The sequence below is a fragment of the Somniosus microcephalus genome, unplaced genomic scaffold (assembly GCF_052327205.1).
Source record: "Somniosus microcephalus isolate GS21.2 unplaced genomic scaffold, FLI_Smic_1.0 scaffold13, whole genome shotgun sequence".
NCBI classification, from domain to species: Eukaryota; Metazoa; Chordata; class Chondrichthyes; order Squaliformes; family Somniosidae; genus Somniosus; species Somniosus microcephalus.
In genome coordinates, this window is record NW_028225200.1 from 395,097 (window position 1) to 868,582 (window position 473,486).

General features: G+C 48.8%; 3 protein-coding genes and 1 pseudogene across 3 annotated transcripts; 2 read left to right on the forward strand and 2 right to left on the reverse strand.

Annotated features, from left to right (window-relative positions):
- Window positions 1-9,268: 9,268 nt before the first annotated feature.
- On the reverse strand, window positions 9,269-464,732 carry LOC147083937 (uncharacterized; annotated as a pseudogene).
- LOC147083938 (uncharacterized) lies at window positions 104,917-127,804 on the forward strand. Its single transcript, XM_085980008.1, has 2 exons — window positions 104,917-106,484; window positions 124,861-127,804. Exons 1-2 carry the CDS (start codon window positions 105,498-105,500, stop codon window positions 126,166-126,168), a joined length of 2,295 nt encoding a protein of 764 aa, XP_085836134.1. The 5' UTR covers window positions 104,917-105,497; the 3' UTR covers window positions 126,169-127,804.
- On the reverse strand, window positions 267,174-268,348 carry LOC147083939 (uncharacterized). The gene has a single exon (XM_085980014.1). The coding sequence runs from the start codon at window positions 268,128-268,130 to the stop codon at window positions 267,174-267,176; it is 957 nt and encodes a 318-aa protein (XP_085836140.1). The 5' UTR covers window positions 268,131-268,348.
- LOC147083940 (uncharacterized) lies at window positions 355,868-393,003 on the forward strand. Its single transcript, XM_085980015.1, has 3 exons — window positions 355,868-356,571; window positions 370,065-370,629; window positions 392,919-393,003. The coding sequence occupies exons 1-3, from the start codon at window positions 355,956-355,958 to the stop codon at window positions 393,001-393,003; spliced, it is 1,266 nt and encodes a 421-aa protein (XP_085836141.1). The 5' UTR covers window positions 355,868-355,955.
- Window positions 464,733-473,486: the final 8,754 nt, after the last annotated feature.

Genomic DNA, 473,486 nt, shown 5'->3' on the forward strand with positions numbered 1-473,486 from the left:
TCGCTCCACGCAGTGCACCTGGGCGTCGACTACACCAGCATGGCGAGAGACCAGGCCGCCGACGCGGAGATCCAGGCCCTCAGGACGTCAACCACCAGCCTCACTCTGGCCGACATCCACTTCCACGCAGCCGGCACAACCCTCCTGTGCGACGTCTCAGTCCCCTCGCCTAGGCCGGTCATCGCATCCGCCTGGCGCAAGCGAGTTTTCGACATCATCCACGGCCTCTCACATCCAGGGATGCGTGCGTCTCAGAAACTCATGTCCGCCAAGTTCGTCTGGCCTGGGCTGCACAACGATGTGAGAGACTGGACCAACACATGCGTGGCGTGTCAGCGCGCTAAGGTCCAGCAGCACACCAAGGCGCCATTGGAGTGTTTCCTGGTGCCCGAGAGGCGTTTCGACCACGTCCACGTCGATCTGGTAGGCCCCTTGCCGCCATCACACTGTTTCACACACCTGCTCACGATCGTCGACCGCACCACCAGATGGCCCGAGGCGGTTCCCCTCACCTCCACCACCACGACCGACATCGCGCGAGCATTCGTCTCGACATGGGTGGTCCGGTTCGGCGTGCCGACCGACATATCCTCGGACAGAGGCCCCCAGTTCACCTCCCACTTGTGGAATGCCATCACCGCCGGCCTCGGCACCAAGTTGCACAGGACAACAGCCTACCACCCGCAGGCCAACGGGCTCTGCGAGCGCTTTCATCGTTCCTTGAAAGCCTCCCTCCGCGCCAGCCTGGCCGACACCAGCTGGATCGACAAACTACCCTGGGTCCTCCTGGGATTGCGCACTGCGCCCAAAGAGGACCTCCGCGCCTCTGCAGCCGAGATGGTCTACGGCCAACCGCTCAGAGTACCAGGCGACTTCCTCCCCCTGACAACGGAGCCGTGGTCGGCCGCCAGACAGCTTTCCCTGCACCAGGACGCGGCCCAGCAATTCCGTCCAGTGCCCACTTCGCAACACGGCCCGCAGCCGTCCTACGTGCCTCGAGACTCACGACATGCGGAGTTCGTCTTCGTGCGCCGGGACGCACACAGAGGCCCACTGCAGGCACCATACACCGGCCCCTTCCCAGTATTGGAGACGGGGGACAAAGCTTTTCTTATCGACGTCGGCGGGAAGCCGGACCTTATTTCAGTAGACCGCCTCAAACCGGCGCACCTGGACCTCAGCTTCCCGTTTTGGCCGGCTCTTCCCCCACGGCGGGGCAGACCTCCCGTGTTGGCGGCGGCCCCACAAGAGGACCAAGACATGCCAGAACCTTACTTCCCGGCGGCCGCCGCCCCTCCTTCGCCGGCAGCCCGTCCCGCCAGCCCACCGGCAGACCAGCCACCAGACCAGCCGACAAACCAACCGGCTGACCTCCCGGACAGCCCTCCTCACACGCCAGATGGCTACTACAGCCGCTACGGCCGCTTGGTCAAACCTCCGCAGAGACTGACTTTTACAGTTCACGAGGATTCTCGGGGGGCGTATGTGGCGTTGCCACATTGGGGAAACACTGTGTGTATGTAGATAAACCTGTATAATCCCCTTTTAACTGCTGTACTCCCCTCCCCCCGCAAGATAGTTGCAAGCTGAGAGGAATAAGGCATGTTCAGACTTGCCTGCTGCTGAGAGAAGGAAAACCAATCAGGTTCCAGCAGGTGACCAATCCGTGAGTCACCACAGGTTCGCGGGCTTTACGAATTCAGTACTGTATTGTGAGAGTTGGAGTAAAGACCTATTTCTTGTAGCTCGCTGTGTTGCCTATTTCTTTACGCGGGAGACCGTAGTCCCCCACAACACGTTCTTTTTCTGCTTCATCTTACTCTCTATCTCTTTCATCATCCAGGGAGCTCTGACTTTAGTTGCCCTACATTTCCCCTTAGTCGGAATGTACCTCGACTGTACCCGAATTATTTCCTCTTTAAAGGCAGCCCATTGTTCCTCTACAGTTTTTCCTGCCAATCTTTGATTCCAATTTACCCGGGCCAGATCCATTCTCATCCCACTGAAATTGGCCTTGCCCCACAGTGCAGTGGATGCGCTCTAGACTGCACTCTCCCCCCGAGGTGTCGTCACCCTCACCGGGATTCAGCACTGAAAACCAGTTTGAGAGCGCCGCACTCCCGGGGGATTCCTGCACTGCCTCGCCTCCTTAAACCCTGCTGGGCGGCCACCCAGTTACAATTCCCACAAACTCTCTGTGACTGTAGGGTGATCACCTCCTGGAACGTGTGCTCCAGGAACCTCTCAGCCTCCCGTCTGCCCGGCAGTGACTCCAGCCGCTCCCCAAGCTCAGAGACCCTGAGCTCGAGTTCCAGCCACTGGAGGCGCTTCCTGCACACGCGGTTCACCAGGACATGTGAAGCGTCCCGGAGTTCCTGCATGGCACAGGAATTGCAGCCTTCGGTCCCATCGTTTGGCTTAAAATCTGTCTACTTAAGCTATAGATATATATGATGTGAGGTTAGTGTGCCCTTACCCCTGTTTATTATTCAATCAGTGATGGTCCCTTTGCCAGGCCCACTGCCTGCAGCCCCTCTCCCAGATTCCAGCCCCAGCTCTGTGCTGACTGAGCTGCTCTCACCTGGGGACAGCGCATCAAGAAGGAGTTAGATATATTTCTTAAGGCTAAAGGGATCAAGGGATATGGGGAGAAAGCAGGGACAGGGTACTGAGTTTGGATGATCAGCCATGATCTCATTGCATGGTGGAGCAGGCTCGAGGGGCCGAATGACCTACTCCTGCTCCTATCTTCTATGTTACTGCTAATGAGAGGGAGGAACTGAAAGAAATCAGTATTTGTAGGGAAATGGTGTTTGGGAAATTGACGGGATTGAAGGCCGATAAATCCCCAGGGCCTGATAATCTACATCCGAGGGTACTTAAGGAAGTGGCCCTAGAAATAGTAGATGCATTGCTGGTCATCTTCCAAAATTCAATAGACTCTGGAACAGTTCCCATGGATTGGAGGGTAGCTAATGTTACCCCACTTATTCAAAAAAGGTGGTAGGGAGAAAATGGGGAATTATAGACCAGTAAGCCTGACATCGGTAATGGGGAAAATGCTAGAGTCCATTAGAAAAGATGTAATAGCAGTGCACTTGGAAAACAGTGACAGGATCGGACAAAATCAACTTGGATTTACAAAAGGTAAACCGTGCTTGACTAATCTACTGGAATTTTTTGAGGATATAACTGGTAGAATAGCTAAGGGAGAACCAGTGGATGTGGTGTATTTGGACTTTCAGAAGGCTTTCGATAAGGTCCCGCATAAGAGATTAGCGTGTAAAGTTAAGGCACATGGGATTAGGGGCAAGGTATTGACTTGGATACAGAACAGGTTGGCAGACAGGCAGCAAAGAGTTGGAATAAATGGCTCTTTTTCCGAGCGGCAGGCAGTGACTACTGGGGTACCGCAGGGATTGGTCCTAGGACCCCAGCTATTCACAATATATATAAATGATCTAGACGAGAGAACTGGATGTAATATCTCCAAGTTTGCAGACGACACAAAGCTGCGTGGGCGTGTGTGCTGTGAGGAAGATGCCGAGAAACTCCAGTATGATTCGGACAGGTTGGGTGATTGGGCAGAAGCATAGCAGATGCAGTATAATGTGGATAAATGCGAGGTTATCCACTTTGGTGGTAAAAACAGGAAGGCAGATTATTTTCTGAACTGCAATAGATTGGGAGATGGGGAAGTGCAACGAGACCTGGGTGTTCTTGTGCGCCAGTCGCTGAAGGTAAGCATGCAGGTGCAGCAGGCGGTTAAGAAGGCAAATGGTATGTTGGCCTTCGTAGCGAGAGGGTTTGAGTACAGGAACAAGGATGTCTTGCTGCAGTTGTACAGGGCCTTGGTGAGACCACATCTTGAGTATTGTGTGCAGTTTTGGTCACCTTATCTGAAGAAGGATGTTCTTGCCATGGAAGGAGTTCAGCGAAGATTCACCAGGCTGATACCTGGGATGGCAGGAATGACGTATGAGGAGAGATTGTGTCGATTGGGCTGATACTCGCTGGAGTTTAGAAGAATGAGAGGGGAGCTCATTGAAACTTATAAAATTCTAACAGGACTGGACAGACTAGATGCAGGAAGGATGTTCCCGATGGTCGGGGAGTCCAGAACCAGGGGTCACAGACTAAGGATGAGGGGTAGGCCTTTTAGGACTGAGATGAGGAGGAATTTCTTCACCCAGAGAGTGGTGAACCTGTGGAATTCTCTACCACACAAAGCAGTGGAGGCCAATTCATTAAATATATTCCAGAAGGAGTTGGATATATTTCTTAAGGCTAAAGGGATCAAGTGATATGGGGAGAAGGCAGGGACAGGGTACTGAATTTGGATGATCAGCCATGATCTCATTGAATGGCGGAGCAGGCTCGAGGGGCCGAATGGCCTACTCCTGCTCCTATCTTCTATGTTTCTATGTTTCCCTCACTGATTGCGGCTCTTAACCAACACCGACTTTACAAAGAAAGCCCCGCGCGGCAGCCTGGAGCTCGGGCCCAGCGCGCAGGCACGGGGGAGGATGATTGACAGGGGCCCAGGGTGTGTGCTGAGCATGCGCGGTGCGGGCCGGGCGCCTGTGGAGCAGGAGAGGGCGGGGCCATGGGCGCATGCGCGGGGTCAGTCACAACTCAGCACGGCGGCCGGAGCACTTTCTGGAGCGCGGGGGCTGGTGGGGATTGCAGCCGCCATTACTGTTGATTCTTTCAACCAACCTGTGCAGCAGCTGGGACCTGAAAATCAGCTTCACTGCCCCTGGGCTGGGAAAGAGCGACATGAGACAACATTCTCCCTCTTACCCCTTTCTACACTCCTTTTACAGGGTTTTAGAAGTGGAGCATTTACAGACCGGAAGCTCAGACCAAACATCACGTCAGGATCTGACAGAGTCGCTCGATTCATCAGGACCTGAATATCATTGGCCTTTGCACATGGAAGGAAAGAGCAGCGATCGCAGCGCAGACAAACCGCACACGTGTTCCATGTGTGGACTCGCCTTCAGCCGATCGCTTGACCTTGCGAGACACATGCTCCGTCACACCGGGGAGAAACTGGGTAAAGGTGGGGACAGCGGGAAGGGATTCAGTTCGCCATCTGCGTCAGATGTCCATCGGCGCAGTCACCCTGGGGACAGTCCGTTCACCTGCTCCGTGTGTGGGAAGGGATTTGTGTATTCATGCAACCTGCTGAGACACCAGCAAGCTCACTCTGATGAGAAACCATTTAAATGTTCTGACTGCGGGAAGAGCTTCAAATGCTCCAAGGATCTGAAGCAACACCAGCTTGTTCACACTGATGAGAGAGCGTTTAAATGTTCTGACTGTGGGAAGAGTTTTAAAAGTACCGGGGCTCTGACCAAACACCAGCGAGTTCACACTGGTGAGAGGCCATTTCCCTGCTCTGTGTGTGGGAAGGGATTCACTGATTCATCAAACTTGCTGATACACCAGCTTGTTCACACTGATGAGAGACCCTTTACATGTTCTGACTGTGGGAAGAGCTTTAAAAGCTCCGGGGCTCTGACCAGACACCAGCAAGTTCACACTGGGGAGAGGCCATTTCACGGCTCTGTGTGTGGGAAGGGATTCTTGCTGTCCACCAACCTGCTGGTACACCAGCGAGTTCACACTGATGAGAGAGCGTTTACATGTTCTGACTGTGGGAAGAGCTCTAAAAGCTCCAATGACCTGCTGAGTCACCAGCGAGTTCACACTGTTCTGCAGCGCAGGGCCCTGCAGACAGCTGGGGTGACATGAACGTGGAATGGATGAATGTTTTATAAACTCTTGTACTGCTGTTTAATCTTTCAATCTGTTGTGCTGATGATTCCCTTGATTTAACTGTTAATGTTATTTTTGTTTTTCTCCTTATCACAAGCAATTGCCTATTAAAAGTCAACCATCACAACCAATAAAACCTGTAACATAACAAAAAAAGTTTAAAGGAAACTTAAATGAAATAAAAATTCTATTTTCGGTGGTGATGATACACGCCAGTCCCTCCGGTACCCACCGGTCACGGAAGGCCTCGAGCGCGCCGGTGGACTGTTCATGTTATTACATCGAATGTACAGCACAGAAACAGGCCATTCGGCCCAACTGGTCCATGCCGGGGTTTATGCTCCACACGAGCCTCCTCCGACATATTCTCCTATGTTTATCTGGCTTCGTCTTAAATACATCTATACCATTGGCCTCAACTATTCCTTGTGGGAGTGAGTTCCACATTCTCATCACTCTCTGGGTAAAGAAGTTTCTCCTGAATTCCCTCCTGGATTTATTAATGACTTTTATATTTATGGCCCCATAACTATGATGAGATTCTGTTAAGCTGCCCAGTATGTTGTTGTACTTTGTCTTTTTCTGATGAATGAAACATTACTGAGCCCCGTACCCGTGTTATGGGATGAAGTGCCAGACAAGTGAAGGCACAACGTCTGGGTGTGAATCTGATAATAACCTCACGGACCGTATAGGTGTGATAACCAGACGGGCTTGTGGTTATCGTCTGGTCACAGATGGACTAAATTCCCTGAATTAGCAGGAGTTCAGGAGGCAGTCAACAGACGGGTCCAAACAATCCCATTTCCTGAGCGGTAACCAAGCTTGTGTATAAGAACAGGCCACTTAAGCCATTGTCAGTTGGAACAGACTTGAGAAGGTCGCGCGTGAATCCACTGTACTTCTATTCTCCAGATTGAGGGAATTATCACCCGATCTGTGTTATGCAGCGCTCTTAATAAAGCCTGGAAATAGTTGATGTATTGCTGGTCATCTTCCAGAACTCGATAGACTCTGGAACAGTACCCATGGATTGGAGGGTAGCTAATGTTACCCCACTATTCAAAAAAGGTGGCAGAAAAAGTGGGGAATTACAGACCAGTAAGCCTGACATCGGTAGTGGGGAAAATGCTAGAGTCCATTATAAAAGATGTAATACCAGAGCACTTGGAAAGCAGGAGGCAGAGGGTGATGGTCGAAGGTTGTTTTTGTTACTGGAAGCCTGTGTCCAGTGGTGTACCACAGGGATCGGTGCTGGGTCCTTTGCTGTTTGTGGTCTACATTAATGATTTAGATATGAATGTAGGAGGTATGATCAGTAAGTTCGCAGATGACACAAAAATTGGTGGAGTGGTAAATAGCGAGGAGGGAAGCTTCAGGCTACAGGACGATATAGCGGGTTGGTCAGATGGGCAGAACAGTGGCAAATGGAATTTAACCCTGAAAAGTGTGAGGTGATCCACTTTCAGAGGACTAACAAGGCAAGGGAATACACAATGAATGGTAGGACCATAGGAAGGACAGAGGACCAGAGGGATCTTGGTGTGCATGTACATAGATCCCTGAAGGCAGCAGGACAGGTGGATGAGGTGGTTAAAAAGGCATATGGGACACTTGGTTTCAATAGCCGAGGCATAGAATATAAGAGCAGGGAGGTTATGATGGAGCTGTACAAAATGCTAGTTAGGCCACAGCTGGAATACTGTATGCAGTTCTGGTCGCCACACTATATGAAGGATGTGATTGCATGGGAGAGGGTGCAGAGGAGATGCACCAGGAAGGTTTTTTAAAGTTCCATTGTGTATGCGTGTGTGCATGCGTATTATTTGTGTCCGCATGCGTGCGTTAACTTGAGCGTTCGATCGTTCGTACATTAAGGAAGGCTTTAACACTAAATAACACCACAATATACAAAGTCCCATAACCATATCAGAAATCAATTAAAACTTCAAGTAAACTACTTTTAACCAGAACCCGAAACTTCTTCAACAAAACAAGTAAATACCAGTTCTATGCCAGTCCTATTGGCACTCTAATAACTCCTCGTTTTCACTTGATGTTATCTAACCATATAATGTCATGATCCCAGGAAGTTACCTGGACTGGAGCGCTTCAGCTATGAAGAGAGACTGGGCAGGCTGGGGTTATTTTCCTTAGAGCAGAGAAGGCTGAGGAGGGACCTGATTGAGGTGTACAAAATTATGAGGGGCATAGATAGGGTAGATAGAAAGGAGCTTTTCCCCTTAGCAGAGGGGTCAATAACCAGGGGGCATAGTTTCAAGGTAAGGGGCAGGAGGTTTAGAGGGGATTTGAGGAAAAACTTTTTCACCCAGAGGGTGGTTGGAATCTGGAACTCACTGCCTGAAAGGGTGGTAGAGGCAGGAACCCTCACAACATTCAAGAAGCATTTAGATGAGCACTTGAAACGCCATAGCATACAAGGCTACGGACCAAGTGCTGGAAAATGGGATTGGAATACTCAGGGCTTGATGGCCGGCGCGGACACGATGGGCCAAAGGGCCTCTTTCTGTGCTGTATAAATATATGCTCAGCACACACCCCGCCTGAGAGTCCGGATCACCGGCGGAAAGTGAGTTTTATTTGGTTTTTTTATATATAGCGGAGAGAAGCACGGGCGGGGAGATAAATAAAAAGAAAATACAAACCGCACCATCCCAGCACCCTCCCGGCACCGAGCGGAGTGGATTGAGCCCAATCCACCTCACTGACTTGGCCCTGAAGTCAAATCAAGTCTCATCAAAGTCTCATCAAATGACATCCTTTGTGACTGTGACAAAGGTAAACTATCTCTCCTCAACCAATCAGGGTGCCCGAGGGGCGGGACTTCCACCGCCTGCTTCTCCCACTGCTGAGACAAGTGGAATGCAGCAGAGGGCGCTCTTCTGAGTTTGGGGCTCAGGCCTGTTAGTGGAACAGTGCAGAGGGAACTTTACTCTGCACTGGGCTTCACTCCCTCAGCACTGCACTGCAGGGGCAGCACAGAGTTTTAGACTCGAGTCTCTGGAGTGGGACTTCAACCCACAACCTTCTGACTCAGAGGAGAGAGTGCTGCCGCCTGAGCCACGGCTGACACTCTGTATCTAACCCATGCTGTACCTGCCCTGGGAGTGTTTGATGGGACAGTGTAGAGGGAGCTTTACTCTGTATCTAACCCGTGCTGTACCTGCCCTGGGAGTGTTTGATGGGACAGTGTAGGGGGAGCTTTACTCTGTATCTAACCCGTGCTGTACCTGCCCTGGGAGTGTTTGATGGAACAGTGTAGAGGGAGCTTTACTCTGTATCTAACCCGTGCTGTACCTGCCCTGGGAGTGTTTGATGGGACAGTACAGAGGGAGATTTACTCTGTATCTAACCCCTGCTGTACCTGCCCTGGAAGTGTTTGATGGGGACTGTGTAGAGGGAGCTTTACTCTGTGTCTAATCCCTGCTTGTACCTGCCATGGAAGAATCACGCGAGACTCTAGAACTGTTATAAGTGATCTTTATTGACATTCAGACATGATTATTTCACCCAATAACAAAGTCATACAACCTTATTCTGGGAAGCAGCACTCAGAACCGAGAGTGATCAGGACCATGTTCTGGGAGAGTCTAACCACCTCCCCTCGACATTCAACAGCATTAACATCACCGAATCCCCCACCATCCTGGGGGTCACCATTGACCAGAAAATTAACTGGACCACCCACATATATACTGTGGCAACAAGAGCGCATCAGAGGCTGGGTAATCTGCGGTGAGTGTCTCGCCTCCTGACTCCCCAAAGCCTTTCCACCATCTACAAGACACAAGGCAGGAGTATGATGGAATTCTCTCCGCTTGCCTGGATGAGTGCAGCTCCAACAACACTCCAGAAGCTCAACACCATTGTGGCAATATGGTGGTGTGGCAATAACGGAAACGAGCTTAAAAACGGTGAGGACTGGGCACTTAATATTCAAGGGTACAAGGTGTTCAGAAAAGATAGGGAAGGAAAAAAGGGAGGTGGGGTGGCAGTGCTGATTAAGGATGACATTGTCGTGTTGGAAAGGGAGCATGTTCTTGAGGGGACAAGGGCAGAATCCATTTGGTCAGAGTTGAGAAGCAAAAAGGGTATGATCACGCTATTGGGGGTATTCTACAGGCCTCCATATAGTGAGAGGGAGGTAGAGGAGCAAATCTGCAGGAAAATCGCAGAGACATGCAAGAGCTATAGAGTGGTGATATTGGTGGACTTTAATTACCCAAATATCGATTGGGATAATGCTAGGGTAAGGGGAAAGGAGGGGGAGGAATTTCTGAAATGTGTTCAGGAGAATTTCCTTGACCAGTATGTTCTTGGCCCAACGAGGAAGGAGGCATTGCTGGATCTGGTGCTGGGGAATGAGGTGGGCCAGGTCGACCAAGTATCTGTGGGAGAACACTTGGGTACGAGTGATCATCGTATCATAAGATTTAGATTAGCAATGGAGAGGAGCAAGGAACAATCTAGAGTGGAACTTCTAAACTGGAATAGGGCTAACTTCAGTGGGATGTGAAAGGATCTAGCCAGGGTAAAATGGAACCAAAGACTGACAGGAAAATCTGTAACGGAACAATGGGTGATCTTTAAGGAGGAGATGTTCCAAGTACAGGCTAGGTACATTCCAACAAGAGGGAAGGGTAAGGGAACCAAAGCAAGGGCTCCTTGGATGACGAGGATGATTGAGAAGATGAAACAAAAAATGATGAATGTCAGGTGAATTCTTCAAGGGAGAACCAGACCAAATACAATAAGTTGAGAGAGGAAGTGAAGATGAAAATAAGATTGGCAAAGAGCGAATGAGAGTAGAATGGCGGTTAACATAAAAGGGAACCCAAAAACCTTCTACCGGCATGTCAACAGTAAGCGGGTAGTGAGAGGTGGGGTGAGGCCTATTAGGGACAAAGAAGGTGATATATGCTTAGAGGCGCAAGGCAAGGTCAGAATACTCAATGAGTACTTTGTATCGGTGTTTACTAAGGAGGTGGATGCTGACAAAATATCGGTAGAAGTGGAAAAGGTAGAAGCAATGGAAGGGGTGAACATTGATAGACGGTGTCCTAGAAAGACTGGGTATGCTCAGAGTGGGTAAGTCACCTGGTCCAGATGGCTTGCATCCCAGGTTGCTAAGGGAATTGGGGGAGGAGATAGCGGAAGGGCTTGCCATAATTTTTCAGTCTTCCCTAGATGCGGGGGAGGTGCCTGTGGATTGGAAAGTGGCAAATGTGACACCATTGTACAAGAAAGGGTATAAGGACAATCCTAGAAACTACAGGCCGGACAGTTTAACATCAGTGGTGGGTAAACTTTTAGAAACAATAATCAAGCAAAAAATTAACAGGCACTTGGAGAGGTTTAAGCTAATTAAGGAGAGCCAACACGGATTTGTAAAAGGCAGATCGTGTTTGACTAATCTAATTGAATTTTTTGATGAAGTAACAGAGAGGATTGATGAAGGGATGTTGTCTACATGGATTTTAGGAAGGCGTTTGACAAAGTACCACATAGAAGGCTGGTTAACAAAATTGAGGCTCATGGAATAGGTGGGTCAGTGGCAGCTTGGATAAGATATTGGTTTAAGGGCAGAAAACAGCGAGTTGTGGTAAATGGCTGTTTTTCAGACTGGAGGATGGTAGACAGTGGTGTTCCCCAAGGGTCAGTGCTGGGGCCACTGCTTTTTTTGATATATATAAATGACCTGGATATTGGAATACAGAGTAGAACTTCTAAATTTGCCGATGACACCAAACTTGGGGGTGTGGCAAACAGTGAGGATGATACCAATCGGCTGCAACAGGACATAGAAAGGCTAGCAGAATGGGCAGACAAGTGGCAGATGGAATTTAATATAGAGAAGTGTGAGGTGATGCATTTTGGCAGAAGGAACAGGGAGAGGCAATATACACTTAATGGCACAGTTTTAAAGAGTGTGCAGGGACAGAGGGACCTGGGAGTTAAGATCCCTGAAGGTGGAGGGACATATTGAGTGATTAGCAAAGCATATGGGATCTTGGGCTTCATAAATAAAGGTATTGAGTACAAAAGTAGAGAAGCTATGCTGAACCTTTATAAAGCACTGGTTAGGCCACAACTGGAGTATTGCATCCAGTTCTGGTCCACCACACTTTAGGAAGGATGTGAAGGCTCTTGAGAGGGTGCAGAGGAGATTTACCAGAATGGTTCCGGGGATGGGGGATCTTAGCTACAAGGACAGGTTGGAGAAGCTGGATTTGTTTTCATTAGAGCAAAGGAGGTTGCGGGGTGATTTGATAGAGGTGTACAAGATTATGACGGGTTTGGAAAGGCTAGATGGGGAAAGGCTGTTCCCACTAGTTGATGGCACAAGGACTAGGAGACACAGATTTAAGGTTTTGGGCAACAGATACAAGGGGGATGTGAAGAAAAACTTTTTTACGCAGTGAGTGATGAGGACCTGGAACTCACTGCCGACGGAAGTGGTGGAAGCGGACATACTCAATGTTTTCAAGGGGAGACTGGATAGGCACTTGAGGGAAATAGATTTGCAGGGCTACGGGGATAGAGCGGGGGAGTGGGACTGACTGGATTGCTCTACAGAGAGCTGGCACAGACTCGATGGGCCGAATGGCCTCCTTCTCTGCCATTATGACTCTATGACTATGACTAGAACAGTGTGAACTCGCTGGTGTCTCAGCAGGTTGGAGAACTGAGTGAATCCCTTCCCACACACGGAGCAGGTGAACGGTCTCTCCCCAGTGTGAACTCGCTGGTGTATCAGCAGATTCCCAGAGCTTTTAAAGCTCTTCCCACAGTCAGAACATTTAAATGGTCTCTCATCAGTGTGAACTCGCTGTTGTTCGAGCAGAGTCGAGGACTGTGTGAATCCCTTCCCACACACGGAACAGGTGAACGGCCTCTCCCCAGTGTGAACTCGCTGGTGTTCGAGCAGATGCGAGGACTGAGTGAATCCCTTCCCACACACGGAGCAGGTGAATGCCCTCTCCCCAGTGTGAACTCGCTGGTGTATCTTCAGCACCCCGGAACTTTTAAAGCTCTTCCCACAGACAGAACATGTAAATAGTCTCTCATCAGTGTGAACTCGCTGGTGTACCTTCAGTTCCGCGGAGCTTGTAAAGCTCTTCCCACAGTCAGAACATTTAAATGGTCTCTCATCAGTGTGAACTCGCTGGTGTACCTTCAGTTCCGTGGAGCTTTTAAAGCTCTTCCCACAGACAGAACATGTAAATGGTCTCTCATCAGTATGAACTCGCTGGTGTACCTTCAGATCCCCAGAGGTTTTAAAGCTCTTCCCACAGTCAGAACATTTAAATGGTCTCTCATCAGTGTGAACTCGCTGGTGTCTCAGTAGGTGGGATAAATGAGTGAATCCCTTCCCACACACGGAACAGGTGAACGGCCTCTCCCCAGTGTGAACTCGCTGGTGTTCGAGCAGATGCGAGGACTGAGTGAATCCCTTCCCACACACGGAGCAGGTGAATGCCCTCTCCCCAGTGTGAACTCGCTGGTGTATCTTCAGCACCCCGGACCTTTTAAAGCTCTTCCCACAGACAGAACATGTAAATAGTCTCTCATCAGTGTGAACTTGCTGGTGTACCTTCAGTTCCGTGGAGCTTTTAAAGCTCTTCCCACAGACAGAACATGTAAATGGTCTCTCATCAGTATGAACTCGCTGGTGTACCTTCAGATCCCCAGAGGTTTTAAAGCTCTTCCCACAGTCAGAACATTTAAATGGTCTCTCATCAGTGTGAACTCGCTGGTGTCTCAGTAGGTGGGATAAATGAGAGAATCGCTTCCCACACACGGAACAGGTGAATGGCCTCTTTCCTGCTCTCTCCAGCTGGTGTCCCTTCAGCTCCTGGGACCTTTTAAAGCTTTTCCCACAGTCGGAATGTTTCACCGGCCTCTCCCCAGTGTGAACTCACTGGTGTGCCAGAAGATTCGAGGACCGAGTGAATCTCTTCCCACACATGGAGCAGGTGAACAGAATCTCTCCTGCTCTCTCCAGGTGGTGTCTCTTCAGATCCTGGGACCTTTTAAATCTCTTCCCACAGTCAGAACATTTAATGTGAACAAGCTGGTGTCTCAGGAGGGTGGCAGAATGAGAGAATCGCTTCAAAAACACGGAGCAGGTCAACGGTCTCTCATCGGTGTGGACAAGCTGGTGTCTCAGCAGCACGGAGGGTGCAATTAATCCCTGCCCACACACGGAGCGGATTAAAGGTCCCTCCCTAGTGTGAACTTGCTGGTGTATCATTGGAGCGGATGGCTGAGTGAATCCCTTCCCACACACGGGGCCGGGGTTTCTCCCCGCTTCAGGTATTTGTAGATTTTGAAGCTCTTTCAGAACATTTAAAAGGTCTCTCATCAGTGTGAACTCACGGGTGTGCCAGCAGATTGGAGGAGCGACTGAATCAGGTCCTGATGAATCGAGCGACACTGTCAGATCTAGTGGGAGGATAGAGGATTGGGAAAACTTTAAAAGACAGCAAAAAGTAACAAAAAGATTGATTAAGAAAGGGAAGATAGATTATGAAAGTAAATTAGCAAAAATTATAAAAACAGATAGTAAGAGTTTTTATAGTTATATAAAAAGAAAAAGGGTGGCTAAAGTAAATGTTGGTCCCTTAGAGGATGAGACCAGGAAATTAATGGTGGGAAATATGGAGATGGCAAAAACACTGAATGAATATTTTACATCAGTCTTTACAGTAGAAGACACTAAGAATATCCCAACACTGGACAAACAGGGGGCTAAAGGGGGGGAGGAGCTAAACACGATCAAAATCACTAAGGAAGTGGTACTCGGTAAAATAATGGGACTCAAGGCGGATAAATCACCTGGACCTGATGGCTTACATCCTAGGGTCTTGAGGGAAGTGGCGGTAGGGATTGTGGATGCATTAGTAATAATTTTCCAAAACTCCCTGGACTCGGCAAAGGTCCCGGCAGACTGGAAAACTGCTAATGTAACACCCTTATTTAAAAAGGGCAGTAGACAGAAGGCTGGAAACTATAGACCGGTTAGCCTAACATCTGTGGTAGGTAAAATTTTGGAGTCCATTATTAAGGAGACAGTAACAGGACATTTGGATAATCATAATTTAATAGGACAAAGTCAGCATGGTTTTATGAAGGGGAAGTCATGTTTGACAAATTTGCTGGAGTTCTTTGAGGAAGTAACGTATAGGGTGGATAAAGGGGAACCAGTGGACGTAGTGTATTTAGACTTCCAAAAGGCATTTGACAAGGCGCCACACAAAAGATTATTGCTTAAGATAAAAAATCACGGGATTGGGGGTAATATTCTGGCATGGATAGAGGATTGGCTATCTAACAGAAGACAGAGAGTTGGGATAAATGGTTCATTCTCAGACTGGCAATCAGTAACTAGTGGTGTTCCGCAGGGGTCAGTGCTGGGTCCCCAACTCTTTACAATCTATATTAACGATTTGGAGGAGGGGACCGAATGTAACATATCAAAGTTTGCAGATTATACTAAGATGGGAGGGAAAGTAGTGAGTGAGGAGGACATAAAAAACCTGCAAGGGGACATCGACAGGCTAAGTAAGTGGGCAGAGATTTGGCAGATGGAATACAATACTGGAAAGTGTGAGGTTATGCACTTTGGCAGGAAAAATCGTAGAGCAAGTTATTATCTTAATGGCAAGAAGCTGGAAAGTACTGAAGTACAAAGGGATCTGGGGGTCCTGGTGCACGAAACTCAAAAGGTTAGTATGCAGGTGCAGCAAGTGATTAAGAAGGCCAATGGAATGTTGGCTTTCATTGCTAGGGGGATAGAATATAAAAATAGGGAGGTATTGCTTCAGTTGTACAAGGTATTGGTGAGACCGCACCTGGAATACTGCGTACAGTTTTGGTGTCCATACTTAAGAAAGGACATACTTGCTCTCGAGTCAGTACAAAGAAGGTTCACTCGGTTAATCCCGGGGATGAGGGGATGGACATATGAGGAGAGGTTGAGTAGATTGGGACTCTACTCATTGGAGTTCAGAAGAATGAGAGGCGATCTTATTGAAACATATAAGATTGTGAAGGGGTTGGATCGGGTGGATGCGGGGAAGATGTTCCCGATGATGGGTGAAACTAGAACTAGGGGGCATAGTCTTCGAATAAGGGGCTGCTCTTTCAAAACTGAGATGAGGAGGAACTACTTCACTCAGAGGGTGGTAGGTCCATGGAATATGCTGCCCCAAAAAGCTGTCGAAGCTACATCATTACATAAATTTAAAACAGAAATAGACAGTTTCCTAGAAGTAAAGGGAATTAAGGGTTATGGGGAGCGGACAGGAATTTGGACATGAATCTAGGTTCGGATCGGTCATGCCCTGTGGGTAGCGGAGCGGGCCCAGGGGCCGTGTAGCCTGATCCTGCTCCTATTTTGTGTGTCTAATTCTGTTAGATTCAGGAGATGGTTCTGTGATAGTGGATTGGCGGTTAGGATCAGATCAGCCATGATCTTATTGAATGGCGGAGCAGGCTCGAGGGGCCGATTGGCCTACTCCTGCTCCTATTTCTTATGTTCTTATGTTGACGTGATGTTTGGTTTGAGCTTCCTGTCTGTAAATGCTCCACTTCTAAAACCCTGTAAAAGGAGTGTAGAAAGGATAAGGGGGGGAAGCAGGATTTTTTTTTGGCTTATTTTGCCTCAAAGAACAAACAGGGCAGAGCCGGTCCCACTGGTGTCCGGCCGTGCCCACAATAACCAGCAGGCCAGAAACAGCCCAATCCACCTCACTGATTTGGCCCTGAAGTCAAATCAAGTCTCATCAAATGACATCCTTTGTGACTGTGACAAAGGTAAACTATCCCCCCTCATCCTTCCGGACTTGTCTGCAGCCTTTGACACGGTTGACCACTCCATCCTTCTCCCAACGCCTCTCCACCGTCGTCCAGCTGGGTGGGACTGCACTCACCTGGTTCCATTCCTATCTATCTAATCGAAGCCACAGAATCACCTGCAATGGCTTCTCTTCCCACTCCCGCATCGTTACCTCTGGTGTCCCCCAAGGATCGATCCTTGGGCCCCTCCTATTTCTCATCTAAATGCTGCCCCTTGGTGACATCATCTGAAAACACAGCCTCAGTTTCCACATTTACGCTGACGACACCCAGCTCTACCTCACCACCACTTCTCTCGACCCCTCCACGATCTCTAATCCAGTTCTGGGTGAGCAGAAATTTTCTCCAATTAAATATTGGGAAGACTAAAGCAATTGTTTTCGGTTCCTAGCCACTGACTCTGTTCCCTAGCCACTGACTCCATCCCTCTCCCTAACATCTGTCTGAGGCTGAACCACACTGTTCACAAACTCGGTGTCATATTTGACCCCGAAATGAGCTTCCGAACACATATCCGCAGCATAACAAAGACCGCCTACTTCCACCTCGGTAACATCGCCCGTCTCCGCTCTTGCCTCAGCTCATCCGCTGCTGAAACCCTCATCCGGGCCTTTATTACCTCTAGACTCGACTATTCCAACGCACTCCTGGCTGGCCTCCCACATTCTACCCGATGTAAACTTGAGGTGATCCAAAACTACCCGTGTCGTAACTCAACACCAAGTCCCGTTCACCCATCACCCCTGTGCTCGCTGACCTACATTGGCACCCGGTTAAGCAATGCTTCGATTTCAAAATTCTCATCCTTGTTTTCAAATCCCTCCATGGCCTCGCCCCTCCCTATCTTAGTTATTCCCTTCAGACTCACAACCACCCGCCCCCCGCGATAGAATCACAGAAAAATTATGGCACAGAAGGAGGCCATTCACCCCATCTTGTCCGTGCCGGCCGATTAAGTGCTATCGACACGAATCCCACTTTCCAGCACTTGGTCCGTAGCCTTGTAGTTTACGGCACTTCAAGTGCATATCCAAGTACTTTTTAAAATGTGATGAGAGTTTCTGCCTCTACCACCCTGTCAGGCAGTGAGTTCCAGACCCCCACCACCCACTGGGTGAAAACATTTCTCCTCAACTCCCCTCTAAACCTCCGACCAATTTCTTTAAATCTACGCCCCCTGGTTGTGGACCCCTCTGCCAAGGGAAATAGGTCCTTCCTATCTCGGCCCCTCAGAATTTTATACACCTCAATCAGGTCTCCCCTCAGCCTCCTCGGTTCCAAAGAAAACAACCTCCTCCCCCCACCCCGAGACACCTGCGTTCCTCCAATTCTGCCCTCTTGAGCATCCCTGATTATAATCGCTGCACCATCAGTGGCCGTGTCTTCTGTTGCCTCGGCCCTAAGCTCTGGAATTCCCTCTCTGAACCTCTCTGCCTCTCTTGCACAGAAAATAGGAGCAGGAGTCGGCCATTCGGCCCCTCGAGCCTGCTCCGCCATTCAATGAGATCATGGCTGATCAAAACCCACCTCTGTGACCAAGCTTTTGACCATCTGCCCGAATTTCTCCTTCTGTGGCTCGGGGTCACATTTTTCAATGTCTTACAATACTCCTGTGCAGCGCCTTGGGATGTTTTCCTACATTAAGATAATAATCTGCCTTTGTGGCGGATCGCCACCTAAACGGGCGCAATCCACTTTTCCGTCCGTGGACAATAAATCGGGCACCTTGCCTTCAAGAAGCATGCTGCCTTTAAGGCATGACAAAGGAGCGGGCGTCACCCTCAGTCTGTTTTCGGGTTTAGCAGAGAGAGGAGCTGGGGCAGCCATCTCTCAAGAGAATGTAATAAAAGCCATGTGTTCCTCAGATCGGTTCGGCCTCCATTCGTGTTCCGCGGCAGCCGCAACATTGGTGACCCCGTCGCTCAGAACGTATTCTGAGCACTGCAATGGCGGACACGAACGCAGTTTCCGTGAAACTGCCGGAGTTTTGGGAAAACCAGCCCGAAGCCTGGTTCCTCCAAGCTGAGTCCCGATTCCGGCTGCGACACATCACCACAGATGGGACGAAGTATGACTACCTCGTCGCATCACTCGGTAGCTCCACAGTCACGAAGGTCTGGATAGCGCTGCAGAACCCACCAGAGGAGGGCAAGTATGCACATCTTAAGGCCGCCCTCCTTAAAAAATTTACGACCTTGACATACCAGCGAAACTGCCGCCTCCTCGACCTTCCAGGCCTCGGTGACGCCTCACCATCAGACCTCCTCTCCCACATGCTCTCACTCACCGACGAGAGCCCACCCGGGTCCCTCTTCCGCAAGCTGTTCATCCGCCAGCTACCTCCCAGCATCCGCCCAGCGATTGTGGCGTCCGGCCTCACGGACCTAGAAGCCCTGGCCGACGAGGCCGACAAGCTGCTGTCCGCTCACTCCAGCCGTGACGTCGCTCCGGACCTGGCAGCCACAGCCTGGGCGCGCCCCTCACCGGCCACCAGGCCCAGCCACGGGGCCCACGGGGCCTTCGCGCCCCACAAACCCGGGCTACTGTTACTACCACGCACGGTTCGGCGCCAGGGCACAACGGTGCACACCTCCCTGCTCCTTCAAGTCCGCCCCCGTACCAGCCCCCGCAATGGCCGTGGGCCACGCGGGCTCCCTGCTGTATGTCACGGATGACAAAACCGGCCGTCGGTTCCTGTGCGACACTGGAGCTCAGCACAGCATCATCCCGGCCTCTGCCCTCGACATCCAAAAGGGCGAACGAGGACAGGCGCTGGCTGCCGCTAACGGCTCGGACATCCGGACGTACGGCACCCGCACAGTCACCCTCGACCTCGCTGGTCGCCGCTACCGATGGGAGTTCATCACTGCCAAGGTACTCTCCCCTCTCATCGGCGCAGACTTCCTGTGCGCCCACGGCCTACTGGTAGACATCCCTCGACACTGCCTCGTGGACATGAACACCATGTCCCCCATCCTGGGCGCCATGGCCCCCCGTCAACCCGCCGACATGGCGTCACAGTGCCACGCCCGGGCCACGGATGACTACTCGGCACTCCTGGCCGAATTCCCGGCCCTCACCAACCCGACCTTCTCCGCGGAGGTCGCCAAACACGGGGTGGAACACTTCATCCCCACCGCAGGCCCCCCAGTGTACGCCCACGCCCGCAGGCCGGACCCGGCCAAACTGGAGATCGCGCGGACCGAGTTTGCCACTATGGAACAGCTCGGCATCATCCGCCGCTCCAACAGTCCCTGGGCCTCCCCACTCCACATCGCCCCCAAACCAGGCGGGGGTTGGCGCCCCTGCGGGGATTACCGCCGCCTCAACGATGCCACCACCCCTGATCGGTGCCCCGTGCCGCACATTCAGGACTTCTCGGCTAGACTGGCCGGCCGCTCAGTCTTTTCCAAAGTCGACCTGGTGCGCGGCTACCACCAAGTCCCCGTCCACCCCGCGGACGTCCCCAAGACAGCCATAATCACCCCCTTCGGGCTTTTCGAGTTCCTGCGGATGCCCTTCGGCCTCAAAAATGCGGCCCAGGCATTCCAACGGCTCATGGACTCGGTCCTTCGGGACCTGAAGTTCCTGTTCGTCTACCTGGACGACATCCTGGTAGCCAGTTCCTCCAAGCAGGAACACCTCGAACACCTTCGCATCCTGTTCGGGCGCCTCAGCGACCACGGGCTCATCCTCAGCCCAGCCAAGTGCCAGTTCGGCCTGGACAAGATCGACTTCCTCGGCCACCACATCACCCATGCTGGGGCCATTCCCCTGCCCACCAAGGTGCAGGCCGTCCAGCAATTTCCCCGCCCCACCACCATCAAAGGACTCTAGGAGTTCCTCGGGATGGTGAATTTCTACAACCGCTTCATCCCCAAAGCGGCGTCCCTCATGAGGCCCCTGTATGAAGCCCTCCGGGGCAGGAGCGGCAAGATGGCGGTCGAATGGACGGCAGACGTATCAGCCGCCTTCAACTCCACCAAGACCGCGCTCGCCGACGCCACCCTGCTCGCGCACCCACGGCCCAATGCCAGAGTAGCGCTCACCACGGATGCCTCCGACCACGCGGTCGGCGCCGTGTACGAGCAGTGGGTCGACGGCGCCTGGCAACCACTTGCCTTCTTCAGCCGCCAACTACGCCCCCCGGAGGTCAAGTACAGCACCTTCGACCGCGAGCTCCTCGCGCTGTACCTGGCGGTCCGCCATTTTCGGTTTTTGCTGGAGGGCCACCCCTTCACTGTGTTTGTCGACCACAAACCCCTGACATTCGCAATGGCAAAGACAACCGACCCCTGGTCCGCCAGGCAGCAGCGCCAGCTCGCGGCAGTGTCCAAGTTCACCACGGACATCCAACACGTCTCCGGCCGCGACAACGTGGTGGCCGACTGCCTCTCCCGCCCCGCCATCCACGCCGCACACCTGGCAGTCGACTACGCTCAACTCGCAGCAGACCAGCTCACGGACCCTGATCTGCTCTCCGCACCTACCAACCTACCAGGGCTACGCCTGGCCGACGTCGCCTGCGGCCCGACCGCAGTCACGGTCAAGTGCGACATATCCCTATCTCAACCTCGGCCCGTCGTCCCAGCGTCCTGGCGCCGCCGGGTATTCGAGATTCTCCACAACCTCTCCCACCCCGGCGCCCGCGCATCCATCAAATTGGTAGCCAACCGCTTTGTCTGGCGCGGCCTTCGCAAGGATGTGCGTACTTGGGCCAACTCCTGCCTAGCCTGCCAACGGGCCAAGGTGCAGCAACACACGAAAGCACCCCTCGAGGAGTTCACCGTCCCTTCACGTAGATTCGACCACATCCACGTGGACATCGTCGGGCCCCTGCCGCCGTCGCAAGGCCACACGCACTTGCTGGCGATCGTCGACCGCACCACGCGCTGGCCCGAGGCAATTCCACTGACCTCTACCACCACCGCCGACATCGCCAGAGCCTTCGTCAGCACCTGGGTCGCACGGTTCGGCGTCCCCTCCGACATGACGTCGGACAGAGGTCCGCAATTTACCTCTGAACTCTGGACCGCCATCGCACGCAATCTCGGGGTGACCATTCACCGCACCACAGCGTACCACCCCCAAGCCAACGGACTGTGTGAGCGGTTCCACAGATCCTTGAAGGCATCTCTTTGAGCCAGCCTCCAGGACGGCGCCTGGACCGACCGACTCCCGTGGGTCCTCCTCGGCCTGCGCTCCGTGGTTAAAGAAGACCTCCACGCATCGGCAGCAGAGCTCGTGTACGGCCAGCCGCTGCGCGTACCCGGCGAGTTCCTGCCCACCGCCATGACACCCTGGTCAGCCGACCAGCAACGCCACGACTTCGCCTCACCGGCGCTACAGTTCGCCCCGGTGCCCATTGCCCGGCACGGCGAATCCACCTCACACGTCCCGCTAAGCCTGCACCAGGCACGGTTCATTTTCGTCCGGCACGATGCCCACCGCGGACCCCTTCAACCCCCGTACGACGGGCCCTACAAAGTGCTACAGGCTGGGAACAAATTTTTCGACCGACAAGTGGGCGACAGGACTGAAAAAGTGTCGGTTGACCGACTCAAGCCAGCACACTCGGAGCCCAGTGAGCAGGTCCCAGTAGCTCGTCCACCGCCACGCGGCCGACTTGCCCTCAAGCCAGTACACCCGGCTGCTCCACGCCCGGCCGTTCCACGTCCACCGGCGTCCTACAAGAGCCGCTCCGGCCGGCCCATCAGACCGCCGCACAGTCTCGTCCACACCTCCTAAGCGGATTCTGGGGGAAGCTGTGTGGCGGATCGCCACCTAAATGGGCGCAATCCACTTTTCCGTCCATGGACAATAAATCGGGCACCTTGCCTTTAAGAAGCATGCTGCCTTTAAGGCATGACAAAGGAGCGGGCGTCGCCCTCAGTCTGTTTTCGGGTTTAGCAGAGAGAGGAGCTGGGGCAGCCATCTCTCAAGAGAATGTAATAAAAGCCATGTGTTCCTCAGATCGGTTCGGCCTCCATTCGTGTTCCGCGGCAGCCGCAACACCTTCCTGTTTTTGACACCAAAGTGGATAACCTCGCATTTATCCACGTTATATTGCACCTGCCATGCTTCTGCCCAATCACCCAACCTGTCCAAATCATACTGGAGTTTCTCAGCATCCTCCTCACAGCACACACGCCCACCCAGCTTTGTGTCGTCTGCAAATTTGGAGATATTACATCTAGTTCCCTCGTCTAGATCATTAATATATATTGTGAATAGCTGGGGTCCAAGGACCGATCCCTGTGGTACCCCACTAGTCACTGCCTGCCACTCGGAAAAAGAGCCGTTTAGTCCAACTCTTTGCTTTGTCTGCCAACCAGTTCTCTATCCAAGTCAATACCTTGCCCCCAATCCCATGTGCCTTAACTTTACATGCTAATCTCTTATGCGGGACCTTATCGAAAGCCTTTTGAACGTCCAAATACACCACATCCACTGGTTCTCCCTTATCTATTTTACCAGTTACATCCTCAAAAAATTCCAGTAGATTAGTCAAGCACAATTTACCTTTTGTAAATCCATGTTGACTTTGTCCAATCTGTTTTCCAAGTGCTCTGCTATTACTCTAGCATTTTCCCCACTACCGATGTCAGGCTTACCGGTCTATAATTCCCCGTTTTCTCTCTACCACCTTTTTTGAACAGTGGGGTAACATTAGCTACCCGCCAATCCATGGGTACTGTTCCAGAGTCTATCGAATTTTGGAAGATGACCAAAATGCATCTACTATTTCTAGGGCCACTTCCTTAAGTACCCTAGGATGTAGATTATCTTCTATGTTTCTATGTATTCAATCTTTCCTTGTAGCTGAAATTCTCTAGTCCTGGCAACATCCTCGTAAATCTCCCGTCTCGAGCAGTCACATCTTTCCTGCAATGGGGCAAGCAGAACTGCACGCAGCATTCTAGCCGGTGGCCTAACTGGTGTTTTGTACAGTTCAAGCAGAACCTCCCTGCTCTTACATAATACAGAAAGAGAGAGGCACTGCCCCTTTAAATAACTGGGGGGCACCCATTCCCCTTCAAATGGCCAAGCAATTGTTTTTGTTGAAAAGGGGCCGCAGTCCCCTTTGACTCACCACCCCTCCCCCTCATCCACCACAAATACTCACAAGAGAGAGAGAGAGAGAGGAGGAAGAATGCTGGTCTTTGTCCCTTTAAAAGTGGCTGCCCACCAAAATGTTCACAGCACCAAGGGTCTTTGTTCTGGATACATAGATACATAGAAGATAGGAGCAGGAGTAGGCCATTCGGCCCTTCGTGCCTGCTCCGCCATTCGATGAGATCATGGCTGATCCTTTAATTCAGTATCCCGTCCCCGCCTTCTCTCCGTAACCCTTAACCCCTTTTGCCCGTAGAAATATATCTAATTCCCTCTTAAATATATTTAATGAGCTGGCGTACACTGCCCTCTGTGGCAATGAGTTCCACAGGTTCACCACTCTCTGAGTGAAGAAATTCCCCCTCATCTCTGTCCTAAATGGTTTAGCCCTTATCCTTAAATTATGTCCTCTAGTTCTGTTCTCACCCGCCAAGGGAAACATTCCTTCTGCATCCAGTCTGTCTAGACCTGTCAGAATTTTATACACTTCTATGAGGTCCCCTCTCAATCTTCTAAACTCCAGTGTGTACATCCCTAAACTACATAGTCTCTCCTCATAGGTCATTCCCGCCATTCCTGGTATCAGCCTGGTGAATCGCCGCTGCACCCCCTCCATGGCAAGAACATCCTTCCTCAGATGAGGCGACCAAAACTGTACACAGTACTCGAGGTGTGGTCTCACCAGTGCCCTGTACAGCTGCAGCAAGGTATCCCTGTTCCTGTATTCTAACCCTTTTGCTATGAAGGCCAGCATACCGTTTGCCTTCTTGACCGCCTGTTGCACCTGCATGCTCGCCTTCAGTGACTGGTGTACAAGAACACCCAGGTCTCTCTGTACTTCCCCCTCTCCCAATCTATTGCCATTTAAATAATAATTTGCCCTCCCGTTCCTGCACCCAAGGTGGATAACTTCGCACTTGTCCACATTATAGTGCATCTGCCATTTATCCGCCCAATCGCCCAGTCTGTCCAAATCGCTCTGGAGCTTCCTGGTCTCTTCCTCTGAGCCCACCCCCCCTCCTAGTTTAGTGTCGTCTGCAAATTTGGAAATGCTGCATCCGACTCCCTGATCCAGGTCATTAATGTAAATTGTGAACAGCTGGGGGCCCAGGACAGATCCCTGTGGTACCCCACTTGTTACTGCCTGCCATTCAGAAAATGAGCCGTTTATTCCAACTCTCTGTTTTCTATCTGACAGCCAGTTCCCTATCCACGCCAAAACTTTTCCCTTTATCCCATGAGCCTCAATTTTCCATGCTAATCTTTTATGTGGGACCTTATCGAAGGCCTTTTGGAAGTCCAGGTACACCACATCTACTGGCTCTCCCCCATCTATTCTACCAGTTACTCCCTCAAAAAATTCCAATAGATTAGTCAAGCACGATTTACCCTTTGTAAATCCATGTTGACTCTGTCCTATCCTGTCCCCATTTGCTAAGTGCTCCGCTATTTCATCCTTAATGATGGACTCCAGCATTTTGCCCACAACTGATGTAAGGCTTACAGGTCTGTAATTACCTGCTTTTTCCCTACCCCCCTTTTTGAATAGTGGGGTAACGTTAGCTACCCTCCAATCCATCGGCACTGTTCCCGAGTCTAATGAATTCTGAAAAATCATCCTTAGTGCATCCGCTATCTCTAGGGCCACCTCCTTCAGTACCCTAGGATGCATGTTATCAGGCCCTGGGGATTTGTCCACCTTCAATCCCTTTAGCTTCCTTAACACCATATCCTTAGAGATATTGATTTGCGTCAGTTCCTCCTTTGCCAATGTCCCTATTTTTCCCGATATCCCAGGGAGGTTTTTTGTGTCTTCCTTCGTAAAGACTGACCCAAAGTATGCATTTAGTTGATCTGCCATTTCCTTATTTCCCATTATATATTCCCCCGTATCTGACTGCAATGGACCAACTTTGGTTTTCACCAGTCTTTTCCTTTTGATATATTTATAAAAGCTTTTGGAGTTAGTTTTTATATTTTCCGCCAGCTTGTTTTCGTAAGCTATTTTGCCCCTCTTGATCATGCCCTTTGCCCTCCTTTGCTCTATCTTAAACTGTTCCCAATCTTCCGCTCTGGCGCTTTTTTTGGCTATTTTATACGCCCTATCTTTGGATTTTATGCTGTCTCTAATTTCCCCTGTTATCCACGGTTGAGTCACCTTTTTAGATTTCCTTTTATGCCAGATTGGTATAAACAATTTTTGCAATTTTGTCATTCTATCTTTAAATGTTTGCCATTGTTTATCTACCTCCAGTCCTCCCAGGAACGTTGTCCAATCAGACCTACTCAGTTCCCGTCTCATGGCATCATAATTCCCCTTGTTTAAATTCAGGACCTTAGTCTCTGAGTCAATTTCTTCGCTCTCCATTTCGAGTGAGAAATCGATCATGTTATGATCGCTCTGACCCAAGGGTCCCCGTACAACAAGATTACTGATTAGTCCCTTCTCATTGCACAGTACCCAGTCCAATATAGCCTGTTCCCGAGTTGGTTCCTCGACATATTGATCCAGATAACCATCCCTTAAACACTCAAGGAATTCCTCCTCCTCATTATTTTTACTGATTAGGCTAGTCCAATCTATATGTAAGTTAAAGTCACCTATGATGACAGCTGTGCTCTTATTGCACGCTTCTCTAATTTCCCTCGTGATGCCCTCCCTAACCTCTATTTTACTATTTGGAGGCCTATATACCACTCCTATTAATGTTTTTCGCCCCTCGCTATTTCTTAGCTCCACCCATATAGATTCTGTATTAACTGAGTTAATATCCTTCTTTTCAATTGCATTTATCCCCTCTTTTACTAGCAATGCTACCCCTCCTCCCTTTCTTTTTTGTCGATCCTTCCTAAATACTGAATACCCCTGTATGTTAAGCTCCCAGCCCTGCTCACCCTGCAACCATGTTTCCGTAATCCCAATTAGATCATAATTATTAACCTCTATTTCCACAGCTAATTCATCTACCTTGTTCCTGATGCTTCTCGCATTAAGGTATAAAACCCTCAGGCTTTTTTTATGCTCACATTTTTTATGAATTAGTTTGGCCCTTTGTTTTTTGTTCCTCACCCTTTTACCATTTATTTCTGTCTGCCTTTCACTTTCCTCTATTTCACTACATAGGTTTCTAGCCCCCTGCCATACTAGTTTAAATGCTCCCGAACTGCTTTATCAAAAATTACCCCGAGAACATCAGTTCCATCTCTGCACAGGTGTAGACCGTCCCTTTTGTATAGGTCACACCTACCACAAAACTGGTTCCAATGCCTCAAAAATTTAAAACCCTCCCTCTTACACCACTGCTCAAGCCACGTATTTAGCCTAACTATCCTGTTCTCTGTACTCTTACTAGCACGTGGCACTGGTAGTAATCCAGAGATTACTACCTTCGAGGTCCTACTTTTTAGCTTGGCTCCTAACTCCCTAAATTCTACTTGTAGGACCTCTTCCCTTTTTTTAGCTACGTCGTTGGTACCAACATGTATCACGACAACTGGCTGTTCCCCCTCCCCCTCCAGAATGTTCTGCACCCGCGCCGAGACATCCTTGACCCTTGCACCAGGGAGGCAACATACCATCCTGGAGTCTCGGTCGCGACCACAGAAACCCCTATCTATTCCCCTTACAATCGAATCCCCTATTACTATAGCCCTGCCACTCTTTTTCCCTCCCTAAAAGTCGAAAAGAGAAAAGGTTCACTTATTTTTAAATCAATGCAGTTGATGAATAGCCTTGCAATAAAGGTAATGCAAAGGAATAAACACTCACAAGCTGGGTTTTTTCCACCCCCCTCCTCCCCTTCCCTTTAACAGCTCTGCAGACAATGAAAGCAGGAAAGCGGCCTGCAGCCCACCGAGGTCCCGCCCCCCTCCCTCCCGCGCCGCCATTGGTTGGAGGACCGTCAGCCCGCCCGGTCCTCCCAGCGTTTTCCGCGCTCCTGATTGGGGGGCGCCTCGCGTCAATCAAACCCCCCCTCCGATTACGCGCTGACGCCAGCACGCAACGCCAAGGGGTCGGTTGGATCGGCGCACGCCACCGCAAGGTAAAAAATAGACACCCCACACAAATGAGGAAAAACAAGAATAATAATAATCGCACTTTACAGGGGAGGAGGTTGGGGGAATTAATGAGTGTTTTCAATTTGTTCCGCAAAAAAAAATATTTGAAAAGCTTCCCAACGGTGCGAGGCGGGCTGCGCATGCGCTCCAGCCATCCGTTGTCTCCCCCACGTGGGCCCGGGGGCCGGACACGCCCACTTGCCTTCCCCTGCACCAATCACAGCGCGGGCAGGCGCTTCTATCAATCGTCACCTGTCAATCACCCTCCCTTCCCCCCCGTGGTGTCGATTGACAGCGGTGTCAGCCAATGAGGTGCAGGAAGGGGCGGGACCAGGGCCAGGACTGACAGCAAGCCTGAACTAACTCAATTAAATACCTGCATGCAGCCAAAAAAACACTTTTATTTACTCAGCCAAAAAACAGCAAAGCAAATGAGATTTGCTGAGTCAGCAAAGCCTATTTTAGAAACATAGAAACATAGAAGACAGGAGCAGGAGTAGGCCATTCGGCCCCTCGAGCCTGCTCCGCCATTCAATGAGATCATGGCTGATCATCCAAATTCAGTACCCTGTTCCTCCTTTCTCCCCATATCCCTTGATCCCTTTAGCCTTAAGAAATATACCCAACTCCTTGAATATATTTAACTAGCTGGGGAGCCCCGCGTTGCGAGGGCAATTTTGGGGCGCGAGGGCAATTTTGGGGCGTTTGGTCTCCCTGGCCCTGTGTGTCCCCCCTCTCCCTGTCATGTCCTCTCCCTGTCCTATCCCTCCCTCCCCTCTCTCCCTCCCCTCCCCTCTCTCCCTCCCCCCCTCCCCTCTCTCCCTCCCTCCCCTCTCTCCCTCCCCCCCTCTCTCCCTCCCCCCCTCTCCCTCCCCCTCCCCTCTCTCCCTCCCCCCCTCCCCTCCCCCCTCCCCTCTCTCCCTCCCCCCTCCCCTCTCTCCCTCCCCCCCTCCCCTCTCTCCCTCCCCTCCCCCCCTCCCCTCCCCTCTGTCCCTCTCTCCGGCCCCTCCCCCTGCCTAGCGCCTGAGGTCCGGTGCCGTTGCTGAGGTCCCCCGCGTATCGCGCGCTGCGGGCGGGCGAGCAGCGCATGCGCAGTGAGTGTGGGCGGCGCATGCGCGGTGAGTGCGGGCGGCGCATGCGCGGTCAGTGCGAGCGGCCCGCGGGAGCCGGCAAGGCCGTTAGCGAGCGGGAAACTTCGGGCGGCGCACCCGTGCTCCGTCCGCGACACCTGAGAGGGGGAAGTAGAGAGAGACAGAGAGGGAAGAGGAGAAGGAGAGAGAGGGAAGAGGAGAGAGGGAAGAGGAGAAGGAGAGAGAGGGAAGAGGAGAAGGAGAGATGGAGAGAGAGGGAAGAAAGAGAGAGAGAGAGAGAGAGAAATTTTTTCAGCTTCAGGCCCCGAGTCCCCCCTGCGCGAGGGTGAGGAGGAGGGGGGGGGGGTTGCTAAACACAATATAAAACTCAAATAAATTGTTAATTAATTGCCTAACACATAATTGAAATATTTACCTTAGTTCCCTAACACACAGAAAGTGTGGGGGAAAAAATCGTGGAAAATCAAGATGGCGGCCACTCACCTCGGTTCAGAAGGATAAGGCCCGCCCACACACGCACCGATTGGTCGACCGGTCAGGTCACCGAAGCGTAGGATTGGTCAATCGTCGAGTCACTCGACACACAACTGTAGGAAGACCTCGACGTCACACGGTCGCTAATGAGATGCTAATGAGCGGAACGCTGAACGTTTTTGGGATACCGCGGGCGGGATTTTTGTCTGTTAGAAACATAAATACGCCTATGACCGGTCCGGAATCGCAAGCTTTCTTTTGAGGCGACGCACGCGTCGGTACGCTCTGTAACTTCCAAACGTATAGAGACCAGGCGGACAGACAGACAGACAGACAGAAGAGCCGCTTTATATATATAGATGAATTGGCCTCCACTGCCTTCTGTGGTAGAGAATTCCACAGGTTCACCACTCTCTGGGTGAAGAAATTCCTCCTCATTTCTGTCCTAAATGGCTTACCCCTTATCCTTAGACTGTGACCCCTGGTTCTGGACTCCCCGGCCATCAGAAACATCCTTCCTGCATCTAGTCTGTCCAGTCCTGTTAGAATTTTTAAAGTTTCAATGAGATCCCCTCTCATTCTTCTAAACTCCAGCGAGTATAAGCCCAATCGACCCAATCTCTCCTTATACATCATTCCTGCCATCCCAGGTATCAGCCTGGTGAATCTTCGCTGCACTCCTTCCATGGCAAGAACATGCTTCCTCAGATAAGGCAACCAAAACTGCACACAATACTCAAGGTGTGGTCTCACCAAGGCCCTGTACAACTGCAGCAAGACATCCTTGTTCCTGTACTCAAACCCTCTCGCTACGAAGGCCAACATACCATTTGCCTTCTTAACCTTCTGCTGCACCTGCATGCTTACCTTCAGCGACTGGTGCACAAGGACACCCAGGTCTCGTTGCACTTCCCCTTCTCCCAATCTATTGCCATTCAGATAATAATCTGCCTTCCTGTTTTTGACACCAAAGTGGATAACCTCGCAGTTATCCACATTGTACTGCATCTGCCATGCTTCTGCCCAATCACCCAACCTGTCCAAATCATACTGGAGTTTCTCGGCATCCTCCTCACAGCGCATCACTCTCTGGGTGAAGAAATTCCTTCTCATCTCTGTCCTAAATGGCTTACCCATTATCCTTAGACTGTGAGCCCTGGTTCTGGACTCCCCGACCATCGCGATCCCCTCGTGGTGTCGATTGACAGCGGTGTGTCAGCCAATGAGGTGCAGGAATGGGCGGGACCACGGGCCAGGACTGACAGCAAGCAGGAACTAACTCAATTAAATACCTGCAGCCCAAAAAATAACTTTTATTTCGTCAGCCAAAAAACAGCAAAGCAAATAAGGTTTGCTGAGTCTGCAAAGCCTATTTTAAAGAATTATAGAGCGATATCGCAGGGATCGGTGCTCGGACCCCCAGCTATTCACAATATATATTAATGATCTAGACGAGGGAACTAGATGTAATATCTCCAAGTTTGTAGACGACACAAAGCTGGGTGGGCGTGTGTGCTTTGAGGAGGATGCCGAGATACTCCAGTATGATTTGGACAGGTTGGGTGATTGTGCAGAAACATGGCAGATGCAGTATAATGTGGATAAATGCGAGGTTATCCACTTTGGTGGCAAAAAACAGGAAGGCAGATTATTATCTGAATGGCAATAGATTGGGAGAAGGGGAAGTGCAATGAGACCTGGGTGTCCTTGTGCACCAGTCGCTGAAGGTAAGCATGCAGGTGCAGCAGGCGGTTAAGAAGGCAAATGGTATGTTGGCCTTCGTAGCGAGAGGGTTCGAGTACAGGAACAAGGATGTCTTGCTGCAGTTGTACAGGGCCTTGGTGAGACCACACCTTGAGTATTGTGTGCAGTTTTGGTCGCCTTATCTGAGGAAGGATGTTCTTGCCATGGAGGGAGTGCAGCGAAGATTCACCAGACTGATACCTGGGATGGCAGGAATGACGTATGAGGAGAGATTGTGTCGATTGGGCTTATACTCACTGGAGTTTAGAAGAATGAGAGGGGATCTCATTGAAACTTACAAAATTCTAACAGTACTAGACAGACTAGATGCAGGAAGGATGTTCCCGATGGTTGGGATGTCCAGAGCCAGGGGTCACAGTCTAAGGATAAGGGGTAAGCCATTTAGGACAGAGATGAGGAGGAATTTCTTCACCCAGAGAGTGGTGAACCTGTGGAATTCTCTACCACAGAAGGCAGTTGTGGCCAATTCATTAAATATATTCAAGGAGTTAGATATATTTCTTCAGGCTAAAGGGATCAAGGGATATGGGGAGAAGGCAGGGACAGGGTATTGAGTTTGGATGATCAGCCATGATCTCATTGAAAGACGGAGCAGGCTCGAGGGGCCGAATGGCCTACTCCTGCTCCTATCTTCTATGTTTCTATAAAGTGAAGGAGGAGGCCATTCGGCCCCTCGAGCCTGTTCCGCCATTCAGTGAGATCATGGCTGGTCTGCAGTCTCACTCCATACACCCGCCTTTGGCCCATATCCCTTAATACCTTTGGTTAACAAAAATCTATCAGTCTCCGATTTAAAATGAACGATTGATCTAGCATCAATTGCCGTTTGCGGAAGAGAGTTCGAAACCTCTACCACACTTTGTGTGTCGAAGTGTTTCCTAATTTCACTCCTGAAAGGTCTGGCTCTAATTGTTAGACTATGTCCCCTAGTCCTAGAATCCCCAACCAGCAGAAATAGTTTCTCTCTATCGCCCCTCTCTATTTCCCCTCAATATCTTGAAAACTTCCATCAGATCGCCCCTTAACTTCTAAATTCTAGGGAATACAACCCTAGTTTGTGTAATCTCTCCTCGTAACTTAACCCTTGAAGTCTTTGAAAGAGCTCTCCAATTAATCCCACTCCCCTCATATCCCTGCAAATTTTTCCCCTTAAAGTATCGATCCAATTCTCTTTTGAAAGTTACTATTGAATCTGCTTCCACCGCCCTTTCAGGCAGCGCATTCCAGATCACAACAACTCGCTGTGTAAAAAAATGTTTCCTCATCTCCCCTCTGGTTCTTTTACCGATTATCTTCAATCTGTGTCCTCTGGTTACCGACCCTCCTGCCGCTGGAAACAGTTTCTCTTTATGTACTCTATCCAAACCCTTCATGATTTTGAACGCCTCTATTAAATCTCTCCCTAACCTTCTTCTCTCAGGATAACAATCCCAGCTTCTCCAGTTTTTCCACATAACTGAAGTCCCTCATCCCTGGAACCATCCTGGTAAATCTCCTCTGCACCTTCTCCAAGGCCTTGACATCCTTCCTAAAGTGTGGTTCCCAGAATTGGACACAATACTCCAGCTGGTGCCTAACCAGTGATTTATAAAGGTTTAAGAACATAAGAAATAGGAGCAGGAGTCGGCCATTCGGCCCTTTGAGCCTGCTCCGCCATTCAATGAGATCATGGCTGATCTTCTGCCTCAACTCCATTCACCAGCCCTATCGCCATATCCCTTGATGCCCTTACTAGTCAGAAATCTATCAACTTCTGTTTGGGATATACCCAATGACTGAGCCTCCACAGCCCTCTGGGGTAGAGAATTCCAAAGATTCACCACCCTCTGTGTGAAGAAATTTCTTCTCATCTCAGTCCTGAATGGCCTTCCCTTTATCCTGAGGCTGTGGCCCCTGGGTCTACACTCCCCAGCCAAGGGAAACATTCTCCCAGCATCCACCCTATCAAGCCCTGTAATAATTTTGTATGCTTCAATGAGATCCCCTCTCATTCTTCTGAATTCAAGAGAATACAGGCCTAGTTTACTCAATCTCTTCTCATACGACAGTCCCGCCATCCCAGGAATCAATCTTGTGAACTTTCGTTGCACTCCCTCTATGGCAAGTATATCCTTCCTTAGGTAAGGAGACCAAAATTGTACACAGTACTCCAGGTGTGGTCTCACCAAGGCCCTATATAATTGGAGTAAGACTTCTTTACTCCTGTACTCAAATCCTCTTGTAATGAAGGCCAGCATACCATTTGCCTTCCTAATGGCTTGCTGCACCTGCACATTCACTTTCAGTGACTCATGTACAAGGACACCCAGGTCCCTTTGAGCATCTGCATTCCCCAATCTTTCACCATTTAGTAAATATTCTGCCTTTCTGTTTTTTCTACCAAAGTGGATAACGTCACATTTATCCACATTATATTCCATCTGCCATGTTCTCGCCCACTCACTGAGCCTGTCGAGATCCCCTTGAAGCCTCTTCACATCCTCTTCACAACTGACACTGCCACCTAGCTTTGTATCATCAGCAAATTTGGAAATGTTACATTTAGTCCCCTCATCCAAATCATTGATCTAGATTGTGAATAGCTGGGGCCCAAGCACTGATCCTTGCGGTACCCCACTAGTCACAGCCTGCCATCCTGTAAAAGATCTGTTTATCCCTACTCTTTGTTTTCTGTCTGTTAACCAATTCTCAATCCATGCAAGTATATTACCCCCAATTCCATGTGCCCTAATTTTGTTCACCAACCTCTTGTGTGGGACCTTATCGAAGGCCTTCTGAAAATCCAGATACACCACATCTACCGGTTCCCCTTTGTCTACTCCACTAGTTACATCCTCAAAGAACTCCAACAGATTTGTCAAACAGGATTTCCCTTTCATAAATCCATGTTGACTCTGCCCAATCTTACTATTAGTTTCTAAGTGCCCAGTTATTGCATCCTTTATAATAGATTCCAGCATTTTCCCAACTACTGATGTGAGGCTAACAGGTCTGTAGTTCCCCGCTTTCTCTCTCCCTCCTTTCTTAAATAGCGGGGTTACATTTGCTATCCTCCAATCTGCAGGAACCGTTGCAGAATCTATAGAATTTTGGAAGATGACAACCAATGCGTCCACTATTCCAAACGCCACCTCTTTCAAAACCCTAGGATGTAGGTCATCCGGTCCTTGAGATTTATCGACTTTTAGTCCCATTAATTTTGCTAGTACTGTTTTTCCACTAATAATAATTTCTTTAAATTCCTCATTCTCGCCACACCCTTGGTTTTCTCGTATTTCTGGGAGGTTTTTTTTGTCTTCCTCCGTGAAGACAGAAACAAAGTATTTATTTAATTCCTCATTCTCCATTATAAACTCTCCCGTCTCTGACTGTAAAGGACCTACATTTACCTTCGCCAGTCTTTTCCTTTTCACATACCTATAGAAGCTTTTACAATCCGTTTTTATATTTTTCGCTAGTTTGTGCTCATATTCCATTTTCCCTTTATCAATTTCTTGGTCACCCTTTGCTGATTTCTAAAAAGATCCCAATCCTCAGGCTGACTGCTTTTTCTGGCTTAATACTAGCTTTCATTTCTTTTGTTAGCCATGGTTGGATCACTTTTCCTTTTGGGTTTTTATGCCCTAGAGGAATATATGTTTGTTGCAATTTATGCATTATTTCCTTGAATGTTAGCCATTGTATGTCCACCTTCATACCTTTCAGTGTAGTCTCCCAATCTACCATGGCCAACTTGTCCCTCATACCCTTGTAGTTTCCTCTGTTTAGATTGAAGACCTTAGTTTCAGATTGGACTACATCACTCTCAAACTTAATGTAAAATTCAATCATATTATGGTCACTTGTCCCTAAAGGTCCCTTTACCACAAGATTATTCATTAGCCCTTTCTCATTACACAGTACCAGATCCAGAATAGCCTGTTCCCTGGTTGGTTCCTCCACATACTGATCCAGGAAACCACCTCACGTGCATTCCAAGAATTTGTCCTCCACACCATTAGTGGTAATTTGATTTGCCCAGTCAATATGTCGTATATAATTCCCTCAATCTGGAGAATAGAAGTACAGTGGATTCGCGCGCGATCTTCTCGAGTCTGTTCCAACTGACCGGTTTAAGTGGCCTGTTCTTATACACAAGCTTGGTTACTGCGAGAAGGATATGCTGCTCGGGTTAGATGAAGTAGGGCGGGAGGAGGCTCGTGTGGAGCATAAACGCCAGCATGGACCTGTTGGGCCGAATGGCCTCTTTCTGTGCTGTACACTCGATGTCACACTCAGGAAATGGGATTGTTTGGACCTGTCTGATGACCTCCTCCTGAACCCCTGTTGAATGGCCTCGCCTCAGTGTGACAGCACTTTTAAATCTCTTCCCATGGTCAGAACATTTTACAGGGTCTCAGTGGGAACTCGCAGCTCTCTAAATAGGTTGGACGCTCAGCGAACGGCGACTGTCCGGTGTGAACTCGCTGGTGTCCGAGCAGGCTGGACGACTGAGTTTATCCCTTCCTGCACTGGGAGCAGGTGAACAGCCTCTCTCCACTTCAAAGTGGCTGCTGTTTCAGTTGGCTGGAGGACTGAATCAATCCTGTGCCACCTGTGAACGGTCTCTCCTTGGTGTGAACTTGCTGGTGTCTCAGCAGGTGAAAGGACCGAGTGAATCCCTTCCCACACGCGGAGCAGATGAACGGCCTCTTCCCAGTGTGAACTCGCTGGTGTATCAGCAGGAGGGTAGACTGAGCGAATCCCTTCCCACACACAGAGCAGGTGAATGGCCTCTTTCCATTGTGAATTCTCTGGTGTACCAGCAGATTCGAGGACTCAGCTAATCCCTTCCCACACATGGAGCAGGTGAATGGACTCTTCCCGGTGTGTACTCTCCGGTGGGTCTGCAGGCTGAACGAATGAGCGAATCCCTACTCGCACACGGAGCAGGTGAACGGCCTCTCCCCGGTGTGAACTCGCTGATGCGTCAGCAGGTCCGCGGAGTTCACAAACCTCTTGTGGCAGTGAGAGCAGCTGTACGGTCTCTCTCCAGTGTGCAGCCGCTGGTGCTTCATCAGATACTGGGAGCGTTTAAAGCTCTTCCCACAGTCTGAACATTTAAATGGCCTCTCGTCAGAGTGAACTCGCTGATGTCCCAGCAGGTTGGACAAACACGTGAAATCCTTCCCACACACGGAGCAGGTGAACGGACTCTTCCCGGTGTGTACTCTCCGGTGGCTCCGTAGGCTGAACGAATGAGCGAATCCCTTCCTGCACACGGAGCAGCTGAACGGCCTCGCCCCAGTGTGAACTCGCTGATGCGTCAGCAGGTCCACGGAGTTCACAAACCTCTTGTGGCAGTGAGAGCAGCCGTACGGTCTCTCTCCAGTGTGCAGCCGCTGGTGCTTCATCAGATACTGGGAGCGTTTAAAGCTCTTTCCACAGTCTGAACATTTAAATGGCCTCTCATCAGAGTGAACTCGCTGGTTTGTCCGCAGGTTGGCCAAATACGTAAAGTCCTTCCCACACACGGGGCAGGTGAACGGCCTCTCCCCGGTGTGAATTCACTGGTGTGTCCGCAGGTTGGAGGACTGAGCGAATCCTTTCCCACACACAGGGCAGATGAATGGCCTCTCCCCGGTGTGAACTCGCTGGTGTGTCCGCAGGTTGGAGGACTGAGCGAATCCCTTCCCACACACGGGGCAGGGGAACGGTCTCGCCCCGGTGTGAACTCGCTGGTGTGTCCGCAGGTTGGAGGACTGAGCGAATCCCTTCCCACACACGGGGCAGGGGAACGGTCTCTCCCCGGTGTGAACTCGCTGGTGTGTCCGCAGGTTGGAGGACTGAGCGGATCCCTTCCCACACACGGGGCAGGGGAACGGCCTCTCCCCAGTGTGAACTCGCTGGTGTGTCCGCAGGTTGGAGGACTGAGCGAATCCCTTCCCACACACAGGGCAGATGAATGGCCTCTCCCTGGTGTGAACTCGCTGGTGTGTCCGCAGGTTGGAGGACTGAGCGGATCCCTTCCCACACACGGGGCAGGGGAACGGTCTCTCCCCGGTGTGAACTCGCTGGTGTGTCCGCAGGTTGGAGGACTGAGCGAATCCCTTCCCACACACGGAGCAGGTGAACGGCCTCTCCCCGCTGTGAACTCGCTGGTGTGTCCGCAGGTTGGAGGACTGAGCGAATCCCTTCCCACACACGGGGCAGGGGAACGGTCTCTCCCCGGTGTGAACTCGCTGGTGTGTCCGCAGGTTGGAGGACTGAGCGAATCCCTTCCCACACACGGGGCAGGGGAACGGTCTCTCCCCGGTGTGAACTCGCTGGTGTGTCCGCAGGTTGGAGGACTGAGCGAATCCCTTCCCACACACGGAGCAGATGAATGGCCTCTCCCCGGTGTGAACTCGCTGGTGTGTCCGCAGGTTGGAGGACTGAGCGAATCCCTTCCCACACACAGGGCAGATGAATGGCCTCTCCCCGGTGCGAACTCGCTGGTGTGTCCGCAGGTTGGAGGACTGAGCGAATCCCTTCCCACACACGGGGCAGGGGAACGGTCTCTCCCCGGTGTGAACTCGCTGGTGTGTCCGCAGGTTGGAGGACTGAGCGAATCCCTTCCCACACACGGAGCAGGTGAACGGCCTCTCCCCGGTGTGAGCCCGCCGCTCAGCTTCCAGCGCATATGGGTGAAGGTATCCCGTCCCGCAGTCCTCGCATTTATGCAGTCGGTTCCTGATATGAGTGCACTCGTGGCTAGTCAGCTGGGTGAACCTCTTCCCACAGTCCTCACATTCATACCGTCTCCAGTGTGCCTGCCCTTGGGGCCCTCCAGGTCGGGCAATCGGCTGAATCCACGTCCACACATGCAACATGTGTGCAATTTGTGCACGCTGCGATCGCTGCGCTCCTCTTCCATGTGCAAAGGTTGATGAAATTCAGGTCCTGATGAATCAAACTGTTTGGTCTGAGCTTCCTGTCTGTAAATGCTCCACTTTTAAACCCAGTAAAAGGAGTGTAGAAAGGGGTAAGAGGGAGAATGTTGTCTCATGTCGCCCTTTCCCAGCCCAGGGGCAGGGAAGCTGATTTTCAGGCCCCAGCTGCTGCACAGTTTGGTTGAAAGGATCAACAGTAATGGCGGCTGCAATCCCCACAAACCCCCGCGCTCCAGAAAGCGCTCCGACCGTCGTGCTGAGTTGTGGCTGACCCCGCGCATGCGCCCCATGGCCCCACCCTCTCCTGCTCCACAGGCGCCTGGCCCGCAGCGCGCATGCTCAGCACACACCCCGCCTGAGAGTCCGGATCACCGGCAGAAAGTGAGTTTTATGAGTTTTCTTTTATATATAGCGGAGAGAAGCGCGGGCGGGGAGATAAATAAAAAGAAAATACAAACCGTACCGTCCCAGCGCCCTCCCGGCACCGAGCGGAGCGGATTGAGCGGCCGCAGCCCCTTGTCTTCTGCAGGGAGCCGGACTGGGGCACATGATCAACTCCACGGCGGTGACTGACGGGAGCTCCGACCAATAGGGAGACAGCAGGCAGAGCTTGGAGGACTGAGGTGGCGGCGGGTCCTCCAACCAATCGGGGTGTCCGAGGGGCGGGACCTCCGCCGCCTGCTTCTCCCGCTGCTGAGACAAGTGGAATGTGACAACGTGGACCACTTTCCATACCTCGGGAGCCTACTGTCAACAAGGGCAGAGGTCGACGACGAAGTCCAACACCGCCTTCAGTGTGCCAGTGCAGCCTTCGATCGCCTGAGGAAGAGTGTGTTTCAAGACCAGGACCTCAAACCCGGCTCTAAGCTCATGGTCTACAGAGCAGCAGTGATACCCGCCCTGCTGTATGCCTCAGAGACATGGACCATGCACAGCAGGCACCTCAAAGCACTGGAGAGGTACCACCAACGCTACCTCCGCAAGGTCCTGCAAATCCATTGGCAGGATAGGCGCACCAACGTCAGTGTTGTTGCTCAGGCCAACATTCCCCAACATCGAAGCTCTGACCACGCTCAATCAGCTCCGATGGATGGGTCACATTGTCCACATGCCCGATACGAGACACCCAAAACAAGCGCTCTACTCGGAGCTCCGGCACGGCAAGAGAGCCCCAGGTGGGCAGAGGAAACGCTTCAAGGACACCCTCAAAGCCTCCTTGAAAAAGTGCAACATCCCCATCGACACCTGGGAATCCCTGGCCCAAGACCGCACGAAGTGGAGGAGAAGCATCCAGGAAGGCGCCGAACACCTCGAGTCTCTTCGCCGGGAGCAAGCGGAAGCCAAGCGCAGGCATCGGAAGGAGCGCACGTCAACCCAAGTACCCCACCCACCCGCCCCTTCAACCACCGTCTGCCCCACCTGTGACAGAGACTGTAGGTCCTGCACTGGACTCATCAGTCACCTGGGAACTCATTTTTAATGTGGAAGCAAGTCATCTGCGGTTCTGAGGGACTGCCTAAGAATGCAGCAGAGGGCGCTCTTCTGAGTTTGGGGCTCAGGCATGTTAGTGGAGCAGTGCAGAGGGAACTTTACTCTGCACTGGGCTTTACTCCCTCAGCACTGCACTGGAGGGGCAGCACAGAGTTTTAGACTCGAGTCTCTGGAGTGGGACTTCAACACACAACCTTCTGACTCAGAGGAGAGAGTGCTGCAGCCTGAGCCACGGCTGACACTCTGTATCTAACCCATGCTGTACCTACCCTGGGAGTGTTTGATGGGACAGTGCAGAGGGAGCTTTACTCTGTATCTAACCCGTGCTGTACCTGCCCTGGGAGTGTTTGATGAGACAGTGTAGAGGGAGCTTTACTCTGTATCTAACCCGCGCTGTACCTGCCCTGGGAGTGTTTGATGGGACAGTGTAGAGGGAGCTTTACTCTGTATCTAACCCGTGCTGTACCTGCCCTGGGGTTTTTGATGGGACAGTGTAGAGGGAGCTTTACTCTGTATCTAACCCGTGCTGTACCTGCCCTGGGAGTGTTTGACAGGACAGTGTAGAGGGAGATTTACTCTGTATCTAACCCGTGCTGTACCTGCCCTGGGAATGTTTGATGGGACAGTGTAGAGGGAGCTTTACTCTGTATCTAACCCGTGCTGTACCTGCCCTGGGAGTGTTTGATGTTGACACCAGGTGCTGAGAATGTTAAAGTGTTCCATTCCCCCACAATGACATCCAGAACCTCGATGGTAATAAAACGCACAAAGTAACAGAAGCTTCTCTCCTGGACACAGATATTGAGAGGACCGGGAATGTCTGTAACAAGCCATCAATTAACTCTCGTCTTATCTTAGAAACAAGGACTCAATCGACTGTGTGTTTCAAACAAAGCTGATTTATTGATACAGAATATTAAAACCCCAATAACTGGGCTGGATTTTAACATCCACAAAATATAAGATGGCCACTAATAAATCCAGCAGGGAATTCAGGGGAAACTTGTTTACCCAGAGAGTGGTGAGAATGTGGAACTCGCCACTACAAAGAGTAGTTGAGGCTAAAAGTACAGATGCATTTAAGGGGAAGCCACATGAGTGTGTAAGGAATAGGAGGATATGTTGATGGGGTTAATTGAAGTAGGGTGGGTGTGGGGCATAAACACTGGCATGGACCAGTTGGGCCGAATGGCCTGTTTCTGTGCTGTACATTCTATGGAACACCATGAACAGTCAATCGAAGGGAATCATCAGCACAACAGTCCTAAAGATTAAACAGCAGTCCAAGAATTTATAAAACATTCAAACATTCCACGTTCATGTCACCCCAGATGTCTACAGGGCCCTGTGCTACAGAACAGTGTGAACTCGCTGGTGTTTCAGCAGATTAGAGGACCGAGTGAATCCCTTCCCACACACGGAGCAGGTGAACGGCCTCTCCCCAGTGTGAACTCGCTTGTGTGTCAGCAGATTGGTTGACTGAGTGAATCCCTTCCCACACACGGAGCAGGTGAATGGCCTCTCCCCAGTGTGAACTCGCTGGTGTTCGAGCAGAGTCGAGGACTGAATAAATCCCTTCCCACACACGGAACAGGTGAACGGCCTCTCCCCAGTGTGAACTCGCTGGTGTTCGAGCAGAGTCGAGGACTGAATGAATCCCTTCCCACACACGGAACAGGTGAATGGCCTCTCCCCAGTGTGAACTCGCTGGTGTGTCAGTAGGTGGGATGACTGAGTGAATCCCTTACCACACACGGAGCAGGTGAATGGCCTCTCCCCAGTGTGAATTCGCTTGTGTCTCAGTAGATTGGATGAATGAGTGAATCCCTTCCCACACACGGAACAGGTGAACGGTCTCTCCCCAGTGTGAACTCGCTGGTGTTGGAGCAGAGTCGAGGACTGAATGAATCCCTTCCCACACACAGAATAGGTGAATGGCCTCTTTCCTGCTACCTCCAGCTGGTGTCCCTTCAGCTCCTGGGACCTTATAATGTTTTTCCCACAGTCGGAATGTTTCACCGGCCTCTCCCCAGTGTGAACTCGCTGGTGTGCCAGCAGATTCGAGGACCGAGTGAATCTCTTCCCACACACGGAGCAGGTGAACAGAATCTCTCCTGCTCTCTCCAGCTGGTGTCTCTTCAGATCCTGGGACCTTTTAAATCTCTTCCCACAGTCAGAACATTTAATGTGAACAAGCTGGTGTCTCAGGAGGGTGGCAGAATGAGAGAATCGCTTCAAAAACACGGAGCAGGTCAACGGTCTCTCATCAGTGTGGACAAGCTGGTGTCTCAGCAGCACAGAGGGTGCAATTAATCCCTGCCCACACACGGAGCGGGTTAAAGGTCTCTCCCTAGTGTGAATTTGCTGGTGTATCATCGTAGCGGATGGCTGAATGAATCCCTTCCGGAACAGCTAAACGTTCTCTCCCCAGTGTGTAGCCACTGGTGTCTCTTTAGCTACTCGTATATTTTGGAGCTCTTTCCACACTCAGAACATTTAAAAGGTCTCTCATCAGTGTGAACTCGCTGGTGTATCAGCAGATTGGAGGAGCGACTGAATCAGGTCCTGATGAATTGAGCGACTCTGTCAGATCTTGAGGTGATGTCTGGTCTGAGCTTCCTGTCTGTAAATGCTCCACTTCTAAAACCCTGTAAAAGGAGTGTAGAAAGGGGTAAGAGGGAGAATGTTGTCTCATGTCCCCCTTTCCCAGCCCAGGGGCAGTGAAGCTGATCTTCAGGCCCCAGCTGCTGCACAGGTTGGTTGCAAGGATCAACAGTAATGGCGGCTGCAACCCCCACAAACCCCCGCGCTCCAGAAAGCACTCCGGCCGCCGCGCTGAGTTGTGGCTGACACCGCGCATGCGCCCCATGGCCCGCCCTCTCCTGCTCCACAGGTGCCCGGCCCGCACCGCGCATGCTCAGCACACACCCTGGGCCCCTGTCAATCATCCTCCCCCGCGCCTGCACGCTGGGCCCCTGAGCTCCAGGCTGCCGCGCGGGGCTTTCTTTGTAAAGTCGGTGTTGGTGAAGAGCCACAATCAGTGAGGGAAACATAGAAGATAGGAGCAGGAGTAGGCCATTCGGCCCCTCGAGCCTGCTCCGCCATTCAATGAGATCATGGCTGATCATCCAAATTCAGTACCCCATTCCTGCCTTCTCCCCATATCCCTTGATCCCTTTAGCCTTAAGAAATATATCCAATTCCTTCTTGAATATATTTAATGAATTGGCCTCCACTGCCTTCTGTGGTAGAGAATTCCACAGGTTCACCACTCTCTGGGTGAAGAAATTCCTCCTCATCTCTGTCATAAATGGCTTACCCCTTATCCTTAGACGGTGACCCCTGGTTCTGGACTCCCCGACCATCGGGAACATCCTTCCTGCATCTAGTTTGTCTAGTCTTGTTAGAATTTTATAAGTTTCAATGAGATCCCCTCTCATTCTTCTAAACTCCAGCGAGTATAAGCCTAATCGACCCAATCTCTCCTCATACATCATTCCTGCCATCCCAGGTATCAGCCTGGTGAATCTTCGCTGAACTCCTTCCAAGGCAAGAACATCCTTCCTCAGATAAGGCGACCAAAACTGCACACAATACTCAAGGTGCGGTCTCACCAAGGCCCTGTACAACTGCAGCAAGACATCCTTGTTCCTGTACACAAACCCTCTCACTACGAAGGCCAACATACCATTTGCCTACTTAACCACCTGCTGCACCTGTATGCTCACCTTCAGCGACTGGTGCACAAGGACACCCAGGTCTCGTTGCACTTCCCCTTCTCCCAATCTATTGCCATTCTGATAATCTGCCTTCCTGTTTTTGACACCAAAGTGGATAACCTTGCATTTATCCACGTTATATTGCATCTGCCATGCTTCTGCCCAATTACCCAACCTGTCCAAATCATACTGGAGTTTCTCGGCATCCTCCTCACAGCAGACACGCCCACCCAGCTTTGTGTCGTCTGCAAACTTGGAGTTCCGTCGTCTAGATCATTAATTTATATTGTGAATAGCTGGGGTCCAAGGACCGATCCTTGCGGTACCCCAGTAGTCACTGCCTGCCACTCGGAAAAAGACCCATTTATTCCAACTCTTTGCTTCTGTCTGCCAACCAGTTCTCTATCCAAGTCAATACCTTGCCCCCAATCCCATGTGCCTTAACTTTACACGCTAATCTCTTATGCGGGACCTTATCGAAAGCCTTCTGAAAGTCCAAATACACCACATCCACTGGTGCTCCCTTATCTATTCTACCAGTTATATCCTAAAAAAATTCCAGTAGATTAGTCAAGCATGATTTACCTTTTGTAAATCCATGTTGACTTTGTCCAATCCTGTCACTGTTTTCCAAGTTCTCTGCTATTACATCCTTTATAATGGACTCTAGCATTTTCCCCACTACCGATGTCAGGCTTACCAGTCTGTAATTCCCCGTTTTCTCTCTTCCACCTTTTTTGAATAGTGGGGTAACATTAGCTACCCTCCAATCCATGGGTACTGTTCCAGAGTCTATCGAATTTTGGAAGATGACCAGCAATGCATTTACTATATCGATATCTATCTACAGGAAACTTTCATTTATCCGGTGGTTAAATGTCCGGAAGGCTCTATCTACCGGCAAAATTCAGGAGCCGTTTCCTAGAAGTTTTTTTACTTCTCGTTGCTTTTTTTTTCGCAGTCAGGCTCTGCAAGGTCATGCTGAAGCTGTTGCTTAGCTACAGAGACGCTTGCAAGCTACGGCCGACTGTTTAGAAGCTGTCGCTAAGCAACAGGGATTGTTGCTAAATACAGAGCTCAAAAGCTCTGTATGTTTTAACATTAGTGCTGGTTTGTCCGGCAGTTTTGATGGGACGGCAACAGGTCGGTCCCGTCGGTGCCGGATATCTCAAAGTTTCCTGTATCTATCTAACTAAAAAAGCAGTGGCCCCAGCACTGACCCTTGGGGAACACCACTGTCTCCCATCCTCCAGTGGCCCCAGCACTGACCCTTGGGGAACACCACTGTCTACCATCCTCCAGTGGCCCCAGCACTGACCCTTGGGGAACACCACTGTCTCCCATCCTCCAGTGGCCCCAGCACTGACCCTTGGGGAACACCACTGTCTACCATCCTCCAGTGGCCCCAGCACTGACCCTTGGGGAACACCACTGTCTACCATCCTCCAGTGGCCCCAGCACCGACCCTTGGGGAACACCACTGTCTACCATCCTCCAGTGGCCCCAGCACTGACCCTTGGGGAACACCACTGTCTACCATCCTCCAGTCTGAAAAACAGCCATTTACCACAACTCGCTGTTTTCTGCCCTTAAGCCAATTCCTTATCCAAGCTGCCACTGACCCACCTATTCCATGAGCCTCACTTTTGTTAACCAGCCTTCTATGTGGTACTTTGTCAAACGCCTTCCTAAAATCCATGTGGACAACATCCATTGCATTCACTTCATCAATCCTGCCTGTTACTTCATCAAAAAATTTCAATTAGATTAGTCTGTCACTTTAATTCTCCTCTACATTGGGGAGACCAAACGCAGATTGGGCGACCGCTTTGCAGATCACCTCCGTTCAGTCGGTAAGGGTGACCCCGAGCTTCCGGTCGCCTGTCACTAATTCTCCGCTCCACTCCCACTCTGACCTCTCTGTCCTCGCCCTCTTACACTGTTCCAATGAAGCTCAATGTAAGCTCGAGGAACAGCACCTCATCTTTCGATTAGGCACTTTACAGCTTTCTGGACTCAACATCAAGTTCAACAATTTCAGACCATAACCTCAGCCCCGATCTCTTTCTTTCATTTTTTGTCTCTCTCTCACATGGCAGCTGCCATTTCCATTTACACTTCATCTCGTGTCATCTTTTGTTTCTGAACTTGTCCCATTAAGGAAGTGATAGCAGGGCATTTAGAAAATCATAATATCGTCAAGCAGAGTCAGCCTGGTTTTATGAAAGGGAAATCATGTTTGACAAATTTGCTGGAGTTCTTTGAGGATGTAACGAGCAGGGTGGATAAAGGGGAACCAGTGGATGTGGTGTATTTGGATTTCCAGAAGGCATTCGATAAGGTGCCACATAAAAGGTTACTGCACACGATAAGAGCTCACGGGGTTGGGGGTAATATATTAGCATGGATAGAGGATTGGCTAACTTACAGAAAACAGAGAGTCGGGATAAATGGGTAATTTTTCAGGTTGGCAAACTGTAACTAGTGGGGTGCCACAGGGATCAGTGCTGGGGTCTACATAAGAACATAAGAAATAGGAGCAGGAGTAGGCCAATCGGCCCCTCGAGCCTGCTCCGCCATTCAATAAGATCATGGCTGATCTGATCCTAACCGCCAATCTACTATCACAGAACCATCTCCTGAATCTAACAGAATTAGACACACGAAATAGGAGCAGGATCAGGCTACACGGCCCCTGGGCCCGCTCCGCTACCCACAGGGCCATGACCGATCCGAACCTAGACTCATGTCCAAATTTCTGCCCGCTCCCCGTAACCCTTAATTCCCTTTACTTCTAGGAAACTGTCTATTTCTGTTTTAAATTTATGTAATGATGTAGCTTCTACAGCTTTTTGGGGCAGCATATTCCATGGACCTACCACCCTCTGAGTGAAGTAGTTCCTCCTCATCTCAGTTTTGAAAGAGCAGCCCCTTATTCTAAGACTATGCCCCCTAGTTCTCGTTTCACCCATCATCGGGAACATCCTCCCCGCATCCACCCGATCCAACCTCTTCACAATCTTACATGTTTTAATCAGATCGCCTCTCATTCTTCTGAACTCCAATGAGTAGAGTCCCAATCTACTCAACCTCTCCTCATATGTCCATCCCCTCATCCCCGGGATTAACCGAGTGAACCTTCTTTGTACTGACTCGAGAGCAAGTATGTCTTTTCTTAAGTATGGACACCAAAACTGTACGCAGTATTCCAGGTGCGGTCTCACCAATACCTTGTACAACTGAAGCAATACCTCCCTATTTTTATATTCTATCCCCCTAGCAATGAAAGCCAACATTCCATTGGCCTTCTTAATCACTTGCTGCACCTGCATACTAACCTTTTGAGTTTCGTGCACCAGGACCCCCAGATCCCTTTGTACTTCAGTACTTTCCAGTTTCTTGCCATTAAGATAATAACTTGCTCTACGATTTTTCCTGCCAAAGTGCATAACCTCACACTTTCCAGTATTGTATTCCATCTGCCAAATCTCTGCCCACTTACTTAGCCTGTCTATGTCCCCTTGCAGGTTTTTTATGTCCTCCTCACTCACTACTTTCCCTCCCATCTTATTATCATCTGCAAACTTTGATATGTTACACTATTTGTCAACTATTTACAATTTATATCAATGCCTTGGATGAAGGGACCGAGTGCACTGTAGCCAAATTTGCTAACGATGCAAAGATAGGTGGGAAAGTAAGTTGTGAGGAGGACACAGAGTCTGCAAAGGGATATAGATCGGTTAAGTGAGTGGGCAAAACATTGGCAGATGGAGTATAATGTGGGAAAATGTGAGGTTCTCCACTTTGGTAGGAAAAATAGAAAAGCAAATTGTTATTAAATGGAGAGAGACTACAGAACGCTGCGGTACAGAGGGATCTGGGTGTCCTCGTACATGAAACACAAACAGTTAACATGCAGGTACAGCAAGTAATTAGGAAGGGAAATGGAATGTTGGCCTTTATTGCAAAGGGGGATTAAAAGTAGGGAAGTCCTGCTACAACTGTACAGGGTGTTGGTGAGACCACACCTGGAGTACTGCGGACAGTTGTGGTCTCCATATTTAAGGAGGGATATACTTATATTGGAGGCAGTTCAGAGAAGGTTCACGAGGTTGATTCCTGGGATGAGGGGGTTGTCTTATGAGGAAAGGTTGAGCAGGTTGGGCCGATACTCATTGGAGTTTAGAAGAATGAGAGGTGATCTTATTGAAACATAAGATTCTGAGGGGGCTCGACAGGGTGGATGCTGGGAGGATGTTTCCCCTCGTGGGGGAATCGAGAACTCGGGGGCATAGTCTCAGAATAAGGGGTCGCCCATTTAAGACGGAGATGAGGAGGAATTTCTTCTCTGAGGGTCGTGAATCTGTGGAATTCTCTACCCCAGAGAGCTGTGGAGGCGGAGTCACTGAATATATTCAAGGCTGAGACAGACAGATGTTTGAACTACAGGGGGGTCGAGGGTCATGGGGAACAGGCAGGAAAGTGGAGGTGAGACCAAGATCAGATCAGCCATGATCTTATTGAATGGTGGAGCACGGGTTAGACACAGAGTAAAGCTCCCTCTACACTGTCCCATCAAACACTCCCAGGGCAGGTACAGCACAGGTTAGATACAGAGTAAAGCTCCCTCTATACTGTCCCATCAAACACTCCCAGGGCAGGTACAGCACGGGTTAGATACTGAGTAAAGCTCCCTCTACACTGTCCCATCAAACACTCCCAGGGCAGGTACAGCACGGGTTAGATACAGAGTAAAGCTCCCTCTACACTGTCCCATCAAACACTCCCAGGGCAGGTACAGCACGGGTTAGATACTGAGTAAAGCTCCCTCTGCACTGTCCCATCAAACACTCCCGGGGCAGGTACAGCACGGGTAAGATACAGAGTAAAGCTCCCTCCACACTGTCCCATCAAACACTCCCAGGGCAGGTACAGCATGGGTTAGATACAGAGTAAAGCTCCCTCTACACTGTCCCATCAAACACTCCCAGGGCAGGTACAGCACGGGTTAGATACAGAGTAAAGCTCCCTCTACACTACCCATCAAACACTCCCAGGGCAGGTACAGCACGGGTTAGATACAGAGTAAAGCTCCCTCTACACTGTCCCATCAGACACTCCCAGGGCAGGTACAGCATGGGTTAGATACAGAGTGTCAGACGTGGCTCAGGCGGCAGCACTCTCTCCTCTTGAGTCAGAAGGTTGTGGGTTGAAGTCCCACTCCAGAGACTCGAGTCTAAAACTCTGTGCTGCTCCTCCAGTGCAGTGCTGAGGGAGTAAAGCCCAGTGCAGAGTAAAGTTCCCTCTGCACAGCTCCACTAACAGGCCTGAGCCCCAAACTCAGAAGAGCGCCCTCTGCTGCATTCCACTTGTCTCAGCAGCGGGAGAAGCGGGCGGCGGAAGTCCCGCCCCTCGGACACTCCGATTGGTTGGAGGACCCGCTGCCATCTCAGTGCTCCGAGCTCCGCCTGCTCTCTCCCTATTGGTCGGAGCTCCCGTCGGTTCACCGCCATGGAGTTGATGACGTGCCCCAGTCTGGCTCCCTGCAGAAGACATGGGGCTGCGGCCGCTCAATCCGCTCCGCTCGGTGCCGGGAGGGTGCTGGCACGGTCCGGTTTGTATTTCCTTTTTATTTATCTCCCCGCCCGCACTTCTCTCCGCTATATAAAAAAAACCCTGATAAAACTCACTTTCCGCCGGTGACCCGGACTCTCGTGGTTGCCCCGGGCCTTCCCCAGAATGCGAGGCCCTGCGCAGGCGCGGTCGCGACTCATCCTCGGAAGCGGGGCCCAGCGGCGCATGCGGAGTAGGGGGAGGGGCCTGTTCAGAGCCCGCGCTCACCTTGGAGCGGCGCATGCGGAGTAGGGGGAGGGGGCGGGGCCTGTTCAGAGCCCGCGCTCACCTTGGAGCGGCGCATGCGGAGTAGGGGGAGGGGCCTGTTCAGAGCCCACGCTCACCTTGGAGCGGCGCATGCGGAGTAGGGGAGGGGGCGGGGCCTGTTCAGAGCTCACATCCAACAATGAGAACAACAACAACTTGTATTTCTATAGCGCCTTTAATGTAGGAAAACATCCCAAGGCGCTGCACAGGAGTATTGTAAGACATTGAAAAATGTGACCCCGAGCCACAAGGAGAAATTAGGGCAGATGGCCAAAAGCTTGGTCACAGAGGTGGGTTTTAAGGAGCGTCTCGGCAGGAATGATGTATGAGGAGAGATTGGGTCGACTGGGCTTATACTCGCTGGAGTTTAGAAGAATGAGGGAATTTTATTGAAACTTATAAAATTCTAACAGGACTAGATGCAGGAAGGATGTTCCCGATGGTTGGGGAGTCCAGAACCAGGGGACACAGTCTAAGGATAAGGGGTAAGCCATTTAGGACAGAGATGAGGAGGAATTTCTTCACCCAGTGAGTGGTGAACCTGTGGAATTCTCTACCACACAAGGCAGTTGAGGTCAGTTCATTAAATATATTCAAGAAGGAGTTAGATATATTTCTTAAGGCTAAAGGGATATGGGGAGAAGACAGGGACAGGGTACTGAATTTGGATGATCAGCCATGATCTCATTGAATGGCGGAGCAGGCTCGAGGGGCCGAATGGCCTACTCCTGCTCCTATCTTCTATGTTTCTAGAACCAGGGGTCAGTTTTACATCTCCACCTTTCCCAGCCCAGGGGCAGTGAAGCTGATTTTCAGGCCCCAGCTGCTGCACAGGTTGGTTGAAAGGATCCGCTGTAATGGCGGCTATAATCCCCACAAGCCCCCGCGCTCCAGAAAGCGGTCTGGTCGCCGCACTGAGTTGTGGCTGAGACCGCGCATGCGCCCCATGGCCGCGCCCTCTCCTGCTCCACAGGCGCCCGGCCCGCACCGCGCATGCTCAGCACACACCCTGGGCCCCTGTCAATCATCCTCCCCCGCGCCTGCGCACTGAGCCCGAGCTCCAGGCTGCCACGCGGGGCTTTCTTTGTAAAGTCGGTGTTGGTGAAGAGCCGCAATCAGTGAGGGAAAGTGAGTTTTCCCCCAGATCCGATTGAGATCAGAGGAGGGGTGAGAATAAAGGTTGAATCCAAACCTGAGAGTCCGCGGATCAGGGCACCGAGCGGAGCTTTTTCAGTTTGGCGGTGCGTTTTCCAGGGAGACGTGATCCGGGCCCAGGGCCTGATTGACGTGAACTTCTGACCAATAGGGAGCGAGCCGGCGCCCCGCGCCTCTTCGCCCAACCAGTCACGTCAAGACGTCGCCGTCGTACAATGATAGACGTGAGCTCTCCACCAATGAGCGAGGGGAGGCTTAACCTGGAGGACTGACCGAGGGGCTTTGGTCCTCCAACCAATCGCGGCGAAGGAGGAGGAGGCGGGACCTGGTAACGGCTGATTGGACGGATCGGCCCGCCGCCATTTTGTAAAGTGGCTCAGGATCTGTGAGCCCGGAAAAGTTTATTTTTAATGTTCCTTTCACATTTCACAGCTCAAACTAATTTTGTTTTGCAGAAGATACTTTTTATTAAATAAAAGAAGTTCGCTTTTAAACTGATGAAATAACAAACCCTGTGGAACAAATACTTGTGAGTAAAAATATTTCTTCTCCCTGAATTCATTTTCTTAATATTAATTTTCAGCGTTTTTAATTATTAATTTCAAGCACTTTAAGAGAAATATGGGAGTGGTGGGGGTTCTCTTAAAGGGACAGGCGCTCTCTTTTTCTATATGATTTTCATTAAAGGGACCGCGTCCCTGTGGATGACCAATTTTAAAGGGACAGCGTTTCCCTTTTTATAATGTATATGTAAGAGACTGACATTTAAAGTAGGGCTAATCCCCTGCTCCCCTGAGTGTTTGGTGAGAAATCAGGTGCTGTTTGCTCTCGCCCCCTCCCAATTTTCTGCCAAGGGACAGAAAGCAGAGAGTCGTGGTGAACGGTTGCTTTTCAGACTGGAGGGAGGTAAACCGTGATGTTCCCCAGGGGTCGGTATTAGGATCAATGTTCCCTCTTTTTCTTTTGAGGTGCGTGGCCCCTTTAACGTGCTGCACGGCCCATTCAAATTTCCGCGCATGCGCGTTTATTCCATTTATAGGGCGGTGAGCCGGCTGCGCGGGACCTCCAGACCGCTGCGTGGCCGCGCAACTTAACGTGAACATTGATTCGGACCACTGCTTTTTTTGATATATATCAATGACCTGGACTTGGGGATCCAGGGCAAAATTTCAAAATTTACAGATGACATGAAACTCGGAAATGTAGCAAACAATGAGGATAGTAACAGACTTCAGGAGGATGCAGCCAGACTGGTGAAATGGGCAGAAACGTGGCAGATTAAATTTAATGTAGAGAAGTGTGAAGTGATTCATTTTGGTAGGAAGAATGAGGAGAGGCAATATAAACTAAATGGTCCAGTTTTAAAGAGGGTGCAGGAACAGAGAGGCCTCGGGGGGTATGTACACAAATCTTAGAAGGTGGCAGGACAAGTTGAGAAGGCTGTTAAAAAAGCATACAGGATCCTTGACTTTATTAATAGAGGAATAGAGTACAAAAGCAAGCAGGTTATGCTAAGCCTTTATAAAACACTGGCTAGGCTTCCGCTGGGCACCACACTTTAGGAAGGATGTCAAGGCCTCAGAGAGGGTGCAGAAGAAATTTACGAGAATGGGACCAGGGATGAGGGACTTGAGTTACGTGGAGAGACGGGAGAAGCTGGGCTTGTTCTCCTTAAGCAAAGAAGATTAAGAGGAGATTTGATAGAGTTGTTCAAAATCAGGATGGATTTTGAGAGAGTAAATAAGGAGAAACCGTTTCCAATGGCTGAAGGGACAGAAACCAGATTTAAGGCGATTGGCAAAAGAACCAGAGGTGACATGAGGAAACAGATTTTTACACCAAGTTGTTGTGATCTGGAATGCGCTGCCTGAAAGGGCGGTGGAAGCAGATTCGATATTATAATTCAAAAGAGATTTAGATAAATACTTGAAGGGAAAACATTGACAGGGCTTTGGGGAAAGAGCAGGGGGAGTGGGATTAATTGGATCGCTCTTTCAAAGAGCCGGCACAGGCACGATGGGCCGAATGGCCTCCTTCTGTGCTGTATCATTCTATGATGCTATTCTACACAGACACACACACATACAGTCAGACAGACACACAGACACAGATACTCACTAAAATACAGTCAGACACACACTCACATTTTTTCTGCATGAACTTTTATTATTAATTTCAAAGACTTTAAGAAAAGGGTGGGAATGGTGGGTGGAGGGCTCTTAAAGGGACAGGGACACTTCTTTTCAATGTGATTTTTATTAAAGGGACCGAGTCCCTCCTTGCCTGTGGAGGACCAATTTTAAAAGGACAACGTCTCGAAATCAGGTGCTGTCTGCGTGTGAACCACCTCCTCCCAATTTCCTGCCAAGCGATCCCTGCGGGCACCACTCCACTCTAGGAGTGGCTCCTAGAATCATACAGCACAGAAGGAGGCCATTCAGCCCATCGTGCCTGTGCCGGCTCTTTGAAAGAGCTCTCCATTTAGTCCCACTCCCCTGCTCTTTCCCCATAGCCCTGAAAATCTTTCCCCTTCAAGTATTTATCCAATTCCCCAGTGAACGTTATTATTGACTCTGCTTCCACCGCCCTTTCAGGCAGCGCATTCCAGATCACAACAACTCGCTGCGTCAATAAAATTCTCCTCACCTCGCCTCTGGTTCTTTTGTCAATGACCTTATATCTGTGTCCTCTGGTTACCGACCCTCCTACCACTGGAAACAGTTTCTCCTTATAAGCTACAGCTATACAAAGCCCTGGTTAGACCCCAGAGAGTCATAACGGCACAACAGGAGGCCATTCGGCCCATCCAGTCCGTGCCGGCTCTCTGTAGAGCGATCCAGTCAGTCCCATTCCCCCGCTCTATCCCCGTAGCCCTGCAAGTTTATTTCCCTCGAGTGCCTATCCAGTCTCCCCTTGAAAACATTGAGTGTCTCCGCTTCCACCACTTCCGTCGGCAGCGAGTTCCAGGTCCTCACCACTCGCTGCATAAAGAAGTTTTCCTCACCGCCCCCCCCCCCCCCCGGTATCTCTTGCCCAAAACCTTAAATCTGTGTCCCCTAGTCCTTGTACCATCAACTCGTGGGAACAGCCTTTCCCCGTCTAGCCTATCCAAACCCGTCATAATCTTGTACACCTCTATCAAATCACCCCTCAACCTCCTTTGCTCTAATGAAAACAAATCCAGCTTCTCCAACCTGTCCTTGTAGCTAAGATCCCCCATCCCCAGAACCATTCTGGTAAATCTCCTCTGCACCCTCTCAAGGGCCTTCACATCCTTCCTAAAGTGTGGTGACCAGAACTGGACGCAATACTCCACTTGTGGCCTAACCAGCACTTTATAAAGGTTCACCATAACTTCTCTACTTTTGTACTCAATACCTCTATTTATGAAGCCCAAGATCCCATATGCTTTGTTAACCACTCTCTCAATATGTCCCGCCACCTTCAGGGACCTACGCACATTAACTCCCAGGAACTCCCTGGAGCACTGTGTACAGTTCTGGGCACCACACCTCAGAAAGGATATACTGACCTTGGAAGGAGTGCAGCACAGATTCACCAGAATGTTACCCGGGCTCCAAGGGTTAGATTATGAGGAGAGATTGCATAAACTAGGCTTGTATTCCCTGGAATCTAGAAGGTTAAGCAGAGATTAAGGATTTTAGGATTTTGAAAGGTATTGGTAGAGTAGATAGAGAGAAACTTTTTCCACCGGTGGGGCAGTCGAGGACAAGGGGACATCACCTTAAAATCAGAGCCAGGCCATTCAGGAGAGAAGTTGGGAAACACTTCTTCACACAAAGGGTGGGAGAAGTGTGGAACCCTCTCCCACAGAAAGCATAAGAACATAAGAAATAGGAGCAGGAGCAGGCCAATCGGCCCCTCGAGCCTGCTCTGCCATTCAATAAGATCATGGCTGATCTGATCCTAACCGCCAATCTACTATCACAGAACCATCTCCTGAATCTAACAGAATTAGACACACGAAATAGGAGCAGGATCAGGCTACACGGCCCCTGGGCCCGCTCCGCTACCCACAGGGCCATGTCCAATCCGAACCTAGACTCATGTCCAAATTCCTGCCCGCTCCCCGTAACCCTTAATACCCTTTACTTCTCGGAAACTGTCTATTTCTGTTTTAAATTTATGTAGTGATGTAGCTTCTACAGCTTTTTGGGGCAGCATATTCCATGGACCTACCACCCTCTGAGTGAAGTAGTTCCTCCTCATCTCAGTTTTGAAAGAGCAGCCCCTTATTCTAAGACTATGCCCCCTAGTTCTAGTTTCACCCATCATCGGGAACATCCTCCCCGCATCCACCCGATCCAACCCCTTCACAATCTTATATGTTTCAATAAGATCGCCTCTCATTCTTCTGAACTCCAATGAGTAGAGTCCCAATCTACTCAACCTCTCCTCATATTTCCATCCCCTCATCCCCGGGATTAATCGAGTGAACCTTCTTTGTATTGACTCGAGAGCAAGTATGTCTTTTCTTAAGTATGGACACCAAAACTGTATGCAGTATTCCAGGTGCGGTCTCACCAATACCTTGTACAACTGAAGCAATACCTCCCTATTTTTATATTCTATCCCCCTAGCAATGAAAGCCAACATTCCATTGGCCTTCTTAATCACTTGCTGCACCTGCATACTAACCTTTTGAGTTTTGTGCACCAGGACCCCCAGATCCCTTTGTACTTCAGTACTTTCCAGTTTCTTGCCATTAAGATAATAACTTGCTCTACGATTTTTCCTGCCAAAGTGCATAACCTCACACTTTCCAGTATTGTATTCCATCTGCCAAATCTCTGCCCACTTACTTAGCCTGTCTATGTCCCCTTGCAGGTTTTTTATGTCCTCCTCACTCACTACTTTCCCTCCCATCTTAGTATCATCTGCAAACTTTGATATGTTACACTCGGTCCCCTCCTCCAAATCGTTAATATAGATTGTAAAGAGCTGGGGACCCAGCACTGACCCCTGCGGAACACCACTAGTTACTGATTGCCAGTCTGAGAATGAACCATTTATCCCAACTCTCTGCCTTCTGTTAGATAGCCAATCCTCTATCCATGCCAGAATATTACCCCCAATCCCGTGATTTTTTATCTTAAGCAATAACCTTCTCAAATGCCTTTGGAAGTCTAAATACACTACGTCCACTGGTTCCCCTTTATCCACCCTATATGTTACTTCTTCAAAGAACTCCAGCAAATTTGTCAAACATGACTTCCCCTTCATAAAACCATGCTGACTTTGTCCTATTAAATTATGATTATCCAAATGTCCTGTTACTGTTTCCTTAATAATGGACTCCAAAATTTTACCTACCACAGATGTTAGGCTAACCGGTCTATAGTTTCCAGCCTTCTGTCTACTGCCCTTTTTAAATAAGGGTGTTACATTTTAGCAGTTTTCCAGTCTGCCGGGACCTTTGCTGAGTCCAGGGAGTTTTGGAAAATTATTACTAATGCATCCACAATCCCTACCGCCACGTCCCTCAAGACCCTAGGATGTAAGCCATCAGGTCCAGGTGATTTATCCGCCTTGAGTCCCATTATTTTACCGAGTACCACTTCCTTAGTGATTTTGATCGTGTTTAGCTCCTCCCCCCACTATAGCCCCCTGTTTGTCCAGTGTTGGGATATTCTTAGTGTCCTCTAATGTAAAGACTGATACAAAATATTCATTCAGTGTTTTTGCCATCTCCATATTTCCCACCATTAATTTCCCGGTCTCATCCTCTAAGGGACCAACATTTACTTTAGCCACCCTTTTTCTTTTTATATAACTATAAAAACTCTTACTATCTGTTTTTATATTTTTTGCAAATTTACTTTCATAATCTATCTTCCCTTTCTTAATCAATCTTTTTGTTATTTTTTGCTGTCTTAGTTTTCCCAATCCTCTATCCTCCCACTAGATTTGGCTACCTTATATGCCCTTGTTTTTAGTCGAATACTATCCTTAATTTCTTTACTTAGCCACGGATGGCTGTCTTTTCTTTTACACCCTTTTCTTCTCAGTGGAATATATTTTTTTTGGATGTTGTAAAATAACTCCTTAAATGTACACCACTGATCATGTATCGTCTTACCCTTTAATCTATTTTCCCAATCCACTCTACTCAATTCCGCTCTCATACCTTCATAGTCTCCTTTATTCAAGCTTAGCACGCTTGTTTGAGATCCAACCTTCTCACCCTCTAATTGAATATGGAATTCAACCATGTTATGGTCACTCATTCCAAGGGGATCCTTTACTCGGACATTTTTAATTAATCCTGTCTCGTTACACAGGACCAGATCTAAGGTTACTTGCCCCCTGGTCGGTTCAGTTACATACTGCTCAAGAAACCCATCCCTAATACACTCAATGAACTCATCCTCAAGGCAGTCCTGCCCAATTTGATTTGTCCAATTAATATGATAGTTAAAATCCCCCATAATTATAGATGTTCCCTTATTACAAGCCTCAACTATTTCCTGATTGATACTCCGTCCAACAGAGTTGCAACTGTTCGGAGGCCTATAGACTACGCCCACTAGTGTTTTTTTACCCTTATTATTCCTTATCTCCACCCAAACTGTTTCATTATCCTGATCTTTTGACCCAATATAATTTCTCTGTATTACAGTGATTCCTTCCTTTATTAACATAGCCACCCCACCTCCCCTTCCTTCCTGCCTGTCCTTCCTGATCGTTAAATAACCTGGTATGTTTAATTCCCAGGCATTGTCACCCTGCAGCCATGTTTCTGCAATGGCCACAAGATCATACCCATATGTAGTTATTTGTGCCATTAACTCATCTATTTTGTTATGAATGCTACGTGCATTCAGATAGAGAACTTTCAAAGATGTTTTGTGACACTTAGTTCCTGCTTTTGCCCTTTTTATTACTTTACCTTTTACTCCATACCTTCTGCCCCTTCCTGACATGCTCTGGTTTTTAATTTCCCCTCTGCTACCTAAGTCTATGACCTTCTCTGTTGTCATTTTTATTATTTGCTCTCTAGGAACCTCCCCCCACTAGTTAGTTTAAAGCCCTCTCTACAGCCCTAGTTATATGATCCGCCAGGACTCTGGTCCCAGCACTGGCCAAGTGAAGCCCGCCCCAATGGAACAGCTCCCTCCTGCCCCAGTACTGGTGCCAGTGTCCCAGGAAGCAAAGCCCATTTCTCCCACACCAGTCTTTGAGCCACGCATTTAACTCTCTAATTTTATTTGTCCTAGCCAAATTCGCTCGTGGCTCAGGTAATAATCCAGAGATTATTACCCTTGAGGTTCTGTTTTTTAATTTGACCCCTAGCTGCTCATACTCCTTTAACAGAACCGGCTTCCTAGTCCTATCTACGTCGTTTGTACCAACATGGACCACGACAACTGGATCCACCCCCTCCCACTGCAAGTTTCTTTCCAGCCCAGAGGAGATGTCCTTAACCCTGGCACCGGGTAGGCAACACAGCCTTCTGGACTCTCGCTCTCGGCTGCAGAGAACTCTATCTATCCCCCTAATAGTACTAAAGCAGTCGATGCCAGCTCAATTAATCATTTTAAATCCCAGAGCGATAGATTTTTGCTAGACAAGGGAGCAAAGGGATATGGAGCCAAGGCAGGTGGGTGGAGTTAAGACACAGATCGGCCATGATCTCATTGAATGGCGGAACAGGCCGGAGGGGCTGAATGGCCTCCTCCTGTTCCCATGCTCCTATTTACTCTATCAAAACCCTTCCTGTTTTGAACACCTCTATTAAATCTCCGCTGCACCTTCTCTGCTCCAAGGAGAACAATCCCAGCTTCTCCAGTCTCTCCACATAACTGAAATCCTCTGTGTATTTGTCGTGGGGCAGCAGGCTATAGCAAACAGCTTTCTTAAGAAATAGGAGCAGGAGCAGGCCATTCGGCCCTTTGACCCTGTTCCACCATTCAGTAACATCATGGCTGATCTTCTACCTCATCTCCACCTTCCCGCCCGATCCCCATATCCCTTGATTCCCCATGAGTCCAAAAATCTATCGATCTCAGCCTTGATTATACTCAATGACTGAGCCTCCACAGCCCTCTGGGGCAGAGAATTCCAAAGATTCACCACCCTCTGAGTGAAGAGGACATAAGGAGGCTACAAAGGGATACAGATAAGTTAAGTGAGTGGGCAAAGATCTGTCAAATGGAGCATAATGTGGGAAAATGTGAAGTTGTCCATTTTGGCAGGAAGAATAAAAAAGCATATTATCTAAATGGTGAGAGATTGCAGAGCTCTGAGATGCAGAGGGATCTGGGTGTCCTAATGCATGAATCATAAAAGGTTAGTATTCAGGTACAACAAGTAATCAGGAAAGCTAATAGAATGTTATTGTTTATTGCGAGGGAAACTGAATACAAAAGTAGGGAGGTTATGCTTCAGTTATACAGGGCATTGGTGAGACCACATCTGGAGCACTGTGTACAGTATTGGTCTCCTTATTTAAGGAAGGATGTAAATGCGTTGGAAGCAGTTCAGAGAAGGTTTACTAGACTAATACCTGGAATGGGCGGGTTGTCTTATGAGGAAAGGTTGGACAGGCTAGGCTTGTATCCGCTGGAGTTTAGAAGAGTAAGAGGTGACCTGATTGAAACATATAAGATCCTGAGGGGTCTGGACAGGGTGGATGTGGAGAGGATGTTTCCTCTTGTGGGAGAATCTAGAACTAGGGGTCACTGTTTAAAAATAAGGGGTCGCCCATTTAAGACAGAGATGAGGAGAAATTTTTTCTTACAGACGGTCGTGAGTCTTTGAAACTCTCTTCCTCAGAGGGCGGTGGAAGCAGAGTCTTTGAATATTTTTAAGGCAGAGGTAGATAGATTCTTGGTAAGCAAGGGGGTGAAAGGTTATCGGGGGTAGGTGGGAATGTGGAGTAATCAGATCAGCCATGATCTTATTGAATGGTGGAGCAGGCTCGAGGGGCCGAGTGGCCTACTCCTGCTCCTAATTCGTATGTTCGTATGTAACCTGTGCAGCAGCTGGGGCCTGAAAATCAGCTTCACTGCCCCTGGGCTGGGAAAGGGTGACATGAGGCAACATTCTCCCTCTTACCCCTTTCTACACTCCTTTTACAGGGTTTTAGAAGTGGAGCATTTACAGACAGGAAGCTCAGACCGAACATCACGTCAAGAACAGACAGAGTCGCTCGATTCATCAGGACCTGATTCAGTCGCTCCTCCAATCCGCTGGCACACCAGCGAGTTCACACTGATGAGAGACCTTTTAAATGTTCTGAGTGTGGGAAGAGCTTCAAAATCTACAAGTACCTGAAGCAACACCAGTGACTACACACTGAGGAGAGCCCGTTCACCGGCCCCGTGTTCCAGAAGGGATTCACTCAGTCATCCACTCCGATGATACACCAGCAAGATCACACGAGGGAGAGACCTTTAACCCGCTCCGTGTGTGGGCAGGGATTAATTGCACCCTCCGTGCTGCTGAGACACCAGCTTGTCCACACCGATGAGAGACCGTTGACCTGCTCCGTGTTTTTGAAGCGATTCTCTCATTCTGCCACCCTCCTGAGACACCAGCTTGTTCACATTAAGTGTTCTGACTGTGGGAAGAGATTTAAAATGTCCCAGGATCTGAAGAGACACCAGCTGGAGAGAGCAGGAGAGAGTCTGTTCACCTGCTCGGTGTGTGGGAAGAGATTCACTCGGTCCTCAAAACTGCTGGCACACCAGCGGGTTCACACTGGGGAGAGGCTGGTGAAACATTCCGACTGTGGGAAAAGCTTTCAAATGTCCCAGGAGCTGAAGGGACACCAGCTGGAGACAGCAGGAAAGAGGCCATTCACCTGCTCCATGTGTGGGAAGGGATTCACTCGGTCATCCAGCCTACTGACACACCAGCAAATTCACACTGGGGAGAGACCATTCACCTGCTCCGTGTGTGGGAAGGGATTCACTCGGTCATCCAGCCTACTGACACACCAGCAAATTCACACTGGGGAGAGACCATTCACCTGCTCCATGTGTGGGAAGGGATTCACCCAGTCATCCAACCGACTGACACACCAACGAGTTCACACTGATGAGAGACCATTTACATGTCCTGTCTGTGGGAAGAGCTTTAAAACCGCTGGGAATCTGAAGCAACACAAGCAAGTTCACTCTGATCAGAGACCATTTACATGTTCTGACTGTGGGATGAGCTTTAAAAGCTCCGAGAATCTGAAGGGACACCAGCGAGGTCACACTGGGGAGAGGCCGTTCACCTGCTCCATGTGTGGGAAGGGATTCACCCAGTCATCCAACCTACTGACACACCAACGAGTTCACACTGATGAGAGACCATTTACATGTCCTGTCTGTGGGAAGAGCTGTAAAACCGCTGGGAATCTGAAGCAACACAAGCAAGTTCACTCCGATCAGAGACCATTTACATGTTCTGACTGTGGGGTGAGCTTTAAAAGCTCCAAGAATCTGAAGGGACACCAGCGAGTTCACACTGGGGAGAGGCCGTTCACCTGTTCTGTGTGTGGGAAGGGATTCACTCAGTCCTCAACTCTGCTGCAACACCAGCGAGTTCACACTGTTCTGTAGTGCAGGGCCCTGGAGAAAGCTGGGGTGACATGAACATGGAATGGATGATTGTTTTATAAATCTTGTACTGCTGTTTAATCTTTAAGACTGTTGTGCTGATGATTCCCTTTGATTGACTGTTCATGGTGTTACATAGAATGTACAGCACAGAAACAGGCCATTCGGCCCAACTGGTCCATACCGGTGTTTATGGCCCACACCCACCCTACTTCAATTAACCCGATCAACATCTCCCATTCCTTTCTCCCTCATGTGGCTTCCCCTTAAATGTATCTGTGCTGTTCACCTCAACTACTCCCTGTGGTAGCGAGTTCCCCATTCTACCACTCTCTGGGTAAAGATATTTCTCCTGAATTCACTACTGGACTTATTAGTGACTTTTATATTTATAGCCCCATAAATATGATGAGATTTTGTTAAGCTGCCCAGTATGTTGTTGTACTTTGTCTTTTTCTGATGAATGAAACATTACTGAGCCCCTGTACCCGTGTTATGGGATGAAGTGCCAGACAAGTGAAGGCACAACGTCTGGGTGTGAATCTGATAACCTCATGAACCGTATAGGTGTGATAACCAGACGGGCTTGTGGTTATAGTCTGGTCACAGATGGACTAAATTCCCTGAATTAGCAGGAGTTCAGGAGGCAGTCAACAGACGGGTCCAAACAATCCCATTTCCTGAGCGGTAACCAAGCTTGTGTATAAGAACAGGCCACTTAAGCCGTTGTCAGTTGGAACAGACTCGAGAAGGTCACACGTGAATCCACTGTACTTCTATTCTCCAGATTGAGGGAATTATCACCCGATCTGTGTTATGCAGCGCTCTTAATAAAGTCTGGAGAGACAATTTGTGTTCTTGTGAGCTTGATTATCTGGTATCCGAAACCCTGGGACTCCCGATCATTAGAGTCAACCTCAGTGTGTGGAAAGGGATTCCCTGGTGTATCCCACCCGCTGACACACCAGAGTGTCCACAGTGTGACTGCGGTGGGTCGATTCCACTGTTTCCGATGCCTTTAATCACAGGCATGTGCGGCCCAGTTAAAGGGACATCGACCGTCACATCCTCTTCTCTCGGAGTATTGGTGTCAGTTAAAGAGTCTGCGACCTTTTTGTCTTCTCCTTTGTAACTAAAGGGACAATGTGTCTCCTTCCCTCAGCGTAACACCTCGATATTTAAAGGGACATTGTCTCTCTGTATTCATAGAATCACAGAATAGCACAGAAGGAGGCCATTCGGCCCATCGAGTCTGTGCCGGCTCTTTCGAAGAGCAATCCAGTTAGTTCCACTCCTCCGCTCTTTCCCTATATCCCTGCAATTTATTTCAGTTCAAGTATTTATCCCGTCCCCTTTTGAAGGCTCCTGTTGAATCTGCTTCCACCGCCCTATCAGGCAGCGCGTTCCCCATCACAACAACTCGCTGTGGAAAAAAAGTTTCCTCATGTCACCTCTGGTTCTTTTGCCAATCACCTTAAATCTGTGTCCTCTGGTTACCGACCCTTCCTCCGCTGGAAACAGTTTCTCCTTATTTACTCTATCCAAATTATTCATGATTTTTAACACCTCTATAAAATCTCCCCTTAACCTTCTCTGCTCCAAGGAGAACAACCCCAGCTTCTCCCGTCTCTCCACATAACTGAAGTCCCTCATCCCCGGTACCATTCTAGTAAATCTCCCCTTAACCTTCTCTGCTCCAAGGAGAACAACCCCAGCTTCTCCAGTCTCTCCACATAACTGAAGTCCCTCATCCCCGGTACCATTCTAGTAAATCTCCCCTTAACCTTCTCTGCTCCAAGGGGAACAACCCCAGCTTCTCCCGTCTCTCCACATAACTGAAGTCCCTCATCCCCGGTACCATTCTGGTCAATCTCCCCTTAACCTTCTCTGCTCCAAGGAGAACAACCCCAGCTTCTCCAGTCTCTCCACATAACTGAAGTCCCTCATCCCTGGTACCATTCTAGTAAATCTCCCCTTAACCTTCTCTGCTCCAAGGAGAACAATCCCAGCTTCTCCAGTCTCTACACATAACTGAAGCCCCTCATCCCCGGTACCATTCTAGTAAATCTCCCCTTAACCTTCTCTGCTCCAAGGAGAACAATCCCAACTTCTCCAGTCTCTACACATAACTGAAGTCCCTCATCCCTGGTACCATTCTAGTAAATCTCCTCTGCACCCTCTCCAAGGCCTTGACATCCTTCCTAAAGTGTGGTGCCCTGAATTGAACACAATACTCCAGCTGAGGCCTAACCAGTGTTTTATAAAGGCTTACCATAACTTGCTTGCTTTTGTACTCTATTCCTCTATTAATAAAGTCAAGGATCCTGTATGCTTTTTAACAGCCTTCTCAACTTGTCCTGCCACCTTCTAAGATTTGTGTACATACACCCCGAGGCCTCTCTGTTCCTGCACACCCTTTAAAATTGGACCATTTAGTTTTATTGCCTCTCCTCATTCTTCCCACCAAAATGTATCACTTCACACTCCTGTGTTAAATTTCATCTCACGTTTCGGCCCATTTCACCAGTCTGTCTGTGTCCTCCTGAAGTCTGTTACTATCCTCACTGTTTACGACATTTCCAAGTTTCATGTCCTCTGCAAACTTTGAAATTGAGCCCTGTACACCCAAGTCCCGGTCATTAATATGGATCAAAAAGAGCAGTGGTCCTAATTGTGAGCCCTGGGGATCCCCACTGAATCCCTCCCTCCAGTCTGAAACACAGCCGTTCCCCACTACTCTCTGCCTTCTGTCCCTGAGCCCATTCTAGATCCATGCTGTCACTGTCCCTTTAATCCCATGGACTAATGTCAACAAGTCTATTATGTGGGACTTTGTCAAACGCCTTTTGAGAGTCCATATACACAACATCCACTGCTCTACCCTCAACCCTCTCCATTACTTCATCAAAGAACTCCATCAAGTTAGTCAGACACGATTTGCCTTTAACAAACTGACTTTCAGTTACTAGCCCAGACTTTTCCAAGGGCCAATGAATTTTGTCCCGGATTATTGTCTCTAAAAGTTTCCCCACCACCAACGTTAGGCTGACTGGCCTGTAGTTGCCGGGTTTATCCCTCTCCCCTATTTTAAACAGGGCTGTAACATTTGCAATCCTCCTGTCCTCTGGCACCACCCCCATGTCCAAGGAGGATTGGAAGATTGTGGCCGGAGCCTCCGCAATTTTCACCCCTACTTCCCCCAGTAACCGAGGACAAATCCCATCCGGACCGGTGACTTTTCTACTTTGAGGACTGCCAACCTTTGAAGTCCCTCCTCTTTATCTATTTGTATCCTATCCAGTATCGCTCCGGCCTCCTCCTTTACTGCTACATTGGCAGCATCCTCTTCTCCAGTGAAGACAGATGCAAAGTTCTCATTTAGTCCCTCAGCCCAGCCCTCTGCCTCCACAAGACAATCTCCCTTTAGGTCCCCAATCAGCCCCTCCCTTCCTTTGACTGCCCTTTTACTAGTTAAGTGTTTATAAAAGACTTTTGGGTTCCCTTTTATGTTCGCTGCTAATCTGTTCTCAGACTCTCTCTTTGCCCCTCTTATTCCATTGTTTAGATCTCTTTACTTTCTATATTCAGCATGATTCCCCACTGTATTATCAACCTTACATTTGTCATAAACCTCCTCTTTCTCTCTCACTTTAACCTCTATCTTTAGTCATCCAGGGAGCTCCAGCTTTGGATGCCCTTCCTTTCCCCCTCATAGGAATGTGTCTGCTCTGTACCCGAACCAGCTCCTCTTTGAAGGCCTCCCATTGGTCATTTTCTGTTTTGCCTCCCAATTTTTGACTCCAATCCACCTGGGCCAGATCCCTTTTCCTCTCACTGCAGTTAGCCCTCCTCCAGTTAAGTATTTTTACGCTTGATTGTTCTTTGTCCTTTTCTATAACTATTCTAAACCTGATGATATTATGATCACTGTTCCCCTAAATACTCTCCCACTGAAACACGCTCCACTCGCCCCACTTCATTCCCCAGAACTAGATCCAACTCTGCTTCCTTCCTCCTTGGGCTGGAAACGCACTGATCCAGAAAGTTCTCTTGTACACATTTCAGGGATTCCTCCCCAATTTGCCCTTTACACTGTTACTATCTATATTCGCATAATTGAAGTCCCCCATTATCACTACTCTTGAAGACCGATAAATCCCCAGGGCCTGATAATCTACATCCTAGAGTACTTAAGGAAGTGGCCCTAGAAATAGTAGATGTTTTGCTGATCATCTTCCAAAATTCAATGGAATCTGGAACAGTTCCCATGGATTGGAGGGTAGCTAATGCTACCCCACTATTCAAAAAAGGTGGTAGAGAGAAAATGGGGAATTACAGACCGGTAAGCCTGACATCGGTAGTGGGGAAAATGCTAGTGTCCATTATAAAAGATGTAATAGCAGAGCACTTGGAAAACAGTGACAGGATCAGACAAAGTCAACATGGATTTACAAAAGGTAAATTGTGCTTGACTAATCTACTGGAATTTTTTGAGGATGTAACTGGTAAAATAGATTAGGGATTGGTCCTTGGACCCCAGCTATTCACAATATATATTAATGATCCAGACAAGGGAACTAGATGTAATATCTCCAAATTTGCAGACGACACAAAGCTGGGTGGGCGTGTGTGCTGTGAGGAGGATGCTGAGAAACTCCAGTATGATTTGGACAGGTTGGGTGATTGGGCAAAAGCATGGCAGATGCAATATAACGTGGATAAATGCGAGGTTATCCACTTTGGTGGCAAAAACAGGAAGACAGATTATTATCTGAATGGCAATAGATTGGGAGAAGGGGAAGTGCAACGAGACCTGGGTGTACTTGTGCACCAGTCGCTGAAGGTAAGCATGCAGGTGCAGCAGGTGGTTAAGAAGGCAAATGGTATGTTGGCCTTCGTAGCGAGAGGGTTTGAGTACAGGAACAAGGATGTCTTGCTGCAGTTGTACAGGGCCTTGGTGAGACCACATCTTGAGTATTGTGTGCAGTTTTGGTCACCTTATTTGAGAAAGGATGTTCTTGCCGTGGAATGAATTCAGCAAAGATTCACCAGGCTGACACCTGGGATGGCAGGAATGACGTATGAGGAGAGATTGGGACGATTGGGCTTGTACTCGCTGGAGTTTGGAAGAATGAGAGGGGATCTTATTGAAACTTGTAAAATTCTGACAGGACTGGACAGACAAGATGCAGGAAGGATGTTCCCGATGGTCGGGGAGTCCAGAAACAGGGGTCACAGTCTAAGGATAAGGGGTAGGCCTTTTAGGACAGAAATGAGGAGGAATTTCTTCACCCAGAGAGTGGTGAACCTGTGGAATTCTCTACCACAGAAGACAGTGTAGGCCAATTCATTAAATATAGTCAAGAAGGAGTTGGATATATTTCTTAAGGCTAAAGAGATCAAGGGGTATGGGGAGAAAGCAGGGACCGGGTACTGAACTTGGATGATCAGCCATGATCGCATTGAATGGCGGAGCAGGCTCGAGGCGCCAAATGACCTACACCTGCTCCTATCGTCTATGTTTCTATCTCTTATGCGGGACCTTATCGAAAGCCTTTTGAAAGTCCAAATACACCACATCCACTGGTTCTCCCTTATCTATTTTACCAGTTACATCCTCAAAAAATTCCAGTAGATTAGTCAAGCATGATTTACCTTTTGTAAATCCATGTTGACTTTGTCCGATCCGATCACTGTTTTCCAAGTGCTCTGCTATTACGTCTTTTATAATGGCCTCTAGCATTTCCCCACTACCGATGTCAGGCTTACCGGTCTGTAATTCCCCGTTTTCTCTCTACCACCTTTTTTGAACAGTGGGGTAACATTAGCTACCCTCCAATCCATGGGTACTGTTCCAGAGTCTATCGAATTTTGGAAGATGACCAGCAATGCATCTACTATTTCTAGGGCCACTTCCTCGAGTACCCTCGGATGCAGATTATCTTCTATGTTTCTATGTATTCAATCTTTCCTTGTAGCTGAAATTCTCTAGTCCTGGCAACAACCTCGTAAGTCTCCTGTCTCGAGCAGTCACATCTTTCCTGCAATGGGGCGAGCAGAACTGCACGCAGCACTCTAGCCGGTGGCCTAACTGGTGTTTTGTACAGTTCAAGCAGAACCTCCCTGCTCTTACATGATACAGAAAGAAAGAGGCACTGCCCCTTTAAATACCTGGGGGGCACCCACAGAATCACAGAAACTCCACAGTGCAGATAGAGGCCATTTCGGCCCATCGAGCCTGCACCGATACATATCCCACCCGATCCCCGTAACCCCTACACCAACACATATCCCACCCTATCCCTGTAACCCCACGTATTTAATCCCCCTAACACTAAGGCTCAATTTATCATAGCCAATCAACCTAACCCGCACATCTTTGGACTGTGGGAGGAAACCGGAGCACCCGGAGAAAACCCACGCAAACACGGGGAGAATGTGCAAACTCCACACAGACAGTCGCCTGAGGCCGGATTCGAACCCGGGTCTCTGGCGCTGTGAGGCAACAGTGCTAACCACTATGCCACCATTCCCCTTTAAATGGCCAAGCAATTGTTTTTGTTGAAAAGGGGCCGCAGTCCCCTTTGACTCACCGCCCCCCTCCTCTCACCCACCACAAATACTCACAAGAGAGAGAGGAGGAAGAATGCTGGTCTTTGTTCCTTTAAAAGTGGCTGCCCACCAAAATGTTCACAGCACCAGGGCTCTTTAGAGTCATAGAGTTTTAGAGTCATAGAGTTTTACAGCACAGAAAGAGGCCCTTCGGCCCATCGTGTCTGCGCCGCCCATCCATCCCTGTCCAGTCTAATCCCATTTTCCAGCATTTGGTCCATAGCCTTGTATGCAATGGCATTTCAAGTGCTCATCCAAATGCTTCTTGAATGTTGTGAGGGTTCCTGCCTCCACCACCCTTTCAGGCATTGAGTTCCACATTCCAACCACCCTCTGGGTGAAAAAGTTCCTCCTCAAATCCCCTCTAAATCTCCTGTCCCTTACCCTGAATCTATGCCCCCTTGTTATTGACCCCCCCACTAAGGGGAAAAGTTCCTCTTTATCTACCCTATCTATGCCCCTCATTATTTTGTACACCTCAATCAGGTCCCCCCTCAGCCTTCTCTGCTCCAAGGAAAACAACTCCAGCCTGTCCAGCCTCTCTTCATAACTGAGGCGCTCCATCCCAGGTAACATCCTGGTGAATCTTCTCTGCACCCTCTCCAAAGCAATCGCATCCTTCCTATAGTGAGGCGACCAGAACTGCACACAGTACTCCAGCTGTGGCCTCACCAGCGTTTTTTACAGCTCCATCATAACCTCCCTGCTCTTATATTCTATGCCTCGGCTAATGAAGGCAAGTATCCCATATGCCTTTTTAACCACCTTATCTACCTGCTCCGCTGCCTTCAGGGATCTATGTACATGTACACCAAGGTCCCTCTGACCCTCTGTACTTCCTAGGGTCCTACCACTCATTGTGTATTCCCTTGCCTTATTTGTCCGTCCAAAATGCATCACCTCGCACTTTTCAGGGTTAAATTCCATTTGCCACTTTTCCGCCCATCTGACCAACCCGTTTATATCGTCCTGTAGCCGGAGGCTTTCCTCCTCGCAATTTACCACCCCACCAATTTTCGTGTCATCTGCGAACTTACTGATCATACCTTTTACATTCTCATCCAAATCATTTATGTAGATCACAAACAATAAGGGACCCAGCACCGATCCCTGAGGTACCCCACTGGACACAGGCTTCCAGTCACAAAAGCAACCTTCGACCATCACCCTCTGCCTCCTGCCACTCAGCCAGTTTAGGATCCAACGCGCCAAGGCACCCTGGATCCCATGGGCTCTTACCTTCTTGACCAGTCTCCTATGCGGGACTTTGTCAAAAGCTTTACTGAAGTCCATGTAAACCACATCCACAGCATTTCCCTCATCCACCCCACTAGTCACCCCCTCGAAAAATTCGATCAGATTTGTTAGACATGATTTACCCTTGACAAAGCCATGCTGACTATCCCCGATTAATCCTTGCCTCTCCAAGTGGAGATTAATTTTGTCCCTCGGAATTTTTTCCAATAATTTCCCCACCACAGATTTTAGACTCACTGGCCTGTAATTCCCTGGTTTATCCCTGCTACCCTTCTTGAATAATGGTACTACGTTAGCTGTTCTCCAGTCCTCTGGTACATCCCCTGTGGCCAGAGAGGTTCTGAAAATTAGTGTCAGAGCCCCTGCAATCTCCTCCCTTGCCTCCCACAGCAGCCTGGGATACATCTCGTCCGGGCCTGGGGATTTATCCACTTTTTGGCCCGCTAAAACCGCTACCACCTCCTCCCTCTCGATGCTAATATGTTCAAGTATGTCACAGTCCCCTTGCCCGATTTCTATGTCTGCATCGTCTTTCTCCATAGTGAACACAGATGCAAAAAATTCATTTAAAACCCCGCCTACATCCTCTGGCTCTACACACAGATTGCCACTTTGGTCCCTAATGGGCCCTACCCTTTCCCTGGTTATCCTCTTGCCCTTAATATACTTATAAAACATCTTAGGATTTTCCTTTATTTTGCTCGCCAGTGTTATTTCATGGCCCCTCCTCGCCCTCCTAATTTCTTTTTTAAGTATGCCCCTGCACTTTTTATACTCCTCTAGGGCTTCTTCTGTCTTTAGTCTTTTGTAACTGCCAAAAGCCCCCCTTTTATTTCTAATGCATTTTTGTATATCCCTTGTCATCCAAGGTTCCCTTTGCTTGCTGGTCCCACCCTTGACCTTTACAGGAACATGTTGGCGTTGTACTCTCTCTATTTCCCTTCTGAAAGTCTCCCACTGTTTTGATGTGGATTTTCCTATAAGCAGCTGCTCCCAGTCCACTTTGGCCAGATCCTGCCTTATCATATTAAAATCGGCCTTCCCCCAATTTAGAACCCTTATTTCCGGGCCGTCTTTGTCTTTTTCCATGACCACCTTAAATCTCACCGAATTATGGTCACTGTCGCCAAAATGCTCTCCTACTGACACTTCCACCACTTGCCCGGCTACATTCCCCAGAATTAGGTCCAGTACCGCCCCCTCTCTTGTAGGACTTTCTACATGTTGGCTCAAAAAGCTCTCCTGGATGCACTTTAAGAATTCTGCACCCTCTAAGCCTTTCACACTCTGACTGTCCCAATTTATATTGGGGAAGTTGAAATCCCCCACTATTATTACCCTATTATTTTCGCACTTCTCTGAGATTTGCCTACATATCTGTTCCTCTATCTCCCCCTGACTGTTTGGGGGCCTATAGTACACTCCCAGCAAAGTGCTTGCCCCCTTTTTGTTTTTAAGTTCTACCCATATGGCCTCATTAGAGGAACCCGCTAATATATCATCCCTCCTTACAGCAGTAATTGACTCCTTAATTAATATTGCAACACCTCTTTGTTCTGGATAAAAGTCAAAGAGAGAAAAGGTTCACTTATTTTTAAATGAATGCAGTTGATGAACAGCCTTGCAATAAAGGTAATGCAAAGGAATAAACACTCACAAGCTGGGTTTTTTCCACCCCGTCCTCCCCTTCCCTTTAACAGCTCCTGCAGACAATGAAAGCAGGAAAGCGGCCTGCAGCCCACCGAGGTCCCGCCCCCGCCCCCTCCGCCATTGGTTGGCGGACCGTCAGCCCGCCCGGTCCTCCCAGCGTTTTCCGCGCTCCTGATTGACGCGAGGCGCTCGCCAATCACACAATCACACCCCCTCCGATTACGCGCTGACGCCAGCACGCAACGCCCAGGGGTCGGTTGGATCGGCGCACGCCACCGCAAGGTAAAAAAAAGACACCCCACACAAATGAGGAAAAACAATAATAATAATAATCGCACTTTAGAGGGGAGGAGGTTGGGGAATTAATGAGTGTTTTCAATTTCTTTCGGAAAAAAACATTTTTGAAAAGCTTCTCAACGGTGCGAGGCTGCCAGTGCGCCTGCGCGGGGCCTCCGGGGAGCAGACAGAATCAGCGGCCGGGGTAAAGTCATCTGTTGGGGAATCGATTTAAATCGAGGTGAGGGGGGAGCGGAGAGCGAGATTATAAAGTAAAATACGAGAAAAACCAAACCTGAGAGTCGGGCGGGACCTCCGCGGACGCCGAACGGAGCGGATTGATCCGCGCGGGGTGGCGGAGTGAGCCGGAACAATGTGATTCTGACTGACGGGAGCTCTGACCAATAGGACGAGGGCGGAGGTGGGAGGACTGAACTGGGCGGCCTGGTCCTCCAACCAATGGCAGCGCGGCAAGGGGGCGGGGCCTCCTCTCCAGCTCAGGTGCGCTGGGGCCGATTGTGACGCGCTGTCCCCAGGTGAGAGCAGCTCAGTCAGCACAGAGCTGGGGCTGGAATCTGGGAGAGGGGCCGCAGGCAGCGGGCCTGGCAAAGGGGCACAAGCTTCACAATACAAGCTGCTTTCAAATGCACAATTGTTTCCTACACACAGCCTGGCTCACTCTGCAAAAAAAAACTGTTTAACAATTCATCATAACTCCCCTGCTTTAGGAGAGGCGTAGAGTGCAAAAGCAAGGAAGTTATGATGAAACTGTGTAAAAGACTGGAGTCAGCTGTGGCTCAGTGGATAGCAGAGTCAGAAGGTTGTGGGTTCAAATCCCGCTCCAGGGACTTGAGCATATAAAGCGAGGCTGGCACTCCAGTGCGGTGCTGAGGGAGTGCCGCACTGTCGGAGGGTCAGTACTGAGGGAGCGCCGCACTGTCGGAGGGGCAGTACTGAGGGAGTGCCGCACTGTCGGAGGGGCAGTACTGAGGGAGCGCCGCACTGTCGGAGGGGCAGTACTGAGGGAGCGCCGCACTGTCGGAGGGGCAATGCTGAGGGAGCGCCGCACTGTTGGAGGGGCAGTACTGAGGGAGTGCCGCACTGTCGGAGGGGCAGTACTGCGGGAGAGCCGCATTGTCGGAGGGGCAGTAATGAAGGAGCGCTGCAGTGTCGGAGGTGCCGTCCTATGGATGAGACGTTAAACCGAGGCCCCCGTCTGCCCCCTCAGGTGGATGTAAAAGATCCCGTGGTGCTATTTCGAAGAAGTTATCCCCGGTGTTTTGAGCCCAATATTTATCCCTCAATCAACATGATGAAAAAACATTATCGGGTCATTATCACATTGCTGTTTGTGGGAGCTTGCTGTGCGCAAATTGGCTGCCGCGTTTCCCACATTACAACAGTGAATACATTTCAAAAGTACTTCATTGGCTGTAAAGCGCTTTGGGACGTCCGGTGGTCGTGAAAGGCAGTTAAAAAGGCAAATGGTATGCTGGCCTTCATTACAAGAGGATTTGAGTACAGGAGTAAAGAAGTCTTACTCCAATTATATCTTCTTTCTGCTTAGGCAGTCCCTCGGAACCGAGGGTGACTTGTTTCCACATTAAGAATGAGTTCTCAGGTGTAAGGGTAAACCGGGAGAGCTTCTTCTCCGTGAGACGGTCCCTCTGATATAAAGGGTCTACTGGATCCATGTTTATCTGTAATTTAAACAGAGGTCTGGTCGTCTTCCGAGCTCTTTCCCCTAGAGGAGAGGGTAGAATGGGGGTCTTTAGTGTTAAATGGTTTCACCTGGGTCCAGTGCTTCCATCGCATACCCATCGGTTCCTGTAGACAATCACACGTATCACTTGTCATTAATACAGTACATGGCCCCATCCAACGGGCCCCATTCCCTTTCTTCCGATAACTTGCGTCATTACTTGTTGACCTATTCTGGACAACTCATCTGGTTAAAGTCCAGCATTCTGCCTTTCTAGATCTTTAATCTGTTGTTGGTTCCTTACTACTTTATTTAGCGCTTGTACCTCCTGATTTAGTTGTACTAAGTATCGCCTTAATCTATCTTGCACTGGTCCTGGTCCTAAATACATACTTTAGTTCTGTCTTCACAAAGGAGGACACAAATAACATCCCAGAGATGTCGGGGGAACATAGGGTCTAATGAAAGGGAGGAACTGAATGAAATCAGTATTTGTAGGGAAATGGTGTTAGGGAAATTGATGGGATTGAAGGCCGATAAATCCCCAGGGCCTGATAATCTACATCCTAGGGTACTTAAGGAAGTGGCCCTAGAAATAGTAGATGCATTGCTGGTCATCTTCCAAAATTCGATAGACTCTGGAACAGTACCCGTGGATTGGCGGGTAGCTAATGTTACCCCACTATTCAAAAAGGGTGGTAGAGAGAAAATGGGGAATTATAGACCGGTAAGCCTGGCATCGGTAGTGGGGAAAATGCTAGAGTCCATTTTAAAGGATGTAATTGCAGAGCACTTGGAAAAAAGTGACAGGATCGGACAAAGTCAACATGGAGGGTCCCTAAACTTACATAGAAACATAGAAGATAGGAGCAGGAGTAGGCCATTTGGCCCCTCGAGCCTGCTCCGCCATTCAATGTTCAAGTTTCTGGAGTGGGACTTGAACCCACAACTTTGTGCCTCAGAGGCGAGAGTGCTACCCACTGAGTCACTGGCTCACACTAAAGAACAAGTAGTTCTGACGAAAGGTCATTGACCTGAAACGCTAACTCTGTTGCTCTCTCCGCAGATGCTGCCTGACCTGCTGAGTATTTCCAGCATTTTCTGTTTTTATTAAAGAAACGAGGGAGTGATTGCTGACAGGAGGAATGTTGGGTCGTCCTGCACATGCGCACCTCCTTGGCGGCTGAGGCGAAACACCGACTCGCCCCCACCTGAGCCGCTCACGCGTACCAGATGTTGCGGCTCCGCATGCGCGCCCGATGTTCCAACCGCGGGGTTTTGTGCGCTGAGTGTGATAAAAATAATAACTTCCGGGAAGTTATGTCATCACTTCCTGTGAACTGTGAACTGTGAACTATGAACTGTGTACATACCTCACTTCCTGTCATATGTCACTTCCTGTTGGACTGGTATAAATACTGGTCTGTTCAGTATTGTAAGAGGCTTCTACCAGAGGCATGGTAAAGACCTCTCTTGTATATAGTGTGTTTATAAGTTACTTAAAGCTTACTTTAAAGTTACTTGATGGTAAGTCTCCTTTTTCTTACATCACTGAGCATGCGCGTTGTGGACCGTCAGGACGGGCGATTGTGGAGCAGGAGGGAGAGCGTGGGGGCCATGAGCACATGTGCAGGACTAGAGTCAACAGAGCGCTTTCTGGAGCATTGGGGCTTGTGGGTATTGCAGCCGCCATTACTGCTGATCCTTTCAAACAACCTGTGCAGCAGCTGGGGCCTGAAAATCAGCTTCACTGCCCCTAGGGTCAGAAAGGGGAAAATTAAACAACAGTTTGCCTCTGATCCTTTTCTGATCTCAATTTACAGGGTTATAGAAGTGGAGCAGTTACAGGCGGGAAGCTCAGACCAAACATCACGTCAAGATCTGACAGAGTCGCTCGATTCATCAGGACCTGAATATCATCGGCCTTTGCACATGGAAGGAGAAAGCAGCGATCGCAGCGATGACAAACCGCACACGTGTTCGGTGTGTGGACGAGGATTCAGCCGATCGCCTGACCTGGCGAGACACATACACCGTCACACCAGGGAGAAACCGGGTAAAGGTGGGGACGGTGGGAAGGGATTCAGTTCCCCGTCTATGTTGGAAGTTCAATGGTGCAGTCACACCAGGGACAGTCCATTCACCTGCTCCGTGTTTGGAAAGGGATTTGTTTGTTCATCCCACCTGCAAACACACCAGCGAGTTCACACTGATGAGAGACCATTTCAGTGTTCTGACTGTGGGAAGAGCTTTAAAAGCACTGGGGATCTGAAGCGACACCAGCTTGTTCACACTGATGAGAGACCATTTCAATGTTCTGACTGTGGGAAGAGCTTTAAAAGCCCCAGGGAACTGAAGGAACACCAGCTTGTTCACACTGATGAGAGACCATTTCAGTGTTCTGACTGTGGGAAGAGCTTTAAAAGCACTAGGGATCTGAAGCGACACCAGCTTGTTCACACTGATGAGAGACCATTTCAATGCTCTGACTGTGGCAAGAGCTTTAAAAGCGCCAGGGAACTGAAGCAACACCAACTTGTCCACACTGATGAGAGACCATTTCAGTGTCCTAACTGTTGGAAGAGCTTTAAAATCCCCCGGGAGCTCAAGCTACACCAGCTTGTTCACACTGATGAGAGGCCGTTTAAATGTTCTGAATGTGGGAAGAGTTATAAAAGCTCCGGGAGTCTGAAGGGACACCAGCTTGTTCACACTGACGAGAGACCATTCACCTGCTCCGAATGTGGGAAGGGATTCACTCAGTCATTCAACCTCCTGTCACACCAGCGAGTTCACACTGGGGAGTGACCGTTCACCTGCTCCATGTGTGGGAAGGGATTCACTCATTCATCCACCATGCAGAAACACCAGCTTGTTCACACTGACGAGAGACCCTTTAAATGTTCTGACTGTGGGAAGAGTTTTAAAAGCTCCGGGGAGCTCAAGCGACACCGGCTCCTCCACACTGGAGAGAGGCCATTCACCTGCTCCGTGTGTGGGAAGGGATTCACTCTGTCATCCACCCTCCTGTCACACCAGCTTGCTCACACTGACGAGAGACCCTTTAAATGTTCTGACTGTGGGAAGAGCTTTAAATGCTCCCGGGAGCTGAAGGAACACCAGCGTGTTCACACTGACGAGAGACCCTTTAAATGTTCTGACTGTGGGAAGGGCTTTAAAAGCTCCGGGGATCTGAAGGAACACCAGCGAGTTCACACTGACGAGAGACCGTTTCAGTGTTCTGACTGTGGGAAGAGCTTTAAAAGCTCCGGGGATCTGAAGGAACACCAGCGAGTTCACACTGACGAGAGACCCTTTAAATGTTCTGACTGTGGGAAGAGCTTTAAAAGCTCTACGAGCCTTAAGAGACACCAGCGTGTTCACACTGATCATCGAATCTAACAGCACAGAAGGAGGTGATTCGGCCCATCCTGTCTGTGCCGGCTCTTTGAAAGAGCTGTCCAATTTAGTCCCAAACCCCAGCTTTATCCCCAGAACTCTGCAAACTAGTCCTCTTCAAGTACGTGTACAATTACCGTTTGAAAGTTCCTGTGGAACCTGATTCCAGCATCCTTTCAGATGGTGCGTTCCAGATCTTAACAACCCTCTGTGTGAAAACAATTCTCCTCATTCCCCTCTAGTTCTTTTAGCAACTATTTTAAAGCTGTGACCTTTGGTTATCGACCCACTTGCCAGAGTGAACAGTTTCTCCCTACTTGCTCGATCAAAACCCCTCATTATTTTGAACACCTCTATTAGGTCTCCTCTTAACCTTCTCTGCTCTAAGGGGAACAATCCCAGCTTCTCCAATCTCTCCACATAACTGAAGTCCCTCATCCCTGGTACCATCCTGGTCAACCTCCTCTGTACCCTCTCCAAGGCCTTGACATCCTTCATAAAGTGTGGTGCCCAGAACTGTACACAAGACTCCAGCTGAGGCCAAAACCCTGCAGCTGTACAAAACCCTGGTTAGACCACACCTGGAGCACTGTGAGCAGTTCTGGGCACCACACCTTAGGAAGGATATATTGGCCTTGCAGGGAGTGCAGCGTAGGTTTACCAGAATGATCAAGGGTTAAGTTACGAAGAGAGATTATACAAATTAGAGTTGTAGTCCCTAGAATTTAGAAGGTTAAGGGGTGATCTGATCGAAGTTTTCAGGATATTAAGGGGAACAGATAGGGTAGATAGAGAGAAACTGTTTCTGCTGGTTGGGGATTCTAGGACTAGGGGGCATAGACTAAAATTAGAGCCAGACCTTTCAGGAGTGAAATTAGGAAACACTTCTACACACAAAGGGTGGTAGAAGTTTGGAACTCTCTTCCGCAAATGGCAATTGATGCGAGATCAATTGTTAATTTTAAATCTGAGATTGATAGGTTTTTGTTACCCAAAGGTATTAAGGGATATGGGCCAAAGGCGGGTGTATGGAGTTAGATCGCAGATCAGCCATGATCTCATTGAATGGCGGAACAGGCTCGAGGGGCTGAATGGCCTCCTCCTGTCCTATGTTCCTCACTAGTGATTCGTAAAGGTTTAGTGTAACTTCCTTGTTTTTGTTTTCAATGGCCCTATTTACAAAGCCAAGTATCCCACACACTTTCTGAACCGCCTCACCAACTTGCCGCGGCACTTTCTAAGATTTGTGATTATGGACCCCCAGGTCCCTCTGCTCTTGCACCCCCTCAAAATAGTCCCATTTAGATTATACGGCCTCTCCCTGTTGTTTCTCCCAAAGTGCATCACTTCACACTTATCCTCATTTAATTTCATCTGCCTTGTGTCTGCTCATTTCACAGTCTGTCTCTGTCCTTCTGAAGTCTGCTACTACTATGCTCACTATTTACTACGTTGCCAAGTTTTGTATCATCTGTAAACTTCAAACTTGTTCACCTATACCCAAGTCCAGGTCAGTTATATATAACAAGAAAAGCAATGGTCCTAATCCCGACCCCTGGGGGAACCCACTGCATACTTCCCTCCAGTCAGAAAAACATCCCTCAGCACTGCTCACTGTCTCCTATCCCTCGTCCAATTATATACCCAAATTACCATCAGCCCTTTAATATCATGTGCTTCTATTCTCCAAATAAGTCTTTTATGTGGTACTTTATCAAATGTCTTTTGAAAGTCCATATGTATAACATCTACTGCACTACCTTCATCACTTGGTAAAATAATGGGACTCAAGGCGGATAAATCCCCTGGACCTGATGGCTTGCATCCTAGGGTCTTGAGGGAAGTGGCGGTAGGGATTGTGGATGCATTGGTAATAATTTTCCAAAACTCACTGGACTCAGCAAAGGTCCTGGCAGATTGGAAAACTGCTAATGTAACACCCTTATTTAAAAAGGGTAGTAGGCAGAAGGCTGGAAACTATAGACCTGTTAGCCTAACATCTGTGGTTGGTAAAATGTTAGAGTCCATTATTAAGGAGACAGTAATGGGACATTTGGATAAACATAATTTAATAGGACAAACTCAGCATGGTTTCATGAAGGGGAAGTCATGTTTGACAAATTTGCTTGAGTTTTTTGAGGAAGTAACATACAGGGTGGATAAAGGGGAACCAGTGGACGTAGTGTATTTAGACTTCCAAAAGGCATTTGACAAGGTGCCACACAAAAGATTATTGCTCAAGATAAAAAATCACGGGATTGGGGGTAATATTCTGGCGTGGGTGGAGGATTGGCTCTCTAACAGAAAGCAGAGAGTTGGGATAAATGGTTCATTCTCAGATTGGCAACCAGTAACTAGTGGTGTTCCACAGGGGTCAGTGCTGGGTCCCCAACTCTTTACAATCTATATTAATGATTTGGAGGAGGGGACCGAGTGTAACATATCAAAGTTTGCAGATGATACAAAGATGGGACGGAAAGTAGTGAGTGAGGAGGACATAAAAAACCTGCAAAGGGACATAGACAGACTAAGTAAGTGGGCAGAGATTTGGCAGATGGAATACAATACTGGAAAGTGTGAGGTTATGCACTTTGGCAGGAAAAATCATAGAGCAAGTTATTATCTTAATGGCAAGAAACTGGAAAGTACTGTAGTACAAAGGGATCTGGGGGTCCTGGTGCACGAAACTCAAAAAGTTAGTATGCAGGTGCAGCAAGTGATCAAGAAGGCCAATGGAATGTTGGCTTTTATTGCTAGGGGGATGGAATATAAAAGCAAGCAGGTATTGCTGAAGTTGTACAAGGTATTGGTGAGACCGCACCTGGAATACTGCATACAGTTATGGTGTCCATACTTAAGAAAAGACATACTTGCTCTCAAGTCAGTACAAAGAACGTTCACTCGGTTAATCCCGGGGATGAGGGGATGGTCATATGAGGAGAGGTTGAGTAGATTGGGACTCTACTCATTGGAGTTCAGAAGAATGAGAGGCGATCTTACTGAAACATATAAGATTGTGAAGGGGCTTGATCGGGTGGTTGCGGTGAGGATGTTCCCAATGAAGGGTGAAACTAGAACTAGGGGGCATTATCTTAAAATAAGGGGCTGCTCTTTCAAAACTGAGATGAGGAGAAACTTCTTCACTCAGAGGGTGGTAGGTTTGTGGAATTTTCTGCCCCAGAAACCTGTGGAAGCTACATCATTAAATAAATTTAAAACAGAAATAGTTAGTTTCCTAGAAGTAAAGGGAATTAAGGGTTACGGGGAGCGGGCAGGAAATTGGACATGAGTCTAGGTTCGGAATGGTCATGGTCCTGTGGGTAGTGGAGTGGGCCCAGGGGCCGTGTAGCCTGGTTCTGCTCCTACTGTGTTCTAATTCTGTGTTAGATTTCAGGAGATGGTTTTATTCCTGCTCCTGGCTGGGGTGGAGATCGCCTTTACAGAAGGTAAGTACTGTAGAAAATATAGGGACAGTGATCTCCTGGAAGAATTTCGATCACCTAGATGGGTCGGAGAGGAATTTCCCAGATTTTTTTCTCCCTAATTGGCCATTGGGTCTTTATCTGGTTTTTCGCCTCTCCCGGGAGATCACATGGGTTCGGGTGGATGCAGAGTGATAGAAGATTTGAGGTTAGGATCAGATCAGCCATGATCTTGTTGAATGGTGGAGCAGGCTCAAGGGGCCGATTGGCCTACTCCTGCTCCTATTTCTTATGTTCTTATGTAACCCTCTGTTACTTCATCAAAGAACTCAAACAGTTTAGTCAGACATGATTTACCTTTAGCAAATCCACTGGCTGCCCCTTATTAACCTATGCTTCTCCAAGTGAGAATTAATTTTGTCCTTGACAATGGTCTCTAGTCGTTCACCCACCACTGACATTAGACTGATTGGCCTGTAGTTACCAGGTTTATCCCTCTCCCCTTTTTTAAACAAGGGTGTAACATTTGCTATGCTCCAGTCTTCTGGCACCACTCCCCTATATCTGAGGGAGATTGAAAGATTGTGGTCGGAGCTTCTGCTATCTCCACCCTAGCTTCCCTCAGCAATCTAGGATGCATCGCATCTGGACCGGGTGACGTGTTAACTTTGAGTGATGACAACCTATTTAGCACCTCCTTTCTATCTATTTTTATCCAATTTCTCTACTCCCCCCTCCTCTACTGCGACATTAACTTCATCCTCTTCTTTTGTGGAGACAGATGCAAAGTACTCATTCAGTACCTCAGCCACACCCTCTGCCTCCGTATGATCATAATACAGTCAAGCACAGTCAGCATGGTTTTATGAAAGGGAAATCATGTTGACAAATTTGCTGGAGTTCTTTGAGGATGTAACGAGCAGGGTGGATAAAGGGGGACCAGCGGATGTGGTGTATTTGGATTTCCAGAGGGCATTCGATAAGGTGCCACATAAAAGGTTACTGCACACGATAAGAGCTCACGGGGCTGGGGGTAATATATTAGCATGGATAGAGGATTGACTAACTAACAGAAAACAGAGAGTCGGGATAAATGGGTCAAATGCAGGAAGGATGTTCCCGATGGCGGGGGAGTCCCGAACCAGGGGTCACAGTCTAAGGATAAGGGGTAAGCCATTTAGGACAGAAATGAGGAGGAATTTCTTCACCCAGAGAGTGGTGAACCTGTGGAATTCTCTACCACAGAGGGCGGTGGAGGCCAATTCATTAAATATAGTCAAGAAGGAGTTGGATATATTTCTTAAGGCTAAAGGGATCAAGGGATATGGGGAGAAGGCAGGGACAGGGTACTGAATTTGGATGATCAGCCATGATCTCATTGAATGGCAGAGCAGGCTCGAGGGGCCGAATGGCCTACTCCTGCTCCTATCGTCTATGTTTCTATGTATTTTCAGGTTGGCAAACTGTAAGAAAAAAAGCAAATTATTATTTAAATGGAGAGAGATTACAAAATGCTGCAGTACAGAGTGACCTGGGGGTCCTTGTTCATGAAACACAAACAGTTAACATGCAGGTATAGCAAGTAATCAGGAAGGCAAATGAAATGTTGGCCTTTATTGCAAGGGGCTGGAGTATAAAAGCAGGGAAATCCTGCTACAACTGTACAGGGTGTTGGTGAGACCACACCTGGAGTACTGCGTACAGTTTTGTTCTCCGTATTTAAGGAGGGATATACTTGCATTGGAGGCAGTTCAGAGAAGGTTCACGAGGTTGATTCCTGGGGTGAAGGGGTTGTCTTATGAGGAAAGGTTGAGCAGGTTGGGCCTATACTCATTGGAATTTAGAAAAATGAGAGGTGATCTTATTGAAACATATAAGCTTCTGAGGGGGTTCGACAAGATAGATGCAGAGAGGATGTTTCCCCTCGTGGGGAAATCTAGAACTCAGGGGCATAGTTTCAGAATAAAGGGTCGCCCTTTTAGAACTGAGATGAGGAGGAATTTCTTCTCTCAGAGGGTCGTAAATCTGTGGGATTCTCTGCCCCAGAGAGCTGTGGAGGCTGGGTCATTAAATACATTTAAGGTGGAGATAGACAGGTTTTTGAACGATAAGGGAGTGAAGGGTTATGGGGAGTGGGCAGGGAAATGGAGCTGAGCCCAAGATCAGATCAGCCATGATCTCATTAAATGGCGGAGCAGACTCGAGGGGCCAAATGGCCGACTCCTGCTCCTATTTCTTATGTTCTTATGATGAGATCCTATTTGGTCGCTAATCGGCCCCACCATTCCTTTAACTTTCCTTTTACTTTTCATATGTTTATAGAAGATTTTTGGGTTCCCTTTTATATTACCCCCTAATCTTTTCTCATATTCTCTCTTTGCCCTTCTTATATCCTGTTTCAATTTCCCCCGCACTCTCTGTATTCTGCCTGGTTTTTGACTGTATTCTGTACCTGACATTTGTCGTAAACCTTTTTTTGTTTTATTCTAACCTCGATGTCCTTTGTCATCGGGAGCTCTAGCTTTGGATGGCCCATCGTTCCTCCTTATGGGAATATGCTTGGTTTGTACCTGAACTATCTCAGCCTTGAAGGCCTGCCATTGGTCATTCACTGTTTTCCTGGACAATCTTTGTTTCCAGTCCACCTGTGCTCGATCCCTTCTCAAATCACTGAAACTGGCTCTCTTCCAGCTGGGTATTTTCACCGTTGGTTTTATTTTGTCCCTTTCCATAACTTTTTTTTTATTCATTGATGGGATGTGGGCGTCGCTGGCTAGGCCTGCATTTAGTGCCCATCCCTAATTGCCCTAGAGAAGATGGTGGTGAGCCGCCTTCTTGAACCGCTGCAGTCCATATGATGTAGGTACACACACAATGCTGTTAGGAAGGGAGTTCCAGGATTTTGGCCCAGCGACAGTGAAGGAACGGCGATACAGGTCCAAGTCAGGATGGTGTGTGGCTTGGAGGGGAACTTGTAGGTGGTGATGTTCCCATGTGTCTGCTGCCCTTGTCCTTCTAAGTGGTAGATGTTGCGAGTTTGGAAGGTGCTGTTGAAGGAGCTTTGGCGAGTTGCTGCAGTGCATCTTGTAGATGGTACACACTGCAGCCACAGTGCGCTGGTGGTGGAGGGAGTGAATGTTGAAGGTGGATGGAGTGCCAATCAAGCGGGCTGCTTTATCCTGAATGGTGTCGAGCTTCTTGAGTGTTGTTGGAGCTGCACTCATCCAGGCAAGTGGAGAGTATTCCATCACACTCCTGACTTGTGCCTTGTAGATGGTGGAAAGGCTTTGGGGAGTCAGGAGGCGAGACACTCGCCGCAGAATTCCCAGCCTCTGGCCTGCTCTTGTAGCCACAGTATTTATATGGCTGGTCCAGTTCAGTTTCTGATCAATGGTAACCCCCAGGATGTTGATAGTGGGGGATTCAGCGATGGTAATGCCATTGAATGTCAAGGGGAGATGGTTAGAGTCTCGCTTGTTGGAGATGGTCATTGCCTGGCACTTGTGTGGTGCGAATGTTACTTGCCACTTGTCAGCCCAAGTCTGAATGTTGTCCAGGTCTTGCTACATATGGACACGGACTGCGTCAGTATCTGACGAGTCTCGAATGGTGCTGAACAGTGTGCAATCATCAGCGAACATCCCCACTTCTGACCTTATGATGGAGGGAAGGTCATTGATGAAACAGCTGAAGATGGTTGGGCCTAGGACACTGCCCTGAGGAACTCCTGCAGTGATGTCATGTGATTGAGATGAATGACCTCCAACAACCACAGCCAACTTCCTTTGTGCTAGGTATGATTCCAACCAATGCAGAGTTTTCCCCTTGATTCCCATTGACTTCAGTTTTGCTAGGGCTCCTTGATGCCACACTCGATCAAATGCTGCCTTGATGTCAAGGGCAGTCACTCTCACCTCACCTCTTGAGTTCAGCTCTTTTGTCCATGTTTGGACCAAGGCTGTAATGAGGTCAGGAGCTGAGTGGCCCTGGCGGAACCCAAACTGGGCGTCAGTTAGCAGGTTATTGCTGAGTAAGTGCCGCTTGATAGCACTGTCGACGACACCTTCCATCACTTTGCTGATGATTGAGAGTAGACTGATGGGACGGTAATTGGCCGGGTCGGATTTGTCCTGCTTTTTGTAGACAGGACATACTTGGGCAATTTTCCACATTGCCGGGTAGATGCCAGTGTTGTAGCTGTACTGGAACAGCTTGGCTAGGGGCGCAGCTAGTTCTGGAGCACAAGTCTTCAGTACTATTGCCGGAATGTTGTCAGGGCCCATAGCCTTTGCAGTATCCAGTGTCTTCAGCCGTTTCTTGACATTACGTGGAGTGAATTGAATGGGCTGAAGACTGGCATCTGTGATGCTGGGGACCTCAGGAGGAGGCCGAGATGGATCATCCACTCGGCACTTCTGGCTGAAGATAGTTGCAAATGCTTCAGCCTTGTCTTTTGCACTCACGTGCTGGGCTCCACCATCATTGAGGATGGGGATATTTTTGGAGCCTCCTCCTCCTGTTAACTGTTTAATTGTCCACCACCACTCACGACTGGATGTAGCAGGACTGCAGAGCTTTGATTTGATCCGATGGTTGTGAGATCGCTTAGCTCTGTCTATCGCATGTTGCTTCCGTTGTTTGGCATGCAAGTAGTCCTGTGTTGTAGCCTCACCAGGTTGACACCTCATTTTTCGGTATGCCTGGTGCTGTTCCCGGCATGCTCTCCTGCACTCTTCGTTAAACCAGGGTTGATCTCCCAGCTTGATGGTAATGGTAGAGTGAGGGATATGCCGGGCCATGAGGTTACAGATTGTGGTTGAATACAATTCTGCTGCTGCTGATGGCCCACAGCGCCTCATGGATGCCCAGTTTTGAGTTGCCAGATCTGTTCAAAATCTGTCCCATTTAGCACGGTGGTAGTGCCACACAACATGGTGGAGGGTATCCTCAACATGAAGACGGGACTTCGTCTCCACAAGGACTGTGCGGTGGTCACTTCCACCAATGCTGTCATGGACAGATGCATCTGCAACAGGTAGATTGGTGAGGACGAGATCAAGTAGGTTTTTCCCTTTTGTTGGTTCCCTCACCACCTGTCGCAGACCCAGTCTGGCAGCTATGTCCTTTAGGACTCGGCCAGCTCGGTCAGTTGTGGTGCTACCGAGCCACTCTTGGTGATGGACATTGAAGTCCCCCACCCAGAGGACATTTTGTGCCCTTGCTACTCTCAGTGCTTCTTCCAATTGGTGTTCAACATGAAGGAGTACTGATTCATCAGCTGAGGTAGGTGGTAATTAGTAGGAGGTTTCCTTGCCCATGTTTAATTTGATGCCATGAGACCTCATGGGGTCCTGAGTCAATGTTGAGGACTCCCAGGGCTACTCCCTCCCGACTGTATACCACGGTGCCACCACCTCTGGTGGGTCTGTCCTGCCGGTGGGACAGGACATACCCAGGGATGGTGATGGTGGTGTCTGGGACATTGGTTGTAAGGTATGATTCGGTAATTATGACTATGTCAGGCTGTTGCTTGACTAGTCTGTGGGACAGCTCTCCCAATTCTGGCACAAGCCCCCAGATGTTGGTAAGGAGGACTTTGCAGGGTCGACAGGGCTGTGTTTGTCGTTGTCGTTTCCGGTTCTGAGGTCGATGCCGGTTGGTCCGTCCGGTTTTATTCTTATTGTTTTTCGTAGCGGTTGTTCACAACTGAGTGGCTTGCTGGGCCATTTCAGAGGGCGGGTTGTCTTATGAGGAAAGGTTGGACAGGCTAGGCTTGTATCCGCTGGAGTTTAGAAGAGTAAGAGGTGACTTGATTGAAACATATAAGATCCTGAGGGGTCTGGACAGGGTGGATGTGGAGAGGATGTTTCCTCTTGTGGGAGAATCTAGAACTAGGGGTCACTGTTTAAAAATAAGGGGTCACCCATTTTAGACAGAGATGAGGAGAATTTTTTTCTCACAGAGGGTCGTGAGTATTTGGAACTCTCTTCCTCAGAGGGCGGTGGAAGCAGAGTCTTTGAATATTTTTAAGGCAGAGGTAGATCGATTCTTGATAAGCAAGGGGGTGAAAGGTTATCGGGGGTAGGTGGGAATGTGGAGTAATCAGATCAGCCATGATCTTATTGAATGGTGGAGCAGGCTCGAGGGGCCGAGTGGCCGACTCCTGCTCCTAATTCGTATGTGACCTATGCCCATTAACTCCCAGATCCCTCTGTCCCTGCACACTGTTTAAAACTGTGCCATTAAGTGTATTTTGCCTCTCCCTGTTCCTTCTGCCAAAATGCATCACCACAACACTTCGATTGGGTCAATGGGGCTTATACTCACTGGAGTTTAGAAGAATGAGAGGGGATCTCATTGAAACTTATAAAATTCTAACAGGACTAGACAGACTAGATGCAGGAAGGATGTTCCCGATGGTCGGGGAGTCCAGAACCAGGGGTCACAGTCTAAGGATAGGGGGTAAGACATTTAGGACTGAGATGAGGAGGAATTACTTCACCCAGAGAGTGGTGAACCTGTGGAATTCTCTGCCACACTGGGCAGTTGAGGCCAATTCATTAAATATATTCAGGAAAGAGTTGGATATATTTCTTAAGGCTAAAGGGATCAAGGGATATGGGGAGAAGGCAGGGACAGGGTACTGAATTTGGATGATCAGCCATGATCTCATTGAATGGCGGAGCAGGCTCGAGGGGCCGAATGGCCTACTCCTGCTCCTATTTCTTATGTTCTTATAAGTGCAAGTCTATCTTGAACCCACAACCTTCTGACTCTGCTATCCACTGAGCCACAGCTGACTCCAGTCTTTTACACAGTTTCATCATAACTTCCTTGCTTTTGCACTCTACGCCTCTCCTAAAGCAGGGGCGTTATGATGAATTGTTAAACAGTTTTATTTTGCAGTGTGACCAAGGCTGTGTGTAGGAAACAATTGTACATTTGAAAGCAGCTTGTATTGTGAAGCTTGTGCCCCTTTGCCAGGCCCGCTGCCTGCGGCCCCTCTCCCAGATTCCAGCCCCAGCTCTGTGCTGACTGAGCTGCTCTCACCTGGGGACAGCGCGTCACAATCGGCCCCAGCGCACCGGAGCTGGAGAGGAGGCCCCGCCCCCTTGCCGCGCCGCCATTGGTTGGAGGACCAGGCCGCTCAGTTCAGGCCTCCCACCTCAGCCCTCTTCCTATTGGTCAGAGCTCCTGTCAGTCAGAGGCCCGGGCCGGCCTACATCCACCTGAATTGGCCTCTTCCGTTGATGACGTCAGACTTGGGCCCCCGCCCACCATCGCCGGGGAGGGAGGGAAGGTCCCGCCCCCTAGCCACGCCGCCATTGGTTGGAGGACCAGGCCGCCCAGTTCAGCTCTCTTCCTATTGGTCAGCGCTCCCGTCAGTCAAAATCACATTGCTGCGGCTCAATCCGCTCCGTTCGGCGTCCGCGGAGGTCCCGCCCGCCCGACTCTCAGGTCTGGTTTTTCTCGTATTTTACTTTATAATCTCGCGCTCCGCTCCCTCACCTCACCTCGATTTAAAGCGTCAACTCAAATTTCTCTCCACGGATGTTGCCTGACCTGCTGAGTTTTTCCAGCATTTTCTGTTGTTATTTCGGATTTCCAACATTTGCAGTATTTTGCTATCGTTTCTTGACTTTACCCCGACCGCTGATTCCGCCTCTTCCCCGGGCCCGGCCTTCCGTCTGCTCCCCGGAGACCCCGCGCAGGCGCTCTGGCAGTCTGGTTTTGTGGTGGGCCCGAATGAGCATGCGCGGCCCCGCCTCTCCACATTTAAAGGGACACCCACCCCCTCAACATTTAAAGGGACACCCACCCTCTCCACATTTAAAGGGACACCCACCCCCTCCACATTTAAAGGGACACCCACCCCCTCCACATTTAAAGGGTCACCCACCCCCTCCACATTTACAGGGTCACCCACCCCCTCCATATTTAAAGGGACTCCCTCCCCCCTCTCGTGTGTTCTTCTGATTAAAGGGGCTGTGACAATTCCCCCCACCACCGCACTTTAGCAAGGATGTGAAAGACCTTGAGAGCCAGCTAGTGGCTCAGTTGAGAGCACCCTCATCTCTCAGTCAGAAAGTTGTGGGTTGAAGGTCCCCACTCCAGGGACTCGAGCACATAAACCTAGGCTGACGCTCCGGGGCAGTGCCGAAGGAGCGCCGCCCTGTCGGAGGGGCGGTGCCCTGTCGGAAGGGCAGTACTGAGGGAGTGCCGCACTGTCAGAGGGGCAGTACTGAGGGAGCCCCGCACTGTCGGAGGGGCAGTACTGAGGGAGCCCCGCACTGTCGGAGGGCCGTCTTTCGGAAGAGACGTTCAGGTGGACATAAAAGATCCCATTATTTCGAAGAAGGGCAGGAGAGTTATCCCCGGTGTCCTGGCCATTATTTATCATGCAAATTGGCTGCAGTGTTTCCCACATTACAACAGCGACTACTCTTCAAAAAGTAATTCATTGGCTGTAAAACCGTTGGTCGTGAAAGGCGCTGTATAAAGGCCAGTCTTTCATAAGAACATAAGAAATAGTAGCAGGAGTAGGCCATACGGCCCCTCGGGCCTGCTCCGCCATTCAATAGGATCATGGCTGATCTGAATCTGGACTCACGTCCACTTCCCTGCCCTCTCCCCGTAACCCCTAATTCCCTTATCTGCTAGGAAAATGTCTATCTCCATTTTAAATTTATTTAATGTTGCAGCTTCCACAGCTCTCTGGGGTAGCAAATTCCATAGATTTACTACCCTCTGAGTGAAGAAGTTTCTCCTCATCTCAGTTTTGAAAGCGCAGCCCCTTATTCTAAGATTATGCCCCCTAGTTCTAATCTCACCCATCAGTGGAAACATCCTCCCCGCATCCACCCGATCAAGCCCCCTCACAATCTTATATGTTTCGATAAGATCGCCTCTCATTCTTCTGAACTCCAATGAGTAGAGGCCCAACCTACTCAACCTTTCCTCATACGTCAACCCCCTCATCCCTGGAATCAACCGAGTGAACCTTCTCTGAACCGCCTCGAGAGCAAGTATATCTTTTCTTAAATATGGAAAGCAAAACTGCATGCAATATTCCAGGTGTGGCCTCACCAATACCCTGTATAACTGAAGCAAGACTTCCCTGTTTTTATACCCCATCCCCCTTGCAATAACAGCCAAGATTTCATTGGCCTTCCTGATCACCTGCTGTACCTGCATACTAACCTTCTGTGTTTCATGCACCAGGACCCCCAGATCCCTTTGTACTGTAGCACTTTGCAGTTTCTCGCCCTTTAGATAATAACTTGCTCTTTGATTTTTTCTGCCAAAGTACATAACCTCACACTTGCCAACATTATATTGCATCTGCCAAATCTCTGCCCACTCACCTAGCCTGTCTATGTCCTTTTGCAGGTTTTTTCTGTCCTCCTCACTCACTGCTTTCCCTCCCATCTTTGTATCGTCGGCAAACTTGGATATGTTGCACTCGGTCCCCTCCTCCAAATCATTAATATAGGTTGTAAAGAGTTGGGGTCCCAGCACTGACCCCTGCCGAACACCACTAGTTACTGATTGCCAACCCGAGAATGAACCGTTTATCCCAACTCTCTGTTTTCTGTTAGATAGCCAATCTTCCACCCATGCCAGTATATTACCCCCAATCCCGTGGTTTTTTATCTTGTGCAGTAATCTTTTCTGTGGCACCTTGTCAAATGCCTTTTGGAAGTCTTTATTTTCTCTGCTGTATTTACATTATTTATATAAACCTGTTTTACTGTCTCTTGCAAGGGGAGGAACTGCAGACGGGCAGCTTAACGCAAACTTCACACGACGATCTGACAGAGTCACTCGATTCATCAGGACCTGAATATCATCGCCATATGGAAGCGGAAAGCAGCAATCAGAGTGCGGGCAAACTGCACACGTGTCTTGTGTGTGGACGTGGATTCAACCAAAGGTGCAGCCTGGGGAGGCACAAGTGTAACCAAAGCGAGGAGAATCTGTGCAAATGTCGGGAATGCGGAAAGGGATTCAGTTGCCTCTCCAAGCTGGAGACTCATCAACGCAGTCACTCTGAAATGGCCGTTCACCTGCTCCGTGTGTGGGAAAGGATTCACTCATCCCTCCACTCTGCGGGAACACCAGCTGGTTCACACTGATGAGAGGCCGTTTAAATGTTCCGAATGCGACAAGAGTTTCAAATGCTCCAAGATCCTGGAGAAGCATCGACGTATCCACACCGGGGAGAGGCCGTTCAGCTGCTCTCACTGCGGGAAGAGGTTTACGCACTCATCCAGTCTTCGGAAACACCAGTTCACGCACACCGGGAAGAGTCCGTTCCCCTGCTCAGTGTGTGAAAAGGGATTCACCAGTCCATCTCACCTGCTGACACACCAGCGCACTCACACTGGGGAGAGGCCATTCAGCTGCTCTCACTGCGGGAAGAGGTTTACGCACTCATCCAATCTTTGGAGACACCAGTTCACCCACACCGGGAAGAGGCCGTTCCCCTGCTCAGTGTGTGAAAAGGGATTCACCAGTCCATCTCACCTGCTGATACACCAGCGCACTCACACTGGGGAGAGGCCGTTCAGCTGCTCTCACTGCGGGAAGAGGTTTAAGCACTCATCCAATCTTCGGATACACCAGCGCACTCACACTGGGGAGAGGCCGTTCAGCTGCTCTCACTGCGGGAAGAGGTTTACGCACTCATCCACTCTTCGGATACACCAGCGCACTCACACTGGGGAGAGGCCGTTCCCCTGCTCAGTGTGTGAAAAGGGATTCACCACTTCAACTCACCTGCTGAGACACCAGCGAGTTCACACCTGAGCGCACTGGTCCCATTCTGCTGTCAATCACATGAAGGACTGTTCTGTGTTAATAATGGCAATTACGGGGTTGTCGGGGGGGGGGGCGGTTTGAAAACGCTGATAATAACCCCAGTAACTAGGCTGGAGTTTAAGAGGGGTCAGCCTTGGCTCAGTGAGCGACACTCCCACCTCTCGAGTCAGAAGGTCGTGGGTTTGAGTCCCACTCTGGAGACTTGAGCACGTAATCTTGGCTGACACTCCAGGGCAGTACTGAGGGAGAGCTGCTCTGTCAGAGGTGCCATCTTTCGGATGCGACGTTAAACCGCTGCCCCGTCTGCCCTCTCAGGTGGGTGTAAAAGATCCCGTGGTCGCTATTTTGAAAAACGGAAGTGAGAAAGGATCTCGACTCGGAAGATCAGGAAGTAGATGTGAAACTGTAATGTCGCTTGAAATGATTGTAAGACTGAATTTAACTGTGACTAATAATTGTGTTTTGTCGGTAACAGAGCGTGGGAAAAACCAGTACGAATCCAGTATGAGGTGATTTTGGTGGTGCCTCCTGTGTCACTACCACAACTACCATGCTTTACGGGTCTAACAGGACCTGTCCCATCAACCAACACGTTTTTAAGTACGAGCTGCACAGTTATGTGGCACAATTCAGACCCGACATTCCCCTATTGTTTGAGGGTTTCAGTGAGCTCATGATACGACGGAACTCCTCCCTAAAACATTTTTTATGTTTTGGAGCAAGACAACTGGAGAATAGATATTGAAATTGAAAGCATAAGGGACAACACACACTGGTGGGATATTGGGCTTAATACATCAGCATGCCCTTAGGCTCATATTGTTTCACACGCTCTGGTTGTTCTCCAACTTGTAATGATTTTGTATTTGAGATATGTAACCCATGTAGTAAAACTTTGAACTATGTAAGATCAGAAGTTTGTTTAAGATCTACCCAGTTAAACACAAATGTCACAAGGTAGGGAGTCAAAAACTGTTAGGACTAATAAGACAACATAGGGACAAACATGGAAATTCCTCATTGGATTAGGATAATTTCCCATGTACTGGTCATATCCCAACTTGTAGTAATGATGTGCTTACTATTCTACACCTGCTACCTGAAACACCTAAAGTCCAATGCCCAATCACATTTAAATATGTTCACAGCCCAGAACATGTTAGAGTTACATAAACGGAAGAAAAATAATCCATATGTAAGATTTTAGTTTTGAGGGGTCGGCAAATGCCTCGCCCTCAAGGTAGGGATATGTAGGATAGGGTGTACCTGTAGGATTTAGTAAACATTATTAAGATTCGATAACCAATTTTATATAACTATAATAATGTGAAATTGTATGTTAAGATCCTAAAAGCCTGTATAAAATGGAGAATGGCTGAGAGCAAAGCAGGATGGGATTATGCCAACCTGAATAAAATCGTCTGTTTAAAATTACTGAAGTAATGGAATGTTGTGCTAAGTTTATGGAGACGAGGAATTCAGCAATATTATGCTTAAAGAGATAAAAACTAGAGAGATAGATAAGAGTTGGAGACGTCCTTCATTGGTCCAGCTATCGGATGGACCGACTGTTTTGTCAACATTCTAGGAAGTGTTCTGTGAAAAGTGAAGATCTGTGATAAGGGTACTTTGTTATGCATGGAGAAAAAGTCAGAAGGATCAAACAAGGTCATAAGATAGGTAACGAGGGAGCAAGACTTTTTACCAGGTGTTAGAGGGTTAATTATTGCCACGTAGGCAAAACGAGATGGGAAAAGGGTATAAAGATACAGGTTTTGAACATCGAAAGCGCGCACCGTGTAACCAGAGATTGATAGGAGCTTCGGTCAACAGAACACAGCAAGATCCCAAGGAAGCGCGCATGGGTCAACGGAACACAGCAAGATACATCAGGAGACTTGCACCGCGCTCACTCGGAAGGAACGCCGGGGTTTGAACGGACAGACTGTGATTATCTTCTTGTTAAGTACTACTTCTTTGTACCGATGTTTAATGCTTAATAAACCTGTTTTACTGATACACAATATACCTGTACCCAGAGTGGTTTGTGCAGTCACGGACTGTTTTACTGATACACAATATACCTGTACCCAGAGTGGTTTGTGTAGTCATGGACTGTTTTACTGATACACAATATACCTGGACCCAGAGTGGTTTGTGTAGTCACGGACTGTTTTACTGATACACAATATACCTGGATGCAGAGTGGTTTGTGTAGTCACGGACTGTTTTACTGATACACAATATACCTGGACCCAGAGTGGTTTGTGTAGTCACGGACTGTTTTACTGATACACAATATACCTGGACCCAGAGTGGTTTGTGTAGTCACGGACTGTTTTACTGATACACAATATACCTGTACACAGAGTGGTTTGTGTAGTCACGGACTGTTTTACTGATACACAATATACCTGGACCCAGAGTGGTTTGTGTAGTCACGGACTGTTTTACTGATACACAATATACCTGGGCCCAGAGTGGTTTGTGTAGTCACGGACTGTTTTACTGATACACAATATACCTGAACCCAGAGTGGTTTGTGTAGTCATGGACTGTTTTACTGATACACAATATACCTGGACCCAGAGTGGTTTGTGTAGTCACGGACTGTTTTACTGATACACAATATACCTGTACCCAGAGTGGTTTGTGTAGTCACGGACTGTTTTACTGATACACAATATACCTGTACCCAGAGTGGTTTGTGTAGTCACGGACTGTTTTACTGATACACAATATACCTGTACCCAGAGTGGTTTGTGTAGTCACGGACTGTTTTACTGATACACAATATACCTGGACCCAGAGCGGTTTGTGTAGCCATGGACACATTATTATAAGAGCTTTTGAAAGCTACATCAGTCATCAGGAAAATGCTGGAATCCATTGTTAAGGAAGTGGTATCAAGTCACTTAGAAAATCATAACATGATTAGGCAGAGTCAACATGGTTTTATGAAAAGGAAATCGTGTTTGACAAATTTATTAGAGTTTTTTGAGGATGTAACTAGCAGGGTAGATAGAGGGGAACCAGTGGATGTAGTATATTTGGATTTCCAAAAGGCATTCGATAAGGTGCCACATAAAAGGTTATTACATAAGATTAGGGCTCATGGGGTTGGAGGTAATATAGTAGCATGGATAGACGATTGGTTAATGGACTGAAAACAGAGAGCAGGGATAAACAGATCTTTTTCAGGTTGGCAGGCGGTATCTAGTGGGGTGTTGCGTGGATCAGTGTTGGGGCCTCAGCTATTTACAATCTATATTAATGACCTAGATGAAGGGACCGAGTAATGTATCCAAGTTTGCTGATGATACAAAGCTAGGTGGGACAGTAAGCTGTGAGGAGCCTTTGGACCTTCTGACAATCACCTTAAATCTGTGTCCTCTGGTTCTCTCTCTCTACTCTCTCCAGACCCCCTCACGATTTTGAACACCTCCATCAAATCTGCTCTCAACCTTCTCTGTTCTAAGGAGAACAATCCCAGCTTCTCCAGTCTCTCCACATAACTGAAGTCCTTCGTTCCTGGAACCATTCTGGTAAATCTTTTCTGCAGCCTCTCCAAGGCCTTCACATCCTTCCGAAAGTGCGGTTCCCAGAATTGGACACAATACTCCAGCTGGTGCCTAACCAGTGATTTATAAGGGTTTAAGAACATAAGAAATAGGAGCAGGAGTCGGCCATTCGGCCCTTCGAGCCTGCTCCGCCATTCAATGAGATCATGGCTGATCTTCTGCCTCAACTCCATTCACCGGCCCTATCGCCATATCCCTTGATGCCCTTACTGGTCAGAAATCTATTGACTTCTGTTTTGAATAGACCCAATGACTGAGCCTCCACAGCCCTCTGGGGTAGAGAATTCCAAAGATTCACCACCCTCTGTGAAGAAATTTCTTCTCATCTCAGTCCTGAACGGCCGACCCTTTATCCTGAGGCTGTGGCCCCTGTTTCTAGACTCTCCAGCCAAGGGAAACATTCTCCCAGCATCCACCCTATCAAGCCCTGTAATAATTGTGTATGCTTCAATGAGATCCCCTCTCATTCTTCTGAATTCAAGAGAATACAGGTCTAGTTTACTCAATCCCTTCTCATACGACAGTCCCGCCATCCCAGGAATCAATCTCGTGAACCTTCGTTGCACTCCCTCTATGGCAAGTATATCCTTCCTTAGGTAAGGAGACCAAAATTGTACACAGTACTCCAGGTGTGGTCTCACCAAGGCCCTATATAATTGGAGGCAGCGTTGGTGGTACCTCTCCAGTGCTTTGAGGTGCACTGGAGAGGTACCACCAACGCTGCCTCCGCAAGATCCTGCAAATTCATTGGCAGGATAGACGCACCAATGTCAGTGTTCTCGCTCAGGCCAACATCCCCAGCATTGAAGCTTTGACCACGCTCAATCAGCTCCAATGGACGGGTCACATTGTCCGCATGCCCGATACGAGACTCCCAAAACAAGCGCTCTACTCGGAGCTCCGACACGGCAAGAGAGCCCCAGGTGGGCAGAGGAAGGGCTTCAAGGACACCCTCAAAGCCTCCTTGAAAAGGTGCAACATCCCCACCGACACCTGGGAATCCCTGGCCCAAGACCGCACAAAGTGGAGAAGCATCCGGGAAGGTGCCGAACACCTCAAGTCTCTTTGCTGGGAGCAAGGGGAAGCCAAGCGCAAGGAGCGCACGTCAACCCAAGCACCCCACCCACCCGCCCCATCAACCACCGTCTGCCCCACCTGTGTGAACTCATCAGTCACCTGAGAACTCATTTTTAATGTGTAAGCAAGTTATCCTCGGTTCCGAGGGACTGCCTAAGAAGATATAATTGGAGTAAGACTTCTTTACTCCTGTACTCAAATCCTCTTGTAATGAAGGCCAGCATACCATTTGCCTTCTTAACCACCTTTCGTGACCACCGGACGTCCCAAAGTGCTTTACAGCCAATGAAGTACTTTTAAAGTGCAGTCACTGTTGTAATGTGGGAAACGCGGCAGCCAATTTGCGCACAGCAAGCTCCCACAAACAGCAATGTGAAAAGGTCCAGATAATCTGTTTTTCGTCATGTTGATTGAGGGATAAATATTGGGCTCAAAACACCGGGGATAACGCCTTCAAAATAGTACCACGGGATCTTTCACGCTCACCTGAGGGGGCAGACGGGGGCCTCGGTTTAACGGCTCATCCGTAAGACCGCACCTCCGACACTGCAGCGCTCCCTCAGTACTGCCCCTCCGACAGTGCGGAGCTCTCTCAGCACTGCCCCTCCGACAGTGCGGCGCTCCCTCAGTACTGCCCCTCTGACAGTGCGGCGCTCCCTCAGTACGCCCCCTCCGACAGTGCGCTCAGTACAGTTCAGCACTCCCTCAGTACTGACCCTCCGACAGTGCAGCGCTCCCTCAGTACTGCCCCTCCGACAGTGCGGCACTCCCTCAGTACTGCCCCTCCAACAGTGCGGCGCACCCTCAGTTCTGCCCCTCTGACAGTGCGGCGCTACCTCAGTACTGCCCCTCCGACAGTGCGGCGCTCCCTCAGTACTACCCCTCCGACAGTGCGGCGCTCCCTCAGCACTGCACTGGAGTGTCAGCCTCGCTTTATATGCTCAAGTCCCTGGAGCGGGTACATGGACTGGAGGAGTAAAAGGGACAGTGGCTGCATGGATAGAGAATTGGCTAAGTGACAGGAAACAGTGAGTAATGGTGAACGGTTGTTTTTCGGACTGGAGGAAGGTACACAGTGGTGTTCCCCAGGGGTCGGTTCTAGGACCACTGCTTTTCTTGATATATATTAAAGACTTGGATGTGGGTGTACAAGGCACAATTTCAAAATTTGCAGATGACACAGAACTTGGAAGTATAGTGAACAGTGAGGAAGATAGTGATAGACTTCAAGTGGACATAGACAGGCTGGTGGAATGGGCGGACACATGACAGATTAAATTTAATGCAGAAAAATGTGAAGTGATACATTTTGGTAGCAAGAATGAGGAGAGGAAATCTAAACTAAAGGGTACAATCCTAAAGTGGGTGCATGAACAGAGAGACCTGGGGGTATATGTGCACAAATCATTGAAGGTGGCAGGGCAGGTTGAGAAAGCAGTTAAAAAAGCTTACGGGAACCTGGGCTTCATGAATAGAGGTATAGAGTACAAAAGTGTGAAATTATGATGAACCTTTATAAAACACTAGTTCGGCCTCAACTGGAGTATTGTGTCCAATCCTGGGCACCACACTTTAGGAAGGATACATAGATACATAGAAGATAGGAGCAGGAGTAGGCCATTCGGCCCTTCGTGCCTGCTCCGCCATTTAATGAGATCATGGCTGATCCTTTAATTCAGTATCCCGTCCCCGCCTTCTCTCCGTAACCCTTAACCCCTTTTGCCCGTAGAAATATATCTAATTCCCTCTTAAATATATTTAATGAGCTGGCATACACTGCCCTCTGTGGCAATGAGTTCCACAGGTTCACCACTCTCTGAGTGAAGAAATTCCCCCTCATCTCTGTCCTAAATGGTTTAGCCCTTATCCTTAAATTATGTCCTCTAGTTCTGTTCTCACCCGCCAAGGGAAACATTCCTTCTGCATCCAGTCTGTCTAGACCTGTCAGAATTTTATACACTTCTATGAGGTCCCCTCTCAATCTTCTAAACTCCAGTGTGTACATCCCTAAACTACATAGTCTCTCCTCATAGGTCATTCCCGCCATTCCTGGTATCAGCCTGGTGAATCGCCGCTGCACCCCCTCCATGGCAAGAACATCCTTCCTCAGATGAGGCGACCAAAACTGTACACAGTACTCGAGGTGTGGTCTCACCAGTGCCCTGTACAGCTGCAGCAAGGTATCCCTGTTCCTGTATTCTAACCCTTTTGCTATGAAGGCCAGCATACCGTTTGCCTTCTTGACCGCCTGTTGCACCTGCATGCTCGCCTTCAGTGACTGGTGTACAAGAACACCCAGGTCTCTCTGTACTTCCCCCTCTCCCAATCTATTGCCATTTAAATAATAATTTGCCCTCCCGTTCCTGCACCCAAGGTGGATAACTTCGCACTTGTCCACATTATAGTGCATCTGCCATTTATCCGCCCAATCGCCCAGTCTGTCCAAATCGCTCTGGAGCTTCCTGGTCTCTTCCTCTGAGCCCACCCCCCCTCCTAGTTTAGTGTCGTCTGCAAATTTGGAAATGCTGCATCCGACTCCCTGATCCAGGTCATTAATGTAAATTGTGAACAGCTGGGGGCCCAGGACAGATCCCTGTGGTACCCCACTTGTTACTGCCTGCCATTCAGAAAATGAGCCGTTTATTCCAACTCTCTGTTTTCTATCTGACAGCCAGTTCCCTATCCACGCCAAAACTTTCCCCTTTATCCCATGAGCCTCAATTTTCCATGCTAATCTTTTATGTGGGACCTTATCAAAGGCCTTTTGGAAGTCCAGGTACACCACATCTACTGGCTCTCCCCCATCTATTCTACCAGTTACTCCCTCAAAAAATTCCAATAGATTAGTCAAGCACGATTTACCCTTTGTAAATCCATGTTGACTCTGTCCTATCCTGTCCCCATGTGAAGGCCTTAGAGAGGGTGCAGAAAAGATTTACGAGAATGATTCCAGGGATGAGGGACTTCAGTTACATTGATAGACTGGAGAAGCTGGGGTTGTTCTCCTTGGAGCAGAGAAGATTGAGAGGAGATTTGATAGAGGTGTTCAAAATCAAGAGGGGTCTGGACAGAGTAGATAGAGAGAAACTGTTCCAATTGGCAGAGGGGTCGAGAACCAGAGGACACAGATTTAAGGTGATTGACAGAAGAACCAAAGGCGACATGAGGAAAAACTTCTTTACACAGCGAGTGGTTAGGATCTGGAATGCACTGCCTGAAAGGGTGGTGGAGGCAGATTCAATCACCGCTTTCAAAAGGGAATTGGATAAGTACCTGAAAGAGAAATATTGCAGGACTTCAGATTCCTGGGGCAGGAGGGACCAGTTCTGGGGCAGGAGGGACCTGTCCAAGGTGGACAGGTTGCACCTCAACAGAGCTGGGACCAATGTCCTCATGGGGCGGTTAACTAGTGCTGTGGGGGAGGGTTTAAATTAATTTGACAGGGGGATGGGCACCAGGATGAAACATTAGAGGAGAAACAAGGTGAAGAGAGGACTGGGAGAGACAAGTAGCACTAGAGGGACAGAATTGCTGGTCATCTTCCAAAATTCGATAGTCTCTGGAACAGTTCCCATGGATTGGAGGGTAACTAATGTTACCCCACTATTCAAAAAAGGTGGTAGAGAGAAAACGGGAAATTATAGACCGGTAAGCCTGACATCGGTAGTGGGGAAAATGCTAGAGTCCATTATAAAAGATGTAATAGCAGAGCACTTGGAAAACAGTGACAGGATCGGACAAAGTCAACATGGATTTACAAAAGGTAAATCGTGCTTGACTAATCTACTGGAATTTTTTGAGGATGTAACTGGTAGAATAGATAAGGGAGAACCAGTGGATGTGGTGAATTTGGACTTTCAGAAGGCTTTCGATAAGGTCCCGCATAAGAGATTAGCGTGTAAAGTTAAGGCACATGGGATTGGGGGCAAGGTATTGACTTGGATAGAGAACTGGTTGGCAGACAGGAAGCAAAGAGTTGGAATAAACGGCTCTTTTTCTGAGTGGCAGGCAGTGACTAGTGGGGTACCGCAGGGATCGGTCCTAGGACCCCAGCTATTCACAATATATATAAAATGATGATCTATACAAGGGAACTAAATGTAATATCTCCAAGTTTGCAGACGACACAAAGCTGGGTGGGCGTGTGTGCTGTGAGGAGGATGCCGAGAAACTCCAGTATGATTTGGACAGGTTGGGTGATTGGGCAGAAGCATGGCAGGTGCAGTATAATGTGGATAAATGCGAGGTTATCCACTTTGGTGGCAAAAACAGGAAGGCAGATTATTATCTGAACGGCAATAGATTGGGAGAAGGGGAAGTGCAACGAGACCTGGGCGTCCCTGTGCACCAGTCGCTGAAGGTAAGCATGACGAGTTGCCCAGAATAGGTCAAGAAGTAATGACGCAAGTTATCGGAAGAAAGGGAATGGGGCCCGTTGGATGGGGCCATGTACTGTATTAATGACAAGTGATACGTGTGTTTGTCTACAAGAACCGACGGGTATGCGATGGAAGCAATGGACCCAGGTGAAACCATTTAACACTAAAGACCCCCATTCTACCCTCTCCTCTAGGGGAAAGAGCTCGGAAGACGACCAGACCTCTGTTTAAATTACAGATAAACATGGATCCAGTCGACCCTTTATATCAGAGGGTCCGTCTCGGGGAGAAGAAGCTCTCCCGGTTTACCCTTACACCTGAGAACTCATTTTTAATGTGGAAGCAAGTCATCCTCGGTTCCGAGGGACTGCCTAAGAAGAAAGAAGATATAATTGGAGTAAGACTTTTTTACTCCTGTACTCAAATCCTCTTGTAATGAAGGCCAGCATAACATTTGCCTTCTTAACTGCCTTTCACGACCACCGGACGTCCCAAAGCGCTTTACAGCCAATGAAGTACTTTTGAAATGTAATCACTTTTGTAATGTGGGAAACGCGACAGCCAATTTGTGCACAGCAAGCTCCCACAAACAGCAATGTGATAATGACCAGATAATGTTTTTCGTCATGTTGATTGAGGGATAAATATTGGGCTCAAAACACCGGGGATAACTTCTTCGAAATAGCACCACGGGATCTTTTACATCCACCTGAGGGGGCAGACGGGGGCCTCGGTTTAACGTCTCATCCGTAGGACGGCACCTCCGACACTGCAGCGCTCCTTCATTACTGCCCCTCCGACAGTGCGGCCCTCCCACAGCATTGCTTCCCCCGACAGTGCAGCGTTCCCTCAGTACTGCCCCTCCGACAGTGCGGCGCTCCCTCAGTGCTGCCCCTCCGACAGTGCGAATTTCCCTCAGTACTGCCCCTCCGACAGTGCGGAGCTCCCTCAGTACTGCCCCTCCGACAGTGCGGAGCTCCCTCAGTACTGCCCCTCCGACAGTGCGGCGCTCCCTCAGTACTGACCCTCCGACAGTGTGGCACTCTCTCAGCACTGCCCCTCTGACATTGCTGCGCTCCCTCAGTACTGCCCCGCCGACAGTGCGGGGCTCCCTCAGTATTCCCCCTCCGACAGTGCAACGCTCCCTCAGTACTGCCGTGCCGACAGTGCAGTGCTCCCTCAGCACCGCCCCTCCGACAGTGCGGCGTTCCCTCAGTACCGCCCCTCCGACAATGCGGCGCTTCCTCAGTACTGCCCCTCCGACAGTGCGGCGCTCCCTCAGTACTGCGCTCCCTCAGTACTGAGCCTTCGACAGTGCGGCGCTCCCTCAGTACTGCCCCTCCGACAGTGCGGTGCTCCCTCAGTACTGCCCCTCCGACAGTGCGGCGCTCCCTCAGCACCGCAGTGGAGTGTCAGCCTCACTTTATGTGCTCAAGTCCCTGGAGTGGGACTTGAACCCACAACCTTCTGACTCTGCTATCCACTGAGCCACAGCTGACTCCAGTCTTTTACACAGTTTCATCGTAACTTCCTTGCTTTTTGCACTCTACGCCTCTCCTAAAGCAGGGGAGTTATGAATTGTTACAGTTTTTTTTGCAGAGTGACAAAGGCTGTGTGTCGGAAACAATTGTGCATTTGAAAGAAGCTTGTATTGTGAAGCTTGTGCCTCTTTGCCAGGCCCGCTGCCTGCAGCCCCTCTCCCAGATTCCAGCCCCAGCTCTGTGCTGACTGAGCTGCTCTCACCTGGGGACAGCGCGTCACAATCGGCCCCAGCGCACCTGAGCTGGAGAGGAGGCCGCGCCGCCATTGGTTGGAGGACCAGGCCGCCCAGTTCAGTCCTCCCACCTCAGCCGTCTTCCTATTGGTCAGCGCTCCCGTCAGTCACAGGCCGGCCTCCATCCACCTGATTGGGCCTCTTCCTGTGATGACGTCATAACCGGGCCCCAGCCCACCGGCGCCTGGGAGTGAAGGTCCTGCCCCCTAGCCGCGCCGCCATTGGTCGGAGGACGAGGCCGCCCAGGTCAGTCCTCCCACCTGAACCCTCATCCGATTGGTCAGCGCTCCTGTCAGTCAGAATCACATTGCTTCGGCTCACTCCGCCACCGCGCGCGGTTCAATCGCTCCGTTCGGCGTCCGCGGAGGTCCCGCCCGCCCGACTCTCAGGTTTGGTTTTTCTCGTATTTTACTTTATAATCTCGCTCTCCGCTCCCCCCTCACCTCGATTTAAATCGATTCCCCAACACTTCACTTTACCGCGGCCGCTGATTCCGCCTCTTCCCCGGGCCCGGCCTCCGGTTGTTCCCCGAAGGAAGCGCAGGCGCACTGGCAGCCTGGTGTTGCGCTTGCCCGCGCTGTGATTGGTGCAGGGGAAGGCAAGTGGGCGTGTCCGGCCCCCGGGCCCACGTGGGGGAGTCAAAGGCTGGCTGGAGCGCATGCGCAGCCCGCCTCGCACCGTTGGGAAGCTTTTCAAATATTTTTTTTTGCGAAACAAATTGAAAACACTCATTAATTCCCCCAACCTCCTCCCCTCTAAAGTGCGATTATTATTATTCTTGTTTTTCCTCATTTGTGTGTGGTGTCTTTTTTTTACCTTGCGGTGGCGTGCGCCGATCCAACCGACCCCTGGGCGTTGCGTGCTGGCGTCAGCGCGTAATCGGAGGGAGGGGTGATTGACGCGAGGCGCCCGCCAATCAGAAGCGCGGAAAAAGCTGGGAGGACCGGGCGGGCTGACGGTCCTCCAACCAATGGCGACGCGGGACCTCGGTGGGCTGCAGGCCGCTTTCCTGCTTTCATTGTCTGCAGGAGCTGTTAAAGGGAAGGGGAGGAGGGGGTGGAAAAAACCCAGCTTGTGAGCGTTTATTCCTTTGCATTACCTTTATTGCAAGGCTATTCATCAACTGCATTCACTTAAAAATAAGTGAACTTTTTCTCTCTTTGACTTTTATCCAGAACAAAGAGCCCTGGTGCTGTGAACATTTTGGTGGGCAGCCACTTTTAAAGGGACAAAGACCAGCATTCTTCCTCCTCTCTCTCTCTCTCTCTCTTGTGAGTATTTGTGGTGGGTGAGAGGCGGGGGGCGGTGAGTCAAAGGGGACTGCAGCCCCTTTTCAACAAAAACAATTGCTTGGCCATTTAAAGGGGAATGGGTGCCCCACAGGGGCAGTGCCTCTCTTTCTGTATCATGTAAGAGCAGGGAGGTTCTGCTTGAACTTTACAAAAACACCAGTTATGCCACTGGCTAGAGTGCTGCGTGCAGTTCTGGTCGTCCCCATTGCAGGAAAGATGTGACTGTGCTCTAGACGGGAGATTTTCGAGGATGTTGCCAGGACTAGAGAATTTCAGCTACAAGGAAAGATTGAATACATAGAAACATGGAAGATAGGAGCAGGAGTCGGCCATTCGGCCCCTCGAGCCTGTTCCGCCATTCAATGAGATCATGGCTGATCATCCAAATTCAGTACCCTGTCCCTGCCTCCTCCCCATATCCCTTTAGCCTTAAGAAATATATAAGTACAGGAGTAAAGAAGTCTTGGTGAGACCACACCTGGAGTACTGTGTACAATTTTGGTCTCCTTACCTAAGGAAGGATATACTTGCCATAGAGGGAGTGCAATGAAGGTTCACGAGATTGATTCCTGGGATGGCGGGACCGTCGTATGAGAGGAGATTGAGTAAACTAGGCCTGTATTCTCTTGAATTCAGAAGAATGAGAGGGGATCTCATTGAAACTTATAAAATTCTAACAGGACTAGACAGACTAGATGCAGGAAGGATGTTCCCGATGGCGGGGAAGTCCAGAACCAGGGGTCACAGTCTAAGGATAAGGGGTAAGCCATTTAGGACAGAAATGAGGAGGAATTTCTTCACCCAGAGAGTGGTGAACCTGTGGAATTCTCTACCACAGAAGGCAGTGGAGGCCAATTTATTAAATATATTCAAGAAGGAGTTAGATATATTTCTTAAGGCTAAAGGGATCAAGGGATATGGGGAGAAGGCAGGGACAAGGTACTGAATTTGGATGATCAGCCATGATCTCACTGAATGGCGGAGCAGGCTCGAGGGGCCGAATGGACTACTCCTGCTCCTATCTTCTATGTTTCTATGTCTTAAAGGAGGATAGCGAGGCGGAGAGGTTCAGGGAGGGAATTCCAGAGCTTAGGGCCGAGGCAACAGAAGACACGGCCACTGATGGTGCAGCGATTATAATCAGGGATGCTCAAGAGGGCAGAATTGGAGGAGCGCAGATGTCTCGGGGCGGGGGTGGGGGTTTGTTTTCTTTGGAACCGGGGAGGCTGAGGGGAGACCTGATTGAGGTGTATAAAATTCTGAGGGGCCGAGATAGGAAGGACCTATTTCCCTTGGCAGAGGGGTCCACAACCAGGGGACATAGATTTAAAGTAATTGGTCAGAGGTTTAGAGGGGAGTTGAGGAGAAATGTTTTCACCCAGTGGGCGGTGTGGGTCTGGAACTCACTGCCTGACAGGGTGGTAGAGGCAGAAACTCTCATCACTTTTTAATAAGTACTTGGATGTGCACTTGAAGTGCCGTAACCTACAAGGCTACGGACCAAGTGCTGGAAAGTGGGATTAGTGTGGATAGCACTTAATCGGCCGGCACGGACAAGATGGGCTGAATGGCCTCCTTCTGTGCTGTAATTTTTCTGTGATTCTATCGCGGGGGGCGGGTGGTTGTGAGGCCGAAGGGAATAACTAAGATAGGGAGGGGCGAGGCCATGGAGGGATTTGAAAACAAGGATGAGAATTTTTAAATCGAAGCATTGCTTAACTGGGAGCCAATGTAGGTCAGTGAGCAATGGTGTGATGGGTGAATGGGACTTGGCGTTGAGTTACGACACGGGTAGTTTTGGATCACCTCAAGTTTACGTGGGGCGGAATGTGGGAGGCCAGCCAGGAGTGTGCTGGAATAGTCGAGTCTCGAGGTAACAAAGGCCCGGGTGAGGGTTTCAGCAGCGGATGAGTTAGGCAGGGCTGGAGACGGGCCATGTTACCGAGGTGGAAATAGGCGGTCTTAGTTATGCTGCGGATATGTGTTCGGAAGCTCATTTCAGGGTCAGATACGACACCGAGGTTGCAAATAGTCTGCTTCAGCCTCAGAGAGATGTTAGGGAGAGGGATGGAGTCAGTGGCTAGGGAACAGAGTTTGTGGCAGGGACTGAACACAATTGCTTCAGTCTTCCCAATAATTAATTGGAGAAAATTTCTGCTCACCCAGAACCGGATTAGAAGATTGTGGAGGGGTCGAGAGAAGTGGTGGTGAGGTGGAGCTGGGTGTCGTCAGCGTACATGTGGAAACTGACGCTGTGTTTTCAGATGATGTCGCCAAGGGGCAGCATTTAGATGAGAAATAGGAGGGGCCCAAGGATAGATCCTTGGGGGACACCAGAGGTAACAATGCGGGAGTGGGAAGAGAAGCCGTTGCAGGTGATTCTGTGTCTACGATTAGATAGATAAGAATGGAACCAGGCGAGTGCAGTCTCACCCAGCTGGACGACGGTGGAGAGGCGTTGGAGAAGGATGGAGTGGTCAACCGTGTCAAAGGCTGCAGACAAGTCAGGAAGGACGAGGAGGGATAGTTTATCTTTGTCACAGTCACAAAGGATGTCATTTGATGAGACTTTGATGAGACTTGATTTGACTTTAGGGCCAAGTCAGTGAGGTGGATTGGGCTGTTTCTGGCCCGCTGGTTATTGTGGGCACGGCAGGACACCAGTGGGACCGGCTCTGCCCTGTTTGTTCTTTGAGGCAAAATAAGCCAAAAAAAAATCCTGCTTCCCGCCTTACCCTTTCGACGCTCCTTTTACAGGGTTTTAGAAGTGGAGCATTTACAGACAGGAAGCTCAAACCAAACAGCACCTCAAGATCTGACAGAGTTACACGTTTCCTCAGGACCTGATTCAGTCGCTCATCCAATCTGCTGGCACAGCCGTGAGTTCACACTGATGAGAGACCTTTTAAATGTTCTGAGTGTGGGAAGAGCTTCAAAATCTACAAGTACTTGAAGCGACAACAGTGGCTACACACTGGGGAGAAACTGTTCACCGGCCCCGTGTGTGGAAGGGATTAATTGCACCATCCGTGCTGCTGAGACACCAGCTTGTCCGCACCGATGAGAGACCGTTGACCTGCTCCGTGTTTTTGATGCGATTCTCTCATTCTGCCACCCTCCTAAGACACCAGCTTGTTCACAGTGATGAGAGACCGATTAAATGTTCTGACTGTGGGAAGAGATTTAAACGGTCCTAGGAGCTGAAGAGACGCCAGCTGGAGAGAGCAGGAGAGATTCTGTTCACCTGCTCCGTGTGTGGGAAGAGATTCACTCAGTCCTCAAATCTGCTGGCACACCAGCGAGTTCACACTGGGGAGAGGCCGGTGAAACATTCCGACTGTGGGAAAAGCTTTCAAATGTCCCAGGAGCTGAAGGGACACCAGCTGGAGAGAGCAGGAAAGAGACCATTCACCTGCGCCGTGTGTGGGAAGGGATTCATTCGGCCATCCCACCTACAGGCACACCAGCGAGTTCACACTGATGAGAGACCATTTAACTGTTCTTCCTGTGGGAAGAGCTTTAAAACCTCTTGGGATCTGAAGCAACACCAGCGAGTTCACTCTGATCAGAGACCATTTATATGTTCTGTCTGTGGGATGAGCTTTAAAAGCTCCAGCAATCTGAACGGACACCAGCGAGTTCACACCGGGGAGAGGCCATTCACCTGCTCCGTGTGTGGGAAGGGATTCACTCAGTCATCCCACCTGTTGGGACACCAGCGAGTTCACACTGATGAGAGACCATTTAAATGTTCTGACTGTGGGATGAGCTTTAAAACCTCTGGGGATCTGAAGGAACACCAGCGACTTCACTCCGATCAGACACCGTTTACATGTCCTGTCTGTGGGATGAGCTTTAAAAGCGCTGGGATTTTGAATGGACACCAGCGAGTTCACACTGGGGAGAGGCCATTCACCTGCTCCATGTGTGGGAAGGAATTCACTCGATCACCCCACTTGTTGAGACACCAGCGAGTTCACACTGATGAGAGGCCATTTAAATGTCCTGACTGTGGGAAGAGCTTTAAAAGCTCTGGGGATCTGATGGGACACCAGCGACTTCACACTGGGGAGAGGCCGTTCACCTGCTCTGTGTGTGGGAAGAGATTCACTCGGCCATCCCACCTACTGACACACAAGCAAGTCCACACTGGAGAGAGGCCATTCACCTGCTCTGTATGTGGGAAGGGATTCACTAAGTCCTCCAACCTGCTGATGCACCAGCGAGTTCACACTGGGGAGAGGCCATTCACCTGCTCCATGTGCGAGAAGGGATTCGCTCAGTACTCCAGCCTACTGAGACACCAGCGCGTTCACACGGTTCCAGTCACAGTCATAGAGTCATAACGGCACAGAAGGAGGTCATTTGGCCCATCGAGTCCGTGCCGGCTCTCTGTAGAGCAATCCAGTCAGTCCCATTCCCCCGCTCTATCCCCGTAGCCCTGCAAGTTTATTTCCCTCAAGTGCCTATCTAGCCTCCCCTTGAAAACATTGAGTGTCTCCGCTTCCACCACTTCCGTCGGCAGCGAGTTCCAGCTCCTCACCACTCATTGCGTAACAAAGTTTTCCTCACATCCCCCCTGTATCTCTTGCCCATAACCTTAAATCTGTGTCCCCTAGTCCTTGTACCATCAACTAGTGGGAACAGCCTTTCCCCGTCTAGCCTATCCAAACCCGTCACAATCTTGTACACCTCTATCAAATCACCCCTCAACCGCCTTTGCTTTAATGAAAACAAATCCAGCTTCTCCAACCTGTCCTTGTAGCTAAGATCCCCCATCCCCAGAACCATTCTGGTAAATCTCCTCTGCACCCTCTCAAGGGCCTTCACATCCTTCCTAAAGTTTGGTGACAAGAACTGGATGCAATACTCAAGTTGTGGCCTAACCAGCGCTTTATAAAGTTTCAGCATAACTTCTCTACTTTTGTACTCAATACCTCTATTTATGAAGCCCAAGATCCCATATGCTTTGCTAACCACTCTCTCAATATGTCCCGCCACCTTCAGGGACCTACGCACAGTAACTCCCAGGTCCCTCTGTCCCTGCACACTCTTTAAAACTGTGCCATTAAGTGTATATTGCCTCTCCCTGTTCCTTCTGCCAAAATGCATCACCTCACACTTCTCTGTATTAAATTCCATCTGCCACTTGTCTGCCCATTCTGCTAGCCTTTCTATGTCCTGTTGCAGTTGATTGGTATCATCCTCACTGCCACACCCCCAAGTTTGGTGTCATCAGCAAATTTAGAAATTCTACTCTGCATTCCAATATCCAGGTCATTTATATATATCAAAAAAATTATATAACTGCTGTGCTGATGATTCTATAGACACTGGAACAGTTCCCATGGATTGGAGGGTAGCTAATGTTACCCCACTGTTCAAAAAAGGTGGTAGAGAGAAAATGGGGACTTATAGACTGGTAAGCCTGACATCGGTAGTGGGGAAAATGCTAGAGTCCATTGTAAAAGATGTAATAGCAGAGCACTTGGAAAACAGTGACAGGATCGGACAAAGTCAACATGGATTTACAAAAGGTAAATCGTGCTTGATTAATCTACTGGAATTTTTTGAGGATGTAACTGGTAGAATAGATAAGGGAGAACCAGTGGATGTGGTGTATTTGGACTTTCAGAAGGCTTTCGATCAGGTCCCGCATAAGAGATTAGCGTGTAAAGTTAAGGCACATGGGATTGGGGGCAAGGTACTGACTTGGATAGAGAACTGGTTGGCAGACAGGAAGCAAAGAGTTGGAATAAACGGGTCTTTTTCCGAGTGGCAGGCAGTGACTAATAGGGTACCGCAGGGATCAGTGCTACGACCCCAGCTATTCACAATATATATTAATGACCTAGACGAGGGAACTAGATGTAATATCTCCAAGTTTGCAGACGACACAAAGCTGGGTGGGCATGTGTGCTGTGAGGAGGATGCTGAGAAACTCCAGTATGATTTGGACAGGTTGGGTGATTAGGCAGATGCCTGGCAGATGCAGTATAACGTGGATAAATGCGAGGTTATCCACTTTGGTGGCAAAAACAGGAAGGCAGATTATTATCTGAACGGCAATAGATTGGGAGAAGGGGAAGTGCAACGAGACCTGGGTGTCCTTGTGCACCAGTCGCTGAAGGTAAGCATGCAGGTGCAGCAGGCGGTTAAGAAGGCAAATGGTATGTTGGCCTTCGTAGCGAGAGGGTTTGAGTACAGGAACAAGGATGTCTTGCTGCAGTTGTACAGGGCCTTGGTGAGACCACACCTTGAGTATTGTGTGCAGTTTTGGTCACCTTATCTGAGAAAGGATGTTCTTGCCATGGAGGGAGTGCAGCGAAGATTCACCAGACCTGGGATGGCAGGAATGACGTATGAGGAGAGATTGGGTCGATTGGGCTTGTACTCGCTGGAGTTTAGAAGAATGAGAGGGGATCTCGTTGAAACTTATAAAATTCTAACAGGACTGGACAGACGAGATGTAGGAAGGATGTTCCCGATGGCGGGGGAGTCCAGAACCAGGGGTCACAGTCTAAGGATAAGGGGTAAGCCATTTAGGACTGAGATGAGGAGGAATTTCTTCACCCAGAGAGTGGTGAACCTGTGGAATTCTCTGCCACAGAAGGCAGTTGAGACCAAATCATCATTAAATATATTCAAGAAGGAGTTGGATATATTTCTTAAAGCTAAATGGATCAAGGGATATGGGGAGAAGGCAGGGACAGGGTACTGAGTTTGGATGATCAGCCATGATCTCATTGAATGGCGGAGCAGGCTCGAGGGGCCGAATGGCCTACTCCTGCTCCTATCTTCTATGTTTCTATGATTCCCTTCTTTTGACTGTTCTTGGTGTTACATTGGATGTACAGCACAGAATCAGGACATTCAATCCAACTTGTCCAGTGTTTATGCTCCACACCCGCCCTACTTCAATTAACCCTATCAGCATATTCTCCTATTCCTTACACAGTCATGTGGCTTCCCCTTAAATGCATCTGTACTTTAAGCCTCAACTACTCTTTGTGGTGGCGAGTTCCACATTCTCACCACTCTCTGGGTAAACAAGTTTCTCCTGAATTCCCTCCTGGATTTATTGGTGACCATCTTATACTTCGTGGATGTTAAAACCCCAATAACTGGACTGGATTTTAATATTCTGTATCAATAAATCAGCTTCGTTAGAAACACACAGTCGATTGAGTCCTTGTTTCTAAGATAAGTCGAGAGCCAATTGATGACTTGTTACAGACATTCCCTGTCCTCAATAACTGTGTCCAGGAGAGAAGCTGAGGGGCTTCTGCTACTTTCGTGGGGTGAATTTTTGTGCTCATCGAGATTCTGGATGTCATTATGGGGATAGGAACATTTTAACATTCTCAGCGCCTGGTGTCAACATCAAACACTCCTGGGGCAGGTACAGCATGAGGTAAGATACAGAGTAAAGCTCCCTCTACACTGTCCCATCAAACACTCCCAGGGCAGGAACAGCACGGGTTAGATACAGAGTAAAGCTGCCTCTACACTGTCCCATCAAACACTCCCAGGGCAGGTACAGCACGGGTTAGATACAGAGTAAAGCTCCCTCTACACTGTCCCATCAAACACTCCCAGGGCAGGTACAGCACGGGTTAGATACAGAGTAAAGCTCCCTCTACACTGTCCCGTCAAACACTCTCACGGCAGGAACAGCACGGTTTAGATACAGAGTAAAGCTCCCTCTACACTGTCCCATCAAACACTCCCAGGGCAGGTACAGCACGGGTTAGATAAGAGTAAAGCTCCCTCTACACTGTCCCATCAAACACTCCCAGGGCAGGTACAGCACGGGTTAGATACAGAGTAAAGCTCCCTCTACACTGTCCCATCAAACACTCCCAGGGCAGGTACAGCACGGGTTAGATACAGAGTAAAGCTCCCTCTGCACTGTCCCATCAAACACTCCCAGGGCAGGTACAGCACAGGTTAGATACAGAGTAAAGCTCCCTCTACGCTGTCCCATCAAACACTCCCAGGGCAGGTACAGCACGGGTTAGATACAGAGTAAAGCTCCATCTACACTGTCCCATCAAACACTCCCAGGGCAGGTACAGCACGGGTTAGATACAGAGTAAAGCTCCCTCTACGCTGTCCCATCAAACACTCCCAGGGCAGGTACAGCACGGGTTAGATACAGAGTAAAGCTCCCTCTACAATGTCCCATCAAACACTCCCAGGGCTGGTACAGCACGGGTTAGATACAGAGTGTCAGCCGTGACTCAGGTGGCAGCACTCTCTCCTCTGAGTCAGAAGGTTGTGGGTTGAAGTCCCACTCCAGAGACTGGAGTCCAAAACTCTGTGCTGTCCCTCCAGTGCAGTGCTGAGGGTGTAAAGCCCAGTGCAGAGTAAAGTTCCCTCTGCACTGCTCCACTAACAGGCCTGAGCCCCAAACTCAGAAGAGCGCCCTCTGCTGCATTCCACTTGTCTCAGCAGCGGGAGAAGCAGGCGGCGGAAGTCCCGCCCCTCGGACACCCCGATTGGTTGGAGGACCCGCCGACACCTCAGTCCTCCAAGCTCCGCCTGCTCTCTCCCTATTGGTCCGAGCTCCCGTCAGTCACTGCCGTGGAGTTGATGACGTGGCGCAGTCCGGCTCCCTGCAGAAGACAAGGGACTGCGGCCGCTCAATCCGCTCCGCGCCGGGAGGGCGCTGGGACGGTGCGGTTTGTATTTTCTTTTTATTTATCTCCCCGCCCGCGCTTCTCTCTATATAAAAAACCCCTGATAAAATTCACTTTCCGCCGGTGATCCGGACTCTCGCGGTTGCCCGGGCCTTCCCCAGAATGCGAGGCCCTGCGCAGGCGCGGTAGCGGCTCAACTTCGGGAGCGGGGCCCGGTGGCGCATGCGGGGGAGGGGGCGTGGCCTGTTCAGAGGTTGAGGATGATTGACAGTGGCCCAGGGTGTGTGCTGAGCATGCGCGGTGCGGGCCGGGCGCCTGCGGAGCAGGAGAGAGCGGGTCATGGGGCGCATGCGCGGGGTCAGCTGCAGCTTTAGAGTCACAAAGGGACCGAGTGGCTTCAAATCTCTCCCCTCCTCTTCTAATTTCCTGTAAAACTAGTTTATAAACGTCATCACTGAAAGTACATAGAAGATAGTACCCGGGCCCAGGGCCTGATTGACGGGAGCTTCTGACCAATAGGGAGCGAGCGGGGCGGGGCTGGAGGAGCGAGCCGGCGGCGGGTCCTCCAACCAATCGGGGAGCCCGAGGGGCGGGACTTGCGCCGGCTGATTGGGACAGAGGAGGCTGACGGGAGATTTAATTTAAATGAATTTAATTTCCCGCCTGCTCCAGCGGCCCACGCTGCAACGTCACGACGTCGCCGGCGTGCACTGACTGACACTGAGCTCTCCACCAATGAGCGAGGGGAGGCGGAGCCTGGAGGACCGACCGAGGGGCTTTGGTCCTCCAACCAATCGCGGCAAAGGAGGGGGCGGGACCTGGGATCGGCCCGCCGCCATTTTATAAAGCGGCCTGGTCAGAATCTGTGATCCTGGGAAAGTTTATTTTTAATGTTCCTTTCACATTTTACAGCTCAAACTAATTTTGTTTTGCAGAAGATACTTTTTATTAAAGAAAAGAAGTTCGCTTTTAAATTGAGGAAATAACAAACCCTGTGGAACAAATACTTGTGAGTAAAAATATTTCTTCTCCCTGAATTCATTTTCTTAATATTAATTTTCATAATTTTTAATGATTAATTTCAAGCACTTTCTTAAGAGAAATATGGGAGTGGTGGGGGTTCTCTTAAAGGGACAGGCACTCTCTTTTTCTATGTGATTTTCATTAAAGGGACCGTGTCCCTGTGGATGACTGTTTTTAAAGGGACAGCGTCTCCCTTTTTGTAATGTATATTTAAGAGACTGACATTTAAAGTGGGGCTAATCCCCTGCTCCCCTGAGTGCTTGGCGAGAAATCAGGTGCTGTTTGCTCTCGCCCCCTCCCAATTTTCTGCCAAGGGACAGAAAGCAGAGAGTAGTGGTGAACGGTTGCTTTTCAGACTGGAGGGAGGTAAACAGTGATGTTCCCCAGGGGTCGGTATTAGGACCAATGTTCCCTCTAATTTTTTGAGGTTCAGCATAACTTCTCTACTTTTTTACTCTATTTATGAAGCCCAAGATCCCATATAGAAAGGAACTTTTCCCCTTCGTAGAGGGGTCACTAATAAGGGGGCATAGATTCAAGGTAAGGGGCAGGAGGTTTAGAGGGGATTTGAGGAAAACCTTTTTCACCCAGAGGGTGGTTGGAATCTGGAACTCACTGCCTGAAAGGGTGGTAGAGGCAGGAACCCTCACAACATTCAAGAAGCATTTGGATGAGCACTTGAAATGCCATAGCATACAAGGCTACGGACCAAATGCTGGAAAATGGGATTAGATTAGATAGGGCTTGATGGCTGGCGTGGACGCGATGGGCCGAAGGGCCTCTTTCTGTGCTGTATAACTCTATGACTCTATAACTCCCTGGAACACTGTGTACAATTCTGGGCACCGCACCTCAGAAAGGATAACCGGCCTTGGAAGGAGTGCAGCACAGATTCACCAGAATGTTACCCGAGCTCCAAGCGTTAGATTATGAGGAGAGATTACATAAACTAGGCTTGTGTTCCCTGGAATCTAGAAGGTTAAGGAGTGATTTGAGGATTTTAGGATTTTGAAAGGAATTGGTAGAGTAGATAGAGAGAAACTTTTTCCGCCAGTGGGGGAGTCGAGGACAAGGGGACATCACCTTAAAATCAGAGCCAGGCCATTCAGGAGAGAAGTTGGGAAACACTTCTTCACACAAAGGGTGGTAGAAGTGTGGAACCCTCTCCCACAGAAAGCAGTCGATGCCAGCTCAATTAATCATTTTAAATCCCAGAGCGATAGATTCTTGCTAGACAAGGGAGCAAAGGGATATGGAGCCAAGGCAGGTGGGTGGTGTTAAGACACAGATCAGCCATGATCTCATTGAATGGCGGAACAGGCTGGAGGGGCTGAATGGCCTCCTCCTGTTCCCATGCTCCTATTTACTCTGTCAAAACCCTTCCTGTTTTGAACACCTCTATTAAATCTCTGCTGCACCTTCTCTGCTCCAAGGAGAACAATCCCAGCTTCTCCAGTCTCTCCACGTAACTGAAATCCTCTGTGTATTTGTCGTGGCGCAGCAGGCTATAGCAAACAGCTTTCTTAAGAACATAAGAAATAGGAGCAGGAGCAGGCCATTCGGCCCTTCGAGCCTGCTCCGCCATTCAGTAACATCATGGCTGATCTTCTACCTCATCTCCACCTTCCCGCCCGATCCCCATATCCCTTGATTCCCCATGAGTCCAAAAATCTATCTGTCTCAGCCTTGATTATACTCAATGTCTGAGCCTCCACAGCCCTCTGGGGCAGAGAATTCCAAAGATTCACCACCTCTGAGTGAAGAAATTTCTTCTCATCTCAGTCCTAAATGGCCGACCCCTTATTCTGAGACTGTGACCCCTGGTTCTAGACTCCCCAGCCAGGGGAAACAGTCTCCCAGCATCTACCCTGTCAAGCCCTGTAAGAATTGTAGATGTTTCAGTGACATCACCTCTCATTCTTCAAAATTCCTGGGAATATAGGCCCAGTCTCCTCAATCTCTCCTCATAGGACAATCCCCCCATCCCAGGAATCAGTCTGGTGAACCTTTGTTGCACTCCCTCTAAGGCAAGTATATCCTTCCTTAGGTAAGGAGACCAAAACTGTACACAATACTCCAGGTGTGGTCTCACCAAGGCCCTGTATAATTGAGGTAAGACTTCTTCACTCTTATACTCCAATCCTTTTGTAATAAAGACTAACGTACCACTTGCTTTCCTAATTGCTTGCTGCACCTGCGTGTTAACTTTCAGTACCTCGTGTACAAGGACACCCAGGTCCCTCTGAACACCAACATTTCCCAATCTCTCACCATTTAAAAAATACTCTGCTTTTTCTATTTTTCCTACCAAAGAGGGTTGGAGTATAAAAGCAGGGAAGTCCTGCTACAACTGTACAGGGTATTGGTGAGACCACACCTGGAGTACTGCGTACAGTTTTGGTCTCCGTATTTAAGGAAGGATATACTTACAATGGAGGCAGTTCAGAGACGATTCACTAGGTTAATTCCAGAGATGAGGGGGTTGACGTATGAGGAAAGGTTGAGCAAGCTGGGCCGATACTCATTGGAATTTAGAAGAATGAGAGGTGATCTTATTGAAACATATAAGATACTGAGGGGGCTCGACAAGGTAGATGCAGAGAGGATGTTTCCCCTCGTGGGGAAATCTAGAACTCGGGGGCACAGTTTCAGAATAAAGGGTCGCCCTTTTAGAACTGAGATGAGGAGGAATTTCTTCTCTCCGAGGGTCGTAAATCTGTGGGATTCTCTGCCCCAGAGAGCTGTGGAGGCTGAGTCATTAAATACATTTAAGGTGGAGATAGACAGATTTTGGCAAGATAAGGGAGTGAAGGGTTATGGGGAGCGGGCGGGGAAGTGGCTTTGAGCCCAAGATCAGCCATGATCTTATTGAATGGCGGAGCAGGCTCGAGGGGCCAAGTGGCCTATTCCTGCTCCTATTTCTTCTGTTCAAAGCGGATAACTTCACACTTCTCCACATTATATTCCATCTGCCATGTCCTTGCCCATTCACTGAACCTGTCTATATTCCTTTGCAGCCTCTTTGTGTCCTCCTCACAACTTATTTTCCCACCGAGCTTTGTATCGTCAGCAAACTTGGACACATTGCACTCGGTCCCCTCATCTAAGTCATTGATGGAGATTGTGAATAGCTGAGGCCCCAGCACTGATCCTTGCGGGACCCCACTAGTTACAGCCTGCCAGCCCGAAAATGAGCTGTTTATTCCTGCTCTCTGTTTTCTGACCGTTAACCAGTCCTCAATCCATGCTAATATTACCCCCAATCCCATGAGCCCTAATTTAGTGTGACAGCACCCTGGGAGGAAAGGGCACCTGCTCCTGATCGCCACCCACTTAACTTGACAAGGTCGGACTGTCTACACCACAACTCCAGATATCCACAGCCATGCCTCAGCTGTCCAGAGCCTTGCTCAGGCCCCATCCGGAGGACTGCCTTCAGTTTCAGGCACCGCACCTCAGAAAGGGACGCACTGGCCTCGGAGGGGGTGCAGGGCCGATTCACCAGGAGGACACCGGGGCTGAGAAGGTCTCATTATGGGGACGGAACCATCGAATGAAACAGCACAGAAGGAGGCCATTCGGCCCACCGTGCCTGTGCCGGCTCTTTGGTCGAGCTCTCCGATTAGTCCCACTCCCCCCTGCTCTTTCCCCCTCGCCCTGTAAATGTCTCCCCTTCAAGTATTTACCCACTTCTTTTTTGAAAGTTACTATTGAATCTGCTTCCACCGCCCTTCCAGGCAGCGCGTTCCAGATCATAACTGGCTGTGTTTAAAATCGGTTTCCTCATGTCGCCTCTGGTTCTTGTGCCTGAAATCTGTGTCCTCTGGTTACCGACCCTCCAGCCACTGGAAACAGTTTCTCCGTATTTACTTGATCCAAACCCTTCATGGTTTTGACCCCCTCGATCAGATCTCCCCTTAACCTTAGCCGGGCAGGTGGAAGGGGTATCAGTGGGAGAGCATTGTGGGGGTAGTGATCATAAAAACATAGAAACATAGAAGATAGGAACAGGAGTCGGCCATTCAGCCCTTTAATGAGATCATGGCTGATCATCCAAATTCAGTCCCCTGTCCCTGCCTTCTCCCCATACCCCTTGATCCCTTTAGCCTTAAGAAATATATCCAACTCCTTCTTGAATAGCCATGATCGCATTGAATGGCGGAGCAGGCTCGAGGGGCCGAATGGCCGACTCCTGCTCCTATCCTCTATGTTTCTATGTTTCTAAAATAGGCTTTGCTGACTCGGCAAACCTTATTTGCTTTGCTGTTTTTTGGCTGACTAAGTAAAAGTGTTTTTTTGGCTGCATGCAGGTATTTAATTGAGTTAGTTCAGGCTTGCTGTCAGTCCTGGCCCTGGTCCCGCCCCTTCCTGCACCTCATTGGCTGACACCGCTGTCAATCGACACCACGAGGGGGAAGGGAGGGTGATTGACAGGTGACGATTGATAGAAGCGCCTGCCCGCGCTGTGATTGGTGCAGGGGAAGGCAAGTGGGCGTGTCCGACCCACGTGGGGGAGACAAAGGCTGGCTGGAACGCATGCGCAGCCCGCCTCGCACCATTGGGACGCTTTTCAAATATTTTATTTGCGAAACAAATTGAAAACACTCATTAATTCCCCCAACCTCCTCCCCTCTAAAGTGCGATTATTATTATTCTTGTTTTTCCTCATTTGTGTGGGGTGTCTTTTTTTTACCTTGCGGTGGCGTGCGCCGATCCAACCGACCCCTGGGCGTTGCGTGCTGGCGTCAGCGCGTAGTCGGAGGGTGGTGATTGACGCGAGGCGCCCGCCAATCAGGAGCGCGGAAAACGCTGGGAGGACCGGGCGGGCTGACGGTCCTCCAACCAATGGCGGCGCGGGCGGGACCTCGGTGGGCTGCAGGCCGCTTTCCTGTTTTCATTGTCTGCAGGAGCTGTTAAAGGGAAGGGGAGGAGGGGGTGGAAAAAACCTAGCTTGTGAGTGTTTATTCCTTTACATTACCTTTTATTGCAAGGCTATTCATCAACTGTATTCATTTAAAAATAAGTGAACCTTTTCTCTTTTTGACTTTTATCCAGAACAAAGGGCCCTGGTGCTGTGAACATTTTGGTGGGCAGCCACTTTTAAAGGGACAAAGACCAGCATTCTTCCTCCTCTCTCTCTCTCTTGTGAGTATTTGTGGTGGGTGAGAGGGTGGGGTGTTGAGTCAAAGGGGACTGCGGTCTCTTTTCAACAAAAACCAATTGCTTGGCCATTTAAAGGGGAATGGGTGCCCCCCAGGTATTTAAAGGGGCAGTGCCTCTCTCTGTATCATGGAAGAGCAGGGAGGTTCTGCTTGAACTGTACAAAACACCAGTTTAGGCCACCGCGTGCAGTTCTGGTCGTCCCCATTGCAGGAAAGATGTGACTGTGCTCGAGATGGGAGATTTACGAGGATGTTGCTAGGACTGTTGAATTTTAGCTATAAGGAGAGATTGGATAGGCTGGGGTTGTTTTCTTTGGAACAGAGGAGGCTGAGGGGAGACCTGATTGAGGTGTATAAAATTATGAGGGGCCGAGATAAAGTGGATAGGAAGGACCTATTTCCCTTAGCAGAGGGGTCAATAACCAGGGGGCATAGATTTAAAGTAATTGGTCGGAGGTTTAGAGGGGAGATGAGGGGAACTTTCTTCACCCAGAGTGTGGTGGGAGTCTGGAACTCACTGCCTGAAAGGGTGGTAGAGGCAGAAACTCTCTTCACATTTAAAAAGTACTTGGATATGCCCTTGTAGTGCCGTAACCTACAAGGCTACGGACCAAGTGCTGGAAAGTGGGATTAAGGAGGATAGCTTTGTCAGCCGGCACGGACAAGATGGGCCAAATGGCGGCCTCCTGTGCTGTAAATTTCTACGATTCTATGAATTGTAGTTAAAGGGACAGACACCCCACAAACTCTGTTCCCTAGCCACTGACTCCATCCCTCTCCCTAACATTTGTCTGAGGCTGAACCAGACTGTTCGCAACCTTGGTGTCATATTTGACCCTGAAATGAGCTTCCGACCACATATCCGCAGCATAACAAAGACTTGAAACATAGAAGATAGGAGCAGGAGTAGGCCATTCGGCCCCTCGAGCCTGCTCCGCCATTCAATGCGATCATGGCTGATCATCCAAATTCAGTACCCTGTCCCTGCCTTCTCCCCATATCCCTTGATCCCTTTAGCCTTAAGAAATATATCCAACTTCTTCTTGAATATATTTAATGTATTGGCCTCTACTGCCTTCTGTGTTAGAGAATTCCACAGGTTCACCACTCTCTGGGTGAAGAAATTCCTCCTCATTTCTGTCCTAAAAGGCCTACCCCTTATCCTTAGAGTGTGACCTCTGGTTCTGGACTCCCCGACCATCGGGAACATCCTCCCTGCATCTAGTCTGTCCAGTCAGTTTCAATGAGATCCCCTCTCATTCTTCTAAACTCCAGCAAGTACAAGGCCAATCGTCCCAATCTCTCCTCATACGTCATTCCTGCCATCCCAGGTATCAGCCTGGTGAATCTTCGCTGAACTCCTTCCATGGCAAGAATATCCTTCCTCAAATAAGGCGACCAAAATTGCACACAATACTCAAAATGTGGTCTCACCAAGGCCCTGTACAACTGCAGCAAGACAGCCTTGTTCCTGTACTCAAACCCTCTCTCTATGAAGGCCAACATACCATTTGCCTTCTTAACCGCCTGCTGCACCTGCATGCTTACCTTCAGCGACTGGTGCACAAGGACACCCAGGTCTCGTTGCACTTCCCCTTCTCCCAATCTATTGCCATTCAGATAATAATCTGCCTTCCTGTTTTTGCCACCAAAGTAGATAACCTCACATTTATTAACGTTATATTGCATCTGCCATGCTTCTGCCCAATCACCCAACCTGTCCAAATCATCCTGTAGTTTCTCGGCATCCTCCTCACAGCAGACATGCCCACTCAGCTTTGTGTCATCTGCAAATTTGGAGATATTACATGTAGTTCCCTTGTCTAGATCATTAATATATATTGTGAATAGCTGGGGTCCAAGGACCAATCCCTGCAGTACCCCACTGGTCACTGCCTGCCACTCGGAAAAAGACCCGTTTATTCCAACTCTTTGCTTTCTATCTGCCAACCAGTTCTCTATCCAAGTCAATACCTTGCCCCCAAACCCATGTGCCTTAACTTTACATGCTAATCTCTTATGCGGGACCTTATCGAAAGCCTTCTGTAAGTCCAAATACACCACATCCACTGGTTCTCCCTTATCTATTTTACCAGTTACGTCCTCAAAAAATTCCAGTAGATTAGTCAAGCATGATTTACCTTTTGTAAATCCATGTTAACTTTGTACAATCCTGTCACTGTTTTCCAAGTGCTCTGCTATTACATCTTTTATAATAGACTCTAGCATTTTCCCCACTACCGATGTCAGGCTTACTGGTCTGTAATTCCCCGTTTTCTCTCTACCACCTTTTTTGAATAGTGGGGTAACATTAGCTACCCTCCAATCCATGGGTACTGTTCCAGATTCCATCGAATGTTGGAAGATGACCAGCAATGCATCTACTATTTCTAGGCCACTTCCTTAAGTACCCTAGGATGTAGATTATCAGGCCCTGGGGATTTATCGGCCTTCAATCCCATCAATTTCCCTAACACCATTTCCCTACAAATACTGATTTCTTTCAGTTCCACCCTTTCATCAGACCCTATGTTCCCCGACATCTCTGGGAGGTTATTTGTGTCCTCCTTTGTGAAGACAGGACCAAAATATGTATTTAATTGGTCCTTCATTTCTTTGTTCCCCATTATAAATTCCCCTGATTCTGACTGCAAGGGACCTACGCTTGACTTCACCAATCTTTTTCTCTTCACATATCTATATAAAAGATTTTACAGTCAGTTTTTATGTTCCCAGCAAGCTTACTCTCATATTCTATTTTCCCCTTTTTAATTAATCCCTTTGTCCTCCTTTGTTGAATCCTAAACTGCTCCCAATCCTTTGGATTACTGCTTCTTCTGGCCAAATTATATGTCCTCTCCTTGGCTCTTATGCTATCCCTAATTTCCCTTGTTAGCCATGGTTAAGTCACCTTTTTTGTTTTATTTTTATGCCAAACTGGGATGAACAAATTCTGTAGTTCATCCATGCGGTCTTTGAATGTTTGCCATTGCCTATCCACCGTCAACCCTTTGAGTGACATTCTCCAATCAATCCTACTCAACTCACACCTCAGACCATCGTAGTTTCCATTATTTAAATTCAGGACCCTAGTCTCTGAGTCAACTACTTCATTCTCCATCTTAATGAAGAATTCGATCATATTATGATCGCTCCGACCCAAGGGGCCTCGTACAACAAGATTGCTAATTAATCCTTTCTCGTTACATAATACCCAGTCTAAGATGGCCTGATCTCTGGTTGGTTCCTTGACATATTGGTCCAGGAAACCATCCCGTAAACACTCCAGGAATTCCTCCTCCACAGTATTGTTACTAATTTGGTTAGCCCAATCTATATGTAGGTTAAAGTCACCCATGATGACTGCTGTGCCCTTTTTGCATGCTTCTCTAATTTCCCTTTTAATGCCATCCCCAACCTCCGCCTTACTGTTTGGAGGTCTATATACCACTCCCACTAACGTTTTCTGCCCCTTAGTATTTCTCAGTTCTACCCATACAGGTTCCACATCATCAGAGCTAATATCCTTCCTTACAATTGTGTTAATCCCTTCTTTAACCAGTAATGCTACCCCACCTCCCTTTCCTTTTTGCCTATCTTTCCTGAATATTGAATACCCCTGGATGTTGAGTTCCCAGCCTTGGCCACCCTGTAGCCATGTTTCCGTAATCCCAATCAAAACATGTTCGTTTTGAATGCTCCTCGCATTAAGACACAAAGCCTTCAGGCTTGTTTTTTTAACGCTCTTAGACCTATTAGAATTATTGTTTACTGTGGTCATGTTTGTTTTTCTCCTTCCAATCTTTTGCTTTTATCCTTGTTTCCCTTTCCTCTGTCCCCCTGCTCAGGTTCCCGTCCCCCTGATCAGGTTCCCAAACCCCTGCCATTTTAGTTTAAACCCTCCTCCAGAGCTCTAGCAAACACTCCCCCTAGGACATCGGTCCCGGCCCTGCCCAGGTGCAAACCGTCCGGTTTGAACTGGTCCCACCTCCCCCAGAACCGGTTCCAATGTCCCAGGAATTTGAATCCCTCCCCTGGCACCATTCCTCTAGCCACGTATTCATCTGAGATATTCTTCTATTTCTACTCTGACTAGCACGTGGCACTGGTAGCAATCCTGAGATTACTACCTTTGAGGTCCTATTTTTTAATTTACCTCCTAACTCCCTATGTTCAGCTTTTAGGATCTCATCCCGTTTTTTACCTATATCGTTGGTACCTATATGCACCACGACAACTGGCTGTTCACCCTCCCCTTCCAAGATGTTCTGCAGCCGCTCTGAAACATCCTTGACCCTTGCACCAGGGAGGCAACACACCATCCTGGAGTCTCGTTTGCGGCCGCAGCAACGCATATTTATTCCCCTTACAATAGAATCCCCTATTACTATAGCTCTCCCCCTCTTTTCCTCCCATCCTGTGCAGCAGAGCCACCCCTGGTGCCAGGAAGTTGGCTGCTGCTGCCTTCCTCTGGTAAGCCATCCCCCCCATCAGTATCCAAAGCGGTATATCTGTTTGAGAGGGGGATGGCCACAGGGGACCCCTGCAATACGTGCCTGCACCTAGTACTCTGCCTGTTGGTCACCCATTCCCTTTCTACCTGTGCCACCATTACCTGCGGTGTGACCAACTGATTAAATGTGCTATTCACGATGTCCTCAGCATCGCAAATGGTCCAGTATGTGTCCAATCGCTGCTCCAGCACCGCAATGCGGTCTGCCAGTAGCTGCAACTGGATACACTTCCTGCGCACATGGTTGTCAGGGACACAGGAAGTGTCCCTGAGTTCCCACATAGCGCAGGAGGAGCATACCACGGGGCCCGGCTGTCCTGCCATGACTTACCCTTTAATTAATTGCAATTAAATTAAATCAAATCAATCCCACCAATTACACTACAGATAAATGGTATATTTAAGGGCCCTGGTTTACAAACAGTCCCCGCTACACTACAGAGACTTTAGAAACTATAAACCACAGAGTTAAAGTTTAAAAAAGAGAGAAATACTCACCAACCAATCACTTACATGCTTTCTAGTGATGTCACACTTCGATTACTTTTTACTTCTCTGCTTCCCTCTGAGTTCGGAGATCGGTAAACCTCCCTGGTCTCTGGGGGCCTTTTAATGTCTCGCCGCTCGCGTTTCCCGCCGCCGCTCGTGCCGCACTGAGGCCTACCTCCCTCGGCCTTAAGCTCTGGAATTCCCTCCCTAAACCTCTCCGCCTCTCTTTGCTGCTTAAAGACACTCCTTCAAACCGGTTTCTCTGACCCAGCTTTTGGTGATTTGCCGAATATCTCCTTATGTGTCTCGGGGTCAGATTGTGTTTGCTAACACTCCTGTGAGGTGCCTTGGAACATTTGACTCAGTTACATGCGTGAGATAAATTGTGATTTTTAGTTTTATTAACTGTCATTCAAGTTTCACCCCCTCGATTGTAAAGGGCAGGTAGGCACTGGGATACAGTTCCACAGTCACTGGTTGCAGTGATTGTTGGCCACCTATTCAACCTTGGGGGGCATCACCCACGAAATCAAGCCCCCTTTGCAGACCCGGCCTTTGCTGCTGGGGGTGACTGGACAGTGATCGGTACCTGGTGCCCAGGGCACTGAAAGAAAGAATGAAAGAAAGACTTGCATTTATATAGCGCCCTTCACGACCACTGGACATCTCCAAAGCGCTTTACAGCCAATGAAGGTACTTTCGGAGTGTCGTAATATGGGAAACGCGGCAGCCAATTCCCGCAAACAGTAATGTGATCATGTTTTTGTTATGTTGGTTGAGGGATAAATATTGGCCAGGACACTGGGGAGAACTCCCCCTGCTCTTCTTCGAAATAGTGTCATGGGACCTTTTACGTCCACCTGAGAGAACGGACGGGGCCTCGGTTTAACATCTCATCCGAAAGACGGCACCTCCGACAGTACAGCACTCCCTCAGTACTGCACTGGAGTGTCAGCCTAGCTTTATGTGCTCGAGTCTCTGGAGTGGGACTTGAACCCACAACCTTCTGACTCAGAGGCGAGTGAGCTGTCCACTGAGCCACAGCGGACACTGAGACTGACTTCAGTCTCCCCAGAGCTTTATGTGCTCGAGTCTCTGGAGTGAGACTTTGAACCCATAACCTTCTGACCCAGAGGTGAGTGAGCTCCCCACTGAGTCACAGCAGACACTGAGGCTGACTGCAGTCTCCCCAACTGCATCCCAGGCCCGGATCATCTGAGCACCCCCACTGTGTGCAGCTGGAATGTGCAACCTATCCTGGTCTGCACTGGGGAGCGGGGGAAAGGGAGGTCAAGGGTCAGCACAGAATGTCAGTCAACCTTGACCCCCCCCCCCCCCCAGCCTCCCGCACTCAGAAGAACCAAGTGGCGATGACTGCAGCAACTCGCCAAGGCTTCTTCGGCAGCACCTCCCAAACCCACGACCTCTTCCACCGAGAAGGACAAGGGCAGCAGGCGCATGGGAACACCACCACCTCCAAGCTCCCCTCCAAGTCACACACCATCCTGACTTAGAAGTATATCGGCCGATCCTTCATCGTCGCTGGGTCAAAATCCTGGAACTCCCTCCCTAACAGCACTGTGGGAGTACCTTCACCACACGGACTGCAGCGGTTCAAGGAGGTGGCTCACCACCACCTTCTCAAGGGCAATTAGAGATGGGCAATAAATGCTGGCCTTGCCAGCGACACCCACATCCCAAAAACGAATTTAAAATAATCTCCTCTGCGCCCTCTCGAGTGCAATCACACCCTTCCTGTAATGTGGTGACCAGAACTGCACGCAGTATTCTAGCTGCGGCCTAACTAGTGTTTTATACAGTTCAAGCATAACCTCCCTGCTCTTATATTCTATGCCTCGGCTAATAAAGGCAAGTATCCCGTGTGCCGCCTTAACCACCTTATCTACCTGTCCTGCTACCTTCAGGGATCTGTGGACATGCACTCCAAGGTCCCTCTGATCCTCTGCACTTCTCAGTGTCCTACCATTTATAGTGTATTCCCTTGCCTTGTTAGCCCTCCCCAAATGCATCACCTCACACTTCTCCAGATTGAATTCCATTTGCCACTGTTCTGCCCACCTGACCAGCCCATTGATATCTTCCTGCAGTCTGCAGCTTTCTTCTTCATCAACCACACGGCCAACTTTTGCATCATCTGCAAACTTCTTAATCATACTTCCTACATTCCAGTCCAAATCATTGATATGGACCAATCAGCAGAACACGTTCTATTGACGTTATGACATCAAGACGTCCCAGTTCGCGTCACCCGCCCACTGCTCCCGCGATCTCTCTCCCTATTGGTCAGCGGACACGTCAATCACGCCCGCTGCCCGTGGTCACGTGCCCCTGAGGCGCTCTCCGGCTCCGCCCAAGTGAAGTCGCTCCATTCGGTGCCTGCGGAGCCCTCAGACTCTCAGGCTTGGATTCCCCTTTATTCTCTCCCCTCCTCTGATCTCAATCGGATCTGGGGGAAAACTCACTTTCCCTCACTGATTGCGGCTCTTCACCAACACCGACTTTACAAAGAAAGCCCCGCGCGGCAGCCTGGAGCTCGGGCCCAGTGCGCAGGCACGGGGGAGGATGATTGACAGGGGCCCAGGGTGTGTGCTGAGCATGTGCGGTGCGGGCCGGGCGCCTGTGGAGCAGGAGAGGGCGGGGCCATGGGGCGCTGCGTGGTGTCAGCCACAACTCAGCGCGGCGGCCGGAGCGCTTTCTGGAGCACGGGGGCTTGCGGGGATTGCAGCCGCCATTACTGTTGATCCTTTCAACCAACCTGTGCAGCAGCTGGGGCCTGAAAATCAGCTTCACTGCCCCTGGGTTGGGAAAGGGCGACATGAGACAACATTCTCCCGCTTACCTCTTTCTAAACTCCTTTTACAGGGTTTTAGAAGTGGAGCATTTACAGGCAGGAAACTCAGACCAAACATCACGTCAAGATCTGACAGAGTCGCTCAATTTATCAGGACTTGAATATCATCGGCCTTTGCACATGGAAGACGAGAGCAGGGATCACAGCGCAGACAAACCGCACACGTGTTCCGTGTGTGGACTCGCCTTCAGCCGATCGCCTGACCTGGCGAGACACGTGCACCGTCACACCGGGGAGAAACCGGGTAAAGGTGGGGATGGTGGGAATGGATTCAGTTCCCCGTCTATGTCAGAAGTTCATCCGCACAGTCAACCCGGGGACAGTCCATTCACCTGCTCCGTGTGTGGGAAGGGATTCACTCAGTCCTCCACTCTGCTCGAACACCAGCGAGTTCACACTGGGAAGAGGCCGTTCACCTGCTCTGTGTGTGGGATGCGATTCATATGCTCATCCAAACTGCTGAGACACCAACGAGTTCACGCTAATGAAAGGCCTTTCACCTGCTCCGTGTGTGGGAAGGGATTCACTCAGTCATTCAACCTGTTGGCACACGAGCGAGTTCACACTGGAGAGAGACCGTTCACCTGCTCCGTGTGTGGGAAGGGATTCACTCAGTCCTCAACTCTGCTCGAACACCAGCGAGTTCACACTGGGGAGAGGCCATTCACCTGCTCCGTGTGTGGGATGCGATTCACCTGCTCATCCAACCTGCTGAGACACCAACGAGTTCACACTAATGAAAGGCCTTTCATCTGCTCCGTGTGTGGGAAGGGATTCACTCAGTCATCCCACCTGTTGGCACACGGACAAGTTCACACTGGAGAGAGGCCGTTTAAATGTTCTGACTGTGGGAAGAGGTTTAAAAGGTCCGGAGATCTGAAGGGACACCAGCGTACTCACACTGGGGAGAAGCTGTTCACCTGCTCCGTGTGTGGGAAGGGATTCACTAAGTCATCCAACCTGTTAGCACACGGGCAAGTTCACACTGGGGAGAGGCCGTTCACCTGCTCCGTGTGTGGGAAGGGATTCACTAAGTCATCCAACCTGTTAGCACACGGGCAAGTTCACACTGGAGAGAGGCCATTTAAATGTTCTGACTGTGGGAAGAGGTTTGAAAGCTCCAGCAATTTGACGGCACACCAGCGAGTTCACACTGGGGAGAGACCATTTAAATGTTCTGACTGTGGGAAGAGGTTTAAAAGGTCCGGAGATCTGAAGGGACACCAGCGTACTCACACTGGGGAGAAGCTGTTCACCTGCTCCGTGTGTGGGAAGGGATTCACTCGTTCACCCTACCTGCTGGCACACCAGCGAGTTCATGACTGATGAGAGACCATGTAAATGTTCTGACTGTGGTAAGAGCTTTAAATGGCCGAAGGATCTGAAGAGACACCAGCGAGCTCACATTGTTCTGTAGCGCAGGGCCCTGCGGACAGCTGGGGTGACATGAACATGGAATGGATGAATGCTTTATAAATTCTTGTACTGCTGTTTAATCTTTAAGACTGTTGTGCTGATGATTCCCTTGATTTGACTGTTCATGGTGTTACATAGAATGTACAGCACAGAAACAGGCCATTCGGCCCAACTGGTCCATGCCAGTGTTTATGCCCCACACCCACCCTACTTCAATTAACCCGATTAACATCTCCCATTCCTTTCTCCCTCATGTGGCTTCCCCATAAATGCATCTGTGCTGTTCACCTCAACCACTCCCTGTGGTAGCAAGTTCCCCATTCTCACCATTCTCTGGGTAAAGACATTGCTCCTGAATTCCCTACGTAATCTATCAGAGACTATTTTATATTGATGGCCCCATAAATATGATGAGATTCTGTTAAGCTGACCCATATGCTGTTGTACTTTGTCTTTGACCCCTACGTAAACGTGAGGTCATCCAAAACTTGGCTGCCCGTGTCCTAACTCGCGTCAAGTCCCGTTCACCCATCACCCCTGTGCTCGCTGACCTACATTGGCTCCCGGTTCAGCAATGCCTCGATTTCAAAATTCTCATCCTTGTTTTCAAATCCCTCCATGGCCTCGCCCCTCCCTTTCTCTGTAATCTCCTCCAGCCCCACAACCATCCAAGATATCTGTGCTCTTCCAATTCTGGCCTCTTGTGCATCCCTGATTTTAATCGCTCCACCACTGGTGGCCGTGCCTTCTGTTGCCTAGGCCCTAAGCTCTGGAATTCCCTGCCTAAACCTGCCCAGCTCGCTACCTCTCTTTCATAAGAACATAAGAAATAGGAGCAGGAGTGGGCCATACGGCCCCTCGAGCCTGCTCCACCATTCAATAAGATCATGGCTGATCATCGACCTCAACTCCACTTTCCCGCCCGATCTCCATATCCCTTGATTCCCCCAGAGTCCAAGGATCTATCGATCTCAGCCTTGAATATACTCAACGACTCAACTTTCCCCCTTTAAGACGCTCCTTAAAACCTACCTCTTCGACCAAGCTTTTGGTCACCTGCCCTAATTTATCCTTATGTGGATCGGTGTCAAGTTTTTTGACTCAAAATACTCCTGTGCAGCGCTTTGGGACATTTTACTATATTAAAGGTGCTATATAAATACAAGTTGTTGTTGTTCTGATGAATGAAACATTACTGAGCCCCTGTACCCGTGTTATGGGATGAAGTGCCAGACAAGTAAAGGCACAACGTCTGGGTGTGAATCTAATAATAACCTCACGGACCGTATAGGTGTGATAACCAGACGGGCTTGTGGTTATAGTCTGGTCACAGATGGACTAAATTCCCTGAATTAGCAGGAGTTCAGGAGGCGGTCAACAGACGGGTCCAAACAATCCCATTTCCTGAGCTGTAACCAAGCTTGTGTATAAGAACAGGCCACTTAAGCCATTGTCAGTTGGAACAGACTCGAGAAGATCGCGCGCGAATCCACTGTACTTCTATTCTCCAGATTGAGGGAATTATCACCCGATCTGTGTTATGCAGCGCTCTTAATAAATCCTGGAGAGACAATTTGTGTTCTTGTGAGCTTGATTATCTGGTGTCCGAAACCCTGGGACTCCCGATCATTAGAGTCAACCTCAGTGTGTGGAAAGGGATTCCCTGGTGTATCCCACCTGCTGACACACCAGAGTGTCCACAGTGTGACTGCGGTGGGTCGATTCCACTGTTTCCGATGCCTTCAATCACATCCAGGACTGAACCATGTTAATTCAGGCAACTGGGGCTTGTTAATGTTAAGAGCCTCCAATAACTGGGCTGGATTTAAAGATTATTCCCTGTTCTCTCCGTACTAGTGAGCAGAGAGAAGCTGATGTTATAGAATCATAGAGCACAGTGGGATGCCTTTCGGCCCATCGTTCTGGTGCTGGCTCTCTGAAAGAGCGATGCAATTAGTCCCACTGCCCTGCTCTTTCCCCACAGCCCTGCAAATTTCTGCCTTTAGTATTTATCCAATTCCCTTTTGAAAGTTACTATTGAATCTGCTTCCACCTCCCATTCAGGCAGTGCATTCCAGATCATCACAATTCGCTGTGTAAAAAAAAAAAGTCTCATTTCCTCTCTAGATTCTTTTGCCAATTATCTGAAATCTGTGTCCTCTCGTTACCGACCCTCCTGCCAGTGACAACAGCTTCTCCTTGTTTGCTCGATCAAAGCCCCTCATAATTTTGAGCACCTCGATCACAGCTCCACTTAACCGTCTCTGCTCCAAGTTATATTGCCATTGTTTTGTGAATTGTTGCTGTGATCGAGGTGCTGGATGTCCGTGCCTGGGGAATGGGACATTCTATCCTCGTGAGCACCGAGTGTCAGCATCCAGCAATCTCTGGTCAGGGACTGTCTTTTTAAACTGCCTCACCTCAGCTTTTTGACTCCCTGATTTCATTATTAAACAATTCAGAGTTTTTGCAGACTGACCAAGGCTGAACAGATAAATGTGAGGTATTACATTTTGGTAGGAAGAATGGGGAGGTCACTTATCACTTGGAGGGTGCGAGTCGAGGTGGGGTAGAGGAACAAAGGGATCTCGGAGTACAAATACACAAATCACTAAAAGTTGTGACACAGGTTATCAAGGCCATAAAAAAGCAAACCAAGCACTATGGTTTATTTCTAGAGGGATAGAATTGAAAAGTAGTGAAGTTATGCTAAACCTGTATCGAACCTTGGTCAGACCACACTTAGAGTACTGCGTACAGTTCTGGTCGCCATATTATAAAAAGGATATAGAGGCACTGGAGAGGGTGCAGAGAAGATTTACAAGGATGATACCAGAAATGCGAGGGTAGACATATCAGGAAAGGATGAACAGGCTGGGTCTCTTTTCTCTTGAAAACAGAAGGCCGAGGGGTGACCTAATAGAGGTCTTTAAAATTATGAAAAATGTTGATAGAGTGGATACAGAGAGAATGTTTCCACTTGTGGGGAAGAGCATAACTAGAGGCCATCAATATAAGATAGTCACCAAGAAATCCAATGGGGAATTCAGAAGAAACTTCTTTACCCAGAGAGTGGTGAGAATGTGGAACTCGCTGCCACAGGGAGTGGTTGAAGCGAATAGTATCGATGCATTTAAGGGGAGGCTAGACAAGCATATGAGGGAGAAGGGAATCGAGGGTTATGCTGATAGATTTAGATGAGGAAAGATGGGAGGAGGCTCGAGTGGAGCATAAACACCGGCATGGACTGGTTGGGCCGAATGGCCTGTTTCTGTGCCGTATATCCGATGTAATCCTATGTCAAGTATCCCAGCTGGCTTAGCTCCAGGCACTTTAGCTCAGTGGGCAGCACTCTCACCTCTGAGTCAGAAGGTCGTGGGTTCAAGTCCCAGTCCAGAGACTTGAGCATAAAAATCTAGGTCGACACTCCAGTACTGAGAGAGTGCTGCGCTGTCAGAGGTGCCGTCTTTCGGATGAGATGTTAAACCGAGGCCCCCGTCTGCTCTTTCAGGTGGATGTAAAAGATCCCATGGCACTACATTGAAGAAGAGCAGGGGAGTTCTCCCCGGTGTCCTGGGGCCAATATTTATCCCTCAATCAACATCACTGAAATAGATTATCTGGTCATTGTCACATTGCTGTTTGTGGGAGCTTGCTGTGCACCAATTGGCTGCTGCGTTTCTTACATTACAACAGTGACTACACTTCAGAAGTTCTTCATTGGCTGTAAAGCGCTCTGGGACATCCTGAGGTTGTGAAAGGCGCTATATAAATGCAAGTCTTTCTTTGTCAGCAAGAGGGCGAGTGTCTGTGGTTGGAGGGAGGAGCTCAGTGTTGTCACTGGGTGGACACAGACAGATTGAAGCTAAAAGACAGAGAATGCTGAAGTTTGGAATGATAACGCCCAAAGTCAGGAGTTGGGCCCTTTGCCTAGATAAGGGAGGTGGTTGCTAAGAGACCCACAGACCTAATAACACTGCAAACTGCTCAGGCAGCAGACTTGTTGCAACATGTGAGGTCACGAGTGAGTTGATGCCCAGACAACAGAGGCTTGCGCATTCCTGAGAGAGACAAACTGGTTCTGTAACTGGGAGAATAGGTTGAGGGACCACGATAGGGTTCCCCTTGTCCTCACCTTTCACCCCACCAGCCTCCACATTCAACGGACTATCCTCCGCCATTTTCGCTGCCTCCAAAGTGATCCCACCACCAAACGCATCTTCCCCTCCCCTCCCCTTTCAGGATTCCATAGGGACCGCTCCCTCCGAGACACCCTAGTCCACTCCTCTATCACCCCCAGCACCCCTTCCCCTTCGCCTGGCACCTTCCCGTGCAAGCACAGGAGATGTAACACCTGCCATTATACCTCCCCCCTTCCCACTGTCCGGGGCTCCAAACACCCCTTCCAGGTGAAACAGCAATTTACTTGTACTTCTTACAATCTAGTATACTGTATTCGCTGCTCACGATGCGGTCTCCTCTGCATTGGGGAGACCAAATGCAGATTGGGTGACCACTTTGCGGAACACCTCCGTTCAGTCCGTAAGGGTGACCCCGAGCTTCCGGTCGCCTGTCATTTTAATTCACCGCTCCATTCCCACTCGGACCTCACCGTCCTTGGCCTCTTGTATTGTTCCACGGAAGCTCAACGTAAACTCGAGGAACAGCACCTCATCTTCCGATTAGGCACTCTGCAGCCTTCCGGACTCAATATCGAGTTCAACAATTTCAGATCATAACCTCGGCCCCTATTACATTTTTACTTATATTTTTTATCCACCCCTTTGCGGTTTCTCCCTTCCCCCCCCTTTCCTTTTTTTTCTCTCTCCCACATGGCAGCTGCCTCTCATTCTGCCAGAACATTTCACACCTAATCTGAGCCGTCTTTTGTCTCCACCATCACCATCTCGTCTCGTTCTGAATACCTCTTAATGTCTCTTCACTTCTTTTGTTCTGTCCCAGCCCTGCCTTTCGATCTATTTCATTTCCTTTCCAGTTTTAAAAAAGGGTTTGACCCGAAACATCGACTCTCATTTCTCTCCACGGATGCTGCCTGGCCTGCTGAGTTTTTCCAGCATTTTCTGTTGTTATTTCGGATTTCCAGCATCTGCAGTATTTTGCTATCGTAAGAGGGAGAATGTTGCCTGACCGCTCTGAAAATTTGCTCATTGTGGTAAACCACTGTTCGTTATTGTTGTTGTTGTTGCACACTGTTGTGCCTATGCATGCCTCAGCTGACTCCGCCCCTGGCTCCACCCACATGCCCGGGTATAAAGGTGACTGCTCTGCAGCCCCCTGCCCTTTTGGATACCAGGCAACCACGAGAGGCATGCTCTGTTCTTTGCTAATAAAAGCCTATTAATTAACTCTCTGTCTTTTATGAGGAATTGATAGCGCATCACTCATGTCCCCCTTTCCCAGCCCAGGGGCAGTAAAGCTGATTTTCAGGCCCCAGTTGCTGCGCAGGTGGGTTGAAAGGATCAACAGTAACGGTGGCTGCAACCCCCACAAGCCCCCGCGCTCCAGAAAGCGCTCTGGTCACCGCGCTAACTTGTGGCTGACCCCGCACATGCGCCCCATGTCCCTGCCCTCTCCTGCTCCACAGGCGCCCGGCCCGGACTGCGCATGCTCAGCACACACCCCACCTGAGAGTCCGGATCACCGGCGGAAAGTGAGTTTTTTCAGGGTTTTTTTATATATAGAGAGAAGCGCGGGCGGGGAGATAAATAAAAAGAAAATAGAAACCGGACCATCCCAGCGCCCTCCCGGCACCGGGCGGAGCGGATTGAGCGGCCGCAGCCCCTTGTCTTCTGCAGGGAGCCGGACTGGGGCACGTCATCAACTTCACGGCGGTGACTGACGGGACCTCCGACCAATAGGGAGAGAGCGGGCGGAGCTCGGAGGACTGAGGTGGCGGTGGGTCCTCCAACCAATCGGGGTGTCCGAGGGGCGGGACTTCCACCGCCTGCTTCTCCCGCTGCTGAGACAAGTGGAATGCAGCAGAGGGCGCTCTTCTGAGTTTGGGGCTCAGGCCTGTTAGTGGAGCAGTGCAGAGGGAACTTTACTCTGCACTGGGCTTTACTCCCTCAGCACTGCACTGGAGGGGCAGCACAGAGTTTTAGACTCGAGTCTCTGGAGTGGGACTTCAACCCACAACCTTCTGACTCAGAGGAGAGAGTGCTGCCGCCTGAGCCACGGCTGACACTCTGCAACTGACCCGTGCTGTACCTGCCTTGGGAGTGTTTGATGGGACAGTGTAGAGGGAGCTTTACTCTGTATCTAACCCGTGCTGTACCTGCCCTGGGAGTGTTTGATGGGACAGTGTAGAGGAAGCTTTACTCTGTATCTAACCTGTGCTGTACCTGCCCTGGGAGTGTTTGATGGGACAGTGTAGAGGGAGCTTTACTCTGTATCTAACCCGTGCTGTACCTGCCCTGGGAGTGTTTGATGGGACAGTGTAGAGGAAGCTTTACTCTGTATCTAACCCGTGCTGTACCTGCCCTGGGGGTGTTTGATGGGACAGTGTAGAGGGAGCATTTGTGGTAAACCACTTTTATCGTTCACTATCGTTACACTATAGTTATCACTGTTGTATCGTTACACTATGGTTATCACTGGTTACACTGTTGTATCACTACACAAGGTCGCCTCTTGTCACGCTGTTATACCTGGGCTGACCACTGCTGACTCCGCCCATGGCTCCACCTACCTGCCCAGGTATAAAGGTGGTCGACTGGCTGGTATTCCTCCTTGTTGGATCCGATCACCCACGAGGGTGGGCTCTGTTATTTAGCCAATAAAAACCTATCGTTACTTTCTTAACTCGTCGCTTTTCATTGGATGAATTGATAGGTATATCAATTTTATTGGCTAAATTTTAAAAATGTCTAATGAACCGTCAGACCAGTCAGACGCCCAGCTACAACAGCCACAGCAGCCGGCCTGGCTGCGAGCCCTCCGACCGCCGTACCTGGATCTAAACCCACAAGCAGCAAACTCAGCCCTCGACTTCAAACACTGGCTGAGCTGTTTCGAATCCTACCTGGGAGAATCCGGCGTGCCTCAGAGATCCAAACTAAGAGTTCTGACCGCCCAAGTGAGCCCAAAAGTATTCGCACTCATACAAGACCTTACTACATACGAGGCCGCCATCAACCTGCTGAAACAGCAGTACCGGAGCCCGGTAAATTCTATGTATGCCAGACATCTCCTAAGATCCCGCCCGCAGCAGCCAGGAGAGTCTGTAGATGAATTTTTACGGGCGCTACAAACACTCGGTAGGGACTGTGACTTTAAAGTGGTAACGGCTACAGAAAATACTGAAGAGAATATCCGCGATGCCTTCATGAAAGGCCTTCGGTCCGACTACTCACGGCAAAGACTGCTCGAATCAAAGGACCTCGACCTGAACACAGCTGCAGCCCTCGCTCACTCTCTGGGAGTGGCCCATCGGGACCTCGAGGCGTATTCCAGGTACTGTACTGCGCGACCCTGGGACTCCGGCCCGACCCCGGCCGCAATACCCCTCGCACCGCCGCCCCCGGGACCTACCTCAGCGTCGGCGTCCCAGAACCGATCGGGACCGCCACCCCCGGTACCGGCTGCAACATCGGAGCCCCGCGATCGGGCCGCCGGCTGCTTCTTCTGTGGCCAGGCGAAACACTCGAGGACGTGCTGCCCTGCGAGAAACGCGACTTGCTCCCATTGCCAGAAGAAAGGCCACTTCGCTAAGGCCTGCAGGGGGAGAGTCACAGAAGCCAGCAGTGCCTCATGCGAATTGTGGGGGCGGCCATCTTTCATCAAGGCCACAGATGCCAGTATCCCCTCGTGTGAGTCGCGGGGCGGCCATCTTTGATCAAGGCAACCAACACCAGCAATGCCTCGTGAGTTGTGGGGGCAGCCATCTTCTCCGCCATTTTATTCAACCTCGTGGGCGCCGCCATTTCATCCACCACACTCGACCGCCACCTTGTCTCCAGACCCGACCACCGCCTCACCCACAGACTACAACAGCTCGCTCAGCCATACACTAGCCTCCGTCACACTGGACCAAGCTCGCCCACATCACCTGTCCAAGTCCATGATGGACATCGAAGTAAACGGCCACGCCACGACCTGCCTGTTCGACAGCGGAAGCACGGAGAGTTTCATCCATCCAGACACGGTGAGCCACTACTCCCTCACTGTCCGGCCAACGCGCAACCGGATCTCGATGGCATCGAGGTCCCATTCTACAGACATCAGCGGCTACTGCATTGTGACCCTGTCGGTTAGGGGCACGGAGTATAAAAATTTTAAACTCCTCGTCCTGCCCCAGCTCTGCGCTGCCGTCCTACTAGGGCTGGACTTCCAATCCCACCTTCAAAGTGTCACTTTGGCATACAGTGGACCCCTCCCCCCACTCACAGTCGACAACCAGCAGCCTTTAAACCGCCCACCGCGTACCACCTGCGGCCTATCCACCCTCAAGGTACCGCCCCCCTCCCTGTTCGCTAACCTCACCCGCGACTGTAAACCCGTCGCCACCAAGAGCAGGCGGTACATAGCCGGGGACAGAGCTTTTATTAGCTCTGAGGTGCAGCGTCTCCGGAAGGAGGGCATCATCGAGGGGAGCAACAGCCCCTGGTGTGCCCAGGTCGTAGTCGTTAAGACCGGCAATAAAAACCGCCTGGTCATCGACTACAGCCAAACCAGAAACCGGTACACCGAGCTGGACGCATACCCACTTCCCCACATATCTGATATGGTCAATCAGATTGCACAGTACCGGGCATTCTCCACCATCGACCTTAAGTCGGCCTATCACCAACTCCCTATCCGCCCTGAGGACCGCCAGTATACCACCTTCGAGGCGAATGGCCGCCTCTACCACTTCCTTAGGGTTCCCTTCGGCGTCACCAACGGGGTTTCGGTCTTCCAAAGGGAGATGGACCGGATGGTTGACCAGAACGGGCTACAGGCCACGTTCCCTTACCTAGATAACGTCACCATCTGCGGCCGCGACCGGCAGGACCACGACGTTAATCTGGAGAAATTCCTCCGTACGGCCCAACGGCTGAACCTCACCTACAATAAGGAGAAATGTGTGTTCAACACCTCGCGTCTTGCCATCCTCGGCTGCGTAGTAGAGAACGGAGTCATCGGCCCCGACCCCGAAAGAATGCGCCCCCTCATGGAGCTCCCACTCCCCCACTGTCCAAAGGCGCTGAAGAGAACCCTGGGGCTCTTCGCCTACTATGCCCAATGGGTGCCAAATTATGCAGACAAAGCCAGACCCCTCATGAAGTCCACCTCCTTCCCCCTGACGGCAGAAGCGTGCGCAGCCTTCTCCCTCATTAAGGGAGACATTGCTAAGGCCACTATGCACGCGGTGGATGAGTCTATCCCTTTCCAAGTGGAGAGCGATGCATCCGACTTCGCCCTAGCCGCAACCCTCAACCAGGAGGGGAGACCAGTGGCCTTCTTCTCAAGGACCCTCCAGGGCCCTGAGATCCGACACTCTTCGGTCGAGAAGGAGGCCCAGGCGATCGTGGAGGCTGTACGACGCTGGAGGCATTACCTGGCAGGCAAACGATTTACCCTCCTCACCGACCAGCGTTCGGTCGCTTTTATGTTTAATAACAAACTGAGGGGCAAAATCAAGAACGACAAGCTCTTGAGGTGGAGAATCGAGCTCTCCACCTATGATTATGATATCTTGTACCGGCCTGGTAAACTGAACGAACCCCCAGATGCTCTATCACGAAGTACATGCGCCGACGTGCAAACTGATAGACTGCAGACCCTCCACAACGACCTCTGCCACCCCGGGGTCACCAGACTTTACCACTTCATTAAGGCCCGCAACCTGCCCTACTCCATCGAGGAGGTCAGGACCATGACCAGGAACTGCCAGACCTGTGCCGAGTGCAAACCGCATTTCTTTAGGCCGGACAGAGCAAGCCTGATCAAGGTCACCCACCCCTTCGAGTGCTTGAGCATCGATTTTAAGGGGCCCCTCCCATCCTCTGACCGTAATGTGTACTTCCTCAACATTATTGATGAGTACTCCCATTTCCCCTTTGCCTTCCCCTGCCCAGACATGACCACGGTCATCAAATGCCTGAACGACCTCTTCGCCTTGTTCGGGTTCCCGAACTATATACATAGCGACCGGGGCTCCTCCTTCATGAGCGAGGAACTCCGTCAGTTCCTACTAGCGAGAGGTATTGCTGCAAGCAGGACCACCAGCTACAACCCCCGAGGGAACGGCCAGGTGGAAAGAGAGAACGCGACTGTCTGGAAGGCCGTTCTCTTAGCCTTAAAGTCTAAGGGCCTCCCAACCTCTCGCTGGCAGGAAGTCCTCCCGGCAGCGCTCCATTCCATCCGGTCACTGCTTTGCACTGCCATTAACGCCACCCCCCATGAACGAATGTTTGTTTTCCCCAGGAAGTCGACTACGGGAACCACGCTACCAACTTGGCTGACTTCTCCGGGGCCCGTCTTGCTGCGAAAGCATGTGAGGGCCCATAAAACGGACCCCCTGGTCGAGAGGGTGGACCTCCTGCACGCCAACCCCCAGTACGCCTATGTGGCATACCCAGACGGGCGGGAGGACACAGTCTCCTTATGAGACCTTGCACCCTCGGGCACCCCTGAGACACCACCGTTACCCCCCACCAGCCCCCCAAACCCAGCCCAGGTAGACGGCATGCCGGAACCCCACGAGTCTTCGTCGACCACGCAGACACCAGCATTAACACCGGATACTGCAACACCGCCGCCGCTGCTGCGCCGATCAGAAAGACTTACGAGGCCTCCGGACAGACTGACATACCCGAACTGGTAGTACACTTCACCCCGCCGGACTCAAATCTAAACAAGGGGTGAATGTGGTAAACCACTTTTATCGTTCACTATCGTTACACTATGGTTATCACTGTTGTATCGTTACACTATGGTTATCACTGGTTACACTGTTGTATCACTACACGAGGTCGCCTCTTGTCACGCTGTTATACCTGGGCTGACAACTGCTGACTCTGCCCATGGCTCCACCTACCTGCCCAGGTATAAAGGTGGTCGACTGGCTGGTATTCCTCCTTGTTGGATCCGATCACCCACGAGGGTGGGCTCTGTTATTTAGCCAATAAAAACCTATAGTTACTTTCTTAACTCGTCGCTTTTCATTGGATGAATTGATAGGTATATCAGCATTACTCTGTATCTAACCCGTGCTGTACCTGCCCTGGGAGTGTTTGATGGGACAGTGTAGAGGGAGTTTTACTCTGTATCTAACCCGTGCTGTACCTGCCCTGGGAGTGTTTGATGGGACAATGTAGATGGAGCTTTACTCTGTATCTAACCCGTGCTGTACCTGCCCTGGGAGTGTTTGATGGGACAATGTAGATGGAGCTTTACTCTGTGTCTAACCCATGCTGTACCTGCCCTGGGAGTGTTTGATGGGACAATGTAGATGGAGCTTTACTCTGTATCTAACCCGTGCTGTACCTGCCCTGGGAGTGTTTGATGGGACAATGTAGATGGAGCTTTACTCTGTATCTAACCCGTGCTGTACCTGCACTGGGAGTGTTTGATGGGACAATGTAGATGGAGCTTTACTCTGTATCTAACCCGTGCTGTACCTGCCCTGGGAGTGTTTGATGGGACAATGTAGATGGAGCTTTACTCTGTATCTAACCCATGCTGTAACCTGCTTTTGGAGTGTTTGGTTTTGATACCAGGTGCTGAGAATGTTAAAATGTTCCATTCCCCCACAATGACTTCCAGAACCTCGATGGTAATAAAATGCACAAAGTAACAGAAGCTTCTCTCCTGGACACAGATATTGAGAGGACATGGAATGTCTGTAACAAGTCATCAATTAGCTCTCGTCTTATCTTAGAAACAGGGACTCAATCGACTGTATGTTTCAAACAAAGCTGATTTATTTATGCAGAATATTAAAATGCAGCTCAGTTATTGGGGTTTTAACATCCACAAAATATAAGATGGCCACTAATAAATCCAGCAGGGAATTCAGGAGAAACTTGTTTACCCAGAGAGTGGTGAGAATGTGGAACTCAGCACCACAAAGAGTAGTTGAGGCTAAACGTACAGATGCATTTAAGCGGAAGCCACATGAGTGTGTAAGGAATAGGAGGATATGTTGATTGGGTTAGATGAAGTTGGGTGAAAGGAGGATTGTGTGGAGCATAAACACTGGCATGGACCAGTTGGGCCGAATGGCCTGTTTCTGTGCTGTACATTCTAAGTGACACCATGAACAGTCAATCGAAGGGAATCATCAGCACAACAGTCTTAAAGATTAAACAGCTTTACAAGAATTCATAAAACATTCATCCATTCCATGTTCATGTCACCCCAGCTCTTTCCAGGGCCCTGCGCTACAGAACAGTGTGAACGCGCTGGTGTCTCAGTAGATTGGATGACTGAGTGAATCCCTTCCCACACACAGAGCAGGTGAATGGCCTCTCCCCAGTGTGAACTCGCTGGTGTCTCAGCAGATGTGAAGACTGAGTGAATCCCTTCCCACACACAGAGCAGGTGAATGGCCTCTCCCCAGTGTGAACTCGCTGGTGTTCGAGCAGAGTCGAGGACTGAATGAATCCCTTCCCACACACAGAGCAGGTGAATGGCCTCTCCCCAGTGTGAACTCGCTTGTGTCTCAGCAGATTGGATGACTGAGTGAATCCCTTCCCACACACAGAGCAGGTGAACGGCCTCTCCACAGTGTGAAATTCCTGGTGTTCCAGCAGATTGGATGGCTGAGTGAATCCCTTCCCACACACAGAACAGGTGAATGGCCTCTTTCCTGCTCCCTCCAGCTGGTGTTGCTTCAGCTCCTGGGACCTTTTAATGTTTTTCCCATAGTCGGAATGTTTCACCGGCCTCTCTCCAGTGTGAACTTGCTGGTGTGCCAGCAGATTTGAGGACCGAGTGAATCTCTTCCCACACACAGAGCAGGTGAACAGAATCTCTCCTGCTCTCTCCAGCTGGTGTCTCTTCAGATCCTGGGACCTTTTAAATCTCTTCCCACAGTCAGAACATTTAATGTGAACAAGCTGGTGTCTCAGGAGGGTGGCAGAATGAGAGAATCGCTTCAAAAACACGGAGCAGGTCAACAGTCTCTCATCAGTGTGGACAAGCTGGTGTCTCAGCAGCATGGAGGGTGCAATTAATCCCTTCCCACACACGGAGCGGGTTAAAAATCTCTCCCTCGTGTGAATTTGTTGGTGTATCATTGGAGCGATGACTGAATGAATCCCTTCTGGAACAGCTGAACGTTCTCTCCCCAGTGTGTAGCCACTGGTGTCTCTTTAGCTACTTGTATATTTTGAAGCTCTTCCCACATTCAGAACATTTAAATTGTTTCTCATCAGTGTGAACTCGCTGGGGTGCCAGCAGATTGGAGGAGCGACTGAATCAGGTCCTGATGAATCGAGCGACTCTGTCTGTTCTTGATGTGATGTCTGGTCTGAGCTTTCTGTCTGTAGATGCTCCACTTCTAAAACCCTGTAAAAGGAGTATAGAAAGGGGTAAGAGGGAGAATGTTGTCTCATGTCGCCCTTTCCCAGCCCAGGGGCAGTGAAGCTGATTTTCAGGCCCCAGCTGCTGCACAGGTTGGTTGAAAGGATCAACAGTAATGGCAGCTGCAATCCCCACAAGCCCCCGCGCTCCAGAAAGCGCTCCGGCCGCCGCGCTGAGTTGTGACTGGCCCCGCGCATGCGCCCCTTGGCCCCGCCCTCTCCTGCTCCACAGGCGCCCGGCCCTCACTCCGCATGCACAGCACACACCCTGGGCCCCTGTCAATCATCCTCCCCCGCGCCTGCGCGCTGGGCCCCTGAGCTCCAGGCTGCCGCGCGGGGCTTTCTTTGTAAAGTCGGTGTTGGTGAAGAGCCGCAATCAGTGAGGGCAAGTGAGTTTTCCCCCCGATCCGATTGAGATCAGAGGAGGGGAGAGAATAAAGGGGAATCCAAACCTGAGAGTCCGAGGGCTCCACAGGCACCGAATGGAGCGACTTCACTCGGGCGGAGCCGGAGAGCGCCTCAGGGGCACGTGACCGCGGGCAGCGGGCGTGATTGACGTGTCCGCCGACCAATAGGGAGACAGATCCTGGGATCAATGGGCGGGTGGTGGGTGACGCACACTGGGGCGTCTTGACATCGTAAAAGGTGCAGGCGTCATAATGTCAATACAACATGTTTCTGCTGATTGGTCCATATCAGTGATTTGGACTTGAATGTAGGAAGTATGATTAAGAAGTTTGCAGATGATGCAAACATTGTCCGTGTGGTTGATAATGAAGAAGAAAGCTGCAGACTGCAGGAAGATATCAGTGGACATAGAAACATAGAAGATAGGAGCAGGAGTAGGCCATTCGGCCCCTCAAGCCTGCTCCGCCATTCAATGAGATCATGGCTGATCATCCAAATTCAGTTCCCTGTTCCTGCCTTCTCCCCATATCCCTTGATCCCTTTAGCATTAAGAAATATATCCAACTCCTTCTTGGTGTGCTGTCCCCAGGTGAGAGCAGCTCAGTCAGCACAGAGCTGGAGCTGGAATCTGGGAGAGGGGCCGCAGGCAGTGGGCCTGGCAAAGGGACAATCACTGATTGAATAATAAACAGGGGTAAGGGCACACTAACCTCACATCATATATATCTATAGCTTAAGTAGACAGATTTTAAGCCAAACGATGGGACTGATAGCTGCAATTCCTGTGCCATGCGGGAACTCTGGGATGCTTCACGTGTCCTGGTGAACCGCATGTGCAGGAAGTGCCTCCAGTGGCTGGAACTCGAGCTCAGGGTCTCTGAGCTTGGGGAGCGGCTGGAGTCACTGCCGGGCAGACGGGAGGCTGCGAGTTTCCTGGAGCGCACGTTCCAGGAGGTGGTCAACCCTCAGCCACAGAGAGTTCGTGGGAATTGGGATGGCAGGAATGATGTATGAGGAGAGATTGGGTCGATTGGGCTTATACTCGCTGGAGTTTAGAAGAATGAGAGGGGATCTCATTGAAACTTATAAAATTCTAACAGGACTAGACAGACTAGATGGAGGAAGGATGTTCCCGATGGTCGGGGAGTCCAGAACCAGGGGTCACAGTCTAAGGATAGGGGGTAAGCCATTTAGGACAGAGATGAGGAGGAATTTCTTCACCCAGAGAGTGGTGAACCTGTGGAATTCTCTACCACAGAAGGCAGTAGAGGCCAATTCATTAAATATATTCAAGAAGGAGTTGGATATATTTCTTAAGGGTAAAGGGATCAAGGGGTATGGGGAGAAGGCAGGGACAGGGTACTGAATTTGGATGATCAGCCATGATCTCATTGAATGGCGGAGCAGGCTCGAGGGGCCGAATGGCCTATTCCTGCTCCTATCTTCTATGTTTCTATGTAATTGTAACTGGGTGGCCGCCCAGCAGGGTTTGAGGAGGCAAGGCAGTGCAGGAATCCCCCAGGAGTGCGGCGCTCTCAAACCAGTTTTCAGTGCTGAATCCCGGTGAGGGTGACGACACCTCGGGGGGAGTGCAGTCTAGAGCGCATCCACTGCACTGTGGGGCGAGGCCAATTTCAGTGGGATGAGAATGGATCTGGCCCGGGTAAATTGAAATCAAAGATTGGCAGGAAAAACTGTAGAGGAACAATGGGCTGCCTTTAAAGAGGAAATAATTCAGGTACAGTCGAGGTACATTCCCACTAGGGGGAAATGTAGGGCAACTAAAGTCAGAGCTCCCTGGATGACGAAAGAGATAGAGAGTAAGATGAAGCAGAAAAAGAGCGTGTATGACAGATGTCAGGTCGAGAATACATCTGAGAATCAGGCTAAATATAGAAAGTTCAGAGGAGAAGTGAAAAAGAAAATACGAGGGGCAAAGAGAGAGCATGAGAATAGAATGGCAGCTAACATAAAAGGTAATCCAAAAGTCTTCTATAGGCATATAAATAGTAAACAGGTAGTAAGAGGAGGGGTGGGGCCGATTAGGGACCAAAAAGGAGACCTACGCACGGAGGCAGAGGGTAAGGCTGAGGTACTAAATCATTACTTTGCATCTGTCTTCACCAAGGAAGAAGATGCTGCCATAGACATAGTGAAGGAGGAGGTCGAGGAGATACTGGATGGGATAAAATTGATAAAGACAAGGTACTAGAAAGGCTGGCTGTACTTAAAGTAGAGAAGTCACCAGGACCGGATGGGAGGCATCCTAGTACGCTGAGGGAAGTGAAGGAAGAAATTGCGGAGGTACTGGCCATAACCTTCCAAATCCTCATTAGAAACTGGGGTGGTGCCAGAGGACTGGAGAATTGCAAATGTTACACCCTTGTTCAAAAAAGGGTGTAAGGACAAACCCAGCAACCACGGGCCAGTCAGTTTGACCTCGGGAGTGGGGAAGCTTTTAGAAACAAAAATCAGGGACAAAACTAACAGTGTGGATTAATTAAGGAAAGCCAGCACGGATTTGTTAAAGGTAAATCGTGTTCAACCAACTTGATGGAGTTTTTTGATGAGGTAACAGAGAGGGTTGATGAGGGCAATGCGGTTAACGTGGTGTGCATGGATTTCCAAAAGGCGTTCGACAAAGTGACACATAATAGGCTTACCAGCAAAGTTGAAGCCCATGGAGTAAAAGGGACAGTGGCTGCATGGATAGGGAATTGGCTAAGTGACAGGAAACAGTGAGTAGTGGTGAATGGTTGTTTTTCAGACTGGAGGAAGGTACACAGTGGTGTTCCCCAGGGGTCGGTTCTAGGGCCACTGCTTTTCTTGATCTATATTAAAGACTTGGATGTGGGTGTACGAGGCACAATTTCAAAATTTGCAGATGACACAGAACTTGGAAGTATAGTGAACAGTGAGGAAGATAGTGATAGACTTCAAGAGGACATAGACAGGCTGGTGGAATGGGCGGACACGTGACAGATTAAATTTAATGCAGAAAAATGTGAAGTGATACATTTTGGTAGAAAGAATGAGGAGAGGAAATCTAAACTAAAGGGTACAATCCTAAAGTGGGTGCATGAACAGAGAGACCTGGGGGTATATGTGCACAAATCATTGAAGGTGGCAGGGCAGGTTGAGAAAGCAGTTCAAAAAGCTTACGGGAACCTGGGCTTCATGAATAGAGGTATAGAGTACAGAAGTGTTGAAATTATGATGAACCTTTATAAAACACTAGTTCAGCCTCAACTGGAGTATTGTGTCCAATTCTGGGCACCGCACTTTAGGAAGGATGTGAAGGCCTTAGAGAGGGTGCAGAAAAGATTTACGAGAATGATTCCAGGGATGAGGGGCTTCAGTTACATGGATAGACTGGAGAAGCTGGGGTTGTTCTCCTTGGAACAGAGAAGATTGAGAGGAGATTTGATAGAGGTGTTCAAAATCAAGAGGGGTCTGGACAGAGTAGATAGAGAGAAACTCTTCTAATTGGCAGAGGGGTCGAGAACCAGAGGACACAGATTTAAGCTGATTGACAAAAGAACCAAAGGCGACATGAGGAAAAACTTTTTAACGCAGCGAGTGATTAGGATCTGGAATGCACTGCCTGAAAGGGTGGTGGAGGCAGATTCAATCACCGCTTTCAAAAGGGAATTGGATAAGTACCTGAAAGAGAAATATTGCAGGACTTCAGATTCCTGGGGCAGGAGGGACCAGTTCTGGGGCAGGAGGGACCTGTCCAAGGTGGACGGGTTGCACCTCAACAGAGCTGGGACCAATGTCCTCATGGGACGGTTAACTAGTGCTGTGGGGGAGGGTTTAAATTAATTTGACAGGGGGATGGGCACCAGGATGAAACATTAGAGAGGAGAAACAAGGTGAAGAGAGGACTGGGAGAGACAAGTAGCACTAGAGGGACAGAATTGCTGGTCATCTTCCAAAATTCGATAGACTGGAACAGTTCTCATGGATTGGAGGGTAGCTAATGTTACCTCACTATTCAAAAAAGGTGGTAGAGAGAAAACGGGGAATTATAGACCGGTAAGCCTGACATCGGTAGTGGGGAAAATGCTCGAGTCCATTATAAAAGATGTAATAGCAGAGCACTTGGAAAACAGTGACAGGATCGGACAAAGTCAACATGGATTTACAAAAGGTAAATCGTGCTTGACTAATCTACTGGAATTTTTTGAGGATGTAACTGGTGGAATAGATAAGGGAGAACCAGTGGATGTGGTGTATTTGGACTTTCAGAAGGCTTTCGATAAGGTCCCGCATAAGAGATTAAAGTGTAAAGTTAAGGCACATGGGATTGGGGGCAAGGTATTGACTTGGATAGAGAACTGGTTGGCAGACAGGAAGCAAAGAGTTAGAAACATAGAAGATAGGAGCAGGAGTAGGCCATTCGGCCCCTTGAACCTGCTCCGCCATTCAATGAGATCATGGCTGATCATCCAAATTCAGTACCCTGTCCCTGCCTTCTCCCCATATCCCTTTAGCCTTAAGAAATATATCCAACTCCTTCTTGAATATATTTAATCAATTGGCCTCTACTGCCTTCTGTGGTAGAGAATTCCACAGGTTCACCACTCTCTGGGTGAATAAATTCTTCCTCATCTCTGTCCTAAATGGCTTACCCCTTATCCTTAGGCTGTGACCCCCGGTCCTGGACTCCCTGACCATCGGGAACATCCTTCCTGCGTCTAGTCTGTCTAGTCCTGTTAGAATTTTATAAGTTTCAATGAGATCCCCTCTCATTCTTCTAAACTCCAGCGACTATAAGTCCAATCGACCCAATCTCTCCTCATACATCATTCCTGCCATCCCAGGTATCAGCCTGGTGAATCTTCGCTGCACTCCCTCCATGGCAAGAATATCCTTCCTCAGATAAGGCAAACAAAACTGCACACAATACTCAAGGTGTGGTCTCACCAAGGTCCTGTACAACTGCAGCAAGACATCCTTGTTCCTTTACGCAAACCCTCTCGCTACGAAGGCCAACATACCATTTGCCTTCTTAACCGCCTGCTTCACCTGCATGCTTACCTTCAGCGACTGGTGAACCAGGACCAGTACAAGATAGATTAAGGCGATACTTAGTACAACTAAATCAGGAGGTACAAGCACTAAATAAAGAAGTAAAGAACCAACAACAGATTAAAGATCTAGAAAGGCAGAATGCTGGACTTAAACCAGACGAGTTGCCCAGAATAGGTCAACAAGTAATGACGCAAGTTATCGGAAGAAAGGGAATGGGGCCCGTTGAATGGGGCCATACACTGCATTAATGACAAGTGATACGTGTGTTTGACGACAGGAACCGATGGGTATGCGATGGAAGCAATGGACCCAGGTGAAACCATTTAACACTAAAGACCCCCATTCTACCCTCTCCTCTAGGGGAAAGAGCTCGGAAGACGACCAGACCTCTGTTTAAATTACAGATAAACATGGATCCAGTCGACCCTTTATATCAGAGGGTCCGTCTCGGGGAGAAGAAGCTCTCCCTGTTTACCCTTACACCTGAGAACTCATTCTTAATGTGGAAGCAAGTCATCCTCGGTTCCGAGGGACTGCCTAAGAAGAAAGAAGAAGATATAATTGGAGTAAGACTTCTTTACTCCTGTACTCAAATCCTCTTGTAATGAAGGCCAGCATACCATTTGCCTTCTTAACTGCCTTTCACGACCACCGGACATCCCAAAGCGCTTTACAGCCAATTAAGTACTTTTGAAGTGTAGTCACTGTTGTAATGTGGGAAACGCGGCAGCCAATTGGCACACAGCAAGCTCCCACAAACAGCAATGTGATAATGACCAGATAATCTGTTTTTTCATCATGTTGATTGAGGGATAAATATTGGGCTCAAAACACCGGGGATAACTTCTTCGAAATAGCACCACGGGATCTTTTACATCCACCTGAGGGGGCAGACGGGGGCCTCGGTTTAACGTCTCATCCGTAGGACGGCACCTCCGACACTGCAGCGCTCCTTCATTACTGCTCCTCCGACAATGCGGCTCTCCCTCAGCATTGCCCCTCCGACAGTGCGGCGCTCCCTCAGTACTGCCCCTCCGACAGTGCGGCGCTCCCTCAGTACTGCCCCTCCGACAGTGCGGCACTCCCTCAGTACTGCCCCTCCGACAGTGCGGCGCTCCCTCAGTACTGACCCTCCGACAGTGCGGCGCTCCCTCAGTACTGCCCCTCCGACAGTGCGGCGCTCCCTCAGTACTGCCCCTCCGACAGTGCGGCGCTCCCTCAGTACTGCCCCTCCGACAGTGCGGCACTCCCTCAGCACTGCCCCTCCGACAGTGCGGGGCTCCCTCAGTACTGCCCCTCCGACAGTGCGGCGCTCCCTCAGTACTGCCCCTCCAACAGTGCGGCGCTCCCTCAGCACCGCACTGGAGTGTCAGCCTCGCTTTATGTGCTCAAGTCCCTGGAGCGGGATTTGAACCCACAACCTTCTGACTCTGCTATCCACTGAGCCACAGCTGACTCCAGTCTTTTACACAGTTTCATCATAACTTCCTTGCTTTTGCACTCTACGCCTCTCCTAAAGCAGGGAGTTATGATGAATTATTAAACAGTTTTTTTTGCAGAGTGACCCAGGCTGTCTGTTGGAAACAATTGTGCATTTGAAAGCAGCTTGTATTGTGAAGCTTGTGCCCCTCTCCCAGATTCCAGCCCCAGCTCTGTGCTGACTGAGCTGCTCTCACCTGGGGACAGCGCGTCACAATCGGCCCCAGCGCACCTGAGCTGGAGAGGAGGCCCCGCCCCCTTGCCGCGCCGCCATTGGTTGGAGGACCAGGCCGCCCAGTTCAGTCCTCCCAGCTCAGCGCTCCCGTCCGAATCTCAGGTTTGGTTTTTCTCGTATTTTTTACTTTATAATCTCGCTCTCCGCTCCCCCACCACCTCGATTTAAATCGATTCCCCATCAGTTTACTTTACCCCGGCTGCTGATTCCGCCTCTTCCTGCACCTCATTGGCTGACACCGCTGTCAATCGACACCACGAGGGTGAAGGGTGGGTGATTGACAGGTGACGATTGCTAGAAGCGCCTGCCCGCGCTGTGATTGGTGCAGGGGAAGGCAAGTGGGCGTGTACGGGCCCCGGGCCCACGTGGGGGAGACAAAGGCTGGCTGGAGCGCATGCGCAGCCCGCCTCGCACCGTTGGGAAGCTTTTCAAATATTTTTTTTTGCGAAACAAATTGAAAACACTCATTAATTCCCCCAACCTCCTCCCCTCTAAAGTGCGATTATTATTATTTTTGTTCTTCCTCATTTGTGTGGGGTATCTTTTTTTTACCTTGCGGTGGCGTGCGCCGAGCCAACCTTGGCGTTGCGTGCTGGCGTCAGCGCGTAATCAGAGAGGGGGGTGGTTGACGCGAGGCGCCCGCCAATCAGGAGCGCAGAAAACGCTGGGAGGACGGTCCTCCAACCAATGGCGGCGCGGGAGGGAGGGGGGCGGGACCTCGGTGGGCTGCAGGCCGCTTTCCTGCTTTCATTGTCTGCAGGAGCTGTTAAAGGGAAGAGGAGGAGGTGGAAAAAACCTAGCTTGTGAGTGTTTAGTCCTTTGCATTACCTTTATTGCAAGGCTATTAATCAACTGCATTCATTTAAAAATAAGTGAACCTTTTCTCTTTTTGACTTTTATCCAGAACAAAGAGCCCTGGTGCTGTGAACATTTTGGTGGGCAGCCACTTTTAAAGGGACAAAGACCAGCATTCTTCCTCCTCGCTCTTGTGAGTATTTGTGGTGGGTGAGAGGGTGGGGGGTGAGTCAAAGGGGATTGCGGCCCCTTTTCGACAAAAAAATTATTGCTTGGCCATTTAAAGGGGAATGGGTGACCCCCAGGTATTTAAAGGGGCAGTGCCTCTTTCTGTATCATGTAAGAGCAGGGAGGTTCTGCTTGAACTGTACAAAACACCAGTTAGGCCACCGGCTAGAGTGCTGCGTGCAGTTCTGCTCGCCCCATTGCAGGAAAGATGTGACTGATAGAGACGGGAGATGTACAAGGATGTTGCCAGGACCAGAGAATTTCAGCTACAAGGAAAGATTGAATACATAGAAGATAATCTACATCCTAGGGTACTTAAGGAAGTGGCCCTAGAAATAGTAGATGCATTGCTGGTCATCTTCCAAAATTCGATAGACTCTGGAACAGTACCCATGGATTGGCGGGCAGCTAATGTTACCCGACTGTTCAAAAAAGGTGGTAGAGAGAAAACGGCCTACTCCTGCAAGTACAAGCCCAATCGACCCAATCTCTCCTCATACTTCATTCCTGCCATCCCAGGTATCAGCCTGGTGAATCTTGGCTGGACTCCTTCCATGGCAAGAATATCCTTCCTCAGATAAGGCGACCAAAACCGCACACAATGCTCAAGATGTGGTCTCACCAAGGCCCTGCACAACTGCAGCAAGACATCCTTGTTCCTGTACTCAAACCCTCTCGCTATGAAGGCCAACATACCATTTGCTTTCTTAACCACCTGCTGCACCTGCATGCTTACCTTCAGCGACTGGTGCACAAGGACACCCAGGTCTCGTTACACTTCCCCTTCTCCCAATCTATTGCTGTTCAGATGATCTGCCTTCCTGTTTTTGACACCAAAGTGGATAACCTTGCATTTATCCACATTATATTGCATCTGCCATGCTTCTGCCCAATCACCCAACCTGTCCAAATCATCCTGTAGTTTCTCGGCATCCTCCTCACAGCACACACGCCCACCCAGCTTTGTGTCATCTGCAAATTTGGAGATATTACATCTAGTTCCCTTGTCTGGACCATTAATATATATTGTGAATAGCTGGGGTCCAAGGACCGATCCCTGCGGTACCCCACTAGTCACTGCCTGCCACTCGGAAAAAGAGCCGTTTATTCCAACTCTTTGCTTTCTATCTGCCAACCAGTTCTCTATCCAAGTCAATACCTTGCCCCCCAATCCCATGTGCCTTAAATTTACACACTAATCTCTTATGTGGGACCTTATCGAAAGCCTTCTGAAAGTCCAAATACATCCACTGGTTCTCCCTTATCTATTTTACTAGTTACATCCTCTAAAAATTCCAGTAGATTAGTCAAGCACGATTTACCTTTTGTAAATCCATGTTGACTTTGTCCGATCCTGTCACTGTTTTCCAAGTGCTCTGCTATTACATCTTTTATAATGGACTCTAGCATTTTCCCCACTACCGATGTCAGGCTTACCGGTCTGTAATTCCCCGTTTTCTCTCTACCACCTTTTTTGAATAATGGGGTAACATTAGCTACCCTCCAATCCATGGGTACTGTTCCAGATTCCATCGAAAACCCAGCAGCTTCTCCTCCATCTCCACTCCAGCTCAAACTGCTGCAACAAAAAGACCTATACAGGAGGCCAGGGATCTACCTTCCGTCACCTGCAATAAAACTTCCCGACAGCCGCTGACGAATGGCGGCCGCAGCACCCACAATGCCCCGCGCCCCAGAAACTGCTCTATCCAACGCGCTGATTTCCCCGCTGAGAGTGCGCATGCTCCCCGGGGCCGCGGGCCATTCTGGGAGCCTTGCTCCTGTCCTTTGTCCCGAGTCGGACTCGGTGGAACAGGCTGAAGAAACCGGGAAGCGGCGGCTCGGATGGGGGAGGCGCTGCACTCTGGGTTTCCTGGTGCCGGGGCTCTGGCCGCACGTCCGCCGGGCCCGGCTGCTCTGATTCTGATTGAGGTTTTTGATGAGGTAACAGAGAGGGTTGATGAGGGCAATGCAGCTAACATGGTGTACATGGATTTCCAAAAGGCGTTCGACAGCGTGTAAAGTTAAGGCACTTGGGATTGGGGGCAAGGTATTGACTTGGATAGAGAACTGGTTGGCAGGCAGAAAGCCAAGAGTTGGAAGAAACAGGTCTTTTTCCGAGTGGCAGGCAGTGACTAGTGGGGTACCGCAGGGATCGGTCCTTGGACCCCAGTTATTCACAATATATATTAATGACCTGGACGAGGGAACTAGATGTAATATCTCCAAGTTTGCAGATGACACAAAGCTGGGTGGGCATGTGTGCTGTGAGGAGGATGTCGAGAAACTCCAGTATGATTTGGACAGGTTGGGTGATTGGGCAGAAGCATGGCGGATGCAATATAACGTGGATAAATGCGAGGTTATCCACTTTGGTGTCAAAAACAGGAAGGCAGATTATTATCTGACTGGCAATAGATTGGGAGAAGGGGAAGTGCAACGAGACCTGGGTGTCCTTGTGCACCAGTCGCTGAAGGTAAGCATGCAGGTGCAGCAGGCGCCTCAGAAGGCAAATAGTATGTTGGCCTTCGTAGCGAGAGGGTTCGAGTACAGGAACAAGGATGTCTTGCTGCAGTTGTACAGGGCCTTGGTGAGACCACATCTTGAGTATTGTGTGCAGTTTTGGTCGCCTTATCTGAGGAAGGATGTTCTTGTCATGGAGAGAGTGCAGTGAAGATTCACCAGGCTGATACCTGGGATGTCAGGAATGATGTATGAGGAGAGTGGTTCGATTGGGCTCATACTCGCTGGAGTTTAGAAGAATGAGAGGGGATCTCATTGAAACTTATAAAATTCTAACAGGACTGGTCAGACTAGATGCAGGAACGATGTTCCCGATGGCAGGGGAGTCGAGAACCATGGGTCACAGTCTAAGGATAAGGGGTAAGTCATTTAGGACAGAGATGAGGAGGAATTTCTTCACCCAGAGAGTGGTGAACCTGTGGAATTCTCTGCCACAGAAGGCAGTAGAGGCCAGTTCATTAAATATATTCAAGAAGGAGTTGGATATATTTCTTAAGGCTAAAGGGATCAAGGGATATGGAGAGAAGGCAGGGACAGGGTACTCAATTTGGATGATCAGCCATGATCTCATTGAATGGCGGAGCAGACTCGAGGGGCTGAATGCTCCTCTCTTCTATGTTTCTATGTTCAGCCTCAGACAAATGTTAGGGAGAGGGATGGAGTCAGTGGCTAGGGAACGGAGTTTGTGGGGTGTCTGTCCCTTTAACTACAATTCATAGAATTATAGAAATTTACACCACAGAAGGAGGCCATTCGGCCCATCTTGTCCGTGCCAGCCGAGAAAGAGCTATCCACCCTAATCCCACTTTCCAGCACTTGGTCCGTAGCCTTGTAGGTTACAGCACTTCAAGTGCATATCCAAGTACTTTTTAAATGTGATGAGAGTTTCTGCCTTATGCGGGACCTTATCGAAAGCCTTCTGAAAGTCCAAAGACACCACATCTGCTGGTTCTCCCCAATCAATTTACCAGTTACATCCTCAAAAAATTCCAATAGATTAGTCAAGCACGATTTACCTTTTGTAAAGCCATGTTGACTTTGTCCGATCCGGTCGCTTTTTTCCAAGTGCTCTGCTATTACATCATTTATAATGGACTCTAGCATTTTCCCCACTACCGATGTCAGGCTTACCGGTCTGTAATTCCCCGTTTTCTCTCTACCACCTTTTTTGAATAGTGGGGTAACATTAGCTACCCGCCAATCCATGGGTACTGTTTCAGAGTCTATCGAATTTTGGAAGATGACCAGCAATGCATCTACTATTTCTAGGGCCACTTCCTTAAGTACCCTAGGATGGAGATTATCAGGCCCTGGGGATTTATCGGCCCTCAATCCCATCAAGTTCCCTAACACCATTTCCCTACAAATACTGATTTCTATCAGTTCCTCCCTTTCATTACACCCTATGTTCCCCGACATCTCTGGGAGGTTATTTGTGTCCTCCTTTGTGAAGACAGAACCAAAGTATGTATTTAATTGGTCTGCCATTTCTTTGTTTCCCATTATAAATTCCCCTGATTCTGACTGCAAGGGACCTACGCTTGACTTCACCAATCTTTTTCTCTTCACATATCTATAAAAGCTTTTACAGTCAGTTTTTATGTTCCCTGCAAGCTTACTCTCATACTCTATTTTCCCCCTCTTAATTAATCCCTTTGTCCTCCTTTGTTGAATCCTAAACTGCTCCCAATCCTCAGGTTTACTGCTTTTTCATAGAATCATAGAGATAGGAACAGGAGTAGGCCATTCGGCCCTTCGAGCCTGCTCCGCCATTCAATGAGATCATGGCTGATCTTCGTCTGAGATCATAGCTGATCTTACCAGTTCAGTACCCCGTCCCCGCCTTTTCTCCGTAACCCTTAATCCCCTTAGCATTCAGAAATATATCCAATTCTCTCTTGAAAATATTTATTGATTTAGCCTTCACAGCCCTCTGTGGCAGGGAATTCCACAGGCTCACCACTCTTTGAGTGAAGAAATTCTTCCTCATCTCTGTTTTAAATGATTTGCCCGCTATTTTTAGACTGTGGCCCCTGGTTCTGTGCTCCCCTGCCATTGGAAACATTCTCTCTGAATTCAGCCTGTCCAGGCCTGCCATAATTTTATATGTTTCGATGAGATCCCCCCTCAATCTTCTAAACTCCAGTGAGTACAAGCCCAAACTATTCAATCTCTCCTCGTAGGTCATTCCCGCCATTCCAGGTATCAGCCTGGTGAATCGCCGCTGCACTCTTTCCATGGCAAGAACATCCTTCCGCAGATGGGGCGACCAAAACTGTACACAATACTCCAGATGCGGTCTCACCAGCACCTTGTACAGCTGTAGTAAGGTATCCCTATTCCTATACTCGAACCCCCTTGATATGAAGGCCAACATACCATTTGCCTTCTTAATCGCCTGTTGCACCTGCATGCTCTCCTTCAGTGACTGGTGCACAAGAACACCCAGGTCCCTCTGCACTTCCCCATCTCCCAATCTATTGCCATTTAGATAATAATCCACCCTCCTGTTTTTACCCCCAAAGTGGATAACCTCGCATTTATCCACATTATAGTGCATCTGCCACGTATCCGCCCATTCCCCCAACCTGTCCAAATCGCACTGTAGCCTCCTGACATCCTCATCAGAGCCCACCCCTCCTCCTAGTTTAGTGTCGTCAGCGAATTTGGAAATATTGCATTCAATTCCCTGATCCAGATCATTTATATATATTGTGAACAGCTGGGGTCCCAGGACAGATCCTTGCGGCACCCCGCTGGTCACTGCCTGCCACTCCGAAAACGAGCCGTTTATTCCAACTCTCTGTTTTCTATCCGCCAGCCAGTTCTCTATCCACGTTAATACTTTGCCCCCAATCCCATGAGCCTTAATTTTGCATGATAATCTTTTGTGTGGAACCTTATCGAAGGCTTTCTGGAAGTCAAGGTACACCACATCCACTGGCTCTCCCCCATCTATTTTACCAGTTACTTCCTCAAAAAATTCCAGCAGATTAGTCAAACACGATTTACCCTTTGTAAATCCATGTTGACTCTGTCCGATCCTTTCCCCATTTGTCAAGTGCTCCGCTATTTTATCCTTAATAATGGACTCTAGCATTTTGCCCACAACCGATGTAAGGCTTACTGGTCTATAATTCCCTGCTTTCTCTCTACCCCCCTTTTTAAATATTGGGGTAACATTAGCTACCCTCCAATCCACGGGTACTGTTCCCGAGTCAATGGAGTTCCGGAAGATGATCCTTAGAGCATCTGCTATCTCCAGGGCCACCTCCTTAAGTACCCTAGGATGTAGTTTATCAGGCCCCGGGGATTTGTCGGCCTTCAGTCCCCTCAACTTACCCAACACCATATCCCTAGAGATACTAATTTCTGTCAGCTCCTCCCTCTCATTAGTCCCTATGTTTGTCGATATTCCTGGGAGGTTATTTGTGTCCTCCTTTGTGAATACAGAACCAAAGTATGAGTTTAATTGGTCTGCCATTTCCTTATTCTCCATTATATATTCTCCCGAATCGGACTGCAAGGGACCGACTTGGGATTTTACCAGTCTTTTCCTCCTGATATACCGATAAAAGCTTTTGCAGTCTGTCTTTATGTTTGCTGCAAGTTTACTTTCGTATTCTATTTTCCCCTTCCTGATTAATCCCTTTGTCCTCTTTTGCTGTATCCTGTACTGCCCCCAATCTTCCGGTCTGGTGCTTTTTTTTGCCAGTTGATATGCCCTTTTTTTTGATTTTATGCTGTCCCTAATTTCCCTCGTTATCCACGGTTGAGTCACCTTTTTAGGTTTATTTTTATGCCAAACCGGTATAAACATGTTCTGGAATTCTTCCATTCTATCTTTGAATGCTTGCCATTGTCTATCCACTGTCAATCCCCCCAGAAACACCACCCAATCAATCTTACCCAATTCCCGTCTCATACCCTCGTAATTCCCTTTATTTAAGTTCTGGACCTTAGTCTCTGATTCAATTTCCTCACTCTCCATCTCGACTGAGAGCTCGATCATATTATGATCGCTCTGACCCAAGGGGCCTCGTACAAGAAGATTGCTGATAAGTCCCTTCTCATTGCACAATACCCAGTCTAAAATGGCCTGATGTCGAGTCGGCTCCTCGACATATTGGTCCAGATAACCGTCCCGAAAACATTCCAGGAATTCCTCCTCCTCAGAATTTTTACTAATTTGGGTAGTCCAATCAATATGTAAATTAAAGTCACCCATGATGACAGCTGTGCTCTTATTGCACGCTTCTCTAATTTCCCTTTTTATGCCTTCCCTCACCTCCATATTACTATTTGGAGGCCTATATATCACACCCACTAACGTTTTCCTCCCCTTGCTATTTCTCATTTCTACCCATACAGATTCCGTTTCATCCGAGTTAATATCCTTCCTTTCCATTGCATTAATCCCCTCCTTTACCAGCAATGCTACCCCACCTCCCCTACCTTTTTGCCGATCCTTCCTAAATATTGTATATCCCTGGATGTTAAGTTCCCAGCCTTGCCCACCCTGCAGCCACGTTTCTGTAATCCCAATCAAATCATACTTGTTTACCTCTATTTGCACAACTAATTCATCCACCTTGTTCCTAATGCTTCTAGCATTAAGATACAAAGCCTTCAGGCTTGCTTTTTTCACACTCTCATTATGAATTAGTTTGGCCCTTTGTGTTTCTCTCCTTTGCTTATTGCTTCTCACCTTTCTACCATCTATTTCTGACTTCATATGACTTCCCTCTTTTCCACTACCTAGGTTCCCATCCCCCTGCCAAATTAGTTTAAATCCTCCCGAACCGCCCTAGAAAATATTACCCCGAGGACATCGGCTCCCTCACAGTTCAGGTGTAGACCGTCCCCTTGGTACAGGTCACTCCTCCCCAAGAACTGGTTCCAATGCCTCAAGAATTTAAATCCCTCTCCCTTGCACCACTGCTCAAGCCACGTATTTAGCTTATCTATCTTACTCTCTCTAAACTTATTAGCTCGTGGCACTGGTAGCAATCCAGAGATTACTACCTTTGAGGTCCTACTTTTCAATTTAGCTCCTAACTCCCTAAATTCAGCTTGTAGGACCTCCTCCCTCTTTTTACCTACATCGTTGGTACCTACATGTACCACGACAACTGGCTGATCCCCCTCCCCCTTCAGAATGCTCTGCACCCGCTCCGAGACATCCTTGACCCTTGCACCAGGGAGGCAACATACCATCTTGGAGTCTCGGTCTCGGCCACAGAAACTCCTATCTATCCCCCTTACAATTGAATCCCCTATCACTATAGCCCTATCCCTCTTTTTCCCGCCCTTCTGTGCAGCAGAGCCACTCATGGTGCCCTGAACCTGGCTGCTGGTGCCTTCCCCTGATAAGTCATCTCCCCCAACAGTACCCAAAACGGTAAACCTGTTTTGGAGGGAGATGACCGCAGGTGACTCCTGCACTACCTTCCTGCCTTTACCCTGCCTTTTGGTCACCCATTTACTGTCTGAGCTAGCCTTTACCTGCGGTGTGACCAACTCACTGAATGTGCTATCCACAACATCCTCAGCATCGCGTATGCTCCAGAGTGAGTCCATTCGCAGCTCCAGCGCCGCCATGCGGTCTGCTAGGAGCTGCAGCTGGACACACTTCCTGCACACATAGTTGTCAGGGACAGTGTCCCTGATTTCCCACATGGCACAGGAGAAGCATGACACGGGTCCGAGCTGCCCTTCCATGACTTAACCCTTACAATACCCTTTTATTTGCTACGATTTAGCTTAATTATTGAATTCTACTTAGAATAAGTTTGTGAAAGTACTCACCTACCTGTTTTCTGGTGTTGTATTTTCACTGCCGCCTTCTGTCCTGGAACCTTTTCCACCTAGGTTAGGCTCCTGAAATAAAATAAATTGAACCTACCTTTTCAACTTCCCCTAACCCCTAAAAGGTTAGAGGAGGTGGAAGGGTGGGAGACACTACACTGTAGTGTTTCGGGTTTAGCAACAGCTCCACCTATATAAGAGTTACTGGCCTCCTGCTCTCCCGACTGCACCAGCTGTGAAAGAAAAAGCCCGCGAAAGGTGAGCTTTTAAACTCACCAGTTACTGGCCTCCTGCTCTCCCGACTGCCCCAGCAGTTACTGGCCTCCTGCTCTCCCGACTGCCCCAGCTGTGGTCTCGGGCCTCGCTGGTCGCCGGGTTTTCTCCCGAGCTCCTCCTCGCTGCTCCCGCTGGTCCCGACTCCGCCTCCACCCGCTGCCGATGCCGCACTGGGGCCTACCTGAGCCTCTGGGGCCTCTTGTAGTCGCTCTGCCGCTCAGCTCCGCCTCCACCCGCTGCCGATGCCGCACTGGGGCCTACCTGAGCCTCTGGGGCCTCTTGTAGTCGCTCTGCCGCTCAGCTCCGCCTCCACCCGCTGCCGATGCCACACTGGGGCCTACCTGAGCCTCTGGGGCCTCTTGTAGTCGCTCTGCCGCTCAGCTCCGCCTCCACCCGCTGCCGATGCCGCACTGGGGCCTACCTGAGCCTCTGGGGCCTCTTGTAGTCGCTCTGCCGCTCAGCTCCGCCTCCACCCGCTGCCGAAGCCGCACTGGGGCCTACCTGAGCCTCTGGGGCCTCTTGTAGTCGCTCTGCCGCTCAGCTCCGCCTCCACCCGCTGCCGAAGCCGCACTGGGGCCTACCTGAGCCTCTGGGGCCTCTTGTAGTCGCTCTGCCGCTCAGCTCCGCCTCCACCCGCTGCCGATGCCGCAGCCAATTTATATGTCCTTTCCTTGGATCTTATGCAATCCCTAATTTCCCTTGTTAGCCACGGTTGAGTCACCTTTTTTGTTTTATTTTTATGCCAAACTAGGATGAACAAATTCTGTAGTTCATCCATGCGATCTTTGAAGGTTTGCCATTGCCCATCCACCGTCAACCCTTTGAGCGACATTCCCCAATCAATCCTACCCAACTTGCACCTCATAACACCGTAGTCTCCTTTATTTAACTTCAGTACCCTAGTCTCTGAGTCAACTATTTCACTCTCCATCTTAATGAAGAATTCTATCATATTATGAACGCTCCAACCCAAAGGGCCTCACACAACAAGATTGCTAATTAATCCTTTCTCATTACATAATACCCAGTCTAAGTTGGCCTGTTCTCTAGTTGGTTCCTCGACATATTATAACGCAATATACAGAGTAAAGCTCCCTCTACACTGTCCCATCAAACACTCCCAGGGCAGGTACAGCACGGGTTAGATACAGAGTAAAGCTCCCTCTACACTGTCCCATCAAACACTCCCAGTGCACGTACAGCACGGGTTAGATACAGAGTCAAGCTTCCTCTACACTGTCCCATCAAACACTCCCAGGGCAGGTACAGCACGGGTTAGATACAGAGTAAAGCTCCCTCTACACTGCCCCATCAAACACTCCCAGGGCAGGTACAGCACGGGTTTGATACAAGGTAAAGCTCCCTCTACACTGTCCCATCAAACAATCCCAGGGCAGGTACAGCACAGATAGATACAGAGTAAAGCTCCCTCTACACTGTCCCTTCAAACACTACCAGGGCAGGTACAGCATGGGTTAGATACATAAGAACATAAGAAATAGGAGCAGGAGTAGGCCAATCGGCCCCTCAAGCCTGCTCCGCCATTCAATAAGATCATGGCTGATCTGATCCTAACTGCCAATCTACTATCACAGAACCATCTCCTGAATCTAACAGAATTAGACACACGAAATAGGAGCAGGATCAGGCTACACGGCCCCTGGGCCCGCTCTGCTACCCACAGGGCCATGTCCGATCCAAACCTAGACTCATGTCCAAATTCCTGCCCGCTCCCCTTAACCCTTAATTCCCTTTACTTCTAGGAAACTGTCTATTTCTGTTTTAAATTTATGTAATGATGTAGCTTCTACAGCTTTTTGAGGCAGCATATTCCATGGACCTACCACCCTCTGAGTGAAGTAGTTCCTCCTCATCTCACTTTTGAAAGAGCAGCCCCTTATTCTAAGACTATGCCCCCTAGTTCTAGTTTCACCCATCATCGGGAACACCCTCACCGCATCCACCCAATCCAACCCCTTCATAATCTTATATGTTTCAATAAGATCGCCTCTCATTCTTCTGAACTCCAATGAGTGGAGTCCCAATCTACTCAACCTCTCCTCATATGTACATCCCCGGGATTAACCGAGTGAACCTTCTTTGTCCTGACTCGAGAGCAAGTATGTCTTCTCTTAAGTATGGACACCAAAACTGTATGCAGTATTCCAGGTGCGGTCTCACCAATACCTTGTACAACTGAAGCAATACCTCCCTATTTTTATATTCTATCCCCCTAGCAATGAAAGCCAACATTCCATTGGCCTTCTTAATCACTTGCTGCACCTGCATACTAACCTTTTGAGTTTCGTGCACTAGGACCCCGAGATCTCTTTGTACTTCAGTACTTTCCAGTTTCTTGCCATTAAGATAATAACTTGCTCTACGATTTTTCCTGCCAAAGTGCATAACCTCACATTTTCCAGTATTGTATTCCATCTGCCAAATCTCTGCCCACTTACTTAGCCTGTCTATGTCCCCTTGCAGGTTTTTTATGTCCTTCTCACTCACTACTTTCCTCCCATCTTAGTATCATCTGCAAACTTTGATATGTTACACTCGGTCCCCTCCTCCAAATCATTAATATAGATTGTAAAGAGTTGGGGACCCAGCACTGACCCCTGCGGAACACCACTAGTTACTGATTGCCAGTCTGAGAATGAACCATTTATCCCAACTCACTGCCTTCTGTTAGATAGCCAATCCTCTATCCATGCCAGAATATTACCCCCAATCCCGTGATTTTTTATCTTAAGCAATAATCTTTTGTGTGGCACCTTGTCCAATGCCTTTTGGAAGTCTAAATACACTACGTCCACTGGTTCCCCTTTATCCACCCTGTATGTTACTTCCTCAAAGAACTCCAGCAAATTTGTCAAACATGACTTCCCCTTCATAAAACCATGCTGACTTTGTCCTATTAAATTATGATTATCCACATGTCCTGTTACTGTCTCCTTAATAATGGACTCCAAAATTTTACCTACCACAGATGTTAGGCTGACCGGTCTATAGTTTCCAGCCTTCTGTCTACTGCCCTTTTTAAATAAGGGTGTTACATTAGCAGTTTTCCAGTCTGCCGGGACCTTTGCTGAGTCCAGGGAGTTTTGGAAAATTATTACCAATGCATCCACAATCCCTACCGCCACTTCCCTCAAGACCCTAGGATGTAAGCCATCAGGTCTAGGTGATTTATCCGCCTTGAGTCCCATTATTTTACCGAGTACCACTTCCTTAGTGATTTTGATCGTGTTTAGCTCCTACCCCCCTATAGCCCCCTGTTTGTCCAGTGTTGGGATATTCTTAGTGTCCTCTACTGTAAAGACTGATACAAAATATTCATTCAGTGTTTTTGCCATCTTTCCCACCATTAATTTCCCGGTCTCATCCTCTAAGGGACCAACATTTACTTTAGCCACCCTTTTTCTTTTTATATAGCTATAAAAACTCTTACTATCTGTTTTTATATTTTTTGCTAATTTACTTTCATCATCTATCTTCCCTTTCTTAATCAATCTTTTTGTTATTTTTTGCTGTCTTTTATAGTTTTCCCAATCCTCTATCCTCCCACTAGATTTGGCTACCTTATATGCCCTTGTTTTTAGTCGAATACTATCCTTAATTTCTTTTCTTAGCCATGGATGGCTGTCTTTTCTTTTACACCCTTTTCTTCTCAGTGGAATTTATATTTTTTGGAAGTTGTAAAATAATTCCTTAAATGTACACCACTGATCATGTATCGTGTTACCCTTTAATCTATTTTCCCAATCCACTCTACTCAATTCCGCTCTCATACCTTCATAGTCTCCTTTATTCAAGCTTAGCACGCTTGTTTGAGATCCAACCTTCTCACCCTCTAATTGAATATGGAATTCAACCATGTTATGGTCACTCATTCCAAGGGGATCCTTTACTAGGAAATTTTTAATTAATCCTGTCTCGTTACAGAGGACCAGATCTAATGTTGCTTGCCCCCTGGTCGGTTCAGTTACATACTGCTCAAGAAACCCATCCCTAATACACTCAATGAACTCATCCTCAAGGCAGCCCTGCCCAATTTGATTTGTCCAATTAATATGATAGTTAAAATCCCCCATAATTATAGATGTTCCCTTATTACAAGCCTCAACGATTTCCTGATTGATACTCCGTCCAACAGAGTTGCAACTGTTCGGAGGCCTATAGACTATGCCCACTAGTGTTTTTTTCCCCTTATTATTCCTTACCTCCACCCAAACTGTTTCATTATCCTGATCTTTTGACCCAATATCATTTCTCTGTATTACAGTGATTCCATCCTTTATTAACATAGCCACCCCACCTCCCCTTCCTTCCTGCCTGTCCTTCCTGATCGTTAAATAACCTGGTATGTTTAATTCCCAGGCATTGTCACCCTGCAGCCATGTTTCTGTAATGGCCACAAGATCATACCCATATGTAGTTATTTGTGTCATTAACTCGTCTATTTTGTTACGAATGCTACGTGCATTCAGATGGAGAACTTTCAAATATGTTTTAAGAACATAAGAACATAAGAAATAGGAGCAGGAGTAGGCCAATCGGCCCCTCGAGCCTGCTCCGCCATTTAATAAGATCATGGCTGATCTGATCCTAACCGCCAATCTACTATCACAGAACCATCTCCTGAATCTAACAGAATTAGACACACGAAATAGGAGCAGGATCAGGCTACACTTAGTTCCTGCTTTTGCCCTTTTTATTACTTTGCCTTTTACTCCATACCTTCTGCCCGTTTCTGACACGCTCTGGTTTTTAATTTCCTCACTGCTACCTAAGTCTATGACCTTCTCTGTTGTCATTTTTATTATTTGCTCTCTAGGAACCTCCCCCCCACTAGTTAGTTTAAAGCCCTCTCTGCAGCCCTAGTTATATGATCCGCCAGGACTCTAGTCCCAGCACTGGCCAAGTGAAGCCCATCCCAACGGAACAGCTCGCTCCTGCCCCAGTACTGGTGCCAGTGTCCGAGGAAGCAAAACCCATTTCTCCCACACCAGTCTTTGAGCCACGCATTTAACTCTCTAATTTTATTTGTCCTAGCCAAATTCGCTCGTGGCTCAGGTAATAATCCATTTTTGCCCTTGAGGTTCTGTTTTTTAATTTGACCCCTAGCTGCTCATACTCCTTTAACAGAACCGGCTTCCTAGTCCTATCTACGTCGTTTGTACCAACATGGACCACGACAACTGGATCCACCCCCTCCCACTGCAAGTTTCTTTCCAGCCCAGAGGAGATGTCCTTAACCCTGGCACCGGGTAGGCAACACAGCCTTCGGGACTCTCGCTCTCGGCTGCAGAGAACTCTATCTATCCCCCTAATAATACAATCCCCTACCACTACAACATTTCTATTTACTCACCCCTCTTGAATGGCCCCCCGTTCCACGGTGCTGTGGCCAGGTTGCTCATCCTCCCTGCAGTCCCTGCTCCTGTCCCCACAGGGAGTAAGAACCTCAAACCTGTTGGACAAGAGCAAGGGCTGCGGCTCCTCCAGATCTACCTCCTGGATCCCCGTACCTGCCTCACTCGTAGTCACACCGCCCTGTCCCTGACCATGGGCTACATCTGAATTAATTAACTTCATAGGTGTGACCACCTCCTGATACAGAGTCCAGGTACTTCTCCCCCTCCCTGATGTGTCGCAGTGTCTGAAGCTCAGACTCCAGCTCATCAACACGGAGCTGGAGTTCCTGTAGCAGCAGACACTTGTCACAGACGTAATCACCGTGAGCCTCAATGGGGTCCACCGGCTCCCACATCTCTCAACAGTAACACATCACCTGCTCCATTCTATGTAATTAATTAAATTTTTTATTGTTAGTTATGGACACCCTCTGCCCGATTTTAGATGCTAGTATCCCCTTTAATTAATTGGATTTAAATTAAATCAATCCCTCTAGTTACACCAGTTAAATGGTTTACCAACAGTCACTCTGCACCAGAAAGGCCTTATTAACTACAACCCACAGAGTTAAAGTTTGAAAAGAGCACCTAACACCCCACTTACCCAAACTCACACTTACCCAAACTCACAGCACTCTTTGATGACTCGCACTCAGTGCTTGCTCGCACTAGGACTGGTCTTTTTATACTGTTTGTTTGTTTGTTGACAGCCAAATGAGTCACCCCTGCTGATTGGTTAGAAATCTGGTTTCCACTGCCTGCTGTGCCAATTTACTCCTACTGCAGTGTAACCTTGTTTTACTCTTCTTAAACCAACAGAATCCCAAATATTTTACTTTTCCCCTTTACTTAAACTGCTGAAGTAATCTTATCAAGAATGATTTAAAGAGAAATAACAATTAAAGAACTCTGAAGAACAGAGTAAAGCTCCCTCTACACTGTCCCATCACACACTCCCAGGGCAGGTACAACAGGGGTTAGATACAGAGTAAAGCTCCATCTACAAAGTCCCATCAAACACGCCCAGGGCAGGTACAGCACGGGTTAGATACAGAGTAAAGCTCCCTCTACACTGTCCCATCAAACACTCCCAGGGCAGGTACAGCACGGGTTAGATACAGAGTAAAGCTCCCTCTACACTGTCCCATCAAGCACTCCCAGGTCAGGTACAGCACGGGTTAGATACAGAGTAAAGCTCCCTCTACACTGTCCCATCAAACACTCCCAGGGCAGGTACAGGATGCGTTAGATACAGAGTAAAGCTCCCTCTACACTGTCCCATCAAATACTCCCAGGGCAGGTACAGCACGGGTTAGATACAGAGTAAAGATCCCTCTACATTGTCCCATCACACGCTCCCAGGGCAGGTACAGCACGGGTTAGATACAGAGCAAAGCTCCCTCTACACTGCCCAATCAAACACTCCCAGGGCAGGCACATCACGGGTTAGATACAGAGTAAAGCTCCCTCTACACTGTCCCACCAAACACTCCCAGGGCAGGCACATCACTGGTTTGATACAAAGTAAAGCTCCCTTTAGACTGTCTCATCAAACACTCCCAGGGCAGGTACAGCATGGGTTAGATACAGAGTAAAGCTCCCTCTACACTGTCCCTTCAAACACTCCCAGGGCAGGTACAGCACGGGTTAGATACAGAGTAAAGCTCCCTCTACACTGTCCCATCAAACACTCCCAGGGCATGCACGTCACGGGTTAGATACAGAGTAAAGCTCCCTCTGCACTGTCCCATCAACCACACCGAGGGCAGGTACAGCATGGGTTAGATACAGAGTAAAGCTCCCTCTACACTGTCCCATCAAACACTCCTAGGGCAGGTACAGCACAGGTAGATACAGAGTAAAGCACCCTCTACATTGTCCCATCAAAGACTCCCAGGGCAGGTACAGCACGGGACAGATACAGAGTAAAGCTCCCTCTACATTGTCCCATCACACGCTCCCAGGGTAGGTACAGCACGGGTTAGATACAGAGTAAAGCTCCCTCTACACTGCCCAATCAAACATTCCCAGTGCAGGTACAGCACAGGTTAGATACAGAGTAATGCTCCCTCTACGCTGTCCCATCAAACACTCCCAGGGTAGGTACAGCACGGGTTAGATACAGAGTAAAGATCCCTCTACACTGTCCCATCAAACACTCCCAGGGTAGGTACAGCATGGGTTAGATACAGACTGAAGCTCCCTCTACAAAGTCCTATCAAACACTCCCAGGGCAGGTACAGCACGGGTTAGATACAGAGTAAAGCTCCCTCTACACTGTCCCACCAAACACTCCCAGGCCAGGTACAGCACGGGTTAGATACAGATTAATGCTCCCTCTGCACTGTGCCATGAAACACTCCCAGGGCAGGTGCAGCACGGGTTAGATACAGAGTAAAGCTCCCTCTACACTGTCCCATCAAACATTCCCAGGGCAGGCACAGGACGGTTTAGATACAGAGTAAAGCTCCCTCTACACTGCCCCATCAAACACTCCCAGGGCAGGTACAGCACGGTGTTGATACAAAGTAAAGCTCCCTCTACACTGTCCCATCAAACAGTCCCAGGGCAGGTACAGCACGGGTTAAATACAGAGTAAAGCTCCTTCTACACTGTCCCATCAAACACTTCCAGCGCAGGTACAGCACGGGTTGAATACAGGGTAAAGCTCCCTCTACACTGTCCCATCAAACACTCCCAGCGCAGGTGCAGCACGGGTTAGATATAGACTAAAGCTCCCTCTACACTGTCCCATCAAACACTCCCAGGGCAGGTACAGCACGGGTTAGATACAGAGTAAAGCTCCCTCTACACTGTCCCGTCAAACACTCCCAGGGCAGGTACAGCACGGGTTAGATACAGAGTAAAGCTCCCTCTACACTGTCCCATCAAACACTCCCAGGGCAGGTACAGCACGGGTTAGATACAGAGTAAAGCTCCCTCTACACTGTCCCATCAAACACTCCCAGGGCAGGTACAGCACGGGTTAGATACAGAGTAAAGCTCCCTCTGCACTGTCCCATCAAACACTCCCAGGGCAGGTACAGCACGGGTTAGATACAGAGTAAAGCTCCCTCTGCACTGTCCCATCAAACACTCCCAGGGCAGGTACAGCATGGGTTAGATACAAAGTAAAGCTCCCTCTACACTGTCCCATCAAACATTCCCAGGGCAGATACAGCACGGGTTAGATACAGAGTAAAGCTCCCTCTACACTGTCCCATCAAACGCTCCCAGGGCAGGTACAGCACGGGTTAGATACAAAGTAAAGCTCCCTCTACACTGTCCCATCAAACATTCCCAGGGCAGATACAGCACGGGTTAGATACAGAGTAAAGCTCCCTCTACACTGTCCCATCAAACACTCCCAGGGCAGGTACAGCACGGGTTAGATACAGAGTGTCAGCCGTGGCTCAGGCGGCAGCACTCTCTCCTCTGAGTCAGAAGGTTGTGGGTTGAAGTCCCACTCCAGAGACTCGAGTCTAAAACTCTGTGCTGCCCCTCCAGTGCAGTGCTGAGGGAGTAAAGCCCAGTGCAGAGTAAAGTTCCCTCTGCACTGGTCCACTAACAGGCCTGAGCCCCAAACTCAGAAGAGCGCCCTCTGCTGCATTCCACTTGTCTCAGCAGCGGGAGAAGCAGGCGGTGGAAGTCCCGCCCCTCGGACACTCCGATTGGTTGGAGGACCCGCCGCCACCTTAGTCCTCCAAGCTCCGCCCGCTCTCTCCCTATTGGTCGGAGCTCCCGTCAGTCACCGCCGTGGATTTGATGACGTGCCCCAGTCCGGCTCCCTGCAGAAGACAAGGGGCTGCGGCCGCTCAATCCGCTCCGCTCGGTGCCGGGAGGGCGCTGGGACGGTCCGGTTTGTGTTTTATTTTTATTTACCTCCCCGCCCGCACTTCTCTCCGCTATATATAAAAAAAAAGAACCCTGATAAAACTCACTTTCCGCCGGTGATCCGGACTCTTGCGGTTGCCCGGGCCGACCCAGAATGCGAGGCCCTGCGCAGGCACGGTAGCGGCTCAACTTCGGGAGCGGGGCCCGGCGGCGCATGCGGAGTAGGGGGAGGGGCGGGGCCTGTTCAGAGCCCTCGCTCACCTTGGAGCGGTGCATGCGGAGTAGGGGGAGGGGGCGGGGCCTGTTCAGAGCTCAGCTCCAACAATGAGAACAACAACTTGTATTTCTATAGCACCTTTAACATAGGAAATCGTCCCAAGGCGCTGCACAGGAGTATTGTAAGACATTGAAAAATGTGACCCCGAGCCACATAAGGAGAAATTAGGGCAGATGGTCAAAAGCTTGGTCACAGAGGTGGGTTTTGATCAGCCATGATCTCATTGAATGGCGGAGCAGGCTCGAGGGGCCGAATGGCCGACTCCTGCTCCTATTTTCTATGAAAGAGAGGCGGAGAGGTTCAGGGAGGGAATTACAGAGCTTAGGGTCGAGGCAACAGAAGACACGGCCACTGATGGTTGAGCGATTATAATCAGGGATGCTCAAGAGGGCAGAATTGGAGGAACGCAGTTGTCTCGGGGGGGAGGAGGTTGATTTCTTTGGAACCGAGGAGGCTGAGGGGAGACCTGATTGAGGTGTATAAAATTCTGAGGGGCCGAGATAGGAAGGACCTATTTCCCTTGGCAGAGGGGTCCACAACCAGGGGGGCGTAGATTTAAAGTAATTGGTCGGAGGTTTAGAGGGGAGTTGAGGAGAAATGTTTTCACCCAGTGGGTGGTGGGGGTCTGGAACTCACTGCCTGACAGGGTGGTAGAGGCAGAAACTCTCATCACATTTAAAAAGTACTTGGATGTGCACTTGAAGTGCCGTAACCTACAAGGCCACGGACCAAGTGCTGGAAAGTGGGATTAGTGTGGATAGCACTTAATCGGCCGGCACGGACAAGGTGGGCTGAATGGCCTCCTTCTGTGCTGTAATTTTTCTGTGATTCTATCATGGGGGGCGGGTGGTTGTGAGGCTGAAGGGAATAACTAAGATAGGGAGGGGCGAGGCCATGGAGGGATTTGAAAACAAGGATGAGAATTTTGAAATCGAAGCATTGCTTAACCGGGAGCCAATGTAGGTCAGCGAGCACAGGGGTGATGGGTGAATGGGACTTGGCGTTGAGTTACGACACGGGTAGTTTTGGATCACCTCAAGTATACGTGGGGTAGAATGTGGGAGGCCAGCCAGGAGTGTGTTGGAATAGTCGAGTCCAGAGGTAACAAAGGCCCGGGTGAGGGTTTCAGCAGCGGATGAGTTAGGCAGGGGCGGAGACGGGCCATGTTACCGAGGTGGAAATAGGCGGTCTTTGTTATGCTGCGGATAAGTGTTCGGAAGCTCATTTCAGGGTCAGATATGACACCGAGGTTGTGAACAGTGTGGTTCAGCCTCAGACAGATGTTAGGGAGAGGGATGGAGTCAGTGGCTAGGGAACAGAGTTTGTGGCAGGGACTGAAAACAATTGCTTTAGTCTTCCCAATATTTAATTGGAGAAAATTTCTGCTCACCCAGAACCGGATTTGAGATCGTGGGGGGGTCGAGAGAAGTGGTGGTGAGGTAGAGCTGGGTGTCGTCAGCGTACATGTGGAAACTGACGCTGTGTTTTCGGATGATGTCGCCAAGGGGCAGCATTTAGATGAGCAGGTAAGAGCCCATGGGATCCAGGGCAATTTGGCACATTGGATCCAAAATTGGCTTAGTGGCAGGAGGCAGAGGGTGATGGTCGAAGGTTGTTTTTGTGACTGGAAGCCTGTGTCCAGTGGTGTACCGCAGGGATCGGTGCTGGGTCCTTTGCTGTTTGTAGTGTACATTAATGATTGAGATATGAATGTAGGAGGTATGATCAGTAAGTTCGCTGATGACACGAAAATTGGTGGAGTGGTAAATAGTGAGGAGGGAAGCCTCAGGCTACAGGACGATATAGACGGATTAGTCAGATGGGCAGAACAGTGGCAAATGGAATTTAACCCTGAAAAGTGTGAGGTGATGCATTTTGGGAGGACAAACAAGGCAAGGGAATACACAATGAATGGTCGGACCCCAGGAAGGACAGAGGATCAGAGGGACATAATAATTCTTAAATAAGAACATAAGAAGCAGGAGTAGGCCATATGGCCCCTCGAGCCTGCTCCACCATTCAATAGGATCGTGGCTGATCCGAACCTAGACTCACGTCCACTTCCCTGCCCGCTCCCCGTAACCCCTAATTCCCTTATCAGCTAGGAAACTGTCTATCTCCATTTTAAATTTATTTAATGTCGCAGCTTCCACAGCTCTCTGAGGTAGCAAATTCCATAGATTTACTACCCTCTGAGTGAAGAAGTTTCTCCTCATCTCAGTTTTGAAAGGGCAGCCCCTTATTCTAAGATTATGCCCCCTAGTTCTAGTCTCACCCATCAGTGGAAACATCCTCCCCACATCCACCCGATCAAGCCCCCTCACAATCTTATACGTTTCGATAAGATCGCCTCTCATTCTTCTGAATTCCAATGAGTAGAGGCCCAACCTACTCAACCTTTCCTCATAAGTCAACCCCCTCATCTCCAGAATCAACCGAGTGAACCTTCTCTGAACTGCCTCGAGAGCAAGTATATCATTTCTTAAATATGTAAACCAAAACTGTACGCAATATTCCAGGTGTAGCCTCACCAATACCCTGTATAACTGCAGCAAGACTTCCCTGCTATTATAGTCCACCCCCCTTGCAATAAAAGCCAAGATTCCATTGGCCTTCCTGATCACCTGCTGTACCTGCATACTAACCTTCTGTGTTTCATGCACCAGGACCCCCAGATCCCTTTGTACTGCAGCACTTGGCAGTTTCTTTCCATTTAGATAATAACTTGCTCTTTGATTTTTTCTGCCAAAGTGCATAACCTCACACTTTCCAACATTATATTCCATCTGCCAAATTTCTGCCCACTCACTTAGCCTGTCTATGTCCTTTTGCAGGTTTTTTATGTCCTCCTCACTCACTGCTTTCCCTCCCATCTTTGTATCGTCGGCAAACTTGGATATGTTGCACTTGGTCCCCTCCTCCAAATCATTCATATAGATTGTAAAAAGTTGGGGTCCCAGCACTAACCCCTGCGGAACAGCACTAGTTACTGATTGCCAACCCGAGAATGAACCATTTATCCCCACTCTCTATTTTCTGTTAGATAGCCAATCTTCCACCCATGCCACTATATTACCCCCAATCCCGTGATTTTTTATCTTGTGCAGTAATCTTTTGTGTGGCACCTTGTCAAATGCCTTTTGGAAGTCCAAATACACCACATCCACTGGGACCTTGGTGTGCATGTACATAGATCCCTGAACGCAGCAGGACAGGTCGATAAGGTGGTTAAAAATGCATATGGGATACTTGCCTTCATTAGCTGAGGCATAGAATATAAGAGCAGGGAGGTTATGATGGAGCTGTACAAAATGCTAGTTAGGCCACAGCTGGAATACAGTGTGCAGTTCTGGTCGCCACACTATAGGAAGGATGTGATTGCATTGGAGAGGGTGCAGAGGAGATTCACCAGGATGTTACCTGGGCTGGAGTGCTTCAGCTATGAAGAGAGACTGGACAGGCTGGGGTTGTTTTCCTTAGAGCAGAGAAGGATGAGGGGGGACCTGATTGAGGTGTACAAAATTATGAGGGGGATAGATAGAAAGGAACTTTTTCCCTTAGTAGAGGGGTCAATAACCAGGGGACATAGTTTCAGGGTAAGGGGCAGGAGGTTTAGAGGGGATTTGAGGAAAAACTTTTTCACCCAGAGGGTGGTTGGAATCTGGAACTCACTGCCTGAAAGGGTGGTAGAGGCAGGAACCCTCACAACATTCAAGAAGCATTTAGATGAGCACGTGAAACGCCATAGCATACAAGGCTACGGACCCAGTGCTGGAAAATGGGATTAGAATAGACAGGGCTTGATGGCCGGTGCAGACACGATGGGCCGAAGGGCCTCCTTCTGTGCTGTATAACTCTATGACTCTAAATAGGAGGGGCCCAAGGATAGATCCTTGGGGGACACCAGAGGTAACGATGCGGGAGCGGGAAGAGAAGCCGTTGCAGGTGATTCTGTGGCTACGATTAGATAGATAAGAATGGAACCAGGCGAGTGCAGTCCCACCCAGCTGGACGACGGTGGAGAGGCGTTGGGAGAAGGATGGAGTGGTCAACCGTGTCAAAGGCTGCAGACAAGTCAAGAAGGACGAGTAGAGATAGTTTACCTTTGTCACAGTCACAAAGGATGTCATTTGATGAGACGTTGATGAGACTTGATTTGACTTCAGGGCCAAGTCAGTGAGGTGGATTGGGCTGTTTCTGGCCTGCTGGTTATTGTGGGCATGGCTGGACACCAGTGGGACCGGCTCGACCCTGTTTGTTCTTTGAGGCAAAATAAGCCAAAAAAAATTCCTGCTTCCCCACTTACCCTTTCTACACTCCTTTTACAGGGTTTTAGAAGTGGAGCATTTACAGACAGGAAGCTCAAACCAAACATCACCTCAAATTCTGACAGAGTTACGCGATTCATCAGGAACTGATTCAGTCGCTCCTCCAATCTGTTGGCACCCCCGTGAGTTCACACAGGGGAGAGAACTTTTAAATGTTCTGAAAGAGCTTCAAAATCTACAAATACCTGAAGCGACACCAGTGGCCACACACTGGGGGAAACCCAGGCCCCGTGTGTGGGAAGGGATTCACTCAGCCATCCGCTCCAATGATACACCAGCAAGTGCACACTAGGGAGAGACCTTTAACCCGCTCCGTGTGTGGGCAGGGATTAATTGCACCCTCCGTGCTGCTGAGACACCAGCTTGTCCACACGGATTAGAGACCGTTGACCTGCTCCGTTATTTTGAAGCGATTCTCTCATTCTGCCACCCTCCTGAGACACCAGTTTGTTCACAGTGATGAGAGACCGGTTAAATGTTCTGACTGTGGGAAGAAAATTAAAAGGTCCCAGGATCTGAAGAGACACCAGCTGGAGAGAGCAGGAGAGATTCTGTTCACCTGCTCCGTGTGTGGGAAGAGATTAACTCGGTCCTCGAATCTGCTGGCACACCAGCGAGTTCACACTGGGGAGAGACCGGTGAAACACTCCGACTGTGGGAAAAGTTTTCAAATGTCCCAGGAGCTGAAGGGACACCAGCTGGAGAGAGCAGGAAAGAGGCCATTCACCTGCTCCGTGTGTGGGAAGAGATTCACTCAGCCCTCCCACCTGTTGAGACACCAGCGAGTTCACACTGGGGAGACAGCATTCACCTGCTCCATGTGTCAGGAGGGATTCACTCAGTCATCCAACCTGTTGAGACACCAGCGAGTTCACACTGATGAGAGACCATTTAAATGTTCTGACTGTGGGAAGAGCTTTAAAACCTCTGGGGATCTGAAGGAACACCAGCGAGTTCACTCCGATCAGAGACCATTTACATGTTCTGTCTGTGGGATGAGCTTTAAAAGCTCCAGGAATCTGAGCGTACACCAGCAAGTTCACACTGAGGAGCGACCATTTAAATGTTCTGACTGTGGGAAGACCTTTAAATGTTCGAAGGGCCTGAAGAGACACCAGCTGGAGAAAGAAGGAAAGAGACCATTCACCTGCTCCGTGTGTGGGAAGGGATTCACTCGGTCATCCAGCCTACTGACACACCAGCAAATTCACACTGGGGAGAGACCATTCACCTGCTCCATGTGTGGAAAGGGATTCACTCGGTCATCCCACCTACTGAGACACCAGCAAATTCACATTGGTCTGTAGCGCAGGGCCCTTTAGACAGCTGGGGTGACATGAACATGGAATGGATGAATGTTTTAGAAATTCTTGTACTGCTGTTTAATCTTTAAGACTGTTGTGCTGATGATTCCCTTTGATTGACTGTTCATGGTGTTACATAGAATGTACAGCACAGAAACAGGCCATTCGGCCCAACTGGTCCATGCCGGTGTTTATGCCCCACACCCACCCTACTTCAATTAACCCAATCAACATATCCTCCCATTCCTTTCTCCCTTGTGTGGCTTCCTCATAAATCCATCTGTGCTGTTCACCTCAACTACTCCCTGTGGTAGCGAGTTCCCCATTCTCACCATTCTCTGGGTAAAGAAGTTTCTCCTGAATTCCCTCCTGGATTTATTAGTGACTTTTACATTTATAGCCACATAAATATGATGAGATTCTGTTAAGCTGACCAGTATGTTGTTGTACTTTGTCTTTTTCTGATGGATGAAACATTACTGAGCCCCTGTACCCGTGTTATGGGATGAAGTGCCAGACAAGTGAAGGCACAACGTCTGGGTGTGAATCTGATAATAACCTCACGGACCGTATAGGTGTGATAACCAGACGGGCTTGTGGTTATAGTCTGGTCACAGATGGACTAAATTCCCCGAATTAGCAGGAGTTCAGGAGGCGGTCAACAGACGGGTCCAAACAATCCCATTTCCTGAGTGGTAACCAAGCTTGTGTATAAGAACAGGCCACTTAAGCCGTTGTCAGTTGGAACAGACTCGAGAAGATTGCGCGTGAATCCACTGTACTTCTATTCTCCAGATTGAGGGAATTATCACCCGATCTGTGTTATGCAGCGCTCTTAATAAAGCCTGGAGAGACAATCTGTGTTCTTGTGAGCTTGATTATCTGGTATCTGAAACCCTGGGACTCCCGATCATTAGAGTCAACCTCAGTGCGTGGAAAGGGATTCCCTGGTGTATCCCACCCGCTGACACAGCAGAGTGTCCACAGTGTGACTGCGGTGGGTCGATTCCACTGTTTCCGATGCCTTTAATCACATTCAGGACTGAACCATGTTAATTCAGACAACTGGGGCTTGTTAATGTTAAGAGCCCCCAATAACTGGGCTGGATTTAAAGATTATTCCCTGTTCTCTCAGTACTAGTGAGCAGAGAGAAGCTGATGTTATAGAATCATAGAGCACAGTGGGATGCCTTTCAGCCCATCATGCTGGTGCTGGCTCTCTGAAAGAGCGATGCAATTAGTCGCACTGCCCTGCTCTTTCTCCACAGCCCTGCAAATTTCTGCCTTTAGTATATATCCAATTCCCTTTTGAAAGTTACTATTGAATCTGCTTCCACCTCCCATTCAGGCAGTGCATTCCAGATCATCACAATTCGCTGTGTAAAAAAAGTCTCCTCATTTCCTCTCTCGATTCTTTTGCCAATGATCTGAAATCTGTGTCCTCTCGTTACCGACCCTCCTGCCAGTGACAACAGCTTCTCCTTGTTTGCTCGATCAAAACCCCTCATAATTTTGAGCACCTTGATCACAGCTCCACTTAACCATCTCTGCTCCAAGTTGTATTGCCAGTGTTTTGTGAATTTTTGCTGTGATCGAGGTGCTGGATGTCCGTGCCTGGGGAATGGGACATTCTATCCTCGTGAGCGCCGAGTGTCAGCATCCAGCAATCTCTGGTCAGGGACTGGCTTTTTAAACTGCCTCACCTGAGCTTTTTGACTCCCTGATTTCATTATTAAACATTTCAGAGTTTTTGCAGACTGACCAAGGCTGAACAGATAAATGTGAGATATTACATTTTGGTAGGAAGAATGGGGAGGTCACTTATCACTTGGAGGGTGCGAGTCTAGGTGGGGTAGAGGAACAAAGGGATCTTGGAGTACAAATACACAAATTACCAAAAGTTGCGACACAGGTTAGCAAGGCCATAAAAAAAGCAAACCAAGCACTAGGGTTTATTTCTCGAGGGATAGAATTGAAAAGTAGTGAAGTTATGCTAAACCTGTATCGAACCTTGGTTAGACCACACTTAGAGCACTGCGTACAGTTCTGGTCGCCATATTATAAAAAGGATATAGAGGCACTGGAGAGGGTGCAGAGAAGATTTACAAGGATGATACCAGAAATGCGAGGGTATACATATCAGGAAAGGATGAACAGGCTGGGTCTCTTTTCTCTTGAAAACAGAAGGCTGAGGGGTGACCTAATAGAGGTCTTTAAAATTATGAAAAATGTTGATAGAGTGGATACAGAGAGAATGTTTCCACTTGTGGGGAAGAGCATAACTAGAGGCCTCAATATAAGATAGTCACCAAGAAATCCAATAGGGAATTCAGAAGAAACTTCTTTACCCAGAGAGTGGTGAGAATGTGGAACTCGCTGCCACAGGGAGTGGTTGAAGCGAATAGTATCGATGCATTTAAGGGGAGGCTAGACAAGCATATGAGGGAGAAGGGAATCGAGGGTTATGCTGATAGATTTAGATGAGGAAAGACGGGAGGAGGCTCGAGTGGAGCATAAACACCGTCATGGACTGGTTGGGCCGAATGGCCTGTTTCTGTGCCGTATATCCGATGTAATCCTATGTCAAGTATCCCAGCTGGCTTAGCTCCAGGCACTTTAGCTCAGTGGGCAGCACTCTCACCTCTGAGTCAGAAGGTCGTGGGTTCAAGTCCCAGTCCAGAGACTTGAGCATAAAAATCTAGGCTGACACTCCAGTACTGAGAGAGTGCTGCGCTGTCAGAGGTGCCGTCTTTCGGATGAGATGTTAAACCGAGGCCCCCATCTGCTCTTTCAGGTGGATGTAAAAGATCCCATGGCACTACATTGAAGAAGAGCAGGGGAGTTCTCCCCGGTGTCCTGGGGCCAATATTTATCCCTCAATCAACATCACTGAAATAGATTATCTGGTCATTGTCACATTGCTGTTTGTGGGAGCTTGCTGTGCGCCAATTGGCTGCCGCGTTTCCTACATTACAACAGTGACTACACTTCAGAAGTACTTCATTGTCTGTAAAGCACTCTGGGATGTCCTGAGGTTGTGAAAGGCGCTATATAAATGCAAGTCTTTCTTTCTCAGCAAGAGGGCGAGTGTCAGTGGTTGGAGGGAGGAGCTCAGTGTTGTCACAGGGTGGACACAGACAGATTGAAGCTAAAAGACAGAGAATGCTGAAGTTTGGCATAATAACACCAAAAGTCAGGAGATGAGCCCTTTGCCTAGATAAGGGAGGTGGTTGCTAAGAGACCTACAGACCTAATAAAACTGCAAACTGCTCAGGCAGCAGACTTGTTGCAACATGTGAGGTCACGAGTGAGTTGGTGCCCAGACAACAGAGCCTTGGGCATTCCTGAGAGAGACAAACTGGTTCTGTAACCGGGAGAACAGGTTGAGGGAGTCACCCTACGTGGGACAGCTCGTCCGAGGTGTTAACACAGAGTCAGCTTGGGAATGGGATGATCAATGAATCATAGAATCATAGAAATTTACAGCACAGAAGGAGGCCATTCGGCCCATCTTGTCCGTGCCAGCCAACAAAGAGCTATCCTCCCTAATCCCACTTTCCAGCACTTGGTCCGTAGCCTTGTAGGTTACGGCACTTCAAGTGCATATCCAAGTACTTTTTAAATGTGATGAGGGTCTCTGCCTCTGCCACCCTTTCAGGCAGTGAGTTCCAGACCCCCACCACCCTCTGGGTGAAAACATTTCTCCTCAACTCCCCTCTAAACTTCTGACCAATTACTTTAAATCTGTGCCCCCTGGTTATTGACCTCCCTGCTAAGGGAAATAGGTCCTTCCTATCCACTCGATCTAGGCCCCTCATAATTTTATACACCTCAATTAAGTCTCCCCTCAGCCTCCTCTGTTGCAAAGAAAACAACCCCAGCCTATCCAATCTTTCCTCATAGCTAAAATTCCCCAGCCTAGGCAACATCCTGCTAAATCTCCTCTGCACCCTCTCTAGTGCAATCACATCCTTCCTGTAATGTGGTGACCAGAACTGCACGCAGTATTCTAGCTGCAGCCTAACTAGTGTTTTATACAGTTCAAGCATAACCTCCCTGCTCTTATATTCTATGCCTTGGCTAATAAAGGCAAGTATCCCGTGTGCCTTCTTAACCACCTTATCTACCTGTCCTGCTACCTTCAGGGATCTGTGGACATGCACTCCAAGGTCCCTCTGATCCTCTGCACTTCTCAGTGTCCTACCATTTATAGTCTATTCCCTTGCCTTGTTAGCCCTCCCCAAATGCATTACCTCACACTTCTCCAGATTGAATTCCATTTGCCACTGTTCTGCCCACCTGACCAGTCCATTGATTTCTTCCTGCAGTCTGCAGCTTTCTTCTTCATTATCAACCACACGGCCAACTTTTGCATCATCTGCAAACTTCTTAATCATACTTCCTACATTCAAGTCCAAATCATTGATTTATACCACAAAAAACAAAGGACCCAGTACTGAGCCCTGTGGAACCCCACTGGAAACAGCCTTCCAGTCACAAACACCCTTCGACCTTTACCCTTTGTTTCCTGCCTCTGAGCCAATTTTGGATCCAACTTGTCCCTTTGTCTTGGATCCCACGGGCTTTTACTTTCTTGACCAGTCTACCATGTGGGACCTTATCAAAAGCCTTGCTAAAATCCACATAGACTACATCAAATGCACTACCCTCATCGACCCTCCTTCTTACCTCCTCAAAAAATGCAACCAAGTTAGTCAGACACAACCTTCCCTTAACAAATCTATGCTGACTGTCCCTGATTAATCTGCATTTTTCTAAATGAAGATTTATCCTGTCCCTCAGAATCTTTTCCAATAATTTTCCCACCACCGAGGTTAGGCTGACTGGCGTGTAATTACTCAGTCGATCCCTTTCTCCCTTTTTAAACAACGGTACCACGTTAGCAGTCCTCCAGTCCTCCGGCACCACCCCTGTAGCCAGAGAGGATTGGAAAATGATGGTCAGAGCCTCTGCTATTTCCTTTCTTACTTCTCTTAACAGTCTGGGATACATTTCATCCGGGCCTGGGGATTGTGCTTGACTAATCTACTGCAATTTTTTGAGGATGTAACTGGTAAAATAGATAAGGGAGAACCAGTGGATGTGGTGTATTTGGACTTTGAGAAAGCTTTTGATAAGGTCCCGCATAAGAGATTAGGGTGTAAAGTTAAGGCATATGGGATTGGGGGCAAGGTACTGACTTGGATAGAGAACTGAGTCTATCGAATTTTGGAAGATGACCGGCAATGCATCGACTAGTTCTCGGGCCACTTCCTTAAGTACCCTAGGATGTCGATTATCAGGCCCTGGGGATTTATCGGCCTTCAATCCCATCAATTTCCCTAACACCATTTCCCTACCAATACTGATTTCATTCAGTTCCTCCCTTTCATTAGACCCTATGTTCCCCGACATCTCTGGGAGGTTATTGTGTCCTCCTTTGTGAAGACAGAACCAAAGTATGTATTTAAGACCAGGACCAGTGCAAGATAGATTAAGGCGATACTTAGTACAACTAAATCAGGAGGTTCAAGCACTAAATAAAGAAGTAAGGAACCAACAACAGATTAAAGATCTAGAAAGGCAGAATGCTGGACTTAAACCAGACGAGTTGCCCAGAATAGGTCAACAAGTAATGACGCAAGTTATCGGAAGAAAGGGAATGGGGCCCGTTGGATGGGGCCATGTACTGTATTAATGACAAGTGATACGTGTGTTTGTCTACAGGAACCGACGGGTATGCGATGGAAGCAATGGACCCAGGTGAAACCATTTAACACTAAAGACCCCCATTCTACCATCTCCTCCAGGGGAAAGAGCTCGGAACACGACCAGACCTCTGTTTAAATTACAGATAAACATGGATCCAGTTGACCCTTTATATCAGAGGGTCCGTCTCGGGGAGAAGAAGCTCTCCCGGTTTACCCTTACACCTGAGAACTCATTTTTAATGTGGAAGCAAGTCATCCTCAGTTCCGAGGGACTGCTTAAGAAGAAAGAAGATATAATTGGAGTAAGACTTCTTTACTCCTGTATTCAAATCCTCTTTAAATGAAGGCCAGCATACCATTTGCCTTCTTAACTGCCTTTCATGACCACCGGACATCCCAAAGCGCTTTACAGCCAATGAAGTACTTTTGAAATGTAGTCACTGTTGTAATGTGGGAAACGTGGCAACCAATTTGCGCACAGCAAGCTCCCACAAACAGCAATGTGATAATGACCAGATCGTGTTTTTTTGTCATGTTGATTGAGGGATAAATATTGGGCTCAAAACACCGGGGATAACTTCTTCAAAATAGCACCACAGGATCTTTTACGTCCAACTGAGGGGGCAGATGGGGCCTCGGTTTAACGTCTCATCCATAGGATGGCACCTCCGACACTGCAGCGCTCCTTCATTACTGCCCCTCCGACAATGTGGCTCTCCCGCAGCACTGCCCCTCCGACAGTGCAGCACTCCCTCAGTACTGCCCCTCCCTCAGTACTGCACCTCCGAAAATGCAGTGCTCCTTCATTACTGCGCCTCTAACAGTGCGGCGCTCCCTCAGTACTGCCCCTCTGACAATACGGCACTCCCTCAGTACTACCTCTCCGACAGTGCGGCGCTCCCTCAGTACTGCCCCCCGACAGTGCAGTGCTCCCTCAGTACTGCCCCTCCAACAGTGCAGCGCTCCCTCAGTACTGCCCCTCCGACTGTGCGGTGCTCCCTCAGTACTGCCCCTCTGACAGTACAGCACTCCCTCAGTACTGCCTCTCCAACAGTGCAGCACTCCTGCACCACTGCCCCTCCGACAGTGCGGCGCTCCCTCAGTACTGCCCCTCCGACAGTGCGGTACTCCCTCAGTACTGCCCCTCCGACAGTGCGGCGCTCCCTCAGCACCGCACTGGAGTGTCAGCCTCGCTTTATATGCTCAAGTCCCTGGAGCGGGATTTAAACCTACAACCTTCTGACTCTGCTATCCACTGAGCCACAGCTGACTCCAGTCTTTTACACAGTTTCATCATAACTTCCTTGCTTTCGCACTCTACGCCTCTCCTAAAGCAGGGGAGTTATGATGAATTGTTAAACAGTTTTTTTTTGCAGAGTGACCAAGGCTGTCCGTAGGAAACAATTTTGCATTTGAAAGCAGCTTGTATTGTGAAGCTTGTGCCCCTTTGCCAGGCCCGCTGCCTGCGGCCCCTCTCCCAGATTCCAGCCCCAACTCTGTGCTGACTGAGCTGCTCTCACCTGGGGACAGCGCGTCACAATCGGCCCCATCGCACCTGAGCTGGAGAGGAGGCCCCGCCCCCTTGCCGCGCCGCCATTGGTTGGAGGACCAGGCCGCCCAGTTCAGTCCTCCCACCGCAGCCCGCGTCCTATTGGTCAGAGCTCCCGTCAGTTACAGGCCCGAGCCGGGCCGGCCTCCATCCACCTGACTGGCCTCTTCCTCTGATGACGTCACAAACGGGCCCCAGCCTCAGCGCTGGGGAGGGAGGTCCCGCCCCCTACCCGCGCTACCATTGGTTGGAGGACCAGGCCGCCCAGCTCAGCCCTCTTCCTATTGGTCATCGCTCCCGTCAGTCAGAATCACATTGCTCCGGCTCACTCCGCCACCCCGCGCGGCTCAATCCGCTCCGTTCAGCGTCCGCGGAGGTCCCGCCCACCCGACTCTCAGGTTTGGTTTTTCTCGTATTTTACTTTATAATCTCGCTCTCCGCTCCCCCCCCTCACCTCGATTTAAATCGATTCCCCAACACTTGACTTTACCCCGGCCGCTGATTCCGCCTCTTCCCCGGGCCCGGCCTTCCGTATGCTGCCCGGAGCCCCCGCGCAGGCGCACTGGCAGCCTCGTGTTGTGGTGAGGGGGCCGAATGAGCATGCGCGGCCCCACCTCTCCACATTTAAAGGGACACACACCCCCTCCACATTTAAAGGGACTCCCTCCCCCCTCTCGTGTTCTTCAGATTAAACAAAGAAGAAACATAGAAGATAGGAACAGGAGTCGGCCATTCGGCCCCTCAAGCCTGCTCCGCCATTCAATGAGATCATGGCTGATCATCCAAATTCAGTACTCTGCCCCTGCTTTTTCCCCATAACCCTTGATCCCTTTAGCCTATCTAACTCCTTCTTGAATATATTTAATGAATTGGCCTACTGCCTACGGCCTCTGTCCTAAATGACTTACCCCTTACCCTTAGACTTAGAGATGAGGAGGAATTTCTTCACACAGAGAGTGGTGAACCTGTGGAATTCTCTGCCACACAAGGCAGTTGAGGCCAATTCATTAAATGTATTTAAGAAGGAGTTAGATATATTTGTTAAGTCCAAAGGGATCAAGGGATATGGGGAGAAGGCAGGGACAGGGTACTGAATTTGGATGATCAGCCATGATCTCATTGAATGGCGGAGCAGGCTCGAGGGGCCGAATGGCCTACTCCTGCTCCTATCTTCAATGTTTCTATGCGACCCCTGGTTCTGGACTCCATGACCATCGGGAACATGCTTCCTGCATCTAGTCTGTGTAGTCCTGTTAGAATTTTATACGTTTCAATGAGATCCCCTCTCATTCTTCTAAACTCCAGCGAGTATAAGCCCAATCGACCCAATCTCTCCTCATACGTCATACCTGCCATCCCAGGTGTCAGCCTGGTGAATCTTCGCTGCACTCCTTCCATGGCAAAAACATGCTTCCTCAGATAAGGCGACCAAAACTGCACACAATACTCAAGATGTGGTCTCACCAAGGCCCTGTACAACTGCAGCAAGACATCCTTGTTCCTGTGCTCAAACCCTCTCACTACCAAGGCCAACATACCATTTGCCTTCTTAACCGCCTGCTGCACCTGCATGCTTACCTTCAGCGACTGGTGCACAAGGACACCCAGGTCTCGTTGCACTTCCCCTTCTCCCAATCTATTGCCGTTCAGATAATAATCCGCCTTCCTGTTTTTGCCACCAAAGTGGATAACCTCGAATTTATCCACATTATATTGCATCTGCCATGCTTCTGCCCAATCACCCAACCTGTCCAAATCATCCTGGAGTTTCTCAGCATCCTCCTCACAGCACACACGCCCACCCAGCTTTGTGTCATCTGCAAATTTGGAGATATTACATCTAGTTCCCTTGTCTAGATCATTAATATATATTGTGAACAGCTGGGGCCCAAGGACCGATCCCTGCGGTACCCCACTAGTCACTGCCTGCCACTCGGAAAAAGACCCGTTTATTCCAAGTCTTTGCTTCCTGTCTGCCAACCAGTTCTCCATCCAAGTCAATAACTTGCCCCCCAGTCCCATGTGCCTTAACTTTACATGCTAATCTCTTATGTGGGACTTTATCGAAAGCCTTCTGAAAGTCCAAATACACCACATCCACTGGTTCGCCCTTATCTATTTTACTTGTTACATCCTCAAAAAATTCCAGTAGATTAGTCAAGCACGATTTACCTTTTGTAAATCCATGTTGACTTTGTCCGATCTTGTCACTTTTTTCCAAGTGCTCTGCTATTACATCTTTTATAATGGACTCTAGCATTTTCCCCACTACCGATGTCAGGCTTACCGTTCTGTAATTCCCCGTTTTCTCTCTACCACCTTTTTTGAACAATGGGGTAACATTAGCTACCCTCCAATGGGTACTGTTCCAGATTCCATCGAAAACCCAGCAGCTTCTCCTCCATCTCCACTCCAGCTCAAAGTGCTGCAACAAAAAGACCTACACAGGCGGCCAGGGACCGACTTCCGTCACCTGCAATAAAACTCTTCCCGACAGCCGCTGACTAATGGTGGCCGCAGCACCCACAATTCCCCGCGCCCCAGAAACCGCTCTATCCAACGCGCTGATTTCCCCGCTGAGAGTGCGCATGCTCCCCGGGGCCGCGGGCCATTCTGAGAGCCTGGCTCCTGTCCTTTGTCCCGAGTCAGACTTGGTGGAACCGGCTGAAGAAACCGGGAAGCAGCAGCTCGGATTGGGGAGGCGCTGCAACCTGGGTTTCCTGGTGCCGGGGCTCTGGCCGCACATCCGCCAGGCCCGGCTGCTCTGATTCTGATTGAGGTTTTTGATGAGGTAACAGAGAGGGTTGATGAGGGCAATGTGGTTAACGTGGTGTAAATGGATTTCCAAAAGGCGTTCGACAGCGTGTAAAGTTAAGGCACATGGGATTGGAGGCAAGGTATTGACTTGGATAGAGAACTGGTTGGCAGACAGAAAGCCAAGAGTTGGAATAAACGGGTCTTTTTCCGAGTGGCAGGCAGTGACGAGTGGGGTACCGCAGGGATCGGTCCTTGGACCCCAGATATTCACAATATATATTAATGATCTGGACGAGGGAACTAGATGTAATATCTCCAAGTTTGCAGATGACACAAAGCTGCGTGGGCGTGTGTGCTGTGAGGAGGATGCTGAGAAACTCCTGTATGATTTGGACAGGTTGGGTGATTGGACAGAAGCATGGCAGATGCAATATAACGTGGACAAATGCGAGTTTATCCACTTTGGTGTCAAAAACAGGAAGGCAGATTATTATCTGCATGGCAATAGATTGGGAGAAGGGGAAGTGCAACGAGACCTGGGTGTCCTTGTGCACCAGTCGCTGAAGGTAAGCATGCAGGTGCAGCAGGCAGTTAAGAAGGCAAATGGTATGTTGGCTTTCGTAGCGAGAGGGTTTGAATACAGGAACAAGGATGTCTTGCTGCAGTTGTACAGGGCCTTGGTGAGACCACATCTTGAGTACTGTGTGCAGTTTTGGTCGCCTTATCTGAGGAAGGATGTTCTTGCCATGGAAGGAGTGCAGCGAAGATTAACCAGGCTGATACCTGGGATGGCAGGAATGATGTATGAGGAGAGATTGGGTCGATTGGGCTTGTACTTGCTGGAGTTTAGAAGAATGAGAGGGGATCTAATTGAAACTTATAAAATTCTAACAGGACTACATAGACTAGATGCAGAAAGGATGTTCCCGATGGTCGGGGAGTCTAGAACCAGGGGTCACAGTCTAAGGATAAGGGGTAAGCCATTTAGGACAGAGATGAGGAATTTCTTCACCCAGAGACTGGTGAACCTGTGGAATTCTCTACCACAGAAGGCAGTAGAGGCCAATTCATTAAATATATTCAAGAAGGAGTTAGATATATTTCTTAAGGCTAAAGGGATCAAGGGATATGGAGAGAAGGCAGGGACAGGGTACTGAATTTGGATGATCAGCCACGATCTCATTAAATGGCGGAGCAGACTCGAGGGGCCGAATGGCCTACTGCACTTGCTTAAAATCTGTTACATAGAAACATAGAAGATAGGAGCAGGAGTAAGCCATTCAGCCCCTCGAGCCTGCTCTGCCATTCAATGTGATCATGGCTGATCATCCAAACCTGGTACCCTGTCCCTGCCTTCTCCCCATATCCCTTGATCCCTTTAGCCTTAAGAAATATATCTAACTCCTTCTTGAATATATTTAATGAATTGGCCTCCACTGCCTTCTGTGGTAGAGAATTCCACAGGTTCACCACTCTCTGGCTGAAGTAATTCCTCCTCATCTCTGTCCTAAATAGCTTACCCCTTATCCTTAGACTGTGACCCCTGGTTCTGGACTCCCCGGCCATCGGGAACATCCTTCCTGCATCTAGCCTGTCTATTCCTGTTAGAATTTTATAAGTTTGAATGAGACCCCCTCTCATTCTTCGAACTCCAGCGAGTATAAGCCCAATCGACCCAATCTCTCCTCATATGTCATTCCTGCCATCCCAGGTATCAGTCTGGTGAATATTCGCTGCACTCCCTCCATGGCAAGAACATCCTTCCTCACATAAGGTGACCAAAACTGCACACAATACTCAAGGTGTGGTCTCACCAAGGCCCTGTACAACTGCAGCAAGACATCCTTGTTCTTGTACTCAAACCCTCTTGCTATGAAGGCCAACATACCATTTGCCTTCTTAGCCGCCTGCTGCACCTGCATGCTTACCTTCAGCAACTGGTGCACAAGGACACCCAGGTCTCGTTGTACTTCCCCTTCTCCCAATCTATTGCCAATCAGGTAATAATCTGCCTTCCTGTTTTTGCCACCAAAGTGGATAACCTCGCATTTATCCACATTATACTGCATCTGCCATGCTTCTGCCTAATCACCCAACCTGTCCAAATCATACTGGAGTTTCTCGGCATCCTCCTCACAGCACACACGCCCACCCAGCTTTGTGTCATCTGCAAACTTGGAGATATTACATCTCGTTCCCTCGTCTAGATCATTTATATATATATTGTGAATAGCTGGGGTCCTAGGACCGATCCCTGCAGTACCCCACTAGTCACTGCCTGCCACTCGGAAAAAGACACGTTTATTCCAACTCTTTGCTTCCTGTCTGCCAACCAGTTCTTTATCCAAGTCAGTACCTTGTCCCCAATCCCATGTGCCTTAACTTTACATGCTGTTCTCTTATGCGGCACCTTATCAAAAGCCTTCTGAAAGTCCAAATACACCACATCCACTGGTTCTCCCTTATCTATTCTACCAGTTATATCCTCAAAAAATTCCAGTAGATTAGTCAAGCACGATTTACCTTTTGTAAATCCATGTTGACTTTGTCCTATCCTGTCACTGTTTTCCAAGTGCTCTGCTATTACTTCTTTTATAATGGACTCTAGCATTTTCCCCACGACCGATGTCAGGCTTACCGGTCTGTAATTCCCTGTTTTCTCCCTACCACCTTTTTTGAATAGTGGGGTAACATTAGCTACCCTCCAATCCATGGGAACTGTTCCAGAGTCTATCGAATTTTGGAAGATGACCAGCAATTCTGTCCCTCTAGTGCTACTTGTCTCTCCCAGTCCTCTCTTCACCTTGTTTCTCCTCTCTAATGTTTCATCCTGGTGCCCATCCCCCTGTCAAATTAATTTAAACCCTGCCCCACAGCACTAGTTAACCGTCCCATGAGGACATTGGTCCCAGCTCTGTTGAGGTGCAACCTGTTCACCTTGGACAGGTCCCTCCTGCCCCAGAACTGGTCCCTCCTGCCCCAGAACTGGTCCCTCCTGCCCCAGGAATCTGAAGTCCTGCAATATTTCTCTTTCAGGTACTTATCCAATTCCCTTTTGAAAGCGGTGATTGAATCTGCCTCCACCACCCTTTCAGGCAGTGCATTCCAGATCCTAACCACTAGCTGCGTAAAGAAGTTTTTCCTCATGTCGCCTTTGGTTCAGCAGCAGCTGGGGTCTGAAAATCAGCTTCACTGCCCCTGGGCTGGGAAAGGGAAACATGAGGCAACATTCTCCCTCTTACCCCTCTCTACACTCCTATTACAGGGTTTTAGAAGTGGAGCATTTAAAGACATGAAGCTCAGACCAAACATCACGTCAAGAACAGACAGACTCGCTCGATTCATCAGGACCTGATCGCTCCTCCAATCTGCTGGCACACCAGAGAGTTCACACTAATGAGAGACATTTTAAATGTTCTGAGTGTGGGAAGAACTTCAAAATCTACAAGTACCCAAAGAGACACCAGTGGCTACACACTGGGGAGAGCCCGTTCACCGGCCCCGTGTTCCAGAAGGGATTCACTCAATCATCTGCTCCGATGATACACCAGAAAATTCACACTAGGGAGAGACCTTTAACCCACTCCATGTGTGGGCAGGGATTAATTGCACCCTCCGTGCTGCTGAGACACCAGCTTGTCCACACCGATGTGAGACCGTTGACCTGCTCCGTGTTTTTGAAGCAATTCTGCCACACTCCTGAGACACCAGTTTGTTCACAGTGATGAGAGACCGATTAGATGTTCTGACTGTGGAAAGAGATTTAAAAGGTCCCAGGATCTGAAGAGACACCAGCTGGAGAGAGCAGGAGAGATTCTGTTCACCTGCTCAGTGTGTGGGAAGGGATTCACTCGGTCCTCAAATCTGCTGGCACACCAGCGCGTTCACACTGGGGAGAGGCCGGGGAAACATTCCGACTGTGGAAAAAGCTTTCAAATGTCCCAGGAGCTGGAGAGAGCAGGAAAGAGGCCATTCACTTGCTCCGTGTGTGGGAAGGGATTCACTCGATCATTCCACCTACTGAGACACCAGCGAGTTCACACTGGGGAGAGGCCATTCACCTGCTCCGTGTGTGGGAAGGGATTCACTCAGTCGTCCAACCTACTGATACACCAGCGAGTTCACACTGATGAGAGACCATTTAAATGTTCTGACTGTGGGAAAAGGTTTAAAAGGTCCGGAGATCTGAAGGTACACCAGCGAGTTCACACTGGGGAGAAGGTGTTCACCTGCTCCGTGTGCGGGAAGGGATTCACTCAGTCATCCAACCTGGTGAGACACCAGCAAGTTCACACTGATGAGAGACCATTTAAGTGTTCTGACTGTGGAAAGAGCTTTAAAAGCTCTGGGGAGCTGAAAGAACACCAGCGAGTTCACACTGATCAGAGACCATTTACATGTTCTGTCTGTGGGATGAGCTTTAAAAGCTCCGGGAATCTGAACGGACACCAGCGAGTTCACACTGGGGCGAGACCATTCACCTGCTCCGTGTGTGGGAAGGGATTCACTCAGTCGTCCAACCTGCTGACACACCAGCAAGTTCACACTGATGAGAGACCATTTAAATGTTCTGACTGTGGGAAGACATTTAAATGTTCGAAGGGCCTGAAGAGACACCAGCGGGAGAGAGAAGGAAAGAGACCGTTCACCTGCTCCGTGTGTGGCAAAGGATTCACTCGGTCATCCCACCTGCTGACACACCAGCGAATTCACACTGCTCCATAGTGCAGGGCCCTGTAGACAGCTGGGTGACATGAACATGGAATGGATGAATGTTTTATAAATTCTTGTACTGCTGTTTAATCTTTAAGATTGTTGTGCTGATGATTCCCTTTGTTTCACTGTTCATAGAAACATAGAAGATAGGAGCAGGAGTAGGCCATTCGGCCCCTCGAGCCTGCTCCGCCATTCAATGAGATCATGGCTGATCATCCAAATTCAGTACCTTGTCCCCTGCCTTCTCCCCATATCCCTTTAGCCTTAAGAAATATATCTAACTCCTTCTTGAATATATTTAATGAATTGGCCTCTACTGCCTTCTGTGGTAGAGAATTCCACAGGTTCACCACTCTCTGGGTGAAGAAATTCCTCCTCATCTCTGTCCTAAATGGCTTACCCCTTATCCTTAGATGGTGTTCCATAGAATGTACAGCACAGAAACAGGCCATTCGGCCCAACTGGTCCATGCCAGTGTTTATGCCCCACACCCACCCTATTTCAATTAACCCGAACAACATCTCCTCCCATTCCTTTCTACCTCATGTGGCTTCCCCATAAATCCATCTGTGCTGTTCACCTCAACCACTACCTGTGGTAGTGAGTTCCCCATTGTCTGGGTAAAAAAGTTTCTCCTGAATTTCCTCCTGGATTTATTAGTGACTTTTATATTTATAGCCACATAAATATGATGAGATTCTGTTAAGCTGACCAGTATGTTGTACTTTGTCTTTTTCTGATGAATGAAACATTACTGAGCCCCTGTACCCGTGTTATGGGATGAAGTGCCAGACAAGTGAAGGCACAACATATGGGTGTGAATCTAATAATAACCTCACGGACCGTATAGGTGTGATAACCAGACGGGTTTGTGGTTATAGTCTGGTCACAGATGGACTAAATTCCCTGAATTAGCAGGAGTTCAGGAGGCGGTCAACAGACGGGTCCAAACAATCCCATTTCCTGAGCGGTAACCAAGCTTGTGTATAAGAACAGGCCACTTAAGCCGTTGTCAGTTGGAACAGACTCGAGAAGGTTGCACGCGAATCCACTGTACTTCTATTCTCCAGATTGAGGGAATTATCATCCGATCTGTGTTATGCAGCGCTCTTAATAAAGTCTGGAGAGACAATTTGTGTTCTTGTGAGCTTGATTATGTGGTGTCCGAAACCCTGGGACTCCCGATCATTAGAGTCAACCTCAGTGTGTGGAAAGGGATTCCCTGGTGTATCCCACCCACTGACACACCAGAGTGTCCACAGTGTGACTGCGGTGGGTCAATTCCACTGTTTCCGATGCCTTTAATCACATCCAGGACAGAACCATGTTAATTCAGGCAACTGGGGCTTGTTAATGTTAAAAGCCCCCAATAACTGGGCTGGATTTAAAGATTATTCCCTGTTCTCTCAGTACTAGTGAGCAGAGAGAAGCTGATGTTATAGAATCATAGAGCACAGTAGGATGCCTTTCAGCCCATCGTGCTGGTGCCGACTCTCTGAAAGCGATGCAATTAGTCCCACTACCCTGCTCTTTCCCCACAGCCCTGCAAATTTCTGCCTTTAGTATATATCCAATTCCCTTTTGAAAGTTACTTTTGGATCTGCTTCCACCTCCCATTCAGGCAGTGCATTCCAGATCATCACAATTCGCTGTGTAAAAAAAAGTCTCCTCATTTCCTCTCCCGATTCTTTTGCCAATGATCTGAAATCTGTGTCCTCTCATTACCGACCCTCCTGCCAGTGACAACAGCTTCTCCTTGTTTGCTCGATCAAAACCCCTGATAATTTTGAGCACCTCGATCACATCTCCACTTAACCATCTCTGCTCCAAGTTATATTGCCAGTGTTTTGTGAATTTTTGCTGTGATCGAGGTGCTGGATGTCCGTGCCTGGGGAATGGGACATTCTGTCCTCGTGAGCACCGAGTGTCAGCATCCAGCAATCTCTGGTCAGGGACTGTCTTTTTAAACGGCCTCACCTGAGCTTTTTGACTCCCTGATTTCATTATTAAACATTTCAGAGTTTTTGCAGAGTGACCAAGGCTGAACAGATAAATCTGAGGTATTACATTTTGGTAGGAAGAATGGGGAGGTCACTTATCACTGGGAGGGTGCGAGTCTAGGTGGGGTAGAGGAACAAAGGGATCTCGGAGTACAAATACACAAATCACTAAAAGTTGCGACACAGGTTAGCAAGGCCATAAAAAAAGCAAACCAAGCACTAGGGTTTATTTTGCGAGGTATAGAATTGAAAAGTAGTGAAGTTATGCTAAACCTGTATCGAACCTTGGTTAGACCACACTTAGAGTACTGCGTACAGTTCTGGTCACCATATTATAAAAAGGATATAGAGGCACTGGAGAGGGTGCAGAGAAGATTTACAAGGATGATACCAGAAATGCGAGGGTACACATATCAGGAAAGGGTGAACAGGCTGGGTCTCTTTTCTCTTGAAAACAGAAGGCTGAGGGGTGACCTAATAGAGGTCTTTAAAATTATGTAAAATGTTGATAGAGTGGATACAGAGAGAATGTTTCCACTTGTGGGGAAGAGCATAACTAGAGGCCTCAATATAAGATAGTCACCAAGAAATCCAATAGGGAATTCAGAAGAAACTTCTTTACCCAGAGAGTGGTGAGAATGTGGAACTCGCTGCCACAGGGAGTGGTTGAAGCGAATAGTATCGATGCATTTAAGGGGAGGCTAGACAAGCATATGAGGGAGAAGGGAATCGAGGGTTATGCTGATAGATTTAGATGAGGAAAGACGGGAGGAGGCTCGAGTGGAGCATAAACACCGGCATGGACTGGTTGGGCCGAATGGCCTGTTTCTGTGCCGTATATCCGATGTAATCCTATGTCAAGTATCCCAGCTGGCTTAGCTCCAGGCACTTTGGCTCAGTGGGCAGCACTCTCACCTCTGAGTCAGAAGGTCGTGGGTTCAAGTCCCAGTCCCAGAGACTGGAGCATAAAAATCTACGCTGACACTCCAGTACTGAGGGAGTGCTGCGCTGTCAGAGGTGCCGTCTTTCGGATGAGATGTTAAACCGAGGCCCCCGTCTGCTCTTTCAGGTGGATGTAAAAGATCCCATGGCACTACATTGAAGAAGAGCAGGGGAGTTCTCCCCGGTGTCCTGGGGCCAATATTTATCCCTCAATCAACATCACTGAAAGAGATTATCTGGTCATTGTCACATTGCTGTTTGTGGGAGCTTGCTGTGCGCCAATTGGCTGCTGTGTTTCCTACATTACAACAGTGACTACACTTCAGAGGTTCTTCATTGGATGTAAAGCGCTCTGGGATGTCCTGAGGTTGTGAAAGGCACTATATAAATGCAAGTCTTTCTTTCTCAGCAAGAGGGCGAGTGTCAGTGGTTGGAGGGAGGAGCTCAGTGTTGTCACTGGGTGGACACAGACAGATTGAAGCTAAAAGACAGAGAATGCTGAAGTTTGGAATGATAACACCCAAAGTCAGGAGATGAGCCCTTTGCCTCGATAAGGGAGGTGGTTGCTAAGAGACCCACAGACCTAATAACACTGCAAACTGCTCAGGCAGCAGACTTGTTGCAACATGTGAGGTCACGAGTGAGTTGGTGCCCAGACAACAGAGTCTTGGGCATTCCTGAGAGAGACAAACTGGTTGTGTAACCGGGAGAACAGGTTGAGGGAGTCACTCTACGTGGGACGGCTCGTCTGAGGTGTTAACACAGAGTCAGCTTGGGAATGGGATGATCAATGAATCATAGAATCATAGAAATTTACAGCACAGAAGGAGGCCATTCGGCCCATCTTGTCCGTGCCGGCCAACAAAGAGCTATCCTCCCTAATCCCACTTTCCAGCACTTGGTCCGTAGCCTTGTAGGTTATGGCACTTCAAGTACATATCTGTTAGGGTGAAAATTATATTGCTTAAAGCAGCAACATAAAGAATTAAAGAATGTTTTGTAAGAAGTGAACTTGTAAATAAGAAACAAGACAAAACAAACTCAGCTTAAGAGGGGGCGGCTGAGCTCGGGACACAACTGTAATTCCCCCTTAGGCTTTACAACATTCGCTGCCCTCATTTTGTGTTAAATTCACAAAGCTTCCATCTTTGTCCCATGAGGATTCCCCATAGTATGTCTAAGTGCTGTTGTGGTGGGCAAGGGGCAGGAATTAACTGTTTGTGTCTGTTCCCATTAAAACCATTGTGCTTGACATTAATTGAATTGAGGAATAGTCGACATTTTTAAGTAGTTTCTTGCCAGATTGAGGGTAGGCAAGATAATTGATAGAAGGCCTCCAATCAAATTACATCAGTGCCCTTCAGCCAGTCAGATTAATGTGTTCAAATGAGGCAAAATAAAATGAACAGTTATTGAATGTGGGAAACACTAAATATTTCACATTTATTCAGTGGTGCAGCCTTCTGCAAACTATTTGCTGGAAGCCCTTTGGATGTATTAATGTAATTCTACTATTCTATGATGCAAAGTCGATGAATCAGAATTGTGAGTATTGATGAGTTACAGTAATTGGTAGCTGCAAAACTGCCCATTTTGTAATTAACCATTAAAAAGTGCCCAAAGTTCTGGAAGGTTCCATATCATTTTATGTTGCCAAACTAGTATCCTGTGAGGACCGGGGAGTTGTTGCTGGGGGAGCGAGATTGGTTGAAGACACCTGTGTGTAATATTTTGCTATAATGTATAAAAGAAGTTTCAATGCCTTGTTGCTAAGGGAACGTGATTGGGTGAGGACAAGAGAATTGTTGCTGGGGGAGAATGTTGTCAATTTCTGTCCTGGACTCTCAGTGATGGCTTTTGGAAACTCCTTTCACCGGCTGTGAGAAGGGCAGGATTGACAGACGGGGAAACTCAAACCAAACTTCACATCAAGATCTCAGAGAGTCACTCCATTCATCAGGACCTGAAATTCATCGGCCTTTTGAGTGTGGAAGGGGAAATGTTTGGGAGGTAAGTAGCACGGAGTCCAGTTCTACGGAGTACGGCTTCTACAGAGTACTTAACTCGGGAATTGGGTGAGTGAGCGAATTCGATGAGGTGGGGGTAAGAGGTGCTGCTTGATACGTGAAAAAATATAAACAACTAGGGTTTAATTAGGACTGTGGGCTAAGTTACAGTAAAGACCTAAAGCATATAGCTAAATGTAATAAATTAAACAAGGTTATTACCTAGATTAAAAACTATTAATAGACAATTGGTTATTTCAAAACTTGAAAACCTAATTAGTTAAATAAAATACAATAGAGATGGCCGGGCAGGTGATGTGTTGCAGCTGTAGCATGTGGGAGCTGGTGGACCCCAGTGTGATCCACAGCAACCGCAGAGAGCCATAGAGGCACAGAAGGAGGCCATTCGGCCCATCCAGTCCGTGCCGGCTCTCTGTAGAGCAATCCAGTCAGTCCCACTCCCCCGCTCTATCCCTGTAGCCCTGCACGTTTATTTCCCTCAAGTGCCTAGCCAGTCTCCCCTTGAAAACATTGAGTGTCTCCACTTCCACCACTTCCGTCGGCAGCGAGTTCCAGGTCCTCACCACTCGCTGCGTTAAAAAGTTTTTCCTCACATCCCCCCTGTATCTCCTGCCCAAAACCTTAAATCTGTGTCCCCTAGTCCTTGTACCATCAACTAGTGGGAACAGCCTTTCACCGTCCAGCCTATCCAAACCCGTCATAATCTTGTACACCTCTGTCAAATCACCCCTCAACCTCCTTTGCTCTAATGAAAACAAATCCAGCTTCTCCAACCTGTCCTTGTAGCTAAGATCCCCCATCCCCGGAACCATTCTGGTAAATCTCCTCTGCACCCTCTCAAGGGCCTTCACATCCTTCCTAAAGTGTGGTGACCAGAAGTGTCTGCAGCTCGAGGAACGTCGGCTCAGAGTTAGAGTCGTAGAGTTATACAGCACAGAAAGAGGCCCTTCGGCCCATCGTGTCCACGCCGGCCATCAAGCCCTGCCTATTCTAATCCTATTTTCCAGCACTGGGTCCGTAGCCTTGTATGCTATGGCGTTTCAAGTGCTCATCTAAATGCTTCTTGAATGTTGTGAGGGTTCTTGCCTCTACCACCCTTTCAGGCAGTGAGTTCCAGATTCCAACCACCCTCTGGGTGAAAAAGTTTTTCCTCAAATCCCCTCTAAACCTCCTGCCCCTTACTTTGAAACTATGCCCCTGGTTATTGACCCCTCTACTAAGGGGAAAAGTTCCTTTCTATCTACCCTATCTATGCCCCTCATAATTTTGTGCCCCTCATAATTTTGTACACCTCAATCAGGTCCCCCCTCAGCCTTCTCTGCTCTAAGGAAAACAACCCCAGCCTGTCCAGTCTCTCTTCATAGCTGAGGCGCTCCATCCCAGGTAACATCCTGGTGAATCTCCTCTGCACCCTCTCCAATGCAATCACATCCTTCCTATAGTGTGGCGACCAGAACTGCACACAGTACTCCAGCTGTGGCCTAACCAGCGTTTTCTACAGCTCCATCATAACCTCCCTGCTCTTATATTCTATGCCTCGGCTATTGAAACCAAGTATCCCATATGCCTTTTTAACCACCTTATCTACCTGTCCTGCTGCCTTTAGGGATCTATGTACATGCACACCAAGGTCCCTCTGATCCTCTGTCCTTCCTAGGGTCCTACCTTTCATTGTGTATTCCCTTGCCTTGTTAGTCCTCCCAAAATGCATCACCTCACACTTTTCAGGGTTAAATTCCATTTGCCACTGTTCTGCCCATCTGACCAACCCGTCTATATTGTCCTATAGCCTGAGGCTTCCCTCCTCGCTATTTACCACTCCACCAATTTTCCTGTCATCTGCGAACTTACTGATCATACCTCCTACATTAATATTTAAATCATTAATGTACACAACGAACAGCAAAGGACCCAGCACCGATCCCTGCGGTACACCACTGGACACAGGCTTCCAGTCACAAAAACAACCTTCGACCATCACCCTCTACCTCCTGCCACTAAGCCAATTTTGGATCCAATGTGCCAAATTGCCCTGGGTCCCATGGGTTCTTACCTTCTTGACCAATCTCCCATGTGGGACTTTGTCAAAAGCCTTACCGAAGTCCATGTAGATTACATCAACTACACTACCCTCATCCACACACCTAGTCACCCCCTCTCAAAATTCAATCAAATTGGTTAGACATGATCTCTCCCTGACAAAGCCATGCTGACTATCCTTGATTAATCCTTGCCTCTCCAAGTGGAGACTAATTCTGTCCCTCAGAACTTTTTCCAATAATTTCCCGACCACTGATGTTCGGCTCACTGGCCTGTAATTCCCTGGTTTATCCCTACTACTACCCTTCTTGAATAATGGTACTACGTTAGCTGTTCTCCAGTCCACTGGCACCTCCCCTGTGGCCAGAGAGGTTCTGAAAATTTGTGTCAGAGCCCCTGCAATCTCCTCCCTTGCCTCACCCAGCAGGCTGGGATACATCTCGTCTGGGCCTGGGGGTTTATCCACTTTTAAGCCTGCTAAAACCGCTAGTACCTCCTCCCTCTCGATGCTAATATGTTCAAGTATATCACAGTCCCCCTGCCTGATTTCTATGCCTACATCGTCCTTCTCTATAGTGAACACAGATGCAAAATATTCATTTAAAACCTCACCCACATCTTCCGGCTCTACGCACAGATTGCCACTTTGGTCCCTAATGGGCTCTACTCTTTCCCTGGTTATCCTCTTGCCCTTAATATACTTATAAAACACCTTGGGATTTTCCTTTATTTTGCCTGCCAGTGTTTTTTCATGCCCTCTCTTCGCTCTCCTAATTTCTTTTTTAAGTACCCCCCTGCACTTTCTATACTCCTCTAGGGCTTCCACTGTTTTTAGTCCTTTGTATCTGCCAAATGCCTCCCTTTTTTCCTAAACCATTCTTGTATATCCCTTGACATGCAGGGTTCCCTGGGTCTGTTGGTCCCACCCTTGACTTTTACGGGAACATGTTGGTGTTGTACTCTCACTATTTCCTTTCTGAAAGATTCCCACTGCTCCGATGTGGATTTTCCTACAAGTAGCTGATCCCAGTCCACTTTGGCCAGATCCTGCCTTATCATATTAAAATCAGCCTTCCCCCAATTTAGAACCTTTATTTCCAGTCCGTCTCTGTCCTTTTCCATGACTACCTTAAATCTCATTGAATTATGGTCACTGTCACCAAAATGCTCTCCTGCTGACACTTCTACCACTTGCCCGGCTAGATTCCCTAGAATTAGGTCCAGTACCGCCCCCTCTCTTGTAAGACTTTCTACATGCTGGCTCAAAGAGCTCTCCTGGATGCAGTTGATGAGCTGGAGTCCGAGCTTCGGACACTGCGATACATCAGGGAGGGAGAAAGTTTCCTGGACTCTCTGTTCCAGGAGGCAGTCACACCCCTTAGGTTAAATCCTTCAGATTTGGTCTGTGGTCAGGGACAGGAGGGTGTGACTATGAGTGAGGCAGGAATGGGGATCCAGAAGGTAGCATTGGAGGAGCCTCAGCCCTTGCACTTGTCCAACAGGTACGAGGTTCTTGCAGCCTGGGTGGGCGAGAGCAGGGACTGCAGGGAGGATGAGCAATCTGACCACAGCACCATGGGACAGGGGGCCATTCAAGTTGCGGGAGTAAAAAGGAATGTAGTAGTGGTAGGGGACAGTATAGTTAGGGGGATAGATACTGTTCTCTGTAGCCGAGAGCGTGAGTCCCGAAGTCTGTGTTGCCTGCCCGGTGCCCGGGTTAAGGACATCTCCTCTGGGCTGGAGAGGAACTTGGAGTGGGAGGGGAAGGATCCAGTTGTTGTGGTCCACACAGGTACCAAGGACATAGGTAGGACTAAGAAAGAGGTTCTACTGAGGGAGTACGAGCAGCTAGGGGCTAAATTAAAAAGCAGAACCACAAAGTAATCTCTGGATTACTACGTGAGCCACGAGCAAATTGGCATAGGGTCAATAAGATCAAAGAGTGGCTCACAGATTGGTGTGGGAGAAATGGGTTTCAATTCATGGGGCACTGGCAGCAGTCCTGGATTTGCTGATGACACAAAGATAGGTCGGAAAGTAAATTATGACGAGGACATAAGGGGGCTACAAATGGATACAGATAGTTTATGTGAATGGGTAAAGATCTGGCAAATGGAGTATAATGTGGGAAAATGTGAAATTGTCCATTTTGACAGGAAGAATAAAAAAGAAGCATATTATCTAAATGGTGAGAGATTGCAGAGCTCTGAGATGCAGAAGGATCTGGGTGTCCTAATGCGTGAATCGCTAAAGGTTAGTATTCAGGTACAACAAGTAATCAGGAAAGCTAATAGAATGTTATTGTTTATTGCGAGGGAAACTGAATACAAAAGTAGGGAGGTTATGCTTCAGTTATACAGGGCATTGGTGAGACCACATCTGGAGCACTGTGTACAGTATTGGTCTCCTTATTTAAGGATGGATGTAAATGCGTTGGAAGCAGTTCAGAGAAGGTTTACTAGACTAATACCTGGAATGGGCGGGTTGTCTTATGAGGATAGGTTGGACAGGCTAGGCTTGTATCTGCTGGAGTTTAGAAGAGTAAGAGGTGACTTGATTGAAACATATAAGATCCTGAGGGGTTTAGACAGGGTGGATGTGGAGAGGATGTTTCCTCTTGTGGGAGAATCTAGAACTAGGGGTCACTGTTTAAAAATAAGGGGTCGCCCATTTAAGACAGAGATGAGGAGAAATTTTTTCTCAGAGGGTCGTGAGTCTTTGGAACTCTCTTCCTCAGAGGGCGGTGGAAGCAAAGTCTTTGAATATTTTTAAGGCAGAGGTAGATAGATTCTTGATAAGCAAGGGGGTGAAAGGTTATCGGGGGTAGGTGGGAATGTGGAGTAATCAGATCAGCCATGATCTTATTGAATGGCGGAGCAGGCTCGAGGGGCCGAGTGGCCTACTCCTGCTCCTAATTCGTATGTTTGTATGTAACCTGTGCAGCAGCTGGGGCCTGAAAATCAGCTTCACTGCCCCTGGGCTGGGAAAGGGGGACATGAGGCAACATTCTCCCTCTTACCCCTTTCTACACTCCTTTTACAGGGTTTTAGAAGTGGAGCATTTACAGACAGGAAGCTCAGACCGAACATCACGTCAAGAACAGACAGAGTCGCTCGATTCATCAGGACCTGATTCAGTCGCTCCCCCAATCTGCTGGCACACCAGAGAGTTCACACTGATGAGAGACCTTTTAAATGTTCTGAGTGTGGGAAGAGCTTCAAAATCTACAAGTACCTGAAGCGACACCAGTGGCTACACACTGGGGAGAGCCCATTCACCGGTGTGTGGAAGGGATTCACTCAGCCATCCGCTCCGATGGCACATCAGCAAGATCAAACTAGGGAGAGACCTTTAACCCGCTCCGTGTGTGGGAAGGGATTAATTGCACCCTCCATGCTGCTGAGACACCAGCTTGGCCACACCAATGAGAGACCGTTGACCTGCTCCGTGTTTTTGAAGCGATTCTGTCATTCTGACACCCTCCTGAGACAACAGCTTGTTCATAGTGATGAGAGACCGATTAAATGTTCTGACTGTGGGAAGAGATTTAAAAGGTCCCAGGAGCTGAAGAGACACCAGCTGGAGAGAGCAGGAGAGATTCTGTTCACCTGCTCTGTGTGTGGGAAGAGATTCACTCGGTCCTCGAATCTGCTGGCACACCAGCGAGTTCACACTGGGGAGAGGTCGGTGAAACATTCCGACTGTGGGAAAAGCTTTCAAATGTCCCAGGAGCTGAAGGGACACCAGCTGGAGAGAGCAGGAAAGACACCGTTCACCTGCTCCGTGTGTGGGAAGGGATTCACTCAGTCATTCATCCTGTTGAGACACCAGCGAGTTCACACTGGGGCGAGGCCGTTCACCTGCTCTGTGTGTGGGAAGGGATTCACTCAGTCATCCAACCTGTTGAGACACCAGCGAGTTCACACTGATGAGAGACTATTTAAATGTTCTGCCTGTGGGAAGAGCTTTAAAACCTCTGGGGATCTGAAGCAACACCAGCGAGTTCACTCCGATCAGAGACCATTTACATGTTCTGTCTGTGGGAAGAGCTTTAAAAGCTCCAGGAATCTGAACGGACACCAGCGAGTTCACACTGGGAAGAGGGCATTCACCTGCTCCGTGTGTGGGAAGGGATTCACTCAGTCATCCAACTTGTTGAAACACCAGCAAGTTCACACTGATGAGAGACCATTCACCTGCTCCGTGTGTGGGAAGGGATTCACTCAGTCATCAAGCCTGGTGACACACCAGCGAGTTCACACTGATGAGAGACCATTTAAATGTTCTGTCTGTGGGATGAGCTTTAAAAGCTCTGGGAATCTGAAGGTACACCAGCGAGTTCACACTGGGGAGAGACCATTCACCTGCTCCGTGTGTGGGAAGGGATTCACTCAGTCAGCCCACCTGGTGACACACCAGCGAGTTCACACTGATGAGAGACCATTTAAATGTTCTGACTGTGGGAAGAGCTTTCAAACCTCTGCGGATCTGAAGCAACACCAGCGAGTTCACTCCGATGAGAGATTGTTTACATGTTCTGACTGTGGGATGAGCTTTAAAAGCTCCGGGAATCTGAAGGGACACCAGCGAGTTCACACTGGGGAGAGGCCGTTCATCTGCTCTGTGTGTGGGAAGGGATTCTCTCAGTCCTCGACTCTGCTGAAACACCAGCAAGTTCACACTGTTCTGTAGTGCAGGGCCCTGTAGAAAGCTGGGGTGACATGAACATGGAATGGATGAATGTTTTATAAATTCTTGGACTGCTGTTTAATCTTTAAGACTGTTGTGCTGATGATTCCCTTCTTTTGACTGTTCATGGTGTTACATAGAATGTACAGCACAGAAACAGGCCATTCGGCCCAACTGGTCCATGCCGGTGTTTATGCCCCACACCCACCCTACTTCAATTAACCCCATCAACACATCCTCCCATTCCTTTCTCCCTTGTGGGGCTTCCTCATAAATGCATCTGTGCTGTTCACCTCAACAACTCCTTGTGTTAGCGAGTTCCCCATTCTATCACTCTTTGGGTAAAGATATTTCTCCTGAATTCACTACTGGATTTATTAGTGCCTTTTTATATTTATGGCCCCATAAATATGATGAGATTCTGTTAAGCTGACCAGTATGTTGTTGTACTTTGTCTTTTTCTGATGAATGAAACATTACTGAGCCCCTGTACCCGTGTTATGGGATGAAGTGCCAGACAAGTGAAGGCACAACGTCTGGGTGTGAATCTGATAACCACACGGACCGTGTAGGTGTGATAACCAGACGGGCTTGTGGTTATAGTCTAGTCACAGATGGACTAAATTCCCTGAATTAGCTGGAGTTCAGGAGGCGGTCAACAGACGGGTCCAAACAATCCCATTTCCTGAGCGGTAACCAAGCTTGTGTATAAGAACAGGCCACTTAAGCCATTGTCAGTTGGAACAGACTCGAGAAGGTCGCGCGTGAATCCACTGTACTTCTATTCTCCAGATTGAGGGAATTATCACCCGATCTGTGTTATGCAGCGCTCTTAATAAAGCCTGGAGAGACAATTTGTGTTCTTGTGAGCTTGATTATCTGGTATCCGAAACCCTGGGACTCCCGATCATTAGAGTCAACCTCAGTGTGTGAAAAGGGATTCCCTGGTGTATCCCACCCGCTGACACACCAGAGTGTCCACAGTGTGACTGCGGTGGGTCGATTCCACTGTTTCCTGTAAACCTGTTTTTAAAATCTGAGCCCGTGTGTTCTGAGCCAAAGAGGCTTGTGTCCAGTGAGGGGAATAAAGGCCCACAGCCTCCCCTGGCCCCAGGCCCTGAACAAGGGACTGGAGAAACTCGCTGCCCTGTGGATCAGACAATCATGCAGCACAAGTCCCGCCCCTCAGGCTCCCCGATTGGTTGGAGGATCCTTTCAACCAACCTGTGCAGCAGCTGGGGCCTGAAAATCAGCTTCACTGACCCTGGGCTGGGAAAAGGGGGACATGAGTACGGGTACCGTACCATAGTGGTTATGCTACTGGACTAGTTATCCAGAGGCCTGGACTAGTGATCCGGAGAAGTGAGTTCAAGTGAGAAATATATCTAACTCCTTGAATATATTTACCAATTAATTAAATATATTCAAGAAAGAGTTGGATATATTTCTTAAGGCTAAAGGGATCAAGGGATATGGGGAGAAGGCAGGGGCAGGGTACTGAATTTGGATGATCAGCCATGGTCTCATTGAATGGTGGAGCGGGGCCGAATGGCCTACTCCTGCTCCTATCTTCTATGTTTCTATGTTGTTGATTACATTGCTGAGTTCTGTGGCATATCCTCCCACTCCTTTCTCCCTCATGTGGTTTCCCCATAAATGCATCTGTGCTATTTACTCCTTGTGGTAGCAAGATCCACATTCTCACCTTTCTCTGGGTAAAGAAATTTCTACTGAATTCCCTTGTAGATTTATTAGAGACTATTTTAAGTTTGTGGCCTCATAAACATTATGAGATTCTGTTAAGCTGACCAGTATGTTGTTGTACTTTGTCTTTTTCTGATGAATTAAACATTACTGAGCCCCTGTACTGGTGATATGGGATGATATTTGTTATTCGTTCATGGGATGTGAGCTTGGAGGTGGTGTCCCCATGTGCCTGCTGCCCTTGTGCTTCGAGGTGGTAGAGGTCACAGGTTTGGGAGGTGCTGCCAAAGAAGCCTTGGCGAGTTGCTGCAGTGCACCTTGTAGATGGTACACACTGCAGCCATGGTGCACCGGTGGTGGAGGGAGTGAATGTTTAAGGTGGTGGATGGGCTGCCAATCAAGCTGCATTGTCTTGGATGGTCATAGAGTCATAGAGTTATACAGCACAGAAAGAGGCACTTCAGCCCATCATGTCTGCACCGGCCATCAAGCCCTGTCCCGTCTAATCCCATTTTCCAGCACTTGGTCCATAGCCTTGTATGCTATGGCGTTTCAAGTGCTCATCCAAATGCTTCTTGAATGTTGTGAGGGTTCCTGCCTCTACCACCCTTTCAGGCAGTGAGTTCCGGATTCCAACCACCCTCTGGGTGAAAACATTTTTCCTCAAATCCCCTCTAAACCTCCTGCCCCTTACCTTGAAACTATGCCCCTTGGTTATTGACCCCTCTACTAAGGGGAAAAGTTCCTTACTATCTACCCTATCTATGCCCCTCATTATTTTGTACACCTCAATCAGGTCCCCCCTCAGCCTTCTCTGCTCTAAGGAAAACAACCCCAGCCTGTCCAGTCTCTCTTTATAGCTGAAGCGCTCCAGCCCAGGTAATATCCTGGTGAATCTCCTCTGCACCCTCTCCAATGCAATCACATCCCTCCTATAGTGTGGCGACCAGAACTGCACACAGTATTCCAGCTGTGGCCTAACCAGCGTTTTGTACAGCTCCATCATAACCTCCCTGCTCTTATATTCTATGCCTCAGCTAATGAAGGCAAGTATCCCATATGCCTTTTTAACCACCTTATCTACCTGTCCTGCTGCCGTCAGGGATCTATGTACATGCACACCAAGGTCCCTCTGATCCTCTGTCCTTCCTAGGATCCTACCATTCATTGTGTATTCCCTTGCCTTGTTTGTCCTCCCAAAATGCATCACCTCACACTTTTCAGGGTTAAATTCCATTTGCCACTGTTCTGCCCATCTGACCAATCTGTCTATATCGTCCTGTAGCCTGAGGCTTCCCTCCTCGCTATTTACCACCCCACCAATTTTTGTGTCATCTGCGAACTTACTGATCATACCTCCTACATTCATATCTAAATCAGGAATGTACACTAGAAACAGCAAAGGACCCAGCACCAATCCCTGTGGTACACCACTGGACACAGGCTTCCAGTCACAAAAACAACCTTCGACCATCACCCTCTGCCTCCTGCCATTAAGCCAATTTTGGATCCAATGTGCCAAATTGCCCTGGATCCCATGGGCTCTTACCTTCTTGACCAGTGTCCCATGTGGGACTTTGTCAAAAGCCTTTATCCACATTATAATGCATTTGCCATGCATCTGCCCAATCACCCAACCTGTTCAAATCATACTGGAGTTTTTGGGCATCCTCACAGCACACACGCCCACCCAGCTTTGTGTCGTCTGCCAACTTGGAGATATTACATCTAGTTCCCTCATCTAGATCATTTATATATATTGTGAAAAGCTGGGGTCCTAGCACGGATCCCTGCGGTACCCCACTAGTCACTGCCTGCCACTCGGAAAAAGACCTGTTTATTCCAACTCTTTGCTTCCTGTCTGCCAACCAGTTCTCTATCCAAGTCAGTGCCTTGCCCACAAACCCATGTGCTTCAACTTTACACACTAATCTCTTATGCGGGACCTTATCGAAAGCCTTCTGAAAGTCCAAATACACCACATCCACTGGTTCTCCCTTATCTATTCTACCAGTTACATCCTCAAAAAATTCCAGATTAGTCAAGCACAATTTACCTTTTGTAAATCCATGTTGACTTTGTCCGATCCGGTCACTGTTTTCCAAGTGCTCTGCTATTACATCTTTTATAATGGACTCTAGCATTTTCCCCTCTACTGATAGGCTTACCAGTCTATAATTCCCCGTTTTCTCTCTACCACCTTTTTTATATAGTGGGGTTACATTAGCTACCCTCCAATCCATGGGCACTGTTCCAGAGTCAATAGAATTTTGGAAGATGACCAGCAATGCTGATCCTTGGATCATATGCTGTCCCTAATTTCCCTTGTTAGCCATGTTTAAGTCACCTCTTTTGTTTTATTTTTATGCCAAAGTGGGATGAACAAATTCTGTAGTTCATTTCTAGGGCCACTTCCTTAAATACCCTCAGATGGTTTCGAGCTGCTTGAGTGTTGTTGGAGCTGCACTCATCCAGGTAAGTGGAGAGCATTCCATCACACTCCTGCCTTGTGCCTTGTAGATGGTGGAAAGGCTTGGGGGAGTCTGGAGCTGAGACACTCGCTGCAGAATTCCCAGCCTCTGACCTGCCCTTGTTGCCACAGTATTTATGTGGGTGGTCCAGTTAAGGTTCTGGTCAATGGTGACCCCCCCCAGGATTGTAGAGATTAGGCCATTTAGTAGCTGGTCTCCAGTCTTTCAAATAATCAGGACCAACTGCAAACCAGCATGGTGGGCATATTGGCCTAGAAATTGGGTTTTGGCTTAGCCAGGGCTTTAGCGCCGGAAATTAGTGCCGGCGCTAAGTCCCCTGCGCGTGCCAAAAATTCAGTGGCGCCGCGCCCAAACGGCTGCTGGCGCTACTGAAGGGTCTTAACGCCTGGAAAAGGGCGCTAACTGCCGTTTCGCGCCGCAATTCCGGCGCTGCGGCACCCGATGCGGTGCGGCAGGCTGGGGAAGTGCAGGCCTCCTCCTTCCGTTAAGGAGGAGCTGCCTGCACCCGGCCGCGGCCTGCGCAAATCTGCTTAAAAATGAGCCCGGCACCTCGGACAAGTGCCGGGCTTGCATCTGTTCCGGGGGCGGGGGGGGGAGAAGTCCGGGGAGGGAGCTGCGGGCAGGCGGCCGGCGGGAAAGCGGCCGGCCGCCGCGGGGCCTTTAATGCGCCGGCGCTAACTGCAGTAAGGCACCTCTGACAAAACGCTGGTTGCGGCTGCCACGGGCGAGGCGGCCGCAACTCAATTTCGGAGTTCGGGCGGGTTACCACGGCAACCGGGACGCTGCGCACACTGATGACGTCATCGGTGCTGGCGCAGCGCTACCGGAGCAATGCCAATTTAGGGCCCCAGGGAATTTCACTACTGGCCATAACTCCGGCGCAAGGCCCTCTAGCGCCTCAAATGAGGCACTAAGGCTACTGAATTTTCAGCCGTTTGTGTTTAATCAGAGTTTAAGACGGAATATAACGTGCTGGTTATACAGCAAAAACATACGACCATGACAAGCAGCTGGTACTGGTCCCCATTGGACAGACGGCTGGTGTGCGTGAACAGTTCTCTGGTTTACGGCCTCTCTCTCTCTCTCGAACCTCTGATGGTGAGTGTGGGATCACTCTCAAAAGAACGCTTGACCAGCCCAACTTCTGCTCAGCTCTCCCCTCCACCGTCCATGTGGGCAAGCACTCGGGGGGTCACTTTTATTCACTTTTTAGGGGTGGGCCTGAGGCCAAGTTATTGACAAGACCATTTAACCTATCGAGGTTCCTCCAAAACCTCATCACCCAATGACAGCTCAAGTTCTTTGTCTCGATTCTTGGATGAAAGCCCTCCCCAAAAGGGTCTCATTGATTCACCCAATTTGTCTTGTTGTTTAATCTTTCTGAAGGTTATTCCTTTGGAACTTGTGTCTTATCTCTCTTGTCTCTGTCCTCCTTGACCCAGCAAGTACAAGGCCGGACCCAGTCCCTCTTAATCATGGCCCCAGCCAGAGCTGTCACACATTAGCCAGTCGCTATCTCACTTCCATTTAGCAAATGGCCCATTCTAAGGTGGATACCTTAGCATCCTCAAATTCCTTTCATTCTATCTCTTTTCCTAATTAACTTTTAATTATCTTCGCAAGCAGTTCTGCTAAACAAACTTCAAATTCTATCTGTGGAGATTATAATATGGTTATTAGTAACAATGGAAGAAACATAAGTTGGGCCTTCACTGGCCAAATTAAAAATACATTAACAAAGTCCAGACCCTAACTTACAAACAACAGATATAACAGGCAATGCCATCCGATGGGCCCCCGTGTGGAATGTTTGTGCTTCACCTAATCTAACAGATTAAAAAGACTGTCTCAAATTCTAATGCAAGTCATAGAGTCAGAGTCTAATGGCACAGAAGGAGGCCAATCAGCCCTTAGACTCCGTCCCAGCTCTCTGCAGAGTAATCCAGTCAGTCCCATTCCCCGCTCTATCCCTGTAGCCCTGCAAGTTTATTTCCCTCAAGTGCCTATCCAGTCTCCCCTTGAAAACATTGAGTGTCTCCGCTTCCTCCACTTCCATCGGCAGCAAGGTCCAGGTCCTCACCAGTCGCTGCGTAAAAAGTTTTTCCTCACCTGTATCTCTTGCCCAATACCTTAAATCTGTGTCCCCTAGTCCTTCTCCCATCAGCTAGTGGGAACAGCCATTCCCTGTCTAGCCTATTCAAACCCATCATAATCTTGTACACCTATCAAATCACCCCTCAACCTCCTTTGCTCTAATGAAAACAAATCCAGCTTCTTCAACCTGTCCTTGAGGATGAGTTCATTGAGTGTATTAGGGATGGGTTTCTTGAGCAGTATGTAACTGAACTGGCCAGGGGGCAAGCAACCTTAGATTTGGTCCTGTGTAATAGACAGCATTAATTAAAAATGTCCTAGCAAAGGATCCCCTTGGAATGAGTGACCATAATATGGTTGAATTCCATATTCAATTAGAGGGTGAGAAGGTTGGATCTCAAACAAGCGTGCTGAGCTTGAATAAAGGAGACTATGAAGGTATGAGAGCGGAATTGAGTAGAGTGGACTGGGAAAATAGATTAAAGGGTAAGACGGTACATGATCAGTGGTGTACATTTATGGAGTTATTTTACAACTTCCAAAAAAAATATACTCCACTGAGGAAAAAAGGGTGTAAAAGAAAAGATAGCCATCCGTGGCTAAGTAAAGTAATTAAGGATAGTATCTGACTAAAAACAAGGGCATATAAGGTAGCCAAATCTAGTGGGAGGATAGAAGATTGGGAAGTCTTTAATAGACAGCAAAAAATAACTAAAAGATTGATTAAGAAAGGGAAGATAGATTATGAAAGTAAATTAGCAAAAAATATAAAAACAGATAGCAAAAGTTCTATAGTTATATAAAAAGAAAAAGGGTGGCTAAAGTAAATGTTGGTCCCTTAGAGGATGAGACCGGGAAATTAATGGAGGGAAACATGGAGATGGCAAAAACGCTGAACAATTATTTTGTATCAGTCTTTACGGTAGAGGACTCTAAGAATATCCCAACACTGGACAAACAGGGGGCTCTAGGGGGGGAGGAGCTAAATACGATTAAAATCACTAAGGAAGTGGTACTTGGTAAAATAATGGGACTCGAGGCGGATAAATCCCCTGGACCTGATGGCTTGCATGCTAGGGTCTTGAGGGAAGTGGCGGTAGGGATTGTGGATGCATTGGTAATAATTTTCCTAAACACCCTTAAATAAAGGGAATTACGAGGGTACGAGGGTATGAGACGGGAATTGGGTAAGATTGATTGGGTGGTGTTTCTGGGGGGATTGACAGTGGATAGACAATGGCAAGCATTCAAAGATAGAATGGAAGAATTCCAGAACATGTTTATACCGGTTTGGCATAAAAATAAACCTAAAAAGGTGGCTCAACCGTGGATAACGAGGGAAATTAGGGACAGCATAAAATCAAAAAAAAGGGCATATCAACTGGCAAAAAAAAGCACCAGACCGGAAGATTGGGGGCAGTACAGGATACAGCAAAAGAGGACAAAGGGATTAATCAGGAAGGGGAAAATAGAATACGAAAGTAAACTTGCAGCAAACATAAAGACAGACTGCAAAAGCTTTTATCGGTATATCAGGAGGAAAAGACTGGTAAAATCCCAAGTCGGTCCCTTGCAGTCCGATTCGGGAGAATATATAATGGAGAATAAGGAAATGGCAGACCAATTAAACTCATACTTTGGTTCTGTATTCACAAAGGAGGACACAAATAACCTCCCAGGAATATCGGCAAACATAGGGACTAATGAGAGGGAGGAGCTGACAGAAATTAGTATCTCTAGGGATATGGTGTTGGGTAAGTTGAGGGGACTGAAGGCCGACAAATCCCCGGGGCCTGATAAACTACATCCTAGGGTACTTAAGGAGGTGGCCCTGGAGATAGCAGATGCTCTGAGGATCATCTTCCGGAACTCCATTGACTCGGGAACAGTACCCGTGGATTGGAGGGTAGCTAATGTTACCCCAATATTTAAAAAGGGGGGTAGAGAGAAAGCAGGGAATTATAGACCAGTAAGCCTTACATCGGTTGTGGGCAAAATGCTAGAGTCCATTATTAAGGATAAAATAGCGGAGCACTTGACAAATGGGGAAAGGATCGGACAGAGTCAACATGGATTTACAAAGGGTAAATCGTGTTTGACTAATCTGCTGGAATTTTTTGAGGAAGTAACTGGTAAAATAGATGGGGGAGAGCCAGTGGATGTGGTGTACCTTGACTTCCAGAAAGCCTTCGATAAGGTTCCACACAAAAGATTATCATGCAAAATTAAGGCTCATGGGATTGGGGGCAAAGTATTAACGTGGATAGAGAACTGGCTGGCGGATAGAAAACAGAGAGTTGGAATAAACGGCTCGTTTTCGGAGTGGCAGGCAGTGACCAGCGGGGTGCCGCAAGGATCTGTCCTGGGACCCCAGCTGTTCACAATATATATAAATGATCTGGATCAGGGAATTGGATGCAATATTTCCAAATTCGCTGACGACACTAAACTAGGAGGAGGGGTGGGCTCTGATGAGGATGTCAGGAGGCTACAGTGCGATTTGGACAGGTTGGGGGAATGGGCGGATACGTGGCAGATGCACTATAATGTGGATAAATGCGAGGTTATCCACTTTGGGGGTAAAAACAGGAGGGTAGATTATTATCTAAATGGCAATAGATTGGGAGATGGGGAAGTGCAGAGGGACCTGGGTGTTCTTGTGCACCAGTCACTGAAGGAGAGCATGCAGGTGCAACAGGCGATTAAGAAGGCAAATGGTATGTTGGCCTTCATATCAAGGGGGTTCGAGTATAGGAATAGGGATACCTTACTACAGCTGTACAAGGTGCTGGTGAGACCGCATCTGGAGTATTGTGTACAGTTTTGGTCGCCCCATCTGCGGAAGGATGTTCTTGCCATGGAAAGAGTGCAGCAGCGATTCACCAGGCTGATACCTGGAATGGCGGGAATGACCTACGAGGAGAGATTGAATAGTTTGGGCTTGTACTCACTGGAGTTTAGAAGATTGAGAGGGGATCTCATCGAAACATATAAAATTATGGCAGGCCTGGACAGGCTGAATTCAGAGAGAATGTTTCCAATGGCAGGGGAGCACAGAACCAGGGGCCACAGTCTAAAAATAGCAGGCAAATCATTTAAAACAGAGATGAGGAAGAATTTCTTCACTCAAAGAGTGGTGAGCCTGTGGAATTCCCTGCCACAGAGGGCTGTGAAGGCTAATTCAATAAATATTTTCAAGAGAGAATTGGATATATTTCTGAAGGCTAAGGGGATTAAGGGTTACGGAGAAAAGGCGGGGACGGGGTACTGAACTGGTAAGATCAGCTAAGATCTCAGACGAAGATCAGCCATGATCTCATTGAATGGCGGAGCAGGCTCGAAGGGCCGAATGGCCTACTCCTGTTCCTATCTCTATGTAACTATGTAACTATGACTCAGCAAAGGTCCCGGCAGATTGGAAAACTGCTAATGTAACACCCTTATTTAAAAAGGGTAGTAGTCAGAAGGCTGGAAACTATAGACCTGTTAGCCTAACATCTGTGGTTGGTAAAATGTTAGAGTGCATTATTAAGGAGACAGTAAGGGGACATTTGGATAAACATAATTTAATAGGACAAACTCAGCATGGTTTCATGAAGGGGAAGTCATGTTTGACAAATTTGCTTGAGTTCTTTGAGGAAGTAACATACAGGGTGGATAAAGGGGAACCAGTAGATGTAGTGTATTTAGACTTCCAAAAGGCATTTGACAAGGTGCCACACAAAAGATTATTGCTCAAGATAAAAAATCACGGGATTGGGGGTAATATTCTGGCGTGGGTGGAGGATTGGCTCTCTAACAGAAAGCAGAGAGTTGGGATGAATGGTTCGTTCTCAGACTGGCAACCAGTAACTAGTGGTGTTCCGCAGGGGTCAGTGCTGGGTCCCCAACGCTTTACAATCTATATTAACGATTTGGAGGAGGGGACCGAGTGTAACATATCAAAGTTTGCAGATGATACAAAGGTGGGATGGAAAGTAGTGAGTGAGGAGGACATAAAAAACCTGCAAAGGGACATAGACAGGCTAAGTAAGTGGGCAGAGATTTGGCAGATGGAATACAATACTGGAAAGTGTGAGGTTATGCACTTTGGCAGGAAAAATCATAGAGCAAGTTATTATCTTAATGGCAAGAAACTGGAAAGTACTGTAGTACAAAGGGATCTGGGGGTCCTGGTGCACGAAACTCAAAAAGTTAGTATGCAGGTGCAGCAAGTGATCAAGAAGGCCAATGGAATGTTGGCTTTTATTGCTAGGGGGATAGAATATAAAAACAGGGAGGTATTGCTGCAGTTGTACAAGGTATTGGTGAGACCGCACCTGGATTACTGCATACAGTTTTGGTGTCCATACTTAAGAAAAGACATACTTGCTCTCGAGTCAGTACAAAGAAGGTTCACTTGGTTAATCCCGGGGATGAGGGGGTGGTCATATGAGGAGAGGTTGAGTAGATTGGGACTCTACTCATTGGAGTTCAGAAGAATGAGAGTCGATCTTATTGAAACATATTAGATTGTGAAGGGGCTTGATTGGGTGGATGCGGTGAGGATGTTCCCAATGATGGGTGAAACTAGAACTAGGGGGCATAATCTTAGAATAAGGGGCTGCTCTTTCAAAACTGAGATGAGGAGAAACTTCTTCACTCAGAGGGTGGTAGGTTTGTGGAATTTGCTGCCCCAGAAAGCTGTGGAAGCTACATCTTTAAATAAATTTAAAACAGAAATAGATAGTTTCCTAGAAGTAAAGGGAATTAAGGGTTACGGGGAGCGGGCAGGAAATTGGACATGAGTCAAGGTTCGGAATGGTCATGGCCCTGTGGGTAGTGGAGCGGGCCCAGGGGCCGTGTAGCCTGGTTCTGCTCCTACTTCTTGTGTTCTAATTCTGTGTTAGATTTCAGGAGATGGTTTTATTCCTGTTCCTGGCTGGGGTGGAGATCGCCTTTACAGAAGGTAAGTACTGTAGAAAATATAGGGACAGAGTGACCTCCTGGATGAGTTTCAATCGCCTAGATGGGTCGGCGAGGATTTTCCCAGATTGGCCATTGGGTTTTTTAGCTGGTTTTTTGCCTCTCCCAGGAGATCACATGGGTTCGGGTGGATGGAGAGTGATAGAAGATTTGAGGTTAGGATCAGATCAGCCGTGATCTTGTTGGGTGGTGGAGCAGGCTCGAGGGGCTGATTGGCCTACTCCTGCTCCTATTTCTTATGTTGTTCCTTGTAGCTAAGATCCCCCAACCCCGGAACCATTCTGGTAAATCTCCTCTGCACCCTCTCAAGGGCCTTCACATCCTTCCTAAAGTGTGGTGACAAGAACTGGACGCAATACTCCAGTTGTGGCCTAACCAGCGCTTTATAAAGGTTCAGCATAACTTCTCTACTTTTGTACTCAATACCCCTATTTATGAAGCCCAAGATCCCATATGCTTTGTGAAGTGGGGAAAGAGTTAAAGTTAAAAATTTGATGACAGCTTGCAAAACAGTATGGCCTAGAAATTCAGTATAGCCACTTTTGGGGCGGTAAAGTCGGGCGGCCGCTAAAGTTTGCGCCCGACGCAAAGTCGTGCCCCCTTCGCCGATATTCAGTCGCATCGCCCCAAGAGGTTGCTGCTGCGCTAAAACAGGCGATGCACGACTATCTTTAGGCGCTAAGCCGGCGGTGCTGAGCGATACCCCCGAGGCCGGGCGCAGCGCAGGTGCGGTGAGTTCTTGATTGACGGCAGACACTCTGGCGCCGGTCATCTCTTAAAGGGGGAGGGTGGATTTGTTTGCCTGCCACGCCCTGCACACTGAAGGCCTCAACCCAGGCCTGACCACCGCCCAGGACTATGGAGAAGGCGAGGGAGAGAGTGCAGCGCTTCAGCGACGGTGACCTGAGGGTGCTGGTTGGCGGAGTGGAGCGCAGGCGCCATGTTTTGTTCCCAGAAGGTGGCAAGAGGCCGCTGCCCAGCGCCTACCGGAAAGCCTGGAGGGAGGTGTCCAACAGGGTGTCTTCCAACAGCGTGGTTGCCAGGACTCCTGTGCAATGCCGGAAGAAGTTCAACGACCTCACTCGGGTTGTCAGGGTGAGTACCCTTTCCAGTGTCCTCCTCATCCTTGCATGTGCACCTCACATTATGGGCAAAGGGACCTGAAAGCCCTAATGGCCAGCCCTCATCTAGCAGCTATGGGACTGGCATGAAAATCAATTGCACATTCAGCACTTTACACACTGTCCAAGCTATTCGACCATGGGAGGCATTGCAGACAAGATCAGGGCTACACACTGTACAAGCTATTCGACCATGGGAGGCAGTGCAGACAAGATCAGGGCTACACACTGTACTTAGAGGCCGTCCTTTCTCTTGCAGGCCAAGGTTGCGCACAACCAGCGCAACCAAACTGAGACCGGGGGAGGCTGTCCTGACCTCAAAGGGCTCTCCGACCTTGACCAGCATGTGGAGCGCATTATGGGAGGCCGGCTGATTGGCCCCGTTGCCAGTGGAGATGCCGACCCTGTTCTGGGCACCAATGGTAAGGGCATCACCTTTTGGACCTCTCTCGTTCCACTTGCGCATCAGATCAGCATCCTTTGCCACTGTCCGACCAATGCGGTGAATGGCACCACTCATGCCTCCCTCGCTGCCGCCCTGTCCTCACTCTAAAGCTACTCTTGTGCCTTCTTGCTTTCAGATGGTGAATCACCAGGTGAGGAGGCGGGCCCTCAAGCTGCCACTGTCAGCCCTTCGGAAGACGAGGAGGAGGAAGAGGAAGCCGGCCCATCAGTGCCACCCTCAGCCGCGCCAGCCCATGGCGATGTAGGGGACACGTCTTCCCTGGAGGGGAGCCGGGGGGAAGGGTCGGAGGAGAGTGAAGCTCCGGGGCCCAGCGGCCTGCAGCAATGCGGGAGGGGTAGGGCAGCTCGGCGGACTTCTCCCCAGAGGGTGAGTGCGGCCTCCAGTCCTGCGACGGTCAGCGCAGAGGAGGTGCGCCTCCTAGAGGAAATGGCCATCCAGGCTGAGCGCAGGCACACTGAGCTCATGGCTGCAGTGGCAAGGATGCCTGACTCCATAGAGTGTCTGTCAAGGAGTGTGCAGCAATTCGGAGCAGCACAGGCCAGGAGTCTGCAACAATTCAGTGCAGCACAGGCCAGGAGTCTGGAACAATTCAGTGCAGCACAGGCCAGGAATCTGGAACTATTCAGTGCAGCACAGGCCAGGAGTCTGCAGGACTTTGCGGCAGCACAGTCGGCTTCTAGCCAAGTGCTCAGTCGTGCCGTCCATTCACTGGCTGGTGTCATGCGGACACAGACCAGGGCCACACAGGCACTAACTGCTGCCACCCTCGCTGGATCAGCCAGGCATCGCCAGGGCACTCGCCGTGCAGCAGCAGCCCAGCAGTCTGTCCTTCAGCTGTTTGCTGCGCCTGCTGCAGTGCTGGCCCGTGCGAGTGCCAATGTCTCAGGCGACCAGCGAGCACCTGCGATCTGCCAGGTTGCCACCATTCCTGCAGCCGACACTGCCACTCCGCCATTGCAGCTGCCACGAGCTGCTGGACAGACTGCTGCCGCCCAGCCAGAGTTGGAGCAGTCAGCAGCCGGACACTCCAAGGCCAGAGCTGGTGCAGGCCGACCCCCAAGGGCATCTGCCGTCTCGCCATCTGCCCCTCAGCAGCCTTCCCCCAGCCTTGCTGCAGCCACTGGGCTCCCATTGAGGAGGAGCAGCAGGGTGGGCAGGGGCCAGGCAAGGATGCGCAAGGCATCGCCCTCGCAGGCCAAAAAGTAGAGGTATGCACAAATGCCTGGTGCTTGTTGTAAGGCCGACACTGGTGCAGTTGTTTTTGTGTAAGGCCGAGACTGGTGTCTTTCTTTCTTTGTGTAAGGTCGAGACTGGTGTGTTTCTTTCTTTTTGTAAGGCCGAGACTGGTAGTTTTGTGTTTTTGGAGGGGGCTTCTCCACATGAGCATGTAATGTGGGAAGGGCAGAGGTTTTCAATAAATTATTGCTGTTAAATTGCAGTGTGCATGGTTTTTTGGTTAAGTCCTGGTTGCCCTGCTCGGCTGAGGGCTTGTGGAGCGGCTACATTCATCTGCTGACATTGGCACAAGCCAGTCCCTGAGAGGGGGCCTAGAACCGACGTTCAATAAGCCGGCGACGGGCGGCCCTTGCACTTTCTGCCTCCCTCCTGTGCTGGTCCTCCTCCTCCTCCTCCTCCTCCTCCTCCTCAGGTGGTCCTCCAATCTGTGGTGGCAGTGGCTGTGTCCTACGGATAGCCAGGTTGTGCAGCATGCAGCAAACGACCACGAAATGGGAGACTCGCTCCGGCGAATACTGTAGGGCTCCACCGGAACGATCCAGACAGCGGAACCGTTGCTTCAGGACGCCGATTGTTTGTTCGATGATGTTCCTGGTCGCTTGATGGCTCTCGTTGTATCCCTCTTCAGCAGGGGTGCTGGGCGCACGGAGCGGGGTCATCAGCCAGGTACACAAAGGATAGCCTTTGTCCCCGATAAGCCATCCTCGTGGGTGAGGCTGGGCCTGGAACATGTCTGCCACAGAAGTCTGTCGCAGGATGAAGGCATCATGGCTGCTGCCTGGAAAGCGGGCATTGACAGCTAGGATGAGCTGCCTGTGGTCACACACTAGCTGGACGTTCAGCGAATGGTAGCCCTTCCGGTTGCGGTAATCCTCGGCATTCTCCAGAGGTGCCCGCAAAGCCACATGCGTGCAGTCAATGGCGCCCTGCACCATGGGGAAGCCCGCGAATGCTGCAAAGCCCATTGCACACTGTTGCTGCTTGGCAAGGGCCATGGAGAAGGAGATGAACTGACGTCTCCTTTTGAAAAGGGCATTGGTCACCTGGCGGATGCAGCAATGCACGGCGAACTGGGAGATGTTGGCAATGTCCCCAGTAGCGGATTGGAAGGAGCCGGTGGCATAGAAGTTGAGAGCCACCGTCACCTTCACTGCCACCGACAGAGACGTCCTGCTCCTCAGCTGTGGCTGCAGATCACCGCCAAGCAGCTGGCAGATCTCTGTGACCACGTCCCTTCTGAATCGCAGCCTCCGAACACACTGCTCCTCAGACATGTTGAGATAGGAGAACTGCTGGCGGTATACCCTGGGTGGGTAAGGCCTCCTTTCCCGACGCCTGTTGCCCCCTCTCCATCTAGCCAGGGCTGCCACTCTCTCACGGCGTCTGTGAGCCCTTTGGATGTAATTGAGAAAGCCAGCGTTGACACCCATTGCAGCCCCCATAATATGCTGGCAAACAATGAGATGTCAATGAAGGCAAAGACTAGTGGAAAGCTGTGGCCTGAAGCCAGAAGTACCTGTCCAAGTGTTGGGCCAAAGCAGAAAGCTATCTTCCTTGGTCTCTCTCCAAAGATCCGTTTCTCAAGAGGGAGTGCTGCGAAATGGCAGCCTTTTATAGTGCAGTAGGAGTGCCCTTTAATTTGCGCCCCCCGCGCCCCGCATCGGCTGAGCACCGTTCCACTCTAACAGTCGCTAGGGGCGCCAGGCGCACAATGGGGCGTTGCCACTGAAGTTCCGGTTGGGGGTGCACAAAGGGCGTTGCACGAGGAAATGACATCATGGTCTGCGCACGCAGCTGAGCGCGCGCAAAGACTTTGCGCCGCCGCTAAATCTCTAGTGAAGTTGGGGCGAGGCGCAGTTCGCGCTGCGCCCGGGCGCTACCCGCCTAGTGCCCGACATCTACTCCTCCTAAGGCGCTAATGGCTGGTGCAACCAACTGAATTTCTAGGCCTATGTGTGTGCAGAAACTCATGGCGGCTTATCAAAACAGAAAACATCTTGACGAGGTTTTGTAATGTGATGGAAACTGACCTTTGAACCAGCAGCTATACCCAGAGTTAATGAAATCATCCAAAAGCTGCATTGCATCATCCGTAAGTCAATTGGCCGGTTTGAATCATGCAGCTTATAATCCAATTATGTAACGGCAGAAGTCCAATAAGATTGTAACAAGTCACAAGGTCGCCACAAGGTACTTGAAAGTATAAAAATGCTGTATACATAGAAACATAGACGATAGGAGCAGGAGTAGGCCATTCGGCCCCTCGAGCCTGCTCCTCCATTCAATGAGATCATGGCTGATCATCCAATTTCAGTACCCTGTTCCTGCCTTCTCCCCATATCCCTTGATCCCTTTAGCCTTAAGAAATATATCTAACTCCTTCTTGAATATATTTAATGAACTGGCCTCAACTGCCTTCTGTGGTAGAGAATTCCACAGGTTCACCACTCTCTGGGTGAAGAAATTCCTCCTCATCTCTGTCCTAAATGGCTTACCCCTTATCCTTAGACTGTGACCCCTGTTTCTGGACTCCCCGACCATCGGTAACATCCTTCCTGCATCTAGTCTGTCTAGTCCTGTTAGAAATTTATAAGTTTCAATGAGATCCCCTCTCATTCTTCTAAACTCCAGCGAGTATAAGCCCAATCGACCCAATCTCTCCTCATATGTCATTCCTGCCTCCCTCCATGGCAAGAACATCCTTCCTCAGATAAGGCGACCAAAACTGCATACAATACTCAAGGTGCGGTCTCACCAAGGCCCTGTACAACTGCAGCAAGACATCCTTGTTCCTGTACTCGAACCCTCTCGCTACGAAGGCCAACATACCATTTGCCTTCTTAACCGCCTGCTGCACCTGCATGCTTACCTTCAGCGACTGGTGCACAAGGACACCCAGGTCTCGTTGCACTTCCCCTTCTCCCAATCTATTGCCATTCAGATAATAATCTGCCTTCCTGTTTGTGCCACCAAAGTGGATAACCTCGCATTTATCTGCCCTGGGAGTGTTTGATGGGACAGTGTGGAGGGAGCTTTACTCTGTATCTAACCTGTGCTGTACCTGCCCTGGGAGTGTTTGATGGGACAGTGTAGAGGGAGCTTTACTCTGTATCTAACCTGTGCTGTACCTGCCCTGGGAGTGTTTGATGGGACAGTGTAGAGGGAGCTTTACTCTGTATCTAACCCGTGCTGTACCTGCCCTGGGAGTGTTTGATGGGACAGTGTGGAGGGAGCTTTACTCTGTATCAAACCTGTGCTGTACCTGCCCTGGGTGTGTTTGATGGGACAGTGTAGAGGGAGCTTTACTCTGTATCTAACCCGTGCTGTACCTGCCCTGGGAGTGTTTGATGGGACAGTGTAGAGGGAGCTTTACTCTGTATCAAACCTGTGCTGTACCTGCCCTGGGAGTGTTTGATGGGACAGTGTAGAGGGAGCTTTACTCTGTATCTAACCCGTGCTGTACCTGCCCTGGGAGTGTTTGATGGGACAGTGTAGAGGGAGCTTTACTATGTATCTAACCCATGCTGTACCTGCCCTGGGAGTGTTTGATGGGACAGTGTAGAGGGAGATTCACTCTGTACCTAACCCGTGCTGTACCTGCCCTGGGAGTGCTTGATGGGACAGTGTGGAGGGTGCTTTACTCTGTATCTATCCATGTTGTACCTGCTCTGGGAGTGTTGATGGGACAGTGTAGAGGGAGCTTTACTCTGTATCTAACCTGTGCTGTACCTGCCCTGGGAGTGTTTGATGGGACAGTGTAGAGGGAGCTTGAAGGGGTTAAAATGAACCCTCTCAGAATTCAGACAGCCGCAGTGACCACTAATTAAGTGATGCCAGCAAAATTTAAATCAGAACAAAGGAGTGGGGTCATGTGAAAGTGAACAAAAGCTAAAAGAAACCAGGTGGCGATAAAAAGTTTCACAATTATCTGAATGACGTAGACAGAGTAGCGCAAGCAAGTTACATAACTACTTTCTTATGTGAAAAAGGCGAAACTAAACAATGGACAGCGTGTAGGAAAGCTTCGCAAAGCAAAGATAAGACGCAGCCGTGGGACGACAGAATATGTGTGTTTTGAGAAACTTTGATAAGAAATTTGCTGCTTTAGCTAAAAATTGTAGACACAGCAGAATATAGGGGTCATGGGAATTTGACCTGTGATCAAAGGCATAGTAAGCTGTAACTAACCTTTACTAATACTGAAAAGAATAAATAAGCCATATGTGATCAGGTGATTATTGTAATACAATGTGATTGGATGAAAATAGAATAAAAAGCTGTACCAACCAAGTTAATAAACTGTGTACTTTTACTTTAAGACAGACTCTAGTGAATGTATTTTTCACCACAAATTGGCGTAGTCGGCAGGATGCTACGGAACTGAAAGATTGCCCGTACCAGTGAACACGGACGAAAAGTCAAATTCTGACCGTCCAGAAATTGAGTCATTTGGGAAGGCGGAGGGACAGTGCCGTAGCATCATGAATCAAGTGAAAGTCTGTAAGAGGTGAGAGAACACAGTTGTGTGAGTGTGGATCACATGAACTAAGGGAACACTGTGTAGCGATAGAGGTCGCGAAGGAATGAGTGATTGACGGATCAACAAGGACATCGACCCTAGCCTGAGCCGGAATTAAGAGGGCGATTGGGCCCCACGTGATGGCCAGGATCAAGTAGGCAGAGAGACTCCAAAGTACCCTGGGATCGTGAAGTCAATGAATGTATGTGTGCTTAATTGTGATTAATTAACTGCTTAAAAAGTCTTTTATGACCACTGGGGGTGTTACTGGAGGTAAGACGGAGGGGAGAAATCCCAGGTCACAGACGTACCACGAATAAAGACAGGATCACGGCAAACCCACACAGAGAAATGCAGCAGAGTAGGTAAGACTGACGTAGGATTGGCTATGGCATCGGGGAAAGAGATGGAATGGGGAACCCCTGGGTCCCTTACCAGGCTCTATGCAGATGACCGGAAGGGTTTGATAGACAAGATGAAAAAGGATGGATGGGATCCGTCTAAGGTACCAGTGTACCAATGAGAATGGTGGGAGACACAAAAGGGAAGTAAGACAAAGAAAGCGGGAGTTATATTGGTACACCAATTAGTAACGGTCATTCACAAGACCGAGGAAATTAAAATGAAAATGGAGAGAAAGGATGAGGAGATTGGCGATCTACAGGAGCAAGTAACAAAATTAGAGAAAAAATTGGCAAAGCTAAAGGATAAACAAGGGTCCTTAGAGGGGGTCGCGACATTCCCATTGCCATCATTAAGTTTTAAGAATGTGCGAATAAGATTGTGCCCCAAGAATTGAAAAAAAAACCTTTGAAATAATTTAAGTTAAGCTGGTGTGTAAAAACCGAGAAGAGCAACGAAAAGTTTGTTTAACAAAAGATTAAGTTTCAGTCTAAGATTTAACCTTGGAGTTGCGGTTGCTGTGGTGAAATCTTCTAAAGCAGCTTGATTTGATAAGAAAATATGACGTAATTTACTGTTTTCTGCAAGAATGTGCCAGTTTGTTTTGTTTGTTCATAGTTTTAAAAAAGATAAGCTACTGCCTTAAAGTTATAGTTGCCAATGTGCTTGGAAGAAAATTAACTTGAATGTTTACAAGATCTGGATTAAATTGGAGTTATGAGGTTAATTAACTTATTAAAACCAGACTTTCATTGTGGCCACGGTGAAATTTTGGTTGGTGTAAATTTGTGTAGACCGCATTGAATAAGATAACTCCGCTCTGCAAGAACATCCAATAGTTGCAGAGTTCCTTACAAAAACTTACTTAGCTTGTGAACTTTGCTCAATCCCGTCTTTTTTCACTGTCCATATTACCTCAGTGTTCGTGTTTAGTTAAAGTGTGAAAACACAACTGTCTTTCGATCAGGAAAGTTCTTTTTTTTTGATTTACATGAATTGACGCAGTTGCGTGCATTTGATAATGTTTTGCTCCACCTTAAAAACCTGCAAAGGAGTTAACCCTTCCACTGACAGCTGTTTAAGTTCACCAAGCAACAACTTTAGTATGAAATCTAAAGATATTGGACATTATTAAATTTAAGTTTCTTAATTTTAAGTTATTATTTCACCACAGTGGCAGAGGGAAAATTAAGATTTGATAAATTAACCCCTTGGGCTCTAAGCAGAGTCACAATGGATTCCCTTCTTTCTTTTGTTATATGGAAGTTACCTTGTAAACTAATTGCAGCACTTCTGTCTCTAATGTTAAAAACACTGTGTAAGCTACCTAGCCTGAGAATCACTTGTTTCTGAAATTGGAAATGGAAGATAAATTGATAGAGATGAAATTGAACATTGACAAAACCTGTCAGTCAGTTCAACTGTACTGCTATTTGGATTTTGGGATAATTTTGAAATGACAAAATGGACTCAGGCACTATATATTTGGTTACTTTTGGGAAAATAAAAGATCCTCTAAAAATAATGATAATAAAATGTGTTAATAACTTGGATCAAGTGAGAACGTTTGATCTATGTTTTCTATCTTAAATATTGTACTGGACAGTAAAGTTTTTCCAGGACTCATGAATGAGATATGAATGGTAATTAAAGGAAAGTGATTGAGAGTGTAAGATTGAAACAGGAGAATTACACTACTGAACGGGAATTTTCAAAATTTTCTAGTGAAAGTCAGGAAAATGTAGTTAAGAATAGTAAATTGATAGCTTTCTCTTGGAGACATTTGTGTCCCTGCCTTTAATGAACTTTTAAGAAAACTGAATTTGATAGTCTGGCCACTACCCAAGACATCGGGACCATGCAGAGGAAGATGAGCAAAGATCTCCAGGCGACTACAATCTTTTGATAAGATACCTGAAAGCCCGAGAAAGGCTTGTATCGGATGGCACGTGTGGCATGATATTGAGACACTGATATGAGTGTGCAAATGTGATTCAATACGTATGAGGTAATTACCATCCAGGAATGTATGGTGAGTTTGCACTGAAGAATGGGTCTCAGACATGCTCAGTTACTTGACAACAGCAAGACATGAAATGGTTAATGTGGCTCAGGAGAGCGAGACAACTTTTAAAGCATACTCCATTGAGAAACTAATTAATGAAACAATCAGAATAGAGTTAAACACACGGGTACCTGTTAGAGGGATTAAAGTTGAAGTGGAGAGTTACATGGGATCTGGATTGGTACAATCGAGGGCTAAGGAGAAATCATGATTCGCAAGAATTATCCACAAGATGGATACGAGCAAAAGAGAGATCTGGAGAACCTTTTAAATCCATGATTTGTTGATTAGATGTTGAACTGTAATGTATTTGATATGATTGTAAGACTGAATTTAACTGTGACTGTAATAATTGTGTTTTGTAGGTAACAGAGCGTGGGAAAAACCAGTACGAATCCAGTATGAGGTGATTTTGGTGGTGCCTCCTGTGTCACTACTACTGCAATTACCATGCTTTACGGGTCTAACAAGACCTGTCCCATCAACCAACACGTTTTTAAGTATGAGCTACACAATTATGTGGCACAATTCGGATACTCGGATGTGACATTCCCCTGTTGTTTGTGGGTTTCAGTGAGCTCATGATGCGACTGAACTCCTCCCTAAAGCATTTTTATGTTTTGGAGCAAGACAACTCGAGAATAGATAGTGAAATTGACAGCATAGGGGACAACTCACTGATACGCTTATCAATTACTCCATAAAAGGCGATGAATTAGGAAAGTAATGAAAAGGCTTTTATTAACTAAAGAACAGAGCATGCCTCTCGTGGCCAACTGGTTCCAAGAAGGAAGTGGGTTGCCAAAACACCCACCTTTATACCTGGTCATGTGGGCGGAGCCAGCTGAGGCATGCATTGGTACACAGCGCCAACCAGAGGTAACAATATGCAATAACGATAACAGTAGGATACAATAACAGTGGTTTACCACATTCACCCCTTGTTTAAAATTTAGTCCGGCGGGGTGAAGTGTACTACAAGTTCGTGTAGGTAAGTCTATCAGGAGGCCTTGTATGACGTCCTGATCATCGTGGTGGCGGCGGCGGTGGTGCAGTATCCAATGTCGAATCTGGTGTCTGGGTGGTCAACGAAGGGTCCTGGGGCTCCGGCATGCCGTCTACAGGGGTTGGGTTGGGAGAAGTGGTGGGGGATAATGGTGGTAATTCAGGGGCACCCGAGGGTGCGAGGTCTCGTATGGAGACCGTGTCCTCCCGCCCGTCTAGGTATGCCACGTAGGCATACTGGGGGTTGGCGTGTAGGAGGTTCACCCTCTCAACCGGGGGTCCGTTTTATGGGTCCTCACGTGCCTCCACAGTAGGACGGGCCCAGGAGAAGTCAGCCATGTCGGTAGCGAGGTTCCCGATGTGGACTTCCTGGGGAAAATGAACATTTGCTCATGAGGGGTGGCATTAGTGGCAGTACAAAGCAGTGACCGGATGGAGTGGAGCGCCGCAGGGAGGGCCTCCTGCCAGCGAGAGGTCGGAAAGCCCTTAGATTTTAAGGCTAAGAGGACGGCCTTCCAAACCGTCGTGTTCTCTCTTTCCACCTGGCCGTTCCCCCGGGGGTTGTAGCTGGTGGTCCTGCTTGTAGCAATACCTCTCGCGAGCAGGTACTGACGAAGTTCGTCGCTCATGAAAGATGAGCCCCTGTCGCTATGTATATAGCTAGGGAACCCGAACAGGGCGAAGAGGTCATTCAGACATTTGATGACCGTGGTACTGGTCATGTCTGGGCAAGGGATGGCGAACGGGAAACGGGAGTACTCATCAATTATGTTGAGGAAGTACACGTTGCGGTCAGAGGTGGGGAGGGGCCCTTTAAAATCGACGCTCAGGCGCTCGAAGGGGTGAGTGGCCTTGATCAGGCTTGCTCTGTCTGGCCTATAAAAATGCGGTTTGCACTCGGCACAGATTTGGCAGTTCCTGGTCATGGTCCTGACCTCCTCGATGGAGTAGGGCAGGTTACGGGATTTGATGAAATGGAAGAACCTGGTGACCCCCGGGTGGCAGAGGTCATTGTGGAGGGACTGCAGTCTATTAACCTGCGCGTTGGCGCATGTACCACGTGATAGGGCATCTGGGGGCTCATTGAGTTTCCCGGGCCGGTACAAGATATCGTAATTGTAGGTGGAGAGTTCAATTCTCCACCTCAAGATCTTGTTGTTCTTGATTTTGCCCCTCTGCTTATTATTGAACATAAAAGCAACTGAACGCTGGTCAGTGAGAAGGGTAAACCGTTTTCCGGCCAGGTAATGCCTCCAGTGACGCACCGCTTCCACAATAGCCTGGGCCTCCTTTTCGACAGAGGAGTGTCGAATCTCGGGGCCCTGGAGGGTCCTTGAGAAAAAGGCCATGGGTCTCCCCGCCTGGTTAAGGGTCGCAGCTAGGGCGAAGTCGGATGCATCGCTCTCCACTTGGAAAGGGATGGACTCATCCACTGCGTGCATTGTGGCCTTCGCAATATCGCTCTTGATAAGAGTGAAGGCTGCACATGCCTCTGGTGTCAGGGGGAAGGAGGTGGATTTGATGAGCGGTCTGGCTTTGTCCGCATAGTGGGGCACCCACTGAGCATAGTAAGAGAAAAACCCCAGGCATCTCTTCAGTGCTTTTTGGCAGTGGGGGAGTGGGAGCTCCATAAGGGGGCGCATTCTGTCGGGGTCGGGCCCAATGACTCCGTTCTCCACTACGCAGCCGAGAATGGCAAGGCGTTTGGTGCGAAACATACATTTCTCCTTATTGTACGTTAGGTTCAGCCGCTGGGCCGTACGGAGGAATTTTTCTAGATTAACGTCATGATCCTGCTGGTCGTGGCCGCAGATGGTGACGTTATCCAGGTAGGGAAAGGTGGCCTGCAGCGCGTTCTGGTCAACCATCCGGTCCATCTCCCTTTGGAAGACCGAAACCCCGTTGGTGACGCCGAAGGGAACCCTAAGGAAGTGGTAGAGGCGGCTGTTCGCCTCGAAGACAGTATACTGGCGGTCCTCATGGCGGATGGGGAGTTGGTGGTATGCTGACTTAAGGTCAATGGTGGAGAATACTCTGTATTGTGCAATCTGATTGACCATATCAGATATGCGAGGAAGGGGGTATGCGTCCAGCTGAGTGTACCGGTTTATGGTTTGGCTGTAGTCAATGACCAGGCGGCGTTTATCGGTGGTTTTAACGACTACAACCTGGGCTCGCCAGGGGCTGGTGCTCCCTTCGATAATGCCCTCCTTCAGGAGCCGCTCCACCTCAGAGCTAATAAAAGCTCTGTCCCCGGCGCTGTACCACCTGCTCTTGGTAGCGATGGGTTTACAGTCACGGGTGAGGTTAGCGAACAAGGGGGGGGGGGGACTTTGAGTGTGGAAAGGCTGCAAGTGGTGTGCGGCGGGCGATTTAAAAGGTGTTGGTTGCAGACTGTGAGTGGGGGGAGGGGTCCACCATATGCTAATGTGACACTTTTAAGGTGGCACTGAAAATCCAACCCTAGCAGCACGGCAGCGCAAAGACGGGGCAGGACAAGAAGTTTAAAATTTTTATATTCTGTGCCCTTAACCGAAAGGGTCACCACACAGTAGCCACCGACGTCCATTGAATGGGACTTAGACGCCATAGAAATCCGATGGCGCATTGGCAGGACCATGAGGGAGTGGCTACGTACCGTGTCGGGGTGAATAAAACTCTCTGTGCTCCCGCTGTCAAATAGGCAAGTGGTGGCGCGGCCGTTTACCATGATGTCCATCATGGACCTGGACAGATGATGAGGCAGGGCTTGATCCAGCATAACGGAGGCCATTGTATGGCTTAGTGAGTCGATATGGTCGTCCGACGAGACGGTGGTCGAGTCTGGAGACAAGATGGCGGTTGAGTGCGGCGGACAAAATGGCGGCGGCCATGATTCAGGTCCCCACGCGGCCGGAGGTGCACAAAATGGCGGATAAGATGGCTGCCCCCACGGTTTGCACGCGGCGCTGCTGGCGTTCGCGGGTTTCCCCCTGCAGGCATTGGCGTAATGGCCTTTCTTCCCGCAGCCCGAGCAGGTAGCGGTCTTAGCCGGGCAGCGCGTTCTAGGGTGTTTTAACTGGCCACAGAAATAGCATTTTTGGGTCTGGTTACGGGGCATCGCTGCAGTTGGTACCGGGGGTGGCGGTCCCAGTTGATTTCGGGACATCACTGCAGCAGTTGGTACCGGGGGCGGCGGTCCCATGTCCCAAGGTCGCGATGGCCATGGCACGGTGCCGTTACGTGAGTATGCTTCGAGGTTTCGGTGGGCTGCATCTAACGAGAGCGCAAGGGCTACGGCCATCTTCAGTTCGAGCTCCTTGTTTTCGAGCAGTCTCTGCCGGGAGTAGTCAGACTGGAGGCCCCTAACAAAGGCATCACAGGTAAGTCCCTCCGTGTGCCCCGCAGCCGTTACCTCCTTACAGTCGCAGTCCCTGCAGAGTGTCTGTAATGCCCGTAAAAATGCCTCTACCGATTCCCCCGGTTGCTGCCTGCAGGATCCCAAGAGGTGTCTGGCGTAAATCGTGTTCACTGGGCGCATGTATTGCCCTTTTAGTAGGTCGAGGGCCGCCGTGTACGTAGTAGCATCCCGGATGAGTGTATATACTTGAGGGCTCACCTGGGCAGTCAAAACTTTTAGTTTGTTCTCCTCCGATGTCACGGCGGAGGCTTCTAGGAAGGATGCAAAGCAGCTCAGCCAGTGTTCGAAATTGGTCGATGAACCCGCTGCTTGAGGGTCGAGGTCCAGGCATGCTGGTCTGAGGGCTCGCAGCAACGCCTGCTGTTGTTGCTGTTCAGGTGTCGACATTTTACTTTTAGTTAATAAAATTGATACGCTTATCAATTACTCCATAAAAGGCGATGAATTAGGAAAGTAATGAAAAGGTTTTTATTAACTAAAGAACAGAGCATGCCTCTCGTGGCCAACTGGTTCCAAGAAGGAAGTGGGTTGCCGAAACACCCACCTTTATACCTGGTCATGTGGGCGGAGCCAGCTGAGGCATGCATTGGTACACAGCGCCAACCAGAGGTAACAATATGCAATAACGATAACAGTAGGATACAATAACAGTGGTTTACCACACTCACATTGATGGAATATTGGGCTTAATACATCAGCACACCCTTAGATTTGTATTATTTCACATGCTCTGGTAGTTATCCAACTTGTAATGATAGTGTATTTGATATATGTAACGTGTGTAGTAAGACTTTGATACATAAGCCAATTGGGTACTCATGCCCATGACTGACGAGCACTAACAAATTAATTGAGCACACCGAAAGAGAAGATCCGAAGCGATGTAGAGGAGACCCCAGGCGGGGTAACATCAGGAAAGATAGAAGAAACAGAGGATATCCCAGGCGGGGCAGAATTGGAACACTGGAACAGAGGTTGCTCCTTCTCCTCAAAGGAATGGACTGTAAGGAAGGGAGAAATCTTCAAGACTCCCTACTATCTAACGCCCAAGTTGAGAGAGCAATAGGAGCTGGCTAGATTAGTCAAGAGCCGGTTGTGAGAAGTCAATAAGGATATTTCCTTCTCAAAAAAGGGAATTGTAAGAAATAGCTGTTAGATTCAAAGATGGGTTTTATCAAGCATCAAAAGATGGTAAAATGCAAGAAACAGGGAGGATAGCACCTGCTAGATAACAAGGAGCCACAAAACCCCAGGGAAAGGTTGGTGGAGTTGACTATTTGGAGGATCTTGGAGTTCATATCTGACGCATGGACTTATAATTGTTATTGTAGTTGTAGTATTATTTTGTGTTATAATGACTGTTCTGAAAGCATGTTGTAGGGCAGCTGTGTACCGAATAGTGCCGGTTGCTATAGATATAATTGATATTGAGCCAGAAACCGAAAAGTTAATGAGGGATAATGAACTGATAGAGATAGGAACATACATGTAAAGTTCTTTGGTCATTTGCACAGACTACCACGCCTAGCACAAAAAGATAGACAGAGGGGAAAGACGATCTTAGGTACAAAGTTTAAGCCATCAGTATAGGAGTAATCCCGGGGATGGTAAAAGTGGAAGAGAAGTTGGTATCCCTAGCTAAAATCTAAATTTGGTGCGGGACCAACAGGAGGGACTGAAGGAGTTAAAATTAATCCTCTCAGAATAACAACTTTCTTTTATGAAAACGACTTTCTCATGTGAAAAAGACTTTCGTGCTACTTTCGCTAGTTTTGCACAAAAGACAGTGTGCAGAGAAACTTTGCAAAACAGAGATAAGACGCAGCTGTGGGACAAGACAGAATGTGTGTTACGTGATAAGAAATGTACTGCTTTAGCTAAAAATTGTAGACACAGCAGAATATAGGGGTCATGGGAATTTGACCTGTGACCAAAGGCATAGTAAGATGTAACTAACCTTTACTAATGCTGAAAGGAATCCATATGTGATCAGGTGATTATTGTAATACAATGTGATCAGGTGATTATTGTAATACAATGTGATTGGATGAAAATAGAATAAAAAGCTGTACCAACCAAGAGAGAACGAGAAGGTGCTCGCACAGACCGCGGGGTCTAAGACTCTTCTCCCAGAGCTCTGATAATAAACTGCATCTTTTTACTTTTACATGGTTTAGATGTGAATTTATTTTCACCACAACATTAATGATCTAGACGAGGGAACTAGATGTAATATCTCCAAGTTTGCAGATGACACAAAGCTGGGTGAGCGTGTGTGCTGTGAGGAGGATGCTGAGAAACTCCAGTATGATTTGGACAGGTTGGGTGATTGGGCAGAAGCATGGCAGATGCAGTATAATGTGGATAAATGTGAGGTTATCCACTTTGGTGGCAAAAACAGGAAGGCAGATTATTATCTGAATGGCAATAGATTGGGAGAAGGGGAAGTGCAACGAGACCTGGGCATCCTTGTGCACCAGTCACTGAAGGTAAGCATGCAGGTGCAGCAGGTGGTTAAGAAGGCAAATGGTATGTTGGCCTTCGCAGTGAGAGGTTTCGAGTACAGGAGCGGGGATGTCTTGCTGCAGTTGTACAGGGCCTTGGTGAGACCACACCTTGAGTATTGTGTGCAGTTTTGGTCACCTTATCTGAGGAAGGATGTTCTTGCCATGGAGGGAGTGCAGCGAAGATTCACCAGGCTGATACCTGGGATGGCAGGAATGACGTATGGGGAGAGATTGGGTCGATTGGGCTTATACTTGCTGGAGTTTAGATGAATGAGAGAGGATTTCATTGAAACTTATAAAATTCTAACAGGACTAGACAGACTAGATGCAGGAAGGATGTTCCCGATGGCCGGGGAGTCCAGAATCAGTGGTCACAGTCTAAGGATTAGGGGTAAGCCATTTAGGACGGAGATGAGGAGGAATTTCTTCACCCAGAGAGTGGTGAACCTGTGGAATTCTCTACTATAGAAGGTAGTGGAGGCCAATTCATTAAATATAGCGGGGAATTATAGACCGGTACGCCTGACATCGGTAGTGGGGAAAATGCTAGAATCTATTATAAAAGATGTAATAGCAGAGCACTTGGTAAGTGGTGACAGGATCGGACAAAGTCAACATGGATTTACAAAGGGTAAATCATGCTTGACTAATCTACTGGAATCTTTTGAGGATGTAACTGTTAAAATAGATAAGGGAGAACCAGTGGATGTGGTGTATTTGAACTTTCAGAAGGCTTTCGGTAAGGTCCCACATAAGAGATTAGCGTGCAAAATTAAGGCACATGGGATTGGGGGCAAGGTATTGACTTGGATAGAGAACTGGTTGGCGGACAGAAGGCAAAGAGTTGGAATAAACGGGTCATTTTCCGAGTGGCAGGCAGTGACTAGTGGGGTACCGCAAGGATCGGTCCTAGGACCCCAGCTGTTCACAATATATATTAATGATCTGGACGAGGGAATTGGATGTAATATCTCCAAATTTGCAGACGACACAAAGCTGGGTGGGAGGGTAAGCTGTGAGGAGGATGTCGAGAAACTCCAGTACGATTTGGACAGATTGGGTGATTGGGCAGAAACATGGCAAATGCACTATAATGTGGATAAATGTCAGGTTATCCACTTTGGTGGCAAAAACAGGAAGGCAGATTATTATTTGAATGGCAATAGATTGGGAGAAGGGGAAGTGCAAAGAGACCTGGGTGTTCTTGTGCACCAGTCGCTGAAGGTAAGCATGCAGGTGCAGCAGGCGGTTAAGAAGGCAAATGGTATGTTGGCCTTTGTAGCAAGAGGGTTCGAGTACAGGAACAAGGATGTCTTGCTACAGTTGTACAGGGCCTTGGTGAGACCGCACGTTGAGTATTGTGTGCAGTTTTGGTCGCCTTACCTGAGGCAGGACGTTCTTGCCATGGAAGGAGTACAGCAAAGATTCACCAGGCTGATACCTGGGGTGGCAGGAATGACGTATGAGGAAAGATTGTGTCGATTGGGCTTATACTCACTGGAGTTTAGAAGATTGAGAGGGGATCTCATCGAAACCTATAAAATTCTGTCAGGCGTGGACAGACTAGATGCAGGAAGGATGTTCCTGATGACCGGGGAGTCCAGAAGCAGGGGTCATAGTCTAAGGATAAGGGGTAAGCCATTTAGGACTGAAATGAGGAGGAATTTCTTCACCCGGAGAGTGGTGAACCTGTGGAATTCTTTGCCACAGAGGGCGGTGGAGGCCAGTTCATTAAATATATTCAAAAAGGAGTTGGATATATTTCTTAAGCCTAAAGGGATCAAGGGATATGGGGAGAAGGCAGGGACAGGGTACTGAATTTGGATGATCAGCCATGATCTCATTAAATGGCAGAGCAGGCTCGAGGGGCCGAATGACCGACTCCTGCTCCTATCTTCTATGTTTCTATATTTCTATTACTCTCACTATTACCTCAATGCTAATGAATTGGGGGGGAAACTCTCCACTGGATGGAGTCAGACCGAGCACAAAGGAAATGATCGTGGTGGTTGGAGGTCAATCATCACAGCCCCAGGACATCGCTGCAGGAGTTCCTCAGGGCAGTGTCCTCGGCCCAACCATCTTCAACTGCTTCATCAATGACCTTCCCTCCAACATAAGGTCAGAAGTGGGGATGTTTGTTGATGACTGCACAGTATTCAGTTCCATTTGCAACTCCTCAGATAATGAAACCGTCCATGCCCGCATGCAACAAGACCTGGACAACATTCAGGCTTGGGCTGATAAGCGGCAGGTAACATTCGCACCACACAAGGGCCGGGCAATGACTATCTCCGACAAGCAAGCATCTAATCACCGCCCCTTGACATTCAACGGCATTCCCATCACCGAATCCCCCACCATCAACATCCTGGGGGTCACCATTGACCAGAAACTTAACTGGACCAGCCACATAAATACTGTGGTTACAAGAGCAGGTCAGAGGCTGGGTATTCTGCGGCAAGTGTCTCACCTCCTGACTCCCCAAAGCCTTTCCACCATCTACAAGGCACAAGTCAGGAGTGTGATGGAATACTCTCCACTTGTCTGGATGAGTGCAGCTCCAACAACACTCAAGAAGCTCGACACCACCCAAGACAAAGCAGCCCGCTTGATTGGCATCCCATCCACCACCTTAAACATTCACTCCCTCCACCACCGGTGCACCGTGGCTGCAGTGTGTACCATCTACAAGATGTACAGCAGCAACTCGCCAAGGCTTCTTCGGCAGCACCTCCCAAACCGACAACCTCTTCTACCTGGAAGGACAAGGACAGCAGGCGCATGGGAACACCTGATAGAATACACATATCCCTGAAGGCAGCAGGACAGGCAGAAAAGGTGGTTAAAAAGGCTTATGGGATACTTGCCTTCATCAGCCGAGGCATAGAATATAAGAGCAGGGAGGTTATGATGGAGCTGTACAAAACGTTAGTTAGGCCACAGCTGGAATACTGTGTGCAGTTCTGCTCGCCACACTATAGGAAGGATGTGATTGCATTGGAGAGGGTGCAGAGGAGATTCACCAGGATGTTACCTGGGCTGGAGCGCTTCAGCTATGAAGAGAGACTGGACAGACTGGGGTTGTTTTCCTTAGAGCAGAGAAGGCTGAGGGGGAACCTGATTGAGGTGCACAAAATTTTGAGGGGCATAGATAGGGTAGATAGAAAGGAACTTTTCCCCTTAGTAGAGGGGTCAATAACCATTAGTTTCAAGGTAAGGGGCAGGAGGTTTAGAGGGGATTTGAGGAAAAACTTTTTTCCCCAGAGGGTGGTTGGAATCTGGAACTCACTGCCTGAAAGGGTGGTAGAGGCAGGAACTCACAACATTCAAGAAGCATTTAGATGAGCACTTGAACCGCCATAGCATACAAGGCTACGGACAAAGTGCTGGAAAATGGGATTAGAATAGACAGGGCTTGATGGCCGGTGCAGACACGATGGGCCAAAGGGCCTCTTTCTGTGCTGTATAACACTATGACTCTATGACCACCAACTCCAAGTCAAACACCATTCTAACTTGGAAGTATATTGCCATTCCTTCATCGTCACTGGGTCAAAGTCCTGGAACTCCCTCCCTGACAGCGCTGTGGGAGTACCTTCACCACACGGACTGCAGCGGTTCAAGAAGGCGGCACACCACCACCTTCTCAAGGGCAATTAGGGATGGGCAATAAATGCTGGCCTTGCCAGCGAAGCCCACATCCCATGAACGAATTTTAAAAAACGTCATCCCATAACACACGTACAAGGGCTCAGTAATGTTTAATTCATCAGAAAAAGACGAAGTACAACAACATACTGGTCAGCTTAACAGAATCTCATCATATTTATGAGGCCACAAACTTAAAATAGTCACTAATAAATCCAGTAATGAATTCAGGAGAAATGTCTTTACCCAGAGAATGGTGAGAATGGGGAACTCGCTACCACAGGGAGTAGTTGTGGGGAAGCCACACAAGGGAGAAAGGAATGGGAGGAGATGTTGATCGGGTTAATTGAAGTAGGGTGGGTGTGGGGCATAAACACCGGCATGGACCAGTTGGGCTGAATGGCCTGTTTCTGTGCTGTACATTCTATGTAACACCATCAACAATCAATCGAAGGGAATCATCAGCACAACAGATTGAAAGATTAAACAGCAGTACAAGAATTTATAAAACATTCATCCATTCCATGTTCATGTCACCCTAGCTGTCTCCAGGGCCCTGTGCTACAGATCAGTGTGAACTCGCTGGTGTCTCTTCAGCTCCCCGGAGCTTTTAAAGCTCTTAGCACAGTCAGAGCATTTAAATGGTCTCTCATCAGTGTGAACAAGCTGGTGTGTCAGCAGGTTGGATGACTGAGTGAATCCCTTCCCACACACGAAGCAGGTGAACGCCCTCTCACCAGTGTGAACGCGCTGGTGTTTCTTCAGATCCCCAGAGGTTTTAAAGCTCTTCCCACAGTCAGAGCATTTAAATGGTCTCGCATCGGTGTGAACCAACTGGTGTTGCTTCAGATCCCCAGAGGTTTTAAAGCTCTTCCCACAGTCAGAACATTTAAATGGTCTCTCATCAGTGTGAACTCGCTGGTGTCTCAACAGGTTTGATGACTGAGTGAATCCCTTCCCACACACGGAGCAGGTGAACGGTCTCTCATCAGTGTGAACTCGCTGGTGTTGCAACAGGTTGGATGACTGAGTGAATCCCTTCCCACACACGGAGCAGGTGAACGGGCTCCCATCAGTGTGAACTTGCTGGTGTGTCAGCAGGTGGGATGATTGAATGAATCCCTTCCCACACACGGAGCAGGTGAATGGCCTCTTCCCAGTGTGAACTGGCTGGTGTCTGTTCAGATTCCCGGAGCTTTTAAAGCTCTTCCCACAGACAGAACATGTAAATGGTCTCTGATCGGAGTGAACTCGCTGGTGTCGCTTCAGATCCCCAGAGGTTTTAAAGCTCTTCCCACAGGCAGAACATTTAAATAGTCTCTCATCAGTGTGAACAAGCTGGTGTGTCAGCAGGTTGGATGAGTGAGTGAATCTCTTCCCACACACGGAGCAGGTGAATGGCCTCTTCCCAGTGTGAACTGGCTGGTGTCTGTTCAGATTCCCGGAGCTGTTAAAGCTCTTCCCACAGACAGAACATGTAAATGGTCTCTGATCGGAGTGAACTCGCTGGTGTCGCTTCAGATCCCCAGAGGTTTTAAAGCTCTTCCCACAGGCAGAACATTTAAATAGTCTCTCATCAGTGTGAACTCGCTGGTGTGTCAGTAGGTGGGATGACCGAGTGAATCTCTTCCCACACACGGAGCAGGTGAACAGAATCTCTCCTGCTCTCTCCAGCTGGTGTCTCTTCAGGTCCTGGGACCTTTTAAATCTCTTCCCACAGTCAGAACATTTAATGTGAACAAACTGGTGTCTCAGGAGGGTGGCAGAATGAGAGAATCGCTTCAAAAACACAGAGCAGGTCAACGGTCTCTCATTGGTGTGGACAAGCTGGTCTCTCAGCAGCACGGAGGGTGCAATTAATCCCTTCCCACACACGGAGCGGGTTAAAGGTCTCTCCCTCATGTGATATTGCTGGTGTATCATCGGAGCGGATGACTGAGTGAATCTCTTCTGGAACACGGGGCCGGTGAACGGGCTCTCCCCAGTGTCTAGCCACTGCTGTTGCTTCAGGTACTTGTAGATTTTGAAGCTCTTCCCACACTCAGAACATTTAAAAGGTCTCTCATCAGTGTGAACTCGCTGGTGTGTCAGCAGATTGGAGCAGCAATTGAATCAGGTCCTGATGAATCGAGCGACTCTGTCTGTTCTTGACGTGATGTTCGGTCTGAGCTTCCTGGCTGTAAATGCTCCACTTCTAAAACCCTGTAAAAGGAGTGTAGAAAGGGGTAAGAGGGAGAATGTTGCCTCATGTCCCCCTTTCCCAGCCCAGGGGCAGTGAAGCTGATTTTCAGGCCCCAGCTGCTGCACAGGTTACATACGAACATACGAATTAGGAGCAGGAGTAGGCCACTCGGCCCCTCGAGCCTGCTCTGCCATTCAATAAGATCATGGCTGATCTGATTACTCCACATTCCCGCCTACCCCCGATAACCTTTCACCTCCTTGCTTATCAAGAATCTATCTACCTCTGCCTTAAAAATATTCAAAGACTCTGCTTCCACCGCCCTCTGAGGAAGAGTTCGAAATACGACCCTGTGTGAGAAAAGATTTCTCCTCATCTCTGTCTTAAATGGGCGACCCCTTATTTTTAAACCGTGACCCCTAGTTCTAGATTCTCCCACAAGAGGAAACATCCTCTCCACATCCACCCTGTCCAGACCCCTCAGGATCTTGTGTGTTTCAATCAAGTCACCTCTTACTCTTCTAAACTCCAGCGGATACAAGCCTAGCCTGTCCAACCTTTCCTCATAAGACAACCCGCCCATTCCAGGTATTAGTCTAGTAAACCTTCTCTGAACTGCTTCCAATGCATTTACATCCTTCCTTAAATAAGGAGACCAATACTGTACACAGTACTCCAGATGTGGTCTCACCAATGCCCTGTATAACTGAAGTATAACCTCCCTACTTTTGTATTCAGTTTCCCTCGCAATAAACAATAACATTCTTAGCTTTCCTGATTACTTCTTGTACCTGAATACTAACCTTTTGCGATTCATGCATTAGGACACCCAGATCCCTCTGCATCTCAGAGCTCTGCGATCTCTCACCATTTAGATAATATGCTTCTTTTTTATACTTCCTGCCAAAATGGACAACTTCACATTTTCCCACATTATGCTCCATTTGCCAGATCTTTGCCCACTCACTTATTTATATCCCTTTGTAGCCTCCTTATGTCCTCTTCACAATTTACTTTCCTACCTATCTTTGTGTCATCAGCTAATTTAGCAACCATGCCTTCGGTCCCTTCATCCAAGTCATTTATATAAATTGTAAAAAGTTGAGGTCCCAGCACTGATCCCTGTGGCACACCACTCGTTACATCTTGCCAACCAGAAAATGACCCATTTATGCCTACTCTCTGTTTCCTATTAGCTAGCCAATCTTCTATCCATACCAATATGTTACTCCCTACACCATGAGCTTTTATTTTCCGCAATAACCTTTGATGTGGCACCTTATCAAATGCCTTCTGGAAATCTAAGTACAGTACATCCACCAGTTCCCCTTTATCCACAGCACATGTTACTTCCTCAAAGAACTCCAATAAATTGGTTAAACATGATTTCCCTTTCACAAAACCATGTTGACTCTGCCTGATTACCTTGAACTTTTCCAAGTGCCCTGCTATAACGTTTTTAATAATAGCTTCTAACATCTTCCCCATGACAGATGTTAAGCTAACTGGCCTGTCGTTTCCTGCTTTCTGTCTCCCTCCCTTTTTGAATAAAGGAGTTACATTCGCTATTTTCCAACCTAATGGAACCATCCCCAAATCTAGGGAATTTTGGAAAATTTAAACCAACGCATTAGCTATCTCACTAGCCACTTCTTTTAAGACCCTAGGATGAAGTCCATCAGGCCCCGGGGACTTGTCAGCCCACAGCTCCAACAATTTGCTCAGTACCACTTCCCTGGTGATTGTAATTTTGTTGAGTTCCTCCCTCCCTTCCATTTCCTGATTTACAGCTATTTCTGAGATGTTACTTGAATCCGCTATAGTGAAGACCGATGCAAAATACCTGTTCAATTCAACTGCCATCTCCTTATTTTCCATTATTAATTCCCCAGACTCACTTTCTATAGGACCAATGCTCACTTTGTTAACTCTTTTCTTTTTTAAATATCTATAGAAACTCTTACTATCAGTTTTTCTATTTCTAGCTAGCTTTCTCTGGTACTCTCATTTTTCTCTCATTAATCTTTTAGTCATTCTTTGCTGTTTTTTATATTCTGTCCAATCTTCTGACCTGCCAGCCATCTTTGCACAATTATATGCTTTTTCTTTAAGTTTGATACTATCTTTAACTTTTTTAGTTAACCACGGATGGTGGGTCCTCCTCTTGGAATTTTTCTTTCTCGTTGGAATGTATCTATTCTGTGTATTCTGAAATATCCCCTTAAATGTCTGCCACTGCAACTCTATTGACCTATCCCTTAACCTAATTTGCCAGTTCACTTTAGCTAGCTCTGCTTTCATGCCCTCATAATTGCCCTTATTTAAGTTTAAAATACTAGTCGTGGACCCACTCTTCTCTCCCTCAAACTGAAAGTAAAATTCAATCATATTATGATCGCTGCTACCTAGGGGCGCCTTCACTATGAGGTCATTAATTAATCCTATCTCACTGCACAATACCAGGTCTAGTATAGCCTGCTCTCCGGTTGGCTCCAGAACGTGCTGTTCTAAGAAACTATCCCGAAAACATTCTATGAACTCCTCATCTAGGCTCCCTTTGCCCATCTGATTTTTCCAGTCTATATGTAGATTAAAATCCCCCATGATTATTGCCATACCTTTCTGACAAGCTCCCATTATTTCTTCCTTTATACTCCATCCTACCGTGTGGTTACTGTCAGGGGGCCTGTACACCACTCCCACAAGTGACTTCTTGCCTTTATCATTTCTCATCTTAACACGTTGGTGCAGCAAGCAATTAGGAAAGCAAATGGTACGTTAGTCTTTATTACAAGAGGATTGTAGGGACTTAAGGCGGATAAATCCCCCGGACCTGATGGCCTACATCCTAGGGTCTTGAGAGAAGTGGCGGTAGGGATTGTGGATGCATTGGTGATTATTTTCCAGAACTCCCTGGACTCAGGAAAGGTCCCGGCAGATTGGAAAACTGCTAATGTAACACCCTTATTTAAGAAGGGAAGTAGACAAAAAGCTGGAAACTATAGACCAGTTGGCCTAACATCTGTGGTTGGCAAAATGTTGGAGTCCATTATTAAGGAAACAGTAACAGAGCATTTGGATAAACATAATTTAATAGGATAGAGTCAGCATGGTTTTATGAAGGGGAAGTCATGTTTGACAAATTTGCTCGAATTCTTTGAGGATGTAACATACAGGGTGGATAAAGGGGAACCAGTGGATGTGGTGTTTTGGACTTCCAAAAGGCATTTGACAAGGTTCCACACAAAAGATTACTGATCAAGATAAGAAATCACGGGATTGGGGGTAATATACTGGCATGGGTGGAAGATTGGCTATCTAACAGAAAACAAAGAGTTGGGATAAATGGTTCATTCTCGGGCTGGCAGCCAGTAACTAGTGGTGTTCCGCAGGGGTCAGTGCTGGGACCCCAACTCTTTACAATCTATATTAACGATTTGGAAGAAGGGACCGAGTGCAACATATCCAAGCTTGCCGACGATACAAAGATGGGAGGGAAAGCAATGAGTGAGGATGACATAAAAAACCTGCAAAAGGACATAGACAGGCTAAGTGAGTGGGCAGAGATTTGGCAGATGCAATATAATGTTGGAAAGTGTGAGGTTATGCACTTTGGCAGAAAAAATCAAAGAGCAAGTTATTATCTAAATGGAGAGAAACTGCAAAGTGCTGCAGTACAAAGGGATCTGGGGGTCCTGGTGCATGAAACACAAAAAGTTCGTGTGCAGCAGGTGATCAGGAAGGCCAATGGAATCTTGGCTTTTATTGCAAGGGGGATGGAGTATAAAAACAGGGAAGTCTTGCTGCAGTTATACAGGGTATTGGTGAGGCCACAGCTGGAATACTGCGTGTACTTTTGGTTTCCATATTTAAGAAAAGATATACTTGCTCTCGAGGCGGTTCAGCGAAGGTTCACTCAGTTGATTCCGGAGATGAGGGGGTTGACGTATGAGGAAAGGTTGAGTAGGTTGGGACTCTACTCATTGGAGTTCAGAAGAATGAGAGGCGATCTTATCGAATCATATAAGATTGTGAGGGGGCTTGATCGGGTGGATGCGGGGAGGATGTTTCCACTGATGGGTGAGACTAGAACTAGGGGGCATAATCTAAGAATAAGGGGCTGCCCTTTCAAAACTGAGATGAGGAGAAACTTCTTCACTCAGAGGGTAGTAAATCTATGGAATTTGCTACCCCAGAGAGCTGTGGAAGCTGCAACATTAAATAAATTTAAAATGGAGATAGACAGTTTCCTAGCAGATAAGAGAATTAGGGATTACGGGGAGAGGGCAGGGAAGTGGACGTGAGTCTAGATTCGGATCAGCCATGATCCTATTGAATGGCGGAGCAGGCCCGAGGGGCCGTATGGCCTTCTCCTGCTCCTACTTCTTATGTTCTTATGTACTCCAATTATATAGGGCCTTGGTGAGACCACACCTGGAGTATTGTGTACAGTTTTGGTCTCCTTACCTAAGGAAGGATATACTTGCCTTAGAGGGAGTGCAACAAAGGTTCGCCAGACTGATTCCTGGGATGGAGGGATTGTCCTATGAGGAGAGATTGAGTAGACTGGGCCTATATTCCCATGAATTTTGAAGAGAGGTGATCTCATTGAAACATCTACAATTCTTACAGGGCTTGACAGGGTAGATGCTGGGAGACTGTTTCCCCTGGCTGGGGAGTCTAGAACCAGGGGTCACAGTCTCAGAATAAGGGGTCGGCCATTTAGGACTGAGATGAGGAGAAATGTCTTCACTCAGAGGGTGGTGAATCTTTGGAATTCTCTGCCCCAGAGGGCTGTGGAGGCTCAGTCATTGAGTATAATCAAGGCTGAGACAGATAGATTTTTGGACTCATGGGGAATCAAGGGATATGGGGATTGGGCAGGAAGGTGGAGATGAGGTAGAAGATCAGCCATGATCTTATTGAATGGCGGAGCAGACTCAAAGGGCCGAATGGCCGACTCCTGCTCCTATTTCTTATGTTCTTAAGAAAGCTGTTTGCTATAGCCTGCTGCACCACGACAAATACACAGAGGATTTCAGTCACGTGGAGAGACTGGAGAAGCTGGGATTGTTCTCCTTGGAGCAGAGAAGGTGCAGCGGAGATTTAATAGAGGTGTTCAAAACATGAAGGGTTTTGATAGAGTAAATAGGAGCATGGGAACAGGAAGAGGCCATTCAGCCTCTCCAGCCTGTTCCGCCATTCAATGAGATCATGGCCGATCTGTGTCTTAACTCCACCCACCTGCCTTGGCTCCATATCCCTTTGCTCACTTGTCTAGCAAAAATCTATCACTCTGGGATTTAAAATGATTAATTGAGCTGGCATCGACTGCTTCCTGTGGGAGAGGGTTCCACACTTCTACCACCCTTTGTGTGAAGAAGTGTTTCCCAACTTCTCTCCTGAATGGCCTGGCTCTGATTTTAAGGTGATGTCCCCTTGTCCTCGACTGCCCCACCGGCAGAAAAAGTTTCTCTCGATCTACTCTACCAATTCCTTTCAAAATCCTAAAATCCTCAATCACTCCTTAACCTTCTAGATTCCAGGGAACACAAGCCTAGTTTATGTAATCTCTCCCTCATAATCTAACCCTTGGAGCCCGGGTAACATTCTGGTCAATCTGTGCTGCACTCCTTCCAAGGTCAGTATATCCTTTCTGAGGTGCGGTGCCCAGAACTGTACACAGTGCTCCAGGGAGTTCCTGGGAGTTACTGTGCGTAGGTCCCTGAAGGTGGCGGGACATATTGAGTGGTTAACAAAGCATATGGGATCTTGGGCTTCATAAATAGAGGTATTGAGTACAAAAGTAGAGAAGTTATGCTGAACCTTTATAAAGCGCTGGTTAGGCCACAACTGGAGTATTGCGTCCAGTTCTGGTCACCACACTTTAGGAAGGGTGTGAAGGCCCTTGAGAGGGTGCAGAGGAGATTTACCAGAATGGTTCCGGGGATGGGGGATCTTAGCTACAAGGACAGGTTGGAGAAGCTGGATTTGTTTTCATTAGAGCAAAGGGGGTTGAGGGCTGATTTGATAGAGGTGTACAAGATTATGACGGGTTTGGATAGGTTAGACGGGGAAAGGTTGTTCCCACTAGTTGATGGTACAAGGACTAGGGGACACAGATTTAAGGTTTTGGGCAAGAGATACAGGGGGGACGTGAGGAAAAACTTTTTTACGCAGCGAGTGGTGATGACCTGGAACTCGCTGCCGACGGAAGTGGTGGAAGCGGAGACACTCAATGTTTTCAAGGGGAGACTGGATAGGCACTTGAGGGAAATAAACTTGCAGGGTTACGGGGACAGCGCGGGGGAATGGGACTGACTGGATTGTATACAGAGAGCTGGCATGGACTCGACGGGCCGAATGGCCTCCTTCTGTGCCATTATGACTCTCTGGGGTCTAACCAGGGCTTTGTATAGCTGTAGCTTATAAGGAGAAACTGTTTCCAGTGGCAGGAGGGTCGGTAACCAGAGGACACAAATTTAAGGTCATTGACAAAAGAACCAGAGGCGAGGTGAGGAGAATTTTATTTACGCAGCGAGTTGTTGTGATCTGGAATGCGCTGCCTGAAAAAAGAATCAGTGGTCCGAATCAATGTTCACGTTAAGTTGCGCGGCCACGCAGCGGTCTGGAGGTCCCGCGCAGCCGGCTCACCGCCCTGTAAATGGAAAATCGTGCATGCGCGGAAATTTGAATGGGTCGTGCAGCCCATTAAACGGGCCACGCTCCTCAAAAAAAAAGAGGGAACATTGGTCCTAATACCGACCCCTGGGGAACATCACTGTTTACCTCCCTCCAGTCTGAAAAGAAACCGTTCACCACTACTTTCTGCTTTCTGTCCCTTGGCAGAAAATTGGGAGGGGGCGAGTGCAAACAGCACCTGATTTCTCACCAAGCACTCAGGGGAGCAGGGGATTAGCACTACTTTAAATGTCAGTCTCTTACATATACATTATATAAAAAGGGAGACGCTGTCCCTTTAAAATCGGTCATCCATGGGACGCGGTCCCTTTAATGAAAATCTCATAGAAAAAGAGAGCGCCTGTCCCTTTAAGGGAACCCCCACCACTCCCATATTTCTCTTAAAGGGCTTGAAATTAATAATTAAAAACGCAGAAAATTAATATTTAAAAAATTAATTGAGGGAGAAAAAATATTTTTACTCACATTTGCTCCACAGGATTTCTTGTTTCCGTTTCATCAATTTAAAAACTGCTTTTTTATGATCAGCCTGTCTTCTATGTTTCTATGTACTTTCAGTGATGACTTTTATAAACTGGTTTTACAGGAAATTAGAAGAGGAGGGGAGAGACTCGAAGACACTCGGTCCCTTTGTGACTCTAAAGTTGCAGCTGACCCCGCGCATGCGCCCCATGGCCCCGCCCTCTCCTGCTCCACAGGCGCCCGGCCCGCACCGCGCATGCTCAGCACACCCCCTGGGCCCCTGTCAATCATCCGCCCCCTCTGAACAGGCCCCTCCCCCTCCCCCTACTCCGCATGCGCCGCCGGGCCCCGCTCCGAAGTTGAGCCGCTACTGCGCCTGCGCAGGGCCTCGCATTCTGGGGAAGGCCCGGGCAACCGCGAGGGTCCGGATCACCGGCGGAAAGTGAGTTTTATCAGGGTTTTTTTATATATAGCGGAGAGAAGCGCGGGCGGGGAGATAAATAAAAAGAAAATACAAACCGCACCGTCCCAGCGCCCTCCCGGCACCGAGCGGCCGCAGCCCCTTGTCTTCTGCAGGGAGCCTGACTGGGCCACGTCATCAACTCCACGGCGGTGACTGACGGGAGCTCCGACCAATAGGGAGAGAGCGGGCGGAGCTCGGAGGACTCAGATGGCGGCGGGTCCTCCAACCAATCGGGGTGTTCGAGGGGCGGGACTTCCGCCGCCTGCTTCTCCCGCTGCTGAGACAAGTGGAATGCAGCAGAGGGCGCTCTTCTGAGTTTGGGGCTCAGCCCTGTTAGTGGAGCAGTGCAGAGGGAACTTTACTCTGCACTGGGCTTTACTACCTCCGCACTGCACTGCAGGGGCAGCACAGAGTTTTAGACTCGAGTCTCTGGAGTGGGACTTCAACCCACAACCTTCTGACTCAGAGGGGAGAGTGCTGCCGCCTGAGCCACGGCTGACACTCTGTATCTAACCCGTGCTGTACCTGCCCTGGGAGTGTTTGCTGGGACAGTGTAGAGGGAGCTTTACTCTGTATCTAACCCGTGCTGTACCTGCCGTGGGAGTGTTTGATGTGACAAGATAGAGGGAGCTTTACTCTGTATCTAACCCGTGCTGTACCTGCTCTGGGAGTGTTTGATGGGACAGTGTAGAGGGAGCTTTACTCTGTATCTAACCCGTGCTGTACCTGCTCTGGGAGTGTTTGATGGGACAGTGTAGAGGGAGCTTTACTCTGTATCTAACCCGTGCTGTACCTGCCCTGGGAGTGTTTGATGGGACAGTGTAGAGGGAGCTTTACTCTGTATCTAACCCGTGTTGCCCCTGCCCTGGGAGTGTCTGATGGGACAGTTTAGAGGGAGCTTTACTCTGTATCTAACCCGTGCTGTACCTGCCCTGGGAGTGTTTGCTGGGACAGTGCAGAGGGAGCTTTACTCTGTATCTAACCCGTGCTGTACCTGCCGGGGAGTGTTTGATGGGTCAGTGTAGAGGGAGCTTTACTCTGTATCGAACCCGTGCTGCACCTGCCGTGGGAGCATTTGATGGGACAGTGTAGAGGGAGCTTTACTGTGTATCTAACCCGTGCTGTACCTGCCCTGGGAGTGTTTGATGGGACAGTGTACAGGGAGCTTTACTCTGTATCTAACCCGTGCTGTACAGCCCTGGGAGTGTTTGATGGGACAGTGTAAAGGGAGCTTTACTCTGTATTTAACCCATGCTGTACCTGGCCTGGGAGTGTTTGATGTTGACACCAGGTGCTGAGAATGTTAAAATGTTCCTTTCCCCACAGTGACATCCAGCACCTTCTTGAGCACAAAAATTCACTTTAAGAAAGTAACACAAACCCATCAGCTTCTCCCCTGGACACCGACATTGAGAGGACAGGGAATGTCTGTAACAAGTCAACAATTAGCTCTCGGCTTATCTTAGAAACAAGGACTCAATAGACTGGGTGTTTCAAACAAAGCTGATTTATTGATACAGAATATTAAAATCCAGTCCAGTTATTGGGGTTTTAATATCCACGAAATATAAGATGGCCACTAATAAATCCAGGAGGGAATTCAAGAGAAACTTCTTTACCCAGAGAGTGGTGAGAATGTGGAACTCACCACCACAAAGAGTAGTTGAGGCTAAAAGTACAGATGCATTTAAGGGGAAGCCACATGAGTGTGTAAGGAATAGGAGGATATGTTGATTGGGTGAATTGAAGTAGGGTGGGTGTGGGGCATAAACACCGGCATGGACCAGTTGGGTTGAAAGTCCTGATTCTGTGCTGTACATTCTATGTAACACCAAGAACAGTCAAAAGAAGGGAATCATCAGAATAACACTTATATAATTTTTTTGATATATATAAATGACCTGGATATTGGAATACAGAGTAGAATTTCTAAATTTGCCGATGACACCAAACTTGGGGGTGTGGCAAACAGTGAGGATGACACCAATCGACTGCAACAGGACATAGAAAGGCTAGCAGAATGGGCAGACAAGTGGCAGATGGAATTTAATACAGAGAAGTGTGAGGTGATGCATTTTGGCAGAAGGGACAGGGAGAGGCAATATACACTTAATGGCACAGTTTTAAAGAGTGTGCAGGGACAGAGGGACCTGGGAGTTAATGTGCGTAGGTCCCTGAAGGTGGTGGGACATATTGAGAGAGTGGTTAGCAAAGCATTTGGGATCTTGGGCTTCATAAATAGAGGTATTGAGTACAAAAGTAGAGAAGTTATGCTGAAACTTTATAAAGCGCTGGTTAGGCCACAACTGGAGTATTGCGTCCAGTTCTGGTCACCACACTTTAGGAAGGATGTGAAGGCCATTGAGAGGGTGCAGAGGAGATTTACCAGAAAGGTCCGGGGATGGGGGATCTTAGCTACAAGGACAGGTTGGAGAAAATGGATTTGTTTTCCTTAGAGCAAAGGAGGTTGAGGGGTGATTTGACAGAGGTGTACAAGATTATGACGGGTTTGGATAGGCGAGACGGGGAAAGGCTGTTCCCACTAGTTGATGGTACAAGGACTAGGGGACACAGATTTAAGGTTTTGGGCAAGAGATACAGGGGGGATGTGAGGGAAAACTTTTTTACGCAGCGAGTGGTGAGGACCTGGAACTCGCTGCCGACGGAAGTGGTGGAAGCGGAGACACTCGATGTTTTCAAGGGGAGACTGGATAGGCACTTGAGAGAAATAAACTTGCAGGGCTACGGGGATAGAGCGGGGGAATGGGGCTGACTGGATTGCTCTACAGAGAGCTGGCACGGACTCGATGGGCCAAATGGCCTCCTTCTGTGCCGTTATGACTCTATGACTATGACTAGAACAGTGTGAATTCGCTGGTGTCTCAGCAGGTTGGAGAACTGAGTGAATCCCTTCCCACACACGGAGCAGGTGAACGCCCTCTCCCCAGTGTGAACTCGCTGGTGTACCTTCAGATTCCCAGAGCTTTTAAAGTTCTTTCCACAGTCAGAACATTTAAATGGTCTCTCCCCAGTGTGATATCGCTGATGTCTCACCAGGTGGGATGACTGAGTGAATCCCTTCCCACACACAGAGCAGGTGAACGGTCTCTCCCCAGTGTGAACTCGCTGGTGTGTGAGTAGGTTGGACGACTGAGTGAATACCTTCCCACACACAGTGCAGGTGAACATCCTCTCCCCAGTGTGAACTCGCTGGTGTCTCACCAGGTGGGATGACTGAGTGAATCCCTTCCCACACACAGAGCAGGTGAACGGTCTCTCCCCAGTGTGAACTCGCTGGTGTGTGAGTAGGTTGGACGACTGAGTGAATACCTTCCCACACACAGTGCAGGTGAACACCCTCTCCCCAGTGTGAACTCGCTGGTGTCTCACCAGGTGGGATGACTGAGTGAATCCCTTCCCACACACGGAGCAGGTGAATGGCCTCTTTCCTGCTCTCTCCAGCTGGTGTCCCTTCAGCTCCTGGGACATTTGAAAGCTTTTCCCACAGTCGGAATGTTTCAGCGGCCTCTCCCCAGTGTGAAGGCGCTGGTGTGCCAGCAGATTCGAGGACCGAGTGAATCCCTTCCCACACATGGAGCAGATGAACAGAATCTCTCCTGCCCTCTCCAGCTGGTGTCTCTTCAGATCCTGGGACCTTTTAAATCTTTTCCCACAGTCAGAACATTTAATCGGTCTCTCATCACTGTGAACAAGCTGGTGTCTCAGGAGGGTGGCAGAATGAGAGAATCGCTTCAAAAACACGGAGCAGGTCAAAGGTCTCTCATCGGTGTGGACAAGCTGGTGTCTCAGCAGCACGAAGGGTGCAATTAATCCCTTCCTGTAGTGTATGTGCCTTTAAGAACCCCGTGTACTGTAATGCCGGTAATGGCCACTCGGGCTATATAAGCCTGTATATTGTGTTGTATCAGTAAGTTCACCTCCAGACTTTGTTCAGTAAACACCTGTGAAACCAACTCCTGCCTTCAGTGTCTCTATTAACACACGGACACAACACTTCCCACACACGGAGCGGGTTAAAGGTCTCTCCCTAGTGTGATCTTGCTGGTGTATCATCGAAGTGGATGACTGAGTGAATGCCTTCCACACACGGTGCCCGGGTTTCCCCCAGTTTGTAGGCACTGGTGTCGCTTCAGGTATTTGTAGATTCTGAAGCTCTTTCAGAACATTTTAAAGGTCTCTCCCCAGTGTGAACTCACGGGGGTGCCAGCAGATTCAAGGAGCGACTGAATCAGGTCCTGATGAATCGAGCGACTCTGTCAGATCTTGAGGTGATGTTTGGTTTGAGCTTCCTGTCTGTAAATGCTCCACTTCTAAAACCCTGTAAAAGGAGTGTAGAAAGGGTAAGGGGGGAGTAGGAACTTTTTTGGCTAATTATGCATCAAAGAACAAACATGGCAGTGCCGGTCCCACTGGTGTCCAGCCGTGCCCACAATAACCAGCGGGCCAGAAACAGCCCAATCCACCCTCACTGACTTGGCCCTGAAGTCAAATCAAGTCTCATCAAATGACATCCTTTGTGACTGTGACAAAGGTAAACTATCCCTCCTCGTCCTTCCTGACTTGTCTGCAGCCTTTGACACGGTTGACCACTCCGTCATTCTCCCAACACCTCTCCACCGTCGTCCAGCTGGGTGGGACTGCACTCGCCTGGTTCCATTCTTATCTATCTAATCGTAGCCACAGAATCACCTGCAATGGCTTCTCTTCCCACTCCTGCATCGTTACCTCTGGTGTCCCCCAAGGATCTATCCTTGGGCCCCTCCTATTTCTCATCTAAATGCTGCCCCTTGGCGACATCATCCGAAAACACAGCCTCAGTTTCCACATGTACGCTGACAACACCCAGGTCGAGCTCACCATCACTTCTCTCGACCCCTCCACAGTGTCTAAATTCTCAGACTGCTTGTCCGACATCCAGTTCTGGATGAGCAGAAATTTTCTCCAATTAAATATCGGGAAGACCGACTGGCTCCATCCCTCTCCCTAACATCTGTCTGAGGGTGAACCACACTGTTCACAACCTTGGTGTCATATTTGACCCTGAAATGAGCTTCTGAACACATATCTGCAGCATAACAAAGACCGCCTATTTCCACCTCAGTAACATCGCCCGTCTCCGCCCCTGCCTCAGCTCATCCACTGCTGAAACCCTCACCCAGGCCTTTGTTACCTCTAGACTCGACTATTCCAATGCACTCCTGGCTGGCCTCCCACATTCTACCCCACGTAAACTTGAGGTGATCCAAAACTACCCGTGTCGTAACTCAACGCCAAGTCCCGTTCACCCATCACCCCTGTGCTCACTGACCTACATTGGCTCCCGGTTAAGCAGTGCTTCGATTTCAAAATTCTCATCCTTGTTTTCAAATCCCTCCATGGCCTCGCCCCTCCCTATCTTAGTTATTCCCTTCAGCCTCACAACCACCCGCCCCCCGCGATAGAATCACAGAAAGATTATGGCACAGAAGGAGGCCATTCAGCCCATCTTGTCCGTGCCGGCCGATTAAGTGCTATCCACACTAATCCCACTTTCCAGCACTTGGTCCGTAGCCTTGTAGGTTACGGCACTTCAAGTGCACATCCAAGTACTTTTAAAATGTGATGAGAGTTTCTGCCTCTACCACCCTGTCAGGCAGTGAGTTCCAGACCCCCACCACCCACTGGGTGAAAACATTTCTCCTCAACTCCCCTCTAAAGCTCCGAACAATTTCTTTAAATCTACGCCCCCTGGTTGTGGACCCCTCTGCCAAGGGAAATAGGTCCTTCCTATCTAGGCCGCTCCGAATTTTATACACCCCAATCAGGTCTCCCCTCAGCCTCCTCGGTTCCAAAGAAAACAACCTCCTTCCCCCCGCCCCCCCCCCAAGACATCTGCACTCCTCCAATTCTGCCCTCTTGAGCATCCCTGATTATAATCGCTGCACCATCAGCGGCCGTGTCTTCTGTTGCCTCGGCCCTAAGCTCTGGAATTCCCTCTCTGAACCTCTCCGCCTCTCTTTCATAGAAAATAGGAGCACAAGGTAACACTGCAGTAGGAGTAAATTGGCACAGCAGGCAGTGGAAACCAGTTCTCTAACCAATCAGCAGGGGTGCCTCATTTGGCTGTAAACAAACAAACAGTATAAAAAGACCAGTGCTAGTGCGAGTTAGCAGAAAGTGCTGTGAGTTTGGGTAAGTGTGAGCTAGGGTAAGTGGGGTGTTAGGTGCTCTTCTCAAACTTAAACTCTGTGGGTTGTAGTTAATAAGGCCTTTCTGGTGCAGAGTGACTGTTGGTAAACCATTTAACTGGTGTAATTCGAGGGATTGATTTAATTTAAATCCAATTAATTAAAGGGGATACTAGCATCTATAAATCGGGCAGAGGGTGTCCATAACTAACAATAAAAAATTTAATTAATTACATAGAATGGAGCAGGTGATGTGTTACTGTTGCGAGATGTGGGAGCCGGTGGACCCCATTGAAGCTCACGGTGATTACATCTGTGACAAGTGTCTGCTGCTACAGGAACTCCAGCTCCGTGTTGGTGAGCTGGAGTCTGAGCTTCAGACACTGCGACACATCAGGGAGGGGGAGAAGTACCTGGACTCTGTGTATCAGAAGGTGGTCACACCTATGAAGTTAATTAATTCAGATGTAGCCCATGGTCAGGGACAGGACGGTGTGACTACAAGTGAGGCAGGTACGGGGATCCAGGAGGTAGAGCTGGAGGAGCCGCAGCCCTTGCTCTTGTCCAACAGGTTCGAGGTTCTTACTCCCTGTGGGGACAGGAGCAGGGACTGCAGGGAGGATAAGCAACCTGGCCACAGCACCGTGGAATGGGGGGCCATTCAAGAGGGGGGAGTAAATAGAAATGTTGTAGTGGTAGGGGATAGTATTATTAGGGGGATAGATAGAGTTCTCTGCAGCCGAGAGCAAGAGTCCCGAAGGCTGTGTTGCCTACCTGGTGCCAGGGTTAAGGACATCTCCTCTGGGCTGGAAAGAAACTTGCAGTGGGAGGGGGTGGATCCAGTTGTCGTGGTCCATGTTGGTACAAACGACGTAGATAGGACTAGGAAGCCGGTTCTGTTAAAGGAGTATGAGCAGCTAGGGGTCAAATTAAAAAACAGAACCTCAAGGGTAATAATCTCTGGATTATTACCTGAGCCACGAGCGAATTTGGCTAGGACAAATAAAATTAGAGAGTTAAATGCGTGGCTCAAAGACTGGTGTGGGAGAAATGGGTTTTGCTTCCTGGGACACTGGCACCAGTACTGGGGCAGGAGGGAGCTGTTCCGTTGGGACGGGCTTCACTTGGCCAGTGCTGGGACTAGTGTCCTGGCGGATCATATAACTAGGGCTGTAGAGAGGGCTTTAAACTAACTAGTGGGGGGGGGGGGGGGGGGGAAGTTCCTAGAGAGCAAATAATAAAAATGACAACAGAGAAGGTCATAGACTTAGGTAGCAGTGGGGAAATTAAAAACCAGAGCGTGTCAGGAAGGGGCAGAAGGTATGGAGTAAAAGGTAAAGTAATAAAAAGGGCAAAAGCAGGAACTAAGTGTCACAAAACATATTTGAAAGTTCTCTATCTGAATGCACGTAGCATTCGTAACAAAATAGACGAGTTAATGGCACAAATAACTACATATGGGTATGATCTTGTGGCCATTACAGAAACATGGCTGCAGGGTGACAATGCCTGGGAATTAAACATACCAGGTTATTTAACGATCAGGAAGGACAGGCAGGAAGGAAGGGGAGGTGGGGTGGCTATGTTAATAAAGGAAGGAATCACTGTAATACAGAGAAATGATATTGGGTCAAAAGATCAGGATAATGAAACAGTTTGGGTGGAGGTAAGGAATAATAAGGGGAAAAAAACACTAGTGGGCGTAGTCTATAGGCCTCCGAACAGTTGCAACTCTGTTGGACGGAGTACTAATCAGGAAATAGTTGAGGCTTGTAATAAGGGAACAAATATGATTATGGGGGATTTTAACTAGCATATTAATTGGACAAATCAAATTGGGCAGGGCTGCCTTGAGGATGAGTTCATTGAGTGTATTAGGGATGGGTTTCTTGAGCAGTATGTAACTGAACCGACCAGGGGGCAAGCAACCTTAGATCTGGTCCTGTGTAACGAGACAGGATTAATTTAAAATGTCCTAGTAAAGGATCCCCTTGGAACGAGTGACCATAACATGGTTGAATTCCATATTCAATTAGAGGATGAGAAGGTTGGATCTCAAACAAGCGTGCTAAGCTTGAATAAAGGAGACTATGAAGGTATGAGAGCGGAATTGAGTAGAGTGGATTGGGAAAATAGATTAAAGGGTAAGACGATACATGATCAGTGGTGTACATTTAAGGAGTTATTTTACAACTTCCAAAAAATATATATTCCACTGAGAAGAAAAGGGTGTAAAAGAAAAGACAGCCATCCGTGGCTAAGTAAAGAAATTAAGAATAGTATGCGACTAAAAACAAGGGCAAATAAGGTAGCCAAATCTAGTGGGAGGATAGAGGATCGGGAAAACTTTAAAAGACAGCAAAAAATAACAAAAAGATTGATTAAGAAAGGGAAGATAGATTATGAAAGTAAATTAGCAAAAAATATAAAAACAGATAGTAAGAGTTTTTATAGTTATATAAAAAGAAAAAGGGTGGCTAAAGTAAATGTTGGTCCCTTAGAGGATGAGACCGGGAAATTAATGGTGGGAAATATGGAGATGGCAAAAACACTGAATGAATATTTTGTATCAGTCTTTAAAGTAGAGGACACTAAGAATATCCCAACACTGGACAAACAGGGGGCTATGGGGGGGAGGAGCTAAACACGATCAAAATCACTAAGGAAGTGGTACTCGGTAAAATAATGGGACTCAAGGCGGATAAATCACCTGGACCTGATGGCTTACATCCTAGGGTCTTGAGGGAAGTGGCGGTAGGGATTGTGGATGCATTGGTAATAATTTTCCAAAACTCCCTGGACTCAGCAAAGGTCCCAGCAGACTGGAAAACTGCTAATGTAACACCCTTATTTAAAAAGGGCAGTAGACAGAAGGCTGGAAACTATAGACCGGTTAGCCTAACATCTGTGGTAGGTAAAATTTTAGAGTCCATTATTAAGGAGACAGTAACAGGACATTTGGATAAACATAATTTAATACGACAAAGTCAGCATGGTTTTATGAAGGGGAAGTCATGTTTGACAAATTTGCTGGAGTTCTTTGGGGAAGTAACATATAGGGTGGATAAAGGGGAACCAGTGGACGTAGTGTATTTAGACTTCCAAAAGGCATTTGACAAGGTACCACACAAAAGATTATTGCTTAAGATAAAAAATCACGGGATTGGGGGTAATATTCTGGCATGGATAGAGGATTAGCTATCTAACAGAAGGCAGAGAGTTGGGATAAATGGTTCATTCTCAGACTGGCAATCAGTAACTAGTGGTGTTCCGCAGGGGTCAGTGCTGGGTCCCCAACTCTTTACAATCTATATTAACGATTTGGAGGAGGGGACCGAGTGTAACATATCAAAGTTTGCAGATGATACTAAGATGGGAGGGAAAGTAGTGAGTGAGGAGGACATAAAAAACCTGCAAGGGGACATCGACAGACTAAGTAAGTGGGCAGAGATTTGGCAGATGGAATACAATACTGGAAAGTGTGAGGTTATGCACTTTGCCAGGAAAAATCGTAGAGCAAGTTATTATCTTAATGGCAAGAAACTGGAAAGTACTGAAGTACAAAGGGATCTGGGGGTCCTGGTGCACGAAACTCAAAAGGTCAGTATGCAGGTGCAGGAAGTGATTAAGAAGGCCAATGGAGTGTTGGCTTTCATTGCTAGGGGGATAGAATATAAAAATAGGGAGGTATTGCTTCAGTTGTACAAGGTATTGGTGACACCGCACCTGGAATACTGCATACAGTTTTGGTGTCCATACTTAAGAAAAGACATACTTGCTCTCAAGTCAATACAAAGAAGGTTCACTCGGTTAATCGCGGGGATGAGGGGATGGACATTTTTTTTTAATTTTTTTTTTTAAACCCCACAGTGCAGATAGAGGCCATTTCGGCCCATCGAGCCTGCACCGACACATATCCCACCCGATCCCCGTAACCACTACACCAACACATATCCCACCCTATCCCCGTAACCCCACGTATTTAATCCCCCTAACACTAAGGGTCAATTTATCATAGCCAATCAACCTAACCCGCACATCTTTAGACTGTGGGAGGAAACCGGAGCACCCGGAGGAAACCCACGCAAACACGGGGAGAATGTGCAAACTCCATACAGACAGTCACCCGAGGCCGGATTCGAACCCGGGTCCCTGGCGCTGTGAGGCAACAGTGCTAACCACTATGCCACCGGGAGAGGTTGAGTAGATTGGGACTCTACTCATTGGAGTTCAGAAGAATGAGAGGCGATCTTATTGAAACATATAAGACTGTGAAGGGGTTGGATCGGGTGGATGCGGGGAAGATGTTCCCGATGATGGGTGAAACTAGAACTAGGGGGCATAGTCTTAGAATAAGGGGCTGCTCTTTCAAAACTGAGATGAGGAGGAACTACTTCACTCAGAGGGTGGTAGGTCCATGGAATATGCTGCCCCAAAAAGCTGTAGAAGCTACATCGTTACATAAATTTAAAACAGAAATAGACAGTTTCCTAGAAGTAAAGGGAATTAAGGGTTATGGGGAGCGGGCAGGAATTTGGACATGAGTCTAGGTTCGGATCGGTCATGGCCCTGTGGGTAGCCGAGCGGGCCCAGGGGCCGTGTAGCCTGATCCTGCTCCTATTTCGTGTGTCTAATTCTGTTAGATTCAGGAGATGGTTCTGTGATAGTGGATTGGCGGTTAGGATCAGATCAGCCATGATCTTATTGAATGGCGGAGCAGGCTGGAGGGGCCGATTGGCCTACTCCTGCTCCTATTTCTTATGTTCTTATGTTCTTAGGAGTCGGCCATTCGGCCCCTCGAGCCTGCTCCGCCATTCAATGAGATCATGGCTGATCAAAACCCACCTCTGTGACCAAGCTTTTGGCTATCTGCCCGAATTTCTCCTTCTGTGGCTCGGGGTCACATTTTTCAATGTCTTACAATACTCCTGTGCAGCACCTTGGGACGTTTTCCTACGTTCAGATAATAATCTGCCTTCCTGTTTTTGACACCAAAGTGGATAACCTCGCATTTATCCACGTTATATTGCATCTGCCATGCTTCTGCCCAATCACCCAACCTGTCCAAATCATCCTGTAGTTTCTCGACATCCTCCTCACAGCACACTCGCCCACCCAGCTTTGTGTCGTCTGCAAATTTGGAGATATTACATCTAGTTCCCTCGTCTAGATCATTAATATATATTGTGAATAGCTGGGGTCCAAGGACCGATCCCTGCGGTACCCCACTAGTCACTGCCTGCCACTCGGAAAAAGACCCGTTTATTCCAACTCTTTGCTTTCTGTCTGCCAACCAGTTCTCTATCCAAGTCAATACCTTGCCCCCAATCCCATGTGCTTTAACTTTACACGCTAATCTCTTATGCGGGACCTTATCGAAAGCCTTTTGAAAGTCCAAATACACCACATCCACTGGTTCTCCCTTATCTATTTTACCAGTTACATCCTCAAAAAATTCCAGCAATTAGTCAAGCACGATTTACCTTTTGTAAATCCATGTTGACTTTGTCCGATCCGGTCACTGTTTTCCAAGTGCTCTGCTATTACATCTTTTATAATAGACTCTAGCATTTTCCCCACGACCGATGCCAGGCTTACCGGTCTATAATTCCCCGTTTTCTCTCTACCACCTTTTTTGAACAGTGGGGTAACATTAGCTACCCGCCAATTCATGGGTACTGTTCCAGAGTCTATCGAATTTTGGAAGATGACCAGCAATGCATCTACTATTTCTAGGGCCACTTCTTTAAGTACCCTAGGATGTAGATTATCTTCTATGTTTCTATGTATTCAATCTTTCCTTGTAGCTGAAATTCTCTAGTCCTGGCAACATCCTCGTAAATCTCCCGTCTCGAGCAGTCACATCTTTGCTGCAATGGGGCGAGCAGAACTGCACGCAGCACTCTAGCCGGTGGCTTAACTGGTGTTTTGCAAAGTTCAAGCAGAACCTCCCTGCTCTTACATGATACAGAAAGAGAGAGGCACTGCCCCTTTAAATACCTGGGGGGCACCCATTCCCCTTTAAATGGCCAAGCAATTGTTTTTGTTGAAAAGGGGCCGCAGTCCCCTTTGACTCACCTCCCCCGCCCCCCCCTCACGCACCACAAATACTCACAAGAGAGAGAGGAGGAAGAATGCTGGTCTTTGTCCCTTTAAAAGTGGCTGCCCACCAAAATGTTCACAGCACCAGGGCTCTTTTCTCTGGATAAAAGTCGAAAAGAGAAAAGGTTCACTTATTTTTAAATGAATGCAGTTGATGAATAGCCTTGCAATAAAGGTAATGCAAAGGAATAAACACTCAAGCTGGTTTTTCCCACCACCTCCTCCGCTTCCCTTTAACAGCTCCTGCAGACAATGAAAGCAGGAAAGCGGCCTGCAGCCCACCGAGGTCCCGCCCCCCTCCCGCGCCGCCATTGGTTGGAGGACCGTCAGCCCGCCCGGTCCTCCTCGTGTTTTCCGCGCTCCTGATTGGCGGGCGCCTCGCGTCAATCACCCCCCTCCGATTACGCGCTGACGCCAGCACGCAACGCCAAGGGGTCGGTTGGATCGGCGCACGCCACCGCAAGGTAAAAAAAGACACCCCACACAAATGAGGAAAAACAAGAATAATAATAATCGCACTTTAGAGGGGAGGAGGTTGGGGGAATTAATGGCTGTTTTCAATTTGTTTCGCAAAAAAAATATTTGAAAAGCTTCCCAACGGTGCGAGGCGGGCTGCGCATGCGCTCCAACCAGCCTTTGACTTCCCCCACGTGGGCCCGGGGCCCGGACACGCCCACTTGCCTTCCCCTGCACCAATCACAGCGCGGGCAGGCGCTTCTATCAATCGTCACCTGTCAATCACCCGCCGTTCCCCTGCCAGTGCGCCTGCGCGGGGCCTCCGGAGTGCAGACGGAAGGCCGGGCCCGGGGAAGAGGCGGAATCAGCGGCCGGGGTAAAGTAAAGTGTTGGGGAATCGATTTAAATCGAGGTGAGGGGGTAGCGGAGAGCGAGATTATAAAGTAAAATACGAGAAAAACCAAACCTGAGAGTCGGGCGGGCGGGACCTCCGCGGACGCCGAACGGAGTGGATTGAACTACGCGGGGGGGCGGAGTGAGCCGGAGCATTGTGATTCTGACTGACGGGAGCGCTGACCAATAGGAAGAGGGTTGAGCTGGGAGGACTGAACTGGGCGGCCTGGTCCGCCAAGCAATGGCTGCGCGGCAAGGGGGCGGGACCTTCCTCCCCCGGCGCTGAGGCTGGGGCCCGATTGTGACGTCATCATAGGAAGAGGCCTGTCAGGTGGATGGAGGCCGGCCCGGGCCTGTGACTGACGGGAGCGCTGACCAATAGGAAGAGGGCTGAGCTGGGAGGACTGAACTGGGCGGCCTGGTCCTCCAACCAATGGCGGCGCAGCAAGGGGGCGGGGCCTCCTCTCCAGCTCAGGTGCGCTGGGGCCGATTGTGACGCGCTGTCCCCAGGTGAGAGCAGCTCAGTCAGCACAGAGCTGGGGCTGGAATCTGGGAGAGGGGCCGCAGGCAGCGGGCCTGGCAAAGGGGCACAAGCTTCACAATACAAGCTGCTTTCAAATGCACAATTGTTTCCAACACTCTGCAAAAAAAACTGTTTAACAATTCATCATAACTCCCCTGCTTTAGGAGAGGCGTAGAGTGCAAAAGCAAGAAAGTTATGATGAAACTGTGTAAAAGACTGGAGTCAGCTGTGGCTCAGTGGATAGCAGAGTCAGAAGGTTGTGGGTTCAAGTCCCGCTCCAGGGACTTGAGCATATAAAGCGAGGCTGACACTCCAGTGCGGTGCTGAGGGAGCGCCACAATGTCGGAGGGGCAGTACTGAGGGAGCGCCGCACTGTCGGAGGGGCAGTACTGAGGGAGCGCCGCACTGTCGGAGGGGCAGTACTGAGGGAGCGCCGCACTGTCGGAGGGGCAGTACTGCGGGAGCGGCGCATTGTCGGGGGAAGCAATGCTGTGGGAGAGCCGCATTGTTGGAGGGGCAGTAATGAAGGAGCGCTGCAGTATCGGATAAGCGGTCTTGCGGATGAGACGTTAAACTGAGGCCCCTGTCTGCCCCCTCAGGTGGACGTAAAAGATCCCGTGGTGCTATTTCAAAGACATTAGCCCCGGTGTTTTGAGCCCAATATTTATCCCTCAATCAAAATGACGAAAAAACATTATCTGGTCATTATCACATTGCTGTTTGTGGGAGCTTGCTGTGCGCAAATTGGCTGCCGCATTTCCCACATTACAACAGTGACTACACTTCAAAAGTACTTCATTCGCTGTAAAGCACTTTGGGACGTCCGGTGGTCATGAAAGGCGGTTAAGAAGGCAAATGGTATGCTGGCCTTCATTACAAGAGGATTTGAGTACAGGAGTAAAGAAGTTTTACTCCAATTATATCTTGTTCTTAGGCAGTCCCTCGGAACCGAGGATAACTTGCTTACACATTAAAAATGAGTTCTCAGGTGACTGATGAGTTCACACAGGTGGGGCAGACAGTAGTTGAAGGGGCGGGCGGGTGGGGTGCTTGGGTTGACGTGCGCTCCTTGCGCTTGGCTTCCGCTTGCTCCCGGCAAAGAGACTCGAGGTGTTCGGTGCCTTCTCGGATGCTTCTCCTCCACTTTGTGCGGTCTTGGGCCAGGGATTCCCAGCTATCAGTGGGGATGTTGCACCTTTTCAAGGAGGCTTTGAGGGTGTCCTTGAAGCCTTTCCTCTGCCCACCTGGGGCTCTCTTGCCGTGCCGGAGCTCCGAGTAGAGCGCTTGTTTTGGGAGTCTCCTATCGGGTATGCGGACAATGGGACCCGTCCATCGGAGCTGATCGAGCGTGGTCAAAGCTTCGATGCTGGGGATGTTGGCCTGAGCGAGAACACTGACGTTGGTGCACCTATCCTGCCAATGAATCTGCAGGATCTTGCGGAGGCAGCGTTGGTGGTACCTCTCCAGTGCACCTCAAAGCACTGGAGAGGTACCACCAACACTGCCTCCAATTATATAGGGCCTTGGTGAGACCACACCTGGAGTACTGTGTACAATTTTGGTCTCCTTACCTAAGGAAGGATATACTTGCCATAGAGTGAGTGCAACAAAGGTTCACGAGATTGATTCCTGGGATGGCGGGACTGTCGTATTAGAAGAGATTGAGTAAACTAGACCTGCATTCTCTTGAATTCAGAAGAATGAGAGGGGATCGCATTGAAGCATACAAAATTATACATTAATTTGGGCTAACCAAATTAGTAACAATATTGTGGAGGAGGAATTCCTGGAGTGTTTACGGGATGGTTTCCTGTACCAATATGTCGAGGAACCAACCAGAGATCAGGCCATCTTAGACTGGGTATTATGTAACAAGAAAGGATTAATTAACAGTCTTGTTGTACGAGGCCCCTTGGGTCAGATCGATCATAATATGATAGAATTCTTCATTAAGATGGAGAATTAAGTTGTTGAATCAGAGACTAGGGTCCTGAATTAAAGTAAAGGAAACTGCGATGGTCTGAGGCGCGAGTTGGGTAGGATTGATTGGGGAATGTCACTCAAAGGCTTGACGGTGGATAGGCAATGGCAAACATTCAAAGGCCGCATGGATGAACTACAGAATTTGTTCATCCCAGTTTGGCATAAAAATAAAACAAAAAAGGTGACTCAACCGTGGCTAACGAGGGTAATTAGGGATAGCATAAGATCCAAGGAGAGGACATATAAATTGGCCAGAAAAAGCAGTAATCCAGAGGATTGGGAGCAGTTTAGGATTCAACAAAGGAGGACAAAGCGATTAATTAAGAAAGGGAGAATAGAATACGAGAGTAAGCTTTCAGGGAACATAAAAACTGACTGTAAAAGCTTTTATAGATATGTGAAGAGAAAAAGATTGGTGAAGTCAAGCATAGGTCCCTTGCAGTCAGAATCAGGGGCATTTATAATGGGGAACAAAGAAATGGCAGACCAATTAAATACATATTTTGGTTCTGTCTTCACAAAGGAGGACACAAATAACCTCCCAGAGATGCTGGGGAACATATGGCCTGATGAAAGGGAGGAACTGAAAGAAATCAGTATTTGTAGGGGAATGGTGTTAGGGAAATTGATGGGATTGAAGGCCGATAAATCCACAGGGCCTGATAATCTACATCCTAGGGTACTTAAGGAAGTGGTCCTAGAAATAGTAGATGCATTGCTGATCATCTTCCAAAATTCGCTGGAATCTGGAACTGTACCCATGGATTGGAAGGTAGCTAATGTTACCCCACTGTTCACAAAGGGTGGTAGAGACAAAGCGGGGAATTACATCGGTAGTGTAATTACATCGGTAATTACATCGGAATTACATCGGTAGCCTGACATCGGTAGTGGGGGAAAAAGCTAGAGTGAATTATAAAAGATGTAATTGCTGAGCACTTGGAAAACAGTGACAGGATCGGACAAAGTCAACATAGATTCACAAAAGGTAAATCATGCTTGACTAATCCACTGGAATTTTTTGAGGATGTAACTGGTAAAATAGATAAGGGAGAACCAGTGGATGTGGTGTATTTGGACTTTCAGAAGGCTTTCAATAAGGTCCCACATAAGAGATTAGCATGTAAAGTTAAGGAACATGGGATTAGGGGCAAGGTATTGACTTGGATAGAGAACTGGTTAGCAGATAGAAAGCAATGAGTTGGAATAAACGGGTCTTTTTCCGAGTGGCAGGCAGTGACTAGTGGGGTACCGCAAGGATCGGTCCTAGGACCCCAGCTATTCACAATATATATTAATGATCTAGACAAGGGAACTAGATATAATATCTCCAAATTTGCAGACGACACAAAGCTGGGTGGGCGTGTGTGCTGTGAGGAGGATGTCGAGAAACTCCAGGATGATTTGGACATGTTGGGTGATTGGGCAGAAACATGGCAGATGCAATATAACGTGGATAAATGTGAGGTTGTCCACTTTGGTGGCAAAAACAGGAAGGCAGATTATTATCTAAATGGCAATAGATTGGGAGAAGGTGAAGTGCAGCGAGACCTGGGTGTTATTGTGCACCAGTCGCTGAAGGTAAGCATGCAGGTGCAGCAGGCGGTTCACAGAATCACAGAAACCCCACAGTGCAGATAGAGGCCATTTCGGCCCATCGAGTCTGCACCGACACATATCCCACCCGATCCCCGTAACCCCTACACCAACACATCTCCCACCCTATCCCTGTAACCCCATGTATTTAATCCCCCTAACACTAAGGGTCAATTTATCATAGCCAATTAACCTAACCCGCACATCTTTGGACTGTGGGAGGAAACCGGAGCACCCGGAGAAAACCCACGCAAACATGGGGAGAATGTGCAAACTCCACACAGAGTTAAGAAGGCAAATGATATGTTGGCCTTCGTAGCGAGAGGGTTCGAGTACAAGAACAAGGATGTCTTGCTGCAGTTGTACAGGGACTTGGTGAGACCACACCTTGAGTATTGTGTGCAGTTTTGGTCACCTTATCTGAGGAAGGATGTTCATGCCATGGAAGGAGTTCAGCGAAGATTCACCAGGCTGATACCTAGGATGGCAGGAATGATGTATGAGGAGAGATTGGGTCGATTGGGCTTGTACTTGCTGGAGTTTAGAAGAATGAGAGGGGATCTCATTGAAACTTATAAAATTCTGACAAGACTAGACAGACTAAATGCAGGAAGGATGTTCCCGATGGTCGGGGAGTCCAGAACCAGGGATCACAGTCTAAGGATAAAGGGTAGGCCATTTAGGACAGAAATGAGGAGGAGTTTCTTCACCCAGAGAGTGGTGAACCTGTGGAATTCTCTACCACAGAAGGCAGTAGAGGCCAATTCATTAAATATATTCAAGAAGGAGTTGGATATATTTCTTAAGGCTAAAGTGATCAAGGGGTATGGGGAGAAAGCAGGGATCGGGTACTGAATTTGGATGATCAGCCATGATCGCATTGCATGGCGGAGCAGGCTTGAGGGGCTGACACTCCAGTGCGGTGCTGAAGGAGCGTGGCACTGTCGGAGGGGGAATACTGAGGGAGCGCCGCACTGTCGGCGGGAGGCAGTACTGAGGGAGCGCTGCAGTGTCAGAGGGACAGTACTGAGGGAGCGCTGCACTTTTGGAGGGGCAGTAGTGAGGGAGCACCGCACTGTTGGAGGTGCAGTGCTCGGAGCGCTGCTCCATCGGAGGTGCAGTACTGCGGAAGCGCCGCACTGTTGGAGGTGCAGTGCTCGGAGCGTTGCTCCATCGGAGGTGCAGTACTGCGGAAGCGCCGCACTGTTGGAGGTGCAGTGCTCGGAGCGCTGCTCCATCGGAGGTGCAGTACTGCGGAAGCGCCACACTGTTGGAGGTGCAGTGCTCGGAGCGCTGCTCCATCGGAGGTGCAGTACTGCGGAAGCGCCGCACTGTTGGAGGGTGTAATGAAATCTGTGTCTTGCCTGTATTCGTTTTGCACTCATGTATATTACCCTCCCCCACACGGTGTATAGTTTCACTTCCTCTTTCCTGACTAACCTGGAAGGTTCCAGGTCTTGGCTCTTGGCTCCGCCCCTGACTTCTCTTACATAAAGATCCCAGGATCTGTATGACTCATTCCTGCGAGCCAGTCAGTGTGTTGAGATGTTAGCTCTGATCTTAGTGATTAAAAGCCAACTTGTTAAAGTCTATAACTTCTAGTTTTGTGGTTATTGAAGGCCCATCAATTTTAATCACTAAAGAATACTAGGATGGATCGACTCCTAAAACCAAAGCGTCTGGACTTGGATCCACATTCTGCTGAAGCATCAAATCAATTTGGACACTGGCTCAAATGCTTCAAACTCTTCGCGAGGGCCTCATCCGCTAGCGAGGTAGATAAACTGAGTCTACTGACTACTCTTGTTAATCATCGGATTTATTCGTTCATCCGGGATGCCACCTCTTACACGGAGGCCATCACTATCCTGAAGGCCCAATACCAGAGGCCGGTAAACGAAGTGTACGCCAGACATCTGCTGGCTACACGCAGGCAGCGACCTGAGGAATCAATGGACGATTTCTTACAGGGCCTAAAGGACTTGGTCCGGGACTGTAACTGCAAGGCCGTGACGGCCAACGTGTACTCTGACGAATTGGTCCGCGATTCCTTCATCACGGGCCTCAAATCGAATTATATCCGGCAGAGACTGCTGGAGAAGGAGGTCCTGGACTTAAAAAAGGCAGTGGCCACTGCGCGATCGCTGGACGTGGCCCAGAAAAACTCTGACTCTTATTCTTCCGGCCATGCAGCCCTCACCGCCTCGTGCGCGCCGAGCGGGCCGCCATCTTGGAATCAGCCATCCAGGTCTCAGACCAGCTCTACACCACCGGAGTCCCCACACAGAAGTTCACCCAGGAGTCCTACTACAGCGGCAATGTCTCGAGGCCCGAAATGCTACTTCTGCGGCCAGGCCAAGCACCCCAGACAACGATGCCCAGCGAAGGACGCTACATGCTTCAAATGTAAGAAAAAGGGGCATTTTAGCAAAGTCTGCAGGGGGAATCCGATTTCCAACTCCGTCACTGCCTCGTGCGTGCCGTGCGGGCCGTCATCTTGGGATCCGCCATCTTTTCCCGACTCAACGGCCGCCCAGGGCCCAACAGTGGCTTCGATCACGGTGGATCAATCCAGGCCACACCCGTTGACAAAATCCATGATGGACATACAGGTAAACGGGAATTTAACGAAATGTTTAATTGACTGAGGGAGTACCGAGAGTTTTGTCCACCCTAGCCTGGTACGGCAGCATTCATTAACGGTAACCCCTACACGGAGCAGAATTGCTATGGCTGCTAAGCCCCACACTTCGGACATTTTGGGCTACTGTGTGGTAACACTGACTGTAAAAGGCACGGACTACAAGGATTTTAAACTCCTCGTGATGCCAGAACTCTGTGTTAATGTAATCTTGGGCCTGGACTTCCAGTGCCACCACGAAAGTGTCACGCTAGCATATGGCGGGTCCCAGCCGCCACTCACAGTCTGTGGCCTATCAACCTTAAAAATCAGCCCGCCCTCTTTATTCGCTAATCTCGCTCCGAACTGTAGGCCCATAGCGACCAAAAGTAGATGGTACAGTCTGGAAGAGAGACACTTTATCAAGGCGGAAGTGGACAGACTCCTGCGGGAAGGCATTATTGAATGCGGTACCAGTCCGTGGCATGCCCAAGTAGTCATAGTTAAAAATAGCGAAAAGAAACGGATGGTAATTGACTACAGCCAGACTGTTAATATTTATACCCAGCTGGACGCCTACCCTTTACCCCGCATATCAGAAATGGTCAACCAGATTGCGCAATACTGAGTCTTCTCGACTATCGACCTCAAATCCGCGTATCACCAGCTCCCCATTAGAACGGAGGACTGCCCATACACCGCCTTCGAGGCGAACGGGCGCCTCTACCATATTCTCAGAGTGCCCTTCGGGGTAATAAATGGGGTCTCGGTCTTCCAACGTGAGATGGACCGCATGGTTGACGAGAATAAACTACAAGCTACCTACCCCTATCTGGACAATGTCACTATCTGCGGGCACAACCAGCAAGACCACGATCTAAATCTTGCGAGATTTTTAAAAACTGCCCGAAAGCTGAATCTAACCTACAACAAAGACAAATGTGTCTTCAACACAACCTGTCTCTGTATCCTCGGCTGTGTGGTGGAAGATGGGGTAATTGGACCGGACCCTGACTGATTACGCCCCCTAAAGGAACTGCCCCTGCCACACAATCCCAAAGCTTTAAAAAGGTGCCTGGGATTTTTTTCATATTATGCCCAATGGGTGCCCAATTACTCTGATAAGGCCCGACCCCGCATTAAATCGACGTCCTTCCCACTATCAGCTGAAGCTCGGGAGGCTTTCACCAGTATTAAACAGGACATTGAAAGAGCTGCAGTGTGTGCAGTGGACGAATGCATTCCCTTTCAAGTCGAAAGCGATGCGTCAGACTTTGCCTTAGCTACGACCCTCAATCAGGCTGGGAGACCTGTGGCCTTCTTCTCCCGAACCTTTCAGGGACCTGAAATCAGGCACTCTTCTGTCGAGAAGGAGGCACAGGCTATAGTGGAGGCAGTGCGGCACTGGAGACACTACCTAACCGGCAAACGTTTCACCCTGCTCACCGACCAGTGGTCGGTGGCTTTCATGTTTAATAACAAACAAAGGGGGAAAATCAAGAATGACAAAACACTCAGGTGGAGGATCGAACTATCCACGTTCGACTATGATATTATGTACAGGCCGGGAGCCCTTAATGAACCCCCAGATGCCCTATCGCGGGGAATGTGTGCCAGCATTCATACGGACAAATTACAGGGTCTCCACAACGACCTCTGTCACCCAGGGGTCACCCGGCTATACCATTTTATAAAGTCCCGCAATCTGCCCCACTCCATCGAGGAGGTCAGGGCAATGACCAGAGCTTGCCGCATCTGTGCGGAATGCAAGCCTCGTTTCTACAGGCCTGACCGTGCACACCTTATCAAAGCCACACGGCCATTCGAGCACCTACGTCTGGACTTCAAGGGACCCCTTCCCTCTGCCGACCGTAACGTATACTTCCTCAATATCATTGATGAATATTCCCACTTCCCCTTCATCATTCCCTGCCCAGACATGACCAGTGCCACGATCATCAAGTGTCTCTGTAATCTATTCTGCATGTTTGGCATGCTGAACTACATACACAGCGATAGGGGGACGTCATTCATGAGTGACGAGCTGCGCCAGTTCTTGCTCTCGAAGGGGATAGCCACTAGCAGAACCACTAGCAATAACCCCCGGGGTAATGGGCAAGTGGAAAGGGAGAATGCTACTGTTTGGAAGGCTGTCACGTTAGCCTTAAAGTCAAAAGGCCTTCCGACCTCCCGCTGGCAGGAAGTCCTCCCAGACGTGCTCCACTCCATAAGGTCTCTGTTATGTACAGCCACTAACGCTACCCCTCACGAAAAGATGTTTGTTTCCCCCCGGAAATCCACCTCGGGCATATCTCTACCCGCGTGGCTGACGTCTCCGGGGACAGTACTATTGCGGAAGCACGTGAGAGGCCATAAAATGGACCCCCTCGTGGAAAAGGTACAGCTCCTCCATGCAAACCCTCAGTACGCCTATATCGAATACTCTGACGGGCGAGAGGACACTGTTTCCATAAAAGACCTCGCTCCCTCGGGGAGCGGAGAGAATGATGGGAGACTACCCGATGAAGACCTACACTACAAAGAGACAGGACGCCCAGAGGTATCAATACCCAACTTTATCCTCGAGGACACTGCAGATAACCTGGAAGACACTGCGGAGGCCCGGACAGCGGAGGAACCAGAATCCACTCCCCTAGAGGCACCCCAACCGGCTTTGCGCCGATCACTGAGAACTGCAAAACCTCCTGACAGACTCACTTTTCCCAACCTTTAAGAAACATCACCCCGATGGACTAAATCTATAGAAGGGGTGAATGTAATGAAATCTGTTTGTCTTGATCCTGTATTCGTTTTGCACTCATGTATATTACCCTCCCCCACTGCGTATAGTTTCACTTCCTCTTTCCCGACTAACCTGGGAGGTTCCAGGTCTTGGCTCTTGGCTCCGCCCCTGACTTCTCTTACATAAAGATCCCAGGATCTGTATGACTCATTCCTGTGAACCAGTCGGCGTGTTGAGATGTTAGCTCTGATCTTAGTGATTAAAAGCCATCTTGTTTAAGTCTATAACTTCTAGTTTTGTGGTTATTGAAGGCCCATCAGGTACAGAGCAGACACATTCCTATGAGGGGGAAAGGAAGGGCATCCAAAGCTAGAGCTCCCTGGATGACTAAAGATAGAGGTTAAAATGAGAGAGAAAAAGGAGGTTTATGACAAATGTAAGGTTGATAATACAGTGGGGAATCATGCTGAATATAGAAAGTACAGAGGAGAGCTAAACAATGGAATAAGAGGGGCAAAGAGAGAGTATGAGAACAGATTAGCAGCGAACATAAAAGGGAACCCAAAAGTCTTTTATAAACACTTAACTAGTAAAAGGGCAGTCAAAGGAAGGGAGGGGCTGATTGGGGACCTAAAGAGAGATTGTCTTGTGGAGGCAGAGGGCTGGGCTGAGGGACTAAATGAGAACTTTGCATCTGTCTTCACTGGAGAACAGGATGCTGCCAATGTAGCAGTAAAGGAGGAGGCCGGAGCGATACTGGACAGGATACAAATAGATAAAGAGGAGGGACTTCAAAGGTTGGCAGTCCTCAAAGTCGAAAAGTCGCCCGGTCCGGATGGGATTTGTCCTCGGTTACTGAGGGAAGTAGGGGTGAAAATTGCGGAGGCTCCGGCCACAATCTTCCAATCCTCCTTGGACATGGGGGTGGTGCCAGAGGACTGGAGGATTGCAAATGTTACAGCCCTGTTTAAAATAGGGGAGAGGGATAAACCCGGCAACTACAGGCCAGTCAGCCTAACGTCGGTGGTGGGGAAACTTTTAGAGACAATAATCCGGGACAAAATTCATTGGCCCTTAGAAAACTACCATGGGATTAAAGGGATCAAGGGATATGGGGAGAGTTTGAATAAACGGATCTTTTTCCGAGTGGCAGGCAGTGACTAGTGGGGTACCGCAGGGATCGGTCCTTGAACCCCAGCTATTCACAATATATATTAATGATCTAGACGAGGGAACTAGATGTAATATCTCCAAGTTTGCAGACGACACAAAGCTGGGTGGGCGTGTGTGTTGTGAGGAGGATGCTGAGAATCTCCAGCATGATTTGGACAGGTTGGGTGATTGGGCAGATGCATGGCAGATGCAGTATAATGTGGATAAATGCAAGGTTATCCACTTTGGTGGCAAAAACAGGAAGGCAGATTATTATCTGAATGGCAATAGATTGGGAGAAGGGGAAGTGCAACGAGACCTGGGTGTCCTTGTGCACCAGTCGCTGAAGGTAAGCATGCAGGTGCAGCAGGCAGTTAAGAAGGCAAATGGTATGTTGGCCTTCGTAGTGAGAGGATTCGAGTACAGGAGCAGGGATGTCTTGCTGCAGTTGTACAGGGCCTTGGTGAGACCACATCTTGAGTATTGTGTGCAGTTTTGGTCACCTTATCTGAGGAAGGATGTTCTTGCCATGGAGGAAGTGCAGCGAAGATTCACCAGACTGATACCTGGGATGGCAGGAATGACGTATGGGGAGAGATTGGGTCGATTGGGCTTATACTCGCTGGAGTTTAGAAGAATGAGAGGGGATCCCATTGAAACTTATAAAATTCTAACAGGACTAGACAGACCAGATGCAGGAAGGATGTTCCCGATGGCTGGGAGTCCAGAACCAGGGATCACAGTCTAAGGATTAGGGGTAAGCCATTTAGGACAGAGATGAGGAGGAATTTCTTCACCCAGAGAGTGGTGAACCTGTGGAATTCTCTACTACAGAAGGCAGTGGAGGCCAATTCATTAAATATATTCAAGAAGGAGTTAGATATATTTCTTAAGGCTAAAGTGATCAAGGGATATGGGGGAAAGGCAGGGACGGGGTTCTGAATTTGGATGATCAGCCATGATCTCATTAAATGGCAGAGCAGGCTCGAGGGGCCGAATGACCTACTCCTGCTCCTATCTTCTATGTTTCTATATTTCTATTACTCTCACTATTACCTCAATGCTAATGAATCAGGGGGAAACTCTCCACTGGCTGGAGTCAGACTGAGCACAAAGGAAGATGATCTTGGTGGTTGGAGGTCAATCATCACCGCCCCAGGACATCGCTGCAGGAGTTCCTCAGGGCAGTGTCCTCGGCCCAACCCTCTTCAACTGCTTCATCAATGACCTTCTCTCCAACATAAGGTCAGAAGTAGGAATGTTCGCTGATGACTGCACAGTATTCAGTTCCATTTGCAACTCCTCAGATAATGAAACCGTCCATGCCCGCATGTAACAAGACCTGGACAACATTCAGGCTTGGGCTGATAAGTGGCAGGTAACATTTGCACTACACAAGGGCCAGGCAATGACTATCTCCAACAAGTGAGCATCTAATCACCGCCCCTTGACATTCAACGGCATTCCCATCACCGAATCCCCCACCATCAACATCCTGGGGGTCACCATTGACCAGAAACTTAACTGGATCGGCCACATAAATACTGTGGTTACAAGAGCAGGTCACAGGCTAGGTATTCTGCGGCGAGTGTCTCACCTCCTGACTCCCCAAAGCCTTTCCACCATCTACAAGGCACAAGTCAGGAGTGTGATGGCATCCCATCCACCACCTTAAACATTCACTCCCTCCACCACTGGTGTACCGTGGCTGCAGTGTGTACCATCTACAAGATGTACAGCAGTAACTCGCCAAGGCTTCTTCGGCAGCACCTCCCAAACCGACGACCTCTTCTACCTGGAAGGACAAGGACAACAGGCGCATGGGAACACCTGATAGAATACATATATCCCTGAAGGCAGCAGGACAGGCAGAAAAGGTCGTTAAAAAGGCTTATGGGATACTTGCCTTCATTAGCCGAGGCATAGAATATAAGAGCAGGGAGGTGATGAAGGAGCTGTACAAAACGCTAGTTAGGCCACAGCTGGAATACTGTGCAGTTCTGCTCGCCACACTATAGGAAGGATGTGATTGTATTGGAGAGGGTGCAGAGGAGATTCACCAGGGTGTTACCTGGGCTGGAGCGCTTCAGCTATGAGGAGAGACTGGACAGGCTGGGGTTGTTTTCCTTAGAGCAGAGAAGGCTGAGGGGGGACCTGATTGAGGTGTACAAAATTATGAGGGGCATAGATAGGGTAGATAGAAAGGAACTTTTCCCCTTAGTAGAGGGGTCAATAACCAGGGGGCATAGTTTCAAGGTAAGGGGCAGGAGGTTTAGAGGGGATTTGAGGAAAAACTTTTTTCCCAGAGGGTGGTTGGAATCTGGAACTCACTGCCTGAAAGGGTGGTAGAGGCAGGAACCCTCACAACATTCAAGAAGCATTTAGATGAGCACTTGAAACGCCATAGCATACAAGGCTACAGACAAAGTGCTGGAAAATGGGATTAGAATAGACAGGGCTTGATGGCCGGTGTAGACACGATGGGCCGAAGGGCCTCTTTCTGTGCTGTATAACTCTATGACTCTATGACCACCAACTCCAAGTCAAACACCATTCTAACTTGGAAGTATATTGCCATTCCTTCATCGTCACTGGGTCAAAGTCCTGGAACTCCCTCCCTGACAGCACTGTGGGAGTACCTTCACCACACGGACAGCAGCGGTTCAAGAAGGCGGCTCACCACCACCTTCTCAAGGGCAATTAGGGTGGGCAATAAATGCTGGCCTTGCCAGCGACGCTCACATCCCATGAACAAATAAAAAAAGTCATCCCATAACACGCGTACAAGGGCTCAGTAATGTTTAATTCATCAGAAAAAGACAAAGTACAACAAAATACTGGTCAGCTTAACAGAATCTCATCATATTTATATTGCTGCAGTTGTACAGGGCCTTGGTGAGACCACACCTTGAGTATTGTGTGCAGTTTCGGTCACCTTATCTGAGGAAGGATGTTCTTGCCATGGAGGGAGTGCAGCGAAGATTCACCAGACTGATACCTGGGATGGCAGGAATGACGATTGGACTTGTACTCGCTGGAGTTTAGAAGAATGAGAGGGGATCTCATTGAAATTTATAAAATTCTAACAGGACTGGACAGACTGGATGCAGGAAGGATGTTCCCGATGGTCGGGGAGTCCAGAACCAGGGGTCACAGTCTAAAGATAAGGGGTAATCCATTTAGGACGGAGATGAGGAGGAATTTCTTCACCCAGAGAGTGGTGAACCTGTGGAATTCTCCACCACAGAGGGTGGTGGAGGCCAATTCATTAAATATATTCAAGAAGGAGTTAGATATATTTCTTAAGGCTAAAGGGATATGGGGAGAAGGCAGGGACAGGGTACTGAATTTGGATGATCAGCCATGATCTCATTGAATGGCGGAGCAGGCCCGAGGGGCCAAATGGCCTACTCCTGCTCCTATCTTCTATGTTTCTATGTTTATGAGGCCACAAACTTAAAATAGTCACTAATAAATACAGGAGTGAATTCAGGAGAAACTTTTTTACCAAAAGAATGGTGAGAATGGGGAACTTGCTACCACAGGGAGTGGTTGAGGTGAACAGCATAGATGGATTTATGGGGAAGCCACATGAGGGAGAAAGGAATGGGAGGAGATGTTGATCGGGTTAATTGAAGTAGGGTGGGTGTGGAGCATAAACACTGGCATGGACCAGTTGGGCTGAATGGCCTGTTTCTGTGCTGTACATTCTATGGAACACCATAAACAGTCAAATCAAGGAAATCATCAGCACAACAGTCTTAAAGATTAAACAGCAGTACAAGAATTTATAAAACATTCATCCATTCCACGTTCATGTCACCCCAGCTGTCTCCAGGGCCCTGCACTGCAGAACAGTGTGAACTCGCTGGTGTCTCAGTAGGTCCGATGACCGAGTGAATCCTTTCCCACACACGGAGCAGCTGAACAGTTTCTCATCAGTGTGAACTTGTTGATGGCTCAGTAGGTCCGATGACCGAGTGAATCCCTTCCCACACACGGAGCAGGTGAACAGTCTCTCATCAGTGTGAACTTGTTGATGGCTCAGTAGGTCCGATGACCGAGTGAATCCTTTCCCACACACGGAGCAGGTGAACAGTTTCTCATCAGTGTGAACTTGTTGATGGCTCAGTAGGTCCGATGACCGAGTGAATCCTTTCCCACACACGGAGCAGGTGAACGGTTTCTCATCAGTGTGAACTTGTTGATGGCTCAGCAGGTGGGATGACCGAGTGAATCCCTTCCCACACACGGAGCAGGTGAACGGTCTCTCCCCAGTGTGAACTTGCTGGTGTCTCACCAGGTGGGATGGTCGAGTGAATCCCTTCCCACACACGGAGCAAGTGAACGGCGTCTTTCCTGCTCTCTCCAGCTGGTGTCCCTTCAGCTCCTGGGACATTTGAAAGCTTTTCCTACAGTCGGAATGTTTCACCGGCCTCTCCCCAGTGTGAACTCGCTGGTGTGCCAGCAGATTTGAGGACCGAGTGAATCTCTTCCCACACAGGAAGCAGGTGAACAGAATCCCTCCTGCTCTCTCCAGCTGGTGTCTCTTCAGATCCTGGGACCTTTTAAATCTCTTCCCACAGTCAGAACATTTAATCGGTCTCTCATCACTGTGAACAAGCTGGTGTCTCAGGAGGGTGGCAGAATGAGAGAATTGCTTCAAAAACACGGAGCAGGTCAACGGTCCCTCTTCGGTGTGGACAAGCTGGTGTCTCAGCAGCACGGAGGGTAAAGGTCCCTCCCTCGTGTGAACTTGCTGGTGTATCATCGGAGCGGATGGCTGAGTGAATCCCTTCCCACACACGGTGCCCGGGTTTCCCCCAGTGTGTGGCCACTGGTGATGCTTCAGGTATTTGTAGATTTTGAAGCTCTTTCAGTACATTTAGAAGTTCTCTCCCCAGTGTGAACTCACGGGTGTGCCAGCAGATTGGAGGAGCGACTGAATCAGGTCCTGAGGAATCGTCTAACCCTCAGACCTTGAGGTGATGTTTGGTTTCAGCTTCCTGTCTGTAAATGCTCCACTTCTAAAACCCTGTAAAAGGAGTGTAGAAAGGGTAAGGGGGGGAAGCAGGAATTTTTTTTGGCTTATTTTGCCTCAAAGAACAAACAGGGTAGAGCCGGTCCCACTGGTGTCTAGCCATGCCGACAATAACCAGTGGGCCAGAAACAGCCCAATCCACCTCACTGACTTGGCCCTGAAGTCAAATCAAGTCTCAGCAAAGTCTCATCAAATGACATCCTTTGTGACTGTGACAAAGGTAAACTATCCCTCCTCGTCCTTCCTGACTTGTCTGCAGCCTTTGACACGGTTGACCACTCCATCCTTCTCCCAACGACTCTCCACCGTCGTCCAGCTGGGCGGGACTGCACTCGCCTGGTTCCATTCTTATCTATCTAATCGTAGCCACAGAATCACCTGCAATGGCTTCTCTTCCCGCTCCCACATCGTTACCTCTGGTGTCCCCCAAGGATCTATCCTTGGGCCCCTCCTATTTCTCATCTAAATGCTGCCCCTTGGTGACATCATCTGAAAACACAGCATCAGTTTCCACATGTACGCTGACGACACCCAGCTCTACCTCACCACCACTTCTCACGACCCCTCCACGATCTCTAATCCAGTTCTGGGTGAGCAGAAACTTTCTCCAATTAAATATTGGGAAGACTAAAGCAATTGTTTTCAGTCCCTGCCACAAACTCCGTTCCCTAGCCACTGACTCAATCCCTCTCGCTAACATCTCTCTGAGGGTGAACCACACTGTTCACAACCTTGGTGTCATCTCTGACCCTGAAATGAGCTTCCGACCGCATATCCACAGCATAACAAAGACCGCCTATTTCCACCTTGGTTACATCGCCCGTCTCCACCCTTGCCTCAGCTCATCCGCTGCTGAAACCCTCACCCGGGCCTTTGTTACCTCTTGACTCGACTATTCCAACGCACTCCTGGCTGGCCTCCCACATTCTACCCTATGTAAACTTGAGGTGATCCAAAACTACCTGTGTCGTAACTCAACGCCAAGTCCTGTTCACCCATCACCCCTGTGCTCGCTGACCTACATTGGCTCCCGGTTACGCAATGCTTCGATTTCAAAATTCTCATCCTTGTTTTCAAATCCCTCCACGGCCTCGCCCCTCCCTATCTTAGTTATTCCCTTCAGCCTCACAACCACCCGCCCCCCGCGATAGAATCACAGAAAAATAATGACACGGAAGGAGGCCATTTGGCCCATCTTGTCTGTGCCGGCCGATTAAGTGCTATCCACACTAATCCCACTTTCCAGCACTTGGTCCGTGGCCTTGTAGGTTACAGCACTTGAAGTGCACATCCAAGTACTTTTTAAAATGTGATGAGAGTTTCTGCCTCTACCACCCTGTCAGGCAGGGAGTTCCAGACCCCCACCACCCACTGGGTGAAAACATTTCTCCTCAACAAACCTCCGACCAATTACTTTAAATCTTTGCCCCCTCATTGCGGACCTCTCTGCCAAGGGAAATAGGTCCTTCCTATCTAGGCCCCTCAGAATTTTATACACCTCAATCAGGTCTCCCCTCAGCCTCCTCGGTTCCAAAGAAAACAACGCCCCCCACCCCCCGCCCGCCACCCTGAGACATCTGCGTTCCTCCCATTCTGCCCTCTTGAGCATTCCTGATTATAATCGCTCAACCATCAGTGGCCGTGTCTTCTGTTGCCTCGGCCCGAAGCTCTGGAATTCTCTCCCTGAACCTCTCCGCCTCGCTATCCTCCTTTAAGACATAGAAACATAGAAGATAGGAGCAGGAGTAGGCCATTCGGCCCCTCGAGCCTGCTCCACCATTCAATGAGATCATGGCTGATCATCCAAACTCAGTACCCTGTCCCTGCCTTCTCCCCATATCCCTTGATCCCTTTAGCCTTAAGAAATATATCTAACTCCTTCTTGAATATATTTAATGAATTGGCCTCCACTGCCTTCTGTGGTAGAGAATTCCATAGGTTCACCACTCTCTGGGTGAAGAAATTCCTCCTCATTTCTGTCCTAAATGGCTTACCCCTTATCCTTAGACTGTGACCCCTGGTTCTGGACTCCCCTGCCATCGGGAACATCCTTCCATGCATCTAGTCTGTCTAGTCCTGTTAGAATTTTATAAGTTTCAATGAGATCCCCTCTCAGTCTTCTGAATTCAAGAGAATACAGGCCTAGTTTACTCCATCTCTTCTCATACGACAGTCCCGCCATCCCAGGAATCAATCTCGTGAACCTTCATTGCACTCCCTCTATGGCAAGTATATCCTTCCTTAGGTAAGGAGACCAAAATTGTACACAGTACTCCAGGTGTGGTCTCACCAAGGCCCTATATAATTGGAGTAAGACTTCTTTACTCCTGTACTTATATAGTTCTTAAGGCTAAAGGGATATGGGGAGGAGGCAGGGACAGGGTACTGAATTTGGATGATCAGCCATGATCCCATTGAATGGGGGAACAGGCTCGAGGGGCCGAATGGCCTACTCCCGCTCCTATCCTCTATGTATTCAATCTTTCCTTGTAGCTGAAATTCTCTAGTCCTGGCAACATCCTCGAAAATCTCCCGTCTCGAGCAGTCACATCTTTCCTGCAATGGGGACGGCCAGAACTGCACGCGGTGCCCTAACTGGTGTTTTTGTAAAGTTCAAGCAGAACCTCCCTGCTCTTACATGATACAGAAAGAGAGAGGCACTGCCCCTTTAAATACCTGGGGGGCACCCATTCCCCTTTAAATGGCCAAGCAATTGTTTTTGTTGAAAAGGGGCCACAGTCCCCTTTGACTCACCCCCCACCCTCTCACCCACCACAAATACTCACAAGAGAGAGAGAGGAGGAAGAATGCTGGTCTTTGTCCCTTTAAAAGTGGCTGCCCACCAAAATGTTCACAGAACCAGGGCTCTTTGTTCTGGATAAAAGTCAAAAAGAGAAAAGGTTCACTTATTTTTAAATGAATGCAGTTGATGAATAGCCTTGCAATAAAGGTAATGCAAAGGAATAAACACTCACAAGCTGGGTTTTTTTCCTCCCCCTCCTCCCCTTTAACAGCTCCTGCAGACAATGAAAGCAGGAAAGCGGCCTGCAGCCCACCGAGGTCCCGCCCCCCTCCCTCCTTCCCGCGCCGCCATTGGTTGGAGGACCGTCAGCCCGCCCGGTCCTCCCAGCGTTTTCCGCGCTCCTGATTGGCGGGCGCCTCGCGTCAATCAACCCCCCCTCCGATTACGCGCTGACGCCAGCACGCAACGCCCAGGGGTCGGTTGGATCGGCGCACGCCACCGCAAGGTAAAAAAAAGACACCCCACACAAGTGAGGGAAAACAAAAATAATAATAATCGCACTTTAGAGGGGAGGAGGTTGCGGGAATTAATGAGTGTTTTCAATTTGTTTCGCAAAAAAAAATATTTGAAAAGCTTCCCAACGGTGCGAGGCGGGCTGCGCATGCGCTTCAGCCAGCCTTTGAACCCCCCACGTGGGCCCGGGGGCCGGACACGCCCACTTGCCTTCCCCTGCACCAATCACAGCGCGGGCAGGCGCTTCTATCAATCGTCACCTGTCAATCACCCTCCCTTCCCCAGCCAGTGCGCCTGCGCGGAGCCTCCGGGGTGCAGACGGAAGGCCGGGCCCGGTGAAGCGGCGGAATCAGCGGCCGGGGTAAAGTAGTGTTGGGGAATCGATTTAAATCGAGGTGAGGTGGGAGCGGAGAACGAGATTATAAAGTAAAATACGAGAAAAAACAAACCTCAGAGTCGGGCGGGCGGGACCTCCGCGGACGCCGAACGGAGCGGATTGAACCGCGCGCGGTGGCGGAGTAAGCCGGAACAAAGTGATTGTGACTGACGGGAGCGCTGACCAATAGGAAGAGGGCTGAGCTGGGAGGACTGAACTGGGCGGCCTGGTCCTCCAACCAATTGCGGCGCGGCAAGGGGGCGGGACCTTCTTCCCTGGCACTGGTGGGCTGGGGCCTGATTGTGACGTCACCAGAGGAAGAGGCCCAATCAGGTGGATGGAGGACGGCCCGAGTTCTGACCAATAGGAAGAAGGCTGAGCTGGGAGGACTGAACTGGGCGGCCTGGTCCTCCAACCAATGGTGGCGTGGCAAGGGGGCGGGGCCTCCTCTCCAGCTCAGGTGCGCTGGGGCCGATTGTGACGCGCTGTCCCCAGGTGAGAGCAGCTCAGTCAGCACAGAGCTGGGGCTGGAATCTGGGAGAGGGGCCGCAGGCAGCGGGCCTGGCAAAGGGGCACAAGCTTCACAATACAAGCTGCTTTCAAATGCAAAATTGTTTCCTACAGACAGCCTTGGTCACTCTGCAAAAAAGGGGCCGCTCCAGGGACGTGAGCACATAAAGCGAGGCACTGTGGGAGGCGCAGTACTGAGGGAGCGCCGCACTGACGGAGGGGCAGTACTGAGGGAGCGCCACACTGTCGGAGGGGCAGTGCTGAGGGAGCGCCGCACTGTCGGAGGGGCAGTACTGAGGGAGCGCTGCACTGGCGGAGGGGCAGTACTGAGGGAGCTCCGCACTGACGGAGGGGCAGTACTGAGGGAGCGCCGCACTGACGGAGGGGCAGTACTGAGGGAGCGCCGCACTGTCGGAGGGGCAGTACTGAGGGAGCGCCGCACTGTCGAGGTAGCAGTACTGAGGGAGCGCCGCACTGTCGGAGTGTCAGTACTGAGGGAGCGCCGCACTGTCGGAGGGGCAGTACTGAGGGAGCGCCGCACTGTAGGCGGGGCAGTACTGAGGGAGCGCCGCACTGTCGGGGGGGCAGTACTGAGGGAGCGCCGCACTGTCGGAGTGGCAGTACTGAGGGAGCGCCGCACTGTGGGAGGGGCAGTACTGAGGGAGCGCCGCACTGTCGGGGGGGCAGTACTGAGGGAGTGACACACTGTCGGAGGGGCATTACTGAGGGAGCGCTGCAGTGTCGGAGTTGCTGTCCTACGGATGAGACGTTAAACCAAGGCCCCCGTCTGCCCCCTCAGGTGGGCGGAAAAGATCCCGTGGTGCTATTTCGAAGAAGTTATCCCCGGTGTTTTGAGCCCAATATTTATCCCTCAATCAACATGATGAAAAAACAGATTATCTGGTCATTATCACATTGCTGTTTGTGGGAGCTTGCTGTGCGCAAATTAGCTGCCACGTTTCCCACATTACAACAGTGACTACACTTCTAAAGTACTTCATTGGCTGTAAAGCGCTTTGGGACGTCCGGTGGTCGTGAAAGGCAGTTAAGAAGGCAAATGGTATGCTGGCCTTCATTACAAGAGGATTTGAGTACAGGAGTAAAGAAGTATTACTCCAATTATATCTTCTTTCTCAGGCGGAACCGAGGGTGACTTGTTTCCACATTAAAAATGAGTTCTCGGGTGGAAGGGTAAACCGGGAGAGCTTCTTCTCCCCGAGACAGACCCTCTGATATAAAGGGTCGACTGGATCCATGTTTACCTGTAATTTAAACAGAGGTCTGGTCATCTTCCGAGCTCTTTCCCCTAGAGGAGCGGGTAGAATGGGGGTCTTTAGTGTTAAATGGTTTCACCTGGGTCCATTGCTTCCATCGCATACCCATCGGTTCCTGTAGACAAACACACGTATCACTTGTCATTAATACAGTACATGGCCCCATCCAACGGGCCCCATTCCCTTTCTTCCGATAACTTGTGTCATTACTTGTTGACCTATTCTGGGCAACTCGTCTGGTTTAAGTCCAGCATTCTGCCTTTCTAGATCTTTCATCTGTTGTTGGTTCCTCACTTCTTTATTTAGTGCTTGTACCTCCTGATTTAGTTGTACTAAGTATCGCCTTAATCTATCTTGCACTGGTCCTGGTCTTAAATACATATTTTGGTTCTGTCTTCACAAAGGAGGACACAAATAACATCCCAGAGATGTCGGGGGAACATCGGGTCTAATGAAAGGGAGGAACTGAATGAAATTAGTATCTGTAGGGAAATGGTGTTGGGGAAATTGATGGGATTGAAGGCTGATAAATCCCCAGGGCCTGATAATCTACATCCTAGGGTACTTAAGGAAGTGGCCCTAGAAATAGTAGATGCATTGCTGGTCATCTTCCAAAATTCGATAGACTCTGGAACAGTACGCATGGATTGTCAGGTAGCTAATGTTACCCCACTATTCAAAAAGGGTGGTAGAGAGAAAATGGGGAATTATAGACCGGTAAGCCTGACATCGGTAGTGGGGAAAATGCTAGAGTCCATTTTAAAGGATGTAATAGCAGAGCACTTGGAAAACAGTGACAGGATCGGACAAAGTCAACATGGAGGGTCCCTAAACTTACATAGAAACATAGAAGATAGGAGCAGGAGTAGGCCATTTGGCCCCTCGAGCCTTCTCCGCCATTCAATGTTCAAGTTTCTGGAGTGGGACTTGAACCCACAACTTTGTGCCTCAGAGGCGAGAGTGCTACCCACTGAGTCACTGGCTCCCACTAAAGAACAAGCAGTTCTGACGAAAGGTCATTGACCTGAAACATTAACTCTGTTTCTCTCTCCACAGATGCTGCCTGACCTGCTGAGTATTTCCAGCATTTTCTGTTTTTATTAAAGAAACGAGGGAGTGACTGCTGACAGGAGGAATGTTGGGTCGTCCTGCACATGCGCACCTCCTTGGCGGCTGAGGCGAAATATCGACTCGTCCCCACCTGAGCCGCGCACTCGTACCAGATGTTGCGGCTCCGCATGCGTGCCCGATGTTCCAACCGCGGGGTTTTTTGTGCTGATCATGCGCGTTGTGGACCAATTGGGACGGGCGATTGTGGAGCAGGAGGGAGAGCGCGGGGGCCATGAGCACATGTGCGGGACTCAGCGTCAACAGAGCGCTTTCTGGAGCGTGGGGGCTTGTGGGTATTGCAGCTGCCATTACTGCTGATATTTTCAACCAACCTGTGCAGCAGCTGGAGCCTGAAAATCAGCTTCACTGCCCCTAGGTTCGGAAAGGGGATAATTAAACAACAGTTTGCCTCTGATCCTTTTCTGATCTCAATTTACAGGGTTATAGAAGTGCAGCAGTTACAGGCGGGAAGCTCAGACCAAACATTACGTCAACACCTGACAGAGTCACTGGATTCATCAGGACCTGAATATCATCGGCCTTTGCACATGGAAGGAGAAAGCAGCGATCGCAGCGATGACAAACCGCACACGTGTTCGGTGTGTGGACGCGGATTCAGCTGATCGCCTGACCTGGCGAGACACATACACCATCACACCGGGGAGAAACCGGGTAAAGGTGGGGACGGTGGGAAGGGATTCAGTTCCCCGTCTATGTTGGAAGTTCAACGGCGCAGTAGCACCAGGGACAGTCCATTCACCTGCTCCGTGTGTGGAAAGGGATTTGTTTGTTCATCCCACCTGCAAACACACCAGCGAGTTCACACTGGGGAGAGACCATTTCAGTGTTCTGACTGTGGGAAGAGCTTTAAAAGCCCCAGGGATCTGAAGGTACACCAGCTTGTTCACACTGATGAGAGACCATGTCAATGCTCTGACTGTGGGAAGAGCTTTAAAAGCGCCAGGGAACTGAAGGCACACCAGCTTGTTCACACTGATGAGAGACCATTTCAGTGTTCTGACTGTGGGAAGAGCTTTAAAAGCCCCGGGCATCTGAAGAAACACCAGCTTGTTCACACTGATGAGAGACCATTTCAATGTTCTGACTGTGGGAAGAGCTTTAAAAGCCCCGGGGAACTGAAGGCACACCAGCTTGTTCACACTGATGAGAGACCATGTCAATGCTCTGACTGTGGGAAGAGCTTTAAAAGCGCCAGGGAACTGAAGGAACACCAGTTTGTTCACAAAGATGAGAGACCATTTCAGTGTTCTAACTGTGGGAAGAGCTTTAAAAGCCCCCAGTATCTGAAGCAACACCAGCGAGCTCACACTGATGAGAGGCCGTTTAAATGTTCTGACTGTGGGAAGAGCTTTAAAAGCTCCGGGAATCTGAAGCAACACCAGCGAGCTCACACTGATGAGAGACCCTTTAAATGTTCTGACTGTGGGAAGATCTTTAAAAGCTCCAGGGAGCTGAAGAGACACCAACACCTACACACTGGAGAGAGACCATTCACCTGCTCCGTGTGTGGGAAGGGATTCACTCAGTCATCCAACCTGCTGGCACACCAGCGAGTTCACACTGACGAGAGACCCTTTAAATGTTCTGACTGTGGGAAGAGCTTTAAAAGCTCTACGAGCCTTAAGAGACACCAGCGAGTTCACACTGATCATCGAATCTAACAGCACAGAAGGAGGTGATTCGGCCCATCCTGTCTGTGCCGGCTCTTTGAAAGAGCTGTCCAATTTAGTCCCAAACCCCAGCTTTATCCCCAGAACTCTGCAAACTAGTCCTCTTCAAGGACATGTCCAATCACTGTTTGAAAGTTCCTGTGCAACCTGATTCCAGCATCCTTTCAGATGGTGCGTTCCAGATCTTAACAACCCTCTGTGTAAAAACAATTCTCATTTCCCTCTAGTTCTTTCAGCAACTATTTTAAATCTGAGACCTCTGGTTACCGACCCACTTGCCAGAGTGAACAGTTTGTTCCTATGATGCTCGATCAAAACCCCTCGTAATTTTGAACACCTCTATTAGGTCTCCTCTTAACCTTCTGCTCCAAGGAGAACAACCCCAGCTTCTCCAATCTCTCCACATAACTGAAGTCCCTCATCCCTGGTACCATCCTGGTCAACCTCCTCTGTACCCTCTCCAAGGCCTTGACATCCTTCCTAAAGTGTGGTGCCCAGAACTGTACACAACACTCCAGCCGAGGCCTAACTAGTGATTTGTAAAGGTTTAGTGTAACTTCCTTGTTTTTGTTTTCAATGGCCCTATTTACAAAGCCAAGTATCCCACACACTTTCTGAACCACCTCACCAACTTGCCGCGGCACTTTCTAAGATTTGTGAATATGGACCCCCAGGTCCCTCTGCTCTTGCACCCCCTCAAAATAGTCCCATTTAGATTATACGGCCTCTCCCTGTTGTTTCTCCCAAAGTGCATCACTTCACACTTATCCTCATTTAATTTCATCTGCCTTGTGTCTGCTCATTTCACAGTCTGTCTCTGTCCTTCTGAAGTCTGCTACTACTATGCTCACTATTTACTACGTTGCCAAGTTTTGTATCATCTGTAAATTTCAAACTTGTACACCTATACCCAAGTCCAGGTCAGTTATATATAACAAGAAAAGCAATGGTCCTAATCCCGACCCCTGGGGGACCCCACTGCATACTTCCCTCCAGTCAGAAAAACATCCCTCAGCACTGCTCACTGTCTCCTATCCCTCAGCCAATTATATACCCAAATTACCATCAGCCCTTTAATACCATGTGCTTCTATTCTCCAAGTAGGTCTCTTGTGTGGTACTTTATCAAATGCCTTTTGAAAGTCCATAAGAACATCAGAAATAGGAGCAGGAGTGGGCCATACGGCCCCTCGAGCCTGCTCCGCCATTCAATAAGATCACGGCTGATCATCGACCTCAACTCCACTTTCCCGCCCGATCTCCATATCCCTCGATTCCCCTAGAGTCCAACAATCTATCGATCTCAGCCTTGAATATACTCAAAGACTCAGCATTCACAGCCCTCTGGGGCAGAGAATTCCAGAGATTCACCACCCTCTGAGTGAAGAAATTCCTCCTCATCTCAGTCTTAAATAGCCGACCCCTTATCCTGAGACTATGACCCCTAGTTCTGGACACTCCAGCCAGGGGAAACAACCTCTCAGCATCTACCCTGTCAATCCCCTTCAGAATCTTGTATGTTTCAATGAGATCACCTCTCATTCTTCTAAACTCCAGAGAGTATCGGCCCATTCTACACAATCTCTCATCATAGGACAGCCCTCTCATCCCAGGAATCAGTCTAGTGAACCTTCGCTGCACCGCCTCCAAGGCAAGTATATCCTTCCTTAGATAAGGAGACCAAAACTGTGCCCAGTACTCCAGGTGTGGTCTCACCAAGGCCCTGTACAATTGGAGCAAGACTTCCTCACTCTTATACTCCAACCCCCTTACAATAAAGGCCAACATGCCATTTGCCTTCCTTATTACTTGCTGTACCTGCAGGCTAGCTTTCTGTGTTTCTTGCACGAGGACACCCAAATCTCTCTGAACACCAACATTTGAAAGTTTCTCACCATTTAAAATATATTCTGTTTTTCTATTCTTCCTACCAAAGTGAATAACCTCACATTTCCCCACATTATACTCCATCTGCCACCTTACTGCCCACTCACTCAGTCTATCTATATCCCCTTGCAGACTCTCTGTGTTCTCCTCACAGCTTACTGTCCCACCTAGCTTTGTATCATCAGCAAACTTGGATACATGACACTCGGTCCCTTCATCTGGGTCATTAATATAGATTGTAAATAGCTGAGGCCCCAACACTGATCCTTGTGGCACCCCACTAGTTACAGCCTGCCAACCTGAAAAAGATCCGTTTATCCCTACTCTCTGTTTTCTGTCTGTTAACCAATCCTCTATCCATGTTACTATATTACCCCCAACCCCGTCAGCCCTAACCTTGTGTAATAATCTTTTATGTGGCACCTTGTCGAATGCCCTTTGGAAATCTAAATATACTACATCCACTGGTTCCCCTTTATCTACCCTGCTAGTTACATCCTCAGATAACTCTAATAAATTTGTCAAACACGATTTCCCTTCCATAAAACCATGTTGACTCTGCCTACCCATGTTACGATTTTCTAAGTGCCCTGATACAACTTCCGTAACAATGGATTCCAGCATTTTCCCAACGACTGATGTCAGGCTAACTGGCCTGTCGTTTCCTGTTTTTTCTCTCCCTCCTTCCTTGAATAGCGGTGTTACATTTGCGACCTTCCAATCCGCTGGGACCGTTCTAGAACCTCGGGAATTTTGGAAGATCAAAACCAATGCATCCACTATCTCTTCAGCCACCTCTTTTAGAACCCTAGGATGTAGGCCGTCAGGTCCAGGGGATTTGTCGGCTTTTAGTCCCATTAGTTTCTCTAGTACTTTACATTAAGTTCCTCACCCTCATTAAACCCTCAGTTCCCCACCATCTTTGGTACGCTTTTGTGTCTTCTACTGTGAAGACAGATACAAAATATTTGTTTTAACGTTTCTGCTATTTCCTTATTCCCCATAATAATTTCTCCTGTCTCTACCTCTAAGGGACCAACGTTGTCAGCTGTGGCTCAGTGGGCAGCTCACTCGCCTCTGGGTCAAAGGGTGGTGGGTTCAAGTCCCACTCCAGAGACTCGAGCACATAAAGCTAGGCTGACACTCCAGTGCAGTGCTGAGGGAGTGCGGCACTGTCGGAGGGGCCGTCTTTCGGATGAGACGTTAAACCGAGGCCCCGTCTGCTCTCTCGGGTGGATGTAAAAGATCCCATGGCAGTATTTTGAAGAGGAGCAGGGGAGTTATCCCCGTTGTCCTGGCCAATATTTATCCTGCAACCAACATAACAAAAACCGATTATCTGGTCATTATCACATTGCTGTTTGTGGGAGCTTGCTGAGTGAAAATTGGCTGCTGCACTTCCCACATTACAACAGTGACTACACTTCAAAAAGTAAAGTGCTTTGAGACGTCCAGTGGTCGTGAATGGCGCTATAGAAATGCAAGTCTTTCTTTACTTTTGCTACTCTCTTCCTTTTTGATGCTTTTGATTTAATGATTAAACATTTAAGAAATTATTGCAGTGACAAAGGCTGTCTGTGAAACTGGAGGAAATTTGTCTTTAAAATTTTTTTTAAAAAGATTATTTAATATAAAATTGAACATTTTATTGACAGTGAATGACATTTACAGAGCTCAGGTCTCAGATCTTTGTACAAAGTCACAAGCCCTCATGCCTACAAGGCAGGGGTCCCAGTCTCTACAAGCTTCTTGGTCATCTTCACTTGTTCATCTGGATAATGGGTCTCCAGGAATTCACACAGTTGAGGGTCGGTGCTCCCAGTGGAGAGTTTGTGCAGATCCAGCAGACTCTGGTTGACATTCTTCTCCATCTGCAGGGCTCTCTGCATCGCCGAGCGGAGCCTCTCGCTCTCCCGGCCGAACAAGTGGACTGTAATGAAACTTAAAAACTTAAATTCATTTTTGAAACTTATCAAATTAAATTAAATTCACCCCAGCCGGGGTGACAATGCACTCCAGTCCTCGCGGCACCCACCGGTCTCGGAAGGTCTCAAGTGTGCCGGCAGACACCGCGTGCTCCATCTCCAGGGCCACCCGGGCATGAACATGGCCGCGGAAGAGAGGCAGGCAATCGGGCCGAACGACCCCCTCGACTGCCCGCTGCCTGGACCTGTTTATTGCCATTTTGGCCAGGCTCAGGAGCAGTCCTACAAGGAGGTCCTCCGATCTGCCTGCTCCCCTTCGCACCGGGTGGCCATAGATCAGGAGCGTGGGACTGAATTGCAACCAAAAATCGAGGAGCAGCCCCTTCAAAAAATGGAACAGGGGCTGCAACCTCTCACATTCCACATAAACATGGAACATGGACTCCTCTAGGCTGCAGAAAAGGCAGGCGGCCTGGGAGTCTGTGAACCTACTTAACATTTTATTGCAAGGGACGGCTCCGTGCAACACCCTCCAGGCCAAGTCCCCAATAGAACAAGGGAGGACTCCCGCATAGAGAGCCCTCCATTGGGGACCTCTGCCTCCACCAGATGGCAAGATGGCACGCCAAGGCATGTACGGATGGCAGACGATGATGGCAAAGTGGAGAGTGTGCAGCAGCAGCCCGTACAGGAAACCCCTCCATGCAGAGCTCAAGGGCACGGAGGACATTTCCCCGAGGCGGCTCAAGTTGTGAGGCGCCATTTCCTGAGAGGGGTTTCAGGGTCGTGCGCCAATGAGGAATTCTGTCCGAACGGGGGTCAGTTCGGACGGGATCACCCCATGTGCTTGAGCCTCCTCGATACACCTAGTGGAGTCGGGGCCCACTGCCGCTTTCAGCAACTCGATGGCTTTGGCCGTGCGCCAGACGTTGGCCAAGGACAGGCGCTGTGCCAGCTCTTCTGGCACCATCCAGCCCACTCCTCCACCACATAGCAGGTCCCTGATTCTAGTCACCTTGCCAGGCACAGCCCTGCTCTCCGCCAGCCACCCGATCCAGCAGTCACGGAGGTGCGGATTCCTGAGCAGCGGCTCCCGAAGGAGAACCGCCACTCCTGATGGGGGAGAACTCCGCCTGGAGGCGACGCTGTTCCAGACCCATAGCAGTTCCTGGTAGAAGACAGGCAGCTCCCGCAGGTAGGCATGTGTACCACCCAATTCCACAAACAGGAGCTGCGTGTCGTAATTGAGGCCATGCAGCTGACAGAAGAAATACGTCGCCAGCGCACACCATTGAGGAGGATTCTCGATGTACAGGTATCTCTGCAGGAGCCAAGTGGGTTTGGGAGGTGCTGCTGAAGAAGTATTGGTGAGTTGCTGCAGTGCATCTTGTAGATGGAACACACTGCAGCCACAGTGCACTGGTGGTGCAGCGAGTCACTATTTAAGGTGGTGGATGGGGTGAATGTTTAAGGTGGTGGATGGGGTGCCAATCAAGCGGGCTGCTTTGTCCTGGATGGTGTCGAGCTTCTTGAGTGTTGTTGGAGCTGCACTCATCCAGGCAAGTGGAGAGTATTCCATCACACTCCTGACTTGTGCCTTGTAAATGGTGGAAAGGCTTTGGGGAGTCAGGAGGTGAGACACTTGCCACAGGATACCCAGCCTCTGACCTTTGGAATTCTCTTCCCCAGAGAGCTGTGGAGGCTGGGTCATTGAGTGTGTTTAAGGTGGAGATAGACAGATTTTTGAACGATAAGGGAGTCAAGGGTTATGGGGAGCGGGCAGGGAAGTGGAGTTGAGGCCAAGATCAGATCAGCCATGATTTTATTGAATGGCGGAGCAGGCTCGAGGGGCCAAATGACCTACTCCTGCTCCTACATCTTATGTTCTTGTGTCTCTCATCAGCTCCAGCCGCTGAGTTGTGTCTGACACCGCGCATGCGTCCCATGGCCCCGCCCTCTCCTGCTCCACAGGTGCCCGGCCCGCACCGCGCATGCTCAGCACACACCCTGGGCCCCTGTCAATCATCCTCCCCCGCGCCTGAGCACCAGGCTGCCGCACGGGGCTTTCTTTGTAAAGACGGTGTTGGTGAAGAGCCGCAATCAATGAGGGAAAGTGAGTTTTGCAAGGGGGCGGAGTGAACCACAGCACGTGATCGCGGGGCCTGTGACTGACGGGAGCTCTGACCAAAAGGAAGAGCGCGGGCGGAGCTGACTGGCGGCGGGTCCTCCAACCAATGGCGGCACGGCAAGGGGGCGGGGCCTCCTCTCCAGCTCAGGTGCACTGGGGCCGATTGTGACGCGCTGTCCCCAGGTGAGAACAGCTCAGTCAGCACAGAGCTGGGGCTGGAATCTGGGAGAGGGGCCGCAAGCAGCACAGAGCTGGGGCTGGAATCTGGGAGAGGGGCCGCAGGCAGTGGGCCTGGCAAAGGGACAGTTACTGATTGAATAATAAACAGGGGTAAGGGCACACTAACCTCACATCATATATATATTAATGAATACTTTACATCTGTTTTCACAAAAGAGAGGGATGATGCAGACATCGCAATCAGGGAGGACTGTGAAATATTAGATGAAATAAACATAGTGTAAGAGGAAGTATTAAGGGGTTTAGCATCTTTGAAAGTGGATAAATCCCCAGGCCCGGATGAAATGTATCCCAGACTGTTAAGAGAAGTAAGAGAGGAAATAGCAGAGGCCCTGACCATCATTTTCCAATCCTCTCTGGCTACAGGGGTGGTGCCGGAGGACTGGAGGACTGCTAACGTGGTACCGTTGTTTAAAAAGGGAGAAAGGGATAGACTGAGTAATTACAGGCCAGTCAGCCTAACCTCGGTGGTGGGAAAATTATTGGGAAAAATTCTGAGGGCCAGGATAAATCTTCATTTAGAAAGACACGGATTAATCAGGGACAGTCAGCATAGATTTGTTAAGGGAAGGTCGTGTCTGACTAACCTGATTGCATTTTTTGAGGAGGTAAGAAGGAGGGTCGATGAGGGTAGTGTGTTTGATGTAGTCTATATGGATTTTAGCAAGGCTTTTGATAAGGTCCCACATGGCAGACTGGTCACGAAAGTAAAAGCCCATGGGATCCAAGGCAAAGTGACAAGTTGGATCCAAAATTGGCCAGAGGCAGGAAACAAAGGGTAAAGGTCGAAGGGTGTTTTTGTGACTGGAAGGCTGTTTCCAGTGGGGTTCCGCAGGGCTCAGTACTGGGCCCTTTGCTTTTTGTGGTCGAGATCAATGATTTGGGCTTGAATGTAGGAAGTATGATTAAGAAGTTTGCAGATGATGCAAAAGTTGGCCGTGTGGTTGATAATGAAGAAGAAAGCTGCAGACTGCAGGAAGATATCAATGGACTGGTCAGGTGGGCAGAACAGTGGCAAATGGAATTCAATCTGGAGAAGTGTGAGGTAATGCATTTGGGGAGGGCTAACAAGGCAAGGGAATAGACTATAAATGGTAGGACACTGAGAAGTGCAGAGGAACAGAGGGACCTTGGAGTGCATGTCCACAGATCCCTGAAGGTAGCAGGACAGGTAGATAAGGTGGTTAAGAAGGCACACGGGATACTTGCCTTTATTAGCCGAGGCATAGAATATAAGAGCAGGGAGGTTTTGCTTGAACTGTATAAAACACTAGTTAGGCCACAGCTAGAATACTGCGTGTAGTTCTGGTCACCACATTACAGGAAGGATGTGATTGCACGAGAGGGGGTGCAAAGGAGATTTACGAGGATGTTGCCTGGGCTGAGGAATTTTAGTTATGAGGAAAGATTGGATAGGCTGGGGTTGTTTTCTTTGGTACAGAGGAGGCTGAGGGGAGACTTAATTGAGGTGTATAAAATTATGAGGGGCCTAGATAGAGTTGACAGGAAGGACCTATTTCCCTTAGCAGGGAGGTCAATAACCAGGGGGCACAGATTTAAAGTAATTGGTCAGAAGTTTAGAGGTGGTTTGAGGAGATTTTTTTTTCACCCAGTGGGTGGTGGGGGTCTGGAACTCACTGCATGAAAGGGTGGTCGAGGCAGAGACCCTCATCACATTTAAAAAGTACTTGGATATGCACTTGAAGTGCTGTAACCTACAAGGCTACGGAGGATAGAATGCCCCAGTCCCCAGGCACGGACATCCAGCACCTCGATCACAGCAACAATTCACAAAACAACGGCAATATAACTTGGAGCAGAGACAGTTAAGTGGAGCTGTGATCGAGGTGCTCAAAATTATGAGGGGTTTTGATCGAGCAAACAAGGAGAAGCTGTTGTCACTGGCAGGAGGGTCGGTAACGAGAGGACACAGATTTCAGATCATTGGCAAAAGAATCTAGAGAGGAAATGAGGAGACTTTTTTTACACAGCGAATTGTGATGATCTGGAATGCGCTGCCTGAATGGGAGGTGGAAGCAGATTCAATAGTAACTTTCAAAAGGGATTTGGATATATACTAAAGGCAGAAATTTGCAGGGCTGTGGGGAAACAGCAGGGCAGTGGGACTAATTGCATCGCTCTTTCAGAGAGCCGGCACCAGCACGATGGGCCGAAAGGCATCCTACTGTGCTCTATGATTCTATAACATCAGCTTCTCTCTGCTCACTAGTACTGAGAGAACAGGGAATAATCTTTAAATCCAGCCCAGTTATTGGGGGCTCTTAACATTAACAAGCCCCAGTTGCCTGAATTAACATGGTTCAGTCCTGGATGTGATTAAAGGCATCGGAAACAGTGGAATCGACCCACCGCAGTCACAATGTGGACACTCTGGTGTGTCAGCGGGTGGGATACACCAGGGAATCCCTTTCCACACACTGAGGTTGACTCTAATGATCGGGAGTCCCAGGGTTTCGGATACCAGATAACCAAGCTCACAAGAACACAAATTGTCTCTCCAGACTTTATTAAGAGCGCTGCATAACACAGATCAGGTGATAATTCCCTCAATCTGGAGAATAGAAGTACAGTGGATTCACGCGCGATCTTCTCGAGTCTGTTCCAACTGACAACGGCTTAAGTGGCCTGTTCTTATACACAAGCTTGGTTACCGCTCAGGAAATGGGATTGTTTGGACCCGTCTGTTGACCGCCTCCTGAACTCCTGCTAATTCAGGGAATTTAGTCCATCTGTGACCAGACTATAACCATAAGCCCGTCTGGTTATCACACCTATACGGTCCGTGAAGTTATTATTAGATTCACACCCAGATGTTGTGCCTTCACTTGTCTGGCACTTCATCCCATAACACGGGTACAGGGGCTCAGTAATGTTTCATTCATCAAAACAACAACAACTTGTATTTATATAGCGCCTTTAATGAAGTAAAACATCCCAAAGCGCTGCACAGGAGTATTTTAAGACAAAATTTGACACCGATCCACATAAGGATAAATTAGGGCAGGTGACCAAAAGCTTGGTCAAAGAGGTAGGTTTTAAGGAGCGTCTTAAAGGAGGAAAGTTGAGTCGTTGAGTATATTCAAGACTGAGATCGATAGATTGTTGGACTCTAGGTGTCAGGGTTGGGGAGCCACGGGGCCGTATAAATACGAGGCCGTGCTCTCCAGGCAAAGGTAGGTTCTGGACCCAAATGCAGAAACCAGACAAGAGACAAATACAGTACTTTGTTTGAACTTTACTAGATTTACACATAACCAGATTAACACAAGGGACACAGCAATATACATAAGAACTAGAGACAAGAGAACTCGAGACAGAGACAGAAGCATACATAAGAACTAGAGACAAGTTACAAGACAGCTAGTCAAGATAGGAACGCAGGACAGCTTCCATGAGGAAGCCCACTTGTCTATACTGAGCTTGCAACAAGCTACCACAAGGGGCAACCGGCTTGCCGAGGCACAACTCCAGACAAGCTACCCCGAGGGTAATCGGCTTATCAATGCAAGGCTCAAGACAAGATCCCAACGGCTCCCACATAGCAACACGCTAGTCCAAACAGCACCTTACCAAGACAAGCAACTTAACAGTACAAGACTTAAATACATCTTAAATCCAGAGACAAGAACACAGACTTAGATACATAGCTCAAGAGGACTATGGCACAGACTTAGATACATAGCTCGAAAGAACTAGAACACAAACTTAGATACATAACTCGAGAGAACTAGAACACAGACTTAGATACATAGCTCAAGAGAACTAGAACACAGATTTAGGTACATAGCTCGAGAGAACTAGAACACAGACTTAGATACATAGCTCAAGAGAACTAGAACACAGATTTAGGTACATAGCTCGAGAGAACTAGAACACAGACTTAGATACATAACTCGAGAGAACTATGGCAGCCAGCTTGTGAAGGCAAGCTGCCATAGAAGAAAGGCTAGTCAAGACAAGGAACATTGTCAAGACTAACTCCCTGGTTCACCCTAGTGAGGACTGACACTGAGTGAAACAACAACAGAACTTATATACCAAGAAAACCAGGTGCCACCCATAAACAGCTAACAGGCTGATTAAAAACTAACACCAGAGAACGAGAAACAATTAACACCAGAGACTAGGACAATTAACAAAGGAACAAAACAAGTGAAGGTGCCATCTAGAGGTTACAAAAAGGAACTGACTGGCACCCTCACACTAGGGGAATCAAGGGATATGGAGATCGGGCGGGAAAGTGGAGTTGAGGTCGATGATCAGCCATGATCTTATTGAATGGTGGAGCAGGCTTGAGGGGCCGTATGGCCCACTCCTGCTCCTATTTCTTATGTTCTTATGAAAGAGAGGTAGCGAGCTGGGCAGGTTTAGGCAGGGAATTCCAGAGCTTAGGGTCGAGGCAACAGAAGGCACGGCCACCAGTGGTGGAGCGATTAAAATCAGGGATGCACAACAGGCCAGAATTGGAAGAGCACAGATATCTCGGGGGGTTGTGGGGCTGGAGGAGATTACAGAGAAAGGGAGGGGCGAGGCCATGGAGGGATTTGAAAACAAGGATGAGAATTTTGAAATCAAGGTGCTGCTTAACAGGGAGCCAATGTAGGTCAGCGAGCACAGGGGTGATGGGTGAACGGGACTTGGTGCGAGTTAGGACACAGGCAGCCGAGTTTTGGATGACCTCAGGTTTACGTAGGGGTCAAAGACAAAGGACAACATCATACACGTCAGCTTAACAGAATCTCATCATATTTATGGGGCCATCAATATAAAATAGTCTCTGATAGATTAAGTAGGGAATTCAGGAGAAATGTCTTTACCCAGAGAATGGTGAGAATGGGGAACTCGCTACCACAGGGAGTAGTTGAGGTGAACAGCATAGATGCATTTATGGGGAAGCCACATGAGGGAGAAAGGAATGGGAGGAGATGTTGATCGGGTTAATTGAAGTAGGGTGGGTGTGGGGCATAAACACTGGCATGGACCAGTTGGGCCGAATGGCCTGTTTCTGTGCTGTACATTCTATGTAACACCATGAACAGTCAATCGAAGGGAATCATCAGCACAACAGTCTTAAAGATTAAACAGCAGTCCAAGAATTTATAAAACATTCATCCATTCCACGTTCATGTCGCCCCAGCTACAGAACAGTGTGAACTCGCTGGTGTCTCTTCAGGTCCTTCAGCGATTTAAAGCTCTTAGCACAGTCAGAACACTTACATGGTTTCTCATCAGTGTGAACTCGCTGGTGTCTCACCAGGTGGGATGACAGAGTGAATCCCTTCCCACACACGGAGCAGGTGAACAGCTTCTCCCCAGTGTGAGTACGCTGGTGTGTCGTCAAATTTCCAGTGCTTTTAAACCTCTTCCCACAGTCAGAACATTTAAACGGCCTCTCTCCAGTGTGAACTCACTGGTGTTCGAGCAGAGTTGAGGAATGAGTGAATCCCATCCCACACACGGAGCAGGTGAGTGGCCTCTCCCCAGTGTGAACTCACTGGTGTATCTGGAGCTTGGATGACTCTGCAAATCCCTTCCCACACACGGAGCAGGAGAACGATTTCTCCCCAGTGTGAACTCGCTGGTGTCTATGGAGGCTGGATAACTGAGTGAATCCCTTCCCACATTCAATACACGTGAACGGCTCTCCCCAGTGTGAACTCGCTGGTGTATCTGGAGCTTGGATAACTCTGCGAATCCCTTCCCACACACGGAGCAGGTGAACGGTCTCTCCCCAGCGTGAACTCGCTGGTGTATCTGGAGCTTGGATAACTCTGCGAATCCCTTCCCACACACGGAGCAGGTGAACGGTCTCTCCCCGGTGTCAACTCGCTGGTGTATCTGGAGCTTGGATAACTCTGCGAATCCCTTCCCACACACGGACCAGGTGAACGGCCTCTCCCTGGTGTGAGTGCACTGATGAGTTTCCAGCTTGGATGGATAATTGAATCTCTTCCCACAGTCCCCACATTTCCACCATTTCTCCATGGTGCGGGTGTCCTTGCGTTTCTCCAGGTTGGACGATCAGTTGAAGCCTCATCCACACACAGAACACGTGTACGGTTTCTCCCCGCTGTGAATGGTGCGATGATTTTTCAGGCTGTGTAACTGGTTAAACCTCTTTCCACAGTCAGTGCACTGGAACACTCTCACTTGGGTGTGTGTTTTCCAGTCACACTGATGTTTGAAATCTTTTCCCACAGACAGAACAAACATTTGTCCTTCCATATTCAAAGGTGATATACCTATCAATTCAGTTCATGAAAAGCGATGAGTTAAGTTAGTAACTATAGGTTTTTATTGGCTAAATAACAGAGCCCACCCTCGTGGGTGATCGGATCCAACAAGGAGGAATACCAGCCAGTCGACCACCTTTATACCTGGGCAAGCAGGCGGAGCCATGGGCGGAGTCAGCTGTGGTCAGCCCAGGTATAACAGCGTGGCAAGAGGTGACCTTGTGTAGTGATACAACAGTGTAAACAGTGATAACCATAGTGTAATGATATAAACAGTGATAACCATAGTGTAACGATAGTGAACGATAAAAGTGGTTTACCACAAAAGGTCAATGATATTCAGGTCCTGATGAATGGAGTGACTCTGTCAGATCTTGATGTGATGTTTGGTTTGAGTTTCCCGTCTGTAAATCCTGCCCTTCTCACACCCTGTAAAAGGAGTTTACAAAAGTCATCACTGTAAATACAGGATAGAAATTCAGAACAGACAATTCTAGTTTCTGTGGAACATTCTTTCCTCTCTTGTTCCCCCAAAGCTGTAAATCCCCGTCCCACACACTCTCCCTCCTCCCTGTGCTGAAATCCAAACCCATCGCACCATCTCCAACATTTCTTTCCTCCACTCCCAGTTTTCCCCCCTCCCTTTACTCTGGTTGGGTTCAGTTCTACACCCGCTGTGTGCAGAGTGAGAATAAAATCAATGAGTCAATGATTGTCTCTCCTGGTCACTGGGACCCTGAAACCCCGCCCACCCTTTGTTCCTGTACCAAGATGGCTGTGCATGTGCCGTGCTGCAGGTGGAACCGGTCTTCTTTCCTCCACCAAGATGGCCACGCGTAACCCGGGCCTGTCACTGATAAAAAGCCTCACAGCTGCCGTCCGGTGGAAAATAGACCGGGCCGCGGGATCTCATTCGGGCCTGAGGTCGTTCTCCAACTTTATAAAACTGCGGCGTGGCCTACCCGCAGTTTATTAATCTCCTGACCCCGCTCTCGCAGACCAGCAGCTCTGCCCGGTGACCGCCTGGGGTTTTCTTGGTAAAGTCGGTGAGGGACACGTGATCCGGGCCCAGGGCCTGATTGACGGGAGCTTCCGACCAATAGGGAGCGAGCGGGGTGGGGCTGGAGGAGCGAGCCGGCGGCAGGTGCTCCAACCAATCAGGGAGCCTGAGGGGCGGGACTTGCGCCGGCTGATTGTCTGATCCGCAGGGCAGCGAGTTTCTCCAGTCCCTTGTTCAGGGCCCGGGGCCAGGGGAGGCTGTGGGCCTTTATTCCCCTCATTGGACACAAGGCTCTATCCAACTCCTTCTTGAATATATTTAATGAATTGGCCTCTACTGCCTTCTGTGGTAGAGAATTCCACAGGTTCACCACTCTCTGGGTGAAGAAATTGCTCCTCATCCCAGTCCTAAATGGCTTACCCCTTATCCTTAGACTGTGATCCCTGGTTCTGGACTCCCCTGCCATCGGAAACATCCTTCCTGCATCTAGTCTGTCTAGTCCTGTTAGAATTTCATAAGTTTCAATGAGATCCCCTCTCATTCTTCTAAACTCCAGCAAGTATAAGCCCAATCAACCCAATCTCTCCTCATATATCATTCATGCCATCCCAGGTGTCAGCCTGGTGAATCTTCGCTGCACTCGCTCCATGGCAAGAAAATCCTTCCTCAGATAAGGCGACCAAAACTGCACACAATACTCAAGATGTGGTCTCACCAATGCCCTGTACAACTGCAGCAAGACATCCTTGTTCCTGTACTCGAACCCTCTTGCTACGAAGGCCAACATACCATTTGCCTTCTTAACCGCCTGCTGCACCTGCATGCTTACCTTCAGCGACTGGTGCACAAGGACACCCAGGTCTCATTGCACTTCCCCTTCTCCCAATCTATTGCCGTTCAGATAATAATCTGCCTTCCTGTTTTTGCCACCAAAGTGGATAACCTCGCATTTATCCACATTATACTGCATCTGACATGCATCTGCCCAATCACCCATGTCCAAATCATACTGGAGTTTCTCAGCATCCTCCTCAGAGCACACACGCCCACCCAGCTTTGTGTCGTCTGCAAACTTGGAGATATTATATCTAGTTCCCTTGTCTGGATCATTAATATATATTGTGAATAGCTGGGGTCCTAGCACCAATCCTTGCATTACCCCACTAGTCACCGCCTGCCACTTGGAAAAAGACCCGTTTATTCCAACTCTTTGCTTCCTGTCTGCCAACCAGTTCTCTATCCAAGTCAGTACCTTGCCCCCAATCCCATGCGCTAATCTCTTATGCGGGACTTTATCGAAAGCCTTCTGAAAGTCCAAATACACCACATCCACTGGTTCTCCCTTATTTATTTTACCAGTTACCTCCTCAAAAAATTCCAGTAGATTAGTCAAGCACGATTTACCTTTTGTAAATCCATGTTGACTTTGTCTGATCCTGTCACTGTTTTCCAAGTACTTTGCTATTACATCTTTTATAATGGACACTAGCATTTTCCCCACTATCGATGTCAGGCTTACCGGTCTGTAATTCCCCATTTTATCTCTCCCACCTTTTTTGAATAGTGGGGTAACATTAGCTACCCTCCAATCCAGAGTCTATCGAATTTTGGAAGATGACCAGCAATGCATCTACTATTTCTGGGGCCACTTCCTTAAGTACCCTAGTATGTAGATTATCAGGGCCTGGGGATTTATTGGCCTTCAATCCTGTCAATATCCCGATCACCATTTCCCTACAAATACTGGTTTCTTTCAGTTCCTCCCTCTCATTAGGCCCTATGTTCCCCGACATCTCTGGGAGGTTATTTGTGTCCTCCTTTGTGAAGACAGAACCAAAGTATGTATTTAATTGGTCCACCATTTCATTGTTCCCCATTATAAATTCTCCTGATTCTGACTGCAAGGGACCTACGCTTGACTTCACCAATCTTTTTCTCTTCACATATCCATAGAAGCTTTTACAGTCAGTTTTTATGTTCCCTGCAAGTTTACTGTCATACTCTATTTTCCCCCTCTTAATTAATCCCTTTGTCCTCCTTTGTTGAATCCCAAACTGCTCCCAATCCTCAGGTTTACTGCTTTTTCTGGCCCATTTATATGTCCTCTCCTTGGATCTTATGCTATCCCTAATTTCCCTTGTTAGCCACGGTTGATTCACCTTATTTGTTTTATTTTCATGCCAAACAGGAATGAACAAATTCTGTAGTTCATCCATGCGATCTTTAAATGTTTGCCATTGCCTATCCACCGTCAACCCTTTGAGTAACATTCCCCAATCAATCCTACCCAACTCGCGCCTCATACCATCATAGTTTCCTTTATTTAAATTCAGGACCCTAGTCTCTGAGTCAAATACTTCACCCTCCATTTTAATGAAGAATTCTATCATATTATGATCGCTCTGCCCCAAGGGGCCTCGCACAACAAGATTGCTAATTAATCCTTTCTCATTACATTATACCCAGTCTAAATGGCCTGATCTCTAGTTGGTTCCTCGACATATTGGTCCAGGAAACCATCCCGTATACACTCCAGGAATTCCTCCTCCACAGTATTGTTACTAATTTGGTTAGCCCAATCTATATGTAGATTAAAGTCACCCATGATAACTGCTGTGCCCTTATTGCACGCATCTCTAATTTCCCGTTTAATGCCATCCCCATCCTCCACATTACTGTTTGGGGGTCTGTATACAACTCCCACTAACATTTTCTGTCTCTTGGTATTTCTCAGCTCTACCCATACAGATTCTACATCATCAGAGCTAATATCCTTCCTTACAATTGTGTTAATCTCCTCTTTAACCAGCAACGCTACCCCACCTACTTTTCCTTTTTGCCTGTCTTTCCTGAATATTGAATACCCCTGGATGTTGAGTTCCCAGCCCTGGTCACCCTGGAGCCATGTTTCCGTAATTCCAATCATATCATATCCGTTTACATCTATTTGCACAGGTAATTCATCCACCTTATTATGAATGCTCCTCACATTAAGACCCAAAGCCTTCAGGCTTGTTTTTTTAACACTCTTAGACCTTTTAGAATTATTGGTACTGTGGCCGTGTTTGATTTAAACCCTTGATTACTCTGACTGCCACTTTTGCTTTTCTCCTTCCTGTGTTTTGCTTCTATCCTTGTTTCCCTTTTCTCTGTCTCTCTGCCTCCCATCACCCTCTGCCTCCTGCCGCTAAGCCAATTTTGGATCCAATGTGCCAAATTGCCCTGGATCCCATAGGCTCTTACCTTCTTGAACAGTCTCCCATGCGGGACTTTGTCAAAAGCTTTACTGAAGTCCATGTAGACCACATCAACTGCACTACCCTCATCCACACACCTAGTCACCCCCTCGAAAAATTCAATCAAATTGGTTAGACATGATCTCCCCCTGACAAAGCCTCACTGACTATCCTTGATTAATCCTTGCCTCTCCAAGTGGAGACTAATTCTGTCCCTCAGAATCTTTTCCAATAATTTCCCTACCACTGATGTTAAGCTCACTGACCTGTAATTCCCTGGTTTATCCCTACTGCTCTTCTTGAATAATGGTACTACGTTAACTGTCCTCCAGTCCTCTGGCACCTCCCCTGTGGCCAGAGAGGTTCTGAAAATTTGTGTCAGAGCCCCTGCAATCTCCTCCCTTGCCTCACACAGCAGCCTGGGATGCGTATTGTCTGGGCCTGGGGATTTATCCACTTTTAAGCCCACTAAAACCACTCGTACCTCCTCCCTCTCAATACTAATTTGTTCAAGCATATACACAATCCCCCTGCCTGATTTCTATGCCTACATCGTCCTTCTCCATAGTGAATACAATTGCAAAATATTCATTTAAAACCTCACCTACATGTTCCCTTACATGTACAGATTAGGTCACCCCTCAGCCTTCTTTTTTCAAGAGAAAAGAGACCCAGCCTGTTCATCCTTTACTGATATGTATACCCTCGCATTTCTGGTATCATCCTTGTAAATCTTCTCTGCACCCTCTCCAGTACCTCGATATCCTTTTTATAATATGGTGACCAGAACTGTACGCAGTACTCTAAGTGTGGTCTAACCAAGGTTCGATACAGGTTTAGCATAACTTCACTACTTTTCAATTCTATCCCTCGAGAAATAAACCCGAGTGCTTGGTTTGCTTTTTTTATGGCCTTGCTAACCTGTGTCGCAACTTTTAGTGATTTGTGTATTTGTACTCCGAGATCCCTTTGCTCCTCTACCCCACCTAGACTCGCACCCTCCAAGTGATAAGTGACCTCCCCATTCTTCCTACCAAAATGTAATACCTCACATTTATCTGTTCAGCCTTGGTCAGTCTGCAAAAACTCTGGAATGTTTAATAATGAAATCAGGGAGTCAAAAAGCTGAGGTGAGGCAGTTTAAAAAGACAGTCCCTGACCAGAGATTGCTGGATGCTGACACTCGGTGCTCATGAGGATAGAATGTCCCATTCCCCAGGCACGGACATCCAGCACCTCGATCACAGCAAAAATTCACAAAACACTGGCAATATAACTTGGAGCAGAGACAGTTAACTGGAGCTGTGATCGAGGTGCTCAAAATTATCAGGGGTTTTGATCGAGCAAACAAGGAGAAGCTGTTGTCACTGGCAGGAGGGTCGGTAACGAGAGGACACAGATTTCAGATCATTGGCAAAAGAATCTAGAGAGGAAATGAGGAGACTTTTTTTACACAGCGAATTGTGATGATCTGGAATGCACTGCCTGAATGGGAGGTGGAAGCAGATTCAATAGTAACTGTCAAAAGGGAATTGGATATATACTAAAAGCAGAAGTTTGCAGGGCTGTGGGGAAAGAGCAGGGCAGTGGGACTAATTGCATCGCTCTTTCAGAGAGCCAGCACCATGGGCCGAAAGGCATCCTACTGTGCTCTATGATTCTATAACATCAGCTTCTCTCTGCTCACTAGTACTGAGAACAGGGAATAATCTTTAAATCCAGCCCAGTTATTGGGAGCTCTTAACATTAACAAGCCCCAGTTGCCTGAATTAACACGGTTCAGTCCTGGATGTGATTAAAGGCATCGGAAACAGTGGAATCGACCCACCGCAGTCACACTGTGGACACTCTGGTGTGTCAGTGGGTGGGATACACCAGGGAATCCCTTTCCACACACTGAGGTTGACTCCAATGATTGGGAGTCCCAGGGTTTCGGATACCAGATAATCAAGCTCACAAGAACACAAACCGTCTCTCCAGACTTTATTAAGAGCGCTGCATAACACAGATCGGGTGATAATTCCCTCAATCTGGAGAATAGAAGTACAGTGGATTCACGCGCGATCTTCTCGAGTCTGTTCCAACTGACAATGGCTTAAGTGGCCTGTTCTTATACACAAGCTTGGTTACCGCTCAGGAAATGGGATTGTTTGGACCCGTCTGTTGACCACCTCCTGAACTCCTGCTAATTCAGGGAATTCAGTCCATCTGTGACCAGACTATAACCACAAGCCCGTCTGGTTATCACACCTATACGGTCCGTGAGGTTATTATCAGATTCATACCCAGATGTTGTGCCTTCACTTGTCTGGCACTTCATCCCGTAACACGGGTACAGGGGCTCAGTAATGTTTCATTCATCAGAAAAAGACAAAGTACAACAACATACTGGTCAGCTTAACAGAATCTCATCATATTTATGGGGCTATAAATATAAAAGTCACTAACAAATCCAGGAGGGAATTCAGGAGAAACTTCTTTACCCAGAGAATGGTGAGAATGGGGAACTCGCTACCACAAGGAGTAGTTGAGGTGAACAGCACAGATGGATTTATCAGGAAACCACATGAGGGAGAAAGGAATGGGAGGATGTGTTGATCGGGTTAATTGAAGTAGGGTGGGTGTGGGGCATAAACACTGGCATGGACCAGTTGGGCCGAATGGCCTGTTTCTGTGCTGTACATTCTATGTAACACCATGAACAGTGAATCGAAGGGAATCATCAGCACAACAGTCTTAAAGATTAAACAATAGTACAAGAATTTATAAAACATTCATCCGTTCCATGTTCATGTAACCCCAGCTGTCTACAGGGCCCTGCGGCTACAGAACAGTGTGAACTCGCTGGTGTCTCAGTAGGTGGGATGACCGAGTGAATCCCTTCCCACAGACGGAGCAGGTGAACGGTCTCGCCCCAGTGTGAACTCGCTGGTGTCCGTTCAGATTCCTGGAGCTTGTAAAGCTCATCCCACAGACAGAACATGTAAATGGTCTCTGATCGGAGTGAACTCGCTGGTGTCTCTTCAGATCCCCAAAGGTTTTAAAGCTCGTCCCACAAACAGAACATGTAAATGGTCTCTCATCAGTGTGAACTCGCTGGTGTTGCTTCAGCTCCCCAGAGGTTTTAAAGCTCTTCCCACAGTCAGAACATTTAAATGGTCTCTCATCAATGTGAACTCGCTGGTGTGTCAGTAGGTGGGATGACCGAGTGAATCCTTTGCCACACACAGAGCAGGTAAACGGCCTCTTTCCTTCTCTCTCCAGCTGGTGTCTCTTCAGCTCCCTGGAGCTTTTAAAGCTCTTCCCACAGTCAGAACATTTAAATGGTCTCTCATCAGTGTGAACTTTCTGGTGTGTCAGCAGGTGGGCTGACCGAATGAACCCCTTCCCACACACGGAGCAGGTGAACGGTCTCTCCCCAGTGTGAACTCGCTGGTGTCCGCTCAGATCCCCAGCGCTTTTAAAGCTCATCCCACAGACAGAACATGTAAATGGTCTCTCATCAGTGTGAACTCGCTGGTGTTCCGTCAGCCCCCAAGAGGTTTTAAAGCTCTTCCCACAAACAGAACATGTAAATGGTCTCTGATCGGAGCGAACTCGCTGGTGTCTCTTCAGCTCCCCAAAGGTTTTAAAGCTCTTCCCACAAACAGAACATGTAAATGGTCTCTCATCAGTGTGAACTCGCTGGTGTTGCTTCAGCTCCCTGGAGCTTTTAAAGCTCTTCCCACAGTCAGAACATTTAAATGGTCTCTCATCAGTGTGAACTTGCTGGTGTGTCAGCAGGTGGACTGACTGAATGAATCCCTTCCCACACACGGAGCAGGTGAACGGTCTCTTTCCTGCTCTCTCCAGCTGGTGTTCCTTCAGCTCCTGGGACATTTGAAAGCTTGTCCCACAGTCGGAATGTTTCACCGACCTCTCCCCAGTGTGAACTCGCTGGTGTGCCAGCAGATTCGAGGACCGAGTGAATCTCTTCCCACACACGGAGCAGGTGAACAGAATCTCTCCTGCTCTCTCCAGCTGGTGTCTCTTCAGCTCCTGGGACCTTTTAAATCTCTTCCCACAGTCAGAACATTTAATATGAACAAGCTGGTGCCTCAGGAGGGTGGCAGAATGAGAGAATCGCTTCAAAAACACGGAGCAGGTCAACGGTCTCATCGGTGTGGACAAGCTGGTGTCTCAGCAGCACGGAGGGTGCAATTAATCCCTGCCACACACGGAGCGGGTTAAAGGTCTCTCCCTAGTGTGAACTTGCTGTTGTATCATCGGAGCGGATGACTGAGTGAATCCCTTCCCACACACGGGGCCCGGGTTTCCCCCAGTGTGTAGCCACTGGTGTCGCTTCAGGTATTTGTAGATTTTGAAGCTCTTTCAGAACATTTAAAAGGTCTCTCATCAGTGTGAACTCACGGGGGTGCCAGCAGATTCAAGGAGCGACTGAATCAGGTCCTGATGAATCACGTAACTCTGTCAGAATTTGAGGTGATGTTTGGTTTGAGCTTTCTGTCTGTAAATGCTCCACTTCTAAAACCCTGTAAAAGGAGTGTAGAAAGGGTAAGGGGCGAAGCAGGAATTTCTTTTGGCTAATTTTGCCTCAAAGAACAAACAGGGCAGAGCCGGTCCCACTGGTGTCCAGCCATGCCCACAATAACCAGCGGGCCAGAAACAGCCCAATCTCACTGACTTGGCCCTGAAGTCAAATCAAGTCTCATCAAAGTCTCATCAAATGACATCCTTTGTGACTGTGACTAAGGTAAACTATCCCTTCTCGTCCTTCATGACTTGTCTGCAGTCTTTGACACGGTTGACCACTCCATCCTTCTCCAATGTCTCTCCACCGTTGTCCAGCTGGGTGGGACTGCACTCGCCTGGTTCCATTCTTATCTATCTAATCGTAGCCACAGAATCACCTGCAATGGCTTCTCTTCCCACTCCCGCATCATTACCTCTGGTGTCCCCCAAGGCTCTATCCTTGGGCCCCTCCTATTTCTCATCTAAATGCTGCCCCTTGGCGACTTCTGAAAACACAGCATCAGTTTCCACATGTACGCTGACGACACAAAGGTCGACCTCACCATCACTTCTCTCGACCCCTCCACGATCTCTAATCCAGTTCTGGGTGAGCAGAAATTTTCTCCAATTAAATATTGGGAAGACTGAAGCAATTGTTTTTGGTCCCTGCCACAAACACTGTTCCCTAGCCACTGACTCCATCCCTCTCCCTAACATCTCTCTGAGGCTGAACCAGACTATTTGCAACCTTGCTGTCACATTTGACCCTGAAATGAGCTTCCGAACACATGTCCGCAGCATAACTAAGACCGCCTACTTCCACCTCGGTAACATCGCCCGTCTCCGCCCTTGCCTCAGCTCATCCGCTGCTGAAACCCTCCCCCAGCCCTTTGTTACCTCGAGACTCGACTATTCCAACACACTCCTGGCTGGCCTCCCACATTCTACCCTATGTAAACTTGAGGTGATCCAAAACTACCCGTGTCGTAACTCAACGCCAAGTCCCGTTCACCCATCACCCCTGTGCTCGCTGACCCACATTGGCTCCTGGTTAAGCAATGTTTCGATTTCAAAATTCTCATCCTTGTTTTCAAATCCCTCCATGGCCTCGCCCCTCCCAATCTTAGTTATTCCCTTCAGCCTCACAACCACCCGCCCCCTGTGATAGAATCACAGCAAAATTATGGCACAGAAGGAGGCCATTCAGCCCATCTTGTCCGTGCCGGCCGATTAAGTGCTATCCATACTAATCCCACTTTCCAGCACTTGGTCCGTGGCCTTGTAGGTTACGGCACTTCAAGTGCATATCCAAGTACTTTTAAAATGTGATGAGAGTTTCTGCCTCTACCACCCTGTCAGGCAGTGAGTTCCAGACCCCCACCACCCACTGGGTGAAAACACTTCTCCTCAACTCCCCTCTAAACTTCTGACCAATTACTTTAAATCTACGCCCCCTGGCTGTGGACCACTCTGCCAAGGGAAATAGGTCCTTCCTATCTCGGCCCCTCAGAATTTTATACACCTCAATCAGGTCTCCCCTCAGCCTCCTCGGTTCCAAAGAAAACAACCTCCTTCCCCCCCGAGACACCTGCGTTCCTCCAATTCTGCCCTCTTGAATATCCCTGATTATAATCGCTGCACCATCAGTGCCCGTGTCTTCTGTTGCCTCGGCCCTAAGCTCTGGAATTCCCTCCCTGAACCTCTCCGCCTCTCTTTCATAGAAAATAGGAGCAGGAGTCGGCCATTCGGCCCCTCGAGCCTGCTCCGCCATTCAATGAGATCATGGCTGATCAAAACCCACCTCTGTGACCCAGCTTTTGGCCATCTGCCCTAATTTCTCCTTCTGTGGCTCGGGGTCACATTTTTCAATGTCTTACAATACTCTTGTGCAGCGCCTTGGGACGTTTTCCTACGTTCAGATAATAATCTGCCTTCCTGTTTGGCACCAAAGTGGATAACCTCGCATTTATCCACATTATATTGCATCTGCCATGCTTCTGCCCAATCACCCAACCTGTCCAAATCATACTGGAGTTTCTCAGCATCCTCCTCACTGCACACACGCCCACCCAGCTTTGTGTCGTCTGCAAATTTGGAGATATTACATCTAGTTCCCTCGTCCAGATCATTTATATATATTGTGAATAGCTGGGGTCCAAGGACCGATCCCTGCAGTACCCCACTAGTCACTGCCCGCCACTCGGAAAAAGAGCCGTTTAGTCCAACTCTTTGCTTTCCATCTGCCAACCAGTTCTCTATCCAAGTCAATACCTTGCCCCCCAATCCCATGTGCCTTAACTTTACACGCTAATCTCTTATGCGGGACCTTATCGAAAGCCTTTTGAAAGTCCAAATACACCAGATCCACTGGTTTTCTCTTATCTATTTTACCAGTTACATCCTCAAAAAATTCCAATAGATTAGTCAAGCATGATTTACCTTTTGTAAATCCATGTTGACTTTGTCCGATCCGGTCACTGCTTTCCAAGTGCTCTGCTATTACATCTTTTATAATGGACTCTAGCATTTTCCCCACTACCGATGTCAGGCTTACCGGTCTGTAATTCCCCGTTTTCTCTCTACCACCTTTTTTGAACAGTGGGGTAACATTAGCTACCCTCCAATCCAGGGGTACTGTTCCAGAGTCTATTGAATTTTGGAAGATGCCCAGCAATGCATCTACTATTTCTAGGGCCACTTCCTTAAGTACCCTAGGATGTAGATTATCTTCTATGTTTCTATGTATTCAATCTTTCCTTGTAGCTGAAATTCTCTAGTCCTGGCAACATCCTCGTAAATCTCCTGTGTCGAGCAGTCACATCTTTCCTGCAATATGGGGCGACCAGAACTGCACGCAGCACTCTAGCCGGTGGCGTAACTGCTGTTTTGTACAGTTCAAGCAGAACCTCCCTGCTCGTACATGACACAGAGAGAGGCACTGCCCCTTTAAATACCTGGGGGGGCACCCATTCCCCTTTAAATGGCCAAGCAATTGTTTTTGTTGAAAAGGGGCCGCAGTCCCCTTTGACTCACCCCCCCCCCCCCGACCCCCGACCCTCTCACCCACCACAAATACTCACAAGAGACAGAGAGAGGAGGAAGAATGCTGGTCTTTGTCCCTTTAAAAGTGGCTGCCCACCAAAATGTTCACAGCACCAGGGCTCTTTGTTCTGGATAAAAGTCAAAAAGAGAAAAGGTTCACTTATTTTTAAATGAATGCAGTTGATGAATAGCCTTGCAATAAAGGTAATGCAAAGGAATAAACACTCACAAGCTGGGTTTTTTCCACCCCCTCCTCCCCTTCCCTTTAACAGCTCCTGCAGACAATGAAAGCAGGAAAGCGGCCTGCAGCCCGCCGCCATTGGTTGGAGGGCCGTCAGCCCGCCCGGTCCTCCCAGCGTTTTCCGCGCTCCTGATTGGCGGGCGCCTCGCGTCAATCACCCCCCCCCACCGATTACGCGCTGACGCCAGCACGCAACGCCCAGGGGTCGGTTGGATCGGCGCACGCCACCGCAAGGTAAAAAATAGACACCCCACATAAATGAGGAAAAACAAAAATAATAATATTCGCACTTTAGAGGAGAGGAGGTTGGGGGAATTAATTAGTGTTTTCAATTTGTTTCGGAAATAAAAAATATTTGAAAAGCTTCCCAACGGTGCGAGGCGGGCTGCGCATGCGCTCCAGCCAGCCTTTGTCTCCCCCACGGGGGCCGGACACGCCCACTTGCCTTCCCCTGCACCAATCACAGCGCGGGCAGGCGAAACACGAGGCTGCCAGTGCGCCTGCGCGGGGCCTCCGGGGAAACAGACCGAAGGCCGGGCCCGGGGAAGAGGTGGAATCAGCGGCCGGGGTAAAGTCAAGTGTTGGGGGATCGATTTAAATCGAGGTGAGGTGAGGGAGGGGGAGCGAGATTATAAAGTAAAATACGAGAAAAACCAAACCTGAGAGTCGGGCGGGCGGCACCTCCGCGGACGCCGAACGGAGCGGATTGAACCGCGCGGGGTGGCGGAGTGAGCCGGAGCAATGTGATTTTGATTGACGGGAGCTCTGACCAATAGGAAGAGGGCTGAGCTGGGAGGACTGAACTGGGCGGCCTGGTCCTCCAACCAATGGCGGCGCGGCTAGGGGGCGGGACCTTCCCTCCCGGCGCTGGTGGGCTGGAGCCCGATTGTGACGTCATCAGAGGAAGAGGCCCATTCAGGTGGATGGAGGCCCGGCACCGGCCTGTGACTGACGGGAGCTCTGACCAATAGGACGAAGGCGGGCATGGTCCTCCAACCAATGGCGGCGCGGCAAGGGGGCGGGGCCTCCTCTCCAGCTCAGGTGCGCTGGGGCCGATTGTGATGCGCTGGCCCCAGGTGAGAGCAGCTCAGTCAGCACAGAGCTGGGGCTGGAATCTGGGAGAGGGGCCGCAGGCAGCGGGCCTGGCAAAGGGGCACAAGCTTCACAATACAAGGGGGGCACGGTGGCATAGTGGTTAGCACTGTTGCCTCACAGCGCCAGGGACCCGGGTTCAAATCTGGCCTCGGGCGACTGCCTGTGTGGAGTTTGCACATTCTCCCTGTGTCTGCGTGGGTTTCCTCCGGGTGCTCCGGTTTCCTCCCACAGTCCAAAGATGTGCAGGTTAGGTTGATTTGGCTATGATAAATTGACCCTTCGTGTTAGGGGATTAAATACGTGGGGTTACGGGGATAGGGTGGGATATGTGTCGGTGCAGGCTCGATGGGCCGAAATGGCCTCTATCTGCAATGTAGATTCTGTGATTCTTTCAAATGCACAATTGTTTCCTACACACAGCCTTGGTCACTCTGCAAAAAACTGTTTAACAATTCATCATAACTCCCCTGCTTTAGAAGAGGCGTAGAGTGCAAAAAGCAAGGAAGTTATGATGAAACTGTGTAAAAGACTGGAGTCAGCTGTGGCTCAGTGGATAGCAGAGTCAGAAGGTTGTGGGTTCAAATCCCGCTCCAGGGACTTGAGCATGTAAAGCGAGGCTGACACTCCAGTGCGGTGCTGAGGGAGCGCCGCACTGTTGGAGGGGCAGTACTGAGGGAGCGCCGCACTGTCGGAGGAGCAGTACTGAGGGAGCGCCGCACTGTCGGAGGGGCAGTGCTGCGGGAGCGCCGCACTGTCGGAGGGGCAGTACTGAGGGAGCGCTGCACTGTCGGAGGGTCAGTACTGAGAGAGCTCCGCACTGTCGGAGGGGCAGTACTGAGGGAGCGATGCACTGTTGGAGGGGCAGTACTGAGGGAGCACCGCACTGTCGGAGGGGCAGTACTGAGGGAGTGCCGCACTGTCGGAGGGGCAGTACTGAGGGAGTGCCGCACTGTCGGAGGGGGAATACTGAGGGAGCGCCGCACTGTCGGAGGGGCAGTGGATGTGGTGTATTTGGATTTTCAAAAGGCTTTCGATAAGGTCCCGCATAAGAGATTAGCGTGTAAAGTTAAGGCAAATGGGATTGGGAGCAAGGTATTGACTTGGATAGAGAACTGGTTGGCAGACAGGAAGCAAAGAGTTGGAATAAATGGCTCTTTTTCCGAGTGGCAGGCAGTGACTAGTGGGGTACCGCAGGGATCGGTCCTAGGACCCCAGCTATCACAATATATATTAATGATCTGGACGAGGGAACTAGATGTAATATCTCCAAGTTTGCAGACGACACAAAGATGGGTGGGCGTGTGTGCTGTGAGGAGGATTATGAGAAACTCCAGTATGATTTGGACAGGTTGGGTTATTGGGCAGAAACATGGCAGATGCAATATAACGTGGATAAATGCGAGGTTATCCACTTTGGTGTCAAAAACAGGAAGGCAGATTATTATCTGAATGGCAATAGATTGGGAGAAGGGGAATTTCAACGAGACCTGGGCATCCTTGTGCACCAGTCGCTGCAGGTAAGCATGCAGGTGCAGCAGGCGGTGAAGAAGGCAAATGGTATGTTGGCCTTCGTAGCGAGAGGGTTCGAGTACAAGAACAAGGATGTCTTGCTGCAGTTGTACAGGGCCTTGGTGAGACCACATCTTGACTAGTGTGTGCAGTTTTGGTCGCCTTTTCTGAGGAAGGATGTTTTGCCATGGAGGGAGTGCAGCGAAGATTCACCAGACTGATACCTGGGATGGCAGGAATGACATATGAGGAGAGATTGGGTCGATTGGGCTTATACTCGCTGGAGTTTAGAAGAATGAGAGGGGATCTCATTGAAACGTATAAAATTCTAACAGGACTGGACAGACTGGATGCAGCAAGGATGTTCCCGATGATGGGGGAGTCCAGAACCAGGCGTCACAGTCTAAAGATAAGGGGTAAGCCATTTAGGACAGAGATGAGGAGGAATTTCTTCACCCAGAGAGTGGTGAACCTGTGGAATTCACTCACACCAAGCTCGCACAGATAGCAATGTGATAATGACCAGATAATCTGTATTGGTGATGTTGGGTGAGCGATAAATATTGGCCCCAGGACATAGGGTGAACTCCCCTGGCCCTTTTTAGATTTTTAAACTGTCATTCAAGTTTCCCTCGCTCTATTGTGAAGGGCGGGTATCCGCTGGGATACAGTCCCACAGTCACTGGTTGCCTTCTAGTGCCCCTCTGAGTGACCAATGTGTGAGGGTGTGCAGGGATTGTTGGCAGCCTATTCAACCTTGGGGGCATCACAGACAAAATCAAGCCCCCTTTGCAGACTCGGCCTTTGCTGCCGGGGTGACTGGACAGTGATCAGTAGCAGGAGCCCAGGGCACTGAGGCTAACTGCAGTCTCCCCAACTGCATCCCAGGCCGGGATCAGCTGAGCACCCCCACAGTGTGCAGCTGGAATGTGCAACCTATCCTGGGGAGCGAGGGAAAGGGAGGTCAAAGGTCAGCACCGAATGTCAGTCAACCTTGACCCCCAGACTCCCTCACTGATAGAATCATAGACATTTACAGCACAGGAGGAGGCCATTCGGCCCATCTTGTCCGTGCCGGCCGACAAAGAGCTATCCCCCCTAATCCCACTTTCCAGCACTTGGTCCGTGGCCTTGTAGGTTACGGCACTTCAAGTGCATATCCAAGTACTTTTTAAATGTGATGAGGGTCTCTGCCTCTACCACCCTTTCAGGCAGTGAGTTCCAGACCCCACCACCCACTGGGTGAAAAACATTCTCCTCAAATCCCCTCTAAACTTCTGACCAATTACTTTAAATCTGTGCCCCCTGGTTATTGACCTCCCTGCTAAGGGAAATAGGTCCTTCCTATCCACTCGATCTCGGCCCCTCATAATTTTATACACCTCAATTAGGTCTCCCCTCAGCCTCCTCCATTCCAAAGAAAACAACCCCAGCCTATCCAATCGTTCCTCATAGCTAAAATTCCCCAGCCCAGGCAATATCCTCGTAAATCTCCTCTGCACCCCCTCTAGTACAATCACATCCTTCCTGTAATGTGGTGACCAGAACTGCACGCAGTGTTCTAGCTGTGACCTAACTAGTGTTTTATACAGTTCAAGCATAACCTCCCTGCTCTTATATTCTATGCCTCGGCTAATAAAGGCAAGTATCCCGTGTGCCTTCTTAACCACCTTATCTACCTGTCCTGCTACCTTCAGGGATCTGTGGACATGCACTCCAAGGTCCCTCTGATCCTCTGCACTTCTCAGTGTCCTACCATTTATAGTGTATTCCCTTGCCTTGTTAGCCCTCCCCAAATGCATTACCTCACACTTCTCCAGATTGAATTCCATTTGCCACTGTTCTGCCCACCTGACCAGTCCATTGATATCTTCCTGCAGTCTACAGCTTTCTTCTTCATTATCAACCACACAGCCAACTTTTGCATCATCTGCAAACTTCTTAATCATACCCTGTACATTCAAGCCCAAATCATTGATCTCGACCACACAGAAAACCAAGTTGTGCATGATGTCATGACGCCTGCACCTTTTATGACATCAAGACGTCCAAGTGCGCCTCACCAGCCACCCGCCCACTGCTCCAGTGATCTCTCTCCCTATTGGTCGGCGGACACGTCAATCCTGCCCGCGGTCACGTGCCCGAGGTGCTCTCTGGCTCTGCCCAAGTGAATTCGCTCCATTCGGTGCCTGCGGAGCCCTCGGACTCTCAGGTTTGGATTCCCCTTTATTCTCTCCCCTCCTCTGATCTCAATCAGATCTGGGGGAAAACTCACTTTCCCTCACTGATTGCGGCTCTTCACCAACACCGACTTTACAAAGAAAGCCCCGCGCGGCAGCCTGGAGCTCAGGCCCAGCGCACAGGCGGATGATTGACAGGGGCCCAGGGTGTGTGCTGAGCATGCGCGGTGCAGGCCGGGCGCCTGTGGAGCAGGAGAGGGCGGGGCCATGGGGCGCATGCGCGGGGTCAGCCACAACTCAGCGCGCTGGCCGCCGCGCTTTCTGGAGCGCGGTGGCTTGTGGGGATTGCAGCCGCCATTACTGTTGATCCTTTCAACCAGTTAGAGTCCAGACTGCTGTGTTGCCTGCCCGGTGCCAGGGTCCGAGACATCTCTTCCGGGCTGGAGAGGAACTTGCAGTGAGAGGGGGAGGAGCCAGTCGCCACGGTCCAACGACATAGGTAGAACTAGGAAAGAGGTTCTGCTGAGAGAGTGTGAGCAGCTAGGGGCTAAATTAAAAAGTACAACCTCAAGGATAATAATGTCTGCATTCTTACCTGAGCCACGAGCAAATTGGCATAGGGTAAATAAAATTAGAGAGATGAATGCGTGGCTCAAAGACTGGTGTGGGAGAAATGGGTTTCGATTCCTGGGCACTGGCACCAGTACTGGGGAAAATGGGATCTGTATCATTGGGACGGTCTTCACCTGAACCGTGCTGGGACCAGTGTTCTGGCGAGTCGTATAACTGGGGCGGTAAAGAGGGCTTTAAACTAAATAGTGGGGGCAAGGGATCAAATTTGTTAAGATGTGGTAAATCAAAGAGTGGAGACAAAGCAATAGAGAACGGTATTAATATGGGAAATGATAAACAGACCGTGACAGGAAGGGATAGAGAGTACAAATCTAAGAGTAAATCAACAGATAAGGCTCAAGGTTACAAAAATAATAAAAGGACAAAACTAAAGGCTCTGCATCTGAATGCACGTAGCATTCGAAACAAAACAGATGAACTGATAGTGCAAATAGAAATAAATAAGTACGATCTGATGGCCATTACAGAAACATGGCTGCAGGGTGACATAGATTGGGACCTGAATATTGAAGGGTACATGACATTTAGGAAGGACAGGAAGCAAGGAAAAGGTGGAGGGGTGGCTCTGATAATTAATGATGGTATTAGCACAATAGAGGGATGACCTAAGTTCAGGAAACCAGGATGTCAAAGCGGTTTGGGTAGAGATGAGAAATGATAAAGGCAAGAAGTCACTTGTGGGAGTGGTGTACAGGCCCCCTGACAGTAACCACACGGTAGGATGGAGTATAAAGGAAGAAATAATGAGAGCTTGTCAGAAAGGTATGACAATAATCATGGGGGGTTTTAATCTACATATAGACTGGAAAAATCAGATGGGCAAAAGTAGCCTAGATGGGGAGTTCATAGAATGTTTTCGGGATAGTTTCTTAGAACAGCACGTTCTGGAGCCAACCAGAGAGCGGGCTATACTAGACCTGGTATTGTGCAGTGAGATAGGATTAATGAATGACCTCATAGTGAAGGCGCCCCTAGGTAGCAGCGATCATAATATGATTGAATTTTACATTCAGTTTGAGGGAGAGACGAGTGGGTCCAAGACTAGTATTTTAACCTTAAATAAGGGCAATTATGAGGGCATGAAAGCAGAGCTAGCTAAAGTGAACTGGCAAATTAGGTTAAGGGAGCGGTCAATAGAGTTGCAGTGGCAGACATTTAAGGGGATATTTCAGAATACACAGAATAGATACATTCCAACGAGAAAGAAAAATTCCAAGGGGAGGACCCACCATCCGTGGTTAACTAAAAAAGATAAAGATAATATCAAACTTAAAGAAAAAGCATATAATTGTGCAAAGATGGCTGGCAGGTCAGAAGATTGGACAGAATATAAAAAACAGCAAAGAATGACTAAAAGATTAATAAGGAGAGAAAAATGAGAGTACCAGAGAAAGCTAGCTAGAAATATAAACACAGATAGTAAGAGTTTCTATAGATATTTAAAAAAGAAAAGAGTTAACAAAGTGAGCATTGGTCCTATAGAAAGTGAGTCTGGGGAATTAATAATGGAAAATAAGGAGATGGCAGTTGAATTGAACAGGTATTTTGCATCGGTCTTCACTATAGAGAATTCAAGTAACATCCCAGAAATAGCTGTAAATCAGGAAATGGAAGGGAGGGAGGAACTGAAGAAAATTACAATCACCAGGGAAGTGGTACTGAGCAAATTGTTGGAGCTGTGGGCTGACAAGTCCCCGGGTCCTGATGGACTTCATCCTAGGGTCTTAAAAGAAGTGGCTAGTGAGATAGTTGATGCGTTGGTTTTAATTTTCCAAAATTCCCTAGATTCGGGGAAGGTTCCATTAGATTGGAAAATAGTGAATGTAACTCCTTTATTCAAAAAGGGGAGACAGAAAGCAGGAAACTACAGGCCAGTTAGCTTAACATCTGTCATAGGGAAGATGATAGAAGCTATTATTAAAGACGTTATAGCAGGGCACTTGGAAAAGTTCAAGGTAATCAGGCAGAGTCAACATGGTTTTGTGAAAGGGAAATCATGTTTAACCAATTTATTGGAGTTCTTTGAGGAAGTAACATGTGCTGTGGATAAAGGGGAACTGGTGGATGTACTGTACTTAGATTTCCAGCAGGCATTTGATAAGGTGCCACATCAAAGGTTATTGCGGAAAATAAAAGCTCATGGTTTAGAGAGTAACATATTGGTATGGATAGAAGATTGGCTAGCTAATAGGAAACAGAGAGTAGGCATAAATGGGTCATTTTCTGGTTGGTAAGATGTAACGAGTGGTCTGCCACAGGGATCAGTGCTGGGACCTCAACTTTTTACAATTTATATAAATGACTTGGATGAAGGGACCGAAGGCATGGTTGCTAAATTTGCTGATGACACAAAGATAGGTAGGAAAGTAAATTGTGAAGAGGACATAAGGAGGCTACAAAGGGATACAGATCAGTTAAGTGAGTGGGCAAAGATCTGGCAAATGGAGCATAATGTGGGAAAATGTGAAGTTGTCCATTTTGGCAGGAAGAATAAAAAAGAAGCATATTATCTAAATGGTGAGAGATTGCAGAGCTCTGAGATGCAGAGGGATCTGGGTGTCCTAATGCATGAATCGCAAAAGGTTAGTATTCAGGTACAACAAGTAATCAGGAAAGCTAATAGAATGTTATTGTTTATTGCGAGGGAAACTGAATACAAAAGTAGGGAGGTTATGCTTCAGTTATACAGGGCATTGGTGAGACCACATCTGGAGTACTGTGTACAGTATTGGTCTCCTTATTTAAGGAAGGATGTAAATGCATTGGAAGCAGTTCAGAGAAGGTTTACTAGACTAATACCTGGAATGGGCGGGTTGTCTTATGAGGAAAGGTTGGACAGGCTAGGCTTGTATCCGCTGGAGTTTAGAAGAGTAAGAGGTGACTTGATTGAAACATATAAGATCCTGAGGGGTCTGGACAGGGTGGATGTGGAGAGGATGTTTCCTCTTGTGGGAGAATCTAGAACTAGGGGTCACTGTTTAAAAATAAGGGGTCGCCCATTTAAGACAGAGATGAGGAGAAATTTTTTCTCAGAGGGTCGTGAGTATTTCGAACTCTCTTCCTCAGAGGGCGGTGGAAGCAGAGTCTTTGAATATTTTTAAGGCAGAGGTAGATAGATTCTTGATAAGCAAGGGGGTGAAAGGTTATCGGGGGTAGGTGGGAATGTGGAGTAATCAGATCAGCCATGATCTTATTGAATGGCGGAGCAGGCTCGAGGGGCCGACTCCTGCTCCTAATTCGTATGTTCGTATGTAACCTGTGCAGCAGCTGGGCCTGAAAATCAGCTTCACTGCCCCTGGGCTGGGAAAGGGGGACATGAGGTAACATTCTCCCTCTTACCCCTTTCTACACTCCTTTTACAGGGTTTTAGAAGTGGAGCATTTACAGACAGGAAGCTCAGACCGAACATCACGTCAAGAACAGACAGAGTCGCTCGATTCATCAGGACCTGATTCAGTCGGTCCTCCAATCTGCTGACACACCAGCGAGTTCACACTGATGAGAGACCTTTTAAATGTTCTGAGTGTGGGAAGAGCTTCAAAATCTACAAATACAGGTAGATTACCTTTTATCCGAACTTCCGAAAACCGAAACCCTCTAAAAACCGAAGGTTTTTTCGTTCAGCGTAAGTCGTGCGCACGACATTACCAGAGTGACGCATGACTTACGCTGAGCAGAGGGTCAGCGTAAGTCGTGCGCACGACCCCGACCCCCGCCGCCGACCCCCCGCCGATCCCGACTCCCACCGACCCCCCCCCCGCCGACCCCGACCCCTGCCGACCCCCCCGCGCCGACCCCAACCCCCGCTGACCCACCCCCAACAAATTTACCAGTCTTATAAAATACCTTCCGAAATCCGAAATTTTCCGAAAACCGAAACACGGCTGGTCCCGAGGTTTTCGGATAAAGGATAGTCTACCTGTACCTGAAGCGACACCAGTGGCTACACACTGGGGAGAGCCCGTTCACCGGCCCCGTGTTCCAGAAGTGATTAACTCAGTTATCCACTCCAATGATACACCAGCAAGATCACACTAGGGAGAGACCTTTAACCCGCTCCGTGTGTGGGACGGGATTAATTGCACCATTCGTGCAGCTGAGACACCAGCTTGTCCATGCCGATGAGAGACCGTTGACCTGCTCCGTGTTTTTGAAGCGATTCTCTCATTCTGCCACCCTCCTGAGACACCAGCTTGTTCACATTAAATGTTCTGACTGTGGGAAGAGATTTAAAAGGTCCCAGGATCTGAAGAGACACCAGCTGGAGAGAGCAGGAGAGATTCTGTTCACCTGCTGTGTGTGTGGGAAGAGATTCACTCGGTCCTCGAATCTGCTGGCACACCAGCGAGTTCACACTGGGGAGAGGCTGGTGAAACATTCCGACTGTGGGTAAAGCTTTCAAATGTCCCAGGAGCTGAAGGGACACCAGCTGGAGACAGCAGGAAAGAGGCCATTCACCTGCTCCGTGTGTGGGAAGGGATTCACTCAGTCATCCCACCTACTGACACACCAATGAGTTCACACTGATGAGAGACCATTTACATGTCCTGTCTGTGGGAAGAGCTTTAAAACCGCTGGGAATCTGAAACAACACAAGCAAGTTCACTCCGATCAGAGACCATTTACATGTTCTGACTGTGGGATGAGCTTTAAAAGCTCCGAGAATCTGAAGGGACACCAGCGAGTTCACACTGGGGAGAGGCCATTCACCTGCTCTGTGTGTGGGAAGGGATTCACTCGGTCCTCAACTCTGCTGAAACACCAGCGAGTTCACACTGTTCTGTACTGCAGGGCCCTGAAGACAGCTGGGGTGACATGAACATGGAATGGATGAATGTTTTATAAATTCTTGTACTGCTGTTTAATCTTTAAGACTGTTGTGCTGATGATTCCCTTCTTTTGACTGTTCATGGTGTTACATAGAATGTACAGCACAGAAACAGGCCATTTGGCCCAACTGGTCCATGCCAGTGTTTATGCCCCACACCCACCTTACTTCAATTAACCCGATCAACATCTCCTCCCATTCCTTTCTCCCTCATGTGGCTTCCCCATAAATGCATCTGTGCTGTTCACCTCAACCACTCCTTGTGGTAACGAGTTCCGCATTCTACCACTCTCTGGGTAAAGATATTTCTCCTGAATTCACTACTGGATTTATTAGTGACTTTTATATTTATAGCCACATAAATATGATGAGATTTTGTTAAGCTGACCAGTATGTTGTTGTACTTTGTCTTTTTTTGATGAATGAAACATTACTGAGCCCCTGTACCCGTGTTATGGGATGAAGTGCCAGACAAGTGAATGCACAACGTCTGGGTGTGAATCTGATAATAACCTCACGGACCGTATAGGTGTGATAACCAGACGGGCTTGTGGTTATAGTCTGGTCACAGATGGACTAAATTCCCTGAATTAGCAGGAGTTCAGGAGGCGGTCAACAGACGGGTCCAAACAATCCCATTTCCTGAGCGGTAACCAAGCTTGTGTATAAGAACAGGCCACTTAAGCCGTTGTCAGTTGGAACAGACTCGAGAAGATCGCGCGTGAATCCACTGTACTTCTATTCTCCAGATTGAGGGAATTATCACCCGATCTGTGTTATGCAGCGCTCTTAATAAAGTCTGGAGAGACAATTTGTGTTCTTGTGAGCTTGATTATCTGGTATCCGATACCCTGGGACTCCCGATCATTAGAGTCAACCTCAGTGTGTGGAAAGGGATTCCCTGGTGTATCCCACCCGCTGACACACCAGAGTGTCCACAGTGTGACTGCGGTGGGTCGATTCCACTGTTTCCGATGCCTTTAATCACAGGCATGTGCGGCCCAGTTAAAGGGACATCGACCGTCACATCCTCTTCTCTCGGAGTATTGGTGTCAGTTAAAGAGTCTGTGACCTTTCTGTCTTCTCCTTTGTAACTAAAGGGACAATGTGTCTCCTTACCTCAGCGTAACACCTCGATATTTAAAGGGACATTGTCTCTCTGTATTCATAGAATCACAGAATAGCACAGGAGGAGGCCATTCGGCCCATCGAGTCTGTGCCGGCTCTTTCAAAGAGCAATCCAGTTAGTCCCACTCCTCCGCTCTTTCCCTGTATCCCTGCAATTTATTTCAGTTCAAGTATTTACCCCGTCCCCTTTTGAAGGCTCCTGTTGAATCTGCTTCCACCGCCCTATCAGGCAGCGCGTTCCCCATCACAACAACTCGCTGTGGAAACATAAGTTTCCTCATGTCACCTCTGGTTCTTTTGCCAATCACCTTAAATCTGTGTCCTCTGGTTAACGACCCTTCCTCCGCTGGAAACAGTTTCTCCTTATTTACTCTATCCAAATTATTCATGATTTTTAACACCTCTATCAAATCTCCCCTTAACCTTCTCTGCTCCAAGGGGAACAACCCCAGCTTCTCCAGTCTCTCCACATAACTGAAGTCCCTCATCCCTGGTACCATTCTGGTCAATCTCCCCTTAACCTTCTCTGCTCCAAGGAGAACAATCCCAGCTTCTCCAGTCTCTCCACATAACTGAAGTCCCTCATCCCCTGGTACAATTCTAGTTAATCTCCCCTTAACCGAACATAAGAAATAGGAGCAGGAGTAGGCCAATCGGCCCCTCGAGCCTGCTCCGCCATTCAATAAGATCATGGCTGATCTGATCCTAACCGCCAATCCACTATCACAGAACCATCTCCTGAATCTAACAGAATTAGACACACGAAATAGGAGCAGGATCAGGCTACACGGCCCCTGGGCCCGCTCCGCTACCCACAGGGCCATGACCGATCCGAACCTAGACTCATGTCCAAATTCCTGCCCGCTCCCCATAACCCTTAATTCCCTTTACTTCTAGGAAACTGTCTATTTCTGTTTTAAATTTATGTAATGATGTAGCTTCTACAGCTTTTTGGGGCAGCATATTCCATGGACCTACCACCCTCTGAGTGAAGTAGTTCCTCCTCATCTCAGTTTTGAAAGAGCAGCCCCTTATTCTAAGACTATGCCCCCTAGTTCTAGTTTCACCCATCATCGGGAACATCTTCCCCGCATCCACCCGATCCAACCCCTTCACAATCTTATATGTTTCAATAAGATCGCCTCTCATTCTTCTGAACTCCAATGAGTAGAGTCCCAATCTACTCAACCTCTCATCATATGTCCATCCCCTCATCCCCGGGATTAACCGAGTGAACCTTCTTTGTACTGACTCGAGAGCAAGTATGTCCTTTCTTAAGTATGGACACCAAAACTGTACGCAGTATTCCAGGTGCGGTCTCACCAAAACCTTGTACAACTGAAGCAATACCTCCCTATTTTAATATTCTATCCCCCTAGCAATGAAAGCCAACATTCCATTGGCCTTCTTAATCACTTGCTGCACCTGCATACTAACCTTTTGAGTTTCGTGCACCAGGACCCCCAGATCCCTTTGCACTTCAGTACTTTCCAGTTTCTTGCCATTAAGATAATAACTTGCTCTACGATTTTTCCTGCCAAAGTGCATAACCTCACACTTTCCAGTATTGTATTCCATCTGCCAAATCTCTGCCCACTTACTTAGCCTGTCTATGTCCCCTTGCAGGTTTTTTATGTCCTCCTCACTCACTACTTTCCCTCCCATTTTAGTATCATCTGCAAACTTTGATATGTTACACTCGGTCCCCTCCTCCAAATCGTTAATATAGATTGTAAAGAGTTGGGGACCCAGCACTGACCCCTGCGGAACACCACTAGTTACTGATTGCCAGTCTGAGAATGAACCATTTATCCCAACTCTCTACCTTCTGTTCGATAGCCAATCCTCTATCCATGCCAGAATATTACCCCCAATCCCGTGATTTTTTTATCTTAAGCAATAATCTTTTGTGTGGCACCTTGTCAAATGCCTTTTGGAAGTCTAAATACACTACGTCCACTGGTTCCCCTTTATCCACCCTATATGTTACTTCCTCAAAGAACTCCAGCAAATTTGTCAAACATGACTTCCCCTTCATAAAACCATGCTGACTTTGTCCTATTAAATTATGATTATCCAAATGTCCTGTTACTGTCTCCTTAATAATGGACTCCAAAATTTTACCTACCACAGATGTTAGGCTAACTGGTCTATAGTTTCCAGCCTTCTGTCTACTGCCCTTTTTAAATAAGGGTGTTACATTAGCAGTTTTCCAGTCTGCCAGGACCTTTGCCGAGTCCAGGGAGTTTTGGAAAATTATTACCAATGCATCCACAATCCCTACCGCCACTTTCCTCAAGACCCTAGGATGTAAGCCATCAGGTCCAGGTGATTTATCCACCTCGAGTCCCATTATTTTACCGAGTACCACTTCCTTAGTGATTTTGATCGTGTTTAGCTCCTCCCCCCCCCTATAGCCCCCTGTTTGTCCAGTGTTGGGATATTCTTAGTGTCCTCTACTGCAAAGACTGATCCAAAATATTCATTCAGTGTTTTTGCCATCTCCATATTTCCCACCATTAATTTCCCGGTCTCATCCTCTAAGGGACCAACATTTACTTTAGCCACCCTTTTTCTTTTTATATAACTATAAAAACTCTTACTATCTGTTTTTATATTTTTTTGCTAATTTACTTTCATAATCTATCTTCCCTTTCTTAATCAATCTTTGTTATTTTTTGCTGTCTTTTAAAGTTTTCCCAATCCTCTATCCTCCCACTAGATTTGGCTACCTTATATGCCCTTGTTTTTAGTCGAATACTATCCTTAATTTCTTTACTTAGCCACGGATGGCTGTCTTTTCTTTTACACCCTTTTCTTCTCAGTGGAATATATATTTTTTGGAAGTTGTAAAATAACTCCTTAAATGTACACCACTGATCATGTATCGTCTTACCCTTTAATCTATTTTCCCAGTCCACTCTAATCAATTCCGCTCTCATACCTTCATAGTCTCCTTTATTCAAGCTCAGCACGCTTGTTTGAGATCCAACCTTCTCACCCTCTAATTGAATATGGAATTCAACCATGTTATGGTCACTCATTCCAAGGGGATCCTTTACTAGGACATTTTTAATTAATCCTGTCTCGTTACACAGGACCAGATCTAAAGGTTGCTTGCCCCCTGGTCGGTTCAGTTACATACTGCTCTAGAAACCCATCCCTAATACACTCAATGAACTCATCCTCAAGGCAGCCCTGCCCAATTTGATTTGTCCAATTAATATGATCGTTAAAATCCCCCATAATTATAGATGTTCCCTTATTACAAGCCTCAACTATTTCCTGATTGATACTCCGTCCAACAGAGTTGCAACTGTTCGGATGCCTATAGACTACGCCCACTAGTGTTTTTTTCCCTTATTATTCCTTCTTATCTCCACCCAAACTGTTTCATTATCCTGATCTTTTGACCCAATATCATTTCTCTGTATTACTGTGATTCCTTCCTTTATTAACATAGTCACCCCACCTCCCCTTCCTTCCTGCCTGTCCTTCCTGATCGTTAAATAACCTGGTATGTTTAATTCCCAGGCATTGTCACCCTGCAGCCATGTTTTTGTAATGGCCACAAGATCATACCCATATGTAGTTATTTGTGCCATTAACTCCAAAGATGTGCAGGTTAGGTTGATTGGCTATGATAAAATTGACCCTTAGTGTTAGGGGGATTAAATACGTGGGGTTACGGGGATAGGGTGGGATATGTGTTGGTGTAGGGGTTACGGGGATCGGGTGGGATATGTGTCGGTGCAGGCTCGATGGGCCGAAATGGCCTCTATCTGCAGTGAGGTTTGTGTGATTTCTGTGAACTCGTCTATTTTGTTACGAATGCTACGTGCATTCAGATAGAGAAGTATCAAATATGTTTTGAGACTTAGTTCCTGCTTTTGCCCTTTTTATTACTTGACCTTTTACTCCATACCTTCTGCCCCTTCCTGACACGCTCTGGTTTTTAATTTCCCCACTGCTACCTAAGTCTATGACCTTCTCTGTTGTCATTTTTATTATTTGCTCTCTAGGAACCTTCCCCCCCACTGGTTAGTTTAAAACCCTCTCTACAGCCCTAGTTATATGATCCGCCAGGACTCTAGTCCCAGCACTGGCCAAGTGAAGCCCGTCCCAACGGAACAGCTCCCTCCTGCCCCAGTACTGGTGCCAGTGTCCCAGGAAGCAAAACCCATTTCTCCCACACCAGTCTTTGAGCCACGCATTTAACTCTCTAATTTTATTTGTCCTAGCCAAATTCGCTCGTGGCTCAGGTAATAATAGAGATTATTACCCTTGAGGTTCTGTTTTTTAATTTGACCCCTAGCTGCTCATACTCCTTTAACAACCGGCTTCCTAGTCCTATCTACGTCGTTTGTACCAACATGGACCACGACAACTGGATCCACCCCCTCCCACTGCAAGTTTCTTTCCAGCCCAGAGGAGATGTCCTTAACCCTGGCACCGGGTAGGCAACACAGCCTTCGGGACTCTCGCTCTCGGCTGCAGAGAACTCTATCTATCCCCCTAATAATACTATCCCCTACCACTACAACATTTCTATTTACTCCCCCCTCTTGAATGGCCCCCCGTTCCACGGTGCTGTGGCCAGGTTGCTCATCCTCCCTGCAGTCCCTGCTCCTGTCCCCACAGGGAGTAAGAACCTCGAACCTGTTGGACAAGAGCAAGGGCTGCGGCTCCTCCAACACTACCTCCTGGATCCCCGTACCTGCCTCACTCGTAGTCACACCGTCCTGTCCCTGACCATGGGCTACATCTGAATTAATTAACTTCATAGGTGTGACCACCTCCTGATACAGAGTCCAGGTACTTCTCCCCCTCCCTGATGTGTCGCAGTGTCTGAAGCTCAGACTCCAGCTCATCAACACGGAGCTGGAGTTCCTGTAGCAGCAGACACTTGTCACAGACGTAATCACCGTGAGTCTCAATGGGGTCCACCGGCTCCCACATCTCGCAACAGTAACACATCACCTGCTCCATTCTATGTAATTAATTACATTTTTTATTGTTAGTTATGGACACCCTCTGCCCGATTTTAGATGCTAGTATCCCCTTTAATTAATTGGATTTAAATTAAATCAATCCCTCTAATCACACCAGTTAAATGGTTTACCAACAGTCACTCTGCACCAGAAAGGCCTTATTAACTACAACCCACAGAGTTAAAGTTTGAAAAGAGCACCTAACACCCCACTTACCCAAACTCACAGCACTCTCTGCTGACTCGCACTCAGTGCTTGCTCGCACTAGCCTGGTCTTTTTATACTGTTTGTTTGTTTACAGCCAAATGAGTCACCCCTGCTGATTGGTTAAAAAACTGGTTTCCACTGCCTGCTGTGCCAATTTACCCCTACTGCAGTGTAACCTTGTTTTACTCTTCTTAAACCAACAGAATCCCAAATATTTAACTTTTCCCCTTTACTTAAACTGCTTAAGTAATCTTATCAAGAATGATTTAAAGAGAAATAACAATTAAAGAACTCTCACTCTTACCCAAACTCACAGCACTCTCTGCTGACTCACACTCAGTGTTAGTAGGTGAGCACTTTGGTGACAGTGACCATAATTCGGTGAGATTTAAGGTAGTCATGGAAAAGGACACAGATGGACCGGAAATAAAGGTTCTAAATTGGGGGACGGCCGATTTTAATAGGATAAGGCAGGATCTGGCCAAAGTGGACTGGGATCAGCTACTTGTAGGAAAATCCACATCAGAGCAATGGGAGTCTTTCAGAAAGGAAATTGAGAGAGTACAATGGCAACATGTTCCCGTAAAGGTCAAGGATGGGACCAACAAGCCCAGGGAACCCTGGATGTCAAGGGATATACGATAATGGATTAGGGAAAAAAGGAGGGCTTTTGGCAGATACAAAGGAGTAAAGACAGAGGAAGCCCTAGAGGAGTATAAAAAGTGCAGGGGTTAGGAGAGCGAGGAGGGGCCATGAAATAACACTGGCGAGCAAAATAAAAGGAAAATCCTAAGGTGTTTTAAAAGTATATTAAGGGCAAGAGGATAACCAGGGAATGAGTAGGGCCCATTCGGGACCAAAGTGGCAATCTGTGTGTGAAGCCAGAAGATGTAGGTGGGGTTTTAAATGAATTTTTTGCATCTGTGTTCACTATGGAGAAGGACGATGTAGACATAGAAGTCGGGCAGGGGGACTGTGATATACTTGAACATATTAGCATCGAGAGGGAGGAGGTACTAGCGGTTTTAGCAGGCTTAAAAGTGGATAAATCCCCAGGCCCGGATGAGATGTATCCCAGACTGCTGTGTGAGGCAAAGGAGGAGATTACAGGGGCTCTGACACAAACTTTCAGAACCTCTCTGGCCACAGGGGATGTAAGAACATAAGAAATAGGAGCAGGAGTAGGCCAATCGGCCCCTCGAGCCTGCTCCACCATTCAATAAGATCATGGCTGATCTGATCCTAACCTCAAATCTACTTTCACTCTCCATCCCACCCGAACCCATGTGATCTCCCGGGAGAGGCGAAAAACCAGATAAAAAAAACCAATGGCCAATTTGGGAGGAAAAAATCTGGGAAATTCCTCTCCGACCCATCTAGGCGATCGAAACTTGTCCAGGAGATCACTCTGTCCCTATATTTTCTACAGTACTTGCCTTCTGTAAAAGGTGATCTCCACCCCAGCCAGGAACAGGAATAGAACCATCTCCTGAAATCTAACACAGAATTAGAACACAAGAAGTAGGAGCAGAACCAGCCTACATGGCCCCTGGGCCCGCTCCGCTACCCACAGGGCCATGACCATTCCAAACCTAGACTCATGTCAAATTTTCTGCCCACTCCCCGTAACCCCTAATTCCCTTTACTTCTAAGAAACTGTCTATTTCTGTTTTAAATTTATTTAATGATGTAGCTTCCACAGCTTTCTGGGGCAGCAAATTCCACAGACCTACCACCCTCAGTGAAGAAGCTTCTCCTCATCTCAGTTTTGAAAGAGCAGCCCCTTATTCTAAGATTATGCCCCCAGTTCTAGTTTCACCCATCATTGGGAACATCCTCACCACATCCACCCGATCAAGCCCCTTCACAATCTTACATGTTTCAATAAGATCGCCTCTCATTCTTCTGAACTCCAATGAGTAGAGTCGCAATCTACTCAACCTCTCCTCATATGTCCACCCCCTGAGCCCCGGGATTAACCGAGTGAACCTTCTTTGCACTGACTCGAGAGCAAGTATGTCTTTTCTTAAGTATGGACACCAAAACTGTATGCAGTATTCCAGGTGCGGTCTCACCAATACCTTGTACAACTGCAGCAATACCTCCCTGTTTTTATATTCTATCCCCCTAGCAATAAAAGCCAACATTCCATTGGCCTTCTTGATCACTTGCTGCACCTGCATACTAACTTTTTGAGTTTCGTGCACCAGGACCCCCAGATCACTTTGTACTACAGTACTTTCCAGTTTCTTGCCATTAAGATAATAACTTGCTCTATGATTTTTCCTGCCAAAGTGCATAACCTCACACTTTCCAGTATTGTATTCCATCTGCCAACTCTCTGCCCACTTACTTAGCCTGTCTATGTCACTTTGCAGGTTTTTTATGTCCTCCTCACTCACTACTTTCCCTCCCATTTTAGTATCATCTGCAAACTTTGATATGTTACACTCAGTCCCCTCCTCCAAATCGTTAATATAGATTGTAAAGAGTTGGGGACCCAGCACTGACCCCTGCGGAACACCACTAGTTACTGATTGCCAGTCTGAGAACGAACCATTTATCCCAACTCTCTGCTTTCTGTTAGAGAGCCAATCCTCTATCCATGCCAGAATATTACCCCCAATCCCGTGATTTTTTATCTTGAGCAATAATCTTTCGTGTGGCACCTTGTCAAATGCCTTTTGGAAGTCTAAATACACTACGTCCACTGGTTCCCCTTTATCCACCCTGTATGTTACTTCCTCAAAGAACTCCAGCAAATTTGTCAAACATGACTTCCCCTTCATAAAACCATGCTGACTTTGTCCTGTTAAATTATGTTTATCCAAATGTCCCATTACTGTCTCCTTAATAATGGACTCCAAAATTTTACCAACCACAGATGTTAGGCTAACCAGTCTATAGTTTCCAGCCTTCTGCCTACTACCCTTTTTAAATAAGGGTGTTACATTAGGAGTTTTCCAATCTGCCGGGACCTTTGCTGAGTCCAGGGAGTTTTGGAAAATTATTACCAATGCATCCACAATCCCTACCGCCACTTCCCTCAAGACTCTAGGATGTAAGCCATCAGGTCCAGGGGATTTATCCGCCTTGAGTCCCATTATTTTACCAAGTACCACTTCCTTAGTGATTTTAATTGTATTTAGCTCCTCCCCCCCCAGAGCCCCCTGTTTGTCCAGTGTTGGGATATTCTTAGTGCCCTCTACCGCAAAGACTGATACAAAATAATTGTTCAGCGTTTTTGCCATCTCCATGTTTCCCACCATTAATTTCCCGGTCTCATCCTCTAAGGGACCAACATTTACTTTAGCCACCCTTTTTCTTTTTATATAACTATAGAAACTTTTGCTATCTGTTTTTATATTTTTTGCTAATTTACTTTCATAATCTATCTTCCCTTTCTTAATCTTTTAGTTATTTTTTGCTGTCTTTTAAAGACTTCCCAATATTTTATCCTCCCACTAGATTTGGCTACCTTATATGCCCTTGTTTTTAGTCGGATACTATCCTTAATTACTTTACTTAGCCACGGATGGCTATCTTTTCTTTTACACCCTTTTTTCCTCAGTGGAATATATATTTTTTGGAAGTTGTAAAATAACTCCTTAAATGTACACCACTGATCATGTACCATCTTACCCTTTAATCTATTTTCCCAGTCCACTCTAATCAATTCCGCTCTCATACCTTCATAGTCTCCTTTATTCAAGCTCAGCACGCTTGTTTGAGATCCAACCTTCTCACCCTCTAATTGAATATGGAATTCAACCATGTTATGGTCACTCATTCCAAGGGGATCCTTTACTAGGACATTTTTAATTAATCCTGTCTCATTACACAGGACCAAATCTAAGGTTGCTTGCCCCCTGGTCGGTTCAGTTACATACTGCTCAAGAAACCCATCCCTAATACACTCAATGGACTCATCCTCAAGGTTGCCCTGCCCAATTTGATTTGTCCAGTTATGATAGTTAAAATCCCCCATAATTATAGCTGTTCCCTTATTACAAGCCTCAACTATTTCCTGATTAATACGCCGTCCAGCAGAGTTGCAACTGTTCAGAGGCCTATAGACTACGCCCACTAGTGTTTTTTCCCCCTTACTATTCCTTATCTCCACCCAAACTGTTTCACTATCCTGATGCTTTCACCCAATATCATTTCTCTGTATTACAGTGATTCCTTCCTTTAGCCACCCCACCTCCCCTTCCTTCCTGCCTGCCCTTCCTGATTGTTAAATAACCTGGTATATTTAATTCCCAGTCATGGTCACCCTGCAGCCATGTTTCTGTAATAGCCACAAGATCATACCCATATGTAGTTATTTGTGCCGTTAACTCGTCCATTTCGTTACGAATGCTACGTGCATTCAGATAAAGAACTTTCAAATATGTTTTGTGACACTTAGTTCCTGCTTTTTCCCTTTTACTACTGTGCCAGAGGACTGGAGAGCAGCTAACATAGTGCCATTATTCAAGGATAGGTATAAACCAGGGAATTACAGGCCAGTGAGCCTAACATCAGTGGTAGGGAAATTATTGGAAAAAATTCTGAGGGACTGAATTAGTCTCCACTTGGAGAGGCAAGTATTAATCAGGGATAGTCAGCATGGCTTTGTCAAGGGAAGATCATGTCTGACTAATTTGATTGAATTTTTTGAGGGGGTAACTAGGTGTGTGGATGAGGGTAGTGCAGTGGATGTGGTATACATGGACTTCAGTAAGGCTTTTGATAAAGTCCTGCATAGGAGACTAGTCAAGAAGGTAAGAGCCCATGGGATCCAGGGTGCCTTGGCACATTGGATCCAAAACTGGCTTCGTGGCAGAAGGCAGAGGGTGATGGTCGAAGGTTGTTTTTGTGACTAGAAGCCTGTGTCCAGTGGGGTACCGCAGGGATCGGTGTTGGATCCCTTGCTGTTTGTGGTCTACATTAATGATTTGGATGTGAATGTAAAAGGTATGATCAGTAAGTTCGTAGATGACACGAAAATTGGTGGGGTGGTAAATAGCGAGGAGGGTAGTCTCAGTCTGCAGGACGATATAGATGGGTTGGTCAGATGGGCGGAACAGTGGCAAATGGAAATTAACCCTGAAAAGTGTGAGGTGATGCATTTTGGAGGGACTAACAAGGCAAGGGAATACACAATGAATGGTAAGACCCTAGGAAAGACAGAGGATCAGAGGGACCTTGGTGTGCATGTACATAGATCCCTGAAGGCAGCAGAACAGGCGGATAAGGTGGTTAAAAAGGCATATGGGATACTTGCCTTCATTAGACGAGGCATAGAATATAAGAGCAGGGAGGTTATGATGGAGCTGTACAAAACGCTGGTTAGGCCACAGCTGGAATACACAGTTCTGGTCGCCACACTATAGGAAGGATGTGATTGCTTTGGAGAGGGTTCAGAGGAGATTCACCAGGATGTTACCTGGGCTGGAGCGCTTCAGCTATGAAGAGAGACTGGACAGGCTGGGGTTGTTTTCCTTAGAGCAGAGAAGGCTGAGGGGGGACCTGATTGAGGTGTACAAAATTATGAGGGGCATAGATAGGGTAGATAGAAAGGAACTTTTTCCCTCAGTAGAGGGGTCAATAACAAGGGGGCATAGATTCAAGGTAAGGGGCAGGAGGTTTAGAGGGGATTTGAGGAAGAACTTTTTCACCCAGAGGGTGGTTGGAATCTGGAACTCACTGCCTGAAAGGGTGGTAGAGGCAGGAACCCTCACAACATTCAAGAAGCATTTAGATGAGCACTTGAAACAGCATAGCATACAAGGCTACGGACCAAGTGCTGGAAAATGGGATTAGAATAGACAGGGCTTGATGGCCAGCACGGACACGATGGGCCGAACGGCCTCTTTCTGTGCTGTATGACTCTAAGTTATGCTGAACCTTCATAAAGCGCTGGTTAGGCCACAACTGGAGTCTTGCGTCCAGTTCTGGTCACCACACTTTAGGAAGGGTGTGATAGCCCTTGAGAGTGTGCAGAGGAGATTTACCAGAATGGTTCCGGGGATGGGGGATCTTAGCTACAAGGACAGGTTGGAGAAGCTGGATTTGTTTTTATTAGAGCAAATGAAGTTGAGGGGTGATTTGATCGAGGTGTACAAGATTATGACGGGTTTGGATAGGCTAGACGGGGAAAGGCTGTTCCCACTAGTTGATGGTACAAGGACTAGGGGACACAGATTTAAGGTTTTGGGCAAGAGATACGGGGGGATGTGAGGAAAAACTTTTTTACGCAGCCACTAGTGAGGACCTGGAACTCACTGCCAACGGAAGTGGTGGAAGCGGAGACACTCAATGTTTTCAAGGGGAGGCTGGATAGGCACTTGAGGGAAATAAACTTGCAGGGCTACGGGGATAGAGCGTGGGAATGGGACTGACTGGATTGCTCTACAGAGAGCCGGCTCGGACTGGATGGGGCCGAATGGCCTCCTTCTGTGCCGTTATGACTCTCTGGGGTCTAACCAGGGCTTTGTATAGCTGTAGCTTATAAGGAGAAACTGTTTCCAGTGGCAGGAGGGTCGGGAACCAGAGGACACAGATATAAGGTCATTGACAAAAGAACCAGAGGCGAGGTGAGGAGAATTTTATTGACGCAGCGAGTTGTTGTGATCTGGAATGCGCTGCCTGAAAGGGCGGTGGAAGCAGAGTCAATAATAACGTTCACTGGGGAATTGGATAAATACTTGAAGGGGGAAAATTTTCAGGGCTATGGGGAAAGAGCAGGGGGAGTGGGACTAAATGGAAAGCTCTTTCAAAGAGCTGGCACAGGCACGATGGGCTGAATGGCCTCCTTCTGTGCTGTATGATTCTAGGAGCCACTCCTAGAGTGGAGTGGTGCCCGCAGGGATCGCTTGGCAGGAAATTGGGAGGAGGTGATTCACACGCAGACAGCACCCGATTTCGAGACGCTGTCCTTTTAAAATTGGTCCTCCACAGGCAAGGAGGGACTCGGTCCCTTTAATGAAAATCACACTGGAAAGGAGAGTCCCTGTCCCTTTAAGAGCCCTCCGCCCACCATTCCCGCCTTTTTCGTAAAGTCTTTGAAATTAATAATAAAAGTTCATGCAGAAAAAATGAGAGAGTGTGTCTGACTGTATTTTAGTGAGTATCTGTGGCTGTCTGACTGTATGTGTGTGTGTCTGTGTAGAATAGCATCATAGAATGATACAGCACAGAAGGAGGCCATTCGGCCCATCGTGCCTGTGCCGGCTCTTTGAAAGAGCGATCCAATTAATCCCACTCCCCCTGCTCTTTCCCCAAAGCCCTGTAAATGTTTGCTCTTCAAGTATTTACCTCAATCTCTTTTGAATTATAATATTGAATCTACTTCCACCGCCCTTTCAGGCAGCGCATTCCAGGTCACAACAACTTGGTGTAAAAATCTGTTTCCTCATGTCACCTCTGGTTCTTTTGCCAATCGCCTTAAATCTGGTTTCTGTCCCTTCAGCCATTGGAAACGGTTTCTCCTTATTTACTCTCTCAAAATCCATCCTGATTTTGAACAACTATCAAATCTCCTCTTAATCTTCTTTGTTTAAGGAGAACAACCCCAGCTTCTCCCGTCTCTCCACGTAACTCAAGTCCCTCATCCCTGGTCCCATTCTCGTAAATTTCTTCTGCACCCTAAGGCCTTGACATCCTTCCTAAAGTGTGGTGCCCAGCGGGAGCCTAGCCAGTGTTTTATAAAGGCTTAGCATAACATGCTTGCTTTTGTACTCTATTCCTCTATTAATAAAGTCAAGGATCCTGTATGCTTTTTTAACAGCCTTCTCAACTTGTCCTGCCACCTTCTAAGATTTGTGTACATACACCCCGAGGCCTCTCTGTTCCTGCACCCTCTTTAAAACTGGACCATTTAGTTTATATTGCCTCTCCTCATTCTTCCTACCAAAATGAATCACTTCACACTTCTCTACATTAAATTTAATCTGCCATGTTTCTGCCCATTTCACCAGTCTGGCTACATCCTCCTGAAGTCTGTTACTATCCTCATTGTTTCCTACATTTCCGTGTATCATGTCATCTGTAAATTTTGAAATTTTGCCCTGGATCCCCAAGTCCAGGTCATTGATATATATCAAAAAAAGCAGTGGTCTGAATCAATGTTCACGTTAAGTTGCGCGGCCACGCAGCGGTCTGGAGGTCCCGCGCAGCCGGCTCACCGCCCTATAAATGGAATAAACGCGCATGCGCGGAAATTTGAATGGGCCGTGCAGCCCGTTAAAGGGGCCACGCACCTCAAAAAAAAGAGGGAACATTGGTCCTAATACCGACCCCTGGGGAACATCACTGTTTACCTCCCTCCAGTCTGAAAAGAAACCGTTCACCACTACTCTCTGCTTTCTGTCCCGTGGCAGAAAATTGGGAGGGGGCGAGAGCAAACAGCACCTGATTTCTTGCCAAGCACTCAGGGGAGCAGGGGATTAGCCCTACTTTAAATGTCAGTCTCTTACATATACATTATAAAAAGGGAGACGCTGTCCCTTTAAAAATCGGTCATCCACGGGGACGCAGTCCCTTTAATGAAAATCTCATGGAAAAAGGGAGCGCCTGTCCCTTTAAGAGAACCCCCACCACTCCCATATTTTTCTTAAAGTGCTTGAAATTAATAATTAAAAACGCAGAAAATTAGTATTAAAAAAGTTAATACAGGGGGAAAAAATATTTTTACTCACATTTGCTCCCCAGGGTTGCTTGTTTCTGTTTCATCAATTTAAAAACGAACTGTTTTTTTTAATGATCAGCCATGATCGCATTGAATGGCGGAGCAGGCTCGAGGGGCCTACTCCTGCTCCTATCTTCAATGTTTCTATGTTTAAAACAAGTATCTTCTGTAAAATAAAATTAGTTTGAGCTGTAAAATCGGAAAGGAACATTAAAAATAAACTTTCCCAGGATCACAGATTCTGACCAGGCCTCTTTACAAAATGGCGGCGGGCCGATCCCAGGTCCTGCCTCCTCCTTCGCCGCGATTGGTTGGAGGACCAAAGCCCCTCGGTCGGTCCTCCAGGCTCCACCTCCCCTCGCTCATTGGTGGAGAGCTCAGTGTCATTCAATGCACGCCGGAGACGTCGTGACGTTGCAGGGTGGGCGGTTGGAGCAGGCGGGAAATTAAATTCATTTAAATTAAATCTCCCGTCAGCCTCCTCGGTCCCACTCAGCCGGCGCAAGTCCCGCCCTCGGGCTCCTCCATTGGTTGGAAGACCCGCCGCCGGCTCGCTTCTCCAGTCCCGCCCCGCTCGCTCCCTATTGGTCGGAAGCTGCCGTCAATCAGGCCCTGGGTCCTATCTTCTATGTACTTTCAGTAATGACTTTTACAAACTGGTTTTACAGGAAATTAGAAGAGGAGGGGAGAGATTTGAAGACACTCGGTCCCTTTGTGACGCTAAAGTTGCAGCTGACCCCGCGCATGCGCCCCATGGCTCCGCCCCCTCCTGCTCCACAGGCGCCCGGCCCGCACCGCGCATGCTCAGCACACACCCTGGGCCCCTGTCAATCATCCTCCCCCTCTTAACAGGCCCCTCCCCCTACTCCGCATGCGCCGCCGGGCCCCGCTCCCGAGGATGAGCCGCTACCGCGCCTGCGCAGGGCCTCGCATTCTGGGGAAGGCCCGGGCAACCACGAGGGTCCGGATCACCGGCGGAAAGTGAGTTTTATCAGGGTTTTTTTATATATAGCGGAGAGAAGCGTGGGCGGGGAGATAAATAAAAAGAAAATACAAACCCCTCCCGGCAGCGAGCGGAGCGGATTGAGCGGTTGCAGCCCCTTGTCCGAATGGGCTCTTCCTGTGATGACGTCACAATTGTGCATTTGAAAACAGCTTGTATTGTGAAGCTTGTGCCCCTTTGCCAGGCCCGCTGCCTGCGGCCCCTCTCCCAGATTCCAGCCCCAGCTCTGTGCTGACTGAGCTGCTCTCACCTGGGGACAGCGCGTCACAATCGGCCCCAGCGCACCTGAGCTGGAGAGGAGGCCCCGCCCCCTTGCCGCGCCGCTATTGGTTGGAAGACCAGGCCGCCCAGTTCAGTCCTCCCACCTCCGCCCTCTTCCTATTGGTCCGCGCTCCCGTCAGTCAGAATCACATAGCTCCGGCTCACTCCGCCACCCCGCGCGGATCAATCCGCTCCGTTCGGTGTCCGCGGAGGTCCCGCCCGCCCGACTCTCAGGTTTGGTTTTTCTCGTATTTTACTTTATAATCTCGCTCTCCGCTCCCCCCTCGATTTAAATCGATTCCCCAACTTTACCCCGGCCGCTGATTTCGCCTCTTCCCCGGGCCCGGCCTTCCGTCTGCTCTCCGGAGACCCCACACAGGCGCACTGGTAGCCTCGATTCGTGGTGGGGCCGAATGAGCATGCGCGGCCCCGCCTCTCCACATTTAAAGGGACACCCACCCCCTCCACATTTAAAGGGACACCCAGCCCGTCCACATTTAAAGGGACACCCACCACCTCTACATTTAAAGGGACACCCACCTCCTCCACATTTAAAGGGACTCCCTCCCCCCCCTCTCATGTCCGCTACTGTGGAGGAGGAATTCTTTGAGTGTTTACGGGATGGTTTCCTGGACCAATATGTCGAGGAACCAACCAGAGATCAGGCCATCTTAGACTGGGTATTATGTAACGAGAAAGGATTAATTAGCAATCTGGTTGTACGAGGCCCCTTGGGTCGCAGTGATCATAATATGATCGAAATCTTCATTAAGATGGAGAATCAAGTTGTTGACTCAGAGACTAGGGTCCTAAATTTAAATAAAGGAAACTACGATGGTCTGAGAAGCAAGTGAGGAGGATTGATTGGGGAATGTCACTCAAAGGGTTGACGGTGGATAGGCAATGGCAAACATTCAAAGACCGCATGGATGAACTACAGAATTTGTTCATCCCAGTTTGGCATAAAAATAAAACAAAAAAGGTGACTCAACCGTGGCGAACAGGGGAAATTAGGGATAGCATAAGATCCAAGGAGAGGACATATAAATTGGCCAGAAAAAACAGTAAACCTGAGGATTGGGAGCAGTTTAGGATTCAACAAAGGAGGACAAAGGGATTAATTAAGAAGGGGAAAATAGAATATGAGAGTAAGTTTTCAGGGAACATAACAACTGGCTGTAAAAGCTTTTATAGATATGTGAAGAGAAAAAGAACATAAGAAGTAGGAGCAGAAGTAGGCCATATGGCCCCTCGGGCCTACTCCGATATTCAGTAGGATCATGGCTGATCTGAACCTAGACTCACGTCCACTTCCCTGCCCGCTCCCCGTAACCCCTAATTCCCTTATCAGTTAGGAAACTGTCAATCTCTGTTTTAAATTTATTTAATGTTGCAGCTTCCACAGCTATCTGAGGTAGCAAATTCCATAGATTTACCACCCTCTGAGTGAAGAAGTTTCTCCTCATCTCAGTTTTGAAACGGCAGCCCCTTATTCTAAGATTATGCCCCCCTAGTTCTAGTCTCACCCATCAGTGGAAACATTCTCTCTGCATCCACCCGATCGAGCCCCCTCACAATCTTATATGTTTCGATAAGATCGCCTCTCATTCTTCTGAATTCCAATGAGTAGAGGCCCAACCTACTCAACCTTTCCTCATAAGTCAACCCCCTCATCTCCGGAATCAACCGAGTGAACCTTCTCTGAACTGCCTCGAGAGCAAGTATATCTTTTCTTAAATATGAAAACCAAAACTGCACGCAATATTCCAGGCGTGGCCTCACCAGTCCCCTGTATAACTGAAGCAAGACTTCCCTGCTTTTATACTCCATCCCCCTTGCAATAAAAGCCAAGATTCCATTGGCCTTCCTGATCACCTGCTGTACCTGCATACTAACCTTCTGTGTTTCATGCACCAGGACCCCCAGATCCCTTTGTACTGTAGCACTTTGCAGTTTCTCTCCATTTAGATAATAACTTGCTCTTTGATTTTTTCTGCCAAGGTGCATAACCTCACACTTTCCAACATTATATTCCATCTGCCAAATCTCTGCCCACTCACTTAGCCTGTCTATGTCCTTTTGCAGGTTTTTTATGTCCTCCTCACTCACTGCTTTCCCTCCCATCTTTGTATCGTCGGCAAACTTGGATATGTTGCACTCGGTCCCCTCCTCCAAATCGTTAATATAGATTGTAAAGAGTTGGGGTCCCAGCACTGACCTCTGCGGAACACCACTAGTTACTGATTGCCAACCCGAGAATGAACCATTTATCCCAACTCTCTGTTTTCTGTTAGATAGCCAATCTTCCACCCATGCCAATATATGACCCCCATCCCATGCTTTTTTATCTTGCGTAGTAATCTTTTGTGTGGCACCTTGTCAAATGCCTTTTCGAAGTCCAAATACACCACATCCACTGGTTCCCCTTTATCCACCCTGTTTGTTACATCCTCAAAGAATTCGAGCAAATTTGTCAAACATGACTTCCCCTTTATAAAACCATGCTGACTCTGTCCGATTAAATTATGCTTATCCAAATGTCCTGTTACTGCTTCCTTAATAATGGACTCCAACATTTTACCAACCACAGATGTTAGGCTAACTGGTCAATAGTTTCCAACCTTTTGTTTCCAACCTTTTGTCTCCCTCCCTTTTTAAATAAGGGCATTACATTAGCAGTTTTCCAATCTGCTGGGACCTTGCCTGAATCCAGGGAGTTTTGGAAAATTACCACCAATGCATCCACAATCCCCACTGCTACCTCTCTCAAGACCCTAGGATGTAAGCCATCAGGTCCAGGGGATTTATCCACCTTAAGTCATTCAATGGCATTACCATCGCTGAATCCCCCACTATCAACATCCTGGGGGTTACCATTGATCAGAAACTGAACTGGACCAGCCATATAAATACTGTGGCTACAAGAGCAGGCCAGAGGCTGGGAATTCTGCGGCGAGTGTCTCACCTCCTGACTCCCCAAAGCCTTTCCACCATCTACAAGGTACAAGTCAGGAGTGTGATGGAATACTCTCCACTTGCCTGGATGAGTGCAGCTCCAACAACACTCGAGAAGCTCGACACCATTCAGGATAAAGCAGCCCGCTTGATTGGCACTCCATCCACCACCTTCAACATTCACTCCCTCCACCACCGGCGCACCGTGGCTGCAGTGTGTACCATCTACAAGATGCACTGCAGCAACTCGCCAAAGCTCCTTCAACAGCACCTTCCAAACCCGCGACCTCTACCACTTAGAAGGACAAGGGCAGCAGACGCATGGGAACATCACCACCTACAAGTTCCCCTCCAAGCCACACACCATCCTGACTTGGACCTGTATCACCGTTCCTTCACTGTCGCTGGGCCAAAATCCTGGAACTCCCTTACTAACAGCATTGTGGGTGTACCTAGACCATATGGACTGCAGCGGTTCAAGAAGGCAGCTCACCACCACCTTCTCAAGGGCAATTAGGGATGGGCACTAAATGCAGGCCTAGCCAGCCAGCGACGCCCACATCCCATCAATGAATAAATTTTTTTTTTTTTTTTTTTAAGTCCCATTATCTTACCAAGTACCATCTCCTTAGTGATTTTAATCGTGTTTAGCTCCTCCCCCCATAGCCCCATTTGTCCAGTGTTGGGATATTTTTAGTGTCCTCTACTGTAAAGACTGATACAAAATATTTGTTAAGTGTGTTTGCCATCTCCATGTTCCCCACTACTGACTTCCCAGTCTCGTCCTCTAAGGGACCAACATTCACTTTAGCCACCCTTTTTCTTTTTATATAACTGTAGAAACTCTTGCTATCTGTTTTTATATTTTTTGCTACTTTACTTTCATAATCTATCTTCCCTTTCTTAATTAATGTTTTAGTTATTCTTTGCTGGCTTTTAAATACTTCCTAATCTTCTATCCTCCCACTAGATTTGGCTACTTTATAAGCCCTTGTTTTCAGTCGGATACTATCCTTTATTACTTTACTTAGCCACGGATGGCTGTCTTTTCTTTTACGCCCCTTTTTCCTCAGTGGAATATATTTTTCTTGAAAGTTGTGAAATATCTTCTTGAATGTACACCACTGCTCATTTACCGTCTTGCACCTTAATCTATTTTCCGAGTCCACTTTAGTCAACTCTGCTCTCATACCTTCATAGTCTCCTTTATTTAAGCCTAGTACGCTGGTTTGAGATCCAACTCTCTCACCCTCCAACTAGAATCCTGGCGAATCGAATAACCAGGGCTGTAGAGAGGGCTTTAAACTAATTAGTGGCGGGGAGGTTTCAAGAGAGCCTGGTTGGTTCAGTAACATACTGCTCAAGGAACCCGTCCCTAATGCACTCTATGAACTCTTCCTCAAGGCTGCCCTGCCCAATTTGATTAGTCCAGTCAATATGAAAGTTAAAATCTCCCATGATTATAGCTGTTCCCTTATTACAAGCCCCAACTATTTCCTGATCTATACTCCGACCAATAGAGTTGCAACTGTTAGGAGGCCTATAGACTACGCCCACTAGTGACTTTTTCCCCTTATTATTCCTTATTTCCACCCAAACCATTTCACTATCCTGATCCTTTGACCCAATATCATTTCTCACTATTGCAGTGATTCCATCCTTTATTAACATAGACACCCCACCTCCTTTTCCTTCCTGTCTGTCCTTCCTAATAGTCAAATACCCCTGGATGTTTAGTTCCCAGTCATGGTCACCCTGCAGCCATGTCTCCGTAATGGCCACCAGATCATACCCATGTGTAGTTATTTGTACCGTCAACGCGTCTATTTTGTTACGAATGCTGCGTGCATTCAGATAAAGAACTTTTAAATATGTTTTATGACAATTTATTCCTGCTTTTACCCCCTTTACGACTTTACCTTTATCTTTATATATTCTGTCCCTTCCTGACACGCTCTGGTTTTTAATTCCCCCACTGCTACCTTGCTCTATTGCCTTCTCCGCTGACATTTTTATTTTTCGCTCTCTTGAAACCTCCCCCCCACTAATTAGTTTAAAGCCCTCTCTACAGCACTAGTTATTAGATTCGCCAGGATTCTAGTCCCAGCACTGGCCAAGTGGAGTCCGTCCCAACGGAACAGCTCTCTCCTGTCCCAGTACTGGTGCCAGTGTCCCAAGAAGCAAAACCCATTTCTCCCACACCAGTCTTTGAGCCACGCATTTAACTCTCTGATTTTATTTACCCTAGCCAAATTTGCTCGTGAGGGCAGGTACAGCACGGGTTAGATACAGAGTAAAGCTCCGTCTACACTGTGCTATGAAACACTCCCAGGGCAGGTACAGCATGGGTTAGATACAGAGTAAATCTCCCTCTACACTGTCCCATCAAACACCCCCAGGGCAGGTACAGCACGGGTTAGATACAGAGTAAAGCTCCCTCTACACTGTCCCATCAAACACTCCCAGGGCAGGTACAGCATGGGTTAGATACAGAGTAAAGCTTCCTGTACACTGTCCCATCAAACACTCCCAGGGCAGGTACACCACGGGTTAGATACAGAGTAAAGCTCCCTCTACACTGTCCCATCAATCACTCCCAGGGCAGGTACAGCACACGTTAGACATGGAGTAAAGCTCCCTCTACACTGTCCCATCAAACACTCCCAGGGCAGGTGCAGCATGGGTTAGATACAGAGTAAAGCAAAGATTATTATTTGAATGGCAATAGATTGGGAGAAGGGGAAGTGCAACGAGACCTGGGTGTTCTTGTGCACCAGTCGCTGAAGGTAAGCATGCAGGTGCAGCAGGCGGTTAAGAAGGCAAATGGTATGTTGGCCTTCGTAGCAAGAGGGTTCGAATACTGGAACAAGGATGTCTTGCTACAGTTGTACAGGGCCTTGGTGAGACCGCACCTTGAGTATTGTGTACAGTTTTGGTCACCTTACCTGAGGAAGGACGTTCTTGCCGTGGAGGGAGTGCAGCGAAGATTCACCAGGCTGATACCTGGGATGGCAGGAATGACGTATGAGGAAAGATTGTGTCGATTGGGCTTATACTCACTGGAGTTTAGAAGATTGAGAGGAGATCTCATTGAAACCTATAAAATTCTGTCAGGTCTGGACAGACTAGATGCAGAAAGGATGTTTCTGATGGCCGGGGAGTCCAGAACCAGGGGTCATAGTCTAAGGATAAGGGGTAAGCCATTTAGGACTGAAATGAGGAGGAATTTCTTCACCCAGAGAGTGGTGAACCTGTGTAATTCTCTGCCACAGAGGGCGGTGGAGGCCAGTTCATTAAATATATTCAAGAAAGAGTTGGATATATTTCTTGAGGCTAAAGGGATCAAGGGATATGGGGAGAAGGCAGGGACAGGGTACTGAATTTGGATGATCAGCCATGATCTCATTGAATGGCGGAGCAGGCTCGAGGGGCCGAATGGCCTACTCCTGCTCCTATCTTCTATGTTTCTCTACACTGTTCCATCAAACACTCCCAGGGCAGGTACAGCACGGGTTAGATACAGAGTGAAGCTCCCTCTACACTGTCTCATCAAACACTCCCAGGGCAGGTACAGCACGGGTTAGATACAAAGTAAAGCTCCCTCTACACTGTCCCATCAAACACTCCCAGGGCAGGTACAGTACGGGTTAGATACAGAGTAAAGCTCCCTCTACACTGTCCCATCAAACACTCCCAGGGCAGGTACAGCATGGGTTAGATACAGAGTAAAGCTCCCTCTACACTGTCCCATCAAGCACTCCCAGGGCAGGCACAGCACGGGTTAGATACAGAGTAAAGCTCCCTCCACACTGTCCCATCAAACACTCCCAGGGCAGGTGCAGCACGGGTTAGATACAGAGTAAAGCTCCCTCTACACTGTCCCATTAAACACTCCCAGGGCAGGTACAGCACAGGGAAGATACAGAGTAAAGCTCCCTCTACACTGTCTCATCAAACACTCCCGGGGCAGGTACAGCACAGGTTAGATACAGAGTAAAGCTCCCTCTACACTGTCCCATCAAACACTCCCAGGGCAGGTACAGCACGGGTTAGATACAGAGTAAAGCTCCCTCTACACTGTCCCATCATAAGGACATGAGAAGAACATAAGAAATAGGAGTAGGCCATACGGCCCCTCGGGCCTGCTCCGCCATTCAATAGGATCATGGCTGATCTGAATCTAGACTCACGTCCACTTCCCTGCCCTCTCCCCGTAACCCCTAATTCCCTTATCTGCTAGGAAACTGTCTATCTCCATTTTAAATTTATTTAATGTTGCAGCTTCCACAGCTCTCTGGGGTAGCAAATTCCATAGATTTACTACCCTCCGAGTGAAGAAGTTTCTCCTCATCTCAGTTTTGAAAGGGCAGCCCCTTATTCTAAGATTATGCCCCCTAGTTCTAGTCTCACTCTTCAGTGGAAACATCCTCCCCGCATCCACCCGATCAAGCCCCCTCACAATCTTATATGTTTCGATAAGATCGCCTCTCATTCTTCTGAACTCCAATGAGTAGAGGCCCAACCTACTCAACCTTTCCTCATACGTCAACCCCCTCATCTCCGGAATCAACCGAGTGAACCTTCTCTGAACTGCCTCGAGAGCAAGTATATCTTTTCTTAAATATGGAAACCAAAACTGCACGCAGTATTCCAGGTGTGGCCTCACCAGTACCCTGTATAACTGAAGCAAGACTTCCCTGCTTTTATACTCCATCCCCCTTGCAATAAAAGCCAAGATTCCATTGGCCTTCCTGATCACCTGCTGCACCTGCATACTAACTTTTTGTGTTTAATGCACCAGGACCCCCAGATCCCTTTGTACTGTAGCACTTTGCAGTTTCTCTCCATTTAGATAATAACTTGCTCTTCGATTTTTTCTGCCAAAGTGCATAACCTCACATTTTCCAACATTATATTGCATCTGCCAAATCTCTGCCCACTCACTTAGCCTGTCTGTCTTTTTGCAGGTTTTTTATGTCATCCTCACTCACTGCTTTCCCTCCCATCTTTGTATCGTCGGCAAACTTGGATATGTTGCACTCGGTCCCTTCCTCCAAATCGTTAATATAGATTGTAAAGAGTTGGGGTCCCAGCACTGACCCCTGCGGAACACCACTAGTTACTGATTGCCAGCCCGAGAACGAACCATTTATCTCAACTCTTTGTTTTCTGTTAGATAGCCAGTCTTCCACCCATGCCAGTATATTACCCCCAATCCTGTGATTTTTTATCTTGATCAGTAATCTTTTGTGTGGAACCTTGTCAAATGCCTTTTGGAAGTCCAAATACACTACATCCACTGGTTCCCCTTGTTGTGTCTGTGTGTTGATAGAGACACTGAAGACAGGAGTTGGCTTGATAGGTGTTTACTAAACAAATTCTGGAGGGGAACTAACGGATACAACACAATACTCAGGCTTATATAGCCCGAGTGGCCATTACCGGCATTACAGTACACATGGGGCTCTTAAAGGCACATACACTACAATTCCTCTCCTTTTAGCTAACCAGTACATAATATTTTAAGTAATTATTAATTACATGTTACAAGAAAAATAATCTATACATTGCTGCAGTTAATTAATTATAAGTCAGTCTCTCTGGAGGCTTCCTGACTCGGTCCGGATAACGCCTCGGTGGTGTAGTAGTTTCTGGTCGTGTAGTAGGTTCTTTTGGCAAGGCTGATTCGGCTTGAATGCCAGTGTCGGGTTCATCGGGTTCCAGTATCACCGGATCGGAGGTAGATATAGGTATCTCTACTTCATCGTTAAGCGTATAGAGTTGTGGTGTAGGTTGTCCCTTTTCGGATGACTCTGATTTGGTCAGCATGGCACCTTATTATGCTTTCTCCGATGTCCACGGTATACATCAGCGGTCCTAGTCGTGTGCAGATAGTTCCAGGCTGCCATTTCTCGGTACGGTAGTCCCGGGCCAAAACTTGTTGACCTATCTGGAAGGTTCTAGTTGGCCTTTCATTCATGCCTTGAAATTGCCGGTTCTCCACATCCCTTCTGATGTTGGGCTTGATCAAATCCAGCCGGCATCTTAGGCTTCTATTGAAGAACATCATGGCGGGAGTTTGGTTTGTAACCATATGTGTTGCATTCCTGTATGCGAACAAGAAGTTATCCACCTTGTGCTGAAGTTTTATGTCTTCATTACCCATGGCCTTTATGGTCTTCTTGAAGGTCTGGACAAACCTTTCAGCCAATCCATTGGTGGCGGGATGGTATGGGGCGGACGTGTAGTGCTTAACCCCATTGTTTTTTAAGAACTTCCTGAATTCTTCGGACACAAATTGCGGTCCATTATCAGAACAGATCTGTTCCGGCGGCCCATTCCTGGCAAATATGGTCCTTAATACTGTGATTGATTTTTCTGTGGTGGTGGAGGACATCTTGATTACCTCCGGCCACTTGGAGTGTGCATCAACTGCGATTAAGAACATTGAGTCCATAAATGGACCAGCAAAGTCGATGTGTACCCTTTGCCAGGGAGATGAGGGCCACTCCCATGGATGTAGAGGGGCTTGGGGTGGAGCGTTTTGGACCTTCTGGCATCCTAGGCAGCTCTTGGTCATTTCTTCGCTGTCTCCATCGATACCTGGCCACCGTACAAACGCTCTGGCTAGGTTCTTCATTTTCACTCCACCCAGATGCCCCTCGTGAAGCTCCTTTAGCGCTTTATCCTGGAGTTTGGGTGGAATCACCACTCTGGATCCACACATCAAGGTTCCTCGGCACACTGACAGCTGTTCTCCTCTTTGCGAGAATGCTGGCAACAGTGGTTCGCCATGTGCTGGCCATCCCTTCACCGTTAAATCGTAGACTCGTGAGAGAGTCGGGTCAATTCTCGTTTCCTTTTCAATGGCAGAATTTGTTACTGGTAGACATTCCACTATGGTTGAGTGGAACATCTCCACTGGGTCTACTGTAGGTGCATCTTCTACCGTTGGCAACGGTAGACGCGATAAACCGTCAGCATTCCCATGCTGTTTTGATCCTTTGTATTCTATGTTGTATTGGTGTGCCCCTAGAAAAAGGGACCACCTCTGTAGCCTTTGCGCTGTCATAATGGGAACACCCTTTTTAGGATTGAATATGGAGATGAGGGGTTGATGGTCAGTCAACAAGGTAAATTTTTGTCCATGTAGGTAATGGTTGAATTTCTTCACTCCCCATACCAGGCTGAGTGCTTCCCTGTCGATTTGGGCATAGTTACGCTCAGCTGAGTTCAATGAGCGTGACGCAAAAGCTATCGGCCGTTCCGAGCCATCAGGTAATTTATGCGATAATACTGCTCCTATGCCGTAAGGGGATGCATCGCACGCCAGTCTGATTGGCAGTGATGGGTTGTAATGAGCCAAAACTTCTTTGGACGTGATTAAGTCTTTGCATTTATGGAAGGCACGTTTACAGTCTTCGCTCCATTTCCAAATTACTCCAGTTTGTTGCAGTTTATTAAGAGGGTGTAGAAGTGTTGATAAGTTCAGTAAAAATTTATGATAGTAATTTATTAATCCCAGGAACGACCTTAATTGTGAAACATTTTCAGGTGCTGGGGCTTTTATGACCGCTTCAATTTTTTCAGGTGACTTATGCAACCCTTCCTTATTAATTATGTGGCCACAATATGATATTTGATTTTGGAAAAATTCGCACTTGGGGCGATTTGCTCGTAGGCCCCGTTCTCTCAGCCTAGTGAGCACCTGCTCCAAATTGGCACGGTGCTCGTTGTCGTTTTCTCCTGTTACAAGGATGTCGTCTAGGTAGCATTGATTCCCCGGAATCCCTTGGAGGACTTGCTCCATAGCTCTTTGCCAGATAGCTGGAGCGGATGCTACTCCGAAAACCAGTCGATTGTACTGGTACAGACCTTTGTGTGTATTTATCGTGAGATATTTTTTTTAGAGGCCTCTTCAACCTCCATCTGTAGATATGCCTGTGCCAAGTCAATTTTGTTGAAATGTTTCCCTCCGGATAGTGAGGCGAAAATATCTTCTATCCTCGGAAGAGGATACTGTACCGTGTGAAGGACCGGGTTTACAGTCACCTTGAAGTCTCCACAGATGCAAATTTTTCTCTGTTCTTCAGATTTATCATTCTTCAATGCTTTCTTCATGACTGGGACGATGGATGTTGCCCACTCGCTTCAATCTAGTTTAGATAATATGCCTGCCTTTTCCAAATTCTCCAGCTCTGCCTCGACTGCTGGATGAATTGCGTATGGCACCGGTCTTGCCTTAAAAAACTTGGGAATTGCTGCATCTTCCACTTTTATTGAGGCGGTGATGCCTTTCAAGGTTCCTAGTTTCTCTTGAAACACTTCCTTGGCGTTGGCCAAGATGTCTTTTAATCGTTCAGGTATGACGTCATCATCGTTTTTTTCCTTACTGGTCACCGTCAGTGCCTGAATGGAGTGCCAGTCTAAATGTATTTTCCTGATCCATTCATTTCCCAACAGCGGTGGACCACCATCTTGTAGAACGTATAAATACAACTTCTGTATTTCCTTGCCGTTGTATACAACAGGCACCTTTATTTTTCCTTTGGGGTATACTTTCTGCCCCGTATATGTTTTCAAGATAATGGATGTGTCTTTTAAAGGTATATGCGGAAATAGCCGCTCGTAATCTCGTCGATTTATGACGGTCAGAGCTGATCCTGTATCTAGCTCCATTTTAACTGGGGACCCTGCTATTGTGAGGGTAACCCAAATGGTCTGGTAATCTTCTTTGGCAATTACATTATGTAATTTGAGAGAGCTTAGTCTCTTGTTCCCGGAGTTGCTATCGCTCTTCTGGTCTTCGGAGCTACTGTCCGTCATCATTTGTACGTTTCTGTGCTTTTCCTTATTGATTTTTTTCCTGTTAGTGGATTTTTTGTTTCCAGATCGGCATACACGTGTAATGTGTCCCATCTTTCCGCATTGCCTGCATGCTTTGTCCTTGAACCAGCAGTCCCTCTGGTCATGGGTGGATCTGCCGCAGCGATAACATCTCTCGAAACCCCGTGTCATTTCATGGGTGCCGAAGTCCTGTGGCTTTTGCTGTATCTCTGCAGCTCCTCTTGCACTGAAAGCCTTGTCCAGTGTTAAATCTTTTTCAGAAAATAGCCTTTTTTGTGTTCCTACACTTAGGAGACCGCAGACGAATTTGTCTCATAGAGAATCTGCCAGTCCTGCCTCGAATTGGCAGTGTAGGGTATCAACAATCTCCTTAAAATTCTTGTCCATCGGTTCGGCTGGAGTGATTAAGTTTCGTAACAGCGCCCATTAGATTTAGAAGTACTGAAGCTTTTTTTTCATCTTCTATTCCATTTGCGGTGCAATATACCTCCACTCTTTCCACATATGTGGTCCAATCCTCTATCTTGTTATCAAAAGCATCAATATTGCCAGAATTAGGCATCTTAGAAAAGATATGGCGCTTCCCGCGCTTTCCCGCTGCTGCTGCCGATGACAACGCTGTTTCCCGCGGTTTCCTTTTTTTTTTCTTTCTTTCTTTCTTTACAGTTGGAGACTCGTTCCCACCGGACTCTCTCTGTAGGTCTGAACGCCGACCTGCTTGCAGCGCCGGCCGTCTCCCGAGTGCTCCCTCCCCGTCTGTTACTGCTTGCCTCCGCTTTCGCTGCTTGGCCCAGCTGTAGAGCCAGCCGCTGGAGCCCCAGCCTGACGCCCAGGAAGGATTACCGCAGTACCTGCCACCAGCTTGGCCAGCTGGTGAAACAACAGCTTCTTTCACTTCTTGATTCTTCTGGACGCCAGAAGAATCGATGTCCTTGAGGTGCTGCCGAATTGTAGGTAAGTCCGTTTCCACTTCGTCGCCACTGTTGTGTCTGTGTGTTGATAGAGACACTGAAGACAGGAGTTGGTTTGATAGGTGTTTACTAAACAAAGTCTGGAGGGGAACTAACGGATACAACACAATACTCAGGCTTATATAGCCTGAGTGGCCATTACCGGCATTACAGTACACATGGGGCTCTTAAAGGCACATACACTACACCCCTTTATCCACCCTGTATGTTACATCCTCAAAGAATTCGAGCAAATTTGTCAAACATGACTTCCCCTTCGGAAAACCATGCTGACTCTGTCCTATTAAATTATGTTTATCCAAATGCTCTGTTACTGTTTCCTTAATCATTGACTCCAACATTTTGCCAACCACAGATGTTAGGCTAACTGGTCTATAGTTTCCAGCTTTTTGTCTACTTCCCTTCTTAAATAAGGGTGTTACATTAGCAGTTTTCCAATCTGCCGGGACCTTTCCTGAGTCCAGGGAGTTCTGGAAAATGATCACCAATGCATCCACAATCCCTACCGCCACTTCTCTCAAGACCTTAGGATGTAGGCCATCAGGTCAGGGGGATTTATCCGCCTTAAGTCCCATTATTTTACTGAGTACCATCTCCTTAGTGATTTTAATCGTGTTTAGCTCCTCCCGCCCCCCCCCCCATTGCCCCCTGTTTGTCCAGTGTTGGGATATTTTTAGTGTCCTCTACTGTAAAGACTGATTCAAAATATTTGTTCAGCGTCTTTGCCATCTCCATGTTCCCCACCACGAGTTTCCCGGTCCCATCCTCTAAGGGACCAACGTTCACTTTAGCCACCCTTTTTCTTTTTATATAGCTGTAGAAACTCTTGCTATCTGTTTTTATATATTTTGCTAGTTTACTTTCATAATCTATCTTCCCTTTCTTAATTAATCTTTTAGTTATTGTTTGCTGGCTTTTAAATGCTTCCCAATCTTCTATCCTCCCACTAGATTTGGCTACTTTATATGCCCTTGTTTTCAGTCGAATACTATCCTTTATTACTTTACTAAGCCACGGATGGCTGTCTTTTCTTTTACTCCCCTTTTTCCTCAGTGGAATATATTTATCTTGAAAGATGTGAAATATCTCCTTGAATGTAGACCACTGCTCTTGTACCGTCTTACACTTTAATCTGTTTTCCCAGTCCACTTTAGTCAATTCTACTCTCATACCTTCATAGTCTCCTTTATTTAAGCTCAGTACGCTGGTTTGAGATCCAACTCTCTCACCCTCAAACTGAGTTTGGAATTCAACCATATTATGGTCACTCATTCCAAGGGGATCCTTCACTAGGACATTTTTTATTAATCCTGTCTCATTACACAGGACCAGATCTAAGATTGCCTGCCCCCTGGTTGGTTCAGTTACATACTGCTCAGGGAACCCATCCCTAATACACTCTATGAACTCTTCCTCAATGCTGCCATGCCCAATTTGATTAGTCCAGTCAATATGAAAGTTAAAATCCCCCATGATTATAGCTGTTCCCTTATTACAAGCCCCAACTATTTCCTGATTTATACTCCGACCAACAGATTTGCAACTGTTAGGAGGCCTATAGACTACGCCCACTAGTGACTTATTCCCCTTATTATTCCTTATCTCCACCCAAACTGTTTCCCTATCCTGATCCTTTAACCCAATATCATTTCTGACTATTGCAGTAATTCCATCCTTGATTAACATAGCAACCCCACCTCCCTTTCCTTCCTGTCTGTCCTTCCTAATTGTCAAATACCCTTGTATGTTTAGTTCCCAGTCATGATTATCTTGCAGCCATGTTTCCGTAATGGCCACCAGATCATACCCATGTGTAGTTATTTGTACCGTCAACTCGTCAATTTTGTTACAAATGCTGCATGCATTCAGATAAAGAACTTTCAAATATGTTTTCTGACAATTTATTCCTGCTGTTACCCCTTTTACTACTTTACCTTTATCATTATACATTCTGTCCCTTCCTGACACACTCTGGTTTTTAATTCCCCCACTGCTACCTTGCTCTATTGCCTTCTCCGCTGTCATTTTTATTTTTTGCTCTCTTAAAACCCCCCCCCCCCACTAATTAGTTTAAAGCCCTCTCTACAGCCCTAGTTATTCGATTCACCAGGACTCTAGTCCCAGCACTGGCCAAGTGAAGTCCGTCCCAACAGAACAGCTCTCTCCTGTCTCAGTACTGAAGCCAGTGTCCCAGGAAGCAAAACCCATTTCTCCCACACCAGGCTTTGAGCCACGCATTTAACTCTCTAATTTTATTTACCCTAGCCAAATTTGCACGTGGCTCAGGTAATAATCCAGAGATTATTACCCTTGTGGTTCTGCTTTTTAATTTGGCCCCTAGCTGCTCAAACTCCCTCAGCAGAACCTCCTTCCTTGTCCTATCTATGTCGTTGGTACCAACATGGACCAAGACAACCGGATCCTCCCCCTCCCACTCCAAGTTTCTCTCCAGCCCAGAGGAGATGTCCTTAACCCTGGCACCGGGCAGGCAACACAGCCTTCGGGACTCTCGCTCTCGGCTGCAAAGAACTCTATCTATCCCCCTAACGATACTATCCCCTACCACTACAACATTTCTTTTAACTCCCCCCACTTGAATGGCCCCCCGCTCCATGGTGCGGTGGCCAGGTTGCTCATCCTCCCCGCAGTCCCCGTTCCCATCCTCACAGGGAGTAAGAGCCTCGAACCTGTTGGACAAGTGCAAGGGCTGCGGCTCCTCCGACACTACCTCCTGGATCCCCGTACCTGCCTCACTCACAGTCACACCATCCTGACCCTGGCCACGGACTACATCTGAATTAATTAATCTAATTGGTGTGACTACCTCCTGATACAGAGAGTCCAGGTAACTCTCCCCCTCCCTGATGTGTCTCAGTGTTTGAAGCTCGGACTCCAGCTCTTCAACACGGAGCCGGAATTCCTCGAGCAGCCAACACTTACTGCAAATGTGATCACCGTGAGCATCAATGGTGTCCACCAGCTCCCACATATTGCAGCAGCAACACATCACCTGATCTCCCATTCTATGTAATTAATTAAATTTATTAATATTATTTTTAAATACCCTCTGCCCCGATTCTAGATGATGAATATCGCACCTTAGAAACTATGAACCACAGAGTTTAAGCTTAAAAAAGAGAGAAATACTCACCAACCAATCACTTACCCGCTTTCTGGTGACGTCACACTTGGATTACTTTTTACCTCTCTCCTTCCCTCCGAGGTCCGAGACTGGAGATTGGTAAAACTTACCTGGGTCTCTGGGGCCTTTATACAGCCGCTCAGCCCGCGATCCCCGCCGATTCTCACACTGAGGCCTTACCTGGGTCTCTGGAGCCTTTATACAGCCGCTCAGCCCGCGATTCCCGCCGATTCTCGCACTGAGACCTTACCTGGGTCTCGGGAGACTTTATACAGCCGCTCAGCCCACGATTCCCGCCGATTCTCACACTGAGGCCTTACCTGGGTCTCTGGAGCCTTTATACAGCCGCTCAGCCCGCGATTCCCGCTGATTCTCGCACTGAGACCTTACCTGGGTCTCTGGGGCCTTTATACAGCCGCTCAGCCCGCGATTCCCGCCGATTCTCGCACTGAGACCTTACCTGGGTCTCTGGAGCCTTTATACAGCCGCTCAGCCCGCGATTCCCGCCGATTCTCGCACTGAGGCCTTACCTGGGTCTCTGGGGCCTTTATACAGCCGCTCAGCCCGCGATCCCCGCCGATTCTCACACTGAGGCCTTACCTGGGTCTCTGGAGCCTTTATACAGCCGCTCAGCCTGCGATTCCTGCCGATTCTCGCACTGAGACCTTACCTGGGTCTCGGGAGCCTTTATACAGCCGCTCAGCCCACGATTCCCGCCGATTCTCGCACTGAGGCCTTACCTGGGTCTCGGGAGCCTTTATACAGCCGCTCAGCCCGCGATTCCCGCCGATTCTCGCACTGAGGCCTTACCTGGGTCTCGGGAGCCTTTATACAGCCGCTCAGCCTGCGATTCCTGCCGATTCTCACACTGAGGCCTTACCTGGGTCTCTGGAGCCTTTATACAGCCGCTCAGCCCACGATTCCCGCCGATTCTCGCACTGAGGCCTTACCTGGGTCTCGGGAGCCTTTATACAGCCGCTCAGCCCACGATCCCCACCGATTCTCGCACTGAGACCTTACCTGGGTCTCTGGGACCTTTATACAGCCGCTCAGCCCACGATCCCCACCGATTCTCGCACTGAGACCTTACCTGGGTCTCGGGAGCCTTTATACAGCCGCTCAGCCCACGATCCCCACCGATTCTCGCACTGAGACCTTACCTGGGTCTCTGGATCCTTTATACAGCCGCTCAGCCCACGATTCTCGCACTGAGGCCTTACCTGGGTCTCGGGAGCCTTTATACAGCCGCTCAGCCCACGATTCTCGCACTGAGGCCTTACCTGGGTCTCGGGAGCCTTTATACAGCCGCTCAGCCCACGATTCTCGCACTGAGGCCTTACCTGGGTCTCGGGAGCCTTTATACAGCCGCTCAGCCCGCGATTCCCGCCGATTCTTGCACTGAGGCCTTACCTGGGTCTCGGGAGCCTTTATACAGCCGCTCAGCCCGCGATTCCCGCCGATTCTCACACTGAGGCCTTACCTGGGTCTCGGGAGCTTTTATACAGCTGCTCAGCCCGCGATTCCTGCCGATTCTCGCACTGAGGCCTTACCTGGGTCTCGGGAGCCTTTATACAGCCGCTCCGCCCGTGATTCCCGCCGATTCTCGCACTGAGACCTTACCTGGGCCTCGGGAGACTTTATACAGCCGCTCAGCCCGCGATTCCTGCCGATTCTCGCACTGAGGCCTTACCTGGGTCTCGGGAGCCTTTATACAACCGCTCAGCCTGCGATTCCCACCGATTCTCACACTGAGGCCTTACCTGGGTCTCTGGAGCCTTTATGCAGCCGCTCAGCCCACGATTCCCACCGATTCTCACACTGAGGCCTTACCTGGGTCTCTGGAGCCTTTATACAGCCGCTCAGCCCACGATTCCCGCCGATTCTCACACTGAGGCCTTACCTGGGTCTCTGGAGCCTTTATACAGCCGCTCAGCCCGCGATTCCCGCCGATTCTCGCACTGAGGCCTTACCTGGGTCTCGGGAGCCTTTATGCAGCCGCTCAGCCCGCGATCCCCGCCGATTCTCACACTGAGGCCTTACCTGGGTCTCTGGGACCTTTATACAGCCGCTCAGCCCGCGATTCCCGCCAATTCTCACACTGAGGCCTTACCTGGGTCTCTGGAGCCTTTATACAGCCGCTCTGCCCGCGATCCCCGCCGATTCTCGCACTGAGGCCTTACCTGGGTCTCGGGAGCCTTTATACAGCCGCTCAGCCCGTGATTCCCGCCGATTCTCACACTGTGGCCTTACCTGGGTCTCGGGAGCCTTTATACAGCCGCTCAGTCTGCGATTCCCGCCGATTCTCGCACTGAGGCCTTACCTGGGTCTCGGGAGCCTTTATACAGCCGCTCAGCCCGCGATTCCCGCCAATTCTCGCACAAGCTTTACAATACAAGCTTCTTTCAAATGCAAAATTGATTCCTACAGACAGCCTTGGTCACTCTGCAAAAAAAACTGTTTAACAATTCATCATAACTCCCTTGCATTTGCAGAGGCGTAGCATGCAAAAGCAAGAAAGTTATGATGAAACTGTGTAAAAGACTGGAGTCAGCTGTGGCTCAGTGGATAGCAGAGTCAGAAGGTTGTGGGTTCAAATCCCGCTCCGGGGAGTTGAGCATATAAAGCGAGGCTGACACTCCAGTGCGGTGCTGAGGGAGCGCCGCACTGCTGGAAGGGCAGTACTGAGGGAGCGCCGCACTGTCGGTGGGGCAGTACTGAGGGAGCGCCGCACTGTCGGTGGGGCAGTACTGAGGGAGCGCCGCACTGTCGGGGGGGCAGTACTGAGGGAGCGCCGCACTGTCGGAGGGGCAGTACCGAGGGAGTGCCGCACTGTCGGAGGGGCAGTGCTGAGGGAGCGCCGCACTGTCGGAGGGGCAGTACTGAGGGAGGGGCAGTTCTGAGGGAGCGCCACACTGTCGGAGGGGTAGTACTGAGGGAGCGCTGCACTGTCGGATGGGCAGTACTGAGGGAGGGGCAGTTCTGAGGGAGCGCCGCAGTGTCATAGGGTCAGTACTGAGGGAGCGCCGCACAGTTGGAGGGGCAGAACTGAGGGAGCGCCGCACTGTTGGAGGGGCAGAATTGAGGGCGCACCGCACTGTCGGAGGGGCAGAACTGAGGGAGCACCGCACTGTCGGAGGGGCAGAGCTGAGGGAGCGCCGCATTGTCAGAGGGGCAGTGCTGAGGGAGCGCTGCACTGTCAGTGGGGCAGTGCTGAGGGAGCGCCGCACTGTTGGAGGGGCAGTGCTGAGGGAGCGCTGCACTGTCAGTGGGGCAGTGCTGAGGGAGCGCCGCACTGTCGGAGGAGCAGTGCTGAGGGAACGCTGCACAGTCGGGGGGCAGTACTGAGGGAGCGCCGCACTGTTACATAAGAACATAAGAAATAGGAGCAGGAGTAGGCCATTCAGCCCCTCGAGCCTGCTCCACCATTCAATAAGATCATGGCTGATCTGATCCTAACCTCAAATCTTCTATCCCTCTCCATCCACCCGAACCCATGTGATCTCCCGGGAGAGGCGAAAAACCAGAAAAAACCCAATGGCCAATTTGGGAGGAAAAATCTGGGAAATTCCTCTCCGACCCATCTAGGCGATCGAAACTCGTCCAGGAGATCACTCTGTCCCTGTATTTTCTACAGTACTTACCTTCTGTAAAGGCGATCTCCACCCCAGCCAGGAACAGGAATAAAATCATCTCCTGAAATCTAACACAGAATTAGAACACAGTAGGAGCAGAACCAGGCTACACGGCCCCTGGGCCCACTCCACTACCCACAGGGCCACGACCATTCCGAACCTAGACTCATGTCCAATTTACTGCCCGCTCCCCGTAACCCTTAATTCCCTTTACTTCTAGGAAACTATCTATTTCTGTTTAAAATTTATTTAATGATGTAGCTTCCACAGCTTTCTGGGGCAGCAAATTCCACAAACCTACCACCCTCTGAGTGAAGAAGTTTCTCCTCATTTCAGTTTTGAAAGAGCAGCCCCTTATTCTAAGATTATGCCCCCTAGTTCTAGTTTCACCCATCATTGGGAACATCCTCACCGCATCCACCCGATCAAGCCCCTTCACAATCTTCTATGTTTCAATAAGATCGCCTCTCATTCTTCTGAACTCCAATGAGTAGAGTCACAATCTACTCAACCTCTGCTCATATGACCACCCCCTCATCCCCGGGATTAACCGAGTGAACCTTCTTTGTACTGACTCGAGAGCAAGTATGTCTTTTCTTAAGTATGGACACCAAAACTGTATGCAGTATTCCAGGGGCAGTGCTGAGGGAGCGCCACCCTGTCGGAGGGGCAGTACTGAGGGAGCGCTGCACTGTCGGAGGGCGAATACTGAGGGAGCGCCACTTTGTCGGAGGGGCAGTACTGAGGGAGCGCCGCACTGTCGGAGGGTCAGTACTGAGGGAGTGCCACACTGTCGTAGGGGCAGTACTGAGGGAGCGCCACACTGTCGGAGGGGCAGTACTGAGGGAGCGCTGCACTGTCGGAGGAGCAGTACTGAGGGAGCACTGAACTGTCGGCGGGGCAGTACTGAGGGAGTGCTGCACTGTCGGAGGGGCAGTACTGAGGGAGCACTGAACTGTCAGAGGGGCAGTACTGAGGGAGCGCTGCACTGTCGGGGGGGCAATACTGAGGGAGTGCTGCACTGTAGGCAGGGCAGTACTGAGGGAGCGCCGCACTGTCGGGGGGGCAATACTGAGGGAGTGCTGCACTGTAGGCGGGGCAGTAGAGGGAGCGCCGCACTGTCGGAGGGGCAGTACTGAGGGAGTGCCGCACTGTCGGAGGGTCAGTACTGAGGGAGTGCCACACTGTCGTAGGGGCAGTACTGAGGGAGCGCCACACTGTCGGAGAGGCAGTACTGAGGGAGCGCCACCCTGTCGGAGGGGCAGTACTGAGGGAGAGCTCCACTGTCGGAGGAGCAGTACTGAGGGAGCACTGCACTGTCGGCGGGGGAGTACTGAGGGAGTGCCGCACTGTCAGAGGGGCAGTACTGAGGGAGCGCCGCACTGTCGGGGGGGCAGTACAGAGGGAGCGCTGCACTGTCGAAGGGGCAGTACTGAGGGAGCACTGCACTGTCGAAGGGGCAGTACTGAGGGAGCGCCGCACTGTCGGAGGGGCAGTACAGAGGGAGCGCCGCATTGTCGTAGGGGCAGTAATGAGAGAGCGCCGCACTGTCGGTAGGGCAGTGCTGAGGGAGCGCTGCACAGCCGGGAGGCCGAATACTGAGGGAGCGCTGCACTGTCGGAAGGGCAGTGCTGAGGGAGCGCCGCACTGTCGGGGGTGCAGTACTGAGGCAGCGCCACACTGTCGGGGCAGTACTGAGTGAGTGCCGCACTGTCGGACGGGCAGTACTGAGGGAGCTCCGCACTGTCGGAGGGGCAGTACTGAGGGAGCTTCGCACTGTCGGAGGGTCAGTACTGAGGGAGTGCCACACTGTCGGAGGGGCAGTACTAAGGGAGCATCGCGGTGTCGGAGGGTCGGTACTGAGGGAGTGCCACCCTGTCGGAGGGGCAGCACTGAGGGAGCGCCGCACTGTCGGAGGGGCAGTACTGAGGGAGCGCCGCACTGTCGGAGGGGCAGTGCTCAAGGAGCGCCGCACTGTCGGGGGGGCAGCACTGAGGGAGCGCCGCACTGTCGGGGCAGTACTGAGGGAGCGCCGCACTGTCGGAGGGGCAGTACTGAGGGAGCGCCGCACTGTCGGAGGGGCAGTACTGAGGGAGCGCCGCACTGTCGGAGGGGCAGTGCTCAAGGAGCGCCGCACTGTCGGAAGAGCAACAATGAAGGAGCGCTGCAGTGTCGGAGGTGCCGTCCTACGGATGAGACGTTAAACCGAGGCCCCCGTCTGCCCCCTCAGGTGGATGTAAATGATCCCGTGGTGCTATTTCGAAGAAGTTATCCTCGGTGTTTTGTGCCCAATATTTATCCCTCAATCAACATGACGAAAAAAGATTATCTGGTCATTATCACATTGCTGTTTGTGGGAGCTTGCTGTGCGCAAATTGGCTGCCGCGTTTCCCACATTACAACCGTGACTACACTTCAAAAGTACTTCATTGGCTGTAAAGTGCTTTGGGACGTCCGGTGGTCATGAAAGGCAGTTAAGAAGGCAAATGTTATGCTGGCCTTCATTACAAGAGGATTTGAGTACAGGAGTAAAGAAGTCTTACTCCAATTATATCTTCTTCTTCTTAGGCAGTCCCTCGGAACCGAGGATGACTTGCTTCCACATTAAAAATGAGTTCTCGGGTGTGAGGGTAAACCGGGAGAGCTTCTTCTCCCCGATGCGCCATCAATTACTCAAAAGACTGAGGTTAAGCGAGTAACAACCAGGCTTTTATTAACTAAAGAATGAAGGTCTAGTCTCGAGTGGTCGACCCGTCCAGAATACTAAGGGACTGGGAGGTAGTCACTTATATACCTGGAATAGTGGGAGGAGTCAGCCGAGGCATGTCCAGACCTGTACCTAGTGGAATACACATACACATACAGACAGGTATAACAGTGGTTTACCACATTCACCCCTTGTTTAAAAATGAGTCCGGCGGGGTGAAGTGTATTTAAAAGTTCGTGTATTGGAGTCTCTCCGGAGGTCTTGTCTGCCGCTGTGATCGACGTGGCGACGGCAGGGGTGGTGTAGCTTCCGGCGTCGCGTCCCGTGTAGGCTGGGGCCCTGGAGTGTAGTCCTCGTGGGTGACGGTCCAAGGCGAGCCGGCTGCTGGGGTTGGATATCGGGTCGTGGGGGGGGGGGGGTGGTAATGGGTAGTGGGTTACAGCGGTCCCCGAGGGTGTCGTGGGGGGTGGGGTGGTAATGGGTAGTGGGTTACAGCGGTCCCCGAGGGTGCGAGGTCTCGTATGGAGACTGTGTCCTCCCGCCCGTCCGGGTACGCAATATAAGCGTACTGGGGGTTGGCGTGGAGGAGGTCGACCCTCTCGACCAGGGGGTCCGTTTTATTGGTCCTCACGTGTCTTCTCAGTAGTACCGGCCCTGGGGACGTCAGCCATGGCGGTAACGCTGTCCCCGATGTGGACTTCCTTGGGAAGACAAACATTTTCTCGTGAGGGGTGGCATTGGTGGCAGTGCAGAGCAGTGACCGAATCGAGTGGAGCGCATCGGGGAGCACCTCCTGCCAGCGGGAGGTCGGAAGGCCCCTAGACTTTAAGGCTAGTAGGGCGGCCTTCCAAACTGTTGCATTCTCTCTTTCCACCTGTCCGTTCCCCCGGGGGTTGTAACTGGTGGTCCTGCTTGTGGCTATACCCCTAGCAAGCAGGTACTGGCGGAGTTCGTCACTCATAAACGATGAGCCCCGGTCGCTATGGATATAGCTGGGGAAACCGAACATGGTGAAGAGGCTGTTCAGACATTTAATGACCGTGGCACTGGTCATGTCCAGGCAGGGGATAGCGAACGGGAAACGGGAGTACTCGTCAATGATGTTGAGGAAGTACACATTGCGGTCGGAGGAGGGGAGAGGCCCTTTAAAATCGACGCTCAGGCGTTCGAAAGGGCGAGTGGCTTTTATCAGGTGGGCTCTGTCTGGTCTATAAAAGTGCGGTTTGCACTCAGCGCAGACTTGGCAGTTCTTGGTCATGGTCCTGACCTCCTCAATGGAGTAAGGCAGGTTGCGGGCCTTGATGAAGTGGAAGAACCTGGTGACCCCCGGGTGGCAGAGGTCATTGTGGAGGGCCCTCAGCCTATCGATCTGCGCGCTGGCGCAGGTGCCACGCGATAGGGCATCTGGGGGTTCATTGAGCTTCCCAGGCCGGTACAAGATCTCGTAATTGTAGGTGGAAAGTCCGATTCTCCACCTCAAGATCTTGTCATTTTTGATTTTGCCCCTCTGCTTGTTGTTGAACATAAAAGCAACTGAACGCTGGTCAGTGAGCAGGGTAAATCGTTTTCCGGCCAGGTAGTGCCTCCAATGACGCACAGCCTCCACAATAGCCTGGGCCTCCTTCTCGACCGCGGAGTGTCTGGTCTCCGGGCCCTGGAGGGTTCGTGAGAAGAATGCCGCAGGTCTCCCCGCCTGATTAAGGGTGGCGGCCAGAGCGAAGTCGGACGCATCGCTTTCCACCTGGAAGGGGATGGATTCGTCCACTGCGTGCATGGTGGCTTTGGCAATGTCCTCCTTGATACGGTGGAAGGCCGAGCGGGCCTCTGCCATCAGGGGAAAAGAGGTGGATTTGATCAGCAGACGGGCTTTGTCTGCATAGTAGGGGACCCACTGGGCGTAGTAGGAAAAAAACCCGAGGCACCTCTTCAGAGCTTTTAGGCAGTGGGGCAGTGGGAGTTCCATAAGGGGACGCATCCGGTCGGGGTCAGGACCGATGACTCCGTGTTCCACAACACAGCCAAGGATGGCGAGGCGGTCTGTGCGGAATATGCACTTCTCCTTGTTATATGTCAGGTTCAGGAGTTGGGCGGTGCGGAGGAATTTCTCGAGGTTTGCGTCATGGTCCTGCAAGTCATGGCCGCAGATGGTCACATTGTAAGGGAAAGTGGCCTGCAGCGCATTTTGATCGACCATCCGGTCCATCTCCCTTTGGAAGACGGAGACCCCGTTGGTAACACCGAAGGGAACCCTAAGGAAGTGATAGAGGCGGCCGTTTGCCTCAAAAGCAGTATACTGGCGGCCTTCGGGGCGGATGGGGAGCTGGTGGTACGCTGATTTCAGGTCAATGGTCGAAAAGACGCGGTACTGCGCGATCTGGTTGACCATGTCAGCTATACGGGGGAGTGGGTAGGCGTCCAGCAGGGTGTAGCGGTTTATTGTTTGGCTGTAGTCGATGACCAGGCGTTGTTTCTCGCCGGTCTTAACGACCACAACCTGGGCTCGCCAGGGGCTGGAGCTGCCCTCAATAATCCCCTCCTTCAGGAGCCGCTCCACTTCGGTTTTGATGAAAACCCTGTCCCCGGCACTGTATCGCCTGCTCTTTGTGGCGATGGGCTTACAGTCAGGGGTGAGGTTAGCAAACAGTGGGGGGGGGGGGGTGGGACTCAGTGTGGAGAGGTTGCATCTGGTGCGCGGCGGGCAATTTGGAGGCTGCTGGCTGCGGACTGTGAGTGGGGGGAGGGGGCCACCGTACGCCATCGTAACGCTTTTGAGGTGGCATTGGAAATCCAACCCCAGTAGAACGGCAGCGCAAAGTTGGGGCAGGACCAGGAGTTTAAAATTATTGAACACAGTCCCGTCTACTACTAGTGTCACCACGCAGTAGCCGCCAATGTCCGCTGACTGGGACTCGGCGGCCATAGAAACGCAGGCAGGACTGGGAGAGAGCAACGCCGCACCGTGTCGGGGTGGATGAAGCTCTCTGTGCTCCCGGAGTCAAAAAGGCAGTTTATTGCATGGCCGTTTACCTTAACGTCCATTTTGGACCGAGCTAGTTGGTGCGGTCTCGTTTGGTCCAGCGTAACAGAGGCCGGCGTAGGGGTCGGTGTGTCGCTGCGGGTATCAGATGGGGGGGGTTGGCGGCCTGCTGCGTCCTGGCTGGTGTCCAAGATGGCGGCGTCCATGATTCCCATGTGGCTGGAGTCGTCCAAGATGGCTGCTGCTGCGGTGGTTCGCACATGGCTGGGGAGGCCCAAGATGGCGGCCCACACGTGGCGCTGTTGGGGGCCCAAGATGGCGGCTCGCACGGCCCACACGCGGCGCTGCTGGCGTTCGGGGTGGCTTTGGCCTTGCAGACGCTAGCGTAGTGTTCCTTTTTCCCGCAGCCCGAGCAGGTCGCATTCTTCGCCGGGCAGCGCGCTCTGGGGTGTTTGGCCTGGCCACAGAAGTAGCATTTCTGGCCTTGGGACACTGCTGTCTGGCTTTGGGACACTGCTGCGGTGGTTGGGCCGTTGTTGGGCTGTGGCTGGGGTGGCACGGTGCTATGGGGCTGTCCTACCGTGTCCCAGGTTGTCGTTCCCCGCGGCGTCCACGGTGCAGAGGAGTAGGCATCCATGCCCCGGTAGGCTGCGTCCAGCGTTAGTGCGATTTCGGAGGCTTTGTCGAGGGTGAGGTCACTCTGCTCCAGCAGTCGCTGTCGGGTGTAGTTGGACCTGTGGCCCGCTACGAAGGCATCCCGGATCAGTTCCTCCGTGTACTTAGTGGGCGTTACCGCCTTACACCCACAGGCCCGGCCAAGCACGGACAGTGCTTGGAGGTATTCCTCAGTCGATTCCCCAGGTTGTTGCTTGCGACTCCCCAGGAGGTGCCTGGCGTAAACTTCATTCACAGGGCGCGTGTACTGGGTCTTGAGGAGCTGGAGGGCGGCTGTGTACGAGGTCGCGTCCCGGATGACTGAGTACACTCGGTGGTTCACCTTGGAGATCAGGACAGACAGTTTGTCCGCATCCGTTACGACCGCAGTGGAGGCAGTCAGGAATGCCTCGAAGCACATGAGCCAGTGAGCAAACTTGGTGGAAGCGTCCGCTTCCCGACTGTCCAGGTCCAGGCATGCTGGTGTGAGGATCTTCTCCATTATAAAAAATTTAGTTAATAAAATTGATGCGCCATCAATTACTCAAAAGACTGAGGTTAAGCGAGTAACAACCAGGCTTTTATTAACTAAAGAATGAAGGTCTAGTCTCGAGTGGTCGACCCGTCCAGAATACTAAGGGACTGGGAGGTAGTCACATATATACCTGGAATAGTGGGAGGAGTCAGCCGAGGCATGTCCAGACCTGTACCTAGTGGAATACACATACACATACAGACAGGTATAACAGTAGTTTACCACACTCCCCGAGACGGACCCTCTGATATAAAGGGTCGACTGGATCCATGTTTACCTGTAATTTAAACAGAGGTCTGGTCGTCTTCCGAGCTCTTTCCCTAGAGGAGAGGGTAGAATGGGGGTCTTTAGTGTTAAATGGTTTCACCTGGGTCCATTGCTTCCATCGCATACCCATCGGTTCCTGTAGACAAACACACGTATCACTTGTCATTAATACAGTACATGGCCCCATCCAACGGGCCCCATTCCCTTTCTTCCGATAACTTGCGTCATTACTTGTTGACCGATTCTGGGCAACTCGTCTGGTTTAAGTCCAGCATTCTGCCTTTCTAGATCTTTAATCTGTTGTTGGTTCCTTACTACTTTATTTAGTGCTTGTACCTCCTGATTTAGTTGTACTAAGTATCGCCTTAATCTATCTTGCACTGGTCCTGGTCCTAAATACATACTTCAGTTCTGTCTTCACAAAGGAGGACACAAATAACCTCCCAGAGATGTCAGGGAACATAGGGTCTAATGAAAGGGAGGAACTGAATGAAATCAGTATTTGTAGGGAAATGGTGCTAGGGAAATTGATGGGATTGAAGGCTGATAAATCCCCAGGGCCTGATAATCTACATCCTAGGGTACTTAAGGAAGTGGCCCTAGAAATAGTAGATGCATTGCTGGTCCTCTTCCAAAATTCGATAGACTCTGGAACAGTACCCATGGATTGGCAGGTAGCTAATGTTACCCCACTATTCAAAAAGGGTGGGAGAGAGAAAATGGGGAATTATAGACCGGTAAGCCTGGCATCGGTAGTGGGGAAAATGCTAGAGTCCATTTTAAAGGATGTAATAGCAGAGCACTTGGAAAACAGTGACAGGATCGGACAAAGTCAACATGGAGGGTCCCTAAACTTACATAGAAACATAGAAGATAGGAGCAGGAGTAGGCCATTTGGCCCCTCGAGCCTGCTCCGCCATTCAATGTTCAAGTTTCTGGAGTGGGACTTGAACCCACAACTTTGTGCCTCAGAGGCGAGAGTGCTACCCACTGAGTCACTGGCTGACACTAAAGAACAAGCAGTTCTGACGAAAGGTCATTGACCTGAAACGTTAACTCTGTTTCTCTCTCCACAGATGCTGCCTGACCTGCTGAGTATTTCCAGCATTTTCTGTTTTTATTAAAGAAACGAGGGAGTGATTGCTGACAGGAGGAATGTTGGGTCGTCCTGCACATGCGCACCTCCTTGGCGGCTGAGGCGAAACACCGACTCGCCTCCACCTGAGCCGCTCACGCGTACCAGATGTTGCGGCTCCGCATGTGCGCCCGATGTTCCAACCGCGGGGTTTTGTGCGCTGAGCATGCGCGTTGTGGACCGATTGGGACGGGCGATTGTGGAGCAGGAGGGAGAGCGTGGGGGCCATGAGCACATGCGCGGGACTCGGAGTCAACAGAGTGTTTTCTGGAGCGTGGGGGCTTGTGGGTATTACAGCCGCCATTACTGCTGATCCTTTCAACCAACCTGTGCAGCAGCTGGAGCCTGAAAATCAGCTTCACTGCCCCTAGGTTCGGAAAGGGGAAAATTAAACAACAGTTTGCCTCTGATCCTTTTCTGATCTCAATTTACAGGGTTATAGAAGTGGAGCAGCTACAGGCGGGAAGCTCAGACCAAACATTACGTCAACATCTGACAGAGTCGCTGGATTCATCAGGACCTGAATATCATCGGCCTTTGCACATGGAAGGAGAAAGCAGCGATCGCAGCGATGACAAACCACACATGTGTTCGGTGTGTGGACGCAGATTCAGCCGATCGCCTGACCTGGCGAGACACATACACCGTCACACCGGGGAGAAACCGGGTAAAGGTGGGGACGGTGGGAAGGGATTCAGTTCCCCGTCTACGTTGGAAGTTCAACGGCGCAGTCACACCAGGGACAGTCCGTTCACCTGCTCCGTGTGTGGAAAGGGATTTGTTTGTTCATCCCCCCTGCAAACACACCAGCGAGTTCACACTGGGGAGAGACCCTTTCAGTGTTCTGACTGTGGGAAGAGCTTTAAAAGCACTGGGGATCTGAAGCGACACCAGCTTGTTCATACTGATGAGAGACCATTTCAATGCTCTGACTGTGGGAAGAGCTTTAAAAGCGCCAGGGAACTGAAGGAACACCAGTTTGTTCACAAAGATGAGAGACCATTTCAGTGTCCTAACTGTGGGAAGAGCTTTAAAAGCCCCCAGCATCTGAAGCAACACCAGCGAGCTCACACTGATGAGAGGCCGTTTAAATGTTCTGACTGTGGGAAGAGCTTTAAAAGATCCAGGGATCTGAAGAAACACCAGCGAGTTCACACTGGTGAGAGGCCTTTCACCTGCTTCGTGTGTGAGAAGGGATTCACTGAGTCATCCAACCTGCTGGCACACCAGCTTGTTCACACTGGAGAGAGACCCTTTAAATGTTCTGACTGGGAAGATCTTTAAAAGCTCCAGGGAGCTGAAGAGACACCAACACCTACACACTGGAGAGAAACCACCTGCTCTGAATGTGGGAAGGGATTCACTCGGTCCTCCACCCTCTTAGCACACCAGCTTGTTCACACTGACGAGCGACCCTTTAAATGTTCTGACTGTGGGAAGAGCTTTAAAAGCTCTAAGAGCCTTAAGGGACACCAGCATGTTCACACTGATCATCAAATCTAACAGCACAGAAGGAGGTGATTCAGCCCATCCTGTCTGTGCCGGCTCTTTGAAAGAGCTGTCCAATTTAGTCCCAAACCCCAGCTTTATCCCCAGAACTCTGCAAACTAGTCCTCTTCAAGTACATGTCCAATTACTGTTTGAAAGTTCCTGTGGAACCTGATTCCAGCATCCTTTCAGATGGTGCGTCCCAGATCTTAACAACCCTCTGTGTGAAAACAATTCTCCTCATTTCCCTCTAGTTCTTTTAGCAACTATTTTAAATCTGTGACCTTTGGTTACCGACCCACTTGCCAGAGTGAACAGTTTCTCCCTACTTGCTCGATCAAAAGCCCCTCATTATTTTGAACACCTCTATTAGGTCTCCTCTTAACCTTCTCTGCTCTAAGGGGAACAATCCCAGCTTCTCCAATCTCTCCACATAACTGAAGTCCCTCATCCCTGGTACCATCCTGGTCAACCGCCTCTGTACCCTCTCCAAGGCCTTGACATCCTTCCTAAAGTGTGGTGCCCAGAACTGTACACAAGACTCCAGCTGAGGCCAAAACCCTGCAGCTGCACAAAACCCTGGTTAGACCACACCTGGAGCACTGTGAGCAGTTCTGGGCACCACACCTTAGGAAGGATATATTGGCCTTGGAGGGAGTGCAGCGTAGGTTTACCAGAATGATACCCGGAACCCAAAGGTTAAGTTACGAGGAGAGATTGTACAAATTAGGGTTGTAGTCCCTAGAATTTAGAAAGTTAAGGGGTGATCTGATCGAAGTTTTCAGGATATTAAGGGGAACAGATAGGGTAGATAGAGAGAAACTATTTCTGCTGGTTGGGGATTCTCGGACTGGGGGCATAGTCTAAAAATAGAGCCAGACCTTTCAGGAGTGAAATTAGGAAACACTTCTACACACAAAGGGTGGTAGAAGTTTGGAACTCTCTTCCACAAATGGCAATTGATGCTCGATCAATTGTTAATTTTAAATCTGAGATTGAGAGGTTTTTGTTACCCAAAGGTATTAAGGGATATGGGCCAAAGGCGGGTGTATGGAGTTAGATCGCAGATCAGCCATGATCTCATTGAATGGCAGAACAGGCTCGAGGGGCTGAATGGCCTCCTCCTGTCCTATGTTTCTCACTAGTGATTTGTGAAGGTTTAGTGTAACTTCCTTGTTTTTGTATTCAATGGCACTATTTACAAAGCCAAGTATCCCATACACTTTCTGAACCACCTCACCAACTTGCCGTGGCACTTTCTAAGATTTGTGATTATGGACCCCCAGGTCCCTCTGCTCTTGCACCCCCTCAAAATAGTCCCATTTAGATTATACGGCCTCTCCCTGTTGTTTCTCCCAAAGTGCATCACTTCACACTTATCCTCATTTAATTTCATCTGCCTTGTGTCTGCTCATTTCACAGTCTGTCTCTGTCCTCCTGAAGTCTGCTACTACTATGCTCACTATTTAATACGTTGCCAAGTTTTGTATCATCCAACTTCAAACTTGTACACCTATACCCAAGTCCAGGTCAGTTATATATAACAAGAAAAGCAATGGTCCTAATCCCGACCCCTGGGGGAACCCACTGCATACTTCCCTCCAGTTAGAAAAACATCCCTCAGCGCTGCTCACTGTCTCCTATCCCTCGTCCAATTATATACCCAAATTACCATCAGCCCTTTAATACCATGTGCTTCTATTCTCCAAATAAGTCTTTTATGTGGTACTTTATCAAATGTCTTTTGAAAGTCCATACGTATAACATCTACTGCACTACCTTCATCACTTGGTAAAATAATGGGACTCAAGGCGGATAAATCCCCTGGACCCGATGGCTTGCATCCTAGGGTCTTGAGGGAAGTAGCGGTAGGGATTGTGGATGCATTGGTAATAATTTTCCAAAACTCACTGGACTCAGCAAAGGTCCCGGCAGATTGGAAAACTGCTAAAGTAACACCCTTATTTAAAAAGGGTAGTAGGCAGAAGGCTGGAAACTATAGACCTGTTAGCCTAACATCTGTGGTTGGTAAAATGTTAGAGTCCATTATTAAGGAGACAGTAATGGGACATTTGGATAAACATAATTTAATAGGACAAACTCAGCATGGTTTCATGAAGGGGAAGTCATGTTTGACAAATTTGCTTGAGTTTTTTGAGGAAGTAACATACAGGGTGGATAAAGGGGAACCAGTGGACGTAGTATATTTAGACTTCCAAAAGGCATTTGACAAGGTGCCACACAAAAGATTATTGCTCAAGACAAAAAATCACGGGATTGGGGGTAATATTCTGGCGTGGGTGGAGGATTGGCTCTCTAACAGAAAGCAGAGAGTTGGGATAAATGGTTCGTTCTCAGATTGGCAACCAGTAACTAGTGGTGTTCCGCAGGGGTCAGTGCTGGGTCCCCAACTCTTTACAATCTATATTAACGATTTGGAGGAGGGGACCGAGTGTAACATATCAAAGTTTGCAGATGATACAAAGATGGGACGGAAAGTAGTGAGTGAGGAGGACATAAAAAACCTGCAAAGGGACATAGACAGACTAAGTAAGTGGGCAGAGATTTGGCAGATGGAATACAATACTGGAAAGTGTGAGGTTATGCACTTTGGCAGGAAAAATCATAGAGCAAGTTATTATCTTAATGGCAAGAAACTGGAAAGTACTGTAGTACAAAGGGATCTGGGGGTCCTGGTGCACGAAACTCAAAAAGTTAGTATGCAGGTGCAGCAAGTGATCAAGAAGGCCAATGGAATGTTGGCTTTTATTGCTAGGGGGATGGAATATAAAAACAAGCAGGTATTGCTGCAGTTGTACAAGGTATTGGTGAGACCGCACCTGGAATACTGCATACAGTTTTGGTGTCCATACTTAAGAAAAGACATACTTGCTCTCAAGTCAGTACAAAGAAGGTTCACTCGGTTAATCCCGGGGATGAGGGGATGGTCATATGAGGAGAGGTTGAGTAGATTGGGACTCTACTCATTGGAGTTCAGAAGAATGAGAGGCGATCTTGTTGAAACATATAAGATTGTGAAGGGGCTTGATCGGGTGGTTGCGGTGAGGATGTTCCCAATGAAGGGTGAAACTAGAACTAGGGGGCATAATCTTAAAATAAGGGGCTGCTCTTTCAAAACTGAGATGAGGAGAAACTTCTTCACTCAGAGGGTGGTAGGTTTGTGGAATTTTCTGCCCCAGAAACCTGTGGCAGCTACATCATTAAATAAATTTAAAACAGAAATAGTTAGTTTCCTAGAAGTAAAGGGAATTAAGGGTTACGGGGAGCGGGCAGGAAATTGGACATGAGTCTAGGTTTGGAATGGTCATGGTCCTGTGGGTAGTGGAGTGGGCCCAGGGGCCGTGTAGCCTGGTTCTGCTCCTACTGTGTTCTAATTCTGTGTTAGATTTCAGGAGATGGTTTTATTCCTGTTCCTGGCTGGGGTGGAGATCGCCTTTACAGAAGGTAAGTACTGTAGAAAATATAGGGACAGAGTGATCTCCTGGAAGAATTTCGATCGCCTAGATGGGTCGGAGAGGAATTTCCCAGATTTTTTTCTCCCTAATTGGCCATTGGGTCTTTATCTGGTTTTTCGCCTCTCCCAGGAGATCACATGGGTTCGGGTGGATGCAGAGTGATAGAAGATTTGAGGTTAGGATCAGATCAGCCATGATCTTATTGAATGGTGGAGCAGGCTCGAGGGGCCGATTGGCCTACTCCTGCTCCTATTTCTTATGTTCTTATGTAACCCTCTGTTACTTCATCAAAGAACTCAAACAGTTTAGTCAGACATGATTTACCTTTAGCAAATCCACTGGCTGCCCCTTATTAACCCATGCTTCTCCAAGTGAGAATTAATTTTGTCCTTGACAATGGTCTCTAGTCGTTCACCCACCACTGACATTAGACTGATTGGCCTGTAGTTACCAGGTTTATCCCTCTCCCCTTTTTTAAACAGGGGTGTAACATTTGCAATCCTCCAGTCTTCTGGCACCACTCCCCTATATCTGAGGGAGATTGAAAGATTGTGGTCGGAGCTTCTGTTATTTCCACCCTAGCTTCCCTCAGCAATCTAGGATGCATCGCATCTGGACTGGGTGACTTGTTAACTTTGAGTGATGACAACCTATTTAGCACCTCCTTTCTAACTATTTTTATCCAATTTCTCTACTCCCCCCTCCTCTACTGCGACATTAACTTCATCTTCTTTTGTGGAGACAGATGCAAAGTACTCATTCAGTACCTCAGCCACACCCTCTGCCTCCGTATGATCATAATACAGTCAAGCACAGTCAGCATGGTTTTATGAAAGGGAAATCATGTTGACAAATTTGCTGGAGTTCTTTGAGGATGTAACGAGCAGGGTGGATAAAGGGGAACCAGCGGATGTGGTGCATTTGGATTTCCAGAGGGCATTCGATAAGGTGCCACATAAAAGGTTACTGCACACGATAAGAGCTCACAGGGTTGAGGGTAATATATTAGCATGGATAGAGGATTGGCTAACTAACAGAAAACAGAGAGTTGGGATAAATGGGTCAAATGCAGGACGGATGTTCCCGATGGCGGGGGAGTCCAGAACCAGGGGTCACAGTCTAAGGATAAGGGGTAAGCCATTTAGGACAGAGATGAGGAGGAATTTCTTCACCCAGAGAGTGGTGAACCTGTGGAATTCTCTATCACAGAAGGCAGTGGAGGCCAATTCATTAAATATATTCAAGAAGGAGTTGGATATATTTCTTAAGGCTAAAGGGATCAAGGGATTTGGGGAGAAGGCGGGGACAGGGTACTGAATTTGGATGATCAGCCATGATCTCATTGAATGGTGGAGCAGGCTCGAGGGGCCGAATGGCCTACTCCTGCTCCTATCTTCTATGTTTCTATGTATTTTCAGGTTGGCAAACTGTAAGAAAAGTAAAAAAGCAAATTATTATTAAATGGAGAGAGATTACAAAATGCTGCGGTACAGAGTGACCTGGGGGTCCTTGTTCATGAAACACAAAAAGTTAACATGCAGGTACAGCAAGTAATCAGGAAGGCAAATGAAATGTTGGCCTTTATTGCAAGGGGCTGGAGTATAAAAGCAGGGAAATCCTGCTACATCTGTACAGGGTGTTGGTGAGACCACACCTGGAGTACTGTGTACAGTTTTGGTCTCCTTATTTAAGGAGGGATATACTTGCATTGGAGGCAGTTCAGAGACGGTTCACGAGATTGATTCCTGGGGTGAAGGGGTTGACTTATGAGGAAAGGTTGAGCAGGTTGGGCCGATACTCATTGGAGTTTAGAAGAATGAGAGGTGATCTTATTGAAACATATAAGATACTGAGGGGGCTCGACAAGGTAGATGCAGAGAGGATGTTTCCCCTCGTGGGGAAATCTAGAACTCGGGGGCACAGTTTCAGAATAAAGGGTCGCCCTTTTAGAACTGAGATGAGGAGGAATTTCTTCTCTCAGAGGGTCGTAAATCCGTGGGATTCTCTGCCCCAGAGAGCTGTGGAGGCTGGGTCATTAAATACATTTAAGGTGGAGATAGACAGGTTTTTGAACGATAAGGGAGTGAAGGGTTATGGGGAGCAGGCAGGGAAATGGAGCTGAGCCCAAGATCAGATCAGCCATGATCTCATTAAATGGCGGAGCAGACTCGAGGGGCCAAATGGCCGACTCCTGCTCCTATTTCTTATGTTCTTATGATGAGCCCCTATTTGGTCGCTAATCGGCCCCACCATTCCTTTAACTTTCCTTTTACTTTTCATATGTTCATAGAAAATTTTTGGGTACCCTTTTATATTACCCCCTAACCTTTTCTCATATTCTCTTTGCCCTTCTTATATCCTGTTTCAATTTCCCCCGCACTTTCTGTATTCTGCCTGGTTTTTGACTCTATTCTGTACCTGACATTTGTCGTAAACCTCCTTTTTCTGTTTTATTCTAACCTCTATATCCTTTGTCATCGGGAGCTCTTGCTTTGGATGGCCCATCGTTCCTCCTTATGGGAATATGCTTGGTTTGTACCCGAACTATCTCAGCCTTGAAGGCCTGCCATTGGTCATTCACTGTTTTCCTGGACAATCTTTGTTTCCAGTCCACCTGTGCTCGATCCCTTCTCAAATCACTGAAACTGTCTCTCTTCCAGCTGGGTATTTTCACCGTTGGTTTTATTTTGTCCCTTTCCATAACTTTTTTTTTATTCATTGATGGGATGTGGGCGTCGCTGGCTGGCTAGGCCTGCATTTAGTGCCCATCCCTAATTGCCCTAGAGAAGGTGGTGGTGAGCCGCCTTCTTGAACCGCTGCAGTCCATATGGTGTAGGTACACACACAATGCTGTTAGGAAGGGAGTTCCAGGATTTTGGCCCAGCGACAGTGAAGGAACGGCGATACAGGTCCAAGTCAGGATGGTGTGTGGCTTGGAGGGGAACTTGTAGGTGGTGATGTTCCCATGTGTCTGCTGCCCTTGTCCTTCTAAGTGGTAGATGTTGCGAGTTTGGAAGGTGCTGTTGAAGGAGCTTTGGCGAGTTGCTGCAGTGCATCTTGTAGATGGTACACACTGCAGCCACAGTGTGCCGGTGATGGAGGGAGTAAATGTTGAAGGTGGATGGAGTGCCAATCAAGCGGGCTGCTTTATCCTGAATGGTGTCGAGCTTCTTGAGTGTTGTTGGAGCTGCACTCATCCAGGCAAGTGGAGAGTATTCCATCACACTCCTGACTTGTGCCTTGTAGATGGTGGAAAGGCTTTGGGGAGTCAGGAGGTGAGACACTCGCCGCAGAATTCCCAGCCTCTGGCCTGCTCTTGTAGCCACAGTATTTATATGGCTGGTCCAGTTCAGTTTCTGATCAATGGTAACCCCCAGGATGTTGATAGTGGGGGATTCAGCGATGGTAATGCCATTGAATGTCAAGGGGAGATGGTTAGAGTCTCGCTTGTTGGAGATGGTCATTGCCTGGCACTTGTGTGGTGCGAATGTTGCTTGCCACTTGTCAGCCCAAGTCTGAATGTTGTCCAGGTCTTGCTACATATGGACACGGACTGCGTCAGTATCTGACGAGTCTCGAATGGTGCTGAACAGTGTGCAATCATCAGCGAACATCCCCACTTCTGACCTTATGATGGAGGGAAGGTCATTGATGAAACAGCTGAAGATGGTTGGGCCTAGGACACTGCCCTGAGGAACTCCTGCAGTGATGTCATGTGATTGAGATGAATGACCTCCAACAACCACAGCCAACTTCCTTTGTGCTAGGTATGATTCCAACCAATGGAGAATTTTCCCCTGGATTCCCATTGACTTCAGTTTTGCTAGGGCTCCTTGATGCCACACTCGATCAAATGCTGCCTTGATGTCAAGGGCAGTCACTCTCACCTCATCTCTTGAGTTCAGCTCTTTTGTCCATGTTTGGACCAAGGCTGTAATGAGGTCAGGAGCTGAGTGGCCCTGGCGGAACCCAAACTGGGCGTCAGTTAGCAGGTTATTGCTGAGTAAGTGCCGCTTGATAGCACTGTCGACGACACCTTCCATCACTTTGCTGATGATTGAGAGTAGACTGATGGGACGGTAATTGGCCGGGTCGGATTTGTCCTGCTTTTTGTAGACAGGACATACTTGGGCAATTTTCCACATTGCCGGGTAGATGCCAGTGTTGTAGCTGTACTGGAACAGCTTGGCTAGGGGCGCAGCTAGTTCTGGAGCACAAGTCTTCAGTACTATTGCCGGAATGTTGTCAGGGCCCATAGCCTTTGCAGTATCCAGTGTCTTCAGCCGTTTCTTGACATTACGTGGAGTGAATTGAATGGGCTGAAGACTGGCATCTGTGATGCTGGGGACCTCAGGAGGAGGCCGAGATGGATCATCCACTCGGCACTTCTGGCTGAAGATAGTTGCAAATGCTTCAGCCTTGTCTTTTGCACTCACGTGCTGGGCTCCACCATCATTGAGGATGGGGATATTTTTGGAGCCTCCTCCTCCTGTTAACTGTTTAATTGTCCACCACCACTCACGACTGGATGTAGCAGGACTGCAGAGCTTTGATTTGATCCGATGGTTGTGAGATCGCTTAGCTCTGTCTATCGCATGTTGCTTCCGTTGTTTGGCATGCCAGTAGTCCTGTGTTGTAGCCTCACCAGGTTGACACCTCATTTTTCGGTATGCCTGGTGCTGTTCCCGGCATGCTCTCCTGCACTCTTCGTTAAACCAGGGTTGATCTCCCGGCTTGATGGTAATGGTAGAGTGAGGGATATGCCGGGCCATGAGGTTACAGATTGTGGTTGAATACAATTCTGCTGCTGCTGATGGCCCACAGCGCCTCATGGATGCCCAGTTTTGAGTTGCCAGATCTGTTCAAAATCTGTCCCATTTAGCACGGTGGTAGTGCCACACAACATGGTGGAGGGTATCCTCAACATGAAGACGGGACTTCGTCTCCACAAGGACTGTGCGGTGGTCACTTCCACCAATGCTGTCATGGACAGATGCATCTGCAACAGGTAGATTGGTGAGGACGAGATCAAGTAGGTTTTTCCCTTTTGTTGGTTCCCTCACCACCTGTCGCAGACCCAGTCTGGCAGCTATGTCCTTTAGGACTCGGCCAGCTCGGTCAGTTGTGGTGCTACCGAGCCACTCTTGGTGATGGACATTGAAGTCCCCCACCCAGAGGACATTTTGTGCCCTTGCTACTCTCAGTGCTTCTTCCAATTGGTGTTCAACATGAAGGAGTACTGATTCATCAGCTGAGGTAGGTGGTAATTAGTAGGAGGTTTCCTTGCCCATGTTTAATTTGATGCCATGAGACCTCATGGGGTCCTGAGTAAATGTTGAGGACTCCCAGGGCTACTCCCTCCTGACTGTATACCACGGTGCCACCACCTCTGGTGGGTCTGTCCTGCCGGTGGGACAGGACATACCCAGGGATGGTGATGGTGGTGTCTGGGACATTGGTTGTAAGGTATGATTCAGTAATTATGACTATGTCAGGCTGTTGCTTGACTAGTCTGTGGGACAGCTCTCCCAATTCTGGCACAAGCCCCCAGATGTTGGTAAGGAGGACTTTGCAGGGTCGACAGGGCTGGGTTTGTCGTTGTCGTTTCCGGTTCCGAGGTCGATGCCGGTTGGTCCGTCCGGTTTTATTCTTATTGTTTTTCGTAGCGGTTGTTTACAACTGAGTGGCTTGCTGGGCCATTTCAGAGGGCGGGTTGTCTTATGAGGAAAGGTTGGACAGGCTAGGCTTGTATCCGCTGGAGTTCAGAAGAGTAAGAGGTGACTTGATTGAAACATATAAGATCCTGAGGGGTCTGGACAGGGTGGATGTGGAGAGGATGTTTCCTCTTGTGGGAGAATCTAGAACTAGGGGTCACTGTTTAAAAATAAGGGGTCGCCCATTTAAGACAGAGATGAGAATTTTTTTCTCAGAGGGTCGTGAGTCTTTGGAACTCTCTTCCTCAGAGGGCGGTGGAAGCAGAGTCTTTGAATATTTTTAAGGCAGAGGTAGATAGATTCTTGATAAGCAAGGGGGTGAAAGGTTATCGGGGGTAGGTGGGAATGTGGAGTAATCAGATCAGCCATGATCTTATTGAATGGTGGAGCAGGCTCGAGGGGCCGAGTGGCCTACTCCTGCTCCTAATTCGTATGTGACCTATGCACATTAACTCCCAGATCCCTCTGTCCCTGCACACTGTTTAAAACTGTGCCATTAAGTGTATATTGCCTCTCCCTGTTCCTTCTGCCAAAATGCATCACCTCACACTTCGATTGGGTCGATTGGGCTTATACTCGCAGGAGTTTAGAAGAATGACACGGGATCTCATTGAAACTTATAAAATTCTAACAGGACTAGACGGACTAGATGCAGGAAGGATGTTCCCGATGGTCGGGGAGTCCAGAACCAGGGGTCACTGTCTAAGGATAAGGGGTAAGCCATTTAGGACAGAGATGAGGAGGAATTACTTCACCCAGAGAGTGGTGAACCTGTGGAATTCTCTGCCACACTGGGCAGTTGAGGCCAATTCATTAAATATATTCAGGAAAGAGTTGGATATATTTCTTAAGGCTAAAGGGATCAAGGGATATGGGGAGAAGGCAGGGACAGGGTACTGAATTTGGATGATCAGCCATGATCTCATTGAATGGCGGAGCAGGCTCGAGGGGCCGAATGGCCTACTCCTGCTCCTATTTCTTATGTTCTTATAAGTGCAAGTCTTTCTTGAACCCACAACCTTCTGACTCTGCTATCCACTGAGCCACAGCTGACTCCAGTCTTTTACACAGTTTCATCATAACTTTCTTGCTTTTGCACTCTACGCCTCTCCTAAAGCAGGGGCGTTATGATGAATTGTTAAACAGTTTTATTTTGCAGAGTGACCTAGGCTGTCTGTAGGAAACAATTTTGCATTTGAAAGCAGCTTGTATTGTGAAGCTTGTGCCCCTTTGCCAGATTCCAGCCCCAGCTCTGTGCTGACTGAGCTGCTCTCACCTGGGGACAGCGCGTCACAATCGGCCCCAGCGCACCTGAGCTGGAGAGAAGGCCCCGCCCCCTTGCCGCGCCGCCATTGGTTGGAGGACCAGGCCGCCCAGTTCAGTTCTCCCACCTCAGCCCTCTTCCTATTGGTCAGAGCTCCTGTCAGTCAGAGGCCCGGGCCGGCCGACATCCACCTGAATTGGCCTCTTCCGTTGATGACGTCAGAATTGGGCCCCCGCCCACCATCGCCAGGGAGGGAGGGAAGGTCCCGCCCCCTAGCCACGCCGCCATTGGTTGGAGGACCAGGCCGCCCAGTTCAGCTCTCTTCCTATTGGTCAGCGCTCCCGTCAGTCAAAATCACATTGCTGCGGCTCAATCCGCTCCGTTCGGCGTCCGCGGAGGTCCCGCCCGCCCGACTCTCAGGTTTGGTTTTTCTCGTATTTTACTTTATAATCTCGCGCTCCGGTCCCTCACCTCACCTCGATTTAAAACGTCAACTCAAATTTCTCTCCACGGATGTTGCCTGACCTGCTGAGTTTTTCCAGCATTTTCTGTTGTTATTTCGGATTTCCAACATTTGCAGTATTTTGCTATCGTTTCTTGACTTTACCCCGGCCGCTGATTCCGCCTCTTCCCTGGGCCCGGCCTTCCGTCTGCTCCCCGGAGGCCCCGCGCAGGCGCACTGGCAGTCTGGTTTTGTGGTGGGCCCGAATGAGCATGCGCGGCCCCGCCTCCACATTTAAAGGGTCACCCACCCTCTCCACATTTAAAGGGACACCCACCCCCTCCACATTTAAAGGGTCACCCACCCCCTCCACATTTACAGGGTCACCCACCCCCTCCATATTTAAAGGGACTCCCTCCCCCCTCTCGTGTGTTCTTCTGATTAAAGGGTCTGTGACAATTCCCCCCACCACCGCACTTTAGCAAGGATGTGAAAGAGCTTGAGAGCCAGCTAGTGGCTCAGTTGACAGCACCCTCATCTCTCAGTCAGAAAGTTGTGGGTTGAAGGTCCCCACTCCAGGGACTCGAGCACATAAACCTAGGCTGACGCTCCGGGGCAGTGCCGAAGGAGCGCCGCCCTGTCGGAGGGGCGGTGCCCTGTCGGAAGGGCAGTACTGAGGGAGTGCCGCACTGTCAGAGGGGCAGTACTGAGGGAGCCCCGCACTGGCGGAGGGGCAGTACTGAGGGAGCCCCGCACTGTCGGAGGGGCAGTACTGAGGGAGCGCCGCACTGTCGGAGGGCCGTCTTTCGGAAGAGACGTTCAGGTGGACATAAAAGATCCCATAATTTCGAAGAAGGGCAGGAGAGTTATCCCCGGTGTCCTGGCCATTATTTATCATGCAAATTGGCTGCAGTGTTTCCCACATTACAACAGCGACTACTCTTCAAAAAGTAATTCATTGGCTGTAAAACCGTTGGTCGTGAAAGGCGCTGTATAAAGGCCAGTCTTTCATAAGAACATAAGAAGTAGGAGCAGGAGTAGGCCATACAGCCCCTCGGGCCTGCTCCGCCATTCAATAGGATCATGGCTGATCTGAATCTGGACTCACGTCCACTTCCCTGCCCTCTCCCCGTAACCCCTAATTCCCTTATCTGCTAGGAAACTGTCTATCTCCATTTTAAATGTATTTAATGTTGCAGCTTCCACAGCTCTCTGGGGTAGCAAATTCCATAGATTTACCACCCTCTGAGTGAAGAAGTTTCTCCTCATCTCAGTTTTGAAAGGGCAGCCCCTTATTCTTAGATTATGCCCCCTAGTTCTAATCTCACCCATCAGTGGAAACATCCTCCCCGCATCCACCCGATCAAGCCCCCTCACAATCTTATATGTTTCGATAAGATCGCCTCTCATTCTTCTGAACTCCAATGAGTAGAGGCCCAACCCACTCAACCTTTCCTCATACGTCAACCCCCTCATCTCTGGAATCAACCGAGTGAACCTTCTCTGAACCGCCTCGAGAGCAAGTATATCTTTTCTTAAATATGGAAAGCAAAACTGCACACAGTATTCCAGGTGTGGCCTCACCAATACCCTGTATAACTGAAGCAAGACTTCCCTGCTTTTATACTCCATCCCCCTTGCAATAACAGCCAAGATTCCATTGGCCTTCCTGATCACCTGCTGTACCTGCATACTAACCTTCTGTGTTTCATGCACCAGGACCCCCAGATCCCTTTGTACTGTAGCACTTTGCAGTTTCTCGCCCTTTAGATAATAACTTGCTCTTTGATTTTTTCTGCCAAAGTACATAACCTCACACTTGCCAACATTATATTGCATCTGCCAAATCTCTGCCCACTCACTTAGCCTGTCTATGTCCTTTTGCAGGTTTTTTATGTCCTCCTCACTCACTGCTTTCCCTCCCATCTTTGTATCGTTGGCAAACTTGGATATGTTGCACTCGGTCCCCTCCTCCAAATCGTTAATATAGATTGTAAAGAGTTGGGGTCCCAGCACTGACCCCTGCCGAACACCACTAGTTACTGATTGCCAACCCGAGAATGAACCGTTTATCCCAACTCTCTGTTTTCTGTTAGATAGCCAATCTTCCACCCATGCCAGTATATTACCCCCAATCCCGTGGTTTTTTTTATCTTGTGCAGTAATCTTTTCTGTGGCACCTTGTCAAATGCCTTTTGGAAGTCTTTATTTTCTCTGCTGTATTTACATTAATTATTTATATAAACCTGTTTTACTGTCTCTTGCAAGGGGAGGAACTGCAGATGGGCAGCTCAACGCAAACTTCACACGACGATCTGACAGAGTCACTCGATTCATCAGGACCTGAATATCATCGCCATATGGAAGCGGAAAGCAGCAATCAGAGTGCGGACAAACTGCACACGTGTCTTGTGTGTGGACGTGGATTCAACCAAAGGTGCAGCCTGGGGAGGCACAAGTGTAACCAAAGCGAGGAGAATCCGTGCAAATGTCGGGAATGCGGAAAGGGATTCAGTTGCATCTCCAAGCTGGAGACTCATCAACGCAGTCACTCTGTGAAATGGCCGTTCACCTGCTCCGTGTGTGGGAAAGGATTCACTCATCCCTCCACTCTGCGGGAACACCAGCTGGTTCACACTGATGAGAGGCCGTTTAAATGTTCCGAATGCGACAAGAGTTTCAAATGCTCCAAGATCCTGGAGAAGCATCGATGCATCCACACCGGGGAGAGGCCGTTCAGCTGCTCTCACTGCGGGAAGAGGTTTACGCACTCATCCAGTCTTCGGAAACACCAGTTCACGCACACCGGGAAGAGTCCGTTCCCCTGCTCAGTGTGTGAAAAGGGATTCACCAGTCCATCTCACCTGCTGACACACCAGCGCACTCACACTGGGGAGAGGCCATTCAGCTGCTCTCACTGCGGGAAGAGGTTTACGCACTCATCCAATCTTTGGAGACACCAGTTCACCCACACCGGGAAGAGGCCGTTCCCCTGCTCAGTGTGTGAAAAGGGATTCACCAGTCCATCTCACCTGCTGATACACCAGCGCACTCACACTGGGGAGAGGCCGTTCAGCTGCTCTCACTGCGGGAAGAGGTTTAAGCACTCATCCAATCTTCAGATACACCAGCGCACTCACACTGGGGAGAGGCCGTTCAGCTGCTCTCACTGCGGGAAGAGGTTTACGCACTCATCCACTCTTCGGATACACCAGCGCACTCACACTGGGGAGAGGCCGTTCCCCTGCTCAGTGTGTGAAAAGGGATTCACCACTTCAACTCACCTGCTGAGACACCAGCGAGTTCATACCTGAGCGCACTGGTCCCATTCTGCTGTCAATCACATGAAGGACTGTTCTGTGTTAATAATGGCAATTACGGGGTTGTCGGGGGGGGGGCGGTTTGAAAACGCTGATAACCCCAGTAACTAGGCTGGAGTTTAAGAGGGGTCAGCCTTGGCTCAGTGAGCGACACTCCCACCTCTCGAGTCAGAAGGTCGTGGGTTTGAGTCCCACTCTGGAGACTTGAGCACGTAATCTAGGCTGACACTCTAGGGCAGTACTGAGGGAGAGCTGCCCTGTCAGAGGTGCCATCTTTCGGATGTGACGTTAAACCGCTGCCCCGTCTGCCCTCTCAGGTGGGTGTAAAAGATCCCGTGGCCGCTATTTTGAAAAACAGAAGGGAGAAAGGATCTCGACTTGGAAGATCAGGAAGTAGATGTGAAACTGTAATGTCGCTTGAAATGATTGTAAGACTGAATTTAACTGTGACTAATAATTGTGTTTTGTAGGTAACAGAGCGTGGGGAAAACCAGTACGAATCCAGTATGAGGTGATTTTGGTGGTGCCTCCTGTGTCACTACCACCACAACTACCATGCTTTACGGGTCTAACAGGACCTGTCCCATCAACCAACACGTTTTTAAGTACGAGCTGCACAGTTATGTGGCACAATTCAGACCCGACATTCCCCTATTGTTTGAGGGTTTCAGTGAGCTCATGATACGACTGAACTCCTCCCTAAAGCATTTTTTATGTTTTGGAGCAAGACAACTGGAGAATAGATATTGAAATTGAAAGCATAAGGGACAACACACACTGGTGGGATATTGGGCTTAATACATCAGCATGCCCTTAGGCTCCTATTATTTCACACGCTCTGGTTGTTCTCCAACTTGTAATGATTTTGTATTTGAGATATGTAACCCATGTAGTAAAACTTTGAACTATGTAAGATCAGAAGTTTGTTTAAGATCTACCCAGTTAAGCACAAATGTCACAAGGTAGGGAGTCAAAAACTGTTAGGACGAATAAGACAACATAGGGACAAACATGGAAATTCCTCATTGGATTAGGATAATTTCCCATGTACTGGTCATATCCCAACTTGTAGTAATGATGTGCTTACTATTCGACACCTGCTACCTGAAACACCTAAAGTCCAATGCCCAATCACATTTAAATATGATCACAGCCCAGAACATGTTAGAGTTACATAAACGGAAGAAAAATAATCCATATGTAAGATTTTAGTTTTGAGGGGTCGGCAAATGCCTCGCCCTCAAGGTAGGGATATGTAGGATAGGGTGTACCTGTAGGATTTAGTAAACATTATTAAGATTCGATAACCATTTTTATATAACTATAATATGTGAGATTGTATGTTAAGATCCTAAAAGCCTGTATAAAATGGAGAATGGCTGAGAACAAAGCAGGATGGGATTATGCCAACCTGACTAAAAACCTGTTTAAAATTACTGAAGTAATGGAATGTTGTGCTAAGTTTATGGAGACGAGGAATTCAGCAATATTATGCTTAAAGAGATAAAAACTAGAGAGATAGATAAGAGTTGGAGACGTCCTTCATTGGTCCAGCTATCGGATGGACCGACTGTTTGTCAACATTCTAGGAAGTGTTCTATGAAAAGTGAAGATCTGAGATAAGGGTACTTTGTTATGCATGGAGAAAAAGTCAGAAGGATCAAACAAGGTCATAAGATGGGTAACGAGGGAGCAAGACTTTTTACCAGGTGTTAGAGGGTTAATTACTGCCACGTCGGCAAAACGAGAGGGAAAAGGGTATAAAGATATAGGTTTTGAACATCGAAAGCGCGCACCGTGTAACCAGAGATTGATAGGAGCTTCGGTCAACAGAACACAGCAAGATCCCAAGGAAGCGCGCATGGGTCAACGGAACACAGCAAGATACATCAGGAGACTTGCGCCGCGCTCACTCGGAAGGAATGCCGGGGTTTGAACGAACAGACTGTGACTCTCTTCTTAAGTACTACTTCTTTGTACCGGATTTTTAATGCTTAATAAACCTCTTTTACTGATACACAATATACCTGGACCCAGAGTGGTTTGTGTAGTCACGGACTGTTTTACTGATACACAATATACCTGGACCCAGAGTGGTTTGTGTAGTCACGGACTGTTTTACTGATACACAATAGACCTGTACCCAGAGTGGTTTGTGTAGTCACTGACTGTTTTACTGATACACAATATACCTGTACACAGAGTGGTTTGTGTAGTCAAGGACTGTTTTACTGATACACAATATACCTGTACCCAGAGTGGTTTGTGTAGTCACGGACTGTTTTACTGATATACAATATACCTGTACCCAGAGTGGTTTGTGTAGTCGCGGACTGTTTTACTGATACACAATATACCTGGACCCAGAGTGGTTTGTGTAGTCACGGACTGTTTTACTGATACACAATATACCTGTACCCAGAGTGGTTTGTGTAGTCACGGACTGTTTTACTGATACACAATATACCTGTACCCAGAGTGGTTTGTGTAGTCACGGACTGTTTTACTGATACACAATATACCTGGACCCAGAGTGGTTTGTGTAGTCACGGACTGTTTTACTGATACACAATATACCTGTACCCAGAGTGGTTTGTGTAGTCACGGACTGTTTTACTGATACACAATATACCTGGACCCAGAGTGGTTTGTGTAGTCACGGACTGTTTTACTGATACACAATATACCTGGACCCAGAGTGGTTTGTGTAGTCACGGACTGTTTTACTGATACACAATATACCTGTACCCAGGGTGGTTTGTGTAGTCACGGACTGTTTTACTGATACACAATATACCTGTACCCAGAGTGGTTTGTGTAGTCACGGACTGTTTTACTGATACACAATATACCTGTACCCAGAGTGGTTTGTGTAGTCACGGACTGTTTTACTGATACACAATATACCTGTACCCAGAGTGGTTTGTGTAGTCACGGACTGTTTTACTGATACACAATATACCTGGACCCAGAGTGGTTTGTGTAGTCACGGACTGTTTTACTGATACACAATATACCTGGACCCAGAGTGGTTTGTGTAGTCACGGACTGTTTTACTGATACACAATATACCTGTACCCAGAGTGGTTTGTGTAGTCACGGACTGTTTTACTGATGCACAATATACCTGGACCCAGAGTGGTTTGTGCAGTCACGGACTGTTTTACTGATACACAATATACCTGTACCCAGAGTGGTTTGTGTAGTCACGGACACATTATTATAACAGCTTTTGAAAGCTACATCAGTCATCGGGAAAATGCTGGAATCCATTGTTAAGGAAGTGGTATCAAGTCACTTAGAAAATCATAACATGATTAGGCAGAGTCAACATGGTTTTATGAAAAGGAAATCGTGTTTGACAAATTTATTAGAGTTTTTTGAGGATGTAACTAGCAGGGTAGATAAAGGGGAACCAGTGGATGTAGTATATTTGGATTTCCAAAAGGCATTCGATAAGGTGCCACATAAAAGGTTATTACACAAGATTAGGGCTCACGGGGTTGGAGGTAATATAGTAGCATGGATAGAGGATTGGTTAACGGACTGAAAACAGAGAGCAGGGATAAACAGATCTTTCTCAGGTTGGCAGGCTGTATCTAGTGGGGTGCCGCGTGGATCAGTGTTGGGGCCTCAGCTATTTACAATCTATATTAATGACCCAGATGAAGGGACCGAGTGTCATGTATCCAAGTTTGCTGATGATACAAAGCTAGGTGGGACAGTAAGCTGTGAGGAGCCTTTGGACCTTCTGACAATCACCTTAAATCTGTGTCCTCTGGTTATCGAGCCTTCCACCAATGGGAACAGTTTCTCTCTATCTACTCTGTCCAGACCCCCTCATGATTTTGAACACCTCCATCAAATCTCCTCTCAACCTTCTCTGCTCTAAGGAGAACAACCCCAGCTTCTCCAGCCTCTCCACATAACTGAAGTCCCTCATCCCTGGAACCATTCTGGTCAATCTCCCCTTAAACGTCTCTGCTCTAAGGAGAACAACCCCAGCTTCTCCAGTCTCTCCACATAACTGAAGCCCCTCATCCCTGGTACTATTCCAGTAAATCTCCCCTTAACCTTCTCTGCTCTAGAAACATAGAAGATAGGAGCAGGAGTAGGCCATTCGGCCCTTCGAGCCTGCTCCGCCATTCAATGAGATCATGGCTGATCATCCAAATTCAGTACCCTGTCCCTGCCTTCTCCCCATATCCCTTGATCCCTTTAGCCTTAAGAAATATATCCAACTCCTTGAATATATTTAATGAACTGGCCTCCACCGCCCTCTGTGGCAGAGAATTCCACAGGTTCACCACTCTCTGGGTGAAGAAATTCCTCCTCATTTCAGTCCTAAATGGCTTACTCCTTATCCTTAGACTATGACCCCTGGTTCTGGACTTTCTGGCCATCGGAAACATCCTTCCTGCATCTAGTCTGTCCAGGCTTGACAGAATTTTATAGGTTTCGATGAGATCCCCTCTCAATCTTCTAAACTCCAGTGAGTATAAGCACAATCGACACAATCACTCCTCGTACATCATTCCTGCCATCCCAGTTATCATCCTGGTGAATCTTCGCTGCACTCCTTCCATGGCAAGAACGTCCTTCTTCAGATAAGGCGACCAAAACTGCACACAATACTCAAGGTGCGGTCTCACCAAGGCCTTGTACAACTGCAGCAAGACATCCTTGTTCCTGTACTCGAACCCTCTCGCTACGAAGGCCAGCATACCATTTGCCTTCTTAACCACCTGCTGCACCTGCATGCTTACCTTCAGCGACTGGTGCACAAGGACACCCAGGTCTCTTTGCACTTCCCCTTCTCCCAATCTATTGCCATTCAGATAATAATCTGCCTTCCTGTTTTTGCCACCAAAGTGGATAACCTCACATTTATCCATATTATAGTGCATTTGCCATGTTTCTGCACAATCACCCAACCTGTCCAAATCGTACTGGAGTTTCACGACATCCTCCTCACAGCACAGCCTCCCACCCAGCTTTGTGTCATCTGCAAATTTGGAGATATTACATCCAATTCCCTCGTCCAGATCATTCATTGGAGAACAACCCCAGCTTCCCCAGTCTCTCCACATAACTGAAGCCCCTCATCCCTGGTACCATTCTAGTAAATCTCCCCTTAACCTTCTCTGCTCTAAGGAGAACACTCCCAGCTTCTCCAGTCTCTCCACATAACTGAAGTCTCTTATCCTGGGTACCATTCTGGTCAATCTCCCCTTAACCTTCTCTGCTGTAAGGAGAAGAATCCCAGCTTCTCTAGTCTATCAATGTAACTGAAGTCCCTCATCCCTGGAACCATTCTGGTCAATCTCCCCTTAACCTTCTCTGCTCCAAGGAGAACAACCCCAGCTTCTCAAGTCTCTCCACATAACTGAAGCCCCTCATCCCTGGTACCATTCTAGTAAATCTCCCCTTAACCTTCTCTGCTCTAGAAACATAGAAGATAGGAGCAGGAGTAGGCCATTCGGCCCCTCGAGCCTGTTCCGCCATTTAATGAGATCATGGCTGATCGTCCAAATTCAGTACCCTGTCCCTGCTTTCTCCCCATATCCCTTGATCCCTTTAGCCTTAAGAAATATATCCAACTCCTTCTTGAATATATTTAATGAATTTGCCTCTACTGCCTTCTGTGGTAGTGAATTCCACAGGTTCACCACTCACTGGGTGAAGAAATTCCTCCTCATTTCAGTCCTAAATGGCTTACCCCTTATCCTTAGACTGTGACCCCTGGTTCTGGACTCCCCGGCCATCTGGAACATCCTTCCTGCATCTAGTCTGTCTAGTCCTGTTAGAATGTTATAAGTTTCAATGAGATCCCCTCTCATTCTTCTAAACTCTAGCGAGTATAAGCCTATTCGACTCAATCTCTCTTCATATGTCATTCCTGCCATCCCAGGTATCAGTCTGGTAAATCTTCGCTGCACTCGCTCCATGGCAAGAACATCCTTCCTCAGATAAGGCGACCAAAACTGCACACAATACTCAAGGTGTGGTCTCACCAAGGCCCTGTACAACTGCAGCAAGACATCCTTGTTCTTGTACTCGAACCCTCTCGCTACGAAGGCCAACATACCATTTGCCTTCTTAACCACCTGCTGCACCTGCATGCTTACCTTCAGCAACTGGTGCACAAGGACACCCAGGTCTCGTTGCACTTCCCCTTCTCCCAATCTATTGCCGTTCAGATAATAATCTGCCTGTTTCTGTGCCGTATATCCGATGTAATCCTATGTCAAGTATCCCAGCTGGCTTAGCTCCAGGCACTTTAGCTCAGTGGGCAGCACTCTCACCTCTGAGTCAGAAGGTCGTGGGTTCAAGTCCCAGTCCAGAGACTTGAGCATAAAAATCTAGGCTGACACTCCAGTACTGAGAGAGTGCTGCGCTGTCAGAGGTGCCGGTTTTCGGATGAGATGTTAAACCGAGGCCCCGTCTGCTCTTTCAGGTGGATGTGAAAGATCCCATGGCGCTACATTGAAGAAGAGCAGGGGAGTTCTCCCCGGTGTCCTGGGGCCAATATTTATCCCTCAATCAACATCACTGAAATAGATTATCTGGTCATTGTCACATTGCTGTTTGTGGGAGCTTGCTGTGCGCCAATTGGCTGCCGCATTTCCTACATTACAACAGTGACTACACTTCAGAAGTTCTTCATTGGCTGTAAAGTGCTCTGGGACATCCTGAGGTTGTGAAAGGCGCTATATAAATGCAAGTCTTTCTTCCTCAGCAAGAGGGCGAGTGTCAGTGGTTGGAGGGAGGAGCTCAGTGTTGTCACTGGGTGGACACAGACAGATTGAAGCTAAAAGACAGAGAATGCTGAAGTTTGGAATGATAACACCCAAAGTCAGGAGATGAGCCCTTTGCATAGATAAGGGAGGTGGTTGCTAAGAGACCGACAGACCTAATAACACTGCAAACTGCTCAGGCAGCAGACTTGCTGCAACATGTGAGGTCCTGAGTGAGTTGGTGCCCAGACAACAGAGTCTTGGGCATTCCTGAGAGAGACAAACTGGTTCTGTAACCGGGAGAACAGGTTGAGGCTTAGTCTGAGGTGTTAACACAGAGTCAGCCTGGGGACGGGATGATCAATGACTAGTGGATAAGAACAGAGAGGCCTACGTGCAGCCTCAGGCAGTCGAATAGTATCAAGATAGAAATACCAACAGAAAATGCTGAAACACTCAGCAGGTCCGGCAGCATCGAGGAGAGAGAAACAGAGTCAACGTTTCGGGTCGAGGATCGTTCGTCAGAACTGGAAAAGGTTCGAGAAGAGAGGTTTTTAAGCAGGGGCAGGGAGGAGGGGAGGAGCGAACAAAGGGAAGGTCTGTGATAGGATGGAAGAACAAAGGGAAGGTCTGTGATAGGATGGAAGAACAAAGGGAAGGTCTGTGATAGGATGGAAGGACAAAGGGAAGGTCTGTGATAGGATGGAAGAACAAAGGGAAGGTCTGTGAGAGGATGGAAGAACAAAGGGAAGGTCTGTGATAGGATGGCAGAACAAAGGGAAGGTCTGTGATAGGATGGAAGAACAAAGGGAAGGTCTGTGATAGGATGGAAGAACAAAGGGAAGGTCTGAGATAGGATGGAAGAACAAAGGGAAGGTCTGTGATAGGATGGAAGGACAAAGGGAAGGTCTGTGATAGGATGGCAGAACAAAGGGAAGGTCTGTGATAGGATGGAAGGACAAAGGGAAGGTCTGTGATAGGATGGAAGAACAAAGGGAAGGTCTGAGATAGGATGGAAGAACAAAGGGAAGGTCTGTGATAGGATGGAAGGACAAAGGGAAGGTCTGAGATAGGATGGAAGAACAAAGGGAAGGTCTGTGATTGGATGGAAGGCAGGAGAGATTGACTGACAAAAGGGATGATGGTGCGAGGCAAAAGGAGATGGTAATGGGGCAAGTTAAGAAACAAAAGATGGCTCTAGATGTGGTGTGAATGATGATGGCAGCAACATTAACAGCTACCATGTGAGAAAACAAGAGAAAAATATTAAAATATATAAAGAAATACAGGTTATAGTCTGAAATTGTTGAACTCGATGTTGAGTCCAGAAGGCTGTAAAGTGCCTAATCGAAAGATGAGGTGCTGATCCTCGAGCTTACGTTGAGCTTCGTTGGAACAGTGTAAGAGGCCGAGGACAGAGAGGTCAGAGTGGGAGTGGAGGGGAGAATTAAAGTGACAGGCGACCGGAAGCTCGGGGTCCCCCTTACGGACTGAATGGAGGTGTTCCTCAAGGCAGTCACCCAATCTGTGTTTGGTCTCCCCAGTGTAGAGGAGACCGCATCGTGAGCAGCAAATACAGTGGACTAGATTGTAAGAAGTACAAGTAAATCGCTGTTTCACCTGGAAGGAGTGTTTGGGGCCCTGGACAGTGGGAAGGGAGGAGGTAAAAGGGCAGGTGTTGCATCTCCTGTGTTTGCACGGGAAGGTGCCGGGTGAAGGGGAAGGGCTGTTGTGGGTGATTGAGGAGTGGACCAGGGTGTCGCAGAGGGAGCGGTCCCTTCGGAATGCTGAAAGGGGAGGTGAGGGGAAGATGTGTTTGGTGGTGGGATCACGCTGGAGGTGGCGGAAATGGCGGAGGAACCTGGCCCTTAACATCAAGAAAACCAAAGAAATCATTGTGGACTTCAGGAAGTCTAAAGGTGGAAGTCACACCCCCATCCACATCAATGGGGCTGTGGTGGAAAGGGTGGACAGCTTTAAGTTCCTCGGAGTCCACATATCGGAAGACCTCTCCTGGTCCCTCAATACCTCCTCTCTGGTGAAGGCGGCCCAGCAGCGCCTATATTTCCTAAGGAGGCTGAAGGGATGTAACCTGTCACCCCTGATCCTCTCTAACTTTTACCGCTGCACAATAGAGAGCATCCTGACGAACTGTATCACAGTATGGTATGGCAGCTGTAGCTACGATGACCGGAAAGCCCTGCAGCGGGTAGTCAAAACTGCCCAACGCATTACCGGCACCCGGCTACCGACCATAGAGCACATATACCAGAAACGCTGTTTACGGAGGTCACGGTCCATCATCAAAGACCCTACCCACCCCAGCCACAGTCTGTTCGCCCTCCTGCCATCTGGGAGACGCTGCAGATGCATTCGCACCCGAACGACCAGATTTAGGAACAGCTTCTTTCCCAGGGCTGTCATCCTACTGAACTCCACAAATAAACTCTAAAGCCTGCACATCTGCCAATGCACTTTATTATGGTTAAGTTTATGTTAATGTATTACAAGCCAAATGTATGTGGAATGTTTAAATGTCTTAATCTAAATGTACACTCTCGGGAGCCACAAGCCTACATTTCGTTGTACTGCACTTGTGCACTAACAATGACAATAAAAGTTGATTTGATTTTTTGATTTTGATTGGAATGTGGAGGCTGGTGGGGTGAAAGGTGAGGACAAGGGGAACCCTATCGTGGTTCTGGGAGGGAGAGGAAAGGGTGAGAGCAGAAGTGAAGGAAATGCAACGGACACGGTCAATGGCCGTGTCAACCACAGTAGAGGGGAATCCTCGGTTGAGGAAAAAGGAAGACATACCGGGAGCACTAGTATGGAAGGTGGCATCGTCAGAACAGATGCGGCAGAGATGGAGAAACTGGGAGAATGGAATAGAGTCCTTACAGGAAGCGGGGTGGGTGGAAGTGTAGTCCAGGTAGCTGTGGGAGGCAGTGGGCTTATAGTAGATGTTGGTCGATAGCCTATCCCCAGAAATGGAGACAGAGAAGTCGAGGAAGGGAAGAGTCAGAGATGGACCATGTGAAGGTGAGGGAAGGGTGGAAATTGGAAGCAAAGTGAATGAAATGTTCTAGTTCAGGGCGAGAGCAGGAAACAGTACCAATACAGTCATCAATGTACAGGAAAAAGAGGTGAGGGAGGGGACCTGAGTAGGACTGGAACAAAGCTAGCATACAGGTACAGCAAGCAATAAGGAAGGCAAATGGCATGTTGGCCTTTATTGCAAAGGGGTTGGATTATAAGAGTAAGGAAGTCTTGCTACAATTGTACAGGGCCTTGGTGAGACCACACCTGGAGTACTGGGCACAGTTTTGGTCTCCTTATCTAAGGAAGGATATACTTGCCTTGGAGGCGGTGCAACGAAGGTTCACTAGATTGATTCCTGGGATGAGAGGGCTGTCCTATGATGAGAGATTGTGTAGAATGGGCCGATACTCTCTGGAGTTTAGAAGAATGAGAGGTGATCTCATTGAAACATACAAGATTCTGAAGGGGATTGACAGGGTAGATGCTGAGAGGTTGTTTCCCCTGGCTGGAGTGTCTAGAACTAGGGGGCATCGTCTCAGGATAAGGGGTCGGCCATTTAAGACTGAGATGAGGAGGAATTTCTTCACTCAGAGGGTTGTGAATCTTTGGAATTCTCTGCCCCAGAGGGCTGTGAATGCTGAGTCTTTGAGTATATTCAAGGCTGAGATCGATAGATTGTTGGACTCTAGGGGAATCAAGGGATATGGAGATCGGGCGGGAAAGTGGAGTTAAGGTCGATGATCAGCCATGATCTTATTGAATGGCGGAGCCATATGGCCTACTCCTCTTATTTCTTAAAGAATGATCCACATATCCCACGAAAAGGCAGGCACAGCTAGGGCTCATGCGGTTCCCATAGCAACACCTTTAATTTGGAGAAAGTGAGTGGAGTCAAAGGAGAAGTTGTTCAATGTGAGAACAAGTTCAGCCAGGCGGAGGAGGGTGGTGGTGGATGGGGACTGGTGGGGCCTCTGTTCAAGGAAGAAGCGGAGCGCCCTCAGGCCGTCCTGGTGGGGGATGGAGGTGTAGAGGGATTGGACATCCATGGTGAAAAGGAGACGGTTGGGGCCAGGAAACTGGAAACTGTTAAAGTGACGAAGGGCGTCGGAAGAGTCGTGAATGTAGGTGGGAAGAGACTGGACAAGGGGAGAAAAAAAGAGTCGAGATAGGAAGAAATCAGTTCCGTGGGACAAGAACAGGTTGAAATGATGGGTCTACCAGGGCAGCCCTGTTTGTGGATCTTGGGAAGGAGGTAGAAGCGGGCTGTGCAGGGTTGGGGGTCTATGAGGTTGACAGTCATGGAGGGAAGATCTCCAGAGGAGACGAGGTCAGTGACAGTTCTGGAAACAATGGCTTGATGTGGTAGTGGGGTCATGGTCCAGGGGGTGGTAGGAAGAGGTGTCAGGAGTGTTGGTGTTCAGCCTCCGTCTCCATTTCTCTGCTCCCCTCACTCACTCCAACCTACCTCCCTCTGAACTTGCAGCACTCCATTCTCTTAGATCCAACCCTGACATTGTCATTAAACCCGCTGACAAGGGTGGTGCTGTTGTTGTTTGGCGTACTGACCTCTACCTAGCGGAAGCTGAACGCCAACTCTCCGACACCTCCTCCTACCTCCACCTGGACCATGACCCCACTACCGAACATCCAACCACCGTTTCCAAGACTGTCACTGACCTCATCTCCTCTGGAGATCTTCCCCCCGCTGCCACCAACCTCATAGTTCCCCAACCCCGCACAGCCCGCTTCTACCTCCTTCCCAAGATCCACAAACAGGACTGCCCTGGTAGACCCATCGTTTCAGCCTGTTCTTGCCCTACGGAACTTATCTCTTCCTATCTTGACTCTATCTTTTCTCCCCTTGTCCAGTCTCTTCCCACCTACATCCGCGACTCTTCGGACGCCCTCCGCCACTTTAACAGTTTCCAGTTTCCTGGCCCCAACCGCTTCCTTTTCACCATGGACGTACAATCCCTCTACACCTCCATCCCCCACCCGGATGGCCTGAGGGCGCTCCGCTTCTTCCTCGAACAGAGGCCCGACCAGTCCCCATCCACCACTACCCTCCTCCGCCTGGCTGAACTTGTTCTCACATTGAACAACTTCTCCTTTAACTCCACTCATTTCCTCCAAATCAAAGGTGTTGCCATGGGTAGCCGCATGGGTCCTAGCTATGCCTGCCTTTTCGTGGGCTATGTGGAACAATCTTTGTTCCAGTCCTACTCGGGTCCCCTCCCTCACCTCTTTTTCCGATACATTGATGACTGTATCGGTGCCGTTTCCTGCTCTCGCCCCGAACTTGACAATTTCATTCACTTTGCCTCCAATTTCCACCCTTCCCTCACCTTCACATGGTCCATCTCTGACTCTTCCCTTCCCTTCCTCGACTTCTCCGTCTCCATCTCTGGGGATAGGTTATCGACCAATATTTACTACAAGCCCACTGACTCCCACAGCTACCTGGACTACACTTCCTCCCACCCCGCTTCCTGTAAGGACTCTATGCCATTCTCCCAGTTTCTCCGCCTCCGCCGTATCTGCTCCGACGATGCCACCTTCCACACCAGTGCTTCAGACATGTCTTCCTTTTTCCGCAACCGAGGATTCCCCTCTACCGTGGTGGACACTGCCCTCGACCGTGTCAGTTCTATCTCCCGCACCTCTGCCCTCACCCCTGCCCCTCCCTCCCGGAACCACGATAGGGTTCCCCTTGTCCTCACCTTTCACCCCACCAGCCTCCACATTCAACGGATCATCCTCCGGCATTTCCGCTACCTCCAAAGTGATCCCACCACCAAACGTATCTTCCCCTCCCCTCCCCTTTCAGCATTCCGCAGGGACCGCTCTCTCCGAGACACCCTAGTCCACTCCTCCATCACCCCAAACAGCCCTTCCCCTTCGCCTGGCACCTTCCCGTGCAAGCGGAGGAGATGTAACACCTGCCCCTATACCTCCCCCCTCCCCACTGTCCAGGGCCCCAAACACCCCTTCCAGGTGAAACAGCGATTTACTTGTACTTCTCGCAATCTAGTATACTGTATTCGCTGCTCACGATGCAGTCTCCTCTACATTGGGGAGACCAAACGCAGATTGGGTGACCGCTTTGCGGAACACCTCCGTTCAGTCCGTAAGGGTGACCCCGAGCTTCCGGTCGCCTGTCATTTCAATTCACCGCTCCATTCCCACTCGGACCTCACCGTCCTTGGCCTCTTGTACTGTTCCACGGAAGCGCAACGTAAACTCGAGGAACAGCACCTCATCTTCCGATTAGGCACTCTGCAGCCTTCCGGTCTCAATATCGAGTTCAACAATTTCAGATCATAACCTCGGCCCCTATTTCATTTTTACTTATATTTTTCCACTCCTTTCCTCCCCCCCCACTTTCCTTTTGTTTCTCTCTCACACCTGGCAGCTATCTTTTGCCCTGCCAGTACACTTTACACCTAATCACAGCCTATTACCATCTCGTCTAGCTTCTAATCTCTTTTACTTCTTTTGGTTCTTTTATTCTTTTGTCCGATCGCAGCCCTGCCTTCGATCCAGTTCCTTTTCTCTCCAGTTTTGAAGAAGGGTCAAACCCGAAACGTCAACTCAAATTTCTCTCCACGGATGTTGCCTGACCTGCTGAGTTTTTCCAGCATTTTCTGTTGTAATTGAGGTATTTATTTGAGTTAGTTCAGGCTTGCTGTCAGTCCTGGCCCTGGTCCCGCCCCTTCCTGCACCTCATTGGCTGACACCGCTGTCAATCGACACCACGAGGGGGAAGGGAGAGTGATTGACAGGTGACGATTGCTAGAAGCGCCTGCCCGCGCTGTGATTGGTGCAGGGGAAGGCAAGTGGGCGTGTCCGGCCCCCGGGCCCACGTGGGGGAGTCAAAGGCTGGCTGGAACGCATGCGCAGCCCGCCTCGCACCGTTGGGAAGCTTTTCAAAATTTTTTTTGCGAAACAAATTGAAAACACTCATTAATTCCCCCAAACCTCCTCCCCTCTAAAGTGCGATTATTATTATTCTTGTTTTTCCTCATTTGTGTGGGGTGTCTTTTTTTTACCTTGCGGTGGCGTGCGCCGATCCAACCGACCCCTAGGCGTTGCGTGCTGGCGTCAGCGCGTAATCGGAGTGGGGTGATTGACGCGAGGGGCCCACCAATCAGGAGCGCGGAAAACGCTGGGAGGACCGGGCGGGCTGACGGTCCTCCAAGCAATGGCGACGCGGGAGAGAGGGGGGCGGGACCTCGGTGGGCTGCAGGTCGCTTTCCTGCTTTCATTGTCTGCAGGAGCTGTTAAAGGGAAGGGGAGGAGGGTGGAAAAAAACCCAGCTTGTGAGTGTTTATTCCTTTGCATTACCTTTATTGCAAGGCTATTCATTAACTGCATTCATTTAAAAATAAGTGAACCTTTTCTCTTTTTGACTTTTATCCAGAACAAAGAGCCCTGGTGCTGTGAACATTTTGGTGGGCAGCCACTTTTAAAGGGACAAAGACCAGCATTTTTCCTCCTCTCTCTCTCTTGTGAGTATTTGTGGTGGGTGAGAGGGGGGAAGGGGGGCGGGGTCAAAGGGGACTGCGGCCCCTTTTCAACAAAAACAATTGCATGGCCATTTAAAGGGGAATGGGTGCCCCCCAGGTATTTAAAGGGACAGTGCCTCTCTCTGTATCATGTAAGAGCAGGGAGGTTCTGCTTGAACTGTACAAAACCACCAGTTAGGCCACCGGCTAGAGTGCTGCGTGCAGATCTGCTCGCCCCATTGCAGGAAAGATGTGACTGCTCGAGACGGGAGATTTACAAAGATGTTGCCAGGACTAGAGAATTTCAGCTACAAGGAAAGATTGAATACATAGAAACACAGAAGATAATCTACATCCTGGGGTACTTAAGGAAGTGGCCCTAGAATTAGTAGATGCATTGCTGGTCATCTTCCAAAATTCGATAGACTCTGGAACAGTACCCATGGATTGGAGGGTAGCTAATGTTACCCCACTGTTCAAAAACGGTGGTAGAGAGAAAACGGGGAATTACAGACCGGTAAGTCTGACATCGGTAGTGGGGAAAATGCTAGAGTCCATTATAAAAGATGTAATAGCAGAGCACTTGGAAAACAGTGACCGGATCGGACAAAGTCAACATGGATTTACAAAAAGTAAATCGTGCTTGACTAATCTACTGGAATTTTTTGAGGATGTAACTGGTAAAATAGATAAGGGAGAACCAGTGGATGTGGTGTATTTGAACTTTCAAAAGGCTTTCGATAAGGTCCTGCATAAGAGATAGAAACATAGAAACATAGAAGATAGGAGCAGGAGTAGGCCATTCGGCCCCTCGAGACTGCTCCGCCATTCAGTGCAATCATGGCTGATCATCCAAGTTCAGTACCCGGTCCCTGCTTTCTCCCCATACCCCTTGATATCTTTAGCCTTAAGAAATATATCCAACTCCTTCTTGAATATATTTAATGAATTGGCCTCTACTGCCTTCTGTGGTAGAGAATTCCACAGGTTCACCACTCTCTGGGTGAAGAAATTCCTCCTCATTTCTGTCCTAAAAGGCCTACCCCTTATCCTTAGACTGTGACCCCTGGTTCTGGATTCCCCGACCATCGGGAACATCCTCCCTGCATCTAGTGTGTCCAGTCCTGCCAGAATTTTATAAGTTTCAATGAGATCCCCTCTCATTCTTCTAAACTCCAGCGATAACAAGTCAAATCGACCCAATCTCTCCTCATACGTAATTTCTGCCATCCCAGGTATCAGCCTGGTGAATCTTCGCTGGACACCTTCCATGGCAAGAACATCCTTCCTCAGATAAGGCGTCCAAAACTGCACACAATACTCAAGGTGTGGTCTCACCAAGGCCCTGTATAACTGCAGCAAGACATCCTTGCTCCTGTACTCAAACCGTCTCGCTATGAAGGCCAACATACCATTTGCCGTCTTAACCGCCTGCTGCACCTGCATGCTTACCTTCAACGACTTGTGCACACAAGGACACCCAGGTCTCATTGCACTTTCCCTTCTCCCAAGCTATTGCCATTCAGATAATAATCTGCCTTCCTGTTTTTGACACCAAAGTGGATAATGGCGGCTGCAGCACCCACAATTCCCCGCACCCCAGCAACCGCTCTATCCAACGCGCTGATTTCCCCGCTGAGAGTGCGCATGCTCCCCGGGGCCGCGGGCCATTCTGGGAGCCTGGCTCCTGTCCTTTGTCCCGAGTCGGACTCGGTGGAACCGGCTGAAGAAACCGGGAAGCAGCGGCTCAGATGGGGGAGGCGCTGCACCCTGGGTTTCCTGGTGCCGGGGCTCTGGCCGCAGGTCCGCCGGACCCGCTCTGATGAGGTAACAGAGAGGGTTGATGAGGGCAATGCGGTTAATGTGGTGCGTATGGATTTCCAAAAGGCGTTCGACAGCGTGTAAAGTTAAGGCACATGGGATTGGGGGCAATGTATTGACTTGGATAGAGAACTGGTTGGCAGACAGAAAGCAAAGAGTTGGAATAAACGGCTCTTTTCCCGAGTGGCAGGCAGTAACTAGTGGGGTACCGCAGGGATCGGTCCTTGGACCACAGCTATTCACAATATATATTAATGATCTGGACGAGGGAACTAGATGTAATCTCTCCAAGTTTGCAGATGACACAAAGCTGGGTGGGCGTGTGTGCTGTGAGGAGGATGCTGAGAAACTCCAGTATCATTTGGACAGGTTGGGTGATTGGGCAGAAGCATGGCAAATGCAATATAATGTGGATAAATGTGAGGTTATCCACTTTGGTGTCAAAAACAGGAAGGCAGATTATTATCTGAATGGCAATAGATTGGGAGAAGGGGAAGTGCAACGAGACCTGGGTGTCCCAGTGCACCAGTCGCTGAAGGTAAGCATGCAGGTGCAGCAGGCAGTTCAGAAGGCAAATGGTATGTTGGCCTTCGTAGCGAGTGTGTTTGAGTACAGGAACAAGGATGTCTTCCTGCAGTTGTACAGGGCCTTGGTGAGACCACATCTTGAGTATTGTGTGCAGTTTTGGTCGCCTTATCTGAGGAAGGATGTTCTTGCCATGGAAGGAGTGCAGCGAAGATTCACCAGGCTGATACCTGGCATGGCAGGAATGACGTATGAGGGGAGATTGGGTCGAATGGGCTTGTACTTGCTGGACTTTAGAAGAATGAGAGGGGATCTCATTGAAACTTATAAAACTCTAACAGGACTACACAGACTAGATGCAGGAAGGATGTTCCCGATGGTCAGGGAGTCCAGAACCAGGGGTCACAGTCTAAGGATAAGGGGTAAGCCATTTAGGACAGAGATGAGGAGGAATTTCTTCACCCAGAGAGTGGTGAACCTGTGGAATTCTCTGCCACAGAAGGCAGTAGAGGCCAACTCATTAAATATATTCAAGAAGGAGTTAGATACATTTCTTAAGGCTAAAGGGATCAAGGGATATGGGGAGAAGGCAGGGACAGGGTACTGAATTTGGATGATCAGCCATGATCTTGTTGAATGGCGGAGCAGGCTCAAGGGGCCGAATGGCCTACTCCTGCTCCTATCTTCTATGTTTCTATGTGTCTCCAGGTATTAAAGGGGCAGTGCCTCTCTCTCTCTATCATGTAAGAGCAGAGAAGGTCTGCTTGAACTGTACAAAAACACCAGTTAGGCCACCGCGTGCAGTTCTGGTCGTCCCCATTGCAGGAAAGATGTGACTGTGCTCCAGACGGGAGATTTACGAGGATGTTGCCAGGACTAGAGAATTTCAGCTTCAAGGAAAGATTGAACACATAGAAACATAGAAGATAGGAGCAGGAGTAGGCCATTCAGCCCCTCAAGCCTGCTCCGCCATTCAATGAGATCATGGCTGATCATCCAAACTCAGTACCCTGTCCCTGCCTTCTCCCCATACCCCTTGATCCCGTTAGCCTTAAGAAATATATCCAACTCCTTCTTGAATATATTTAATGAATTGGCCTCTACTGCCTTCTGTGGTAGAGAATTCCACAGGTTCACCAATCTCTGTGTGAAGAAATTCCTCCTCATTTCTGTCCTAAATGGCTTACCCCTTATCCTTAGACTGTGACCCCTGGTTCTGGACTCCCCGACCATCAGGAACATCCTTCCAGCATCTAGTCTGTCTAGTCCTGTTAGAATTTTATAAGTTTCAATGAGATCCCCTCTCATTCTTCTAAACTCCAGCGAGTATAAGCCCAATCAACCCAATCTCTCCTCATGCATCATTCCTGCCATGCCAGGTATCAGTCTGGTGAATCTTCACTGCACTCCCTCCATGGCAAGAACATCCTTCCTCAGATAAGGTGACCAAAACTGCATACAATACTCAAGATGTGGTCTCACCAAGGCCCTGTACAACTGCAGCAAGACATCCTTGTTCCTGTACTCAAACCCTCTCGCTCCGAAGGCCAACATACCATTTGCCTTCTTAACCGCCTGCTGCACCTGCATGCTTACCTTCAGTGACTGGTGCACAAAGACACCCAGGTCCCGTTCCACTTCCCCTTCTCCCAATCTATTGCCGTACAGATAATAACCTGCCTTCCTGTTTTTGCCACCAAATTGGATAACCTCACATTTATCCACATTATACTGCATCTGCCATGCATCTGCCCAATCACCCAACCTGTCGAAATCATACTGGAGTTTCTCGGCATCCTCCTCACAGCACACACGCCCACCCAACTTTGTGTCGTCTGCAAACTTGGAGATATTACATCTAGTTCCCTCGTCTAGATCATTAATATATATTGTGAATAGCTGGGGTCCTAGGACTGATCCCTGTGGTACCCCACTAGTCACTGCCTGCCTGTCAAGACGAGGCCCTTCGGCCCATCGTGTCTGCGCCAGCCATCAAGCCATGTCTATTCTAATCCTATTTTCCAGCACTTGCTCCGTAGCCTTGTATGCTATGGTGCTTCAAGTGCTCATCTAAATGCTTCTTGAATGTTGTGAGGGTTCCTGCCTCTACCACCCTTTCAGGCAGTGAGTTCCAGATTCCAACCACCCTCTGGGTGAAAATGTTTTTCCTCAAATCCCTCTAAACCTCCTGCCCCTTACCTTGAAACTATGCCCCCTGGTTATTGACCCCTCTACTAAGGGGAAAAGTTCCTTTCTATCTACCCTATCTATGCCCCTCATAATTTTGTACACCTCAATCAGGTCCCTCCTCAGCCTTCTCTGCTCCAAGGAAAATAATCCCAGCCTGTCCAGTCTCTCTTCATAGCTGAAGCGCTCCAGCCCAGGTAACTTCCTGGGATCATGACATTATATGGTTAGATAACATCAAGTGAAAATGAGGAGTTATTAGAATGCAATAGGACTGGTGTAGAACTGGTATTTACTTGTTTTGTTGAAGAAGTTTCGGGTTTCTGGTTAAAAGTAGTTTACTGGAAGTTTTAATTGATTTCTGATATGGTTATGGGACTTTGTATATTGTGGTGTTATTTAGTGTTAAAGCCTTCCTTAATGTACGAACGATCGAACAAACGAACGCTCAAGTGAACGCACGCATGCGGACACAAATAATACGCATGCATACACAATGGAACTAAAAAAAAAACTTCCTGGTGAATCTCCTCTGCACCCTCTCCAATGCAATCACATCCCTCCTATAGTGTGGCAACCAGAACTGCACACAGTATTCCAGCTGTGGCCTAACTAGCGTTTTGTACAGCTCCATCATAACCTCCCTGCTCTTATATTCTATGCCTCGGCTAATGAAGGCAAGTATCCCATATGCCTTTTTAACCACCTTATCTACTTATCCTGCTGCCTTCAGGGATCTATGTACATGCACACCAAGGTCCCTCTGATCCTCTGTCGTTCCTCGGATCCTACCATTCATTGTGTATTCCCTTGTCTTGTTAGTCCTCCAAAAATGCATCACCTCACACTTTTCAGGGTTAAATTCCATTTGCCACTGTTCTGCCCATCTGACCAACCCGTCTATATCGTCCTGTAGCCTGAAGCTTCCCTCCTCGCTATTTACCACTCCACCAATTTTTGTGTCATCTGTGAACTTACTGATCATACCTCCTACATTCATATCTAAATCATTAATGTGCACTACATACAGCAAGGGACCCAGCACCGATCCTTGCGGTACACCACTGGACACAGGCTTCCAGTCACAAAAACAACCTTCGACCATCACCCTCTGCCTCCTGCCACTAAGCCAATTTTGGATCCAATGTGCCAAGTTGCCCTGAATCCCATGGGCTCTTACCTTCTTGACCAGTCTCCCATGCTGGACTTTGTCAAAAGCCTTACTGAAGTCCATGTAGACTACATCAACTGCACTACCCTCATCCACACACCTAGTCACCCCCTCAAAATATTCATTCTGGAGCGCAGGGGCGTGTGGGGATTGCAGCCGCCATTACTGTTGATCCTTTCAACCAACCTGTGCAGCAGCTGGGGCCTGAAAATCAGCTTCACTGCCCCTGGGCTGGGAAAGGGTGACATGAGGCAACATTCTCCCTCTTACCCCTTTCTCAACTCCTTTCACAGGGTTTTAGAAGTGGAGCATTTACAGATAGGAAGCTCAGACCAAACATCACCTCAAGATCAGGCAGTGTCGCTCGATTCATCAGGACCTGAATATCATCAGCCTTTGTACATGGAAGGAGAGAGCAGCAATCGCAGCGCGGAGAAACCGCACACGTGTTCAGTGTGTGGAAAGGGATTTGTTTATCCAGCTCACCTGCGGACACACCAGCTTGTTCACTCTGATGCGAGACCATTTAAATGTCCTGACTGTGGGAAGAGCTTTAAACGTTCTGGCGATCTGAAGGGACACCAGCGAGCTCACACTGATGAGAGGCGGTTTACTTGTTCCGACTGTGGGAAAGGCTTTAAAAGCTCTGGGGATCTGACCACACACCAGCGAGCTCACACTGGGGAGAGGCCATTCACCTGCTTTGTGTGTGGGAAGGGATTCGGTCTGTCATCCACCCTACTGACACACCAGCTTGTTCACACTGATGAGAGACCGTTTAAATGTTCTGACTGTGGGAAGAGCTTTAAAAGCTTCCCGGGGCTAAAGCGACACCAGCGCCTCCACACTGGAGAGAGGCCATTCACCTGCTCTGTGTGTGGAAAGGGATTCGCTCGGTCCTCCAACCTGCTGAAACACCAGCGAGTTCACACTGGGGAGAGGGTGTTCACCTGCTCTGTGTGTGGGAAGGGATTCGCTCTCTCGTCCCCCCTGCTGGTACATCAGCAAATTCACATGGATCACAGAAATCACAGAAACCTCACAGTGCAGATAGAGGCCATTTCGGCCCATCGAGCCTGCACCGACACATATCCCACCCGCTCCCCGTAACCCCTACACCAACACATCTCCCACCCTATCCCCGTAACCCCACGTATTTAATCCCCCTAACACTAAGGGTCAATTTTTATCATGGCCAATCAACCTAACCCTGCACATCTTTGGACTGTGGGAGGAAACCGGAGCACCCGGAGAAAACCCACGCAAACACGGGGAGAATGTGCAAACTCCACACAGACAGTCACCCGAGGCCGGATTCGAACCCGGGTCCCTGGCGCTGTGAGGCAACAGTGCTAACCACTATGCCACCGTGCTGCCCGTTTAATGGATGAGAGACCGTTTAAATGTTCGGAGTGTGGGAAGAGCTTCAAAATCTCCAATTACCTGAAGAGACACCAGTGCCTACACACTGGGGAGAGCCCGTTCACCTGCCCTGTGTGTGGGAAGGGATTCACTCAGTTATCCGCTCTAATGATACACCAGCGAGTTCACACTGGGGAGAGGCCGTTCACCTGCTCCGTGTGTGGGAAGGGATTCTCTCAGTCATGCAACCTGCGTGCACACCAGCGAGTTCACACTGGAGAGCGGCCGTTCGCCTGCTCTCTGTGTGGGAAGGGATTCATTCGGTCATCCCACCTGCTGACACACCAGCGAGCTCACACTGGGGAGCGGCCGTTCAACTGCTCTGTGTGTGGGAAGGGATTCAGTCGGTTGTGCAACCTGCTGACACACCATCGAGTTCACACCGATGAGAGACCGTTTAAATGCTCGGAGTGTGCGAAGGGCTTTAAAAGGACCAGTAACCTGCTGAGACACCAGCGAGTTCACACTGCTCTGTAGTGGGGGAGTGGGACCCTCTCCCCCGCATTATATTAAATATATTGGTTTAGATATTAAGCAAAGTGGGTCTGCTCTAACTTTAAATCAACTGTCCTATTTAGAGAGTGTTACTCCAATCCCGGTTAATGGTATTGGGTCATCACAGAAAGGTGATGTTATATCTAAAGAAGAGGCAGAGCTATTGCGAAACTTGATTGGTCAGTTGAACTGGTTGTGCACTCAGACTGGACCAGAGGCCAGTTTTGATGTGTTGAGTTAAGTACTTCAATGGAACACCCCACAGTAGAGAATGTTTTAACAGCAAATTAAACATTACCAAAATTAAATCTGGATAAATCCGCACTTAAGTTCCCATCCTTAGGCGACCCAGTGACCATGAAGCGAGTTATCTTTAGCGATGCTTCACAGGCTGATCGTCCTGATGGCTATTCCACTGCAGCTGGTTTCATCGTCTTTCTTCTGGGCGAGAATGGGAAATGTTGTCCTTTAGCTTGGGACGCTAAGAAAATAAAAAGGGTTGTTCAAAGTGCTCTGACTGCTGAACCTTATCTGAGGAAGGACGTTCTTGCCATGGAAGGAGTGCAGCGAAGATTCACCAGACTGATACCTGGGATGGCAGGAATGACGTATGAGGAGAGATTGGGTCGATTGGGCTTATACTCGCTGGAGTTTAGAAGAATGAAAGGGGATCTCATTGAAACTTATAAAATTCTAACAGGACTAGACAGACTAGATGCAGGAAGGATGTTCCCGATGGTCGGGGAGTCCAGAACCAGGGGTCACAGTCTAAGGATAAGGGGTAAGCCATTTAGGACAGAGATGAGGAGGAATTTCTTCACCCAGAGAGTGGTGAGCCTGTGGAATTCTCTACCACACAAGGCAGTTGAGGCCAATTCATTAAATATATTCAAGAAGGAGTTAGATATATTTCTTAAGGCTAAAGGGATATGGGGAGAAGGCAGGGACAGGGTACTGAGTTTGGATGATCAGCCATGATTGCATTGAATGGCGGAGCAGGCTCGAGGGGCCGAATGGCCTCCTCCTGCTCCTATCTTCTATGTTTCTATGAAACACTGTCTCTTGTGGAGACAGTGGATACGGGATTGTATTTGGACATCCTGTACAGTGAAGAAATTCTGCAAGACTAGGCTCTGGTGTTCTACCCTTCTCCACCCAGCTATCCGACTTTTACATGGACGAGGGTTTAATGCAGGAACCGCGGCAGCTAATCTGCGCACAGCAAGCTCCCAGTAATAGCAATGTGATAATGACCAGATAATCTGTATTGCTGATGTTGTTTGGGGGATAAATATTGGCCCCAGGACACAGGGGAGAACTCCCCCCTCCACTTTTTTACTTTATTTTTTTCTGCCATTCCAGTTTCACCTCCTCTATTGTGACGGGCAGGTATGCGCTGGGATACAGCTGCACAATCATAGCAAGATTAGGGCTCATGGGGTTGGGGGTAATATAGTAGCATGGATAGAGGATTGGTTAACGGGCAGAAAACAGAGCGTAGGGATAAACGGATCTCTTTCAGGTTGGCAGGCTGTAACTAGTGGGGTGCTGCAAGGATCAGTGTTGGGGCCTCAGCTATTTACAATCTATATTAATGACCTAGATGAAGGGACCGAGTGTCATGTATCCAAGTTTGCTGACGATACAAAGCTAGGTGTGACAGTAAGCTGTGAGGAGAACACAGAGAGTCTGCAAAGGGATATCGATAGACTAAGTGAGTGGGCAGTAAGGTGGCAGATGGAGTATAATGTAGGGAAATGTGAGGTTATTCACTTTGGTAGGAAGAATAGAAAAACAGAATATTTTTTAAATGGTGAGAAACTTTCAAATGTTGGTGTTTAGAGAGATTTGGGTGTCCACGTGCAAGAAACACAGAAAGCTAGCATGCAGGTACAGCAAGCAATAAGGAAGGCAAATGGCATGTTGGCCTTTATTGCAAAGGGGTTGGAGTATAAGAGTAAGGAAGTCTTGCTACAATTGCACAGGGCCTTGGTGAGACCACACCTGGAGTACTGTGCACAGTTTTGGTCTCCTTATCTAAGGAAGGATATACTTGCCTTGGAGGCGGTGCAACGAAGGTTCACTAGATTGATTCCTGGGATGAGAGGGCTGTCCTGTGATGAGAGATTGTGTAGAATAGGCCGATACTCTCTGTAGTTTAGAAGAATGAGAGGTGATCTCATTGAAACATACAAGATTCTGAAGGAGATTGACAGGGTAGATGCTGAGAGGTTATTTCCCATGGCTGGAGTGTCTAGAACTAGGGGTCATAGTCTCAGGATAAGGGGTCGGCCATTTAAGACTGAGATGAGGAGGAATTTCTTCACTCAGAGGGTTGTGAATCTTTGGAATTCTCTGCCCCAGAGGGCTGTGAATGTTGAGTCTTTGAGTATATTCAAGGATGAGATCGATAGATTTTTGGACTCTAGGGGAATCAAGGGATATGGAGATCGGGCGGGAAAGTGTAGTTGAGGTCGACGATCAGCCATGATCTTATTGAATGGCGGAGCAGGCTCGAGGGGCCGTATGGCCCACTCCTGCTCCTATTTCCTATGTTCTTATGATGAATGTCAGGTGAATTCTTCAAGGGAGAACCAGACCAAATACAATAAGTTGAGAGAGGCAGTGAAGATGAAAATAAGATTGGCAAAGAGCGAATGAGAGTGGAATAGTGATTAACATAAAAGGGAACCCAAAAATCTTCTACCGGCATGTAAACAGTAAGCGGGTAGTAAGAGGCGGGGTGAGGCCTATTAGGGACAAAGAAGGTGATATATGCTTAGAGGCGCAGGGCAAGGCTAGAATACTCAATGAGTACTTTGTATCGGTGTTTACTAAGGAGGTGGATGCTGACAAAATATCGGTAGAAGTGGAAAAGGTAGAAGCAATGGAAGGGGTGAAAATTGATAGACAGGATGTACTAGAAAGCCTGGGTATGCTCAGAGTGGGTAAGTCACCTGGTCCAGATGGCTTGCATCCCAGGTTGCTCAGGGAATTGGGGGAGGAGATAGCGGAAGGGCTTGCCATAATTTTTCAATCTTTGCTAGATGCAGGAGAGGTGCTTGAGGACAGGAAAGTGGCAAATGTGACACTATTGTTCAAGAAAGGGTGTAAGGACAATCCTAGGAACTACAGGCCGGTCAGTTTAACATCAGTGGTGGGTAAAGTTTTAGAAAAAATAATCAAGGAAAAAATTAATAGGCACTTGGAGAGGTTTAAGCTAATTAAGGAGAGCCAACACGGATTTGTAAAAGGCAGATCGAGTTTGACTAATTTAATTTTTTGATGAAGTAACAGGGAGGATTGATGAAGGGAATGCAATGGATGTTGTTCTGGACCGATGGATATTTTTACATGCAATAGCACCCTCTGGTGGCGGTTATTGTGTTAACAGTTTGTAAGCTGGAAAGGTCATCTGTTTCTTCCTGTGAGAGGTCATTTGACCTTCTTACCTTTCTTCCTGTTGACCCCAGGAAGCAGTTTTACCAGGAAGAACCTGACTTGAGTAATGGAGAATTCCATGAGAGGCTCCACTTACAATCTAGTGTAATCTGACTTCATATGTTAGGCTAAACGCAATATCTGTGAGTATCTTTAGTCCTTAGCATAATAGCAATGTTGTCAGAGTAATATTTTGATAATACTATGTTTGTAAAAGGTTAATATTTAATAGTTACAGAAGTTAGTTCAAATGTTAGTTAGTTATACAATTAGTCTATTCTACTGTTGTAAATAAGTTTATATCTTGTGTAATATCGAATGTGTAGTACTCAGTTTATGTACAAAACATACTTTGTCTTTGTTTACAGTTTCACAAATTTGTTCAAGTAAAGCTTCAAACAACGAAATGGCTTCACGAGGAATTATTATGAATGAGTGTTTAACTTGCTGGATAGCTAGAAAGGAGCACGTCTAGCGCGGCCAGTACAGATGTTGTCTACATGGATTATTGGAAGGCGTTTGACAAAGTAACACATAGAATGCTGGTTAACAAAATTGAGACTCATGGAATAGGTGGGTCAGTGGCAGCTTGGATAAGGAATTGGCTTAAGGACAGAAAACAGCGAGTTGTGGTAAATGGCTGTTTTTAGACTGGAGGATGGTAGGCAGTGGTGTTCCCCAAGGGTCAGTGTTGGGGTCACTGCTTTTTTTGATAAATATAAATGACCTTGACATTGGAATACAGAGTAGAATTTCTAAATTAGCCGATGACACCAAACTTGGGGGTGTGGCAAACAGTGAGGATGATACCAATCGGCTGCAACAGGACATAGAAAGGCTAGCAGAATGGGCAGACAGGTGGCAGATGCAATTTAATACAGAGAAGTGTGAGGTGATGCATTTTGGCAGAAGGAACAGGGAGAGGCAATATACACTTAATGGCACAGTTTTAAAGAGTGTGCAGGGACAGAGGGACCTGGGAGTTAATCTGCATAGGGCCCTGAAGGTGGCAGGACATATTGAGAGACTGGTTAGCAAAGTGTTGTAGAGTGTATTAACTGACACTCGACGCGAGGTTTCAGATCGATATTCAAGTTGTCTTTATTACACTGGCTGGGAGCCAGTCTCTCACCAACAGACTTCTCCAACTTATTACAGTGTATACTATAGATATGTGAAGAGAAAAAGATTGGTGAAGTCAAGCATAGGTCCCTTGCAGTCAGAATCAGGGGAATTTATAATGGGGAACAAAGAAATGGCAGACCAATTAAATACATACTTTGGTTCTGTCTTCACAAAGGAGGAAACAAATAACTTCCCAGAGATGTCGGGCAACGTAGGGTCTAATGAGAGGGAGGAACTGAATGAAATCAGTATTTGTAGGGAAATGGTTTTAGGGAAATTGACGAGATTGAAGGCCGATAAATCCCCAGGGCTTGATAATCTACATCCTAGGGTACTTAAGGAAGTGGCCCTAGAAATAGTAGATGCATTGCTGATCATCTTCCAAAATTCGATAGACTCTGGAACAGTTCCCATGGATTGGAGGGTAGCTAATGTTACCCCACTATTCAAAAAAGGTGGTAGAGAGAAAACGGGGAATTATAGACCGGTATGCATGACATCAGTAGTGGGGGAAAATGCTAGAGTCCATTATAAAAGATGTAATAGCAGAGAACTTGGAAAACAGTGACAGGATCGGACAAAGTCAACATGGATTTACAAAAGGTAAATCATGCTTGACTAACCTACTGGAATTTTTTGAGGATGTAACTGGTAGAATAGATAAGGGAAAACCAGTGGATGTGCTGTATTTGGACTTTCAGAAGGCTTTCAATAAGGTCCCGCATAAGAGACTAGCGTGCAAAGTTAAAGCACATGGGATTGGGAGTAAGTTACTGACTTGGATAGTGAAATGAAGAGTAGATTGCCTTTCAAAAGCTAGGCTTTATTAACCTTAAAAAACCAGCAGTACATATTAAACACCCAGTCTCCACCAAACTGTGGAGAACTGAATTTAAGATGGCCACCACCGGTCACATGACATCAGCTAACCAATAAGTTTACAGCATATATCTCAAGGCAGGAAAACAGGCAACCAATTACAATGCTTCTTATAAAACAAGAATAATCACCACATTCACCCCTCCTTTTAAAATATACTTCAACCTAGGCAGCCTTTTCAGTTTACAATTAGTTATTTATGACTAGAACAATACATGTATCATGCCTTCAACAATTTTAAAATTCTACTATTAAATTATTTTAAAAGTCCATTTTTAATCGGTCGACCGGATATCTTGTTCGTGTCGACCTTCTTAGCCTTGGTGGAGTTCCTTGCCCTCCCACACCAGGAGACACAGAAATATCTTCTGCAGGGAGGCTATCAATATCCCGATTATCAACGGTATCCGGATTGGAAGTCCCATTAGAAGGTAAACTGGGAGGGTCATGAACATCCATCGGCGGCAGACTAAGAGAATTGTAAGTGTCTGCAATAGGATTGGAAATATTCGTAGTATCTGTGACGACATCAACATTATCTAAATTATGGCTATTGTTAATGTCCTCAGAAGAGGGCTGGCCACCACAAGGAGCTAAGGCCTAGAAATTCACTTGCGTTTGCGCCCAAATAGGGGCGAAAGAGTGGGTTGCGCCGGAAGTTGCGTCGCGCCCGAAATTAGGTGGGCCTTAACATCGGCGTTAGCCGGTAGCGCTGCGCCGGCACCGATGACGTCATCGGTGTGCGCAGTGCCCCGGTACCGCCCGAAACCACGCCGATCCCCATCTTCAGTAGCGGCCGCCTCTTCCGTGGCGGCCGCTAACAACATCGGGAGACCGGGTCCTTACTGCAGCCTTAGCGGTGCGCTTTGAGGTGGAGGTGCGGCCGGCCGCTTTTTCGGCAGCCGCCTGCCCGCACCTCCTTCCCCGGCCTCCTCCACCCCCCCCCTGCGGCATTGCCGGCTGGTTTCCGTGGAGCCCGGCACTTCTCCGTTGTGCCGGGCTCTTTTGCCGGCACTTGCAATCGGGGCTCCGGCCGTTGCAGGCACCTCCCCCTTAAGAGAAGGGGGAGGCCTGCAGTACAGCAGCCTGCCGCACCGCATCGGGTGGTGCAGCGGGACCGGGAGCGCTGAAATTCACTTTCAGCGCCCCAAGCGGGGCGGACACACCCTGTACCAGCGCCCGGTTCCGCTTTGGGGCACTGAAAGTGAATATGGGGCGGGCACAACTGGCTCCGCGGCGGGCGCAAACGTGCTGGCGGGGCTATACCCAATTTCTAGGCCTAAGTCTTTAACTGAAACCGTACTTTCTTTCCCATCTTGGAATCGAATGTGAGCATATTGGGAATTTGCCTCCAATAGCTCCACCTCCTCCACTAAAAGATCATACTTTGACAGTCTAACATGGCGTCGGAGCAGCACAGGTCCCTGCATAGTAAGCCATGAAGGTACCGAATATCCCGTAGTGGATCTCCGTGGATAGTTGAAGAGCCTTTCATGGGGAGTCACATTAGTAGCCATTGAAAGCAATGATCTAATGGAATGCAGGGCATCAGGCAGTACCATTTCCCACTGTGTATTCTTAAGGTTCCGGGATGTCAAAGCCAACATAACTGCCTTCCAGATCACCCCATTGTATCGTTCGCACTGTCCATTACCCTGGGGATTATATGGGGTAGTTCTGCTAGTAGAAATTCCTCGACTCTGGAGGTATTCCTTCAACTGGGAAGACATAAAAGAACTTCCCTGATCCGAATGGATATACGCAGGCATCCCAAAGATGACAAAAAGTTGAGTCAGACATTTGATAACTGTAGCAGCTGATACATCTGCACAAGGAAAAGCAAAAGGGAACCTTGAAAACTCATCCACAACAGTAAATATATATCGATTCTGAGTCGTTGAAGGAAGAGGCCCCTTAAAATCAACGCTCAGACGTTCAAAGGGAAAAGTAGCCTTTATAAGATGAGCTCGTTGAGGCTTAAAGAAATTACACCGGGCGCAGACAGAGCATGACGAAGTCATCCGCTTGACGTCTTCAACTGAAAAGGGCAAATTCTTACTGCGTACGAAGTGTATCATCCTCGTAACATCAGGATGGCACAAAGCATTATGAAGATTGATAAGCGTATCTCCGTGATTCACAGAACAATAAGCCCTCAACAGCGCATCAGCGGCAACATTATCCTTCCCCGGACGATAAACTATATCAAAATGGTAGCATGCCAACTCAATCCTCCACCTCATTATTTTATCATTCTTAATCTTTCCAAAATGTTTGACATCAAACATTAAGGACACAGATTTTTGGTCAGTTACTAACATAAAATGTCGCCCAGATAAATAATGTCTCCATTTACGCAGTGCTTCTACTATTGCGTACGCCTCTTTCTCTATTGATGAATGTCTCTTCTCACTATTGTTCAGAGTACGTGAGAAAAAGGCCACAGGTCTTCCATTTTGGTTCAGGGTAGCCCCAATTGCAAAATCGGAAGCATCCATCTCAATCACAAAGGGAACCTGCTCATCAATAGAATGCACAACTGCTCCAAGGATATCCTTTTTAAGATTATCAAAACACATCCTGGCCTCCCATGATAGAGGATATGTCGTAACCCGAATAAGGGGCCGGATCTTCTGCGAGAAGTTTGCAATCCAATTAGAATAATAAGAAAACAGTCCAACAACTCGTTGCAAAGCCTTAGAATTAGTAGGGCAAGGTAAATCAATCAGTGGTCGCAGCCGTTCTGGATCTGGTTTAATCTTGTTTCCCGAGATAATATACCCCAGTAAATTTACCTCGGTGGTCGAAAAGATACACTTCTCTTTATTGAAAGTTAAGCCAACTTTTCCGCAGCTTGAAGGAATCTTTCTAAATTAAAATCATGCTCCACCCTTGATTTGCCACACACCGTGATGTCATCTAAATATGAAAAGGTGTCAGAGAGAGAGTTATCACTTATAAAAGCATCCATTGCCCGTTGAAAACAGGCGACCCCGTTAGTAACACTGAATGGTACACAGCAAAACTGGTACAGCTTTCCACCAGCTTCAAAGGCCGTATATGGTTGGTCCCTCTTAATGATAGGAATCTGATGATAAGCACTCTTTAGGTCAATAGTGCTAAAAACCTTATATTGAGATACTTTATTGATAAGCTCATCAATCTTAGGCAGGGGGTACGCATCTAATAGAGTATACCTGTTAATAGTTTGAGAGTAGTCTATCACCATTCGCTTCTTATGTCTCTCATTAGTGGTGACAACTACCTGTGCCCGCCAGGGCGAAAAACTAGGTTCAATGATTCCTTCCGATAAAAGACGTTGAACTTCAGAATTAATAAATTCTTTATCCTGACTGCTATACCTTCTTGACTTGGTAGCAATTGGCTTACAGTCCGGCATCAAATTGGAAAAAAGTGATAATGGAGAAATGGATAAAGAAGTTAATCCACAAATAGACAAAGGTGGCTTAGTTCCTCCGAAAGAAAGACAGAGAGACTCATGTAATTGAAGCACATCATGACCAATCAAAATATCCGCACAGAGATTAGGCAGAACAGATAGGTGTATATCAGTATACGTATTACCTAGGAGAATTAATTTCACAAGGCAACAACCAGCTACTTGTGAGGTGAGCGTCGTCTGAGCCATACACACCTGATAGGAAACAGGCGAAATTTTCAAACGCTTCTCCCTCACAAACTGAAGACTTATAAAGCTCTCAGTACTGCCTGTATCTATAAGGGCCTTCACTTCTAACCCATTAACTTGGGCCATAACTATAGCTTTGTTTAGGCCATGGGCAAAGGCGGCAGAAACTGATGCAATAAACGCCCTATCTAAAGGCTGAATGGTCGCAGAGGAGGCAACCGATTTGCAAACACGTGCGTAATGACCTCCCTTGCCGCATTTACTACACACAGCCTCCCGGGCAGGGCACTTCAGACGGGGGTGCCGGGCGTTCCCGCAAAAATAACACTTCTGAATCCTAGAGGCAACAGCTGCCGAAGTAGAAACTGTTTCGGAATCTGGTAAACCACTCCTATTAAGTCCACATAATTCCCTTTCATCCGGAACTGCCGAAACCACGGTCGCAGGCCGATCAAAAAGAGCATAAGAATCCGAACTTCTCTGAGCCAAATCCAATGTAGAGGCTTGCTCAAAAGCACTCTTAAGATCCAAGGTCTTATTTTCTAATAACCGCTGACGAATTGATCTAGACAGTAATCTATATATATAAAGCGATGCTTCTGTCCTTCTGTCTGTCATTCTGTCTGTCATCACGTGTGCGTCTGTCGGGCTATGCGCTCGAAAGTTACAGGGCGTACCTACGCGCGCGTTACCTCGAAAGAAAGCTTACGCTTCCGGGACGGTCGTAAGCGTATTTACTTTTCGGTCGGACGAAAATTGTTCGCGCCTTATGCAAAAAACCTTCAAAATTAAACTCATTATCTGCTAGCATTGATTGACTGACGTCAAGGTTCGACCAATCCTGTTCCGTCACGATTGACCAATCCTACAGTACGGTCCCCTGATGGTTGGCCAATCGGTGTGTGTGTGGGTGGGACTATTCGTTTTCATCTCGGGGATGTGGCAGCCATTGTTTAACTACCAGCTCTGACTTCAGCTTCCAGCTCAAATGACTTCAGCTTCCAGCTAAAACTACTTTGAAAGTTAGTATCTCTTTTTAAAATAACATAAGATTTACCAAAAACATTTTATAAGTACTTTCACTTTCATTTTTCAAGCTTTTAAAAGGTAGACAGACAGGGACACAGACAGGGCCCTAAAGCCTGGGACTCGATTTAAAATGTTGCCCAGCACCAGATTCACAAAGGGACACAGACAGGGCCCCAAAGCCTGGCACTCGATTTAAACCGCCTGCCCCAAAACAGCCCTGGCAACGCCGGGCTCCCCCCAGCTAGTCCATTAATAAATGCATCCCGTACCGACTCTTCCTTATGTTCTTCTGCAGACACGGCCTTATAATTACAGTTAGCACCAAGGCACCGGAGTGCCTGTAAATAAGCATCCAAGGATTCTCCCGCCTGCTGCCTACGGGCAGATAAAGGATGACGTGCAAATACCTCATTTTTGGGTTTAACAAAAATTTTTCCCAACGTAGCAATAGCCAATTCATAAGTTTCACAGTCCAAAATATACTTGTACACATCCGGAGCAATGTAGTTGATTAGTATATCCAACTTTAGAGATTGCTGATCCAACACACCCAAAAGGTTTTTAAATGTACGATACCAATGTTTCCATTGATCATCCACTCCTGCAGAATTAAGGTCAGCATTAAATCGTTCCGGTCGAAGATATCGTTCCATTATAGCAAAAGGTTAATAAATTGAAATGAAGAGTAGATTGCCTTTCAAAAGCTAGGCTTTATTAACCTTAAAAAACCAGCAGTACATATTAAACACCCAGTCTCCACCAAACTGTGGAGAACTGAATTTAAGATGGCCACCACCGGTCACATGACATCAACTAACCAATAAGTTTACAGCATATATCTCAAGGCAGGAAAACAGGCAACCAATTACAATGCTTCTTATAAAACAAGAATAATCACCACAGATAGAAAACTGGTTGGCAGACAGGAAGCAAAGAGTTGGAATAAACGAGTCTTTTTCCGAGTGGCAGGCAGTGACTAGTGGGGTAACGCAGGGATCGGTGCTAGGACCCCAGTTATTCACAATATATATTAATGATCTAGACGAGGGAACTAGATGTAATATCTCCAAGTTTGCAGATGACACAAAGCTGGGTGGGCGTGTGTGCTGTGAGGAGGATGCAGAGAAACTCCAGTATGATTTGGACAGGTTGGGTGATTGGGCAGATGTATGGCAGATGCAGTATAATGTGGATAAATGTGAGGTTATCCACTTCGGTGGCAAAAACAGGAAGGCAGATTATTATCTGAACGGCAACAGATTGGGAGAAGGGGAAGTGCAACGAGACCTGGGTGTCCTTGTGCACCAGTGGCTGAAGGTAAGCATGCAGGTGCAGCAGGCGGTTAAGAAGGCAAATGGTATGTTGGCCTTCATAGCAGGAGGATTTGAGTACAGGAACAAGGATATTTTGCTGCAGTTGTACAGTGCCTTGGTGAGACCACACCTTGAGTATTGTGTGCAGTTTTGGTCACCTTATCTGAGGAAGGATGTTCTTGCCATGGAGGGAGTGCAGTGAAGATTCACCAGACTGATTCCTGGGATGGCAGGAATGATGTATGAGGAGAGATTGGGTCGCTGGAGTTCAGAAGAATGAGAGGGGATCTCATTGAAACTTATAAAATTCTGACAGGAGTGGACAGACTAGATGCAGGAAGGATGTTCCCGATGGTCGGGGAGTCCAGAACCAGGGGTCACAGTCTAAGGATAAGGGGTAAGCCATTTAGGACAGAGATGAGGAGGAATTTCTTCACCCAGAGAGTGGTGAACCTGTGGAATTCTCGACCACAGAAGGCAGTTGAGGCCTATTCATTAAATATATTCAAGAAGGAGTTAGATATATTTCTTAAGGTAAAAGGGATCAAGGGATATGGGGAGAAGGCAGGGACAGGGTACTGAATTTGGATGATCAGCCATGATCTCATTGAATGGTGGAGCAGGCTCGAGGGGCCGAATGGCCGACTCCTGCTCCTATCTTCTATGTTTCTATGTTTAGGCCGCAACTGGAGTATTGCGTCCAGTTCTGGTCACCACACTTTAGGAAGGATGTGAAGGCCCTTGAGAGGGTGCAGAGATTTACCAGAATGGTTCCGGGGATGGGGGATCTTAGCTACAAGGACAGGTTGGAGAAGCTGGATTTGTTTTTATTAGAGTAAAGGAGGTTGAGGGGTGATTTGATAGAGGTATACAAGATTATGACGGGTTTGGATAGGCTAGACGGGGAAAGGCTGTTCCCACTAGTTGATGGTACAAGGACTAGGGGACACAGATTTAAGGTTTTGGGCAAGAGATACAGGGGGATGTGAGGAAAAACTTTTTTACGCAGCCACTGGTGAGGACCTGGAACTCGCTGCCGACGGAAGTGGTGGAAGCGGAGACACTCAATGTTTTCAAGGGGAGACTGGCTAGGCACTTGGGGGAAATAAACTTGCAGGGCTACAGGGAATAGAGCGGGGGAGTGGGACTGCCTGGATTGCTCTACAGAGAGCTGGCACATACTCGATAGGCCGAATGGCCTCCTTCTGTGCCATTATGACTGACTCTATGACTTGCATTAGAATTTGAGACAGTCTTTTTAATCTGTTAGATTAGGTGAAGCGCAAACATTCCACACGGGGGCCCATCGGATGGCATTGCCTGTTATATCTGTTGTTTGTAAGTTAGGGTCTGGACTTTGTTAATGTATCTTTAATTTGGCCAGTGAAGGCCCAACCTATGTTTCTTCCATTGTTACGAATAACCATCTTATAATCTCCACAGATAGAATTTGGAGTTTGTTTAGCAGAACTGCTTGCGAAGATAATTAAAAGTTAATTAGGAAAAGAGATAGAATGAAAGGAATTTGAGGAGGCTAAGGTATCCACCTTAGAATGGGCCATTTGCTAAATGGAAGTGAGATAGCGACTGGCTGAAGTGAGACAGCTCTGGCTGGGGCCATGATTAAGGGGGACTGGGTCTGGCCTTGTACTTGCTGGGTCAAGGAGGACAGGGACAAGAGAGATAGACACAAGTTCCAAAGGAATAACCTTCAGAAAGATTAAACAAGAAGACAAATTGGATGAAGCAATGAGACCCTCTTTTGGGGAGGGCTTTCATCCAAGAATCGAGACAAAGAACTTGAGCTATCATGGTGTGATGAGGTTTTAGAGGAACCTCGATAGGTTAAATGGTCTTGTCAATAACTTGGCCTCAGGCCCACCCCTAAAAAGTGAATAAAGTGACCCCCCCGAGTGCTTGCCCACACGGACGGTGGAGGGGAGAGCTGAGCAGAAGTTGGGCTGGCCGAACGTTCTTTTGAGAGTGATCCCACACTCACCATCGGAGGTTCTAGAGAGAGAGAGAGAGGTCAGAAACCAGAGAACTGTTCACACACGCCAGCCGTCTGTCTGATCGGGACCGGTGCCAGCTGCTTGTCACGGTCGTATGTTTTTGCTGTATAACCAGCATGTTATATTCCATCTTAAACAATGATTAAACACATTATACCCACCATACTGGTTTGCAGTCGGTCCTGATTATTTGAAAGACTGGAGACAAGCTACTAAATGGCCTAATCTCTACAATTCTGGGGGGGGGTCACCATTGACCAGAACCTTAACTGGACCACCCACATAAATACTGTGGCAGCAAGAGCAGGTCAGAGACTGGGTATTCTGCAGCGAGTGTCTCAGCTCCGGACTCCCCAAAGCCATCTACAAGGCACAAGTCAGGAGTGTGATGGAATGCTCGCCACTTACCTGGATGAGTGCAGCTCCAACAACACTCAAGAAGCTCGACGCCATCCGAGGGTACTTAAGGAAGTGGCCCTAGAAATAGTCGATGCATTGCTGGTCATCTTCCAAAATTCGATAGACTCTGGAACAGTTCCCATGGATTGGCGGGTAGCTAATGTAACCCCACTATTTCAAAAAAAGTGGTAGAGAGAAAACGGGGACTTGTAGACTGGTAAGCCTGACATCGGTAGTGGGGAAAATGCTAGAGTCCATTATAAAAGATGTAATAGCAGAGCACTTGGAAAACAGTGACAGGATCGGACAAAGTCAACATGGATTTACAAAAGGTAAATCATGCTTGACTAATCTACTGGAATTTTTTGAGTATGTAACTGGTAAAATAGATGAGGGAGAACCAGTGGATGTGGTGTATTTGGACTTTCAGAAGGCTTTCGATAAGGTCCCGCATAAGAGATTAGCGTGTAAAGTTAAGGCACATGGGATTGGGGGCAAGGTATTGACTTGGATACAGAACAGGTTGGCAGACAGGCAGCAAAGAGTTGGAATAAACGGCTCTTTTTCCGAGTGGCAGGCAGTGACTACTGGGGTACCGCAGGGATCGGTCCTAGGACCCCAGCTATTCACAATATATATAAATGATCTAGACGAGAAAACTAGATGTAATATCTCCAAGTTTGCAGATGACACAAAGCTGCGTGGGCGTGTGTGCTGTGAGGAGGATGCCGAGAAACTCCAGTATGATTTGGACAAGTTGGGTGATTGGGCAGAAGCATGGCAGATGCAGTATAATGTGGATAAATGCGAGGTTATCCATTTTGGTGGCAAAAACAGGAAGGTAGATTATTTTCTGAACGGCAATAGATTGGGAGAAGGGGAAGTGCAACGAGACCTGGGTGTTCTTGTGCGCCTGTCGCTGAAGGTAAGCATGCAGGTGCAGCAGGCGGTTAAGAAGGCAAATGGTATGTTGGCCTTCGTAGTGAGAGGGTTTGAATACAGGAACAAGGATGTCATGCTGCCGTTGTACAGGGCCTTGGTGAGACCACATCTTGAGTATTGTGTGCAGTTTTGGTCACCTTATCTGAGGAAGGATGTTCTTGCCATGGAAGGAGTGCAGCGAAGATTCACCAGACTGATACCTGGGATGGCAGGAATGACGTATGAGGAGAGATTGGGTCGATTGGGCTTATACTTGCTGGAGTTTAGAAGAATGAGAGGGGAGCTCATTGAAACTTATAAAATTCTAACAGGACTGGACAGACTAGATGCAGGAAGGATGTTCCCAATGGTCGGGGAGTCCAGAACCAGGGGTCACAGACTAAGGATGAGGGGTAGGCCTTTTGGGCAGAGATGAGGAGGAATTTCTTCACCCAGAGAGTGGTGAACCTGTGGAATTCTCTACCACAGAAGGCAGTAGAGGCCAATTCATTAAATATATTCAAGAAGGAGTTAGATATATTTCTTAAGGCTAAAGGGATCAAGGGATATGGAGAGAAGGCAGGGACAGGGTACTGAATTTGGATGATCAGCCATGATCTCATTGAATGGCGGAGCAGGCTCGAGGGGCTGAATGGCCTACTCCTGCTCCTATCTTCTATGTTTCCCTCACTGATTGCGGCTCTTAACCAACACCGACTTTACAAAGAAAGCCCCGCGCGGCAGCCTGGAGCTCAGGGGCCCAGCGCGCAGGGGAGGATGATTGACAGGGGCCCAGGGTGTGTGCTGAGCATGCGCGGCGTGGGCCGGGCGCCTGTGGAGCAGGGGAGGGTGGGGCCATGGGGCGCATGCGCGGGGTCAGTCACAACTCAGCGCGGCGGCCGGAGCGCTGTCTGGAGCGCGGGGGCTTGTGGGGATTGCAGCCGCCATTACTGTTGATTCTTTCAACCAACCTGTGCAGCAGCTGGGGTCTGAAAATCAGCTTCACTGCCCCTGGGCTGGGAAAGAGCGACATGAGACAACATTCTCCCTCTTACCCCTTTCTACACTCTGTGGTAAACCACGTTCACTATCGTATCACTGTTAGTAGTTAGCACTGTTCACCACTGTTCGTTATAACTGTATCACTGACCACTATTGTATCACGGTACGAGGTCGCCTCTTGCCACACTGCTATACCTGGGATGACCACTGCCGACTCCGCCTTGGCTCCACCCACCAGGCCAGGTATAAAGGTGAGCGACTGGCTGGTATTCCTCCTGCTTGGATCGGATCACCCACGAGAGTGGGCTCTGTTATTTAGTCAATAAAAACCTTTAGTCACCTTCGTAACTCTTCGCCTTTTATTGGAGGAATTGATAGGTATATCAATTTTATTGACTAAATTTAATGATGTCCGACAACGAGTCACAACCGGCGGAGGAGCCACCAGCGCAGCTCCCAGGAGCACAGCCACACCAGCCAGCTTGGCTGCGAGCCCTCAGACCGCCGTACCTGGACCTGAACCCACGAGCAGCAAACTCAGCCGCAGACTTTAAACACTGGCTGGTCTGCTTCGAATCATACCTGAGAGAATCCAGCGTCCCTCAGGCATCCAAACTAAGTGTCCTGCAGGCACAACTGAGCCCGAGAGTATACACTCTCATCGAGGACATGACTACCTACGAGACCGCCATCAACCTGCTGAAACAGAAGTACCGGACCCCGGTAAACTACATGTACGCTAGGCACCTCCTAAGATCACGGCCGCAACAGCCAGGAGAATCAGTAGCCGAATTCTCACAGGCGCTATATGCACTCGCCAGGAACTGTGAGTTTAAATCGGTGTCGGCAGCCGAAAATACTGAAGATAATATCCGCGACGCATTCCTGAAAGGCCTACGGTCCGAGTACTCACGGCAAAGACTGCTGGAAGCTAAAGACCTCAGCATGGAAAAAGCTGAAGCCCTCGCTATCTCCCTGGAAGTGGCCCACCAAGATCAGGAAGCATTCACCAGGTACTGCTCGCGACCCTGGGACTCGGGCCCGACCCCTACCACAGCACCCTTCCCAGCGCCGCCCCCGGGACCTACCTCTGCGTCGGCGTCCCGGACCCGACCGGCCCCGCCACCCCCGGCACCGGCCCCGACATCGGGCATCCGCGATCGGGCCGCCGGCTGTTTTTTTTGTGGCCAGGAGAAGCACCCGAGGTCGCGCTGCCCAGCCAAGAACTCCATATGTAAAACCTGCCTGAAGAAAGGCCACTTCTCCAAGGCCTGCAGGAGCGGATCCTCAGAGGCCAGCAGTGCCGCATGCGAACTATGGGGGCGGCCATCTTCGTTTAGGGCAACTGAGGCCAGCATCCCCACACATGAGTCATGGGGGCGGCCATCTTTGTTTATGGCAACTGAGGCCAGCATCCCCACACATGAGTCATGGGGGCGGCCATCTTTGTTTAGGGCAACTGAGGCCAGCATCCCCACACATGAGTCATGGGGGCGGCCATCTTTGATTAAGGCAACCGACCCCAATAGTGCCTCATGGGGCCCTACCTCGTGGGAGACGCCATTTTACTCACCACGCCCGACCGCCTCGCCCGCAGATGACAACGACTCGCTCAGCTACACACTAGCTTCCGTCACCCTGGACCAAGCCCGCCCGCACCATCTGTCCAAGTCAATGATGGACATCAAAGTGAACGGCCACGCCACGACCTGCCTGTTCGACAGCGGAAGCACGGAGAGCTTCATCCACCCAGACACGGTGAGCCACTACTCCCTCTCTGTCCTACCAACGCGCAGCCGAATCTCGATGGCATCGAGGTCCCACGCCACGGACATCAGCGGCTACTGTGTCGTGACCCTGTCGGTTAAGGGCACGGAGTATAAAAACTTTAAACTCCTCGTCCTCCCCCATCTCTGCGCTGCCGTCCTACTAGGGCTGGACTTCCAATCCCACCTCCAAAGCGTAACCCTAGCATACGGTGGACCCCTCCCCCCACTCACAGTCAACAACCAGCAAACGTTAAACCGCCCACCGCGTAACACCTGCAGCCTCTCCACCCTCAAGGTCCCGCCACCCTCTCTGTTTGCTAACCTTACCCCTGACTGCAAACCCGTCGCTACCAAAAGCAGGCGGTATAGCGCCGGGGACAGAGCCTTCATTAGCTCTGAGGTGCGGCGCCTCCTGAAAGAGGGCATTATCGAGGGGAGCAGCAGCCCCTGGCGTGCCCAGGTCGTAGTCGTAAAGACCGGCGATAAAAACCGCCTGGTCATCGACTACAGCCAGACCATAAACAGATATACCCAGCTGGACGCATACCCCCTCCCCCGCATATCTGACATGGTCAATCAGATTGCACAGTATAAAGTATTCTCGACCATCGACCTGAAGTCGGCCTACCACCAACTCCCTATCCACCCTGAGGACCGCCAGTATACCGCCTTTGAGGCGAATGGGCGCCTATACCACTTCCTTAGGGTCCCCTTCGGTGTCACTAATGGGGTCTCGGTCTTCCAAAGGGAGATGGACCAGATGGTTGACCAGAACGAACTGCAGGCTACATTCCCCTACCTAGATAACGTCACTATCTGCGGCCGCGACCGGCAGGAACATGACGCGAATCTGGAGAAATTCCTCCGTACGGCCCAACGGCTGAACCTCACCTACAATAAGGAGAAATGCGTGTTTAACACCACGCGCCTTGCCATCCTCGGCTGCGTAGTGGAGAACGGAATCATCGGCCCCGACCCCGAAAGAATGCGCCCCCTCATGGAGCTACCCCTCCCCCACTGCCCTAAAGCACTTAGGAGAACCCTGGGGCTTTTCGCCTACTATGCCCAATGGGTACCCAATTACGCGGACAAAGCCAGACCCCTCCTGAAAGCCACTTCCTTCCCCCTCACGGAGGAGGCGTGCGCGGCCTTCTCCCTCATTAAGGGAGACATAGCCAAGGCCACGATGCACGCAGTGGACGAGTCCATCCCCTTTCAGGTGGAGAGCGACGCATCCGACTTCGCCTTAGCCGCCACCCTAAACCAGGAGGGGAGGCCAGTGGCCTTCTTCTCAAGGACCCTACAGGGCCCCGAGATCCGACATTCGTCGGTCGAGAAAGAGGCCCAGGCGATCGTGGAGGCAGTACGGCGCTGGAGGCACTACCTGGCAGGCAAACGATTTACCCTCCTCACCGACCAGCGTTCGGTGGCTTTCATGTTTAATAACAAGCTGAAGGGCAAAATCAAGAATGACAAGATTTTGAGATGGAGAATCGAGCTCTCCACCTACGATTATGAGATCTTGTACCGGCCAGGCAAGCTGAACGAATCCCCTGATGCCCTTTCACGAATGACATGCGCCAGCGCGCATATCGATAGGCTTCAGACCCTCCACGACCAGCTCTGCCACCCCGGAGTCACCAGACTCTACCATTTCATTAAGGCCCGCAACCTGACCTACTCCATCGAGGAGGTCAGGACCATGACCAGGAACTGCCAGACCTGTGCGGAGTGCAAACCGCACTTCTATAGGCCGGACCGAGCAAGCCTGATCAAGGCCACCCGCCCCTTCGAGCGCCTGAGCATCGACTTTAAGGGGCCCCTCCCGTCCTCTGACCGTAATGTGTACTTCCTCAACATCGTTGATGAGTACTCCCGTTTCCCCTTTGCCTTCCCCTGCCCCGACATGACCAGTAGCACGGTCATTAAGTGCCTGAATGCCCTCTTCGCCTTGTTCGGGTTCCCGAACTATATACACAGCGACCGGGGCTCCTCCTTCATGAGCGAGGAACTCCGGCAATTCCTCCTAGAGAGAGGTATTGCAGCAAGCAGGACCACCAGCTACAACCCCAGAGGTAACGGTCAGGTGGAAAGAGAGAACGCGACGGTATGGAAGGCCGTCCTCTTAGCCTTAAAGTCTAAGGGCCTCCCAACCTCCCGCTGGCAAGAAGTCCTCCCGACAGCGCTGCACTCCATCCGGTCATTACTTTGCACGGCCACTAACACCACCCCCCATGAACGAATGTTCGTTTTCCCCAGGAAGTCGACTACGGGAACCACTCTACCAACCTGGCTGACCGCCCCGGGGCCGGTCTGGCTGCGGAAACACGTGAGGACCCATAAAACGGACCCCCTGGTCGAGAGGGTGAACCTCCTGCACGCCAACCCCCAGTACGCCTACGTGGCGTACCCAGACGGGCGGGAGGACACTGTCTCCCTACGAGACCTCGCACCCTCAGCCGATCCGGAAACACCGCCACCAACCTCAGTCCAGGTAGACGGCATGCCGGAACCCCACGAGCCCTCGCCGACCACGCAAACACCAGCATCAACACCGGATAAGGCACCAGCACCGGATAAGGCAACACCACCGCTGCGGCGATCGGAGAGGCTTACGAAGCCTCCGGACAGACTGACCTACCAGAATTGGTAGTACACTTCACCCCGCCGGACTTAATTCTAAACAAGGGGTGAATGTGGTAAACCACGTTCACTATCGTATCACTGTTAGTAGTTAGCACTGTTCACCACTGTTCGTTATAACTGTATCACTGACCACTATTGTATCATGGTACGAGGTCGCCTCTTGCCACACTGCTATACCTGGGATGACCACTGCCGACTCCGCCTTGGCTCCACCCACCAGGCCAGGTATAAAGGTGAGCGACTGGCTGGTATTCCTCCTGCTTGGATCGGATCACCCACGAGAGTGGGCTCTGTTATTTAGTCAATAAAAACCTTTAGTCACCTTCGTAACTCTTCGCCTTTTATTGGAGGAATTGATAGGTATATCACACTCCTTTTACAGGGTTTTAGAAATGGAGCATTTACAGACCGGAAGCTCAGACCAGACATCACGTCAGGATCTGACAGAGTCGCTCGATTCATCAGGACCTGAATATCATCGGCCTTTGTACATGGAAGGAAAGAGCAGCGATCACAGCGTAGACAAACCGCACACGTGTTCCGTGTGTGGACTCGCCTTCAGCCGATCGCTTGACCTTGCGAGACACGTGCTCCGTCACACCGGGGAGAAACTGGGTAAAGGTGGGGACAGCGGGAAGGGATTCAGTTCGCCATCTGCGTCAGATGTCCATCGGCGCAGTCACCCTGGGGACAGTCCGTTCACCTGCTTCGTGTGTGGGAAGGGATTTGTGTATTCATGCAACCTGCTGAGACACCAGCAAGCTCACTCTGATGAGAAACCATTTAAATGTTCTGACTGCGGGAAGAGCTTCAAATGCTCCAAGGATCTGAAGCAACACCAGCTTGTTCACACTGATGAGAGAGCGTTTAAATGTTCTGACTGTGGGAAGAGTTTTAAAAGTACCGGGGCTCTGACCAAACACCAGCGAGTTCACACTGGTGAGAGGCCATTTCCCTGCTCTGTGTGTGGGAAGGGATTCACTGATTCATCGAACTTGCTGATACACCAGCTTGTTCACACTGATGAGAGACCATTTACATGTTCTGACTGTGGGAAGAGCTTTAAAAGCTCCGGGGCTCTGACCAGACACCAGCGAGTTCACACTGGGGAGAGGCCATTTCACGGCTCTGTGTGTGGGAAGGGATTCTTGCTGTCCACCAACCTGCTGGCACACAAGCTTGTTCACACTGATGAGAGAGCGTTTACATGTTCTGACTGTGGGAAGAGCTCTAAAAGCTCCAATGACCTGCTGAGTCACCAGCGAGTTCACACTGTTCTGTAGTGCAGGGCCCTGGAGACAGCTGGGGTGACATGAACGTGGAATGGATGAATGTTTTATAAATTCTTGTACTATTGTTTAATCTTTCAATCTGTTGTGCTGATGATTCCCTTGATTTGACTGTTAATGGTATTTTTGTTTTTCTCCTTATCACAGGCAATTGCCTATTAAAAGTCAACCATCACAACCAATAAAACCTGTAACATAACAAAAAAAGTTTAAAGGAAACTTAAATGAAATAAAAATTCTATTTTCGGTGGTGATGATACACGCCAGTCCCTCCGGTACCCACCGGTCACGGAAGGCCTCGAGCGCGCCGGTGGACTGTTCATGTTATTACATTGAATGTACAGCACAGAAACAGGCCATTCGGCCCAACTGGTCCATGCCGGGGTTTATGCTCCACGCGAGCCTCCTCCGACATATCCTCCTATGTTTATCTGGCTTCGTCTTAAATACATCTATACCATTGGCCTCAACTACTCCTTGTGGGAGTGAGTTCCACATTCTCATCACTCTCTGGGTAAAGAAGTTTCTCCTGAATTCCCTCCTGGATTTATTAATGACTTTTATATTTATGGCCCCATAACTATGATGAGATTCTGTTAAGCTGCCCAGTATGTTGTTGTACTTTGTCTTTTTCTGATGAATGAAACATTACTGAGCCCCTGTACCCGTGTTATGGGATGAAGTGCCAGACAAGTGAAGGCACAACGTCTGGGTGTGAATCTGATAATAACCTCACGGACCGTATAGGTGTGATAACCAGACGGGCTTGTGGTTATCGTCTGGTCACAGATGGACTAAATTCCCTGAATTAGCAGGAGTTCAGGAGGCAGTCAACAGACGGGTCCAAACAATCCCATTTCCTGAGCGGTAACCAAGCTTGTGTATAAGAACAGGCCACTTAAGCCATTGTCAGTTGGAACAGACTCGAGAAGGTCGCGCGCGAATCCACTGTACTTCTATTCTCCAGATTGAGGGAATTATCACCCGATCTGTGTTATGCAGCGCTCTTAATAAAGCCTGGAAATAGTTGATGTGTTGCTGGTCATCTTCCAGAACTCGATAGACTCTGGAACAGTACCCATGGATTGGAGGGTAGCTAATGTTACCCCACTATTCAAAAAAGGTGGCAGAAAAAGCGGGGAATTACAGACCAGTAAGCCTGACATCGGTAGTGGGGAAAATGCTAGAGTCCATTATAAAAGATGTAATACCAGAGCACTTGGAAAGCAGGAGGCAGAGGGTGATGGTCGAAGGTTGTTTTTGTTACTGGAAGCCTGTGTCCAGTGGTGTACCGCAGGGATCGGTGCTGGGTCCTTTGCTGTTTGTGGTCTACATTAATGATTTAGATATGAATGTAGGAGGTATGATCAGTAAGTTCGCAGATGACACAAAAATTGGTGGAGTGGTAAATAGCGAGGAGGGAAGCTTCAGGCTACAGGACAATATAGCGGGTTGGTCAGATGGGCAGAACAGTGGCAAATGGAATTTAACCCTGAAAAGTGTGAGGTGATCCACTTTCGGAGGACTAACAAGGCAAGGGAATACACAATGAATGGTAGGACCATAGGAAGGACAGAGGATCAGAGGGATCTTGGTGTGCATGTACATAGATCCCTGAAGGCAGCAGGACAGGTGGATGAGGTGGTTAAAAAGGCATATGGGACACTTGGTTTCAATAGCCGAGGCATAGAATATAAGAGCAGGGAGGTTATGATGGAGCTGTACAAAATGCTAGTTAGGCCACAGCTGGAGTACTGTGTGCAGTTCTGGTAGCCACAATATAGGAAGGATGTGATTGCATGGGAGAGGGTGCAGAGGAGATGCACCAGGAAGGTTTTTTAAAGTTCCATTGTGTATGCGTGTGTGCGTGCGTATTATTTGTGTCCGCATGCGTGCGTTAACTTGAGCATTCAATCGTTCGTACATTAAGGAAGGCTTTAATACTAAATAACACCACAATATACAAAGTCCCATAACCATATCAGAAATCAATTAAAACTTCAAGTAAACTACTTTTAACCAGAACCCGAAACTTCTTCAACAAAACAAGTAAATACCAGTTCTATGCCAGTCCTATTGGCACTCTAATAACTCCTCGTTTTCACTTATCTAACCATATAATGTCATGATCCCAGGAAGTTACCTGGACTGGAGCGCTTCAGCTATGAAGAGAGACTGGACAGGCTGGGGTTGTTTTCCTTAGAGCAGAGAAGGCTGAGGAGGGACCTGATTGAGGTGTACAAAATTATGAGGGGCATAGATAGGGTAGATAGAAAGGAACTTTTCCCCTTAGTAGAGGGGTCAATAACCAGGGGGCATAGTTTCAAGGTAAGGGGCAGGAGGTTTAGAGGGGATTTGAGGAAAAACTTTTTCACCCAGAGGGTGGTTGGAATCTGGAACTCACTGCCTGAAAGGGTGGTAGAGGCAGGAACCCTCACAACATTCAAGAAGCATTTAGATGAGCACTTGAAACGCCATAGCATACAAGGCTACGGACCAAGTGCTGGAAAATGGGACTGGAATACTCAGGGCTTGATGGCCGGCGCGGACATGATGGGCCGAAGGGCCTCTTTCTGTGTTGTATAAATATATGCTCAGCACACACCCCACCTGAGAGTCCGGATCACCGGCGGAAAGTGAGTTTTATTTGGTTTTTTTATATATAGCGGAGAGAAGCACGGGCGGGGAGATAAATAAAAAGAAAATACAAACCGCACCATCCCAGCACCCAGCGGAGCGGATTGAGCCCAATCCACCTCACTGACTTGGCCCTGAAGTCAAATCAAGTCACATCAAAGTCTCATCAAATGACATCCTTTGTGACTGTGACAAAGGTAAACTATCTCTCCTCAACCAATCAGGGTGCCCGAGGGGCGGGACTTCCACCGCCTGCTTCTCCCGCTGCTGAGACAAGTGGAATGCAGCAGAGGGCGCTCTTCTGAGTTTGGGGCTCAGGCCTGTTAGTGGAGCAGTGCAGAGGGAACTTTACTCTGCACTGGGCTTCACTCCCTCAGCACTGCACTGGAGGGGCAGCACAGAGTTTTAGACTCGAGTCTCTGGAGTGGGACTTCAACCCACAACCTCCTGACTCAGAGGAGAGAGTGCTGCCGCCTGAGCCACGGCTGACACTCTGTATCTAACCCATGCTGTACCTGCCCTGGGAGTGTTTGATGGGACAGTGTAGAGGGAGCTTTACTCTGTATCTAACCCGTGCTGTACCTGCCCTGGGAGTGTTTGATGGGACAGTGTAGAGGGAGCTTTACTCTGTATCTAACCCGTGCTGTACCTGCCCTGGGAGTGTTTGATGGGACAGTGTAGAGGGAGATTTACTCTGTATCTAACCTATGCTGTACCTGCCCTGGGAGTGTTTGATGGGACAGTGTAGAGTCAGCTTTACTCTGTATCTAATCCCTGCTGTACCTGCCCTGGGAGTGTTTGATGGGACAGTACAGAGGGAGCTTTACTCTGTATCTAACACCTGCTGTACCTGCCCTGGAAGTGTTTGATGGGACAGTGTCGAGGGAGCTTTACTCTGTATCTAATCCCTGCTTGTACCTGCCATGGAAGAATCACGCGAGACTCTAGAACTGTTATAAATGATCTTTATTGACATTCAGACATGATTATTTCACCCAATAACAAAGTCATACAACCTTATTCTGGGAAGCAGCACTCAGAACCGAGAGTGATCAGGACCATGTTCTGGGAGAGTCTAACCACCTCCCCTCGACATTCAACAGCATTAACATCACCGAATCCCCCACCATCCTGGGGGTCACCATTGACCAGAAAATTAACTGGACCACCCACATATATACTGTGGCAACAAGAGCGCATCAGAGGCTGGGTAATCTGCAGCGAGTGTCTCGCCTCCTGACTCCCCAAAGCCTTTCCACCATCTACAAGACACAAGTCAGGAGTGTGATGGAATTCTCTCCGCTTGCCTGGATGAGTGCAGCTCCAACAACACTCCAGAAGCTCAACACCATTGTGGCAATATGGTGGTGTGGCAATAACGGAAACGAGCTTAAAAACGGTGAGGACTGGGCACTTAATATTCAAGGGTACAAGGTGTTCAGAAAAGATAGGGAAGGAAAAAAGGGAGGTGGGGTGGCAGTGCTGATTAAGGATGACATTGTCGTGTTGGAAAGGGAGCATGTTCTTGAGGGGACAAGGGCAGAATCCATTTGGTCAGCGTTGAGAAGCAAAAAGGGTTTGATCACGCTATTGGGGGTATTCTACAGGCCTCCATATAGTGAGAGGGAGGTAGAGGAGCAAATCTGCAGGAAAATCGCAGAGACATGCAAGAGCTATAGAGTGGTGATATTGGTGGACTTTAATTACCCAAATATCGATTGGGATAATGCTAGGGTAAAGGGAAAGGAGGAGGAGGAATTTCTGAAATGTGTTCAGGAGAATTTCCTTGACCAGTATGTTCTTGGCCCAACGAGGAAGGAGGCATTGCTGGATCTGGTGCTGGGGAATGAGGTGGGCCAGGTCGACCAAGTGTCTGTGGGAGAACACTTGGGTACGAGTGATCATCGTATCATAAGATTTAGATTAGCAATGGAGAGGAGCAAGGAACAATCTAGAGTAGAACTTCTAAACTGGAATAGGGCTAACTTCAATGGGATGCGAAAGGATCTAGCCAGGGTAAAATGGAACCAAAGACTGACAGGAAAGTCTCTAACGGAACAATGGGTGATCTTTAAGGAGGAGATGTTCCAAGTACAGGCCAGGTACATTCCAACAAGAGGGAAGGGTAAGGGAACCAAAGCAAGGGCTCCTTGGATGACGAGGATGATTGAGAAGATGAAACAAAAAATTATGAATGTCAGGTGAATTCTTCAAGGGAGAACCAGACCAAATACAATAAGTTGAGAGAGGAAGTGAAGATGAAAATAAGATTGGCAAAGATCGAATGAGAGTAGAATGGCGGTTAACATAAAAGGGAACCCAAAAACCTTCTACCGGCATGTAAACAGTAAGCGGGTAGTAAGAGGTGGGGTGGGGCCTATTAGGGACAAAGAAGGTGATATATGCTTAGAGGCGCAAGGCAAGGTTAGAATACTCAATGAGTACTTTGTATCGGTGTTTACTAAGGAGGTGGATGCTGACAAAAGATCAGTAGAAGTGGAAAAGGTAGAAGCAATGGAAGGGGTGAAAATTGATACACAGGGTGTACTAGAAAGACTGGGTATGCTCAGAGTGGGTAAGTCACCTGGTCCAGATGGCTTGCATCCCAGGTTGCTAAGGGAATTGGGGGAGGAGATAGCGGAAGGGCTTGCCATAATTTTTCAATCTTCCCTAGATGCGGAGGAGGTGCCTGTGGATTGGAAAGTGGCAAATGTGACACCATTGTACAAGAAAGGGTGTAAGGACAATCCTAGTAACTACAGGCCGGACAGTTTAACATCAGTGGTGGGTAAACTTTTAGAAACAATAATCAAGCAAAAAATTAACGGGCACTTGGAGAGGTTTAAGCTAATTAAGGAGAGCCAACACGGATTTGTAAAAGGCAGATCGTGTTTGACTAATTTAATTGAATTTTTTGATGAAGTAACAGAGAGGATTGATGAAGGGATGTTGTCTACATGGATTTTAGGAAGGCGTTTGACAAAGTACCACATAGAAGGCTGGTTAACAAAATTGAGGCTCATGGAATAGGTGGGTCAGTGGCAGCTTGGATAAGGAATTGGCTTAAGGACAGAAAACAGCGAGTTGTGGTAAATGGCTGTTTTTCAGACTGGAGGATGGTAGACAGTGGTGTTCCCCAAGGGTCAGTGCTGGGGCCACTGCTTTTTTTGATATATATAAATGACCTGGATATTGGAATACAGAGTAGAATTTCTAAATTTGCCGATGACACCAAACTTGGGGGTGTGGCAAACAGTGAGGATGATACCAATCGGCTGCAACAGGACATAGAAAGGCATAGAATGGGCAGACAAGTGGCAGATGGAATTTAATACAGAGAAGTGTGAGGTGATGCATTTTGGAGAAGGGACAGGGAGAGGCAATATTCACTTAATGGCACAGTTTTAAAGAGTGTGCAGGGACAGAGGGACCTGGGAGTTAAGATCCCTGAAGATGGAGGGACACATTGAGAGAGTGGTTAGCAAAGCATATGGGATCTTGGGCTTCATAAATAAAGGTATTGAGTACAAAAGTAGAGAAGTTATGCTGAACCTTTATAAAGCGCTGGTTAGGCCACAACTGGAATATTGCGTCCAGTTCTGGTCACCACACTTTAGGAAGGATGTGAAGGCCCTTGAGAGGGTGCAGAGGAGATTTACCAGAATGGTTCTGGGGATGGGGGATCTTAGCTACAAAGGACAGGTTGGAGAAGCTGGATTTGTTTTCATTAGAGCAAAGGAGGTTGAGGGGTGATTTGATAGAGGTGTACAAGATTATGACGGGTTTGGATAGGCTGGACGGGGAAAGGCTGTTCCCACTAGTTGATGGTACAAGGACTAGGGGAAACAGATTTAAGGTTTTGGGCAACAGATACAGGGGGGATGTGAAGAAAAACTTTTTTACGCAGCGAGTGATGAGGACCTGGAACTCGCTGCCGACGGAAGTGGTGGAAGCGGAGACACTGAGGCCTAGAAATTGGGTATAGCCCCGCATGAGGCGTTCGAACTGGCGATGCGCAAAGTTTATAGCCAGACGAAACTTATCGCCGCCTGGCGCGATATTGGGTTGCATCGCCCCCAAAGGGGATTGAGGCACAAAATCAGCCGTTGCACGGTGCTCTTAAGGCGCAAAAGGTCAGGCGCTACTCAATATCGACGCGGACGGGCGCAGCGCAGGTGAACTCAATTACGGGAAAGCACGAGACCTCCAGGTGCCGGCCGGCTCTTAAAGGGGTGGGTCAGTCAGCCTGAGCTTCAACACCCAACGCCCTGTAGGCCTCAGATTCGGCGCTCGCCCTTGTCTGGCGGTACAAACTTGTTCATCATGGAGAAGGTTAGAGAGCAGAGCGCTTCAGCACTGAGGCTCTGGACCACTTGGTGGCTGCAGTTGAACACCATCGAGAGGTCCTGTATCCGGATAATGGTAAGAGGCCGAATCAGAAGGCTTATCGACGATCTTGGAGGGAGGTTGCTGTGAGGGTCAACTCCAGCAGCATGGCGACCAGGACCCCTGTTCAGTGCAGGAAGAAATTCAACGACCTCACACGGATCATTAGGGTGAGTGATGGTTTAGCAAACTTCTGATTCCCTCCATCTGCAGCTGACTTCGGGCACCCTGCTGCAATGATGCACCAATGGCCATCTGTCAGTATGCACCCATGGCCCTTTCTGGGCACACACATGGGCAGATGTCTCAAGGCCTCATGTAAGGGCTCTTGCACCATGGGGGGCATGCGATGAGGTCTCAAGGCCTCATGCAAGGGCTCTTGCACCATGGGGGGCATGCGATGAGGTCTCAAGGCATCGTGTAACAGAACCTTCCCTTCTTTCCCCTGCAGTCCAAGCTGGCGATGATTCGAAAGAAGCAGCGTCAAACCGGTGGCGGACCTGCACAAGTGGCTCTCACGGATCTGGAGGAGAGAGTGCACCAGATACTTGGAGGGCGTCTGTCTGGTCCAGTGACCACTGCATCTGCCGACCCCATTACCGACAGCGAGGGTAAGACTCGCACCTTTTTCACCTGTTGCCTTCCACTTGGTCCCCCCGCCAGCATGCATCCTCAGTGTGCAGCCATGTCAGAGCCATGCCGCAATCTGGCATGCCTTTCAGCAAAGCTGTCCTTTTGCTAAAGCCACTCTTCCACCTCCCACTTTCAGATGAAGGAACTCGGGCTCAACGCGCTGAAGCTGCCAGTGCCAGTGCCACCGGAGGCGAGGACCAGGAGGAATCCGGACCAGCCGTTGCAGAATCCGGGGAGCTGAGACATCTGCAGACTGGGGATAGTAGTCCCCTGGAGGGGAGGGGGGTGGCTCTGAGGATGAACCAGTTGCCGGACCAAGCGGCATGCAGCAACGCACGGGGGATAGGCAAGTTCGGCCACCGTCTCCCCGGAGGGCAAGGCAGGTCGTCATGACTGCTGCACAGAGTGCAGATGAGGTCCGTCGCCTGGCTGAGATGAGCAAACAGGCCCGGGTCAGACACACGGAGCTGATGGCTGCAGTGGAGAAGATGCCTGAGTCAATAGATTCATTGGCTAGGAGTATGTTGGGCTTCGGGGCAACAATGGAGAGGACTCTGCAGGGCTTTGGGGCAACAATGGACAGGACTCTCCAGGTGTTCGGGGCAACAATGGACAGGTCTATCCAGGGCTTTGGGGCAACAATGGACAGGACTATCCAGGGCTTCGGCCCAACAATGGAGAGGACTGTCCACGGCTTTGAGTCAGCAATGGAAAGGACTGTTCAGGGCTTCGGACAATCCCTGGAAAGGTCTGTGCAGGGCTTGTCCGAGGCAGTGGAGCGGTCGGCACCTGCCTTGTCCGAAGCCATGGGAAGAACTGTCCAGGCCTTCTCCGAAGAACTGGCACCTGGCACACAGGTCCTCACTGTTGCCACGCAGTCACTTGCTGGGCTCCTCCACAGCCAGATTGACGCAACGCGATCTCTCACTGCAGCCACCCTCTCTGCATCAGATAGGATCACCCCGGGCCCTTCCACTCCCGTACAAGGCCAGGAATCAGTGGAGCATGCGATTGTGGTGGATGAGCCGAGCCACTCCCCTCAGATAGCCAGTGTGTCGTCCGACTGTGGTGCAGGTGTCCTCTCTTGGCAGGAGACCACTGCACATGCCAGCGCTGGGACGCCTGCATTGCAGCTGCCACCACCTGCAGGCCACACTGCTTCCAGCCATGGTCACAGTAAGCATCCTGCGTCCGCACCCTCCAAGCCCAGAGGTCGGCCAGGCCGTCCCTCAGGGGCTTCTGCGCTTCCAGACAGTCAGCAAGCGTCCCCCAGCCTTGAGCCCGCCACTGGGGTCCAATTACGTAGGAGCAGCAGGGAGGGAAGGGGCCGGGCGTGAAAGAGAAGTCGTTCTCCCTCAAGGGGCCAGTTGTAGAGGGAGGTGCTGAGACGTTTGTTTGTCCAAATTCAAGGACACCCTCACCTGCTGTTATATTTGCAGAAGGTTTGTTGAGTTTTGCGGCTTTGCCGAACAGTTCACAGTTATTTTGAAAGTTATGGTTTCTGCTCACATTACGTTGTTTAGCTGTAATGAAAGACTTTTGTGTCAATAAACAGAAGTTTCAATGTTGCATGGTGCATGTGACTACTTTCAGTGATGCTGGCATTCAGAGGCCCTCAAACATCCAAAGTGCGCATGAGTCAAGACTCTCATCATTCCGCCACAGGGGTGTCGACACGAGTCCAGAGGAGCCTCTGACGTATGGACCTTCCACTTTCAGCAGCCCTTCCATCTTCCTCCTCCTCTTCCTCCGCCTGCTTGTGCAGGGTCTGAGGGAAGGTAATGAATGGACGCGTTCGCCTATAAAGGGCATCTGTCACTTGCCGGATGCAACAGCGGACTGCAGCCTGAGCGACAGTCGCATTGTCCCCAATGGCTGACTGAAAGGATCTGTTGGCATAAAAATGGAGGCCATCAGTCAGTTTAGCCATCACGGACAGAGAGGTTCTGCAGCGTTCACGCGGCTGCAGATCCTGACCAAGCAGGTGGCACCGATCAGTAACAATGTCCCTCCAGATTCGGAGCCTTCCCAAACACTGCTCCTCCGACGTGTCAAGGCTCGTCACCTGCTGCCTAAAGACCCTCGCAGCATCCTGTCGGATTGGCCGACCTCCATTGCCCCTCCTCATTCTGGCCAATCCCGGCCTTCTCTCCCGCCGTCTCTCTGCCCCTTCACAGTGTTGGGCGATGAGGCCGTCGCCCTCCAAACAAGCTCCCATTCCGATGCCAGCTGGTCAAAAGGCTTTTAGGTGTAGTGCTGCAAGTGCTTCGGACAGGGTTGAAGGTCCCCAGTACTGTAAAGCTAAATTCCCAGAACTCCGCTCCACATTAGCTCGCCAACTCTCTCCAGCAGCGATCGCAATGAGCAGGCCAAGTGGCAGAAGATTCTGCATGAGAGCTGTCCCCTTTAAATAGCGCTGCCCTACTCCGAGAAGGGCCTGTTTGCCCTCCCTCGAACTGTCACTAATAGCGCTGGGCGCTAAGGCTCCGGGCGCCACCCAATATGCGCTCAGGCGCTCCCAAAAGGTGTTGCACACTGAAATGACGTCATGAGCTGCTTGCGCTCGCGGGCGCGCGCAAACACTTAGCGCAGGTGCTAAATGTATAGCCAATATCTGAGTTGGCGCTATCCTCATAGCGTTCGCCCCAACATAGGGATTCGTCCCAATTCTAGGTCTCTTTAGGCGCTCAGCGCCGGCGTTACCAACCCAATTTCTAGGCCTCAATGTTTTCAAGGGGAGACTGGATAGGCACTTGAGGGAAATAAATTTGCAGGGCTACGGGTATAGAGCGGGGGAGTGGGACTGACTGGATTGTTCTACAGAGAGCCGGCATGGACTCGATGGGCTGAATGGCCTCCTTCTGTGCCATTATGACTCTATGAGTATGACTAGAACAGTGCAAACTCGCTGGTGTCTCAGCAGGTTGGAGAACTGAGTGAATCCCTTCCCACACACGGAGCAGGTGAACGGCCTCTCCCCAGTGTGAACTCGCTGGTGTATCAGCAGATTCGCAGAGCTTTTAAAGCTCTTCCCACAGTCAGAACATTTAAATAGTCTCTCATGAATGTGAACTCGCTGGTGTTCGAGCAGAGTCAAGGACTGTGTGAATCCCTTCCCACACACGGAACAGGTGAATGGCCTCTCCCCAGTGTGAACTCGCTGGTGTATCTTCAGCACCCCGGACCTTTTAAAGCTCTTCCCACAGACAGAACATGTAAATGGTCTCTCATCAGTGTGAACTCGCTGGTGTACCTTCAGTTCCGCAGAGCTTTTAAAGCTCTTCCCACAGTCAGAACATTTAAATGGTCTCTCATCAGTGTGAACTCGCTGGTGTCTCAGTAGGTGGGATAACTGAGTGAATCCCTTCCCACACACGGAGCAGGTGAATGGCCTCTTTCCTGCTCTCTCCAGCTGGTGTCCCTTCAGCTCCTGTGACCTTTTAAAGCTTTTCCCAGAGTCGGAATGTTTCACCGGCCTCTCCCCAGTGTGAACTCACTGGTGTCTCAGCAGGTTGGAGAACTGAGTGAATCTCTTCCCACACACGGAGCAGGTGAACTGCCTCTCCCCAGTGTGAACTCGCTGGTGTATCAGCAGATTCGCAGAGCTTTTAAAGCTCTTCCCACAGTCAGAACATTTAAATAGTCTCTCATGAATGTGAACTCGCTGGTGTTCGAGCAGAGTCGAGGACTGTGTGAATCCCTTCCCACACACGGAACAGGTGAATGGCCTCTCCCCAGTGTGAATTCGCTGGTGTATCTTCAGCACCCCGGACCTTTTAAAGCTCTTCCCACAGACAGAACACTTGGAAAGCAGTGACAGGATCAGACAAAGTCAACATGGATTTACAAAAGGTAAATCATGCTTGACTAATCTACTGGAATTTTTTGAGGATGTAACTGGTAAAATAGATAAGGGAGAACAAGTGGATGTGGTGTATTTGGACTTTCAGAAGGCTTTCGATAAGGTCCCACACAAGAGATTAGCGTGCAAAATTAAGGCACATGGGATTGGGGGCAAGGTATTGACTTGGATAGAGAACTGGTTGGTGGACAGAAAGCAAAGAGTTGGAATAAACGGGTCATTTTCCGAGTGGCAGGCAGTGACTAGTGGGGTACCACAAGGATCGGTCCTAGGACCCCAGCTGTTCACAATATATATTAATGATCTGGATGAGGGAATTGGATGTAATATCTCCAAATTTGCAGACGACACAAAGCTGGGCAGGAGGGTAAGCTGCGAGGAGGATGTCGGGAAATTCCAGTACGATTTGGACAGGTTGGGTGATTGGGCAGAAACATGGCAAATGCACTATAATGTGGATAAATGTGAGGTTATCCACTTTGGTGGCAAAAACAGGAAGGCAGATTATTATTTGAATGGCAATAGATTGGGAGAAGGGGAAGTGCAAAGAGACCTGGGTGTCCTTGTGCACCAGTCGCTGAAGGTAAGCATGCAGGTGGTTAAGAAGGCAAATGGTATGTTGGCCTTCGTAGCAAGAGGGTTCGAGTACAGGAACAAGGATGTCTTGCTACAGTTGTACAGGGCCTTGGTGAGACTGCACCTTGAGTATTGTGTGCAGTTTTGGTCACCTTACCTGAGGAAGGACGTTCTTGCCATGGAGGGAGTGCAGCGAAGATTCACCAGGCTGATACCTGGGATGGCAGGAATGACGTATGAGGAGAGATTGTGTCGATTGGGCTTATACTCACTGGAGTTTAGAAGATTGAGAGGGGATCTCATCGAAACCTATAAAATTGTCAGGTCTGGACAGACTAGATGCAGGAAGGATGTTTCTGATGGCCGGGGAGTCCAGAACCAGGGGTCATAGTCAAAGGATAAGGGGTAAGCCATTTGGGACTGAAATGAGGAGGAATTTCTGCACCCAGAGAGTGGTGAACCTGTGGAATTCTCTGCCACAGCGGGCGGTGGAGGCCAGTTCATTAAATATATTCAAGAAAGAGTTGGATATATTTCTTGAGGCTAAAGGGATCAAGGGATATGGGGAAAAGGCAGGGACAGGGTACTGAATTCGGATGATCAGCCATGATCACATTGAATGGCGGAGCAGGCTCGAAGGGCCGAATGGCCTACTCCTGCTCCTATCTTCTATGTTTCTATGTGAACGGTCTCTCCCCAGTGTGAACTCGCTGGTGTTCAAGCAGATTTGAGGACTGAGTGAATCCCTTCCCACACACGGAGCAGGTGAATGGCCTCTCCCCAGTGTGAACTCGTCGGTGTATCTTCAGCACCCCAGACCTTTTAAAGCTCTTCCCACAGACAGAACATGTAAATGGTCTCTCATCAGTGTGAACTCGCTGGTGTACCTTCAGTTCCGTGGAGCTTTTAAAGCTCTTCCCACAAACAAAACATGTAAATGGTCTCTCATCAGTATGAACTCGCTGGTGTACCTTCAGATCCCCAGAGGTTTTAAAGCTCTTCCCACAGTCAGAACATTTAAATAGTCTCTCATCAATGTGAACTCGCTGGTGTTCGAGCAGAGTCGAGGACTGTGTGAATCCCTTCCCACACACGGAACAGGTGAACGGTCTCTCCCCAGTGTGAACTCGCTGGTGTTCGAGCAGATTCGAGGACTGAGTGAATCCCTTCCCACACACGGAGCAGGTGAATGGCCTCTCCCCAGTGTGAACTCGCTGGTGTATCTTCAGCACCCCGGACCTTTCAAAGCTCTTCCCACAGACAGAACATGTAAATGGTCTCTCATCAGTGTGAACTCGCTGGTGCACCTTCAGTTCCGCTGAGCTTTTAAAGCTCTTCCCACAGACAGAACATGTAAATGGCCTCTCATCAGTGTGAACTCGCTGATGTACCTTCAGATCCTCAGAGCTTTTAAAGCTCTTCCCACAGTCAGAACATTTAAATGGTCTCTCATCAGTGTGAACTCGCTGGTGTCTCAGTAGGTGGGATAACTGAGTGAATCCCTTCCCACACACGGAGCAGGTGAATGGCCTCTTTCCTGCTCTCTCCAGCTGGTGTCCCTTCAGCTCCTGGGACCTTTTAAAGCTTTTCCCACAGTCGGAATGTTTCACCGGCCTCTCCCCAGTGTGAACTCGCTGGTGTGCCAGCAGATTAGACGACCGAGTGAATCTCTTCCCACACACGGAGCAGGTGAACAGAATCTCTCCTGCTCTCTCCAGGTGGTGTCTCTTCAGATCCTGGGACCTTTTAAATCTCTTCCCACAGTCAGAACATTTAATGTGAACAAGCTGGTGTCTCAGGAGGGTGGCAGAATGAGAGAACCGCTTCAAAAACACGGAGCAGGTCAACGGTCTCTCATCGGTGTGGACAAGCTGGTGTCTCAGCAGCACGGAGGGTGCAATTAATCCCTGCCCACACACGGAGCGGGTTAAAGGTCTCTCCCTAGTGTGAACTTGCTGGTGTATCATTGGAGCAGATGGCTGAGTGAATCCCTTCCCAGACACGGGTTTCTCCCCGCTTCAGGTATTTGTAGATTTTGAAGCTCTTTCAGAACATTTAAAAGGTCTCTCATCAGTGTGAACTCACGGGTGTGCCAGCAGATTGGAGGAGCGACTGAATCAGGTCCTGATGAATCGAGCGACTCTGTCAGATCTTGATGTGATGTTTGGTTTGAGCTTCCTGTCTGTAAAAGCTCCACTTCTAAAACCCTGTAAAAGGAGTGTAGAAAGTGTAAGGGGGGAAGCATGATTTTTTTTTGGCTTATTTTGCCTCAAAGAACAAACAGGGTAGAGCCGGTCCCACTGGTGTCTAGCCGTGTCCACAATAACCAGTGGGCCAGAAGCAGCCCAATCCACCTCACTGACTTGGCCCTGAAGTCAAATCAAGTCTCATCAAATGACATCCTTTGTGACTGTGACAAAGGTAAACTATCCCTCCTCGTCCTTCCTGACTTGTCTGCAGCCTTTGACACGGTTGACCACTCCATCCTTCTCCCAACACCTCTCCACCATTGTCCAGCTGGGTGGGACTGCACTCGCCTGGTTCCATTCTTATCTATCTAATCGTAGCCACAGAATCACCTGCAATGGCTTCTCTTTCCAATCCCGCATCGTTACCTCTGGTGTCCCCCAAGGATCTATCCTTGGGCACCTCTTATTTCTCATCTAAATGCTGCCCCTTGGCGACATCATCTGAAAACACAGCGTCAGTTTCCACATGTACGCTGACGACACCCAGCTCTACCTCACCACCACTTCTCTCGACCCCTCCACAATCTCTAATCCGGTTCTGGGTGAGCAGAAATTTTCTCCAATTAAATATTGGGAAGACTAAAGCAATTGTTTTCAGTCCCTGCCACAAACTCTGTTCCCTAGCCACTGACTCCATCCCTCTCCCTAACATCTGTCTGAGGCTGAACCACACTGTTCACAACCTCGGTGTCATATCTGACCCTGAAATGAGCTTCCGAACACATATCCGCAGCATAACTAAGAGCGCCTACTTCCACCTCGGTAACATGGCCCATCTCCGCCCTTACCTCAGCTCATCCGCTGCTGAAACCCTCACCCGGGCCTTTGTTACCTCGAGACTCGACTATTCCAACACACTCCTGGCTGGCCTCCCACATTCTACCCTACGTAAACTGGAGGTGATCCAAAACTACGCGTGTCGTAACTCAACACCAAGTCCCGTTCACCCATCACCCCTGTGCTCGCTGACCTACATTGGCTCCCGGTTAAGCAATGTTTCGATTTCAAAATTCACATCCTTGTTTTCAAATCTCTCCATGGCCTCGCCCCGCCCTATCTTAGTTATTCCCTTCAGACTCACAACCACCCGCGACAGAATCATAGAAATAATGACACGGAAGGAGGCCATTCAGCCCATCTTGTCCGTGCCTGCCGATTAAGTGCTATCCACACAAATCCCACTTTTCAGCACTTGGTCCGTGGCCTTGTAGGTTACGGCACTTCAAGTGCACATCCAAGTACTTTTTAAATGTGATGAGAGTTTCTGCCTCTACCACCCTGTCAGGCAGTGAGTTCCAGACACCCACCACCCTCTGGGTGAAAACGTTTCTCCTCAACTCCCCTCTAAACCTCCGACCAATTTCTTTAAATCTATGCCCCCTGGTTGTGGACCCCTCTGCCAAGGGAAATAGGTCCTTCCTATCTCGGCCCCTCAGAATTTTATACACCTCAATCAGGTCTCCCCTCAGCCTCCTCGGTTCCAAAGAAAACAACCTCCTCCCCCCCGAGACATCTGCGTTCCTCCAATTCTGCCCTCTTGAATATCCCTGATTAGAATCGCTGCACCATCAGTGGCCGTGTCTTCTGTTGCCTCGGCCCTAAGCTCTGGAATTCCCTCCCTGAACCTCTCCGTCTCTCTTTCATAGAAAATAGGAGCAGGAGTCGGCCATTCGGCCCCTCGAGCCTGCTCCGCCATTCAATGAGATCATGGCTGATCAAAACTCACCTCTCTGACCAAGCTTTTGGCCATCTGCCCTAATTTCTCCTTTTGTGGCTCGGGGTCACATTTTTCAATGTCTTACAATACTCCTGTGCAGCGCCTTGGGACGATTTCCTACGTTAAAGGCGCTATAGAAAAACAAGTTGTTGTTGTTCTCATTGTTGGAGGTGAGCTCTGAACAGGCCCCGCCCCTCCCCCTACTCCGCATGCGCCGCTCCAAGGAGAGCGCGGGCTCTGAACAGGCCCCGCCCCCTCCCCCTACTCCGCATGCACCGCTCCAGGTGAGTGCGGGCTCTTAACAGGCCCCGCCCCCTCCCCCTACTCCACATGCGCCGCTCCAAGGTGAGCGCGGGCTCTGAACAGGCCCCGTCCCCTCCCCCTACTCCGCATGCGCCGCTCCAAGGTGAGCGCGGGCTCTGAACAGGCCCCGCCCCCTCCCCCTACTCCGCATGTGCCACCGGGGCCCGCTCCCGAGGATGAGCCGCTACCGCGCCTGCACAGGGCCTCGCATTCTGGGTCAGCCCGGGCAACTGCGAGAGTCCGGATCACCGGCAGAAAGTGAGTTTTATGAGGGTTTTTTATATATAGCGGAGAGAAGCGCGGGCGGGGAGATAAATAAAAAGAAAATACAAATCGCACCGTCCCAGCGCCCTCCCGGCACCGAGCGGAGCGGATTGAGCGGCCGCAGCCCCGTGTCTTCTGCAGGGAGCCGGACTGGGGCACGTCATCAACTCCACGGCGGTCACTGACGGGAGCTGCGACCAATAGGGAGAGAGCGGGCGGAGCTCGGAGGACTGAGGTGGCGGCGGGTCCTCCAACCAATCAGGGTGTCCGAGGGGCGGGACTTCCGCCGCCTGCTGCTCCCGCTGCTGAGACAAGTGGAATGCAGCAGAGGGCGCTCTTCTGAGTTTGGGGCTCAGGCCTGTTAGTGGAGCAGTGCAGAGGGAACTTTACTCTGCACTGGGCTTTACTCCCTCAGCACTGCACTGGAGGGGCAGCACAGAGTTTTAGACTCGAGTCTCTGGAGTGGGACTTCAACCCACAACCTTCTGACTCAGAGGAGAGAGTGCTGCCGCCTGAGCCATGGCTAACACTCTGTATCTAACCCGTGCTGTACCTGCCCTTGGAGTGTTTGATGGGACAGTGTAGAGGGAGCGTTACTCTGTATCTAACCCGTGCTGTACCTGCCCTGGGAGTGTTTGATGGGACAGTGTAGATGGAGCTTTACTCTGTATCTAACCCGTGCTGTACCTGCCCTGGGAGTGTTTGATGGGACAGTGTAGAGGGAGATTTACTCTGTATCTAACCCGTGTTGTACCTGCCCTGGGAGTGTTTGATGGGACAGTGTAGAGGGAGCTTTACTCTGTATCTAACCCGTGCTGTACCTGCCCTGGGAGTATTTGATGGGACAGTGTAGAGGGAGCTTTACTCTGTATCTAACCCGTGTTGTACCTGCCCTGGGAGTGTTTGATGGGACAGTGTAGAGGGAGCTTTACTCTGTATCTAACCCGTGCTGTACCTGCCCTGGGAGTGTTTGATGGGACAATGTAGAGGGAGTTTTACTCTGTATCTAACCCGTGCTGTACCTGCCCTGGGAGTGTTTGATGGGACAATGTAGAGGGAGTTTTACTCTGTATCTAACCTGTGCTGTACCTGCCCTGGGAGTGTTTGATGGGACAATGTAGAGGGAGCTTTACTCTGCATCTAACCCATGCTGTACCTGCCCTGGGAGTGTTTGATGGGACAGTGTAGAGGGAGCTTTACTCTGTATCTAACCCGTGCTGTACCTGCCCGAAGAGTGTTTGATGGGACAGTGTACAGGAAGCTTTACTCTGTATCTAACCTGTGCTGTACCTGCCCTGGGAGTGTTTGATGGGACAATGTAGAGGGAGCTTTACTCTGTATCTAACCCGTGCTGTACCTGCCCGAAGAGTGTTTGATGGGACAGTGTACAGGAAGCTTTACTCTGTATCTAACCTGTGCTGTACCTGCCCTAAGAATGTTTGATGGGACAGTGTAGAGGGAGCTTTACTCTGCATCTAACCCGTGCTGTACCTGCCCTGGGAGTGTTAGATGGGACAATGTAGAGGGAGCTTTACTCTGCATCTAACCCGTGCTGTACCTGCCCTGGGAGTGTTTGATGGGACAATGTAGAGGGAGCTTTACTCTGCAACTAACCCGTGCTGTACCTGCCCTGGGAGTGTTTGATGGGACAGTGTAGAGGGAGCTTTACTCTGTATCTAACCCGTGCTGTACCTGCCCTAAGAGTGTTTGATGTTGACACTAGGTGCTGAGAATGTTAAAATGTTCCTTTCCCCACAGTGACATCCAGCACCTTGAGCACAAAAATTCACTTCAAGAAAGGAACACAAACCCATCAGCTTCTCCCCTAGACACCGACATTGAGAGGACAGGGAATGTCTGTAACAAGTCATCAATTAGCTCTTGGCTTATCTTAGAAACAAGGACTCAATAGCTTATTTATTTATACAGAATATTAAAATCCAGTCCAGTTATTGGGGTTTTAACATCCATGAAATATAAGATGGTCACCAATAAATCCAGGAGGGAATTCAGGAGAAACTTGTTTACCCAGAGAGTGGTGAGAATGTGGAACTGGCCACCACAAAGTGTAGTTGAGGCTAAAAGTACAGATGCATTTAAGGGGAAGCCACATGAGTGTGTAAGGAATAGGAGGATATGTTGATCGGGTTAATTGAAGTAGGGTGGGTGTGGGGCATAAACACCGGCATGGACCAGTTCAGTTGCATGTCCTGATTCTGTGCTGTACATTCTATGTAACACCAAGAACAGTCAAAAGAAGGGAATCATCAGAAGAACAGTTATATAATTTTTTTGATATATAAAAATGACCTGGATATTGGAATGCAGAGTAGAATTTCTAAATTTGCCGATGACACCAAACTTGGGGGTGTGGCAAACAGTGAGGATGATACCAATCAACTGCAACAGGACATAGAAAGGCTAGCAGAATGGGCAGACAAGTGGCAGATGGAATTTAATACAGAGAAGTGTGAGGTGATGCATTTTGGCAGAAGGAACAGGGAGAGGCAATATACACTTAATGGCACAGTTTTAAAGAGTGTGCAGGGACAGAGGGACCTGGGAGTTAATGTGCATAGGTCCCTGAAGGTGGCGGGACATATTGGGAGAGTGGTTAGCAAAGCATATGGGATCTTGGGCTTCATAAATAGGGGTATTGAGTACAAAAGTAGAGAAACATAAAAACATAGAAGATAGGAGCAGGAGTAGGCCATTCGGCCCTCGAGCCTGCTCCGCCATTCAATGCGATCATGGCTGATCATCCAAATTCAGTACCCAGTCCCTGCTTTCTCCCCATATCCCTTGATCCCTTTAGCCTTAAGAAATATATCCAACTCCTTCTTGAATATATTTAATGTATTGTCCTCTACTGCCTTCTGTGGTTGAGCAATCCACAGGTTCACCACTCTCTGGGTGAAGAAATTCCACCTCATTTCTGTCCTAAATGGCCTACCCCTTATCCTTAGACTGTGACCCCTGGTTCTGGACTCCCCCACCATCGGGAACATCCTTCCTGCATCTAGTCTGTCCAGTCCTCTCAGAATTTTATAAGTTTCAATGAGATCCCCTCTCATTACTCCTTCCATGGCAAGAACATCCTTCCTCAGATAAGGCGACCAAAACTGCACACAATACTCAAGGTGTGGTCTCACCAAGGCCCTGTACAACTGCAGCAAGACACCCTTGTTCCTGTACTCAAACCCTCTCGCTACGAAGGCCAACATACCATTTGCCTTCTTAACCGCCTGCTGCACCTGCATGCTTACCTTCAGCGACTGGTGCACAAGGACACCCAGGTCTCGTTGCACTTCCCCTTCTCCCAATCTATTGCCATTCAGATAATAATCTGCCTTCCTGTTTTTGCCACCAAAGTGGATAACCTCACATTTATCCACATTATATTGCATGTGCCATGTTCCTGTCATCCTCGAGTTTCTCGACATCCTCCTCACAGCACACATGCCCACCCAGCTTTGTGTCGTCTGCAAATTTGGACATATTACATCTAGTTCCCTTGTCCAGATCATTTATATATATTGTGAATAGCTGGGGTCCAAGGACCACATTAGTCAAGCACGATTTACCTTTTGTAAATCCATGTTGACTTTGTCCGATCCGGTCACTGTTTTCCAAGTGCTCTGCTATTACATCTTTTATAATGGACTCCAGCATTTTCCCCACTACCGATGTCAGGCTTACCGGTCTGTAATTCCCCGTTTTCTCTCTACCACCTTTTTTGAACAGTGGGGTAACATTAGCTGCCCTTCAATTCATGGATACTGTTCCAGAGTCTATCGAATTTTGGAAGATGACCAGCAATGCATCTACTATTTCTAGGGCCACTTCCTTAAGTACCCTGGGATGTAGATTATCTTCTATGTTTCTATGTATTCAATCTTTCCTTGTAGCTGAAATTCTCTAGTCCTGGCAACATCCTCGTAAATCTCCCGTCTCGAGCAGTCACATCTTTCCTGCAATGGGGCGAGCAGAACTGCACGCAGCACTCTAGCCGGTGGCCTAACTGGTGTTTTGTACAGTTCAAGCAGAACCTCCCTGCTCTTACATGATACAGAGAGAGGCACTGCCCCTTTAAATACCTGGGGGGCACCCACTCCCCTTTAAATGGCCAAGCAATTGTTTTTGTTGAAAAGGGCCGCAGTCCCCTTTGACTCACCCCGCCACCCTCTCACCCCCAACAAATACTCACAAGAGAGAGAGAGAGGAGGAAGAATGCTGGTCTTTGTCCCTTTAAAAGTGGCTGCCCACCAAAATGTTCACAGCACCAGGGCTCTTTGTTCTGGATAAAAGTCAAAAAGAGAAAAGGTTCACTTATTTTTAAATGAATGCAGTTGATGAATAGCCTTGCAATAAAGGTAATGCAAAGGAATAAACACTCACAAGCTCTGTTTTTTTCCACCCCCTCCTCCCCTTCCCTTCAGCAGCTCCTGCGGACAATGAAAGCAGGAAAGCGGCCTGCAGCCCACCGAGGTCCCGCCCCCTCCCTCCCGCGCCGCCATTGGTTGGAGGACCGTCAGCCCGCCCGGTCCTCCCAGCGTTTTCCGCGCTCCTGATTGGGGGGCGCCTCGCGTCAATCACAGCCCCCTCCGATTACGCGTTGACGCCAGCACGCAACGCCAAGGGGTCGGTTGGATCGGCGCACGCCACCGCAAGGTAAAAAAAAGACACCCCACACAAATGAGGAAAAAGAATAATAATAATAATCGCACTTTAGAGCGGAGGAGGTTGGGGGCATTAATGAGTGTTTTCAATTTGTTTCGCAAAAAAAAAATTTGAAAAGCTTCCCAACGGTGCGAGGCGGGCTGCGCATGCGCTCCAGTCAGCCTTTGTCTCCCGCACGTGGGCCGGACACGCCCACTTGCCTTCCCCTGCACCAATCACAGCGCGGGCAGGCGCAACACGAGGCTGCCAGTGCGCCTGCGCGGGGCCTCCGGGGAGCAATCGGAAGGCCGGGCTCGGAGAAGAGGCGGAATCAGCGGCCGGGGTAAAGTCAAGTGTTGGGGAATCGATTTAAATCGAGCTGAGGGGGGAGCGGAGAGCGAGATTATAAAGTAAAATACGAGAAAAACCAAACCTGAGAGTCGGGCGGGCGGGACTTACGCGGACGCCGAACGGAGCGGATTGACCCGCCCGGGGGGGCGGAGTGAGCCGGAGCAATGTGATTCTGACTGACGGAGCGCTGACCAATAGGAAGAGGGCTGAGCTGGGAGGACTGAACTGGGCGGCCTGGTCCTCCAACCAATGGCGGCGCGGCAAGGGGGCGGGGCCTCCTCTCCAGCTCAGGTGCGCTGGGGCCGATTGTGACGCGCTGTCCCCAGGTGAGAGCAGCTCAGTCAGCACAGAGCTGGGGCTGGAATCTGGGAGAGGGGCACAAGCTTCACAATACAAGCTGCTTTCAAATGCACAATTGTTTCCTACAGACAGCCTTGGTCACTCTGCAAAAAAAACTGTTTAACAATTCATCACAACTCCCCTGCTTTAGGAGAGGGGTAGAGTGCAAAAGCAAGGAAGTTCTGATGAAACTGTGTAAAAGACTGGAGTCAGCTGTGGCTCAGTGGATAGCAGAGTCAGAAGGCTGTGGGTTCAAATCCCGCTCTAGGGACTTGAGCTTGTAAAGCGAGGCTAACACTCCAGTGCGGTGCTGAGGGAGCGCCACACTGTCGGAGGGGGAATACTGAGGGAGCGCCGCACTGTCGGAGGCGCAGTACTGAGGGAGCGCCGCACTGTCGGAGGGTCAGTACTGAGGGAGCGCCGCACTGTCGGGGGGCGCAGTACTGAGGGAGCGCCGCACTGTCGGAGGGGCAGTACTGAGGGAGCGCTGCACTGTCGGAGGGGCAGTACTGAGGGAGCGCCGCACTGTCGGTGGGGGGGCAGTACTGAGGGAGCGCTGCACTGTCGGAGCGGCAGTACTGAGGGAGCACCGCACTGTCGGAGGGGCAGTACTGAGGGAGCGCCGAACTGTCGGAGGGGCAGTACTGAGGGAGCGCTGCACTGTCGGAGGTGCCGTCCTATGGATGAGACGTTAAACCGAGGCCCCCGTCTGCCCCCTCAGGTGGATGTAAAACATCCCGTTGTGCTATTTCGAAGAAGTTATCCCCGGTGTTTTGAGCCCAATATTTATCCCTCAATCAACATGACGAAAAAACATTATCTGGTCATTATCACATTGCTGTTTGTGGGAGCTTGCTGTGCGCAAATTGGCTGCCGCGTTTCCCACATTACAACAGTGAATACACTTCAAAAGTACTTCATTGGCTGTAAAGCGCTTTGGGATGTCCGGTGGTCGTGAAAGGCAGTTAAGAAGGCAAATGGTATGCTGGCCTTCATTACAAGAGGATTTGAGTACAGGAGTAAAGAAGTCTTACTCCAATTATCTCTTCTTCTTTCTTCTTAGGCAGTCCCTCGGAACCGAGGATGACTTGCTTCCACATTAAAAATGAGTTCTCGGGTGTAAGGGTAAACCGGGAGAGCTTCTTCTCCATGAGATAGACCCTCTGATATAAAGGGTCGACTGGATCCATGTTTATCTGTAATTTAAACAGAGGTCTGGTCGTCTTCCGAGCTCTTTCCCCTAGAGGAGAGGGTAGAATGGGGGTCTTTAGTGTAAAATGGTTTCACCTGGGTCCATTGCTTCCATCGCATACCCATCGGTTCCTGTAGACAAACACACGTATCACTTGTCATTAATACAGTGCATGGCCCCATCCAACGGGCCCCATTCCCTTTCTTCCGATAACTTGCGTCATTACTTGTTGACCTATTCTGGACAACTCGTCTGGTTTAAGTCCAGCATTCTGCCTTTCTAGATCTTTAATCTGTTGTTGGTTCCTTACTACTTCATTTAGTGCTTGTACCTTCTGATTTAGTTAGCATAGAAGATAGGAGCAGGAGTAGGCCATTCGGCCCCTCGAGCCTGCTCCGCCATTCAATGAGATCATGGCTGATCATCCAAATTCAGTACCTGTCCCTGCCTTCTCCCCATATCCCTTGATCCCTTTAGCCTTAAGAAATATATCCAACTCTTTCTTGAATATATTTAATGAACTGGCCTCCACCGCCCTCTGTGGCAGAGAATTCCACAGGTTCACCACTCTCTGGGTGAAGAAATTCCTCCTCATTTCAGTCCTAAATGGCATACCCCTTAGCCTTAGACTATGACCCCGGGGTCTGGACTCCCCGGCCATCAGAAACATCCTTCCTGCATCTAGTCTGTCCAGGCCTGACAGAATTTTATAGGTTTCGATGAGATCCCCTCTCAATCTTCTAAACTCCAGTGAGTATAAGCCCAATCGACACAATGATATGCTTATCAATTACTCCATAAAAGGCGATGAATTAGGAAAGTAATGAAGAGGTTTTTATTAACTAAAGAACAGAGCATGCCTCTCGTGGCCAACTGGTTCCAAGAAGGAAGTGGGTTGCCGAAACACCCACCTTTATACCTGGTCATGTGGGCGGAGCCAGCTGAGGCATGCATTGGTACACAGCGCCAACCAGAGGTAACAATATGCAATAACGATAACAGTAGGATACAATAACAGTGGTTTACCACACACAATCTCTCCTCATACGTCATTCCTGCTGTCCCAGGCATCAGTCTGGTGAATCTTCGCTGCACTCCTTCCATGGCAAGAACATCCTTCCTCAGGTAAGGTGACCAAAACTGCACACAATACTCAAGGTGCGGTCTCACCAAGGCCCTGTACAACTGTAGCAAGACATCCTTGTTCCTGTACTCGAACCCTCTTGCTACGAAGGCCAACATACCATTTGCCTTCTTAACCGCCTGCTGCACCTGCATGCTTACCTTCAGCGACTGGTGCACAAGAACACCCAGGTCTCTTTGCACTTCCCCTTCTCCCAATCTATTGCCATTCAAATAATAATCTGCCTTCCTGTTTTTGCCACCAAACTGGATAACCTCACATTTATCCACATTATAGTGCATTTGCCATGTTTCTGCCCAATCACCCAATCTGTCCAAATCGTACTGGAGTTTCACGACATCCTCCTCACAGCATACCCTCCCACCCAGCTTTGTGTCGTCTGCAAATTTGGAGATATTACATCCAATTCCCTCGTCCAGATCATTAATATATATTGTGAATAGCTGGGGTCCTAGGACCGATCCTTGCGGTACCCCACTAGTCACTGCCTGCCACTCGGAAAATGACCCGTTTATTCCAACTCTTTGCTTTCTGTCTGCCAACCAGTTCTCTATCCAAGTCAATACCTTGCCCCCAATCCCATGTGCCTTAATTTTGCACGCTAATCTCTTATGTGGGACCTTATCGAAAGCCTTCTGAAAGTCCAAATACACCACATCCACTGGTTCTCCCTTATCTATTTTACCAGTTACATTCTCAAAAAATTCCAGTAGATTAGTCAAGCATGATTTACCTTTTGTAAATCCATGTTGACTTTGTCCGATCCTGTCACTGCTTTCCAAGTGCTCTGCTATTATATCTTTTATAATGGAATCTAGCATTTTCCCCACTACCGATGTCAGACTTACCAGTCTATAATTCACTGCTTTTTCTCGACCACCTTTTTTGAATAGTGGGGTAACATTAGCTACCCTCCAATCCATGGGTACTGTTCCAGACTCTATCGACTTCTGGAAGATGACCAGCAATGCATCTACTATTTCTAGGGCCACTTCCTTAAGTACCCTGGGATGTAGATTATCAGGCCCTGGGGATTTATCGGCCTTCAGTCCCATCAATTTTCCTAACACCATTTCCCTACAAATACTGATTTCTTTCAGTTCCACCCTTTCATCAGACCCTATGTTCCCCGGCATCTCTGGGAGGTTATTTGTGTCCTCCTTTGTGAAGACAGAACCAAGATATGTATTTAGTTGGTCAGCCATTTCTTTGTTCCCCATTATAAATTCCCCTGATTCTGACTGTAAGGGACCTACGCTTGACATCACCAATCTTTTTCTCTTCACATATCTATAAAAGCTTTTACAGTTAGTTTTTATGATCCCTGAAAGCTTACTCTCATATTCTATTTTCCCTTTCTTAATTAATCCCTTTGTCCTCCTTTGTTGAATCCTAAACTGCTCCCAATCCTCAGGATTATTGCTTTTTCTGGCCAATTTATATGTCCTCTCCTTGGATCTTATGCTATCCCCAATTTCCCTTGTTAGCCACGGTTGAGTCACCTTTTTTGTTTTATTTTTATGCCAAACTGGGATGAACAAATTCTGTAGCTCATCCATTCGGTCTTTGAATGTTTGCCATTGCCTATCCACCGTCAACCCTTTGAGTGCCATTCCCCAATCAATCCTACCCAACTCGCTCCTCAGACCATCGTAGTTTCCTTTATTTAAATTGAGGACCCTAGTCTCTGAGTCAACTACTTCATTCTCCAGGAAACCATCCCGTAAACACTCCAGGAATTCCTCCTCCACAGTATTGTTACTAATTTGGTTGGCCCAATCTATATGTAGATTTAGGTCACCCATGATAACTGCTGTGCCCTTATTGCACGCTTCTTTAATTTCCCTTTTAATGCCATCCCCAACCTCCGCCTTACTGTTGGGAGGTCAATACACCACTCCCACTAACGTTTTTTTCCCCTTAGTATTTCTCAATTCTACCCATACAGATTCCACATCATCAGAGCTAATATCCTTCATTACAATTGTGTTAATCCCTTCTTTAACCAGTAATGCTACCCCACCTCCCTTTCCTTTTTGCCTATCTTTCCTGAATATCGAATACCCCTGGATGTTGAGCTCCCAGCCTTGGCCATCCTTGAGCCACGTTTCCGTAATCGCAACCAAATCATATTCCTTTACCTCTATTTGCGCAGCTAATTCATCCATCTTATTACAAATGCTTCTCGCATTAAGACACAAAGCCTTCAGGCTTGTTTTTTTAACGCTCTTAGACCTATTAGAATTATTATTTACTGTGGCCACGTTTGATTTAAACCCTTGATTTCTCTGACTGCCACTTTTGTTTTTCTCCTTCCTATCTTTTGCTTTTATCCTTGTTTCCCTTTCCTCTGTCTCCCTGCTCAGGTTCCCAACCCCCTGCCATTTTAGTTTAAACCCTCCCCCACAGCACCAGCAAACACTCCCCCTAGGACATCGGTTCCAGCCCTGCCCAGGTGCAAACCATCCGGTTTGAACTGGTCCCACCTGCCCCAGAACCAGTTCCAATGTCCCAGGAACTTGAATCCCTCCCCCGGCACTATTCCTCTAGCCACGTATTCATCTGAAGTATCCTTCTATTTCTACTCTGACTAGCACGTGGCACTGGTAGCAATCCTGAGATTACTACCTTTTGAGGTCCTGTTTTTTAATTTATCTCCTAACTCCCTATATTCCGCTTTTAGGCCCTCATCCCGCTTTTTACCTATATCATTGGTGCCTATATGCACCACGACAACTGGCTGTTCACCCTCCCCTTCCAAGATGTTCTACAGCCGCTTGGATACATCCTTGACCCTTGCACCAGGGAGGCATCACACCATCCTGGAGTCTCGTTTGTGGCCGCAGAAATGCCTATCGATTCCCCTTACAATAGAATCCCCTATTACTATAGCTCTACCCTTTTTCCTCCCGTGCTGTGCAGCAGAGCCACCCCTGGTGCCAGGAAGTTGGCTGCTGCTGCCTTCCTCTGATAAGCCATCCCCCCCAACAGTACTCAATGTGGTGTATCTGTTTGAGAGGGGCATGTCCACAGGGGACCCCTGCACTACCTGCCTGTGCCTAGTACTCTGTCTGTTGGTCACCCAGTCCCTTTCTGCCTGTCCAACATTTGCCTGCGGTGTGACCAACTGATCAAACCTGCTAGTCACGACGTCCTCAGCATTGCGAATGGTCCAGTGTGCATCCAATCGCCACTCCAGCGCCGCAATGCGGTCTGCCAGTAGCTGCAGCTGGATACACTTCCTGCACACATGGTTGTCAGGGACACAGGAAGTGTCCCTGAGTTCCCACATATCGCAGGAGGAGCATACCACGGCACCGGGCTGTCCTGCCATGACTTACCCTTTAGTTAATTGCAATTAAATTAAATCAAATCAATCCCACCAATTACACTGCAGTTAAATGGGATATTTAAGGGCCCTGGTTTTACAAACAGTCCCCGCTACACCACAGAGAGGTTAGAAACTATAAACCACAGAGTTAAAATTCAAAAAGAGAGAAATACTCACCAACCAATCACATACCTGCTTTCTGGTGACGTCACACTTCGATTACTTTTTACTTCTCTCCCTCTCTGTGAGATTGGAGATTAGTAAACCTACCTGGTCTCTGGGACCTTTTATAGCCCCGCTGCTGCTGCTGAGATTCCCGCCGACGCTCTGAGGCCTACCTGGTCTGTTGGAGCCTTTTATAGCCCCGCTGCCGCCGCTGAAATTCCCGCCGACACACTGAGGCCTACCTGGTCTCTTGGAGCCTTTTATAGTCATGCTGCCACCGCTGAGTTTCCCACCGACGCTGTGAGGCCTACCTGGTCTGTGAGGGCCTTTTATAGCCCCGCTGCCGCCACTGAGTATCCCACCAATGCTGTGAGGCCTTACCTGGTCTCCTGGAGCCTTTTATAGCCCCGCTGCCGCCGCTGAGTATCCCGCCGACGCTTTGAGGCCTACCTGGTCTCTGCAGCCTTTTATAGCCCCGCTGCCGCCGCTGAAATTCCCGCCGACGCTCTGAGGCCTACTTGGTCTCTGGGGCCTTTTAAAACCCCGCTGCCGCCGCTGAGATTCCCGCCGACGCTCTGAGGCCTACCTGGTCTCTTGGAGCCTTTTATAGCCCCGCTGCTGCTGCTGAGATTCCTGCGTACTCCTGCTCCTAGCTTCTATGTTTCTATGTGCCTTCAGCTGCCTGGGCCCTAAGCTCTGGAATTCCTTCCCTAAACCTCTCCATCTCTCTACCTCTCTCTCTTTTCTAACGCTCCTGTGAAGAGCCTTGGGATGTTTCACTACATTAAAGGTGCTTTATAAATACAAGTGGTTGTTGTTGTTTCCTGAAACTAATAACAAATTCCCCAGAGGGAAAAAAACTTGTACTTTTACTCCCAAATATTAAAAAGTTTGTCCTACAGAAGCACGAGGTTTATCTGCTTTTATTCGTGATTTAAAAAGTCTGTATTGCAATCTGAGCCCGTGTGTTGTGAGCCAAAGAGCCTTGTGTCCAATGAGGGGAATAAAGGCCCACAGCCTCCCCTGGCCCCGGGTCCTGAACAAGGAACTGGAGAAACTCACTGCCCTGCGGATCGGACAATCAGCCGGCGCAAGTCCCGCCCCTCAGGCTCCCCGATTGGTTGGAGGACCTGCCACCGGCTCGCTCCTCCCGCCCCGCCCCGCTCGCTCCCTATTGGTCGGAAGCTCCCATCACTCAGGCCCTGGGCCCGGGTCACGTGTCTCTCACCGACTTTACAAAGAAAGCCCCACGCGGTCGCCGGGCGGAGCTGCTGGTCGGCGGGACCGGGGTCGGGAGATTAATAAACTGCGGGAAGGCCGTGCTGCAGGGTTTATAAAGTTGGAGAACAGCCTCAGGCCCGAATGAGATCCCGCGGCCCGGCCTATGTTCCACCGGGCGGCAGCTGTGAGGCTTTTTCTCGGTGACATGCCTGGGTTACGCGCTGCCATCTTGGTGGAGGAAAGACAGACCGGCTCCACCTGCAGCACGGCACATGCGTGGCCATCTTGGTACAGGAACAAAGTGGGCGGGGCTTCAGGGTCCCCGTGACCAGGAGAGACAATAATTGACTCATTGATTTTATTCTCACTCTGCAGACAGCGAGTGTAGAACTGAACCCAACCAGAGTAGAGGGAGGGGGAAAACGGAGTCGAGGAAAGAAATGTTGGAGATGGTGCGATGGGTTTGGATTTCAGCACAGGGAGGAGGGAGAGTGTGTGGGACGGGGATTTACAGCTTTGGGGAAACAAGAGAGGAAACAGAAGATAGGAGCAGGAGTAGGCCATTTGGCCCCTCGAGCCTGCTCCGCCATTCAATGAGATCATGGCTGAGAATGTTTTACAGAAACTAGAATTGTCTGTTCTGGATTTCTATCCTGTACTTACAGTGATGACTTTGTAAACTCCTTTTACAGGGTGTTAGAAGGGCAGGATTTGCAGATGGGAAACTCAAACCAAACATCACCTCAACATCTGACAGAGTCACTCCATTCATCAGGACCTGAATATCATCAGCCTTTGAATGTGGAAGGAGAAATGTTTGTCTGTTCTGTCTGTGGGAAAAGATTTCAAACATCAGTGTGACTGGAAAAGCACCGAGACACACACACCCGAGTGAGAGTGTTCCAGTGCACTGACTGGAAAGAGCTTTAACCAGTTACACAGCCTCAAAAAAACATCGCACCATTCACAGCGGGGAGAAACCGTACATGTGTTCTGTGTGTGGGCGAGGCTTCAACTGATTGTCCAACCTGGAGAGACACAAGGACACCCGCACCATGGAGAAACATGAGGACTGTAAATGTGGGGACTGTGGGAAAGGATTCAATTACCCATCAGATCTGGAAAAACATCGACGCAGTCACACCGGGGAGAGGCCGTTCACCTGCTCCGTGTGTGGAGAGGGATTCACTCAGAGATGCAACCTTCTCAGACACCAGCGAGTTCACACTGGGGAGAGGCCATTCACCTGCTCTGTCTGTCAGGAGCGATTCATTCAGTCATCCGACCTTCTGACACACCAGCGAGTTCACACTGGCGAGAGACCGTTCACCTGCTCCGTGTGTGGGAAAGGATTCACTCAGTCATCCAACCTTCTGAAACACCAGCGAGTTCACACTGGGGAGAAGCCGTTCACCTGCTCCGCGTGTGGGAAGGCATTCACTCATTCATCCAACATGTTGAAACACCAGCGAGTTCACAAGTGACTGCAGGGGTTGGATTCTGCTGTTAATGCTGCTGTTAATCACATCTGGGACTGAATCATGTTCATTCTGACAGTTGGGGATTGTTTCTGCTGATGTTAATAACCCTATAACTGTCTGGAGTTTAATATTCTGGATGTATAGCTGATTGACTTGTTAGGGCTGCAGTGTCCCTTTAAGAACCACAGTCTGTGATCATTCCCCTTAATTCAGGGACTCTCGTCAGAAATTTGTTTGTAATACATTTATTAACTTTTACTTCAATCCTAAATTGATCTTTGGTACAAAATCTACAATTCACTGTCTGAAAGATTCCGCTGATTAACATCTCCAGGTAGAAAGTGCTGATTAATCCTTGCTGACGATTCTTACTGACTTGTACATTACACACAGTGGCACCTCCATTATCCACCAGAAAGAAGGGGAATGGGAATTGGTGGAGAATCCCCAAACGTTGCCCCTCCCGCCTGGCACAGCAATCCCCTCGGCACAGGAATGGAGACAAGTCCAATCCAAGTAACGGGCTGAGTTTAATCTTTCTGGGTCTGTGGGGTTGGTTTATATCAGACAGGAGGAGATTGGTGTCAGTGACTGTGGGGCTGGTTTATATCAGACAGGAGGAGATTGGTGTCAGTGACTGTGGGGGGTTTATATCAGACAGGAGGAGATTGGTGTCAGTGACTGTGGGGGGTTTATATCAGACAGGAGGAGATTGGTGTCAGTGACTGGGGCTGGTTTATATCAGACAGGAGGAGATTGGTGTCACTGACTGTGGGGTTGGTTTATATCAGACAGGAGGAGATTGGTGTCAGTGACTGTGGGGCTGGTTTATATCAGACAGGAGGAGATTGGTGTCAGTGACTGGGGCGGGTTTATATCAGACAGGAGGAGATTGGTGTCAGTGACTGTGGGGTTGGTTTATATCAGACAGGAGGAGATTGGTGTCAGTGACTGGGGCTGGTTTATATCAGACAGGAGGAGATTGGTGTCAGTGACTGTGGGGTTGGTTTATATCAGACAGGAGGAGATTGGTGTCAGTGACTGTGGGGTTGGTTTATATCAGACAGGAGGAGATTGGTGTCAGTGACTGTGGGGTTGGTTTATATCAGACAGGAGGAGATTGGTGTCAGTGACTGTGGGGTTGGTTTATATCAGACAGGAGGAGATTGGTGTCAGTGACTGTGGGGTTGGTTTATATCAGATAGGAGGAGATTGGTGTCAGTGACTGTGGGGTTGGTTTATATCAGACAGGAGGAGATTGGTGTCACTGACTGTGGGGTTGGTTTATATCAGACAGGAGGAGATTGGTGTCACTGACTGTGGGGCTGGTTTATGTTAGATCCGTGTATCTTAATGTTGTGCCCTTCAATAATCAGACAACAGACTGCAGGGAACGATTCAACAGGTGTTTACTGAATGAGGGTTACTCTAGAACTAACTTTACAGATCACTACTCAGGGTTTATATACAGGTGTGGTCACTGCCGGTACTACAGTATACAGGAGCTGTAAAAAGTAGTTCTCCCCTTAAAGGTACATACATTACAATTCCTCCCCTTTTAGATTAACAGTACCATAACACTCATTTAACAATTAAATAACACTTTTAACATACAACATTAGCTGAAAATAGTCTATTTATAAATTCAGTCTTTGGGGAGGCTTCCTGATCCTTTCTGGATAGCGCCTTTCCCGAGTGTCTTGCTCTTGGTGCGGAGGCGATTCTGGCCCCCTGTCGTCGGTTGGTTCATCAGCTTCTGATGCTACTGTTTCTGGGATAGATGCTACCTGTACGTCGGGTTCATCACCAGGTACGTATGGGCGAGGCATGGGGTTGACTTGTTCCTGTGACTCTAGGATCTGGTCAGCATGGCGTCTCACGATGCTCTCCCCAACGTCCACTGTGTACATTAGTTGGCCCTGCCGTGTGCATATCGTTCCTGGCTGCCATTTTTCTGTTCGGTAGTCGCGGGCCAAGACTGGTTGCCCTACATTGAAGCTCCTTGTTGGCTTCTCATGGATGTGCTGGAATTGCTTACTCTCAACATCTCTTCGTACGTTTGGTCTGAGCAAATCCAGGCGAGATCTTAACCTTCGGTTAAAGAACATCATGGCTGGGGCTTGGTTGGTGACTACATGTGTCGCATTCCGGTAGGCGAACAGGAAATTGTCCACCTTATGCTGCAGCGGAATGTTGTCATTGTACATAGCCTTTACTGCCTTCTTAAAGGTTTGTACGAACCTCTCAGCCAATCCATTTGTGGCTGGATGATACGGGGCGGATGTGTAATGACATACCCCATTCCTTTTCATAAATCTTCAAAACTCTTTGGACACAAACTGTGGTCCGTTATCAGAGCAAATCTGCTCTGGCAAGCCGTTCCTGGCAAAAATGGTCCATAGGACTGCAATAGTTTTCTCCGTGGTGGTGGAGGACATTTTGATCACCTCAGGCCATTTCGAGTGCACATCCACGGCTATTAAAAACATTGAGTCCATGAATGGACCAGCAAAATCAATATGCACCCGTTGCCATGGAGATGAGGGCCACTCCCATGGGTGTAGAGGGGCATGTGGTGGTGCATTTTGGACCTTCTGGCATCCTGAGCAGCTCTTTGTCAGGTCCTCGATTTGCTGATCGATCCCCAGCCACCACACATAAGCCCTAGCAAGGCTATTCGTTTTCACCCCTCCCAGATGACCTTCGTGAAGCTCATTGAGCACTCTCTCCCTTAACTTGGGTGGAATTACCACTCGGGATCCACACATCAAGGTCCTCTGGCATACTGACAGCTGTTCTCTTCTGGATGAGAATGCTGGCAACAGTGAGTCGCCATGTGCTGGCCATCCCTTCACCGTCAAATCATATACCCGAGACAGTGTTGGGTCATTTCGGGTCTCCTTCTCTATACCAGCGTTAGTTACTGGCAAGCATTCAATTATAGTCGAATGAAATATTTCGACAGGATCCACTGCTGGTGCTTCCTCCGCAGTAGGCAGTGGCAGGCGTGATAGCCCATCAGCGTTTCCATGCTGTTTCGTGCCCTTATACTCGATTTCATATTGGTGCGCCCCTAGAAAAAGGGACCATCTTTGTAGCCGTTGCACAGTCATCACCGGAACGCCCTTCTTTGGATTAAAGATGGAGACAAGTGGTTGGTGGTCAGTCAGCAAGGTGAACTTCTGCCCGTGCAGATAGTGATTGAACTTTTTCACTCCCCACACTAGGCTGAGGGCCTCCCTGTCAAACTGGGCGTAGTTACGCTCGGCTGAGGTTAGTGATCGTGACGCAAAGGCTATTGGCCTCTCTGAGCCGTCCGAGGATTTGTGCGACAGCACCGCTCCAAGGCCGTAGGGTGACGCATCACATGCCAACCGAATTGGTAATGCCGGGTTGTAATGGGCCAATACCTCTTTCGATGTGATTAGTGCTTTGCTCTTCTGGAAAGCTCATCTACATTCGTCACTCCACTTCCATGGCACCCCAGTTTGCAGTAGGGTGTTCAGTGGGTGTAGTATTGCAGACAAATTTGGCAAGAACTTATGGTAGTAGTTTACCAGCCCGAGGAACGACCTCAGTTGTGACACATTTTCCGGTGCTGGAGCCTTGACTACTGCCTCAATCTTCTCTGGGGACTTATGTAACCCCTCTTTATCGATAACGTGGCCACAATACGAGATCTGTTTTCTAAAAAACTCGCATTTGGGGCGGTTAGCTCAGAGCCCATATTCCTGCAATCTAGTGAGCACCTGCTCCAGGTTGGCAAGGTGATCACTGTCATTTTCGCCCGTGACCAGGATGTCGTCCAAATAACACTGGGTCCCTGGGATCCCTTGCAGGACTTGTTCCATTGCCCTCTGCCAAATAGCCGGAGCTGATGCTACCCTGAATACCAGCCGGTTGTATTGGTAGAGACCTTTATGGGTGTTGATTGTGGGGTATTTTTTTGATGCTTCTTCTACCTCCATTTGCAGATACGCCTGGGCCAGATCAATCTTAGTGAAGCGTTTCCCTCCAAATAGCGAGGCGAAAATATCTTCAATCCGTGGAAGTGGATATTGTACGGTGTGAAGGACCAGGTTCACTGTTACCTTGAAGTCCCCACAGATGCGAACCTTCCTTGGTTCCCCAGGCGTGCTGCTCAATGACTTTTTCATCACAGGGATGATGGGTGTAGCCCACTCGCTCCAGTCTACCTTGGACAGTACACCTGAATGTTCCAGACTCTCCAGCTCTGCTTCAACGGCTGGGCGGATCGCATAAGGTACCGGTCTGGCCTTAAAAAATATTGGGCTTGCGTTTTCTTCCATTTTAATCATCGCTGCCATGCCTTTTAGTGTTCCGAGTCCTTGCTGGAACACTTCTTTTGCGTCAGTTAGGATCTTTGACAGTCGCCCAGGTGTGACGTCATCATCCTTTTTGTCAGCCACAGTCAGTGCCTGTATGGAATGCCAATCTAGCTGTATCTTCCGGATCCATTCACTTCCTAGTAGTGGTGGTCCTCCATCTGGCAATACATATAGGTCCATTTTTGGTGTCTCCTTGCCGTTATATATAACGTTCACCCTTATTTTTCCTTTGGGGTAGACTTTTTGCCCCGTGTATGTCTTCAAGACAATCTTTGTATCTCTCAAGGGTATATGTGAGAATAGCCGCTTGTAGTCCCTTCGGTTTATGACTGTTAGGGCTGATCCTGTGACCAATTCCATTTTCACTTGGACTCCTGCTATCTTGAGCGTGACCCAGATAGTTTGGTGATCCTCCATTTTGATCACATTAGGTAGTTTCAGACAACCCAGCTCCTTGCTTCCGGAGTCTGTATCACTCTTCTGTTCGTCTGAACTACTCGCCGTCACCTTATGTACCTTCTTGTACTTCTCCTGTGGAGATTTCTTGCTGCTGGTTTTCTTTCCCGACCTGCAGACTCTTGCTATGTGTCCTACTTTTCCACACTGTCTGCAAACTTTGTCCTTGAACCAGCAATCATTATGGTCATGTGTTGTTCTGCCGCAGCGATAGCACTTCACTGTTCCGTATGATATTTCATTTGTGCCATATTCTTGCGGTCTCCGTTGTATCTCTGCAGCGCCCCGTGCTGCTGCTTCATGTGATGCTGCCATGCTGAAAGCCTTGTCCAGCGTAAGATCCTTTTCTGATAGAAGCCGTTTCTGGGTTCCTTCACTTTGAAGCCCACACACAAACTTGTCCCTTAAAGTATCTGCTAGTCCCGTTCCAAACTGGCAGTGTTTCGATAGCTTGCGCAGTTCCGTTAAATACTCAGCATTACTTTCATCTTTATGCTGGTTCCTTTTATGAAACTTAAATCTTTCTGCTATCAGCAGCGGTGTGAGGTTTAAGTGGTCCTGTAGGATTGACACTATGTTTTCAAAATCCTTTTCTACTGGCTTCTCTGGGGTTACTAGGTTTTGTAGTAAGCCATACGTTTTTGCACCCATTGAATTCAACAATACCAGTGCTTTAAGAACATAAGAACATAAGAAATAGGAGCAGGAGTAGGTCAATCAGCCCCTCGAGCCTGCTCCGCCATTCAATAAGATCATGGCTCATCTGATCCTAACCGCCAATCTACTATCACAGAACCATCTCCTGAATCTAACAGAATTAGACACATGAAATAGGAGCAGGATCAGGCTACATGGCCCCTGGGCCCGCTCCGCTACCCACAGGGCCATGTCCGATCCGAACCTAGACTCATGTATACTTCTATGCGTTCGACATATGTCGTCCAATCTTCGACTTCATTGTCGAACGCTGTGATACTGCCACTCTTCGGCATTTTTGGGTGTGGTTAGACTGGCTTAAAATGGCGTCTCCCGTGCTTTCCTTTCTTCCCCGCTGCGGCTTAAAATGGCGTCTCCCGCGCTTTCCTTTCTTCCCCGCTGTGGCTTAAAATGGCATCTCCCGCGCTGCTGCCAACGCCGCTCTCGGCGGTCCTCGTATCAAATGGCGATGCCCTGTGGGTTTCGTGCGCTGCTCCCACACTGCTGCCAACGCCGCTCTCTGTGGTTCTTGTGGCAATGGCAGCGCCTCACGTTTTCCTGCGCACCTCTCTCCCCCGTTGATGCTGCTTGGCCCTTGAACACCGGCTGCACTCTGCTCTCTCGTCTCTCTCTCCCGTTGACGCCGCTCGGTCCTGAACACCAGCTGCGCCCTGTGCGCTCTGCCCTCTCTCTCTCCCCCGTCGATGCTGCTCGGCCTTTTTCTGTGCCGCTCGGTCGGGCTCTAGCCCGTCGCTGTCCGGGAAGGGTCTGCGCAGTACCTGTTGCCAGCCCGTTTTGCTGGACCACCGTGACTGGAAAGCCAAGCCTGGCTCTCGACAGCCTCCCCTGCGATGCTCAAATCTCCGCTGGATGACTGGGCGGTTGCCCATGGTCGATGCCCGTGCTTCTGGACTCAATCTTCTTCCATTGTTCTCCAGGAGCGAATCCCTGGGAGGTGATGCAGAGTTGCAGGTAGGTTCGAATCTACCTCGTCGCCAATGTTAGATCCGTGTATCTTAATGTTGTGTCCTTCAATAATCAGACAACAGACTGCAGGGAACGATTCAACAGGTGTTTACTGACTCAGGGTTACTCTAGAACTAACTCTACAGATCACTACTCAGGGTTTATATACAGGTGTGGTCACTGCCGGTACTACAGTATACAGGAGCTGTAAAAAGTAGTTCTCCCCTTAAAGGTACATACATTACAGTTTATATCAGACAGGAGGAGATTAGTGTCAGTGACTGTGGGGTTGGTTTATATCAGATAGGAGGAGATTGGTGTCCGTGACTGTGGGGTTGGTTTATATCAGACAGGAGGAGATTGGTGTCAGTGACTGGGGTTGGTTTATATCAGACAGGAGGAGATTGGTGTCATTGACTGGGGTTGGTTTATATGAGATAGGAGGAGATTGGTGTCCGTGACTTTGGGATTGGTGCCCTTGAGAAGGTGGTGGTGAGCCGCCTTCTTGAACCGCTGCAGTCTGTGTGGTGAAGGTACTCCCACAGTGCTGTTAGAGAGGAAGTTCCAGGATTTTGACCCAGTGACGATGAAGGAATGGCGATATATGTCCATGTCGGAATGGTGTGTGTCTTGGAGGGGAGCTTGGAGGTGGTGGTGTTCCCCTGCGCCTGCTGCCCTCGTCCCTCTAGGTGGTGGGTTTGGGAGGTGCTGCTGAAGAAGCCTTGGCGAGTTACTGCAGAGCCTCTTGTCGATCAGAGGTTCTCAACCAGGGTCTGTGAGAAGGTTTCAAGGGGGGGCCCAGAAACACTTTCCCTCTTTCATTCTTTCTCTGACAAGCAGCCCTCACACCGGGCGCTGGCTCAGTTCCCATTGAGCAGCCGCAGGGGAAGCGATGTTGGGCGCGATGGGGCAAAGGCTGCGGAAGCCGCCCCTCGCTCGCTGCCAATTGGGTTGATCCAGATTCCCAGCATCTCCATCCAGCCTGTTGCCCCTATCTCCCCCCTTCCCCCCTACAAATCCAGGCTCGGGTTTATTAGAGGTTGGGGCCATTCCCAATTCCAGGAGCCCAGCCCGCTGAACACCTTCTCCCACTGGAACAGGAGCAGTGCGCAGGCGCAGTTTGTGGGACCCGCAGCTCCAGCTGCCGCTCACCCTCACACCAGGCGGCGCCACTGAGCAGGACAGCCCGCGGCCTTGGGGATTGGTCCCGTCAACCGTCAATCAAAGGCCAGCAGCCAATCCGCTTGGCCCAAGTCCCGCCTCCAACCGCCGTCTATTGTTGGGGTGAAATTCAAAGCGCTGCGAGCAGGAGCTCAAACTGTCAATCAAAGGTCAGCCCCGCCCACTGTACGCTGCTCACTCTCCGATTGGTGGCTGCCGGGGTGGGCGGGGCGATAAAGGACCAATCAGTGCACACCCCGCCTCCGCCTGGGAGCTGGGCTTTGCTCAGGTGAGCAGATCACGTGGGCTGGAAGGAAGGCGGCCACAAGGCAACTTGTGCAGTCACTGGACCCCTTGTATTGGAGAATCAAGGAGGAGGGAGTTTAAAACATACTATTACCGCACTTAATCGCCAAATAACTATTTATTTCAAAAAATGAAGCACAGTGATTTGAAATGGAAAGACTTGCATTTATAGAGAGGCTTGTGTGATCTCAGGATGTCCCAAAGCGCTGTACAGCCAATGAATACTTGTGTTGTGTTACAGGGGGTCCGGGGAATTATTATAACACAGGAGGGGCCTCAGAGAACCCTGATCTACACTGTCCCATCAAACACTCCCAGGGCAGGTACAGCACAGGTTAGATACAGAGTAAAGCTCCCTCTACACTGTCCCATCAAACACTCCCAGGGCAGGTACAGCATGGGTTAGATACAGAGTAAAGCTCCCTCTGCACTGTCCCATCAAACACTCCCAGGGCAGGTACAGCATGGGCTAGATACAGAGTGAATCTCCCGCTACACTGTCCCATCAAACAATCCCAGGACAGGTACAGCACGGGTTAGATACAGAGTAAAGGTCCCTCTACACTGTCCCATCAAACAATCCCAGGGCAGGTACAGCACGGGTTAGATACAGAGTAAAGGTCCCTCTACACTGTCCCATCAAACAATCCCAGGGTAGGTACAGCACGGGTTAGATACAGAGTAAAGCTCCCTCTACACTGTCCCATCAAACACTCCCAGGGCAGGTACAGCATGGGTTAGATACAGAGTGAATCTCCCGCTACACTGTCCCATCAAACACTCCCTGGGCAGGTACAGCACGGGTTAGATACAGAGTAAAGCTCCCTCTATACTGTCCCATCAAACAATCCCAGGGCAGGTACAGCACGGGTTAGATACAGAGTAAAGCTCCCTCTACACTGTCCCATCAAACACTCCCAGGGCAGGTACAGCATGGGTTAGATACAGAGTAAAGCTCCCTCTACACTGTCCCATCAAACACTCACAGGGCAACTACAGCACGAGTTAGATACAGAGTAAAGCTCCCTCTACACTGTCCCATCAAACACTCCCAGGGCAGGTACAGCACGGGTTAGATATAGAGTAAAGCTCCCTCTATACTGTCCCATCAAACACTCCCAGTGCAGGTACAGCACGGGTTAGATACAGAGTAAAGCTCCCTCTACACTGTCCCATCAAACACTCCCAGGGCAGGTACAGGGGCGTGTTAGCGATACCTTCCCTGGATACCAAGGCCAGGAGAGGCACCCTGGATGGTATGGAGAGCTGGGACTTCTCCATGACTGAAGGTATGAGAACTGAAATAATCTAGAGTAATGATCGGGTGTTAGTTGTGTCTCAGTGGCAGCACTCTCTCTCACTCTCACTCTCACTCTCACTCTCACTCTCACTCTCACTCTCACTCTCACTCTCACTCTCACTCTCTCACTCTCACTCTCACTCTCACTCTCACTCTCACTCTCTCTCTCACTCTCTCTCTCTCTCACTCTCTCACTCTCTCTCTCTGTGTCTTAGTGGCAGCACTCTCTCACTCTCTCTCTCTCTCTGTCTCAGTGGCAGCACTCTCTCTCTCTCTCTCTCTCATTTCTGAGTCAAGAGGTTGTGGGATCAAGTCCACCTCCAGAGACTTGAGAACACACTCTAGGCCGACACTCCAATGCAGTACTGAGTGATCGCGGCACTGTCAGAGGTGCTGTCTTTCAGACGAGACATTCAAGCGAGGCTCCCTCTGCCCTCACAACGGGACATAAAAGATTGGATAGAAAAGCAAAATACTGCGGATGCTGGAAATCTGAAAAAGAAACAGAAAATGCTGGAAATACTCAGCAGGTCAGGCAGCATCTGTGAAGAGAGAAACAGAGACAACGTTTCAGGTCGATGACCTTTCGTCAGAACTGGGGTCATCGACCTGAAACGTTATCTCTGTTTCTCTCCCCACAGATGCTGCCTGACCCGCTGAGTATTTCCAGCATTTTCTGTTTTTATAAAAGATCCCATGATGTTAATCCGAAGAGCAGGGGAGTTCTCCCTGGAGTCCTGGCCAACATTTCTCCCTGAACCAACGTCACTAAAACAGATCATCTGGTCATTATCACAGAGCTGTTTGTGGGACCTTGCTGTGCGCAAATTGGCTGCTGCATTTCCTACATTACAACAGTGACTGCTCTTCAAAAGTACTTCATTGGCTGTAAAGTGCTTTGGGATGTCCTGAAGTTGTGAAAGGTGCTTTATGAATACAAGTCTTTCTTTAACAAAGGAGAAAAGGCCCAGAATGGAACAGTCAGTAACAGGACATCAATTAGTTTCCTTTTATCTTAGAGACGTCAAGGACTCAATACAAAGTGTGTTTGGAACAAAGCAGATTTATTTAACTTATTTCCAGAATATTTAACTCCAGCCCAATTAGAGGTGTTATTGACATCAGCAGAAACAAACTCCAACTGTCAGAATGAACATGGTTCAGTCCTGGATGTGTTTAACAGCAGCAATAACAGCAGAATCCAACCCCTGCAGTCACTTGTGAACTTGCTGGTGTCTCAGCAGGTTGGATCAACGAGTGAATCCTGTCCCACACACGGAGCAGGTGAACGACCTCTCCCCAGTATGAACTCGCTGGTGTCTCAGCAGGTTGGATGAGTGAGTGAATCCCTTCCCACACACGGAGCAGGTGAACGGCCTCTCCCCGGTGTGAACTCGCTCGTGAGTGAACAGGTTGGATGAGTGAGTGAATCCCTTCCAACGCACGGAGCAGGTGAATGGACTGCCACTCGGAGCAGCAGAGAGCAGCGAGGAGGAGCCCGGCTTAAAAACCGGCGGCAGTTGCGAGGCCCGACCACTCGGAGCAGCAGAGAGCAGCGAGGAGGAGCCCGGCTTAAAAACCGGCGGCAGTTGCGAGGCCCGACCACTCGGAGCAGCAGAGAGCAGCGAGGAGGAGCCCGGCTTAAAAACCGGCGGCAGTTGCGAGGCCCGACCACTCGGAGCAGCAGGGAGCAGCGAGGAGGAGCCCGGCTTAAAAACCGGCGGCAGCTGCGAGGCGTACCAAATCAGCAGCAGAGGAGAGGGGTAAATAGTAATCAGTGTGTGACGTCACCAGGGAGCAGCTGGTGCAGTCGGGAGAGCAGGAGGCCAGTAACTCTTATATAGGTGGAGCTGTTGCTAAACCCGAAACACTACAGTGTAGTGTCTCCCACCCTTCCACCTCCTCTAACCTTTTAGGGGTTAGGGGAAGTTGAAAAGGTAGGTTCAATTTATTTTATTTCAGGAGCCTAACCTAGGTGGAAAAGGTTCCAGGACAGGAGGCGGCAGTGAAAATACAACACCAGAAAACAGGTAGGTGACTGGTTGGTGAGTACTTTCACAAACTTATTCTAAGTAGAATTCAATAATTAAGCTAAATCGTAGTAAATAAAAAGGTATTGTAAGGGTTAAGTCATGGAAGGGCAGCTCAGACCCGTGTCATGCTCCTCCTGTGCCATGTGGGAAATCAGGGACACTGTCCCTGACAACTATGTGTGCAGGAAGTGTGTCCAGCTGCAGCTCCTAGCGGACCGCATGGCGGCGCTGGAGCTGCGAATGGACTCACTCTGGAGCATACGCGATGCTGAGGATGTTGTGGATAGCACATTCAGTGAGTTGGTCACACCGCAGGTAAAGGCTAGCTCAGACAGTAAATGGGTGACCAAAAGGCAGGGTAAAGGCAGGAAGGTAGTGCAGGAGTCACCTGCGGTCATCTCCCTCCAAAACAGGTTTACCGTTTTGGGTACTGTTGGGGGAGATGACTTATCAGGGGAAGGCACCAGCAGCCAGGTTCAGGGCACCATGACTGGCTCTGCTGCACAGAAGGGCAGGAAAAAGAGAGATAGGGCTATAGTGATAGGGGATTCAATTGTAAGGGGGATAGATAGGAGTTTCTGTGGCCGAGACCGAGACTCCAAGATGGTATGTTGCCTCCCTGGTGCAAGGGTCAAGGATGTCTCGGAGCAGGTGCAGAGCATTCTGAAGGGGGAGGGGGATCAGCCAGTTGTCGTGGTACATGTAGGTACCAACGATGTAGGTAAAAAGAGGGAGGAGGTCCTACAAGCTGAATTTAGGGAGTTAGGAGCTAAATTGAAAAGTAGGACCTCAAAGGTAGTAATCTCTGGATTGCTACCAGTGCCACGAGCAAATAAGTTTAGAGAGAGTAAGATAGATAAGCTAAATACGTGGCTTGAGCAGTGGTGCAAGGGAGAGGGATTTAAATTCTTGAGGCATTGGAACCAGTTCTTGGGGAGGAGTGACCTGTACCAAGGGGACGGTCTACACCTGAACTGTGAGGGAGCCGATGTCCTCGGGGTAATATTTTCTAGGGCGGTTCGGGAGGATTTAAACTAATTTGGCAGGGGGATGGGAACCTAGGTAGTGGAAAAGAGGGAAGTCATATGAAGTCAGAAATAGATGGTAGAAAGGTGAGAAGCAATAAGCAAAGGAGAGAAACACAAAGGGCCAAACTAATTCATAATGAGAGTGTGAAAAAAGCAAGCCTGAAGGCTTTGTATCTTAATGCTAGAAGCATTAGGAACAAGGTGGATGAATTAGTTGTGGAAATAGAGGTAAACAAGTATGATTTGATTGGGATTACAGAAACGTGGCTGCAGGGTGGGCAAGGCTGGGAACTTAACATCCAGGGATATACAATATTTAGGAAGGATCGGCAAAAAGGTAGGGGAGGTGGGGTAGCATTGCTGGTAAAGGAGGGGATTAATGCAATGGAAAGGAAGGATATTAACTCGGATGAAACGGAATCTGTATGGGTAGAAATGAGAAATAGCAAGGGGAGGAAAACGTTAGTGGGTGTGATATATAGGCCTCCAAATAGTAATATGGAGGTGAGGGAAGGCATAAAAAGGGAAATTAGAGAAGCGTGCGATAAGAGCACAGCTGTCATCATGGGTGACTTTAATTTACATATTGATTGGACTACCCAAATTAGTAAAAATTCTGAGGAGGAGGAATTCCTGGAATGTTTTCGGGACGGTTATCTGGACCAATATGTCGAGGAGCCGACTCGAGATCAGGCCATTTTAGACTGGGTATTGTGCAATGAGAAGGGACTTATCAGCAATCTTCTTGTACGAGGCCCCTTGGGTCAGAGTGATCATAATATGATCGAGCTCTCAGTCGAGATGGAGAGTGAGGAAATTGAATCAGAGACTAAGGTCCAGAACTTAAATAAAGGGAATTACGAGGGTATGAGACAGGAATTGGGTAAGATTGATTGGGTGGTGTTTCTGGGGGGATTGACAGTGGAGAGACAATGGCAAGCATTCAAAGATAGAATGGAAGAATTCCAGAACATGTTTATACCGGTTTGGCATAAAAATAAACCTAAAAAGGTGACTCAACCGTGGATAACGAGGGAAATTAGGGACAGCATAAAATAAAAAAAAAGGGCATATCAACTGGCAAAAAAAAGCACCAGACCGGAAGATTGGGGGCAGTACAGGATACAGCAAAAGAGGACAAAGGGATTAATCAGGAAGGGGAAAATAGAATACGAAAGTAAACTTGCAGCAAACATAAAGACAGACTGCAAAAGCTTTTATCGGTATATCAGGAGGAAAAGACTGGTAAAATCCCAAGTCGGTCCCTTGCAGTCCGATTCGGGAGAATATATAATGGAGAATAAGGAAATGGCAGACCAATTAAACTCATACTTTGGTTCTATATTCACAAAGGAGGACACAAATAACCTCCCAGGAATATCGGCAAACATAGGGACTAATGAGAGGGAGGAGCTGACAGAAATTAGTATCTCTAGGGATATGGTGTTGGGTAAGTTGAGGGGACTGAAGGCCGACAAATCCCCGGGGCCTGATAAACTACATCCTAGGGTACTTAAGGAGGTGGCCCTGGAGATAGCAGATGCTCCACGGATCATCTTCCGGAACTCCATTGACTCGGGAACAGTACCCATGGATTGGAGGGTAGCTAATGTTACCCCAATATTTAAAAAGGGGGGTAGAGAGAAAGCAGGGAATTATAGACCAGTAAGCCTTACATCGGTTGTGGGCAAAATGCTAGAGTCCATTATTAAGGATAAAATAGCGGAGCACTTGACAAATGGGGAAAGGATCGGACAGAGTCAACATGGATTTACAAAGGGTAAATCGTGTTTGACTAATCTGCTGGAATTTTTTGAGGAAGTAACTGGTAAAATAGATGGGGGAGAGCCAGTGGATGTGGTGTACCTTGACTTCCAGAAAGCCTTCGATAAGGTTCCACACAAAAGATTATCATGCAAAATTAAGGCTCATGGAATTGGGGGCAAAGTATTAACGTGGATAGAGAACTGGCTGGCGGATAGAAAACAGAGAGTTGGAATAAACGGCTCGTTTTCGGAGTGGCAGGCAGTGACCAGCGGGGTGCCGCAAGGATCTGTCCTGGGACCCCAGCTGTTCACAATATATATAAATGATCTGGATCAGGGAATTGGATGCAATATTTCCAAATTCGCTGACGACACTAAACTAGGAGGAGGGGTGAGCTCTGATGAGGATGTCAGGAGGCTACAGTGCGATTTGGACAGGTTGGGGGAATGGGCGGATACGTGGCAGATGCACTATAATGTGGATAAATGCGAGGTTATCCACTTTGGGGGTAAAAACAGAAGGGTAGATTATTATCTAAATGGCAATAGATTGGGAGATGGGGAAGTGCAGAGGGACCTGGGTGTTCTTGTGCACCAGTCACTGAAGGAGAGCATGCAGGTGCAACAGGCGATTAAGAAGGCAAATGGTATGTTGGCCTTCATATCAAGGGGGTTCGAGTATAGGAATAGGGATACCTTACTACAGCTGTACAAGGTGCTGGTGAGACCGCATCTGGAGTATTGTGTACAGTTTTGGTCGCCCCATCTGCGGAAGGATGTTCTTGCCATGGAAAGAGTGCAACGGCGATTCACCAGGCTGATACCTGGAATGGCGGGAATGACCTACGAAGAGAGATTAAATAGTTTGGGCTTGTACTCACTGGAGTTTAGAAGATTGAGAGGGGATCTCATCGAAACATATAAAATTATGGCAGGCCTGGACAGGCTGAATTCAGAGAGAATGTTTCCAATGGCCGGGGAGCACAGAACCAGGGGCCACAGTCTAAAAATAGCGGGCAAATCATTTAAAACAGAGATGAGGAAGAATTTCTTCACTCAAAGAGTGGTGAGCCTGTGGAATTCCCTGCCACAGAGGGCTGTGAAGGCTAATTCAATAAATATTTTCAAGAGAGAATTGGATATATTTCTGAAGGCTAAGGGGATTAAGGGTTACGGAGAAAAGGCGGGGACCGGGTACTGAACTGGTAAGATCAGCTATGATCTCAGACGAAGATCAGCCATGATCTCATTGAATGGCGGAGCAGGCTCGAAGGGCCGAATGGCCTACTCCTGTTCCTATCTCTATGTTTCTATGACTCTCCCCAGTGTGAGCTCGCTGGTGTCTCAGCAGGTGGGAGCTGTACAGAGCTCTGGTTAGAACCCATCTGGAGTATTGCGTTCAGATCTGGGCACCGCACCTCAGGAAGATGGTTGTGGCGCAGATTCACCAGAATAATATCGGTGTAAAAGGGTTACATTTCTTCAAAAAACTCAAGCTGGTTTGTTGGTCGAGGCCATCCTTTCCAGAAGCGGTGTGAGTCTCTCTAATTGCCCCTTCTCTTCTGCAGTGATCAGAAACAGCATCTCTTAGGATTCCCTTCAAGCATCTTCCCTGTGGTGGAGGTCACACTGATGGGCCTGTAGTTCCCCGGCTCTGATGGGAACTCCATGAGCTGCCTTCCAATCTCAGGGAACAATCCCTGACTCTGTTGAGCTGTTGATGATACGGGCAAGGACAGCGGTGGCAAAATACGGCCCATGGGCCAGTTCTAGCCAGCCAATAGATTCAATCCAGCCCGCCAAGGCCTGGCTTCAAGGCCGAACATACGCCGCACCCGACCCCAGCCTGACCCCAGCCCACGTAATGCCAGGAGGCGGGTCATTGTCTCCGAGGCAGCAGGGGAGTCACAACCACAAACAGAGGCAGGAAAATGGAATCTGCCATTTGCTGCATCAATGTGTCTGGCTCTGTTCCATGGAGGAGCCGCCAGATTTCCAGTTTCACCCACCCCTGCCCTCCAATCTGCAAGCTCCCTGACAGCCCTGGTTTAGCGGTTGGAGCTGGATATTGCACAGATGAGGCCCGGCCAGCAAAATGGCTGGGTCCTCTCACCAAGGACATTGGACAGGCAGCACCATTGCACCGCTCACCCGATGTCCACCCAGAGTGAAAATCAGCCCCAAGAAGTCTAAGCTCAGCAATCTCAGCAACATCAAACACATCCAAGATCCCCGATCAGCTGCAAGAGAAGGATCGACATTCCATTCTTGACCATGTGCCAGTTGCAATTGAGCCTTTCTTTGAAAATGAGCCTGACTGAATGATCTGATCTGTGGTGTTTAATGGACTTGGGAAGCCAATCCTTGTTGGAAATATGAAACTGAACCCCGTATTTATTGAAAATATCAAATCTACCTTATTCAGCTGAATGATGCATCTCAATGGCAAGAGCATTGCGATAATAAAGGTTTGCAAATCAGAGCTGAATTTGATATTTCCAAAAAAATCAACCTCAATGTTTCACAAATCCGAGATGTTCCAAGAGTTTTCAATGCGGAGGACCAGACTGGATAATGGTAAATATTTGGACATCTCCAAGCACACTGCCTGACACTGGATTGTCCTTCACATTACAAGCTGTCTTATCCTCTTCAGCAATGCACATCTTCAAATGAGAGAAAAGGTCGTCGCGTGTCTGGGTTTCTTCCTGCACAATGGACCTCCAGTTTGTTCCCATTTGTTCACTGCAGTGAAGAGATCACTGCTTTGCTGTCAGATCACAGGCCAAATGTCAGAATTAAAGCAATTGTGGTGATAAGAGTAGCTGGAACATTATTAAGGATCAGAACCAAACTATTGTCAGGAGAAATTTGCTTGGGTTGTGTTTGGAAATAGCAGGGAGTGATTTTAATCTCATGCACCCGACGGGAAACTAATGCGATCAGATCGGCCGCTTGTTTTTCACCCCGCCCGATTTCACTTTCAACTGAAATCATTGGAGAGCAAAATCAGGGAAGGTGTAAAACAGGCAGGAAATTCAATCCCGTCAGGTGGGGGAGGTTCAAATTACCCCCAGTATATCTGAACTAGAAGGACAACTACTAAAAATGGCCAAAAGGACCATAAAATAACTATGGAAACAGCCTGAGCAGTTCCGCAGCAACACAAATCCCCAAATGGGAAACTTTCTGCTTTCTAACCTCGTACACTATTTATCTACAAAGTACATCTCTACTTATCATCAACAGCAAGCTGCAATATCACTTATTGGAATATGATTGTTTGACTAAGTAAGAGTTTAGCCAAAGAACTACCTGCAGTTATTTTACAAATATAGTATTTTCTTACTTTAAGCAAACCCTTTGAATTTTCTTTTGCCTTTTATTTTTTGTTGTGTGTTTTTTTCTCTTTAGGTCCCTGCACACAACCAAAGCATTCTCAGCTGAGGGAACAGGTGGGCAGCTTGCTTTGACCCTGCCATTCTACTGTGACCCGTGGGGTCTCATCCTCCAAATGGACTTCCTTGTGGGGACACGCTCACTTTCTGTTGACCCCCTCTTTCTTCCCGACAGTCCAGTGGAGATTAAGGATTTGCAGTGTGAGGGAGAATGGGCATAAACCCACATCCCACCATTCTTTGGTGCCATTTGTTGAGCTGGCATGCTGTGCCCATCTCCGTTAATGACTTCTGATTTCTTCAGTTTTTTGAAGCAGAAACAGTGTCCACAAAGAGCTACTTGTACTTCAAAAGACTCGAGCCACTCGGCCAAACAGCCACGTGGACTTTCAGTCCAACATATACTCCATCGATCGATCGAGCACTCATTTCATTCATTTAGTAACGGCAGATTTTACTATCTTACACCACATTCTGTGTATTTAAGATAGTATCTGACGACTATCTGAATTTATGTTGATAAATTATTGGGAGGGTAGAAGTGGTGCGATGCTCAACATTAAGAGTCGGACTGTTTCCGATTCACCAATTGAACACTTTGCACTCACCAACGTGCACGGTCCCTTTAAATATGCTGCGCGGTTTCTCTCCCAGCAGCAGGAGCTGGTGAGCGGCCTGCACAGAGCCTTGCCATTGCTGCGCCACCGTGCAGCCGCGCACCTTAGGGACAACATTGGTGTGCGGCCCTCAACAGCTCACCACAACTTGTTCAGTGGCCCTCCAGCCCAAATCATTGCCCACCCCTGCCCAAAACCATCTTTAACGGGATTCTGCCTCCTGACGGAGCTGGGAAAGATTTTGCCATTTTTACCACAATTGAGCACCATCTTCTTTTCCAAAGATCTCTGAGCTTCTCTATTGGCTGCTTTTGTCTCCCTCAACTGTGGGTGATATTTCTCTCTATTCTCCTGTAAACTGAATTCATCTTGATCTGAACTGGGTTCAATGTAAGACAGTTCAGGGAGTCAGGATTCATTCACCCCTAGACCTACGCTGGCTGGCAAAACCCCAGTCATTTCCTTAGTAAGGATTCCTCTGGTTCCTCGCCATATATTTGTTAGGATACCGAAACCCAGCTTTCTTACCGTCCACTCCTGGAGGCCCCACTCCCTGAGCCTACAACCTTCAGCAGGGTCAGTGGTGGAGTTCCACAGCAGGAGTGAACCCAACTGTCAGAATGAACATGGTTCAGTCCTGGATGTGATTAACAGCAGCAATAACAGCAGAATCCAACCCCTGCAGTCACTTGTGAACTTGCTGATGTGTCAGCAGGTTGTATGACCGAGTGAATCCCTTCCCAAACTCGGAACAGGTGATAGCCTCTCCCCAGTGTGAGTGCGCTGGTGTCTCAGCAGGATGGAGCTCTGAGTGAATCCCTTCCCACACACTGAGCAGGTGAATGGCCTCTCCCCAGAGTGAACTCGTTGGTATGCCAGCAGGCTGCAGTTCTGAGTGAGTCCCTTACCACACACTGAGCAGGTGAACAGCCTCTCCCCGGTGTGAACTCGCTGGTGTGTCAGTAGGTGGGATGAATTTATGAATCCCTTCCCACACACTGAGCAGGTGAATGGCCTCTCCCCAGTGTGAACTCACTGGTGTGTCAGAAAGGTGGTTCAATTCGTGAATCCTTTTCTACAGTCAGAACAGGTGAATGGCCTCTCCCCAGAATGAATTCGCTGGTGTGTCAGCAGATCCCTTTTGCTTTTAAAGCTTTTCTCACAGTCAGAACATTTAAAAGGTCTCATGTTTGTGTGAACAAGTTGGTGTCTCAGTAGCTGGGATGACTGAGTGAGTCCCTTCCCACACACGGAGCAGCTGAACGGCCTCTCCCCAGTGTGAATTCGCTGGTGTGTCAGCAGGTCACTTGACTGAGTGAATCCATTCCCACACTCAGAGCAGGTGAATGGTTTCTTCCCGGTGTGACTGCGCCGATGGGTTTCCAGCTGATATGGGTCAACAAATCCTTTCCCACAGTCCCTACATTTCCACAGTTTCTCCTCGGTGTGACTGCGCTTGTGTTTCGCCAGGCCAGAGGATCGACTGAATCCTCGTCCACACACAGAACACATGTACGGTTTCTCCCCGCTGTGAATGGTGCTTTTTGCTTTCATGTTATGTCTGATGATATTCAGGTCCTGCTGAATTGAGTGACTGTCAGATCTTGATGTTTGAGTTAAATATCCTGTCTACAAATCCTCCCCTTCTAATACCCTGTAAAATAAATATAAAACAAGAAAAAGGGAGCGTGAGAGAGAACACACAAAAACAGGTTGTGAAATTGAGCTCAATAAATCTGGGAATTTGTTGGGCCAGTACCAGAAAAAAAGTAACGATGAAAGCTGCCGCATTGTCATTAAAATCCCAACTGGTTCACTAATGTCCCGCAAGGATATGGGGATCGGGCGGGAAAGTCAAGTTGAGGTCGAAGATCAGCCATGATCTTATTGAATGGTGGAGCAGGCTCGAGGGCTGTATGGTCTACTCCTGCTCCTAATTCTTGTGTTCTTATGGAAGGGAACCAGCCACCCTACCTATCCCACGACTTCTACCGCCTAGAAGGAAAAGAGCAGCAGGTGCATGGGAAGACCATCATCTGCAAGTCACACACCATCCTGACTTGGACATATATCATCATTCCTTCATTGTCACTGGGTCACAATCCTGGAACTCCGTCCCGAACAACCTTCACCACACGGACTGCAGCGGTTCAAGAAGGCGGCTCACCACCACCTGCTCAATGGGAAACTAGGGAGACTGGTGGGCGCCATGGGGACTGGAGTGCATCATCACCCCGGCCAATGTGATTTTAATTTAATTTAATAAGTTTTAAAAATTAATCTAGTGTTTTTTTAAGCTTATTTACAGTCCACTTGTTCGGCCAGGAGAGCAGGAGGCTCCGCTCGGCGATGCAGAGAGCCCTGCAGATGGAGAAGAATGTCAACCAGAGTCTGCTGGATCTGCACAAGCTCTCCACTGGGAGCGCCGACCCTCATCTGTGTGAATTCCTGGAGACCTGCTATCCGGATGAACAAGTAAAGATGATCAAGAAGCTTGGAGATCACATCATTAACTTAAAGAGACTGGGACCCCTGCCTTGTAGGGAATGATGGCTTGTGACTTTGTACAAAGAGCTGAGCCTGAGGTCTGTAAATGTCATTTACTGTAAAAATGTTCAAATATTAAATTTAAAAAAATAAACCCGTGGGGACGCGGGCTGCACACGCCCAAGTGCGGCCCCATTATTAAAACAGTAAAAAAATAAATGCTGGGCCATCCAGCAACGCCCAGATCCTCGGTCCCAGTGACCGCCTCAGAAGAACAGAAGATGGCGGCGCGTAACCTGGGCTTGTCACCGAGAAAAAGCCTCACAGCTGCCATCCGGTGGAACATAGACCGGGCTGCTGAATCTCATTCGGGCCTGAGGCCGTTCTCCAACTTTATAAACCCTGCGGCATGGCCTACCTGCAGTTTATTAATCTTCTGACCCCGCTCCCGCCGACCAGCAGCTCCGCCCGGCGACCGCGCAGGGCTTTCTTTGCAAAGGCAGTGAGGGACACGTGACCCGGGCTCAGGGCCTGATTGACGGGAGCTTCCGACCAATAGGGAGCGAGTGGGGCGGGGCTGGAGCAGCGAGCTGGCGGCGGGTCCTCCAACCAATCGGGGAGCCTGAGGGGCGGGACTAGCGCCAGCTGTTTGTCTGATCCACAGGGCAGCGAGTTTCTCCAGTCCCTTGTTCAGGGCCTGGGGCCAGGGGAGGCTGTGGGCCTTTATTCCCCTCATTGGACACAAGGCTCTTTGGCTCACAACACACGGGCTCAGATTGCAATACAGACTTTTAAAATTAATCAATAAAAGCAGATAAACCTGTGCTTCTGTAGAACAAACTTTCTAATATTTGGGAGTAAAAGTACAAGTTTTTTTCCCTCTGGGGAATTTATTATTAGTTTCATGAAACAACAACAACCACTTGTATTTATAAAGCACCTTTAATGTAGTAAAACGTCCCAAGGCTCCTCACAGGATCGTTATAAAACAAAATTTGACACCGAGCCACATAAAGAGATATTCGGGCAGATGACCAAAAGCTTGGTCAAAGAGGTAGGTTTTAAGGAGCATCTTAAAGAAGGAGAGAGAGATAGAGAGATGGAAAGGTTTAGGGAAGGAATTCCAGAGCTTAGGGCCCAGGCAACTGAAGGCATGGCCACCAACGGTGGAGCGATTAAATCGGGGATGCGCAAGAGGCCGGAATTAGAGGAGCGCAGATATCTTGGGGGGTGTGGGGCTGAAAGAAATTACAGAAATAGGGAGGGGCGAGGTCATGGAGGGATTCACTCCACACGGCCTGACCTTCATCATCTTGTCAATCTTACATACTGTTTATGGATAACAAGCTGGTTACAGAACAGAAAACAGAGAGTAGGGGTTGGGAGTAGCTACTCAGACTGGCAAAAGGTGGGAAGTGGTGTTTCACAGTGATTGGTGCTGGGACCACTGTGGTTCATAAATGATTTGGACTCGGGAATCAGAAGTACAATTAATACTGAGGAAGACAAAATGCAAGAAGACATTAATAAATTTCAGAATGGGCATGTAATTGGCAAATGAATTTCACTGTAGATCAGTGTGAGGTGGTGTGTTAAAGAATTTCACGATAGATCAGTGTGAGGTGGTGTGTTAATGAATTTCACTATAGATCAGGGTGAGGTGGTGTGTTAATGAATTTTACTTTAGATCAGTGTGAGGTGTGTTAATGAATTTCACCATAGATCAGTGTGAGGGTGTGTGTTAATGATTTTCACTATAGATCAGTGTGAGGTGGAGTGTTAATGAATTTCACTATAGATCTGTGTGAGGTGGTGTGTTAATGAATTTCACTATAGATCATTGTGAGGGGGTGTGTTAATGATTTTCACTATAGATCAGTGTGAGGTGGTGTGTTAATGAATTTCACTATAGACCAGTGTGAGGTGGTGTGTTAATGATTTTGACTATAGATCAGTGTGAGGGGGTGTGTTACTAAATTTCACTGTAGATCAGTGTGGGGTGGTGTGTTAATGAATTTCACTGTAGATCAGTGTGAGGTGGTGTGTTAATGAATTTCACTACAGATCAGTGTGAGGAGGTGTGTTAATGAATTTCACTATAGATCAGTGTGAGGTGGTGTGTTAATGAATTTCACTACAGATCAGTGTGAGGGGGTGTGTTAATGAATTTCACTATAGATCAGTGTGAGGTGGTGTGTTAATGAATTTACTATAGATCAGTGTGAGGTTGTGTGTTAATTTTTTTCACTATAGATCAGTGTGAGGTAGTGTGTTAATGAACTTCACTGTAGATCAGTGTGAGGTGGTGTGTTAATAAATTTCACTATAGATCAGTGTGAGGTGGTCTGTTAATGAATTTCACTATAGATCAGTGTGAGGTGGTGTGTTTTGGTGGGAAGAATAAGGAGGCCACACACTACTTGGACAAGGGGGTGAAATTGGGTTGCTTTGTGCCTCCCGTGATATTCAGCGGGAGATTAGCGGCGGCAGTAGCCATTAGCACCCCGCGGCACTGGACCGCTGGCAATGACATCATCGCCATGCGCAGCACCCAGGCTGCAACCTTGGGTTGCAACCCCTGACCTATCGCCGGACGATATGTCTGAAAGGGTCAGGGGTCGTTCCTGCAGCCATGGCGGCGCCACTTAAAGGGCAGGTGTCGGGCGGCAACTTTTTATTTCGGCCGACTGCCAGTACCTGCCCACTTCCCCTTTCTTCTTCGGGGTATTGGCCGTGATCGCTCAGCCCGGCGCTCCTCTTGATCCGACACCCCGCTCCCCGGTGGTCCAGCAGGGTCCCGGTGTGCGCAGTGCTAGGCCCCTCCCCTTTAATCAGGGAGGGAGGTCTGCTATGACGTGGTGCTATGTGCTGATGGGTGTGGCGCTGTTACACGAAGCGCCATGAAATTCACTGGTAGCGCCTCAAGAGGGGAACGCTTCCAGTAGCACCCCGCCTGCTGCGTGGGGTGCTACCACTGAATTTAATGCACAGGGGCTCTAACTTTTTCGGGGCACTAAAATTAGCCCCGGCGACATTAGCGACCCAAAGGGGGCGACACCAAATTTTCCCCCCTAAGAGTCTAATTGGGCTGGAGGAGCAGAGGGATCCAGGGATACAGATACACAAATCACTAAAAGTAGCAACACAGGTTAATAAGGCCATTAAAAAGAAAGCACTGGGCTACATTCTTAAAGGAGCCTTCTGTTCTGTGCCTAGGAGTTCTGAACCATGGCAGAGAGCGGCTGGGACACGTAAAACAAGGTTACACTGCAGTAGGACTAAATTGGCACAGCAGGCAGTGGAAACCAGTTTTCTAACCAATCAGCAGGGGTGACTCATTTGGCTGTAAACAAACAGTATAAAAAGACCAGGCTGTTGGGAGCAAGCACTGAGTGCGAGTCAGCAGAGAGTGCTGTGAGTTTGGGTAAGTGTGTGAGTTAGGGTAAGTGGGGTGTTAGGTGCTCTTTTCAAACTTTAACTCTGTGGCTTGCAGTTAATAAGGCCTTTCTGGTGCAGAGTGACTGTTGGTAAACCATTAAACTGGTGTAATTAGAGGGATTGATTTAAATTAAATCCAATTAATTAAAGGGGATACTAGCATCTATAATCGGGCACAGGGTGTCCATAACTAACAATAAAAAATTTAATTAATTACATAGAATGGAGCAGGTGATGTGTTACTGTTGCGAGATGTGGGAGCCGGTGAACCCCATTGAGGCTCACGGTGATTACGTCTGTGACACGTGTCTGCTGCTACAGGAACTCCAGCTCCCTGTTGATGAGCTGGAGTCTGAGCTTCAGACACTGCCACACATCAGGGAGGGGGAGAAGTACCTGGACTCTGTGTAGCAGGAGGTGATCACACCTATGAAGTTAATTAATTCTGATGTAGCCCATGGTCAGGGACAGGACGGTGTGACTACAAGTGAGGCAGGTACGGGGATCCAGGAGGTAGAGCTGGAGGAGCCATAGCCCTTGCTCTTGTCCAGCAGGTTCGAGGTTCTTACTCCCTGTGGGGATGGGAGCAGGGACTGCAGGGAGGATGAGCAACCTGGCCACAGCACCGTGGAACAGGGGGCCATTCAGGAGGGGGGAGTAACTAGAAATGTTGTAGTGGTAGGGGATAGTATTATTAGGGGGATAGATAGAGTTCTCTGCAGCCGAGAGCGAGAGTCCCGAAGGCTGTGTTGCCTACCCGGTGCCAGGGTTAAGGACATCTCCTCTGGGCTGGAAAGAAATTTGCAGTGGGAGGGGATGGATCCAGTTGTCGTGGTCCATGTTGGTACAAACAATGTAGATAGGACTAGGAAGCCGGTTCTGTTAAAGGAGTATGAGCAGCTAGGGGTCAAATTAAAAAACAGAACCTCAAGGGTAATAATCTCTGGATTATTACCTGAGTCACGAGCGAATTTGGCTAGGACAAATAAAATTAGAGAGTTAAATGCATGGCTCAAAGACTGGTGTGGGAGAAATGGGTCTAGCTTCCTGGGACACTGGCACCAGTACTGGGGCAGGAGGGAGCTGTTCCGTTGGGACGGGCTTCACTTGGCCAGTGCTGGGACTAGAGTCCTGGTGGATCATATAACTAGGGCTGTAGAGAGGGCTTTAAACTAACTAGTGGAGGGGAGGTTCCAAGAGAGCAAATAATAAAAATGACAACAGAGAAAGTCATAGACTTAGGTAGCAGTGGGGAAATTAAAAACCAGAGCGTGTCAGGAAGGGGCAGAAGGTATGGAGTAAAAGGTAAAGTAATAAAAAGGGTAAAAGCAGGAACTAAGTGTCACAAAACATATTTGAAAGTTCTCTATCTGAATGCACGTAGCATTTGCAACAAAATAGACGAGTTAATTGCACAAATAACTACATATGGGTATGATCTTGTGGCCATTACAGAAACATGGCTGCAGGGTCACAATGCCTGGGAATTAAACATACCAGGTTATTTAACAATCAGGAAGGACAGGCAGGGAGGAAGGGGAGGTGGGGTGGCTATATTAATAAAGGAAGGCATCACTGTAATACAGAGAAATGATATTGGGTCAAAAGATCAGGATAATGAAACAGTTTGGGTGGAGGTAAGGAATAATAAGGGGAAAAAACACTAGTGGGCATAGTCTATAGGCCTCCAAACAGTTGCAACTCTGTTGGACGGAGTATCAATCAGGAAATAGTTGAGGCTTGTAATAAGGGAACATCTATAATTATGGGGGATTTTAACTATCATATTAATTGGACAAATCAAATTGGGCAGGGCTGCCTTAAGGATGAGTTCATTGAGTGTATTAGGGTTGGGTTTCTTGAGCAGTATGTAACTGAACCGACCAGGAGGCAAGCAACCTTAGATCTGGTCCTGTGTAACGAGACAGGATTAATTAAAAATGTCCTAGTAAAGGATCCCCTTGGAATGAGTGACCATAACATGGTTGAATTCCATATTCAATTAGAGGGTGAGAAGGTTGGATCTCAAACAAGCATGCTAAGCTTGAATAAAGGAGACTATGAAGGTATGAGAGCAGAATTGAGTAGAGTGGATTGGGAAAATAGATTAAAGGGTAAGATGATACATGATCAGTGGTGTACATTTAAGGAGTTATTTTACAACTTCCAAAAAAAAAATATTCCACTGAGAAGAAAAGGGTGTAAAAGAAAAGACAGCCATCCGTGGCTAAGTAAAGAAATTAAGGATAGTATTCGACTAAAAACAAGGGCATATAAGGTACCCAAATCTAGTGAGAGGATTGGGAAAACTTCAAAAGACAGCAAGAAATAACAAAAAGATTGATTAAGAAAGGGAAGATAGATTATGAAAGTAAATTAGCAAAAAATATAAAAACAGATAGTAAGAGTTTTTATAGTTATATAAAAAGAAAAAGGGTGGCTAAAGTAAATGTTGGTTCCTTAGAGGATGAGACCAGGAAATTAATGGTGGGAAATATGGAGATGGCAAAAACACTGAATGAATATTGTGTATCAGTTTTTACAGTAGAGGACACTAAGAATATCCCAACACTGGACAAACAGGGGGCTATAGGGGGGGAGGAGCTAAACATGATCAAAATCACTAAGGAAGTGGTACTCGGTAAAATAATGGGACTCAAGGCGGATAAATCACCTGGACCTGATGGCTTACATCCTAGGGTCTTGAGGGAAGTGGCGGTAGGGATTGTGGATGCATTGGTAATAATTTTCCAAAACTCCCTGGACTCAGCAAAGGTCCCAGCAGACTGGAAAACTGCTAAAGTAACACCCTTATTTAAAAAGGGCAGTAGACAGAAGGCTGGAAACTATAGACCGGTTAGCCTAACATCTGTGGTAGGTAAAATTTTGGAGTCCATTATTAAGGAGACAGTAACAGGACATTTGGATAATCATAATTTAATTGGACAAAGTCAGCATGGTTTTATGAAGGGGAAGTCATGTTTGACAAATTTGCTGGAGTTCTTTGAGGAAGTAACATATCGGGTGGATAAAGGGGAACCAGCGGACGTAGTGTATTTAGACTTCCAAAAGGCATTTGACAAGGTGCCACACAAAAGATTATTGCTTAAGATAAAAAATCATGGGATTGGGGGTAATATTCTGGCATGGATAGAGGATTGGCTATCTAACAGAAGGCAGAGAGTTGGGTTAAATGGTTCATTCTCAGAATGGCAATCAGTAACTAGTGGTGTTCCGCAGGGGTCGGTGCTGGGTCCCCAACTCTTTACAATCTATATTAATGATTTGGAGGAGGGGACCGAGTGTAACATATCAAAGTTTGCAGATGATACTAAGATGGGAGGGAAAGTAGTGAGTGAGGAGGACATAAAAAACCTGCAAGGGGACATAGACAGGCTAAGTAAGTGGGCAGAGATTTGGCAGATGGAATACAATACTGGAAAGTGTGAGGTTATGCACTTTGGCAGGAAAAATCGTAGAGCAAGCTATTATCTTAATGGCAAGAAACTGGAAAGTACTGAAGTACAAAGGGATCTGGGGGTCCTGGTGCACGAAACTCAAAAGGTTAGTATGCAGGTGCAGCAAGTGATTAAGAAGGCCAATGGAATGTTGGCTTTCATTGCTAGGGGGATAGAATATAAAAATAGGGAGGTATTGCTTCAGTTGTACAAGGTATTGGTGAGACCGCACCTAGAATACTGCATACAGTTTTGGTGTCCATACTTAAGAAAAGACATACTTGCTCTCGAGTCAGTACAAAGAAGGTTCACTCGGTTAATCCCGGGGATGAGGGGATGGACATATGAGGAGAGGTTGAGTAGATTGGGACTCTACTCATTGGAGTTCAGAAGGATGAGAGGCGATCTTATTGAAACATATAAGATTGTGAAGGGGTTGGATCGGGTGGATCCGGGGAGGATGTTCCCGATGATGGGTGAAACTAGAACTAGGGGGCATAGTCTTAGAATAAGGGGCTGCTCTTTCAAAACTGAGATGAGGAGGAACTACTTCACTCAGAGGGTGGTAGGTCCATGGAATATGCTGCCCCAAAAAGCTGTAGAAGCTACATCATTAAATAAATTTAAAACAGAAATAGACAGTTTCCTAGAAGTAAAGGGAATTAAGGGTTACGGGGAGCGGGCAGGAATTTGGACATGAGTCTAGGTTCAGATCGGACATGGCCCTGTGGGTAGCGGAGCGGGCCCAGGGGCCGTGTAGCCTGATCCTGCTCCTATTTTGTGTGTCTAATTCTGTTAGATTCAGGAGATGGTTCTGTGATAGTAGATTGGCGGTTAGGATCAGATCAGCCATGATCTTATTAAATGGCGGAGCAGGCTCGAGGGACCGATTGGCCTACTCCTGCTCCTATTTCTTATGTTCTTATGTTCTTATGTTTCTCACACGCCTCGAGATTACCCGTATGGCGACTTTGCTGTCATTGAAGAGAGACAATAAAGACCAAAATGCCGTTTTCCCCTCT

Excerpts from the sequence above, each read along its gene's own strand:
- LOC147083940 (XM_085980015.1), top strand. The coding sequence starts at position 355,956 with ATGGAAGGAGAAAGCAGCGATCGCAGCGATGACAAACCACACATGTGT. Across the intron at positions 356,572-370,064 it reads ACACCAGCGAGTTCACACTG|GGGAGGAACTGCAGATGGGC; the intron begins GTGAGAGGCCTT and ends GTCTCTTGCAAG. Across the intron at positions 370,630-392,918 it reads AGTCCGTTCCCCTGCTCAGT|ACCGTTTAAATGCTCGGAGT; the intron begins GTGTGAAAAGGG and ends CACCGATGAGAG.
- LOC147083938 (XM_085980008.1), top strand. The coding sequence starts at position 105,498 with ATGTCCCAGGAGCTGAAGGGACACCAGCTGGAGAGAGCAGGAAAGAGA. Across the intron at positions 106,485-124,860 it reads CAGTCACAGTCATAGAGTCA|GAAGTGGAGCATTTACAGGC; the intron begins TAACGGCACAGA and ends TACAGGGTTTTA.
- LOC147083939 (XM_085980014.1), bottom strand. The coding sequence starts at position 268,130 with ATGATACACCAGCAAGTTCACACGAGGGAGGGACCTTTACCCTCCGTG.